The sequence below is a fragment of the Drosophila elegans genome, unplaced genomic scaffold (genome assembly GCF_018152505.1).
Source record: "Drosophila elegans isolate 14027-0461.03 unplaced genomic scaffold, ASM1815250v1 contig_183, whole genome shotgun sequence".
In the NCBI taxonomy this organism is placed as follows: domain Eukaryota; kingdom Metazoa; phylum Arthropoda; class Insecta; order Diptera; family Drosophilidae; genus Drosophila; species Drosophila elegans.
The window spans coordinates 5172290-5643355 of NW_024545550.1; the positions used below are offsets into that span (position 1 = coordinate 5172290).

The following is a 471066-nucleotide window of genomic DNA, read 5'->3' on the forward strand; positions in this document are numbered from 1 at the left end:
TGACGCACAAGGGTTAATAAAACTACCAGGTCACGCTTCTATGGCGAACTCAATGCTAAAGCATTAGGAGCTGTGCGAAGCCAATACAATTGTAACCCTTGGCATTGTTATGAGGGCATTAAATTCCAATTACACGTTAAGTTGCCGCGTTAATGGCCAACTTAATGCACTTGCATTGCCGTTAGCCCGATAATTCGCCACTGGGGGCGTGGCGACCCCCCAAAATGACAAAGCACCCTGTATACATTATTACATTTATATTTATTATATGCATGCCGTATAAAATGCTTTGTACATGAATTGGTATTTTCGTTTCAATGATTTGTGGGTGAGTGTTTGTGAGTGTTGTTCCCTGTGTTTGCTCGTGTGTTTGTGGGTTAATTCTATGGTTGATAAGTCAAATGGGCTTAGAGCGAAAGAAATATATAAAGTCATAATATGCACGCGGCAATTGCTGTATACACTTAGCATCTAGGGTTAAGATTACAACGAAGCGGTTAATCCCAGCGCCTTGTCAGTGGATCGAGTGTTTCAAGTGGATCGATTGGATCATGTGGATCTAGCCTAATCAGTGTATTAATACATAGCTTCAAGCCAAGCTTGCTTTTGCCTTTGTGGTGGCTGCTTTTGGTCTTTGCGTATCTAGAGTTGGGTTGGGATCGGTTGATTGCTTAAACGATGCTGGTTTGGCCCTTTAAAGCCGTATTCGAACTACAGTCTGGTTCTGTTGACATCACAGTGGTTCATTCACAGAGATGGATCCTAGGGATCACAAAGATCTTAGTAGCAGCACCAGCTGGGCCTCTCCACCTCGCCGAGAGCAATGTGCTCGATGCTCCAGGGCGCCGTCTCCAGCCGTCCCACGCCATTGGTCTTCACATCCTCGCCCTCCACCGCCAGCCCAATGTCCACATACGGCAGACGGAAGGCGGCATTTCCAGGGCTTCTGGCCAATGCGGCCACCGTGTGACTGAAGGCAGTGTTGGTGTTGGTGTAGGCCAGCGAATCAGTCGACTCAAAGGAGCGCAACGATGGGCTCTTGCCCTCGTCCGCCAGACGAACCAATCCCTGGGCCGTGGAGATAAACACCTGCTCCAGTCCCTGATCCGTTTCCGTGGACGTTTCAAAGTAGGTGGCCCCAATCGAGGTGGCAAACACGAAAGCCTCTTCGCGGGAAACCGCTCGCTGTGCCTGCATGTCCATCTTGTTTCCCACCAGCGTCATTATCATCGGATCCTGGACATTGCGATGCAACTCCTGGATCCACGACTTTATCTCCGTGAATGTTTTGTATTGCGTCAGATCGAAGACCAGAATGGCTGCATTGGCATTCCTATAATACATGGGCGCCACTGCCCGATAGCGTTCCTGGCCAGCTGTGTCCCAAATCTGAAAGCAGAAAAAACAACCAGTGGCTAGAGTTCGTCCGCTACTTGAACTTTAATTGAGTCATTCGCCGCTTATTCTGCAATTGCGCTCTTTATGGCCGCGCTTTCCCACAGCAATAACAATCATATTGGATATGGGATTCGCGTACTTCAGGTCTTTTGAAGGGGACTCCTCTTTATGCGCTTCATAAAAATTTTGGGGCAACGACTTGTTCATTGGCGAAACTAAATCGAAGCACACAAAACCCCACAAAGGGAAAAACAAAGAAACCCGAATGCGAAACTAACAAGCGGAATACGCAAACAATATCCTATTATGTATTCATATTTATTTTGCTCAGACGCTTGATTCTGCTGGCCTGGCGAAACTCATACTTTGAAATGTATGGAGGTCAACTAAGAAGGAAAAATAAAGCTGACCTGTTTCTTAGTATGCACTGAAACGAACACTTTTTAAGTACGTCCTATTTTTTTTTTTGTTTTTTCGTGCATGTTTTTCCATAGTATAAATACATATGTATGCTTTAATTTTTAAAAAGGCAAGCTAATCTGATATATCGAATGTCTGTGGTTATTTCTAATATGACGAATTTTTCTCCTCACACATAACTAGATTAGGGATTATATTTGTAAAATGCGTTTTTGTACTGAGTGAATTTACACTAACATTAACAAGTACTACCATTTTAAAAATATTACAAGAATTGTTGGATAAAAACCTTTTAAGGGTGAAAATATGTTCGGCACTGTTAAACTTCTTGTCTAGTTATTGTGGCCATCAAAATCGAAACCATCCAAGAGAAAATATGTTAGCCAGGGCCAAGTGGGTGGTAACCCTTTTACAATTGGGAGGAGCTGCTGCCATTCGCGTTTAGCTTATCAATAAACTATAAAAAAAAGAAAGTGCGCTAAAAAAAGCGAATAACACACAAAGTGCAGTGGACGCAGAAATAGCAAAATAAAAAAAACAAATAAAGTGACCGAAACAGTGGGGCGGAGGCGGACAAATACTGGACCCGTGGCGAAGTCAGTGGCAGAATAAACCCAGATTAGCGTTCGGGCAGCCAAGCCGGCAAATAGGATTAGTGGGCGCGGGGCAGTGGCAAATTCCTTTGGCTTTGCCTTTGCCTTTGGCTTCGGCTTTTTTACGAGGCAATTCCATTTGCGTTCGCCCCCCAAAAGAGTTGGGTGCACTGATACATGGTTGGCCGGTGGATACGCACTTGCAATTTTATTTTGACCTCGTCCAGAATGATGTTGCACGTGAAGAAGGACACGGCTATTGTCGGGACCTCGCTCTCACTCCTGTGCAAGGTGTTCTTTATGTACCTGATGACCAATCGTGTTTTGCCCACACCTGAAAAATAAAACAATAAATAAATGATTGCGTAAATTAAATGTTCATATCCATATTTTACAACCTATGGTTCAATTAAGTAAATTGCATTACAAAAATGTACACTGCAAGTACATAACTCTTTAGCTTCCTACCATAGACAATATTTTTCATATTTCATACAATGGGTTATTGGATAACATTTTACAATATACGAAAATAATATTCCGTGTACCCGTGAGCCCTAATTTTTCAAGTTATAACCGACATCTTATCAGCTTGAATTCAGTGAGCGCGCCATGGCGCACGCATTAATTGACTACTGATTAATCATGGCAAATAAATAAAATAAACAAAAATTGGAGACGAACTACCCTACAAAAGGTGGTAAACATTGATAAGAAAATCGCGTTCCAACCACCAGAGTCTTTGTTTGCAGCACACTTTTGCGGTACAGAAAAGCCCATTCCATGACTGGACGGACATTGAATCTGCCCCTATATCTGCAGTATATGCGCTGAATCACCCGATGATCATGGGAAGAACATATACCTCAGGAAAAGCACCGCCTTTTTTTATCAATGCATGTCTTTGTGCGGCATAAGTCAAACACTTATTCTTTAATTGATATATAAGCAACGTATGTACAAAGAAAATACATAGGTGTCTATGTAAACTTTGCCTGGCCTTGTAGCAAACTTAAATATTAACATTGCAAATTGTAGAGACAATTACACTTTAAGAATTTTTTTTTAGGAAAATGTAAAATTTAGATCTAGTTTTACAAACAAAAAGAATTAAATAAATATTTGAAGCTTACGAAACTGTTGCAATTAGATATTTCGACCTTTAGAGAAAAGCTTAGATACAATTTGCATTCTTAAATCTGTATGTTTAAAAGATATGGCCTTCCATATAAAGTATTAAAATATTTGCTCTGTAATACAAATCCTTATGTTCAATAAATACAGATTTGAATACCTATGGTGATTAAGTAAGTCATGGAATTCAGAGGACTGATAAGCCCAATCCCAACCAGACAATCTGCCTTTCTTCAGCACCAAACCGATTTCAGATTCCGGAATCCCAATTCCCGATTGGGGGTGGAGTGCAGTTCAAGGCTGCGGCTTATCGGCTCACCCCGGGCAATTTGCTTATCACTGGGCAAATTGCAAGAATAACTTGCATTATACGGATCAGCGGGGCTTGTGAATGGAACCCAAAGAGGCAGGGTACATATGCATACATACATATGTGTGTAATTCTTACCTCGCGAGCCTAGAACCAGCACTTTGCCCTCAATTCCGCGCATCTTCGCCGAGACTAGCGGGTTAATCGCATCGCTTTCGTTGGGTTAAGATGACGTTTTCCGTAAAATGGATGATGCGTTGTTGGCTCAGTGGTTGTTGTTGTTTCTAAAAAGGCCACTGGCTGAAAAGTGAGTAATTAAAGCTGTTTTTTACGGCCTGTAACGTACAGTCTCTTGGGCACAACTGAATGTATCGCACTCGGTGGGGATTTTTAGAGTAGGGGGCCTCGATTAAAAGCCCTCTGGCAGCAGCAAAGATAAAAGATTTAATAAGTTTTAAGACTTGTTGTTATTGTGCGATGTTATACACAAACAGCTGCTTACCAGGGTTGCACGTTGTGACGATAGTTGTTGACGATAGCTTGCCCATGAAACGGTTAAGTACAAAAAATATCGAATGAACTCAATACAACAAGTAAAATTTGAATAATAACTAGTACTTGTACAATAAATATTGTTTACCAGTGACTAATAATATAAAAGACAATTTAATTAGATCCATTTTTATATATGTTAAGATTAATTATTCAAATTCAAGAACAATCATTCGAAACCGTGATCACCGCTTGGTGACTGGTAAACTATCGTCCATCACTAATGGCATTTCCCAGACGCGTTAGTACCACCGCCAAAATCGGGCAGATGTTCACGCAGACAGCGATTTTAAACAACAGTATTTTATAACTAAATTAACTAATTAAAGGTGTTTTGAGATCAAATGTTAAGATGAACTAAGTCCGCCAAAGTCGCGCGCACAACTGGAAATTACACAGAAGTTCGGAGCGTGCGACTCGAACGCATTAAATGCCCGCAAAAATTTGACTTCTACGCGCGTTTTTCGCTTGGGCGGCTGCTTAGTTTTCCCCGACCTGGGAAAAGTGCCACATTTCCAAAAAGGTAAATGCACTTTCATCAAGATTAATGCGGCTCAGATAAGAAAACTGTCAGCAGCTGTCCCTTGTGTACTTTCGCTTTCATTTTCTCCGGACTTTCGCAGTGTTTATCGAGCTCCAAAAAGTGGAGCGAGCCTGTACAAAATGCCGCGTGCCTAAAATAACTAGGGGATATAAAACTACAACAAAAAATCTATTTTTATTCAAAGAATGGCCACCAGCAACTCAATTAGGAATAAAATAAACAACAGCTACGAATCGGAGCCTTCTACGGGAAGCGGGGTAAGATTAATAGCTGCACTTTGCAGGCAAAAGACTTTATTCAATTCCTATATTTATAGTCTTCGCTCAGTGAAAACAATGAGGGCCATATATCTGACGAGGAGCACATGAATCTGCCGTATCTAATGAAACCGAAACCACTGAGCAACCAGCCCGTCAACAGCAATTCCACTGCGGAGACACCGACGCCACCCAACCAAAAGCCAGGCAGCCAGGAGTCCCAGTTCCTGGGCTTTGGCGACAGTCCCTATGGCCAGGTGAACAAACGTCTCTACGGCTCCCAGCTGCAAAACCTAAAACTGCCCGAGGTGGAACCCCCAGCCGTCCGTCGCCCCTCGCCGGGAAAGATTGTGTTTCCCCGGTTCTACGACACCCTCATCGAGGAGAACAGCTGCAATGCCGTGGACATGGCCGTGTCGGTTGCCATCACTTCCACGACATCCACGGGCAGCCTCTCATTCGATGGCAAAATTAAAAGTCTGACTGCGAGACCTGACGATCAGGAGAAGCCAGGTCCCTCCAATGCCAATCCCCGACTCGCCACCGTGCTGGATACATCGCTGAACACTTCGCAGCATAAGTTCAACAATGAACGCTCGCCCGATCTCTTTGCCGACAGCGACGAGGAAGCGGAAAATGATGATCAGGTGGATAAGGAGCCGGCCACAAGGCTTGAGGATTTGCCTGAGGTGCTGGAGGAGTCGCAGTGCACCAGCGATGTGCGCGCCCGCTGCTCTCTAACCGCCCCCACCGAGTCTAGCTTTGTGGATGAGCAAACGATGGACCTGTCGGCCACCCAGCTTAACGCCAACGATCCACGATCGCATTTCTTGGAGAATTGCCGGCGCGAGCGGGAACTCTATCGGCGGATACGGCGCTGTCTTCAGGGCGTGCGCCCGCCGCCCACAGTGACTACACCCGATGTGGATGTCATCAAAATGGTGCTCAGCATGAAGTCAAATGTACTCAGCTTTCTCTCTAAGGATTCGCCAGCCTCGACGCCCGCAATAGAGGACAGTGGCATAAGTGAAACGACCTCGTTGTTCAAACCCACTCACAGTCTCTCCGAGGCTCAAAACATGGGCTGGCGGGACGTGCTTGGAGTGCGACATCATGGACTGAGGTAAGCCCTTCTAGTTATTGTGGTATGCTTGTAATATTCGAACTATACTTGTCCCACTCACAGCTATAATCTTAACAAAGCTGCCGAACAAAATGAATACCTCAGCATGTCCGTGGTGGACAGATACGTGGGCGTGGAAACAGCCACTTCCTACGTTCGATCCCCCTCGAGTGCCAAGAAGCGAAACATGCGTATGAAGTAAGTCATGCAATAGCTTGCCACAATCACAAAATACTTATAAAACATAAATGTTTACAGAATGTTAACTCAATCGCCTGGCAATCGACTTAGTCACCTGGCCAAGCGCCGTGCCATATTTTCTTCTGCAAATCTGGCCACCAACTCACTGAAACTCAACAGCTCCATTGGACCACAACTTATGGTAGATAAGAAGTGGGTACCTTTATAATTTTGACACTAACTCAAAATCCCAAACAGAAACTAACTTGTATTATTTTAATTTACAGAAAAGCGCGAAATAAACGCAAAGCCACGCCCAAACGAAAGACGCCGGGCAGCAAAACCAAAGGTAAGTGAGGCGATAATATACGGCAGTGAATTTCAAAATCTAATAAGGCATATTCAAATATTCAACAGCCCGAAAGACGCCATCTTCATCCGCCCGCAAGCGTCTGTACCGCACCGATCTCATCAAGCCAGGACCTTCGAGGGAAACTTCCAAGCGTGCCTTATTCCAAAGCCCAGCCAAGTCGCTCCAGCAACAGCAGCAGCAGCTTATGCCGCCCAAGCCACTCTTCAAGCCTGAGATTGCCAATCGCGTGGAGCGATCGAAGCGAGCTCTCTTCTCGCCGGACCACCAGGGCAGCAGTAATCAGCTAGAGTCGCTGCTAAAGCGAAAAAGGAATGCCTGCGATGACGAGGACTCCGCTGACCTGGCTAGCCAGAGCAGCAAGCTATTCCGAGCCGAGAGCAGTGGCCCCAGTGGCTTGACGCCTCGCGCTCTCAAGATCAAGAGTCAGAGCTTCTGCATTGGAGCTGGTTCCTCCACGGCAGGTGTTCAGCTGAAGTTGGCTCAGCAGATAGCTGCACCCGCTGGCCAAACGCGTCTAAGTCTGGGACTGAGCGGCAGCCGTAGCAACCTGGTGAACAGCTCCTCCTTTGCGAGTGGTACGCCTCTGGCGAGTAAACTGCTGCGTGCGCACTCGGAGATGAGCGCCACTCCCAATAGCAGTATGACGGATAACCAGCGAAAGGTAAAACTTAAATATTAACTTTCATAAATGGGAAAGAAAAGAAGCACTGTTTCAGAACACTATTTCAAGCAAATTCTCTTGCTATTTCTGTGATCTAACATTTTATTCCCACCCCTAAGATATTTTCACTTTAAAAGTCATAACCTATCACTTTTATTACAACAGAAATTGCTTTGGGCTGTGTCTCAGGCACTGCAGGAGCGAAAGATCACGGCGAAGCACGAGCTCTTCCGTCAACATGCGGCAGATCTTACACGCATTGTGAAGCGCATCTTCCAGGAATTCTACCTGGGGCATTCATCCAGCAACAGTGAGACTCTGCTAAGGTAACTTTCGGGGTTTGGGTTAAACCTTCAGTATGTTTAATTGAAAGTATACATTTCCCGCAGGCTGGCCAAGAAGTTTGCGTTTAGCGTGATTGCGGGCAAAAATGCGGATGACGTTTACCTGCAGGCACGCACTCAGGAGAGTGAGGCCAAGCGGCTGTCTAGCACCCGGCTCTCCGGCTACATTAGCCCTGAGGAGTTTGCCCAGCGTAAGATGCTTCTTTCGCAAACATCGGCAGTTGGAGCAGCTGCCGGTTCGGGGCGTTCTCTGCACAACCTTTTCGGCAGTGAGAACTCCATCGATTCATTCGGTTTGAGTCAAATGAGTCTGCCGACGAACAACTGCTCGGATACGCAATCGAGTATAGTGGACCGCATATCGGAGGATCTGTTCTGCAAGGAGCGGCAACCCATCCGGCCCAATCCCACGCTGCAGAACAGCTCGTCGAAGAGCAACCTAGGCGGACTGGCGCTGCGCGAGAACATGGACTGCGAAACGCGTCGGTCGGCGCAGAAGAACTTCACCGGCAAGGACCAGCAGAACATCAGCCCGTACTTTGGCGGTGGTGGAAGTAACGGCTCGGCGCGAAAGTTCCAATTGCAATCAGTGGGCAACAGTAACAACTCTGGAGGCAAGGCCAAGCGACAGATTTCCTTTGACTGCTAAAACAGCATAGTAAAAAAGGATTTTGTTTAAATAAGTAATGCTTTTACTAGCAGAGCAAGAACCAGATATATAGGAATCAAAATAGGCAATCGAGCGCCCTTTTGTTCTTGCCAAGGTTGGCACAACATTTACTCCGTTTATTGTTTCAATTATTTTTTTGGTTGTTTTAGCTTAATTTATTTAACTGCCAGGTCTCTTAAAAATCAAGCACTTTTCATATAATGGCAGACAACCGTATAAATAGGTATATGTAAAATACATCTTGTATAGATCTTATAGATCGCCTTACCTTAGACTCGCCCAAGACTTTTCCTTGAACACAAATTTAGTTACAAATTCAACTAAGATTCTTTTTTAAACTAACGGCATATAGGATCTATATGGGATTTATTTTATGCGACTCAAGTTTGATGAATGCAATATTTTCCACTGAAGTTTAGATGTATTAAGAACAGTTTGTGCTTAAAAATTACAAATTTTAACTAACTAAATCGCGTGAGTACTCCATGCAACTGAAATTAAGCTGAAATCAAGTTCTGTAAGAGTGTAAAGTGAAATTAGTATAATAAAAGCGCCCCCAATCAGTAGTAACCACTGCGATGTATGTATCGTCTCACCAATCCAAAGGAGACTATGTGAAATACGATGGCCACCACCACCAGACTGAAGCAATCCAGCCAGTAGGTGTAGTCTGCGGTGCGATAAGAATTCTGCTCCAGGACCTCCACGCCGCTTTTTATACAGGGATGATCCTCGTTGACAGGGCAGTCTGGAAAAGGGAAGGGAAATTGTTAAAAGTAATATATTCCTTATCGAATTGTAAGTATCTTACCGATATTGTCGATGTCAATCCAGAATTTATACATCAGTGCCTCGTTGGAATAGAAAAACAGGGAAAAATACTTCAACCCAGGAACTGTATCCACGTTCATGTAGGTTCCACCGAAGATCAGAAAGATCAGATCAAAAGGCGCTGCGCATTCGGAAGCCATCTTATCCGACTCGAAAAGGCTGGAGAGGAAGATCCCATAGCCGACGGCTGCCACCGCGGACAGACTCATCAGGAAGCCCATGTTCAAGTACAGAAGGAAGCCACGCGTGTAATAGATGGATGCGTAGATCACGGACAGGAAGACGTATCCCTTGAAGAAGGCCACTGGCACGAAGGAGAGCACCAACGCCACATAGTAGGCTGACAGGCTGTAGGTGCCCTCACCAACCTCTCTTCGGATGATGGGCAGTGCGGCTGGGAATATGTAGGTCACCCCATAACTGAACGTGAAGATCATCTATAGGGATATAGTTTATGAGTTATCCATTCCATAACTTGGCCCTAAAAAGTCAAAAACCTCGTTGCTCAGCATGAAGATGGAGCCTCCTACATCCTGTACTGTTCGCTGGGTAAGTCCACCAATTCCGGAGTACATAAGAGATAGCGTTACAGCTGTGATCTATGGCTACAGATTATAGAATACTCTTTCCTTGTGCTCTGTGTAGGTTACTCACCATAAAAAAGCCAAAGGATATGAGGGCACTCCTGATATTCCGCACATCTTCGGTCATGAAACGCACCATCAACAGGTATACCTGATATAACCAGCGTATTTTCTTACTGAAATGGGAATGATTATTTTTATAACAAGAAGGAATCTGTTTATATATTTTAAAATAAATTTGCCACCAATAAGGAATCGGGTTTAAGGTGGCGCCATCTGCCGAACATTTACATTTATGCTAATAGGTTCGAAAATATTGGTTTGATTAGGAACATTTCTGTATGAATTGATAGATATTGAAGCATATAAATTTAATAACTTGCATTTATAATATCTACCTAGTACATACTTTTCACTGAACACAGTAGTCCTTTTACTCTATGAGTAAAGGGTAATAAAATATAAATATTTTCCATTCATTACAACTCACAAGTTCTGCACATGTTTCAAATAATCGCCGCTGTAATTGCGGGCTAGTAACCAGCTTCCGCTATAGAGTCCATCCGTCTCGTGTTCGTATTTAGCCCGGAGTACAGCACCGGCACTCTCCTTTCCGTCCTTATCCGCCAGGGTTTTGAGGTAAAAGTCAGCGGGATTGCAATTCAGAGGAAGCTCATAGCCCAAGCTGCAAAAGGTCAATAGCCTTCGCTTGAATTGAAAACTCTTGAGGAAAAGGAAATAGCTCACTCCGTGAAGAACTTGGCTGCTTGTTCGGTGCGTCCCTGGTAGACTATCCGGCCGCCATCCATCAGGATGATGTGGGTGAAGAGCTCGAAGATGTCCGACGTGGGCTGGTGGATGGAGCAGATGGCCGCCTTCTTGTGGCTTCCATTGGGACTGTTGCTCAGGACTCCCAGTGTGGGAAGTTCTCGCATCGCCTGCAGCAGACTCTCGTGCGATTCGCCCACTACCTCCATTTCGATGGACTTACTTCCACTCCCGCTGGCACTGCTCTGTCCACTCGCTGTCTCGAACGAATCCTCGCCGTAAACGTGACTCAGGGAGTGCTTCCCAATGCGCCTCCTCGTGCACAAGTGCCTCAGGGTTTTGATCACCGAGTAGGCACTAAAACTGTCCAGTCCCGTGGTGGGTTCATCGCAGAACAGGAAGATGGGATCGGTGATCAGCTCCTCGGCCAAACTCAGGCGCTTTCTTTCTCCGCCCGACAACTGCTGAATACGGGTATGTGCCGAATCTCTTAAACCCACTGCCAAAAGCAGGTCCGCCACTCTTTGACGCTTCTCCAACTTCGTGGTGCGGCGGTGCATCTTGAAATGGGACTGGAAATGGCAGGGTTAAAAAATAAGTTAATCCAATAAAAAAAAAAAATTATTAAAAAAATTATGAAATATCAATGATATTTTAATCTTTAACTAAAATGAATGAAGCTTTATCCCCCCTTCCAGATATTAAAAAAATTAAGTAAATAAAAATATTAATTTAAAATTAACTACCAAAATTAAAGTTTCTTTAAGACGACTATATTATCATTTTTATGCCTATATGTTTCAAAATTTCAATCACATTCTCGAATTTACCCTAAAACTTTTGATAGTTTCGAAAATTAAAACCTTAGATAACCATCACTATAGGTATTTCGAAGTTTGTTTTATATAAGGAAGTTATACATATATGGCTAGTAAAAAACAATACTGAATAAATATAAAGCCCACTGCAAGGGTTTACAAATGATGTAAAAACTTGATAAAAAGTTGATATTTATTTGGTAGTATTACGAAATTTTTAATTAACTATGAGCAAAGATTAAGAACCTAAGGACACTTGGTATGAAAAAGATCAATGAACACGATTTAAGGACCCACCATAAAGTATAGATGCTCGTAGGCCGTAAATGTTTTCACGTTGATCTCGAACTGCGGCAGAAAGCTGGAGATGCGCGTCATCTGATGCCGTTCCATGGCCATGCCGTTCAAAACCACATCGCCGGTCAGGTTACCACGCAGCCGTTGCGAAATCGCCGCCAGCAGCGTAGTCTTTCCCGCTCCGGATCCGCCCAAGATGGCAATGAGGTCGCCGGTCTTCATGTGCCCGCTGGCTGCAAGCCAAGTCAAACCGAAGGAAACCACAAATCAGTCCCATTCCCATAGCCACACAGTCACATAGCCACATGGCCACATCCCACAACCACATCCGGAGCATTGACTCACCATCTTGAAGGATACAGAGCTCCCGCTTCTTGCGGCACTCGTTCCAGAAGCTGTAGTTGCTCTGCTCCTGGGCGGGCACATAGTAGTTGAGCTGCTTCCACTCGAGGCACAGCGATGGACCCTGTCCCCTGTCCGACGAACTGCCGGACTCCTGCATTTTACTCCAAACCGGAGATGGGGTTCAGTCACCTCACAGAGGAACTTTTCTGACACTGGCTATTCGAGTGTTGGCACTTATCACACCTGCAGAGCACGGGCTTATCTTATCTGAGGGTCCGACCGCGTCTACAATGTATTTGCATATCTGCTCGGGATCTGTGCGTGGGCGGGTGGTGCGAGAAACCTTAAATCTGTTGAGGGGGTATCGCGGTCAGAGGCAGCCAGTCGACTGTTCGCGTTGAGGTCTTGGCGGCAACTGGGCAACGTCGATGCCGGCGACATGCTTTTGTTGTACACCCCCAACAACAACCCCCCAGCCGAGTAACATTAAACTTTTGACCGCATTTGGGTTTCCAGCTAATTGTCGCTTATCAATTCACATAGTCAAACGGCGGCAGTTCAGCGGTGTCGGCCAAAGAGAGGCGCTCGTTGAGGTGGTGCAGTCGGTCGTTGACTGGTTGCGCCTCCGGTTTGTGGTCGCTTCTTCGCCAGCAACGCCTCAGATGGCCCAAAACCAGGCGGAGCACGGCGAAGGCGTCCAGCAGCATGTTGTTGATGAGCACATGGCCCATCTCCACCAGACCCATCACGCTGACGCCCACGAAAAGGGCCAGGACTCCACCAAAGGATACTGGAAGATATTTAATTAATATAAAGAATCTTACTAAAAAAAACTCAGGATATAAATCAGCCATAACCATCGATATAAGTCAGATATAACCCTATGACAAAATTTAAATATTTTGAGACATGAATAAACCTGTTCTAAATTTAAATCTATATTAATTAAATTTAAAATTAATAATGATTTTAATATAAACGTTTTCATTATTACATTAAACAAATTAATAGTTAAAACTTATTTTATTTCCTTTAAAAAACTATTAAACACAAAAATATCATTCCATAAATTGTTTGCCATAAAGAAACTACCCTTTCATATATTATGAGAGTCTGAAAAAATAAATAAAAATTTGAGAAACACTCACCCACTAGATCTTCAAAACTGTAGACCACATCCCGGCGCATCCGGACCTTCGGAGGGATCAGGTCCCAGCGGAAACTGGAGGTGGCTGTTTCGCTACTGGCCACCTCCTCGTTGTTTTTCACGCCCCACGAGCTCTTCTTCACCGTCTGCATGGTGTACTCGATTTCCGTGCAGGTGGACGGACACTTGCAGATGTGCAGCGCCCAAATGGGCCACTTGAAGTCCAGCAGGCACTCGAATCCGGCGGGATTGCAACTGGGACCCTCGACATACGGATAGAAGAAGGGCACGCAGTTGCACATCTCCAGAGCCATCACCGCCCGACATCGAGCCAGGCATAGGGATTTGCTGTAGATCTGTGTGTTTGAATCATTTGAATAACAAATTGTAGGTAATAGGAAAATAATTAGGTATATGTTACATGGTTTTTTAAATTATATGACCACAAATGTGGAAAATACTATATAACAAACTTAGAAACAACATACGTATTTTCCATAAATCAAAATCAAACTAATAATCATAAATATTTTACCTAAAACAACAAGTGGGTTATTTCTAGGGCTTTTTTTTTACCGGCAAGTTATAAAGACCACAATAGTTACAAATCAACTATTAAAATTTCACGTGTCTAGATAATATTATTTTCTTTATAAGCATTACAGGGAGAATGCCTGGGATAGGTTCTATAGAATATTTAAGTCTCTAGCACTGATACGGCTTATCAGCTTCCACTTTTTTATTTAACTTGAGAGATGCAATTATTTGAGTTGAGAAATTTGTTTATTTGCCGAACCGAAACGCAGGGCATCGCTCCAGAGCAAGAGCATCTTGGACCCAAACCGCCACCCGAGATAAGGTATATAGATATAGATACCTTCAGGTTGGATGTCTCCTCGTTGTTGAACACACACTTGCGCTGTGCCACGCTCAACTGGCGTAGATTTTTCGATGCCCTGGAGATGGGGGTTAATAATAATAGAAATCAGACTCATAGAGAAACGCCACTGTCTGGATGGGTGTGATCCGGAGGTCTGGAAGTCTGGAAGTCTACTTACACCGTTTCGAGCACCTTGAACGAGGCGGTTATCTCGTCGGATTTGTGCAGGGCCACAATGTTCGCCTCTGTGGCCGAAACCTCAAACGGCGAATGGACGTCCAGCTGCAAGGTTGATTTCATATTTAATTAGGAATTTCTATTGAATGGCTGCCATTGTGCAGCACTCACCACGCCAGTGCTTTCATACAGATCCATTCGGATGTAACACTGCTGTTTGCCATACTGGCAGGACAATGGCTGCGGCATCAGTTCATAGGCAACGGGTCTGAAAGGGCAGCAAGTCCACGTAATGGAGGAGGATCATGGTAAGGCCATACCCATACTACTTACTGGCCACTCAGAACCGTGGACATGGGCGAATTGATGGCATAGCAGGCTCCCCGTTCCGTCATCACACGCTGCACATGGACCTGGAAGCCGGAGTCGAAACTGCTGATGACCTGCTCGAAGGGTCTGTCCACCCGCTCTATCATCTCGTAGAGATCGACCTGATCGAAGCGCTCGTCCTCCGCAAACTTGGCCAATTCGGCGTAATTCCCGGCCGTGGCATTTACCACCGCATAGAGGAAATCCATAAAGTAGAAGTAATCCTCGTCGATGATTGAGACATTCCACACCTCCTGGATATACTCGTTGGCTTTGAAGGAATCGATGTGATCGTAGTAGCACAGAGTGACTGCCGGCAGGGATCCATTCCAGCCGCGGTAGTCCCGATCCACGGAGATTACAGTGGGGGAGCTGAAGTAGCGTTCCAGCTGAAAGCTACTGAGCACCAGAGCGGCAATAACACTGCTTATGACCACCACCAGCCAGAAAAGCCGTTCCACCACGTGAATACTCCGATTGACGCACAAACTCAGGGCCAGCAGACCAGTTTCAGCTCCTGCCTGAGCAACCACATCCCGCATTCGACCGGAGAAACTCACGCAGCCAGCAAGCAATAGCCGAAGGAAAGCCAATAGTCCTCGGAGGATCCTGCCAGAGATTTTCCTAGTCCAAAGCCTCAGTCGTTCGTTGCTCATTCTGGCCAAATGAAAGCAAGAGCTTGTCTGCCCGGGCTTTTATTTAATCTTTATATGTGTTGAGCAACCATTAGTGACTTGTCTTTCCGATTGATTGCTAAAGGGAAGAGACAAAAGTCCATCAATACCCATGGTAAATGCTAACCTACAATGAAATATTCTAAAAAAAGAGTATTAAGCCTAAATAGTTGGATGTATTTCATATCCCAATATCATCAAACAAACTATTGTTAAACAGAATCTAATAAAAAAAAACCAAACTAAAAAGAAACTTAAAAAAAACGTAAATTTTGAGCTTATTGTAAATATTTTTAGATTCGATTTTTTATTCATAGAGGTTTCTAGTTATTTTAAGTATAATATTATTTTTATTTGGCTACTTTCGGAACTGTTTTAACATCTGAGAATGTAGTTTAAAGTGTAATTTAACTTAAATTAAAATGAATTTAAAAGCGTTTAATACAAATATTTTAATATTTTATGATGCATTGTATTTAATCTTATAATTTAGTATTTCATTTTAATATTATACAAAACATTTTAAATTCAATAGTCATATATTTATTATTACATATTTATTCCTATTTTTGTGGTCCGAGTGAATATCTCTAAGTTAATAAAATATTTAAAGAAATAATAGAGTAATCCCCCTTCTTTACTATAATTTTGTTGAATTTATTGAATGCCATCATACACTTTATTCACACGTAAAGCCAACTGGATCTGTTGAGGGCAACACCCATTAGTGATTTATTGCCCAGTCCGATTTGTATGAGGAATATGACGATGGCCATCAGAACCCCGATAAACTGTCGGAGGACAAAGGCTATACATTAACTATGGCAACAAAAGGATTAATTGGCCGACTGCCACCCACTTACCCCGCCCAAACTGAGTGTGTCCAACGTGACGACTCCACAGGCTTCCAAGGGTTGATCCAAGCTCGTCTGGAGTTGCAGCAAAAAGCGATTGATGGTGACTTGTAAGCGGGAACTGCAAACCTCCAACTCGTTGAGCAGCTGACAAAGATTGCATTTCTGAGGGCTTAGTTAATTAGTATCAATATAAATTAAGTATTATTAGTGCAACCCTTACCTCTTCCAAGATCTGTTCGTTGACAGCCAGAATAAACCAGATACGACCGCCATGCATGATCAACCAAAGCAATCTATAGATTAGCAGCATGGACTCGTCCCACAGCGGATTCTCGAAGAAGTTAAAAACCAAGTAGAGTTCCACACAAAAGCTCACCAAAGAGTTGACAAAGTTTAACAGCAAAAAGGGTCCGAATTTGGATAGCAACTGTTTGTGGAGCAGCCCAATAAGGTTGCATGTGGAGCGCATTTCTTCGATTAACAAAGCAGCAGCACCACCTGCATCCACCAAAGCAGCAAAAGCGGACTCATAACGAGCATCCAATTTGGTTATTTCCTCCGCTGGTCTCTGCCGCAACTTCAGCTTCTCCAGATTTCTCCTCATCTGGTCCAGCAGAAGCCAAAGTAAATGCACCGGAAGGGCATATTGGAGTAGCCCCAGACTCAACATTAAAGCAGGCAGATTATAGACACTATTGCTCAACCAGGTGCTCCAAAACTCATAGTCATTGGTAACAATATCCACTAGGGCACACACACCATGGAAAACTATAGTTACTACCATTAGGTGAAGAGTCCTTTTATCATGCTTCTTGTAAATATTACGAATAGCTTTGCTTTCGAGTCCTCTGATCAGGCCATGAATCTGAAACTCCACTTTCTGGGCACACGAATAATTGACTACGGCATGATAAACCAAAAAGGCAACCGTTGACATGTTTCCCGGAAACTCCATCAAGTAGAGTATTTTCTCGATGGTTGGCATCTCCAAGTTGAATTCTATACACTTCCAAATGCTTGCTGCCCAGATATATAAAAGCAAAAAGAGGCACCATAGGGAATGGATCCAATTTCCAGCCGATGATATACCCAGAAATCGGTTAATACTTAGCAACAGATTCTCCCAGTGCTGGCAACTCGAACTGTTCATCTTGAGGGGATTTCAATTAATGAGTATAAGTGGTTAAATGGTTTTCCGTTGATTAATGATGATTAATGATTGGATTGAAGGTCCTGACAGGCTTAAATGATTGTAAGAAGTTTGAAATCCTCAGTAGTCATCATGTGGAGCGCGAAGAAACTTCAATCGAAACGTCCCAAACTTAAAGCTTGGCTAAGACAAGGGTAGGAATTGGACAAAATATTTGTCACAATACTATAGCTCCATACGTTTTCAGACCATCTACCTTCCATCAACAATGCATGGAAAGGTTTCAACAATTGATTAAGACCCTGTATTGGTTCTTAGTTATCTCTGTTGTGGCAAACACAGCACCCATAACAATTTTACCAGGCTGTACCAATAGATTCTATCGTTTGCTTCATTTATGTTGGATTACCGTCTGGTATGGATGCTTCACGTTGGCCTCCTACTGGGAATTCGTGCTCATCACTTTGAAGAGGGCTTCCCTGGATCGTTATCTCAATGCCATTGAATCGGGAATCTATGTAATCCATATTTTTGTCATTATGCTCATCACTTTGCAAGGAAGAAACTGGATTCCGAAAGTCTTAAAAGATATTGTAAGGACTGATCTGGAAAGGGGCTATACCATAGATGGCAAGAGAACCAAGAAGTTCGTAGCCCTGCAGTTGTTCCTAGTCTGGACTTTTACCTGTTTAGCCTTTGCCATGGACATCTGGAGCCAGAAATGTGTGATCTATAAATCGATCTTGAGTATCAACAGCTATGTGATGCCTAATATCATAAGTGGTTTATCGTTTATTCAGTACTACCTTCTGCTCCAAGGAATCGCATGGCGACAGAGGAAAGTAACCGAAAATCTGGAGCGAGAATTGTTGCAATTATGTCATCCGCGAAAAGTGGAGGTTCAAAGATACCGCCTTCAGCACGCGGATTTGAACAATTTTACTAAACTGGTTAACCGAACGTTCCAGTACTCTATAGTACTCCTCTTCGTTGGCTGTTTCTTGAACTTCAACCTCAACCTATTTCTGGTATACCAGGGCATTGATAACCCCGCCATCGACGACTGGGCCAAGTGGTTGTACATGATCCTCTGGCTGGCCATGCACTTGGGAAAGATTTGCAGCATCCTGTACTTCAATCACAAGATTCAAAATGAGGTGGGGCACTCTAAACACCTATTTTTCAACATATAATTTATTAAGTTCTTAGCAATCCAAGTGTTTGACCATATTAAATGGAGTGTCGTGTAATGACAGTGATCTTCAGGAGACTATTAACCACTTTGTTCTCCAAATGCGGACAAATGTACGACAGCATGTGGTGGGTGGAGTCATCGAGCTGGACCTAAAGTTTTTAACAGCAGTAAGTTGGCACAATTTAACTTTATTTTATATCCTTTCACTGTTAATTGTTTTATAGTTGCTAGTGGCCTCTGCGAATTTCTTTATCTTCCTGCTGCAATATGATGTCACCTATGAGGCTTTGTCTAAATCGATGCAGGGAAACACCACCAAAACTTAGGCACCAACATTTCACATTTTAAATATAAAAAAATGTGAAATGTTTACGGTCCATTTAACTTGTAAAAATATTTTGTAACAATTCTAATAAAGAATAATCATAGCAAATATAAAATATTGATCTTTTAAATGTATTTTAAATACATTCAAAAAAGCGTTACAGAGCAACATAAGTCTTTGTTAAAGGTCTGCCATTTTTTAAATAAATTCATAACCTGTATAAATTCATAGAAAAGAGAATATGTTAATTTTTGCATAAGTATAAATACTATTTGTTTTTGTTTGCCCTTGATAGTTAGAGAACTTTAAAAATACCGCCCTAAGCTATATCGATAGCACACTTATCGATAGATTTCAGGGCACAGAGCAAGAGTGCAACCCTGATTACGGTTCTGGAGTATCGTATCTTGTTTTTTGCACGCAAATAACTTAAATTTCGCTGACCATGTGCGACGTCGCAACTGTACAGAAGATTGCCAATTGCCTGGGCGTCAATCCCGGCAAGGTGCAGCTCAACGAGGAGCAGGTGCGTCCCGCATAGCTGACCCTCAAACCGAAGAATTCTCACCCATCCCCCGTCAATTTATGTTCTGTTGTGAAGGTCGTAACGCGCACGAGTGGCCAAAAGAAGACCGTGGCCGGATTTGCCACAATCCTGGAGAGCCTGGCCCACGAATCCAAGTCGGAGACGGCCCAAAACAGCAAGGCATCGCGGGAGGTGGAGGCCCAGGTGTACCAGTGGATCGAGTTCTCCGTTCTCTACGTGGCGCCCGGCTCCAAGGACAAGTACGTGTCCAAGCAACTTTTGGCGGACTTCAACAAGCTCTTCGCCAGCAAATCCTATCTGGTGGGTCACTTCATCACACTGGCCGATCTGGCCGTCTACTATGCCATCTACGATCTTGTGGTGAGTAGATATTTGAATATGTTATATGAAGGGGATTAATTCGGGCTACAAGTCTTTATTTCAGCTTATTAGATCTCTTTGGCCCAAAATCTAGTCAATTTCAAATAACTTAGTTGTTTTTTAAACAAAACTTTTGGGATACCTTTTAATATGTTTCAGTTTGGTGTAGGAAGGCCGAAAAAAGCCTATTCCATCACATTACCTTAAATTTTTCATTAATTCCATGTCAAACTCTACAGAAATTTGTATTTAGGTGCCAATTTCAGGCTGCACATATCAATACTGTTTCTCAGTTTAAAACCTACCTTTAGAACTCACATAATTCCGATAGTAATCGGAAAGATATTGTAACTAGAATGTTAGATAAAGATGTGAAAGTCCTAAAGGCAAAAATAATACTTCCCCATCACGTTTACCTTGATTTTGTCATTAACCCCTTGTCTATTCCTCTAGAAATCTCTCTCGCCGGTGGACAAGGAGGCCTATTTGAATCTTTCGCGCTGGTTCGATCACCTCCAGAACCGCCCGGATGTCCATCAGGGCGAACCGCTGCTGAACTTCACCACCATCTACCTGCACGGCTGGGCCACTGGCACTCACATCTAAGAACAAGGGAACTTTCGAATCCATTCACGTCACAAATGCGACACTTAAGTTATTTATTTCTATTGCATTTCACAATGTAGTTTTGTGTGTGATTATCATTTAATGCCAATGAGAGAGTTCAGCGTTGGAATATGAAAAATCGTTATTGTAGCCCACATTACGAGTTGTTCTTTTGATAATCGGATCTCAGCCGTTGCTCCGGATCACGTGCCCTTGCGTTGCTGGTCGCCGGTGCAGCGTGGGCTGTGTAGCAGCGACTCCTGCTGCGCCAACATCAGTTCGCCTGCACCTCGCGCGGCGAGCTGAGAGAATTGCCCAGATCCGAGGGCTCCGTGCACTTCCAGAGGCCGTAGGTCTTGCCCACGGTGGTCTGCCACAGCCGGAGAGTGCCATCCTCGGAGCCGCTGGCGTAGAGCTCACCATCCGGGCTGAATTTCACGCTATGCACGGGTCCAAAGTGGCCCTTGAAGGATTCTATTGGGGGAATCAGACATTAGCTTTTAAGATCTACATCTAGAGGGTACGCTCTCTTACCAATTTCGTTTCCTGTGATATAATCGAATTTGTACATCTTGAAGTCCTCGCCGCCACAAACGAAGACATGTTTATCCGGATGCAAACTGGCCGACGCCACGTTCGTCGGCACTTTCACCTCCTTCAGCTTCTTCAGCGTGTCGATCTCCCAGAAACTAATCGAGTTGCCATGCGATATGGTCAGGATGTGATTGTCGCTGGAGATCTCCAGGCTGTTTGGGTTGCTGTTGAACTGCAGGCGCTGCACCTCGATGCCCGTCATGCGGTCCCACAGGCGGACGGTCTTGTCCTCGGCCGCCGATATGATGCACTTATCGCCGCGGCAGAACAGTGCCCGCTTGATGGCCCCCGTGTGGCCGGCGTACTCCTCTGGTTGTGCCTCCGGCTGCTCCAGGTTGAACACCCTCACCAGCTTCTCGTTGCTGCCGGTCACTATGTTCTCGGAATCCATGTCGAAGGCCACGCTCTTGACGATGTGCTTGTGCTGGAAGCTATGGATCTCGGCACCGCTCACCGCGTTCCACACTTTTCCGGTAAAGTCCGCCGCTCCGGAGGCGGCCAAAGTGGCGTTCCTATTGAGGGTGGCGTTCCACACGGCGCCCTTGTGTCCCTCGAAGGTGCCCACCCAATCCCCGGTGTCGCCGTGCCGCAGCATCGGGCTGCCATCTGCAAGATTCAGATCACAGTTCTCGGTCAATTGCATTCGCTTTCGCCCGGCGAGCGTGCGTGCATAAATTAACGAACGGAAGCCACCTTGACTCAATGCCTGCCGCCAAGGCCAACGACCTGGCTGACGTTCGCAATCATGCAAGCGAGCTCCCCAAGTTCACGTCACCTGCACTGCACCGCACCGCTCGGCGGGATCGGAATTGGAATCGGGATCGGGAGGCAGGGAAGTGCAGTTCCCATCCAGGTTGCTGCAGTGCAGGGACACGGCTTGTTAGTTCAGTTGGTGGGTATATAGTAAATCCATATGGACAGAGGGGAAATCTTTGACAAATTAAGGGTCTCTTAGGTTGATTTTTTTTTTTTTAAATGCCTGCCTTAGTGCAGCATAAAGACACCCAAGAAATAAATAAAAATCTGTTTTAATGAGCATATTTAAGGCAACTTAAATATTTTCCTAACACTAAACTCATTTATAAATGTTAATGGACTAACATTTAAGAAAAGAATATTTCGAATTCAAAATTTGTTTCGATCTAAAAAAGTTAAAAAAAGGAAGTAACCACAAAGAGGCAAACAAAAGATAATATCATTAAATAAATCTAACTCATAAAAATAATTGCGATTCAATTAAACGGTGATTATTTAGTATTTTATGAAATAATTAGACACAAATTCAAATAATTTAAAATTTTATAATAATTGCTGAAATGCAATTTTGGTTTTAATTTTTCTCATTTCTCAGGGACATAAATAATAAATATTGAATATTTTTTTCTTCTTAATTGTTAGCGTATACAGATGACTTTCCTCTCCCGACAGTCGAACAGCTGCATATACACAGCATATAAATATAGAAGTTTCAAGGCGCTTCCTGAACTGAATTGAAAGCACAAAACGAGCAAAGTTTTGAAAAGTTGCTAAACAAGGGGAAGCGAGTACGTTAAAAGGCGATAACGAAATTAACTTGAACTTGCACTGGGAGTACGCTCTTTCCGCATAAATGCAACATTTAGCGAAAGCATCGAATGCAAAGCACACACTCGTGTTGTCTCAATACAACAACAGGCAAAACAGCAATAGCAATCGCATCGCATCGACTAGTTGACACCTCAAGGCAAAGAACGTGAAATTTGTAGCATGCGATTGGCGGGAAAAGGGTTCGCAGCAAACAGGTTTCGCTCGCGATGAATGACTTTGCATTTGGGTCAAGGTAAAGCACAGCCTAGACGGAGCTAAATCGTGTTTGTTCGCAAGTACATATGTTTTGCCGATCGACGGATCCGCTGATGCAGCATCTTTTCTACGAAAACAATAATTTATCAAAGAATGATGGTAGGCCACTTTTTTTTTTGTAACTATTTTATAAACTTTCTGGTTGTTTTATGACTTTATTACCCTAACTTCGTATGTGCACATATGGAACATAAAAAGATTGTTCAAAAATCATTTTAAAACTACTTTTAAAGGTAGTAGGTTTTCATATTACTAGACGTTATCTTTATGCTAACAAATTTTTCCAAGCTTTTAGCTTCTACTTGATTAAAATTCATTTGTAATTTTTACAATTATGTACAGAAACATTTTTGTTCAATATTTTCAAAATTAAAATCCTAACAATAAGTTCTTGGGTTGCTGAATGCGAAAAAACTATCCTCCTTTGAGTAGTGTTAACTGGATTAATATATTAGAAAGATTTCAACGCTACGCTTATCTCAAATTTGCAATAAGAAAACCAAGCAGACAATTTCACGAAGATTTTTTAGAGTATCAACCACTGTGCGACGACGGAATATAGTCTATATATAGCGCACAAGGACGCCTAATCGCATGCGATTTTTCGCCACTTTTACCTTTGCAGGCCGAGATGAGAAAGTAGCCGCTGTCGCAGATGTCGCTGAAATCCAGGTGAACTACTGGCCGCGTATGTCCACTGCAGGTAAGCGGTATTTGTCGCAAGTTATTGGCAGCCATTGTAGCGGTAGTGGGTCCGTTCCCCTCGATTTTTCACTCCTTCCGCCGTAATACTTTTCTGTTTCTGCGAGTGTAGCCGCCGTGCTTTTATTCGTTATGTCTAGTGAGAATTTTGCAAATTTTGCACTTAATGGATAGCTGGCTGGGGTTTTTTGGGGGTTCGCTTTGTACTTCAATTGGTGTTTTCGCCTAATTAATAACTCTTCACTGCCCGTTCGATAAATGATTTTCCCGTTCGTTGCTGAAATTCGTGTTGCTGTTGTTGCGCTTTTCCAACGCAAGCCGAGTACTTTTGTTGTTGTTTGGCAAAAGTTTGCAGTGTATTTACAATTTAATGCGCTGAATTTTATAAACAAGAGGGGAAAATAATTACGCGACACGTTGTTGTTGTGGATGGACGATTGGTAGCCGACTCCAGTCTCGATAAGATGTTCCCACACTATCCTAGCGATGGTGGTGGTCGCGTGTGTCGATTGTCGCTGGAGATGGGCGATCACTGGGAACTGTGACTGGGCTGTCACGGCGGAGATTGGTTCATAACAAGAATTTTTGTTAATTTAAAGATTTTTTTTAGTGGTTCGGTTTTTGTCAAAAATGTAAAGATATTTTGATATAGAGCTGATTTTTTTGTAACTTTTAAATATCTTTAAAAATAAATTGAAAAATATACAAAAAATAATATCGATGTGACAATTTTAGAATCTCTTAACATTTATTGCTCTTTTTAACACTTTTTTCAATCCGAAATTTTAACAACATACGATGCTCCTTTATTATACAAAATATATTTTTAACATAGCTCTTTACGTCCAAAATTTACAGCCGAATACATTTTTGAATAGGCTCTGCAGCAAATAAAATGTGAGTCACTGTATGAATACACTTTTTTAAAAATAGATCCTGAAATTTAAATTTAGTAAAAGAAACATATGCAAAGCGCAACTAATGAGGTGTTTAAATAAGTTAAGTTTTAATAATATATGTATTATTTTTTAATAAATAAATTAATTGATATGTTATTTTAAATGTTTTAACAAATCACCCCCAAAATCACTTAAACATCGATTTCCAAAGGCGAACAAGTAACGATATATCGCTGGCAGGCGATTGGCCACCCCTATTTACTTGTCAAAACAGCAAATTTTCATTCGGGCCAAGAATCGACTGAAAATATGTCTGCTATTCTAAATCACGCAATTCGTCGCCAATTTGGCGCTACTGCCGCCCGGAATATGTCCGGCACTGCCGCCGTGGCTGGCGAGCACTCCGGTAAGTGTCCTTCCGGAGTCCCAACGTCCAAATTCGACCGCTTTTGTAAGGTTAAGGTTATGTAATTTGGCCATTGGGCAAGATCGATGCGAGGAGTCCCTCTTATAACATCACATCCATGTTCTGTGTCGTATTTAAGGTGGCTACAAGGTGTGGAAGCGCCTGTCCTTCTTCGTGGCCGCTCCCGCCGTTGGTCTGTGCATGCTGAACGCCTACCTGAAGCACCAGGAGGAGCACGACAAGCCCCGCCAGGAGTTCGTCAAGTACGACTACCTGCGCCGCCGCGAGAAGCGCTTCCCCTGGGGCGAGGGCCAGAAGAGCCTGTTCCACAACCCCCATGTCAACCCCCTGCCCGACGGTTACGAGCACTAGGTGGCCACCGCCTTCGTTGTTTGGTAGTGATAAACGTTAATGTAAACTCAACTTTAGGCGGAAATACACAGACACACTGAGAAAACACCATTACTTAAACTCCAGTTGGCGCTTCAATAAAGATCAAATCAGAGCGAGGATAACCTTTGAAGAAGTAGAGGTATGGGATGGTTTTAGCCAGGAATACGCTATAATCAGAAGAGAATCCCCATAAACGAACAGTTTCTTGGAGTATATAATAATTTTAATGTGTAAGGATAAACATGGATCCAATCTCTGGTTTCTTATTTCGCGGATTTGCGATTCTTAACTACAAAGCGATCCAGTTTGGGTTGCGACTTGGCATCCTTCTTCACAGCGACTGCCTTTGGTGAGACTTTTTGAGTATCTCGGCTCCGGGTTTGGCGCGACGACACGGTCTCGACTCCCTTGGGAGTAATGATCTTTCGCTGCTTAGTAGGCGGCGTGAAGGACTCGTCGCTATCATCGAGGTGGTCGTCATCTAAGTTATCTTCATCCAAATACTCCGCCTCAAATTCCTCATGCTTTACATCGTCCAGATCTAAATCTTCCTCGATGTGTTCCTCCCCTTCGCCTTCCTCATCGACTTGGTACGGCTCCATGTCAATCACGTGATCGTCCTCGATGTGCTTCTGCAGGCAGTTCTGGGTCAAGAAGATGTGATCGCAGAACTCGCAGGCGAACCGCTCGCTCTCCTTGTGCTGTTCCATATGGGCATCGACGCTGTCAATATCCTCGATCTGCTCCCGACACATCGGGCACTTCAGGGTCGCATTGGCGTGCACGCTCGCGTGCTCCAGCAGGCTGTTGTAGCTGGTGAACGACTTCTTGCACTCGCTGCACACGAACATGGCGTCCGAAGTCTGTGTGTGCATGCGCAGGTGCCGCGAGAGATGGTGGGACAACAGGTACGACTTTGGGCAGTACTTGCAGGGATAAGCCCTCTTCCCGGCGTGAGCCACGAGATGTCGGGCCAGCTTGGAGGCTGTGGAAAAGCTCCTCGGGCAGTGCTGGCAGGGAAAAGGTAGATTGGTGGAGTGTACAACCTGAAACAATAAAGTATATTAGCTGCTGGACTTTGTATCATTCGAATATCCTTACCTCATGACGCTCCAGTCCCTGTTTGAAGGCAAACGCCTTGCTGCAGACGCCGCACTTAAATGGACGCTTCTTCTTATGCCGCTCGGCGTGTTTCTCCATTTCCTGGCGCGAGATGAATTGCTTCTCGCAGTATACGCAGATGATCTTGGGAATTTCCGTGTGGGTGCGCTCGTGGCGATGGAGCAGAGCCTTCCTGGTGAAGGCCTTTCCGCAGATGGTGCACTTGAATGGTCGCTCGCCAGTGTGAACAAAGTTGTGCTTGGCCAGGTCGTATTTCGAGAAGAAGCTTTTCTCGCAATGGGGACACTGGAAACTGCGGGAGCGCGTATGATTCAGCTGATGGATCTCAAGTAGCTGCTGAAGCGGAAACGAGCGTTCGCAATCGGGACACGGAAATACATTGGTAGCCACCGTCTCGGTGTTCTTGGTTGGATCATCGTGATAATCTAGCTGAATGTCGACGTCCAGAACTTCGGTCACTACAGCCACGTTGCCGCTCTCATCCCGTTTGACTTGCGGCGTGGCAATGCGCGGTTCCACCGGTGCAGCTGGTCCCTTGTTCAGAATCCTAATCGACGACTTGTTCAACACTTTGGGTTTTTTGGGCGACGGCTTTGGTGCTGCTGCTGTCATCTCCTTGTCCAGTTCGTTGGCCATGTCCTCCAGCATGTTCTGCACATCGTCCATGGATAGCTCCTGGTTGTTCTCCACCTTTAACTCGTAGGCGTGAGATCGGCGATTGGCTTGAGGGGTAACTACAACTGGATTCTGGGGCACCAAACTTGTCTCCAACACTTGGACGTTCTCGACAACTATCTGGCTTGACTTGGCCATGGTGTTAAGGAGCTTCTTGGGGTTCTCCAACGTCTCGACGACAGGGGCTGGAACTACTACCACCTTCTTGGGTATTACCGTCATCATGGGAGCACGGGGCTTCTCCAGAGGCGAGGGCCAGTTTCCGGTCAAGGGATATTGTCGGAGGAGGGTCTCTGCCCGCTTACACATCTGCTTGAAGCGGTAACAGTGCTCGAACAGCAGACGGCATTCCAGGCAAATGAGCCCAGGCATTCCATCACCGGCGTAAACCTGGTAATAAAAAAGAAGTAAGTGTTATGTTAGGGAGTTTTAACAGAAGAACGCGATCGTAATTTTTTTTTAGTTTTTAGTAACGTTATTTTAATAATAAAATAACTTTAATAAAATAAGTAATTTGAAATGGTAATGCCCGCCAAAAACTATAATACCCCCTATAAAATAACAAACCAATCGATATTTAATCGCACTGCGATTTATCAAACCGTCGAATTATCGACGACTGGCCATCTCCGCTTGGCGGCAAGTGCATACACACCACTACCGATGCAATTGAAGTTTGTTTTCGCGGCGGCGAGCACGCTTAACCTCCGTAATTGATTGATTAAGCACGGCTAAGCTGATCCATAAAAGGACATTCGCTCGATTGTTTTGTCTAAACAAAACCGACAAAAGCTGAAAAACAGCTGTGCTGTGGAAAGTTTGGCCAACTCAACTCGATAAAGAAACCAGAACAAGAATTGGAGAACAATCAACCTAAAAAGGGCGCAACAACTAAAGGAGAAGAAGAAGAGAAGGAGGAGGAGGAGGAGAATAAGAAACGGCAGGCAGACGACGAACAAAAGGCAAGGAGAAACGCAAACAATCAAAACAAGAGGAGAGAAACGGACACAAAATGACGGACGAGTGCATAACCAGAAACTACGGCGTTTTTAGTTCGAACGGAGCTGGAAATCGGGGCAGCATTATAGCTGATAATACCGATGCCAAGGGCTGTACGGAAACGGTTGTTGTTGGTGTTGGTGGTGCAACTGCAGCGAGGTAAGTCCATGTGCCGCACTCTTTTTTCTTTGCTCTCTTTCCCTACTTCACTCTCTCGCTCTCTCTCTCTGTGTGTTTTGTTGTCAGCCCTTGTTATCAATGTTGTTGTTTATTTACAATCCTGGAAAAATTCTAAAATCATAATTTCTTAAAATATATTTTTGCGAATTTGACCACTTTTAGGAAATTGTTCTTCCCCCTATTAAACTTAAGTTATGGACTTTATCATATCTTATCTTATCAGTCAAAGATTCGTAAAATAATTTTTAAACGCCAATTCAACAGTTTGTAATTATTTTGCCAATACCTATTTAAACATCCCAATCAAAATTTTCTGTAAGATAATGGTATAATAATATTCATAAAACATTAAAATGGATGTACTCATTTTTTTTTATTATAATATATTTTTGATTGGAAAACAATTTTATATAAATGGGTTCTCATCATTAGTCATTGTAGCCATATCACTTAATCAATGGAATCAATTTGTCAAATACTGTAATGCGAATGTCTTTGAAGTGTTTTCTGATTAAAATGCAATACCTTTGTTTTATTTTTGGTTATTGGAGGAAATGCGCAGCAATATAAAACCCATTTCCACTTCCTCAATTGTATTGAGAAACTCATAACTGAACAAATCTTTTCATAATCATCTATTAATCATTGACAATTTTGGCCAAGATCTAATCTAATCTAATCTTATCGCGCCTGAGTTTTGGCCATTGTAACGAATAACGATTGCTTTGTTGACTAGTGGATGCATCTCTTTTTTGCAGCGCCTCCCCCCTTCCGGCCAATAAATTTGTGGCCCGAATGCCCGTTGAGCGATATGCAAGCGAGTACAATATGAATCACAAGCACCGAGGGCTGGCTCTGATCTTTAATCACGAGCACTTCGATATACCCTCGCTGAAGAGTCGCAGCGGAACGAATGTGGATGCCAAGGAGCTGAACAAGGCCTTGACTGCCCTGGGATTCACAGTGTCTGTACACCAGGACTGCAAGTTGAGGGATATTTTGAAGCACATCGAGAAGGCCGCCCTACAGGATCACACGGATAATGACTGCCTGGCGGTGGCAATCCTCTCCCACGGGGAGCATGGCTACCTATATGCCAAGGATGTGCAGTACAAGTTGGACAATATATGGCACTACTTCACTGCCACCTTTTGTCCCTCGTTGGCGGGCAAGCCGAAGATGTTCTTCATCCAAGCCTGCCAGGGCGATCGATTGGACGGAGGCATAACTCTCGAGAAGAGCGTTACCGAAACGGATGGAGAGTCCTCAATGAGCTACAAGATACCCATACACGCAGACTTTCTCTTCTCGTACTCGACCATTCCGGGTAAGAATAATAACTATATGCAAATGACATTGTATTTAACTAACAACAAAACTTGTAGGATACTTTTCCTGGCGCAACATTAACAACGGCTCCTGGTACATGCAGTCGCTGATCCGAGAGCTAAATACCAATGGCAAAAAGTACGACATGCTCACCCTGCTCACATTTGTTAACCAGCGTGTAGCCCTAGACTTTGAGTCGAACGTGCCCGCCACTCCGATGATGGATCGCCAGAAACAGATACCGTGCCTCACTTCCATGCTGACGCGCATACTGCGCTTCGGCGACAAGCCGAATGGCAATAAGGCTGGCTAAAAGAGATCTCTTTTGTAAAATAGGTTGTACAACCATATCCCGTAATCGTTCACTTTGGATTCCAATTCACTTCAAGTCTAGTTTTAGGTAACGCGTGCGATTATCCTGAAGGATATGAAGCACCTCGATCCCTTTTCATTCCCCTTACCCACCCATTTCAGGCCTTATCATTGACGAAATTCGTTGCCCACCTAATTTTATGATTTCCCTAAATATAAGAAACGAACACTTGCCAATCAGCAAACCCACAAATTTGAGATAAGATTATACAATGAAGATTTATACGTGTAAACGCAAACATATATATTTGATATGCATACGAATAAAAATGAATTATATATAAATCGGTATGGATGTTTTTTCTAAGTTAGATAAAACCAGAGTTTAGAAAGTTTTTGTTCGATTGTTTTTTAAGATATAGTTGACCTACAATTAAGTTTGTGCAAAATAAACGCAAGTGAATTTGATTAGTATTGTAGAGAAACTATTTTTTTTAATATTATTAGGCCTTGTCTATTTATTTAACAACTAGTGAAGTTCAAATTTATTTTGTATTATTTAGAAAATCGATCCTTTTCTTTTAGTATATTGCCTCTGTTTAAAAGCTACCATGAAACTTTTAAAAATAATTTTTCTTTTAAAAAAGCAGGTAGTTGACTTTTTTATTAAATTAAAATTCTGTATAGTTGAGTTGCCTAATGTATGTATATTTAGACTTTTTGACATAATTTCCTGATTTTATTCAACAGCTTTTCTTTTCTGGTTTAATAACCACATTTTTTTTAATATGATATTAGAAAACATGTTAAATTAAGAATTATAAAAATTTGGTTTTGTTTTCGCGCCGAAAAACAACTGACAGCTGCCACGAGCGATCAGCTGACTTTGCATGTGTGTGCGTGCTGGCCAGTACAGTTGCGACAGTTGATTGAAATGGGTTTTTTCACACAACCGTAAATGGGGAAACTCCCACTAATGGTTGACTAATCGGTGGGTCATAGTTTGTGGCCATTTTCAAGGACTTTGTAGAAGGGATTAGGGAAAGGATTAAGACAACCGAGGAACAGGAAAAACTTAGCCAAGACGCCGTCGCAGTCGATTCGGAAACCCACGAGCTATTTTTTTAGCCAAGTTATGCGTGGCGGTCGTTAGTGCAAGTTAGAACCCCATTAGCCGCCTTCCGCTTACCTCGATCGCCGTAATAGCCATGATCTGCAGCGGCAGATTGGCGGTTGTTTTCACCCTCGCGTTTTCCTCGAAAATCGAGGCCAACTTCTGCTCCGTGAGGCAGAAGCGGCAGACCTTTTTCTCGGTCATTAGGGCCTCGCGAGCCTCCAACTTCTCGGCCATCGCGACAATTGCAACGAACTAGTTTCGGGGGTCGCGAGTAGCAAGCACTAAAACGATTTAAGTCGGGACAAATTGTAAAAGCGAGGAAAACAATCTGCTTGGCGTCTTTTCTACTGCACAAACCGCTCAAGAGTTGCCAGATCGTCGGTACAATCGCCACACGTGCCAGGGCTGCCAAATATATCGATGACTTGCCGATATCTAGAGTGCGTCTCGACTAAACGCTGTTCTCACTGAATATTGTAATTCAATTAAATATATATTTTTTTTTGTTTAAAAAATAGGGACCTTTTTTTATAACTTTTAATTTGCATCTTTATAATTTACTCAGTTAATTTTTTTTCAACATAGTTTTAGACTACGAACTCGTATAAGTAATATTATAATGTCTGTCCAACTCAATTTTTTATACATTGAAAATTTAAATTACAATAAAATATAGAAGTTTTAAAATGCTCTTAAATATTCCAAAATTCAATATGTGTTATGTTATACATTTTTGAGTAAAAATAATCGTTTTTAAAGTATTTGATAGCAACACCAAACCCTTTTCAATAGCTTTTAACATTTTTAAAAGCACTACCAATTGAAAACACAATATTTACGAAGTGGAAAAGTCCTACAATCTCTATTTATTAATCTTATAATTCCCAACCTAATCGTCGGCGTCCCTAAGTCGAGCCTGCGTCTGTTCGCCGATGTCGTAGATGACATTCTGTTGCAATAACTCGTGGGCCTCGTACTTGAGGGACTCCTCGTAGGCGTACTGGATGCTGGTGTCGTAGATCATTAGCTTGCACTTGGCCAGCGCCAAGATGGAGTTCCTCAGCCGAGCGATCACTTCCCGATCAGCTCGCGGTATATGCTCGTTCAAGTTCACGGCAAATCCTCCCTCGCCGCCTTCCTGCTCCTGACCCTTCGTCGGGGATATCCAGATATAGCCGTTGTTCCCCAGGATCACGGAGGCGCCACAGGGCAGATTGTGGAAGTGCATCTTGCGACGCTTGACGAGAGCGGGGAAAACCTTGACTAGGATGCCCTGCGACAATTTTCCGTACTTCAAACTGCGTGTGTAGAGCGAAAGGGTTCCTTCCTCGAAGATGTTCTGGTGGAGAAAATTTGTTGTTAATATAGGAACTAAATGGTTTCGGAAAGGCAAAGAATAAGATAATTTTTTTTTTAATTTTCCCAAAGTTTTTTTTTTTAAAGGTTCAATAATGTAGCTGAATAATAAATTGTTTAAATTAAATTTAAAAAGCTAAAGTTCTAACCATATTTTACAAGTATATTATAAAAAATAAGGTTTCCCAAAAATCTCACATTTTAACTTTCTGTATGCAATTTTGATTTTTTGTTTTACTTAATAAAATATAAAATAAATATGTATAATTCCAAAATAGCTTTTTTTAATACTGAAAATTTAAAGCTGCCAATTCATGTCGGTTTTAAAAAATCCTTTTTAAATAATCTCTACAGCATTGTCGAGTCATTACACATCCCAATCCCAAATATATGTACAACACCCACCTGGACTTCCGCGGAGATGAGATCGCCTTCGTCCAGATAGCGCCGCATCATCTGCTCGTCCTCCGCGGATCTCCGCCTGAGTTCGCCGCCCGGCAGATTCACGGATGAAAGCAGGAGGATGGAGTCCAGCCGGGAATTGGTGTCCACGCGCCAGCGCTTCTGTTGCACCTCGCTGACGCGGGCCACCACCACGTCCCCGATTTCGCCCACATAGCGGCTCTTCAGCGGACGCACGGAGATCAGTTTGTTGACCTTCTGGATCACCCCGGCCACCGAGGCCTTGATGTTCTCGTCCTCGACAAAGGTTCCATGGCCACGCATGAATCCCGCCTCCGGCATTAGGACTTCGCCGGGCGTGTAGACACGCGGCAGGTGATCCGCATGGGCGGCCAGGTCACGCCAGTCCACCCGATCCAGGGCCAGTTCTATCGCAGCGTTAGTGGACATCTCGGCGGGCTTGGGTTCCAATTCGGGTGAGGTAAACAAAAAGTTTAATTTGAGCTGGATGTATGAGCAACAGCTGGCGAAACACGCGTGCCGCGGAACTGGTTCCGGCTACGGTATTTGGTTCCAGTTCTGATTCCGGTTCTTCGCCGCAACTACAGTGGTAATTGAATTGAGTCAATTCAATTGAGGAGTAATATTAAATAAAAAAAAAACTTAACGATTTTATAAGATTTAATTTAAACTATTAACTTAAATAATTTAAATAGGTATAAATAGTCATATAACTAATTAAAATGTTCCTTTTTTTAAGCATTATTTCGAGAAACTCAGGGGATTACTAATAATAAAGTAATTTATATATAAGGTATAAAATAAAGTATTGAAGTATTTTTAAGTTAGCTTAACGAAACACTAAGTTTGGTTCTACTTAAATAACATATTTATTCGACTTAAAAGATAAGTGTTCGGTACTTTGACCGCCCGAGTTTGCTTGGGTAAACCATATTAATTTTTTTTTTAATATTCTGCAGCGGAAATCTGGCTGTATAAGAAGCGTGATAACTTGAGTTCAATGTTAAATAAATTAGGCAGCAGAATCTACAATTGTTCAACTGCCCTCAAATATCTCAATTCATTTCGTTTTGAACCTTTGAAGAGTGCAAAACTAAGCTTAAACAATATTTCTTAAAGAAACCAAGAAATAAAATTACAATAGAAACTACATTTTAAGACAAAAATGTGTCTTCTTTTTTACCTAGTTATTCTGGCATTAAAATACGAGAGCGAAGCTTTCAATATTTCGCCTCATCCGAACCTAGTGATAAATTACCCAAAACACCCAAAGACCCACTTGAACCAGACTCGCAGTTCCTACTTTGGATACTCGCTCGTCATTCGACCCACTAGGTGAGTTGGATCTGTGAAAAATCATTTTCACCAGTGAAAAATATCTTTATCTTTTAAAACAGTATCATTGTGGGAGCTCCTCGGGCTCAATCCACCTTGGATTCACAGAGCACCATCAACGAAACTGGGGCAATATACAGGTGCTCCCTAATCGACGATGACTGCGTTCCGTATGTCCTGGATTACCGCGGCGACGTTATTGGTTCCGACAACGGATACACCTTGAACTCGGAGAGCAAGGACTTTCAGTGGCTGGGTGGATCCATGGACGGAGGCACCCGGGATTCGGATAAGCTGCTCGTGTGTGCCCCCCGATTTTACACACCGCACAGTGAGGGGAATCAACTGCACGGAGTTTGCTACTGGGTCCCCGACACTGTGTCCACAAAGCCGCATCATGTGAGCCGCACTTCTCCGCTCCGCTTGAAATCACAGCAGCTAAACGACGATAAGAAGGTCATGTTCTACATGGGCGAACTGGGACACAGTGCTCATGTGACGGACGACAACTACGAGTTCCTGATCGGAGCCCCGGGTATCGATGATTGGAAGGGATCGGTGGTTGTGTACCGCAAGAATCATCCTGTGAGCACTAGACGCCTAATGCGAGATGTGGCCACAAGCAACTACAATCCGGAGATATATTCACCCAAAATCCTCCAACCCAGCTCGTGGGGCCAAAAGGCGGACTCTTACTTTGGCTATGCCGTGAGCTCCGGGTACTTTGATAGTGCCAACCTGTCCCATCTCCTCTACGTGGCCACAGCTCCTCAGGCCAACGAGGCCTTTATATTTGATGTCCGAGGTAGGGGCATCCGAAAGTTCCATGAGTTCCGTGGTCAACAGTTGGGCGAATATTTCGGCTACTCCGTTTTGGCGGAGGATCTCAATGGAGACGGAAAAACGGACGTTATTATCTCAGCTCCCCTAAACGCTCTGGGAGATTCCCCAGACATCGGTGTTATCTATGTGTTTATCAACAAGGGCTTGGTGAGTAATAAGTTCCAAAACAAATATAAGACACCCTTTCATTGTCTTCTTATCTTCACAGTTTAGCTTTGAGCAGAAAATTGTGCGGTCAGCAGTGGGCAGTAATGCTCGTTTTGGAACTAGTCTTTCGCGACTGGGCGATATCAATCACGACGGATACAATGGTGGGTTTTTTACCCTTGCAGAGGGTTTTGACTTCAGTCAAAAGTTTTTAGCGCAGTGAAGAAGATCCTATAAAGTAAATATATTTTTAAAAACGTATCATTTTTTCCGTGCGTCCGTTCTTCTATTAAAGCCGGATGGGACAACTATATCATAGAGCTGCCAAAAAAAAAAAATTTGAAAAAAAAAAAAAAATTTTTGTCGATTTCTTTTTTTTTGTTTCCCAAAGTTGGCTCCCTTTCTTGTTCAGACCTAAAAAAATTTTTTTTGGGTAAGGTTTTATTTAACAACATTATTAATGAATTTTCGGCAAACATTTTTAAATTTTTTTCAAAAACTTTATTACTTATTTGAACAAGCATATTTAATATAATTTATATAACAAACTATATATTATTTATACACACTGAAATTCCCCTCCTTTTGTAGACGTGGCCGTTGGAGCTCCTTTTGAGGGAAACGGAGCAGTTTTCATCTACCTGGGCAGTGAACATGGATTGAGGGATCAGCCGAGTCAGCGCCTAGATGCTCCCTCCCAACAACCTTTCCTTTACGGAGCACACATGTTCGGACACGGACTCTCCCGCGGATCGGACATAGATGGCAACGGGTTCAATGACTTTGCCATCGGAGCCCCAAATGCCGAAGCCGTGTATCTGTATCGCGCCTATCCAGTCGTAAAGATACATGCCACTGTGAAGTCGGAAGCGCGAGAAATAAAAGCGGATCAGAAAAAGGTGATGATCACCGCCTGCTACCGACTGAGCTCCACGGACCGGGCAAAAAAGGAGGTACTGGAGCAGATGGTGGCCATCCGGATTACCATAGATACGCAGCTGAAGCGGCTTAAGTTCGCGCAGACGCAGGATACCAAGATAGAGTTCACTGCTAATGGGGGTCCTTTGGAACAGTGTCCGATCTTTGAGGTTAAAGTTGGTTATACCGGTAAAAATATATTCGAGCCCATCGTTTTGGAGATCCATTATGAGCTGGCGACAAAGGTACCGAACTCTGGGGGTAAGTTTAGAAGCATGTTTTATAAATTATTCACTTAATAATGCCTATTTTCTTCAACAGAATTCTGCGAAACCTGCGCGGTTGTTGATCCGGCGGAACCGAAGGTTTACACGGAGAAGATCAGCTTCTGCACGGGCTGTGCCGCCGATGTTTGTGTTGCTGATCTGCAGTTAAAGAGCCTGGATGTGAGGTAAGCTGGGATCTGGTGATATGTTTTATTATTTCATTATTTCAAAAGTATTATTATCCCAGCCCCAGTTATGTTTTGGGCTCTACCAGTATCCTGCGTCTGAAATACGAGGTCACCAACAACGGAGAGAATGCCTATGTGCCTCAATTTAACGTCACCAGCTCTGCGCGACTGCCATTCGCTCAGGTTCCGGGTAACTGCAAGGTCAGCAACGCAATTATGTTATGCGACCTCAACTGGGGACGCACTTTGGCCAAAGGTGACATCGACTCCATCACCGTCAGTTTCGATGTCAGCCAACTCGGTGGACATTCACTGATCATCGACGCAGCAGTATTCAGTGCAGGAAGCGAAAAGAATCCCACGGACAACAAGAAAACCAATGTGATCAGTTTGAAGGAGTTCACCGAGATCGATGCCAGTGGGTATGAAATTTAATATTCCTATTTTTCCAATGTGAGCTATTGATATTGATATTGTCGTCCGAAATATAATACTATAGATACAGCCCTTATGTTTAAAAAAAACCTTTAAATATGTAAAAAACATTATTTCCTAATTACTAGTTTAACGAAAGCAACTTGTTCCTTTTCAGGGCTCAGGAAAATGATCAAATTGTTCTCAACAATTACCCATACTCAGCGGAGATTATCAATAATTACCAGATCAAAAGCCGCGGCCCTAGTGTTATCGAGCAGCTAACCACGTTCTTCTATATACCCATCGCCTATAAGGTAGCTGGTTCTTCAAAAGTTATACCCATCATAAACGTAACCAGCCTGGACTTGCATGCCACCTACGATTCTCATATGTTGCCCATCAAGCTCTACGACCATAATGGGTTCCTCATTGAGAATTCCAACCAGACCGAACTGGACTACGACCAGATAACCTCTTTCCCGAATCGAAAGCGTAGGGATATTAATAATATAGTGGTCAATGAAGGAGAAAATGCTCGAACTTTAAGTGTCAAGGATTACAACGAAGACTTTAAGGACAAGTTGCCGGTGAATCGTACCATTGTATTGAATTGCCGGGATACTAACATGACGATCTGCGTCCATGCCGAGATGAGTCTTAAACTATGGCCGGATAAACCTATTAATCTAAAAATAAGCTTTAATGTGGATTTGAGGGATAAGAAGCAACCTTGGGAGTACTTTGTCATTCTGACCGATGTGGAACTCCTCAAGCGGGGTGATCCCACATCGAGTTCGTTGAAGATCAGTCGAAAGATTGAACCAAATGTGATATTTAGGAATCTGCATGCTAGTATCCCCATGTGGTACATCATAGTGTCCCTCATCGCTGGCTTCTTGCTGCTTTCTGCGTTAACCTATGCTCTTTACAAGGTTCGTATATGGTTTATTAACGTTTTTTTTGTTTTTCAATTTATTTTTTTGTACCTTTCAGCTTGGTTTCTTTAATCGTTTTAAGAGGGACGAGATGAACAGGTTGAAGAAGGCGGAAATACTGGACAGGGGATCAGATCAGGATTAATCCTTGCCGCAAATAATACCTGATTGCTGTTTTTTGAGTACAAAAGCACACAATAAAAAATAAATAAAAAATATAATATATAAATATAAAAAATCAAATAGTTTACAAAATTTGTACAAATTGTGGCTGCAATTTACACATTTTTGAACATCCCGCCACAATCTTGATATCGAGAACTGTTAACTTATCGATAGAAAAATCGGTGGAATGGAACATTTTTAAATTTCTTTACGATGTATCGTTTTATAGTTTATAGTTCTCTTTTGGGAAAGTAAAATATGTTTGTACTACTAAATACATGAAATGTTTCCCTTTTTTACATATATGTTCATTGAGATTACTTTGCGACACAATTTAATTTTAATTTTTATGGCTGTAAACAAATAAACAAAATCGTAACCATCTGTTTTTTTTTTTTTTGTGATTATTTATTATATTTTTAAATATTAACTAAAATTTAAAATACTATTTAAAAAGTTTTTATTATTTTTATACGTACCTTTTGCATAGTGACCACTGTACTTCGCCGCGTATCAGCCGCATCAGCTGTTTATTGTTATGGGCAATCGTTGCTTTTGCTCCGTGAAAATTACGCATAAATGAAAAAGTGATTTGCCAGCAGGAAAATGGACCAACCCGATGACCATTTCCGCTACATACACAGCTCCTCGCTCCACGAACGTGTGCAAATCAAAGTGTAAGTGGAAAAGTGGCAGAAAAACCCGGAAAAACCGATGTCTAAGGTGCAACGATTGTTGTTGCTGTTTTTCAGTGGGACGCTCGAGGGAAAGAAGCGCCAACCGGACTATGAGAAACTATTGGAGGACCCGATCCTCAGATTCTCCGGCCTGTACTCCGAGGAGCACCCCTCGTTCCAGGTGCGCCTGCAGGTGTTCAACCAGGGCAGACCCTACTGTCTCCCAGTGACCAGCGCCTACAAGGCGTTCGGTAAGAGATGGAGTTGGAACGAGTGGGTCACATTGCCGCTGCAGTTCTCCGATCTGCCCAGGAGCGCCATGCTGGTGCTGACCATCCTGGACTGCTCGGGCGCCGGCCAGACCACCGTCATCGGTGGCACCTCCATTTCGGTGTTCGGCAAGGACGGCATGTTCCGTCAGGGGATGTACGATCTGCGCGTCTGGCTGGGAGTCGAGGGCGATGGCAACTTCCCCAGTCGCACGCCCGGCAAGGGCAAGGAGTCCTCCAAGTCGCAGATGCAGCGGCTCGGCAAGTTGGCCAAGAAGCACCGCAACGGCCAGGTGCAGAAGGTGGACTGGCTGGACCGGCTCACGTTCCGCGAGATCGAGGTGATCAACGAGCGGGAGAAGCGCATGTCCGACTATATGTTCCTCATGATCGAGTTTCCCGCCATTGTGGTGGATGATATGTACAATGTGAGACCTTGAAACACCGATCTTGACCAGCTCTTATCCACTTTTTCCCGGTAAACAGTATGCAGTGGTCTACTTCGAACCAGAGGGCGATGTCAAATATAAGCTGCCAGCCAAGCCGAAGTTGGTCTCCGTGCCAGATTCGGAGATTCAAATGGTATTTTAACGCAAAAAGTTCCAGGCAATGCTTAAAAACCCATAAATTTTTGCAGGAAAACCTGGTGGAGAGAAAGCACCATCGCCTGGCCCGTTCAGAGCGTTCGGGAATCTCGGATAGAGATGCCAAGCCCACAGCAAGGTACGACTATTGCTCTAAAGACGTTCTTAACCCACTCACACGTATTTCTCTGCAGCATTCGCGATCAGCTTCACACCATTGTTTATAGGTATCCGCCGACCTATGTACTCAGTAGCGAGGAACAGGATTTGGTGTGGAAGTTCCGGTTTTATCTCTCCTCGCACAAAAAGGCGCTGACCAAGTTCCTCAAGTGCATCAACTGGAAGTTGGAGGATGAGGTTACCCAAGCGCTTTGGATGCTGGCCAACTGGGCGCCCATGGACGTAGAGGATGCCCTGGAGCTACTGAGTCCCACTTTCACGCATCCTCAGGTGCGAAAGTATGCCGTCAGTCGATTGGCCCAGGCTCCCGATGAGGATTTGCTGCTCTATCTGCTTCAGTTGGTTCAAGCTCTCAAGTACGAGGATCCACGGCACATTGTCCATCTGCATGGCTGCATCTTTCCCGAACGGGATGTGGTGCGATCCATCTTGGATGACAATGGCTCACTGCTGGACCAGAGCAGCTTGTCCGACCTGAGTGCCGCCAGCAGTGGACTCCATGCCTCGGTGATTCCAGCTAATCAGCGGGCAGCAAGTGTTCTGGCCGCCATCAAGGGCGATAAGTCAGTGAGTCCTGGGTCAGCGGGTGGCAGTGGCGGCCAGGGATCGGTGGCGCTTCCGGGACCCTCTGCTCCGGCCACTCCCGGCAGCAGCTCCCTGCCCTGCGACTCCAATTCCAATGCCCTCATGCTGGCCGAGGGCATCAGCTTTGGCAGTGTGCCGGCCAATCTCTGCACATTCCTTATTCAGCGTGCCTGCACCAATGCCACGCTGGCCAACTACTTCTACTGGTACTTGTCCATCGAAGTGGAGGAGGTGGAGTCGGTTAGGAAGCAGGATGAACGAGCCCACGACATGTATGCCATGGTGCTCAAGATGTTCCTCAAAGTGCTGGAGAATGGTGGGTGTAATCTGTTGAAGAGATTTCCCATATTTAATATGTTCTATGCTTTCGTAGGCAACTTCAACCTAAGAGGCATCTTCTACAACCTCCGGAAGCAGCGCCGGTTCATCGATGAGCTGGTAAAGCTGGTGAAACTTGTGGCCAAGGAGCCGGGAAACCGCAACAAGAAGACGGAGAAGTTCCAGAAGTTGCTGGCCGAACAGGACATGTTCAAGGTGAACTTTACCAACTTTGAGCCAATACCGTTTCCCTTGGATCCAGAGATCTACATCACCAAAATCGTACCCATGCGCACTTCGCTGTTTAAGAGTGCTCTAATGCCGGCCAAGTGAGTTTCCCCAAATCCAAGTGAAGTTAAGAATCTTAAAACTAATGTTTTCTATTTTCCATATCCTTAGACTCACCTTTGTCACCTCGATTGCCCATCACGAGTACGCTGCCATTTTCAAGCACGGCGATGATCTTCGTCAGGATCAGCTCATCCTGCAGATGATCACGTTGATGGACAAGCTGTTGAGGCGGGAGAACCTCGATCTCAAACTGACTCCATACAAAGTGCTGGCCACCAGTTCGAAGCATGGATTCCTGCAGTACGTCGACTCGTGCACGGTGGCAGAGGTCCTGGCGCGCGAGGGCAACATCCACAACTTCTTCCGGAAACACCATCCATGCGACAATGGCCCGTATGGAATTTCGGCCGAGGTCATGGACACCTACATCAAGAGCTGTGCCGGCTACTGTGTGATCACATATTTACTGGGTAAGACTGCAGAACCCCACTGCCTTGTTCTCTTACTTAATCCTTTCATTCCTTTGCAGGCGTTGGCGATCGTCACTTGGACAATCTGCTACTGACCACCAACGGCAAGCTCTTCCACATCGATTTCGGCTACATTTTGGGACGCGATCCCAAACCCATGCCGCCGCCCATGAAGCTGAGCAAGGAAATGGTGGAGGCCATGGGCGGCATTAGTTCGGAGCACCATCATGAGTTCCGCAAGCAGTGTTACACGGCGTATTTGCATTTGCGTCGGCATGCCAACGTAATGCTTAACCTATTCTCCCTGATGGTGGATGCCACTGTTCCGGACATCGCTCTCGAGCCCGACAAGGCTGTCAAGAAGGTGGAGGAGAACCTGCAGCTTGGTCTGACCGACGAGGAGGCCGTCCAGCATTTGCAGAGCCTGCTGGATGTGTCCATTACGGCCGTAATGCCGGCGCTTGTGGAGCAGATCCATCGATTCACCCAGTACTGGCGGAAGTAAAGGGGATATATACCATCATTGATGGGTTTCCTGCTTGTATGCGAAATTGTAGGAGGAGAAAGTTATCTGTTAACCCAATTAGTAATTTGTTTTGTGTAAGTTAAAAGAATCCAAACAACTGATAATATCCCAAATAAGACGTAAAAAGTGCTAATTTTGAAAAAGATTATGTGTTATTAATACTTATTAAATGCAAAAACACTTAATCTTTAATAGTAAATATATAAGGTTTATAACTTTATTTTTACTTTTCAATGATTACCTTAGGCTCCTACAATTTCCAATATATAGTTGCACCCGTTGAGATAGGTAAATCAAACAGCTTCCTAATATTAACCTTAGTTTAAGTTTGCTTTAGTCGTAGGTGGCCAGTCTGTAACTGTACAAGTTTAACTATATATCTATATCTGACGTGTCGCAATTGTAATATAACTACTTATTTGAGAGAACATGCAAGTGCGCTCAAAGAAGCCCGTTTGGTTCCTGTTCAAGTTTGTGGAGCTGCTGCTGAGCCTGGGATGCTGCTTTATACACTGGCGCTGTTTCAAAGAAGAGGGTGTTCCGCACATCTTTCTGCTATGTGGAACATATGGTGGATCTGTGATCATCTGCCTTGTGTCCCTGATCGGAGTTTTTTACGCCGAGCGGCCGACAATGAAGCACGAAGCTGCATTTGGGGGCATTTTGGGTGTCCTTCACATCATCACAGTGTATGCCCACATGTACATGGCGACGCTGGAGGAGTTCCGCAATGATAAATGGCCCGACTTCTATATGTGCTGCAGGGATAATGCCATGGCAGCTCTCTATGCCGGTGCCATTTACCTGCTGCACTGCACCTTCGCCCTGGACCTGATGCTCTCGCACAGGGAAAAGAAGAGGATGCACCCGCAGAGGAGCAAGCGGCCACTCCGGCTTTACTTCATCAGTCCCGGAGCGGAGGCATATCTTAGTCGATTCTGGCTGTATCAACTCATATCCGCCAGAATGTTAACGAGTGCACAGCCATCGGAACACTCCAGTCGGAAAATAAAAAATGTCTCGTCCTCCGATTCGGAGTCAGATGACCAGGAGGAGGCCGTGAAAAAATCGATTAATTAATTAATTCCTTTCAATTTCAAATCAGTGATTATGTTTTCTAATTCAACAAAAATTAAAAATTTTTTGTATCATGTTGTAAAGGGTAACGAAATAAAAACAAATCTACGCCACTTATTTGAATATGAACTATGTGAGCATGGACAACAGTACGTATGAGTAATAAATTTAATAGCAACGCCTTTTTTGTCTTTAACTTTTTGCTAATGGTAAATAATATAAAAACAATATTTAAATAACATTTAAGAATTGTTTTAAAGAGTTTAAAATTTATTGATTTAACACAAGTATGCAAATACGATATACAAAATATATACAAACGTATACTTGTTCTAATTTAGTATTCAAAACAAAGTTTTTCCAATGGCTCACTCTTTTGTACTGCTAAAAATATATATTTTTAGTTTTTATTGCGACGTATATATTTATATAAATAAAATATCAATATTAAAAAATCATTTACAGCGAGCAGGTTTTCATTTTAATTCTAAGTATCTGTAATAAAATTGTTGATTGGTATCAATTTTCACCCACCGAGCGATACTCACTGTACATTACCAATTCCAACGGAAACACTAATGCAGCCCTGGTCGATTAACAGCTGGTTAGTGAAGTACAACCCTGTATTTTTGTGCCCGCGCACTTTGACAGCTGTTCGTTTACGGTTCTTGCGGTATTTCAAAGTTTATGCGCCGCGTGTGAATTTGTTGTTATATTTGCTGCAATTGTGACGATTTTGTGCATATTTAAGTTTAAGCTTACTGGAAGACTCCAGCTATACCAACGATGGCGATGGCGAGCGGGTCGGTAAGTGCGGGGGTAGGGGCTCACGTCCATTTTCCCATTGTTCGGATGCATTGCTGGAAATTTCTGTCTGCAAACTTTTCTGATTTTCATAGTTCGATGCGTGGTGGAAACTTCTGCGGCTGGCTCTTGTGCTCCAGCTCTGTGTGCCTGTGGTTTTAGTTAGTGGCAGGTATTCGAACCTAAAACTTTTGCTAAAAGTTAGCCGGGGCCACTAAAGTTGCCAGCAGACGCACCGCAAAAGTGCACAGACGCACACCAGCAGCCACATGCATACATATGTACATACATATGTGTGTATAAGCACTAAGTCCCCGGCGACCAACTAAGCTAGTCGTCCCAAACTACCTTAGTACAGTGACACTTCCCTAACTTACACCAGAATCGAGCGCTGAAATAAACTTGTGAGGGTAGTTTACAAAAATGGAGTTTTAAGCCACAGTGAAACTTTCCTACGAAAATCGAATAATCAGTCTTTTTTTTTATTACCTTCTTTTAGTTCAAGTTCAGAGAATCTTTCATATCTTAAACTAGCTTCCGCCTAAGTCCATATTATTCTCTAGGAGGCTATGAATTAGAGAAATCATACATATGTACATGTGTGTTAGGGTGGGTCGTCTTCTATGGACACGTAAAATGCTAATCATTTTCCTTTAACAATTCTAAGCGGCATTGACGAAGATGTTAGACCCTCCGAACTTGTTATAAAAACAATGTTATTATTCGGAAAAACATAATAAATGCCACAAATTGTTGTTGGAAACTTAGTCTAAGGACAATTTAATCCAACTCTTCCAATGAAACTGTATGCTTAAAATTACGATTGACCCTCGGCATTTGCAAAAAGAAATACTAGTTTTGCCAAAAATTTATATAAATCAAATTGGCATCTCAGTATACTTATTTATTTATTTAAAAGGCTAAAAAGATATTTATCCTTTTTTTGTTTGCCATATACGGACGGTAAAATGTGATTTTAGACCCATCGTTTTTTTTGGTAGAATGGGTACAAATTTTCAACAAATTGCCCTATGAAATATTTTTATTTTATATTTTATATCCATTTCATTAATACAAATTAACCCATTAAAATGGCTACTATAATAATTTACTCAAGACTCATAGATTCTTTGGCAAAATTGCTTACAATGGATTAGAAATTACGTACCCCTACGATTTTTGGACAACTAAATAGGCCCACCCTAATAAGTATGTTTCTAAGTTTAGTTTTTTTCAACCTTGCACATTATAATCTTATTATATATGCACAGAAAGAAAAATGTAAACGATACAAAATTAACATATCAGTAAAAAATCATTATTTTCCACATAAATATAAAAATTTATTGGGAGTCGCCGATATAAACTAAGTCTGCTGATGACGTTGAAATACATTCCGGTCTTAAATTTTACATGAATAATTGTAGAACTCATCTCAAACTAAAATGGCATACAAATGTGAATATCTAATTTTTTGTATGTGTAGTTCATATCACAAACCAAATTTGTTTTCCACTACAAACCTAAGGTTACCGCTCAGCAACAGCTGAACATTTTTTATGACGTCTTGATAATCGTTTTATTTAGGGAACTTTCGTACCAGGCCATGTTTAAATGCTCATATCGTCTTAAATAAGAACTCATTATTTTAGTAAAAGAGTCTATTTTTTTTTTTTATTTGACATAGTACTAAACAATTTGCTTTTACTTCTCTAAAACGAATTGTGTTTTGCTGCCTGCAATAACCACACACACACGCTGATTTACCAGAATAAAAAGTTCTCAGCAGGTGAGATTTAAGGAAAAAGGAAGAAAAACTGAAAAAAATCGTAGAGCGATTCTTGCAATTTGGCCATCGATTTTATTGATTTGTGACACTGTGCCATCTTTGTCTGGAGCTTTTGAATACCGAACGGTAAATGATTAGTCTTAGTCCTCCAAAAGAAGGCATATTAATTAAAAGAAATATTCACTGCGAACTTGAAGAAGCCTCAGTTTACTATTTTATACCAAAAACCTAACTGAAATTTTTTTATCGTTTAACCAAATTAAAAAACAAACGATTTTCTTTAGAATCAAAAATGTTTAAATGCCAGAGCTGATGAACAAATAATGCTTAAGAAAGTTGATTGATCATAAACAAGTTTTAATAGGTTTGCCAACAATTTAATTAGAAAATAAACATTTCTGTGTTGCATTTAATTTTGTAGTTAGCGTTTGATTTATATGGGTTGAATAGTTTTGGCAAGTTTCGATCTCAATTCTTAAAGCAAATTCTCCTTTAGGAGAATCCCGGTCAGAGTAAAACGATATTGTAGTTAAGTCATCGTGTGCAATTTCCGTTTGGTTATTTTAATATTATGGCATATTTTAAGTGGGCAAGTTAGAAAATTAGTAGTTGGGCGTTAATTTACAAATCGGAGGCCTAAGTAAAACGCTCTTATCGGAGCACTGTATCCAATCCCGCTCTTCCCGAAGAGAAACCGCTGCAACTGCGACTGAGTGGGAGTAAAAAGCCTGTGAGTGAGTGAGTAAATTAGCATGAGTCACTGCTTTTAGCTGCACTCAACTTTGCCTTTGTTATTGTCTGTGGTTGTGGCTGCAAGCCAGCGACCAAGCCCACTCCCCCTTTTAGCCCCAATCCACACATCGACTCCCCCCCTTCACACCTCCACTGTTGGTCCTTCGAGCCGAAAGCAGCACGTGTTCATTTTCGTGTGCAAAGTCACTTGGAATGCCAAGTTGAAGTTATGTCAGGCGCCTTTTTTTCTTTTTTTTTGTGCAGACTCTAGCTGACTGTGTGTGTGTGGGTGTGGAAAAGCGTGTGCATCTGAAAGATACATTTTCTAGATCGCAGCATGTTTGGTTTAGTTGGCAGCTAAATTTCACTACGTGCAGTTTGCGGTGGGTGTTGGAGTCTATGTTACGGAATTCCAACTATGTATGTTTCGCAATAAAAACTTTGCCGGCTGGTGATAACGATTAAACGGCGAGTTCCCGAGTTGATTGAGTGAATAAGATTAACTCGTTACGATGATGAGTAAATTATGAATGTGCATTATCGTACGACCAAAAAGATAGAGTGAGATAGTCGCCTCCAAGATGATGTGAAAGAAAAGCTAGTAAGCTTCAAAGTGTAGAGCAAATGATTCATTACACTAAATTAGCGTGCACACAAAGCACAGTCAAACGTAAATGTACTAGTTGTTAACGTGTTAAATATTTTATTTTTGTTTTCATAAAGCAAGAAGGTTGGCTAATAAACTTTTAATATTTGAAATTTTTATTATAAATTATGAAGAAGTCTTCGCTTTAAAACTATATATGTGGAACATATGTCTAAAAATTAAATGTACTATTTTTTAGAATCCAACTTCTTATTTTCTAAAATACATGTGAATGATAGTAATTCGAGTAGAAGCTTTACTGTTGCTCACAAAGATGAGCTAGCACGTTCTATTAATTAGTAATCGCTTTGGGTTTTCCCCTCTCTTTCGTTCGGTCTTTTCAAATTCTTGGAACCCTATGCTAGTTTGGTTATAATTTCACAATCAACTCATGGGTGCCACTGTAATTGAAGTCTTAACTCTGACTTCCTATGTGCAGTCGGTTTTAACTGGAACTTTTGGGTTGTCGACTCGTTCAGTCTTCCCCATCGGCGAACCTAACTCCCAAAGCGAAGGTTCCCAGCGTAGCACTAAGCCCCCGTATACCCCCATTGCCGGATTTTAGCCCAAAAACGCTGTGTACGTGCCACTGGTGCAGCTCCATAGATCGTCCGGTGGTAATCAGTTTACGCTGACGTCGTTTGCTTACCACTTTCCTCTCTCAATCCCCCCATGCCCACGCCCCTGACCCTGCAGATACAGCTGGGGTCAGTATACTAGAAAACTGCCAATATGGGTATAAGTTCTAATTTGTAAAAATGTTTTTGATAATAGTATAAAATAACATTGACATGATCTTTTCTGACTTTATCAGATTTTTTTGTGAAACGTAGTTAAAAACGTAGCTTTTAATTTATTTTTTAAAAGGCAAATTTGTTTGTTGGTTATTTTTAAGTATAAACCTACAGCTTATGTAAATGTAAAACATTGATGATTATGTGTAACAAAAAGTTTTTGAACTAAGTGCTCCATAATTTTGACCTCATCTGTGGATAAGTATGCATATTTATATTCAAATCCAAATCCAAGTGCAAGTCGTGTAGCTACATGCGAAACTCTATGTAAACCGAAATGGTTTTCATTTATTTTTTTTCCAATTCTATTTTGCTTCTGTTCGTTTTTCATGAGCCGATACTAACACGAGTGCTACTATTTCAGTTGGTTACTAAACATTTAGTGCCTCCCCCCGCCCAAGTAGCCCCTCATAAAATCGAGAGAAGCGGGCTGACTAAGCGAACGAGCAACAAACGGCAGCGGATGAAATGTCGCGCCATATTAACCATATTGCTCAGTGGCGGAAAGGGGACTTTGCAGTGGCTTTTGCATACTGCCCATGCCCCAATATGTGGGGCTCGAAGTCCCCCCGTCTTGCTCCTCCCGCTCGATTGTCCCGCATCTGTCGCCTGGCGGTTAGCTGCAGTTGCTCCATTTGTTTGTTTGTGTTGGGCTATCAGCCAGCGTCCAAGTACAGTGGAGCTTTCCAGAAGAAGGATAATTTACTACCTTCTACTGCTCTGTATCGCATACCTAAAGACGTTTGCCCGGCCTTTTATCAGTAGGGTATGAATCATTTATTAATTGAGAATCAAGCCTTAAAAATATTATTATGATGACTAAGTGTATTATTAAACAGAGTAATTAATTAATCTAACGACTTTCAAGTTATAAAATTAAAGTAACCTAAGCTTAGGTATTATTAAAGTAACCGACAAATGTGTTCGTTTTTCCTAGTTTTTCAGTTTAAGAAGAATAACATAAATTGATATATAAACTTTTGAAAGTATCTTTGAAGTCCTATAAAATAATTTAAATAATTGTTTAGTTTTTTATTAAGCAGCTAGTGGTTCTCCTTATAGGGTTACTACTGTTTAGTTTAGTTGTGTTCGAGTGTGGCGCTGTATTTTCGCTGCAGTTGTTGTTGTCCACAACGTGATAAAAACTTTAAACATTGAATTGTGATACTTCGTCACTTGGTTGTAAATTGAAATAAGACTACCTTCCTCTCGTACCCCCCAGTATATCCCCATTTCCCCACTCCTCTGAACCTTTAAGCGAAATGCGAAGCGAAAGCAAAAACAAAATAGATGGGAAAAACCAAATAAAAAGAAAAATCTCTTGCAATTGTCAGCAAATTTCCTTCAAATGCGAGAACCCAGCGACAACAAGAGACCCAAAGGCGTGGAAAATGAGGAATACAAAGGAAGGAGGATGAGGACCGACTGAGACATTTGTTTAGTTAAGTTTTGGGTTTTGTAAATTTTATGATTTAAATGCAAACACACACACACACACACACACATACCAACACTCGTCGTTTTTTACTTGAGCACATGTATGTTTATATATGTGCACCCATTATTTATGTGAAGCTTCGCCCGATTCCATATATTTCACTCCTCGATTGCCCGATTCCACTTCCAATTTCAGTGCACTTTCTGACGCCTTCGGTTTGGCTCTCCTCGCCGTTTTAGTTTTTAGGTTTTAGTTTTTCGGTTTCTGCGGTTTAAGTATTTCCCCCGCTTTGCCTGCCGTGTTTTCTCTGTTTGTTGTTTTGTGCTCTTTGATTTAGCCTTTGATTTGCGAATATGCGCAAAAATTGTGCAAATTAAATAAATAATAAACGTGCCTGAACTTTTAATGGAATTTTTGCAAAAGGCTCATAAATAAATTGAACAAAAGAAAGCCAAATACGTATCACATTTGATCAACTGCACAAATAATTTAAATTTATTTATGGTGAGTTTAAAAAACGAGTATTATTTTATTTGATATGAGTGGAGAAGAGTGTGACCTGCTTAGATTTCTTAAAAATTTGTTTTTGGTATTGCGTTAAATTATTTTTTGTTAGGCCTCCCAATTAAAATATTTATGTTAAAGTTCTTAGTGTTTGTTTGTAGAAAAGCTTTGTCTGGAAGGCTTGAATTGATATGAATATGGGTACATGAAATATGCTTATATTTTGTAATCTATTACTGGAATACGCGAGAAAGTTTCTCTGTTATGTAAAAGTTTTTAGTGTAAAATATTAATATTAATACCGATTTGCCCTGCCTTTGATCAATAAGCCAATACAATACTGACTTTGTTGCTTAACTTAACTTGCTAACTTAAATTAAGAGCTAGATCATTCTAATCCAAACCATATAGCGTAAAATATTGCCTTTTTTACTGAAATAACTCAAAGACAATATGATAAAATTCCGAAAACAATTATCGAATAGTCCAAGCACGAACGGTAAAATAAAAACGCTGCAGAATGGGCTTTTATGGTGGCTGAGATTACCGTTGGCCGAGTGCTAAGTTTATGACTTTTGAGTCACAGAGTCGTACAAGCGTAATGTTAGCGCACTTTGCTTACCTTTGGCTCAATTATCAGATAAAGAAAGCCGCTTAAGGGGGCGGGACTGGGGGGCTAAGGGACCTGAGCGATATCCGCGGTTTGTTGACCTCCCTACTGATAAAGATTTTTTCCGCTTAGGTATCTTCTGCCTGGGATTTGCAAAAAACTTAACTTGCACGAAGATCATGGCAAGAGAGCTGGGCCAGAAACGAACGCTTTATGGCCAAGAAGTCAATACTATGTGGTACGACTATATGGTAATTAGGGGGCTAATAAGTAAAACCCGCACGTAGCCCAAATAAAAATGGTAACAGAATCGAATACGCGTTCCACGATTGGTGACAGACTCTCCGGGTCTTACTTGCTTTCAGAGTCCCAAGGCCAGTGGATCTATCAGGTTAATTACCCGCCATTGTTAATCCTAGTACTCGTACACCCCGCGCCCTTTATCTCGGCTTTAGCTGTCGGGCTCTCCGTTCTCCGCTTTTATTTTTTTTGCCCCTAAACTTTTTTCTATGCCCATAATGAATTCAATTATTGTCACTCGAGTGCGTTAAGTATGCCGCAAAGGTATGTGCGCTGGTCTATCTGTAGCTGCGAGATACATTCGTATGTTAAAACGTGCCCAGCCACAGAAATCTAACGCAGAACGGCAAGACAAATAAAAAACCAAAGGCTTCTGCGTCACTTGAAATTAAAATGCTTGTGCAAAAATAACAACAAAATTACCAAAATAAATGGAAATAAAGGCTCAAAACTAGTTTTTGAGCGCATTTCAGTCGCCGGGGAAACTTGACAGCTTTGGGCCATATTTAAATGCGAGGGCGGCCTTAAAAGTTAAGAAAGGGAATTAAGTTTTGACACAAAGCCATATTCATTTTATGAGAAATAAAATAAATAAAAGCTAAGCCTAAAATCTTGTAACTTGTAAAATGTTTTAAAGTTTTTTGTTACATTAAACTTAACCTCTTTATTTACACAAACAAATAAAACGCAAATTAAATTTACAATGATTTCAATAATATATATATTTGAAGAACTCTCAAAACAGCCCACTTGATATCACTTTAAATTTATAATGCTTTTTGTGTGGAATTTATGAATGTAGTTACAGATAGATTTATTTATAATAAGTTAATTCTTCCCCACCTTCGGCTACGTGATTATATTGCCATTCGACACCGACAGTCCTAAAAAAGAATATATAAATCCACAAAAATTATATATATTTTTCTCCGATTTCCTCTGCCTTTGTTGAGACGCCATGTTAAAATTGTATTTCGCTGCCAATTCCGAATCTAATTTATTAATTTCGCTTAATGTCTGACTTTGTTTGGCTGCTCTCTCTTCGTTTGTTTTTCGTCATTCGTTATTCTTTTGGGCTGGGCCCCGCCCTAATCTTTACAAAAAGCGTTGTTGCTTTTTTGTTTTTAACAATTGCTTAGTCTCTTTCACTCACTCCCCATCTAGCCCTCTCACTCGCTCCTTAAGTGTTCTTAGCTTGCGAGAGTATTTGTTGCTTTTATAAACATGTTTTCGCATTAATAATACATTTTTATTCGCTTATTTAAATGTTGTTTACATTTAACGCAAACCAGTTAGTGTCTGGGATATATCAACAAATATAAAAATATACAGCTGCGGTTAGTATAATACAAAATACAACATATTTTATATTTTGATTTGGATTAAATGAAATTATTTAGATTTTGAAATGTTCTAAATTTATATAAATTCAAGCCAAAAAAATATTGGAGAACCTATATTGTATTGTTTCGCATAGTAACACCTGAATAATTTTAAAACTCTAAAAAATAACAGGTGTATATATATGCTAAGCTTGTAAGCTTGTATGCTTGTAAGCTAAATTAAAAAAAATTAATCCAATTATTTATCTTTTCTATAATATTTTTTTTAGTACTAATAATGATAACTACTAATATTTTTACCGCAAGCGTATATATGTGTAGTACATATATAAACACCCATACAGCAGCACATCTGGGTGGAGCCTAAAACTTTGATAATTTACTTAGTCTGCGTCAGTTTTTGTGTGTGTGGGTGCTTCTTTCTTATTCGTTATTTATGCATTTGTTAAACTTAGACTTGGGAATCATTCGATGGCGATTTAAGAGTTACTTTTGCTCGTAGAATGCTCACCATGGCTAAAATTCTCATGCTGTCTTCTGTAGAAAAGTTACACAAACAATTGTTGAACTCGTAAAAGGGGGGAAAGGGTTGTTTGAAGTGGCTGCGTCGCATTGTGGGTGATTAAACCACCCACAATCAACGCCTCGAACAGCGGGCTTACACTTCTTTCCCCTTTCTCTCTTTACAAATCCTTGTCAACGCATTAAATAAATGTTGTCGCACCCTGGAGCTGCCTGCTTTTCTGCTCTGCCCCACTTATACAATAAAATACTATTTGATGTGTCTCTATTTGCATATATTTTTTAAAGCGTTGATTTTTAAAAGGCTAAAAAATCATTATTTAATTTCTGAATCGAAGCAAAATATTAGGCAGATTTCTGTTGGGGCTTAAAATGAAGGTCTTTAAAACACTTTTGGCTTGGAATTTGTTTTGGATATGAGTTCCGTATCCTAGTTTAAATTTAGTTCCGTTTCCTATCTCTGATAAGTTGAGTGGCAGATAATACTATTGTCAATTGCTTTAGGCCCTTGAGTGCTTCATAATTTTCATTAATTGAGGGCTTCTAAATTACTCAAGTACAAGACTCGGTTTTCCTTCTATTAAAAAAGGGTCTCTACTTAAGTTTATGGCCGGACCCAGATAGGGGATTGAGTTGGAAACCAAAAACGCCGTCCCAGATACAATTGACAATGGAGCGGAACTCGAACCCGTGCGTCAATTTGGGGCAGCATTGAGGAAGGGTGAGTGGAGCGATTGAAACGCGACAATTTGTTGGTCCTCAAGTGCTCGAGCACAATTTGAATAACAAGCAATGAGCAATCCGCAATCGAAGGGGAATAATATATAGCAATAGCTCTGCAGCACACATTACACCAATCAATCCGAATCGGAGCCAGCTGCCCTTTCGTCAAATTCAAATTCAAGTAAACAAAAGCCATTAGCAAATGTGTATCCGAAAGATGCACAAACGGCGACACTTGAGCTGGTGTAATCAAATCATAAATTCATATACACAAATGGTGATATGTACATACGGGAATGTTCTCTCTCTGTGTCATTCTATTCATTTCCATTAGAGTCGCATAGATACGAATTGATATTCCTTCCAGTCGGTTGACGCTTTCGTAATTGGTTCAAGTATCTTTGCCCACTTGCAACCACAAAATCGAATGGAAACTGTACTTTATCGTTGACAATGAATTGTCAAATCCCAAAAAACCAACTGGTTGTTGCGAACGGAAACTCCTTTTCATTTTCAGATTTATTTTCGTGTTCATCTCCGTTTGCCTTCTTGCGTTCTGAGTTTTATCAAACTATCTTCGGTCATTTTGCATCCCTTTGGCGCATCGCATCCCTTTGCTTCCTGTTTTCGCCTTCATCTCATCTAACTGAGTTCATCTCCGCCTGTCCGTGGAGATTTTCCTTATTGTCTATACCCTAACCTGAGGTCTCAATTGAGTTTTATAGTTATTATGTTTGACAAGGTATGCATATGCTATTTAAAGTGTAATACCTGCAAATTTTAATTCTCTTATTGTGATTTAAAAATCCCTAATCAACTAGAATTAATAGGAACATTTGTTTAAAAGTGGAGTAAAATAAAGTAAAATTTTTAAAGTATTTTGAAACAACAATTTGTTTTTCTATGATTAAAAAAAAACGTAGTCCTAACAAATACAATTTTGTCTGCGTATTATTTTATAAATTATTTTTATAGGGTAAATGTTCTCCAAATTTAAGTTTATCTTTGATCTCTCAACATGGTAGGGTATTAAAAACTTCGATTTGGTCAAAACATTGTCTCTCCGCCTTCCTCCCTTCATTTCCATTGTAATGGGTCCGAAACTCAAAAAGTCGACAACGCGCATATTTTAAGAAATCATTTCTTGATTACGACGTTTGAAAACAATTTGTCTTTCACTCTTTCGCTTTAGTTCTCAGCTTTTGGTTATTTGGTTACTTGCTTATATATATGTATTTATACACAAACATAGATACAGATGTGTACGTGTAGAAGGTTTTTGTGTGTAAGATGTATTGTGTACTTAGCACAAAGTTGTCTGACTTGTTAAGACTTTTTTATGCATTATTCTAGCGCCCATTTTGATTTTATTATTGTTGTTGCGGCGGCTGTTCCTATTTCTGTTGCTTTTTCATTGGCTTTCGTTAAAAAAATAGACATGGGAGTTCTTATGGAGCTAAATTGATGTGGTTGCTTTTTTGTTGTTCGTTACTTGGCATTTGATAAAAATGAATTCATAATTTGAATGGCTGTTTTCGTTTGGGGGAAATATTGGGAGAAATTGTTAAATGGAAGTGATTTTGATTTTGAGTGGTGAGAGTTAATGTAAAAACCTTTTTAAAATTTATTGAGCACTTCTTATTTTAGAGTTATAAATTTTCCTCAAGTTCAGTAGAACAATTTAAATAAGTAATTAATTTGTTTGAAATCAAAATTTTCTTTTTCAAATCTTTTGCTATTGATATTTACAAGTAATTCGTGTATTAAAAATTCTTCGAAGTTCAAATAAAAGACCACAATTTTCATTAATGAATTTTAGTGAATTGGCAGAGCAAGGGAGAAGGCAACAGCCGTCACAACAAATGGCAATAACACCTGTTGAGGCCACACACACATACACACATTCACACGCTAGTTCACATTCGATTTCACACAGACACGCGTCGTCTCATCCCCACACATGCACGTTAAAAGGACAATAACATTTGCTCACGTGTTGAGAGAAAGAGAGTGGGAGACTGTCCAAGTGGCAGGAGTGCAAAAGAGAAAGCAACATCAGTCAAAACCATGCTGTGCGAGCATGCTGAACTCCTCCCTCACACTGTCTGCGTGTCCCTATTCCCTCTCCCAGTCCCTGTCTCTCTCTCTCTCTCTCTCCCGAAAAGGTGAGCGACAGATTGTCCTTGCTGCTTCCCTCCTCCTTCTTTTCGCTTCTGTTTTGTTTTCGCTCTTCGGTCGTGCGTGCGAGTAGCATGTGCATATATATACGTGGCCATAGGTCAGGTTCAAAACTCCGCCTCGGGTTCAAATTCAATTTCAGGTTAAGGATCAGGATCTCGGGATAAGGATACGTGCATGGGACAGCGGCAGCTAAATGCCACTAAATATGCAGTATATTGAAATTGGTACGAGTGGCATGTGTCCTCTCGTTCGCAATTCGATTCCAAAGGTGTTGCAGCCTGTCACAATATTGCGTGGTCCTTTTCTCTTCGATTCCCCGTCCCTGTTTTGGTCCTTTTTCTTTTTCTGATGCTGATAAGAGAGGACCAGGCGGCGGAGAAAGAGGAAGCGGTCTCGGCGACCACAACTGTAAAATGTCAACAGTTGGCGACCCAGAGAACACATGTTGAGACGAGGAAGGCACCTAGTGAATTGGCGGGGCGAACAAGAACATAAACATGCCAAAAGAAGAAGTGTGGGGCAATAATGTGCAATGTAGGACATCCCATAAACAGAAGGCATAATAACTTAAAGAGTATGAAGGAGCAAAACAGTTATGTATCACAACCTACGATATATGTTTATATGCCCACGTTCCATTAGGAAAAGTATGATCAATTGATTAAAAGAGGATATTTCTAACAAGAGTTAGATGAAACCAATTAAAAAAAACTGTCTGACAGAAAAAAAAGGAAAATTATTTCTTAATTTTGAAGCGCTTTTGCTTAGAAGAATTATTTTCAAATGGACGAACCTCGTTAAATTATACTGTAAAGCTGCTAAATAAAAATTGTTTAAATAAGTAAAACAAAGATATGCTAAGTGTAATTAAAATTAGTAATTAACTTAATAATATGCTTTCAAAAACCATTTAACATATGAAGCATACTCTTTAAATCAAAATCATGTCTGTTAAATGTTTTTTTAAAATTTAATGTCGATATTTTAAATTGTAAAGCAGTTTTAAAAACTTTACTCATTTTAAGGTTTAACTAATATTAATATAATTTTTATATTCTAGGTAAATTTTTGTTTATTGGTTTTTTGTTATCAGAACAATGAAACGCGGATCATGACATATTCTTCCCTTATAATCCAAACGGGCAATACTAAAATAACAAAACCAGCGAAGACAACTTCATGATGTTCAGTTCACTAAACCTGAATAAACGCCCAGCAGTCGTCTTCCCAAGGGTTCAGATTATGTCTGCTATCAAATAGCATTTCCGAACCCGAGATCAACTGTACTATGCGTCGCATAAATCCATAAGAATAAAATCGCACGCAAAACTGAGACCGAAACTAAATTTGAGCTCGAACTCAGACCAAGTTGAAGTCGAACACCCTAAACCTAAAACGTAGAACGATTTCAATGCTGACTACCTGAGCAATATGATTCGTACCTTGAGGCAGAGTCTTGGATTTGTTTTATTTGTAGTTCTTTCTGTTGTTGTTTTGTTGTTGTTGTAGTTCATCATGTTCCTGGTAAAAATTTTTTGCGTCTTGTGCAAACACACAGACTTTGAGTCTGAGCAACTGGGGAGAGATAACAAAAGAAACACGTTATCCTTTTTTTTTCATGTTAATGGTTTATGGTTTCCTTGTTTTGGTAATAGAAACAGGAATAGGAATAGGAGTTGGAGTTGGAATATGAATAGGGCGCAGGAGTGAATATAATAAGAGCGTCTAATGCCGGGGAATCCATTTCCATTTCACATTTTTGCGACTCATCCACGACTTAGGATATACGTACACAGAAACAGATCGTTGTCAACTTAATCTATTGGACTTGGTATTGATTTTTACACTATTTTTGCTGTCAAACTAAAGATTTTCTTAATTTTAATTTTAGTATTGATTTACTGCTTTTATTTTCAAGTCCATCTTTAAACCTTTATACAGTTTTTTGGTTTTTGAAATTTCTAAGCCAAGGCATAATTTAGGAATTTATTTTTTCCAGTGTAGGCTTAAACACAGAGCGTAAATCAGTGAAAAACTACCTTTCCGTGCTGAAAAGCCAAAATGCGTCTTTGTTGCCCATGTTCCATCTGCCTTATATGCGTAGTTTTAGGAACTAGTTTTCCGTCTTCCTTTGCCTTGCAAAAGGCTACGCAGCTGTTTCGCCATAAGTCCATTGTTTGCAGATTATAAATGCGCAAGAGTACGATCCATAAGTCCTGGAGTGTGTCTCAGTTTCTGTTTTAGACTAGGGAGATTGAATTACCATTTGAACAGGTGTCCCTTTCCCTTGATTTTTGCTAATAATGTAATCACAGTGAAGGCTGCAACCCTCACACAGTTATGAACTCTTAAATCCAGGGGATGCAACTATTACTAAACAAATTCAAATCTATGGCAATGACAATATTCGAGCCAGTCGGTGAAAATGGGTGGTGGACGAAGTTATGAAAAGTATCTACGCATCTGCATCCGTAGACGTCGTCTAGTCGGGAACTGTACTCGCTCGCCATTTGAAATTCAAATTGTGGCGGCGTTGAAAGCGTATTTCAATTTCCCCCTTTTGTGGAGTGCCCGACAGATTGAGAGATTGCCAAATCACATTTCACAGAGCTCGGCTCTAAAGTTAGGCAAATGTATTTACATATTTAGCCAAGAAGCTGAAAGAAAAAAGTGACACAACACAAAGATACTTTTTAGTTGCAGGGTTGCGCAGGCAAACTGAGATACAGATACAAACACAAAGACCCGAGTTGAGATATTTACCCCGAGATACGTAGTAGAATGGGTTGCCGCTGATGATGATGATGGAGGGAAGAAGTAACCAAGGCAATAATCTAATGTATTCAAAATTATATCTATGCACAATTCTATGTGAATATCTATCTGTATGTTTATGGGTTTTTGTGTAACTGTATTAATGGGCTAAAAATTCGTGATTACCATGAAGCCATTTGAATTTGGATTCTGCCCTCAGATTTTTATTAACGAATTTTCTGAGAACTCGCCCAGCCCACCGCCCTCTTCCGTTCCGTTGCCTATATAGAAATCAGAACCATTGTCTTATGGGTAACAAATTTTCCATCAATTTCCCCGCCCAGCTTTCATCACGAACCGCGAAGTACACCCTTGACAGAAGGGGGTTGCTACATATTTCCAGAGCTATTTTGAATTCGAGTTGGTTGGGGAAAAAGCCAAAATGCCGAAATGATGCATTAAACTGCTGAAAGATGTGCGAATTAGTTGCGACCAGTTGGGATTCGTCGGGTGGGAGGTAAAGTGGGATGAATTCTATGAGATCGGTGAATTGAGTTGTTGAACTGGAATGATTGTTGAGTGTGCTGCGTGTGAAGGGTCTGGCTGGCTGGTGCAAAGTTCAGGAAGAGAAACAATTGAAACATTTTAGGGGGAACAAGATTTATGTTCCCTTATTGAAAGCAAATATCAAAGTAAGAATGCTTAAATTAATTTGTTACATTTGGTTTTTAAAAAGGTTTTTTAACATAAATCAAATTAAAACATTTATCTTATAAAATACATCGCATTTACTCCAATAGTTACGCAAAAAGATATGAAATCTGACACAGGAAAAGACATATTTGAAAGAAAAAACTTTCAATACATAATGGGATTTCTTTCTTATCTTCAGTTTAAAATCCCCGGATTTTAAAAGAAGTCCTTGGCCCAGCCTAGAATTTCATCAACCAAATGACAGACATCCGTCCCTCAGAGATGACTCTCCCACATTGTCATTGTTAAATGTGCATGGCTACAATAATTAATTTTCCCAAATCCCGATATCAGATCTATCTGTGGAAAACGTTTTAAGCCTCCCCTTAACCAGAAATAAAAAGAAATGAGCAAACGAAGAGCCGAGAACAATAACCAAACAAAAAACGAATGCGAACAATAAGAGATATTTTTAAATGGAAAATTTCGTATTTAATCCTCACTATGTCCCATACCTTTCTCACACATCCATCCCGGCAATCCATGTATCCATCTATCTGTCGGCCGGCTCTTAACTAACCCAACCTTAGAATGCCTCGGATATTTCAGTTTTCAGTGGTTGTTGTAATTCATCACCTACAAATCAATCATTTTGACGAAGCAACTCACTAAAAAAAAGAACGTTCGAACCCGAAACAACAACGAAATAAAAGGAATATCGCACTAAGAACGGAGCGTATAAAATGCACACACACTGGACTGAGCGAATGTGTGCGAGCGGGATGCATGGAGGGACAATAGATCAATTCTTCAATATCAAAGAGTCGGCTTGACCTTTTAACGCAACTTTTTTTTTCAAAGGTGAGGGGTGAGTCGAGGAACTCGCTATCGGGAGATGCGAGATGGAAGCCTGTCCCAGCTCGACTAATTGTCTCCCAATGGATCACTCTCTGAGTTTTTACACTGAGAAAAATACCTTGGGAATATGATCTCAAACACCTTTGAATATACAAAATCGATGTCACAGTTTTACTTTTTAATGAACATTTTATTGAAAATATGCATCAAGAAGATTAAAAAAGATTGTTATTTTGAATGCTTATTTTATTAATCAAGTAATGATATAGACCGCAAAGTAATTTTAAACAATATAAGGAAGTGTTAGGTACTGGCAATCTCTTTTTTATCATTATTTTTAAAGCAAACTTTTCGTTTGGTGTTTTCCTCGGTGCATCTCTCTCTATCTTGGACACATGAAAAATGTTTTCATTCCATAGATTTATGTAGATAGGCTTGCCAAGGTGTGGTGTAGGTGAGCGAAGGCATTTCTATGTGTGTGCAGTGTGTCTGTGTGTGCCGGCACTTAATTTGTTGTATTTGTGTGCTGCAGCATTTTGGTGTGAGATTACGCATTTTGAGTTCCCTGCCTGATCTTTGACGATCCTTTCAGAATTGGAATTCTCATCTTGTCTTGGCTTAGTTTACAATGCTCTTTTGATTAGGCCACGAAGGTGGGCCCCCTCCCCTTCCCTCCTCGTACGTGATTGGTATTATTCATCACTTGTCCTTCGCTCGTATCCTCATATCTTTGGCATTTGTTTCTTCGCTTCGTTTTCAGGCTTATCGGGCTAGATTTGTTTAGGCACAACCTTGGCAGTGTTTAATTAAAATTTTAAGTATGCTCAGGTAGCTTCGTTGCTTACTTTGTCTTGGTATCTGCGTTTTTGGTAGGTAAAATCAAAAATTTTCTAATTTATTTAGTTGCCACAGGAAGTCGTAAAACATTTGCGCTCACTGACTATGATTTTCCTGTCCTGCAACAAAATTTTCTAATTGATTTTTATGGATTTTTACTCAGACATTTACAGGACTTCCACTGAGGGAAAGTTTTCTCTATTGAAATGGGTATAAGGGGTGAACATTGAGCTGGTGGGGGACAGGGGGGCTCGAAGGGGTCAACAGCCAAAAACTGAAAAGTTTTACGTAGTCTTAACAATGAATGCAGTCGATAAGTAGTGGCGTAAGTACGATTTCATTCCTACACACACAAAAGCAAACTGCAAGCAATAAGAACTGAGCAATTGATTTGGTTTAAATTTAATTCTTACCGATTCAATTAATGCTCTTAAATTTATTTACGAAATTCCTGCAAACAAAAAATACCTTAAATATATATATTTAAAAGTCTAGGGCCAAACTATTTTGGTTTCAGCAGTAATTGTCCATACTACAAAGAAAAAGAGTTTTGTTTAAAAAAATTATTTACCATAAATTAAAGAATCAGCTTTAATAGCATTAATTATATACAAATACAGTTCTTAGAAAGAGTAAAAACTAAGATAATCAATAGGTTTTAATAAACTTGCACAAGCTTATCTATGTGTTAAAAAATGTTTTTAAATTTTTTTTGTGCGAAAGATTAGAAAAACATGCTTTTAAAAATTTGTTTGTTTTAACATTCTTAAGTAAGTTGTGCTTAGTCCATTTGTTATAACATTTGTTTTCTCTTCCGAAATCGCCGAACATTTGGCCAGAACTAACAAACTCTTAATGTTAGGGTAAAGTCAAAAGCTTGCTTCGTACTCCTCCACCCTTCAATGGAGACCGAATCGACTCAAGGCACAGCTGTTGGCAAAGAGGAAGAAGTTGGATAAGAGAGGCGAGCAGAAATGAAAAGAAAAGGACAGCAGGCGACGAAGGACGGGGCAGGACTCAAAATAGTCATTGTAATAAGAAAATTTTGGTTTCATTTTTAGTATTTGTATAAAATTTAATAACGCCGCACAAGATGGCTGACTTTGCAAAGGGCCGGCCAACAACAAAGGAGCGACCAGGATGAAGTTATGAGTGAGCGAGAGGGGTGGCATGGGCCGGCTGTGTGGGGTAACTAAAACGCTTAAAACACACAATCTCGTTTCGGGTTCGGTTGGGATTTCGGGGTTACGCTTAAACTCTAAGTACATTTTAACTTAACTGCCTTTTTTTTTGTTGTTGTTCTTTCGTTTTTGGTTTTTCGTTAGTTGGTCCTGCCCTTTACCCCTTATCCTTTCCCATGGCGAATTGTAAGGCGAGATGGCAAAAAACCCAGATGATGATGCCGATGCCAATGATGATTATTACGGTTCTGTGGGGGGGTTTTATCAAGGGGTGGTGACTTGGGTGGTGGTTCCTCAACTTCTAACTTGACTTTGTGTGTGTGTGTGTGTGTTCGTTCGCCTGAGTACAATTATAAATTTTTGGAATTGTTGTAATTTAGTTTGTTTGTTTGCCAGTTGGAGATGCTAGCTGCTTCTGCTTGCTCTCTCCTCTAATATCCCTCTCTCCCTCTACTGGCTAGTTCGAATGTATATTTGCGCTAGGGTTTTTCCTTTGTTATATACTAGCTTTGATTGCGTTCCCGAAGAGTAAGTGAAGCAAGCACTTTGATACCCATCAATTAGTCAGGGGTTCAATGAAACACTATTTGGGCTGTGCGATGTGGCAGCAGCTGCTATTTGCTATTGGGTTGTTGCCTGAGTTAGCCTTTTTAACGTGCATTTTCTTTTTTCATTCCTCTTATTATTTAGTAAATATTCACCTTTTAAAGCTTTAGAAACCTCTTTGCAAATCTTGCATACAATTTTGAGCTTATGAGTTAAGCAGTTGTTTTTTGTATCTGAACAATTTGTAAACATTAAAACATTAATCAATTTTTTTTTGTACTAACAAACAATTGACCCCGAGCCGGCAAACATTAGAAAATTAAATAGAAAGGTCGCCAAAAAAATAAATTAACAAGGATAATTAAAGTTTTTCGAAAATGTTTCCATCCTCACTGTATCTCTCACATCCCGCATAATCCGTTACCTCCTGTCACTCAACCCGAAATACCCATCATACCCTTTGACACCCTATTCATAACGGGTATAAAAACTTTCCTCCTAACTGCGATTTCCACTGCGACTGCTGCCTTTGCTGATTATCACGATAAAGCATAATGATTACATTTTTAGTAGAAGTCGCTTGTGAGAGGGTGCGAGCAGGACGGCAGCATGCGGTAAATGCTATTAGTGCGAACGAGAGGCGTAATTATTGTTCGCAAAACGTCGAGTTTTTGAACTTGTTGGGATTTGGATTGGAATTGAAATTGGGTTTGGGTTAGGGTTTAGGTTTTCGGGTTCAGGTTCGGGTTCGGGGAGGGTTTGCCATTGCCGAGCTGGGGAGTTTAAGCGGCATTGGCTTGCACTTGATTAATTGCGATTTATGTATATGCGATATGGAACTTTTGTGTGTAATTACGGACGGGTTGGTAACTGTTATAACGGTCGTTGACATGAGGGTTCCTTTCGTTTCCTCTCATTCGTTTGCTGTGAAATTCGAGCAATAAGCGAGGTGATAAAAAGGAAAGGGGGAGGGTCCCTGATAACTCCCAAAATTATGCAATGCAGCTGCAACATCCTTCGCTTTTTTCTTTTCTCTTTTTTTTTTGGGTAGAAGAATTATATTTTGCTGGCTGAGCAAATAATTCTGATTTAATATTTGTTGTTTTTTTTTTGGGGAGAGCGCACTGTTGCTGTTGTTGTAGCCGCATTTTTGCCTTTTTGTTTTGCTTGGCACATTTGGCGAAGACACACAGACACCCACACTTCAAAAGAGCCAGAATGAGAGAGGCAAAGAGAGCGGAGTTGGCAATCAGCCCAAGTTAAAGTACAATTGCCCGCTATTGTGATTACTTTTGGCCCACATTCAAAGCCAACACACGCACACTATAGAAACAGAGAGAGATTTACGCTCTTCAGCATGTTCCCTTTCCTTCGCTCATTTCACGAAGTCGTACACGAACGCGCTCACCGCTCTTCGGGTCTCGCCGTATCTGTGTGCGTTTGTAAATTGATTTTATTAGTTTTGCGTTGTTGTTGTGTGTTTGCCGCTGCCGCTGCCAACGTCAACGTCAACGGCGGCAGCGCAGCGCTGATGATTTTAAAAAAATTTTGAATTGCCCGCCCTTTAGTCAGTAACTAAACGTGCAGCAGTGCGAACGCGCGCAGCGGCAAAATTCCAGCGTTCTTGGCTCTCATCCGGCGTTCTTCCCCTAATCAATCATCCAAAAACCCGCCATTTAAACACACAACTAAATAACATTTTAAATCGGTTCTCGAGTGATTATACAACCAACAAATTTACCAATGTGAACATGTGCAATTAGCTTGCAGAAACTAACTAAAGAAAAAACAAAAACAAATAAGAAAAAACTTTTAAAACTCTTGCTTCTGGGATTATCAACAAACAAAAGAAAGAAAAAAACTTTTCGCAGGATTTGTGGCAAGGATAAACGAAACCTTCAAAAAGACAATCAAAATGGTAAATATCAAGCTTGGATAAGAGAACCTAAGTGTTTTACAAAGACTTAAAACTATGGTTATATGCTGTGCCTGAAAGAGATACTAACTTATCAATAACTCCGAAAATACAAAGCCTTAAAAAGGATTCAAATGGTTATTCAAATTTGTTATTTAATTGATTAGGTTTGCGCAACTTAATTCTATATTGTTAATAACTTATTAGAACGATGTCTTCGATATAAAGACCATAAAGAATAAACCAGAACGAAATCCCTTTATTTGTAGGAGTACGAATAACAAATCACTAAATTATTAGCGCATAACAAAAAAATACGATAGCGCTGAAAAATCTCTTAAATGAGTATTGGCCCATATAAACGCTTTGGAAATATATTTTCATACGCCCTGTGAATCAGCGCGCACTGCTAATTTCTATTTTATTAGCCAAGTTTGTGTGACTTGGCTGACACTCCTTAGTCTTAGTCATTAGCCAACTCGCAAATGTCTTGGTATCTTTACCTGTGTGGGTTAGATTGCTTATTATTAAGTAAAATAAAATGAGATACCAATGGAGATATTACGATTTAGAATGGCAAATACTTTTTATTTGGCACGCACTCGACGCTGCGACGTACATATAAATTTAGCTTTAATCTCTTTGCTTGCATATTAATTTCTGCTCAATATTATTGGCATCGGTAATTTCTATAATTTCCGGCGCTGCTGATTCGCTAAACTTAAGCGACTGCACCCATAAAAGGCGACTCTGATTTGTGTTTCGCGATTTATTTGCTCTGGGAGCCATAAACCAATATGCACACTATACAATTAAGCCATTGACGTATTACTTCCGTTTCCAAACTAATATAATTCCAATGAATTTCATAACTACTCTGACAAAATTAAACTCGTTGAGGATCCCAAGTTACCAAGCTATCGCCAGGCGAATTCCAATTGTTATCCCTTGGGGTTTCCAAAATATATTTCCTCTAACATTCAAGCTTGGCCTGAGCTAAAAAAATCTATTGATAAATATGGTTTTAATGGGTTACATACTAATTCTTAAAATTTTTGCACAGCAAAATGATAAACTGAATTCTAATCACATTATATGACTAACTTTAGAAAGAGGAAGCAAGTTAAGTTCAAAATCGGAGTATAAATGATAAACCGGAACTCTTATATCACCAACATTTTTAAACATAATTACTCTGCAAATCTTATTTCCGTTTTTTAACATTTTTTGGCATCACCATTTTCAAATGATTATGTACATATTTGATTTGCAAATTAATTGTAATAAATAAAAAATATGAAGAAAAATTAAGAAAAATTTGTGGTTTCTGCTTGTTTGAGAAGTATCGCAAATGATGCGCCATATGTGAGGATACATTTGCATCTGTATCTGTGTGTAGATGTTGGCGGGATACAAATAAACTTTTGGCACATTAAGAACGCCGCAAAATGCGAAGAGTCAGCCAAATATGAAATTATGATCACGATTATGATTATGATGTTGTTATAATTAGAGAACAACGAAAGCGAAAAACGATTCATAATTATTCAAAAATTGACTTTAAGCAGTCGTCGCCGTACATAGTTCTTCGCTCCGAGTTTGGCCAGCTGCCGTCGCCAGATCGTACGGATCGAATCGGATCGTTCAGATCGTACAGATCCATATGGATTTTAGTTATGGTCTTAGTTGGGGGCTGCTATTTTTAAGTGCACGCACACACACACAGGTCTGCAATTACACTTTTCGAGTGCTTAATCACAGCCGAAACTTTTACACAAATCATATTCCCCAATATGTGTGTGTGTATTCCCCCTGTCCACCCCGCATTTTCCGTTTTCCACTGGTTTCATTCAGGGCGTGCGCCTGCCGCTTGCAACTTTTCCCTGCCGCATTTGCTTTGGTTTTTCCATTGAAAAGTCGGGCGAGAATGTGCACGATATGTTTCCACTCAAAATGCTCGAGCGGCCGGAGGAGAGATGAAACGACCAACGACCACATTTGTTTTATTAATTGCCACTCTTACTAACACATGCTCAAGACTCGTGGCCGATAATCGTGGAATACGCTGTTTTATATGGCATAATCATAATTGGCCAAAAAGTGTTTGTAATGAGCAATACGAATTGAAAATTACTTGGCTACACATTTGGAAAATGTTTCCATAGAAGATCTCTCCCCATTAATTCGATTTAAAATATCAGGCTTTTTCAGAGGATGCTGAATCTAACTAATGGATATTTCAGCTGGGAAAACTGCGGATTCTATTCACTGAAAATAGGAAATGGCCACGAAAAATGTTTTATGAGATACTAAAACTAATGTTGAAACGTAAAAGAAAATAATTAAATTGACAGTTTTAGCATGGGTTTTGTAATAGCATAGGAAAACATTTTATGGGGGTCATAAAAAAATGATATTATATTAAAAGTAGGTACTTGAAAAGATCTCAACGAAATCTATATCATATACGTGTATAAGAATTACCGTAGATCCATTATTTTTGTTTTATTAACCGAAAATATTTTATAATATCAAAAGTTAATTTTTTTAAGCGATTTTAAACAAAGGATATTTAAAATATGTGCAAACGAAACAGATAATCAATTAAGTAAATTTTACAATGTACAAGACATATTCAGTGTGTCTTTATGTTAAACTGTCCACTAATTTTTTAACTTTACTTGCTCTTGATACAATTCAGTTAAGCAAGAATACGATACGACCACATATAGAGCTTTGTCAGCTGCCAACCCTCTCTTTTATTGGCTGTCTATTGAAATGGCAATTATTTGAATATATTTTTAATGCTCACAAAAGCACATATTTGAGTATCTGTGAGTTGAGGGATGTGGGAGGTCGGAAAGTCTTCCATGGCTCATTTTCACCATCTGGAATTTTGGATTGGATCTGATTCCATGTGTGTGTAGTTGCGGTTGACTACTTAATTTCCAAGTGCCATAAAAATTTCGATTTGGAATTCAAATTGAAAGGTTGCCTTCTCTCGCCCTTATTCAATCTTTCATTTGGCGTTGAAAGTAAGTTGTCTTATTTATTGGCTCAATGCTTATAAATATTTAAAAAGCATCAAATGAAAATAAACAATTAGAATATTCATCGGCACTTGGTATCAGAGGACAGGCATGGCGATTCCCTTTAAAAGCCAATTGCTGAAATGTTTATTCTAATGGCTAAGGAATTTTTCCATAATCACATTACGGCTAGGGTTTTTGTTTCCTTCTCTGGATGTGAGAATGCCTCAACTGTCGAATGCAAATTCGTTCCATCACTCACATAGTTTTTCATAATTTCTAAAGCGGAAAATTAATGCAAGTGTAAGAAAAGTGCCCGTCGCAAACAATGCTTGTCCATCTGTTCATCTGTCTATCAGTCAGTCAATACCTCACTTCCACAGTCACTCAGTTTGTCAGTCAGTCAAGCCAGGCGACAGCCGCAGCCGGTTCAGGTTGAGTCACCTTATGTTATGCTCATATGGTTGCCGGTTTATGCTTTGAGCTTTTTATTTCACCTATCGACACATCCTTGCTGGCCTGAAGATTACAAAGTAAGGCTTAAAAAAATATTTAAAATATATTTTAAATTTAAAGGTATACATATAAGAGATCATAGGAAAAACATTGAAATATTATTTACAATTTAAATGTTTAGATTATGTTATTTGAAAGTCAGCACTTAGAAACACAACAAATTCTGAAAAGTATACTTATTATCAACAAGTTTTGTATCTTTTTCAGTTATTTATATAAAAGTATAAAAACATTTGAATATAAATTATATTTTTAAGAGTCCTATGCCAAACCCTTCCATACTCATTGAAATTTTTTCACTTTGCTGATTAAATCCGATAATTGAATTAACAATTTCCAAATGCCATTTTCGAAACGCTTGACTAACCGGATATGAATAACATTTAATGATGCTAAAGCTTATGTATTCGCTACATACGTTTCCAATGGGATTTCACGCTTTTCCGGGGCACACGCGACCGCCTCACGTGGCCATCTCCATCGCGAAACGTTCACGCATGTACAATGGGCAAGTACCCCCGCCCAAAAAATACGTCTTTTCAGTTTCGGGACTTAATCCCCCGGCCCCTGGAGTCGAGACAATAAAACGGGCAATCAATCAATGCACGTGTTTCATATTTTTGATATTGCCGCTGACGAGAATTTTCGGACAAATTAGTCAGAGTTGGAGTGGGTTGGTTTAGCTATTGCAACATTGACATGAAAACGACATCGGGGTAAACAAATTCCAGAGAATATCGAAAGCCAAAGTCCGCGACATCACCCGAAAGTCGCTCAATTAGAGACGATTTAAATTTATAGATACGACGGTTAGGCAATGCATGCGCGCCCGAGGAGAATGTCTTAATTAATTTTAATTATTTTCAATGAGCGACTATGAAATACAAAACATTTCCCCCAACTAAGAAGGCGAACGCGAGTCGGTCCCTCGATAAGAGGAGCAATTAAGTAGCGAATTAATAGCAATCGACTTACAAATATGATGGTACCCTCAGGCGTTCTGGGTTCTACATAGGTTGCTCTTTCCCATTTGTTTTTCCTGCATATGAGCATTGGGTGTTTGCCATGCCGTTTAACCCGATCCGTCGCCCTCTGTTGTTTTCTCCCCCCCGAAATATTTGGGGTAAACTTTTCACGCCACCAAATTCGTGGCTTTGCATTTTCCAAGCCGTCAGTTTTTCCATGTGTTTACATGCGGGCCAGAGACCCGCTCAACTCCGGTTGCCTGCTCCCTGTTTTTCCTCTGGTGGGCCATTAATTTATTTGTCTGCAACATGCAAACCAATTGACAATCAAACGCAATTAGTCACAATAATCGAGAAATGGAAACGCATTTTCTGCCTATTGTTTGGCCCGAAAAATATCAATAATATTCGGGGCACTGATGAGAGCACATCTCGATTGCCTTGAAATCTTCATAATGTTCATAAATAATGATCAGCACAAGACAAAATAAATCATCCCAGGTAGCCGATGGGACAACGCCCCAAAGCAAGCTGCTGTCTACGATAGAATGACATAAAGTGGAAAAAGGTACCTGAAAAGTGTTCCAACTTTGTATTTTATTTAGAATCAATTTATTAACAACTAAAGGATGAATAATCTGTGGTTTTCACTTAAAGCTTTTTTTTAAATAAAAAATACAGTACAATAATTTTAAAGTAAACAAAAATGTTATGTTTTAATACTATTTTAAAAGGGTATTGTCCAAATACGTTAGTCTGTTTGAAGGGAGTTTCTATTAATGAAGTGGACATGTAATAAATATTCTTAAGTCACAACTTGGCTTATAAATCCATTAACAACCAGAGATCAAATAGAAATCTCACGCAGATGTCAGAAACTCAAAACTTGGCCCACATTGGTCTGTACTGCTGTTGTTTTTTTTATCCCGATACCCTTCAGTTGCTTTTGAAGTTTCACAGAATTAATAAGAATTTTTTTTTTTATTTGATACCGAGATTAGCTAATGTTGATATATGGTATGGTTTGGACGAAATATAGGGGAGCGGGTCTTTGGCATCCAGTTAGTGGTGAAAAAGAGCAAAAACAGGGCTGCCAGAGCACCAAAAGGGGTTGTCGACGACGGCGTCATCATCCTCATAATGATCTTCATTGTCGTGGCCGGGAATTCAGCATTTCGCATGGCGTGCACTTAATAAAATAGGATTAACATTTTATAGTGAGCCTCGTGCGCTCTCTTTCCTACTCGAAGTATCCGTCTCTTTCTGTGATTATGAGTATGCCAAAGTGTGTGTGTGTGTATGTTTGAGTTCCTCTGTTCCTTTTGTACAATTTTAACAACTGCGCATTGCTGGGGTTTTTTATTTGCCGTGCTGAATGAACGTAAAATGTGTGTGTCTGTATGTCCAACCAGTTATTGGAATAATGACAGCTGTGTGATATGGACTCAAAAACTCAGCTCAAGAAATACTTCAGCCGAAGGCCATTTGTCCTTTGGAGCTAATTCATGTGCTAGAGTTCTGTAAAACTTTGGGTAAAGTTTAAAAAGAACTCAGAAGGGGCGGACGTGTTCGTGGAATGTTTATAATAAAATTAGGTCGTATTGTTTTTGAGTCTCTAAGAAACTATCTTATGTTCTGGAAGCGAAATAGGCTATTGCATCTGTGAATAACTTAAGAAACTTAAAAAAAAACTACAAACTACATTTATTATGGAATGAGTCTCAAGAAAAAACACAACTAGGAAGCTTTTAGTAGTCATCCAAACTTCTCTCCGCCATCTAAGTACCTTGAAGATGCTCTAAGATTTGGTCCTTCGATTCCGGATGAACGCAATAGTGATTGGCTTGGCAATTACTGTTGTCTGCCGTATCTGTTTCTGTGAGATACTTTTGTTCTCTTCGCCGTGGCATAACTTATGCTTCAACGCGTACCATTTAAGCATAAATCGCGCTGTCACCCCGATCTGCCTTTTGTCAACATCATCAGAGTCAGAGTCGCAGTCGCAGTCCCTCTACGTTTCTGAGCCTCGGTCTTCTGCTTGGTTTTGATTGTTTCTGTTGTCGTTAAAATATTTTTTGGGTGTGTTCTGTATTTTAATAGCTCGATGCGAAGAGAAGCCCAAAACGCTTGCGCACCGCTGCCACTTCCTTTCGTCTCGCACACCCTTTACATTACCCCCGCCGATATATTGTAGCTTAGCTTGTTTAATTTCTTTCGAATTTGTCAGAGGGAAAAGGAGACCAAACCGAAAGTAACATGATTTCAGTTTTTACTTGAAGTAAATCGGGAGATATTTTGAGTGATATACACACACACAGATACACAGATACAAAGGTACAAAGATACCCACTCGCATCGACTGCTAATCCCTCACACGTCTCAGTTTTTGGTTATTTCGACAGCGAGGAAGCGAGAGCGACTCACTTGGAATTATTAAAACCTAATCTTGATTCTACAATTTCAGTTAGGGTTCAGTCCATCCAAGAAACCAGGGGATATGCACTGAAAGTGCGGGGGAGTGGGCAGAGGATGTTATATATTTTAATACGAGTCCGCGATGCGATCGCACGATCGTCGCCACTCAGGTATGCGCGTTAAAATCGGAGATTTGATCACGGCACCCCCACCTTCAAATTCCCTCTGACTTTAGTCTTGATTTTAGGATTAAAAATGTCGTCAGTATTTTTTATGCTGAATTTCGTATATTCTTCGGTCGGTCATCCATTTGGCATTGATTTAAAACAAAAAGGAGAAAAATCACAAACTATATACACACCCCGGGACAGATTTTAAGCTTGAATTTTGTGTTGTGTTTGCTCGCCGGCTTCCCTTTTTACCGACTAATTTGAGGCTTGACAGTTGATTTGGGTATTCGATTAGGCAAACAACTATTCATCATTTGATGTTTATGCATTTGCAATTGATTGCGATTTTATTTAAGTCTGTGAAGAGTATGTGCTAATTAAAGGTTCAGTTGAAGTTATTTGAATGAATTACTTTTTTAGAGAACTAATTATGCATAAATACAAAAAAGAGAAAACTGAAAGATTTGCATTCGTATCGGGAGACAAACTGGGAATCATTCCTCACACACTTACATTTATATTTCCCAACTAATTGCCCGACCAGTCACATTTAAGGCATATATGCATATCGAACTATACTAGAGGTAGTCACCCAGCGAAGGCAACTAAAGAAAAAGGCAAAAATTAATTTATTAAAATTTAAAGCGCATGACTTTTTGAGCAAATGGCAAACCGCGGCGGCAGCCACAAATAAATGGCTATATAGGTTATATGGGTTATAAGTATGATTCATGCGTCACACTTGCGCATAATAATTGAGAGATGTGGAGCGAAAAAAAAACGGCAAAGGGGAGCGGAGGGGTGGGGTGGGTTGGAAAATTCGGGCACAGATGCAGATACTGGACCTACTGCCACGACCCCAAACTCCGACTTCATTTCAGTTCGATATCAATGGATTTGGCCGTTGTTGCCGGGCAGACTAGATTCTAGTATCTAGATACCCAACTGCGTCCAGGTGTGCACTACAAACAAATTTTTCGTTGTTTTGTGGTCTCCGCTTTTTTGTTGTTGATATTTTCTGTTTTGAATTTTACATGTGGGGTTTCTTTTTATTGTGGGCGCCTTTGGCGATTTTGTCACTTGAAAGAAATGCAAAGAATTCGATTTGCCGGACAGCTTAATTAAGGTTATCTATCAAAGGTACTTAGTTTAGTTTATTGATAGTGCCTGGACAGTCGGTAAGCACCCTAAACGATGCAATTAGCAATTAAATATCAGTTGACTTAATGCTAGGCAAAGTCTCGACGACTTATTTATCAATTACAGATACAAATACACCGAGGTGTGTGACATCGATAAACAAAAGAGCTTTAAATTATGTGTAGTCTTAACATTTTGTTGTTGTTGACCTAGCTAGCCAAAGGTAAACACACGCACATCCATACATGCACACACACACAGTTTGGGGCCATTCGTTCCCATGACTTTAATTACAATTTAATATTTATTTAGTTCGATAAGGCCCAGGTGATTATTTTTGGATACTCATGTCTGTGACTGCACCCAGTCTTCGCAGACATGCCTCTATATAATTGTGTGTGTGTGTTTGCACACATATCTTTATGAGTGCGTATTTGTTTTTGTGTTACTATCAATTGGGCCTAATCAAATGCTTAAGTAAATTTGTTCAGCAAATCACTGAAACCGGACACCATGTGGGTAAATGTGTGTGTCTAATTAATAGTTAAACCCCAAATGGGAATGAAAATAGAAATGCTATAGCGTTGAGATAATGTTCAACGAATTTCTAATACGCTTGTTGCACACTTTAAAGGCGAATTAAAAAATATTCCACAATCAGGTTCGTGGAACTATTTCCGGTGTCTTTGTTGGTAGTTTAAGTCTAAGATGGCTTACCTCACGCACCCATCCATCCCCCATTCCTGCAATATGATGACACACCCGCTCTTTTCCAACAATTTACGTAAATTAGACACGAAAAAAAAGACAAAAAAAAATACAAAAAGAAAATAAAAAGTTATAAACTATACAAAGAAGGCGTCAACAATGCCAAATGGGAGCGTTTCTCTTAACGTTCCATTCGGCTTGCTTTTGGTTTGGTTTCGCTTTTATCAGCATTTGGTTGAATTACCTAGAATTAGTTAACACATTTTCCGTTGCGCCTGAAGGTACCGTGCGTCGTCTGTTTGGCATAATTAAACAATTTTGTACTTTATGCGCAATTAAATTAATTTCTTCCTTTGGCTTTGGCCGCCTGCCTGATAAGTGTATAAACGGGCCCAAGTCAAACATTTAAATTGCGATTGCACCGCCACAGATACAGGCGAATGCAAAGCCATGCGATATTTATGAGATATTAATTGTACCAAATTACAATAGCTTTGCCTGCCTGCCTCTGACCCAGCTGCAGCTATTTCCGCTGGACTGACTACTAACTGCTGCCTGCTGCCTGCTCTGATTTTCTTTTTTTCCCAGGAGCCATTTGGCATTCAATCCGACTGCGTACGTGCAAATTCATAAAGAACAAACACCAATTCTGAGACTGACTCTGAGTCTGAGTCTGAGTCCCAGGAATGGGGCGACCAAGTGAGCAATGAGTTCAGAAGGCAATCCGCCAGATATACAGATGTATATCTATGTTCACCATTCCAACCCGGGTTGACAAACGCTGCAAGTAATGTGCGTGGCTACTTTTTCATTCGGTCTCGGGCTCGGGAATGAATAACATTCATGCTCATGGATTGAATTAATGCCTTGGCATAACTCAAGTGCCAAATGCAAAATGTATCTTGAAAAGCGGGAATTAGCATTTGTCAATTGAGTGGTGGCAGGGGTTTGAATTGTGCACTTATTCCAAAAGAATTCTATTGAAAAGGAAGTCGGGATTTTATTATTTTTGGTTTTAATTTCTAACGCAAGAATATTGGGTTTAATATATCTATTTATGTTTTCAGGGATTTATTTTAAGCCAGCTGTCGATTGAGTTGGTTATAAAAGATTTAAATTTGATTTCATTTTAATCATTTGGTTGCTCAATAACATTTACAATTTGTATTTAACTATTTTATCATTTTATTTCGATAAGTAATTTTAAAATAAAAAGGATGTAACTTAATAAAATGTTTTGCGGGTTTGGTTTGGTTTTTAATTATAATTTTATTTAATTATTTCTAAAGTAATGGTCTAATAGTTTTTTTAAGTTCTCCGAATGTTATTTTGGTGTATGGTAAACAAACATGTTCGTTTATTCACTTTTCAATCATTTTGTTGATTAATTAAAAACGTTCTGCCTATTCCTATGTTTGGCAGCCAAATTCGGGTTATCTTAATCAGTGATTTTAAATAATAATTTCAAATACTGAAGAATACTTGAAACTGTATTTAAGATTATCTTTGTGGCTTGAGACTTTCTCCTACACGAAGTTTTTGCATATGCCCCTCGTTTGAATGGGCATAGCCTCCAGTTGAATTCCTATAATGACCGTGTTCATTTCATTTGATCAATTCAGCGCCCAATGGAGACTATATAGCAAGTACTTATTAACGCTCATGCGAGGCTTGTTGTTGCTGGCTCTGCGTTCTGAGCTCCGAGTTCCGAGCACATTAAGATCAGATACAAAGATACATTATCGCCGCTTCGAGCTTTGTAGCTCGAATTGTAGTTGTAGGCGGTCGTCAGTCAGTCAGTCGCTCCGATCGGGCATTGGCGCAATTAAAACGCTTAAGGGGCCAAGTCAGAGTCAGAGTCAGAGTCAGAAAGCTGTTGCTGTTGCTGCTGCCTTTGCTACTTAAAGATACATGCCACATACACATCCATCGGATCGCCTCAGATATAAATAAGCGATACGTGTAATTCGGGTCACTAACCGTTAACAATAAATTTCATTTGTTTAAGAAACTTCAGCCGCCGGGCACTGGCTGTAAAATAATATCGCCATAAAAATTGACATCTGATCATTTGTAATTATTATTGCGCATTGCGACATGACAAGGCGTCGGCTACTTGCTGCCATTTGGGCGTGGTTAGCGACGATATGTTGCCATTGGCCCAAAGTCTCCCAGCGGCATCGTCGATATACTATAGTATATTGTATATAGTATATTGTGTGTAAAAAGGCCGCAGATCGGTGATCGTAGCAGATCGAAGCACAAATCATTCTAAATGGTTCGCGTCTCATACGCAGTCGAAGACCCCCGATACTCATTCAGCCTCTAATGGTAATCGCAGTGCCATAATTTACATTGCGGGACAACTCGACTCTCTCGGTTCGTTCAACTCGTTCAATCAATCTTAGATTCGGTTCATGGAACAATTAATGCCAAAAAAGAGAAACAAGTCGAGAAACCTCAAGAGCGGGGAAGGGCTTTCTTTATTTTTTTTTTTTTTGGTTTTTTCGGGCAAGTTGTTGTCTACTTGAAGAGTTTCAGTTTTCAGTTTTCGTTTAAAGTCCAACTTAAATGGAACCAGAAATTATTTTGAACGCCTTCAAGTGCCACACACAACAGCTACAACAAAAATACATTTAAAAAGGAAAAAAAAAAGAAAAAACCAAAGTTGATTCGAAGTTGGGGCGCAATCATGACTTGATGCGATTATAAAGAAGTTTTTTGTTTGGGGCGGGGGTACAAGCGGCCCGAGTTGGAAAGCATTAATGCCCAATACAAATAGAAATTAGATACACACACACACACACACACTTAAGCGTTCGACCGCCACAAGCACATATGGATACTTAAACAATTTCGATATTCAAATGAATTTTTGGAAAATGACTAAACCAAAAATGCCGCAAATGCCCCAACTGAACTCGTCTGAACTGCTTAGAATTGTTTTCTTTTCTCTCCTCCTTTTTATGGGGCTAGAGAGTTATAAATAATAGTAATAACAATTCAATTGGGTACATGCAGCAATGGCAGCTTAATGTTTACCCATTTCAAAAGGTAAAACTTAGAAGTTTTGTTTAGAAATGAAATAATAACTTACTGAAACAACCTACAAAGTTTAAAAATTAGACAATAGAAACTAAAAGGTGAAATGAATCCATTTCTTGGTACTTAACTAATAACTTCCTTTAATTTACCAGTTTATTTAAGAAGCTTTGTTTAGAAATAAAATAATAATAACTTAATAACTACACAATCTAAAAATTATAAAAACAAGACAATAGAAATTAAAAGGTGAATTTAATTCATTTCTAAGCTTTATTTAGAAATGAAATGATCACTTTTTTTAAACAGTTTAAAAATTGTAAAAATTAAACAAAAGAAATTAAAAGGTGAATTAATCCAATTCCTGGAATTAAACTTATAAATTTCTTTAATTTACATTTACCTAAAGGGTAATCCAAATTCCCAAATAATTGAGATTAGCTTCCTGGAATCTTACATAATTTGCATAGAATTTAACCAGCTATTCAGAACACGATTTTATGATCGCTGAATGTTGTTCTCATGTACCACACTCATTTAGCAAGTTGAGTGACAAACCAATTTTCATTCTACGAATGGCATAAAGACAATAACAATTGGTGGGGGCCCATATAAGGCAGTTAGCAGCAGCAGCTTGGCAAAGTTTTGCGGCAATTGTGGATGGATGGAGCAGAGTAATGAACTTGTCAGCCATGTTTTTAGGGTGTGCTCAAGAAAGTTGAGTCGAAACACAAGCCGTATAGTATATAGTACAGTATATAGTATTTGTAAGTATGTATACAAATGCAGACTGCTCCAATTGTTGTTTTTTTTTTTGTTTCTTGGGGGGGAGTGTGCGACGCATGGGTATCGAAGATAAAGGTAATCCATTTGACTTGACGATATCTACGACTGTCACACAGTCTCAAGCTTTGATTTGAAAACTATGCACAGCTGCGCAATTTCGTATGCGAGAGGCTTGGGTTTTCGCCTTTTTTCGGGTTTCGCTTTTGGGGCTGACTAATGAAACCGAACAATAATAATTTAGTAAGTCTAGACCTACGCATGCGCAAAGGTGGATTCGATGCCGATGCCGATGCCGATGCCTGGGCAATTGTCACAGCACCAAACGCAATTTGTCGTCGTCGCAGACGAGGAGTGGAAGTCACTGAACCCGCTCGAGCTAAAGCTTTTTTCTATTACTTTTTTCCCCTGTCTTTTCCTCACTCCATATCTTTACACAGAGAAAAATCCTTATACATTTTTCAAACAATTTATAAAATATATAAAAGTTACTTTTTAATTCGGAAAGGTATACATTTATTATAAAAGGAACTTTTTTAATCAGAAAAATGAAATTGTTTTCCTGTTTCTTATTATAAATAAAACAAACATTTTTAATTAAATATTATGTAATTTTCAATGGTTATACCATGAAATTTTTTTTATTCATAAAAAATATTTTGCTTTCATGTTTCTTTTAATAATTAAAATAAACATAGACAAAATTAAAATAATTTTATTTTCAATGGCAATATCATGTAATGTATCATTAAAAGTCCAAGAAAAAATTCCCTGTGCTGCTCTCTCTCACTCTCTGTTTATTTTTGGGTGTAGGCCAGGCCAACAGTAGACAAAGCCACGTTTGACAAAGAAAAATCTTACAGTTTAGTTTTTTTTTTAGCTAGTTACAATTGTAAGTAGCACACAAATACTCGCACAGCTATTTTGCTGACAACTGCGCAGGCGCGCGTGTGCGTCATGAAATTAGTTTATTTGTTTGCATAAATGTGCCAAAGTCTGTAAGCGACTTGTGTGTTGTGTGTTGTGTTTGTGTGTGTAATTTTTCTGTGCTGCAAATTTCTAATAAATTTGTTGTTTCGGCACCCGTGTCATGCACACCTGGAGCATAATTCGCCCTCAGCCGATCCAAACCGAACTGAACTGAACTGAACTGAGCCATGAGTCAATTTCCGTCAGCTGCGCCAGCTGAGCAGCAGTTAGTGGAGAAACTTTGTCGCCACACAAACTACTGATTCCTAACAAATAAATAATATACACACTTTAACATAAATACCATAAATTATGCCAATAAGTTATTGGGCTTGATGTGTTACTTAAATGCTGCAGAGGGCAGAATTATATTTGCCTGTTGGTTTTAGCTGAATTGCAATGACAATTTGCTTGTACAATTAAGAAATTATATTTTAAAACTCTTCCAACTATTTTTATTTATTTAATAATAATAGAAGACCACACAGCAAATGTTTCTGTAAAAAAAAATGGTAGTGAATCTTTTTTGCAATAGCTAAATAAATCTTAAAAATTGAATTCGAATTATCTTAAATTGATTTTATTAAGTTAATTAAATCACATATGTCTGTTTTGTAAACATTTTGAACACCTTCTGTTTACTTTGATCAATTAAAATTGCTTTCCCTCGAAAATTCTCACATTCCAAAGAAGCAAATTAAATAGTAAATTTCCTACCAAAAATATTGACATTTTACCCAACGTGATTCTAGCAACGAAATTTTTTAACAGCCCCCTCTTGAGAATTACGAGAAAATGGTTCAAGTTATGGGAACTAAGGGTCAGACGGGTGAGAGGGGGGCCACTTAGGGCTCGAACTACTCCGACCAGTGTTAGAACAATAAACAGCGCACAACAAATTCTTCTCTTTGATTTTTTCCTATTTTTCCCTGATTTAAGCATCGCAACACACATTCAAATCAATGAATGCCTGCCACTCGAGTCGAAAGACCCAAAAAAAAGAAAACTCGCAGGATGGGCAGCTCTTTTTGGCCACTTGAACGTTCGATGACATTTCGTTTTTAGTTTTCTATCCATAATTATTATAATACATAAATTTATGCTATAGCAGGCACAACAACAGCAGCCGCTCTTGTGTGGAAGTATGAAATTTGTAAAATCATTTCAAGTGCTTCAAAGTTTAACGATTCCAGGTTCAGATTTAGATCTAGACAGGGCATGACCATAGCTGTACTCCACCGTAGTAAAAAACAATATTATGTGCTCCACTTATTTGCCCATTCCCATTACCATTCCCATTTACTTTGAACTATAACGCTGCTTTAACTTGATGACAAAAATAGTTGAGCTACTAAGGCATGCCGCAGAATACGTTCGTTAATTTGTGGTAATTACCCACACAGACGCCTGCCGGGGCATTGGATTTCGTTTCGGAATACGTACTTATACGTATACTTATACTTATACTTATAGTTATATCGGGCATGGTCTGGTCTAGTCTGGTCTGGTCTATAAGTCTCCGGTAGTGGGCAACAATGCCTTGCTTTATTTTAAGGCACAAGGTTGACTTTTGTTGCTCCGCTCCGCTCTGCTCCGTGTGTAGGTTAACAATTGTTAAGTTCGAGTAGAGCATGTAGATTCAGTAATTATTTTTCGTTTTTATATTAACAGCCCACAAAAAAAAAAAAAAAATAGATAACAAACAGTCATACACACGCTCTTAAAAGTCGAAAACCTAAACCAGTTCGCTTATTTAATTTCAATGCTTAGTTGTGAAGTCACATTGATTGGAGTGATTATTTTTTATGAATGTGTGAGCTGTCAGTGCCAAAAGTGAAGTGGCAGGAAAACAATTAAATATTTTCGATTTACGTAATATCTATGTATAATTTACTTTCCCAAACCAAAACTGGCCACATACGTCAGTTGATCAGCATATTTATCGAGAGATCCTTTTCTTGCTCAAAGGCAAGACAAGTGATGATTTTAAATTGCGACATTTCAAAATAAATTTTGGATACAGAATTTCACAGTTTGCATCTTCCAACTTCATCTTTGACTAACTTGGCTGAGCCCCACCCTTACGAACAATCGGCACTCGACTCGAATTTAAATGATTCTGGCATTCTTTGTATGCACTGCCGAAAAATTAGGCTTTTTATCAATTGGTATTGGTATTGTATATTTAAAATTAAAATTAAAATTTTTGTTTAATATGAAGGGTTGAATTTGGCAAACCGAATTACTTTTAGCTTAGGAAGTAGTTGTTTCTCAAAGTTCATCGTCTGTGAACAAATAGGAAAAATGGTAAACATTTTTTGTTTCTCTGTACTGCCCGAAAATAAAAAGTCCATCCACCCCGCAGCTCATGACTAAAATTTAAACATTACCATAATAGTCAACAGTAATAATTAATTGTTTGCTAATAAATATGAATTCATATATGTAAATAGGAAGAGTACAAATAATAATAATAATAAAAATAATAAGCGCACGCGCCGCGTTTATTCTCCAATGACTAAGTCTCCTTTCGGTCTTTGAGTATGCGATAAATACGAATGTACATATCTAGATACGTAATACGTATGTATAATGTACACATATATAAATTGTAAATCAGATACGGCATAAATATTGAACACATGGCGCAGTTTCTACAGTCAAGACTTGTGGGTGTTTGATGGCCAGGAGGGTAAGGAGGGTGTGGAGCGTATGGAGGGTAAGGAGGCGAATCAAGCGAGCGACTGAACAAAATTGAAATAAAATAAAGCACAATAAAACGTACTTAAGATTGACGATTGTGTAGATGGGGGGAGCAAGCGATCAATGAAAGAGTTTTTAGGGAGACGATATTTAACAAGTACAGTTGAGCCGTTCGGGCAAGGGAAAATAAACCATTTGGGGCATGTTTCATGTTCATGTTCATAGGCACTCTAAATTTAAATGATTCGTCATTTGATAATTTTAGGGCCATCACCATTTAGTAATTTCTTTCGGGAATGGCACATTCCTGATTTCAGGGGGGAATAACTCAAGTTAATGCTCTAAGCTAACCAGAACTGGTCTTATAAACTATATAGTACATTTAAATATACTTGATTAGACGTAATTGGCTGTCAGTATGGCTCTTGATCACACCACTCAGCCGTACAAATACTCAGAGGTTAAGCAAACACACAGATACATTTTCGAATCAAACAAAATGTCGGCAGCTGCTTTTTGTGTGTGAGTTTTGTTAGCTTATAAATTAAAACGCGTTTCATGCCATTATTTGATGGTTTTATTTCTTTTTCTTTTTTTTCTCGTCTTGCGGGTGTTCAATTCATTCGATTGTTCGTATTCATATTCTTCTTAGCCCATTTCGTTATGGCCTGGAAGCATTATATCCCCGATATCGCTCACACCTCCCCTTCTTTTGCCATTCAGTGTTCATCTGTCCGTCCGTCCGCTAATTGAAAATCAATTAATGTGACTGCATCTATAGCCGCTCGGCAATCGGCAATATCAGCGGCAGTCATGTCAAAGTCAGATATCATCCAGGGTAGAATAATTCCTCAGAAAATAAATGAGAACGTAGGAGGAGCTGAAACAATTCCAGACTCGGCTTAGAATCCTTTTGTTTTCACTGACTCTTCTGTCCGAAAACGAAAAATTTAATTGATGTGCCCCGAGTAGCAGCAGCACTCTGGTAAATACCCAAAAAAAAAAAGAAAATAACTTCACTTTGTTTCGATTGTTTTCGATTTTGCCCGAATTCATCGTCAGGTTCATTGGATTTTGGAGTGCGTCGCAAAGCACTTTCGTATGGTTGGGAATTTGGCACAAGTTTTGCATGCTCAAGTACTGACGGCCAATCTGGGGCTTATAATTCATATACATATGGCGGTAATTTGTACACTAATCGATGGATTCTGATTCGGATTCTGATTTCTCATTACTGATTACTCACCTCTCGCTGCTCGTTGCTTCTTTTGCAGGTCAACAAACAGTATTCGACCAACGAACTGGAGGCTTTTATAAAGATCGCCACCAACTGGCAAAATTCCAATCACAACTTGCTGGAGGGCGTCGACTTGAAGACGGGTAAGTTAGCCAAATCGCTCTCTCTTTCTCTATCTGGTTCAAGTAATTCTAAATTCGATGTATCGAAATGTTCACAGAAATGACACAGTACATGAACAGTCCATCCATGAACATGTACAAGAAGAGGGAACGCACCCAGAACTGGAACCACCAGGAGAAGAAGTATCTGCTCGATCTGTGCCGCAAGGACATGCGCATCATTGAGAACAAAAGATTGGATGCCGGACTTACTGCTGTCAAGAACAAGGCCTGGAAGATCATCCATCAAAAGTTCTCCAATCAATTTGGCACAGATCGCACCTGCAATCGTCTCAAGGAACAGTGGCGACGTATGAAAGGTAGGTCTTGTTTTTATAATACTAACATTTTAAATCTTAAATTCATCATAGAAAATTAATAAATTCATCATTATAATAATAAATAATTAAAATATACCTTTATAAACGATTTTAAGATGTATCCCTTGCTTGTAGAGGCAAGAAGAAATATATAAAGTATATATATTCTTGATCAGGATCAATAGCCAAGTAAGTCTGTCCGTCTGTATGAACGTCTCGATCTCAGAAACTATAAAAGATTCAAGTTATGCCTACGCATTTGCAAGTTATTTCAAAATGTGGCCACGCCCTCTTTAACGCCCAAAAATAGAAAAGGTTAGTTATTGGGCTGTGTTTGTGTTTTTCGGTTATATCTATCGGTCTATTATTTCAGATGATATTATCAAAAATAATATAATGTAAAGCCCAATGAGGGTTACCTTATTATAGTCTTCCTTGATGTAATTTCAATAACCACATTTTTCAGCCTGCACTCGCAATGAGATTCTGGACTACAACAATCGCTTGGCCAGGTTTGGAGCCGAGGTGGCTGATCGCAAGAAGCCATCGCCCTTCACTTTCGAGGTGTGGGACTTCATGCAGGAGGCGAAGAAGGCCTGCAAATCGGAAGCCCTGGATGGCATAGACTACTCCAAGATTCCGCTGGCCTTGGAGGAGGGTTTTGAATATCGCGATGACTACAAATTCAATGTCGATGAGCACGATATGGATGAGTAAGTTTAGCTGGCATCACGGGAGTTTAGAGATCGATTACTAATAAGTGTTCCCTATTTAAGCAGCAGTCGCACGCCGCCACAGGAACTGTGCGATGTGGACATCAAGGAGGAGGAGAACAACGAGACCTTCAACGAGACCTTCAACAATCACCATCTCAACCAGAGCGACATCCATGGCGGTGGCGAGCGTCTGAGTGTGTCGCCCAATCACAGCATTAGTCGCAACGGGATCCACGAAGCCGACAGTCCTGCCACCGCCATTTCTGCAGCAGCTGGTTTGGACACGAGTGCTGCCTATCTGCCCGGCGGTGGAGCCGACATGACCAGCTTTCCCGGCAACTTCAACATGAACAACATATCCGCCACGCTGGAGGCTCTGAATGCCCTGCGATCTGGCCAATTTCCCAGTGCAGCAGCAGCGGCAGCGGCTGCCATGCACCAGCAGGCCCAAGTGGCCATGCATCACCAGCACAATACTAACAACAACAGCAACAACAACAACAACATCAACAACAACAACAACGAGGACGACGAGGATGGCATGAAGCCACTGGCCAAAAGGCAGCGCACCAGCAGTGGCAGTGTTTTGGGAAGCGATGACCAGCCATCCACGTTGGCCGCTACACTGCCTTCAGTGGCGTCCGATTCGCAGGCCTTGGAGCGGTCCAGCAGCAGCAGCAACAATGGAGTAGCGATCGCGGGTACAGCAACCAGCACGAGTGCCAACAGCATGGGCGGCGGCAGCAACAACAACTTCGAGCTGCGCATGTTCATGGAGATGCAGAGCAAGGAGCACATGATGCGCATGAAGATCCTGGAGGTGCAGTTGCAGGCGGCCAAGCACAGTCGCGATCTGGTGGAGATCAACAAGACGCTGGCGCTGCAGAAGCTGCAGGAGCTGGCCAGCAAGCGGCTGCCCAGTTAGGAGGCAGTGCACCAGCAGCAACAGCAGCAACAGCAGCAGCACCAGCCCATCGCCGTTTCATGTTACATTAGTTTATAGAATTAAAAGCCAAATCGAAGGTCACGTTCGCAGGCAGAGGGCGTGGCCGAAAGATTGGCTAGAGTTAGCCTTAAAGTTAGTCATAAGTTGAAAGCAGGATCCACACCGATACACCCATATACACTCACTCACACATACACACAGAGAGACATTCCTGGCATTGTTGATCAGTATTTGAAAGCTAGAAGCGAATCCCCAACGACTCACAGGACCCAAGAACCCAAGCGAGAATCAGGAGGCGCTCGGAAGTATGCCATATTCTTATGATGAATCGCCTACCTCACAAGCACAACACACAGCACGCAGCACACAACACACAACACACTCAGCTAGCAGACACACACAGATACACTCTCTTCTGGCCTAACCAGCACTTGACCAAGTCAAGTCAAGTTTAGTTAGTTTCTAGTTTTAGTTCGTATGGGAACCACTCTCTCCAAGTTGCTCAACTACCACAAATGTATTGTACTTACGTTTCTTGACTTCAGTTTAGGCTCTGCTACCACAACAAACCTAACGATTTACACAAATATGAAATGCACAAATGATTACTTTTCATAGTCCTAAGAGGAGAACTCCATAAATGTAAATGCAACATTATAATCGGCAGTCGTCTCTGATTTTAATTTTTACTTGTACTTGTATTTATTTTTATCTTTGTATAGACTATGTTGATATATATATGACCCCCCTATATATGTTTGTTTGAATGCCATATTAAATGAAAGTTCTTTTTAATATCTTATTTTCCATTTGCGCTGCAAAACAAATTGTTACCATATATGATATATGTACCGTACGTATAAGCAAGTTCCCACTATAAAAAAGGGGACTTGAGAAAGGCCTCGTCGGAGGCTTTTTTGTAAAGCGTGTAAATGAAAAATACAAATTATTTTAAATAAAATACAAAAAGAAAAACAAATTGTTTTGGTTTCTGCCACATTTTATTTAATTTCCTCCATGGGTATATGGTGAACCTTGACTGCGCGATGGATTTAGTCCGATTTCTTAATTAATTCCTTTCTTTGTTGGTTTTTTTCCAAAGATTGTATCTGCTTATCCACTTGGATGATCTTCGTCGTGACTTCGTTTTTCTGGCTAAGAATTTTTTCCCGCAAGGACTTCAGTTGCTCTCTTTGCTGTAAATAAATAGTTAAGTTAAGTGTAATTTTTTTTGGTAAATTTAGACCATACCAGCTTTAGGAAATGAATATTCTCCTCAGGCCTAGCCTTCTCAAACAAATGCTTGGATACATTTCTATGTAAAGGAACAAAATTAAAGATATATATATATAATAATAAAGATTTACTACTTAGATAAAACTTACTTGTTGTTTTGAGCTAGTTGACATATCCTTGGCCGTAATAACTGGATTAGCTTTTCTACCACCCTAAGCATCGCTAACTGGATATTAAATGTATCTAAATAAATTTCCGAATTACTAAACAAAATTTGTATATATTTCAAGACTGAAGGAATGTGTAAGCCAAACTGTCTATTTTGTTTTTCTCGAATAGCCTACTTTTTTGATATGCTTTATTTCCTCTCTTTTTTGATAGCGTTTTCGAATCTCTCCAACATTTCCCTTAGATCGTTTATTTGCTTCGAAAGATCTTCTCTAGTTTTCATAGCTTTGCGGCTAGTTTGTTTTTCAAGTTTTTTGATTTCATCTTGCAATGCCTTAATTTCATTACTAATTTCCTGAATCCTGTTCTGTCTGATCTTCATGAATTGCTCATGGCCCTATAAGAGTAATGTTATTTTTAGTAATTTAAGAACCGTTTCGTTATCTTGAGATACTCACAAGCTTAAGAAAATAGTTAAGTTCATCGCCTCGGCCTTTTTCAGTTAGTTTGTCAGAAAGTTGCCGTCTGTTGGTTTATGGTATTTATAATTAATTAAATAACACTGGGGAACAAAAAAAGCCCAAGATTGTTCGATAATGAGTTGGAACGGAATTGACCTTATTTTAATAATTTAGAATTCAGAAATTTTGTCAGGTTCCGGTTCATAAGGATTATTATTAATAACAAGCCAAAGTTTCCATGAAAATAGGACTCATTGGACGGTGTTCAGTTTTAAAATTACTTGTTTAAAGGTAAAATCCTTTTATATTTATTAACGTTTAGTGTTTTGCTTAAACTTACTGTAATGGCAATTTGTACAAAATTTTCCTGGTCCCCAGAAAGGAGTAGTCTCTTAAAGTTTGGAAAATCTTGGGAGAACTGTTATATACTTTCCTAGATTGCGGACTGACATAAGAAGGTGGTTACTATTAATAGGGTTTAAACTACTTACTTTACACTTTCTTGACATAACACCCGTGATTGCAATATTCTGTTGCACCTGGTCCTGCTTAGAAATCGCACCAAAACGAACATTGTTTGTTAAATTTAGAATACTATTAAAAATATATGGCAGAAACACATATTAAAGGGTATATTATGTTACATTTTGAGTGCTTATCAAAAGCCGGTGATGTTAAAAAGCAAATTAGTATAAAGTTTAATAAAAGCTAAGATACTCAAATCGGAAAATAAGATCTAATAGATAGGTGACTTACATTGTGTATCTTAGCATAAGATCCGCTTTAGATTAATTTTTAGCTTATTCTCCAAAAATTTACAAAGCTATTTCAATTTTGCTTTTGACAGAATAAATCTTTTTAAACAGAAATTATGCTTTTGGAAACAGGGTATAAAGTTTGTTTAAAATCAGAATGACTTACAAAATAAAGAACTTGTTATAAAAAAATAATCATATTTTTAAAAAAAAATAAGGGGCTAAGTCGGTGTAATTATAAGAAAAGTTGGACGTTACATTCAACATAACTTTTACATAATTAAGAATAATGTTAGGTAAGTCGTATTCCTTTGGAGTGCTTTTGTTGACAATCGATCAAAGATTTAAAATATATTTGTTTATTAAAATTCACTTAGAAAGTAAACGTCTAAACTAAAATTATTTTATACATTTTTATGCGTTTTGTATATAAATGTATCTGCCGCTAAATAATCACTGAAGAGCTTATTTAATATTCCGGTGGTTTGGTTAATTTTCTATATTGAAATTTATGTGGTTAGCTTTAAAAGAGCAAAAAAATCCATATGTTTACATTTTCAGCCGGCTTGTTCTTACAGATAAGAAAATCAAAATCCGCGATTAGTTATGCCAATTCAAAAATTTTATTGTTACACCACAATGTTATCGTTTAGGCGTACATAGTCTTGGATCGTGGACCAACTGGAGCGTCGTAGTAGAGTGGTTTTTGCTGTGGAGGTCGGAAGGGGTTGCCAGCAGGAGCTCCGTTTCCTGGTCCAGAGTGTCGAGATGGGACGGCGACGGCGGGAGCGGGCAGACAGCCCAGAAGGCCCAAGATCAGGAGGCAGCACAGTACGAACAGCTTCATGGTTTGCAATCTCAAATGTTTCTGAATGCCAATCTACGGCGAAATTGGTGTTTTTATACTCTTAACTGCGGCCCCTGGGACTGGGAAGTACCCGGGGGGATTTTGCTATTCGCTGAAATCACCGACTTTGGGTGATTTCTTATCGCCTGGCCGGGCATCGAGCTCCGCACTGCCTCCACGCGCCTGCTTCTGCCGCTTCGTCTCCAGATTGGAATTCACCTTCAAATCAAACTCCATGCCCCTTATGCAGCGCGTCAGATCGGTTAGGTTGCCCTCGATGCGTTTTTGCTGGATTGAGAGTTCATGGGATCGCATGTCCAAAACTCCACGTTCCTGGGGATGCCAAGTTTCATTCAGATGCATCATTCAACACCCACTTACCGTTCGCAGTTCCTCCAGTTTCAACTGTTTTTCTATACGACTGTTATCGGGCAAGATAACCAGATAACTTCTATGTAATGTTCAATAAATATCATGGTAACATCAAAGTTAGTACTGGTGATACTTACCTAATGGTGCAACTTCTAAAGTGGCTCAGAATGGAACGGATTTTTGTATTCATGTTCATGTGGATAAATATGAAACCGGTTAATTTTGATTGTTGCTAAACATTTGAAAGTGTTTTCAAAGTTTGATAACATGAAATATAGATGAGGGGGGAGAGACAGCGAAAAACCCTAACAAATTCGAAAGCCCAAAAGTATGCTATGAAATATTGTTTTCCAATAGGTGGCGCATGTGTTGCGTTTCTGTAAAACCATGTAGAATAAATTTAAAACATAAATAAATAAATTATAAATTAGAAAAAAATTTTAAAAAATATATGTTTTTATTTATTCATTCTTAATTTCCGAAGGGCACCTTTAAGTTCTTTGAGAACTACAATAAGTTCTTCCATCGCAGCCTTGGCCTCCGACGACTTGGTTTTCTCAAGGGCTTTAATTTGCATTTGAAGGGACTCGATTTGTGCTGTTAGTTCCATGATCCTTGCCTCTTTTCCCTTGTTGACTTGGAGCAATTTCTTGGGAGATATTGGATGTTTTTTGGGAACACAAAATAAAGCTACTCTAGGATACATACAACATGGTAAGGTTCGATACCGCCACTGTCTCTGCCACCTTTATCAAAAAGATCGCTGAACGGCCGACTTTTGCTGTTGTAAAAAAAGATTTATAAATTTTAAAGGGTTATACAAATTAACAGAAGCTTAAAACCCACATCAAATTATTCTTGAACAAGACATCTCCTGGCTTTATAAAAGCTAAGACCTTATATGCCCCCCGGAACATATTTTTCAACTTGACGATTAATTTCAATTAATTACTTTTATATTTTACTGAAATGTTTTTGTCGGGCAACTAGATTTGTTTTAATGAACATTTAAAGAGAATATTTCTTTATTTTCTTTTACTAAATTTGATCTAAGCAAACCTAACCCCTCATGCTATAAGCTTTAGCGTTTAACTTCCACGTTACTACTTATATTATATATTCTTATAATTTATTTTCATTACTGGTAGTTAGCCATGACTCGGGACTTCTTTACATTTATACGCAGTATCAACGAGTATAGCGTCACAACTCTACTAATGTTGTTTGGATGCATGGGAGATGCCATGAGTCAAAGCAGTGAGAAGCAGGTGATAACTATTTTGTATACAAATTTTGGTAAGTAGCGACCAAATCTAGGGCTCTAAAACCCCGTGTGCGACAATAAACGTAAGCTCGGCATTTGTGGCTACTGTGTGGTTTATTTGATCAAGTGTATGAGCAATTAAATATTAACGATAAGCATTTCGCGGTGACATAAAAGTAATCTTCTTCAGATAAGCATAGCATTTACATTAGATTATTTATATAGTCGGCAGCCGTAGGATTTCATTTAGGTAGGTATTTATTTGTACACTTCGCAACTTAAAACTACACCGCATTCAGCTGACACAGACTTAAACGATAGCATGTCTTATGGGTAATAAATCATTTCTAGGCGAGTTCCGCCTCAGAGGTTCGTTTCGTTGACATTGTGGCCTCGTCCACCTCCAAATCCTCGACCTCCCGTCGGAATGCGTGTTTGTAGATCACTGAAGCCACCAGAGAACCAGCCATGGGTCCCACCCAGTATATCCAGTGATCAGCCCAGGCTCCATTCCAGATGGCAGGAGCAAAGGATCGGGCCGGATTCATACTGGCCCCAGTCAGTTGTCCCTTTAAATGGAGAGTATTATGATTAACCATTATGATTAACTCTTTAAAATAATTGATAGCTTTATTTAGAACTAATTAACATAGTTAGCAAGCACCTTAATCTATATCACTTAGGACTGTCTGACTTTCGATTGTTTATTTGACAGCTAAACGATATAGTTTGATTTTAGCAATTCTTGAAATTATTATAGCTGAGTGTGTGCCAAGTTTATTATCATCAACAAGTTATTCAAGTGCATTCGCCTGATAAATCAAAAAATATATAGTGACCAAATTTAAAGTAAGATTAGTTAATCTCAAATTCTTTGAAAAAGTACTCATAGAAAGGTTGCATAAATTTTTGATGATGAAATTTTGTATTTACATTTTTCAAAAAATTTTGCTTTATTTATTTACTAAAAAATCGTTTGTATGTTGGCATCTTAAACAAAGAATATATATATATATTTATATACTATATATTGATATAAAATTGATTTAATGAGTCGAACCACAAATTTTTATTTTAAAAAGGAGTTATTAAACTAACAACCTAACAAATCTGGATTGATTTTAAATAACATTGTATTTCAAGTTAATTCAAGAGTAAGTTTTACTTACCGCCGTGAGGGAAAGGCAGGTGATGGACAGACCGAAACGCACTGGCACGGAGTCCTGTTTGGTGGCATTTCGTGGATCCCAGACGCCACAGCAAATGGAGATGAGGGCGCAGGTGATCAGGAACTCGATGGTCACGCCCTGCCAACTGGTCAACGTGCTGTCCAGCTCGGTAAGGCACACCCCATTGGGCGTATTCGAGTTGTAGATGGCATTCTCCGGGAGCACAGCCTTGAGCAGGCCGTATCCAATAAAGGCGCCCACCATCTGGGCCACAAAGTACGCCAGGGCCATTGGCAGCGAGATCATGTTGTACACATAGGAGGCCAGGGTGACGGCGGGATTCAAGTGGGCACCGCACACACAGCCGAAGCACTGGATGCAGATCAGCACTACGAATCCAAAGTTGATGGCGCTCTGGAAGTTCGAGTTTGTGAAGACGGAGTTCTCAACACAGCCCATGCAGCCCAGGAACATAAGCATTGCGGTGGCAATCATTTCGGCAAAGACAATGGATATGTTGTTCAGCTGGCGACGTTGCAGGAGCCAGCAGGTTGATTGGCTGCAAGATAGAAAGCACAATCAAGTTAGGAAAAACCATAAGGAAATATTAAGCAAGTACGCCTTTCATAAGCAACTTCTTATTAGTGATATATATTATATATATTATATTCCATAATTTCTGTATAAGTTACACTGTGAAGTTTTGTAATAGAAATCAATTGATTGAAATATAAGATAAAGTAGCAATTAAGATGCGTTTCTCTAACAAAGGAAAAAGTAGAAAAATCAGCTCAAGATTTTAAAAGACCATTAATGTTTAATTGAAATGTTTTACCTAATATAATACTTAATTTTCTTAAAAGCACCAACATTTTGTATCTAAAAATAAAATATACTTTATATTCAAAGGAAGGCCGAATGTCACTAGATTCCAGCTCCCGTTTCCAGTATTATATACTAAACCTAATTTGTAAAACAAAAATAAATAAAATAAATATTTAAAAGGTTTCTGTTTTTCATCCACTTCACTTAAACACAAACTAAAACTAAAAACGATAATTTCTTTAGTTTTGTTCAGCGATTTTTCTTCATTCATAAAGAAATAAAATTAAGTTATAAAAAATTGTAATTTCACTTGGTAGTTTCCTTTTTATTGTTCATTAAATTATTCCTTTCGAGAATCACCTGTTGGTTATAGCCATGATTGCAATGAGTGGGGACGAGCGATTAACCCAAACGGAGACGTGGTTCAACGTGGACTGGAGTGCACTCCAACTGCTCAATGGCTGCGAATCGCATACTATATCGCATACTCTTAATCGCCGACAATCTCATACCACAATTATCAGGGCGTCTAATCGCCTCTGGTCGTTTATCAGCTAGAAGTCCATCCTATATACTTGTGTTTACCCAAGTATTGCCGAACATATTAAATCGCGTGCTCCATTCACTCAAGTCGAGTGCGTGAGGCCCCTTTTATGACGTTGTCTAGTCCGAATTTGAGTCTTGTGATCGACATGTTATGGGTATTGTTGGTGGACCGATAAGGTATCTGACTTACAAAATGTCATCAATATGCTTAAGACCAGGTGTCGTTGTAATGGTTTAATCGCAAGAGGCTTACTTAGCAACCAATTGTTATTGTCAGGGCGCATTATCTGAGAAACCCTTGCAAGTCATTCACTTGCAGTATGCTATCAAATTTGAAGTAATTTAAACGGTTTTCTTATCAGAATCCATCAATAAATATTTTTATGAGCTTAGGAATTTTTGTTTTATAAATTTGTTAGTATGTTCGCGGTTTACAAACAAATGGGAGCCCCCAAAATGGAAATCTTCCGTCACCCCGAGTGTATGCTATGAAATCGCTTTAAAATTTGCCCATTTTGTATTGGTAAATGTAAAGAATATGTTTTAACTGTCTTTAATACTATTTTTTTTAGGACTAACATAGATATTGAAATAGAAAATAGTTATATAGCAAATATATTTTGCTATATATTAACGAAAAAGTATAAGCGTTTATAAGGGTAACATTTTAGAAACAATATTCTTTTTTGAGATCATTTGACCTTTCAATTTTTATATTTTATATGAATTTTTTTAATTCATTTGATAAACTTGACGAGAAATAGCAAAGTGAAATGCAAAATAAGTAGAAATAAAACAGTTTATCAAGTTTATATAGTGACTTGAAGGTATAAAAAAACAAAATAATAAAATAAACATAATAATAAAATATATCAACAGATTTTAATCAAACCTTAATACTATAAATAAATGAACAAATTACTGTCAAATTTAAAAGCTTTAAAAAAATATGAAATATGACATTTTGTCTTAATTGTTCCGAAGGCAGCTATAGGATATAGAAGTTCGATCTCCGCCGTTTTCAAATTTGATGTGCAAGCACATACAAAAATTTTATTCCGGAAGTTACAAATTTCTAGCTTTTAAACTTAGCTCGCAAAAAGCAAGCTATAACTTTGCTTTTTAGTAATGGACACAAATGTTTGTATAACAGTTATGAATAAAGTAGGTAGTTACAAAGTATTTATTTCGTAAAGATTCGATTAGTACAACTAGTTAATGTACAATAACTTATTCTACTACAACTTCTCCGATCATGCGGATCTTGGCATCGGAACTTCTCAGATCGATCTCCTCGTCGCCCTTGAAAGCCATCCTGTAGATCAGCGAGGTCACAGCACCTGCCACCAAAGGACCCACCCAGTAGATCCAGTGGTGTGACCAGGAGTTGTTCCAAACAGCTGGACCCAAGGACCTCGTGGGATTCATGCTGGCTCCCGTGAAAAGGCCCTGAAATGATTACATCCGGTTTGGATTTAGCTTCATGACACATTAGAGTATTAGAGTACTAACCGCTGTAAGGATCAGACAGGAAACGGTCAGGCCAAATCTCACGGGCACCGAGTCCTGCAGCTTGACGTTTCGCGGATCCCACACCGAACAGGCCACCATCACGAGGCAGCAGGTGATGAGGAACTCAATGAAGACACCTTGAAGCACACTGATTTCAGACGCCAGTACAGTCACACACGCGCCCGCCGGACTGTCCACTCCCTTGATGGAACTCCCCGGCAGAATGGCCACCAGAAGACCATAGCCGATGAGAGCACCTGCCGCCTGGGCCACGAAATAGGCGATGGCCTTGATCCAACCGATCGCACCGTACAGCAGGGCGGCCAGAGTAATGGCCGGATTGAGATGGGCTCCGGACACAGAGCCGAAACACTGGATGGCTATGAGGATGGCCAGGCCGAAGGTCAGGCCGCTGCGGAAGTGCGAGTTGGGGAAGGCGGGCGATTCCACACAACCCATGCAGGCGACGAACACAAACAGGGCTGTGGCCACAAGTTCACCGAAGAAACAGGCTATGGCACCCCTATGATGTCCTTGCAGGCGCCACCTGGCGTTCGGATTGGACTCCTGCAATTTTTGCTTCTGTTGCGACATGCTGACTGAACACTACTGCCAAAAAACGAACGGACGGCGACGGCTGCCCGGCGACGGCTGCGACTCCAAATGTACGGCAATCAATCAATATCAATTATAAAACCTTAATGCTAATTATCGAGCGCAGATTTCGGAGCAGCCCATTTAGGATAGATCAATTCATCAAGGCGCATTTCTGGGGGCTTTGCTCAGCCCGTAATTATCGGCCTGATAAGCGCCACTGCCATTTCGCCCGATTTGCGCTCAATCTTATCTCATTAAGATCTTTATCGGACGGCGAACGGGGCGCCAATGCCTTGGACAACACTTGCCACTGAGTCGATACAACAAGGCCAATAAACCTGGTCTATAGTCTCCTAACGCGACTCATTCGTAAACCAGCATTATTTTGAGGAATTTGCAAGAGGAGAAAAACCAGCATTAGCATATCACACATAGTCCATGGTTACAATTCGATTCAATTAGTATATTGTGTGTAGTGTCAAGGGAGTATTACGTTGGTGGGTGTGCCAAGTTCAAAGTCTGCTGATAAGCTCTGTCCTAAGTGTAGTTTGATTGGTCGATTTGTGTATACTTAAAATATTTAAAAATCTTATGACCAAATATCCCAATGACTAGCTGGTTTCACTTGCTATTTTTTACACATTGAATTTCATAGGAAGGATTTAAGATTTATAAATGCTTAATAGATTTTTGTTATTAAAAGTCATGAATATACTTTTTTTACTCTGTTCACAAAAGGTAAAATAACCAGTTTATGTCGCAATTCAGATGTACTTGAAATTCTCTGTTTTTTTTATTTATTTGTAAATTAAGCCCATCGAGCGTTTGTCGAGTTTTTCGCTCCAAATCTGGTTCTTAGTGTAAAAGCTTCTGTCTCTAAAATCCTTTTGTACACATATCTGTTATCTAATAATCCTTAAAGGCTTTAGGTTCGTTTCTGCTGCCCTGCACTAAATATGTTTATCGATCAATTAGAGGATATAGCCATGCTTAACTCTGACAGGAAAACGTAAGCACCACTTAGTTGATATCTAATAACCGAGCATAACACTCATTTCCTATTTAGAATATAAATAGGTAGTAAGTGTGCCTTGATTCCAATTTACTAAAATCGATTTCATTCTCATCGTGTAGTAGTAGTCACTCTTTTTATTGCCCCGCTTTGTTTCTTAAAGAGTTTCCAAATAACTGATTGTATTGTTTAAAATAGCAAGTTCAAATTAATTGAAATTTATTTATAATTATTTTTCCAGATTTATGGTCCCGTCTCTTTAAAGAATTCATGTTTTTAATGAATAAAGAAAACAACATCATAGTTATCAGTTTAGAATAGAATTAAAATCTCGATGTTTTTATTACTGAAGGCAATGAGTGTATTCACCAAGTCAATTAAAATTTCAAAAGTATTAATAAGCAATTTTGAATCGCTTTTGTAACGTTTGAGCACTTTGTGAATGCACTATTAATATTAGCGTACAATGAATGCATTATCATAAAATTCTGCGTCTTAGACTATAAGTAAATTAGTTAAGGCTTTCACTACAGCAATGTCTTTGGCACCTACGACAGCTGGACGTCCTCCAGGTGACGCAGTTTCTCGTTCGAGGTGATCTCCGCCTCCACCACCTCGCGGCGGAAGACGACCTTGTAGGCGTAGGCGGTGATGGCGGAGGCGCTCAGGGGGGCCAGCCAGTAGATCCAGTTGTCCTCGAAGTGCTTGTTCCACAGGGCGGGAGCGAAAGACCTGGCTGGATTCATGCTGGCACCGGTGAAGGGTCCCTAAAATAAACGGCAGAGGTTAAAAATCAGAAAATCCAACTGCTTGTTGAAAAAATAAAATATGTGTCCTTTAAATTTAGTCTTAATCATTATAGTAAAACTTGGCAATCAAAAAGCTAACTGAGCTAAATAAATAAAGCTAAATATCATATCATTATTACAATTTTACTTGGAATTGTTAACTATCAGAATTGGTACTAAAAAATCCAATAAAAGTTTTTTCTTTTGCTTAAAAAGCATTAAAAGATATTTAATAATTGTATGAGTGTTTTAAGTTTGCTTTAAAAATATCGTAATCATATTTAAATAGATTTGATTAGCTAAAAATTTATATAAATACTTTTGTTTATGTACTTATTCTGAAAATGGTCAACATATGTTTCATGAAAATCAACTACACAAAGGTAAATTGTAGATTTTGTAAGTTTTAAAAATACTTTTGTAAAATTTAAACCATATGGTCTCAATTGAAATCTAAGCTAGCGATCTAATCGAGAAGAAAACTGTATAGCAAAAAAACTATTATAATTAAAATATATAAGAACCATGTGGTGTAGTTTAAAACAAAACGCTTTGTAAACCAACTCTATGAGCTTATTATCTGTGTTTAATTTTTACTATAGAATAATATTGGTTAACTTACGGCAGCGCAGGCAAGACAGGCGATGGCCAGGCCGAAACGAATGCCCACCGAGTCGTGGAACTTGGAGTTGCGGGGATCCCAGACGCCGCAGCAGACGATGACCAGGATGGAGGTGATCACGAACTCGATGCCGAAGGCCTGGCCCGTGGTCACGGTGGCGTGGGGCAAGGTCACGCAGAGGCCGGCGCCCACAGTGAGGGTTTGCTGGGGCAGCAGGACCATCAGCAGGCCGTAGCCGATGAAGGCGCCCAGCATCTGGGCGGCAAAGTAGGCGAAGGCCATGCGCAGGGTGACCATGTCGTAGATGTAGGCAGCCACTGTCACGGCGGGATTGAGATGGGCTCCGGACACACAGCCAAAGCACTGGATGGCAACAAGGACGGCGAAGCCGAAGTTCAGCACTGTCTGCAGATGGCTGTTGGGGAAGATGTCCAGGTTGACGCAACCCATGCAACCCAGGAAGACCAGGATGCCGGTGCCGATGAGTTCGCCCAGGAAGGCGGAGATTTTGTCCAGCGTCGATCCCTTCATTTTGAATACCTTACAGCAACTGAAAAGGTCAGAGAAGCGGTTGAAAACTGCCGCACCAAATGAGCTAGCAACCCTCTCTTTTAGCCTTTGTATCTCTCTCTCTTTCTCTCTCCCCCTTTCTCACTCCTTAGCAGGCCAACTAACTTCATCAATCATATCGTATTTTATACCATCCTAAGTCTTTTTAATTCGAATTTAATCTTTGTCGCCAAGCGCTTACAACTAACTATTATGGAACTTTATTTTATCTATTCAAGACCTTTGCAATTGTTCTGCTTCCTGGGTGATGTCTAAAGGATTTTCCACCCCCTGCTGCTGATCCACCCCCTGCTGTTCGCGGTTCGTTGACATGTCATCGATTTTCCGAAGTCCCTGGCCAAATGCAACTTTTTTGATCCGGAACCCGTTGTCCGCGGTGGCAATGTCACAATGAGACTAAGACCATCGACGGTTCGATTAACTTTGGAGTACCCCGTACTAAATATAGGACAACAGTATTGCCTGTTCAGCAGTCAATTGAGATTATCGATAAATGCCATTTATTAAATGGCCAAAAAAAATCAATGCATGGCCATAAAACAATAACCAATCTTTGTCATTGTTATCAGTTGGGGGGGGGCACTTGAAAGATTGGTTTTCCAAACTGTACGTATTAATCCGTTTATTGTGATTATAAATCCCATGTTACTTTTGGGAGAATTTAACTTGTGCATTCTAAGTGTTTTTTATGCCCAAATATTTACCGAATCTCGTGGCTCATTTTGACACTTGTCTGGATATTGTCTTAGATCTCACACTTTATATTTTATCTTTTTGGGGACTTTTCGCGTTGTCGACCGCTTGGGAGCGAGTGAAAATTTACAAAGCGACAGCGGGACTGTCAATGTCAATCTGAGGCGTTGGAGTAGCCATAGACAAATATTTATATCTGTATCTATATTATATTGCGTAAATCAAAAGCCCATTTTTAGCCGCCGTGCTGTGAGAGAGTCCCACACACACAAACACACACACGCATCTTGAGAAGCGAACCACAAACACAAACAAAAACATTGAAATTAGCAAATCCTACTGGCGGAGCATAAAAAAGTCAAGTGTCCAGAATTTATAAGCATCTTCAACGCTCATTCGTCGCTCTCGCTCACTCTCTACATTAATCTCTATGTGCTATAATCTCTGGAGCGATGCTCTCTCTCTCTCTTGCACAGGTTCCATCTCCGGTATTAAAATATTATAAAATGTGAGAAATAATATATTAACACCTGTCATGAAGTTAAGCTAATTGTCTTTGCTTTAATATAAGGAAAATTATCACTTCAGTTCACAAAAAATATGATTAAACACCATATTCTTGGTGTATTTCTTTGACCAAAAAAAAACAGGTAGTTTAAAACTACTTAACGTAAACTGATTACAAAAATTCTTTTGTACGTGTTTCTGTTTTTTTTAGTACTAAGAAACGCATAACGAATAAGTGGCAATTTTCAAGTTTTTAATAATTAATTAATAATGGCATGACAAATGTAGATGTATTTTAACTAATCTTCGTTTTTTATTGACCTTTTCCTTATTTTCCTTTTTTTATTATTCTTTTATAATTCTTCATATTATGTTTTAAAGTTAAGTTAAGTTAAGTTTAACACAACTTGATATTGAAAAAGCCTATAATTATTTTCTGTGTAGATAAAGGGGAGAATGGGCGGTGGGCGGATGACTGTTTTGCTGTGCAAATGCGTGACGCTATGGGACAATTGAAACTGGCCACTACGGATTGATAACAGAGTGGCCGACTATCAATTACCACGGTCGATCTCGATGCCTATCAATTGCAATTGCAATTGCTGCAATTGAGGCTGCATTGCGTGAATCGGAGTACGCAATGTGGCAAACAAATCACGGCAAATCTCAGCACGCCTGTCGATCAAATTGCACGCAATTTGCGTTATTAAATGTCTCAATCACAATTGGAGCGGCAGCTGGCAATAAAGTATTAAAAATAAATAAATAAATATTTTGAAAGCGCCAAGTGTGCGTTGCATAAGCGCGAACACGATAACCCAGGTGATCTCTCCTATCGAGCAAATGGATGAACTTTTCCAGAACATTTTGACCTACAAAGCACCTATTGCTTTCTAACTAAAGTTTATTTACCATTTCCAATGGAAGCCGTGGAGAAAATGGCAAAAAGGCAAAACGTTTTGGCTTTTGGCCAAAAGCAATGTTTGGCCAACCCATTGACAGTTGGTCGAAAGAGAGCGACACGTTTTGGCAGAAGGCGAAGAGACCAAAGTCAAACAATAAACACGCGACGGATCAAAATGTTAAAAATAAATAATAGTGCACAGCGCATGCTAATAATTTAATTACCACCTGCGCTTTTATTATATTTTCCATGCCCAGAAGGATCACGTATCATTCATGGGACCGCTGCATGGGCCACGATTTCCCATACCCCGAGGGGCCTAATTGTTTGGGATGATTGATCTTTATTAATACTAATAATAATCTATTTTCATTGTTTATCTAACTGACGGAACGTGACTGGGAGGTTCTATTGCCACATTTTGGGTGAGTGTGCTAAATCTTAACAGCGGAAGTGGGCTCTGTTAATTAGCAGAGGTGTGCGATAAGAGCGGACACTGACACTCCTCGAAGCTTTTTGTATAAGCTTTGGCCAGAGGATTTTAAGCTTTGTTAGAGCTTTGATCAGTTGGCTTGCGAAAAAGCTTCTGGCACAGCTTTCTTATCACTCATTAGTTAATCAAAATTAATTATGACTAAGAACTTGGCTATAAACTTTTAGCCAGAAGCTCATCGTAAAAAACTTGTTAGCCTGTAGAACCGTTAATCAATCGCTGCTGATAAGCCATAGTCGATATTTCCTCATAGTTCTGGGCTGCTTAAGAAGTGATTTTTAGCTGTTGGCTCTAAAAAATAACGCCATTAACCATAAACCATAAGCCATAAAGCACAACCACTGTCAGCCAACCGATAACGAGCTGAGTGATGATGCATTGGGATTGTCAGTGCCTGGCGGCATAATATCACAGGCTTAATTTGGCCATAATTGGGCCAACTCAAATCGGATTTACTCGTCAGACTTTTGACATCGCCCCGCATTTATGGCTTTTTCAAAGTCCGATAATGATCGGGTGTCGGCTTATTGCAGAGAAGCCACATTATATAGGTATAGTATGTTTTTTATGGCATTCCAATTGCCAGCTGGATCGTAATTGAAGCTTATTACTCGGATAGTGGCACGGGCGGAAGCTTTAGTTTTCATTGATCTTGATTCACAGCAGCCTCCTTTTCAGAGCGTTCTTATCTTTGCGGCTTATCAGGGCAATGGAAACTGTTGACTGTTTCGTTGCGCAACAGGTTGTTGGCATCTACTACCGCCAAGTACAATGTGCATGGGCCTTTTCGCCAGCTAATTTATGGCTGCAAATATGAGGGTAATTAAGTGTTGCCCAAAAAAATAAAAATATAAAGATCTTACAATTAAGTTAAGCGAGTCAGGTGTCCAGACATGTGAAGGTTCCCCTGATTCTGGGGCTAAAATTAGGGGGCTTTGGCTTATCAGTTGGCCACGAGGTTGGCCCACTTGAAACTTGATTGTTCATATTATTTGTGAAAAGCTTTGCAATTACTAGACCCTCACAAAATAGACAACTAATTAATTACTAACAAATAATATGTATTAGGAGGACTGATAGCACTCAGCATTGACCTAGGCTAAGAATTCAATTTTGGCTCTAAAGAAGGCTTGGCAGTCGTAAATTTATGGTTCCATGTGGCATCTAATCAAGAAGTTCGTTTGACTGTTCGACTATTTATACCCGATTCTATATCTGATAATCCAAAAGTGTGCACGAGGCGATAAGGAGTGAATGGCACTTATACTTAGCTGGAATTAAGCTAGAGCTTATGCATTATGCAACAGCAAGAGCAACAGCCAGCAATGTCTTGAATTGGAACTAAACTTTGCTCAATGACGGCTGAGACCCAATTGATAACCCCACGGCAGAGCACCTTATCAAGTGCGAAAGCAACCAAGTTAATCACATTTCCGAGTGGTTACGGTTTGCCTAGCACAAATATGATGTCGTGGGATTGAATGACATCAACCAACTGTGAAAGATCACAGCATTATAGTTATAGCATAAAACTGGATTAGCTAAACACAATTAGCATATAGGAAATACCATATTGGACACTTGACTAGCCCAATTTGAGCCTGGAGAATGTTCCGTGTTGAACCGGTTTCTCGATCATATGATGACGTTACAATTGGGCCAAATCAAAATCCGTTTAATGGAGCCACTAGCTTATTGATGGGGCACGCGAATCGCCGGTTGATTGATTTATCAACTTTGATTAGCACAAATTATCGGACAACTCGTGAGTTCCAACGAAAAGATCATAACCAAAGACATGTGTTAAATTATATTAAATCTGGATTTTGCTAGACATACATTGTTATAGACTCGAAAAGGGTATTTTACTTTTTAATAGGGGTTTGTAAATATTATTATTTAATATTTATTTGTGTTTTAAAATAACAAGCTTTTGTTGCTAGATTTTTTGAGTTTGTCTAGACAAATTTTGATCGATCTTGGGTAATGTTTTTTTTACAAATTTTAAGTTATTGTTTACTTTAAACTTTTACTTCTGCTTAAAGTTAAGTTTTAAATTCTTTAGCTCCCGATTTATAAAGAAGTTCTATCGCTGAGATAAAGCTAACAAATTTATCAGCAGCTGTGACCCTCGAGGCAGCCAAAAAAATAATTTGTTTGGTTTTTTTTTTCTTCTTTTTTGTTATTTATTTTTTTTTTGGTGGGAGTGCGATTTCAAGTTGTCGAAGTGCGGCGATAAAACTTGAGAAGAGAACTGCTTTTACACACTTTAAACGTACACCAAGTTTGTGTGTGCAAGATATACTCGAATATTTTTGAGTGGCCACATAACACAAGGCACTTAAAGTATCATAAAATGATCAATTTAGCGTGGGCACTATGCAAAATCGCCTGATCCAAGGCCCAGAAAGGCCGTTTGTTTACTTATCAGGCCGTTTTTTTTATATATTTTATAAAATCGTGTGACCCCGCCAATCGTGTTGCTATACTTATTTTTCAATGATAATTTTGATAAGGCTGCCGCACACCAGCCGTCCTCTAATTAGTATACGACAACAACAACAACAACAACAATGGCTCGGCGCAAACATATATAAATGGTACATATAGCAGAAAGCTAAAGTGGAACATTGAGCAAATGTATGCGCATTGCGCACATAGAGTGGAAACGTTTTCCAAAAAACCAAAAAAACCAAACAGCATGGCACAGTTCTTTAAAAATAAACATTCTCCGGTAAAGTCGGTCGGTCGCTTAACCCAAGGCAAAACATCGGCCCGAGTGTTAAATGAATGTCAAATTGGGAAAGAAAGAAGCACTAAGGAATATGATGGCAAATATGTATTGTAGCTGAATTACAATTTGGCCTTATCTAATTACCGGGTCTGGAAGTTACGCAACCGTGGGATAACTGACAATTACCCACGAGCCACGAGCTGCATGCCTGCCTATCATCAGGTGCAAATGCTAAATAATGCACATAATTATAAGTCAATAATGCGGTAGTCGGTAAACAACAATATTAATAAATGTGCAAGCAATGTGCCTAGGTGCTTGCAATTGTTCTTCGCTTGTTTGGTCGCCATTCAAGGCGCCCAGTGGCGCCGTGGGAGTGGGAAGTTTAGCTTTTTATGGTTATACGGGGCGAATCAAGCGATAAGTTCCCGCTGCCAAAGTGGAAAGTTGGCAAAGATAGCCAAGATAGCCCAGACAAAATTAAATATTTGAATAATATTAACATTTATAAGCCATTACACGCGTGCCAACAGAACGAACAGAAGACAACAACAAAACACGCACTCACACTCTTCGAGATATAGAAATACTCCGTCAACAATTCACTTAAAATGTATCACTGGCTTTTCAAAGCCCAGGAATCAGTTCGTAAAATGCTTCAAAATGCGAGCCCGCCAATATCGAAACGCGTTATGCAAAATGCCTTTTGGCTCCAGTCAACGCACTGCAAGCCTTTTTATATCAAAATCGCCTCTCTCCTCACATTTGTTTTTTAATGAAAATTTAATACAAGTTTGCTAATTAATTAACGCACACTCAAAAGACCACGAAGAGCCAAACTAACCTGCGTTTCGGTCGATCGTTTGTTTGCTATTGAGTGTAGGAAATGCCGGCAGCTAAATACGCGCGATCGACTGCGGGTGGGCTGCGCAGTCGGCGTCGCAGTTGGACACCATGGCGTATTATTGTTGCTGCTATCAAGCAGCGCAGTCGCTGCCAACGAAAAGCCAAAGCAAGCAGTGAAGCGAAGCAGCAGCGCAGTCGACTTCGGATGTTCAGCTCTTATCGCTCCAGCAAAAAAGAAACGCCAGCTGCGCAGTCGACGTTTTGTTTTTAGCCAGTGATGCGAGCTTTTGATAGTGCTATCAAGCAACTTGTATCACGTAAATATTTGCTTTGACTTAAAAAGCAGATACGGTAAGCAGTGCTAAGCAGTGCCCTGTAGACAGTGACTTAAGCAGTTTACGGACTGGTTTTCTTGTTTGTTTATTTAATGCAAAGAATTTCTGAATGTGAGACATTAACTCTTATGAACTCAATTTTAGGTTATTCACCAAAATTTATTTGTTCTGACACTTACAAAAATATTTACATGATAAGGGGAAATTCGCAGAACTTTAGTTAAAATGTTTTTTAAATTTATCATAATAAGAAATTAAGTTAAATCATCTCAAAATTTGTCCGCGTATTTTACCATTAATCATAGCATCATTTAATTAGAAATTGAGTCATAATTTACTGTAATATAGTATCAAAACTCATGAATTATTTATTAGGCATAATAAAACAATCATAAAGAGAAACTTTTATCTAAGAAAGCCAAAAACATTTGGAAACATATATTTTTGATAGCTAAAATATTTTTTAATGCTATAGTATTCTTTATATGATTAATACATTTTAAATTCGATACTGGTGTCTTAAAATATAAGTTCGTAGTGCAACTTTGACTTGGTCTATCGAATTCTTGAATATTTGGGAGCTAACCAAATTTTATTTTGTATAAGTGTATTAACAAATAAAATAGTCACGCAGAATTAAGTAAACAATTACAAACCCCATATTTCTCATACTAGAACACATTAAGTATTCTAAAACGAACGAACAATTAAAATACAAGGAAATGTGACAGTCATTATTATTTGCTTAATAATTTTTTAATTTAATTGTTTAATTATCATGCGACTACAGAATACTTAAATCGGCAGTTGCCAAAATCCACACCGTGCAAGTGATAATCAGTTGATTACACCCGTGTTTAAAAATGCTTAAATATTAACCTCAAGTGGCGATCCCTTTTAAATAAATCAAATAAAGATAGATCATAATTAAGAGCCTGCCACCAAGTTAAATCAACTGATGACTAAACCGGCGTCAATTTGACTTTAATGGCTTGAAGTGGCGCGCCCTTTTTGATAAGAAAAATCACGAGGGGTGGAAAGTGAGAGATTAACAGCCCCCCTGTTTGTTTAACTTTGATTTATAGTGTTTACACTTACCTTCAAGGTTGTGGTGATCGGAAAACTTACCCAAAATATTCCCAGCACAATTATATGGAACTCACTTGAGATAGCACTTATCACTCACGGCTAGCACGTCACTTAGCACGAATTTTGAAGACTTTGTCGCGATTCGGATTTCCATGACGGATTTCCTTGTGGCCTTGACACTCATGTCGCTCGACACCAAATGCTTAGACACATGACGCGCACCTTAAGCGATATGCAACCAATGATTTGCATAGACCATTCCACGGCGGAACATTTGAAGTTCGATTATAAATTATACGCGATGGCAACGATGCCAGCGATCGAGGTAGAAGCAATTTAACTTGCTAGATTAATAAATAAATTCAATGAAACCGCAGCGAATCAAAGAAGTGAATAGAAAGAAGCGAGGCAATGGATGTTTAGATACTTATCGTAAAACTCCCGCGCTTGTGACACGGACTTCGATCCACTTTGTTATTAAGTTTATATATATTATATGGTATTGGGGTGTTTACGGATGGGTGATTACTGGTCTAAGCCAGACTCCCTTGATTTATGGACACATCATTTCTGTCTAGCGAAGCTAGTTAACCGACTCGAGAGTCTACCAAAAAAACTGGTTAGACAGCCTGTGAAAATGCAAAATAAATAAACAAAACAGCGGCATTTGTGTTTTCTTGTATTTGCAATTCAGTTCTTGATTCACTCGCTCTTTGTGCCCGGAGCCAAAAATACATTTTCGCCTTTCTGTTTTTTTCTCGTTTTTGTTTTTTTTTTTTCGTCGGCAAAGCTAAAAACACTTGCGCACGTGACGTATACGCAACGTGGCACCGAAATGTGTGTCAAATTTGAATGTACGAATTAAATGTTGTAATAAAAAAGCAAATTATTTCGCACCTTCTTTGCTTTTGTTCGCCAATTTCGATGCCCATCTTCATTTGCTGACCGATAGTCACAGACTGCGACTGCTGTTGCTGCACTGGCATTTCCTCGCACTTTTACTCCTATTGTGTGGATCGTTTTTATCAATTTTTCTCGTTTTTGTGCGGCACTTGACGGAGCCCGGCAGCTAATTGAATTTCCCGTTTGCAATGGTAATTTCCCTGAATCGGATTCCGTGCACAACTTCACTGCGTGTCGCGAATTCGGACTCTTGACTCGCGGACGTTGTATCTGTATCTGCGGAACGGGTATTTGTATCTGTATCTGCAGGCGGTGCGCCGCATGTGAGTTTAGCTTTCGAGCGCCGATCCACTGACTGACTGCCTGACTGAATGGCTGACTGGCTGAGAGTAAACGCTGTCGCCGTTTAACAAAAAACCGCCAAGCGCCCATCAAAAACAAAATCAAATATCGCAAAAAAGGCATGCCATAAAAGCGAAGCAGCAACAACCACAAGTGCCATTAGACACGATACCTTATTACCCAATGGGTATACCTATGCGATCCGCGTCCATCTAGATAGTGCATTAGTTCTGATCAACAAGTACAACGGCCTTACTTCAATTGTCGAACTTCCTATTTTCAAGCTAACCAAGTGGAATTTTCCCTACCTCAAATCCAGCTGATAAAACAACCAACTGCTGAGTGATTCAACCTTAAGTACTTCAACAATATATAAATTTAAGCCTAAAGTGCTACAGTTAAGTGTTGCTTAACCATTCCACGTATATTTTTTAAATGTTATAGAAGTCTTAACACTCTAAAAATAGTACCATAAATATTTTCGAAATGTTATAGGCAGCAACTAAAAGATTTGTTATTAATTTTTCTAATGGTACTGATACCTTAGTAAAAACTTAATTTTTTTTTTGTTTTGAACTTCGTAACATAAAGTTATTTAAGTTATAAATGTCCAACTGTATAACCAAAAGTTACGTTGCCAAGGAAGCAAGTTATAAAAAAACCTTTGTCATATTACTTGATCAATCTATCAAAAAAATATGTATGCGTGGTATCCGGTTGGTCGAGTACTTGAATTTTCCACTAGCTTCTGCGCGTTTTTTGACTTTTGTTTTGATTCTACAGGTCTAGGGTTAACTATTGCGATAGAGGGTCACTCTTCGAACGATGAATGGATGTGATCTCATTCGGAATTTTTGGTAACTAACCCAATTGGTCACGTAATTGCTTTCAATACCTAAAGTAATTATATGCCATTGTTTCGCGCAGTGAATGTTAGCTTGGATTATAACTATTGCTGTTTATACGAAACCCTGTACGGCACCAATGCCAATTCCGCATTGACGCAAAGATCGCTTTTACATATATGTGATTAGGTTTATTCGCGTGCGATATGTTGTGTTTGTTTTAGGGCTCTGCAATGGGGTTCTTTTTTTATCCACAATATTGGAGGCCCGTTGTGATATCACTTGTCGGCAAACAATTTATTGGGGGAGTATTGTTCGGGCTGTAAAAGCAATTGATAAAAGAATGTGTTCTGAATAGACTGCCAGACAGTAGAAATGAGCTTATTGAGTTTATGAATTAATGAACTTCATTTATATAGTAGGGCTCCCGTAATATTTACAAAAAGGGTGTTTCTTTGCCGGCAGATATAGTGGATGTCCATTTGGTACTGCATACTTTTAGGCAAATTTATACGCAAAGTGTATACTTTTAGGCCTTTTTACAAGTTCTTTCAAAAATATTTCACAAGTATTTCTAAAATATTTAAAATTAACATTTACTTGTAATTTGTTTTTATTAAAAAGCCATAGTTTTTGTTGAAAGTTGATGAAAGTACTAAAAACAAACGCAGCTTAAACAAGTACACTTATGTCGCCACCAAAAGCTTTTAAAGCTTTTGTTTGAATTTTCCAATAACAAGCTTTTTATACCCTTGCAAGAAAATTTTCCAATTTTATCAACTAACATATCAGCAGCACCAGGCGAGTCCACATTACAAAACTTGACCATAGTGATAATAATGATAACAAAAATATTCGTTACCTTAAAACTATATGAAAAATGGATGAAAGTTTTACAATAGACTTGCAGATCGAAGCAATAAATAAATCGAATCGGAAGCGATAGGTTATCCTGGTTAGTAATAATAAGAATAATAAATAGGTTTTAAAACATAAATCGATATTGCTCCAGAAAAAGCAGTACAATAAGTTTTTAATAAAAAAATATTCTTAAATTTGGGAAATCATTTATAGTTTTTAGTGTAGGTTTTTAGTTTTATCAAAATCTGAGTATTAGGAAAGATCCAGTCAAATAGTAAATTTTTTGCATTTTTAGGACTATTTTATGTGAATCTAGATATGATTTGATTAATCGGTTTCAGAAGAATGTTTTCAAAATCATTAAAATTAAGTTCACTAACTGTCAAAGGAAAAGTCAAGAAAATTAGGTATATTGAATTATATTTTTTGATTAAATCAGTTTTCACATTTCTTAAATGTGAGGTTACATTTAAAGTAAATATATTAAATACATACATGAAATGAATTGTTAGTATTAGCTAAATTGTAAGTTATGAGATAAATATAAAACAAAAATACTTTTAAAAGACTTAGGCGCTATTTTATTAGTTGTGGCATAATAAAAATATAACTGCTTCGTAAGAAAAAAAATAAAGTAAACATATATTGGTAATTCCCACTCCTTTTCTATCAATTCCCAGCAGCGCCGTGTGGACATCGACTTGACGTAGTCCAGAGATCAAAAATACCCGACTGCCAGCGATTAACAGGAATTAACATGTATCGCTAAAGTCGGCCAAATATTGACACTCGTATGAAGCGAGTGACGGAGATCGGAGATTGGATATATCCGGTCCAGCGAACCAGCGATCCAACGATCCAGTGACGAGGAGAAGGGTAAAGGTAAGAGTAGGAGAGGAGGTGCTGGGGGCTCTCGAACTGGTTAATGTGAGTACGTATACGTATAATCGATTTCACACTACTTTTTAATCACTACAAAACATTTATTGTTTGCCCGCAGCGAGAAAAGTCAAACAAAAAGCGGCGACGAGTCGGAATGGGTCGAACGCTGAACAAATTGACTCGGCCACATAATTAGGCACTTGCCCATGTCCACAGCTTGTACCATATACATATAGCATTTACCATACATATCCCATCGGATCCCATGCAGTCGAAAGTATCTCACGCAGATGGCACAAAAGGTTTTTATTGTGCGTACCCGTTGACAGCTTCAATCGACGGGGTTTGGCTTTGGCTTGACTCGAGGTTTGGTCTCTGGTCGCTGGTCTCTGGTCCCATCGTTTGTTATATTTGTTATTTATTTTGCGGTTATAATACTTATGCACTGGGCTGGACGGAAATATATTGGCATTCATTTGGCGGGACAAAAACATCACGGCGTTTTTACAGTTTCAAGCCGCGACGCGATGATAAATTAGCTTTGTACGTAAATTCAAAATGGAAAATCAGTATGTGAAAATATCCATAACGCCGTATCCAACGAATGCGAGGGACGTCTCGAGTAATTGTGTAAATATCTTGTCGCTGCATGACAATACCCAGACTTCCCCCTTTTTTTTTCTTTGGCGGACAATGAATGCCACATTATTATTTTGTAGTTTGTCAACCGAACCGAACCGAGCCGAACCCAACCCCAAAAAAGGCGTTTGCGATGAGAGATGAGAGATGAGAGCAATGCGATAATTCAATGTCGCTCGGCCAGCGCACGGATGCAGATACAATATCTTTTTATACTTTATACACATGATGACCGCGCAGGCCAAAGGAATTGTAATTACGTGTGGCTGTCGCCTTGTACGTTCATTTGTATCTTCATTTGTATCTGCATCCCGTGTATCTGTATCTGTAGCTGTATCTTCAACAAAGGCATCAGCATAACAAAGCATCACCCATTGCTGTAAGCTCCGGATCTGGCCCTCTCCCTCTCTCTCTCCCTCTCCCTCTACCTCTACCTCTCCCTCAGTCGTTTCGCTTAATAAGCGCCTAAATAGTGTCAATGATTAATTGCTTTTGTGATTAGATGGAAATTTAATAGATTTTTTATTGTGTGCTCTGGCCAAATTGAAATTCTATCAAGGTGCCAGAGCTGGAGGCACGTCTACTCGTTTTTGTCTCTGCAGCAGCATCATTATTACCCTCGACACACAACTACGGTTCAGTTATTTGTCAGCTACTCAAAGCAGCTACCGCGCCCTCCCCCAAAAACAAAAAACAGCCGCATCATTGTTACCAATTTCGAATTCAAATTGAAATTCACACGCGTCACGCTGCCAGAAAGTGCAAGAAACGCTTGATCTGCTCGCTGTTTTTGGCCCGCCTTTCAACTTGTTAGCTTACGGAAAACTCCCAAAACACTCCCCAAACACCCAGAACACCCCCCACCATCCGAATTCCTCTTATATTAAATGTGTAATGCCACCGCAAAAATCCACAAAGCCGCCAGAGACCACAGGCAAACGGAAATAGATACGTAGAAGTCCTTCGTCTTCCAATCTGCTCAAATCCCACACAAAGTCGCAAAAGAAAACACACATTGAAAGGGGAAATTCAAGTGGAAATTACTCAATTACAAGTTCTACAGTTGAGGGGACACACTGGTTCTCCGATTCTCCGGTTATCCTGATGATGATAGTCCAAGAACCTGGGGCAGAAACCCTACAAATCGCCAGCGATATGCGATGTATAGTGCATGTGCGATAATTACACTCCATAAAAGTGGGGGAGACAATTATGTAACCCGATAAGCGACGGACAATGTGGAAAACTCAGACAGAACTTGTGAAATTAATAACTTCGTTCACCTCCCCCATTCTTTGGCCAAACATATTTATTACAAATAAAGAGACAAACACAAAAGGCAAACAAATAAACGGCCGAGGCAAAGCAAACCTGGCCCAAAACATTCGAGGACGGTACAACAAAGCGTTTGGGGCATTTAATAGGCTTAACTAAGGCGTTCCTGGGGGGCGGGGCAGCGGAAGGGAGATGGCCCGCAGTCCGAAGTGTTGACATGTTGTTGCGGTGCGATTTACACGTTAATTTGAGCAGAAAACTCAATTCTGTGTTTATCTTGGAACGAAAGATACAATTATTGCATCGCCTTCGATTGCTTTGATCAGTTCCTGGACACGTAATTTATTCTTAAGCCGGCTTGGTGTGTGCTCTATAGATATATGGATTGATTAACACATCGGGGTTTCATTTTCCACCTAAAAGATACAAAAGTACTTATAGTAGATACAATCTATTTTATTGAATTGCTCAAAACGGCAAGGGGTCACGTAGTTCTGTTTGTATCTTTACTAAATCGAAACCAAATCGGCTTTTATGACCAAGCTTTTTATTTATTGTTATCGCTAGTCAACAAATATTTAAATACAATTCATGTGAATTTATTATTAGCTATTTAAAACTATTTTATACTCGATCACAAATAAACAGCGATTAAAAATAAAGATTAAATAATGTTATATAATTAAGTTGACAAAATATACATAAATATATCTAAATTATGCAAAAAACTATGACTGGATTTGACAAGTTAAAGTCAAATTAATTTTTTAAAAACAAATTAATTAATGGCGTAATTTACGTTGAATTAATTGAATTTATATGTTAGGTATTTTTCTCAAAGATACACTTTTAGGATACTTTTTTTTTAGGTACATGTATATAGTATTTAGTGCTCTTAATTGAGCTTAATATAAACATATTCATGAAATGTATCTGCGCATCTAACGAATACCTCAATCGCAAGCTTCTGATTGGCTTAGCCCAAGGAGAGCACTTTGATTAGATACTTGGAAGCCAAACAAATGGCTGACTCAGTGCGAGATGCAAATGTATCTCATATACTTGCGCATTAATTTCGCCTCCCCTCGCCACCCCCACAATGTATCTGAAGCTTTCCGCCCGTTTCGTTTCGATTCCGACATTTCCATTTCCAATTCCATTTCGAATTTCAATTCCAATTCCAATCCCAATTCAAATTGTGTGCGCACGCTCTCTGTGTGTGTATGTGTGTGTGTCTGTGTGTGAGTGCCTCTACAGCCCACTCGCTCGCACCCACTGCGTCAAATGGCATCTGCTGGCCCGCTCACTCTTCGATTATTTTATCTGTCCGCAGAGGCAGCCAATCGGATGGCAGTTTCATTGCCAGGTGAGCTATCCGAAATAAAAACGTTTATAACCACACCTCAATCACACACAGCGAGGGGCGCTCCAACGGTTCACCAATAACGTGTGTACACCAAAATGAGATATGCTGTCTGTGAAGCGAACTCATAGCTCGTTTTATGGCCGCAACACCTGATGTGTGTTTTCACCACTGGCCAACCGACCAGACCACATAAATTCGTTTTACGCTCTTTTAATTGAGTTAGCTAATTAAATGTTTCGCCTGCCCAGCCCAGCCCCCTCCCGACTTTGTTTTTTCCTCTGGTCAAGACCCCGGGAAGGTCCTCCCCTTTGGAGTCGCACTGTGGGAACTTCCACAGCTTTGGCGGGCATTAAAAATGTGCGCCGTAATTGTCGGTTGCATTTAATTGTGATTGGACACCATTGAAAACCTGGGCCATATTTTACGCGCAGAAAACTGAATCTTCAAGGAAGAGTGTGGAACTAATGGCGACACATAAGCCATAAAACAATTCAAGCTTAATAAACTATCCAATTACCCATGAAAAAGTATACGACTTAATAAGTTCATTTACATCAAATAAATACTTTATTTATTAAGGAACAACATTTTATTTATTTGGTGTCCACAATACAATTATTGTACATCATATTTCAAAAGAAAAGGCTCAAAAAGTCACATCACAGAGTAATTTTTTATAGGTATTGCCTTTTATTTAGCAACAAATCTGTCACAATTGTAAAGTAAAAAACATTTGATTATAGACTAAATATTGAAGAATCATTTTAATATAATGAGATCATTTCATTATCTCAATTCAAACATCCTCATTTATTAGTTGGCCACTAGGCACTTCTTGCTGAAAATTAAATTTGTTTTCCAAACGGGTTTTAAAAGAGTTAATATTTAAAAAACTCATTACGCCTTCCCGTAATCACTGCAAATTGTGTTCGATGGTGCAATCGCATTTTCCCAGGCCCCAGTAATTGTTGTGCACACACCTCCGCCCCCAAAAACCAGCGCCACCCCCCCCCCTCCGCCCCCTTTCGGTGTGAGATAATTTCACGCAGTGCTAATTAATTGCCCAACAATCGAAGCGTTTGGAATGCAGCCTAAAGAGCGTGGGAACTGGCCGAAATGTGAATGAAAAAAGGCGGCTTAAACCGGGCAGAGGAAGTTGTCGCCTCAGTTTGGACAAGCCGAAAGAGTTTTCACACCTGTTTGAGGGCCAATTGATTTCACCTTTTCCTCCTCCTCAACTAAACTAGGAAACCTAGAGCTGGGAAGCGAGAACTGCAATCCAAACGGAGGCAGCAAATTCAATTAGTAATAAACAAGACCTTGATATATGGATGCCTTCCCGCGGGCCTCCATCGATCGATCTAAGCCGCACGAGGTGGTGAGTTCAGGTTCCCGATTCGCGATTTGCGATTTGCGATCCGCACACATGAGTGTGACTATAAAATTTATTAAAGCCCAGGGGCTGGGCAGCAAATCAGCAATAGCAAATCAGTTGCGTGGGCACTTGACTCGCCCAGCGTTCAATATTGCAGTTGCGGTTGCAATTCCGTCGGAGCCTAATAAAGCAATTCAGGGAAATCATTTGGGAGGCCATTTGAAGTGCGCCTATTAAATGCGGCAAGAAATCACAGCCAGGGCGCAACAAGCTGTAAACTTGTTGCAGATTAAAAAAAAAAAGTCTGCAAATATTCGCACACACAGACAGGGGAGCGGTACGTTTGCCGCCAGAATAATAGAACTGCTATTTAAAATTTTAGATTTATACCATTTATTTAGTTTCAAACACATTAAAAAACTGAGACCGTTATATTATTATTTTTGTATATTACAAATGTTAACATGTTCAATACAATTAATTCACAGGAAAATATTAAACATTTATTTAACAACCTAAGATAAGCTGATTCCACAATCGAAGAGGATTAATAAAAAATTTCATATATACAAAATAAATACATTTAAAACCTCATTGTTACTGTTTTGTTTTATAGCCTTTAAAATTATTATTTTAAACTATTTATAGCATCATTAGATAATGTCCTTTCATTTATTTGTAAAACTTACTTTGGAGTACATAAATATGTAAGTAAAATTAAAAGTACATTACTGTATAAACATGAAATTCTACTTCATTGATCATATTAATGAAATATGTACTTAATTTAAAAATAGCATTGTATATCTATTAAAATGTAAAATTATGTATTTTGTGTCCTATTATTTTTACCTCCGCTGTTTATAAATATTGAAAAGGGAGCGGCGATGGCAAAGGGCATAGCAGCGGCAGCGGCAGCGGCACCAACGCAGCGTAAAGAGATCAAAATGAACACATTTGGAGGGCCGGAGAGGTGGAATCAGGGAGCAGAGGCCACAGACCAGGGACAGAGACCCTGGAGTTTGCATCCTCCTCCTCCGCGATCTTCGCACCACGATCCTTGCCGAGAATCGTCGACATACAGTGTGCCCATGCTCTGCGAGTCTGTGTAAATCATTGGGGGGCGTATAACGCAGCTCTTTGCTCTTCATTTGTTGTATTTTATGCGTACATGTTCGCAGAAAAGTCGTAAAATTATTAAAAATCGTTTAAGTATTTCGGCATCTTTCATCGCAGCCACAGCGGAAGCAAAATGCCCGAATCTTCCCCCAGCCAGAGCCTGCCTCTTTAGATTCTTCGGAGACAGCGAGAAAGAGTCAGAGTCGCGTCTACAACATTGTTTTCCACAATCACTATTTCACTGCTCCACCCAAAAATGCCCCAGCCATCGACTGATTTTCCCCTGCCGCCTTTTAGTCTGCCAAAACTGTGCGGGTGTCAAGTGATCGATGTGGTGTAGAAATTCTAGATGGGTGTTACGAGGGGAATGCGCCGTGGAGGCAACCCTGCCCTCCGGCTTGTTAAATACATGTTATTAATGCTGTTATAAATCGATTTTGCCGCTGACCCACTCTGATGTGTTCTAGTTCTGCTTCCCACAGATCCATCCCACTTTCCACTGCATTATCTAATGATCCTATAAATGTGTGTTAATTGATGATATTAAGCCCTCGGCGATAAATATGGTAACGAAACATTGGAGTTTTAAACGATCTGCCTAAATTATTAATTATACTCTGCTGTTATATGAAATTTGTTACTTATCTGACAGAATATAAATTAATAGTTGTTGATTAATTTTCATTTAAGAATATAAATTTAACATGGGAAGTAACTGAGAGAGATATGATTTTTGATTTCAAAGAGTCCCAGATTAAATAGTATAAAAAAAGAAATGGTTCTATGAAATTATGATTTAACAGTTTACATTTTTATTGCCACTGTAATAAAAGTATTGTATTTCAAAAAAATTCTATGAATTCTTCAAGGTACTTCAGCGCTGCATTCCTGAAAATGACGAGAGAAACGCGAGCTGTTGGCAACTCTGGGACGATCAAAAGGCGATTTCTAGTCGCAAATTACCATGGAGTGAACTCTGTACCCGGTTGCTCGGTCGGTTACTTGATGGGCGAGCAGTTTTGCGGTTTTTTGCCAGCATTTCAAACCTCAGACACACTCATCCACATCTACAGATGTGCGGAGTGTGGTGTATGCATAAACACGCTCGTACGTTTTAATATTTAGTGTTAATATGTTGACGGATTTCTGGTCATAAAAAATTTTGTGTGGAACGGTCCACGTCGTCATCCTTCTCCTTCTCATCCGTCTCCGTCTCAGTCTCTCTCTTTCCCTTTCTCTACCTCCCGCCATCTCGTTTGCTCCCACCGTCGCATTACAGCCACTTGGCTATAATTTTCTTTAATGATGAAAGTTGGGCTCGAGCCGAACTCCAAGTTGGAACCGAAGTCAAAATTACAGAGAGAATAAAATGGCCATCATCAAAATATGTATCCATTATTATTAAACTAAAGTCCTTTTTAGACATTCTGATATTTTATTTGAGATTTAAACACCTTTTGAGCAAAAAGCAGACAAATTAACAAAAAAAGTCATAATATCCAAAAAGAGACTTTAATTGTTTGAGAGGAATCTTGACATTTTGGTAATGTATTTAATCAAAAATCGAATCAAATCAGTTCATAATCTTAAACTTTACCATAAAGGCACACTTAAACAAAACACCTTGTGCCATTTTAAAGTTACAGTCAAACAAAGTAACCCAACATAGATCAGTTGCGCCCTTAAAATATATCATTATGACATATCACAGCTATAATTTATTTAAGTAATAAATCTTGGAATATTTTCTTCCAATTTTAAAGAGTTTTTCCTTGTGTAGAACCGGACACCGAGCCTTGGGAGTTCATTAACATAACAAACATTGTGATGTTTTGGGGCCTGACTTGGGCCGAGCTTGAGTTAAAGTTAAAGTTAAAGCTAAAGCTAAAGCTAAGGCAAAAGTTAAAGCTGGGGCCGAAGCCACAGTTGGGGAGGTGGAGCCTACGCATTATAACAATAGTACGAAACCTATTAACGACAACAATTTTAACTGCAGCCCAGCTCAGGTCCGACGAATGGCGAATGGCGAATGGAGACGGCATCTGCGACTGCGACTGCGAAATGTGTAGTACGAATGCGACTGCGGCTGGGAGTCCGATTCGCTGCGCATCGCTGCATTTCATATTTCGCAAACGGCACGCACATGAAATGACATAAATTATGTGGCAATCAATTATCGAACTGATGATCGCGGGCAAAAGCGTTTACAGCAGCAGTTTGGGTTTTCTGTTGTGTTTTCGTTGGGTGTGGAGTGTGTGATGTGGGGAGGTGGGGAGGTGGTTGATGGGGCGTTTGGATCTCCGGACCTATTTGCAATCGATCAGCATCATCCCAAGAGCTATGGTCTGCTGTCCAACCCATCGACCAGCTTAAAACTCTCACCAGCAACAGCAGCAGCCTGCCTTTAACTCACATCAAAACAAAAAGTCGAAAAAAACTAAAAACTACGTTTTTGCTGCCTTTGTTTTTGTTACATTGTAACCTGAGCATGTGCTTGTGCACTTTTGAGCATAAAACATAAAGAGGAACGAACCAACGAAAAAGCTGCAAATACATCATGCATATTCATAGTCAGTATGATTTTTCCATTTGACAAAAAGTACAGCAAGCGCAATCGACCATCGGTGGAATAGTGGGGCAAGCCATAGAGAAACCATATTTATATTAGCACTAGTAAGTGTTTCTGAATCTGATGTATTTTGAGTTGATAAGTAATTAATCAATGCCCTTAAAAAGTTTTAATTTTGAAGAGTAGGTTTACCAAAAAGCTCCAGGTTAAATGCTAATAAATATAGAAGAATTTTGTATTTCAGACGGGTGTTCTATCTTTCCCGGACTTGCAATAACTATATTTCTTGTTGCCTACAATATTGAAATAATAAATTCAGAAATTAAATTACATTCGATCTTCCATAACTAGATCCACTATTTAAGATAGAGATATCAAGTTGGGAAAGATTGAGCTATGAAAATAAGACACTAAATAGTTCATAAAACATAAAACTATTAAAAGTCTGATAATTTTGTCGTGACTCTTTTTAGTCTCCTAAACTTGAAATTAATTAATATGTGTTTGAAAAAAAAACGATAGTCATTACATCTTAAGAACTCCAATAAACTTGTCAATGTTCTATCTTTAACGATCTTCACTTAACTAACTCTAATCAATTCCTTTCTAACTTTTCCAGATCATAACTTACTTGAAAAATCCCGAGTGATTGACATCCGTTAACTTGGCTTCATTTTGGAGGTTATTTTTTTTTTTTTTTTAGACAACACAGGTGATTTCTGCACCACGGTGCACATAATTTAGTGCATGAGTTTTTCAGCCAACCGTCTGCCTCTTTTTAGCCCCAACTCACTCTAACACTAGTTCCGTCTCACTTGCACTTTGTATCGTATTAAGGGGATCAATGGATGGATGTAAAAAGTTATACGCCATTCGTTGCTGTCTATTATTTATTGCCGTTGAAACGATGACGTTTATTATAATTCGCATTTTGAAGTCTTTTGATTTTCGGTCTTTTTGTTGCCATTTTTTGCTGTTGTTGCTGGGTCCGAAGTAAGACTAAGGCGGTAAGGTGGTAAGGCGGTAAGGCGGCCATTTTCGACTGCAACATTTTAATATGCGGCTGTAAATTTAATACGCCCCGTTGTCCATAAACACATAAACACATATCAATGAGTGTAAAGGGGCAGGCGACTGGAGGCATTTCCACTTCGCCATTGTAGTTTTTGCAATTAATTGCTTTGCACATTAATTAAGAGTCTGACTTACTGGCCGAGCCATGGCAGTTGACGACACAAAAGGTCAAAGGCCGCTAATAAGCGTTAGACAAGTTAATTTGAATATAACTCTGAGCAGATTTGTTTTAAGCAGAACCCCAGCAGATGCAACAAACCAAATAAACTGGCAACAAATAGAATTTCAAATGGATTAGGGGGCTTTAAGGCTAATCACTGCTCATTATGCAAGCCAAGCAAGCCATAGATATACAAATTAAAATAACGTAAAAATAAACATGCGACTCTATGTTGTCTACTTTTTAAATTAAAATAAATAACTAAAAAGTCAAGGATTAGGACCGGGTTCTTTCAATACGAAAATGAAAAGATACATCTCTGGTTATTATAAAAAATACTCCGTTGTACAATATTTATTTATCATAAACAACATAATGTGATAACAAATAAATCAAGCTAAGATTAGCAGACCTCAAATTAATCTTCTGGTACCAAAAAGTAAATAAAAACGGTTGATAAATATATAAAATCATTCTGAAGCGTCACAACTTTAGAGAATCATTTTGATAAATAGAAAATTGCTTTGGTTGGTCGGCTAGAAAATTCGTTTGTTTCTAATACGATTGTTGTTGTACCATTCGGAAAATTCAAACATTATGCGATATGTAGCGATTTATAAAAGTCACCGAAATTAAATGTGGACCTGGGAACGGACAGCAGCAACTGTTGGATTGTTTGATGTTACGCTATATGGGGATTTGATTTCAGCAGGCGGCCAATGCTTTTATTCGGCTGGAGAAAATGCGATGGGTGTTTGTGTTTGTGTTTCTGTTTTTGTTTTTTTGTGTGTGTTTGGGTGTTTTGGGTGGGTGAAAAGTGCCGGTTGAACTTCCTGTTTCTCACCCAGATAGAGTGTGGAATGGATTAACGAATGGATGGATATTTGCAAAATATCTAAAGCCTTTTGTGTGGGCGCCGCGAAGTGTCAGCCGCCCATCAGATGAATTAATCAACGTGTGTCGCTGGCGCTGTCGTCAATCTTGTGTTTTTTTTTTGTTGCTTTTGTCCGATTCAAATGGATCTACGCCTGGCTAATTTATTTATTTCGGTTTAGTTTCTATTCGGTTGCTGTGCTGTTTGTTTGCCTTGCGAACGGACGTCAACAGCTGGACTTGTTCGCCGCTCTCCGCTGGCATTCAATTCAATTTAAAATTTGATTTCCATTCACGTCCCCTATCGAAATAGTTTAGTTCCTCACATGACACTTTTGTGCGAGGGTGTGCGTCACTCGAATCGATAGCCCAACGTGTCGTATGCGCGATGTTTGCCTACGAATCCAAATACTTGGCCACTGCACAGAAGCCATGCAAGTGAACGGGCATTATTATTGTTATTATATTTATATTGTCATTTGTCTGCGGCCAGCCCGATAAAAGCACAAACATTAAATGTGCTTTGAGAAAGCAATGGTAAATGAACCAGCGACAATTCAATGTCAAATTTGATGTCATTTGGCTTCGTTTGGATAATGAAATTATTCTTATATATCTTTCACTATCGGCTGCAAAAAAGTTACTTGTGTTCTATATGAAGGAAATAAAAGAAATAAATTTTTTTATATTGACATTAATTTTAGAAATATCTATATGAAGCAAACAGTTTTCTATAAAGTTACTTTTTACATTTAATTAGGGTTTGTAAAATAATCGATAGCACTATCTATAGTATCGGTTGTCGAAAAATGTAGCAAAGATTGCTGGAATTTTTAACTTTTATTTAAAAAAACATTGTGAGAAAGATAATCTGCCTACCATGGCAAAGCGGTATATGACAATTAAGTTTTTAAAATTGGTATATATATGAACTCGGTTTTTTTGTTTTTCAATATTCATTCTAAAAAATGTGCAATACTATCGATAGCTAAGATTATCGATAGTACCTACTTTCGATGTTTTCCCAATTTTCTGTAATTAATTTAACTATAATAAAATTTTTTATATTTACAGAATAACACATTCTTATTCTTAAAAAGAGGAAAAACTAAAATTTTACTTATACATTCATTTGCGAACCTTTAAAACCCCTAAACCCGAAAATAAGTATCTTTAATGACTTCGCTCTTAAGGATTTCTCACGAATCAAAAGTCAAGAATTTTGTGCAGAAAGAAACATCAAAATCAATCCCCATAATCCAATTTGCTTTATTGTGTGTGGGTCCCAAATTAACCGCGAAACATGTGCATATGCCCAGACATATGTGGGAATATGTATCTCTATAATTTATTGCACTTCAGCCCAGATCCGCTTCAATCAAATCTTTTATGTCAGAGATTAACGATTAAAGTCATTAGCAGTTAAGATCGAGATCAGTCAAACAGTTGATGTGTCCTACCAGTCGTCCGGACCCAGATCTGAATGCATATACTATAGAGCCATATGTGAGCGGATGGTATTTGTATAGCAGACAAAAGGCAATACAGATCATTCTTTTATCGCTTTTGGCATTTTTAATGCGATGTCTGAGGTTGCGGGCCTGAGGTGAATCTCGATGCTGGATGCTGGATGCCGATGCTTATGCCGAATGTTGGAGGCATCGCCATTGCCATTGCCTTCAGTTGGGTTTATTGTTTCCCCACTCGGGGCAGGACGAATATTAAAAGGGCAGAGTTATAAAACATTAGCGCATATTAATCATTTTTCTTTGGCTGCTCCATACAAAAATTCATTTATTCGTTCCCATTTCCCGCCGCAGATCTTGATGAGTTGCAGTCACTCCAGAGCGAAATTCAATTAAAGTTTTTGATGTAACCATTCCCCAGTACCGTTCCGGGAATAAGTTGGAGAATAAGTTAGGGTGGTGCTTCGGTACATCGGTGCCTCGGTGCCTCGGTGGTTCGTGTTAGGCAGCGAGAACTGTCAAAATATTGACAGCGGCATCCGTTATGCTTTTTGCCCAAATTGATATTCTATTTTTGAATACGAGCTCCCGCTTCCAGGCTTCGACTTCATTAAAATACGTGCCCCAAAATAGGGAAAAAACGTATCGAAATAAATATGATGAGTATGTGGCCGAGTTAATGATGCCAGTGAGCCATAATGGAGACACTCTTTCCCCCTCTTGACAAGCTCCTGACAGTTAGCTGCAGTTTGTGAATGAATTTCGTGTGTCTCGTTTTTCGCCGATCACTTCTAACTGTCTATTTGTGGATTTCCAATTTGGCCAAATTATTAATGGAACCGGACTTAGTTGCCGGCCCCCCAGCCACAAATGCTAGCCAAGATTGTGTGTGAAGCCACGATCCCCATATCCCATCGGATCCATAATATAACTAAGTATCATCAATTATCGCCGCCGATCGCCGGTTCATTCATATTCAGACCGCGACGATCGTTGAATGTTGATCTGGTCAATCAATTTGGCTTTACCTCCGACTCGTTCTACAGCTCCAGCTCTATCTCTATCTCTATCTCTATGTCTATCTCTTTTTCTAGCCCTGGCAGACTAGGTCTGAGTCCGAGTTGAGTCTGCGCCCAAGGGCTAGGTGAACCGACAGGTAACGATTGTTGGCTCAACAGCACAAAATCGCTTTCTCACACATCGATGGGCTTGTGGATTGACAAATTGCATTCCCTGAATTAATGATCGCCTAAATGGCATTTAATTAATTGATCTGCTGACCCCTCACCCTGTGTTGAAACTGTAAATTGCTGGTAAATTATATATAATTATATTCGCATTTTTTATCTGCTTGGGCAGTGGATGGGGTATGCAGCTAAAATTGGATGATCTACATTCACAGCGGGAATTAATTTATGCAACCAATTAATTAGTCATTAATTGACTTTGAGTTTAATGATTTTGATGGAACAAATGGTCGGCAAACGGTTATTGATAATAAGAGGGGGGCAGGAGTAAAAAATATGTTAAATTAACGTGGTTGCACACATTAACAATGTTTTAAGAAAAGTACAAAATATATATTTACTTTCCCCAGCCTAGGGATTTACAATTCCGTAGACTTTAATTATGCAAAAAGTAAATAAAATATATATTTAATGATCATTGAGAATCGCCCATTTGTAAATCACACAAAATAAATCGATCAAATTTATGGCGGCGAAAAACGATATTTCACGCAAATAGATAAATTCAAATATTAGAATTCAAAATATTCTTGATTCCCAGAACTCTCATTACACTTTTGAGAGGTAGAAAATTGATTGCTTCCCCAACGATTTCTGAGTTCCGTTTGTAAGCAACCAAGTCAATATTATCATACCTATAGTTATCCATTCCGACTATTGATCCAGCCGCAACACTTAGTCAGCGTATCGAGTTCCTTAAATATCATAGCTAGCTTTTCTGTGAAGTTCACACAAGCGCAAAGATAAAAAACTAGAGGAACGGAGAAAATATTTATGTCAAATGTGTAATTCCCAAATCACTTAATACTCATCAACTAATGAGGCCTAAAAGCTTCGAGCGCCGACGGATGTGTTGGACAATAACAACTTCAACTAATATCCATATATCTCATCGGTTTTGTGTGTGTTTCGGCTCCGTGCGGCGTTTTCTCTATCTCATTTATTTATTTTGAAATTGTTGCGAGTACGTATTTCATTTTTTGTGTTTCCCCATTTCATCCCCCTTCTCCGTCTTTTTTTTCGGCTAAAACACAAAATGCAGGAAATGGACGTGTTGACAAATAAACGATGTTCCCCTGTCCAATATTTGCCAATATGTGTATCCATGAATTAAACACAAATTTCACTTACAGGTACGTTGTTAGAAAATCAAATAGGGCTTAGCGGAAAAATGGAAAGTTAATACTGACAAATTCGTACAGAATGTGATATTCTCGTGGAGGTAAGTATTTTTGAAATGGATCTGCAACATGGTTTGAAATTAAATGTGTCTCTCGAATTGCTGAATAGTCGTGATAAATGCATTTGACGTTTTCAGCCCAACTCCCCTTGGATCGCACTCACCCCGCCCCCCAACCCGCGCCCAACCATTTTTGCCCCACGAATTTGACGTCGTCTCATTAGTCACATTTAAAATTGTATTTAATTACTTTCTCACTTCATCATCAGTCAAGTCGGTGGGTCGGTGGTTCGGTGGGTCGGACGACGCCTCGTCATTGGCGTTTCTCTTCTGGGCGGCTGCCAGGGGGTGTTCTTGGTAGGGTAGCCTCCCCTACAGAAGCCCAGATACAGATACAGATACAGATGCAGATACATTTACAGATACAGATACATGCCACAGCGTTCGCCGCTTGTTTGTTTCACAGACAAGTCGGAGAAAATTGATATACTTTGATGCACTGTCAAAAACAAGGGAATAAAAGCTTCTGATTGTATCTATAATGTTTCTCAAGACAATAACCTAAAAAAAATCTCTTAAACACCAAATTATCCAAATAAAGCTTTTGATTTTATAGTCTGGTAACAAATTTATCCATTTTGTTATTAATTTATTTTTATAAACTTTCTTGTGATTAGAAGACAGCATATTGAAATATAAGGCTTGAAAAATACGCAATTTTTAATTAACAATTTCTAATATAATGTACATTTTTTTCGTGCAAAGTGTAAAGCTCTTTTTTACTTCTATTAATTTTAATAATTTTCCCAAGTTTGTGAAATTTTTTTCACTGTGTTCGGATCGACTTCCGCTGGTTTTTCTACCATTTCTGCCGATGCCGACGTCGCTGCCTTTCATCAATTTCAAATTAGTGAAAATCGAGAAACGGAAATTATTTACTATCTGGATGGGTGGGTGGATGGCTGTTGTTGGATGGGTAGCAGCAACAATCTATCCATCCATCTATCTACCGCCTTGGCCATTACAAGTGCAATTTATCTCGCAAATCATTAATCAACCTACCGTTTGCTTCTTCCTCCCACCCCCCAACCCTCTCCACCTCCTATCCGCCCACCTTCTTCTTGGCAATTGTTTTCGCATTGCTATTATGTATTTATCAGCGTAAAATTTGGCAAGCCGCAAAATAGAAATGGCCCCTCCCATTCGATTGGAAAATCAACAGAAATCACACACGACTGTTCGACAAATGAAAAGGGCGTCGCTGTTCAATTGAACCGCGTATAAAACATGATTGAAAGATACGCGAACGAGCCAATACAAGCGTGGAAAACTTAGCACTGAGCTACAAACAATTTGCAATTAATATATTGCGTAAATTTTACAAGCATATACATAGAATATAACTCGATAACATAATTATGTTTATTATTTCCTTTTAAATTAAAACAATAAACAGAAGCAAAACAAAAAAGTTCCAAATAAGGAATTTATTTGCATTTTCTTGGGAATAAGTTACAAAGTGAATAAATATAATGCAATTTTTCAAAGGATTTAAATTTTTGTCGTAAAGAATGGTTAAAGTTTAGAGTAAAGTAATAAAATATATTTTTATTCTTCCTGAAACATAAATTACAATATTGCTCCCTAAATTAGAGCTAAGCCAATCATTTTATAGTGTCTTAGTATATGCAGATCTATAATGTTCTTTGATTTTTGATAATAAGAGGGCACTTTTATTTGGAATAAAACTCAAGATGTAAAAACGGTTTGGGGTAAATTTTAGATGGGAATTAGCCCATAGTTATCAACCTTGTAAAGCAGTGTACCCACGCTCTCCGTATTTTACGGATACACGACACACCTTTTGCCGCACTTGTGTGTGTATCGAAACGAGCGAATGGGCAGTCGGCGTATTGCCGGCACTCTCACACACACATGAATCGGGTTGCATAGATTGCGATTACAGTTTTAATTTAATTGACCACCTCCCCGCCACCTTCAATCCAATTGGGAATCGGTGGAACGGCAATCTGATTGGCTGGTGCCAGTGAGATTGAGAGAGAGCGAACGAGTTTTGGGAATATGTGGGACCATGACCACCCCACATTCCCATCGTTCCGCGAGAGTAAACGAGTGCGGAAGAGAGACCGAGACCGTGTTCCATTCCCAATTGGATGGCTCTCAGCAGAGGTAGGCAGAGCACATGAAGTATATAGTTTCTTGTTCGCGATTCAGATCGATTTTCAGAGTGGACGAGACGAGACATGCCCAATTGGAGTTCCGTGAGCGTCGGTCGTGCGGTCGGATAACGGCTTTTCAAATGGACACATCATTATTAATTAAGTAACATCGGCCAGTGGATTAATAACAATTGTGTTCTGTGTGTTAGTGAATGTGGCAAACTAAAACGAAAACGCTTGATTTAAGATTAAAGTGAGAAACAAAAACCACATCAAACAACCGCAAATAATTGCATATTTGCAGCTAAACAAACAGAAAGTCATAAAATCCAAGTGAACGGTTCATAAGCGCACTCTCCTTTTTCGCTTTGCCTACAAGAAACAAGAATAAAGTGTGAAGATTAACGACGATCATAACGGTTCGCGCGCTCGAAAAACTAAATACAGGCCGTTTGAGAAGAGCCGAATAGAAGCTAAAAACATAACAAAAGTGTGCTGTGCCAACTGAATAACTAAGGATTAATATCGCGGGTGATCAGATCATCGTTCGCTTATCAACCGGAATATTCGTAATATTCGAGACATTCGAACTCCGCTTCAATGCAACTGCGAGTGCACCCTACTATGGACTGTAGCGGTCGTTCAACCAGCAATATTGAACGCGATTCCGATTTGGGAGACGATTTGGTAAGAGAAACTATTAGTTATTAATAGTTTTTTTTTTTTTTTTAACATATTACTATGTTTCTTATGGCAATCAAAACTCTATACCTTTGCGAAGTTACGAATTATAAAACGAATAAGAAAAGCCTGCTCTAGCATTAAACATTTTTTTAATAAAATCATTAACATTCCAACGAACAATTAATAATTTTTTTATAGATAAGATTAATTATGCCCTCTAGTTATGGCGATGCATCAAAGTTTGTCTCAATCAAAGTTTGCCACGTTTTAACATAAATTCAAGACATAAACTTTATTGGCAACTTGTATTCAATAAAAGTTTAACAATCGAATAGTTGGCCAGATCTCCGGAAAACATAAAGGAAAAATATGTGAATAATTTATTATCAATAATTATAATTATACTAATTAAAAATCGTTAAATTCTGATTAAAAAAATATGACATTATTACGTTAAATTATGGATACGAAAGGTAATGTTTAGATAAGTCAGAAATTCGGTATTGTTTGCTATAAAAACATACTAGAAAAGTGATGTTTAACTGATATTTCTTTTCTGCGTACGACCCTGTCTACAACCCTCCTATTCCAATCCAAAAATATATATTTTTCTATCAGTATTCTCTAAATTATTCTCAAAGGTGTGAATTTCACCAAATGATATTTGTCAAGCGTACAAATTAATAATGTATTCAACCTTTCATCTATCCATTATATATAGAATTTGATTTGTTTTCTACTTGGTCATGTGGTAATTTGAGAAACGAATGCATCAATATCCATTTGCCACGCGAAAAATATTATTTAATCTTGAGAATAGAAAAAAAGAGTGACATGTTCTGGGGGTGGGGGATGGCATCGGCAAAAGATCTCCTAACAGGTGCGTCGAATCGATCCAAAAGAAAAATAAAACACGAATTTGCCGACGGTAAACGGTAGAAATATTCGCTTCCATCAAAAAACATTTTATGCCATCATGATCTCTTGTTTGGGTAGCAACTTATACTTGAGTTTTTGTTTTATTATTTCTGCCCGAAAGCAAAACCAATTCCTGCAATTCGACTCACATTGTTTGCAGATGATTCAAAACGTAATTATAATGTTAAAAAAATATGTTGATTCAATCGAAGCTGGGCCGGGAGAAAGGGAATACGAAATGGGGGAGCTGAGTTTTGATTTTTTGGCGTTTCTGTTTGCCAGAGAGCCGTTAAAAGGTGACATGCTAAATGGTCGCATACAAGACGGTTATTATACAGATACAGATACAGACAAAGTCGCACTCACACTCACACTCACACTAACCGATATACTCACACGTTGATCGAGCTAAGTGCATAACATACTCATAAATACAAATAGATTCATCTGTTTTGGGGGGACCGCGATCCCCGAGTGTTGTTGGGATGGGATCTCGTTCACAATTTCCATCGATTGAAAGATCTCTTTCAATTCGAGCTCTTTGATGGCGTTCATATGTAAATAAATTGTTCAAATATTTGCATTATTTGTTAGTACCTTAAATGAATATTAAATGGGTTTTATTGCCTTTCAGGCCATTTGGCCACTCGCTTTCAGGTATGCCATGCAGGTTTCAGCTTCAGCTTCAACTTCGTCTACGGCATCGCATCGGCATCTTCGTCAATTCAATAAAACTCTTGTTAGTTTTTTTTTTTTTCAGTCCCTTTGTTTTTCTTTCATTTTTATTATTGTTAATAGACATTGCCGGCTCGATCAACAATGAGCCAGACTTTATACACTCACCGACCGGCCGGCCGGCTATTTACATAATTTTTAATAGCCTCGCTTTTGGCCGAGAAGTCAAGAAGACGATCCCAGATGGGCTGCTGTGCAAACAATCGTCTGAATCTCGGATCCATTCGTCATCTCAGGCATCAAACATCGATGTATTCCCTTCTTGGCTGGTGTTAATTGAAGGGCTTGCTCGCGGACTGTGCCGTCCGTTCACAATTGAATGTCCACATGTGGGTGCTGTTTAATTAACCCCACTGCGAGCGAACCTACACACATCTTATCGAAGCAACCCAACATGCTGGTGTCATTCGCACATCCGATCCGTAATTCTATTTAAATCAAATCCTGCGGCCACTCGTTCACATTTTCGACTCAAAAGTCACGATTAAACAATAATGTGGGCTGTCAAAAAGTCATAAATTTTCGAATGAAACCAAGTCCAAGACCAAGTCGTGCCCAACGGTCCATGTCCGATGCCCAATTCCCAATGCCAGATACCCAGCATCGTCATCCGAGCAGCACTTTAATTACTTGGGTTAAACGCAGAGTTTAAAATTATTGCCGAATTGCTGTCTGTAATTTTTGAATCGTTTTTAAATTAAATCAAGCCTGCGAACATGACTTGGAACAATTGAAAATCACTCGCTGGCTTTTGATTCTTCGCTGGGACATGGGTTTCTGACCACTGCACGTGCTCCGGGCAGAGTTCCCACATTAAATCACATGGGCCGTGGGTTGGGGAGCCCCCCGAAATCTCAGTGGTTGTTAACGGCTTGACTGCTGCTGTGGTGTTGCTTGCACTGATTCACTCTTTGGCTTGATTTGGGCAGCATTTTTCCATATTTATTTATGGCCAGTTTTATGTGTGAGCCTAAAAGTTAGGGGAAATATTATGTTTTTAATTATGAGACTTTGAACGTAGCTCGTGTAAAACATTTACAAACAATATAGAATTTTTTTAATTAGTTATATTTAAAATAAACGGTCATAAAAAAAATCAGGTGTTAATTACAGATACAGATGAATTTAAAGGCATACACAGTGAACAAAAAATAGCTAAAAATAAACCTTCAAATTAATTATATTTATTATTATTTATTATTTATATTTATTAAAATTTGAATTGAAAATAGTGCTACTTAACAGCATTGTAGATATGAAAGAGTTCCGAAATATTTACATAAGATGGTATAGCCTGTATTATATATTATATTACGAAATCGTTTACCTGGAGCTGAAATGGGCTCACTGCTTCACACTTGGTTGATTGGAACACGAGTCAGATTGGGCCACTTACACTCCCTTTCTCTAAAACCCCTTTCCCTCCGTCACTGTCCAAAGAAATCATTTGGGTCGGACGGGCAGCGGCACCTGTTATAATTTGTTTGGCTTCTTGTACGCTGACAGGCAACGATTTTTATTAAATTCTTTCTGGGGGCTATTCGCCTTTTTTTTTCCCCCAGCTCTGTTTGGTTCTTCTTCTTGCATAACCTCATAGCAGGGGAAATATTTGATTAAGTATCTAGTGGGGGCCTTTGGGGGATGACATGTCCCTGACTCTTTCCCCTTCCCCTTCTCTTTCCTTTCTTTATTTTTTTTTTCTTCTGGTGGCGCTTTCAACCGCAATGACAAACGAAATTTGTTTTGCTTTTAGTTTCTTTTTGGGACGCGAACTTGAAACTGCCTAAAAGGGGGGCGGATTTGACACGTCATTTGGATAAATATTAAAAAAAAAAAATATTAATTTACGGCGAATGCAGTTTACGGCTGCACACAACTGCATTGCGACAAATGTCAAAAACGCAAAACAGAAGAAAAAAAATTTAAACAGAGCTATAACAGCAGAAAGAGGTCGTTAAAAATATATGATTATTATTGGTACTATTACAGTTTGCGCTTTTCGTATTGTTTTTAATGAATTTATGAATTATTTTGCCAACCATAGCTAATAAAACTGTTAATTGGATTTTTCCAGTACAGCTGCCGATTGCGCGAAAGCGGCAAGAAAAACGAATTGCGAATCGCAAAACAAAATGTGAATTTGCGAATGCGAATGCGAGGGCACGAACTGCAAAAGGGGGTTGGGTTGTGTGCGATGGAGTGGATAAAAAGTGTATTTATCATCGCGCTAATAAAATGTCTGCCCTCTCATTCACTCTGTATACCGCTCTCCCTTTGGCTAAGTGCAAACCAAAATGGGCGTGCCAAGTGGTCAAGGAGAACATCGCGTGAGCATCTACAAATTAAATAACCAAACTGGCAAACAGAAATTAAATTTTCGCAACAAAAAATGTTTGGCTGATTTCTTCAGTTCACACCTGAACACCCCTGGAATTTTTGTGGTATGAAGCCAAACAAATTGCAACAGAAATCGATACGTAAATATTATCGATTCTTAATCGTAATTTTTTTTTTGTGGAATACAAATTAGCGATTTTTTTTAGTTTAAAAGAGCAGATAGTTAATCGTTTCCTTTGCTTGAAATAAAATTCTAGCTTGTTTTAGTAAACTAGTTTATGCTTACTGTGATAGATTCAAAAAAAAATTATTCTAAGAAACTAAGGTATTAATACGGAATCAGTTTACCATATTGACACTTAATAATATATTGATTTTTCCTGGGGTTTTTAAAAATGCAAACTTAAATAATTATGTAACGCTTTTATTTATAGTTGTTATTAAAATTCAAATATCATAAAATAAATATTTTTAAAATATTGCCAAATTTAAGTCAAAAAAAAAAATTCTCAAAACAAGTCTGCATAAATCAAGAAAAGAAAGCAAACTTACGCAAGTCGCGATAAATAAAATTTATTAATTTATTACCATTTTAATGCGTAAGCTTAAAAACTAATGATTTTGTTAAAGGAACAAAGTTTTGTCGATTATCCTGTAATCGTTATAAGTTTCTTAAGAACAACAAAATTATTATTTATTATAAATCGTTCGATCACTTCCAGTCCCAACTAACCTGCACTAGAAATCATAAATTTTCATCTCATAGCTTGAATTATTAGCTTGCGTCCAAACATGACTGGATCGTCGTGAAGCTAATCAATATGAGATCGGAAATGCCCCCATTACCCTCTGCGAGCATATAAAATAGTAAATTTAATGTTTTAGGAAGAGTTTTCCATCACAACAGTATATGGTCTAAACTGTGGGCCGACCACGAACCAACAATTGTGTTTAGTAACTAACCCTGATTAACAATGGTCGAAAGTGCGGTCTTAGAAAACTTTCTTTATGAGGCGACACCCGGTCATAAAATGGAGATATTTCGGGGCAGGCGACTGTAACAAGCCTCGGCGCCCCCGACAAACCCACCGACGTTCGCATTCGGATCCAATAAAAGTGAGGTCTTTGGAGTCCAGACAGCAAGTCAGTCAGCAGACCAAGAGACCAATACTTTAAGAGACCAATACACCAAAAGACAGGCGGAGTTGCGGGCTGGCCAAGGCAATAAAATAATGCAGTTTTTAATTATTGCCGCCTGCAATCGAAGCTAGACGCAGTGAATCCACCCCGGAGACCCAAGCTCCAGACTTCGAGAAGTGCGACTTGGTTTTCGAAGTACAAGTCTCAGATAAAAGAAAAAAAAAAATACTCCAGTCCCAGACGTAGAACCCAGCCCAACTATTGCCGCTTAAACCGTTGCGATTCTCCACTCTGCCCTGTTGTTTTTTTTTTTCTTTTGGTTTTTGTACTTTTATTTTAACCGGTTTCGTTTTTGTATTTTTTTATTGTTTACGCGAAATTTTTCGTTTGCCCGCCGCGCTCAGTTTACATGGGCGTGCGTGCCAAAAGGGATAAGGGGGTGTCGTGCCCAAGGGGTGGGGGGAATGTATGGTGGGGGGTGGTGGACAGCCAGCGCCATTATGTTTTGCCAGTGTGTGTGTGTGTGTGTGTGTGTGTGTGTCTGTGTATAGTTGTGTGTTTGTAGGCCCGCTTTTGTTGTTTCCATTTTTATATTTTATTCGCTTTATTTTTTCCGCTTCGACGCTTGGCGAGCGAATGAAATCGCGTTTGTACGCACACACACACACACACAGGCACACATGCCCACGTATCTGTGTGCGAGTGCGCGCCGGCATATGTATCTTTCAGATACGTTTTGCATTTTAATTTTATTTCCATGCTCTCGTTGCCCGAAGACCACGTTGCACATGTTTTTGTCCCTCTTTACACATTTTTATTTTTTCTCGTTTTTCATCTCCTCTTAGTTTTTTGCCGCTGGCCTGAAGTTCTTTTTCCTTCGGAGTATCTCGTATCTGCATGCAGTTGCATCGCGTTGAAATACATAATTCGCCACGGGGAGCATGCGTAAATGGGCAATTTTTATTTATATATTTATTTAGTTTATTTATCCAAGCACATGTGCCAGCGAAAATGAAAGAAAAAGAGCTTAAGGGGTTGATTGGTATATAAAAAAATGATTCTTTGATGGCTTGTTAACGGTTTTTTTGTTTAAATAAATAATGGTTTAGAATCTGTAATCTTGGCTGTAGTCCAATTAGCAGTTTTGTCTATGGATTAATTCTGTTACCAGAGGTTTTTAAGTTCATTTTGAATCTCCCGCAGACGTAAGACCCCGGGGGCAATAACGAATTCATCTTTCAAGGGTATCGTGTCATCCAAGATTATGTCTTTGACAGATATGAAGATGTGACATCTGAATGTTTACCAACCTATTTTTATAGATGAGACATCTGTCAGCACACTTAAGTAACCTTATACTATGTTCAAAGGCTTAAAATTTGGAATAATCTTTTGCAATTAAAGTTTGTGAATACATTTGTTTCTGTTTATAACCAATTTGTAACTAGTAACTCCTCTAAGTAATGTATTCGTCAAAGGACGCACAATTCTGTATACTCATTTATAAATTCAATGCGAAACTACTGATTTTTATTGATTTAATTCTCAGAACACATTCCCTTCGTTTGTTCTTTCAATTTAAAATACTTCGAACAATATGAGTAATTTCTCAGACTTACAATTCGTATAAGACAAACGTAATAAACTTAAGACGCCAGTACGCCCCGTACTGATCCTCAAATGAGAGCCTGGGCGAACCCACTTGAATCATAAGGACATTAGGCCATAGTTCAGGCTAAAAAAAGAAGGAGAACAACAAAAAAACAAGGAAATTCAGTTGTAAAACCGGCGACTCGAGCCACAGATACAGATACAAATGCGGATACACATGCTCGCCGGCTCGTAATCTTAATCCTTCACACAATAAACGCCCCTTGGATGGGCTGCTGTATATAGGATTCTCTCCTGGTAGCAATATCCTGATCCTGTTTGCCGGCAGCGCCCTTCACAGCTTCGTTTCAGGATTGTCGCATTATGGGTTTTCGAGCGGTCGCAGCGGTTCGTCCTTTTGTTTTAAATTAGCACGGCATGTTGCACATACGGCCTCTGTCCGTCTCTCCATCTATCCGTCCGTTTGTCCGCTTGTCCGTATGTCCGCTTGTCCGTATGTCCGCTTGTCCGTATGTCCGCTTGTCCGTCTCTGAAACCCTCGAAAACTGCCAGTAATTTCCTACAAATTTGTCATTGGCAAAACATATTCGATTGTCGTACAGCGAATGGAAATTAGTTAAATTGCATTTGTGGTTGCCATTGCCAATGCAATGATAATAAATTTAGATAAATTATTTCCAGCTACTTCTATCGAAAAAGTAATGTCAACACTAATTAGCGATAAAAAGTGAGGAGGGAGGGCCGGGGGCGCAAACGGTCTGGGGCAAATAAATTAAATATTTTACCTATACAGGCCACTCAGATACAGATAGTTGCCTCTGTCTGCGGTGCATTGAAAGCTATTAAAGTAAATTGCACAGGTGCCTCCCACCATTCACCATCCACCTCGAAAACCCCCCCGAACCCATATCCATTTGTTTGGTTTGAGTTCGTTTTTAAAGTAGTATCTCTCCATTGGACATGTGTACGGCCGCGTTTTCCTCATTGTCTGTGGGTCTAATTGCGATTTAATGTCTTGCCGTAGCAGTCGGAGACTTCGGTTTTAGCCGGCGATAACAGTAGCGTTTTATCAACGCAGAAATTAATGGAAGTAGCGTGTCCCCCCCCACCAGGTGGGTTCCACTATAGAGGCACATCTGTATAATGGCGGATACTACCTCCATTAGTCGACTTTCCCGAGTGTGCGGGTGTTTTTCCCGCCAACCATTGGATGTGACTTAATGCCTTCCAAGTGGAACACCTTATCGCTTCATGGTGATTTATGCGACGCCTATTACGACTATATATTCCACGGAAGCTCTCCCGATATTCCAATGAATTCCATATCTGGAACGGGCATCGTTGCGCTGATTTTGATGCATTTCTTCCTTGGTTTTTTTTTGTTAATTAAAGTGAAAAGAGCCTCGTAATTTATTGTGTAAGTTTTTTACTTTGCATTTAAGATATAATTTTACTTCAGCCTTTGATAAGTTATTTGATTTTTAATTATCAAAGTTGTATGCAGGAAGCTCGGTTAATCACGTTCCAAAAGCGTAATAACAGCATTTTAATATATTTTTTTTAATGAATATTTTTAATTAGGCTGTGCAAATAAATAAACAATTTTCTGGATACTTGGAAAATGGAAATCCCCTTTCAACATTTTCCCATTAATGATACCCATCTTTTCAATAATTAAAATCTTTATACATGCTTAAAACTCGTTCAGAGACTAATGGCGTCTGTGGCTTTATTTTAACTCGTAATTCACAAAGCCAACTTTGTTAACATTTTAATGAATATTTTAAATAAATTACATGTGTGCTCTCTTTGAGCAGGCACTTCCATCTGCCGATCCATTGCACTTGCAACAGCAACAGCCACATCCACATTAAAGCGGCACAAATTCGTTGTGCATTAATTAGACATTTTATAGGTGCAAGTTGGCATGGCCTGCATGTCGTTGGCCGATTGTTGTTGCCTGTTGCCCGTTGGCCGTTGGATGTTGGCCATTGGCGGAGCCCAGACCACAATTTTGTTTGGGCCTGGTCAACAGCAACGCAGACCGCAACTAAAAAGACGAGGTCCAGAGCAGCAATATAGCAATGTGTGTGCATCTGCATGTATTTCGCATGGCTTCGATAAGTTACATTAATTTGATATACACACACTCGCAAACATGGGCCGAGTAACCGCCAAGATGAGTTAACTGACCAACCAAGCCGGGTTAAGTCGAGTTCAGTTACCAAGAGCCGCATCCAATGCGAGGGGCGTCCAACGAGCTTCGGCCGAATCGCTCTTGTTTTTCTGGATCGAGGTGGTTGGCAAATCTTTGGTTAGGTTAAAGTTATACACTATTTTTTATTAGTTACTATTTTATTTTGGCTTAGAATCTGCAATGAAAAATTTCTCAGCTTAAATATGTTTACAAAAAAAATAAAAATTAAATAAATATAAAAATATTTGTGTTCTAAACTACATCCAAAAAAGTTTACATTGAATTGAATGGAATTTTAAACTATTGGGTATGACAAGTTTCTCAATAAGCTGATTAATTAAGTAAAAGAATCAAAATAAAACTTATGTGGTTTAAAAATAAGGCCTTAAACTACAGTTTTAGACTATAATAAGAATAATATCTGTAGTTTGTTTTCCAGACTCTTATTCAAACTAAACTTAAAACTTAAACTTATATTAAGTGAAAAATATTTTTATTGGGTGCCCTGCAGATACTCAATTACAAGAAAAATAGGTAATAAATAATAAATAAGGATTTCATTTAAAAAGCTTAATTGTTTTGTCTACTCTTTTCTCTACTTTTTATTATAAATTGTTAAATCCGAACTAAAAACCACATTTAAAATTTTTAAAGCATTTCTTGAAGACATGACAACATCTCCATAATTATTTTGACCGCAACTGTATGTGGCAATGCATATGCAACATTTTCGCCATAGAAGCGGTATGCATTCGCGCCAACTTCAAAGAATTCCGGGAACTCCGTTTCTCTATGGTCGATGGCATTGTCTATGCCTTGGTTTTGGTTGCATTTATGATTATGCCTAAGCGACACCAGCAGTACCAGTACCAGTACTAGTACCACTGCCAAACCAAAGAGCAAGGCGATAAATGTTGAACACACTCGCAGAAAGGGCAAAACATCCACATCCACATCCACATGCACATATGTATGAGACGAGACCGACTTGAGTTGGCCTGGCTTACTTTGTTTGGCCGCTCCGCCGACTCCCTGCCCTGCTCCTCCGATGGGTGTGTTTAAATTGAAAATTCCCGATTTGCACACAGTCACAGATGCGCTTAATTTGCACCTCTCCAAATGCATAAAAACCAAGAAGCCGTGATGGAGTTGCATTGGATAGCTCTGTGTGGCTGTCGCTGTGACTGGAGCTCTGGCTAAAGATGCAGTCGCAGTTGGTGACTTCGGCACTCTCGGCCATGCGTGGCGGACTTCTTGGCAAAGAGTCACGGCTGCCAGTGGTTCTCGGGCTCTGAAAGTCAGAGCAAAAGTAAAAACCAAGTCTACCAGCCAGGAGCGGACCCGGACTGTGCTGAGGGCACCCAACGACCGGCCCTGGAGTGCCAACAGCTCTGGGCTGATTGCCGTTTTGTGGGTCTGCCATTGTTAATTTATTAAGTGGTTACCTTTGTTGTCACCCCGCCGGAGGAAGTTGCTTTCAGTTGCTTTCAGTTGCTTTCAATTGAAATTGTGCGGCGTGCCTTGGTTAATGTGGCTCTTGGCACATGCCATAAACCAGAATCGAGCCCTGACTCACAGCTTAGAGCTCCAGCTAGATCAATGACCACTGCCCACGCAATGTGAAGATCCAGGAAGATCCGAGTGACTTAATACCGATTCTGATTTTGATTTAGCCGCTTGACAAAGTGTCCATATTAAGTTGGCTCAGCAGGCCGCTTGTTGACATAAGCGCCGCCATTAATTCGCCATCAACTCTAAGGGGTTTCTTTGTTTTTTTTTATGGGTGCACTGAGAAAAGTTAAATATTACGTCTTTGAAAGCTTATATTTCTTGTTTTATTTAATTTGGTATATGTTTTTAATTTATCACTCCAAAATAAAGTATACCAGTGGGCAAGTAGTTTTAAAATATTGTTAAGCAAAACTCAGGAAACTTTTTGGAGAAAGATAATGATTCTTCTTTTAAAATCAAAAAACAATAACAATATACCAATATCAACAGAATAATCTAACTTTGATTTGTGATTATAATAACTATTCTTTATATTGATACAGTTTTATATTAGTTGAGAAATAAAATAAATTAAAAATCATTGAAAATACTTTTTTTAATTTAGTTACAGCAATGAAAAACAAAAGAGTTAATTTAGAATATTAAATATTATATTTCATTTTGTCTGCATTTCTTCCTGTGTAGTCACATGGTGATAGAACGGACGACGAGATGCGCGACTGTGACTCCGTGGATGGGGAGCATCATCAGCTGAGCGCCAAGGCGGCGATTGCGGCCCGCTTAAGTCACACAGTTTCCGGCGGAGGAGGCAACTTCGCCAGTCCCGAGCCACAGACCGAGCTGCCCCTGAGGTAAGTGACTGCTCCTGATTAATGTCCTGGCATCGGAGGTGCAATAATCCCCATTTTCGCACAGCCATCACCATCAACTGCCGCCAAATCATCCGCTCAACGCTTTGGGCAGCTTCATGGGCATCGGTGGTCTACACAGCATTCCAAATCTGCAGCACAGCGATGTGCTCGAGAAGCTCAAGATGCAGGTGCGCGACATGAAGGTGGGACTGATGGTGAGTGTTAAGACATCTACAAAAAATTAATTAGGAATAAAATGATTGATTTTAAAGTGTTTAGTTTTTCCTGTCAATTAAATTGAAACATAATCACTTTTTATTATTTAAGAACAGTTTTTAACCAAAGACTTAAATGGAGTAACTTATCATCAGTTATCTTATCAATTACCTGCTAATATCTATGCATCTATGCACGTGATGATGGTAGTTTTTGTGGTTAACCTCTTCGGAAAACTTTAAATTTACTTATTCGATCTGTGTAATTTCATAAAACTGAATTATTGTTGATCTATAAGCATACAATATAGTTATTCATGTTCCAATTTTCAGCTTACGAGTTATAAAATCGCAATTGTTGTTAAGTTGCTTTAAAAATAGCCGTTCTTATAATTGATTACAAATTCTGACATCAATTATTAAAAGAAAATATATTGCCAGAAACACAAAGATTTTATGACTTACTACATATTTATAAGGCAGAATCATTATCAGAGCTTAACTTTATAATGTTACAATTCCTTAACACTGTAAATAAAAATTACTTTTTGAAGAATAAATTGACTATAATCTAAACTAATGAGTACTCCTTAGGAACAGGATTACGCGGCCGCAGCTCATGCCGCCGCTTTTGGGGCCAATATGCTGCCCACGACGATCAGCTCGGGCTTCCCGCTGCCCCACAATTCGGTGGCTGCCGCGGCGGCAGCAGCCTCCTTTGGCCATGTAACCTCGGCACCGAGTGGAGGGAATGGGAGTAGCTACAATGGAGGCACCACCACAACGCCCAGCTCCAATAGCAATCCGGCCACCAATGGGGGCGGCAATAGCGGACCCGGAGGAACTGGAGGATCTGGCGGAGGCGGTGGAGGAGGAGGAGGAGGAGGAGTGGGTGGCCACCAGTTCTCATTTGCATCACCCACAGCAGTGCCGAGCGGCAAAGAAGGTTGGTATCTCATCTATCGCGTGGCAGCCGGCGATCCATTTGTGTTTAACTGTTGCACTCAGCCCGCCACTTTGCAGCCAATTCCGCATCCAACTCGTCGACGTCCAGCGAGGCCTCCAATTCATCGCAGCAGAATAATGGATGGAGCTTTGAAGAGCAGTTCAAACAAGTCAGACAGGTTAGTATTGTAGAGGCTTTAGTCCAGTCAATTGAAATCGACAAAACTGTGTGTAAACAAGATGCAGGCAAGCTATCAATTAACGACTAATAGCCAGTCCATCCAAAGAACATAAGCATGAGCATGGGCATCGGCATCGGCTTTAGCATCCCAATCCCAGCTGGCCAAAGGGGTTCGAAACCAGTTGGGAAGATGCTGCAGCCAAGTAAAGTCCAGTCCAGTCCAGATCCACTTCAGTTCAGTTCACTTTTGTGATCTCGTTTCAGTTTCAGCTCGTCTCGGTTAATGTTATAGTGCCGCCTTGAGGCGTTCCAGGCGAGGCGATACGATAGTTCCGGTTTGCAATTGAGCAATTAATGTAGCCCCTTTTCAGGGCGTTAATTTGGTGAGAAAATAGCTGGTTAGCTCGATAGCCCGGCTAGCTGGATAGCATCCCCCGGCATGTGAGGTCCAGATGCTGGCCAAGAGCAATTAGGACGGGGCGATTGTAGGCCCGACCGACCGACCGACCGACCGACTGAAATCCCCTCGCATTTCGAGAGCAGTGCACAATATTTTGGTCATTAAATGTGGTTGCCAAAATTGAGACACAGATACACAGATACACAGATACACTGTGTGAACCTCGACAGCTTTTGGTTTGGTTTGGTTCGGTTTGGTTCGCTTTGGCTTGACGCGTCTCGTCTCGCTTGGGCCATAAAAACCGAATTTCGATTAACTTTAAATGCACACACACACACACACACACAGTCGAACTCCCTTTCGGCCATTCGCGAGGGCAGATAGCTATCCATCAAACGGAGCCCGCATTCTCTATGCACTATAAAAACTTTGACCCTCGCAATGCAATGCAAAAGATACTTATGTATCTGCAGCTTTTGCCTCAAATGTATCTGTAACTTCACGCTTAACACCTTCGCTTACACCGTGTGCGGCTCTTGAACGATGATCATGATGATGATGATGATGATGATGATGATGTGCTTGCAGAAACCGGCTGTCCAGATATATACTTTTATTATATCTCCCTTTGGGCCTTTTGTAGGTGTTGAATAAGTCCCTCGCAGCACATTCAAAATGGCTGTTTCGCTCTTTCATTAATTGTGGAAACGAGACGAAACGTTAATTATGTTAATTGAAGCGATAGCTGCGACTGCGAGAGCCATTTTGAATGAGTATCGCGCAGATACGTTCATTCATTCGCCGGCTTCTCTGCCATTTGCCTTTCCCCAAATTCACAGTTCGCTCTGATTTAAGTTCTCAGTCTTGGCCATCAGTCAGTCAGTCAGTCAGCCAGCCACATAGTCAGCCAGTCAGCCATCCATCTATCTATCTATCTATCTTTCTATCCATCCATCCGCAGACGAAGACAACAAGTAAAACAAAAATATTATTTTTGGTACATTTCGCTGCTCATTTCTTGTATTATATAGTTTCTTGCTGCGACTGCTCTGTTCTGCTCTGCTCTGCTCTCATTAATCAATGTCAATTATCTGTACGTACTGAATAATTATGTTTAATTATAGACCCCAAAGCATTTTCCAATAATATTCTATATTCTATATTTTATTTTATGTCTTTGTACTTAATTCTGAAGGCAAGAAATACATGTGGACTTTGTGAAGAATTCAATTGTGGGGATTGTGCAATTTCCTTTCAATCCAAAGCTCTATTTTTTGGCGCGTGGTTTGGCTTCAGTAATTAGTTGATCGAGAATTCACTTAGTCATCGTTGAGTTAACGTTCTAAATTCTTGTGAAAGGCAAGGGGAAAATTTCAAAATTCAAAGACATGTTAGGATATATACTATAGCTATGAAATGACACCAAAAAAACATACATTTTACATTTTTTACAATCGTGAATGTTTATAAAAAATTTTGATTGTTAATACACTCATCGTATATAAAAATCTATTTTGCAAAATATTAGTTATTTAGCTAAAGGATCTACAATAATTATATACATTTAATTGGAAATGTTTTTAGGAACCGTAAATTTAGATACTTTATTAGCAAAAGCATTCCCACTTAAACATTAAGAGCCAAAAACTGAAATAAAATATAAAACCATCAAAACGGAAAGTCTGTTCAACACATTTCGAAAAATAAGTGTGAAATTCTTGAATAAATATGCAGGCAAGTTGCAGATGTATCTGTATCTTTAGCTGCTCCTTCATTCGGCATTCGAATGCGCTGGCGGTCAAATTATGCCCTCAATACTGCAGGATAGCACTTAGGAACCAAAGCCTTGCAACGGGATCTTTGTCCATATATAAATTTTAATGTCCATTCGAAACCTTTTTGCATCCATATGCTATGGCATCTGTATCTGTATCTGTATCTGTATCTGATAGTTATAAATTACACCCGCGCACAAACACAGAAGCAGGGCAAGAAGCAGGCAAAAGGAATTGATCTGGCGAAAATGCAGCCGAAGAATTCCCAGAATCAAGGATTCAAATTTCAAGCACCCAGGCAGCGGATTTGTTAGGTACTAAGTCTAGGCGACAAATAAGTGAGATTATTTTTATAACCCGAACCCGAAAAACATGTGTGCGCGCTCGCTCAGGCAACAGCATCAGCAGCAACAGCAGCAGCAGCATCAGCATCGATAGTTATAAAAACGATTATGATTGGTCTACAAAATTCGTGTTAGGGGATAGAATTCTTGTTTCTCAGTTTTATAGCTTTATTGCTACGGATTTGTGAGAGATATTGGTAGCGCTTAACGGTTTTTGCGGCTGCCGTGATGCAAGTTAGGGATCGAAATTCCGGAGAGAGATATCGGAAAATGAGACACGGGCAGGTTTGCAACCCTTGTGTTGTTGTGTGAAAGCGGGACTTCATTTTATGATTATTAATACAAATGCCGCAGACAGGCAGGCAATGAACATCACATAGATACAGCATATGTGTGTGCCTGTGTGAGTGGATATTCAAATGTGTGTGTGAGTGCAGCGACAACGACGCCGGCAGCATTTCGATCCAGACTCCTGCCGTATATTTAGTTGATAAACGACCTTTGATGGCGTTGCATCGTCGCGTTGATCAATGAAATAAAACCAGCGAAATTGGGTTTTTTGTTGTGAGCCAAAAACAAGTGATATATATTAAAAAGCGAACTCAACAAGTGCTAAACCACAGCAAAATGCTTATCTCCGAAGATCAAATACAAGAGGTACAAATACATATAAAGTGTAATCAGTGAACAAGAAGCAAGTCTTTAAGAAACCAATCAAGTTGAATTTCAATTAATTTATTTTGTGTTTGGCTCAACCCCGAGCTGTATAAAAACCATATATATGTATATATATACGTATATCTATATATATATCTATATAAGAAGTTTTTGTGTTTGCAATGCTCCTATAGCTCTTGTGGGCGTCGAGCATCATAAAAAATATCCCCAGTCAGTTTGGAAAGAAGTTGGCAGGAGGAGTCCCAAGTGCCTGGCCAAAGTCGAGGCTCCGAGTCTGACTTGGTTTTAAATCATTTATGCCAGGAGGTGGAGGGGCCAAAGGAGAAGGAGGCAGTTCATCATTCGCATTGACTTAGAATGTGCACCACGGATGGGATGGAATGGGATGGGATGCTATAGCAGACCTGGCTGGGTTTTCAACCCAAGCTCAAGCTCAAGCTCAAGCTCTAACTCCAACTCCGACTCCAACTCTGTTTCGTTTCGTTTCTTTCTTTTTGCAGTAGGCGGAAAGTATGATGAATTCCGAATTTGATGAGTTCACTCCGATGTTGTCATTAATTCTGAACATACTCGTACTCGTACAAGTTGTGACTAGGGTTTTTCCTTCAATAGTTGGTTCCTGGTGGCAAAGGTCAAAGCATGAGCCGCAGGAAAACCACAGCAGATAGCGATGATAAATACTAATGTATAAATGGCAGATACATATGTATCTATGTATCTATGTATCTGCATCGCTTGTGTGTATCCTCGGCCCTATCTTTATCACCTAATTATCCATTGTACGATTTACGCTCATTGAGTGCTTCACACTTTTACAAATACCCAAAGCGGCAGGGTTGGAGGTTAGGGCTATGTTTCTCTATCAACCCCCAGCAAACAATGAACATTTCTGGAGGGAGGAGGGATAAAGAGAGAGAGATGGAAAGACCTAACACGCGCCCCTGTCATCATGAACGTCTATTGTTGGCCCAACAAAAGGCCAGGAGTGAGCCAAAACTCCATTTTGTGCCAAACCATTGGCCAAAAGAGTCAAGTTGGGTCTTTTGTGAGATTGTTTTGTTATTATCTCGCCCTAATATGCTTATAATGACTCGTTTTGTATGTCAATCCAATACAGAAAACAATTTCGTAATGATTTGACATTTATATTTAAAATGAAGTGAAGTTAAATGCCATATTTGATGGGTGCTAATGGGTGTTGTCTTTAAAACTATGTAACTTTTTTTTGGCGCCCTCAGGTGGACACAATGTGTGTTGCAACAGTTGCGTTTGCTTTGCTAAAATATTAAGCAGGGAATTGCATTATTTTTACTTCTAAAACAAACTCTGTACATTTAAAAACAATTATCTATACTTCTATTTACAGCTCTATGAAATCAATGACGACCCCAAGCGCAAAGAGTTCCTGGACGATTTGTTCTCGTTTATGCAAAAGCGCGGTAAGTTGCATCTGGCATTGAAGTTCTTTCAACGGGGCAAAAAGAGGGGTTATTGGGGACTATTGCTCGAATCTCACATTTGCATATCCCTGGCCCAGATGACGGATTGCTGACTCAGCCAGCCAAGTGTTTTTGGGCTCACTCAAATTATGTTAATTGAATAAATTTCTCGGCACTTTGACGTTTGATTTTGAAGAGTGCGAGGGGGCCAAAGGGAAGCCATTAAAATATGCAGAAATTCTGGTGAAAAGGAAACCGAGAGAAGTAGAGAAATCATTTTGGTTTGGTGGCTGACTTTTTGTCATTTTGTCACTTCAAATTACTGTCACACACACACACACACACATACACACACAATGGCAAAGGGGGTACCATATGCATATTGGTACTTAAATTTTAAAGGCGACTTGCGGCGGCAATCGGAGCAAATTCCTATTTATACACGCGAGTATGCTTTCCTGCACTTTTGTCATTAATTATGCGCATTAACAAATGCGGGGGAAATCGGTGGCATGTACCCAAAACTAATGCCTGCCGTGACTGTACATGTCCAATAAACCACATTTCCTGTTGAGCCAGTGCAATCCTTGAGCGTCCTTTTAATAATGGTCGGTTGAGTGTGTTTGCTATGATTGCCTGGCTGGCATCTTGAGAGCGCATTAAATTTGTTTGTATTTGCATAAGTCATATATTCCTGGGAAAGAATGAGGGGGCATACAAACCTTCATAGAGGTGAAATTATTCAAATAAATTCAACAAAAAATATAACTTAATTTCATATCAAATCGAATTTTTTTTAACAAACAAGAAGATTTTAGTTTTTTTGGATAATAATTTTCTCTGTCCTTAAAATTGTATAGTAAAATTGCTGGAAAATGTCTGTATTGACATTTCACGTTTATACTTATTTCACTGAAACTATAAATATTTAAGCGGTTCTTAAAAATGTGATACATTCAAAAAAATATATATATTGGTTTATGAATTTCGCACACAAATGCGAATAAAGTCGGAAACATATATTTTATGCAATATTTATTTTATGTAATTTCGAATGCGTTGCATACAAAGTATATATGTAAAAAGCTATGCTTTGGATAAATATACTTACACATCTATGTATATATGCGTAGAACATCTCTGGGACTTGACAACTTAATGGATTTTAATCTGTCACATGCGTTCAAGTTTTGACATATGCATGCTCACCCGACGCGGTCACTGCATAGGGGGCGTGGCGTGGCGGGGCAGGGGCGGAGGTACAGAAATGGGGAAAGGGAGAAAAGGGGAGTCGGTCGACTGTCTAAAGTGTCGTCCGCCATGAGAAGGAAGCGCCGAAAAAATGCGACTCGGGCCAAAAGTATTCCGTGTCCATATGTCTATAACCAAATGATATTGTACAATTGTACAACTAACTAACGGAAATTATGCTCAAGCTCATCAGCCAGCGGGCGGCGGGACTATATAAAATAAATGTGGATCGCTTGCCGTGAGATGTTTGTGCAGCGAAGAGCGGCGCAATTCTTAATTAAAAGACGTCAATCACTTATCAACGCGGGCGCTATTTTCGTAGATATTTCCCAGTGCTCGCGGTACATTGCTGGCACATCCAACATCTGAGATTTGAGAACTGGGAGTCCGGGATCCGGAACCCGGGACCCCAGACTAAATCAGTTGTCGGGACGGGAGATACGACTCCCTTCGGTGCTGGTGGCGTTATGATTTCAGACTCGATCAAGTTTCTTTTAATTTCCATTAAAAACGCCTGACATCTAGGAAAACAAATGCAGCCGAATAAATAAATAAATACATAGATGTGCCCCGAAAAGAGTTCAACAAGCTGAAAGCCACAAACAAAAAAAAGAAGAACCGAAATAAATGTAAAAAGCTGCCAAGAAAAATAATAATAATAAGTCGTCGGTCGGTCGGCATGTGCGTGTCAGGAGTATTGCAATCGGGATCGGTTCAGAAATTCAGATAGGATTGGATCCGAATCGAAATCGGATCGAGCGCCTTGGGCCTGCGATCCTATGCGACGGAGAGTTTAATGATCGATTCGAGTGACGGGCAACCAGAGTTGATCATTAAATTGCCTTTGATTATGTGCGTCTTCCCGGAGTTTTTTTTTGTTTTGTTTATTTGTGGCTCGTGCAGCTATCAATTGCGATCCAAACTTTTTGCTTCTCGCAGATTGTTCAAGAGTATGGAAGTATAGAATGTGCCGACCTGCACGGCAGTTGTTCATTTATTTTGTGTTATTCCTTTTTGATACGAGCATCACCTCGCCACTCAATTTGTTTATATGCATAAAAAACAAACGTATTTTCATTCAATCAACACGTCCATCAAAGAGTTTGATTGATTCCTTTGGGGCTCATAAAACAGAACGAAAAAGAAACCGAAAGTCGATCGTTCGATCGTTCGATCGATCGATCGATGTATCCATGGGGCAGCAACAGGCGGCCCAGTGCTTCATGCCGCATATGCGGCATTCGGTGATATGGTATTTGGATCGTAAAAAAGAAAGGAGGCCGGGCAGCATTATACAAATTCGAGTTGCTCACGTACAGAGCCAGCAATTATGCAGGTTGATTTGTTTTTTATTCGTTTTCTTTGGGCCCTACACTAAAAGGCGCTGGGTGTATTTTAAGTGTTAAACGCTGCAGATGCTGAGGGGGATAATTTGGCTGAAGGAAGCTATGTTATTAGAGAAAACTGTACTCAAATGTATGGTATATTAAGATATTATTGTTTCAAACTTTGAACTTTATGTCATGAGCACAAAGTACTAAAGTATTTAATTTGTAAAAATAAAAGTAATTTATTCATTTTATCTTAAATGTACAGCAGCCGAAACTTGATTTGAATTTCTTTCGGTGTGTAATAAACCGTAGAGTAGGAATGTCTTCCAGTGGCACGTGAACATTTGAATAATACAATTTCGATAGCAAATAGAGGCGAATGCCAATGTATATGATGATGATTAGCCGCCATAAACAGATCAACATATGTACAAACATGTGTACATATATTTGGAGGGGTTTCCAATACATTTGTGTGTATGCCTGGGAATCAGGCAACAATTAGGATTTATTTCAGTTTTTATCGGCTTCGGTCTGCACTTTTCAGCTGCTACCGGGGCTACAAGTGTTAATTGCTTCGTGATCGATGAGTGGGAGTGCGAGTGCGAGTGGGACTGCAGGACTAGAGGACTGCAGCGGGGGCATCGCTGCACTCGCTTGGGAAAGATAAATCTGTTTTATGGATCTTTAAATCGTGTTTTGCTTGTTGGTGCATTTAACGAGCTGAATGGAAAACATCGCCAAGTGCAAGAACAAGTTTCATTGCGCAAACAGCTGAATTCGAATACGAATACGAAGTCGAATATCGATGGTGTAGTAAAACCTCTTTCCCTATTTTTTTTTCTTCTACTTGCAGGTACGCCGATCAATCGGCTGCCGATTATGGCCAAATCGGTGCTAGATCTGTATGAGCTGTACAATTTGGTGATAGCCCGCGGCGGCTTGGTGGATGTTATCAACAAGAAGCTGTGGCAGGAGATCATCAAGGGGCTGCATCTGCCGTCGAGCATCACCAGTGCCGCCTTCACCCTGCGCACCCAGTAAGTGGATATCCCTCAACCTCAACCTCATCCTCATCCTCATCCTCCCTCGATTCCTTGCCCTTTGGCTACCTGCCACGTTGAGCTATGTCCAAGACAAATACAAATACCATCAGCATTCCCCACATGGAGATGGAGATGGTATTGGATATGGAGATGAAGATGCGATGCGGGGCAAACAGAAACGGACAATCAAACATTGCAGCGATCAAGCAACAATCGATCAGCGACCTTCGCTCTTCGCTCTTTCACTGTGGGATCGTGATTTGTTTGCCTGTCGCTTTCGTATTTACACGATAATTCAACTTAAACAGGACATCGACGTGAAGTCGGTCCGGTCCGGTCCCTTGCCTCTTTTAGTTTGCACCATGTTTGCCTTGCTTATTAATAATTTTATGCATCTTGCAGATACATGAAGTATCTGTACCCGTACGAGTGCGAGAAGAAGAATCTGAGCACACCGGCGGAGCTTCAGGCGGCCATCGATGGCAATCGCCGGGAAGGACGTCGCTCCAGCTACGGGCAATACGAGGCCATGCACAACCAGATGCCAATGGTGGGTATTCTATAAAGTTCGGGGTAATACCTGGTATTCATATTTTTCGAATTCTCCCAAAATAGACGCCTATTTCGCGACCTTCGCTACCGGGTGGCATGCAGCAAATGTCGCCTCTGGCACTGGTCACACACGCTGCGGTGGCCAATAACCAGCAGGCTCAGGCTGCTGCCGCTGCTGCAGCGGCCCATCATCGTCTGATGGGTGCTCCCGCCTTTGGCCAGATGCCCAATCTGGTCAAGCAGGAGATCGAGAGCAGGATGATGGAGTATCTGCAGTTGATCCAGGCCAAGAAGGAGCAGGGAATGCCGCCCGTTCTGGGCGCCGGCCATCCCCACCAGCAGCACACACAGCACACACAGCACCAGCAGCAGCAGCAGCAGCAGCAGCAGCAACAGTCGCAGCAGCAGCATCAGCAACAGCAGCAACATCACCTGCAGCAGCAACGCCAGCGATCCCAGAGTCCGGATTTGAGCAAGCACGAGGCACTCAGTGCTCAGGTGGCACTGTGGCACATGTACCACAACAACAACAGCCCACCGGGCTCGGCACACACCTCGCCGCAGCAACGGTAAGCTCCTACTTCATTAAAGTTTAATTTCGGTTAGTGGTGAAGATATACACTTTACGACTGCCCAATGTATTAATTAGCAAATAGTATGATTGAATCCTCACTAACTCTAACTGGTTTGAACTTTTGCTTTCGTCTGTGCGTTGCATAAAGTATAAATATTGATTGGTCGTAAATTTTAATGTGGTTTTTTTTTCCCTGAAGTTCATTTTAAAAAAGTGAGATTTATTTTTACCAACTAAAAGCAGATACTTGAAACTTCTGTAAATATAAAAAAAAAAACCGCTTTAAGGGAGGACAAAAATATCAAAAAAAAAAAGAAAATATCAGATTTTACATGTCTTAAACATATTCAAGCAGTATAAATTTTTCTTATATTTTTATTGATATTTTCTGAGAAACTTACGTACATAAGAGTTTAATATCTTATTAAACTATTTCAAGCTCGAAAATTGCCCACAGTAAGTTGCTTTATTTAAAAAAAAAAGCTTATTCCATTACAAAATCAAAACAAACCACAAATTAAAAACATATTTTTTTATAATATAAAATACAAAAAAATATATTTTTTTAAAATATTTATTACCACCATTACCGCCATCTAGGCGGCTAGCGCCATCTAGCTTACAAGCTTGTCAAGAGCAAGAGCGCCCTCTATGCCTAAAGCACTAAAAGCGTTGCCAGATCGCGTTTGAATTCAAAATAGCCTTTGCAACGAACACCCAACACTAACCATTTCCGTTTCTATTCACTTTCTACTTTCACGACTGCAGTGAAGCCCTGAACCTTTCCGACTCGCCGCCAAATCTCACAAATATAAAAAGGGAACGCGAACGGGAACCGACGCCTGAACCCGTGGATCAGGACGACCAACCCCACCAGCCGCCACCAGCGAAACGCGTGGGCAGTGGCCTCCTGCCACCGGGCTTTCCCGCCAACTTCTACCTGAATCCCCACAACATGGCCGCCGTGGCCGCGGCAGCGGGATTCCATCATCCGGCCATGGGCCATCAGCAGGATGCCGCCTCCGAAGGCGAACCGGAGGACGACTACGCCCACAACGAGCACAATACCACGGGCAACTCGTCCTCAATGCACGATGACAGCGAGCCGCAGCAGATGAACGGACACCACCACCACCACCACCACCAGAGCCACCAGCTGGACAAGTCCGATGACTCGGCCATCGAGAACTCGCCCACCACCTCGACAACCACTGGTGGTGGTGGCTCGGTGGGTCATCGCCACAGTTCGCCCGTTTCCACCAAGAAGAAGAGCGGCGGCACTAAGCCTCAGAGCGGCGGAAAAGATCTGCCGGCCGAGGACAAGGAAGCCTCCAATGGCAAGCTTAATCCCCTCGAGACGCTCAGTCTGCTCTCCGGCATGCAGTTTCAAGTGGCACGAAATGGTGAGTTAAGTTGCTTGGCTGGTTTACTCAATTTACCCAAGAATTTAAAACTATTTAAAGTTTAGAACACAATTGTACTTGTAGAATTGAAATATTCATATTGACCTATTCCATTAAATATAATATAATTCAAGCATTTATTATTTTGAAATCTCTTTCAAACTTGTACAAGATTTATTAATTCACTTACTTAAATGATTTAAAAAATTGTTTGGTTTTGAAAAGATGTACGGACAATTAAATGCAAATATGTAGTACAAAATTGACTGAAAATTCATTTTAAACTTAAATCATACCTAAATTAAATTAAAGGCATTTAAATCAAATAGGAAATATTTTAAATTTAATATTTTTAATTCATGCAGTTTAATTTGCATTGCATTTGATATTATGTTTTATATTATAAATTAAACATTATATGTCAATTTTGAATTCAATAGTTAGATATTTATTTTTACTAATCTATTTTTGTATCAATGTATTTAAAAAAATTCTTTATTAATCCTTTATTCACTTGTAAAACAAAATTGGTACAATTTTGATAGAACAGTATTAAGAAATGGAGAAGTTTGAGTTAAAGAAACCAAATTCAACATATCAAAATGCGTTTTAAACAAAACCTTATCCCTTTCAGGTACTGGCGATAACGGCGAGCCGCAACTGATTGTTAATCTGGAACTCAATGGCATCAAGTACTCGGGTGTGCTGGTGGCCAATGTGCCACTATCCCAGGGCGAGACAAGGTCGAGCTCTCCCTGCCACGCTAAAGCACCAATAAACGAGGAGGAGCACGACGACGTGGAGGAGGAGGAGGAGGAGCCGAAAGTCGCTGAAGAGGAGCCCCATCGATCGCCGGTGAAGCAGGAGAACGAGGAGCCAGACCAGGACATGGAGGCCAGCGAGGTCCTTGTGAATGGCGGTGGAGCTGGTGCTGGTGCTGCAGGCGTGGGCATCCCCCTGCTCAAGGATGCCGTGGTCAGCTAGAGAGGATAACGAGGAGCGACAAGGAAAAGGAATACCAAAGTCATATTTTTCAGAAAAATACAAAAGCAGTTAAACTCACACACAAGCACACAGATGCCGAACATAAATGTACATACACACGCATGAGGCAGGAGCACAGGAGCACCAAGGACGTGAACGTGGACGTGGATGTGGATGTGGATGTGGCTATTGTTGAGCGGCCAGGACAAGAAAAGCGCATTAGGCGCATCCAATGCAGCACCGTCACCCCGCCCGAGACCTACCCAACATAACATTAGTTAACCGCCGCCAGTAGAAGATCATACAAATATATATATATATATATATAGTTATATATATATATATATTATCGGAAAATATATAGGATACATGTGTGCTCTATTTCCACATTTGCATAAAAGACAAGCCAGCGAGCGTGTAGTTATCGATAGCCATTACTTACATAAGCGAGTGCATCACTTCGGATACATGCAACTACAATACCCGTATATATATGATATATGAATTAGGTTACGATTCCCAGAAATCAATTTATTTTTAGCGTGAAATCTGTTTTATTCCCTTATAAACTTCTCCTATTTTTGTGTTAGGCTGCAAAGCTTCTGTACATATCAATAAATACTTAGCTCGTAGACCATATATATATATATATATATATATCTCACCATATATATAATATCTAAACGTAGTTATAAGTACACATTCACACATCAGTGCACACACACCGCTAACACACATGCATATCCATTATGACCGCATCGTAGACATATTTTAGACATAAAGCAAAAACACAAGTAATAAGCATAAATGTATCTGTCGTAAAATTAAATTGCGCTTTTGGCACCCACACACGATTTCCCCGCAATTTCTAACTACTCCAAAGCCAAGCGGAAAGTGGCAAGCCACAACAAAATTGATGAGCATATTCTAAGCATAAGAGTTCAATTTAATGAAAAATAAATCTATTTAATTTTAGTTCAATACGCATTCGAATCTATCAAGGCCATAAAACACTGCCCCCGGCTAATTAACGAGGGGGGGTGGTACTACTCGTAGTTCGCAGTTCGGGAAATATAAATGCAAAATTCAGTGGGGCCGGGATAAGTACATAAAAAGCACTTAAACCCCAAGCATAATGTTTTGGTTTTCTTTCTGTTATAAAACAAAAACATATTCGCCCCACCTTTTGTTTTTTTTTTGTTTCTGTTTCTGTTCCCGAGCCCCCAAAAATTTGACATGGCGAAAAAGTCATAAACACACAGAAGGGGCCGTAGATTATCATCATCGTCGTTTCATTGGAGACGGACGCACCAGCCCCGCAAAATGCACACCAAACAAAGTGATGAAAAGCAAATGTTGTTGGTAGCAATGCTTGCGTGAAACTGTTCGCACCCGGAGGGCTCAGTTTACCTTACCTTTCGCTATCCCTAAAGGTACCCACCCACCAACCTACCATTCCTCGCCAGGTGAGGTCGAGTGCTAACTACATTAATGCATAATGTTGTGGCTGGGCGGCGGGCATCGAAGGTTGGCTCTCCAGCTTCCAGGGAAGAAAAGGGAAAAGTGGTGGGTGCAGGGAGCAGGACCCATCAGCCTAATGACTTGCGTACATTGGACGCAGCCTGGCCAAAGGACCTTGATAAGTGGCAAGTGCGTTTAGGGCCTTGGCCATAAACCGCTAGAGCTGAAAGGCATTGCTGGAAGGCTGTCTAAACGTTGACACGGCTTAAACTTATATTCCTGGTCTTTAATATCGGACCAATACGTTTTCGTTAGAAAAGGGCTCATTCCAGGAAATACTTGAATTAATAATAATAATAATAATTTTTAATAGGAAATCAACTTAAAATCTAATTTTAATCTGTTCTCTTATAAAGTGCTGTCATCTCTTTCCGTCGTTTGCTGATAATCTTTCCTGTTTAATCCCAAAGCCAAATCTATTCTCATTCAAGGCTGTTTAATAACAGAACAAGCTTAGATGATTGTTGTGATTCCATTATTAGAGCTCAACAGGATAAATATCCTTAATATCATTGCAGCAGTATATATTTTATATTTACTTTAATTGAGTCTATTTGGTTTGAAATTTCAATTATTTTGATTAAACCAGCATACAGGTTGCATTTCGTATTGCGTTTCTGACACATTTGTGGCATTCCTTGGTCATGCCTGATCAAACTCCAGCTAATTGCTCTTGCAGTTGCAAATAAATTAAAATAAATGAGCAGAATAAGGCATGGGTTTACCCCTTAGTTCATAAGCCGCAATAAATTACGAAAAAATCAAAAATAAATTATTCAAAGGAAACCGGTCACGTGTTGAATGTTCCTAAATTGCCCAACTAATCAGGTCCAAGGTCCAAGGACCAAACTCCTGCTCATAAATCGTTTGTGTTCTGGCCCGGGGCATTTTTTATTTGCTGCCTCACAAAAGAAATAATGAAAAACATTACAGAAATTAGCTGAAAAGAATGAAGGGAAGTTGACGCTGACGCCAGGGAAATATATGTGTTGGCGGACAAGAATATTGCTGTTCAAACTCAAATTAAAGGCCAATAATACAGTAATAAAGTCGGAAGCCAATCGACCTATGGACCACCTAAGCCAAGCCAAATCGAATCACCCAGACACACGCACAAACGCACCTTGACAGGCCGCGCTTAAAAGTATTTATAAATTTTATATAATGTGCTCCCAGCGAGCTGTATCTCGTCATCCCCTGCGTGAAGCACAGATGCGGTCAACATAATAGTCCTGATAGCTATCAGGAGAAGTCTCATAATAAATTTGTTGTAATTTATAGGGTTCTTTATAGAAATTGCAATGAACGAAGTAATGAATATCTAGAGCCCCAAAACTTATTTCCAATATTTTTAAAATGAATCAAAAACAAATTTTGAATTTTTTTTAATAAAAAACATAATTAGCAACATCAGCGTCAGCTCTATAATTAAATTCTATAAAATGTAACCTAAAATATAGTCTATGGCTTCCATTTTATTTTTAACCTTTGTTTAACTTGTTTTAAAATTGCATAAAATTATCAAAATAAAAGTATTTTTAAGTTACAACACGAAAAAATATTGCCTTTAAACGAGTAAAAATGTTGATTAGTTTAATTTGAAATATTATGTTAAATGTTTGTTTCTATTTAAATTACCTTTGGTAGGATTATGTTTAGGTATTTAGACTTTTCTCAAAGGCAGTCAATTTTAATAAATATGTATTTTTATATAAAATATAAAGCCCATTTAGGCAGAAGACAATTAGAAGTGGTGCTATTATCATAGCAGCAGCTGTGTACGTCTACTGTACATAAAGTACGACGGCTTGCCCTTTTCGGCGTCGAGCGGGAAGTAACCTCTATTATTTACCAATACAAACTAAGCTTTAAAAGAAATGTAAAATTACCCGAGCGCCAGCTGGTTGGGGGGTGGGATCCCACTGACGGCAAGGGGGGTGCCTTAGCCCCAGACAAACATGTGTATAATGTGTTTAATACAACAATTGTGTGGCTTTTTAGTACGCCGAGCTGTGTGTGCGTGTGTGTGTGTGTTTGTGTGTCTGTGTCTCACACGCAACAGTTGTTTTTAGCGGGATGTTGCCGAGCATAAAAATAAAAGCTGCCCTGCAGCAGCGACGCTTGCGCCCTGTCGCGATATGTTGCCTACTTTTCCGGGCAGGCCAGGTGATGCCCATTCATCCCCCTTTGGATTCCCACATTCAGATTCATGCCACCCTTATCGAGGAGCTTTCAGTTTTTGTATCTCAACATTTGGCGGGCATGCAACAAGCGTGTTGCCCTGTGTATCTGTATCTGTATCCGTATCTGTGTATCTGCGACCCAGTCCGTGTCCGTGTCCGTATCTGTATCTGTATCCGCATCTGTGTCTGTGTCTGTGCGCAACATATTTGCTCAGCCTCAGCTGCGACTCCTGCTCAACATAAGCGCTCGGCTGTTTACGAGGATGCGAAGCGAACGGCACTCGACTTATGTACCATTTCGCACACTTGAGAGTTTTTAGTTCGGTTTTGGCAGAATTGATAGATACACGCAGCTCGCATCGCGCACTCTGCTCAAGCAATAGCAATAGCTAAAGCTAAAGCTAAAGCTATAGATACAGATATACACACACAAACATCAGCCAAGCCAGCCAGCCAGCCAGCCAGCCAGCCAGCCCGCCGATTTCTGGCCAAATCAAGCGACCGACCGACCTACCGACTGACTGGCCCTCCTGGCTTTTACTTTGTCTTTGGCCCACATCGTGTCTATCTAGTGACATCGGCCATCGTTTAAAGCCAGAAGCTGAAACACAATCGCAGGCATCGGCAGCAGCAGCACGCTTCCAGTGGGAAAACATTTCGGCAGTGAATGCACGTTGATTTTTTTATCGGTCCGCAATTGTGATTTACAGCACGGCACAGAAAATTAACCACCGAACTGGAGTGAATTGAATCGGAAACGAGTGGCAAATTGCACTGTTTACCCGGAGAATCAACACAACTTAAGGCTTCGAGAGGCAGGTAAACGAAAACCCCACATCCGCACAACACCAAGTTGTATATATCCCGGCGGTGGAAGTTCTAGGAATTGGCTGGGTTTTTCTAAGGACTTTCGGTTTTTAATATCCTAAAAATAATAGTGCTCCCCCTGAAGTTGTGTCTAAGAGCAGGTAAAGCCTTCCGACTTTTTGCCGACGGAATGTGATATATGGCGCCCAACTGGTTATGTTTTCTGGTGCCTGGCTAATTGCTAGTGGCGAATGGCAAATGGCGCCTGGAACTGCCCGATACGGCACTTGGCCATGTCAAACACAAGACGATAGCAAATGCAATTACAATTACCCCAAAGAACAAAAAAGGCAGAAAAAATCCCATTGCTCATATAAGCTCATCAAGAAGTGCTCATGTGTACGTGCGTGTGAATGTGTGAGTGTGTACCGCGTGTGTTTGTGTGGGTGCCGGGGGCTCATTGAAGCTGGATTGCGTGCAGACTCCATCTGGAGTGTAAGCATTTGCCTGGGGCCTGGCAAAAGCCGTTAATGGAACGGCCATCGCCTTACGATCGATCCCTGGTCCTCCCAATTTGCCTGGGCCCTCAAGCATTTCGGCTGGAAAATGCCACCTTTAAATATGCCATATTTGGGTGCTCTTCAAGCGCAGAGTGACTCACGGCCTCGCTATTTATTTAGGTCAGCTTATCTTATGATGCTATAAATGATTCATTGGCTTCCGTTTTTATTTTAGTCCAGCCAGTCGTAATCTTCAATGTTCTGTGAACAATTGTTTGGGGACTAATTTGCTTTAATGATGTTTTAATTTCACTCATTACTAAGAAATTGAATCGCTGGCTGTTACTGGCTAGTTTACAGAATCATTAATTGAAATGCAGAGTTGGCGAGCAAATTTAAATACAATAAAAAACAACACAAAATTGTATGATTTTACTTAACACAAACACTTTTTCTTATACACCAGCTGAAAATTAATTTATAGGAATTCTTTAAAAATAATTAAGATTATTTTTCGATTTGGTTTTTGTAAGTATAATTTTCTTCGAACTCTAAGCCACTTTTCTCGTTCTTATAGTAAGATTAACCTCAAAATTCCTTATGTTTTCATAAACATATTTTTAGCTAATCTTGATGACGAAAATAAAAAATAACTCCAAAGAAAAAAAAAATTGTATTTCCACAAGTTTTTTTTATATGTTTAATATAAGCAAGTTACATTTGAATTAACTACTTTTAAATGCCTAAAGTTGTTTTTCTCATATATTCGACATATATAAACCTAGTCGAAATGCAGTATTTGGATATATTTCTTATTAGTTAATAGCCATTACAAAAAATTAACGAAACATATTTCTTTTTGTATATTTCTCTGTAAAAATAAAACTAATTGCGAGATGACTAGTTTTTATTTGTCTACACGTTACTATCGTTTAATATGTTGCTCGCTTTCCAGAAAGTATCTTTGAAGTCGATCTATCGTTTGTCACGCGCTCAGCTCCAGTGAAGAGAGTGCCCACTCTCCATTAGACTCTCTCGCCACTTTGATTTCTTTTCTTGGGGCCCGCTCTCCGCTCTCTGGGGCTCTCCAACTCTCTCTCTCTCTCCGCGATTCTGTAGCTACTTCTGATTCTTTCGGAACGTACTGCTCCCTGTCCGGCTGCCAAGTTCAGCCGTTCAGCCGTTCAGCCGTTCAGGTACAGATACTTGCACTCGTACTTCTCCCCGACTGTCGCTTGTCGCTCGCTCGCCTCGCATTCGCACGAATTTGTATCTCAGAGATTGTTTTAGTTTTAGTTTTTCTTCCACTTGATTCTTTTGTGTGTTCGCGTTCTTCTGGCCTGGCCTGGCCTGCCATTGCCATTGTTTCGGTGTCGGTGTCTGTCTCTGTTTCGGTTTCTGTTGAATTCCGTATCGCATTGTATCGTATCGTACGCTGAGCGAGAAATCAGTTTGACGTTTTGCTTTGACAGGCAACCGTCGTCGATCGGGGATCGTTGATCGTGGATCGTTGATCGTGGATCGTTGATCGCGAATCGCGGATCGCGGCTGAATCTCGTGAATCTTGGGCGTTCTTTTCTCGCCGGTCGTCCGGTCGCTGAAAGAGAATTTTGCACTGGCCGTAAGCGATACGGCGATATAGCCCCCACATCCACACCCGCACCCACACCCGCATCCGCATCCGAAACCACCCAAGTTGCACCACCACCCGCCGCTGACCAGCGGCGCACCCGAAAATTTAGTTATCTCCGTGGCCGCAATAATCGACAATCATATTCCCCGATTTGTGATCAATATGTGTGTGTATATCGGGTCGGGTCGGGGGTGCGTGTGTATTGTTCAGATTGAGTGTTGGCAGCAGCGGCGGCCGTAAATGTGAGCCAATTGTATCTCTCAGATACGTTGGCGGTGTGTTATCGCCGCTACTGCTCCTACTGCTACTACTGTCGTGCCCGCGCTATTGTTATTATTTTTAATGCATAGAATTTGAGTTTTGCAATTTACAATTCGGTGTGTATAATATATGTATATAGTCGATATTATAGAGTCCGGAGCAGGTCGGATCGGGTCGAATCGGGGTCGGACGTACATATTTTGCCATATCTTGTGCGTCAACAACAACAGCAACAACACATCCGTTCTATGAACGTGACCCCCGCGCATTAAAATAAATTCTAATTTGTTGAAGAAAGAGCAGCGAAAATGTTTTGTTATTGTTATTGCCGTTGCTATTGCAAAGAAGTGCTGCTCGCACAGTGTGTGTGTTCCGTGGGGCAATATTTATTATGAGTGCGTGTGTCTACCCATTGTGTTCATGTGTATTTGTTTAATTTATATCTAGAGTCTGATATAAATATTAAAATAAAAAGAAATACCTATACCCGTACATACCTACATACATACATGTGTGCATAAAATATCACAAGCAACAGGCAGCGAAAGCAACAACTACCAGCTAAACGACAAATTTTTTGGTACGTCAACAGATAATGTATTGTATATGTACTTAAGTTGGACATTTTTGGGGTATACGATTCTGTGTTCGTTATTCGCTTAATTTGCGGCCATTCTCTGCCTACACGTTAACACTGGCCCAGAGATACAAATCAGCGGGTGATGGGTGATGGGTGGTGGGTGGTGGCTTTAACCATAGCATACATATATCCTTAAAGACCCACAGCCCACAGCCCACAACGCCCACCCCATGAGATTTCCAAGTCATTCCAAGCATTCTATTATACAGACCACCTTGGAAGTGTCAACGTCTGGTTTGTGCCCTCCAAAAATCTCATAAAATTAAATGAAACGAAATAACAAAAAAATAAAATTACAAAATTTTCATGCAACTGGCGTCGCAAAAACATTTTGCAGTTTTTAATTTAACTGAAACTCACCTGACTTCTTATAGGCGCGACAGAGGCACATAAAAATCGCTTAAAATGTTTTGGGGGGGGAGGGCTGCAGGTGAGCAATGATGCCCATACTGGCCATAAACAATGTGAAAAATATCATTTCGTACTTATAAACAAGCGGCGATAAGTTTGCAAATTGCGTTCGCATTTCGCTTTTCGTTTTTCGTGTTTCGTGTCTCGAATTTTGCATTTTGCATTTTGCATTTGCCTGCTGCCAAACTTTATATGTTTTTTTGTTTTTTGTCGTAGTAGTTTTTATTTCGGCCATATCCCGCGTGGACTGACCCATTTCGTTGATTATCTAATGGCTGTTTACTATATATGCTGTATGCTTACGTATGGGTGTGTAGATTTCTTTTCGTTTTCACTATCTATGCGATAGGCTGTCGCCCAATCAGTTGGCTGACTGGCTGACTGGCTGGCTGGCTGGCTTAATTAATTCTCGATTTTAACTGTTTATTAAAATGGATTGTTGGCCGCCGGCAGAGGTGCCTGCTATTGTTAACAGCAAATAAATCCGAGTCGCTCGCGTGCATACTGATTGGGAGTTTCCAGGGAGGTACCGTGCATTCGAAATGTTTATTATTACTACAATACGGTTATGCAACCCAGGCAATAACACCACCACCACCCACCCACTCTTAACCCCCGAGTGCCGTAGTGTCTGCAGTTCGTCTAACTTTATGCTCGGTTCGCAGTGTGCCATTTGATTGTATAGTCAACTGGGGCAATCAGACCCTCTAGCGCCATCTCTTTCGTTTACGACCTCACCGTCTCTGTCTAATCTTCCAGGTTGCGACACTTTTTCCCTGCTCCCCATTCCTTCATTTTGTTATATCTCACTTGAGATCGGCATTTGAAATGCAAATTTCCAACTGGCAAACTCTTTGAAACACTCGGAAAAGTCTCTATAGATATTGTAAGCAGCTTATATGCGTACAAACCTATGTATATATCCTCCCATATAGCTGTGTATACATGTGCTTAAGTGTTCCTTCATGCGTCGTTATTAATTAGGCGGTCCAACCTTCCGCCTGTAAGCGATTAGTAGCTGTTCCATTGTGAAGCCTCAAGGCCCGCGATCGCCAGCGAATCTTGAGGATGCTACAACTGACTGGCACTTGTGACGCACATTCTGAACATGAAATTCTTGGAGAGACCACCGCCAAGGTTGTCCCTGATTGGAGGACACATTCGAGAAAATAATGGGCCATTAAGTTCTATAAGGGGCTACTTCCATGGCTAGAGAAATCCATAATTGCCACACGTTTTCATTGTTGCCACAGACTTTTTTCTACTTTTTTTATGTAAGTTTTTATAGCGAGACAATTTTATTTTTAAATTGTATTACTTTAATCATTTTTCAATGACATTATTTTATTTTTATTTTAGAGTAGCTTGTTTTGATGATTATATTTGACTAGCTCGTGAATATAAGTTGTTAAAGATTATTATTAGAGTGATTAATTTTCTAAGTATTTAATAAGCAATAATGAAAGACAATTATTTTCTTACGTTTTAATTGAATTGTGATGGGAAGCCATTTATTTTTAAATCTCCATGATTAATGACCAGATATTAAAATTTTCTTGTTTATTTGCCATTATTTATTCAAGCTCTTAATCAAAAAACTGTTTTGCAAACCAAAAGTAAATTTTTTTTTTACAGCATTTCGTAATTAACTTCTAACTGTTTTTCTAGTAGTTAATTTACGAAAATCTTGAATAACGGCAAGCCGTAAACTTAAATACTCAATTTCAACACCTGACTTCAAGTCAAATTAGGTAGTTGTAATGGATCTCCGTAGACTACACACATTGAGTGTTCGATACGTTATTCGGTATATAGGCGATCGGATTCCGATCTGTTTGTGCATGTGCAAAGTAAACAGAAAAACGAAGCCGAGTGATCGGCAGCTGCAAAACATCAGCGGGCAAAAACTATTAGCTACAAAATTGTTCGAATGCGCTCCATACCATGTTCCATCCATGTTCATCATTTTTGGTCTCGGCCAGCTTTCCTATATGGGCCGGCTTCGGCTTTCGGCTTTCTGCTTTCGGCTGCCAGCCAAATACCTACGTTCTCGAGTACATATTGGTAAGAAATTCTATTAGGGGCTCGCGCACAAACACACACTACACACCCGCACCACAAACACAGGCATCCTGATGATGCTATTATACGAATATCCACAAGCACCTGCATACTAATAGCTTTGGGCCAAGCATCCGTGACTGGCTGCATCTAATGAGTTGACGTTGACGTCGGGCAACGCTAATAGAATTTGGCGCACTCCTTGGCACTCGAGCCTTTAGTTGCATACCGAAAGGCGCCGCCAAGGAACTCGAGGCCCCGTTTATACTTGTACACACTCATACATACCTAGATGTATATGTGTATGTGTACGGCATAGCCTGGCAACAGGGCGGCTGAGCAATTGCAACCGCCTCGTCCCCGGGGAGGCGGTAAACAAATTATGCTACGTCCACAACGTTCGTTATTTATTTGAAAACTTAAATGAGGCTGAGTGTACGGCGAAAGCCCATTACTTGTTCATTTTAATATGGTCGGGCTAAAAATAATTTGTTTAAATCAACAAACACACCATAGACCGATGTGTACGCGAAGCTGATTCTCGACATCTCTATTGTAGTTTTTTCATTGCTGGGAATGTGGATGAGTTTGCTTGAAGCTCAATCTGATACTGCACGGAGCAAAAAATTTTAATCCAATGAGAATTTATTACAATTCTAATGTACTCAAAGACTTCAAATAAGTGTGATCTTAGTGTATAAAATAATTTGGACTTTATTTTAACAGCAAGGTCACACTGCACTTAGGCTAAGGCGTTTTAGGCAGATAGTAAGTAGAAATAGGGATTATTTGATTTATTTTATTTGTAGTAGCTTATGGACCCACATTACTTATAAATTATGTACTGTCGCATTTCCAAAGGTTGCAAATACAAAATTCCCAATAAATCACTGTGTACTTATGTTGCCGTTTCTGGTCCTCCTCTTGCCAGTTTTCCTGCTTGTGTCTGTTGTTGTGACGCCTTTTGTTTTTGACCCCAACAATGCAAACGGATTCAGACAGTGGCACGACAACAAGTGTCCTTATGGACGTGGATGTGTTTATGTACGAATGCAGATGAAAGACAGCCCTTCCTTTTAGCAAGTCAATCAACGTCGCCGGGGATAAGGACTATCTTTTCCGCCGCACCTCCCCCTGGAATTGTTTTCCCGCCCCTAGAGACAAGACAGAAGACATTTCACTCGCAGACATGATCCAGAGCCGAGCCGAGCTCCAATTGCCACTTGAAATGGGTACGACTTTCGGTGACTAATCTGAAGAGTTCGCCGCCCTCCCGTTCTCCCATTCCGCTCCATATCAGTTGATTTGCTTCTTTCGCTTTCGTTGGAGCTTTATCTAAATATTTAAAATTGGTTAGCAAGACACGAGCGAGCGGCAGAGGGTTTTCCCATTTGCCTGCCCCAAGATAATGCCGACTCGACTGACAGCCGGAATGAGAACAACAGGGCGACACATCACATCGACAGTGCCGTCACAGATATGTGAGGTGCCCAAAAGCTGTGTATTATATATGACAGCCACAAATCCCCACAAGTCAATTGTTTGATACGTGCCACCGAGGGCTCAGACTATCAAGTTTCGCCAACTTTCGGGACGCGAACTTAATATGGCAGACAGGAGTCAGTTGCTGGCAACCAAGAAACCGAGAAACGCAAATACAACTCCTACTGGGCATTATTCATATGCAGCGAGCTGGTCACGTTCAAGGGCCCCGTTTTATTTTGATTTTTTCTCGCCTTGGCTCCAATAATCATTGCCAATATTTGGGCTTTTATGAATTTATAACAATCGCCAAGAGTTTTTGACAATTGTGCGGGTGCTCTGTCCATATTCGATGAGAGTTTCAATGGAACGCCTCTTGAATGGCGGACCCCAACTGGCTTTCGTAATCGAATTAAAATACCAGTAATGCACTTCAACTCGTCATTTATCACTCTGCCTTATCAATGTCAATTAAACTAGTTTAACCAATTAAGCTGGGAAGTATGAAGCAAAAATAAAGAACGGGAAGGCACTATGTTAATGTAGGTCAGTGCCTGCTTAATTACTGAATAGCTTAGAGCTTGGTTTAATAAAATTTATTCAAATCAGATATGTATATCATTGGAGAATATATTAAGGACATAAAGGAAAGAAAAAACTAGGGGTTTATTTCCAGTTCAAAGAATTTATATAAGGTAAATAGTCGAGTAGTCATGCCTCTCAAAGTAAAAAATGTTCAATAAAAATATTTATTAAAGGGACTGCCATCAGGCATTTTCCAATTTAAAGTTGGCTTTTATTACACTCAGTAAACTAAGCTTCTTATATATTTACAAAAAAAATATATTAAAAAATCAGTTGGTAGTAAAATAATATGAAATTGATTTTTAAATAAATTCATGAGCTTTTGGGGGGCTTGCAAAAACAATGCAATTTAAGCTTGCAAGCGATGAAAAACCAATTGCCAATTTTTTCCGACAAACTGATTGCATTTGCCTGGTATTTCAATTAACTGAGAATCCACTCTTTATTCCGATTTTTACAGTTTTGTGGATCATGTGACCAGTATCTTCGCTGGCCATCAGTCAATCAGTCAACAGACCGCAGCCCAAAAATGTTTCAATTATGTTATCGCCAGCAACAACGACATCGTCCAGAATCGAAACCATCGAACCAGAGCAGCAGCAACCGCAAAAACAAGAAGGCAGCAGCACTGCCAAGGCCAAAAGCGTCGGTGGAGCGAGCGTAAGCTGTGCACTTGCAATCCCCGGGATCTCTGAAATCCAGGGAATCCAAGGAATCCCAAGAATCCCAAGAATCCGTAGACCAAAGTCACAATCGGAAACGAAACTAAAACCAAAATCACAAGGCAACCAAGAGCAATTTAGCATAGCAACCGCAACGGAAGCAGCAGCCAGGCCAAAATCAGAAGCAGGACTTCGCCATGGGCTGTTCGCCAAGCACTCTGCCCGCCCCCTCCGCCACCGCTGGCCAGACCGACGGTCCAGGATCCCTTCCCCTGGACGCCAGTGAAAAGGACGGCAGCCGGCTGTTCTGCATCAAACTGAGGCGCAGTCGCCTGCGCCGCTGCAGCTGCGGGGGCGTGACCCTGCAGCCCCCCAGCGACGGCAACGGGAGCTCAACGGGCGACAACCTGTGCGGCCAGGTGCTCCTCAATCCGCTGCAGACCAAAAGCGAGGCCGACTACGAAAAGGTAACCAAATCCGGAGATGCCCCCCACCTCCCTCCTTTAGACTCCTGGATTGATTTCTTATCTCCCAAAAGCTGAGCACCGGCAAAAAGGACTCGATTGTGACGGTAGCCGCGTTGGGCAACTTCACACACAGCGTGGTTCGACGGGCCACTGGCAGTGAGTATTAACCATCCCCAAAACTATATCAAAAGATTCACACAGGAAGAAATGGGTTAGAATGGGCTTATTTCTTAAATTAAGTATATAAATGGGGTCACAAAATAACATAACTATACCCCAGACTTCGTTTGGATACAATTCCCTCTTAATTATAATGGTTAATATATTAGAAGTTTCATAGAAACATTTCGATATGTTAATACTTTCAGTGTTTCATCGAAACATGATCCCTTTGGCAGCATCATTTACCTTTTTACCCTTTAATATGAGGCAACGTTTAGGTTTTGGTTACCTTCAACACTCAATATCGACTAATAATAGCGATTGATAAGGCCCCCGATTCAGGAACTCGGCTTCTGCTTCTTCTAATCTGAAGTGTCCTACTCCACCGTCAAGAGCTTCCGCTAAGCTACCTGATAGCAATCGTAATAGCACTTACCAATGAGAATCTCAGAATCGGTTGCACAATTCCTATTTTTCTGATTTTCTGAAAATTTACGATGCTCCGAATTCGAATCAATCAACTCAAGTGGCTAGATAAAACAGGAAGGATTAAGATTGATTAGTGAATTAATGGGTATTTTAGCAGATTGTTAACCTCTGATCGAAGTAAACAAATACGGAAATAAATGGTAAAATTCCTCTAAAAATATCAATTATATAGTTTCAAACTGTTTAAAATAGAAGTTTAAAATATTTAATAGAAAGTCTTTTTTAAAATTTTTTTAACAAAAACTTAACTTTACTAAGAATCCCATCAGGCATAAATAAACTGAACACTCTGTTCTCCTTGAATTAAGGATATTTTCTCGGCCTTACCATTTATTCCAAGATTTTTGTTTTAAATTTAAATGAAAACAATACGAATTGAAAACGCTTTTTATTCATTAAGCCTGAATTATGGTGGAATAAGTAAATAAATTTGTTCTTCAGGGCCTAAAATTTTGTTCGATTGCCATAGACGGATATAGGGTATCGGTAATGTCTTAAGCCCCAAGCGATTGACCAGGTAACTCGATCCCAGAATAAAAAGAGTCAGCTGGCGCTTGTCGGAGATCCAAAGCGCAGCTGTTTTGTGTCGCCGTCCAATTAACAGTTCCCCGCTCTCTGCTCCACTCTCTCTCTCTCTCACTCTCTTTTTGGCTTCAATGGAGCTCTGGTGGGAGAGTGAGTGAGCATCAGTGAAACTTGATCGCGCTCAGCAAACGGATCGAACTGGGAGAGTGGGCGAGGAGTGGGGTTGGGGGTGAACACGGGGGGTCAGAGAGCGCTGGAGCGAGCTTCGTCTTCGTTTATCGCCAAAGCTCTCTCTCGCAGCGTTGCGGCAACAGCTGCTCGCCATTTATGGAGTCATTTGTTGTAGATTCTTTCGCCGCGTCGGTCGCTCAGTCGCAGTTGCAGTCGCAGTCGCCGCCGCAGTCGACGTCGCTGCAACATAGTGAATCCCAGTGTATGTGCCATATATACCCATAGAATCGGGATTTTGAATCGCTAGTCTACTGCAAAAAAATCGCGCCCTAGGCCAACTCGCAAAAAAAAAAAAAAAAAACCAAAAATGAAATCATTGCCAGCTGCTGCAAACTGGTCGCCACCATTTGCCACCTAATGCAGTGGCTCGAATTTGGCCAAGTCGTGCCTATAACACGCTATTTCGCATATAACATATAACCCAGGGCCAACCAGTCGTCGATCCAAAGCGATTGCAATTAAAAAACGCATAGAGCCAACTGGAAATCATGTACGCGATGAAATTCGTTGGCTGCATTCGCTTGAGGTGGAAAAAAACAGCTTAGCGTGCTCTAAAATACAACAAAAGTGTACATAGCCGCGCACGAAAAAAAAAAAAAACAAAAACAAAAAACCAAAAAAAAAAAGTGTTAAAAATCAAAACAAACTTCACAACTAAGTGTGCCAACAACCGCTGCAAAAACAACAACAAGTGTAACGAGTAGCAATCTCCGGCTAGATTTCGGTATTCGTGTATCTGTTTTCCATATCCGATAGATATGGATACAGATACGCGCAGATACTCCGAGCCCAATTCCAATTCCGTTGCGTACTGCCCAATAATAGGTATTGAGTTACGGGGGAACTCTGTGAAAAAATTTCAATTAATATGCAAAAATTCACATGACAATATCTGGTTTTGTGCCCCTCACACACAGCAGCCGTATAAGAACAGAAGGAGAGCGAGATGCGAGATACGATATTACGAACTCGCATTCGCATTCGCACTCGCACTCGCACTCGCATTCGCACTCTGAATTTTGTTACCCATTTAATTCAGCTCGCTCCAATCAAGCGATCAGTAGTCGCAGTCGTGGTCGCAGTCTCTCACGAGCAGAATAAACAATGGAACGCCCACGGAATGGCGCCAAAACATCAATCAAAGCCAAAGAAAACAAACTAAACGATCACTCGACTCGACGCTCGACTCGATTCATTATTTGCGGCTAATCCCACGCGTCAAAAGTTCTACAGTTTATCAGTAGTATTCCCGTAAATTGGGAAATTGAGCGATGACGGCTGTGTCGATTCGGCTGTTTAGTCACCACAACTTTGGCTGCAGCCATGGGCTCGCATCGAAGTGTGATTCTCGGCGGTCTTACACAAATTACGTTTAGTTTAGCCACGTGAAGCGCTCTCTAGAAATATGTATGCGCGCAGATTAGATTACCGCTGGATACTCCCTACTGCCTATCAATATGGGTCCCAATTCACCCCCAAAAACCCACTTCATTGCCCCTTTTTTTTTGTTTTTGGCCATATGTCCAGTGAACGGCTATCAACGGCGAGTATCGCTGAGCCAAGAAGATCGGGTTAGATAGAGCTGGCCAATTTGATTCCGTTCTGGGCCCAGGGCCGTTCACCACCCACTCTAACCACCCAGATGTAGATTGTGCACGCGTTCACCCCGCCATCCGCACCTGTATCTGTATCTGTGTCTGTATCTGTGTCTGTATCTCTGCCCCCGGGCTGTATCTGCATCTGGCCGGGCGTACCTGTATCTGAACCTGTGCCCACAGTCCACTGCCGCCGTATCTGTATCTGTATCTCCCCCCCCACAACGCACACAGCCTAAACATCTGAATACTATGAGCAAACTTGCCTGATATTATCTTATCACAAATTAATTGGTCGCCATGACAACGGCCAAAGGCGCAAAAGGCCCCAAAACGCAAAAGAGATCGGCCAGTGGGACTGGCCAAAAGCCCCTGTGTTGTGCTGTGCTCCCCTAATCCGCTCTTAGTCATTAACTTTAAACTCAGTCCAATGGCAGTGTGGGAGATTTAATGGAAGTGCACCTGCCTTCGCGGCAGCTAAGCGCCTTACGTACGCCCCAAAAGTATCTCACGGATACGGCCATTGCCGTTGCGTTTGGCGACAGCCCAGCAGACCGTTAGTTTTTGCCGCAGCGCACACGGACGTCGCCGTCGCAGTCGCTGCTCGCTGTTCGCTGCTCGCCGTTCGCTGTCCTCTGCCACTGGCAGTTTGAAAATCCGTGCGAGAATTATCATCTGGCAAACAGTTCTTCATACCGGATTAGAACGGACGTTTTGCCCAGTCCGGCTCGCGTTTTATTTCCATTTGAGGCCAATTTGGTTTTCACTTTGGCCATAATCCCCCGTTTTATCTCCCCCCAATTTGGCCAATAGATCAATTCGCAGGTTTTGAGTGCAAAGTAGTCCCGAAATTCATATTTGATGAGACCGCGTGTGTGACTTTGTACTATGAGCAGCAGTGTGAGCCCAGGCAGTAAGTAAATTATAAACAAGTCCGGCTACCGAAATATGAAGTTCTATCTACACAGTTTAAGATGGAAAAGGGACTTTTAAGCAGGGAAAGCCTGTTGCTCCGACGTCAGCGGCTGCTGGCCGCTTTTTATCTAAACAATTTATCGATTTTCGTTTAGATTACAACGCGTGTGTGTACCCCTGCCCCATCCTCCCATTCTCCACTCCACTTTACTCCCGGGCTGCTCCGAAAAAAACAAAAAACACACAAAAAAAAAAAAAATAAAATAATACACAAACGATAAGATACACCCGAGCCATTTGAATAAGCGCAAATATACTGTCCCCTGTCCCCAGTGGCGTGCCCATGTACATGGATCTGGATCTGGTACTCGTACTCGTACTCGTACTCGCACTCGTACTCGTACTCATACCGCCTGCTCAGTACATAGGCCCACTCGAGGGGTACTTTCCCTGGTTAGTTTTTGTTTATGCCCCACTCGGGCTATTTATATTAAGTGTGCACACATGCTGCCGTATCTTGTGCGCCATTCGTACCATATATGCATGTGGGGCAGTTTATCATTACGCACTAATTGTGTGAAATCAATGCCGAGCAGCCAGATAAACAAACTATTGCACATAAATGACAATTAGCATAATGCCACGAAAATAATCCAAATTTGTGTGACTTCATTTGCAAAATACCCAAACTACCCAAAGTACCCAAAAAGCCAAGAACAAAAACCGCAAAACAAGAAGGGAAATAAATAAAGAAAAGCGAAAAGCACAAACAATGATAATTTCCAGCCAGCCGAATTTGGTTGGATCGGTGACGACAACGACGACGACGACGGCGACGACGGCGACGACCACTAGTGCCCACATGAGCGAAGAAAGTGTGCCCAGCACTTGCAATTGCGGGGGAGTGGGCGTTAGCATGGCCGTGGGCGTGGCAGTGGGCGTGGGCGGGACTCTGGGGGCCAGACAAAACCCACCAGCCGTGGAGGCAACAACAACAACAGCCCCGAAAACACCAACATCCATGGCATCAAGCAGAGATTCATTAACGCGTCCGGCCTCCGAGTCCGAGCTAAATGTGGGTAAGGTTCCTCCAGCTCCTCCAGCTCCTCCAGCTCCTCCTTCGTTTTACGCTCCCCCTCCTTCTCCACCTTTTCAGGGGTTAAAGTTGAGTTTGATGATGCGGTTAACGTGCATGTCCACAGGGGAGTGGTTGGCCAAAATGATGCCCTGCCAAGTGAGTTTCTGCCAATTAAAAATCAGTATGAAAGTTTTCTTCATATCCTGGCGGCTCTAATCATTTTTGGCAGCTAGTTGAATTTCCACGTACTTAGCTACCTACACCAGTTTACAAGTTATGGCAAGCAATTAAACATTCTAGTGCCGCAAAATGAAAAATTATTGCACAAATTCCATGGAACCGGATGAAAATTAAGCTTTCGGAAAAGAGGAAAATTATGAAAACAGTTGTCATGAAATAAAATTAAGCTGAGTGAAAATGAAATGTTCTATTTTCCATTCAATATCATTTCGTTAGAATTAAAATATGACATAGACGCAAAGGAATATATTATGAAAACAAATTTGCCTGAATAAAATTAAGCTGAGGGTTACATATAAAACGGAAAGCAGTATTCAAAAAATATAAATAAGCCTAATATAAAAAAAAGCAGAGTAAAAAAAAATATACTCATAAATAGCATTTATCAGGAAAATGATAAAATATTTTTTGCAAGAAAATGTTTAGTCATAAATATAAAGAAAGCTAAGCAAACAAAACGGGCACATATCCAAATTTCTTATTTTTTTGTATACATGCGTTTTAAATTAGCTGATATTAAATGATTCTATATCCATAAGAATAGAAAAACCTTCAAATCATTTAAATATTACCATTTGGTTTAATAGGGACTTTCAAGCTATTTAGATATTTCTTATCTTATTCAAAAAGGCCAAAACAAAACCAAAAATTACTTGTTGATAACTTTAATTTGCTTGCAGGGAATCCGCACTAAAGCCTCGAACAAATTTCGTTACACAGAAAGTTTGTTTGGTCAATCATTTGGGGTCTTAAAAATTGTTGGGGCCTAAGCATACGCATACATAACTTGGAAGAAGCCACAGAATTTTAATTTCCCCCAAAACTTTGCCAAAGAATTTAACTTTGCGAATGCCTGAGAAGGTATGGCAAACTCCCATATGGATTGAAATTTTCCACTTGAATATGTATGTGCAATAAAGACATAGGTAAACATAAGGATGTATATGGGGATACTTCAATGGATTGATGAATATTAAAGGTTCAACTGATAGAGTTGTTTGTTTAACCAGCAAATTGATGTACAATTTTTTGTGAAGAGCCAGTTACCAGTCTTTTTTATGGGGTTTATATTTTAGTTGGCTTGCCGCAGCATAAAATAAAATGGGATGTTGGCCTGTTGGCCTGTTGGAGTCCCAACCTGTTTCTCATTAAGTGAAATACAATTTGTGCGGCTTAGTACCTCGGGGGTCCCGGCTCAGTGGGTCGGAGTGCCTTTGTTGACAGATAGGCAGCCAGTTCCGCCCCCAAGGACCTTTGTACCCTTTCGCCGGCACACGTGTATGTGTGTGTCTGTGTGTGCGTGTGCGTGCTTCCCGCTTACTGCCCGTTTATAAAGTGTTTCTGAAACGCCAACGTTTATAATTAAATAAAACGTGCAACAAGAGGAATTAATGTGCGTGCGTGTCCCTGACAGAGTGTTAGTAAATGTGTGTGTGTGTGTGTGTGTGGAGGGGCTAGTGACCATTCATTTTGATTGTGGGGCGTGCGAGCATTTGGCTCTCGGCAGCCCTCAAGTATGCAACGCCTTTCGAGCCGTTGAAACGCCCAGAAATGTAGCATACTTTTCAGAGAATTTTCCTCGCCTCTAAACAATTTTTCCCCTTTTTTTTGTTGTTCTTGTCTTGCCACAGGCACAGGCACATCGGGCACCAGCTCATCCGGCGGCGGGAACAGCCGTCCAGGTCACCGCAAGTCATCGCTCGCCCTCGCCCTCACCCCGGAAGATGAGCCGATGGACGTCTACCAGGTGAGTCTATTACTATTCGAGGGGGAACCGAACCACATGGGTGTTACGTCTTTTGATAAGGTATCTTATCACAGGCAGCGTTTTTTTTTTTTTTTTTTTTATATGGGCAGCGGAGAGCGTTGCGCTTTTCGGTTTACATTCCGCTTTAAATAGCCGCTCACCAATACACACCCAGCCAGTGCCCTATAGGTGTGTTTTGCCTATAAACAATACGCTACCAGAGAAATCAAATCAATTAACATTGAAGGTGGGAAATCAAAAGGCAAAGAAAGAGATTATGCCCCGATCGACGCGACACAGTTCGTTTCGTTTCAGTTCAATGTTTGAGCGTCGCGTAGTCGCTTAGTTTCGACCACAAAACCTGTGAATTATTCAGAACTGATTGCGGAGATACCGATCGAGATATAGACAGATACAGATACAGATCGAGATACAGATAGAGATACAGATACAGAGATACAAATACAGATCGAGATTGTCCCATTAGTCGGCGGCGTGGAAAAGTTGGAAATGCCACTCGCGACGCGTTTTCTGTTCGTGTGTTCGTGTGTGTTGGAGCTTATGCAAACAATTTGTTATTGATCTAAGACATTGGACCTCAAGTGGCGAGTGTAATTGCCGCTGTCATTGTTATTGCGATACGGATTGTGTCGCTTCACGCTCTCCCGAGTGTGGCTGAGTGTTGTGTTGTGTAGTGTTGTGTTGTGCGTTATAATTAGCATTAGCAGAATGCGCAATTGCTTGCCAAAATTCAGCAAAGTCTTTCGCCGCAAGTCCTCATCCGCGAAGTCATCATCAGCGTCGGCCGGCCAAGAAAATCGGTCAAACGATCCCGACTCCGATACGGAGCCGTATGGCATTGCTGTGAGGCCAGCGGCTATATCAATATCCCATCAGCCTGGCGATAACCGTAATGAAAGACCGCTCGCAGATGACGATAGCAGCCGCAGCCGTTTGATAAGCTCTGCTCATTTGGATTTCGAATTGGATTTGGCATTGGATTTGGCTTTGGAATCGGCCTTGCATTCGGAACCACCAGCAATGGCGACCAACGGTGGCATTCGGCCGAAGAGCGAGGGTTCCTGCCCGGAAATGAAAGTGGAAACGATTTCGGCAGCGTCTCCAGCTCCGGGAGCAAGTCCAGGGCCAGTGGCTATTTCCCTGCCATTTGTGGCTCGCAATTCGAGTAAAACGCCCGAGGAAATGGAGCTGGAATACGAGGCGAACGCGGAGGCCGAGAGTCGTGACATAATGACCCCCCTGCGCCGCAACACAAGGCCGCTGAGTGTGGCCTTCGCCGGCGGCGGCAGCGTTGGCGGCGGACGGAATGCCTTGCAGCCGGAAATAGTCGAGGTCATACGCAGCATGGACGTCCCGGCCATGTTGCTCAACAATCTGAGCCTCGAAGGCGTCAGAGACTCAATGGAGGGCGACAGAGCGGGCAGCCATCCGGTGGCGGAGTTGTCACCCGGCCACGACCATGAGGACTCGGTGGTCCTTCGGCGCAAGGTCAACTGCCTGGAGCGTAAGGCGCACAGCCTGTACGAGCGACGACTGCCCAAGGTGCCGAAACTCCACCTCCTGGTGGCTGGCAAGAAACCCACCGAGGAGGAGGAGTTCAGGACTTTCCAGGTAGCCTTCGCAGGACCAACTTTTTCGCTTGGCCCATCAATCTGCCGCCTTAGCTGCGTCTTATGCTGCCGTGTTGTGTTGTGTTGTGGCGTGGTGTTGTGTTGTGTGTGATACATTTCCGATTACATTTTCATTCCCCTGATTGACACTGAGCCGCCACCCACCTTTGGCGGATTTAATGTGCTCGTATTATAAATCTGCAGCACACGAGCGTGCCACACATAAGTCAGAATCAGCAGCGAGCAATTTTATTTTAATTTATCATCATTTAAGCGACACGAACGACACACACACGCATTGTGAGCGCGCGTAACTGGCGGCTAGGGGACACCCAGGTTTACATACAAGTATACATACATATGTACATCCAGCCAGAGATACACAAACATTCGCAATGCGAAGCCCGCTTAAGCCCTCTTATTTTGATGGCAAAGCCAGAGGAGCCGCAGATTTATATTAAATTTTACACGTTGTCTCACCTGTTCTGACATCGCTCCCTTGCCCTTCCCCTATCTTTTATTTTTTTTTTTTTTTTATTTATTTCCTGATGCAGCGAAATCTCATGGACCTGAAGTATCCAACCGTGCTCCCACCGAATCCTCCACTTAAGGTAAGCCCTCTTCGTACCACTTTGAACCGGGGCAATTCAATCAGTGCAATGGCTTTGGCCCCATCCCATCTAGGCCCTTTTGGTTTTCCACAAATCGGACAGCATCTGCGAGGCGATCACTGCGGCCTGCCAGCGCCACCAGCTGGACGTCACGCTGGTCAAGTCGAAGGAGGAGGCTCTGGACACCCTGCAGAAGTCGTACGCCACCGCCCAGTGCTACCACCTAATCATAATTGATGCGCGCTCCACTAAAAACCTGGATGCGGAGCACATTGCGAGGTGGGTAGTGGATAGTGGGTAGTGGGTTGTGGGTGATGCGTAAAGGTCACCGGGGTAATGGGTTGCCCGATGTGAAATGGGTTCCGGGTCGAGTTTCGGGTTGGCCAAACTTCACAAAAACTTTTTCATTTTCATAAACTTTTCACTTTGCAATAAAAACTTGCTGTCTTCGTTCCCCACAGAACCATACGTCACACACACGGCCACCATTTAACGACAATAATTGCAGTCTGCAAAAAGAGGTGAGTAGTCTTTGCCACTTGCCACTTTCCACTTTCCACTAACGACTTACGACCGACGACTTTTGCAGTTTCTTTGAGAAGGATGATGTGCTAATTGCTCTATTGGACGCTGGCGTTAATAGAGTAAGTTTCCGTTAATTGCCCCATCAGAGGAGGGAGCGCTACGAGAATGAGAAACAGATGCTACTAGCACCAACGTCTTGTGTATTCCACAGTGCGTAGCGGAGACGACCAACCTGGCCATGTGCAGTGTGGAACTGAAGCAGATACTGCACTCCATCATCCGGCCGCACAATGTCATGTCCACTCAACAGGTAATCGAGTTAATGTCCCATCGCCCTCGGCGCCAGGACGCAATGTCACACTGTCCCCGTTCCCCTGCTCACTTCTTCAAATTAATTCAATTAAACGGAAGCGCTGCACTGCAGGCCAATGAAATTGTAAACCCATTTCCATTTCCATTTGCATTCCTGTTCCCGCAGGCCCTCTATACGGCACTGCATCGGCTAAAGGAGGTGGTGCTCATCACGGACGACTTGCTGCGGATCCAGTATGCGAACCGTGCCACCGAGAGGCTGCTCAACATGCGGCTGGTAAGTGGGTGGGCGGCTTGTTTGCGATTGCGGCATTAATGAGATTTCCGCGTTGGACAACAGGACGAGATCATTAGCAAGCAGCTGGAGGACATATTCGTGTCGGACCTGTCCACCATCAGTGAGCAGTGCAAGAACATCAAGGAGTTCGACGGCATCCTCACAGTGCGCCGCAAGAGTCAGGAGGGCATACCGATGCACGTGCGCGTTGTCCCGGTGGCCTGCATTGGCAGGTGAGTGCTTATTGCTTAGTGCCCAGTGCTCAGTTCGCCACCCCCGCTTAATTGGTAACTTTACCTTTGCCCCGACAGCGCACCCACGCATTTGATTTTCAACTTTGATGTGCCCGGCGGACAGATGGATTTCATTGCCACACTGCCGCAGCCCAAAGAGGCGCCCAGGGGATCACTGCACTCGGTGCGGCGCTGCAGCTTTGATGTACGCTCCATCGCATCGGACGGATTGCGAAGGACCAGTTTGGCCAAGCTGACGTCACTGCCGCTGGAGGCCCCCATCACTAAAGTATGACTCCGCCTCACATTTGGGTTGTGGCTGCAGCACGTTGCAATATTTGGGAATCGCTTTTGGGAATGCCTAAATTGCTAAATTGTCGTCCGTGCCTGTGTCCGTGTGCCGTGCGCCGTGCCCCTGTCTCTCTCTCTATGTGTGTGTGTGTGTGTGTGTGTGTGTGTGTGTCCAGGTGTCCTGTCATGCCCCGTAGCATATGCAGCAATAGCAACGACGGCAGCAACTGCAGCAGCGACAGCAATAACATTAGCAACAATATTTGCACAAGCACATGCACACACAGACCATCGCCACACACGCACACCACGACACAGGCACTGACACACTGTGAAAGCTGAATGCAAATTCAAATGCATTTTCTGGATTGGAGTAGAAATATACTAAACTATCCGTGTTTCGTGATGTAAAGGCCACGAGATGATAGCAGTCTCTCTGCTTTTAATTATCAAATTAATTCCTCAATTTAGCGTAATCTGTTCAAAGGCATTTCCCCCTGCACATCGTGTGCTATTTGGCGCCCAACCAGGGACCTCACATTGGTGTCGTTGCTAATTAAATATTTTTTTTTAAAAAAAAATGCATACCAAACTCCAAGCTAGCGTTAAATGTATTTGATAAAAACGGCTGACATTGGGTTAATTAAAACCTCCATTGCCCCACTGTCCACCCCATTTGAGCTCCTAATTTGTCATAAATTTAACGCCTACTAATCCCAAAATTAACAGTAACCGCACATCTAAACCAACATGTTCTTACATTTATTCTCTTTTTATCTCTTAATTGTTATGTTCTCTTTTTTACTTTTATGTTTTGTGTACTCGAACAATGAACCAACTCATAAAAAAAATATTACAAAATAATATACCAAACTGTTTGTTCGCACGTTCGCTCGCTCGCTCGATTTGCTCGCTGTGCGTCGCTAACAAAAATAAAACTCAAAACCAACAAACACAACCAAAAATCAAAAACCACCAAAAATCAAAAAATAATTAAACAAACGCAACCACTGCGCACTCGCACATTAGATAATCAATTTACTATCACAAGTACAGGAGAATTGTTCGGCCGATGAGGCGCGTCTCATAGACAAGGTCTTGGAGTTCCTGAAGCGCGAAGGACTCTACAGTCCGCAAATGAAGGAGATACGAACGGATGATCCCATAGCCACCGATCTAATTGGTGCTCTGCTAACGGTAACTTAATAAACCTTATTAATTAAGTGTTTTTGATTATAGCTAAGCGGAATTTGTCATTTTCAGGGACCCAGCGTGTACTCGTCGCGCCGCAGCTCGAATGACTCTATCATACGCACTGGCAGCTCCACAAGAACTGCCACGATTGTGCCCGCCAAAATGAAGGTTTGTTCTCAGCTTTAAAGATACACATTACAACATTTTATTAATTACATCTATGGCAGTCCAATCCCATCATCATGGAACTACTTGACGAATCTCTCAGCTGGGACTTTGATATTTTCAAATTGGAGGAGATCACCGACTACCATCCGCTGCTCTATTTGGGCATGGAGATGTTCCGCCGCTTCGACGTCTTTGCCACATTGAACATCGATGAGAACGTCTGCAAGGCCTGGTTGGCCGTAATTGAGGCCCACTACCGCAAGAGCAACACATATCACAACAGCACCCATGCCGCAGATGTCATGCAGGTGGGTGATTGACCTCTGAACTTTTTTCTGGCATAAGCGCTAATTCTTTGTGTACCTGTAGGCCACTGGCGCTTTCATCACCCAACTGACCAACAAGGACATGCTGGTGATGGACCGCATGGAGGAGGCGACTGCTTTGATTGCGGCAGCTGCCCACGATGTCGATCATCCGGGTCGCTCATCCGCCTTTTTGTGCAACTCGAACGACGCTCTGGCCGTATTGTACAATGATCTAACAGTTTTGGAGAACCACCATGCGGCAATTACCTTTAAGCTAACTCTGGGTAAGTGAGCTCTTTCCTTTAATAATGGTAACCTCTTCTGAGATCTTGTCGAAACAAACAAAAACATGCTTAAACATTACCTCAACCCATGGACAAGGTGGCGCCCTAGCAGGGACCTCTTGATGTTTAAGCTAAATTTCATTTGTTTTACAAGATACTCTTATATTCTATAATAGATGAGTTGTTAGAAAATGTAATACCATCTTTTTTTCTTTTCATATGTTTAGGCGACGATAAGATCAACATATTCAAAAACCTGGACAAGGAGACGTACAAGTCGGCGCGCAGCACCATCATCGACATGATCCTGGCCACCGAGATGACCAGGCACTTTGAGCACCTGGCCAAGTTCGTGAGCGTCTTTGGCGGCGAGGAGCCCCGTGAGGTAATGTCCATCTGATTACCCCTTAAAAAATAGAAATTATTAAAATATTTGGAATACCATTAGCATAACTCCCAGACGGATGAGGAGACGTCGATACTCATGCGCCGCATGCTGATCAAGGTGGCCGATGTGAGCAATCCAGCCCGTCCCATGCAGTTCTGCATCGAGTGGGCCCGTCGCATTGCCGAGGAATACTTCATGCAGACGGACGAGGAGAAGCAGCGTCACCTACCGATCGTGATGCCGATGTTTGATCGAGCTACCTGCAGCATACCAAAGAGCCAGATCGGCTTCATCGAATACATCATACAGGACATGATGCACGCCTGGGAGAGTGAGTTGAAGATAACAGAGTATCTTCTGTAACTTTTGCTAATTGGAATATGTATTTTAAAGGCTTCATCGACATGCCGCAGCTGATCACCTATATGCAGATCAACTACTCGCAGTGGAAGAAGTACGACGAGCAGGGCGTCAACACCTTGGCGGAGATCATGGCCAAGCAGCCGCCAGTGGGCAAGATGGCCAACTCCAAATAGCATACGGCCTTCCGGAGATTGTTCTCGGGTCTATTGAAGCCACTGCCGGCTCAGGCACCGGGCACCTCCACGATTGGCGAGAACGAGATGGAGGACGTGCTCTAGTGACGGCGTCGAAGGTCCTGTGACGTCTGACTCCGGACCCGTAGTCTCTCGGCCTGATCCTCTCAATGAAGTCGAAGCTCAACCCTACCGGCTTAAGAGCCACCATCACCCGCTCCCCGGGTTGCCCACCAAAAAAAAAAAAACAAAAAAAACACGCATATCTCTCAACGGACCAACGGCCGGGGGGGCGGTACGGATTGTGGGCGGCTCAACGAAAAGGTGCCAAGCGGTGTCACAAAAGCGGTATCATACAAAGCAAACTAACTAAGGCAAACAAGTAAACAATTATTGGGCTGGACTCAAAATTAAATGTTTAAGATGCATCACAAGAAGCGAACTTTCTATTTCTATATAAATATACCATGTGAGTCTGTGTGTGCGTGAGTGTGTATGTCCCCTCCATCCTCCCCCCCCCATATAAATGTGTGTTTAGGCTATCGAAAGCAGACTAGCGGGCTAGCAAACTAGCAAACTAGCAATCTAGCAAGAAATCCCACAGCATATTGACCAGAATATACATGGCGTGCGCTCAACTGTACCTGGCAACGGTATAACGTATAACAGTATAACGGTTTTGGTAACGGTATAGCCGTGCTACCAAACCAAGTGTTACAAGCATGAAGTTCTCTCCCATCATGAAGACAATCTATGTTGAATACTGCAAAAGCCAAGTAAATATACATAGTTTAATTGCTGTCCAAGTCAGAATCGTTAGTCGTGAATGGAATTGAAAACGGATTTGGATTTGGATTTGGATTCGGAACAAATACAAGGACAAAAGCTGGACGAAGACTATATACATACACAAGCATGCGAGATCGTGGCAAGCACTATATATATTACATACTATCACTATCGACTAGCTAACAACTACAACAAGTAAAACTGAAACAAACTAATTCGAATCCACTCTTGAGACATATGAAATCCTATGGGGCCCCTTTTACTACCTAATTAACTAGTTACCTATTTTTCCTAACTGAAGAAAAACGAAAAATGATGAGCTATCCTAACTAATACTATTAATGTTGTTTAGCTTTCTAAGCATACGGTATGAGAAATCAAACTAAACGCAAATGTTTAACAATTAAGTGAAATCCTTTTTGAAATCTTTTTATCTAATTGACTGAACAAATTACATATACATATATAAACCAGATCTATTAATACGAATTGATAATACGTTCTTGTTATAACTTAAAAACAAAACAAAAAAAAAAACCAAAATGAAATTGAAAAGCAAAATAATATATACAATATACATATATACAATTTATACAACTTTTACGAAGCATATTATATATTTATATATGTCATACGATATCGGCATTCATTCACAGAGTTACAGTAATTTGTATGTGTTATCAAGGTGTTAAATCCCGTGCTTCAAAATGTTTTGATAGAAATTATATACACGTATACAAGACCCTTGATTGACCTCCTGAACTGTGTAGCAAAGTCCCTTGGTCTAGGAAGTCCCTATCCGCTAAAGGGTCGACCTTTGACCCATCCCATACGCCCAAACCGACCAACCGCAACCACACAATCCACCCACCAACCCACACTTTCCGTTCCCACACTTCGTGTCACTACTGATCACATTGAAACAGAACAAAATAAACAATGCGATAGGAGAATATAAATGTATATGCATATTCAATGTTGTTAATATGTGTGTGTTTCAATTGTATGTATTGGATTAAATCGCGTAAACTACAAACAAGCAGAAATGGAATAATGAAAAACAAAAAACAAAAAACGCAAGCAATGCGGGAAATAATCGCATAGACATAATAAAGTGAAATGCAAAAACAATTTACATGTTATGAAGAATATATGTATACATAAAATATATATATATATATATATATATATAGATACGGTACTACTATATGTTTCTGAAAACAAAAATGATAAATCTTTACATACGACTATGTATATTTGTTACTACATCTGTTTGCTCCTTGCAGGTTAAGGATTATAAATGTTAAGATTTAGTCAAATTTATTGTAAAAAAAAAAACCAAACACAATAAAAAAACCACAAACAAGAAACAAAACAAAATGCAAATAATACAAATAAAAATCCAACAAAATGGAAATTATCTACAAAAAACCAAGCAAAAAGAAAGCTAAATGTGGGGAATTCGGGTCAAGGTTGAAATCAGTTGGCCAATCCTATCCCAACAAAATGGTTGGCAAACTTTTTTCAGAATCTAGGTATTGATCAGCAGCATTATTTATATTCCCCTCGCAAATTTTAACCGATTAAATTAAACAATTCTATTGGATTGTCAGCAACCCTCTCTGAATGCTAACAACCTGTTTTGCCCAACTAAAGGCTGGCATTCTTCCAACTTAACGACTGCCCAAATCGGTGGGCTTAATTTCACCTGGCCGCCTCAATCAAAAGGTAAACAAAACGTTTCCAGCCCAAAAACTTTCTTTCGGCCGTCCCAACAAAGAAAGTCTTTCAGTCTTACCGCACGATCGATTCATGCGGCCAAAATCGTGTCGCATATGGACATAAACGAGTCCGGTTACGCGTTAATTGCATAATGTTACTTTGGTGTTTTGGCGATGGTTCCGTGATTGTTTGACCAAAGCACTCGTTTAGTTCATAAAAGCCGATCAAAATGGCTTCCCTTTGGAACAACTTAACAAAAGGTTTGAGCTCATTAAGCGATCGTGTCACGCTCACATCTCCAAGTTGCTGAAAGACCCGAGATTCTGCTCCCGATGGCTGGGTGTTTCTCAAGCTGCGTTTAATGCGGTTTCAACTGCCGTACCGATCAGTTCGATCAATCGTTTCCACACTTGAGTTACTGACACCTCGCGATTCACCCCAAAAAAAAAAAAGATGCCCCAGTCGAGTTTCTTTGCCAAGAGCGTGCCCTTCGAGCAGATCGACAAGCTGGCCATCAGTGGCGGCTACTCCTCGATCTTCGCGAGCAGTGAGCCAGCGGTTCCGGTGGTCGGCAACTGGGAGCAGCGCTTTTGTCGCCTGGCGGACACCTTTCAGCCGGTCCTGGATCGCGTCTACGACTTCGAGGTTCGCGAGGATGATGTGTGGATTGTTACCCTGCCGAAGTGCGGCACCACCTGGATGCAGGAGCTGGCCTGGTTGGTGGTCAATCAGTGTGATTTCGAGACGGCCAAGAGCGTGGATCTGACGCTGAGATCGCCGTTCCTGGAGTGCGTTTTCTTTTTTTGGATATTAAACCTGGTCTTACTGGGCTTTAAGGACCAGTCACTAATCAATACGAATCCTTTCCAGATTCAATGGAGTGGTTCCCAATGTTCCACATGACACCATCGCCGCAGCCAATGCCCTGCCCTCGCCGCGTCTCATTAAGTCCCATCTGCCCGCCTGGATGCTGCCCAGACAGATCTGGAGCAAGCGGCCCAAGATCATCTATGTGTATCGCAATCCCAAGGATGCCGCCATCTCGTACTTTCACCACTGGCGCGGTATGGTGGGCTACCAGGGCACCAAGTCGGACTTCATGCACTCCTTCATCGATGGCTATGTGAACTTTACGCCCTGCTGGCCGCATGTCCTCGACTTCTGGCAGCTGCGCCACGAGCCGAACATATTCTTCACCAGCTACGAGCGAATGAAGGGTCAGTTGGGTGAGGTCATCGCGGAGGTGGCACAGTTCCTCAATCGGAGGGTCAGCCCCGAGCAGATTGAGCAAATGCAGCGACACCTATCCTTCGAGAGCATGCGCGATAATCCCGCCTGCAATCATGTCAAGGAGTTCGAGAGCATGAAGGCGGCCGCTGGACGAGAAGTGGAGGAGTTCAGGTAAGTCCCAACACCCATTGAGCATATGCAAAGGACTCGCCAGGAGCTGGCTAATCAGCACTTCGCCACACAGGTTCGTTCGCCGCGGAGTGGTGGGCAGTCACAAGGATGAGCTCACCGCCGACATCATCCGGGAGTTCGATCTCTGGTCGGATATCAATCTGCGGGACCACAAATTGAACATGGATGACTTTGCCAATTACAGCAAGTTTGCTTCCACGTAATTCACCTGTTTTGGTATAATATATATTTTGTGTAATCTTTGTTAATAGTCTGTAAGCTGTGGTGATATATGTTTAATAAATAATTGCTTCCCCTATACTATAGGTAATTTAATGGTTTTATAAGCGAATTGTTTACTTTGTTGCGGTTGTCACTTCATTATCAGCACATTCAGTTTTGTCGACAGCTACTTCAATATAAATGTCTACGAAAAGGGTTAGGCTTTTCCACAAATTTGTTCGTCTTCGAAAACAATAACAAAACATTGAAGAAATAATAATTTCAAGTTTTCCCAGCTTTTGGCCTACTTAGTGAATTTCTGACATCTATATCTTTAGCTCAGCTTGTTTACATTTCCATTATCAACTGATAGAGTAGTGTGAAAATCAAAACAAACCTCAAGCAGGCCAACAACAACTACTATGAAATCTTATCATGAAAATGCGAAAGAGAGAACAATGAGAAGAGAAATATCTCTTAAATAGTGAACCACTATGGTTAAGTTTGAACAACTCTCTTTCGTTTCAAGTCAGTTATCTTGCGCCATGGAACGCGAACAGGTCACGCCGCGGAGTTATCCCACAAACCTCATCGACAAGGACTGGTCGAACCGAAAACTCATGTTTAGGAAAAATTCAGAGAAGTTTCTTAATTTGGTGCATGACATGAAGCTTAGAGATGATGATGTGTGGATTGTAACTCTACCGAAATGTGGAACCACTTGGATGCAGGAATTACTGTGGTTGCTTATCAATGACTTCGATTTCGACGGAGCGTTGGCCAAAGATCTGGAGCTACGTTCTCCGTATATGGAGTAGGTTAATCGTTTTTAAAAATATTAATATACTTAAAAAAATATAATACTTCCCTTTAAGGTTTGACTTTCTTATATATGCGGATGAGGAACGATCATTAAGGCCTGTCGAGGAATTGAAGTCTCCACGACTGATCAAATCTCACCTTCCACTTGCTCTACTGCCCTCAAAACTTTGGGAGAGAAAAAACAAAGTGATTTATGTCTTTCGGAATCCTCTAGATGCCTGGGTATCTCGATACTACCACGGCGTTTCATTTGGCTATCATTATGGGAAGTCACTGCATCAGTATTTCGATGAAATCTTAGCCACTGAAGGTTTTGCAACTGAGATCATTGAACACGCCCACGAGTTCTACCAATTGAGAAATGAACCCTGGGTCTTCTATACAAGCTTTGAAAGATTGAAGAAAGATCTGCGGGGAGTAATCAATGATGTGTCAAGCTTTCTTGAGAAACCCATCAGCGATCAGCAAACAATGGAGCGACTACTAAAGCATTTGTCTTTCGAAGAAATGAAAAGTAATTAAAATATTATTAACAGAACAGATTCTTAACCTATTTCTGATTACAGAAAATACAACAACAAATCATCTGTGGGAACTAGCCCAAGTAAAACACAAAAATGCACGCAAGGAGACCCACCCGTATGAAAAGACATTTCATACTCTAAAATGCCATTTAAATTTAAAATACGTATCTTGCAGGTTCGTGCGACGAGGAGAGGTCAACGGTTTCAAGGACGAACTTCTGCCCGAGCAAATAGAGAAGGCCAACGCTTGTATAAAAGCGGTTCTAAAAAATAAATCTGTGACTATGGAAGAACTGCTCCTCCTAAATAATCCCTAAACAATAAAATAATTAAGAGATAATGACACTTAATCTTACAGTTGCATAAATGAGATAAATAAAGTGTTTGCTTGTTATAATAATGTCGATAAACATTTTGTTGATTTATCCAATTCTAAAGTGCAAAATGGCAGAAGAAAACTAATTTATAACATGTAAAACAGAAAGTGATACACTGCTTTTTTCATTACGTATTGCCAAAATTCTTACGCATGGCACTGGAAGTATTAAAAAATATTTATTTGTATTTGTCAACATTAAGTTAACTAAAAGTGAACGAGTTTCGATAACTATATCCATAACTAGATCCATTTAGTTGTATATATTTTTATAATTGTGCTTTATGTTGCACTTTATGAAATTTATTTAACCAATTGAAATTGAAATAATATAAACAAACAAACATCTATTATAATTAATAACACTGCTGAAAATTTAAAATGGACAATTTGCTGCAGGAATTCAAGTCTTGTTTTCCGCTGCAGTTAAGCTACTTAAATTTTTTTGTAGTGTAACCGGAAGTTTTCGCCCATTTTCCCGCCTGTTATTATTTTTTTGTCCTTGGAGGTAATTAAATAACTTTCTATTTTAAATGTGTATATTTTTTAAGGAGTCATTAATGGTGACCTTTTTTGAGTTGGACCAACTTTTTCACCTATTTTACTAATAAAATCGAATAACGAGAGCTCGAGATAAGTATATAATACGGAATAATTTATGTTTATAACTCAACTTAAGTCTCTGTCTTATCTTATATATGACATTCAGCCATACACTTCAGTTATCAACAGAAATAAAAGCAATTATAAATTTAAAAAAAATGCAAATACAATGCAATTAAAACAAATAAAAAATGCAAACAATTCTTATCACCGAAAAGTTTTATTTTAGCTCTACTTTTTTGTAAATCAAGTCAGTAAGCTACCGCCATGGAACGCGTTCCGGTCACGCCACAGAGTTATCCGACCAACCTAATTAATAAGGACTGGACGAAACGAAAGCATTTCCATAGGAAAAACATGGATTGTTTTTTTAATTTAGTGCATGACCTGGAGGTTCGAGACGATGATGTGTGGGTAGTAACGCCACCGAAATGTGGAACTACTTGTATGCAGGAAATGGTGTGGCTACTGCTCAACAATACCGATTTTGAGGGGGCGTTGGCCACAGATCAAGAACTACGTAGTCCGTTTTTGGAGTGGGTTGTTAATGTTCTTTACTAAAAGTGTTGATAACCTTAAGCCACATTGATTTTTAGGTATGACTTCGTAAATATGGCAATTTGGAAAGATCATTAAGGCCTGTAGAGGAGTGCAAATCACCACGACTCATAAAAACTCATCTTCCCCTCGCCTTGCTGCCCAAAAAGCTTTGGGAAGGAAAAGTCAAGGTGATCTTTGTGTTTCGGAATCCCCTAGATGCCTGGGTATCTAGATATCACCACGGTGTCACATATGGTGCTTTCACTGGAAAAACACTGCAGCAATATTTTGACGACCTCTTGTCCAACGGAAACTACGCACATGAAACCATTGAACATGCCTGCGAATTTTACCAACTTCGAAATGAACCCTGGATCTTTTACACTAGTTTCGAAAGAATGAAAAAAGATCTACGTGGCGTGATCAACGATGCCTCCTGTTTCGTGAATAAATCTGTCACCGAACCGCAAATGGAGAGACTTCTTAAGCATTTGTCATTCGAGGAAATGAAAAGTTAGTTAAATTACTTTAATTTGATTTGAGAAACTTTTTATTTTGCTTTCTTTGCCACAGAAAATCCAACGACGAACCATCAGTGGGAGAGATCTCATGAAAGTCTCGGCATTAAAACGGACTTCAAGTAAGGGCATTAGTAAAACTTTCCTTTAATATAATTTCCAACCCAATCTTTTAGTTTCTTGCGACGTGAAAAAGTTAATGGCTACAAGGATGAACTTTCGCCCGAACAAATTGAAAGGGCAAGAGCCTTATTACAACAAAATCTCGAGAGAAACTCTGTTACTATGGATGAACTGCTATTATTAAATAATCCTTAGATAATGGTGGAGGAAAATAAATAATAAAAATATAACGGTTAGAACTGGGGACATTTCTTATTAAATAGCATAATCAAGATAGTTAAAATGTTTGCTTAAACTGGTCATAGAGATTGTAGAGCAGTGGAAAAGTTAAAATTGGCGACTTCCAAAATATGAGTTTAAATTGCAGTTTTTTGATCGAAACTATAAATTATAATGGTTCAATGTTGGAATGCCATACCTCGTTGAATTCGTCAAAAAATGTCTAACAAACTGGCATTCACAGCTCAAAAATTTTGTGTTGGACCAAATTTCGAAAAAAATGATGATGGTACCCCTTATTAATATTGCTAAAACTGGTTGACTCAAAAAAATCATATCAATAAACCAACAATTCGAAAAACGTATCTTTTTCTTTAGTTTTAATTGATATAAAATTTGTAAAAATCCAATATTTAAGGCACACGTAGACATAAACTAACTAACACTGGAAGCAGCACATAAAATTCAGCCTTAGGCCGTGGAGGTCTCCACTTTCTTGGCATTGTCCTCCTTGGAAGAGGGTCCAGTCTGTGTGATCTGGACGAGGCGTTCAGTCGATGGAGGTGGCAGCGCCTTCATGGGCGCCTTGATGGTCAGCAGGCCATCGGAGGAGAGGGAGGATGTTACCGAGTCGGGATTGACATCATCTGTAAGTAGGATATTTGGTTAACATCGAAGATATTGCATCACAAGTTAAGTATATTTAAGATAATATTATTTAGTATTTTAAGATATTTATCTTTATCAAAAGAAGATAGTTCTTTAACTTCTTGAACGTACTTGGCAGCTGATAGCGTCTGGAGAACTGACGGGAGACATATCCGTGCTCGTCCTGCTTCTCCTCGTGCTTTCCCTCCACGATGACGAACCTGTCCGCGATCTTGACGGTGATCTCGGACGGTGAGAACTGCTGGACATCCAGAATCACCTCGAATTTCTCGCTATCGATGTTGAGGGTGGAGCCGGACTCCTGCTTCTGCAGGCTGTTCTTCTGCCAGGGGCGCAGATAGCCGGAACGCAGCACTGTGGGGCGGGAGTTCCACACCGAGGACATGAGGTCATCCCTCCTTAGTCCTTGGCCGAAATGCTGATCCAAGAGGCGCGAGGTGCGCATGGGAAAGTCGAGCTCATCCCACCAATCACGGAACATCAGGGGCACTACGGACATCTAATTTGGTCAAGAAACGAGACGATAGTGAGCCAAACACTTCACTAATTATTGCACTTATTGTCCTTATATTGTATTCGAATTTTCTCAGGTGGATGTATCCTTTTTCGTACCTTTTTCGATTTTATTCACTTCGATTCGCGTGTCTTTTTCGGTTCGCGGCTGTTGCGATTTTGATGGAGCTCTGCTAGCACTCACACTGTTTTATACCCTCGACCAAGTGTTTACATCTTCCACCGTGGGCTAAAAATATGAAAATTTATTTGCCATCTAAATTTAAACGAGCGTCATACATTCACTCTCTATAGAGAACATACAGAATTTATATATGCCAAACACATATATTTGGTGCGAATCTGCGAACGATTTCAGCTTGTTTTGTTTGGCTTCCGTGGGTGTCGATGATTTGGAGACTCAGACGCCGGCTATCATGCTGACCCAAAGAAAATTCTATATGTTCCATCTTAGTCACCACAGACAAGCCTTTTTCGGAGCTGAATAAATAGTGTTTCTGATTGTTTGCTTCCAGAACAAACTTGTTTGTGCATTGTGTGCTCCACATTCTAAACACAAAACCTACACAAAAACAAGTAATTTGTATTTGAAATGTATTTTGTTTACATATAAAAATGCCTGCAAATTCTTTTCAGAAAATTCAAATCTCAAAATGAATTTATGGAAAGTGCCAGAACAAATTTTTACGCCCCCAAGTGTTGCTAGATATAAAGGAATTTTCATAATTTTCTACCTGTTGAAACTGTAAATTTGACGTGGCCAATATGAAAATACTTTGCCCACTAAATGACTTTATAAACTATTTTAAGCATCCGCCACTTTTGCTTGTTCTTTGTTTTTCCTCTGCTGAGTCATGTCGCGTGCGTTTTCAATCAGACGAATGAGATGACGTCGCCCGAAATACTGACAGACCAAACAAAAGAATTTTCAAATATTATTGTGAATTTATAGCTACAATTTTGCTGAGTTAGAATCACATAAATAATTTATTATAATTATTAAGGGGTACTTATATGATGCAAGTAAAAATTCTTTTTTTCATTTTGGCGGGCACTGTTTATTTTTGATGCGACCAATTCAAACATATATGAGCCGTTTCGCTTTCCAATTATTTTTTTTACATTAATGTTTTCGCAATAATTTAAGTTTGTTTTTCAAGATTTTATAGATTTGTGGTCTTAAATTATATTCGCAGAAAAATGGAAATTTAATAGACTTTGACAGTTTTGGCAAGTGCTTTGTTGATTCTCGATTGCCGGATGGGTTTTTAAAGTTGAAAAATTGGTCAACATTTTCCAAAAAAAAAGGACCAAATATATATTTATAAAAAAACAACATATTGTATGCGATAAAAGTTTGTATTATATTACTTTTTTTCTAAGGTCCAATAAGTTTCAAAAATCATTTATTAATTCATTTCATTATTGAAAAAAATCAATTTTAAGCAATCCTGGATAATATTTTGTAGATGTCCCCTGTATTTTCTTATGTACCCAGTGCAGCCAAACAGTGTGGCAATTACCTCCCGAAAATGGGCCAAAAGCTCACCAACACCACTCCAAAACAGATGTGCAACTGCAGGCGGTGGCTGCGGCTGTGTGCGAGTGTGAAAGTAGTGAAAGCTGAAAGCCGACGGCGAACGGGGCCAATTCCTTTGCTTATGCAAGGCAGCCGAGATGCCGACGCCACCGCCCCATCAGGAGGCAAACAAAAAACAGACGACATTCAAGGCAGGACTTGCGGCACGTGAAGTGTTCACTGTACTTTACAAGCGGAGATTAAATAAACGCACCAAAAAAAAATAAACCAAAAAGATGGTGAGTAGGAGAACTACTCTACGCCATAGTTCGATTTGTGAATTGTTTTCTTTGTTTGTTTTTTGTTGGCCTTACTACAGTCCGCCCCACTTTTGTTGCCCGTGACGTCACGACTGTTGCTTCTGCTTATGACGTTGTCGCTTTGCCATGTGCAGGCGCATCTCTCGAAGCGAAGCTATTCGGATCAGAGTGTCCATGGCTACATGACCGAGGTCTCTATGGTTTATTGGAGGTTTTGTTTACCGGGTTAGGCTAATCGAATTTCAATCCATTGCAGCGCACCTGCTGGTGGAACGAGGTGTGCAAGGAGGAGTTCCAGAGCCTCTTCCGCTGCAAGTGCCCCCAGTTCTCGTACTGCCGGTGAGTTTCCGGCTAAGTCCCCGCAGAGGCCAGGCTGGAAATCGAATTAGCCTATCCGGACATTCGGCTTGTGTAATTGCTTTCGCATTTCGCATTTCGCAGGTCGCCGGGGCGCTACTATAATGCCTACTGCTCGATGACCGACACCGGATATATTTGGACCCAGCCGAACTGGGATTGGGGGACGTAGGATGCAGCCACCCCGGATAGCGCCCCTCAAGCCTCGCCCCCTCACCGCCAGCACGACTCGCTGTGACGTCAAAGACACTGACTGCCGATTGTATGCTTCCGTAGACCAACATATAAAAAAAGGGGGTGGCAAGAACCCCACAACCGAACAAAATGTTCGGCTCTAAAAAACGTAATGGTGTCGAGTTTATCTCCCCAAATTGTTATCGGTATTCGTGCTGAATAAAATAGTATCGAGTGTCGTATTACTTTTCGCCTTCACTGTTTACGCGGACCCATTGGAAAATCAATAAAGGCTTTCCAAATTCACGATGTCTTGTGGCAGGGCCACAGTGGGTATGAAATATGTTTTAGTTGTACTTACTTGGGGGAAACCATTTTCAAAACTCAATCAGAGCTTAGATATATATTTTTTAAAAATGTACATGATAAAAGATGAAGATAATAATACATTTATTCTGTTTAAATGTATAAGTCTTCAAAACTATAAATTTATGTTACTTTAATTTTCTTAATAAAAACTGTAAATATATTTATATATGACGGTCTCGGAAATTCCAAACTTAAAATTATTCTCTCAATGTAATTATTGTTGTGTACTTAATAAAAAAAATCTTTTTTGATATTAGGTTTTTTTCCCTTTCTAATTGGTGTATGTCTCCCTGACTTTTTCAATTTGTCCCACTGTGCAGGACCAAGGCGCAGGCGTCGCATTGAAAGCGAAAATCGAACAGCGTGGGAGTGCGTGTGCGATTGTGTGTGCGAGTGTGTGTGCTTGGGCCAAAGTCAGTTAATCTATTGCCAGCTCAACATATAGACACCGCCAACAGATGTTGGCAGTGTGGAAAATCGAGTGAGCGCAGTTAGAAGCCAAATCTCCGTTTGTTTTGGTGAAGAAAATCGCAGGACTTCCAGAAAATGTCGCGCCTCCTGTTCGTGGCACTGCTGGCCATTAGTCTCGGATGTGTGGCGCCCAGCAGCAACCACCTGCCAGCGGGATTGGCCGTGGATCTGGGCCCAGGTGTGAATCTCAACGAGCGTTTCTTCGACCAGGTTCGGGCGCTCATCAAGCGGCGGCTCCAGGAGAAGGGACTCGCGAAGCCGGAGCAGTCGGATCTGCCACTGCCCCTGGCGGACGATGATGCGCTGGCCCTGCAGAACCAACGCAGCTACGACAATGTGCCCCTTCCGGCGGCCAGTGTTCCGACGCCAGTGCTCGTGGAGAACTGGCCAACCGAGCAGCAGCAGCACAGCTTTGGCCAGGTCACCGCCGTGGCCGTGGATCCACAGGGAAATCCGGTGGTTTTCCACCGTGCCGAGCGCTACTGGGATGTAAAGTAGGTCAACAGCTGTCGCTGCCTAGTAACAAGTGTCTATCGCATATGCACATAGAAAAACACAAACCCAGCAATATGATCTTGTTTTCGAAATTTATCAGAAAAGGGTCAAAATAATAGCACTTATCGTAGTTATAGCTAAGAAACTTATGGATATACCAACCAAAAATTGCTTTGAAGCTAATACTATAAACTAAATGTGGCAAATATAAAATTCACAACTACGATAGGTATATTTAAATATTCAAAAAAAGAAAAGATGAATACTTTTTGTCATTTTGTTAGTAAGCATTATGATAAATTAAAAGAAATTCTGTCCTATACCTTAAAGGTATGTTTCTGAGCACTTTACATTTTCATACTATTAATATTTTGACCGCAGTTGTGGACAAAATAATATTTTTTTAATAATTATTTAATTAGCTTCTTTTCCTTATTAAACATATATATAAAAATATTTTGTTCAGCCATTTATTAAACCAAATTGGTGAAATCCTTTAATCTCATTCTCGTCATTGCTATTGCAGTACCTTCAACGAGAGCAATATATACTACCTAATTGAATACGGGCCCATTAAGGAGAATACCATCTACGTGCTGGACGCGAAGACGGGAGCTATTAAGTCCGGATGGGGATCGAGCATGTTCTATATGCCACATGGCATGACCATCGATGGACACGGCAATTACTGGATTACGGATGTGGCCATGCACCAGGCCTTTAAGGTAAATATTTGATTAATTTAAATACGAGACTCTTAGCTGTAATCATTGTTTCCATTAGTTTAAACCCTTTAGCAACAAGCCACTGCTAACCATTGGCAAGCGATTTAGGCCGGGATCATCCGTTAAGCACCTGTGCAAGCCCACTTCAATTGCAGTGGCCACAACCGGAGAGGTAAGAGGCAGCTGTCCAAATAATTTCGTACCTAATATCCACTGTTATCCCAATCCACAGTTCTTTATTGCTGATGGGTACTGCAATAGTCGCATACTCAAGTTCAATGCCGCTGGCAAGCTGTTACGTACGATTCCCCAGCCACCCGGTGCGTATACTTAATTTTCATACTGAGTGGGAAGATCATGCTGTTTTTGGTCCTTATATATAATTTGTGTAAACACAATTTCATTTATTTGGAAACGTATTTTTGCCATTCCCTTGGTATATGAATTCTTAGTAAATTTGTATATACTTTTCCATGGTATATGTATAATTCTTCAAAAACCTTTAAGCTTTATATATTTTTTTGACAAATTGACTATCGTTTAAAATAAATATTGTATTTGTAAGGCACCTTTGAATGGTTTGACATTTTCTAACCCAGCCATTATGCAGAATTCCTCTCATTGCAGGTTCCCCATGCTATAACACTGCTGGAACACCTGGATCTTCTGTGCATCGCTGACAGGGAGAATATGCGCGTAGTCTGTCCCAAGTAAGGATATATATCTTATACTTTAAAAATGTACAATTTATATCAACGACATTTGTTTGACAGGGCTGGACTGATATCCTCCCATGGAGAGGGTGAGCCGGCGGCTACCATCCAGGAACCGGACTTGGGACGCGTTTTTGGGGTGGCCAGCTATGGCGACATAGTGTTCGCAGTGAACGGACCCACCTCCATGCTGCCCGTGCGGGGATTCACCATTGATCCGCGCTCCGAGACGATCATCGGGCACTGGGGCGAGTTCAAGAACCCGCACTCCATGGCGGTCAGTGTGAATGGATCAGCCCTGTATGTGACCGAAATCGGAACCAACCACCAGACGAATCGAGTGTGGAAATATGTGCTGGCCTGAGCCTAAAACCAAATCCTTCAAAAAAAAAGTCCGACTTGCACTGCGCTCCTGCATATCCCTAGATCCATAGATTCCCATCAATTAGTTATCAGCAGCAAGCGAATGGAAAACGCACACAGAATCAGACACCAAATCGGAAACAGATTATACAGAACCTAAGCATTAAGCAGAGTACAGTTTAAAGTGACCCAACGTCAGATCAATAGAGATTAGTAAGTGCTTAAGTAATGTGTACAAGTTAAGTATGTAAATTGCTTGGAAAACAATACCACAACAAACATAACCTCAGACTCTTATGTTTTGCACTGTAATGAGCAAACGAAAACGAAAACGAAAACAAAATTACAAAGCAGCTTAAATAGTACATATACTTAAATGTAATAGTTATGCGTAGGCACTAACTAGGCACGAATGTGAGGATGTGGGGATGTGAGCTTGGATAACCGCATGGATTCCGCAGATAACCGGGGGCAACCAGCGCATATAAACATACATTGTGTATCATATTGTAACCTATATCAAATATATAATCGTATCTGTATCTTATCAACTTATCGTAGCCCCATGTACATTATGTATGTAATAAACTGTTGTTGTTGTGACGTGAACGGCAAGCCCACAGAACACGGGGATTAGATGGTTCAGATCCAATGACTATATCCCCTCAAGGCCAAGGAATGTTAGTTCTTATAGATATGTTCTTAAACCTAAGCAAAAACTGTGTATATCCAGCCCTATGTAAGGCATTCGAGCGGCTTAGTTTGCAGGGCAAACACTCTAATTTACAAATAAAAACAGAAATGTTTGGGCATAACTTAAATACTAGCAAATATAAATAGAAAACTTCAACACATATAAAAATAAAAATCTCTAGGGAATGCAACTGCTGTCAGATGGAATTCAGCCAGTGCCTGGCAAATTCCAGAGCCTCGTTTAAGTGCGCCAGCCATTCGGAGAGCTCAGATTGAGTATCGGCGGCAAAGAAGACTCCCGATTCGTATTCAGATTCTTTGCCCTGCAGTAGAAAGCTTCTGGCCCGGGCACACAGTTCCCGCGGAGCAGCAGCTATCGAAGATTGCCCACATCCCGGTAGCTCGAGCGAAAAAAGGGGTGATTCATCTGGCAGATTATTTTCGTGCTGCCAAACGGATAGCTGCACGCCATCCAGACTGCACCATCTCCGATTCCAGTTGTGTTTGCTCCTCGGGTCCTGAACATTTAGGTAGCCAGCGAAACGGGCCTTGGGCAGCCGCAAGTCCACTCGTCCAGTAATGGATATAGCCGGGCCCAGATTCGTGGACTTTGTGTGTGTACTTAAGGGCAATTGCCAGGATCGCGAGCTGCGCAGGCAAATCTTATCGCTGGATCTCGTCTCACTGGCCACCAGTTGAAAGGGTGCCAAGTTCATGGCTTGTACTTTGAAAGAAGCATGCAGGCGAAAGCGCGAAATGATCTGTTCGCCACCAGAGCCCGTGGAAGAACTAGAATTGGCGGAGCCCAAATTCCCACTGCCACGTCGCTGTAAGGTAACTCATTAGGGAACTGCTTCCTTGGAGATCTAAATCCACTCACCAGTGACTTGGCAGGCTCCAGAGCCAGCGTGGAAACCTTGCGCAGGCGCAGCATGAAGATCTGGCAGTGAAGCTCCAAGGTTTCCGCCTTCTCGCCGCTATAGAACTCCAAGCCACAGTCCCGAAAGAAGGCGCATCCATCCTGGCACTCCACCGATTGCGTGGAGCGAATGCGTCCACCGCACTCAAAGGTGCAGATGTAATGGTAGTTGAAGAACATATCCTGGTTGACATCCGCCCTCACCGGCAGTTCCATGGCATCGATTAGCAGGCACTGGGATGGCCTCCTAGCGGCCAGAGCATCCTCATTTAGTTGCGACCCAAGTGGAGACGACTTCCGCAGGCTGGAGAAGAGCAGCAGTCGCTCGGCCTCCACCATCTCGGCGGAGATCTCCAGCTCTGGCATCTGGCGACATATGCTCACTGCCTGGGCCAACTGCTCATTGGGGTTCAGCGACTCATTCAGCAGGGAGTCCAGATTGAAGCTGGCATAGTAGGTGCTGCTGTCCAGCTCCCCTTCCGTTTGATTCGACTGATCTCGCGAGAGATTTAGGCTGTGAGTCAGTCGCTGCTTCTCCGCCAGAAAGAAATCCTTCCCCTTGCGGTACGAGCGACGCAGAGCGTTCTTCAGCAGGCGGTAGCGGGCCAGAGCGCTGACCGACATCAGCTGGCTGTCGGTGGGAATGGGCACCGTCTGCATCAGCTCACCCAAACTGCTGCTGTTGTGGAGGCCAGTGGGATCCTCCGTCCCAGCCCCAGCCCCAGTCCCAGCCACTGCCTGCTGTGGGGTTGTGGGGCAACTGAAGCTGAGATTCTGGCCAAATTGACGCAGTGGCGTGACTGGGCCATCGTTTATGTCGATGGTCAGATTGCGCGATGGCTGAAAGATTGACTATTACTCAATTTCTTATGGCCAAAGCAAAAACAATCTTATATTTCAAATGCGTTTCGGAAAGATTCGGATGAGTACAGTGTGATAGTGGCTATTTACAGAAGTTACAGTGTCGAATGCAAGCGAAAGCCTTAAGCTCTAATGGGAGTCAACAAAAATCTCTACCTTGGTTGTAAACCGCTGGCTCTGCTTCTTTTTGGGAGTGCTCTGGTTGGCCGGCTCCGGCTCAATCTGTCCAGAGCCATAGTCATTTGCCACAAAGGAGCTGCCGGCACTGCACGCCCCTCCCAAGCTGTAATCGGCGTACAACTCCTCGGCGCCTTCGTTGGGCATGTCGTACGACACGGAATCCGCAATGGAACTGGTCTGTAAAGGGGTTCTTAATAAGCGATATGATGGAAGGTAAAACCCTTTCGAGGCCACTTACATTGTGCACTTTTTCGGGACGATCCAGCACCAGTTCACTGCGACACAGATTGTCCAGAAAGATCTCGCTGCGCTGCAGGGAGAGTTCCGAACGGGAGAGATTTCGGTTCTTTTTTGGCGGTGAATGCTGCTCGCTGATATTGTTCAGGGATTGATGGGTTATCGGAGGCGGCGACTTCAGTTTGGGCTGCCGAATCACAGAGGACTCTGTGGTCTGACTGGCTGAGCAGGAGGATTCAGTTGCACTCGGTTCCTCGGGCAGTGGCATGAACTGAAAGAAGTTGCCGTTCTTCATAGATTCCTGCAGAAAGTGACCCAAAGCCACAGGCTGACTGGGAGCACTCAATGGAGGTTGAATCGCCTGCGGGATTGACTGCGGTGGCATAGGCTGGCTGGTTTTCTTAGGTTGTACAACATTATAAGTTATCTGAGGCTGGCTAACAGGCGGAATTAGCTGTGGCTGAGAAGTGGTCTGCACTTTTATCTCTGACTGGACAACCAGGGACTTCGTCTGCGGTGAGTTCTTCGGTGTCTTCTGCACTCTGGCGTACATGGCACTGAGATCGGCGGGCGAAGGCGATGGATCCGGCATGGACTCACTCACATATGCCGTGGAGCTTCCCGTTGGTGTGGGAGTCGGGGTCGGATTGGTTATCTTCGCTGCGGTCTTAACCTCATGATGTGGACTTCCTCTAATCCGCAGGCAATCCTCCTCGATTTCCGAATAAATGGGTTCGCTGTCGAGATCGCACTGTAGACGTGTAGTGGCCACAGATGTGGTTACCAGGCTGCTGGGACCGTCTGTGCAGTCGAAGCTCTCGGCTTGATGATGACTGTGCTCACGGGTATCAAAGCGGGAGCAGTCCTGGACATATGTTAAATTGAATAGGTAATTTTAATAAAATATAATTAATATATAAAATATATATATTATATAAAAAAAGGGGGTTTGACTGAATCGAACCTTTTCTATTTAACAGTTATGATTTGTTTCAAGCTTGTATTTAATTAACATCAAGTTATGATAAAATGAATTTTTAGACCGATACGACAAATTAAGATTATTACTTGAAAAAGCATTAAATAATTGACCCAAGAACACTTAGTTTTCTCTGTAATTAACATTTTTAAAAAAAAGTTAATACTGTGCTATTTTTTAGATATAAAAACTTAAGCCCCTTGAGTGTGGACTCTATTTTAATTGCTCTCATATTCCCATTTCAAATTCAAATTTCGATAGTCTGAATGCCAGAGTGTTATCGATATCAGCTGCAGTGCAGCCCAGCGAAGAGCGCAAAACGGACGACGCAACAAGCAAAAACAGCTGACAACAGCATACTTTCCCCATTCCCCTGGCAAATTCGAACGCCATCCGCAAACAATCCGGAACAGAGGCATTTAAGGGGGACCAGGAGCGCAGTCACATGGCGAGGCGAACCTGAGGAGATGTACAAGTCCCTGCTCCGCACCGCTGCACTCCAGGCCAGGATCCAGATCATCAGAAGCAGCCACACAAAAAAGACAAACGGAAAGCGCAAGCCAAAATCGGAGGCGATGGAGACGGGCTACGACTTCAACAGGCGGTGGACGCCAGTGGGATATCAGCCTAGAGTGCGAGCTCCCCCCAAGTCGTCCACCTTCAAGCTGGTCTCGTACAACATCCTGGCCCAGGACCTTCTGCTGGAGCACCTCTTCCTCTACGTGGGCATCCCACAGGAGTTTCTCAGCTGGCGTCGCCGCCAGCAGAATCTTCAGCGGGAGCTGATCAAACTGGATCCAGACATCCTGTGCCTGCAGGAGATGCAGTTTGATCACCTGGGACTGCTCGTTCAAGGCTTGCGCATGGGTAACGGCAAACGACTGGCCTATGTTTACAAAAAGAAGACTGGACATCGCACGGACGGATGCGCCATTGTCTATGACTCCTCAAAGTTCCAGTTGCTGGACCACCGAGCTGTCGAACTGCATGACCAGGAGGTGGCTCTGCTCAATCGCGAGAATGTGGCCCTGTTTGCCAAGTTTCGTTTCAAAAAGAAGCAGGACGAGGAGAAGGAGTTCGTAGTGGCCACCACGCATTTGTTGTACAACCCTAAAAGAGATGATGTGCGCTGCGCTCAGGTGGGCAGAATACTAGAGGAGCTTCACTCATTTTCTACGGACACACCTATTGTCCTAACTGGTGACTTTAACAGTCTGAAGAACTCGTCTCCCATTGAACTACTTATCGAAAAGGGCGATGAAGTGGAATCAGAAGTTAATCCTGCGCCTCTGCGCTTCGAGCTTATCGATCCCGGCGAGGGCACAGCCTCCACATACCAGAACAACTGGATCACTGTGGACTACATCCTGCGCTCGCTTGGATCACGGAGCAGGCACAAGCTTCTGCCCATCAGCGTCTATTCACTGCCATCCATCAACCGCTGCAGCAGCGTGGGTCAGATCCCCAACCACTATCTGGGTTCGGATCACTACGCCCTGGGCGCCATATTCACAGTTGTCTAGTTGCTCAGTATTTAAGTTTGTCGCTTTATCCCGGACTCGTCAATAAAGATTGACCATTTGGTTTTCAAAAATTAACAACAAAAAACTCGCCAAAAGCGCAATCCCTCAAGTTCCCTCAAAGTACTTTTTAAATTTGTTTGTTCAAAAGATTAAAGAATTCTTAAAGTGAATGTTCCAGCGTTGCGAAGTTATAGCAAATAAGGATTTGAATGTTTCAGGAAATATTGAGCTTTTAAGTATTAAGGAGGAAAACGAAACGTTTTCGTTTTAATTATTTTAAAATTATGTATGTAGATAACAAAAAGAAACTTACCCGGAAAGTGCGCAATGCCCGTTCATCACTAGCCTCCAGCTTGGCTCGGATACTGCTCAGAAGATAGCCCATCTTGGTGATGGTAACGTCCTGATCGAGGTCCTTGTGGAACGAGCGATATGTGGTGGGTGCCGCCTCCGTTTGGAAATCCAGCTTGCGAGCTCTATTAGCACGGGGCAACTTCTTTGGAGGCGTCGGAGCATCCACCTTGCGCTCGAAGTCAAAGTAGGGCTGCTCCCTGTCCAACTGCTGGCGGGTAGATGTGGTCGTTCCCGAGGGCGTGGTCTGCATGGGCGAGTGGTAGCTGCCTGGCGGAGATTGAGAATGCAAATCCAGCTGAGAAGTGGAGGTCTGCACGCCCACAGTGCACTGTTTTGGAGTGATTTTGATCTGCTCCTCCGTTTGATTTTCCTGTTGATTCGACTTTTTGGGCGACACGAAGCGCAGGATCTTCTTTTTGGAGGTATTTAGGAAATTCTTAGACTTCTTCCCCAAGTTTTTCGATTTGTTACCCTTCCAGGGGGATAGATTTCGCCACTGCTCGCCCCAGATGAACTTCTGGCTGGCCTGACCGCCTGCTGTTCTAATTCCACTGGGATATTTGATGGGCGTCTCCTTGTGCACCATATTTGATGCTAGGTTCTCGCTCATACTACCATCCACGGTGTCCAAGGAAACCTTTGGAACTACAGGCTGAGGTTGTGCCTTAGGCAGTTGCCATCCAATGGCCACTTGCGGTTCTGCTTGGGTCCTAAATTCGCTGGCTGTCTTGCCTTCGTAGTTCAGCATATCGGTGATCTTGGGCTCCGTCCAGCCAAGAATTATGTCCTTGGCGGGCGCACTTTTCCGGCTGCTTTCCTGACGTATATTCCGGGCGTAATTCGAGCCCCGTTTGGACTCCACCACGCGCTCAATGTCGCTGAGTGAGGGGCAGGTGGGCAGATGTTTGTGGCTCCTGGGCTTCTCCACCTCAGCTAGATGGTGACACAAAACTCGTGAGATCATTGACAATCCAAAAGTCCAGCAAATGAAACCGTAACTCAAATGTTTTGGAACACAACTCTTTATTTGGTTAATACATTTGAATTTTAGTTAAATTAATTCTTTTGGTAATTTGTATATCTAATTCGATTTGGTTACGGTTTCATTGTCTTGGGCCTGGGCTGATTACTTACCCATGGGATAGGATCTGCGCTGGCCGTCCTTCCGGCGCGTAGAGTCTTCTTTACTGCCAGGCACTTGAACACCACGTTTGCGCAGAAACTCGTCCAGAACTCGTTCCGCCTCCCGCACCGAAGGATTCGTGGAAGTGAGCGAGGATTGCGAGAGCTTGCCGTCCAGACTTTGGGAGCTGCGGCGCGGTGGTTTCGGCGGCGGCTGCTGGGAATCGCGTGTCTTGAAGTTGACTTGACTCAGAGAGAGGCGTTTCTGCAGGAGTCGGCCTCCTGCGCCAGAACTTCGACGAGATCGGGAACTTCTACGACTTGTGGGCTCCGTGGGCATTACATCCTCGTCCAGTCCCTCTTCCACAGCTGATTCCTGCTCGCTGATGTTGGACAAAACCGGGGCTGAGGGTTTGTAGGCTAAGGGCTCGTACGATTGCATTTTGGTGGTGCCTTTCATGGTTTGGGAGCACCTGTGCCGGCAGCTGGAGCCCGAAATTGGCAGTTTTTGGCGATTTACGCGCACCTCGGACACCACACAGTTGTCGTGCAGCTCTTGAATGATGTGGATGAGCGGTTCATCGTCGCCGCCCACAGCTCTCAAGCGACTGACAGCGGTTAAAGGAGATTTGAAGCTGGATTTTATGTTGGCCGGCTCGCTCTGACGACGTTTGTCCGCCTGCTGCCGCTGACTGCCCAGATTATTCTGCTTGGCGGCGGGCTGCAAAAAAGGGTTAGCATTTGTTTTATTTGGGTTGTTGAGTGTGATGGAGATTAACGCACCTTAGTGCTCTCGGAACGCCTGCTACGCCGTGGTAGTCGCACGTGCTGGTCACGTGGCGGCGCCGCGGAGCCGCAATCCCCGCTGTCGCTGGTGAAGCAGTAGCAGAAGCCATTCTGGCAGGGCTTGCCCTTGCGCTCCTGCTCCTTGTTGCAGCGATTCTGGTTGATTAGGTCCGCATCCATGGTCCTTCGGATGCGGGGCATCTGCCTGGGCATGTTGTTGTTGTTATTGTGGTTGGTCTCGCAGTCGCGACTTTGGGTGGATACCCTACGGATGCGGCGTGCCCTAAACTCATCGATGCACTCCTGCAAACTGAACGAAGACGTGGAACCAGACTCAGCGGAATCCTCCTCCTCCTCCTCTTCCTCTTGCTCTTCCCCCTCTTCTTCCACTAGAGCATGACTGGAGAACTTTGAGCCTGCAAAGATCTGAATGCCAAGACTCTGTTTACATGCAATTTCAAATGAAATGTGTGTTTTTAGTGCTTACTGTGGCCATTTTTCTATGTATTTACAACTGATAAGACCAGCTGCATGTGCTCCACTTTTACACGTTGCACGCTTTCTACTCCGGCATCGAGGTTTTCCAATCAAAAGAAAAACGACGCTTCGCCTGCATTATTGTATTCCCTTTTGTGCCGCTTCTTCTTTATCAAAAGTGGGAGAGTGTTTAACAGCCCTGTCTTTTGTCAGAGATGAGTATTTGGCTGGGAAAATGTGACCAACTCAAATAGTTAAAATCAGCTAATATATATACAAGAAGTTATGTGTCTTATTACTTGTATATTGTTAATTTTTTTTCCTATTTCAGTTTATACTAGGAAAAAAACATTTACATTATTTTTTATCAAAATATTTTAAAATAAGAATGTATATAAACTATAGCTAAATCTTAAAACAGGAAACTTGGCATCACTATCTATAGAGAAACAGCTGTCAGCTGTTTGCGGCGTGAGGTTACGTCTTCTCTGATTACGAAAAGTCTTAATAATTTGTTTAAAACACTTTTGAATTAAATATAATTATAAAATGTCAAACAGCCACTTGTTCTTGAAGTCTGGCTTCCCACGAGCTCCCCTGCAAAATGGACTTGGACGCTATGTTTGCCAACTGCAGAGGATTACACTAAAGTTCTGCAAGAATAATGGATCCAGCAGGGGCATGCGGTATGGAAAAATAATATTATTGTACTTTAAAAATAGTTTAAATTATTATAAACGTTTTACAGCGACTTTATTGAGAACCACTTGGTGGACTTCGCAAAGGAGAATCCCGGCATTGTGGTCTATGTGAAGCCCAGACGCCATCGCACCCCAGTTTTGGTGGGCGAGTACTGTGAGTACTTCATTTTTTAAGAGACTCAACATCAAATCTAATAATACTTGGTTTAAATTTTTAGTTAAATAGACTAGTCCTTACTTTCGTTGTTTACAAATAAGCATGTTTTACATTTTAAAAATCCTAGTCTATTCTAATCAAAACTATAAAAAAAGGTTTTCTGTTTTTAAAAATTTGTTTAAAACCAAATACCTAAATGCTCCAAGAGTTCTTAATTTCACCAAACAATTGCCTAAGGTTCAGGTGTTATAATTTTAAAACAATACAATACAATACAAACTAAAAAAAAATTAAATTATTTCTAGTGAACGGCGAGCGCGAGTGGATGAGCTGCAGGAACAGCACTCAAGAAGAGATCTCCAAGTGGATTGACCTGCTAAAGACCCAAAACGGCAGCTCCAGTTCGCTGCGTCTGCGTAAAATGTGGCACACGGATGTGCCATCCATCCAGGGCCCGTGGACACCATTCCTGCTGCGTTCACCAGATTCCCAGGTGTACCCCAATGAAGAGGCATCCAAGCCACTGGATACACCGCAAACCGCCACCGAGAAGCTGATCGAGCTGTTCCGGCAGCAGCAACTCGAAGCTGGCGAGGAGACCAACGAAGTTTTAAACAAAAAGAGGGCCGAGTAATAGTTGTATAGAAATTAAGACTTTTTGGTAATTGTTGCTTTTATTTTTATAGTCAACATTGTTATGTTGGTAAACAAATAAATATTTAAAATCTAAACGACTAAAATGGTGCTTCCTCCGCTTGAAATATCGATCCAGAAGTCATTGAAAAATTCGAACAACTTATTGTCCCCTTAGCGTTGTTTGATTTCAGATAGTTTCGATATGTTTCGGGTTGTTGGAATATCATTGTGGGAGTATCATAAATAATGCTTAAGGTTACTGACCCCTTTGAGGCTTGGAATACATATAGAAATACAAATTAATGTGCGAACCAGACTCTCAGACAAAAGAAGTCGCGGTGTAAACAGGTTATGGTGACAACTTAGAATAAACAACTTAGCATGGACTAACGCTTACAGGTGATTTAGGTGATTCCGATCAGCAACGATCAGTTAAGTACGTAGGGGTCTGACTAAGACGGTGTTTGTGGGGTACATATACAGGTAATTGCGATTGGATACAGCGAGTTTTTAGAGTATCAAAAATTAGACCACGAATAATTGCTTATGTGCTGAAGTATTTTCCATTTAACACTTAGACTTACACATATAAAGTTACACGCACGCATACGATCAACGACTTACACACCGATAAAAGCATTTTGCTCGAGTTTACAATTTCCGTGTGGTGAATTCCTTTGGCGAAATGCATTTAGTTTCTCCTAATTATTACTATATAGACCTTGAGTACACAAATGTTAACGTTGTCATCAAAATAATCAATACGGACGTCTTTACACTTTTGATATTGTTGTCAATGGTATATCACTAGTTAAACTAAATTAAACTCTTGTTTAAACACATGTCTTTTTTCCCTTCTTTCCCAGCCGTTCCTTTACTGTCGCTGCTGTTTCATATCTATATCTAGACTTTGTATTTTGGTGTTGGTGGGTGGGCTTTTAAGCAAGCATTTTCCATTCGCAACTAGCTACTGGCTGCTTTTTGGTTTTGATGATAGCCTTTTTTTCATAGCACGCAATGACAGCTCAGTTCGGTTGCCGGATCTCCTCAAATGTCGCCCGTTTCCATCGCCGCATTTATGTCTGCCACAATCTTTCCCATCACCTCGCGATAGGGGGAGTCCGATCGGAAAGCCGTTTCCAGCAGCGTCTCCTCCCCGAAGAAATCGAACACCTCGTCGATGCGGCCCAGCGATTTCTCTGTGAGATGCGGCTGCACAATCGACTTCAGCGCCACTTGCGAATCGGCTATTGACTTTTGCAGGTAGGCCAGGTCGAAGGTGAAGTCCACCTCGTAGAATGATATGATGGAGAGCTGGGTGTTCTGCAAAATGTAATAAAGTTTCAGTTTTAGAAATAAATGGTTCTAGTTATGGGTAAACACGTAACATCAGTTATAGTATTTAACAAAAGTAGTCTCACCTGAAACTTTCTCTTAAAGTTCTCCGCCTTTTGCAGCTCCTCCTCGCTGAACTGATTGTTCCGGTGGAGAACACCAATCTTGATCACGATTTTGATGATGTTCTTGATCAGCTTCTCCGCCTTGGCCTTGTTGCCGGTGTGCATCTTGCACAGCCTGTACAGGTTGTCCAGCAGCGAGGCCGTCGTCCCGTCGATAAAAGTCTTCGCAATGTTTTTGGTGGCCATGCGTGAGAGGATTTTCTTCTGCGCCCGCAGCCCGATATCGTGCGACTTGAAGACATTTTCAGCCATGACTAAAGCGGAAGGGAGGGGTGCAGATTCAGATATTATTATCGCTGCATATTCATTGAATAAAGCATTGTGGTGGAGCAATTCGAGTAACTTGAACCATCCAAACAAAACGGAGAAACAACTGAGCAACCAAAGAAAACTGAACTGAACTGAACTGAAGTGGCAACTGAAAAGCAAATGCAAAGCAGATCCGCACTTTTCAGCGTTTTACCTTCCAAGTTCCAGTAGTCGACGCTCCAGAGCAGCAGACATTGTCGTAGCCCGGCCACCGACATCGTTGCTATATATCACACATATATTACACCGATTCCAGTCGCAAGCATTGATAAGGGAATTACAGATATAAAAACATAAATGATTGAGAAACGTCATCAACACCGTATCTCTAGATAAAGCCAACCTCCTTCTTTCTTTGCTCCGTTTACTTTGTTTTTCTTTGTGTTTTAACTGAAGTGGGCAATAATACAGTCTACATGGCCTAACTTTGACTAGGATGAGTCATATAAAATATAAATGTTTAATTTAATATACATACATATTTAATTAATTTAATATATGAACTTATTTCAAGTTCATTATCATTAGCATTCGTCACAAAATACTCTTGTGTGCAAACAACTAGTGATAATGATAATTTCTTGAAAATAATATTTGAAAGTATGTATATAAAACCGTGGTTGTTAAACACAAATGAGCTACAAGTTATGCTGTTCCTTATATTGAGATTGGACCGTATTAATAATTGATGACCAACTGAGCCCCTTTTGGGTGGCTTCACTAACCGTATGTGTATATAAGGTCGTTCTAACGGCGACGAAGCGCGTGTCGTACGTGTTGGAGCCTTAAATGGAAATGCGGCAGCTTTTCCAACTGTCCAAACAAGGAGTCTAGACCAGGGCTAGCAAACCATGGAATCCCCTTGCGGGTCAGCAGAGTTCAAGCTCTCAGATACATATATGTAGGTGTATTAGCCAGAACCCACCCAAGTCGTAACTAAACTTAATCCAGGGCATCCCTGGCTGCTAATTTAACTAAGTGAATTCCAGTTCCAGTTAGATAACGTCTGGCGTACATATATAACCGTGTCATGACACGGACCGCTCCAAATGGTTAAGGTCACGCAAAGTGCAATAAAATGGTCGGTCCGAAAGGAGGCCTATCCCCAAACAAAAAGGGGGGAGTGGCAGTGGGTGGGTGGGCGCCGTCCAAGGACAGCAGTGGAATGCGGAAATGCGCTACGGCCAAAACATTTCGGCACTTGAGTGTGTCTGGGCCAACTTTATATATTACTCCTCTAACTAATGAGTTTTTGGAACACCGTTCCATGCATTTGCGTGTTTTGTTTTCTCAAGGGGGGTGTTTCTTTGCCTACTGGGTGATATTGATTGCAACTGGTGTACCCGCCCCCCTAAAAAAACCAGAATAGAATTCCTACTTTGGCGCTCTGCCCGCTCACCTGTGTTTTTGTTGCTGCAGTCCTTGAATCGTATCCTTGAGTCCTTCTCCTCCTGTCTGTGAGTGAGTGTGTGTGAGTATCTAATGACCTATCCAGTATTTCGACTCCTAGCATAAGCAACTAAAAAGGGACAGCTGCATTTAAATGCGCAAATTGTAAACGATTCGCAGCGATCTTTATGCGCAACTTTGATTAAACATAAAACAAGTCAGCGAACAGCAACAAAAAACAAAATATGAGCCAGTGTGACCGGCTGCTGCAACTGGCCAAATCATATAAACAATGGATTGGTCCAGGTATTTGTCACAGTTGGTAGCTTTTGGTATTTTTATTTAATGTACCCTTAATAGCGGCAAGATTTTTTATTTTGTTCTATTTTTGAATTTAATAAATGTTTTTGTTTAATTATTTAAATGATTAAGAGCGGAAATGAACGTAAAATAACAGATCAACAACGTATGATTATATTAAATTATTTAATTCTTTAAAATTAGAAAACTATTTGCATTTCGTAATGTTAAATAACAGTATATACAATCTTCTTAGTACTATTTACCAATAACGTGCTTTTAACCTGTTGAATTCAGCCAACAAAAAATGATTTAGTTAATAGTTTTGTTTTTAAAAACAATTCAAATTTAATTGGGATCCAAAAGTTGTTTGTTATTCTGTGAACACTTACAAATTTAGTTATTTTGATCGTTAGAGTGAGTTTTTTGTTATTTAAATATTAAATTAAGTTTAAAGCAAACCTAACAATTTTAAATAATTTTAAACTATTTAATAATAGATTGAGAAATACCGCTTTCGTTATTTTGGCGGTTTTTTCGCTCCAAATAGTATAGTTTACGTATCCGAAGACGGTCACACTGCCCAAAAGTCCAGCTGCGTCGTTGAAAAATATTTTCGATGCATCGTAGGTTGTTTTATTTCAAAGGAAATAGCAATTAATATAGTGGAAAACGAGGATTTAAAGGAGCAGTCGCCCAGCGGATCGCAGGATGAACATATACAACAAGTTGCGGGCCAGGGAGCATGGATACGGTGAGTTTTTCGCTTGGCGGGAGAATCTCACTTTTGGCGCTCGAATTTCCTGCAAGCAAAGGTGTTGATTTCAAAAAGGGTTCGAAGGGTTTGCCAAGGCTTACTGCCCCATTTCCAGCGATGTATTGATCCAGCTTGGAGGATCATTTGTGGGACGCGATAAACCCGATTAGTTGCCCCATTAGAAACTGCTGATCTTGCAGAAAATCCGTAGAAAACTATGGCATAGCCACGGCACTAATTTCATAATGTCCCATTTGGAATTTTTCCACAGCCAATGAGAGGACCTACGACTTCGCGCTGCGTCGCCTTTCCGTGGCCAAGGAGGACAGCTGGCGGGGCATAGCGCCGGCCAACTACTGCCCGGACTTCAATCCGGAGCCACCGATCTTCTCCGCCAAGTTCGCCAACTGCGATGGCTACCGGCACATCCTGGCGATTGCCAACGAGGACGGCAAGATCACGCTGCAGGACACCACGCAGCGGAATCACCAGCCGGAGGAGCAGTCCCTGGTGGGTCCTCAGTGCCACTACAACGCTGTCTTCGACTTGGAATGGGCCCCCGGCCAGATGCGTTTCGTCTCCGCCTCGGGGGATCACACGGCCCGACTGTGGGAGGTGGCCGGCTCCGGCATCCGTGGCCTGAACTCCTATGTGGGCCACACAAGGTCCGTCAAGTCGGCTGCCTTCAAGCGCACCGATCCCGCTGTCTTCGCCACCGGCGGACGTGATGGCGCCATTCTCATCTGGGACATCAGGGCCAACCTGAACATGGACCTCACGTCGCGCGTGGACAACTGCATCTATAGTGGCCACACGGGCGGACCGGGCACCCCAGTTTCCCAGCGAAAACAGCGCACACGCACACCCAAGATGGCAGGGGGAACCACATCGAGCAGCATTACGGGCTTGGCCTTCCAGGATAACGACACGCTAATCTCCTGCGGCGCCGGCGATGGAGTCATCAAAGTGTGGGACCTGCGGCGGAACTACACGGCCTACAAAAAGGAGCCACTGCCCCGGCACAAGTTACCTTATGCCGGCCACTCCACCTTCCGCGGCTTCACCAACCTCATTGTGGACGCTTCCGGCACCAAACTGTATGCCAATTGTATGGACAACACCATCTATTGCTACAACTTGGCTTCCTACTCGCCCCGCCCGCTGGCCTGCTACAAGGGCCTGCTGAACTCCACGTTCTACATCAAATCCTGTCTCAGCCCGGATGGAAAGTATCTGCTGAGCGGAAGCAGCGACGAGCGGGCCTACATCTGGAATCTAGATCATGCCGAGGAGCCGCTGGTGGCCCTAGCTGGACACACAGTGGAGGTAACCTGCGTGGCCTGGGGCTCCAGTCACGACTGCCCCATCGTCACCTGCAGCGATGATGCGCGGCACAAGATCTGGCGCATTGGACCCGATTTGGATGGCCTCAGTGAGGCGGAGCGGGCGGAGATGTACCGAGGAACTGCCTCCTATGTCAGGGAATTCGGCAAGAGGAGTGCAGGTCCATCTACCGGAAATCACAAGTACAATCTGCGTGATCTGGAGTCGACGCCGAGGTCACTGAAGCGTCTGATGGATCAAAACGAGCGGACACCTGGCTCTGTGGAAAAGACGACCACCAAGCGCTCCTTCCTGGATATGCTGGGCGTGGCTAGTGGCGAGACGGACGGCTCGGAGCAGCCCCAAAAACGAGCCAAACCGCTGGAGTCCCGTGGTCGGCGGCTCTTTGGACCTTCTAGCCAGGAAACCACTTGTCGGCACATACAACTTCAGCCCATCAATGAAGAAGAGGCCTCGCCAAGCAAGCGGCAAAAGGAGAACTCTGCGGCGGAGGATGTATCGCCTCAGCCCAAGATCCTGAGCACGCCAAGTCATTCGCCCTTGAGTGAGAACGTGAACCACATGTACACCTCCCCGCCAACCACTTCAGCGGCAGCAGCAGCTGCGGCAGAGGCAGCCAATCCACCGCCCATCTCCGCCATAATCTACTCGCCCACCTCCAATCTGCCCAACTATGTGGTGGACGGCGAGGCTCCCCACCTGGGCATCATGTCGCCCAAGCGGAAGGCCAAGGAGAAGGTGGACTGGCTGACGAATATCCGCAAGCAGAAGCTGATGAGTGGTCGGGCACATGTGACGCTGAGCGATAAGATCAGCGAGGAGCAGCAGGCGGACGTACTGGCATCGCCGCGACTTCAGAGCCTGCGGCAATCCGAATGCAGTCCACGGTTGCAGGCCACGCCCCGCAGGCGCATCTCCCACACGGATGCAGGCGGTGGCACACCAGCTGGCAGCTCCTCCCATTCCCAATCCCATTCCCACACACAAGCTCAGCCGAGGACTCCAACTTCTAGTAGGAGAAACAGCGAGACGACACTCTTGCGATTCTTCAGCATCCAGCGGAGCAGCAGTGTGCCGGCGGATGAAACGACGACGGCCACTGCTGCTCCCGCCTCCCCCACTCCCCCTGCCGTGACTGCTTCCGCTGCCACGCCCCTTAGCCTGCGTACGCCCACCACGGCGGTGGGCAGCGATTGACGCGGGGCCTCGCGCTTCATTTTCCATTCAAAGGGCAGGTCACAACACCACTATTGCACTTGTAGTTTTAACCGGACATTGTTTAAGTTATTTTATGTAGATCCTAGGTTGCATATATCGCGGGACGAGTTGGTAACCAACTCCCCGCCATTTGTACAGCGCCCATACAAAAGACTAACGTACCCAAATAAAAGTAAGTCAATTTTCAACTGCTTGTTTTGATTATGTTTTGATTAATGATGGTTTTGAAAGCCAATCACTGTGGAAGGCAGTAAATGTAAAGATTATTTAATTGCTTAATCTGCTGTGATGGTCCGATCATCACGAGTAATTCGTTATTTGAAGTGTAGCTAAAAGAAAATCGTGTGACTACCAAAACTGAGTTCAATGCTCCGTTTAATAATTATTCAAAGAATACTCACGTCTTATTCCTTATTTTCTAAATGTTTATTTTAAGCATAACCAATATAAAACCCTTATGTCCTACAGCCTCCAAATCAATAACTAGACTTGACTGGTTTTTAATGTACTTTTTATTACAATTTTTTTTTGGCATAATCAAAATGTTTTTAAGTGGCACTCGTGGCTAGAAAGACGATTCTCCTACTGAACCTTCTTCTGTTGCTCCTGCTGATCCTTTTTCACCGCACTATTGATTCGCATGGTGTGGAGAAGTTGCTTGGCCACACCCGCAATCAAGAGGATGTGGGTGAAGTGCAGGGCGGCGCTGGAAAGATTCGTGCTCGGATAGGTGTTCCAGCAGTACTCGATGAGGCCGAGGATGAGGCATCGCACGCCCAAGGAGTACGGCGTGGACCAGGCCAAATAGGGCAGCGAGTGGAAGTACCAAACGTAGAATTGATAGTGCAGGGATCGGGAGCAGGCCACGCCCACCAGGTTGCAGAGGAAGAAGGGGAGCAGGGCCAACTGGGTGCAGCGATCGAAGTGGATGCCATAGCGTTCCGGTTCCGACTGGACAGGACCTGCAGTTGCCTTCGCTCCGGATGCCTTCTGCAGGCTCTTTTCGAAGGCTTTCAGGAAGGACTGTTGCTCGGTTGTGAACTTATTCTGATCCTTGTCCTTGTCCTTGTCCATCTTTTTCAACTTTTTCTGAGCCTTCAGCTCACGATTCTGCTGCGCAATTTGCGGCTGCAGCTGATCCTCAACGCGACGCAGGCGCACATAGCTCTGGAAGAAGGTCCAGGTGGGTTTGGCGAAGGCCAAAAGGAGCAGTAGATGCAGGCCCAGCAGCGACAGGTGGAAGCTGCGATCCTCGAAGATCTCCCTGGTCAGAAAGCGATAGTTAACCGTCCACTTGTGCTCAAAGATGCGGCCCAAATCAAAGCTTCCTCGAAGATATTCGACGGGATAAGTGAGCAGGAACGGTGCTCCCAGCAGCAGTTGTATCACTCCGCACACGGCCAACTGGAGGATCGTTTTCAAGACTCCCAAATTGGCCAGATAGAATAGGAACAGAGCCGGAGCAAACAGCAGGATGTTCATCTTAACGCCCACCGCCAAGCTGAAGAAGGTGCTGCCCAGGGTCCACCGTCGATCCAGGAAGAGATTGAGGGATGCGTAGAGCAGCAGCACTGCCACGGGATCGTTGAACAGTCGCAGCACGTAGATCGAGTGGATGCGGTACGAGGTGAAGGCACTGAGCACCAGCACGTAGGGCGGCACCTTGCGGCTCTTCGCATACAGTCGCAGCACCAGGGCCAGCTGGAGCAGGTAGATCCCGGCGAAGATGTACTGCGCCAGCCGCACATTCGTTCCGTGGGACGTCACGTAGTAGAGAGCCGAGTAAATGTATACAAAGGCAGCCGGATAAACCAGAGGACCGGTGTCACCTGCGGAATTAAATAAATGGTATTAATGAATTGTAATATTTGTATTTGAAGATCTATTACTACTATTAAATGTACCACTCTATTAGTTTTAAAACTAATTCATACTATGTATAAATACCATTATGCGTATGCGTGTGATTGTTTAACTATACATATATAACATTATTATATGATTTATTCTTTGCAAATAAACAACTCAAAATATTCCACAGCAAATAATACAAATATCTTACAATTAATTTCTTATCTCGCACCTTATTTCTATCCAATTTATTTTTATTTAAAGTACATTTAGGCAAATAACCATTGTTTATTACTGGCAAAAATGCAAACAGTTTTCAATTGTTTATACAAATAAAAAACTCGTGTCTCTTCCTTATTGTATTGAGAACAGTAAAGTCTTTTCGAATTTTGTCTCAACCCGCCAAACTCGACCGTTACCGATTCGATTCAAATTCAGAGTCAGCTGCTCGATTGCGCTGCGAATGGCGGGCGGTGGGAACGGAACGGCTGACGTAACGGGCGGCGCGTCGGGGTGACTGTCAAAATGTCAACGGGAAAGGAACACCGAGCAAAGGTGCGAGCGAGAGAGAACATTCGTAGGGCAGCATGGAGGTTACGGCATGTTAGCTGAAAAACTGATACTTTTATGGAAAAATGATGATTTCGTGTAAAAATTTCAACGTATTCCGGCAACTGCCGGCGGTGCGCAGCTGTCTGGTGGCCACCTCGTGCTCCGCGCCCAGTGCCACCGCCTACCGAAGTCTCTCCAGCGCTTGGCAGCAGCCACAGCAGCCGCAGCAGCCGAGGAGGAGCGGAAATCTGGCCAAGCCGGAGCCCCAAGTCCGCCGCTTTCACACCACGCGCCATCTCCTGGCCAAGGACTACTACAAAACACTGGGCGTGGCCAAGAACTCCAACGGCAAGGACATCAAGAAGGCCTACTATCAGCTGGCCAAGAAGTACCATCCGGACACGAACAAAGAGGATCCGGATGCGGGCCGCAAGTTCCAGGAGGTCTCCGAGGCCTACGAAGTGCTCAGCGACGAGCAGAAGCGCCGTGAGTACGACACCTACGGCCAGACGGCCGAGAACATGGGTCGCCAAGGCGGCGGTTTCCCCGGCGGAGGAGCCGGTGGCTTTGGACCCGAGGGCTTCTCGCAGAACTGGCAGTTCCGCTCGACCATCGATCCGGAGGAGCTCTTCCGCAAGATATTCGGCGAGGGCAACTTCCGGTCAAACAGTTTCGACGACTTCGCCGATTCGAAGTTCGGCTTCGGACAAGCCCAGGAGATGGTGATGGACCTCACCTTCGCCCAGGCGGCCCGCGGCATCAACAAGGATGTCAACGTCAATGTGGTGGACCAGTGCCCCAAGTGCGCCGGCTCCAAGTGCGAGCCGGGCACCAAACCGGGTCGCTGTCAGTACTGCAATGGCACCGGTTTCGAGACGGTGTCTACGGGACCCTTTGTGATGCGCTCCACCTGCCGCTACTGCCAGGGCACGAGGCAGCACATCAAGTATCCGTGCAGCGAGTGCGAGGGCAAGGGCCGCACGGTCCAGCGCAGGAAGGTCACCGTTCCGGTGCCCGCTGGCATCGAGAACGGGCAGACGGTGCGCATGCAGGTGGGCAGCAAGGAGCTGTTCGTCACCTTCCGCGTGGAACGGAGCGACTACTTCCGGCGCGAGGGAGCCGATGTGCACACGGACACGGCCATATCGCTGGCCCAATCGGTGCTGGGTGGCACTGTTCGCGTTCAGGGCGTCTACGAGGATCAGTGGATCAACGTGGAGCCGGGCACCTCGTCGCATCACAAGATTATGCTGCGCGGCAAGGGACTGAAGCGGGTGAATGCCCATGGACACGGCGATCACTATGTGCACATCAAGATTGCGGTGCCGGACAGCCGGAAACTGGACAAGCAGCGACGGGCTCTGATCGAGGCGTACGCCGAACTGGAGGAGGATACGCCTGGCCAGATCCACGGAATCACGAACCGCAAAGATGGCAGTAAGAAAGCAACGTAAATAATCTCCTGATCTACCAATGCAATCTCTAAATGTAACTTGGAGTTTGAATTTGTAGTTTAAATATACGTGCGTTTTAAGTGCGAGCTTGTTTTAAACGATGGTGTCTTTCTCTTTGTCCCCCAACCTCTCGTTGCAGCGCAGGAGCGAGTGAGGGATCAAAAGCAGGAGCAGGAGCAGGAGAAACTGGCGGAACAACCGGCTCAGCAGCCGGATCAGGTGCCTCCAAGTCAGGAGCAGGAGAAGCAGAAACAAAAAGCAAAGACCAGCGGACGACCGAAGAGGAAACCAAAGCGAAAGAAGGCGGCGGATCAGGATCCGGACAAGGCGACGGCGGAGGCTTCCTAAACAAAATCAAGTCCATGTTCAACTAACAGTCGTTGGCGCAACTTGGTGGCCGATTCTGTTTGTTAGTGTCTAAGTTAACGCACGTTATTGTTGCTAAGGCTTAATCTAAGTTCGGGGCGGGAACCGAAGGAGTGTGTATTCCAAATACAAGTCGGTTCGAGATGAATAAACCAAATTGACCGTCAATCGAGCAAGCAGTGTGTTTATGCGGTGCAGAATATACAAAAAATATGTTGTAAAAAGAATTATCTTAATACAAATTCCAAGTTTTTCCTCGATGTAACATTATCCTCATTTTTTGGGATCTTTTTCTTTCCTAAACTCTGATTTCGTTAGCAGTTGACTTTAAAATCAATTAACTTAAAGTAAAGAACGATTTTTTTAACAAGTTTGGTTTTGTTTTGCATTATAATCTACCTACCGTTCTTCATAAAATAAAAGCTGATAAGAATATCAAAAGGCAAACACTTACTTATTTACATTTCAATTTTTATATATTTCAATATTAATAGTTTGATTTAAAAGTAGCTAGAAATTTATTAGACCTAACATCTGTCTTTACTGGTTATGAATAGGGTTTTCCAAATAACATTTTCGTACCATTTCCTTCAAATATATGTATAGTACATATATATAATTATAATTATATTTTTAGTATTGGTAAGAACTAATTTAAAAAGATCAATATCCCATCATTTTTGAACCAAATTGTTACTTGGACTGTTTTGGAAATCGAAGTAAAACTTTGAAATGATTCCTTAGTTTAAATTAAATTAATGTTATTTGCAATAAATCATTTAAACAAGAAACAGGTGCAGGAAAAGGGACCCCGAAATGGGGTCACCTGTGGCCAAAAATAGATCCGGAAGGGAAACTCACCGCGGAGCAGGGCGTAGTTAGTGGTGCCGTTGAGGAAGCCCTCGCACTCCTGCATGTAGGCCACCCAGTCGATCTCCGTGTAGGGAACCCTTTGGATGACCACCACGTTGATGACGGCCTCCGCGAGCAGCACAAAAAGTCCAACTATGGGCAAAGCAGCCGGCTCCAAAATGAGGTACTTGAAGAACCGCACATTGAGGTACTTGTCCAGGATGGAGTCCACCAAATTGCCGGACTTCTTGCGCCGCACCGCCGGACGATGGCTGGCGGCCTTTGGCGGGGCCATTTCAGTGATAACCGGCGAAATTTAATTAAAATCCAACTCAAATCGAAACATCCACGCGACCAGGGCGGCACTATCAAAATCAGCTGTTGCGCTTCTTATCGATAGGTCTAATTGGAAATGTGAAACCTATCGATTGCTCAAGAATTTGAATTGATAGTACTAAAAACGAACAACCAATAGTCTCGGACTGGCGCCACTACTTCCGGTCGTCATAATTTTACTGTTTTCGGTCACAATAAAACATATTTAATGTAAGTTATGAAAGTAACCAGTGCTTTATAAGTGTTTTGATTGATTAAGGATTTTATTAGTGCCTAATAGGAGCACAGTGTTAAATCTGAGCTATCAAATTATTAATATATATAAGAGAATTTTTTTTTAAATTCAAAAGTTTAGAAGTTACTTTTTTTTAATTTATTTGTTTTAACAATCTGATTGTTCCTATGGGAGCTGTATGATATAGTCGTCCGAGTTAATGAAATTTAAACCGTAGTTCTGAAATGATAAACAATTACTACATCTCGAAGAACTAAACAAAATATTAAAAAACAGCAAAAGCTTTATTTTTTTTCCCCGATTGTTCCTATGGGAGCTATATGCTATAGTCGTCCGATCCAGCTCGTGCCGACTTATTTACTACCTGCAACAGGAATATAATTTTTGGGAAAGTTATATGCAGATAGCTTTAAAACTGAGAGACTAGTTTGCGTAGAAACGGACCTGAAACTGTGAAAAGTTGAATTTTCAATAGTCCAATTTTACGTCTTTAAAAAAGACAGCACTCAATCTGAAAATTGGAGTGCAAACATATTTATAAGTAAGGATAGAAATGTACATAGGGAAGTACATAGGGAAGCTACATTCCTTTACTATTGATTATAATTATCTACTCATTTTTCAAAATAATGTTTCTGACTTTGATAGACGTTATTAGGCCTGTGGGCGGATTTGAACATAACATACATACATGAAGTAATTAGCTGCACTTCAATGCATTGAAAGCTTTGATTCGACTCAAATCCCCGGGGCAAAGGTACCAACATAAATTGCAGGTGGGAGAGCGCAACAGGTAAAAAACCAATCAACTCATGGCCAATTTGCGAGGCAGATTAACGTCGTCATCGGAATAGCAAATAGTGGGTTGTGGTGCACTGAGTGGGCGGGTTGGGCCGCACTGGCGGTTTGACGCATCGCTGAGATGTATTTGCTAAGGGCAAACGATGTAACACAATCCAGGTGAAAGGGTCGCCGGTGTGCTCATGCAAACGCAGCTCGTTTATCGGGTTACAAGTGATATGGTCGCAGTCGCAACCACACCACCGAGCCCACATCCTTTCAGGATCCACGGGGCAATTAAATGTATACCGACGGATTCGAATTTTTTTTTTGTGTTACACGGTTTTTTAACGTTTTGTTAATTGTGTCTTTTGCACCGTGTTTGCCAAAAAAAAAGGGAAAAAGTTGGCATGAGTGAGCTGCTGTCGCTCTTTCCTCGCAATTTACCAGTCCATTCAGCCAGTTGAAACACTGATATTCCAGCAATTATCCAAACAGGGAAAAACTTAAAATAAAAAGAGATTTACAGGTATTTAGCCGGGGGTGCTGTGCGAATCGGAATTTAATAACCCGTTTTGCAAAAGCGAATAAATATTTCAAATATTCGTTTTCGTTTCAATACAACAGTTTGTGTCACTGTGAAATATTTAACATACAAATGTCTTAAACTACGTTTAAAGTCTTTACCCAAGTTTAAAGTCTTTACCCAGTAATTTAATTTAGTAATTGTAGAAGCCAAGCGCAATTTACTTTCCTAATTGCAGAACTCAGTAAGTAAAATTAATATTTGTTGCATAGCAGCGGTGTACTGATGTGTTTCAAATAATTCTGCCAAGAGTTCAAATTGAAAATTAGTTGAATGTGCACTTGCACATCTTCACACATTTGCCATAACTTAAATTCTCTCAAAAAGTGAAATGAAACTATCGTATTTCTGGACAGAATTAAATACATGAGTTATTAGAATCAATCGAGAATGATTTTTCATATTAATACTTGTTGCCTTTATTAGAATATAATATTTAAGATAATTTGGGAAAGTCAGTAGGATAACTCCAAAAGTTATTAGCCACGAATTGTAAAATAATTTTAATATTATCCATTAAAAACCTGGCTTTGAAACAGCGCCTTACGGAATTCGGCAAGTCATACCCCACATTGCTCTACTATTTTTGTATTTGTGTTGTTTGTCTTGGACCCCGGTACAAATATGAGTGTGAACATATGCCTTTCATGTTTGTCACATTCATCTTTGTGGGTCAATCGAGTCTGATGTTGGGTATCGCTCTATGAACTATAGAACTAAATCGGTCATTCCTTATCGGTCGCGTCGCTTTTTGCGGACACACAGCCGTACATATGTATGTCTGTATGTATAATGTATATATGTACGTACAGCCTCTAGCTTTAAGCTATTTTCTGTGTGAGTGAGAAAATTGTTTATTAATCAATAATAATAATAATCTCTAGGCGCACGCACACGGCCACAACGATTGTATTTCGGTATCAGCCCTGTTATCAGGCCGCTGCTGCTGTTGCTCCCATTACTGATAAGCGTTTTCCCTGCCTTAATGCAAATCCTCAGCATTCGGCCTATAATAGTGGCGAACAGTACTTTGCACTCGAGTGCTTATTAATTTCATTTCCCCTCGCATTCATTTCTTTTGCATTTTATTGTCTCACGATTTAGCTATAAAATAAAAATGGGGACGGGCACTTTATTTATCGACGCCTCTTACTGAATTCGCATGATACTTTAAGAGTAAGAAAAGGATGGGGCATGGGTGGGGTTGGGCGGATACGGAGAGTTGTAGAGCCGGAAAATGTCTCTATAGAGTAAACAAAGCCAGGGCCATGTCTCTATGAAATCTTTTGACGAGCTTGATAAACAGTGGATATTCTTTATATGGAATATTCGAGTATCCCAAATCGATACATTGAATCCTCTTAGTTTAAAACAAAATACTCTTATTAGCTGATTATAAGTTAAACTATTATGTCTCCTCTAAGAATCTAAAAATGGGGTTTAACCAGTATGGTTAACAGCTTAAAAGACAGCGGTACTCTCCAATTTATTTTTTTTCAGAGGTTCCACAGAGATTTTTAGAGGTTAAAATATTTTATAAAGGTATATTAAAAAAAGAAGGTCTGTTTTTCAGAGCATGTTTTCCGACATCAATCTTTTAGTGAGTTCGAGTTACGGAATTTCGACTGTGGACCTTTGCTTTACTTTGCTTGCTCTGTGTTGACTCGCTAGAAATAGCGAGAGGGGGGCGGAATAGTGAAAGGGGGCCAGATAGGAGGGCGAGCGACTAAAAAGTGTTGATAACTGCGTATACATTTGCATCCACCAACACTGCGACGCACACACTCACACCCAGTTTTATAGGCCTCAGCCATTTAAGAGTTCAATCATTTGAAGCGTCGTTGTTGTCGCTTCGTTGTCAATGGTTGTTATTGTTGCCTATTCCATGTGCTCTTCACATATGTTGAACAAAAAATTTATATATGAACCGAAGAGACAGCAAACACAGAAAAGCAACTGTACATTTTGATTAGGTCTATAAGGTCTTAAGAGTACTCTGTAACGAAATACTTAAATAATTAAATAGTTAAATACTTCATTTTTATATATATCTATCATAGACTAAAAATATAACACTCAAATTCCAATGGTTGTAAAAAATATGGTTGTTAAAAGTATGCTATGATGAATTCCGGATGTTATGATTACACATTAAAATATTAAAAATATCTATAAGAATGTTATTTTTATTAATTTGTTGATGAAAATTTATATTCATTAGGCCATGATAAGCAGATAAAATATATATGTATATTATGTATCCTATCGAAAAATTAAAAAAGGAAAATCTCACTAATTACTTTAGAGTAGCAAGGAAACGTATTTAATCCGATCACAGTGGCGGCTCCATGTTTAGGCTGTTGATGGGGAATAAGGGCGTCTTAAAAAAATATTTTTTAACCATACCATCCTGTTTTTTTTCCCGCGCATGCTTGATCGTATTTTGTTGTAGGGTATTGCATGCAGAGTAACCCTTGACAACAGCAACAAAGTAGATGCAACAAAGCAACGGCAATAACAACAAGAGCCTCAAAACAGAAGCAACAAAAAGTCAAGCAAACGTCTCTCATGCGCCTAGTGAGCCACTCCCCCCTCCACCGCCAGCGCCCCCACCAACCAATTCAACTGTTGTCTGCCTGTTGCTGCTAAGTATGCTCTCTTTGTCCCAAACACTCCCTCTCCCGCACTCTCTTTCTCTCACTCACTTGCTTGTAATAAGCTTACACAGAAAATAAAAATAATTTAAATCGAAAAATTCGTCGTGATATTCAATTACTACTAAAATCCACATATCAAATCACCTTTAAAAGGTCTCTTAAAGTATCTAACAAAATAGCTGTTTTAATTAATTAAATAATTTTGAAAGACGACGTTTTATACGAATTTGAAAACAAAAAAAAATTGAATATATTGTATAACCGAACCAAGCCCAAACGGTATGTGATGCCCTCAGAAATTTATTAACTACTAAAATATCTGTTTTTATTTATTGACATTGTTGTAAGAACCTTTTAGGCTCCAGAGGTTTCTGTGCGATTAGTTGGAGTTAAAAGTATTATTTATTATTAATGTTATTTTCCCCAGTGTGCTGTGCCGAGTGCTCTTTGGCTCTCTGTCGGCGTCAGCTGTTGTTGTTGCACTGGGGGCTGCGATACCAGCTGTATCGGCAGTGGATTTCGGCTGTTTCGTTTCGTTTCATTTTAAGTTTGTCGCTGGCCGCGTTCGGTTGTCCGGCTAGCTAGATAGCCGCCACAGAAAAATACGATAACAAACGACCGATATCCCCTCTCGCACCACACGCAGCGGAAGATCGCGGAAAATCAGAAAACTCCGAAAAACATCGGATAAGCGTTTTTATTTTGTTTACCCTTTCGGTTCGTTCTTATTATTTTGTTAGTTCTGGTAATTTTCTTTACGTTACGTGTGCTAACACAAGAAAGAACAAAACAAGACGGCAAATGCAGGCGTCAAAGATAGCGCCAAAAATAAAAAAAAACAAACTGACAAAAAAAGCAAAAATCATTGTTATTGCATGGAAAATTACTACAGAAATTTCTTGCAAAAGCAACTGCCAATAAAGCAAAATAAAAAAAAAGCAACTCAATCCGAAAAAACAAACTAAAAAATCAAAACCAAAACTGAAACTGAAACAACAACAAGGCAAGAGCATAAATTAGATTGGCCTCATAGACGAATAACAACGAACTCGAGCCGCGTAAACAAATTAAACGATGCTGGCCATTGTTGTTGCTGCTGCCGCGGTTCAAATTTAAATATAAACTATTATTGTTATCTGTGTTTGCCGTTGTCTATGCTTTCGCGCCAAATGCAATCGTTTTGGGGGAAATTTCGTTTGACTTACATAATTAATGAGTGGGCAAGAGCATAAATCAAAAAATCGGCCAAGAATTATTTATGAATTCGAGCGAAATCCCATGTCGCTTCACACCCGCACAACTATTTCTTTCGCTAGCTTTTCATTTCAAAATTGCTTTTTTGATCAAAACAATATTTCATCCACAGTTGTTCGTGTTTTATGTTTGGACCCCAACCTCTTCGTCGATTCCCAAGGGAAAACAGACTACAATTAGTTAATAAATGTTATGTGTTATCAGAAAACAAGGGAGAGAAAGAACTCACTCTAAAGCGGTTTAAAAGACAAACAGAAAAAGAAAAATAACGGTGAGCGCACTTCCTCCCAGTCTCTTAATCAAATGAACCGAAATTTAAAGAGATTACAATTATCGCGTTTAAGTCTATGAAGAGAGTTTTAATACGGAGAACAAACGGGTAAGTCTCAAAATTCAATCTGTAAAAATATCTCAAAAGTCTTTATTTTTTTGCACTCCTGACATAAAAATAATTCCCATTACTGAACTATTTTCAAACAACCTTTATGGGCGCATCTTGTCGTTAAAAAAGTACTTTCGGATGTCAGTAAGAGGCTTTTAGGCCAAAAGGATTGTTCCATTAGAGCTTGAAGGGCAAAAATGTTGGCAAAAAACAGGAAAACACGAAAAAATGTTTGCTAAATATTGGAAACACCGGAAAAAAATTTGAAACTATTTTCTAGTTTGGTCAACTTTGAAAAATGTTTTAGCCCTAAGCCGAATTTTTAAAAGTGAAAGTATTGAAAATAAAATAATTTAATTTTCAGAAACTTTACAAAAATGTACTTCCTTTTTTATAAAAATTTTTTTTTGTAATATTTCAAATGTTATATGGTCTAAAATTGTACACAAATATCAAACTATAATCTTATTTAATAAAACTATAAATTTGAAATTTATTAATGCTATTATTAGACTAAAATGTTGCTGGCTATTTTTGCCTGTGCATAAAGCCGGTACTGGTTGGCAGCTTACTTGCAGATTCTGTTTCAATTTGCTGGCATTAGTTCGGAGTACCGCATCCGAAAGTCCGCAAAAAGCATTGGCAGATGTCATATGTGAGGTCTGCGGTTAGTTGGCCAGTATTTCTCCTCGAGTTTTCAGTCCAATCCCCAGGGCCAGGGACTTTTCGGATTGACTGGCTGTCACGGTAGCAACAGGTTTTGGGCCAAAAAAAGTTCGATTTGGCGCAGCCAAAAGTGTAAAGAAATGGAAGACAGTCGAGTGGGGTTGAGTGTTTCTTATTCAATTTTAACAGGCTTTGATTTGCTTTGGCCACACATTTTCGAGTTGAGGAAATTGGCACTTGACCTACCGCACGAGAATCTAAATTAAGCAGCATGTTCGGTGAGCGTTTCTCCCTCTCTTTTTGCCCCAGTCATTTGCTTCATACAGCAGTTTTCGGTAAATTGCTGAAGGCATTTGTTCATTTGGTTGCTTTCGGTTGTTTACCGCTTCCATTATTCATTTGTCTGGCTTATTTCATCATACTTCTGTTACTGCTTTACCATCTTCCCCTTATACTGTCTTTTAAACTTAAGTAATCACACGAACAATATAGAATCTTGCTAATAAACACATATGTTGATTGGTTTGTTAAATATATTTCATTAGTAGGATGTACATGACATGGTATTTTTGGACATACATTCGCGAATGCGAAAACAATACAATTGATACAAAAACAACAGAAAACAAAATAATAAAATGCTGATCCTTTAAATTAAAGCCCTTGTTCCGAAGTGAATTATTTTTAATACCATCACGGCGTATACGTAATGCTTCGAGCCGAAAAGAATTGAGGAATGGTTGGCAGTTAATGCCAATTATGATAAACGGTTGCTATGTCGACGCGCTGACACACAGATACTTCACACACGGCCACTCTACACACAGATACTCACGCACACAGTGCATTCGAGCAACTGTTGCTCGCGGGCCCGCTGAAGTTGCTGTTGTTTCGCTGTTGCCAGGCGCATTAAGATTGCTGGTTCCCTGTGCTTGTTGGCCAGTGTTGTGTGTGTGATGGGAAATCACTTGAACCGGCGACAGAGAGGGCAATTGATATGTGTTTCCCATCAATGTTGCTATTAATTTTAAGCGGCTTTCGAGCGGTAAACTGAAACGTTATGCAATATTTCCCGCAATCAAAATTTTGAATTTAATACAGGACCAAAAACCCTTTAAGTGACCTTTGTCTATTTAAGCCCATAAGCCCATTTTGAAAGCAGTTTCACGGAAAGAAAAACTGGAGCCTATGTCTTTTATCTAAAAATGGTTATGTGTTTGAACGAAAGACAAAAAGTATTTAGTTAAAGTTGATCAACATAATTTAAGATTTAGAATATTAACGGTCCAAAATTTACTTTTAAAATGTATTAATTCGAATAACTAAAGCTTTAATTTAAATATTTAAATAAGAATTTATTTACTAGCCGCAAAACTTAAAGTAAATAGAGCATACAGTTTTAAAATAGCTTTATTTGTTTTCTGTGCACTACTTGCACTACGACTGCTGCTTAAATTATAGTCACTTCTATGGGCGCAAAACGAGGTTACTGAACTTTCAGCAGCAGCAACAACAGAAAACGCAACACCAACACCAGCCGGAGCACCAGCAGCAGCAACAACGCAAGCTGCAACACAGTCCGTCTTAGTTGGTTTGCCGTTTATTTTGTGCAATTTTCTAGTTTTCCTTATTACAAGTAGTCACACACAAACTGAGCAATTACCATGTCGATTTTCCTACGCTTCAAGCCCAGCAACAGAAACGAATATTCCGTTTGTTCTACAGCTAAAGGTTATTCAATCCAAGCGGAAAACTTTCTCTGTTCCTAATGATTTTGCATTTTCTTGTATCTTTACTTTAGTTTATTATTAACTATATTTCAATAATTTCAATTTAGTGGAATAGAGAAAAATTTAAATTTCACATTTGCAGCTGCTTGTTACAAGCAAACTCTTCAATTTATTTTAACGAGTAATAAATGAGAAAGGCAAAAACAACACCTAGTTTGTGGGTATATCAGCAGACTTAATAAAAATTGATTGGGTCGATTTTAGTCATGTTAATATATGAAAAAATCTAATCTTAAAATATTGTTTATGGTGGGAGATGATTAGACCTAGCAACAGTCGACAATTGTATAATAATACCAGATTTGCCGTGCAATAATTGCCGCTGCGTGGAATGGGTATCAACAAATCAATATTACAATGAAAATGCTATTTTTTTGTGCGAAAATATTATTTCCCACAAAATAATAAATTTTTGAATTATTTCTCCAATAATTAATTGAATCAAATGGGATACAAATCCAATTATGGTATGATTTAAATATTTTTGACAACTGCATTTCAATATAATTGTAATGGTTTTTGCTTTTAAAATTACAGAATTGAAATGGACTTCTTAACCATTACTTGCATCTCTTGTCATTATAATTAGCATTTGTTTGCTGTGTCAGTTGATTGAGCATTGGACGCATTTTTCGCAGATTGGTCGGCATCTGCTTGCCATTTAAATTGCGTCAGCCGCAGATCAGAACCCTGTTGACGATTAAATTGCCAAGCCAACGGGCAGATGTTGCACCCAGCGGCAATTGAAATGCCAAAACTATGTATCTACGTATCTTAGTATCTTTGTATCTATTCAGATATGCATCTGTGAATCAGCTGGCACCGCAATTGTTGGCACGCTGTTATTCACGCACAAATGCCCCGAATGTTTTTGATATTTAAAATTAAATTGTAATGCCAGTGCACTGAACTGGCCCAAAGAAGCCACAGAGCGATAGGAATTTAACGCAGTCAGAACTGGTGGCAAATTGCATTTAGTTCAGTTCAGTTCAGTTCAGTTTTCCAACGCGTTTTCAATAAGCACATCGCATCGCATGGTGTCAACGAACTGGCCGCGAATAACTCATTAGCGTAATGCCACAGGCCGAAACATTGAGCGAGCCGCACAAATCTCAATCGAGGGAAATCGGTGCAAACCGGGGAAAATCTCGCTTTCTAGCCTGTGATCGCGCAGCTAAAAAACAGAAAAAAAAACAAAAATAAAAACAAAAACAAAAACAAAAAACAGAACGAGCAAACGTAAAATACAAGTTGCGAGGCAAACAGCTCGTGGCTATCGCTGCCCCCCTATATATGCACTTATATCTGAGCAATCAGCGTCAATAAGCGAGCGCAAACGTTGTTCGTCATCGCATCGCATCGCATCGCATCACATCGCATTACCCGATTGCTACTGCACCGCCACAATGGCAAATAATAAAATTAGCAACAATGACGAACAAAGAAGAAGTCGCAGCGCAAGTTTGTAATTGTCGTTACAAAATAAGGCTAAACTGCGGCAAGTTGGTTGAAAGAAATATATAGCGTGCAATTTCCATTGTAACTTCCTAGCTTGTTGACAATGGGGATTGTTATTGTAATGCAATAAATACGTGAAAAATAAGTGTTGAAAAAAATGATAAGGGTTTTAATGACCTGTATATTTAGAATACAAATAAGAGTATAATTTTATTGTTTGCTGACAGACTTTAGATAGATTTTGGTATATTTATTTATTTATTTCGAATTTCTGAACTTTTCTTTTTAGTTTGAAAATTTGAAAAACTATTTTTTAAATTTGTGGATAATTTTTATTGAGATAAAAAATTAAGGGACTTGCAAAATTTATAGTTTTTTTTGTTGACATTATTTTTCAACATAAAATCAATAAAATATATTTGGACTTTAGTAAAAATAGGAAATGCTTTTAGGTGTAGTCTTAATATAATAGATAGATTTAATGTGTTTTCCACCAAAGTTTACCTTCTCTGCATGCCAAAATAAATGTGTTGCCTCAAAGCAACAATGTAGTTCGGGTTTCATTCCTTGCTAATTGCCATAAAATGTAATTTACAGATGGCTAAAATTGTACATTTCGGCCACCTAAGCGAGCACATTACGTATACGGCCAGTGTGCTGCGATCCAAGCACTTTACGCTTTTTATTGCTGGCCATTTGGGCCGTCCATTAGACAGCTTGACACCGGGCACACTCGCACCTCACGTTTCCCAACTCACATCACGCTTGTGCCCCGCGTCACAACTCTTCTTTTGCGGCAACAGCTGCACCTGTCACTATTTCCGCGTTGGCAACACACTTGCTGCAACAGAACAACAACAAAAAAAAAAAAAAAACAAAACAAAAAAAATAGATAAATAAGGCGGGGGCTTCAAGAAATCTATTTTCGGGACGGGACGAATCGATCGTCAGCGCTCTTGGTGCATATCGTAGAGTAGGCGACCAATCAAATCGCAACAGGCTTGCACTCTTAGCGGTGAGACCTCCATCGGTTCCTTATCCTCGGTCCTTGATGATCTGTGATCTGCGTCTTTGTCACCTTCCTCAGCGGGCTTATCGTTGGCCGCCCAACTGATTATGACAAAGGAGAAGATTTTCAGGCCACCATGCCGGGCGGCTATAACTTCGGGCAACAAGGACATGCCCACGGCATCCACACCCATTGTTCGCAGTGCTCGCTCCTCGGCCAAAGTTTCATTGGCAGGACCACCCAGGCAGGCGTAGACGCCACGGTGCAGGAATTTGTTCAAGCCAATCTCCCGGCCAATGTCGAGACCCATCGCCAGCAGGTCCTTGTCGTAGGAGTCGACCATCGAGAAGGGTCGACTGCCAAATCGCGGATCACTTGGCCCCTCCAGCGAGGTCTGATCCATCATGCCCACTACATTGATGTGGTCTTCGATCAGCATAATATCGCCCAGGCCGTATTGTTGATTCACAGCAGCTGCCCTGGAGGTCAGCATGATGGTCTTGACCCCGCACAACTGCATCACGCGAACGGGCAGCGAACAGGTGGCCAGATTGTAGCCATCGCAGGAGTGGAACCGATTGACCAAAGCGATAATGGGAGCACCCATCACGTTGCCCACAACGAGGCTATCATTTGCCTCAATGCCGGCGGGAAAGTTGGGGATATCCGCGAAGGGAATGACCACCGGTTGCTCCACCAGGGAGATCATCGAGCCCAGGAAGCTGCCGCAAATCAAACCGTATTTCGGACGAATGTGACTGGTTTCTATGATATATTGAGACATGGCCTCCACTTCTTCGTAGGGGTAGAACAGGCTCTGGGGCGTCGGGATCACCAGCTTGGGCTTCCTGCGTTCCTCCTCCTCCTGCAGCTGCAAAAGCCGACGGGCCGCCATTCGCTTGGCAATTGGTGACCGGCCCGAGCAGCAGTCGATGTTACACATTATGGCCAAGTTGAGGTCACCAAATTGGCGGCAAATTTGGAATTTTCTATCTACCACCAAGGAGTTGTAAAACAAAATGTATATTATGACTTTTAAGGCATAGAATGTGGGTGCTTTCAATTTTTAATTTAGTTCCATTATTATTATTTATGTAAGCAGATGACAATGCCTTTTAAGTCATACCTTAATTAATCCTGTGGAAGTGTGAGTCGAATAATGCGAAAAATAAAAAAAAAGGCATAGTCTGACTGAAATACAAAGGCACAAAGAGACGGCATGACGTCTGTAAAATGCCTGGTTGATGCATTCCGAACTCCAGCTGTGCATTGTCGGATGAAGTTTGGTTGGCAAGACTACTACCAAACAAATTAAGGACGAATGGATTTAATTTTGCATATTTTTGAGTCACATTCGCTCTTATTTTGTCGTTTACGTATCAGTATTACTCTAGTTACAGAATCTCTTTGGTTAATTATTTTAATCGTAAACCGATTAATTTCACGTTTCCTCAAAAAAAGTATGAAATTTTCGTCCTTTGTCCCTAACAAATATATAATATACAATTTAATGGGTAAGTTTTTTGTTAATTTTCGTGTTTTGCATTCGCTAAAATTAAATCAAAATCCGTAAGCCCTTATAAGCCAGTGGCAAGATTGAATTTATTTATGTACACAGAAGCAAAAAGTGTTTTTCGGGTTTCGGGCACGCCCATATTGCGCCCCCAAAAGGATGGGAAAGATGTTGTTTAACATGTTTACCATGCGTATACGTGATAATAACGCTCATACGCATGGCGGCACATCGTCAACGCCCCGACAGTTGGCTATTGTGGACGGCGTTCAATGTCACTTCGTGCCAGAGTTCGTTTACAGCATCCATAGTATATTCCACGATGCCAGTGGAGTGAGTGGATAAATTAAATACGTCCATACATAGCCGACGATAAACAAGACCCTCAAGACGAGACTGAGATGAAGCTGAGAAGCACGGAGAGAAAATTTCAAAAATATCCGATGAATATCCCTTCTTTAGTTTTTGAATACATATAGGTCCAGAAATAAAAGACAATATGTTTATCGATTTATCTTTATGAAATAAGAGGTAGAAGAACAAACAAAAAATTTGTATTTTCTTTCTGTGCATCGACAGTCTGGAGTGTGCTGGTATAGACTGGAGTAGGCCGAGTTTAGAATCAATATTTTTGCTAATTAGTTGGGCAAATCAGTGACAACTTTGCCTCATCCATGTTAATACAGTCGCATTTGTCAACGAATCCAGTGCCCAGCTGTTCGCAGCCGATTTGTGTGACTTTGAGAGATTTTGAATCGGTGAAGCGTTTAGTATGCTCATGACTTTGTCGATAATAAAATATTATTAATAGGAAACTTTGTAACGTTGTTTATGTTATTTGAGTGCGCGCCAACTTGGTTGGGTTACAAAAGCAGCCTTTGTTAATTGTTTTTCTTGATTTGATTGTTATTCCAGTGCAGCCACCTACAATGTCAGAGTCACGTTTACATAATTCGCTTTGATGACGATGTCTCGATTGCCTCGTTGCGGGGCCAAAAACCGCAAAAGATTATCCAGGCTTGTAACTCTATCATCTGTTTTCCCAGCCCAATTCCCTGCTCTCTATTTGTTTATTCCGCTGAATGCCTTGTTTCGGATTGTTGTGCCCATTGTTTGGCTTGTTTCTTTGTTTGTATCTGTTTCCCCATTTTCCGTTTTTTTTCCCCGTGTTGTGTTTTGTTTTGTTTTGTTTGGTTTGCCGCTGCTGTTGCCGTGGCTATTTGTTTGTCACTTTGCGTCTGGCTGCCAAAAATGCGCTGTTTGCAGTTGATATTAATTTCGGTTTCACATTTACCTCGTCGCTCCATTATTGCCATTATTTTATACTTTTTGTCGGACTCTCACCTTGCCCCAGGAAGAGGAGCAAACTCGTTTTAACCATTCCCAGTTCCATTTTCATTTCCTGCAGCCCTCCGCTGTTTGTTTACCAATTTTTTGCTGCGTTTCGCTTTGTGCTCGATGTTTGCTTTTTAATTTTTGGCATTGCGCGATTTTGACGCTGTCTGTGTAGGCTACACACTCGTACCCGGGCCAAATGTTCACAGAAAAACAAAAAAAAAAAAAAAAAAAAAAAAGAAAAAACGAAAGCAACCAAAAGCTGAATATTTTGACTGGCATTTGAATGCTAATTGAAGTTCGCGAAGAAGATTTGAGCGGCAAAACGAGTTGTTGCTGTGGGAAGCTGATATGATATGATATGATATGATATGATATAAAGATCACCATTGGCTAACGACCTCTTCTCTCTTTCTCTTCCGCAGTTAACAAAAGTAAAACCATCGAAATCAACTGAGATTCCGGCGGGAAAATTGCCAAGTGCAAAGTGGAAAGGTCATCGTGCCCAAATCGACAAATGAAAACCAAAAACAAGATCAGCATCAACAGCACCAACTGCCAATGCTTTTGTCACTCGAGTCAAGGAACCGCAGTTATTGATGAGAAGAACGTACTGAGGATACACAGCCATACGTACAAGTGCTTGAATCACAATCCGCGACCTCGGATACTTGGCTAGTATTGGGAAGCGAAAGAAAGCCACTAGCAGTAGCTCAGCCCACCGAAGATAGCTGATTTTTTCGCCCAAAAACCCACTTTAACTGCCCTGACAAAATCAAAAGCTGGAGACCCTGAACAGCCGCCAATAAGCCGAGAAGAGAAAATCTGGTTTGGCTTTAAACCGATCCGCGGACGAGCCTCCTCCTTTGGTGCATTTCCAGTTTAGCGTCGCTGCGTTTCGTTGCTGCTCCACTTTTGTGGCTCCATAAACAAAGAGCCAGGCCAGAAACTGGTTATTTCTTTACTTCGATCGGATCTGCAACGACTGACTGCGACCTCTGATTCCGACTCCGATTTTATATCCAACTTGGACCCGTACTCTCTGCCGGACTCATGTACTACGCTGTTGATTACTACGCGGATATGGGACAAATCTCTCAAGATGTAAGTAAAGTTCATGCCATTGATAGGCAAACTCAATAGAGCAATTGCAAGATCTAGTAACAAATATTTCGTTCCAAATTTTACTTTAGTTCTAACATACCTTATTATTATTATTAATTCACGTAAACGCTTTTTATAAATTGTTTGGTCAGAGTGTCAAAAATTATAAGTAAAATTGTTGTTTTTTAAAGTAACAAAAATTCCTTTTTAAGGTTAATTAAAATTGCTGAGTTATATAATAACTTCTTAGGACGTTGAACAATAATAATTAACAAACTTTTATTGTACCCAAGAGAGATATTTATTCGAGGTTTCTCTTTTTTTTTTTTTTTGTTTGCTGATTAGGCAGATTGCATGACACTTCAATGTTGCTGCCTTGGTTTTAATAACCCATAACTTTCATAAGGCACTCCGTTTTATATGCTTGTTTACGCATTTGACATCAAGTAGGAAAACAAGTGTGGTCACAACATGTTGCTGCACATTGAGTGAGTTTCTGAAACTATTTAATTAAATGATTAATTAAACATTACAATGGGTAAAAATATTATTATTTTCCCAAAATAAAAATGTAATTATGTGTATGCGTTCTGACGTTTCGGTTTTATCCAACTGAGATATTTACCAAAGCTGAAATGCACATGGAATGCAAACAATGGTTGCCTTATTTGTTTCCCAACGTTGAAGTCTGATATATGTGCGTAAGCAATTATTTTCCTGGACAACATAATTAACTTTTCCGGAACAAATAAACTTAAAACCGCACTGTAAATATGAAAGAGTGCTGGGGGAGAAAATAACTCGACTACGGAATGTTATTCAAAACAAGAAACAAAATTTGCATGTTCTAACCGTGCAATAAAAATGTTTGTTTAAAAAATTCGGTACAAAAGTTTGTGGCTTACATATGATGCAGCGAGAAACAGCAAATAGTAACGCGGTTGAGTTTGGAAAAAAAATTTTAACCAAACTACAAACTTTTTATATGCGCAATTTTTTTAACAGTTTGTGTGCGGGGAAGGAATGTGTAATTTTTTTTAAACCTTTGATAAGCCCAGACAGCATGGAATATTTGTTGTACCCCTTTTTTTGTTTTTATTTTTCTCTTATGGTTAGATGTAGAGCCAGCCAGAGCTATAAAATAGATAACACAAAAGCTTGCGACTCTGGTATTTTATTTTCATTGCGAATATGATTGCTAAACTGGGTCAGCTAATCAGCAAATTGATGCAAATGTCCAGTAATTGCGACTTGAAATTAATTAAATTAGAGTATAGTGGAAAAAGAACAAAAAATGTGGGAATAATTGATTAGGCGCACAAACAATGAGCCACAGATGTTGTTGTTTTCTAATATCATCAGCGACCATTGTAAAATGACTGCCAGATGTTTGAGTTAATCTAATGCGGTATAATATATTATTAGCATGTATATGAAGGTAGTTGTGTATGTTAAACAACAATGAGTGTAAAAATCACCCAATACTTTGTTGCAAATAATTGAAATAAAGTAATTGATTTTTCTTTAGATATCAATACAAAGTAGTTAAGTAATTGCATTTATATTAATTAGTTAGTAAAATTATCGGTTAACCTTGTAATAAATTAAAAATTAATAAGGGTTTTATGGCTATTAATTAAATATTTAAAAGGGACTATCCATTTTATGGCGTAGTGTTTATCATTTTGTTATTTGTTTGTATAATGAACCATAAAAAAAGTAGTTTTTATATGTGGCAATTAAGACGAATAATACACAGCTCGAATTCGTTAATTTATTAATTTTTTTTTAAATATAAATTTAAATTTAATATAAATATAAGTAAGTAATAATTGTTCTTGTTATAGGATATTAATAAAAGTATAACATAAAAAAAAGTGTACGAAAGGTGGATATATCTTTCGTTACAGTTGTACTTTAATTTGTTTTGACAATGCAGCTGCAGTTAAATCAAAGTAAAAAGTAATTTTAATTATCATTCCCCGATACTCAATGACAAAGAACATCAACAGCCAGCGGCCATCAGCCATCTGCGGCAGGCAAAGAATTTTATTTACGCAATGAAAATATAAATTGTATAAAAATACTGAACGCGGGTGATGAAAGGGAGGGGGGAAGGGGTCGGTGAATTCGCTGGGTGTTTTTTTGGGCGGTGGGGGTGGTATGTGGGTGGTTGGTTGTGGGTTGTGGGTTGTGCCTGTGCCAGTCACTCAGTCAGTCACAGTGGCATGAGAGCAGAATCAAAATAAACAGATGTGCGCCATTCGCACTCTGGCAGGAGTCCAAAAAGGCTTTCGCCTTTGGCTAAGTGGCAAAAGTGACTGATTGAGTGATTGAGGGACTGAATGAATGGCGCGATTTGATTTGAATCAGAAGCACAAATGCAGAAATGCACTTTGGTGGCACCCAGTTCGGCAAGTGTTCATGATTTGTCTCAATTTTAATAGCGGAAGTCACGAAAGTCGAATGCAAAACATTAAAATAAATTGCTAAAATACATTTTAGTAGAATCATAGCCATCACAAAATAAATAAATCAGTTTCGCAATGTTTATTTAAAACACACAAAAACACACTTCAATTAAATTCAGAAGTAATTAAATTTAATTGAATATGCTCAAATTTAAAATTTTTAAAGCAAAGCAGACATATAACGTAACTCAAAATTTAATTTTTACTGTAATCTACACTTTTTACAATTAATGTGTTACTAATTATTACTTTAAACATTTATTTCATCTTATACAAATTTTTACAGTGCACTTAGAGAGAGTTCCTTAATACACAAGTTTATAAATGCCAACCAAATATTCGCTATAATAAAAGATTTAAAAATAGCGATATCTAAATTTTTAAAAATAGTGCTTGTGAGTTCATTAACCCATTTCTCGTATGTTAACTGCTGCATTTGTCAGTTTATCGTTCCTTACTGCGATTTGCATTGTTCAAAGAGGTCTCTTATCAAAGAGCGTTATCTTCCGAAGGCAGTGTACACTATATATAGAAGTAATGTACACAAAGACACAATTTGCAGACACTTAATGCGTACACACGCGTGCATGTGGATATATATTACAGACGTTGGTGTAGACCTAATAATTTGCCACACTTTGTCATGATTGTTTGCCATTTGCCATTTGCCAGTTGCCGAGCTGTTGGCTGTGTTGTTGCACTTTATCAGCAGACAAAGTGTCGCTTCGAGTGCCAGACAGCTTTTATTTAGGTATCCGAGGTTGGAAAAACACGTACCGCCCACCCACACAAACCAAGAAAAACACGCACACTCACCTACCGATTTAAATATGTTACATATTAACAATCGTTGGTAAACAAGAGATTTTGTGAAGGCAAAACGCACAGTGAATTTCTTTTCATGTATATATCACATGCTAAATTGGCTTTATTACTTTGAGGCAATTGCCTATATTAATTACTGTGTTAATTAATAAGATGTGGTTTATTATTGTTTATGTGCTTTCATATTTAAGATGATTTATGTTATGTTTGTAGGGCAATTGTAGTTTTATGATTTAATTTTACTGTTCTTCACAAAATGAACAATTTGTGCAAATTTTTTTGAAGTATTAAAGCTTATAGAAAAGCAAATCATTTACAACAAACTGTTACATTTAAGTAAAAAGAATCAGAGCTTAACACCACACAATTTACCAGATGATGTTATTGATAGTTTTTCTTCCATTTGTTGGATTTAATAAATAAGCCCCGCGATATATGCAAATTGAAAAAAAATAATATTACACTTAGGGGCACGTTTTAACAGATGCATTTATACACTCATGCATACGAAATGTACTCATATGTATATGTTACGAACTATAGAAAAAAATAGTTTATCACGTCTAGACAAGTCTCTTTATCTACGCACACAACCAAGCACTTAGTTTTTTATTTTTATTTTAATTTTTGTGTCGGGTGAGTACATATATGAGTAAGTAGCCCTCGAGTCACTAAAAACACATGAATAAAGTGCTCAGGTGAACGGCAGTGATAAGCCCTGGCTATAGTCCGATTTGGTCGCCAAGGGGAAGAATATACCTATACCGATTAATTTTATATATTTACTCAAAGTAGTTTATTAAAAGACAAGCTATTTGTAGCTGTAAATAATCATAAGTGTTTAAATTAGAAACTAGTTTTCTTACATATATTTTACTTTTGTATTTCTTTATGAAATAATTAACGAGTTATGCAAATTAAAAGTGAGAAATCTTTTTATCTTAAAGCTTTAACTTACATTAGTTTTCAATTGCACTTCTCATAATTAGCTTGCGAAGTGTGAGTTAATCCTAACGCGTAATATTTTAAAACGCTTTTAATTTTGATACATTTCAATTTATGTTTTACTTTTAACAAGGTTTGTTTTCTTAACAAAACCTAGATGTTTGTATACTTAATTTGTATATTTTAAAATATTTATTATTTTTTAAGGTTATTTTAGGCTTTAAAATATTTTGTTTAGATGTTCTTGTCTTTTAGGTTTTAGAAACTTTTTAACTAATTTCTTTAAAATTGGTTTTACTTGGACTTCCATTAAACAAACATACATTCATTTCGGAAAGCGTGCATACTATTTTCATTACTTAATTTTTTATCGCGCTTATTTGCTTGCTTTATTGTTTTATTTCACGTTTCGCATTTTCATAGATTTTGTTTGCCGTCGTTGTTTTCAGTTTGCATTTCTATAACACCTGACGTTTTTTCCACTTTACTTGTTTACTTGCTTATTGTTTGGAGTCCACTCTCTCTCTCTCTCGCCCTTTCTTTCTCTCTCGTTCTCTCCCCCTTTCTCTGCCATATAGGTGTCTCCCTCGCTAGCATTCTACCATTTATGCTAATTTATTTGCCTGTTTACCAGCTTTTGTTTTAATCTGTTTGGGGGCCGTGTTGACACTCACCGCGCTTGTGAGCCACAGAAAGACAATGAATTTCCAGAGTCATTTGGGGCGGAGTTGAAATTACAGTTAATTTATTGTTATTCCCGCCGCTAATTATGCTAATTTATTAATTTGGCTTAGTTTGCGCTGCCGTTTTTTCGCCAAAAGGAAATCAAAATTAGCTTACAACAATTAATTGCCCGTAATTAACATAAGCCGAAGAGCGTAAAAAGTTGCGTCGTTCGTGCATCCGGCAGATACAAATTGCCAGTTCCACCGTACGGTGAACACTTCGCACACCTCCGCCCCCGCCTCCGCTCCCGCCTCCTACTTCTCACGCCCCACTGCAAACATTAGCATTCGGCGGTTCTACATTATCTTTGATTTTAATCGCCACGCTCCATGATCTCGCACGTTAACAGTTGGCGCGGAAAGTCTTCGCTCGGCAGCAGATTGATTGCGGACACTGGCCTCAGTTTTGCTCTTCAATGGGTTAAAACGACCCCATTATCAGTCACAGGAAATATTCTTGTATTTTAGTTATCAATAAAATTGTTTTCCGTCGCAATTTCAGTTTTTCTGTTTAAATAAAATTAAAATTTGTTAAGGTAACTGAGCCATTTTTTTATAAAACCGTTTAGGGGTCTGCGTTACACAACATATAAATATTTTTGTATATTATTAGCCGATTGCAAAATGGGGCGCATTTGTGTTTTTAAGCAAATTAAAATAAGCTAAAGGCTTAGATATTTTCTACAGTTTATTTATCCATACATTTTGTATTAATTGTTATACGTTTTTATATAAATATTTTAAAGTAATAAACCTAAGACACAAAATAATACCAACTAAAACTTAAGTCTCCAAAAATAAATTATTGCTAAAGCATACATTGTTGAATCGTTATTATTCAGATATATTTTATTTCAATTAAGCATTGAGCATTTCATATACATATGATGATAAGTGTTAGTAGATTAAAGTGTTAATCAAATTAAAACAGGAACATAACCAAGCCTTGGTGTCGAGTGCTTTGATTAATAAACCTAAAAGCTTACAAAGTGGGTGGTTTTTGGAAATGCACCCACATGCATTGGAAGTACGATTCACTTATCACGTATACGCCATGGCAGACGAACAGGTTTTACCAACGAATGGGTAGTGGAGATAGAAAGGGGAAAAGGAAAGCCAGAAAACAGTGAAAAGCTTCGTGCCAATGTTACTTTGCCGGCACACACACTCACACAAAAACACTCAGAAACACACAGTAACACACCTATACCCATATGGAGGCTTAGATATGGATATGCACTATAAGTGTACATGCCCATTAAACTTGGCCTAAGCACCGTTCAAAGCTGCTGCCCGGACTGGATTGGGTCGTCGTGTGCTGTATGTCACAGAAACTAGTTTTTATTTTCCAAACGGGTTTCCCCATCTCTTTCGCTGCCCCTGCGTGGGTGTGGGTGTGAGTGTGAGTGTGAGTGTGCCAATTTGTATATTTATGGATTCCCAACGAGAACCCATAATGATGAAAATGTCAACACACCGCCATTTGCATATCACTGCGACTCACCCTTTTAATTAGCAAGTGTAACCGGCCAGTTTTAGAGTTTGGCAGCAAGATTTAGGGGTACAACGTTTTAGTTTGTCGATCTGCATACGCATAAATCACATTGATTAATAGCGCTACTCTTGTTTATGCGTTGTTCGACATTTGTTATGTCCCAAAGTGGCAGCTACCAAGAGACACATCTTGGACATTAGAATTAATTAATTATGTGAAAGTGATGGCATTTCGTTGGGGGAATTTAATGATTTAACGACGAACGGAGTAAATCGTTCAGTTATCTGATTAAATATGAAATTAGCACGCATATTTGTAGGCGTGGGTGCATCCCACTTGGAATTCAAGAGCTCATCGCTGCCCATAGTTGGTGTTTTATAGGTGGGTGGAGTCTAAGGTTGAAGCTAAACCTGATATTAATGGTTAGCATTGAATATCGGGTCTGGGGCTGTTTACTGGGACTTGCCAGCAGGCAATTATGCATGTATATTAAGTTACCTTTTTAGTCGGCTTTTCTTAGCTTCTCCATCGCTTTTTGTGCCATATCAAGCACATCAAGTATACGACACGCTGGACAGCCAACTCATTGCGTCCAGGAAAATCTGCTGTTATCAGCAAATTATAAGCGCACACACATTGGTAAAAACTGAAACTATAAATACGAGTTGTTATTAGTAGTTGATACCTTTGTGAATCATGTGCAATAAGAAAATGCCTGGCAATTAGTGAATGTAAAAGAAAATCGGCTTTGGTGAGCTTAGGGCTTCACAAGTGCTTTGCAAAATGTCTTGTGCACCTGCAGCTGTTGAATCTCCTGATTGCAAGACAACTGGCTATTGATAAGGGGTTGGCTGCTATGGCAATCGGCCTTTGACGTACAACAATGAGTGTCGGAAATCAAGTGAAGCTTCAACAACACGCAATTTTCCTTCACTCTTTAGTTAAATTTTATTAAATTCCTCATTTCATTATGCGAACAATTGCCTTCCTGCTCGTTTCTCTTTGGACTTCCATTTCAGGCGCAATAAGGCACGCCTGTTTCTGAGAGGGAAAAATATGCAGAATCTATGTTCATGTCATCTGGACGTATACGTGCTGCCTGACAAAGACCGGGACTTCAATTCGGAATTTTGGGGAAAAGAGAACTCTGCCAGCGGCATAAAAGCCAAGTCATGCACACCATTCTGATTCTCGTTCTCACAATTTTCTGTCTCGAACAGGGAATTAGTTTTGAAAATTTTACGCACGGAATTTCGTTTACACATGCTTTGCTTCATTCAGTTGTGACAATTGGCATGGACCACATCTCGTATACGCAATACGTTTGTGGAATTTTCAGTTGCAAAGATTTTATTACAAAGAAAGTAAATAACTTTAAACAAACATAAAATGCGTTTTTTTTTTCATGTTATTCGTTTTATGACGTTTTAATTTTAAAAGAAAGAATGAAAGTTTTTGCCAAATAAAATGTTTTGATTTTTGAAAGAATTTGAAAAGTCTTATGAACCACAAGATCCAATTATAACCAATAATTAAGTTTTGAAATATTTAGAAATTTCCTACTTAAATATTTATTAAGTTACTATAACGTGTAACTATTAATTAATATTCGTTTTCAGTGTTTCGATGCAATGAAAACCGGAAAATCTGACCTAGAAATGGATGAGCTGGATGATTTGGATCAAGTCACCCAGGTGATTGGCTACCATCCCCAGTTCCACGATCACTTTCTGCGCACCCAGAATTTCATTATGAAAGGAGACGGACCGCTGCCCAATGACTACAGATACTATTTGGCCATAATTGTGAGTAATGTAATTAGTTATAGTTTTTATGAAAACCAGAATCCCTGTTATTGAATTTACGTTGTTGGCAAGCGAGCATAGAACAATAGCCGTTGATTGGTCCAATAGAAAGCTTTACCTGCTGTACCTGAATAGAAAATCCAGTGGTGATGAAGCGAATTTTGCATTGTTAGACTGAACTTTTGTTAGGAAATCTATGCACAGCACGTACCGTAAATCCTGTATACAGAATCATAGGCCCGAATGATGCGTTTTGGCGGAAATCAAATCCACCTGGACATGGGTGCACCACCCTCATTTGGGGAGATAGCGGCATAAAGCGGAACCCAATGAACGTTGCAGAGGCTTATCAATTTCATGGCATGCAATGCGTATCACTCCCTCCTCGTTGGCAAATCATTAGGCTTTAAGGGAAAATTCAAACCTGGGTATCAGGCACCCTTCTGCCATAGAACTGCAATACTACTGTACATGCGAGGTCGCCCTGCATTAAATTAAGCTACCTCACTCAAAGCGGCAGCTTAATATCTTCGGCATTTCGATAATGGTTTGCGTTTTCATCCCGAATTATAATCTCTGTGGCGGGATATTACAGTTAAACGAAAAATCATAAGCAAAAGAGTAATAGAGTAAAAGTACTTTGTACAACTGCAACAATGTAAAATTATATTACACCCTACATTATAAAAGGTTATATATCAAAGATTGGTTATTAATTAAATCTTTATTTATTATTAATTATTAATTTATTAATTTAAAATCTTTTAAAATTTGAGATATACAAAAATTTAAAAGGTTTATTTGGAAATCTTTTATATAATTTGGAAAACTTTTTTAAATTTTAAAATATATTAAATTATATATCCACAGATAAACAAAAAAGTGAATTTTTAGAGCGAAAAATGTTGTTGGCTTTAAAAGTGTAATGACTCTGATTGAGTTCAGTTTCTAAAAATTTCAGTCTCACAATAATAAAGAAATTAAGAGCCCTAATAAAGATGATAATAAAATAAAGTTGGAGAGTAAATGCGTAATTAAAATTGATTTATGATATCTACTAGATACATTCATTCAATGTTAGCTTTTCCAAGATGCAGTTGAGAATCCAAAAGCCAGAATACTGAAATCGCATTAATTAATTATTTCACAAGTTTTCCCAATTGTCGTTCTGGGTTATTTGGACAAAATGAGTTTGCTTCTTGGCCCCCTAAATATAATTTATGGCCTTTGTTGTGCGTGTGCAATAGTCGTAAACCCAATAAAAACTATATGTATTTGCTGTTCGTAGTTGACATGTCGGTCGAGGGTCTTTGGCACTCCGCATTCTATGCGGTGAATAATAAACATATAATATTAATTCATGTCAGAAAATTGGGAACAATTTGCGTTTTCCACGTTAGATTGAGATGCTTTTTCGGTATTTTGTTTTCGGGGAAGGAATAGTGCACCCAAGTGTCGCCTATAGAACGACGCAGATTCTCTCAACGCCTTTGTCTAGATTCGGGCCTCGGCGAATGTAAAATTATTTAAGATTTACGATGGCATGTCAGGGCATGCCACGATGCCATGATTCTGCCTGCCTGCCTGCCTGCCCAAGTCTCATTAATGACAAACAACAAAATAATACAGAAAAAAAGCATAGGCAAAACGCAAGACAAACAATGGGCCTTTTGCTCTCAATGCCCAAGTATTTGTTGTTTTGGGTCACAAACATACCGACACACACACACACACACACACACACACGCAACGCACCGCGATCAAAATAAGTTTTCACATATTTTTAGCACACATTCAGGTGGTGGCATAGTTGAAGTCAATCTCTCCCAGGTCCCGCACCCTGGGAGATTTTCGATTGTGGGTCAGCCGAACTCACACCACCAAATGCGGGGGCTGCGGGGGGGTTGAGGCTGGGTGCAGGGGGCCAAGGTTAGAAGATCAAAACAAATTACGTAATGCCTAGAAAAATGTTAACTGGGCCCGATCGTCTTCCCTCGCAGCAAAAAAAAAAAATAGTTAAGCCACATTGGTCATCGATTGGGAATTTCAGTTTCAAATTAAAAGAATTTGGGAGTTTATTTAAAATTTGTACATTCCAAAACTCAGAACTTTCGAAACCTTTTAACGACTTTCATAATATTCAAGAAATTATTAATTAAGCATCCAAGTACTTTGCTAATGGTTTCTTGCTTTCAAACTTCATTTGAACTAAGCTTTATCAACATCCACCGGAAAGGGTTAAATGAAGAACTGCAAAACTTTTCCTTATGAAATTCTTTTCGAAGAAAAGGGAAGAGGTTTTTAATTTGTTGCGGCTAATCCTGTTCAAAAACGGGCAACTATATTCAAACGAAATGGCATTTCGAAATAAGGAAGGATTTTATCTGTGTGCTCACATCCTCACTTCTTTTTTAATACCCCAGGCAGCTGCTCGGCACCAGTGTCCGTATCTGGTGAAGCGGTACGAGAAGGAGTTCATCAACCAGGGAGGAGACAGCGCCTGGCTGGACGGCCTGGACTTTATACCCGCCAAACTACGTGCCATATACGATATCAATAAAATATTAGCCCATCGTCCGTGGCTGCTGCGCAAGGAGCACATCGAGGTGGGTGCATTTTTCATTTTTTGGGCAACCGAAAGAGGGAGCAATGAAAGTTTTATGATTTTTCAGCGACTCACGAAGGGAAAGAATAGCTGGTCGCTGTCGGAGGTGGTGCACGCCATGGTCCTGCTATCGCATTTCCACTCGCTATCCTCCTTTGTGTTTTCCTGCGGCCTCACCCAAAAGCTGGACGGGCTGTCTAGTCCCAAATTGAAGAGTCCGCCGGCGGTGGTTGCGCCCCATGAGCCGGCAATCCTGTGCCACCCGAGCGCCAGCAGCAACCCCACCATCACCATTTCCCCCAGCACGCCGTCGGACCCGCAGAAAACCGTACTGGCGGAGATCTCGCTCAACAATGCAAAGCCGGATTACAATAGCCAAACCGCAGCGAGCAACAATGGAGGAGCAGAGTCCGGCTCTGGAAATGCGCCCGGAGGTGGATCCGATGCTACGGCCCTCAACGGATATTTGGGTAAGTGACTGACTGCCAGTTGTTGCAAGCAAGCTGAAAAGTTGAAATAAGTGGTTGGTATACGCTTATATATGCTGATAAATTGGAATTATCTTGGTCATTTTTCGGGTTTGAGGTTGATGTTTTTCAATATTTTGATACAATATAATATGATATTATATAAAGCTTAGTGGTACGATTCGATATTTAAAATCTAGAACTTTAAGAATGTTGAGATAAGTAAGACAATTAAACTAAAATTTTATTTTTAAATTAATATAATAAAATTTGTATGCCGCAGTCTTGTGTTTGATGATAAAATGCAAGCATAACATATTGATAAAGAATTTTTAAATTGAATTCTTTATCAATTTCCATTTAAAATTAAATTCACAAGTGGTGACTGCACTCAAAAGCAATCCAATAAATAATATTTTTTTTTTAATTCCCGACTAATTGATCTGTAATTACAGCCACGGCCCAGCAGTTGCCGCAGCAGCACGGAATCAGCGTGGAGACGCTGATGGAACGCATGAAGGTCCTGTCCCAGAAACAGGACGAGTGCAGCGAGGCCGAGCTGAGCAGTCGCTTCCAGAAAGTCGAGCAGCAGACCGCCGAGCTGGCCGCCGTGACTCCGGAGGCGGCTGTGGGCGTGCCAACAAATCTGTCGCATTACGTGGACGATGCAAACTTCATTTACCAGGACTTTGCCCGCCGCGGCACCGAAAACATCAACACATTTCGCATACAGGACTACTCCTGGGAGGATCACGGCTACTCGCTGGTGGACGGGTGAGTGATAGCTCTTTGATTATGTCAATTTTCGCTAAAGAGAGGATGTTCATTTCATGCCAGGCTGTACAACGATGTGGGCACCTTTTTGGATGCCAAGTTTCGGGCCGCCTACAATCTGACCTATTGCACCATGGGCGGCATCAAGAATGTGGACACTTCCAAGTTTCGTCGGGCTATTTGGAACTATATCCAGTGCATCTATGGCATTCGTCACGATGACTACGATTATGGTGAAGTGAATCAGGTAAGATAAGTACTTAAAACTGGTATAAGGTTTAATTAACTCTAGACAATAATGATAGAAGATCATTTTCATGAGCCGAATTTGGCAGAAAAGTCTTCATTTTGTAGTTTGTTTTTGTTCAGGTTTTAAAAAGATTTAAAAAGAATAAATTGCACCAATGTTGATGAAAATAATGCTAATTTGACTTTATAACAATATAAATGTTATTCAATGTGCCAGAATAACATTTTTATTAAATAGTTTCAGATATTTTAACGAAGTTTTTTTTTTGTTGACACTATGACTATTCGATTAATTGAAATTTGAATTTCTGGGACAAATTTATTGAACATATCCGGAATTTTTAATGTTTTTCAGCTCCTTGTGCGTCCTTTGAAAATGTTTATTAAGACAGCCTGTTGCTTTCCCGAGCGTATTACAACCAAGGATTATGATAGTGTGCTGGTCGAGCTGCAGGACAGTGAAAAGGTGAGTGGATTTTTTCACGTTTTGTTTGTATACAAACATTAATCGCTATTATCTGATATCTGGCCAACAGGTTCATGTGAATCTAATGATAATGGAAGCCCGCAATCAGGCCGAGTTACTCTATGCTCTGCGCGAGATAATGCGCTATATGACTTGATCTCATTAAGTGAATAAACATACGTATATATTACACACCCACATACACGAACCCAACAAAAACCACTCAACTACACCCACACATATTACACAATACACAACATACATGCATAAAACATTTTGTTATTTTGAGAGTGCATAAAAAATTCAGCGAAAAAACGGAAACGGATACGAAATCAGTAGGATCTGAAAAGGCAGGAATTAAATACAAAAACCCCGAGTTTAATACAATTTGTGAAATGAGAGAGATAAACGTTTGCTTTTCGATGTCAATACATGTGCTAAGCTTAAATAAGCAGCAGTTAATAGTCATTCAATATCAGTGTCCATTAAATTCATGTGAAACGTTTACTACTCAATTAACAATTAACAATAGTCTGTGTCTATGGTTAGCCAACACGCAATTTAATCACGTATACAAACAGCCACAATCCAAAAATGAAAAACATAATTGTTAAATTAAGCTGAACTCAAAAACAAAACTTTCTGTCTGTTTCCTTTTCGTGAATGTGCAAGCAATAATCACTGTACATATGTATTATGTTTTGTTTAATTATTTTAGCAAAATAAATAAAATTTTTATTTTAATTAAATCGACTTTGGTTTTCTTTTGCCCTTGATGTTACTTTAAGTTAATCTTTGATTTCTCTTAAACTATAATTGTTTTCTTTATGTTTAGTTAGTTTTTGAAAGACAAAATCGGTGAATTAAATCTTCGAGCTTTTGATGGAGAGATAATAAATATAAATGTCTATTTTTCTAGCATTTAAAATCAAATAATCCAGTGACTGTAATGTGTTATCGCATCTAAAAATTAAAGACATTCAATGTCCTAGATACAGGAAACGACACAAATATTGGGTGATATAACCCAGAAATTATTCATATTTCAAATAAATAAACAAAAAACTGAACTAAGAATTTAATCACAAATTTTGCTAATATAAGAATTTAAAAATATATTTACTTCAGGATAGGGTATTTTTTGCAACTATCCAAATTGTCTGAAATGAATAATGAACTTAAGCTTTACAACTCTATATCTTTAAGCTTCCTTAATCTTTCTTTGCTCATTTTCCACTTTCAAGTTGTAAGATTTGTTAAGCAAAGGTACATTTATTATTAATATAAACCAATACAATTGCTTTTTGAAGTACCTTTTTGCATTTATGTAACATAGATATATTAGACATTTTTGTCGAGATGCAGGTTTCGCACGGAATCCAAACGAAGTATTTAAGTGAAAGTCTATACAGACAACAACTTTAGTATTAAGCAAAATGTTCAATAAAATAACGACCTGATTTAATTGAAAAATGCTAACTTTATGAGTAAAAAGAATTAGTCAAAATCCAAATACACTGAGATCGTCTTGAACTGTTTATAATATTTAAGCAATATTAAATTTCTAAAACTAAGACAGCGAGTGTAAAAATTAAACACAAAGCCAGCCACCGGTTTCTTTAAATCAAATACAATTAAGTACGATTTGAATGCTTCGTACAACCTCCAGTTGTTCACAGGCCAATCAAGCGAGTTAGGTCCAATTGTACATAAGACTAACGAGCTGTGGCAATTCAAAGATGTGATTTTACCGAATATATATACAGGCAAGTGTATTCCTTTGCAAATAATTAAGTACATAGAACGAGTATATATATTTGGCTTAGGCATAATATTTCCGCTTAAAGAATTTCACTTAAAATGTTCTTGCATAAATGGAACGCCTGGTGTAACTTGTAGGTGAAAACTATTTGAATAAGAAATGCATATTATTTAGTAATAAAAGCTCAAAAAAGGCTGTTGAAAGAGAAAAATAAACGAATTTAAAATAGGGCAATGCAATTGCAGAGGAAAGCAAGAAATACATTTGAAGGCATATTTTAGTGTTGACTGTACTCCGTCAAAAGATATTTTAGAGTATTAGCTCCTTATTGAATAAGCATAGGAATAAAAAAGCATAAACTTCATAAGCAACTTATGTGCATGCAACCTTTAATTAAAATATTCCCAAATGGAAATATTGTATCCGTCGTCTTTTGATGTCTAAAGTTAATGCTTGAATAAGATTCGTAATAAAAGGTTACACAGTTGACTGCAATCAACCAGAGAGCACCAGTCTAAAAATCAAAATGCTTGACAAATAAAAAGTTAAATTGACTACACGGTGAAACAATTTGCACCAGAATATTCCCATCTTAAAAAAAATGTTAACTTACCATTTATAAAAAAAAACTTGTTCTATGAGATAGATCAGGCTAACTGCGATACACAACACTTTCGGACTGCTCTTTGGAGAGCTTAATCTCCCGCTTTATTAACATGCTATATAAACACATACAATTATAAATGTTTTTAACCTCTTGGTGTTTGGTGTCTAATAAAGGAATCCAAAAAGAAAACAAAATCCTCTAATTTCTGGTAATAAGTGTTAAATTGCCATCTGTCTGGTTTTTATAGGTATATACACGTTTTATTCAATTAGATATATAATTTATAATCGTACCATTTCAGTATTCTTTCCATTACAATTAATTCTCATTTACTTAGATTGACTACACAATTTGTTATTAATAATTAAGAAGATTGTTTGGTTAAACTTAAATTGAGTTGAATAATCGTTTCGGTTTATAAAGTATTATGGTTAAAATACAATAAGTTCACTTCTGATATGGCGACAAAGATATTAGGAAACCTCTAGGGAAACTGCATTTAATAATTTCATTTGGATTTAATACACATTGGTCCAACGCAGATTTAATTTACAATCAATAGCAAAATAGTCTACAAATCAATTAACAGATACATTTTTAATGATTGTTTGGCGCAGCTCGTAAGTCGTTAACCTCATCGAATTCCGCACAGCTTCTCAGTGGCAAATGCCTTTACTGAGAAGTGGGATTCGGTTAGATTGCGTCGCCAACGTTTGTCGGTTGTTATATAAAAAGATCCGAGCCGGAGGCGAGTTGTTTAACAATTGATAAATCATATATTATTGTTATTGCAATGTTCAACATCTAGGCACAAAATATATATTGCTTTTTCAATTGGGTATGAAAGTTATTGCATAATCGATAGAGTGTCGAGAGGTCCAGTGCGGAACGCCTCAACTATTAAAAAACAAAATAATAATACGTAATATGTCTGCGCTTTGCTTGTTAGGAATCATTGTTCGAAGGTTCAAATGTTTAAATGTTTAAACGATTAAATGTTTATATGGGAGACACTCGCTTCGTGGGCGAGTTGCTCAGCAAGGCTGCCTCCTTGGCACGCTCATGCTCGTCCTGGAAGAATATCTTGGTGATGACCACGTCGCCGGTGCTCAGCGTCTGCGATTCGGCATCCACCAGCTTCACCAATCGCTTGTCAGTCGTTCGCAGAACGGGCGTCACACTGCGCTCGCCCTGGCAATTGCAGTTCTTAATGCTGTAAGTAAGGCAATTTCATAGTTAACATCCATTTGCTTTCGGTAAAATTAGTCACTTACTTTCTGGATTTCTCGCGTATAATTTGCAGATTCTCGGTGGTCGCAATGCTCGATCCCAATTGCTCTTGCATCGAATTTGAAGATATAATCTATGGATGGATAAAACCATTAATCTATCTGAATTGTAACTAGCTTTCTGAATCACTTACTTGTTCACATGGCAGCGAGGTGGCAGTGGTCAGAATGGCCTCCAGCTTATCAATACGTGCTATGCGATCCATGGACTTGTTCTGGAGAATCTCCTCCAGCATTTGCATGGACTCAGTCAGACTTGGTGGCTCTGAGCTGAAGCGTGGCGAAAAAGTGCCCGACAGCGAATTGTCCGAGGGCACCGAGTCCAAGCTGGGAAACGTGTCATTCTCATTTGGCTCTGGCTCATCCTCCGAATCACTTTGGTCTCTGTGGGTATAGATAAAGTTTTAAGTACGACATTGAGATATTGTCATTGTATTAACCCACTTGTTGGGATTGCCGGCGGACTCCATTTTCTCCAGCTTCTTGGCCACCTTGTAGTAGCCCTTCAGGCGCTCCTTTTCATCCTCTGTGAGGTCCATGTAGCTATGGGTTATACATAGATTAGACCTATCATTTAGTTAAAAATCGAGTTTATTACTTACCGCAGCAGGCGTATCTCGCGATTGGAGAGCACAATGCTTTTGCTGGTTTGGGCCAACTTCTGCTTGAGATCGGACACCTCGGTGCTGACCTTGCGCTGCTTCTTGCGTATCTTCACCTCGTTGGGCTTGATCTGCATGAGTATTTGCTCGGTGCACAGCTCCGAGAAGAGTGTCCTGTTCTCCGTTTTGATCTGGCGCGCCAGATTGCCAAACAACTGGTCGTGTATCAGGACCAGGACATCGCCCGCTGCATACAGCATCATTTCCCGCGTGAGTGGTCGCTTGGCCCAGAACTTCTGATCCCGTCGGTAGATCTGCTTCAGCTGATCCTTGATGGGATTGCAGGGGGCGTTATACTGTTCGCACAGCGAGTTAAGCGATATGTACTTGGCCTTGTAGACCTGCTTGCCGCTCTCCTGATACTGCAATATCGCATGTGCGGCCTGTGTGTCGAACACATTGCGCAGCAGGATGCCAAATTGCAGATACAAATTGGCCGCATCGTTGCGGCAGTCGTGTATCACCTTGATCACCTGGTCGTGCTCCAGCACGGTCTTCAGTCCGCCATCGGTGACCATCGCCGGGCAGGATTGCACATCGAACAAAAAGGCTTCGCCACGCGTCGTTCCAATCTCAATCAATGTTATCTCCCCCTTCAGACCCAGATTGATGCCCTCGCAGTCGAGGGAGACCACTATGTTCTCGTTCTTGGCCGCATACTTGAGTATAATGTCGGTAACAAACACCGATTGCTTGACATTCGCTATCACCGTGGTGTTCTGCAGGACCTTTATCTTCCAGGTGTCGCCGACAAAGTAGCTATGACTAGGTGAGTGGTTGGCATTGTTTTGATTCGAATTTGAATTCGAATTCGAATTCGAGTTGCTGTTGACGTTACTTGCAGCACTGGCATTTTGGTTAGAACTCGAATTGGCAATGGAATGCACGGGACTGGCGTGCGGTGAAGTTGGCCCGCCTTGCTGGTTGGCCAGCGTTTGCTTATCCTTCTCCAAATTCTCGGCTAGTGTCCGTATAACTAAAGTGTTGATGCGTTGCTTGAGGGTTTGGTTAACACTATTCAAACGCTGCTCCGCCGGATTCTGTACCGTTTGCTGCGGCTGCTGCGTCTGCTGCGTCTGTTGTTGCTGCTGTGCGGAGTTATTAATGGGCCCGTAGCATGTATTCGCACTGGGATAGTTGTTCTCGCACAGATTCTCTAGTTTTAGCTCCGACATGGGCACATAGCTGTCGAAGCCAGAACTTGGCTCCGATTTGGGCTGCCCGAAGCCCTGACTTTGGCTCTGGCCACCCATCACATTCGAAACGGGGGCATTCAGCTTGAAGTTCGGGCAAGCTATGCTATTATTGTTATTATTGCCATTGCCATTGCCATTGGCATTGCTCCCATTGTTGTTGTTGTTCGTGTGACCATTGCTCCGCAGAGCCGGCGATTGCAATCTCTGCTGCACTGAGCTGACACCTCCAACTCCGCCGCCTCCACCTCCACCGCCACCACCTCCACATCCGACACCGGATTCCTGCTTCCGAATGCTGGCACTGTTGTTATTGTTCAGCGCATTGAATTGCTCCCGTGTTTGAGCCTGAGCCTGCTGGATGTGCGTATCGCTGAGCTTGGGCTTTTGCAGCAGGGTGACTAGATTGGCCTGTATGTGAAAGCAGTCCGCAAAGAGCTTGAGGAACGAGCTCAGATCGCCCGGCGTCTTGAACATGCGCAGCCACTGATCCTGCGGAAAGTTGGTGGTCAGCAGATGGAACAGTTGGTCCACCAACAGCGGTCCCTTCACCTCAATGCACTGGGCAAAGAAGTCGAGCATCTGCTGCGTTCCGCGCGTATCGATGTTCGACTGCGGCAGATGGAGACGATCGCGCGCCGGCAGATCCGTCATGTTCTCGCAGCCCACCAGCATCACATAGTCGTCCGTCACCTTGAAGGTATCCGTGTGCTTCATCAGAAAGTCTGTGAACTCTTTGATGTGTTGACCTGGATGGAAAACAGAATAGATTATGGTGATTCTTCTCATACATACATATGTATATAGGTACAATCAAGGTGGCCACTTGTAAGTCAAAGTAAACTAATCTTAGAATGCTTACTTTATGGAAATGGTTTTATGGTTATGGTTTTAAAGGTTTTTATACTGAACAGATTTCTTTTAATAAAAAGATTTAAAACATTCATAATTCATAAATTGAATTCCTAATCCAAGTTACTGTTTATATGATTTTACTTTGAGAAGAAACATTGTAGTTTAAATATACATAAGACTAATGCCTACTGAAAGCAACCGTGATTGTAGATATTCATTCCTAAAGACTCACCCGATATGTGACGCACTTGGGGCGATGCCTGCGACCTGTGGCCCAGCAGACTGCGAACGGGCACCTCGGCAGCCGCTCCGTACTGCAGCATCTTGTTCTTGAAGTAGTCTTTAGCCTCTTGGATGTAGTCGCGCTTGCCGCCGCCGCCGCCATCGTCCGCATTGGTGTGCTGATAGGCATTGACCTGGACATAATCACCGTCGACCAGAAATATTGCTGGGTATTGGGCGAGAAATTTCTTCAGACCTGTCAAACGGCGGAGCAGAAGACGTCAATTATAGTTAGGTGGGCCATTAGTGGGTGCTTCGATGGATACGAGTTGCGAGTGAGTGGTTAATGCAGTAAAACTGTTGCAACAGCGCAAACCTAATTAATTTCCCCTTTTGTCCGCTGTGCTTTCAATGTGTCAACTCGGAAATTACGCCAAGACGCGTAAGTACTTATTGTAGTTGATTAATTCCCGGGTATCACTGGCTCGTCTGATTGTCTTACTATATAGAAACATAGGTAGTTTCAACTCTCAACTTTAACAACTGGATTGTGTAAAACTTTTCTTTGCCTTGTGTATATCAGCGGTTAAACATGTGCCTGGATTCCCATAATTAACAACATTGTTTAATCGCATAACCATCAAATGATGAGACTACATTCATCCGCATGTGCCCTACTATGTACATGGTACATCTACATATGAATAATCATGTGAGTTTTGTGCGGCCTGTTTCAATGTTGTTGATTTGGTTGGTAAAGTTGGCAAAAGTTTCTGGATTCAAAGTTAGTTTACAATTACATGAACGAGGGAATGACTGCCGGAGATTTGACTTTGTGTATGTGCACTGGAAGATAACATTTTGTGATTATCTATAGTACACTTTCAATAATGAGACAAAAAAGTTACGGCTGCGATAGAAGCCATGATATTATTTAGCTTGGAAAATAAATGTCAATCACAGAATTTCATTACCTAAACCTTAAAACTAAATAGAGATTATAGATTTTATAGGTATTAATTGACTTCAGAACATAAATAGAATGAAATTAAATTCGATAATCTATAATTTAACATTTTGTAAGCCTCTGGGAAAAAATATTTTTTAAAATAAATGAATCGTGTTATTTAATAATTTAGTCAGAATAAAAATAAAATTTATTCTGAGTGTAATGCTAAACGAATGAAAAGTGAATGCACTCAAGCCGTTCAAAGCGACGTAGCGAGCTAGCGAACCATTTATTTGATAAATCAGGTCATAGTTGCTGACTGACTGCTGCCGTCGGCCCAAAACGGGACACCCGTCGACGGAACCCAACCCTCCACTTCCAGCTCATCATCCGCAATTGGTAGGAATGCGATGAGCACTCGACTCCATATGTCTCATTGTATCGGCCCGCCTCCCGCCTACCGCCCAACGCCCACATTTCCATCTGTTGTGTTCACTATTGTTTGGGTAATATGACGTGACAAGACAAACGCGCAGCGATGGATAGATCAGAGGTTTTTTGGGGGAACTTCGGGTGGGTGGTGAAGCGGTGAAGCGGTTGCGTGTCACCGGGGTAGACACAAATTCAGCTTCATAATGCCAGACACAAATTAATTCAATTGCATTTGACATAACTCAGCTTTAAAGTCGCATAAGGAAAACGAGCGTTGATTAATCAAATCGGACTGGCATTATGCAAGGTATTGCCAACGGATTTGGCAAGTCAATCGCAATGTAATCCCCGAGTAAACATCTCGTTATCCCATTTCCCAGCTGCCAAATGAGCCACAAAACTGACAAATGGCTAGTAATTTCCACCCAGCAAGAAACAAGAAAAAAAAAGGTTAAGATGGCCGAAATCCTTTCGAGCGTAATTCAATTTTATGTTTACTTAGAGAAATTGAAATTTGTGGAACAGGTCACAACTGACGCCGCAAATCGAAGTTCGTAGCATTTCAATATTAATATTTATCGAAGGCGAACGCCAAGCCCGAATATGTAATGTAATGTAATGTGCAAATATATACAAGCCGGCCATTTGGCTGGCGGTCCAATATTTGTCTGTGTGCTTAGCCGCAATTCTTGGCAAGCAAACAATTTTGGCTACACCTTCCGCCCACCGAGTGGAGCAGGTGCACTGGGTTAAGGGGTGGGTGGCGGCAAGATTGCCACATTTTACGGCTCGACCCACTTGGACACATTTTTTTTGCGGTGGCAATTTTCAAATGCACCGAGGACACTCGCCATAAATTTATGTATATTTATGCCTCTCCGCTTATTGAGCAGAACGGAAGCATTTCCCCGGGATGTTGTGAATCGAAATGTAAGTGAGCACACAGGTAAAGGGTTATGTCTGGCCGTAAAGTCAAGATTTTATGACTCACCAAAGGGTTTGGGAAATGGCAGCTATGAGGGGGCGAGGAAATGTCGACTTCCTAGAGCCGTGACTTCATTAGGAACTCATTAGTTCCACCTCATCTAAAAGTCCTGGCTGTCAAAACAGTTACCAATCAATTAGAAACAAATGGCACAAAGTTCACAAATAATGAGTAGCACATTCACTTTCAGCCTTAAACAAAATGTTTCGCCTTTTGCAATTAATGTCAAAAATCAATGCGACTCCCATTTGCCTCGAGAAAAGGAAAGTTAACTAAAGCATAAAAACCTTGGCTGCACACACGCAATGCCTGAAAATGTCGAGGGGGATTTTTCTTTGGGTGTCGAGGGTTAAGGAGCACCGACTGGCAGGCGTTAAAGGATTTCCTACAGCCGACATAAAATCGTTAAATTTACGACAATGTCAGGAATTGAAATGCTTAGCGTAAATGCAAAAGGCTCAAGTGAAATGAGTTTCTTTCCATTGACAGATCGATCAGCTAATCATTCAATAGGTACTGAGAAAAAATGTAAGATGTTAATTTATTTCAATTACGAAATGAAACCATCATAGCCTGTAATATATTATTATTGAAAATGTACTTTTAAACAAAAAAATCATTCAAAACTCATGTAGTTCTTGATTTTTCTCGCTTTTTTACTTTGATAGTATCGACTATCTATCTAACCGGTAGACTTCCCATTTATTTCTGCGTAACGTGGTATTTATTTTGTTTTCTTTGACAAATTTTTGCCAGTTGCTTGTGTTTTTGCTTTGGCAATCGATTACGCAAAACAAAAAAAGAAACACACACAGAAAAACAGTTGTGAACCTTCGCAAAAGGCTTGGCCTGTTTTGGTGTATGTTTTTTTTTTTTGTATGTATATATTTTTTCTATTTTGTTTGTACAATTATTCAAAGCCGCTGGCAACTAAAAATGGCAAAACGATAAAGTGAGCTAAATGGTCGTGTTTGTTTGTTGTTGGACGTTAAATTAGCAGCGAAATTTAAGATTGCCGTTAACGAGGGCACAGCTCAGCTAACTCCTCAAACTGTTTGTCTAACCCAATAGAAGTTTTGGGGCAACGTTTAAATTTCTCCCTGGTTAGAAAATTGCTTTTGACGTTAATTTCCCAAAAATGTTTTCTCAATGGTGCAGAACCCTCATCAATCGCTGGGGAATATGCATGGTAGCACACACACACACACCGCCATTTATTATTGAAGCAACAAATGGATGTGGAGCCAGGGCTCAGGTCTCTAGAATATCATGCAATTTCATTGAAATTCAATTGAACATTTTTGTCACGTAATCGACACTTTTCTATTACAAAGTTTCCGCCTTTCTACCCCAACCCCCAAACCCCTTCTGACCAAAAACCACATAATGGGTGACTTGGATGGGTCTATTGTGGGCGGCATTCGCAAGGGTATAACTGCTACCCCGGCGGTTTTAACGGCTTACGAGTTGGGCAAACAACACGTTGACAAAATTGAAGAGGCATAAAATATGTTTATAGGATTTTAGGTCAGTCCCAGTGGGTTAAATGAAGGGATTAGTGGGCGAAATTGGGCTGCCATTGACCAATGAACTCCCTATCACTTGTTTGATAGAGACTTGGAATATCTAACCAGCTTCTCTATTTATAAACCAGCCTTGACATTTCCCATAAATATTTTCCATAGTCTAATTTTTCTATTCCAACAATCCCCCAACTGTGATTTGCGTGTTTGGCGCATATTTAGCGGAATTTTCCCTACTTTGTCTATTGCGTTCTTGGCGTTCCAAAACTATAACTGACTCTTTAAGTCTTAGATTAAACTATTTTAGCGGAAAATGTTGCTCACCTGAGGTAAACACAATTTATCTTGGCGGCAGCGTCACGCACATGTGTAAAAAATCAACAAATGCGATAAACATTTTGTTAAATGTTTGTTTTCTTGTTGCAATTAGTGAAGTTAAAATGTGTGAAACACAAAAGTAGTAAATGCAATTATTGTCGGGGTGTATGATTTGACAAATTGGTCGGGTGTTGGTAATATAGCTTCATATAACGTTTGTTTAAAAGGCTTTGACAACTGTGGGGATTGAGGAGGTCATTTAATCATAATACTCTATCTGATTAACTATCAAACGTTGGTAAAAGAAATTATACAATTCATTAAAGTATTCTTTTTATATATTTTAATTCCTACATTAACTGCTCGGCACATCTCAAGATCATCATGATTCTTTGGAATTAAATGATTTGCTATTAAACCCTGGGGAGCGGTGTAAACAAATGTTTGCCATTTCCTGTACGCGCCTCTTTTTTTGAAACCCCCCTTCCATCACGCATGTGAGAACATCAAACAAATGTCTTCACATTTGTATCTCTGGCTAAGGGAAAGTGCATTGCACCTTCCCAACTCTGCGCTAAGTGGTACCTATTTTTAAAAACCGAAAGTTGTTTGTTGCGTCTATTTTTAGTCGTTTGAGTTAACCATGCATTTTGATAAATAGCGTAGCATGAAGTTTTTCATGTGCCGAGTTGTCAATGGAAGTACAACACGTGTATGTGGAGATACTCAAGTTTTTTTTTCCTTGTTTTGCTATAGAACAGTTGTAAAATAATACTCATACCACTTGTAAAAAATAGAAGGTGGGGGAAACTAAAACCGACAACAACACGTGCATTATCGATTGCAGTTTGGCGTCTGCAATGAAAAGCTATAAACCCTTGGCAATTTTTTTTTTTTTGTGGTTTTGGCATCGAGATCAACTGGGAGATGAAAAATGAGGCGGGACAAATGTGGGGAACTCAGAAGACTCCCCTCTGGCAATGGCAATGGCAATGGAAACGGCAATGACATGTGCACTTGGACGTCGGCCACTCGAAGGCAACAAGCATGCAACCCAGAGCAACAACACAATCATCGACTATGACAAAGATCGACCCGCAGGTGCACAAATATGTTCGCATAACCGAACAAGAGTCCAGTATTGCTTTCCACCGCACACGTTTCGAATTTCCCAGCCTCAGCCGGTGACATTTTAAATGGGAGGTGATTGAATGGGATTGTATTTACAATCCGCTTTCTCATTGCATTTTTTATTACATCTGATTAACAAATTTCATACTGTTTTGTCTCTGGAAGTAAATATTTACCAAAACTCAAAAGACACTTTAATCAAAGAGCTAAAAAAGGTGCAGAGGTCAACCTTCATGTCAAAAGTAAATATACAGTTGTATGATTCTTTTTTTTTTTTAATTTTCTAACTCGTTATCAACAATGTACACTAGTTGCGAAGTTTAAAAAATATCCTTTAATGGTTTTTTGTAAGTAGCAGTCTCGTCAGTGACTATTGAACCAATTTAACATTGCTGGTGTAATAGAATTTCTATAGTGTTTTGTGGCCAAAAGTTTTTTATATCAATTTGAAATCCCAAATATATATATACATTTGGAGAGTTTTTGGTATGATTCGAATAATTTCTACTGTATATGAAGGAATGGAAAGGAGTTTAACCGAATCGTTTTGTTTTTGGAGTCTGGACTTACCCGACTGACTGCCCCCGGCGATTTGTCGCATCTCCTTGGTGAACTCCTTGTTGCCAAACTGGCAGGACAAATCGTGGACGGTGCGGGGCTCGCCCTTGTCCAGCAGCCGCTCCAAGAAGAAGAGCAGCGTCATGTTGCGTGCCATCTCGTACTCCATGGACTCCATTGTACCGTCCGTTCGGCGATATCTGCTATATCTGCTATCTGCTATCTGCTAACTGCTATCTGCCGGCTATTTGCTCAATTATTAATCCACACGAGTACGTCACGTCGACTTGCTTATCTGCGGAAAGGGGAGAAAGGAGGAGGGAGTGAGTAAGTGAGGTGAAATGGCCAACACTTATGCAATGCGCCAAGAAAGCTGGCCAAAAGGCAGGGCAGAAACTAGTAAAACCGCAAACACATATTAGTCACACAGAAAGAAAAACTGATATATGATTTTTTTTTTTTTTTAATTTTAAATCATAATTAACTTTTAGTAAATAAAGTAAAAAGTTTTAACATCGTTTCTTTTATATTGAAATTAAAGCATTGATAAACCTATAATGACACCATACTACATTTTCATGAAATAATATAGTTCAACATTTTCTCTCTGTGCAACTGAGTTTCATTTCGTTTCTTTATTTATTTAATACATTTGCACTTTGCCACTTGAACGGCTGCTGTCGCTCTCTCTTTCTCACTTGCTCTCTATCTCGACACTTGTCTTGTGTTATTGCATTGTTTTTGTTGCTCGCCTTGCACTAGTTGAAATTATACGAAAAAAAAACGAAATAAGTGAAAAAGTGGGCGGGGGAGTTGCAGAGCCGTAAACTTTGTTTTCCTTCGTGAATAATTGAAAAACCCAGACTCAGGCGAAGGCTCACGTACGAAGGAGTCGTTTCTTAAAGTCTGTGGCACCCGTATCCTTGCGACATATCCTTGCGAGCCGGTCGAAAGTTTGAATTCAACTGGCAGCGCTGCCTGCGCCCACAACATAAACACCGGCGAATTCGGTCAGCTGACTGCGCGGCGAGAGCAGGAGCCCACGTCTCGGCGAATTCTCTTCAGTGTTGCCAGCCAAGATTGGGCGACAACTGGGAAAATCCGCCAAGGCGAACTCTATAGAATAAAACTAATTCAAATTTCAACTAACATAAATATTTTAACGCTTTTCAATAAAACGTAAATTTCTGAAGATGACTAATGACAAAAACTTTTACTTGAGAAATTTTATTTTGAAATACTAAAAAATGATATAAGCGAAACAGTTATCTCGCCAAATAATTTTCTAGCTAGGGAGGACCGACTGTATGGGAACGCGCCAATTGGAATTTGCATGGGATTAGTACCAATAAGACTCTAAGCACAATGGGATTTCGTTGGACTTTTCGAATGGAATTCGGTGGGAATCCGCCGATCAAAAGTTGGCACCTCAACGGGGCTATGGCTATATATAACATGTTTTAATTTGTTTGTTGCTGCTGCTGTTGCTGCTGCCGGTTGGCATGTGAAAAGTGCCAGCGCTGCAGAACAGGTGATTGACACAGAAAGGTAAAAATATGGAAATGTGAAAACGTGTGGAACTGCAGCGGGAATGGAAAATGCCAGCTCTCTTGAGAGTGCTAAAAAAAAACAGCTTCACCAATTTCTAACATTAATTTCCCTAAACAGAACTGTTCACTCATTATTATTATCCAACAGGAAGGTTCCGAAAGCCAATAAGAAATGCAGGTGTAGCTGTGTTGGTATTGTTCTATTGATAAGTAAAAACCGTTGACAACAAATATGTATTGAGAACGACAACAAAAACAACAACCGCGCACATTCCAATCAATGTGTGTGTGTTATACAGGTATTTGTACCTTTGTATGGGTGGCAAAACAAGAAACTTCAGGCATACCAATAAAAGAAGAAGAGTCTTATTAGAAGAAAGAGAGGGCAAGTGCAAGATGCGATGACTAAAGAAAGGCAAAAAACCATAAAACCCAAAGAAAATAAAATATCTGCAGTGAAAACGCGCAAAAACGGCGAAAGAAAGAGGCTCTCAGAATATGCAAATGGTAAAAGAGAGGGCGAAAAAAGAGCAGTTATAATTACCTGCCAGTTAATCACTTGTTTTCCTTTTTTTTGTTTTTCTGTTTGTTTAAGTGCACTTGTAATCTATATTTATAAAAATGAATTGACACACACGATACAGATCCTCGCGTTGGGGATTTCTCACCAGATCTACGATCAGATCAGAAATTTAGCTTTTCTGTTTTCACCCGCGTAATTCAATTAGACATCAATTAATTTTGCCCGCTTAACATTTTTCGGCGTAATTAACCAATACACTTGCAAAAAAACTGCGACGAAAGCAGTTAGTTATTTCGTTGTTTTTGTTGTTGTCGTTGTAGCAAACACATACGCGCTCTGGTCAGGTAGGTTATTTTTACATGTGTGTGTGTGTAAGGCACTTTGAAGGCTTGTAAAAAGTGTTAAAAACCACTTGTTGCACTGTTTTAAAGGCACTATGCAAGTTTGTAACAGCCGTAACGCCAATTTAAAACTCCGGGCGGTCGGCGGGCGACAAAACCACACACGCTGGCCAGGTAAAAACGGTCTCAATTGGCACGATTTTCTTCGGAGCGGAGCGATGCGATTTGATGATGACAACGCCAACGCGAACACACAAACACAAACAAAATGTACCAATATACCATATTTGAAAGTAACGAAAATATGAGTATTTATCGATAAGGTGGTGAATCATCGATGCCAACGTCGCTGTCATCGATGTTTTTCCATCTCTACTCTGCTTTTTCTCTGCCGCAGCGCTGCCCACTCATCATCGTTTACCTAACAGAGATGTTAGAAAATGGATTTCAACATTCTGTTAGAAAAACGATATTCAACACACAAACACAAGTAAAGTGTACGAATGTATTTGAATGTAACGAAAATATGAGAATTTATCGACAAGGTTTTCCAGCAGCTCTGCGGTACTTTAATCGAAGAACTTCAAACGGAATTTGAATTTAAATTCAGCCCATTTTGTATTTTATGCTTTTGTACACCATATTGTACACCGGCATTGCGCATATTTTTGATATAACGCCCCAAAATATTTTCGTATATGATACATTTTTAAAACAAACTTTATGGCTTCAATGGTTAATAATTATATATAGAAAAATCTAACACTTCAGGCCACGACTATCCGTTACCCAGGTTTCATTAAAAGATCTACTATCATAACATTCATTAAGTTTTTTTTACTTTACAAGTTTATTTCACTCGTTTCTTCATAAAAAATGTGGTTTATCGTATGTTAAATACGTTTTGAATCACTTAAAACTAGAGTTTTCTGACCATATTACCACGGAAATACTTGGATTTATTAAAAATTGGTCTAAGAAATTCGATGACCTATTATTCACCTTTTATTAAATATTAGATGCACGGACTCAATACTTGCACAACGAAATCTGATGCTGTAAAGTTTTGTGGTGCTTATAAATTGTGATTATTTTAAATGGTTATTGACTATACAAATAAGTTTATTCTTTGATTTAAAAAAAAATTGCGAATAATTGTGGGTCACCCTGTAGTTACAAATGGGTATGTAAATTACATTTTTCTGTAGTCTAAAAAAAAATTAACGCACATAAAATTATATAACGATCAAAAAACGAAGTTTGCAATGTTCAAGGCATTGCAATTTTATTGGCAGACGTCGAGTCATCCTTCAAGTTCTCTCAGAAACGAAATTGGCAACTGTTTTTGCGGTTATTTAAATAAGGTAAAATGGTAAAGCACTGGAAGAATAACTCAGACAGGGTAAACAATTTCTATTGACATCGGAGGTGCTTGTGTTTGCACACTCGCTTAAAATGAACTAGATCAAATAAATCCACAAATTGTCTATTGTTAAACTAGGCATTAATGCATACAATGAAACTTTCCACAGCATCTCCACTGAGTACCCTACTCCGCCACGTGCGTCATATGATCACTTAGAGCATACACAGAATCCGCATTTGGACCACAACATTTGAGATATGTCCTATAAATACTTGAAGTTCAAAACAAGACATATACAGTACTTCAGTACAGTAAGAGAACGAAAGAGCTCAAAATGCGATCCCCATTTATCCTAGCCTTTGGTCTTGTGGCTCTCGTTACGGCTGTTTACGGCGCAGGCTCAACCACGGGAACGGACTCCTCCTCGTCCACTTCGTCCACGTCTCCAACGTCCTCCAGTTCCACCGCCTCTACATCTCCAACTTCCTCGAATTCCTCTACGTCTCCATCTTCCTCGACCACCTCTAAGTCTACGGGTCCGTCTTCCTCGACCACCTCTACGTCTACTTCTCCATCTTCCTCGACTTCCTCTACTTCCCCAAGCTCTTCGACATCCACAAGTCCTTCCAGCACCTCACCAACGACTTCAGCCACTTCCACGAGTTCCAGTACTCCGACTGCGGCTTCCACGCCCACTTCTTCCTCGACGCCCAGTGACTCGTCGTCATCGAGTTCCAGCAGCAGCAGCTCTTCCAGGCGAAAGGCGAAGCGTCGCCAGCAGAGGCGTCGCGAGAGGCGCCAGGAAAGACGCCGCGAGAGGAGGCAACGCCAGCGCAACCGCAACCGTCGGGGTTAAATACGAACAGGACTTTTCGAAAGTTCCAGCATAAATTGAAAAAAATACCTTTTAATAAAATGTTTATATGAAAGCTCAATAGTTGTCTATTTACTTTGGGAAGTACAGGCTTAGCAATTTATTAAATTAAGTTTAAAGTGGTAGGTCTAAACTTAAGTTCTAGCTTTAAGAGAAAAGAGAAAGTCGTCTTTGAAACATTAATATTTAGAAAATAGAATCTTTAATAACCATTATATTTGAGTTTGATTTGTAATAAATAATATTAATTTTGTAATTCTGTAAAATTACTTAAAATTAAATGAAAATTTAAAAATTATGTCAGAAACTGATTATTTCGCAAAAAATAATGGTTATGGTGTAAACCAATCTTTTCTAGAGTCATTTCAAGTGAGTGATTTTTGTTATTTGAAAAAATCAAAATCTCAGTTTCCTGGTTAAAACCGATCGAAAATATAGTATAAAAAAAGTATGCTACAAAAAGTGTAAAACTTGCTTTGATAAAAGCTTTCTTAGTTGTGAAAAAAGCTTAAGCTATTATATTTTCGGTTATTTATATATGGTTAACTGCTTAAACACTACATCTATTGATACCCGTACCCGTGTTGCTTGTGTTTGCACACTCGTTAACAATTCAATAGAGCAAGCATATTGTTTAGTTAGAAACACAATGGAACTTTCAACACGCATATCCAGCTTTTAGGTTTTCAACAAAAGATCATCTAAATTCTGTCTACAGCCTAAAATCTGTTTGTCTTACCAAAAAAATCCCTCTTTGTTTCTCGACATGTGGCAATCTAAAGCAAACACAGATTTTGTTATTAGTCCACAACAAAAGGGGTCTTCCTTATAAATACTCAAAATTAAACCAGAATTTTTACAGTACTCTATTAAGTGAAAGACAGAGCTGAAGATGCGATCCCCAGTTTTGTTCGCCTTGGGACTTGTGGCCTTGATTGCGGCTGCCCACGCCGACGATCCAACTCCGACTAGTCCAACCTCGCCGTCCTCACCCACATCGCCGACATCGCCGACTTCTCCGACGTCTCCAACTTCGCCTACTTCGCCAACTTCGCCAACCTCGCCAACATCTCCTACCTCCCCAAGTTCACCCACCTCCCCAACTGCTCCGTCGACTTCCCCTTCCGCACCAACTTCGTCAAGCACCCCAGCCACGCCCACATCCTCCAGTGTGACCTCTTCGCCCAGTGACTCGTCGTCCTCGAGCTCCGACAGGAGCTCGGAGGTGGCCAGGCTAAAGCGCAGGATTCGCAGGCTGAAACGCCAGGAGAGGCGCCGGCGGATTCGCCAAGCAAATCGTCGCCAAAGGCAACGAACCCAGCGTAGATCCCGTCAACGCCAGATCCGCAGGTCTTAGGAAGTCAATTTGTCTAAGGCAATGTTCTCCCAGAATATAAAATGGAAGCCCAAATTAAATAAAATGTAAATCGAAATTATTTTTAATATGCAATCATTTAAAAACGCCGTATACTCAATCGTTTTTGAATCGAAATACGATGTCAGAAGTACGGTATCCATATATTACAGATGTAAGTTAAAGAGTCTGTTCCAAAGTAAGATTTGTTGGTACCGCATGGTATATGGTGTAAAATGGTACAATAAAAGAAATATGGGGCAAAACGTTCAGGCGGTTAAAACTTGGTGTTCAAAAAAATGTTTAAAGAAGTAATTTAGACCCTAAAATGCGCTCTCTTGGCAAAATAATATTAAACAATTTTAAGAATAATATCTTGACTTAAATGTATTACGATTGAACATTTCCTATATTCTCAATGGACATCCCCCAACTTTTGCCATATTTTTAAAGCTTTAACTTGACTTAAGGTAAACAGTAACCATAGCAATAATGGAATTGATAGTACCAAACTTGGGTAACCGACTGCATTGTGGGCGCATAGAAACTAGAAATTAAAGTGAAAAGGCTTAGTGATTCTAGAGACAAGCGACCTAAAACATGAACGCTGTGGAATTCCTCAGTCGCACCGACCGCCGCAACCTCAAATCGCAAGTGGGCTTTCAGGTGGCGCGAAAGATGCGAGAATGGTATGAGGATGTGGACAACCGCCGCTGGAATCTCTGTCTCCTGCTGCAAAATGAGGCTTTGCAGGCGGATGAAAAAATTGCTGAAATGCTGCAGGAGCAGGCAGATGAGGCGGATCGAAGGCGACACGAGTGGATCGAAATGGAGCGACTGAAGAGAGAGGAGGCCGAAAAGGAACTGGTCAAAGTTAAGATGCAGCAAAGGGAAATGTACAAAATCTATACTTTTTTTTAACCCAAACCAGATGTGATATCCCCTTTTTTCAGTGAAAACTCCGAGGCCCATCGTCACATGCTTACAAAAGAGATCCTCCTGGAGTCCAAACAAGCTCAACTCCATCAAATACAGGAGAAAAAGGATCTAAAGCGTCGACAAGCCTGCGTGGAGATCCTTTGGCAGCGAGTGTGGCAGCGATTGGACGAAAGTAGGGCCCAGCAGGAGCAGTATGAACTGAAACTACGAAACTTGATAGAGGGCAGGTGCCAGGCCCAGAATCTGGAAAGGGATCGACAGCTAAAAGCTCAGTTCGCCAAGGAAGTGTTGACCGAACAACGAGAATGCTCCCAGGCGTAAGTACATCTAATTTTAAAATCAATGTTAAAAAACAAAATTTTCTGCAACATTAAAGAAAACTTTTCTAGCAAACTGCAGACATATATAGTACCTAGTCGACCTAAACACTTTTTAAGCAGAAACATTTTTGGAACAATATAAAAACCTTTACTATTTCAATTTCCAAGTAAATAGATTTTTTTTTAAAACAAATTATTAAAACCCTAGATTTACAGAGAAGTAATTAAAAAATTTATTTATATGATTCAGACATCTTTATTAGATAAGTTTGTTTCTTTGTGCTTTTTCACCAAAGCAGTTCTTTCCTATCGGAACTTATTCGTGTTCAAACTCGATTGTTTCTTACTTCTTTATTAGTTTTAGTTATTGTACTTATTTCATAGTACAGCCATTTATTTTTTTCAGCCTGGAAATTGCTGCCGAAATGGATGTACTAAAGAAAGAACATGACCTCAAGAAGGTGAAAGACAAACGCCGCCAGCAACTCACAGACTTGCAGGATCAGATCAAACAGAATCTTATGATCGGCGCCCAACAAACGCAGGCCAAGATCCGTGAGGATGCGGGGCACAACATACTCGAAGATCGGCAGATTTACGAGGAGCTCATGGAGAAGCGATGCGCCAGGGTGAGATGAAATCACCTTTACTGCCAACATTTTTGTATATTCCCAACCGCTGGCTTTTTGTTTCAGACTCACAATCGCGATTGGCACCAGCGGTATATGACACATAAGGCTGAGGAGCGTGCCGCTCGCAAGGAGGAGGATCGTCGGCATGAGCGGAATTACCTGGGCACTGGGTGTGTGCTTAGTCAGCAGCAGAAGCGTCCATATGGCAAAGAAGTTCGCTAATACGAGTGGACTCATCAGCCATCACCCATCGATCGATAACCGATGCACTCATGTCACGCCTCTCATATTTGGACAGCATATTGCAATTATATTTACGACTGATATAAATCAGACGATGGCAGCGATAAGGAAAAGCGTATCACGCACGGGCGGCATAAAAACCGTGATAATGCCCACCATCAACGTCACCGGGGAAGCTGACCAGCTTGGCCAGCCGCCAGCGGGCAAATATGCAAATTGAAAATGCCACTACAGTCGAGCCTTCATAAATCGTACCTTTAAATTAATATTTTGTTTAGAAGATTATGAGTTATAAGTAATTTCTAAACATTATTTTATTGACTTAGCTTAAGATCATACATTTAAATATGTGTCACAAGTATTTAATAGCTTGCTGAGTAATTTTGATATATTTATTCACTTGTAAAAATAAACGTTTTCTAAATTACTACTTTATAAATTAACGACTATGCAACCGCATTGTTTTAATAAAATGAACTCATCATACATTTATTTATTTATTACAATTAAAGTCAAAGAGTTGGACAATATGTTTTATTTACTTTATAAAACTGATCAATCAGAAAATGGATAAGGGAATGTTACTAGGTGAGAGTTATATATAGGACTTTTAAATGAAACCCTTTTCCGAAAGTTCCTTATTCAGTTTATTCAGGGCAAACTAACAGGTAATTATTTTCCTGATTTTCAAGTTATAAATTTGTGTCATATTCATTTTTTTTTGCATTTTTGAAATATTTAACAAAAGTTGAAGTTTAAGAAGTTTTACTGTTTGATAGATATAGCTTGTAAGTGTGGCTTGAGCAGCGACTTTGACAATATTTCTGACACTTGGACAGGACTTGGAACTTGGACCTGGCCTGCCCCCATTCCCCCACTCCCCCTTGCCCGACTCCATGGAGTATTTATAATTGACCGCTTCCGCCGTTCGCAGCGCTTGTCTCCTCAACTGGTTGCCGCTAATTAGAGTTGATCGGTGGCCATGTCGCCGGCAGCAGCTGCAATTGTTGCACGTAGCACGTTGCAACTGCTGCTGATGCACTCAAAATGTAAACACACTAACCGCCGTGTTTATTCAATTAAAAAATGCGCGGGGCAGAGATTTTGGCGGGGAGCTACTAGCAAATTGCCAAAGCAATTTCCATTGCAATGTACTTAGTCAAATGGCCAACAACTGGTGATTGGGCAGACGAGTACGTGGTTGTTTGTCCGCAGTTGATAAGCAATTTCAGTGGGATTAGGCCCATCGAGTTAATCTGTGCTCATCCATTTCTGGCATACATGGACTGTTTATTTACAATATGCCAGGCTCATGTTTACTGGCCAAACAACCAACTGAAGTACTTCGTAATTCATTGAGAACTGCACTGGGAAAATGGATTAGAAAATCAAATACTCGAATAGTTTTGATTTATTTTTTGACGTTCAGTTTTAGTTTAAAACCAATATAGGGTTAAAGATTTAAAAAATTCAAATAAAAATTGTATGTTTTCGCCTCATAAATTTTATATATGAAGGAAGTGGCTTAGGTAATCAAAAAGTAACGTCCATTCCTCTTTAAACAATAGGCTTTGCGGTATAAATTAAAAGCAAACTAATTGGTTAGTTTTGAATTCAATATCTGATTCAAGTATGTTAAACTATACAACTGATATAGTACTGATACAATATTTTGGTACTATTTCATTATTATTTTCTCAAACTGTTTGCTCACGGTTTAAGTCACTTCGTTTTTGATTATTCAGCCCCATCCAGTTATGTTTGCTAATATTTGTCTGAATTTAGCATGAGTGCTGGCAACAGAATAAAAACTCATGATAAAATGGAATAAAATAACCGGTATTTTATGCAATTAATCAATAAATATGTGTCCAGACCTGAGATGATGATATCACCTTCCTTAAAGTATGAACATTTTAAAATTTGTTCTAATCATTCTTGTCTTTCAAACTGTAGTGATGGATATATAAAACGAGTTCCTAAATACACTTTTGTTCACACTGATTTGAATGCATAGGTAAGTAGACAGTGCCCCCTTCTCTCCAGGCAGCCTGTCCAGTTGCATAACACGATCCCATGCATCACGCAGCTTCGACTACAGCTCCAGCCAAGCCTGAGAACCAAGTGAACCGTAGGAAACCTGGAAAATGCAGGCGGCGCATTTTCAAAGAGAGGTGTCAAAGTCGGCTCAGAATGGGAATGGTCCTAGCCCAGTACTCCTTCCTGCTGGGATTCCCGATTCTTCCTGCCGGCATGTAATGACACCCCGAAAGGGGTGGCTGTCTGGATTATTTATGTGACACTTACAATCGTGACAACGTTCGCCAACAGCGAACGGGGGGAAATGCATTCAAATGGAAATATCTCAAGAACAAAGCTGCAACATTAGTTAACAGGCATTGCAGTACAAAACACTCGTAATGGGAAGGAGTTGCCCAGGTAACGAGTATTCTCTAATATCCGCATAAATCTGATTCGTTCGGTAACGCCTCCTGGCTGAAGTTAACTCGAGTTTTATCTAGGGATCTGCAAGATTTATACATCCCTATCCTGGGGCCACGAAGCTCGACTTGAACTCATTAATAAGCGTTTAAAGTCAACGCTAATTGCCAACGCCTACTGAAGGAAGCATCAGGCTAGAAGAAGGGAAAAGCCAAGACAGCAAGTCGGCCAAATAATTGTTTGGGTGGGCGAGCAGGACATGTCGGTCCATGGCCCTCCTATTGTGAGGTTGCACACGTTGCACGTACACGTACTCTTTGCCGTTGCCCATCGGGAAATCGGGACAAAAGGCTGCGGTCAAGCACTGATTGAAATGCCCACGCCTGCCCACGTCCTGCGATTGTACAGACCTCCTGCCAATCGCCAACCGCCCCCTGCCCCGCCCCCTTTTTGTCCCTGTCGTGCTGTACGTGCCGGACAAATTTAACGCCTGGGTTACAGGTATGAATTGTGGCCTCAGCCCGCCGGCGAGACAAAAAAAGTGTAGAACCAATGCAGCATGCAGAACAAGAGGAAAAAATTTGTTAACAATCGAACCTATTGTTACCCTATAGTTACCCATAGTACATACAATGTATCACTCAAAATATTTGACTTAACTGAGTGTAAAAGTCATATGCATCGAAACTTTATGACTGTTTAAATAACTTTTCAATGTTAATAACAATATTAAACTAAATGAGTGTATGTACTACACTTTTTTTTTTAACCAAGCATGATGCACAAAAATGAAGGGCTTTCCAAAAACGTGACGTAATTAACGGAAGCACAAAAAAATATAGAAACTCATATAAAAATTGTATGAAACTTCTAGTTTTTTCAAAATAATCATATAGTCACAATTTTAATACGAATTTGATTGTGTTATATGACGTTCTTAATTTACAACTTCTCTTGTCAGGCTTTAGAAATGGAATTTCCGAATTTTGTATGGAACAAGCATGAATCCCAAAGATAAAAAGTTGCATTATCTTAAGTTCAGTTGATATCGGTAACCAATAAAAGAGGTATTTAAACTCTCTAATCGGTGTTTTAAAAATACTGTCACAAAAATTTGGCTAATTAACACGCAGTATCTTCCGAGGGTATCAAACTGTGGTGCATGTAATAGTTCTCAAAGAAAAACCCTCTCCTCTCCCATTTAAAAAGGGGCGTTTTACCTTTTTGTTCCATGGTGTTGTAGCAATTTTCATGCCTCGAAATGAATTTCGCGCCTGAAATTTACTGAGCAATTTTCATTACAGTCTCGACTGTCGAAAATTGCCAACCCGCTGGCAATTGTCATAGGCAAAAACTATGAATCACCCCTCCCCCTTGTTGGCCGGTTTCAATTTTTGTACATCTGCCTTGCTTGAGAATGCAATGGGGAAAACATTTCTTGTAGAGGTTTCGACATAAACTTGAAGCCATTGACAGACACGCGTAGAACCCAAATCTCTCTCCACATCGGAATCACAAAAATAAAATAAAATGAAATTGACTGCAGATGCGGGCAATTGAAAATTGGGGAAATTGGGGAATCGACTGGGGAGAAATGCAATTATGCGATAAAAGCGAAATAAAAAATTGTGTTAATTGTTGAAAAGGCTTGCATCGAAATGCGGTACGATCCACTCCACATTCAGTGGAGATGTGTTGTTTGTCTTTCGATCTTTTACGGCCGCATCAATCTCCTTGGGATGTCCAGAGTGGCCTGAGTGCTGATAGCCGGAATGGTGTTCACTGTACAGTAATAACAAGTGAGTGGCACTTGGCTGTCTCTCCGCCTGATTGAGTGATGCATCATCCATTGGCTCCTGGTCGTTGCTTACGATTCCTGTTCATCTTGCTGAGTGGCCAGGGCAATAAATTCGTTTAATATGCAAATCAAATGCAAATTGATCTGAGGGGAGGGTAATCGGGATGAGAGAGGGGGCGGGGGCGGGGTAAGGTGCCACAGACTAATTAAAAATCACAAATTGGTCTGCTGACTTTGCGCCAATTGCTAATTAGCCATAGATCAGAGATCTCTTAGTATGGACCATGTCCATAAGACAGGTTTCGATATCTGGCCAAGTCGCCTCGAAAAACTAATGGCTAACTGGTCATATGCTCATGCCAACAAAAAAACACCAAAGCCAGTTGGCAACGGTTTTTGGGTTATTAATCTCCGCTGTCAAGGACATTTCCTTGTGTAATTTGATTTAAATTGCTTGTTTTGCTCACATAATTTCGTCATTTTTTTACACAGATCATATCTATTGATTTGTATTGGTACGATCGGTACAAAGCAAACCATTAATCGCTGCAGCCGTTGATTTCAACATTTGCAAGAAAACTTGATTCGGGGAGTGTCCTCTTATGAATAATATGGTATGCAGCTACATAGGTGTACAAATTGTGTTTTGGAATGCCAACGATTTATGTAAACAGATAAGATTGGAATTGTATGTGAATTTTCGATAGTTTCCTAAAGATAACTTAGATTTTACTTCAAATAATAGGTAAAGTCTAGGGTAAAACACATTAAACTGAAATTTATTAAGTAAAATCTTTCACACGTAGATAAATAGATACTCCTCTTCAGACATGGTCAAAGTTAAAACTAGGATAAAACTGAAATTTCAGCAGACAAGACATCTTAAAGCGAAATGCAGCTCAGCGCGGTGGGGTGAGGGGTTTGCAACCCCCTTAAAATAGTCAAGGGTCCAGCCTACCACATAGTCGAGGTCTGCAATAAAAAAACATATTAATTTATGGGACCGTCATCCATATAGGAAGTATCCGAACCCACCACAACAACGGCATAGGTGAGACCGATGCCAGATCCTGCCAAAACATCGGACCAATGGTGTTTGTAGTCGGAAACTCGGGTAAGAGCCGTGTACCAGGCGAACATGAGCAGCAAGAATTGCAGAAGGTGGCGCAGCATTCGCATGCGATTCCAGTGCATTCTGCGTTGTAAGTAAATCTGCAAAAATAATAAGTGAAATAAGTATTTAAATAGTGCTAGTTGCGCTTGAACTTACCACCAAGTAGAGCATGGAATAACAGGCAAAGCTTGCATGTCCACTGGGAAACGAAAGTCGCATGTCTTTTAGTTGCTTTGAAGTTATATCCACCGCCGCACAGGTGAACTTCTCGATATAACGTGCAGCATTAATGGGATCACTGCAAGTACTGCCATCTGGCATAACGGGCTGACAGAGCTGAACAAATAATATTTATTAGAAGATTTTTCTTTTTCTGAATGCCAAAGCATTTCCCTTAACTTACAGTGTAAAAGTGAGGCCTTAGTCTGCCAATAGAATACTTGGCTATATTTGTGGTTAACTGTTCCACTCCTAAACCGAAGATAAAGATTCCTATTCTGTGATAGCACTCCAGCAGCCAAGTGGGCAACTCCAAGTGACAAAGATGATAGCCACTGCCCATTCGGTGCTTCTCAAAAGGGCCATGCAAACGCTTGTCCTGGGCCCTAAAGAACTCCACCACGAGCATCTAGTAAAGGTAAACGATTTAGTTGTAGAATAAGTAATCTAAATATAGTGCATAACTTACCACAGAAAAAGGCAGTGCGCCGCACATCAAGTAAAGCAACCAGCTGGGCATGGAGGACTCTTTATACGGATGTTTCAAAGTAGAATCATTGCAGAAGAATCCACGGTTAAAGGCTTCACCCCAAAGCGAAAAACCCAGCATTGGCAGTCCCACTGAAAATATGGACAAATTAATATGACTTTCAAAGGCTTTTCATCTATGCATTAGTTCTTTATATTTTGCAACTGGACGAGGGCTTTTTGGGTGGCCCAGAACCGCTATGGTGTCCAATTCATTTACAGACAAGGTCTGCTGATCCAGCCTTAATTGGACTAGTATAAACACAACGATAGCCATGACGTTGTTGGTGGGGAAATGAGTTCAGCACAATCAAATGATAAATTCTCCCCTCACGAAAACAACTTGCCACAAATTGAATAAAATAAATCAGTCCGAACTCGATGATGCGCAAATAAATATAAATTTGTATAGCATCTCTTTTAGGAAACGCTTGGGTGAGATGTGCTTGTTCATTATAGAAACATTGAAACGCACAACAAAAAAGCCACAAAGGAGCCCAGTACATAAACACTGCTGAAAACATTTTGAAGCAATTTAGAAATGTTTTTGTTTGAAAACACGGCGGGAAAGAGGCGCTTCCTCACCTACGGTTGAATAAAGCTATATGGATATATATGTAGATAGCGGAACCCCCTATGAAGCACACGCTCACAACTTTGTGATGGATTCAAAAGTGGAATGAGTTCATGACTGGCAAGTGCCAGAGATCAATTGCTGCCCCGTGATAACATAACTCATAAAACGTGTGAAAGGCCGCCGGGAAAAAGTGATAATACTTTTCTTAAAGCTTACAGAAATGCAGTTGGTATAAAAACATGATTTATTCCATATGTTGATTAGAGAACCTATTCTTAACGGTTGAGTGCTAGGGAAATGGGAACATATTCAAAAAGCATTGTTTTCGTTTCTCAATTGGGAACAAAATGATCTTAATTCTTGGACACATATGTAAACATTCTACATGGCACAGTTTAGATTCTAAATGATGTATTATTTTGATTTTAAAAATGGGAACAAAAAATGTTTAAATTAGTGGGCATGAAATGAAATCATACCTACGATAAATAATAATATATTTAAAATTTCATTGGAAATTCAATAAGAGTTATAAATTATAAATTATTACTTCAATTTCTTAAGTTATAAATACAATAACATTTTAATTACAAGCTATGATAAGCTGATGGGTTATTGTGACGAATTCAGAAGCTACTATGACGGTTTAGTTTCCCGAAATGAATATTTAATTGAAACATTTTTAGGCACTGATTTAAAGTATAGTAATTACATAGTCATGCAGTTTGTCACAGCGGAAGTTCCGTTTCAAGGTCCAGAATGATTCACACGAATTTCGCCCTAGTTCCTGGATGTATGTAATCTATTTAGCATTACTCACCGCAACTGAGCAAACAGAGATCCATTAGAATCCTTCCGAAGATTTGACGGGGGCCACGCAACGGCGGTTTGTATAATGAGCCATGGTTTCCGGAGTTTCCAACGAAAGTTGGCAGCTGTAGGTCCAGTTTAACATTATTGTTGTTGTGGCTGGGGGTTTGGTTTGGGGATGCAGCAGCAGCAGCAGCGACGGCGGCTATAATACTAGAAGCCGTCGGTGAAGAGGGCTCTTCGCCGCTGCTGCTTTGGCTTTCAAATCTCTGGAGCGGCGTGGTATCGCAAACGCTGCCCGGACGAAGGGTACTCATGGTGGATAAGGCGGAATTTTCTAAGGTTTATCTGATGGAGCTTAAGAGGGGCCCGGTTCGAAACTGGCCTCAATTTATGGCACTATTGCACCTGGATACCACACGGGTGGTCATCTTATCGGCGGTCCGAGACACACTCACAAATATTTGAATAATCCTCGGGAGTGTTTTTTTTTTTTTAGAATGTGCTAATGGGCGCTCCCTCTTGCGAGGCACTGTGATAAGGCAGCATGTAAATAGGGCCAACAAATCGATACTGTTGTTAAAACACACGGTGTCGGCGTTTTGTGGGCGGTACGAAATTGGGTAAGGTAAACGCTGTTGCGCAAGCGATAAGCGATGAGCGATTGCGATCGGCTAAGTCCGAGTCAAAATGTTGCTTAATTACTGCTGGCGACGCACAAACGTAAATAATACGAGGTAAAAATCTCAGCCATTATTTGGACTGCATTTTTCCGCTGCACTTAATTGTTGTTTATTTTCTTTTCTTTTCATTTCTTTTCGTCACTTCGAAGGTATTACTTATTGCTCTTGCTCTAGTTCTGTTCGCACTCGGTTCTGCTTTTCTATTTGTTTCGCATGCGCAGCGCCTGCGAAAATGGTAAGTGAGTGAGACCCGGAGTAGAACAACCCAACCCGACGATAACCATCCGCACCGTTCGACGCCGCCCGAAGAAGTGAACGGCGAATTTAAGAGCAGAGCAGCGCTGTCCAAATATCCAGCAGCGAATGGCAAATAGCTGCGCTCTCTCCTGCTTTCCACTAAAACTCTCTCTCACACTCTCTCTTCAGCGATCTCTATTACTGGGCATTGGAATGGAACACGACTTGATCCAATGATCCTTGATAGTTTTAAAGTATTTGAGTTCTATAAAATGTATGTACTTAAATTTTGTATGAATTAGAGGAACTTTTTTTTTTAACTAGCCGAATGCTATGGCTAACACTCCTCCTGTGGACTAGTTTTATACTTAAGCTTACAGTGTAAAAAAACACTTTCTAAAACTATTTTTCTATATCCGATAGCTTGACCTCAAATTTAAAGAAAATAAACGTTTATTTTATTTGTCTATTTCCGATAGTTTAACCATAGAAAATTTAAATGTCGTACTTTTTAATTTTCCATTAAGAAGGATGATTTTGTTAAGTACTCGAGTACGCCAAAAAGTAGTACAAGCCGAGTGTTTCAGGGCTATGCAACTTGACTCTATGGCAGGACATTTATATATTTAACTAAAGTGAAAAAATGTTTTTATATAGAATCAAACGAATACTATTCAGACTATCCTTAGTTTTCTAACACTTTTTCTTACAGATAAAGCTTATTTTCAAATTATACCCTTAGGCGGTCCTTGTAGATTCGATTCCATGTTCCCCATTTGCTCATAGATAACAGAGAGAACTTTGTGCTCACTCTCTCTATGTATTTTCGCTCTTTTTTACCGCCTGACACACAAGCAATCTTATCTGCCTCCTCAGTTGACTTTTTTCAACGGACGCGGTCGGTTCGAGTTCTCTGTGTCGCTCGTCCAATTAGCCAAACACAAAGTGCGAGTGCTGGAATCGGGCGTATATATAACCCTTACCCGCTGATACGATATCGAATCGGAAAGAAGCATCTTTGCGCAATGAAAACAAAGCTATAACGATGACGCAGCAATCAAGGCTTGTCTAAAAAAAAATTTCGCAACGCCCGCTACTCGGTAAAGGTAATTTAGTTAAACAAAACAACTATGTTTATTTGTACTAAGCAAGTGAGCCAATGGATGTGGATGTATCTTTGGCATTTTATCGATTTGCTTGGCCGGCAAACAAAAAGTGTCTGTGGAGCCTCAAGAATTGATGGTCACATAAACAAATGCGAAAAGTCTGCTTAAGTAGTGTATGTGGGAAAATTCGTAAATTATGCAGGTGGAAAGCGAAATTGCGTGGGTATATTTTGTTTGGTTTAAAATCGATTTTCCCTCCCACAAATGGATTGTGTTCTTCCACGGTCAAGGTTGTTGTTGTTGCTAAAATCAATTTATTACATTTATCCGCAAAATCAGGCCATGGAGTACGCGGAACCCTCTCACCGATAGCTTATCAATTATTGAAACGCAAAAGGCTTCACATTGTTATGGGCCATTCGACGGAAAAGCAGCATTTGGCTTTTCATGGTTATTGATCTTAATTGCTTGATCCCACTGTAATGCCTCACGTCCGATATTGCCATTATCGGTGAGAGTTTTCCGCCATTCATATTCCATTCCAGAATTCTGGCATCTGGCCAAGTTACTAGCACTTACAAGATCTTTCCGTTGCAGCCAGGTCGGATACGTTAAATACTTTGCATTGCCTCCTGCAACAAATAAAGTCCATCAATCAGATTCCAACTATTATTCATAGAATTCTGAATGCTTTTGGCATATAATTTTGCACACTATTTTGGCGTAATTTGTAAATATTTATTGTGCGAATTGTTTTACTTTTCAAAAACGAATAATTTTCTAGTTCCTCCAAACTGGTGTTTGAAAAACGAGGGAATATGTTCTAAAATACATCACGCAAAAAAAAAAAAACTTTTTCAAAAGTTTATGATTTATTTTAAACAATTACAAAGTGACCTTAGCTTTTACAGTCTGTACTTCATTTACTTACTTCAATAATTTGTTTTTATTTGTAATGGCCAACCTTTTTAGCCAATTCGTATTGGATTTCGTTGTCAAGCGCGTGTAAAATGTCGGCAAACTTCTGCCGATGTCAGCCGGAATGAAAATGCAATCGTTAGCAAAGCCAATAAACAAGCATTTTACATCCACCGATGGGTTGGTTGAACTTGAGCCTACGGGCAGCGTTTCAGGTGTCGATTTTCCTTCCTTCTCGACGACAAGTTGTCTGCAAGGTGGTCCCCTTGAAATCGAATCCCCGTCTCGTATAACAAAATTGGCGCTCCTTGGCAAAATAATGTTTTTCATGCCTGTGGATAACTGCGACTTTCCATATTCAATCCCAAATTCTTTGCGTGCACTTGTTGGATTTTTAATGATGCGGCCTGGCGCCTGTTGTTTATGTAAATTGTGAACCATTTCATTTACCGATATGCATATATTTTGAATTTTAAATTATTTTTCCATCTCGTATGACCTTATTTCGCGTTGAGATATTCCGAAAATGACATTCGATTGAAGGGGCGGGGAGGGCTGCTGCTCAGCTTGTGGTCGTTGCCCGACAAAAGTTAATCGTTCGACTCTGAAATTAAAGTGATCAGCAGGAGGATTTGCGTGGGGGGTAGGGGCCTTCAGCTGCTTCGGAATATCATGATCTTATAATTACTTGTAATGCAGGGTTAAACTGACACGTCCTGTGACATTAATACAGTTTTTAATTAATGGGTTTGTGGTGTTAAAATAAGCGATGACTTCAGGATTACGAAATAAACTGAAAGTACAGTATATACTGAAAGTAAAGTGGATGTTTAAAAACAATATTAATACTGTTAATTAAATAAGATTTAAAATATAATTATTTCAGCAAGCTGAAATCTACTTTTCATTAATAACTTTGAAGCGAATGGATATAAACAAAGCATTGTAAGCTACAAGATCAATTCTACGATGGACTTGTTTGCCAAGGGCTACACAAATAGATTGATCTTGTGAGTAAGAAACCATAATGTTTACTAAATGTTACGTTAAACAAATTATTGAATCACAGGTTGGTAATAAATGTCGATATTTTAATTATGACTAAGTTATTTCTTAACCGAAAGAAGTTACTCAGTTATCTTTTTTATCGCATTCACGCAATAAAGTCTGCGATAAGATAATGTAAAGATTTGCAGATATATAAGCAAGATTAAACGTTTATTAATGGGTCAACATGTTCGACGCCCCTGCACTGTTGCAGGCTATATTTAGCTTGATTAATACGCTTTTTATTTCCGGGAGCTGACAATTAAAAATGTAATCTCAGACCAAACAATCTCAAGTGCGTGGAAGCACGCTCTTCAATCTGCATTCGATAATATCGCCGTATTATTCTGTTCTCTTTTTTATATTTTAATTAAGACGCTGCCTGCTGTTTTGTCATTCGTTAAAAAAGGGGATTAGGGGAAAGGAAAGAGGTAAATAACATTCATCAGGAGAATCTGAATCTCGAGAGTCTAGAGTCTAGACCCAGGCAGGCATTAAATTGCAACGGAGGAGTCGAGGATCGCTTGCTATCTATAAATAGTCGTGGTCCGATCGAATGCATTGGCCCGGTTGCCTTGGCCTGGCCATAATCGAAGCTCACTACTGCAGTTCCTCCTCATTTTCTGTTCTATAAGTTCTTTGCTCCTTATGCTTAATGGCTGAAGTACTGACTGACGTTTGCCACTTCTCGAGTTGTGGTTTTGTCAAATTAAGGCCTTGTTGAACCCCAAGCAGTTTGCAAGAAGGTCCATGCTTGGTCATTATAACGCCCAGTTGATGGTCAAGTTGATTGCACAAAATTATAGAAATTCAACAGGCTCTAGATGGGAAAACGGGAATGAAAGGAATTTATGCAGGGTTAGATCAACAGTGGAACTACTATAGCTAATATTTCCTTAATATTTTACTATGAAATAAATACATTAAGAGGCATAAAAGGATTAATATATTCTAACCTAAAAAAAAATGTTAAAATTTTTAAATTAAGTAGATTTTTAATTGATTTATATATTTTTAATAGAATTGCTTTTTTTACTATTCACCTAGTCATCTAAGCTTTGTATGTACATATATCAAACATCGGTTATAAAACACAACGTTTCTTAAATTTCTTGAAGTCAAAATAAAGTCAGAATGAATAAAAAGTAAAAAGAATTCATTCAGATTCCGTAAATACTTTTGTTTTTTAATTTTGTTTTATAAATGGGTTTACCCGAATGTGTCCAAATTTGGAAGTACAATATGTTATACGAAATTCAGAAAAGATAAAAAGAGTTCACTTTGTTCAGCATTATACTATCTGGTTTCCTCTTGAAAAATAAGTAATTTTAATTTTTTGTTTTTTTTTTGTATAAGCAAGTCGAAAATTTTTCGGGTTTTAAGTGAAAATATTTTGCTTAGCCCCAGCGAAATGTTACTAAGGTTAAAGAAGTTTAACTGTATAGAGTCGGTATTTATTTAAATGCCATACAAGGGTAGAAAATGGAAAGTTTATTGTTCATTTGAAACGACATCACTTAACCCTTTTGAGAGCCGTCGTTCAATGCCACTTGAGAGCTAATAAATCATGAGATTCTTCAATCAGCCATTTACGCAGCTCAATGAGTCAGGAAAAGGGGGAGGGGTAAGGGAAGGTCGGTTGAAGAAAAAAACGTCACAACCTCTGTCTGTCTTTATCGTCAGGGAATCCTCAAAATATTACTCACCCCGAGCTTTATTTGAAAATATCTTTTATTAATTTTATCTTTGATGTCTCTCCTCCCATTTGCAGAAGAAGAAGAAGTACAATAAAGAGATACTATGACGTAGGGGCATACGTATACGTTAAACCAGATTTGCACCTACATAGTACAAGAACAACTCGCTCTTAAGCTCAAGTTCACTGCCAAGCACCCAAGAGAGAAAGGGAGAGTGAGGGAGAGAGCGAAAGCTTGAGATTGAGCTTGGGAGCTTTTGCATCGGCACCTAAAAAACGCGAGACGTGAAATTCAAAATGAGAAACGAAACCTCATCCAGCGAGACAACACCGCTGCGGCGGCCGGAGACCCAATCAACCGATAACGTGGCCCAAACCAACCGACAAACGACGGTAAACGTTGTTAACAACACCCACAGTAATAACAACAATAACTACGGTGATTCGGTGGAAGTGCGTTTGCAAGAGGGAGATAGCACACAACAACAACAACAACAGACAGCCACCATGGATACCAACAAACGAATTCTTTGCCGCGTTGGCTTGGATGTTTTAATACTGCTCTGCGGTAAGTAAAAGTTCCAGTACTTGCTCCCCCTCGAATAATACACCTGTTTACCTCCAAACTCAATGCGAAATTTCAATAGCATCAAGTTATTTACCTTACACCGCGTGTTTATTTTCTGTCGCAATGTTTATTATTTCTTTTGTACGCTTCCTTCTCACTCACTCACACCCCTGCTTTTTATGTAATTGCAAAGCTTTTGCTCTCTTTTCCCGCTCTTTAGACGCTCTCTTAGAAAAATTTTTTTTTGTTTTGATTATATTATTGCATTTATTTTAGATTATTAGCTTAGCTATGCGAAAAAAACCCTATCGATTGGCTGACTCAAGCCATTATTTAACTATTTTCCGGTTGTGTAATAAATATTTTGTGTTTGCTATTTGTCACCGTAAATATACATTTATGCACAGTAAAAATTGCATTATCCAATTTTAATATATATTTCCAAAAACGTCTTTTAATAGTTTTAAGGAAAATAATCTGAATAGAAGTTTGAACTTAACTGACTTGAAGCTTAACATGAAAACGAGATAACTGGGCATAAACTTTGTATGCCTTATCTTAGCATATATCCACATAAAAATATATGTATATATTTTATTGTATTTACAATACAACTTTGTATGTTTTATCTTAGCGAATATCCATTTGCTATTATATTTACCATAAAGTTTATTGCGAAATAACAGAGATCCGAATAGACTTTCACTGTTTGAAGTTTTTCAGTTTCCTGCTTGCCTTACCTTTATTTTTATTTGCTGTGCAAACAAAAGCAGAGACAGTTAAATTGTGTCAGGTAAAGGTGGACAACCTGCAGTGGCTGACTGTTGCATTCGATTGGGGGAGTTACACAATTCACACAATCAGCAGTTTGTTCTTTCTCGTCGAACTTTATCAGCATTTGGCTTTGCAACTACTATAAAGTTGAGAAACCAATATCTTGGAAAAAGCGTCAATAAAATTATAAAAAAACTACGGAGGTTTAAATGACCTTAAAGCTTTAAAGGACTTTACCTCATAAAATATAACAAAGAATAACATTATAACCAACATTATTCGACCTTCAACGTAACCCTCTACTACTTTTGTATATTTAAAGAACATATGACTGTTCGTAAAGCTATTTTTCCAGTTTTTGTCAAGACATTTCTGGATGAAGAACCTTTATCTGATTGTTTCCCATTATAAAAATTCACCGTCAATAGCTTGCATTGTAGCGAAACCGGTTTACCTGAGAATGTACGATCATTACTAAGCTCTGCTGATTAGCTTACCTGGCTGACTCATAAAACACCGCCTTATTGTATCAGTAGCATTTTGTGGATTTTTGCAATTGGCACTACTGGAAAAACAATCTTGGGTAGCCATATTTGATCAACTGATATGGGTGCTACCATAAGTAGTTGATCGTTCAGTTTTGCCAAACAAGCGAAGACCTCGCACCGAATTTAAGGCTACATTGTTTGTGCTTATTTGTGCCATTTTTTCCAGGTGCGATTTTTAAAGGGATATTTACATTTTCTTAGCATAAAAGCATGACACATGATTTCGGTCAGGTAACCAGCTTTCGCATTATGGTTGACTCACCTTAAGCACCTTTAAGATCCAGGTAGTAAAGCAATATCCTAAATGAATCACTCCCGAAAAATTCCCTTTCGTAAATAAAATAAAAACATAATAATCATTTAAGAAAATAAAAATAGATAAGCTCACAAAAAGTACTTCACATACCGAAAGATAATGTCCATAATTAACTTTCGACTGAAGTATCCTAATCTAAAACTCATGCCGTGCGCACATTGCATGTTCCCATAATCAAAAAGTTTCTATTGATTTGTCATCAAAACGTGCTGACGAGAAACCATTTAAAAGTTCTTTGAATATATTATATGTATATCCCAGACAAAATATCGATCAGTTTTTCGAATAAATTCCAATTAGTTAAATCTGTTATAAAATGTCTTAGGACTGTATCTGACAAAAGTATCTAAGAGCTCATTCTGTGGGCCATTTAAAATTCTTGTTTTTTGTGGGTCGAGATTAGTTTACGCCGCTGTCGTCAACTAATTTTTGGGTGTAAATTACTCTTGACGCTAGACAAACGCTGATAAAGTGATTTTGGGGCAAGGGGGTGACACGAGAGTGTCAGTGGCACTTAACCAAACAAATTCTTCGACCTCCGAAGAAACCACGACTTCAGACTGAAACTCCGTTTGACGTTAATTGAATGCGAACGAGCTGCGGCACAGACATCTTCTCCTCGTTCTCTGCTTCTTTCACCTTTCTCCTTGAGGTGGAGTCATTAAACCCATAAAATATATACAGAAATGCATATCGGGGGTCGTCTACCAGATATTTCTTCCACCACCACCGCCAGCACCACTCCTGCACTTCAATAATTTATCGAGCGTGATTGCGTGAGCGTGTTTGCTTTTGGGGGAGGAAGAAATTCTACTATTCAGTTTGACCAAAACTAAGTAGAAAGAACAATATTTATGCAATGCATTTTGGGCATGAGGCAATTGTTGGCTCATTGTTGTTGTTTACCTTCCACCCAACAACAAACAGAGTCCAAAAGCAGATACAGAAACAAGAATGTATGTATGTGGCCAAAATAGATGGAAACGAAGATACATGACCTGCCAAGATGGATGTTGATTTTCCATGTGTTTTTTGCGTTACAATTCCTGGGACAAAAGTAATGAACATTTAATTGCCAGCAGCTCATGACTCATGACCTGTCGGGGAAAGGTTGTTCGAATCGGATTGGAAATTGAAATCTTTACCTGTGTGACACCTTTGTTTTTTGAGAAATCTAGATGCGGGTGACCTGGGAAGATTCCTGGTAATAATTTTCGGTTTCTTGGCAGCCGTGAAATTGCCAAAACCCACATCAATAATTTTCAGTTTTTTTAACGAACTGCGTCTGATTGCGTTTGGCTTTGTCCTTTGTCGTCGATCAAATCAATTGATGGGGTTCAAAGGTTCAAAGTTTGCCATGGTCAGTCATCCTTAATCTGGCAGAATGCCGGAGTTGTCTTTTAGTTCAGTTAAGCTCTTGGCACTAATTGCCTTTAATTTGACTTCCGTCATGTCTAATTAATGCGGCAAGTGCAAGTCAGACGCTTTTAATTAGATGCTGCCCCGTATTTGAGGTCAGATTTGAGTAGAGACTTTTCTTCTCTTGCAACTCGGCAAATAGATTCTTGGATAACAAGAGATAACTTTGCTAAGGGCAAACATTTGGTAACTTGAAAGGAAGGCGGGCGGCACTTGCAGCATCCGAGAGATACAAAGATACAAATGCAGCGTAGGCCGGTGGCTTTGAGCTGGGGAAATGGGGAAATGAATTGGGTAAAGAAAGCGGCGGCAAAGTGGTGATCTTTTGAAGAAATCTGATTGTTGCGGGGTGGGTTGAAGTGGGCGCGTTTACCTCTTTGTTTAACAAACAATTTGTTTATGTTGTGTGTTGCCCTCTTCGTTGTTGTTTCAATCGGATGACAGCTCTGGAGCAGGCGGCGTCTTTATTATTAAAACGAACTTGACACCAAATGGACAGTGTTTCTGTTTGCTATGAAAGTGCGGCATAGGTGCGTAACAATTCGGTTGAATGCAGTCCCCCTTCAAAAACATTAAATTAAACATTTCCGCTGAACTCACAGCCACCGTATAATAATTTTTAAACGGCTTATGTCACCCTCATAAAATTACAGAATCACGCATAAAAACATCAACAAAATCGTTTCGTTTTTTCTCCCATTTAACACAATTTTTTTCCCTTTTCATTTTGCCCTATTTTCCCTATTTTCAATTTTCCCATTTCACTTTAACAACGTAAAGTTCGAACTAGTTAATCTCTTGCTTATGTAGATCAGGGTAAATCTTTCTATAGCGCACAGACACTTTCGATTTCCCTGCCACAAAGTCATAAAAACATTTTAGTGCTACCGGGTGGTTGGCTGGGGATTATGGATATGGAACAAAGAGAGGACTCCTACGGCCACTTGCTGTTTGTAATATGACGCTAATCTCTGCCAGAATTCCATCTCTATAACTTTCCCAGCATCATCAGAAGCCTTCGGCGATCGTTAAACATCTCCAGACAATGGCACTGATCTAGATTTTGAGACCTGATGCAGCTGCAGCAGCTAAAGAATGAAACAAATAGGTTTTGGGATCGCAGGATGCGGCATTGTGTCACCCACCTTTGTGGAGAGATCAGAGATCACCCTATTCACCCTGGCAAAAAAAAAAAAAAAGTAATTACACAAGAGGGACAAGTCGCCGTGGAGTGCTGGCCATGCACTTCACTTCCATATATACAGCATATTCCTGGGCTAATGAGCACTTGAGAACTCAGAACTTTACCAATTTTCAACGCCTCGCTGACTTGGACTAGTTCATCGACATCCAGAGTTCTTTTCCGCCTGCAGGTAGTATGGCTCATTGCAGCCAAAGGCAATTAGGCAAAACTGGAGCGTTGGAGCTGGAGCCAGAGCCAGAGCTAATGCAATTTTAATTAGCGTCTAGATAAATGTTCTGTACACTAAAACAAATAAAGAAGCCGGGAAGCAATGTTGAGACAGTCAATCAATCAGCCTGCACGCTTCACGATTTCTATGGGTCATGTTATTAATGGCAGCGAATTTTTAATTAGACAGGCAAAGAAGTCGCTGACAGATTTCCCTAGACGGAATTATTTCATGAGCCCCCCCCCCCAAATTGAAACCCCGCACACGTTCGCCTGTCACTGAAAATCTTATCGCTGGCTTAGACATATCATTAGTCAATAGGGTCTCTGTCACTCCCCCAGAAGATAATGCCGCCAGCACTTAGTTCCCGATGACCTACTAAGATGTGCGGGGAAGGGGAAACTATTAATATTGATATTGATAAATGAGTAGTTTTTTTTTTTAATTTCTTTTTTCGATTTATTTTTTTTTTGCTTTCAGCTGGTTTTCCCATACTGCTGTTTTTCCTGCTTGGCGAACCCTACAAGAGGGGCTTCTTCTGCGATGACGAGTCGCTGAAGCATCCGTTCCACGACTCCACGGTCCGGAATTGGATGCTATACTTTATTGGAGGGGTGATACCAGTTGGCGTGGTAAGTAGTGAATGGTGTGGGTGGGTGGTGGCTGGTGGCTGGTGGCTGGTTGCTTGATGGACAGCCCGAAATTGTGTCAAGCAGCTGTCAGATACTCGAGCGAAGATTGCGCAATAGCCTCAAGTTCAGTTGTCGTCGGCACTATGGAGCTGAGCTATGTTGCTATGATGCAAGATAGCATGCCACATGCCACATGCTTGTACCACTGTCCACATGTCGGCAATTAAAACTAGAGCAACATGTGTCTGGCTCTAATGGGCCTAGAAACGATATTCGGCCCATTTCGGATACTCTAAATATTTGCATGCGGGCCCTAATCACTTCCCAAGAAAAAGGGGTTTTACGAGCTGCGAACTCACTCACTCCCATTTACATTTCCATTTCCAATTCCAATTCCATCCCTCAGATACTCGCCGTGGAGGTGTTAATTTCACAGAACAAGGCCAAACAGGATAATGGCAATTCCACCAGTCGGCGGTATGTCTTTATGAACTACGATCTGCCCGATTGGCTGATCGAGTGCTACAAGAAGGTGGGCATCTATGCATTTGGAGCCGTCCTCAGTCAGTTGACCACGGATATAGCGAAATATTCCATCGGCCGGCTGCGTCCCCATTTCATCGCGGTAAGTACACATATCTGCGTGTTCGTGGTTGGCAATTTCACAGCGGTATCCCCGTTCTGACATTGCCAATTAATTTTAATCTGCAACATGCGCAGCAAGACGGGCGACAGGCGACAGGCGACAGTGACAACGACAACGAAGACAAATCCAATGTCGAAGTAGGAGACGAACTTGTGCAGGGGCTTCGGTTTCCGAGACAATGTCAAAAACGCACACGATGTGGGGAAAGGTTATTAATAGTATTGGGCTAAAAGGGGACTAATGGCTAATGGTTGGTTGCAAGGCCTTGAATAGAATACCCTACCTAAATTAAATTTGCTAAAATTAATCAAAAGATTTGAAATCATTAAAAACGGCTTACATTTTTTATCGGAATTTGCTCTATTAGGAACTAAACTTACTACTAGTATTACCAACATAATGGTTCACACTACGCTATTTCCTTCAATTAACTTATTACGGAGTTGAATAATTTTAAAACGTAACCTTCTGTCATTTTTATTTCTTATCAAGGGCTAAGGTTTGTTTACTTACAGCTTGTCAGGGTATTTCTGATTCCAAACAAGCCCCAAACAATATCCCGAATTCCCAGACCAGTTGTTTTGTTTATTTATGATATTTTGACTGGATGTCAGACAATTTCATAAATATTCGCGGCGGCAAGTGGCTTGTTAGCTTGTTATTGTGCGCATCATTTGGGGAGATGGAATAGGGATCGGCATAGGGATTGCTTGCAACAGGGATCACTTTAGAAGGGGAGCCGCAGCACAGAGCCGCCCTATTGTTTAGTGAAGTGAAGTGAAGTGAAGTGCGGCAACCGGGCAGAATGCTGGGCAATGCAACTGCAGCTGTTGCAGCTCCTCTAATTTGCGGCACATGTGCGGGAAGCTCCACAAATAAGCGTTAAGCAGCTTAAGTCCAAGTCATCGTTGTGCCCATGCCATCAATACCTTCCATTCTTGCCGCCCACAGGTGTGCCAGCCGCAGATGCCCGACGGCACCACCTGCGACGATCCAAGCAATGCGGGGCGGTACATCCAGGAGTTCACGTGCAAGGGAGTCGGTTCGTCGGCGCGCATGCTCAAAGAGATGCGCCTCTCCTTCCCCAGCGGACACTCCAGCTTCACCTTCTTCGCCATGGTCTATCTGGCGGTAAGTCCATTGTTATATAGTCACCCGATCCAATGCCTCATTGTTTCGCCTTGTTTCCATTACCATTTCCATTTGCAGCTGTACCTGCAGGCACGCATGACCTGGCGGGGCTCCAAGCTGCTGCGTCACCTTCTCCAGTTCGCTTTCATCATGGTGGCCTGGTACACGGCTCTAAGCCGCGTCTCTGACTATAAACACCACTGGTCCGATGTGCTGGCAGGATCGCTGATTGGATCCATTTGCGCCTTAGTTGTGGTGAGTAATAAACTCTGTTAAGATCTCATTTTAAACACTCGGTTTCCAGTTTAAGTGCTTTAAGAAAAAGTTTTCAATTAAAGGATAAGAATATAAAAATTAAAATAACTTATGGGGCAACACAAAAAATTTATGAAGAATTAGAGTCTAATTTATTAAGATTTCACCGATTACTTCACAATTTATTTTTGCCAAATATTTATTCACATGTCATAATTTTGTTTTATGTAATCTCGTTTCATTTGTTTAAACTGTTATAATATTTTAAGTAATTAAGTTTCAAGTTAGGAACATTATCTTCTAATTTAGTTGTTATTTGCACACCTTTCACCTGACCTTATTCCTGATCTAAGCACGTCGTAACATAAATTTGCAAGACACCAACATTACAACCAACTTCCATCATCTTTTTAGAGCTACGGTTTGCCCATGAGTTGGTTCAATTTTCAAACAGTTTGGCCCGCCAAAAGCAAGGCCAAGTGAGAGAGGAGCACTGAGAAAGAATCAGCTTATGACATTGTAAAGAAGATTAGCAATTAAAGCATCACAAATTCTGCATACCCCGACTATTCATTATTAACCTGGTGGTGGCCATTAGCCTTAATTGAACTGCGGGATACGTTCTACAAATTGGCAGAACTCAACACCTAGCCAAAGTGCCTGTGCTTGTGCCTGTGCCGCGTTGCGTGTGGCTATGGTTGCCAATCAATGCCATCATCCGAAGCACGAAACCTTGTTTCGAGGTCGGGTTGACTTCTTCCACCCAGCTGGCCATGCAGCTGTCCAGTTGTAATTTCACGCTTCACTGGGAACAGGGGGAGTATTTCTAAGGGGGGGACCCATCATATTCCAAGGCGATTCAATTAGGAAGATATGAAGGGGGTAAGAAGACACCGACGCATACTTTTAGGAGCAGCTGTATAATGTTGCAAGTGTGGCACTGGGATCGGGGTCGATATTTTTGGATAAAAATATCAATTCTAAGCTAGGAAAGATACTTTGAAAATTATTTTAAAATATCCATTCAGATCACTGGTATTTTGTTTACTCTATCAAATGCATTTTTATTTGTTTTTTACTCGTCAAATACGAAATATATATTTTAAAAGCTAGTATTGCTTGTAAATATGTTACAGAGTTATAAAACCATTGGCATATTCAATGATCTTATTAAATGAAGAATGGGAAAATATTTTCATTTAAAACATTTATAATATATAATTGTTTTTAATTTTATTTCGTGTATTAAATCAACTTTACCCCTTTTCTGCTTTCAGGCCAACTATGTCTCGGACTTATTTCAAAAACCCAACACGAAGCCTTATTTGGCGCGTACAGTGCAAGACATGAATGGACCGCCACCACAGGGCATAACGATTACTTCAAATTAACCCCCTGCAGCAGTGCATCATAGTTACTACAAATTCCACGAATTGTAGCCGAAGCTGGAATCTTCAGCTCTGCATTATTTTGGATTTAAATATCGGGACAGTGAAGCCTAGCTTTGCGCAACTCCTACTTAGTTTATTTCTGTACTTGCATTTTATAAGCTCTGTGTGAGTGCATAAGTGTGCGTGTGTGTGTTTGTTGCAAGTGCACTTTAATTTTTAAGATAGGGCAATTGAAAGAAATCTGTATGACGGTATTTATTGTACTAAACTAAACAATTTTTAACTGACGCAACAATTTCCATAAAACAAGTGACCTTCACAACAAAGCTGCACAAAAAATAAATGGAAGCAATAAGTATTATGTAATTTAAGATATAAGCTTTAAATAAGATATTTAAATAATTTTTAAGTTGATGATTAAATATGCTTAAATTATAATTTTAAACGAAACGTAAGCAAGTTGTTTTAAGCTGAACATTTTCAATGCAAATAAAATTATATTAGAACAAATGATAAACTGAGGATTCTGTTTTTAAAATAAAAAATAATGAAACTGGAGAGCTATAAAGCGATATCCATTTATGTTATAAAATAAAAAAAAAATCGTTAAAAGACATTACGATATTTTAATGATTTCGAGTAAAGTCTAATAAATATATTTGTTTACTATTATGAAGATATGAAACCATTGGAGTTGGTTGATTCAAAGTTGGCGGGCTAAAATGATTTTTTTATAGCTGAATTATTATTTGGTATTTTTTGGCTATATGGAATTGCAGTTAGAGCCCTGTGGTATATTTTACTGGTCTAAATACGGTCACGCTGAAATATTTGTACACAACAGAAACCGGCTCGTTTTTTCGCTAAAAAAGGTAAATTACTTGAAATTAAGAAGACAAATGAAATTATTTGAGTATGTAAGTGATAGTCGAGGAGTTTCATGTTTCCTTGCCACTTAATTTTCAGCTGAATAAGCAGGAAATAAAGTATTCTGCCCTGCACACATGACGTGTCACTCGCCCACTTGCTTCTAATCAATTAGTTTGGTTTTCACAGAACTTTTGACAAAATGATCACCGACGTGCAATTGGCCATTTTCTCCAATGTCCTGGGCGTATTTCTATTCCTGCTGGTAGTTGCCTATCATTATATTAATGCCAATACCGGAAAGTAAGTAATCCGTGGAGAAGAAGAAGAAGAAGGCGAGAAACAACCCGGTATCAACAATAAAAACTGAATTTTATTTTCAGGCCCAGCGCCAAGGCAAAATGATCTTCGATGTTTCCACTAACAGAATAATGTAGTTGTACCAGGATAATGATAATGCTGCTTCATTCGCAAACAAATAAATAGTTGTGTAAATCTAATCGAGGATATCGTTGATGGCATCCTTCAGGGTCTGGACATCCTCAAGTGTTTCGCCCTGCGACCTTTGATCCTTGCGAGTGTAGAAAGTCCTGTGTGTTTGGTGGCCAAAACTGAAGGCCTTGATGTAGGGGAAACTTTTTGCTTCTGTCGGCACCTCATCCACCTCCATTGAAATGGATTTGTTTTTGGGATGCCGCTTTTCCTTCGGCCTATCCTTGCCCTGATCGAATCGATAGTTGGCCGGAAACTTGTGCACTATAATACAATGATCCTTGCGCTGTCGTGGTGTTTGGAACTTGGTGGTGCACTCCTCCAGGAAGCAGCAAAACATGGGCTTATCGCCGCGATCCACGCTGGCGGCGAAATATAAATCATGCTGTTCGGTGATATGCAAATCTAGTAAATGCGCCGTGGGCAGCATCCGTCGACATTCCGCGCAGCTGTAGGATTGCTCCTTATCCCGGATATCACTGATTTTGGCCGCCTTTTCCTGGTCTCCCACGATCTCATCAATTTCCACCAAAACTCCCAGTTTCTTAAAGGGCGGCAGGCTTGGCGTTGCTGGATTCGTGGGCTTTATGAATCCCGCTGGCGTTTCGCTTAATATCCTTATGATTTCTTCTCTCGAGAGAAAGACTGATGACAGAGCTTCTGAATCCATTTTGTTTGTGTCCCCAAATTGGGTTTGTTTTGGTTTCTACGTGTAATAAACTGTTCTCACTACTTTGCTTCTTGGCAGAGGAATCTTTTGAATTTTTTTTATGATTCTAATATATAAAAACTGAAAAAATGTAATATTTCAAATAGTTATATCATTATTTTTAAATTAAACAAAAAGTCATTGCATGCTCTAAGCCTGTTACCTAGGCTAAAAAAAACGGACATAAGAGTGTTGACATTTATTCTTTTATTGTAACAATGCTTTTGTAGTCGTAAAACGAAAAAAAATCTCTACCTTATACTTAACTTGAACTTTTTAAACAAAACGTATTTATAAATGTGGATCAATTTTGAATGATGTTATTAGAGTTAAAGTTTAAAGTTTACCTTTATTTTATTAAACCAATTTTATTTTATTTTAACAAATTTTTAAAGTAGATTAGTGGAAACATTTCACATTACGGGCGTAACGTTGCCATATCGTCGGAAAGAGTTACCTGGTGGCAACGCCGCGAAGCACATGTGAACCTGAACTGGTTCCGCAGAGGAATCGGTTCTTTTTGGAATACGAAGCTGACACCGCGTGGTGTTTTTGCTGTCGATTCCCCATTTATTTTCCTTTCGACGCGCGGAAAATAAATAAATCCTACCAAGATGAGTCTGTACAACTTCAAGAAGATCATGGTGGTTCCGCCAGCCAAGGTAAGTGTGCCCGGCAGCGTCCGTCCAGCGGAGCACCCCTTGGAGCCCCGACATAACCTCTCACCGCAGGTGTTTACCAAATGCGCAGTATGTAAATAATGTTGGGTTTTTATCCTTTTCCTGCAGGACTTCATCGATATTATGCTGTCGAAGACACAGCGTAAGACCCCGACAGTGGTCCACAAGGGCTACAAAATATCGAGAATTCGAGCGTTTTACACCCGCAAAGTGAAGTACACGCAGCAGAACTTCCATGATCGCTTGTCGCAGATTATACAGGATTTCCCCAAGTTGGACGATGTGCATCCTTTCTATGCGGATTTGATGAATGTGCTGTACGACAAGGATCATTACAAACTGGCGCTGGGTCAGCTAAACACAGCCAGGCATTTGGTGGATAAGTGAGTGTCGCAGATTGATTTATAAATCGTTGTTCACTTAATAATATTGATACTCTTTTAATCTTCTAGTGTGGCTAAGGACTATGTCCGCCTGTTGAAGTATGGTGATTCCCTGTACCGCTGCAAACAGCTGAAGAAAGCTGCCCTGGGTCGCATGGCCACCATAATGAAGCGACAGGCCTCCAACCTCACGTATCTGGAGCAAGTGCGTCAGCATCTTTCTCGTCTGCCCACCATCGATCCCTACTCGCGTACCATCATCATATGCGGCTTCCCCAACGTGGGCAAATCCTCGTTCATCAACAAGATCACCCGTGCCGATGTGGAGGTGCAGCCCTATGCCTTCACCACCAAATCCCTGTATGTGGGCCACACAGATTACAAATACCTGCGCTGGCAGGTAATCGACACACCCGGCATCCTGGATCATCCCTTGGAAGAGCGCAATGTGATCGAAATGCAGGCCATCACTGCCTTGGCTCATCTGCGCGCCTGTGTCTTGTATTTCATGGACATCTCTGAGCAGTGCGGTCACTCTTTGGAGGAGCAGGTCAAGCTGTTCGAAAGTATCAAGCCTTTGTTTACCAACAAACCCCTGATCCTGGCCATCAACAAAATCGACATCCTTACACCCGATGATTTGCCAGCGGAGCGAAGGGAGATCATCACCAAGCTGCAGGAGGACAAGAACATACCCGTGATGCTCATGTCCACCGTGCAGGAAACTGGAGTCATGGAGGTGAAAACCGAAGCCTGCGAGCGTTTGCTCTCCTATCGTGTGGACCAGAAGATGCGCACCAAGAAGGTGGACAACATCTTGAACCGCCTGCATGTGGCCATGCCAGCGCCTCGCGATGAGAAACTCCGTGCTCCCTGCATCCCAGAAAAGGCTTCCGCTCGCCTCCAACAGAACGCCGAGAAGGCGGAACGCAAACGCAAGCTGGAGAAGGAGATCGAAGAGGAGATGGGCGACGACTACACGCTGGACCTCAAGAAGAACTACAGCGAAATTCCCGAGGACGAGCGCTACGATGTGATTCCAGAGTTCTGGCAGGGACACAACATTGCCGACTACATCGACGCCGATATCTTCGACAAGTTGGAGGAGCTGGAGCGCGCAGAGGGTCTGCGGGAGGAGAGCGGCATCTACACAGTGCCCGATATGTCCATGGACGAGACGCTCAAGGAGATTCGCGAGATGGCCAAGCAAATCCGGGGCAAGCGCTTCGAGCTGCGCGACGAGAAGCGTCTGTCGTCGCGAAAGAACAAGCCGGTCATACCGCGCAACAAGCAGCCCAAGGTGCGTGACCGTTCCGTGCAGAAGCTGGTGTCGACGATGGAGGGTCTGGGTGTCGACATGTCCGGCAGCGAGAACGCCAACTTCACCAAGTCCGTGGTGGATCTGCGTCGTGGCCAGGTGGCCGTTGGATCCAAGAAGGTGCCCATGCAGCCGCTGCTCGACAAGGAGTCCTCGGCGGTGGTCAGGAAGACTGGCCAGCCACTGAAGCGGGCGCCGTCGCGCGACTCGCTGGGCATCAAGAACCTGGCCATCCGCAAGAAGGCGCAGATTATGGCCAAGCGGGATATTGCCAAGAAGGTCACAAGCAGGGGTCTCAAGGGCGAGGCGGATCGCTTCATCGGCACCAAGATGCCGAAGCATTTGTTCTCCGGCAAGCGTGGAAATGGCAAGACGGATCGCCGTTAAGCCCCTCAGCCTTGGCTGGTTAAGTGATTCTACCTGGTGGGTCTGCCCGCTCCTCTGTATAAACTAAGCGATGTATCTTTATCACCTATAACAATTTTTAAATACAATATTGTATTTTTACAAAACATTTTGTTGCCTACTTTTTGGGGTCACAAGTTCAGAAACATTTAAAGCCTTTGACTACAGCAGTAGTATTTGCACGTAGAAGTTTTTTTTTTTAATAAAATGCGCCACATTGGGTATAAATTTAAGCAAACCGATGGAACCATGGCCGATCTTCTTCAATATTTACAAAAATAGCATTTATTACCATAAGACTTATCAATGTATCTACCCAAAAAAAACTATTTCAGTTTGCATTAATAGTAATTCATTTTTTATTGTTCCCTTAAAATAAAAAATATCTAACATTATTAAAAACTATTTCAAACTTGTACATCAGATTTTACAGCTAATTTCTTAAAATATTTTTAACTACGTGTTAAATGTTTTAAATATTTTATTTTTTGTGAAAAAAATTCCCCAAATCTTATAACATTATAAAAAATGCCCTCACTTTTACGAAAGTTTGTGTAAAAGGGTGACTTACCTCAAATGAATGTTCCGTATTTTGTGGTGTTGAGCGAAAATAAAGTTTTGCCTCTATTGATATTTGTTACTAACTTACTTCACCTTGGCAACGAGGAAGTTTGTTTAGTTTTCACCAATTTTCTTGTCCATTGAGTAAAAGTTTTTCGATGCAGCAGCATGTCCAAAGCAACCACAATTAAGGAGGCACTGAAGCGATGGGAGGACCGGGAGCAGCAAAATTCCCTGACTGCCAAGAACATTGATCTGCAATTCCAGTGGCCGCCCATCGAGAAAATGGACAGCACATTGGGCACGCTGGTGCAGTGCGAGTAAGTTTGAAAGTTCTTACTTCTTTCAGCAAATTGTTGCGAATTTATTTTGGATTACCCTTAAGGAGAATCAGTATGTCCACTAATATGATTGAGAAGATTTTCGGCTTATCGGGCATGAAGTGCCTTAAAGTGTTGTCCTTATCAAGGAACTACATCAAGCAGATTTCGGGACTGGTGAAATTAACTTAGGAATAATAATAACACTTCAGAACTAATAGATGTTTCTGTGCTTCCAGGAGGCTGTGGCCGAAACGCTGGAGGAGCTATGGCTCAGCTATAATCTCATCGAGAAAATCAAAGGCTTGACAGGACTTAAGTGCCTCAAGGTGCTCTACATCAGCAATAATTTGATCAAGGACTGGTCGGAGTTCAATCGCCTGGCCGAGATAGAGTCCCTCGAAGATCTGGTGGTGGTAGGCAATCCTCTATCCGAAGGATTGGACGAACCATCTTGGCGGGCGGAGTGCATCAAGAGGTTGCCCACCATCCGCAAACTGGACGGCGAACCCGTCGTTCTCAATGAGGAGCCTCAGCTATAAGTGCATTCCTTATCGAGTAAATAAGTAAAGTAACAAATTATAGCATTTATTTGTCATTAGAGCTTGCTTTTAATTATTCATAACCCCGTAACTCTAAAACTCTAAAAATATTAACCATTTATTATTATTATTTTAAATTAAAGTTAATTACTTTTAAAATTGTTTTATAAATTAAAACATCAAATTTTTGAAGTGCAAAATTATTGTGTTTTTTTTAAAAGCTTAAAGAATGACTTATGAACTAATAAGTTGTGTTTCTTAAGCAGGTATAAAAAAAAATGTAATTGTCAGCATTTGTAGTGTAAAGTTAGTATCTTTATTTTTCTGAATACTGAAGAAACTTTTTATATATGCTGTTTAATTTATAGTTTAAATACTTGTACTTCTGATTTACCTCAGTGTCTATTGATGGACGTGTGAATATTTAACAGCGAATGTGTCCAAGAGCTGCCTGGCGCACATGTTCTGGCCACTGCAGTGTAACTGACCTATTGGCCAACTTTTGGTCCCGCCGCTGTTAGCGCTCTGTTAGCCGGGCTCTCAAGGCTCTTGGCCCACTTGCTGCCGCATTGCTGTTGCCGTCTCCATTTCTGTTGGCGTTAAAATTAAATGTTAGCCTCCCCGCCCACTCACTTTCGATTTCAGTCGCAGTTCGGGGCTCATAGCATTCGCAGCTGTTGCGGTGAGATTGCGGAAAATCGGCGCTTATTAATAACGTGCTAGTCGGGCATCGAATTAAATGTGACTTAGGCTCGTCTCGATTTCGGGTCCCGAAATAACAAGTAATATGCCAAATTAAATGGCGCGTGTTCTCCAAAGAAAACCAAAATACAGGAGTGTTTAGGTACTATGTAAATAATGTAATAAATGTAGATGTATTCCCTGGGTACTTTATGCCCGCCATTAGCCAACTTATGTGTATATATGTACATATATATGTTTTTACGCACACTTCACAACCAACAACAACAACTTTTTGGAGGCTGCGCGGGGCGGCCATTTTTGGTAGGCTTCCATTTTTGGGACCTACGTTTTTTCGGCAACATGTGTTTCTCTCTATTTGTATTTAATGTCAGATTTCCCCCTACTTTTTGCTTTAAAATAAACGTAAAAAATCAGGAGACCAGAAGGGTGCAGATAAAGAGGGCTCACCCGTGACAACACACTGAAACGCTTGGCATAAAGTAAGTTTTTTCCGCTTGGGCAGCGGAAGCAGGACCATAAAATGTGCTCTCCACAATCAAAACACACTAAGCACAGCAAGAAATATAAAAAATTAATAAAATTATAATTTGACCAAGAAAAAGGTAAAACTTCAGAATCCATGGCTAAAATAAAAGTAATATTTTATAAAATTTCTTTAATTTATAAAATTATACCAAACAATACTCTCTTAAATAACAAATATATTAACTTTGACATGCTTTTATTTTATTTTTGATTTGAACTTAAAAAAAGTTATAAGTAGGAATTGTCAAGTAATTAGGAGTCTGTAGTGGTTTAAAACCTCATGAAAGGTTGTCTAAAACTATGCGTAATTAATTTATCTTATTTATTTTTGTTTTGCTTTTTTTCCCCCCCAAAATGTCAAAAGACATATTTTTAAGAGGTTTAAAAATCTAGATACGACACCTTGCGATTAGTTTAGCTGGAAAATCAATTATCCGCCATGTAGTTTCTTTTTGTGTTCTAAGGTGTGTGAAACATATTTTTTCTCTGTGTACGCAGCAAAAACTACAGACTACTTAGCAGCATGGCGCGTAAAGAGTGTGGGAACAACCAACCCAACCACCCACACCACCCACACACATGCGTAGCGCAGCAACAAAGTTGTGATAGAAAACAGATGCTTGAAATATGCAACAGCGTATAAATAACAGACTAAGGCTAGCCAGATTGGCCAAGTGCGATGCAGGTGTCTCTGTTATTAGCACTGACCTATAGCGGTAGCATTACATTCTGCACGGCTGCTGTTAACGCGGGCAGCGACGTCGATTGCGACAGCGGCAGCGGCAGCGACGCGGGCCGAGGCAGAGAGCAGAGCTGATGCCAAGGGTAATTCAGAGTTTCCATTCCATTTCCATCTGTGGGCACGTCGGTCGGTCAGCGGAGCGTTTTCCGAGCGAAAGCACAAAAGAAAACTAGAGAAATATCCAACGCGAAAAAAGACAATCGTGTTGGTGAGAGTGTGTGTCTGTGTTGGTGAGCTCATAAAAGATTGAACAGCCTGCCGAGCTAAAAAATAAATAAAAAGATAACAACGTGGGTTAGGCAAAAAAATTATACTTAAATAGCCACAAAGAAACAGCGAAAAAATAATGCAAAACAAGTGTTAAATAAAACAACAACAAGGTGAGAGGCCAGAGCATCAATAAAGAAAAAAACGATTCAGGCTATAATTAAATAAAAACAATCAAATTTCGGATGAAACGAAAATTAACAACATAAAATTCGGCAAGAGCAGTAAAAAGGAGCCTTTCTGCGCGTCTCTTTCTCTTTGACTTTCTTTCCTTGGAGTAGTCCCCGAATGTAACGGTAATAAGCAAGCATGTTTCAAGCAGCATCCTTGTGTGCGTGTGGAGTTCTGTGGCTCCCTTTGCGCTCTCTCTCCCTTCCCCACCCTCTCCGCTTTTCAGCCCTCTTTTGATGCCTCAACTTTTTCGTTTGTTTGCTGCGAGACATTTATTTGCTCTTTAACGTTTCAGCAGGACCAGGCCAGTTTCGTTCCGGTATTCTTTCTTTCGTTCTTTGCCTCCTCTCGGTTCGTTTCCTCCATTCCAGTCTTCTCCGCGCCTCTTCCGCCCCCTTTTCCACAAAGCCTCGCTCCCCTGATCTCACTGTGTCCCGCTCGCTCTTTTCGGCTCTGGCATGCCGCAAAACAGTTAGTCCAACACTCGAGTCTCCCCTTCCATGTGTCGGCGCGCCTGTGTTGGTGCTTGTATGTAGAGCGAATGAGAAAAAAAATACAGGATAACTTCTATAGCTCGAACTCCATATATGTATTTTAGTTGTTCTGAAAAGCTGTTTAACTGAGAGCTCACTTTTTAATTTGGCCATGGTTTACTTTAGTGGAGTCTAAACATTATAAAACAGTGGGCATTGGGCAAACACAAATGTAAATTTATTGTATGTGAGAAAATATGGTTTGAAAAAAATATTCAAAAGTCCCCTTTTAAGCAAAAACTTTTAAATTATTTTTGGTGTTGTTCAAAGTTAATTCGAAAAAAAATGTGTAAATATTTGAATATGAATTCGTCCGATCTTGCCAATCATCAATACTTTTTTTTTTACATTTTTGCAATGGATTTTAGTATTAAAAATTTTTTGTGTAGAAAGCTTCAAAAAAAAATTTCGAAAAGTAAAAGTGAAGGATGATGTACTGTAATAAGTATTCGCCCACGCATACTGAGAATGTACATGTACATTCAACAATTTGCTGGCTCCCTATGGCTGCTGATTTTATTTTTTTCGTCCCTTACGCCCACCACTTGCCGTGTTGCTGTGAGGCTGGGAGCCAACGTCAACAAGTTGAAGTCGTTGCCGCTGCCCAGCTAGCCTCGTTAGTACGAGTGGACGTGGCTGTGTGTGCTTTACCCCGAAGTGGGCAGCAGATAAGGATAAATCATAAGCTGGGCGAGCCTGCTAAGTTCATTTTGATGTAGCAAAGTGACGTGAATCGATGCCAGTTTCATTTGCTAATTGAAAAATTTCTTGCCTGGCACGTTAACCCTTCCACACAATTAGCCATTTATCTTGACTATCCAATTGATATGGATCTTAATTAAAATGAATGCACAATCAATTGTCTGACAACAGACTATGGCTATAAACAAAGCCATGTGTGCGTACATTTATATACGAGCCATATATAAACAGAGTTTTGTAAGCAGCATAAACAGCAGAAATTGTTAGTCTTTGAAGTGAAATTTGATTATGGTGTTTACACAAGAGAGGAAAATACAAAATCAAAGGTAGAGAACGGAAGAGAGGAAAAGAATGGGGCCATGAAGTATATTTACCCATCGATTCCCATTCGACCGAGCTTGCCTTGCCATTTTGGCTCCAATTTTGTCCCCTGGCTGACCAAATACGAAGTATATATGTATGTAAGAAAAAAAATCCAGCTTAAAAGGAATTAGAGGGATAAGAATAAATAAAGGAAACTGAGAAATGAAAAATTTATGTTTCCCTTTGTGGGCCCCATTTCACGCAATTTTAATTCGCTTATTGAACCAACTTTAGCGAGTTAAGAGCCCGGCACTTCATCAAAGCTGATTAGCCCATCCAAACTTTGTCTCATCATATCACTATCTGAAACTGACACATCATTTAAACTTTTGGCAGCAGATGCTAGAGTGTCGATTAACTAAAACGAACAATTCCAGTATGGGTAAGAAACAATTTAACATATTTTTCGGATATACCCTTTTCCAACATTGCTGTTTTTTTTTTTTTGTCGGCATCTGCTGCGAAACATCAATCTCTCGGATCGAAAGTGATTGCAAGCCAACATGTCGTATGGGCAATGTGGCAAAAAAACCTGAAACTCTTGGCGTTGATGCCTAAGCTTTCTTCTCGTTCATTATAAGCTGTTTTCTGTTCTTTCCGTTATCCATATTTTTTTCGTTCCTGTTGAATTTTCCTGCTGGGTTTTTCCTTCTTACTGAGTGTGTGTGCGTGATGAGTGTGTTATGTGTATGCATGTGACATGTCTGACGTCTCATTTTCTGCCATATAAACCCAATTCTGGATTTTGCCTTAATTTGGCATTAGGGCGTTTCAATGGAAACTCATTTGAAACTTTCTTTCGCAAATCTGTGCATAGGCTTCCTGTGAAGCCAACAAAAAATCCAACAATAAAAAAAACGTAATATTTATATGCGGATTTTCGTGCGATTGTATGTGTGTTTCTGCGCCTGACCGAGCACTGCCTCAATATTATTTTTTTGGGCCTGGTGCTGTATGAGAATCCGGCAGATGTTTGCCCAGGCTGCTGAAATGTATATACGAATGTATATGAGGTATGTACTCGGCAACATGCTGCTGTGTTGGCGGTATAAATAATACATATAAATCAGTATATGGCTTACGCGTATTGGCCAAACTTCTTTTACGCAGGAACAAGTACGTTGGAACTCCTTAATCATCGATATATGGTATGTGGCGGGGTCGTATATCAACTGTTTTCAAGCCTTTGGGCGATATTAAACATGCTAACCTTGCACAACTCCCAGCTGACCGATTTTTGAACAATAAATCGGCATTGACATTTTGATCCACATATTACAAACGCACTTGTCGTGGCTAATTGATGAGCTCGGTGGATACCTTATGCAGAATATACTGGCCATAAATCATGAGCAAATCATTGCATATTCAATGCAAATTGCGGCAGGCTAATAAATCGTTTGACCTTTATTGATCTTTCCCACCAGTAATATGTAAAATTAAAAAAAAATACTAGTCAGAAATGAACAGCAAATTTTGCCGTATTGAATTAGCCAACAATTCTGTGGCTTGAATGCGGTTTTGCGGGTTGGCCTTGCCAGCAGGCTGCTGGCTGCCTCTTGTCTTCGGCAACTATTTTCCGTAATTCCATTTGCTTCGAGCAGGTTGGCAGACAAAATGCAATTAGCATTAACAAGGAAGGCAGCTACAGCTACGAAACCCTTGAAGCCAACCCTTGCAGCCGGACAAAAAACGCAAAAACCATGTTTGCCACAATTTAAGCAAACGTTTACTCACACAGAATACCGCAACGAAAAGCATTGAAATGCTCAAGCTAACACTATTTAAGTGTCGCTTTAAAGCGTGCTCGATATTTGAACAGCACGGTAGTGGAAATTCCAATTAAACTAAGTCAACATCAGCATTTACAGTTGATAAAGTCAAATACAGTCGAAATAAAACGAATGAAAACTATTTTGTTTGATGTGAAATATCTTTAGCAACTGCATTTTGTTATAGAGTATAACAAATTAGTTTATGGGTGTTTAAGCTTTTGATTTTGGTTAAATTACTTATGAAGTAATTTATTCGAAGATAAGTTTTTCAGAAGTTGGTAAAGTTTTGCATAACCAAAATTGATTAAGTTTTAGTTGGATTTCACTCACATAATATTGAATACTTTTCACAGCAGTCATAAGATAGTTATAATTAATGGGTCAAAAAAGTGAGAAAGTTTTTGACACAAACATAAAAGTAAAAGAAGATTAATGAAAACTAAAATTCAATAAATTGTTAAAGGGTTGCCTGGCTTTAAAATAATTTCTCGGGATATTCTAATTTAACTGGGATATTCTAAGGATAAAGTCTGGCTCAGATTAGTGTGCTCTGTTGAAATTAAAATGAACTATTTTGGCTTGACCCACTTTCAGCAAGTTTATCTTAAGCATTCCGTCTGCCAACTAAAACCTCAGCAAAGGCTAATAAGTCAACTGACAGAATTTCTACATTAAGGATTCACAATGGTGGTCAAAAGAAATCTTCCCCGAAGATGGGGAAAAGGTGTTTGACAGGTCACAGCATTCCAGACAGCTGGGGAATGCAACTGTTGCACAAGCGGACCTGTGAAGTAATTGTCGAGCACCTGAAGGTGCCTGCAGCATATGCATATTTGTGTGTACAACAGGCCCTTCAAGAGCCCCACAAATGTTGCTCATACGCCGCGTGGTACGGCCAACAATTTCCCATGCCCCACAGACAACGAACCACAAATTGACATAGCTGTGCTAAATTGTGTGAAGGGATGAGACCGAGCAAATCAGACAAACACTGCAAAAAATAAGCACATGACGGACACGTAATGGATTACTTAATAAATGTAAGAGTTGATTAGGCAAACGAAGATATTTTTGTTACTTTAAATAAATTAGTTTTAACTTATAAATAGATCTGATGATATAAGCAGGGATGTCACAGAAATGTTAATGTATTAAAAATCATTTATTCTTCGGTATCTACCAGTATTTATTTCGAAGTCTTATTCCATTTAAAAGTGATTTTAAGCCTCTTGAGATTTCATTGTCAACACAAGTACTTAAATATTAATACGTGTACCAAGTACATTTTTTTTTCAAATTATTTCCAAACGAAAAAGGAAGTGTGCCACATAGCTTTTAGAAGCAATAAACCCAAAAACAAATTGAGTAAGTTCTACGTTTCGTACCAAACCGAATATATAACTAATTTGTACTTATAGGTGAACCTTAAAGGCAATTCTCCCATAAAATAAGAGGCAAAAATATATAAAATGCCTACGCTTAGGCGCCTTTTTAAGATATATTGAGGCACTTGAGACTTCTGTAAAAGTATTGTTTATCATTTTAAACCTTTTTCAATAAAAAAATGGAATTTATCGCATTAAATATAATGTTTGCGCGGTTCGCTTGTTTGCCGTGTTTGAAAGTGTGAGCCAACATGACATTGACTAACGTGCAACGTGGCAGCAGGAACTCACACACATTCACATACACAAGCACATACACTTTCACGCCCAAGCACGCAGACACATGCAGGCCAACAATTTGTGGCGGTGAAATTTAACACGAACAATTTAATTTCAATAAAAACGCACACAGCCAACGCAACAACAATAACAAAGTGAACGCAAAGACAAAAGGATTGCTCATACGACACGTGTTCTGTCTGTCGGTGAGTGGGTGTGTGTGAGTGTTTGTGGTGGTTTTGGCCTGTGTGTGAGAGCAACATGCATTAATGCAATTTAATTTAATTGCTCGAACTTTTTCCACCTGGGGATTCTGATGTTGATTTGCCACCATGCGCTAATCTGTGGCACGTAATTCAGGATTAAAGGGCCAAATAAACTATTCCATTTCCCCCACTTGTGTTACTCTAACACAAATTTTTTTCCATCAATGCAATTGACTGAAAAATCGGGAGAAGAGGGGGGCGTGGCAGGACGAGGTCGGTGGAATTCCTTTGGTGGATACGCGTTCTGCAAGGTTACGTTTATGTGAGTGTGTGTGTGTGTGTGTGTGTTTGCCTTTTGTGCACGTGTCTGCGTGTGTGTTTGTGCTTATGTGAGTGCTATGCATACGCCCGAGTTGCTTAAATGTCAGTTTATATCTCAAGGATAAGCTGTTTCGCCCCATGGCTCAGTTTGTTCGGTAACTGATGCCGACTTCTCCTTCTCATTCTCCCCCCACCCTTTTTTTGCCTTGCAACAAGACGCACATAAACATAAACATATAAGCAAACATAGCAGACATACACATACAGCTGCATGCTGCTTAGGTCGCATTCACACACGTTATCCTTACGCTGAGCTTTTATATTTTTGTGGCTCATGGGGTGTTGGCCTTAATAAATGCCACTTTAATCTAGCAGCAAGTGCGAGGCTAAAGCGAAATGCTAAAATTGGATTTCAACTGAATAGCACAATCGATAGGAATTGCGGTTTCAATTATTTCAACCTACGAAGTTCAGACTGCGAAATTTTTAATCGATCGGGGTTGCACAAAAAAAAAGAAATAGAAAAGAAATGTTTGCAAAATCATTAATTGGGGGCTCTACAGAAACCACTAGAATTTTTAAATCACTAATTAATTTTCCTAAAGGTTTGCGAAAACATAAATCAAAGAGGCCAGTATTTTTAAAGAGTAGTACGTTTTATTTACTTTTTTGATTGGTAATGGTAAAATGCTTATTAAAAAGCTCACACATTTTTTAAACAATGTTAACTTATGCTTTCCAAAGTGGACTGGTAACTATTAGTTATAGTATTGAGTCAGTTCAAAACAATCATTTCTTGCTTCTTGGACTTTTTTCTGTGAGCTAGTCTATACAAATCCATTAGTTACGAAGGCTTATAAAATTGAATAAAAATTGAATTAAAACACTCAAATTAAAATATTGTTGCTAATGAAAAACTGATTGCCGGCAGCATATAATCGTTTTATATTCTTGTGGCATTAAATGCCTTTCAATAATATGCTCATCAGATTTGACAGACGGGAAAACCACACCTTTGTTAATGGAAAATCAAATTAGCCGCGAAAATCACGAGATGCCGTCAACAAATCAAAACCAGCCACTCGATGATTGACGAAAATTGCAATTCATAATTGCCAATGCAATTTACTCCCTCAGTGGGAGGTCGATTTGCCCAACATTTACTCAATTGCTACGCGTTGAAGCGTAGCAAAAAATGTTTGTTTACTTGCTGAAATCGCTAAATATCACTACGCTCAGTCAGCAGGATATCGGTGGCTGTTGTGGGGGAAGTCACAGATTCCAGCAGCAATCATCCATCAGCCATCATCCATCCATTTACCCATCTATCCCGACCGGGGTCGTAATGAGCGTCCGTTAGCAGGAAGACGAGATAAACTTGTTGCAGCGATAAAAAGCTATAAATTTCGCCAGCTTCGCGGCCAGTGTGTGTGTGGGTGTGTGTGTGTGAACGTTCTAATTAATAGCTTAGCGGAGGAAAAGCATCCCACACATATCCTCCCTTCCTCTACACCTCCACCTTCCCAAGGACCGCTAAATGCCAGCAATTAAATAGTACTAAAAATGCGTGATAAAGTTTCCATGGCAGATGTTGCCAACGCCCAATTCTTCTGTTTTTCAGTTCGTGGGGCCAAGTCGAAAATGTTGTTTCATAGCCGGGGCCATTAAATTTACAAGTATTTGGGCATTACCCGCAAGTAAAACATGGGGAAATGCCAGGAAAAGCTGCGAAAAGCGTGCAAACTTTTCTGGGACACAAGGGCAATAAGGGAAACTTTCAGTGAACTCCACTCGAAGTACGGGCCAAGGTCTGACCGATTCGGCCGCAACAACCAATCCTGGCCAGGCCAATTGTATAATGCATATTTGATTTGTATTTACGCTCTTTGCGTTCGCAAATCGATTGTCATTTGAGTGCTGCTACCCCCCACCGCCTACCCCCACGACCATTCCCTCGTTTCCTGTTTGGTTTGGAAGCGTGAACAAATGTGGCGCCATTACCAACACCAACGGCATGCCAGTACCAACAACCAATTTTAAAACAACAATATAAATACTGCAGCGCTACTTTTTCCTCGAACCGAAAGTATCTTGCTCTCGTAGCGTCAATAAAAATGATTGCGCCATATATTGGGGTTTATTGTGAGTGGCAGGGTTAACTTGAATGTTGTGAGCATGGGACTAGGATTATATTAAGTTCATTGGATACTTCCAGATCAATAGCAAAATGATAAATCATTGTGACAAATGGTTTTTCAGGCTTTAAAAATTTCTGCAGTTGCACTTATAACTTTAACTGATTGTTAGTTTTTTCAATTTTTGGTTTACTTTAATTTATTTTATTTGCTATATCTATATAATAGTTATAAGTGATGCTCTGCGATCGAAAGTTCATCACGTTTCAATGGACTAAAAAAAAAGTATAGGGCATTGGCAATCAAAGGTATTCACGACTTTCAGAGAAAATTAATGGAATGCGAGTTTCATTATTTTCTGTTTTACCTCCGCCGACCTTTCTGTTTCACCGGACAAGGGCAACCGTTCTGGTCTTCGAATTATGTGGGCTTTCATGCGTATACGCAATATTTGACCATTTCCCTTTTAATCTGGTCGAATGTGCTGCGTACATCTTGTACGACACAGCGGGTAAATTAAACATAAAAATTAACCGGAAAAGTAAAAGGTATATATTTAATTGCCTTTGCCTGGTTCGCTTGTTGTTGGCTAGACAATGGAATGTGTTGCGGACTCCGGAGGCGAGGGCCATTCATAAAAATGCCAAACGCACAATGTCGAAACCAATCGAACCGAAACCGGACGGAGTCGAGTAAAGCGGAACGGAATACAAAGAAAAAAGCGGTCGAAGGAGTAGAAGGCGGGACTGCAAACAAACACCGAATGAAAACAGCCAACGACGTGTAAATATTTAGTTCGAATCGTGTGTTTATATCAACCCAGACACCGAAAAACAAAAATCTCCATTTGATAGTTTGATTTGTGCGATATCGAATCGGGGAGAAACCGGCCGAATCACAGTCCAGTTGATGTGGCTGATGAATTTCTGAAAGGTCTATAAATACGAACGGCCCGGCCTGTCTTCGATAAATAAACAAAACGCGACGAATTCCGATGCCAGAATTCCCCGTTGAGAAAACAATTACTCATACGCCATGTGGGTCCCCCTTGGAGTTGAGGCTTGGGGTTCAAGGTCGGGTCATGAAACCCGATTTGGGAATATGCAAACTAGAGCTGATGCAGCACATCAGCATCAGATGAGAGCGGAGACCATGTCCACGGTTGTCACAGTTTCCTTGCAACAGTAACCACTGCAGGAACGCAACACACATACCATGGTGTTGCATATGCATACACACGAGCCTGTGTGTCATAAAACTGTCAACCTGCATTTCAGACGCTCCACAAAAGGCACACTTACACCATGGGATCAAGGATGCGAATAATTGCACAGCATTCTTCCAATTATTTATTTTTCTGCATTTAAATTACTTCATTTGTGGGGGAATTTAATGAAAGACATGCGAACTGGCAAAGGTGTCTCTATTAGATTTTATAAAGGCTTATGTAGAGGGCTTGACTATTCCTCTGACCCGAAAATATAGAAATTAAAACCATACATTGTTTGAATTGCTAAATTTATTTACATACGACGTTAGGGAAATTTTCGACTAGAGAAACAAGTTAGTGGCTGCTAAGCCTTTAATAATAACAGTACATGAAGTCATAAATTGATGATTAATAAATTTTAAATATATATATTTATATCAGTTTTAAGTAACTTTTTAGGTTGAGCCTTACTCCAATCAAAATCTTTTATTTTTATCTAGAAATTGTAATTAAGCTTGAAGATTTTACAAAATGTTAAAAGAATTGGTTGGCATTAACCTTAAAGACTCAACTGAAAATGTTATTTTTCTGAAAAAATATTTGATTTTCTCCCCAAATTTTGGGCTGCCAATTTTACACAACACCAGACACACGCCACCCATGGTGCTGGGCTTCGACTTACTTTCCACAGACATGGCCTGGTGTTCAGATGTTCAGAATTTCAGCTGTTGCCATTGCCAGGGCCGTGGACATGCACGTGAACATGGATGTGGCTGCATCTGAATATACACGTTGGATGCTGATGTCGGACAGGCCGGGCGACAGACCGACATTTCTTCACAGACAGTTTTCACTAATTATCTGACACGCTGATGGCTGCTGGGCCATGGCAGTTGCACTTGATGCAACGGGCAGGGGGAAAGGGAGGGTGGAAAGGGGATGGCGACGGGTCTTTTTGCTGCAGCTCGTTGCGGCCAAGGACTCATTTGAATGTGTGTTGTTCTTGTCCTCAAACTCACACGGACACACCGAACTTTACGTACACATCTCAGAACTCTAATTTCAAAGGTCGTGCCAGTGAAAAGTGAGATGGCGAAAGGAGAATGCTGTTTTTGGCTTTATTTTCGTGTCCTTTTTTTTTTTTTTTTTTTTTTTTTTTTTTTTTCTTTTTTTGTTGGCTTGTCCGACGTCTCTTGTTTCGGTGTCATGTGTTTAAAGCCATGTGCATGTTTTATTCGGCGAACAGCTTTTTTCGTTTTGTGTGTTTTGTGATGTTTGGGCTGCATCGGTTGGCAAACCGAAAAATGTGCGAAGGACAACGTCGAAAAGGGGCGTCAATAATTGAACGCCCCCAGCCGAGAGTTTGGGGTATCAGCCAGCAGTATCCAGTATCCAGAATCCACCATCGGGCAGCTAAGAGTTGATTAAATTTAAGTATTGCCAGCTCCGGATTTTGGCTTGCCCTCTCGCCTTCCGGCTGCAACTTCGTCCATTTGCATTTGCTATTCTGTTCTTGATTTGAGCGCGGGTAATTGTGCTGCAAAATTATTAACAATTACGTATTTATGCACCAGCGTAGGTGGGTGTGGAATTTAGGGCATCCGTTGGCTGTTGGCCAATGTAGCAAATACGAAATGCCCTTGATTATCACGTATACGACACGGACACGTGCGATATCTAAATTTATTTCTGTCATTTAGCTGGAGTGTGGAATTTTATTAAATTAAAATGGATCATTGCTACAATAAATTGAAAATTGAAATTGATATTTACTTATTAATTAAAGGTACCTTTATCTTTTAACACAGTAAAACATAAATTATTGCAACAGTCAGATAGCATCTGATGTCAGATTAAATTTCGTAAACAAATATAACACATAAATATCAATAATAATGTGATTTTTAGCCTTCGATTAATTTCAATTTTTTATCGGTCCTGTGTGAAAAAAATAAATAAATATATATATCAAGTAATGCATTTGCCTTTTCCTTGACCTACTATATAATTTGGTTAAATAATTTGCAATAGATAATTTGGAACCCCTATAATTGCAGCATATTTATTATTTAAAGTATTCGAAATTCGTAAACAGAAAACGCATTCTTTAAATAATGATGTTATTTCTAAGCCTGCATAAGTTTTTAATTAATAAACTGATTTACAACCAACCATATTCTTGCTTGTAAACTCCTCTTATACTCAGAATTTATTCATTATTCCGTCATTTAATTAGGATGAGACCTGGCATTTATTTTTCGAGTACCGCCATTAAACAAACCCATTCAACGCAAACTGAAACCACTCAGAACCAGGCGATGTATGTCACCAATTAAGCATTTGTTCGGCTTGTCATTGACACCAAACTCGGCAGCCCTGAAAGTTAGTCCGGCGAGCGCAAACTACCGAACACAATCACATAAGTCTAATGGAAAAAAACTGTCAACTACTTGGCTAAAAAGTTCAGATGCCCCATTATAAACACAGAGGAGCAAGTAATACCCAGAATATTTAGTGGCAGCAACAAGCCGGAGTTGTTAACAGTGGCGCAAGCAATTGTGTGCTAAAAGTTGGCCAACAGTTGTGGCAGCTGCGCAGAGAGAAAGCCAAGAAAAGGCTCTCTCTCGCTCCCTCCGTTTGGGCCATTTCCCTCTGCTTCTGCACAACTGTTGAATTTTCCTCTGCCGCGGCCCACAACAGATGTTGCCGCTGTTAACTGTTATTTACTTTTGCGGCAGTGGCAGCAACAGTTATAATTTTTGCCTGGCTTCGTTTTATGTCCTCGGATGATTTATTTTTTTACCGCCTGAGACGGAGAAGGCAGTGGTACCATTGGCCCTGGCCATAAGGCATGTGGTCTTTGTTTGGATTTATGCGTGTGTGTTTGCGATGCCGCCGCCCCCTCTATCGCCACCAGCCACACCGCCCCCATTTCCCATAATATTTTCATCTCTTTCCCGGCACTCCATCCCTCGCTTTCATTTGCCTAGATTGTTTGCACGCCTGGCTGGTTGGATATTGTGTTTGGGCCAGAGATAAGACGCTTAGGCTGTGCACTCACAAAAATTATTATTGCTGTCTTATTTTTTTTTTCTTCGAAGATTGAATTCATTGAAATTGTTTTGTGGTCAGTGAATGGCTTTAAGCCAATTTTCAAGCTAATCCTAAAGGGATCAAAATGAATGTTTCAGTTTTCATTTGGTAGTTGAGGTAATTCGATTTTGAGCTCAACTTTGCTACGGACAAATTTTGTTGAGGTCGTAGGTGAACTTTTGTTTTCAGACCAATGTTGTAAGAATAATGTAGGGAATTAAAAACAAATTTTGCGAGAGAAAAGTTGCACTGTTCGAGCAAAATTTCAGAGAAGAAAAACTCTTCAGGTAAAACTTTAATTTTATAATATGATTTTTTTATTATATGTAAAAGTACATTATGAAGAAAAGGAGCTTAACTCAGTTCTTTAAAATTGATTTGACAAATGAGAATCGCAGAGAGGGGAAAGTTGCTGTACTTTATCGAATATTTTTTCAGTGTTCAAATGTGTGTGCCTGGGCCACGGATTTGATCCTGTTAACTGAAATTTATGCAAACTGGCGGCTTCAACTTTTTCTATTACCCAACCATATCGTTTAATTAGCGATTGCCTCATGGTTTTCAGTGGCACAACATGCAAGGATTCAGAAGTCAGGGTCTGCTCCGCCTTTTGCTTGTTGTGTGCGAACATTGTTGTGCATTATTTTCTTCTACTTTGCATTTAATCATTTTTTAGATGATGGGTCTGCTGCTGCTGCTGCTATTGCTGTTGATGGCGTCTATTGTGGCGACCCTTTTGTGTGCCATTTGCATCACAGCTGGCGTCGACATTCACGAACATGCGACTGCGATTACAGCAGCGACTATGCACTGCGGAAATGAAAACAATATCCATTTCCATTGTAGGTTTTTATTCGGTGTATATGCATACACATACATACGGAATGCAGGGCCGCAGAAAGCGCAATGGAGGCCACATGGGAGTCCTGTCGCTGCCATTTTCCCACGGGCCTAAGGCTCAGAGCAGCCCCATATGTACATATGTAAAAACTCACACATTTCACAGAGCGACTGAGAGCTCGGCTTTAACTGTTACCCACACTCACACACTTACCTGTCATAGCTCGATGGTCTCGATTCACTTGTCCTGTTTCAGTGATGACTACTTGGCTTGGTTATTTTTTTTTTAGAGCGGAAATTAAATGATAAGATACCCAACAATGGAAGGGGAGGTATACAAAAATAAATAATAAGTCTTCTTTTTACTAAACTCACACTTGTAAAATCTTCGTTTAACATTTTGTTTGTAAAAGACTGGTACAGTTTGTACAACATGCTTTTAGAATTTACCGAGTTTTTGAAAGATTCAAACATAAAGTTTCATAAAAATAAAAAAAAAAAATAATATTAAAAAGTTTGGAGAAGATGGTGTTGTTAAAGATATTTAGCAACTTAGTTTAAATAATTGTTCTTTATTAACTTTCTGTTCAATAAATATTCTTTTAATTCAATACAAAATTAAGCATTAAGAGTTGCATTTATTTTTAAATACATTTGCCCTATTTTCGAATCGGCCAAAGAATGTGGCTCATCACTGACCACTCGACCTGGACAGTTGCTAGTATGCAATGAATGCCATACCCCGTGTGTGTTGGGGTCCTGTTCGCTTGAGTGTGTATGTTTGTGTGGGAGGGTGTGCGTGCAACAAGTTGAAATCTGCTACACTCATGCATAATGGAGGCAGACGCGAATCCGAGCCAGAAAAGTGGGCAAAACTATTGGCAAGCTGTCCTCGCTGGCTGGATGCTTCTCCCTCCCTCCCTCCGTCCCAACTGAATGCTCAATCTTTTGTGAGTCCTTGAATGGGGGTGGGAAAAGGGCGGGCAGGATATTGGGCGATGATTGTCTATTGAATCGAGTGGGAGCGTCAGTCTAATGTTTCGTTGCTCTTGTTGTTGCAGGTGCAGCCGTCGCCTTTAAGCGCCATTTGATGCCATCGTGACACACAAAGGAGGATCCATTGAATAGGCAATTGACGAGAAGGAGAACGAGGTAGCCGAGGGGCGGCGGCGATGACACTGAGGCATCCAAAGACGTCGCCACCCAGATGACGGGCGGGCAACAGCAGGAGGAGCCGCATCAGGTGCACCACCACCAACACCACCACAACCACAATCCCGAGGACAAAACAAACCGATCAACGTGTCAACGCGTCGAGGAGAATGCAAATAGGCGCTAAGAACGGCAGCAACAGCAGCAACAAGCGCCTCCAACCATCAGAGCCTGAGCCTGAGCCTTCTACCAGCCATCTAGGCCAACATGACGGATGCGGACGATAGCAAGAGTGGGAGCGGTGGCAGCGGTGGCAGCGGCAGTGGTGCCGAATCCCTGCAGCTGCTGACCAAACTGGACAAGGCCGTCTCCACCAACGATGTGCTGCTGGATCTCCAACGGGCGCTCACCTACGAGGCTGTCTTCAGCACGTTAGTGGAGCACAAGATGCAGGCTCTCAAGCGGGACTACGAGGAGCACAAGAGGGCGAAGAGGCGCAAGCGGAAGTCCATTGGTCGCATCTTTCTGCCGCGAAAACTCTTCGGCAGTGGCAGTCGTCGTTCCAGCAGAGACGATACACCGCCAGCAGAGGAGCAGCAAGTGCAGCCAGTGCAGCAAGTGAAGCAATCACCACCAACCACAAGTAGCAGCAAGACAAAGGCCAGAACAAAAGCCAAAACACGGACCGATGACATCGAGGAGGCCACCGGTTCGGTGGCCAGCTTGCAGCGATCTCATCCCAAGTGGCCGGAGAACTTGGAGGACAGCCTGGCCAGCACGCTGAGCAATTCGTCGGGAGCCCAGCGGCAGCAGAGGCATAGCCACAGTTTACTGGTTCGCGCCCAGACCCATACGCCTGCACACCAGGTTGAGATGGATGCGGAGCGGAGATCCATTAGTTTGGAGGCTGCCCAGCTCCCCGCCAAACATTCCACAACGATCAACGGCGAGTCGGAACTACTGCCCCCGATCTCCGGACACGACAATACCTCGACGACTGCCACAGCAACTGCCACAGTGACCGCCACGGGCGGAGGCACCTCCGGAGCAGGAGGAGTGCTGCACAGCTCCACGCTGGCGGACGACAGCCTGACCGCCTCGCTGCGCGGCAGCCTTGAAAGCCTCTCGTACAGCAGTTCCCGCTGCACCGTCAGCTTTGGCGGAGCGGAGGTGATTGCCGCATCCGGCCCGGAGGCGGAGTCCAGGGAACGGGCCCGGCTGGCGAAAAGACTGAGGATCCTGGAGGCCAAGTCGATCAGCGCCCAGTGCAGCCCCATCTTCCCCAGACACGTAGTTCGCTCGTTTCCGCTGCAGTCGCCCCAACAAGCGGTGAGCTATTCGAACTAAATTCTCATTACTTTTACAAAAACGTTTCGTTCCAAAGACCAAGAATAGATCAGATACATAAGATTTCCTGTATACCACTGGAGGGTACTGAGTTCCATAAAGAATGATAACTTAAAATTTAATTATTTTAAACTTTAACATTTTTAATTTGGAATTTGAATTTCAATAACTCTAGAAAGTATTAACCATTGCAAATTTGGACAAGCCTATTACAAAAACGAAATATTCAATAAGCGACGATAATTATATTTTGTATATGTATAAAAACAATAATGAATACAATACAATATTCCAGCTATATGATACCGTTGTCCGATTTGTATACAATTATGTAAAAACAGAAATTCTAAAATATTAAGCCAGCACTCTGTAAGTTAATAATATTACGCCCAAGGTCGAACTTTTCTCGTAATTTTAATATAATACATAGTGAAGTTGGTTTAAATTGTTTATATTTATTTTTGCACTTTCAGCGCCTTCACATCAATGTTCCCTCCAGTTTGGCCAAGCCTCAGCAGCAGTTGCCGTTGCAGCAGCAGCAGCAACAGCAACAGCAACAGCAACCTCATGTGGCCTTGGAGATTGAAACGCTGCCCGCACCCCTTCCCCAGCGAAGGCGTCTATTGCCCAAGCAAATATCCTGCACGGAAAGTGGAGCGGCCGGGGATTTTGGAGCGGGAGGAGCGGAGGCCTTTACCCGCTACTTCACCCGCCAGAACACCTCAGAGGATAGTGCCAATGTGACGGTGAGCACGGTGCTGGCCCAAAGCGACTCCCAATCGCTTCATGCCACGCCCAGCTATGCAAATACGCCCCCAGCTGCGGGGAGTAGAACTCAGGAGCGCCGCAAGTCCCGCAGCACTGGACTCTTGGCCGTGCGTCCGCCATATGGCGTGGATGCCAGTGCCGTGGTGATTCAAGTGGAGGGTGACAGCGAGGAGGTGGCCAGAACGAGGGCTCTGGTGGCCGAGAAGCTGCACCGGATGACCTCTACGTCGACGGGCTCCAGTGTGGCCGCCACCGGCTGCTGCAGTGCGGCGAAGCCGAAGGATAAACCAAGCGAAGGCTTCAGGCCCTCCGCTATGCCCTCCGCCGCAGCAATGGCAACGGCCCAGAGCACGGGCAGCGACGATGAGTACCGCCGGCGGAAGCGGAAGTACAGTAAGTGACAGTGAGTTAAAGTGGAGGGTTCCTCAATCATTCAGGCTTTCTTCCGTCCATCCCAATCTCCCCCAGAGCGCCATCATCGCTGCTCAGATCCCGCTTTGGTCTATCCCACGCCCAACGGTCTCCAGCACTATGTGCACGTGCTCGGCATCCACCCGGACACTCAGCAACCCATGTAAGTCCAGTCGGAGGCAGCAAAAGTAATACAAATAAAAATACAAAATAAATAAAATGAACATACTGATTTTAATATTATTGTATAGAATGTAAGGGCTCCGTACACATTTGATTTTACTTAAATGAAAAAATCTTAAACAAGAAATAAGAAACATGGTGCAGCTGTGGTTGTCTATAGTTTTTTAATCTTTATATAAAACAAGAAAGAAAGCAAACTTCGGCAAGCCGAAGTTCATATACCCTTGCAGCTATTGCATGAATTAAATACTTTTGAAAACATTTAAATTATGATTTACTTGAGTATATGCTGAAAAACATTGAAACTATGATGATTTGCAGCTCAATTATTAGATAGTTATTTTATAAATTTTTATTATTTCTATGGGAGCTATATGCTATAGACGTCCGATTTTGATAAAATTTAAACCATAATTCTGAAATAATTAAACATTGCTATATGTCGAAGAACTAAACAAAAAATTAAAAAACAGAAAAGTTATAATTTTTTTCATTTATTTTTCCGATTGTTCCTATGGGAGCTATATGCTATAGTCGTCCGATTTTGATGAAATTTAAAACATAATTCTGAAATATTTAACCATTACTATATCTCGAAGAACTAAAAAAAAATTAAAAAACAGCAAAGTTATAATTTTTTTTCATTTATTTTTCCGATTGTTCCTATGGGAGCTATATGCTATAGTCGACCGATTTTGATGAAATTTAAACCGTAAATCGGAAATATTTAACCATTACTATACGTCGAAGAACTAAACAAAAAATTAAAAAACAGCAAAGTTATAATTTTTTTTCATTTATTTTTCCGATTGTTCCTATGGGAGCTATATGCTATAGTCGTCCGATCCGGCTCGTTCCGACTTATATACTACCTGCAATAGAAAGACAACTTTTGGGAAAGTTTCATGCAGATAGCTTTAAAACTGAGAGACTAGTTTGCATATAAACGGACGGACAGACGGACAGACGGACAGACGGACAGACGGACGGACAGACGGACATGGCTAGATCGACTCTACTAGTGATGCTGATCAAGAATATATATACTTTATAGGGTCGGAAACGTCTCCTTCACTGCGTTGCAAACTTCTGACTGAAATTATAATACCCTCTGCAAGGGTATAAAAATATAATAAAAAGAAAAATAAATCATATGTATATGGAAGTAAATTAAAATAGAAAACAGGTTTGATTTGTTTTGAAAATAAGAAGTTATCATAAATAACATCTGAAGCCCAGAAAACAAATAGCTTAAACTATTTAGGTTAAAATGCAAATTATTGTTGATAATTTATTTGAAAACTTATGAGCATGGTATTGGAGGGATGTATATAATAAAAACTCCTATATGGACTTAACTGAATACCAAATCTGTTGGTAGGATAGTAGGTAGGATAGATAAAAAGCCTCAAATGACAATAATTAAATAGTATACATAATGTGTTTTTTTTTTTTAGCTAGCAAAATAGTTAAAAGGCAAATTGCTTAAAATTTTTAAACTAAAGCCATAATGACATAACAATAGTTCATTCAAATATCAAAGGTCATGTTCGTTAATGTAATTTATTATTCGCAGACAATGCCCGTACGGTGAGGACTTACCCTGTGACCTGCAGCTCGATATGGACATGGATATGGACTTGGATCTGGATGGCGATAAAATCGACGACCTTGAGCAGATGGTCCCCAGTGGTCATCAGCGGCATCGCCGAAAGCATCGGTGAGTGGACACACCGAATTCTCCCCCTTGGAAATCCACGAAAATCCTTTCAGCAAGCAAGACACATTGACCTTGGTGGCCAGGCCAAAACCGGTTTGAGTTGAGAAATGATCGGAAAGCACATAAATAATAGTGCTTTTCTCGGGCCGGCTGATGGATGAATGTTGGCTCAGTTGGGCAGCTAGGACACTTTGGACAGGTGCAGCACAACAAAGGACTTGGTGGTGGCCTTGGGCTGCACTAATAAATGTCCTGCCGATTGGCGGTGCGATTGTGATTGTGATTGCCAAATATGCCCTAATGCGTTGCCCTCCTTATTGCGCCGCCACCCACTTTTCCCTTGAGAGGTTCGCGTGACGTTGAGCAGACAAAAATTGATTGACAAGCTTTGTGCGACTATTTTGTGAGGGGAATGGGAAAGGGATTTAGGTGATTCAGTTGGTGGATGATGGGATGGTTGGCAAAATGGCACAATGGCATTGACTGTCAGCAGCCCAGATGTCTGATGTTGTTTCTGTCGTTCTGCACTCCGTTTTTCCTCCCATCGCCAGGAGCAACTTCCGTTGCAAAAATCGAGCCACGCTGTGTTTTTGTAGCGAGCGGTGGCTGGTGGGGCTGCGGTGTAGGGGAAATTGCGGCAGCTTTGTAATGCGGAAGTTTTGTAAAACCCAAACGGAAATAGAGCAAATATGTTTAAGCTCCTGTTGCAGGCAGCAGCTCACACATGTGGCTGAAGGGCGGGCGGGAAGGAGTCTCAGGCACACAAACTAAACAGATTAATGTGCCAAATTTCTGCCCGAAATAATCATTAAATGGCATTAGAAGCAATTCCAAGTAACTTTGTTTCCTCTTACAGGCATTTAATCAATTTATGGTTTTCCAAACTAACAAGTAATTTCCTTGAAATAATCTCTAAAATCTAATGGAAGACTTTTAACTTGCTTATAAATCTTAAAATACACTTCAGTTCAATATCGATTGAACTGAAAATAACATGAAGCTCTATAATATTTGTAGGAAATTATATTACTTAAATAATTTTTTTCTTTATTCCCACAAACCGCAGTCATCGCCACAAAAAGCGACATCGGCACAAAAAACCCAAGATTTTGGTGCAGGACTTGGACACAGAGGTTGTTAAGGTGGGTGATGTTAAGATATATAAACACTTAATGGCTTAATCCAAATATATACTATTATATAACCCGTTAGGTAATCGATCCCCATGATCTGTCGCAGCGTGCTCGCTGGACAATAATTGCCACCGCCTGTTTATTGTTGCTCATGTGCCTCATGTTAATAGGAGTTACTTTGCGAATGGCTCCCATCATCGATGATATGGGTAAGTCCTCGAGAAATGTAGCCATTAAGTTTGTTGCCCGAAAACCAAAATGCTTTATCCCGAATATAATATAGTATCTTGTGTACCCTGCTTGCATTGCAGTCCAATCCATCTCTTAGATATTAAGTGAATGTAACTCTAATGGAACAAGTGATAAGGCCTAGTATAAGATATTAAATACATTAAATGCGCCTCGTTATTATCCTAGATCCGCTGCAGTACAGACATTGTAAATATGCATTCTATGTAGGCACGAATTGATAATATACCTATATGTTCATTGATATTATATCCAGTAGTGCCTTAAGACCCAATCGATAAAGATGACGATCAGATATCTAATGCCTTGTGTATTGTGTTTTGTTTCGTTATATTTCAAATTTAGAATACCTAACGAAATGTAAGTACAAGCACAAAAAACGAAATCAAAATGTTAGTACCTAACAACTTTGGTTTATCAAAGTTGCTATAATTCTGTAGAGTTCTCAAAATCCTGCTGAATTTATAAACTGAGTTTTGCAAAGTTATCAAGAAAAGTTTTGTTATGGATGTTTTATAAATAGTAGTTATTTTTTATTCGAAATCCCTTTTTGGGGTACATCCATGTGTTGCTGTTAAAAAAAGCTTTACTGTTATGTTGGAGAGCTGTAAAAAGACTTCCACAAAAGCTCTCGTATCCTGTAAGCTTCTGTTATATTTTCAGGACATAGCTTTAAGCATAGGACATTCGACCGTTATTGAACTTGAGTTAATTTTGCTGAAACTTGAGCCAGCCTTTTTGAGTGTTTTTTTGTGGTTGATTGCGGCAGCTTTTAGGATGTTGCTCAATCTTAATGCCTTTGCAACGCCCGTCGTAACCACCCCCTGCTGCGTTTATGTGTGCCATTGTGTTGCATAACAACGCAGTAACGGACACGGAACTAGGACAGTGTATCACATGTTGCATCTCACACAAACACAAACACAAGCACAAACAACAGAACCAACACAAGCATAGCACCATTCACCCATGCTGCCTGGCATTTGTATTAGTTTCTGTGTTTTTGGCATAGATTTGCGAGCTGCTTGATTTGTGTTGCCGTTGATGTTGATGTTGGATGTTGGATGTGGATGGGTCCCATAACGCCCCTTCCTTCGTAATTATCAATCATCAATCATGCATGCCTTGGCTCACCTTCATTAGAGTGGAGAGCGATATAATTAGATGTTGATTAGAAGACGTTGTCCCCCCAATTTACGCCCTTTCTCTAGACGATACTGCAGGACTCCCTGCTGCTATGGCTGTGCAAACTTTCGGCTGAAAGGCACTGAAATGTCAACAGGCAGCAGCTGCGACTCCTGCTTCTAGTTCTAGTTATATAGTACATTGGGCCCCGTAGTCCTGGCTCTTTCCAAGGCGACGCACTTAATCGGCAGCCACGATGGTGGCAACACAATGGGGCTCATCGCAGCGTGACAGGAGCTGCTTTAAACTAATTTGCGTGGTGGTCCGCTTAGGCACAGTGGATAAAAGCAGTCGAACTTAAAGAAAAAATCACTTATTAATTACATTTTTCTAAAGATTTTCATATATAATACTTCATTAAAAAGCACAGGAAGTTTTTTGGTCTTAAATTACTTCTTAGTGCTTAAACTAATAAATCAAACAACTTTACATAACCATTTAAATGATATTAAAATAAAAGTTTAAAGCTAATTTTTATTATTCTTTCGTACTTTACGTTTTTAGTGTGCTTAAGCATTTAAATGATATAAAAGTCAAACCTAAAGCTGATACAACTCCCATTTAAGAATTCTTTGAAATCCTTTGGCAAAACACCATAAGAAGATTAAGAAACCGTTTGCAAAGGAAAGGGTTGATAATGGCTTTTAGGTAACTGCGATTCGCAGGAAAATATAAAAATGGCACTGCTGGCCTTCTGAGGAATATAAAGATACAAATAAAAATATCTGTAAGAAAGCGAATCAGTAGCGACCTTGGCAGCGAAACGCCTAAGCATGTTTATACCCGTTTTTCTAGGCAAATACATTTTTCTAAGAACTTTGAATCGAAGGACATATCGTTGGGAAGGTAACAGTTAGGGCATCAGGTATCTAAGGTGTGGACCACAGTTCGTTTGAAGGCGCTAACTGCTGCATGCACGAGCGCACTCCCTGGCCAAAATGGCGGCCAGGCAGTGCTTCCTGCTCCCCAACACCATCCGCCAAGAATCCACATCCACATCACCATCCACATCTCGTCCTCATCCTCCCAACCCAAGTCGCACATTTTCCGCCCGCTTTTCCTGCTGGTGCGTTCATTGTGAGCGCCGAGTGGAAAATGTGGAATGCTGCTATGCATTTCTTAAACCAAATCAGCGGCCATGACAAAGCAGCCCGTGAGTTGGAGTCTGTGGGTGTGCATGTTCGGCCCTGCTGTTTGTCTTTGCTTTGTGCTGGCATTCGAAATAGGCGAAAAGAAAACAGCACCCCTTAGTCAGCACCCCCAAGCAACCAGCAAGGAGCAAGCAGCAACCAGCTGATGACGTTGAAGCCGCTCTTGACTTCGACCCGGTGAAAAAGTTTTTCCACTATGCACGCAATTTCCTCGAGAGGAACCATAGTTTGTTGCTCCGTTGCTGGTTTTTCTTTCAGCTTTGATGCACAGAGACAAAAGCATAATGACTACATTTTTCTATTGCCCTTTGAATATTTCACTCCATTCTTTGTTCATGAATATTCGTTATTTGGTACTTTTTATTTCATAAATATTTATACACCTATCGTAGGGTTTTTCTTAAGTCAGAAGAGGGTTACACCCTTTTTCCTTGTGACAGAAATTATGCTATGAAATAGGGATAGAAATAATAGAAAATCTTAATTGTATGTTTATTGATATTTACATTTTGAAGATTGCATTTCTTGTTTTAAAATTGTAATAATAACATTATACAATCGCTGTCTTAAGTTAATTTTTTTTTTTAATTTTCGGAAATTAACTTTAAGGCACAAGCTTAATACTTATTTAATAAATAAAAACTTTGTTAAAAAATATTAAAATACATATACTTTGATTGCTTACAAAATAACGCCTAATTAGGTTATCATTATTCTCAGCGTTTTTATTTTGTTTTTATTGCTGTTGTGTTGTTGTTCTGTTGCGGGTTGCTGGTTGTTGTACCGCCCAAAGGAAGCGGTCGCGTTGTCATTTTTGGGACTGCGCGTGGATGCTTTGCTGTTGTTTCATTACTTTGGTGCACAAAACAAATGCGCATAGTTGCCGTCAGTTATTATCCACTTGCAGCGGCACTTTGTGGCAGCCACCATGTCACCATTTTTGCATGGAAAACGAAGGGAATCATGGCAACAATGCGCCCCCTTGGCCAGAACGCGTTTTCTTTTGACTTTGGCTTTGCGAGCTGGCTTAATCAACACGACGACGTTACTGCGAGCCACAAAAGGCATTCCGATTGCCCAGGCTCATGCTCAGGCTGAGGCTCAGTTCCAGGATCCAGCCAAGGGACCTAGCCATGGACAGGCCACGCCCCCTACCGCTCACCGCCCAACCGCTACTCCCGCGCCCCCAACTCGGCCGCAAGTATTTCTGGGACCAAATTATTTCCATAGCTTTAGCTTAAAAGCTGAAAATGCCGCTGCCCCTCTGGCGCTGGCAAAGAATTAAAAATATTTACAGTATTTCCAAGTGAGCGGTACAAAACAACAAACAGTATGTTTAAACCAACAAAAAAAAAAAAAAAACAAGAAAAAAAAAGGAACGCAGGAAACTTGGACGAGCATGGGACAAAGGAAATGTCATACATACCCTGTGTGTGTGTGGGATCGTGTGTGTGCCTTTGCTTACCACAAGGGACGAAAAAATGCAAAGCATTCCAAACAAATATGATGAACCATAATTCCGCTTGCGACAGAGATATCTAGCTGGCTGGCAAGACGAGAACTTTTGTCATTTTGATTTCCCCCAATTTGCACAGAAACCACAAGCAAATATCGACAGCTCCACAAAGGCTTATGCCATGGCCAGGGATTAGGACCGCTCGAACTTTTCATGATTAATGATGCCTTGCAAAGTTCGCTTTTGCCTCTTTTCCTATTTGCCCTTACCACTTTTCCCTTTTTCCCATTTCCCATCTCGGTGTGCGTTTGTTTCAGTCAACTGCCGGCCGTCGGCAGTCATCACATCATTTCAAAGCGATTTCCTTAATGATTGCCCATGGTTCCCAGCTGCATAACTGATTTAATCAGACTCAAGCTGCATTCAAAAGTATTTTAACAGCATTTAGAGCAATGCGCTTTTTAATAGACCAAAACCCGAAAAACCTCTTGACTCCTCGGGCCCGACTTAATTGCTTGCCGGGCCAAAAGTGAAAAGCAATACAGCGACCACCGGACTGATTTTGGCAGGCGGTCCTGTCTGCGCTCCGAAATTAAATTGGCCATGTTTAAACAGCAAATTTGGACAAAATTAGGCGGGGCTGTAGTAGTTAGTTAGTAGGGCCGGTGCGGGGTTGCACACAAAGGCAGCGGCCTACCTACCAGAAATTTATGCAGTATTCAGTTTGCCAGTCAAATGAGGCAAAGCCACAGCGGCAGCTATTTGCGGTGTGCCCATGGCCACATAATACCCTGTAATAACCACTAGCTAAAAGTGGAACCCACAAAGTATCTGCCCAACCAAACCGAAAACCCCGAGTATGCGGACGAAAACCATCCCAGTCCATCAGTCTGAATCCGTAATGAGATGAGTGCACCACGAACAACTTACGCAAATATTTGGCAATTATGTAGCTTCGGTTTCGTTTCGTTTCGGCTGAAGTCCTTGGTACAGAACACTGGACTTCGACCCTCTCCACAAAACATCCACACCGGCATTATTATAATGACTGAACATTGCAGCAAATTAGTCAAAACAAAAAAGTTGTTGGTGCGAATGAAAGTGCGGAAAAAAACAGAAAATTAAACTTTTGTAATATGAATATGATGATACGCTTTATTTAAAATATAAGGAATTTTAAGGTCTGGGCAGAGAAATATTCGGACTATAGAGTTTAAATATGTATATAAAAGTGTAAATAGTACAAATGTTAAGAACAACATTGTTAAACGAAAAATTTGTATGTGCCTTTAAATTTAGTATAATATATATATATTTTTTTGTTAAAATTATTTTAAAACTCTGTATTTATAAATCTAATAATACAAAGATGTAAATGAAAATTGGTAAAAATAGCTATCACTGCTTTCGGCTCTCAATGAGGACCCCATCATAGGATATCAGCCATGATTTTTGGCTGTCACATCCTGGTCCTGCCATCCCGGACTGCTTCATGATAAGAGGACTCCTGGGGCGGGGGGCGGAGGCGGGGGCGTGGTCACGAAAAGTTTAGTGGGCATCGGGCGTGTTAAAAGACAAACACCAAAACTGCTCGCTGCGGGTCTCTTTTGTGTGTGTCCCTGTCTCTGTTTGTCCAAATGCGAGTGTCTTTTAAATACTCATTACGGAATTAATTTTGGGAAAAGTTGTGATAAAAATCCTATTATAAACATAAATAAATAGGCTGTTTCGAGGAGGCGAAGCGCAAGCGGGGGTCAAAGGACAAAGCAGTGACTAAGCAAACATTTGTGAGTTGGCAAACTGGAAAAGAGGGCGTTACCGGGGGTCCTTGGAAGTAAAAGGTAGTGAGTGGCAAAGTCAAAGTCAAACAATGATGCAGCCAGCTGTAAAGGACGAGAACTGAGACTTCATTAGTGCTCATCCACAATGTATGCTGGTTTCGTCTTGGTCTTGGAATTTCGCTTGTTCGGTCCTTCGCTCCTTTATATAGCCACTCATATCCTTTTCTTCCTACACAGTCTTGAAATGGGTATATATATGGCATTATGGTTCCGTCACTCACTTGCGGCTTATTCTGTGGCCCAGTCCGCGACTATAGGCATATTCAATATTCATATTTCGCCGCGGCACGGGCATTTATTACCCTAAAACCCTCACACAAGTACACTAAGAAAAGTTTATGAAAAAAAATATATATAAAACAGAGAAGTATTTTCAACTTATGTACATATAACATAAACTAATTTAATAGTAAACAATTAAAAATAAATTTGCATATTTTATGATCAAGTTTACTATTTTATAACATACAAAAAATTCCCCCTTTAAAACCTACAGTATCAACCCAAAGGATATATAATACGCAAATTTCCCCAAATATCAAATATAACAGACATAAAAATATTAGTCTCTAAACACTTATTTTTTTTGCTGTCTACACTCATTGATTTGGCTACGCCTGACAGGTGAAAAGAGGGCGGTGCCCACCGCACTTTGCTAAACTAGAAAGTCTTGTTTCTGTTTGGCCAACGTTTGGCAAAATTTAATCTCAAACTGAAACCGAAGACATTTTGCCAGTCAACGCTCGAAAATGCTGAGCGAAATTGCTTTGCCCGGCCATGCCCCCAAGGTGATTTGCATAGCAGAGGTGAGGGCGAGGGGCGAGGGGCAAGTGGATGGGTGGGCCGATGGTGTGTTATACGAAATGGGTACTGTCAGTCAAAGAATGGTAGCATATGTAGCGGTGTGTTGGAGTGCCGAATTGTTGGCGGCATACGCTCAAATTAAAACACCGAACAAAAATAGAAAATTTAGCATGAATAATAAATAGTTTACTCTGCCTAGACAAACTTTATCAAAATGTAATCATGTCAAAGTTAATTGATTTTAGTGCTATATTGAGCCCTCACACTGTGAGTGAATAGTGGCAAAATAAATAAACAATGAAATCTTGATGAAATAAGTTCTAAGCCAACATAAAACATAAAAACTACTTGAGCTTGTGTTTATATTTAAACAGTTTTCCTTAAAAGCTTAATTTGTAAAAATAATGTGCTGCGATAAAATATTAATAATTAATGTGATTTTAAAATGGATGATATTCCCAATTTATTGAATTTGTTATTTCCCACGAGTTATTTAATATTTGTTTAATATATCTACGATCATTCGTGTCACTCGCAATTAAGACATTGAAAATCAGATAAGAGCGTCCACAAATAATATACAATTTAATTACCTAACTACAAAACGATTTCACAAATAATTTCCAAGCGATAGCGTTAATTACAAGAGATAATAATCTTTCGGAGCCAGTAAAAGGGTTTCAGTTGCTATATAAGGCCAAAGGTGATGACAATTTTTCAGTTTCAAATTCAACATGAAGCAGTTCGCATTGTTCAGCATTTTCCTTCTGATTCTGGTTGTGGGATTGGTAAGAGTTGAAGTGTTTTAAATCAGTATCGTGGCCTAAACAGCGGTTTTCCAGGCCCAGATGCCCCAGCAGGTTGCTGCCCAGGGGCAAAATGGACCGCCTTTGGGAATGCCGCCAAGGCCGCCAAGTGGCAACGGAAATGGCAACCAGCAGGGTGGACAAGGACTAAACGGTCAAAACAACTAGAACTAGAATGGTTTTAGGGTGGACACACCTCCTGGGCCATTTCCCAGTTCTTTAAATAAACACTTTCTTTTGCAAACTAAAAACTTCGTTTCTTGAACCTCTTAAGCGTTTTACAGACAAGCATAATAATTGTGAGAAGAGAAAAAAAACATTTAAATGTAAATTTCTAACTTAAAAACAAAAAATGTGTATTCCAATACAGAATACATTGCCTTTAAAATTCCCTCATCAATCAAAAATATTTGAGCTCACACTTACAGGCCCGCGGTTAAGTTTATGTGACTTAAAAACGTGGTATGTTTTACATAAGCTCTTGGGGCTTTATTGTTTTAAAATTGTTATAACATTTTTATATTCATCTCTACCCCGGCTTTGTGTATTTCCACTCTGTCTGGGCCAAGCCGAGTTGGCAAACTTTATTAATAAAGTGCACAAATTATGAGCATGAAACTCTTGCCACGCGAACATGGCCGTAGGTCCGTTTCATCTGATGAGGAAGGGGTTAGGAGGCGAAAAAAGGGATGCTGGAGACCAGCAAAGCGGCAACTTCTTACAGCGACTTGTGTTCTACATTTTGTGAAAATGCAAATGCTTATTACTCGTACCAAAGGAGCTGTGCCGCCAGGCACTGCATAATTGCATTATGGCGGCCAGAGTCTGGATGCAGCTAACCTTCTGTTCAAAGTCTCCGTAGTCCTTTTACCACGTTCCATCGCCGGAAAACACCTTCTAAGTCGGCTCTACTTTTGCAAATATAACGCAGCCATGTGTGAATGCACCTCGGAGAATAACCGAAAAAGTTATGCTATCGCTATCAGTCAAGATTATAGTCATTTGTAGAAGGGGAGTTGGTTGCTCAGGAAGAAAGGCACACTGAAATTCGCCATACTTCATGGTTTATTTTAAATAAAGGTACATGGTTTTGGGACTCATCAACATAACAATGCCCAGTCTCTAAAATATAAATATTCATATCCTTAATTTATAAACTTATTGTCAAGCAACCCACTAAATGTATAGAGCATATTACATTACAAATCGCATTGTCCAGGAATTTAAAAAAAAAACTATACTGTTTTTTGAGTAAGCCAAGTCATCATCAGTTTAGAGGTTTAGAGTAGTAACCTTAAAGGAATCTTTATATTCAAGCTACAATAACAATAATTTTTTCCGATTTTATTTTAAAACAGACTACTGGACTATTATATATTTATTTTCCAATTGGATTGAACCGAGTTTTATCTGTTTTTCAATATGTAATACTTTGTTTCATTTTTTTGGAATAAGAAAAAAGGTTTATTTGTAATAAACTATTATCATATATCGGTATTTGTTCGTCCCAATTGCAAGCCATTTAAGGGCAAGATGAAGTTTACAGATTGATTTCTATTTAATAATAATTTCAAACATGTAAACTCTTCTTTCATCGGTCTGCAATTACCAAATGCAAATGAAAATTCAAAATTCTGATAAGCAAAGCAAGGCGCTTTCCCTTTGTTCGATGGCAAAGTAATATGAACTGTACATATCTCGTCATATATAATTTCCGCTGCGAAGGATATCCAGTGTTCGGGAACGAGGACGCACCTCATCATCGTCATCGGGATGGAAGCTTGCCTGCTGTATGGCGTATGGCGTATGGTGTAACAGTGTATCAGTATCAGTATATCAGTATATCAGTAGCGAACCCCAGAGAGACCTACTCATTGGGCGTAGGCGAGGAAAACAAATGCAGCTTTCACTCCAAGCTCTGTCTCAATGCCAGCGAAAGCAACACGTGACGACACAGGACGAGTGAGTTGCACTCGAATTTTGAGATTTTTGAGGGCCAACAGGAGCCAAGGAGCCAAGGATGTGTCCAACATGTTGCTTCGCGAGCACAGGACACGAACGCGAACGCGAGCACGAACACGAGTCACGAAGCGCGTATGCGAATCATGCGTGCCGAGGACGAAAGGACGAAACCTTCCGAGCCGAACTGATTGCTGGCCGAGCGCTTTTAGCCACGAGCTGATAAAGCCGCAGCTTCTCTGCTGGTCTACAGGCTAGCCACTCGGTCAGTTGAACATTTTCCATGCTGTGATCAAGTTGTCTTTTCCTCTGAGCGCCGAGCGCTGTGCACGCCTTGGACTTGGAACGTTTCGAAATCGGGCTAAAGAAATATTCAAAAAATATTCAACACAATATTCAAAAATCAAAATAGAAACAAAATCAAAAAAATAAATAAATAAAAGTAGAAAGTATATAGAAACCACAACTTAAGCTTCCAGTTTAGTGTATAACTTCGAGCAGCAAGTGCGTGAATGGGAGTGGGAGCCAAGTGCAAGTGGTTAGCGGAATTGTCGTGGCGAAATAGGCGTGGCAGTTCGGTGGGTGCGGCCGTCCTCAGTATGCACTTGTTGTTCCTGTTCTCCCCAGTTGCAGCATGAGCAACACTCATTGCAATCGGCCCCTTGCCAAACTGCTAGCTGCAACAACTTCACACGATAATTGCTGTACAATTACTTGCCTTCGGCTGACTGGCAGAATATTTGTGGCGCAAATATCCAGTTTCGAACTAAAGTGCTCATATGGTTATATTACATTACAGCAAACAAACAAAATATACAAGACATGAAAAAATGTTGAAACGACGGACTGACTTACATGCATTTTATTAGTAAATAACAAATACAAAAAAAACCGATTATCAATACAATTGAAAACACCAACGGAAAAAGAAAACCAGCCGCAAACATTTTTGTAAAACAAATTATTAAAAAAAGGTTTCGCCAGCAAAGAAAAGCAAACAAGCGCGAGGAAATTGAATGCTGAAATTCGCCCATAAAATGCATTAAATAAATAAACTATGGTCAAAAGAATTTAATTAAAAAAAAAGGAAGGCAAATCAAATGAGGCAAAATAATTAAAACAGTAAGCAAACACAAAAAAAAAAACTGAAAGCAAAACAACAGCATTATCCGACCGCAAAAATTAAAAATATTCCGTAAATCGAGGAGACGGCTAAGAAAGAGAAAGGCCGTTGCGCAAAGAAAGAGACGGGCACACAGTACACAGTACACAGAAAAATGAAGTCAACGAAGGCAAACCCCAAGCCCGGAGTGGATCCCAAAATTGTAATGTACACAAGAGAAAAAGAACGATTTGCAAAATAATTGAATTCACATTACACACTTTCAAATCCACTGCCAATAAGAAACACACACACAAAAAGAAATCACAAACTCATGCGACATTGCAACAAGAAAATCGCAGACTCATTCGCATTCCTCATCTGAGCAAAATAATCATTATAGAAGAAAAGTCATTTTTCAAATATTTTTCGCCCATTGCTCTGCGTTTTTCTTGTCGCGTGTTGCTTCTAAACAATTTCACATTGTCTGACTTTTTGCACAAACAATGGCATTTGTAATTTCCATATCATCAGCTTTCACTCTGCAATCTTGCCTAAACTCTCCGCCTTTATGTAGTATAATCACAAAGCCATTTTTATCCGTGTATCACTTAAGTCCGCCAGGATTCACAGAATTGAGTCGAGTCAAGACCCCATATCGAAATTCGCTTTTAATCACGAATATGTGTTTACAAATGGGTGTTCCCACCCATAAAGTAATATATTTTAAGCCTATTGATTTATTCTCATTTGATTGTGAATCGAAAATGTTTTTTGGCATCGGTAATATTTAATTGCTGTAATTTAGACGCGTCCTGGCCCCTTGGCTCATGTCTAATGAATTATAATTTAATTATGCATAAAGTAATTGCATTTTGGGTGGCCTCTACCGCAGCATCAATTATTTTAAATATGATTGGGCCTGGGAAGTAATGATAATTATGTGGTGATTATTTATTGGCATATCAGTCAGAAGATGAAAATATTTTTGGTTTTTTAATTACCATTTACTCGGACTCTCCACTTGATGAAATTTCATTTTGAACTGCTTTTGAGTGCAGAAATTTCTTTAACGTGTGCAAATATGTTGATTGATTTCATGTGTGTTAAAACTGCACTCTGCCGAAATATGAGGGACTTTTAATTTCAAACAATAAAAGGAATGTATGCGTCTGTTAATTTTTATTTAACATTCAGTCTGAATGATAATTTAGTGTTTAAAAAATTAATTTACCCAGTGCTCAGGTAGTGGGTCTGTAATATTATCAGTTATTTAATAAATTTAGTGTTGTCTTTATTACTTTACTTTAAGTAGATTGGGCCCAAAACAAAAGTATTTAAATCAGTTTTCATGAACATTTTAAAATTAAACATTTACTAAAATTTAAGGGGCTAATATAGGTTACAATGTTTAACTAAATAATGCTCTAAATTTTCATTTAAGTTTAAAGACTTCAAGTTATATTTTTGTCGATTCCAATTCAGCTGAATTCTCACCAAAATGTTATGAGCAATATTCGCTTCAACGCGCTTACACTCATTGAAATTTGTCTTACATTTTTATGTTTTATTTTAATTTTGCTTTATGCGAAACTTGCTACTCCCATTGAAATTCCGACAAATAAAGTCGAATCCTTTGCCCGCACATAAGTACGCCATATAATTTGCATAAGTGCTTGTCATGCATGCCGTGGCATCGACGCAAGGGACCCACTGCAGCCGAATGTTCAAATGGGTCATACAAAGTCCCATAAAAATGGGTTAGAATCGGGGTGGCGTAAATCAAGTTACCAAACTAAGTCGAACAGGCGAAAGCAGCGACAGAGATAACCGATGGGGGGTTAGCCGATTCAAGAGTTTGTCTCGAGGGGAAAACAAGTCGATTTGGACAACGTCCAAAACGCTGGCAATTATGTGGAAAAAAACAGTCAATAAAACATTGTAATCACAGACGCTGTTGTGGTCCATGTTCTTGTCAAATTTCATACAGAATTCGCTACACTTTAGCCAGCAATTAAATTCCGATTTAGCCAAATAAACAACAAATTAAGTGGAAGAGTATTTTAATTAGCCAAATCCCCGTTTAGGACCAGGCATCCGATGTTGGCGCACATTTGTTGTTAGTTCCAGTCACGTTCCATTGTTTACTCTTTGTATGTGTGTCAGGCCGTATTAATTAATGCATAGAAATGTGTATTTAAGCATATTTTAAAAATTAATTAATGTAATTTCTATTAAAAGTGCCTATTTTCGCCCCCTTAACTACCCTTTTTCTGTTATAAACCTTCCAACAAGCCGCACAATTTTAATTAGAAAAGTTTCAGCACGGCCGTGCACAGCAGCCTTGTATGCTTAACCGAAAAATATGTTATATATACTGATGGAAATATAGCTTTGGCAAACACAGACCCGATTAAAGCGGGACACTTTTTTACTTCCTTCTTTCCGTGACCCCAAGAAGCGGAATTACAGTTGAGGCGGTTGGATGTGTGCATTTAAATTTGCATTTGTATTTCGAATTTCCATTTTGGGTAAATTGAGTAAAGGTTTGGTTAATCTTCCGCTTGTAGAACTTTAATGGGTTAAATTCACATTTGCCGTCTAAATGTAGAATTGATTATTTATTAACCAGAAAAATGAAAAAACTGTTTATTTGATAATTCAGTAGGCTACTTAATTTTTTTGCTTTGTGGATTATATTAATTTTTATTTAATTTTTAAATTTAAAAATACAAATGTTAAGCTTTACAAAGTGGCTCGATTATACGCATACGCATTCAAGTAGTATTCGCGGTAATTTTTTGTTGCCTACACTCCGGGGCAAAATGGCGGAACTACCGTAAATGCATATGAATATTTAATTTCCATTTGAATAGTTAACTGAAATTGGAATGTAAATAGAATTGGAATAAATTACTGTCAAGTGTCATGTAGTCAAACGTTTTTTTTTATTGATTATTAGCCATACACCCTGGGGCAAAATTCTTTAGGAAATCTTATTTGTTGCCTACTTTTTATTGTGACAATAGGAATATTATTTGAATTTGTAATTTTTAATACCAATTTATGTTGAATAAATGTTTGCCAACTGGTCGACAGCTTTAAGGGCTTGTTTGTTCGATTATTAACCATTCGCCCTGTAGTACTGACCACACAATAAACGACGGCAACGGCAAAAAAAGCTGTGCAGCGAAAGTGCTGCCAGCACTTTTATCTCTCGCCCCCCGGCATTTCCCGCCCGTTAGCCACACCCACTTTTTCTACTTCTCCTGTTGCTGCTGATGGAATTATTGTGTGCTCAACGAACCGCAAACAAAATCTGTGCTCCGCTCCTGGTCGTTTTTGTTCCCATTTTTAATACACATAAAATGCTGTTTTTTTTTCGCCACTACTACTTGCAACTTGTGCTTGTGCTTGGCCCTCTTATCTCAACCACAATTTGCTGTAAAGTTATGCGATGGCTGCTATTCCAGGTTGATGCCCGATTTTGTTGCTTATGCCGCAGGTGCGTAATGGCCACAAGCGAGCGATTTCCGTTTATTAATCGTTGCTCATTTGTTTTTCGGAGCCAAGCCAAAGATGCTGCCCACCGCAGACCAATAAATCAAATGTCAGAGACAAAAATTAATTATCCCCGCAATGGCGTTAGTGTAATTTGTAACATAATCCAAGGTGCCTGTGAGTGGGCTTTTGCCTGCCTCCCCGCCCGCACAATTTGTCATAGTAACTTCGGAGCGAGTCCATTGGATGTGCAAAATACCGAGTTGCAAAATTTAATAAAACAAATTCCGTCCAAGCGACTTAGCATCTCTCCAACTGAATTCAAATCTCGACAGTAGCAAGCCCGAAAATTCCGTAACAGACAACATTCCGCAATCCACAACGGATCAGGGATAAGGGGCAGGGGCAGGACAAGCTATAGGGGCTTTAAGACCGCATTCCACCTGATCTCCTGAACCCCGAAACTAGCTCAAGAACCGGCTGAGTCGAAAAAGGGCCCGAAGCCATTGGCTGGCAAACAGAATGGTGCTCACATAGTTCGAGAAGCTATTTTTCCAGCAACTTGTTCTCCACCTGAACACTGCTGCTTTACTGCTGCATACTTTCAGTTAACAAATTCCGACTCTGGCTACCTGGGATATACATACATATAGTACTACTATATTTATCCCTGCCCGCCCACATGAGCTGTTGGTTCTGCCCGCTGCCTTTGTGGAATTCGCTCATGAATTTCATATCCTCCGCCTGCAGTGGCATCGCCCTGTGGCATGTATGTGCATGTGCTTACTGCATCCGGCAAAAGATTCCGCACGCCATTTAACTGTAGCCGCTGTCAAAAACATACAAGGATACTGCCAAAATCAAGTGCCAACTAATTAGGGTTTAGATCTAGAGTTATACAATGCATCCCACTTTAAGTTTTGGCTGCAAAACTTTTTCTAATCAAAGAATGTATCGTAAATTATTCAGAAGTATTTATTAAAGCTAGTTCAGAATTTCATGCAAACAAGAGGATCAATTTAACACACTGTTGAAAATACAGCTCGCAAGAACAAAGCTTTCAATATTTTAAATTTTTATTGAATTATTTAATTATTTCTTTCTCTTGCTTACTTTTAAGCACCTTTATGAATTATTTCAAAACCCTAGTGATTTCTTTGGTACCCTCTAACATTATAAATGTAAATTTTAAGGAGAAAACATTTGCATATAATGTTGAACACAGGCTTAGATGTTTTGATATAAAACTAACGCTCAAAAGTTCTGAGCAATGCCAAAAATGATCCTGCCGTTTTGGTGACCTGTCAGATATAATGTATTAAAAACAAATTTTACATTCAAAATAAGAAACTTACCCAAAGTAGCAGTGGTAGATCCACATCGAACATGTATGCATTAATCTTGATGGGTCGCTGAGCCCTCATGATCATCATCTGCCACAGTCTTCGTTTTTTGGGTGGCAATTCTGGCCAATTGCAATTACTATAGACCGCCTGGGCAATACCTAAACTTTGCTGCTTGAGATGCTCGCCACCATAACAGTAGGAACTGAGTTGAATGATAATAGCAACTAGAAATGCGGCTCTAAATGGCACTTGGGCACTCCAACCACTCTCGCTAAAACGAAAGGCCAACATGCAGAGTTGCAAGTAACTTAGCATGTATTTCACGAAAACGATCTCGGCAAAAATCGAACTTAATTCCTCTCCTAGTTCAAGAGCCAAACGATGGCGATGGATGCATTCACTAAGGTGCAAGTCATCTTGATTATGATCCCGCTTTTCAAGGTGCAACTCGAGGAGCTGAAACTGAACCACCACGTTGTGAACCAGCCACGAGAATAGAGTGTCTGCGGCAATGGCCAACCAGGCGGCAGCTGCCACACCCAAAACGCCCCAAACGTAGATGGGCCAATAAAATTGGGGTTTCCGTTCATCGAGCCAGAAATTGAATTCCATGGGTGTTGTCGGCGTGAATTGTCCCGTTCTTATATATCCCAAGAGTCCAATCAACATGGGGGCTATGGCTGAGGCCCAAATCACTCCGTAGGCAGCATTTCTAAAGGATCTTGAGACATACCCATCCAGTTGGTTTTCCCTCTCAATCTTTTCCCTTTGATTGGGAGTGGCATTGGCCTGCTGATTTAGCCTGTGTAATCGGTGAATTAAAGAGCCGATGCGCCTTCGTTTCGCCACAATGGCCAGAAACTTGAAGGTACTCTGCGATCCCTGCATAAACACGGCAAGGTTGTCCGTGAGGCGGGTTAAATCCGATAGATCCTGCAGCGCGTACACCACCATGGGCCAATTGTGTGAAACCAGGGATAAGACGAGTATCCCTGCCCAAATGGGATGTTTCAGTCTGAGATGTGGCGAACTTGGATCAAATCCGACGATTTCCAGAGCTCTCTTCTGAACGGCAAAGTAGCTGGAGTCCATGTTGTGTTTTCAACCAGCTTCGATTTCCGCTTCAACTTATATACTTGAGCAACTGGGAAAAAAAAAAATTAAAGAACGCGGGTCACGCTAAGTGGATGCCGTTGCCGCCCCCCGAAATTGTGCCTGAAATATTTATTTCTTCCGTTAACAGGCTACGTGATACGGTTACCACTAACGCAAGCTATGTATGTTGTTTTGATTGGAAATTTCCCCATTTCCATTTAGGGGGCGTAAATATCGTATTAACAAATAAATACCCAAAACAAGAAATGCCCTCAGGCTGAAAGTGAAAGGGTGGAGTTTGACATAGTGGTTAGCTCTCTTTGTTTACTAGTTATTTTGTCATTTAGTTATTTCATTTTAATTTTACATTCAAACGCCTGACTGGACATTCACAAAAGCATGTCTTTATCTGACCGTCAGGCTTATGAATATGGAAAAGCTGTGACGGATTTTTGTTGACATCTACCCCAAAAGAATAGGGCTTAAAACCAAAGTTAATATTCCACCAAGGCAAGCCCCACAAAAATCTATTAAATTGCTATTTAATTTGTGTATTTAGTCCCAAAAAGTTGGCAAAAAAAAAAAACTTCCAGTAAATACACCCAAGTGAAATTAATTTTTGGTTCGAAAGCCTTTGTTTGCCCTTTGGGAGCAAAATGTCGAAACCCATTTCGTGCGCATTTTATACCGCGGGTAATTCAATTACGGTGGAACTCAACAAGTAAATCTGCTTTCCAATTTTATCGCTGCGTCTAGCCGAAATCGAGTGAAATAGCCTTTTGCCATCATTTATTTTTTTTTAATTTACTTTTCGGTCTTTTATTTTTGGGCTCAGCTTAATGTCACCTTAAGTGCTCTCAATTAATCTTAAGTGGGTGGGGCGAATATAGACCTTTTCCTGGAATTTTAATAACCGTCATTTGCATTTTCCCCACCCGAAGGAAGGATATTAGGATCGGACAGCTCTACACTTGTGCAAAATTGTGGCTTCAAAAGTTATGCAACATTATTTGGCTAAAGCTAGCCGCTGGCAGATTTATAAAAAATGGTATAAAGAGGGATGATTTATGTATATGCACTAAGACTGCACTTGCAGATTTTTATTTAAATTTCATCAAGCTGAGGAAGTCGTCATTGCAGTCGCACAGTTTCATATTTTCGCACGTTTCCATTTGAAATTGATATTTTATGCAAAATATTTACCAAAAAGCCACACAAGCAATAAAGCCAGTGGCAGCATGGGGGTGAAAGAGAGGGGAGGTTGTTAGAAGAAGAGAGGGGGAGAATAAGAGGGAAGAGAGAAGAGCACACCTGCTGCTCGATAATTTTGACAGCGGTCGGGCTTTTGGTTTCGCCCGCAAATTTGCTTACCATCCATCTCGTTCTGCCAATATATCTCCCTCTCTTTTACCCACTAAATACCCCCTGCCTCTCGCTCCGCTGAGGTTTGTAAGTCTTTTTGCGGCTTTGTTTATTTCATTGCCGTCGTGTGTATGAGTGTGAGTGCAGCTGTGTCTCTCTAACTGTGTGTGTGTGTGTGTGTGTGCGGCTCCTTTGTGTGACACCCATTTTGGAGGTTTTTTATGTGCTTGTGGCGAACCGTAAAAAAAACGTCTTCCAAATGGAGTGGCATACCAGGCTTAACCAGCTTGCCGTCCTCCTCCTTCCTTTCCCATTTCACCCGCCCGTGTCCTCTTTTGTTCAGTTTAAGGAACTAGCAAAATGTTTCCCATCATGTTGCTCATTTGTTGCCCCATCAGCGGGAGTTCAGAGGTATAGATTATATAGAGTATATGGAGTCAGGGGATTACCAGAGACATTACAGGGAAAAAACTCTAAGGAAATTCCGAAATCCTAGGAAGACACGTCTAGATCCTTTGTGTTGTTTAGCTTGTTATTACATTTATTTTTATCTAACCCAAAATGTATGTTCGGCTGATTAACATTTCTATTTCAACGAGCTGATTTATAAAAATTGTTTTCTATAAAAGTTTTTTTAACAATGCCTTATACTTTTTAATGCAATACATTTTTTACTTTAAATGTGTGCTTAAAATTGCTCAAGTTTATTTTTTATATAGTTAAAGTATATCCAAGGGTATCGTTGAATCGGCTGCGCTTTATCGCTATCCTTTCTAGTGAGATGCGTTCTAAGTACTAGCAATTTTTCAGGCACTTTACACGGCTCCTCTTGTCCGGCTAAAAATAGAGGAAACAACTAAGGTAGAATAAGAGGGTAGGATGCAGATAGATCGAGATGGTTGGAGGGACATCGAGTGTGTGGGAGTGTGTATGTTCCACATGAGCAGCGAAGGAATTGAATAAAGTTAGCATGTCGCCGCAGGGAATGAGCCATCCTTAAGCCCAACCCTTATACTGCGTGCAAGTATGCTGGGTGGAAAAAAAGCATCATTCAATAAAAAATTAATAGGAAAACATTCAATGAACGTGGCACAAAGGCGCCATTGGAACCACCAGTAGACAGATATCCCAATCGCTTCGTGCTCGACTGCAACGCTGATGAACAAGCCATAGCCTGTATGCGCTTTGTGTGTGTGTGTGTGTGTGTGTGTGTGTGTATGTTCGGAAATCACGGGTAATGTGGTTTTACGAGCGCCGCGAGACAGGTGAAGCCTTACGAAACCCCTTCAAAAGCCCTTCACCCCTTGCCAACTGATAAATGCAGCCCCAACTTGGTCGTGAGCATGACAGCATACAGGGCATACAAAGCATGCTAATAAAAACATATACTACGTCATCTGCATGTTGTTCATGGGGAAGTGTGTGTTATGTAAGCGGATGTGCAACACTTTTTTTGTTGTATAGCCCGGCAGCCAGCCAACCGTTGATTATACTAAACTTGTTTACTTATGTCGCACTGCATGTGTGTGTGTGTGTGTGTGTGTATGTTCTCGGAAAAGTGCAAATTTCAGCATAACCAAGCACACTCAACGCTCGGCTCGCTGTGCCTGTGTAAATTTCGGCTTAGCCACGCGGGCGCTAAGCAGCAGCAAGCGCAAAGCAAGCTATGGTCCAAAGACGGGGAAGGAAGGGGTTAGGAAGGGGGGAAACAGATGGGCAAAGGGGTAAAGAAGGTGGTAACGCAGGGTGTAGGAAGGACTAAGGAAGGACCGAAAAAGGGCTAAAGCAGGGGGCAAAGAGTAGGTGCTATTACCAAGTGGAAAGTGTGGCTCAGTGTGATGAATGACGCCAAAAAATTTGATGGTTCACGATTAACATAATGATTTGCATACGTTTAGCCTGTCTTTGATGCACAAAGATATTGCAAAGTGTGCCAAAAAAATTACTAACGAGGAAAAGTATAATCTTGATTGATGCGGAAGACGGATGAAGGGAAAAGTCAAAGTTGCAATCCAAGCTGATGCATCCAATTTTAACGTTTTGCTCAAATGGGAAAAGGGGTTTTTAAAGTTGCACCTACATTTAGATTTTCATTTTCATTTTCGCAATGAAATAGGTGAAATTGCCTGTACCATTTACAGTATTTAGACTAATTGGCAGCAGAGAAATAAAAGTGGTTAAGAAGTCCTTACATTTTTTGCTTAGAAAGGGTCATATGGAGTATATTTTGGCATTCAAACTAGAAGTTAAGCTTAGTGATTTGTTGGCATGCAGCAAGAAATGTTTTTTTTTTCTCTCCAGGATGTGAATACCTGAAATTTGTACAAAATTTGTGTGGCTATGCATGCTGCTTTTTCGAAGTGGTTTCGCATGTAAAATTTTGTACATGAGCACCACCACACATCCCATATCAGTGCATACATGAACAGCAATGCACTATTTTTGGCAGAGTTGAAATTAATTTGAAGCGTTGGAAGCATAAACAGGGGCGAACACAAAGCTATTACCTGTGCAGGGGGAATTGAGCGGATTTTGTTGGAAACGGTATAAATAAATAAACGAACTACGGAAAATCGAACATGCTGCGCGCGTTATTCAACTGCAAGGGCAACATCAAAAGTTCGAAAAGTAGAACTCTAAAAAAAAGTTGCAATCGAATTGACGAAAACTTTGTAGACGATAATGCAGTCTCACTGGAAGTGATTGCTATTTTCTTAATGCTTTAGCTGCAGCGGGACAAATCTTCAACGCTATCTCATTAATTATAGACAAATATATGGTAATTGACTATGGCAAGATACACACAGCCCGAAACTGAGATATATATATAAACGCACATGCACACGCGCACAATAGAGTCTGAATCTGAGCTTGAACTGAACGTTAACCGGCGCACAATGAGCTAATTTTAAGCTAATATTTATGCAGCAATTAGAACGCTTCAGTTGAGTTGGGTTCGAGCTTCGGTGACGCCATCTCTGCATCTCTGCATTGCCTCCAGTGGAGCCACCCACCCAAGACCCGCTCAAACTCCGCCACAACATTTGCTAAGCAAACAAAGTACGGAGAACAAAGTCCCACCGCAGAAACATGAATGATAAATGACGGCAAACTGCAGAAAACACTCCAGCTAAAACTATCCCGGATCATGAATAATATTTGATCTATTTGCATAGCAGAAGTAGCAAGTAAAGAGCTCAACTCAAATGTTTGAACCTTATCTTGGAGTAGTAGTGGGGGAATTTAGGAATAGTCAAGGTATAAAAAAGATTGGCTGAAAAGTTCTGAAAACCTCATTATAGTTGTATTTTTTTTTTAATCTAAGCCACCAGCATTATGAGAAAGAAAACCGAATAACTGCGCTCATCCCTCCACTTTATGGCACTATGGATATATTGAAAAGTTGAACACTAAGCCCCTGAAACTCATCTATGGCATGGGATCAGCAACATCAGCTTAGTCACAACTTGAGGCCAATAAGGCGCCCTCATCCGGCCATGTGAAGTGTCAGATGTCTCTGACTTTTGCCTTTGACTTGGCCAGCACTTTTACATGTATGAGGCAACACTCGCACTCACACACTCACACACTCTTCTGCTCACATTCATATGGCCACTCATCTGCCTAATTGAATTCCTTAACGCTTTCCCCCCTGTTGTTCGGAGCAAATCTCGGGGAATGTTTCCTTTTCCGTTTTGAGTGCCAGAGGCATGCCATCTCGACATCGACATCGACATCGACAAGGGCCGTGGCACCCTGCTGTTGGCCACTTTGCACGCCTGTCAGCCAAGTTAGCACCCTTACCCTTGCAGCCCCACTTGCCACTCCTCCAATCCTACGATTCTTCGGTCCTGTCAAACTATGCGCCTAAGTATGTCGATGGCCATGTCGTTGCCCGCATGCCTGAATGCCAATTCTACATGTCGTTTTTAATAACTGTGTCAATCGTGTGCTCCACCACCACCCACCTCTCTAGAGAGATCTCCCGCCGCCCACACTTATCCAGCCATGGAAAAGCAAGCAGCTTAGGACCGCTCAAAGAGGTCACTCATCGGTGGCCATTTGGACATCAAAGCGAATGTTCGAGGGCGGAGGGATCGCAATTAATGGTACTAGATTGGCCATATATCGATGTGCACTCGACATTTACATTTACCTTTACATTTGGATTAATTAATTGCAATGTCCGCAATTGTCAATAACCAGACTAATTGGCCTAATCGACTTGCGGCCATGGTGTCCGTTCTGACCCGTCAACCCACTGGCCTGCTCATTAATAATAAATGTTTTGTGTATAATAATTGGCCATATGCTGTGGGATGGCAGCAGCAAATTAGAGACCAAAGCTACTGTCCAGTGTGCCAAATTACACTGGCGCAAATTAAATGGGGTAGTGATTTCGATTTTATTCAGAAAACGCATTCAAAAATTACATTTTATCCCAAACTACTTTGATGTTGTTTTTATCACCTATTAATATTGAAAAGGTTTGTTTACAAAATATATATTTATTTAAAGCTTTGTATTAACATTTTTGCAATTCAAATGCCGGCTTTTATTTTCGATTGCAAATTGTATTGTTGTTATGTATTTCTTTAACATGACTTTTGCTTTAACCTATACTAGTCATGGCTTAAAACATTTATATATTAGTTTTCATTTAATCCCAAGTAGTTTATTTTGAATCTTTACTTAAATGCGACTTCTTTTTTTTTATTTCTGGTTACTATACCTTTTTTGCCAGTGCCCGATTACAGTATGTGGGCAAAGAACTGACCATTGGCTTCGTTAAAACCAGATTAGATACCTTGCCTGCTAAGCTGTGTTTACCTGAGTGCATTTTCCGACCTATTCTCTAATTGATTTTAGTACACTCACTCTGTACGGTGTCTAATTGGCCTCGCCTCGCCCCTTAGACCGCTTATCTCCAAATTGATTTGCTAGCTGCCAGTTGGTTGCTGGTTTTCCTCGATCTCATGTTGGCTTAATCGCTTGTCAAACGGCTGACAGTTGACCACCCACTGGCCGGCTTTCCACCGCTTTTCCAGACCGCATTCCACTGGGCCGGCGGTTGGCATGCCAAACGGTTTTTCTCATTACCATGCCTCGATTGGCGCTTGACAAGCGCGTTATTTGATGTTTTATTCAAGGCCTTTGATCTTTTATGCGCTTTATCTATGAGTAACGCTGGAAAAATAAGCAACTCTGGGGATGGGAATGCGGGGTGGTAGAATGAAAAATTGCGTTGACAATGGCAGCGACCGACAAAAAAATGTGCGGACGACCTTGATGCCAACGATTATGATGGGCGCAGCAACAATGGCGAGCGAACCCAAACAATGGCTGCATTAATCCTTAATAATGTCGGCTAATCTGGCCGGGCGAAAGTTGATTAAACAGAACTGATTAAGCGCGGCAACAAAACACGAGGAAAACGGTAGAAAATCAGCAGCAGCTGGCGCCGACTGGATGTCAGCTGCAGGCTAACGTGGCGTATGCGCAATGCCATCAGCATCAGTCGGCATTTGATGTAAGCCCTAATCTGCGGCTAAAGGAGGTGGGAAAAAGCGAGTGGGTGGCGGAAAATCCAGCCCCTTGCCGGCGAGCAACACTCAGCGTTTTTCTTTTCGAATAGTTTGGACGGGCTAAGTGGAGGCTTAATTAGCATAAGCGAGCGAACGGGTGGGCGCATTTCACAGAAATGGGATTCCAGATTTCCCTTTTTCCTTGGCAGCGTGTGTGCTTGAAAGCTTTTACCACACACATACACACCATGACACAGATCAGTAGTTAGCCAGGCCAAAACGGAGAAGTGAAAACTGTCAAAAAGCGCTTGAGCTGGGCGAAAAAAATGCCGCACAATTTTCAAGTGCAAAATTGTCAAGTGCTGCAAATGCAAAAGTTGTTGGCCATTTATATTTTATTTCGTTTTCTGCCTTTTAACCCATTTCGACAGACATCAATATGCAACAAGAAATGCGAACAATGCAATGTGATTAAAATGGTAACAGAAGCAAAGGACGAAGCGCAAAAAATAGTTATTTATGTGCATGCATTTTTATTTTTCAGCATCATATATATAGGCAAAACGGGCACAATGATTTTTTTAGGGGGAAGGGGGAGGGTGGATGTCCTTTGTAAGTGGGGCAGTCCATTTCCTTGACCGAAACGCAACCGAAGGCTATCGCTATCCGCACTCCTTAATACTTACGGCCACCATTGTCCAACTACTTGAGTGTGTGTTTGTATGAACTATGATAAAAATAAATGTACTTGAGTGTGTGTTTGTCAGTGACGTCAGCTGATTCCTATCCGAGAGGACCAGAAAATCAATCTGCCTTCAGCCTGGATTGAGAATCGAACTTGTCTCGAGTGCAAATTTGCACAAATTTGCAACTAAAATGAGTTTCAGCCAAAGGCAAGAACAAGGAACAATTTCCGATTACTTGCAGGAGTAAGTTTCTAGCATTCGATGGGGATCAGCCTTTAAAACCTTAAAAAAAGGGTTACAAGTGTAAGAATATAATCCTGAAAAGATTTATGTAAGAAATAGAGTAAAGCTTACGGCTGTCTTTCGACTAACAAAACACTTCTCAATGAATATTTAACACCCCCCTTCGAATAACAACTCCTTTAACTCATCTTCAGGTTGTATCAAAGTTGCATTATAAATGCCACAAGATAAAGAGTATGTAAAGCAGCTAAACTTTTGCAGTGAGCTCGGATTGAAGACGTGGCCAAAAAGAAAAGGGGACCAACGGCGTGGCAAGCTCGCAAACAATCAACTCCCGTTAAGCCTTTGTTTCTTTTGTTGCATTTGTTGACAGACGAAAGCGCGATATGCGCGCAGGAAATTGAGTGTGCAACATCCTGGGGCCAGTAAGCCTTCGCAACCACCCAACCACTCACACACCCGTCATCCTGCTTTCAAGCCTCCTTCCTTCAACTTTTATTCCGCCAAGACCACAGGGTACAGGGAATTGCTTGGCCAGGTGGATTATCTCGACCTTGGTGGTTTCATGTGGCAGGCAGAAAGTTGAAACTGCACTGAAACAAAACAAAAGTGTTCCTCTTTCTGATTTTTATAGAAGCGATTTATTTTTTAAAGCAACCTTTTGTGCATGGCTAAACTGTTCTCATAGTATTTTTGATTTGATGGTCTTAACATAAATTTTAAAAAATACTTAAACAAAATTTGTATAAAATGTATTATGCATAAAGACTTTAAATTTGTGGACACAATTATTTTTAAATACTTTTAAAAAATTATAAAGTAAATATATTTATATTTTGTATTACACTTTTTTTTTTTATTTTCCTAATTGGTTTTTAGAAACACAACTTTTGCCAATTATTGTTCATTTTTTCTGTGCAGTCAGGCAGCCGCATCATCTTCAATCAGCTGCCCACTTGGGCAGCCACTTTCGCCACACTTGAACCTTTTGTTTATGTAAATCAAAAACTGTTGCCCATGGCCCACATTTCTTGGTAGCTCCCCCCGCCCCCTCGTCCACTTTCTCCTGGTACTTTTTCATTTTCGTTCATTGTCAGTTTCGCCTTGGCTCGCTTCCGCCTTCGCGAATTATTTGCATCAGGCATTCTTTTCAGTTTTCAGTTTCCCCGCCATTTGGGCCGAAAAGCGGTGCATTCTTCAAGGCAAGGGCCCAATTTGTTGCAGCCTCTTCTGCTGCTGATGCAGCTGCTCGTAATGGCCACTAACTTGTCCCATAGTGAATGTGTGTGTGTGTATGTGTGTGTGTGTGCATGGGGAAGCAATTAAGTCTTTGTCTCCGCGAACTGAGCAAAAGGGTCTACATACCCAACAACCGAACCTTACACCCCCTTTTTAATGTCTTTCGCGAACTTGACCAGGCCAGGACTCAGCTGCAAAGTCGCAGGACCTGACACGCCAGGACAATGCGTCAGTCAAGTTGCTTTTAATTAACCAGCCAAGTGGATGGGCAACTTTTCTACTTACTTACGAGCATTGTCTATTTTCGCATGCAATATTTGAGCTGAGCGTTGAGTCAAGACAAGCAATTTAAGTCAAACAATGCGAATTTGAGTCAGAAAGTCAGCTTCAAGTGCCAAAGCAGCCAGCAAAGTTGTTCACATCCCCCCATCGGCCCGTGCCAACCTGTTCTCAACTTTCGGAACTGTTTAACTCAATAAGGGCAGTACAAATACGAGTACACGAGGATTGTACATGGCATCTTCAAACGGAAACTTTTGAGTTCGCCATTGTAATCGAGCCATGGCTGAGAAACTTTTCGGCAGCCAACGGACCGAGAAAGGCTAATAAAAAAATGTATTTTTTAATATGCAGAAATAGCAACTTCAAAGGCGGACACACGGAGCAGGATGCGTGGAGCTCACGCATCCTGCTTGGCTGTCGCTCAAGTCAGGATTCTGGGGCGTCCGCCGGAAAGCCGGACTGCCGCTGACACCAAACTGACGGCATCTCCTCGGCCCCAGTCGAACCTTTCGCGAACCTTTGTCCCTCTGGATGTCAGCTTGCGATTGACCGGGCCACATCCATTTGCGGTCATCAATGACACTCACCACGGCCCCAACATTTCCGCCGATTGACACAAAGTTCTGGCCCTCATTTCAGCTGGCGATGACAGGCCATCTAATCGGCTCCTGAAATAGAATTCCCCAGCACAAATCTGTCATCGGTTCGAACAGACAGCTTCCGTTTGCACTTCATCCTTCAATCCCCTATCAATCTCCCAATGCACGCAAAAAATAGAAAATGCATTTTACCTTCATTTTCCAGAGCTCCTGCCACGGGGCCATCAATTTTCTCTATCATGCTGTGACACCATTTGGTTGCGAAGTTCGCTACCCGCTGGGAAAATGTCGCACAATCGAGGCGGTTCGACCATTTTAAATTGCGTATACGCCGCGTGCCACCAGTGATGCTGCAAGCATCTGGCAAACATCTATTTGCTCAAATTAGCTGGCGCAATTCTTCCCGAGATTGAGCGTTGCCCAGGGGATGAACAAACATATTGGCCACGTTAGGTGAACCCAATCCCCGGGGTAACACTGTGTGCTTACTTCTTTACCTGATATATCTGGCATACACTCGTATAATTGCTTAACGTTCATTACACACTTGCTTCCCAAACGATTATTTTACTTTTACATAAGTACCAAGTATTTTTTTTTGCAACAGTTACAAAACTACTACTTAATACCATTAAAATGAAAGGCTTTTCGAACACCATATTGTTTTCCCTAGAGTCTTGGCAATTGGTATTCATTTTCCATTGTTTTAGTTATTTAAATATTTCTGCATACATACGCTTCACGAAATTGGATACTGATCATTAGCAAAGGATAATTAAAGAGACATATGAACATATGTTTCACATTGAAAATTTATCGGAGTTATTGGAAGCCAAAACAAAATCTGCAATTTAAAAATCCCCCTCATATAACGCTTTTTAGTATTTAAAATAACCTTGATAAACTGCCATTGTTTAACACATCGATTTTGTGAAAACACATGTGATAATCCACTAAAACAATATGGACATTTATTGCCCCGCTTGTTTATTAGGTTTTTAAATCGGTTTTTTCCTCTATAAAATAGAGTATATGTTATGACCAAACATTGAGAAACTTTGTTTTCGTTTTTACAGCCCAAAGTTGAAAAGTCAAAGGTAAACTCAATTTTAAACAAAAGTTAAATTTAAGTTTAATTTTCCCTTGGGATCTGAAACGTATGATTTCGTAAACTTAATCTCCAGCAGAGGGCACTTTTCATTTTTCCGTCTCGCTGTATTTTTTCTTTCCTTCATTTACTTTAGCACCGAAAATCTTAAGATTTCCGACACGAACACTTAAAAAACGATTCCAAGGCCTGTGCCACTGCCACCGTTTCTCCTTGATGCGCTCCATCGACGCGGCCTAAACGTGCCAGAAGTTATGCTACATGGCCTAATGTCATTTGCATATTTTGTCCGCCATTTTGCACTCAGACACATAAACACAAAAGCACACGAACGCACACATGAGGAGCTGCCCCCAAACCATTTATCCTTTTTTCATTTTTTGCCCTGCCAGGATTTCATTCCATTGTTGAGCACAAGCAAATATTGAAATTAGAATACAAATTAAAAAGCTTTTAATGTAAACAGACAAAAGGTTTCGGCTCCGGTCCTCGGTCAAAGTTATCGTCTGGTTTTGGTTTCTGCGAAACTCTTCTTGTTTATGACTGAAAATGCCACGCCCTTTTGAAAGGCTGCAGGCCGCTGCTGTTGACTTTGGCATTGCTGCCCAACAGGGTGAAATCGGCAAAAAATGTATTTTCCTCTACATATATTTGACGAATGTGATTTGCCATTTGTAGATTCTACTATAGAAACGCAGGGGCCGACCACAGCGATTTGTGTTTTTGCAGTCGTAAATTGATTTTAACATAAGCTTGTGCAGCACAAAATTCTAAAAAACCATTTGAGTCAACTAAAGTTGAATAATAAAGAGCTTGGTAGAGAATAGTTAGTTATTGTCAATGCTATTTTAGAAATTTAACAAAAAACGCTTTAAATACTTTTACTTACTTGTAAGGATCAAAAAATATTATTTGTCTTGATGAAGAAATTATAGATGTATAAATTAATTTAAAATTTTAAAAGTTTAAGCCACTTATCGATAATTTCACAATATCTTATAACTGAAAATATATGTTTCTAAATTGAAAGATGTTTGGCATTCAAGTCTTAATTGCCTCATGAAGTACTTATAAAATATGTAGGTGTACTTAAATATGTAAAATTTTTATCTTTTTTATTAATTAAGAACTAATGAAATACAATTTAATATTTTAAATAAATTTTAAAATCATTTAAAAATTCAAAATAAATTTGTTCTGTGTAAGTCTGTACTTAGCTCACAACAAAGCAACTGTAAAGTACCACAAAAACTGCCAGTCGATGGACTAAACCATTTGAGCCGTGACCAATTGTCAAAATGTTATGCTTTAATACTGAATTTGTAGGTTTTTTTCTTGATTTGCCCGATGTCGCCCAACCGCACACCCACTATATCCTTCTATATCCACGCCGCCTTTTGCAGTTCCTATCGCTGTTCCTTTTCCTGTTCGGCCGAAAGCAAACAGCAAACCGAACGGGGCCCGGACAACGACTGAATAAACAGGGGGGAAAAGCAAACAAACAAAAAAACAATTTTACGTTTCACTTTGCAGAGGATGTGGGAAGGGGTTGGATCGGGTCTGCAGTAGTAACAAAAAACACAAAAGTATTGACCTGCTTTTGTACACATGATGCTAAATGCGCCGCATAAGTATGTGTGCTCGGGTGGGTGCGTTGTGTGTGTGTGTGTGTGCGTTGTGTGTGTGTTATGTGTGCGAGTGCCTCCAACATGTCCAATATTTTGACAATCCTTAGTGCGACATATGAAATGGCCCTACATTGATGGCCCCGAGTGCTGCTGGTCGTTGTTCGTTGCGGTTATTGCAAAAAAGGGCCAAGAACCAGACGCACAAAAAAAATGGAAAAGAGGAGGAGAGATATGGGTGGGAAAATCCAGCAGCTGGTCGGCGATAACAGTTTAGTTCTTGCTGTATCTATAGGCCCGCAGCAAAGTTTCTTTGTCCGCACATTCCATTCCCGCACTCGAGCCCTTTTGTATAATTACCGCAACATAAATAATCCATCAACACGGCCATGTGCGCTGGATAATGGATTGTGTTTCGCATTTTTTTTTTTTTGCTCTATCCGATTTCGCTTTCTTTGTCATTGCACGCAGTTGCATAATTGAATATTAATTATTCAGAAATTGTTAAATTGCCAATTCTCGCTTAATGGGTCGGCCAAATGTTTGCCCATTTTCCGCGGGGCAATAAATCAAGTGGCTGGACATTACCCCTTACTCCATTTATACATATATCTGTGTACTATATAGCCTTGGGCAGACTTATATTTGGCCACGGCTGACTGACTATGGAAATGACTTCTTAAATAGAAACTGTTGCAGGTTGATTGATTAATCCAATAATGCACTGATAGACCCATAGACTGCGCTCACTCTTTTGCCATTTCATTTTGCATTCGATCAAACACCAGCCAGCAAGGGCAAACAAAATGAGATGAATATCCATTTCACAGATTGCCTTGAAAGGGGAAACATCAGGGGGGCGGGGAGGGGCCGAACTCACCTTTGATGATTAGAGTAATGCACTATGGGAATAAAAATATTGCTTTCTGATGCTGCAAGTATTGCGAAAGCGTTGCCGTAAAGTGCATCAAATTTTAACGGAAAAAGTCAATTTCGAGCTCAACTTTTCCGTTTCACACCACCGGGTGTGTCAGCCAACGAAAAAGACAATGAAATGAAAAGGCAGTGCGAAGCTGTCAATTTTTCCCCAGAACAAAAAGAACACATTATTCCAACTTTGACAGGCCGATTTTTGTACACTCTGTGTTGTGTTAAAGGTTGAATTTCTTTTTTAAAAGTAACCAAAGTATATACCATAAAGCATTCAATAAACTGCTTAGCTTTTATATCTTGGATTTTTTTTTATTTTTTTGAAAAAGTCTTTCTTTTAGATTGATAGTAAAAGTTTAAAGTAGTCCCATAAATGTTGTTGTTTATCTATACAATCCTGGTTGGCTTTAATATAAACACAACCTAACAAAAACAAGTATAACCATAAACAAGTATAAACTTGATAAAGTGAAGCTCAACAAGTTTAAATTTGATAAATACCAAAGTTGAAACAAAGTATGTAGAAAACCTTTCAAATGTAGAAGGAAAACTTAATAAAATAAAGCTGAACAAATTTAAATATGGTTGAATAGCAAATAGAACAATTAAATAAAAACTATTTCCAACGTTTAAAAGCCTTTCAGTATAATTCAGTTTAATTCGTTAATACATTATATAACCGATTTGCTATAACTTTATTTTGGTATTTAATTTTAAATAACTGAAGACTCTGTGGCATTGCGGACATCCTTATACATATTTTTTTGATTTGCTAAAACTTATAATACCCTTTGCAAAAAAGCACAAGGAAGGGCAAACCACGTCTTCAATTTAGCCTTGCTCTACGGCGGAACCTCTCCGGTAAAACTTCGATTTCTCAATAACCATAACGACGAACGAGACTACGGAAGAGACAAACAGCGAATGTGCCAGCGGAATTGATGCAAATGAAAAATGTCAACTATTTGCGAAATATGAACAGTGACTGGGTGACAGGGAAGGATATTGCGAGGAGGTCTGTAGACGAGGGCAACATGTAGGACACAGGCACTCGCAGGACTTGTGTACACTGTACAGTGTGTGTGTGTGTGTATGCGTTTCCACGATCCCATGTTTATTTATTCATTGTAAGTAATAAGCCAACTTCACCCTCCAGAGCTCCATACATCTGTCCTAGACATCCGAGCGTAATGTAATATTTTTACAAATTTATATTCATTCCATTTGGCAATGTGAATTTTTAAAACAAACTTTGAACACATCCCAGGGAAGTGGACTCATATCATGGAGCTACATGCGAAATGTTGCTGGGGCAGGTGGCGAAAAGAGGGACGTGGCCGGTTTCAGGTGGCTCGCAGCACTTGTAATTACGCAAAGAGCATAAGCAATTTGCAGTCTGACCAAGCTACAAAAAACCTTGAAATGCGGGAGCAGGTGGATAAACCCTTAAGCTGCTTGGTTTTTGGCCAGCTCCTATTAACTGAGTTGGTAACATATGCACGAGTCGTAAATTAAAAGGAAGAAATGCTTTGAGAAATTTGAAATCCAGTTATGAATAAAAGTAAAGAAGATTAATATTTATAGGATATAGTTGCAGGCAAAACATAGCATTGAAGCAATATATTGTAAGTTATATTTGTTGACACATAAATATAAGTAAAAGCTTGTAAAAAAGAATACCTTATAGAGATAATATGTCTTTAACAGTTAATCTGTCAATTTGAGTAAAATTGGAAAAGATTGTGTTAAGTATTTGACCATTATAGATACTTATCCGATTCAGCAAACATTGTGTTGTGTAATGTAACCAAAGTAAATACATTTGGTTTCTAACGGCAATTTCATTAAAACAGCTTAACAATCAATCAAAATTTTTGTTTGTTACTTTTCAAGAAATCCAAGATTAAATATCTGTCACTCCAGACAAATTCTGAATTTTAAATTACACATAGCTAATCTAACATTATTCAAAATCCAATAAGAAACAAAACCAAAAGGGTCAACAATCAACCAAGCTTGTAATTTTCCCAGACATACCGGATTAAATGTTAATATTTGTTGCTCGTGAGGGATACGTTGTGGCAGAATGAATCTGAATTCAAGGTATTGTTTAATATTGACTGGGAGCCGTAGAACAAAGACAGGCTGGACACTGACCACCACCCAAATCGCCCGCTGCTGCATAAATTGGCAGTGTTTGCGCCTGGTTAAGCATACGCACTGTGTGTGCCCAAGCGTGATAGGGTCGGGAGACAGGCTTTTGTACTCATAAATTAGCATGAAAAACATTGCAAATGCAGGAACACAGCAGGACATCGCAAAATGAAAGCGGAAAATTCCAAAACTGTATTGGTTATTGACGTTTGGAATTTGCACTTGGTGTTGAGCTGAAAAATAATAATAATGCAATTGATCGGCCCATTTACCATTGTCGATGGTTTGACTTTCACTCGATGGAATAATTTTGCATTTGAATTAAATGCAGCAAATTGTCTATGTGTTAATGTCATGCAATTATTGTTTATGGCGCCAAATGGAAATGAAGTAATTAAATTGCACGGCCAACAGGTGACCGAATTCTGTGGGCAGCTTTTGATTGGACCACCGCAAGCACTTCCCATTCTATTTTTTTTTTTGTTTTTTTCTTGCATCCTGCAGTATAATCATGACAGAGGGGAAAACAAACCTTGGCCACGACCTCGCCGCTCTGCTCCCTGCCGTAAATTGAATGTAAACAGCTCCTGTGCGTATACTCTGACCTCCTCGCACAGAGGAATTCATGAATTTTCAAATTTTCCGTCCGGCAGCGGACGTAAACGAGTTTCGAGCCCAGCTGGATGGCAACTGGTTTGGCCAGCAAACCAGGACAATGTGGCCGGAACCATTAATATGCTGCAACATGGACAACCAGACTGCGTACACACTCGGACACAGATTGACAACTGTGCTAATTCCACACTCAAATGTAATTTGTGCTCAAATTACATTTTCAACTTGACGCCGGGACTGAATGGATGTGGATGATGATGAGGATGAGGATGAGGATGTGTTGGGATGGGATGGAATGGAATGGTTGTGTGGTATTCTGATGATACATAGTTGGCCGGATTAGATTTATATTAGCAATTTTAATTTATTTGCCACTTAACTGTCGCCAACTTAAATGGAAATGACCGGCTGATGGTGGATCCCTGCGTATGACATGCATTGCAAAACTCGTTATGCCAAAACACTTTATCCACTCCACTAGAGCATTCTTCGGACCAAATCTGCAACTGGCCTTTTAACTGGTTTTGTGGCGAGCTCTCCCAAATTGCCAACATTTTCGATTGGGGACTTCCTCTTGCCTTTGTTCAACCATTAATGGATCGCATTTGGCTCAATGGAAGTGCTCTAAAAGGGGCCAAGTTGATGAGTGCAGGTTTCGATTTGTGGCATCTTTCACTGGTCTTTGACCATCTTTTAAACCGATCAAAATTCAGCTTTCAAATGAAAAAGTCTAAAGAAATAGTATGTATAATTGGCATGCATTGACATTCATGTATAAATTGAATACTCGCAAAAATATGAATATTTCTTAAGTAATTAAATCCTTTTCCAATTTTAGGTGTCCAAATTGGAAAATAAACGACCATAACTAATTCCTTTATGCTTGAAATTCAATGGAAATCAATTCATACTATGTATTAAACATTTCCTTGTGTCCAATCGAGTGAAAAATAAAATACCATAAATGGATTTATTCCTCGATGACTGCATCGCAAGTTTTATCTATAATAATTTTTGTTGGCCATCGGAAAATATTGACTTTCCATCTCCCCCAATAATATCTTGTCAGGCCCACGCATACATTTGCTTTTCCCTTAGCTGCGCTAATCTTGCAATGGAAAAAAATGTAGCATACGGATACTCTTGAATCGTAATCAGCTTATACGTGCTATATAACATTGCTCAAAATGGAGAAAAACCAAAATAGTTAGAAGCTTAATCGGAAATGCAAAAAAATAAAAAAAATACGTATACGCCGTGTGTGCATTTGTATCCCATTTATGCGCTGTTCCCTGTTGTTGGATTGATATGGGTATAGTCAACGCATACAAAACGTGTGCGAACGGTTGTCATTTCCTATTCATAATTTCTGTACGACTCGGAGTCTATCATCTGAATTTCTATTCCCAAATGCACAGACAAAATTTACTATGCTATTAGCATACGACTGAGATTAAGTATTGTTTACCAATCTTTACTTAACAAAAACGGTTTTTTATTTTAATTCAAAACTCGATTTTTTAAAGAGTTTTTCTTTCATGTTTGCTTTTTATTTATTGAAGATTTATACAAATTTGTAATTGTATTTAGTTGTTTTATGTACCTAGCATAACAAATTTGTTTTAAATTTAAAAATTATTAAGAGAAAGGCGAAGAATGGACTTATGTTTAAATACAAATAATACATTCACAGATTTATAGTATAATTATTTATAGTTACATATTTCATAAACACTTAACACTATTATTAACGTTGAGAACATCCAGGTTAATTTGAAACAAATGGTTAAGGTGTATGAAAGGAAGCAAAAACGAATTGAATTTAAATTATTTAAAATTCTAGAAATTTTAAAGATGTGTTGTTTTGCATTTTGTGTATAATAGATTTTTTTCTGTGCATTGAGTGTATTCTAGTCTGTAAAATGGACACTATCAGTCTATTTTCTGTTATTCTTTTTGCAGTCCCATGAGATTTATGCGATTTAGTTCGGTGCCATTTCTATGCAAGTGTCGTTGACAAACTGCAAGTTCGCGAACGGGGGTTCCAGGTGAGTGGAGTGGATGAAGTGGTGTGGAGTGGAGTGGAGTTGGGAGCAGTGTAGGTGGGACGGCAACAAATGAACATGCCCATGTGATGGAGCACCTGAACGGCAGTGACGACACTTGAAATTGTTTTGCGTGCTCTTCCGGCCAGAGACATTCGTCAAAAGCGGAGAACCATCTTCTGGAGACATTCATCACGTCATTCGTGTCAAGCATCAGTGTCAGCGTTTAGAATGCGCTTACTTTAGGTGCGTGTTGCTGTTGCTGTTGCTGTTGCTTTTACCGTTGCTGTTGCTAAATGTGCTCCACACATACTTCATATATACTCGTCATATACCGAACCCAGCTGGGAAATGATGTTGAGAGCTGTTTGCGAAAATTCCCAGCCCAAATGCCAAAATAAGATTAATTAGCCGGGGAGATGTTTAGACGCGAGCAGCTGGCAGAGGCAGAGGCAGTGGCAGAGGAAAATGGAAAAGCGGGAAAACAAGAGGCAGCAACAAAGGCCAGAGCAAACACCTGAGATTTCCGCTTCCGCTGGGGAAACGTTCTCGTTCTGTGTTCTCTGTTCACTGCTCTCCGTTTCGCTGCTGTTTGCCTTTGTTTCTGCTTCAGCTTCAGATGCCGCTGCGTCTGCCTTTGTTTCTATTTCTGCCTTTGCCGCTGTCGTTTCCTGTTGCCATGCCAATATCCGTCCTGCCTTCTGTCGTTACACTGCCTGGCCTAATTTATTTATGTTTGTCAAATTACACAGCATAAACGAATCAATATGGCCCGAAGAACGAACCCAGGTCACGTTCACCAAGTATTTTTTCCCAACCAATGCTGCGGTTGCAGCCTTCAAAATTTTTCCAATTTCGACTGCAGCAGCTGCCTTCTGAGCTGCATATGAGTTATTGCGAAAAATTGTGCAACAATAATGCAACGGAATTAAATTACACAGGGAGAAACTTTAAAACTGATTAGTGTATTAATAGCAATTTCTTTAAATATTTAACTTGGACGCCTTAAAGTAGGTAATTATTTCTGTATACAATATAATCTTTTTAAGTCTCTTTATTTCTTTGACCCATATTTTCGGTATATTTCTAAGTGTGGACAACTTTAAATTGAAAATGTCTAACAACAGAAATAATACACGTTAAAGGTTCTCAGTTTACATTTATTTAATTATATATATGCATAATTTTGGGCATCATTTTAATTGTTTTTTGATGATTTGAGACTTCGAAATGAGCTGATTCATATTAGATTAGAGCAAAGTGAAAAACAATACATTTTCGCCAGTGCATCATTCGTTTCTATAAACATTCCTTTTCCTCTGCCGCTGGCAGCATAAATCAATTAATTTCTCCTGTCACGTTACATTGTGAGCACAAACAACGCAAAAGTTTTTCAGGCGACAAGAGCTGCGCCATAAGAGTTTCACAAATCGAACTTGGATACGCGATACGCATACGTCCTCGTGTATTTTTGTATATTTTTCGCCATGACAGCCATTTGTTTGCGTTCCTTATTTATGCGCTGTCATTTAATGAAGTCCTACGACCTGCCCGCCTCTCAATATGCCATCGTGTAGATTATCTACTTTGGCAAATTCCCTTTGACTGAATTTATAATACCTCCAAGAGAGAGCTTCATGGTTCAATTTTATTTTGTACCTTCGACTGAAAGTCCCTGACAAAGCCGATGGAAAGTTTTCAAATCCTTTCCCGGCAGAAGTATTAATATAGACATTTTCGTTTGTTCTCTCACCTCAAGGTTGAAGTTAGTCCCGTTTGCTGCCAGCTTTTCGGGAAAAGTTATGAGAGTCTGTTTTATGTTAGAGAAACAATTACACAACGCATAGACAAAACATATTAAACAACAATTTGCGAAGCAGAAAGAGTCCGTGTGAATTTATGAATCAGACATGAGAAAAGAAAAGCAAAACACATGCGAGTGCCGTAAACAAGAATTTCCGTAAGTCCAACCCTGGAGCCCAAAGAAGCCGAAGCTGAAGCTGGAGCTGGAGCTTGGGCAGCCTTCGGGCCAGGCCAAAACATTTTGTTTGCCTTCCGTTTTCCTTTCCAGTTGCGCTGGGTTTTCCTTTCCCCATCCGTCTGCAATTGTTTTTGTTTGGCCAGCATACGGTTGCTATCTGCTTAAATGAAACTTTATGCTTGGGCCCTGTTCATTACGGATTGGTTTGTGCGGTGCCCAAAAGCGATAAGTGAAATAAAATGATGCCGCCAACCATCCCAAGGCTGCTAAATCTCAGCTGGCCGCTCTGTGGTCACTGCAAACTCATTTCAACCCACAGGCCACATGCTTCAATCCGAGTGGATAAAGTTTTCGGGCCACTGTTTTTAGCTCATTCCGGGCCACTTATATATTTTCTGGTCAACAATTCATCAGCAGAGCTGGCTTAGATGGCCGTGTAAGTGTTAGTCGCAGTGGAGCTCGATTCGTGGACCTCACTTTCGGTAGCAACTTTGTGGAATGTTTTTGCGGCGACTTAATGTGTATAAATTTTGTCAAAAGTGTAGCAAGGCATTCAAGAATTTCTTGAATTGTGTTTTGCGAAAGTTTTCTGTGCAGTTATTTAATTGAATTTGCCACCGAAAGCGCTGGGGTAGCTACAAATGCACTGAGAAAAATTACAGTTTGAATTGAGAATTCATTTGTAAGTTGCATAAATTAATAGTACCAATTCAACATCTTAAAATACTTATTTTGAATGTTTATATGATTTTTAATCAATTGAAAAATCAACTGTCTTACAGTGAATTATTTTTTATTACATTTGACCAGAAGGACTCATTCGTTCTTTTCATAATTTAGTTAAATAATTAAATATTCTTAATCCTCCCAAAGACTGTTTTCGAATCATTATCGTTTTTAATTACATTTTTCTCTGTGCATGTCCCGTCACAAAACTTCAGTTCTTAAACTCTGTGTGTGCTAGTTCGTAATTTCTCGTTTAGATTTGGCCTCTCTGTTCGGTGAGGGATAAGCGGAAATAATGTGGCTGAAATACAGGACTGTTGGCTGCACTCGCCAGTGTTTCGAAAGTTTTTACGATTGTTTATTAAGGAACTAAGCGCACTTAATAAGATTATGGACAGGGCGTGGTCATGCTTGTGCTCTTCGTAGCACTAAAAATGCTTGCCCTTCGCAAACAATTCAAATTAAACTGGAAGTCCAAAACGCCCAACTGACAGACATTCCGTTCGAGTTTGGCTTTTGCATTTGCCGCTGACAGCCAGCCACCAAGAAATGTCGGCAAAAAAACACAGAAACACATAAGAAATGGGAGTGTGCTGCTGCATTGTAAAAGTGGAATTCGCTTTAAAATAACATTGCATAACTGCAGGCGCTGCTTTCACTCAAAACGAAAGGAGCTGCTGAGTTGGTAAAAGAACAAGCAAATTGTGTTTTCGCAATATTTGGTCAGTGGTCGTTGGCAGCAACATTAAAGCAATTAATGGTTATGAATTGTAAATATTAAGCACACAGTTTCAGTGTAATGCTATATTAAACTTAAAGCTGAAAGGGCGGTAAAAGTTAAAGAACAAGATCACATTTTAAGTGAAAAATTCAGTCTGCGAAAATAAGTAGGGAAAATGAAACAAACACAGAACGGTAGTTTAAGTAGGATATAAATTAATATCACACTAAAAGCTTGTGTGGGCTTTTCAACGAAGTGCATTTGCAAATGGCACAACGTTATTCCTATTTAATCATCTTATGGCTATTTCGGCCACTCGGAATGTTAATGGTGTCTAAATGCAATGCAATGCAATGCACTTAAACAGCTCGAGAGCTTCAGAATTTGTTAATCTGGGGCAATCTCTTAAAAACACTTCTCAATGTGATGGAATTTGAAGAGATTACGATTAGAGCCTCCTTCTTATGCTGCGGCAAATGATCATTATCCCTGTGTAACTATCGAAAGGATGAAATAAACATTTTCCATGGCCTGCTGTGAAATAAAATGAAATCAGCAAAGGCAAAAGCAAAAGCAAAAACTCGCCGTTTCGTGTGTGAGGGAATTTTAATTGTGTGGAAGCATGAAGAGGCGAAGGATTCAGCTCCTTCAACGCTTTCGAGGACGTCGCTTTGCCGAGGAGGACTGCATTCCCCTGTATAATTTTCTTCATTTAATCGGATTACGGCAACGTCACAGCAGGAAACACATATGTATATACCGTATATACCATATATACCATATATACCATACTCATACTCTTAACCAAAACGGCACGTTAATTCGTCCTTGTGTAAATACATTTATGGCCAAAAAAAGATTTAAGGCAAACACGGTGCACAGATTTAATAATATTAAGTGACATCTGTTGTCTTGGCTGGCGGCAATCGCCTTGGTTGTTTACGACAACCGTAGCCACCAGAAACGGCAGAAATTAATTGGTGCCACGCCCCCTTTTCCGGCTGCTCCTGCCAACCAGATATATCCAACCATATTCTGACCAAAGTGCGTGGGCGTGCATTTAATGCCACTTTGATTTTCACACTAGCGCGACCAGAAGCCTCCAGCTTTAATGTCCCCATTCAACCTACGCGCCCCCACACCCCCCTGTTTTCCACATGAAACCACTTGGAGCTATGGTAGCAGCCCCAAAAGGGGGCGTGTCACGCCAAGGGCGGACTTAATTACGCACGTATGGCTGTTTAAATTGGGTTTGCCATCGGGTCGGGTATGTTAGTTTTATGTTAATTAAGTATTGTTTATGTCAATTAGGGCGATAGCGGAATGGAGATGGGGGAATGGGATACAAATTGTATTAGCTTGAGCGAAAAAAATGGGAAATTAATATGGCTCTACGAGGTGGCAACCGACATCTTAATAGGGTTACATACAACTGAAAAGGTTGTGAGCTTGTATTAAATATACAATTTAGATAAGCTAAATTTTGGTTAAGAAAGAGGAAGTAATCAGTTGGGGTTGCCCAAGCGATTACAACTTGACGATAAGGGATTATGTTTGGTAAGCAAATAAGCATAGATTGCGTTTTGGCTTTTGTATACAAAATATGTATAACAACTAACTTTTGGCTTAGAATCAAACAGCAAACTTTATAAAATCTAGATAGGGGATAAGCAAATTGAGGAAATCTAACCTTTAAAGACAAATTGTTATTACTTTGGTATATTAAAACATCATAGCCAAATAATCCTTACCATGAAAATCTGTTAATTTCCTTGAATTACATTAGAAGAGTGATGTTAAGCAGAGGTGCTCAGTAAATCAACTTTCACCTTTCACCCAGCATGCCAGCATTAGTTAGAACCTGTTCGGGATTACGTAGCATATCACAGTTGAACCTCTGGCCCGAACACGATTTTGAAATTGAATCCAGGCCCAGCCAAAGGAATCCATCTCACAAAAATGTGACACAAAAGCGCTCGACAGAGAAATGTGGCAAGTGTCGCCGCACAAAGCGAGCGACTAAGACACTCGATAGGCTGGTTCCAACCCAATCCAGATTTCCTCCAGCTTGTGATGTAACGCCAGTAGCAGACGTTGCCATTGACAATGGCATATGGTTACTGAAACATCTGTGTGCCTCGCATCTATCATACACGTACTTATATTTCTCCCCACTTTTCATTCCACTTAAGCTGCCTTAAACCTATTTAATTTACGTGATGTTAAGTGTCTCGGGAGCATTTGGGGCCACTCGACATTTTAGCATAAGCAAATTTTAATATGTTTAACTCATTTTGGTTGGTAGCATGGCCAGGCTGGTGGCGTTAATTTTTAACGGGCTGCTAGCTGGCCTTCATTTGTGGATGTCTAGGCCGACATCGTACATAAATGTCAACCGACGCGCTCATCCATCAATGAGCTCTGAAAAATTAACACTCTGAGTGACAGTGGCAAAGGACTTTCGCTTCACGGAGCCCTTTTTGCGAGTGCCACTGGAAGTGGAAGTGGCTGGCTGTGTGGCCTGTCGCTTTAAATTATGCAAAACGTTACAATTCCTCGGCTCGTGGCTTGCCAAAGGTATAGCTGAATGATGAATTGTGTTTGCCAACTCTTTGCCGGTGTAAAAGAGGGGAGGTCCGAATTGGGAATTTGCGGCTACGAGGGCAGTTTCATAGATTAAATTTGATTATGCTACATTACCCGACAACGAGACCGCTACGTGATCGACTTACGGCCGGCAATCGCAAAAGGCCGTTAAGCCATGCCGCAGCGAGGCCAAAAAACTAAAGGGATTATCATTTTTAAAAATGGATGAGAAAGTTTCGGTGAAGCTCTGGGGGCGATTAAGGGAATGTCCCAAATGCCAGGACCCAACTGAATTAATTATCTGTTCTGAAATGCATTAAAACTATGTCAAGCTAAAGTCCTACGCTTAACAAAAGTTTACTAATTGTTTGCTTTTAAAACAACACACATATTTACTCTGGTCATATACTGCTGATTAATTACGCTTTAGACTTGTGTCCTGACTAAGAGTTCACTAGTGTGTTTTTAAATATATTAAATACCCAAATAATTTAACAAACTTTAAAATATGTGTTATATATAAGTTTTTACTTTTAACTACCACCAATCCTTTAGTTGCTTTTTTTTAATTAATTGGGGTGAAAATAACATTTTCTTGTTTGCTAATGATTTACAATTATTTTTATCAGTGCAATATTTTATGATTAAATGTGGTACTTCAAGCTCTTACAGTTCACCATGATTAACTAATGGAATTCAAAATACTAAACGAATATTGCCTTGCATTAAAGTTGGTTTTCAACTTTTACTTAAATTGAAATAAAGTTTTGCGAAACCAGAAAAAACACTTAAGCTTACTGGACCATTCTTAATGACTCATTAATTAGAGCTTGACTCGGCTCAATTAGGAAAAACCTTGGCGTTTTTTATTTTCTTGACTTTCTTCAATCTTAGCTCTTATTCGATTCGCTCTTCAGTCTCCTAACATTTTAAGGCTGTTTTCCATCACTCACTCTGCACATGGCACAAACACCACACGACATTGCCACCAACATACCCACCACCACCACCACCCATCACAATCCCCGGCCCCGCTTGCTAATATGTTTTTTACGAATTTCTCTCTTCTCTACTTCTAGTTGTGCTTTTGTATTTACCAATTTTAATGAGTGTAGCAAGCAAACCAAGCAAAAAGAAAAACAAAAACCAAATCCAAAAAAAAAAATCAGAAACAGAAACTGAAACTGAAACTGAAATCAAAAACTTTAGCAAAAGACAACAAAAAAACACAAGAACAGAGCATTTTGTACAACCAAAAAAACACAACAACCAGCTAGCAGGTTCCCATCATAATCATCATTAAGCCACGTAAACAACAACTACAACAACAAAAACTCATTTGAATTGCAATAAATAAAACAACAAGAACAACAAGCACGTACACAATGTGACAATAAAACAGTGAGCGCAGTAGCAGCTAGAAAGCTAAAAAGGAATTTAATTGCACGCACTAGACGAGAAGTAGCTATAAATGAAGCAGCAAAAACAGCAAAAACAGTCAAGAAATCCAAAACACCAAAAACAGCAGAAACAGTGATAAAGCCAGAAACGCACAAGCAGAGAGAATTCGGCAAAGCGGCCGCAGAAATTATACAAAAACCAAATCAAGCCAAACCAAACCAAACCAAAACCAAACCAAAACCAAAACAAAACCAAAACCAAACTTCCCTGTCTTGCCGAATGTCCTTGCACCTTTAAGCTCTCGCTGTGTGTGTACAATCCCGTTCACATATGTGTGTATGTGTGTGTGTATCCCCAGCCACCAACCCCCAATCCACATCCGTACCACGATCGGTGTCCGTGTTTGTCGTGTAGCACCACCTAGAACAATCCAGCACTATCAAATCAATTCAAAAATAAAATAGAAAAGCACCCTTCAACAATCACAAAATATATACCACCTGCAATACCAGCAACACTTGCAACAGCAATCGCAAACGCAATCGCAATCGCAGTCGCAGTCGACACTGCGGTGCAGCCACCTTGAGAGCCAGTTGAACCACCGATCTCTGGGGCTGACAGGTCAGAGTGAACAACCCTAGCCAATCCATAGCCACCTGGTAGCTCCCGATAGCTCCCCCGATTGATCCACTCCACCTAACCACATACCAGCACCACAATTGCACATTACTACCATAGATATCCCCGGCAGTACTACTACCGCATGGAGCGCGGCAGCAGCGGTGGTCAGCAGTCATCGCAGCAGCAGCACCACCAGCAGCAACAGTCGTCGTCGCAGCAGCACCACCAGCAGCAGTCGTCGCACCATCAGCAGCAGTCGTCGCACCATCAACAGCAACGACACCATCAGCATGTGGTGGCCGTGCACAGTTTCGATCCGTATCTGACCGCCGGCGGGGCGGACGAGGAGCACACGTCGGGCACCTCGTCCTTTGACAATCCCGCCACCAAAAAGAAACCGCCCAAGCTGAAGCCCATCCATCGATCCCTGTCCATGGCCATCGATAATTATGCACCCTCTTCCGGCGATCTCGACATGGATTTGGATATGGAAATGGGCATGGAGATGGGCATGGACATGGACCTGGACATGGAGATGGATCTGGAGGGCGAGGGCATTGTCATCAGTGAGAAGCCGCTGATCCACCGCTCGGCCTCGCCCCTGCCCCATTCCCGATCCGGCGCCCTACCCCCGCAGACCCTAGCAATCCCAGCACAACAACAACAACAACAACACCATCCTAGTCAGCGTGGCATGGGTGGTGGTGGTGGCGGACCCGGCAGTGGTGCCGTTTCGCCAGCCCTATCTGCCCGCCAGCAACACCATCATCTCCTCCAACAACAACAACAACAACACCAGCAACACCATCAGCAACAACAACACCAGCAACACCAACAACAACAACAACAGCAACATCAGTTGCATTTGCACACTTTTCAGCAACTTGCTGCACAGGCAGCTGCTGCCCGGCATCAACAAACAACCCACCAGCAGCATTCACTATCGCACCGCCAACATCCGCAACAACATACGCATCCACATCAGCTTCAACATCCGCATCCGCATCCGCATCAGCATGCGCACTCGAAGAGCTCACCAACCTCACACGCGGTTAGCCCGGTGCTGGGCCAGCAGCACCGCCAGCAGCCGGACATTTACCTGGTCAGCAGCAGCAGCAGCCTGGGCGATGGTGTCGGTGTGGGCAGCTTGGGTGTGGGCGTAGGCGGCATGGGCCTGGGCGTGGGCCTGGGCGGCATGGGTATGGGCAGATCGTTGGGCGGGAGCACATCGCCCATTCAGTTTATCGATATGGACGATATGCCCAATCCAACAATTGCCCCCGCCCAACGCCCAATGCACACGCATCCGCTGAAGAAGAACCTATTCCGGCGATCCGACACCATTGACGTCCATCCGTCTACCAATTTTCAGATGAAGAAAACGCATTCCTTCCACGCGCAACAGGATCCCGCCGCCCTGGACCAAATACAGCTGGCCGTTGCAGCCGGCTCGGGGGCCTCAAGTCGTCGCACCAGTTCGGTGAGGGGCAACTTCCTAATGCCCGGTCCACCCGCGGGCGCCAAAGAAATATCCCGTTCGCCTTCGCCGAGCCGAAGGGGCTGTCGTTCGCATCGATCGTTCAATGATCCGGCTCGAAGGCCCAGTGTTAAACCGGAATCGGTGGTGGAGTCGCAGATACGACATCCATCGCTGAACGATGACCTAATGGAACCGATGAACGGACGCAATCTGTTTGCGGCACCCACCAATCTGTCGCTGGAAAATGAACTCTTCGTGGATACACGTTCGCGGAGCAACAGTCACACCAAAATGGAGGAGCTGGGCCTGGCGGAGATCACTGCCGCTGCCGTCGCCGTGCAGCGATTGCGCAAGAGCTCCGGAGCGGGATCCTTTGAGGATACAGCCGCCGGCCATAGTGCCACCCACCCGCCTTCCGCTGCGAATAGCGTTAAGCAGAAGCGGGAATCACACCACCCCCACACCCGCCAAGTGAGTACCCACAGTTTGGAGCTGGACGGACGTCCCTCGACTTCGGCGGCAGCAGCAGCGGCGGCCGCCGCGGCAGGCGGACATGGCCTGCAGCTTCACAGTGCGGCGGCGGCGGCCAGTGCGGCGTACCACTTCAAGCGGGGCGCCCAGATGGGTCGCTCGCTCTATCTGTCGCCCAGCAATCTGGAGGAGCTAGCCGTCCACCGGCCAGGTGTTCTAGCAGCAGCAGCGGCCTTCCAGGGCACCAATGCCAGTGCCAGTGTCAAGCAGGCCAAAGCCCTGCACAGCGCCAGCGTTCGACTGCGCAGCTATCGGGAGACGCTGAGCGCCTCCAAGAAGTCCAAGAGCTTTATCGGGGACGCCAGTGCTGGCAGCGGTCCGCAGGCGGGCGACGAATTCGAGCTTAGCTCACCCCACCGACGCAACAGTCGCCCGCTATCCACAGTTGTGCCTGGCTCGAGCATCGAGGAGATCAAGCGGAGTCCACGACCCATTTCCGCGTCGGCGGCGGCGGCTGCCTTTCTGGAGGAGAAGCGACCGAGCTTCGAGAGGAAATCATCGCTGACGTATGACCACGAGCTAAGCGATGCCGCCTTTGCTGCCCAGGTGCTGAGGCCGTTCCATCACAAGTTGGCTGCCGGAAGGAAGGGCTCCGTAAGTGGGGGATCCCACAAACTGAAGAAGAAGTCGCTGAGCGATGAAACCGACGAGGAGGAGGCGGCGGATCGCAAGCGCAAGCGGATCGTATGCATCGTTCTATCCACGGTCCTGCTGTGCTTGGTCTGTGCCAGCGTATTCGTGCTGACCATCACGCTGACCTCCAGCTCCGGCCAGGGCGGAAAGAAGGCGCATTCGTTCAGCAGGGACACACCCGTCCACTGGACGGGCATGCGGCCCTCATGAACTCCAACGCAGAGGCTGTGCTTTGGGCAACTCACCTACCTGCCAGCTGGTTATCCCCTGACTTTGGATTCGATTTCGTTAACGTTTGCGTTTTCGCTTCCGCTTCGAATTGGTCCTGTCGTTCCGCTCTACGTTTTGTTTCCTCTGTGTCTCCGGGTCTCTGGTTGCGCCGGACTGCCCAACTGACGTTCAACGACTGCGGGAGAGGAGGAAATAGAGGAGCTGCAGCAGCAACTAGCGAAGAGTCTGTAAGTAGGCAAGGCCTTGAGTATGAGTTTTTTAAAATATAAATGGATGCAACTCGATTTGTACAGGTCAATAATTCGATTGTTTGTTATGGATTTATTACCAACGACTTGTAGTTAAGACTAACATAATAAGCTTATTTTAACATAAACAAATGGCAATGGCCCTACGTTGGGCGTCAAATTTCTTTTACATTCAATTTTAAAATCAAATATGTCAAAGATATACCCAATACCCTGCTAATTGCGTTTATTTGTTAACAAATCTCAAATCCAAATTATTACCCATGCATATTTAAAACTAAAAACCATGGCATTTCCTTGTTGAAATTCCTTAAACTGCATTCCCTCTCTGCCACATCGATGCAAATCAATAAACGAGGTCAGCTTGGTTTCATTATCGGGCTTAAAGCACCACAGTGAGTGTGGCCATATTGCCATATGTCCTTACAGACCATAAAACTGTGCAAATACAAATATGTATGTCAGCTCCCTTCTGTCCACCAACCAAACGTTCCCCCTTCTTAAACACCGCCCTCAAACAAAGCAAACAAACACAAACACAACGCAGTAGCTGGGAAGGAATTTTCAAATATTGAGCTGGCAAAAGCTCAGCAAAATCTCGAGCATTACATAACTGACTAACTGACTAACTGACTAACCTGCCAGGCAAACACGCACACGGCCATAAAAAATGATGCTGTACTTACTTACCATGACTTTAATGACTTTGACTGCATCAGGAGCCGCAGCATCTTCTTGCCGCAAAGCCAAACTAATCAGCACGTGTGTGCGTGAGGGTATATGGGTGTGTGGGTGTGTGCGTGTGTGCGTGTGCGTGTGCGTGTGGTTGTGTCGGTGAGTGTGTACAAGTGTAAGTGTTATTTAGCCGTGCACAAACAATGCTTAACCGACTCTCAGTGGGTGGCAAAGGGGTGGATAAGGCTGTTGGTGGGTGACTAACTGACCGACAGACAGACAGACAGACTAGCAGGCTTAGCAGCCAAGGCCTGCAGAGACCTTTCCCGTGGTTAGCATGCTCTTTTTTTATACTCTCGCTTAATAGTTTTGTTTGTTAACGTGTGTGTATATGTGTCTGTGTGTGTGTGGGTGTGCAGCATCATTACGGCACGGTACGCTTGGTTTCCTTTTTATTATGTGTGCGTGTGCCCACAGACAGGAGGCACGCTCACACTCATAGCCTTAATTTCACGTTGACGACATGGAAACTAGGTTACTTTTTCAACTGCGCCTCAGTGAGCGCCAGAAAGGGAAAGTGCAACAACAAGAACAACAACGAAAGCGATAACAAGAGCAGCAAAAAAAAAATATATATAAACTAACAACAATTGTTTATTATAAGGCAAGCAGCAACAGAAAAGCAACTCATGCTAGTGACATTGCTCGCCCAGTTGGCCCAGATGGCCTTGCCAAAGCCGAGAGTCCCGTGTGACCGCTAAAGTCCCCAAATTGCCAAGCCCACTTGCAAGCTGCAACATACACATAAAAAATGCGACAAATTGACAGTTCGCACAAGAAACTTTTAGGTCAGGAAAAATGCCAGCAGGAAAGTTACATTCTCCCTTATCAAAAAGTTCAATTGCAAGCTCTAACAGAAGCCACTTGATCAAACTGCAGAAGTTGCAAACATATTGGTGATAGAATATATCTTGTGGATTGCCCATTCCCCAGTAGTGTGATTAACTTGTAGCCTAAGCTCCAATCGAAAAGTTTAGCTGTAAGATTTAAAAGGAACCGCAACACATTGTTGAAAACTATAAGCATACAATCCGAGGCCATACGTTGGGCGCCATTTTATTTGTACAGAGCCATTCATTTATGCAACACTTCTCAATGCAATCTCATCTCGCTTAGTTATTATTTACACTTGAAGTAGCTTCCATTGTGATATTCATAATTGAAAGCAATAATGGACGAGTTGTTACAACAAGCTTTCCATTACCAAGGCAAAACTGTTGCATGTTGCAACTGCATCATGCTCTAGTTCAGTCACAAACGGTAGAAAAAAAGCTAATGCCACTGGCAAAGCAGACAGCGAAGGCAACAAAAGTGCATCAATAAATTCAATTTAAAGGTACAATAGATGGCAGAACAATCCCTAGAGCCAGTTCCATTCCCAGGCTGCTAATTAGGCGTCGCTTGCCATCCGTCAGGCAAACTGGCATGACGGCCAGGCCAAAGAATCTGATGGAGTAACCAGAGGAGGGAAGGGGGGAAAGGGGGCCTTTTGCTTTCAACGCCACATTTATAATTAAACAACATGAAAGACAAAGCACCCGACAGACGGAGCAGGCAACTGCACAGAAAGTGGGGGCAGGACGAGGGACAAAGTGGAAGGGCGGGCGTGAGTCTCAAAGTTACTCGGCAGCATTTATGAGCGCCCATAATGGCTGTTAACAATTTAACTTGTTTACCGGTGGGAAAGTTATATGTTAATTGGTCTCGAATAGCCTCGCGCACACACAGGCACACGCGAGCCGGAGCTCCAGCAACTGGGCACGCACATGGCTCACCCACGTCCTTGAGGACAGGTGAATGATCAACTAGGCTATGTCCTGTAAACGAGAAAAGTCAGTAAAAATATAATTTAATTAAGCAAGTTTTTAAAATCTTTAAAATATTATTTTTCTGTTTTTTAATAATTAAAAACAAAGTTTAACATAACCTAATAACACAATTTTTAAAGTCTGCTTTCCGTTATTGATGTATAATTTGTTGCATTTTTTAATCTTTTGAAATTCGTTTATAAACTAAGATTGTTTGAGACTTAAATTATATTATAAACTGATACGAAACCAGGACATTGTGTTGTGTCTAGATTTACTACATACATAATGGTTTCTCTAAGTATTCCTGAGGGCCACATAGACTCTGTGCACACAGATTATTATTAATCTACTATTAAATATTACCAGAACAACGAGCAATTGCAGACCTCCCATCCATGGCCGAACTTTAGGCCACAAAGCAGGCCAAACGAAGGTGGCATTATGCTGAGTAGCTTCTACTTGCCAGAGCAGCAACAAAGCCGGCAACAAACAGCACTCGGCCAAGTGAATAATGGCAGGCATCGTCACCTGTTCTCAGGCCTCCACTTTGGCTTTAACACGTTGCGATTACGCCTCATAGCCCATGCAAAGGCATGAGCTGGGGGAATGACGATGGAGGATGGTGCCTAGTGTTGCTAGCCTGGACACATCGTGGCCCAGCGGTTGGAAACCACCATGTGGCCTTTGGCCCATATATGCATATGAATTTGATGACGACAGCAGCAACAGCTTCAAAAGCAACGGCAACAGCAACAGCAAAATGATGTTGCATCGTGGTTGCCCTTCCACTCGTTAAAGTCGCTGGCTGCGGTTGGAATTGGGATTACTAATTTTTGCAATTAAATAAGAGCGTAAAATGGGTAAAATTACTTAAATTTTTGCACTAACCCTGCAGCAAAGTGTCTGTGTGTGTGTGTGTGTTTGTGTTTTTGTTTGCGTTGGTCGTTTGGTCTGTTTGGTGGCTATTTGGGGCAAGAATTTTTTAATTAAATTTCAGCCGAGCGCATACGCTGTGCAATGGCAACAATATACAATATATATATAAATATCATCCCATAGTAACTCTCTGAATTAGCAGCTTTTCCGGCAAATCAATCAAATTACCACACACAAACACAATACCAAACTTTAAAACACAAAACAAAGAACTTAAACTATTCGGGGGTATTCAACAGTTTCACATGAAACGGCAACTGTGACTGTATTGTCTGTGTGTCCGCGTCGTGTATGTTTGTGATTGATTGGCAAACAAATTTTGACACTTTACACAACACCCACCGGCAGGTAACCAATGTTTGTCCAACCGATTCCTCCCCTCCCCACCGATTTGCACTCCCATTCCCATTTCCTTAGCCAGTTTGTTGAGCGTTAATTAAAACTGCTGTAAAATGCACAAAAGCGTTGAGCAAACAGCAACCGAGACGACAATCGCAGGGGGTCATGTCATGGGGGCTTTCGAGGGTGTAAAAAAACGGGACGAGTACCGTGTGTGATAGGGGGGATATGTACTTGATATGTGTACACATATGCGAACGTGATAACCCAATGCGGAAACGGAAATAAAAACAGCGGGCAGATGAAAAATGTTGGACTGTGTTTAAAGTAAATAGTCTGGATTGATGAAAATTGTATTCGAGAATTCATCAACAGGCATTTACTTCAACTGCAGTTCGAACGAAATGCAACAGGATAATAACGAGTGCGCAGTGAATATTTACTAATACTTAAGTTTACCTAAGAACTTGTTCCATAAGAGTTTTACCAACATTAGGCTCATTTACCAAAATACTGACTAGCTCAAAAGCAGTAAATTTTTATCTTTTCAAGGTGCATGTATTACATTTAAAAAATATATAATTAACAAATACAAATATTTGCGTTTAAGCTATGAGTATAGTTTGGCAAATGAGCTAAAGATAATAAGATAGTAAATAAGAATGTGCAAAATATAGTTAAAAAATATTTTTAAAGCGCTTTGCAGTAGGGCAACTAAACTGTATTTTTACACAAAGGATTTTCATTTCCCCCGATGCAATTCAAGATCACTTACATTGATTTCTATCGTTGACAGTGCGACAGGAAAACGAGAGGAGCTACCGCGAGAATCTGGAGCGCACCTTGATGATGAAGAACCGCACCGAGCTGAATCTGCAGCGCCACCAGATGGGGTTGCAGCTGCAGCACGTCGTTCCATGAGCGTTCCATTAGCGTTCCATGAGCGAAAGGAAGGATGTGACACCGCTGCACCAGATGCGACCGGATGCGATGGCAGCAGAAGCTGCTGGAAATGTCAGCGGTTGGCAAGAAGTTTGTGGCAGGAAGCCGGAGGACCCTTCCTTGTCCCATTCCCTACGCCAACCCCCCCAACCATCCAACCTACTCCTTTTTTGCCCCGCCCTAATCAAAGTTATGCGCACAAATGCTACAAAGAATAACAAAGAATACAAGAAATCAAAACAAAAGAAATTGTTAACTTAAAAATAAATAAGGATGGAGCACTCCGAAGTGCTCGGCTAAAGCTAAAGTTAATGCTAATTGTAGTTAAGTCTGCCCACGCGGAAATCACTTGTTTTGTATCTAACTGAAAGGTAGACTCCACTTAGAGCAAAAAAAAAAGAAATAAAAGAGGATGGTCGAAGAAAATCAAAAGTGATGCTGTTTAGTCAATAGTTAAAAACGTTGTTTATAGAGTTACTTCGATGGCATTTTAAATGTTAGGCCAGGGACGTTCTGGTTTTCAAATTCGACCACATATGATTTCTAGTGAGTTAGAATCATTTGCAAGTGTTTCGACAATTATGCAAGAGTAGTTTTTATTCCAAAAAACCACATGTACAAAAATAGTTTGTACATTTTTTTCACAGCATAATTTTGGATACACTTTTAAGTGACTTCAAATCACTAGAGATTTCTTTACTTAGCGATTATTTTATTTCATGTAAAAAAAAATACTTTGTTATATAAAAGCCTGATAAAAAACTTTTGACAATTAAAGAAATTCACAAATTAAATATTATTGCTCCAGCGAAATTGTTTACCAGAACGAACTTGATTGTCCTGTAATTATTGTGCTTAGGATATGATCTAGTTGAGGCTGCAGGACGACGCCAAACGGAAGGAGCAGTTAAGCGAAAGGTTTCGATTGTTCAGTTGATTAGTCAAATGGTTTCAATTTTTTCTTTAGCAGAGCTTTCCCCCTTTGGTTGTCCCACCCGAAAACTCCATCCAAGAATGGCGTCGACTGGGCAGCTGGCGAGAGAAAAAAAGTTGGTCAATAGTTATGTCTGAAACTAAGTTGTTAACTGAAAAGTACTCCTAAGTAAATGTTAATAGCCATAAACAACAGAAAAGTTTTTGTATCTCTTAGACGGTGTTGAAGAAGCGGTGGAGGGAAGCAAAGTAAGCAAAAGTATCCAGTATTCCAAGATACATTTTGAGTAAAAATACGATTTTCATAGGTTAACAATAATTGCAAAAGAGCAGCAAAGGAACATTCAATAGATTTACTCGTAATTGAATAAAAGCAACTTGTGCCAATGAAAACTTAAGAAATCCTAATGAGAACCTGCAAGATAAGTGGCATAGCGTAATTTAATAAACAATTGAAAATAATAACAAGGAAAAGTTAGTTAATTAGCGGATCGATGTGAAACTGTTACTTAAGTGCAAAACGAGCTTGTTGTCGAATTAATTTTTAAATGGATTTAAACTAAGTGAAACTAAGCTAAATGTTAAATGTTTTTTTAGGTGTTCAATGTTATAATTAATTTGTGGTCGAGCAGCCGAAATGAGGTAGAATTGATTGCCCAGCCTTTACCAAATGAATAATTTTACGAACCTGTGCTAACTCAGTTGCAAAGTTTAACGACAAAATTTAGCTTGAAGCAAACTTCTATCGGTTTCAGCCAACAGAGCGTTGAAAGCTTGAACAGAAAGTTGTGAACGAACTCCCCTGACCGCCCATCACCCTGCCCAATTAACAATTATCCGGAAATGTATTTTCAAGCGCAAATGTTCTTAATATTCACCCGAATGCACAAAAGCAATGTAATAGGTTTTTGGACTCTGGCGTTAAATTAATGTGGGACCGACAGATAAGCAAATTAGTTCATTTTCACAAAGTTTGCACATGTATATATATACCTATGAAAACATGATATAAATACAAAGAGAAAATAACAAACTTTAAGAATTACAAAAACTGCACTCATCAGTATTATTTTACTTTCCAAATACTTGTTAGCATATTTTATTTTTATTTAACAATTTTTAAACTTGTTACCTACAATTTGCAAGTAGCATGGAATTGAACAGCAGAATAATAACGAAGCTAAATAACAAACATTTCATGTTGATACAAAATGTATTTTACATCGCCTCCATTTAATTTTGCGACAGTCATATATAGAATTAATTTCTTGCTTTCAAGCTTACTATTTATATTTTCTCAGTATACAATTTTGTATATACTTGAGGCAGTTGGCGGGCAGGGAAGCTTGTGTTCAACGATGGGCAGGACGAAAACAAATGGAAAGCTTTAAATTAGCTCAATAAATTGTAAAATTATACATTTAATCTACTTAGAGCGGATCGTTGTTAAATGCAATGCAAGTACGTCAGAGACAGAAACTCACACACCTCATTCAGACTTATAAGATTTGCATTTCGGACTAGGAATCAATTTCATATTCAACCTGACAAAGAGGCTAAACAAATTCAAATAAGCAAGGCAACAGCGAACGAATACTTAAAATAAACAATCAAGCAAAACATTGTACTTAGTAATTGCATTTAACAAGTGGGACAGAGAATGTTAACTAGGTTCGCATAATTGATTTAACTGCATGCTTAAACTTACGAAAGTAAACGAGATGTTAACTGAACGGAGGTAAAAGAAAAACCTAATTAAAACAATACAAACAATGTCTGTAATTATGGCTAGCTAAGTGTAAAAATATAAGCTGAATTATTATACAACCAACTACAATCGAAGCAAGTAAATTGATGTAATTGAAATACTCGAAACGTTTTAGGGCAAAATACCAATGAATAATGACACAGGTTGAATACAAACACGCAGCAAGAATAAATTAATAAATAACGAAATTATTTCTCGAGAAAAAATCAAACTTTTTAGCCTTTGAACGAGAGACTTTTGGTGCCCAATCCAGTTTGAGCAATTATTTACAAATAAAAAAACACAAAGAAAGACACTCACAACAGAATAACACACCACATGCAGATGTATTGTAAATAGAACAAGAAACCAAATGAGTAAATACCAAGTAGGTATATAAATAAATAATGAGAAGGCTTATCCAAGTAAATCAACATTAAATAAATTAACAACGGAAATCAAACAAAAACAGGTAATACTTCAACTTGTGTGCAAGGAATCAACTTTTAATGTTAATTGTTGCTGGCAATGCAAAACGCAAAGTCAACCGAAAAACGAAAAACAAAAAACAAAAAATTACAATAAATAAACCATGAAAAATGCAAAACAAATATATTTAAAAATACATTTGAACGCCTTCAGCGTTTTATTCATCAAGCAAGAAATGTTGAATCGAAAGAAAAAGTCAAACAAAAGCCATACAAGCGATAAATCAATTTGTGTCACCTGTGTAGTAAGTATATCTCAGTATTTGTAACTGAAAATGAAAACGCGTTGAAGTGCAGGCATCAACCACAACAACAACAACAACAACAAAAGAAAAATCAAATGAAAATAAACTGAATTTACAAGTGGACTTTGACTATTATTTACGAGGTCGCCAAATCGGTTTACTCCTGGGGAGAAATATTTCTTCATTCACAAAGTAAGTACCTGTCGAATTTCAACATGCTCGTTTACTTGTTTATTCAAAATAAAATGGATGGAAACAAGAGCTTGTCACTTCGTGGATGGTTTTATTTCTTAATTTTTTTGACCATTTTTCCTTTAAAAGAGAAAAATCCAAGTAAACGCTGTACTTTTAATAAAAAGCTTTGAATCACTAGTTTCATGACTTTTTACTTTTAGAATTGAATTCCTAATAATCAATTAGAAATAAAAATAAAACACGAAATTTTTTAAATAAATAATAATAAATATTTTAGAAATTAGCGAAGCACCGGTTAGGATCTGCGCATCAAGTTTTTATTTTCATTTAGGTGATTCTAACTTTTTTTATGTTGAACCAAAAACATGGTTTCTTTCTAAAGGTTTTTTGTATAGGTTGTTACCGTTAGGAATGGGAGAATGCATTTATTTTTGTATAAAATTCTACCTGGAAAACGTGTCGTATGAGTAATTTTTCTGAAATCCTTAGATTATTAACAAAAGTAAAAATTCAAGAGAATTTAGAATACACAAATCAAATCCATACAAATTTGAAATCCCTTGGTATGTAAAATTAGTTTTTTGATGAATCAGGAAATCCAACGTTCATTTTTTCACATCATTTATTTATATACAATTTTAAGTGATTTCAAATCAGCAAGTTCCGCCAAATAATGGCATCCAGTTTTGGAGCGCCATCTCTAGAAAGCTTTCGGAACTAAGTTTTCAGTGTGCCCCAAGCTGGAAAAATACCGCAGCCCCAATGGGCTCCAACGAAAATACCAAGCCCCAAACCGATAAACTTCCCCCAAAAGCTCTTCTCGTTAGCTTTTGCCAATGGATCGCCACGAGCTTATCAGACTCGCGATCTGATCCGAAAAGTGGAAACAAAGTGAAGATAAACTAATTAGCAATTAGCCAATGTAAATAGAGTGTTGTCAGCCGACTAGCCGCAGCAGCTGAGCTGATAGTTCCGCTTTTGCCCCGCGTGGAACCAAAATAAACAAGCGAGTGAAAGAAAGCGAAAGATAGGCGGAGAAAGGGGGAGGCGGAGGTGGAGGATTGGACAACGAGGCAGAAACAAAAGCACAAAACGGCGGACAGAACCAGTCGAAACAAAACAACAAACCGGAGCGGACGCACTCGAAAAACGAATAAAATTTATTTCTGTGCTTAGTGTGTGAGGCTGTATGAGCGTGTGCATATGTGTGTGCTGTGTATATTTAAACAATATTTTAAAAATCATACGCCAGACGACGAAAAGCGAAGATCTCCGCTATAGCAAAGCGGAGCAGACAGATAAATAAAAACAGAATTCGAGACAAAAACAACGCGACTGTGACGCGGCAAGGTGCTGGAGGTCACTCGGCCCATTTCGCGTAGCACCATACAGGCACGGCACCACCCCCCGCGTAATCAACCCCGTAACCAGTTCCAGTTCCATCCGCCCGCAAACAGCACGCGCGATCTGAAAACTCTGAAAAAAAAAAGTTATACAAAAAATAAAACAAAAAAAAAACAATTGCAAACTCACGCGCTTTGTCGTTTTTATTACCCGCCCTCTCGACTGATAAACGTCAGTTGATAAATATATATCGCATCACACCAAAAACAAACACACCAGCAAACAAACACCAATTATTCCAATAAAGCCAGCGCCAAGTGCGAATGCGCCCTCGATTTGTATGCCATCAGCAGCACTCGGTTGCCCATTCCCACATCCATCCCCACTTCCATTCCCACTTCCACTTCCATCGCCATCCCAATCCACATCCACATCCACATCCCCCCAATCATTCCCATTCCCATTCCCACCACATTTACGGCCCCACTGACGTCAGCTATCGGCGTTATCGCACCACTAACATGGTGGTGGCCGAGGGAGTTATGGACTCCGGATCGGGGATCGGTGAGGGAACGGGCACGGGCACGGGAATGGTGGGCCACTTCAACGAGACCCCATTATCCGAACTGGGCATCGAGACCCGCACCCAACTGTCCCGCATGCTGAACCGCAAGAAGGTGCTGCGATCCGAGGAGGGTTATCAGCGGGACTGGCGGGGCATCTCCGAGTTGGCCAAACAGAAGGGATTCGTCGATGAGAACGCCAACAATCCCATGGATCTGGTGTTGATCAGTTGGAGCCAGCGTAGTCCCCAGACCGCAAAGGTGGGACATCTCGAAAGCTTCCTCGGCATCATCGATCGATGGGACGTCTGCGACGATATCCAAGAGAATCTGGGTAGGCATTGATCTTATAACTATATTAACCAGTTCTGTCGCTAACAATCATTGAAAATATCAGACTTTGGTTTAGAATACCATTTAATTTAAATTAGTCATTGGATAATATTTTCAAATGGGCTTAGAAATACTTAAAAAATGTTTTTTAATCAATACAAATATGTTTCATAAAAACCTGATGTAGAAAGAATTCATGAAATTACCCTCCACGTCAATAATAATAAATTCTTGAATAACATTTTATAAAACTTATCTACAGCAGTATTTATATAATTACATTATAATACCATCATCATTATCATTGAAAATAAATGGGCTATAAAAACTTCAGTTCAAACAATAAAAATAGTAACTTACAAAGAACAATTGTCGATAATTTTTGATTGATTTAATTATGGATTTACGGGTGGGAAAACAGTTTCGTATTTGTGATTTTAAGGATATTTGTTATGATATCGAGTGTTTGCTTTATGCGTATATATCTGCTTATCTATAGACAATTTTATCTTACTCAAACAGTGCTTATCATTAAATACATACATAATAACTGAGCTATGATGAACATTTCTGAATGATTACTATTGTGATTTTGTATTATTTATTACCCAAAAACCGATTCGGATCTGTAGAATTTTGTTATTACTTATTACCTCACAAAAAAACTAGTCCCATAAACAAAAGTCTCAGAGTAATAATTTGTAGCAGCCGTAAATAACAGAGCATAAACAATTCAAGCTAGACAAAAATGTCAATCATTTGAAGAACGAAGTATTTTTATTTATTTGCACAAAAGGGTATTCACCTAGCCTAAATTGTCTGTCATAAATACAAAACACATTTGATTTTTAATGACCTCCTTGGACCAAAATTGTATTTACAGTTAGTCATAGAAAAGTTAGAAGATAAGAAGGTCAAAGTGTTTTATTTATAATAAAATTACATTTTTTTAAATCTTTGTTGGGTTTTTTTTTTAATAACAATATTTGTCATTTGAGTTGTTATGCTCAATTATTTAATATACTTGACTGCTTAAGTGCTCTAATTAGAAATAATTATAATTATTAAACATATATATCTTACACAATTGTTAATGGATTTACTCGTTATATCTGGAAAATACGATTGGAAACCACATTGTTATTTGGTTATATCACTTAACCAAAATATTTTTGTACATGTATATAGTTTGATTTTAATAGCTTATTCTGAAGTAAGGTTTTAATTATTTCTGCCGATATTGGAATACTAATTTTATAAGACAAATCATACTAAAATTAACGAATCGAATTTAAATCAATCTCTGAAATAAAAAGCTATTATGTTGATCGATTTAAAAGGACATTCTTGATTTCTAAAAACAGGAATAGTTTTAAGTACTTTAGTATTTGTAGGTGGATTTTATTAGTTATTTATAACTTGAAACTCTCGACTTGCAGCAAAGGACACGCAACGCTTTATCTTGAAGCAGGAACAGCGGCAGACCTCTCTGATGGAGGCGTGTCCACCGCCTCCCAGCGATTGTTTGGAGACCAACAACAACTACAGCAGCAGCAGCAACAACATCACAATGGGCCAAAGTGTCCAAATCCTGAGCGACGAAGATCAGAGATGTGTGCAGATGGGCCAACCGCTGCCCAGATATCATGCCTGTGTTTTGTATGCAGAGGCAGACATCGATCATGCCACCGAGATCATGAATAATCTAGAGTCTGAGCGATACAATCTCAGGGTGAGTGCGATCTCCTGGGCGTTGTGTCTTCTGTGGTATAATTATGGAACATTTGCCCACAGCTCTTCCTGCGCCATCGCGACATGCTAATGGGCGTTCCCTTCGAGCATGTCCAACTCTCCCACTTCATGGCTACCCGCTGTAACAAACTAATCGTCGTGCTCACGGAGGAGTTTCTTCGGAGTCCAGAGAACACGTACCTCGTGAACTTCACCCAGAAGATACAAATCGGTAAGTGGCTGCTGTTCAGTTTTTTGACCCGGGATCAAGTTAAATAACATGTTCCTCCCAATTGCTATTTCGCAGAGAATCACAGTCGCAAGATCATACCGATTCTATACAAGCCGGACATGCACATACCGCTGACCCTGGGAATCTATACGCACATCAAGTACGCCGGGGACTGCAAGTTGTTCAACTTTTGGGACAAGTTGGCTCGTTCGCTGCATGATCTGGATACCTTATCTATCTACTCCACGCGCCAGGCTCAGACGTAAGTTTTTCATTTATTTTTTTTCGGTGGTTGAAATCTCAACCTGGTTGCAGAATAAGTTATAAATCACTAGGGTAAAAAGTAATCTTTAGATAATTCCATCAAGTTGACCTTCTTAAAGATAAAAATGGTTTACCTACTTTTAATATAAATGGAAGTAAATTAAAGTGAATATCCAAAAGTCCAAATAATTATTAGGTACATTTTTATTACATTTTCGTGTGCAATTATATAATTGGCTGCTGCAAGTTTTAGGGGCTGCGAAAGCTATCTCATAAAATTCTCAAATGTATACCAGCTGCTTGTAAACAAAATATAAAAGCAAAAACCAAATAGCGTGTGAGCTATCAACCTTAGAAATGGCTAGAAAGAATTTTTAGTCGATTTTATGTTTTAGAAGAATACATTTGAGTTCTCCTGTTTAGTTGCTTTTTAGGTATGAGTGATTATTTACTTGTAGAGTAAATGCAAAACTGAAATTTATTATATTTGAGTATTAAAAAAAACCAAATTAGCATGAAATATAAAAATAAAAATAAATACTAAAGTAAGATTGCTTTCCGCCTCTAAAACAATGTATTTCCTCAAAGCGGATTGACTCACCCTACCGAAACTCCCCTTAGTCATCAGTAATACTCACCATTATCTTCTCACAGACCTTCGCCGGTGGAGGAGACGGCTCCCCAGCGGGTGACCACACCCAGCATCCGGATTCAGATCAACGACAAGGATGTAACCGATATGCCCAGCTACAACAACTACAAAGTGCCGGAAGCGGAGACCACAATGGTATCGATGTCCGGCGATACCAGTTCACCCCTGCCGGAACCCAAACCGAAGAAGAAGGATCGATTCCTGCGCAAGTTCACCCACAGCTTTGGGAAGACGCCGCGAAGCGATGGCAAGGATGCGAAGACCCTGCGACACGCCCACTCCGTCAGCACCATCAATGTGACGGAGCGGGAAAGGACACTGAGTGCCAGCAGCTCCAATATCTCGACCACGTCGGAGAGCAAGAAGAGCTCCATCAAGTGGCAGCCGAATATCCTGAAGAAGGTCCTATTCTCCCGCTCCAGCAGCAAGTTGCAGACACCGGGTTGAGATCGTAATGTTAGGATAGCCATTCATTCGATTCCTTAATTCCTTGTCCAGTCTAGTTACGGCGGTAGAGTCGCCAATGTCGTCACCCTCCATGCTTAGTGATAATCCTTAGCCTAATCCTTATCAAAGTCAACTAACTTAATATACTTAGACGCACTTGTTAACTTATATAAGACAACAACGAATAAAGACAATACCACATATCTGCACGAATGTATCACAAAGCACACCGACGACCGAATACGATACGAAATGCTATATATACTATACTATATATATGCCGCATACGACTGTAGGATTTGATAAACAGACAAATTGGCAATTGCGTTGGGTGAGGTTAAATGCGCGACGACACACTGCTAATCGAAGCGCTCAATTAACTGTTAGTCACGCGTTCGATAAGTGACTTACTTAATTAAATTATCTCTGTGGCTCTGTACTCGCAACTCAGAACCCCGCGCAATAAGTGCCCCATCTCGGATGAGTAATGACCATATATAAACTATAGGTATACGAATACGTATACGTATTATTGCATTATGCGAGCAGCAGTGCTTTATCACTCTGTAAATTGCTCAAGCAGTTCTAACCGATTGCTAGCAATAAGTAATTGTTTGTTTTTGGGTACCGCCTTGGGCCGGTTCTCCATTGTGATTAGCTTTAACTGTTACCGATTGTTACTGATTGCTGTGAATGCGTGTCCATATATAGTACGACCGATGTGCACTTGACTACACACATAATACAAAGTAAAGCAAAGATTATCAATACAATAGTATAGGTGTATTCATATGAAACAACTTTGTGAATTAAATTTCTTAGCTATTAGTATGTACACACCTCCAGACAGTAAGTTTTAAAACAATAAAAGGTCGACAACCATATTATGTTAAAGCATTAGACAAAAACGCCTCAATGTCGGGCATCGATCGCTAGAACTTTGACCTTCATGTATGCTTTTGAAACGCAACGTAACCGTTTAGGAAACGAGCCAGCTCCATTTTAGCGGCAATAAACTTTTCAATGTTTGGCTCAATAATTTATTGTTGAATGTAGACAACCTTTAGTTCGTTCATGTTTAATAAACATTACGGTTGATTTGTGGATCCCCCGTACATATTTATATACAATTTTTCGCATACGTATTGAGTGGAGATGTTTATCGACCAGTTCCGGTTAATCTATAAGACATTTCGAATCGGTTTAAATTTTTTGTATTTTTTTGTTTTATTTATTTTCTGTTTTTTATTGTTTAAATCGTTTAATGTTTTAATAATAGCTCCTCGCTCACATTCCTCACATCGTCTCTTTCTGCGTTTAATTTCGCTCTCTGTGTGTTACAATTTACACTGTGAACAAATTTGTTTTTTTTTTTTGTTTTTTTTTTAGCCTTACTGCTCCTTGCAACTTGAGCTTGTTCTTTAAACTTTGGTTTTTTTGTTGTTTTGTTTTTACTTTTTAATTGAATTTATGTTATGTTTCTTTTTTTTGTTTGGTTGTTTCTCTGCTCAATGTTGGTTTTATGTGAGTGTGTGTATTTATATATCGATTTATATATGTTATTAATTTTAATCTGTCGTTTGTTATCCGCTTAGCTTTGTTTTCCTTTGTTAGAGTTATTTTAATGATTTCATTATCGTTTAACAAAATTAATAAAAACAGTTTGTAATTTGTTTGCTCTTTGTTGTATGTATACGTTAATTGATCAATTTATTCGTAATTCGCAATATTAAAACAATGTAACGCATGATGTTGCATCTTCTGCCTCGACTCGCGCTCTATGAGTATTATTTGCAAATTGTTTCGTAGCTTAATTAATGCCTTTCTTTTGGGGATGTCTTACATTCGTTTCGACTTGTTATTCATCTTATAAATCTAACTGATTGCATTTACACAGAGTGTGTGACGACGAGTCTGAGTGGAGGGGGCGGGGCAGGGTAGGGCAGGGCAGGACCTTGAAATTGGAACTGGAAGTGGGAATTGGATTGGTCTTGGACTCAATTTGGGATCGGGATCGAACGGAACGTAACTAACTCAACCGGAACTAAGGTTCGTGTGTCTGTTTGTTCTTTTAAAGCGTTATCCTCTATAGTTAAGTGTTAACAATGATTATGATTATGGAAGTCAGCTGAAGAAGTCTGTATCGGTTTGGAAGTTGAGTTATCATCGTATTGCGAGTTCCCGTCTTATAACTATGTAATGCTTGTTGAGTACGCATAGGTATTTCCGTATTACCATCCTCAATCTCTATAACTCGACTCCCCTCCCTCACACTCCGTCATTTAATCATACATACATACACATGGAGATATTTTCATCGTCGTGTTTTGGGTCGCTTGCCGTTCTCGACTTACTAATAAATTAAAACAACGCTAATGAATTTGTTTTTCGCCTCGCTAATTGTGAATTCTCGTTTAACGTTCGTCTTCATCGCTTTGCTCCTCTCTTTTCTAACTTTTCGTTTATTATCGTTATCAATCAATTATCAATTTCAATTTTCATTTATACATACTAGGTTTTCATTAAATTTTCTCGCTTCAATGCTTAATTTGTGCCTTGGACAAACGCCTGTTAAAAATCGCTTTCTTTTTTTATCGCTTTTCATTTCCGTATTACATTAAACTTAGTTTTTATAGAGCGGAATTTTGTTGTGGTTGATCTCGGCATTGTTTAAGTATTTGGCCATTTCGATTGCTACTCGAGTTGACATAAAATCTGATGGATCAGCGGAAGTTTTTAAATCAAATCTGCCCATGTATTTGGTGCAGTACAAAGTGACTAGCAACGTAGACCAGCTACAGTTGCTAGTAAATTTCTAAACAAAAGTGTACTTAAAATTAAGAAAACAATTTCTTTACAATTTATTGAGTAAAATAGCAATGAATATAAAATTTAGATTAAGAATCGTCAACCCTTGAATTATTGATAATATTAGAACACATAATTGAACTTTTATTAAAATAAAATATTGAGATTTAGATGGTAAAATTCAACCATTGTTGTTCTATGTATTATCGTAAAATGAAAACCAAAGAAGTTTCTTATCTTTTCTATCTGAGTTAAAAAAAATGTAGTTTTTCAGTATATAATTAGCCATATTCTGAACAAATTTTGAAAAACTTTGATCCTAGTTTGGAAAATTCCTTAAAAATAATTTATTTTGGAAGATCATTTTTAAACTTTCTGAGTCATTGCCAAGAATCCTACAACGTCCGACCCTCTCCATTTACCCCGATTTTTTATACCCGTATGGAACAGTCATAGTTCTGGAAGTTGAAAGCCTAACCCAACGGATGCAGATGCAGATACAGATGCGAATGCTAATGGCGATGTTGGCAGTGTTTTCGCTTTTACGCATTATTTCAAATTCAATTACATTTTCGATTGCGATCGTGTGATGTCTTCTGACAGATACTCCCAATGGATCTACGGCTGATTTTGGAGGCCATGCGGGGGCGATCTATGTATATCTACTACACATATTTTTTAGTCTGTTTGTCAGGCATTTTGCGAGCATCGAGCATCTTGCTTATTGTTTCTATTCTCTGTGTTTAATTTTAACATTGTGCGCGATTTTGTTGAACGTTTGACAACACTACAAATAACGGCAGTTTTACATGCTGATGCGGATGATTCGTCATGGAATTCTTTATATCGGGAGGAGAAATGCAACATTAATAAATAATAGGCCTCAAACAGAGTGTTACGCTGTCCAGGAACTATACAAATAGTGGGGGGATTGGGTTGGAAAAGCAATTGAGGAACTCACTACATAGGAAACGAGAGACCGACTGAAATACAGTTAGACCCCGTCATCTTTTGCTTTGTGGCAACAACAATTTATAGTCTCTGTTATCTATATCTCTTTCACAACTTATAGTCTTTGGGTTTAGATTAGATTTCCTGACTCGAGTGGCAGTCTGTGTTTGGGGCTATCCAACTAAATAAGGCTATTTTGGCACACAATCACAACGGAATACGAAACATCTATTGTACAACAACGATAACAACACAAGGATGGGTGGTTCTGAGGATTTTTAGGGTTTGCAACTGATCTGGGTGGTGAATATTTTGGGAGTTTGAATTTAAACTTGAGATTCCTAAAGCTTGTTGTAAATGGTGAAGTGATTGCACCATTTGGTGTCCAATGATTCAACCGTGTTATATATGGTTCAAGCCAGCAGCTGCACCGTTTACAACCCGCTTTACTCCTTCATTTAATGTCGGTCCCCGTCTTTGAGAATTCTGGCTAAATGCTACAAAAAACTGCGTTTACATGATTCGCGCTTGTTGCTGGTGTTTTGGGCATGGGTGTGTGTTTCTGGATGTGTGGCTGCTTTGCTTTCGCCTTTTTTTTATAATTCACGTTTATGCTTACTTCACTATTGTACAATGTGCGATTTGCATTATTATATTCTTGTAATTATTTTATATAAGTATATATGTATATATGTATGCATGTTGGTGTGTGTGTGTGTGTGTGTGTGTGTGTGAGATTGTGTTCGTGTGTTGAGCTGCTGGGCTACTCCTATTTTTGGTTTTATCATTTTTTCGTTTTTTTGTTTCTGTAAAATGCGCTAGTTTATTGATACCTTCCGTGGCGCCCAACGTGGGACATTCGTGAACCTGTGGGTTTGCCCGTCTGACTGCCCGCCATTGGCACTCTAAATTCTGTCCTCCTCGTCCTCCTCCTCCTCTTCCTCGACCTCCTCACCGTTCTCCTCCAGCTCCTCCTTGTAGCCGGGATGCTCGGAGATGGCATAGTAGTTGCCATTGTAGATGACGCCCAGTTCGCGCAACGCATCGCCACGTATTGTCGCCTTTATCGTCCAGTTGTAGCAATCGTCCGACTCGGACTCGCGATCCAATCGCTCCACGTCGAGAATCTTGGAATTGAGGCGCTCCAGTATGATGCCGATGTCCTTGATGCTGAGGTGACGCTTCTGGTCCACCGACAGCTGGTCGATCAGCAGCAGAAACTTCTCCGTCGTCGTCTTGTCGTCCTCCATCACCGTGTTCTCCGTTTCGCTCTCGGAACTGTCCCGCTCCGGGGCAATGTCCAGGAATCGCACATGGCCCTTGGCGCCCGACGAGCGGCGCTGCATGCTGCCGCTTCCGCCGCCGCCGCCGCTGCCACTTCCGCCGAGCATAGGATCCATAACCGATGGTGCCGACTGCGGCTGGGGACTGCTGCTCCCGTCCTGGATGGGCGAAGTGGCCACGCTCTTGTGCACCGCGATCTTGCGCCCCTCCTCGTGCAGCGCACAGCAGTGGAAGTCGCACTCGGTGGTGCTGGGACTGCCAGCCCTGCTGGGCGTGTGGGCATGGTGGGCGCACTCGGGCGTATGCACATGGACCGCTCCAACGCCCACGCCCACGGTGCTGTCGAAGGAGCTGCCCTGCTTGGACAGTCGCCTGCTGCCGCCGGGTATCACAACTCCTGGCGGCAGGACAACGCCACCGGGATGGTATATGCTCGCCGGTCCGTCATCGCTGATCACCGTTATTTGGGGGCTGGCATAGCGCGGCTGGGAGGACTGCGACGACACCGACTTGTTGTCCAGCGAACTCTGCGCGGAGAGGCCCTTCTTCGAGGGCGAGTACTTGTCGGACGACAGCAGCCCATTGCTGCTGCCCAGGCCGGAGCACATGCTCCCCACTCCGACGCCGGCGCCACCGCTGCTGCCTCCGCCGCCGCCGCCGCCGCTTCCTCCACCCTGCCGCTGATCCCAGTGCAGAACGACCGTGACACGCCCTTTGTTGTCCATGATCTTCCACGACGGTGTCTCATCGTGCAGCTCCAGCGCATGGATCGTCTCACAGACGATTTTCGGTATAGCTGATATGGCTGTAAGAGAAATGGAGTTCAGTTTTGATAGATCAAATAACGTTAAGAGCCAATTCTCAATAGAAATCTAGAAATTTATAGATCTATTAGACAACTTACTCGTTCAATCTTTATAAAGAATAACTTTATAGTTAGCATTTCCTTATGGATTCATTTTTTTTTTTTGTTCTCAAGCAAGTTTTTTCAAAATTAACCAAAATTGGAAAACAAAACTAGATTTGACTGTGCCTTAAATGTAAGAATGGAATATTCCAACATTGATATACCCTTAATTTACCTATAAACACTTTTGTTTGCAATTAAATGAAAACAATATTCTGAAGGGATTCGCATTAACAGCACACTGCAATACATTGTTGTTTAGATCTATTTTTGGCACAAGCGAAAATGTGTTTTGAAGCAAGGGTAAAAATCGAATTGTTTATATTTCTGTTGTTTTAAAATTGAATAACGTATACAATCTATGACGACTTAAAACTAATTGGTAAACAATAGGCATTTAAATAGAATGTTTAAACGCCATTAATTTAAATTTTTGTTAAAAGCAAAACCCATTAATTAACATTTGGCTGGCTACTGAGTAAATTTCCCAAAGCTAAAATAAAATACAAATTTAGAATTTATCATGTATAAATGTGTGTAGATTTGATACTGCAATACTATCTATCATAAAATAAAGAATATATTGTTCCTATTTAGGATAAAATAAAATACTTCAACATCCCTTTAAAGTGCGAAAGTTATTAGTTCCTATTTAACTACTCGTTTTCCAAACCATTTAAATGCTGATCTTATTAGTAATAAATACAAAACACAACACATAAGTAATTCCAAATGGATCCATCCTTGATGGATATTTCCCGGGGGCAGTAGTAAACTGAACTAAAGGATGGATAGAGTAAAGTTCGACCCACCAGCCTTTATGACATCGACGCCAGTGGGATACCAGCGCTCGCCCTGCCTCAACAGCAACAGCACCGTATTGTTGGCCAGGGTGCGAAAGTATTCGCCATCCTCGATTTGGGTTCCATCACACTCCAGAACGACGCGCACCGGTTCTGAAGCAGGAACCCCCAGCTTATCCTTGCCGCGGACCAAGAGCTCCTCGAAGGTCCCAACTACGACGCCCTTGCGCACATTCCGCCAGCTGTCCCAGATTTTCAGTGGTCTCTTGCCGCGAGACTCCTGCGAAGAGAAATTTGGATTAGTTGGGTATTACGAATTACACTTGCAACTGCTGGCGTGGGGAAAGTGAAGGGTGAGCTGTGAGATGTGGGGGGGGATGGAGGATGGAGGATGCAGGATGCAGGATGGGCGTGACACCTGTGAAACGCTGCGCACGGAAAACTGACAAGTGGGTGTGGCAGCAGGCCCGGGCTGTGTCATAATTTCCTCAGTCCGCTAATTGGCTTGCTTTTAAAAGGGCGCAAATGTCAAGGCCACAACGGCTGCAGCTCAAAATTAATGTACACAATATTAAACAAAATTGGTAACCTTACTTAACAGCCCAAATTAGATTTGAAGAGAAAGGAAAAAAAAATTCTTATATTTCAAAAAGAAAAAGAATGAAAATTTAAATGAAGCAAAGAAAAGTGAAAACGTATCCTTTTGGCTAACAGCGCTCACAGCTGTTGGCTAACAGTTGCAGGCAACAACAACAACGGCCAGCCGAGCAGGACGAAAGCTGCAATGTTTAATGTATTGCAAGGACATGAGTGTGGCGCTCCAGTGACCCAGTAACGAGTGCAGCACACGAGCCAAATACAAATATCTCTCTTCGGAAAAGCAGTTCCCCCATTTTCCCCATTTCCCCATTCCTCCCTCCCACTCGTCCAAAATAAAATGTTTGAAAAATTACAAAAAATTCATGTTGACATTTTGCTTATTCCTCCACACCGAAAACAAGCAGAAAACTTTTCATAAAAATATTTCATTTCGTTCGCTCTGTTTTGTGTGCTCCCCTCCTCGCTCTCGTTTTATTTCTTTTTTTTTTTCTTTGGGATAGGTCAGTTGCTGCGCCCCAGCGCCATATGGCATTCTAGGGGGCCAAAGGGGAGATGCTTTGGTTGGCCATTATAAATTCTGAAACTAATAAGTGTATAAACAGCTAGGGAAGGTGCAAAAAACCAGAAATCACAGCGGTTTGCTTAGCTATAGGTATACTATTATAAATAAACATATATTTAAGGATTAAGAGAATTAACTCTGATTATTATTTTATTTTGTTTTCAATTCTTAGTAACATAAATTAAAATTATCCGAAGATAAGCAAAACCATTTATTTTTGTAGTTCAACTTTATAATTTCAATTTTAATAACTTCAAAAGGTAATAATCTTGTTTTGTGGGTAAGAATATATAACGATTGGGAAAATGGGCATTTAAATTCGCAATAAAACAGTAGAAGCAATATAAACAACAATTATGTATTTTTTTTTCAAAAATTAAATTAAACTTAATCTACAAGGTAGTAAAAAAGATGCCACTATTTTTAAATAATAATAAAATTCGATAAAATGAAATAAAAATTAAATTATGAAATGGATTTAGCTTTATTTTTTGTTCATAGTAAAATGTTTAACGTTCAAGCATGTTATGCCACCCAACAGCTAAATAAAAAGCAGTGGAATGGATGCATGATGTTTCACATTCATTACAAAGCGGGACCATTACCATTGTGGACAGTCCGCCGTTTGTGGCCGAGGAGGGTCCCGTTGTGATGGCCCCACCACCCACTCCGCCCCCACCCGCAGCTGCGGCAGAGGCAGCAACGCCCTGCGTGGCCTGGGCCGCCGCCGCAGCTGCGGCTGCCACTTGTCTGATGCTCAGACAGTTGCAGAGCGGCTTCGTCACGCCCAGCGTGCACAGGGCGTTGGACCACATGGTGGTGCTGGTGGTGCTGTTGGTGGTGCTGCTGCTGCCAGCCACTTTTAGGCCGAATCTGCGCTGCTGGCTTGCAATAGTGGGCTCTGTCGCTCCCAAGGTCGTCTCACACTTGGAGCACCAAGCTCCAGTAATCCATGCCCGCCTAAAAATCCGTTATATAAACCTGTACGGGCTAGTACGCTTTATAAAATCCGTTTTCGGACACTTTTACTAAAAGTTCTACAAAAATTAAAGCTTATTGCTTATTGTTTGACTGTTAAATGCCTTGCGTTCTGGGGGGAAAATTCGTTATTACAAAAATTGTTAGGGAGTCACGAAAAAAAAACGCACTTTGCACAAAAGGTTTGTTTCTGGTAAAAAGGGTTTGTTCCGTCACTTTCCACTTAAATTTGCTTTCTTAAGTTTTGTTGTAAAATACTTGCAGAGCAGATGTGCCTCGAATTTCGCTTTTCACTGTTCGTATTTCGCATTTGTATTCGTATTTTTGGGGCAGGTCAGGGCGGGTTGACCTTCGCACTTTCACTTTACGGATACTACGCGCCTGCAGCAGCGCCCCTTTTGCCCGTGAAACCGCCGAGTTATCGTTTTCATTTGACACTGCCTTAGACACTGTCTTAGACTTAAAAATCTATATTATTTTTTAAAAAGTTTTATTGTAGAAAAGCGCTGGATTTGTTTTTAGTCCACACCCAGTTGAAACGTGGTGTTACCACGGACAAAAGCTAAAAGTGGCAGCAGCCTTTTCTTTAGCTGCCTGTGTGCCTGGCAGCCTGGCAGAGCAAACTGTGAGTTTTTCCCGATGCTGCATCGGATTTCACTACGTTTGCTTCTTCGACTTTTTGGGGCTGGGTGCGTTTTTGCAGCGCTTTAACAGCGTTTGAAAAGAGCACGAGACATAAACCCGAGAGAAGTGCAGTGAGAACGAGGTGAAATGCAGCGCAAAGCTTTGTGGGTGCGACAAGGACAGGCCAAATGAGGAAAACAACCGTTACTACAATCTAGTTTATTTAAACCCTTTTTAATATGATATTAGTTTTACATCTCTCACTCTATCTCATTTATTTCTAAACCCTTTATTTTATCCATTTTAAAAGCCAACAATATTTGACAGTGCTTTGGCCTACATTTGCATCAATGTGATATAATCAGGGCGCTAAGGCGCGCGCACCTTCTCCCGCAAAACGCTCCACAAGTATTCCCCAGGATCACAAGCGTTTGATTTTGTAAATATTTACACCCAATCAAAGCCGATCAATTAACAGTTACTATTGGATTGTTTGTCTTTGGAAAATAGAGAGCTTTTTGGGGGTATAAGCAGTGTTACATTTAAATTGCAACATTAAGCGTTCAGGTCTTTTAATAAAGAAAAGAGAATAGAGAGAGATGCAGTTTTATATGCAGTTCTCTCCTTCTCCGTCTCTCAAAAGCATTGCCAGCTGAAAATGTTAAAAGGATAACAGAGTTCGAAAATAACTGTAACTGCTGTTGGCCGAGATTTTTAATTGCAGCAAGAAGCAGAGATAATTGCGTTTTGTTTATGCTAAATAAAGCTAGATCAACTGCCAACTAAAAGCCATCTCGGTTGCATTTTTAGCAAAGTTTTAAGGAATTCCTAATCTTTTGGAATTTGCAACTAATTTTGGGAGACAAGCAGCTCTCAAAGCAACAATTTTGGAAAAGGCAGAGAGAAAAATGCCTTTCACGGGGGGCAGGGGGTGGATGGCGAAAGAAAAGAGTAAGAAGAAGAACAACAACAGTTGCAGCTGCACGTGAGATGGGGGCTGGAGTGGGGTAAGAGGGCGTTGGGGGAGTGGCACATCTGTGAGGCGTAAGTATTACCTCAGTTATTTGGGTCAAAGCTATTCACTCACCCGCAAAGCAAAACGAAACGAAGGAACTGCATAAAACATGCACAAACACACACACATACATGCAGAGCAGAAGCTTGGGGGACACGCACACAAAGAGACTAATGCGGGCCACAGGCTTAATAGGTTCCTCTAGCGGATGCGGATGCGGACGTGAATGCGGAGTATCCGCAGCGAAACGCCTTGGTTGATACACTCACAAAAGGTTGTCTTATGAAAAATTCATACACACCGCAGAGCTCCCATGGTTTAAACCTGGCTTGCTTAGCCCCGTAGTTCTCTTATTAAATTTACAGTAGACACTTCAATGTTTGTACCTCTGGAGTTCTATTGTATTTTAATACTAATAATATTTTAAATTAAATTTTTAATCAATTTTGATACGTCTGCGTAAGTTTATTAGTTAAATATTAACATATCCAAATCTTTCGGATGGCGATACAATAAAAGCCACTGAATGTTACTTTATTCAAAACAAAAGTGAGCAACACAAAACAAACCGAATCTTTACCATCAAATTTAAATTTAAGTTAAATTTGAAAATTAAAAAGTATTACAGAAACTTATTCCCGAAAAATACTTCATTACAATACTGAATTAAAATTAAACATGTGAGTACTGCGAATGGTGGTATGCTAAAAAATTAAAGTCCTTGATCTTGATTATAACTTGATTAGCAGTCAACGTGGCTGATGAGGGCTATTAAGTATACAGTACCCAAGTAGGCATTGTTTAAAAAATAAGAAAACTGGATAAAATATATTTATTTTAAACTACAAGATCAAAATTTTTTCGCACATGGCAATTGGGAATATCTTTAATTCACCACGATAAACTTAAAGAATGTCGACTGTATGCCTTATGTTCTTTGAAGAGCAGATATGAGTTAGCCTTTTTAATGTCCCATGTTCATAAAAGAGGTTTTCAAAATGAATACGAGGGATGATTACGAGGAATGGTTATCAGTTAAAAACAGCTGATTTTGATTAATTTTTGATACGCTCGCGATCGGGAATATGAACCGTTAAGCCATAGTTGCCGGCTTTGCTTTTAGTACGTTTGCACTTACCTCTCTGGCCATTACGACATGTTCTCACCAGCGGCGCCCGCTTAGAGGGTCTGCCATTTGCTCAGCGGCAACAACAACAACAGCAGCGCCTCAGAGAGAAAGGAAGTGGGAGAACCAACAACAAAGCTCACGCTTTTCGCGAATGTAGGTGTGTGTGTCTGTGTGTGTAGGCGGCAAACGGAATAAGCAGAGCGACAGAGAGGGAAAGAGTGTGGGAGGTGTGAGTGCGTATGAGCGTTTCAAAAATTCTCTACTACACGTTTATTTTCAATTTTCTCTTCCCGCACATTTCTCCAACGCGCCGATGCTGCTTCTTCTTCTTCTTCTTCTTACTTTTCTATCCTCTCCTCTCCACTCCTTTCCTTTTCTTTTCTTTCCTTCTCTCCCTGCGTGGGAATGCGAGTGTGTGTGCGTGTATAGGTGTGTATTGGAATTAGCCAAGGTATAAGTTTAAGCCAGCTTGCATTTGTTTAAACTTTTGGCAGACATCACTATTTGAAAATTTGCATAGTAATTTCTCTCTACCTACGCCCACTTTTAAAGGTGCGGCTGTTGGTCAGGATTCGCTAATGGCAGTAGTAGTTGTGTGCGGTGTGTCTGTGTGCGTGCGAGAGAGCGCATTGGAGTACCGTTATCGCTGGCGGAGCCACATTTTCCTATTTGACATACACTTTTTTGTTGCGATTTTTGCAAAATTTTGCGGCACACGCGTTTTGTTTTTTTTTCTTTCTTTTAATCAAATTAAAATTTCTTTCGTTTCTTTAATAGCTTTCGTTTTACCGTTTTTTTTCTTATCGGTTGGTATGCATGGAACACACGCCTTTTGCTTCACATACGCTCTAGTCTTTGGCAGTTGTTCAATTGTTCGAGTTAAGTTCGTTTGACCAATGGGATTTCTTAACGTTGCGACTTTTTAGTTTTTTTCGGTGCAAAAACAATAACATTTAATTCATTTTAAGCCGAGAACAAATCGCGAATCAATTTTTATTTTCGGCAGGTGGAAACATCGAATCGATGTCATCGATGTTTTCAAAACATCGGCTACAACGATGATTTAACATATCGTTAGCTTTGACTAGTGGTATTTTTGTAACATACTTTTGGGTGCTGAAAGTTAGAGACACTGGAGTATACTAAATGGAACTGCCAACTTGATTTAAGGAAGATTTACGTTGAGTTCACAATCGTTTCTCACAATTGTTGATTTTATTTTCATTTAATTGTTATATATTAAGGCAGTACACCAGTCAACAAATAATTTTAAGTTTGTTGAACAAAGTTTAGCTTCTTGGGGAGTTTCTGATATATATTAAGATATATAATTTATTTAAAATATGTTATAAATGGGAGCTCGAAAATAGCGGGCTTTTACAATTTTAACATAACAAGATTTTAAATAAATAGTCTGGGTTTTTGAATTACTGAAAATGCAGCAAAAATATACTAATTGAAATTAAATTTCAAAAATACCAAATATCATGATTTGGTATTTTGGGTAAACTAAGCAGCCACACTGTGTGCATCGTTTCGTCCAGATTTTACAACGCCAACATAAAAACCCAAATAATTTAACAAAATACGAGTAAACCAAAGCCAAACTTGACTTGAAATGGACGAAATACGGAGCAGCATGGACAATATAATGGCGATTTTCAACGACAGCATAACTCACTCGGCGCCAAAGAAACTGGTCTTTAACCGGCTTTCGACTTCCTTTGGCGACGACTTTGTGGCTTGTAAGTATTTCTTAATGCTTAAGAAGAAGAAAGCACTCAAAAACTACTGAATATCTTTTCTGGCAGCGCCCAAGAAGCGTCGCCTGGAGCAAGAAACGCCGGATCGCAGTCTGAACACCAGTGCCGCGTCCCTCAATGGTTCCTCCACCGATCCCTTGAGTTCCTGGCAGACCCACAAATTGCGCGCCGAGCTGGTCGAAACCAAGGCAAAAGTCATCCAGCTGCGCAACGAAATCGATCAGCAGAATCGGGAATACCGGCAGGCCTTGATGCTGGCCGAGAACAAGAGCGCCGCCCTGAAGGATCAGTGTGATTCCACCAGCAAGAGGTACTCGGAGCTGCAGAAGGAGCAGCTCACGCTGCGTAAGCGTGAATTGGCCCTCAAGGATGAGGCCAGACGGGCCACCTCCGAATTGGCCCAACTGAAGTTGAAGTACGAAGAGGTCGTGGGCAACCTGCAGAAGGAGAAGTACCTGCAGCAGGAGGATGCGCGCGATGTCCAGTTGTGCATCAACAACGAGCTCAGCGAGTATCGCCGAATGGCCCAGCGGACTGATCTGGAACTGCAGTCGACCCGTACCGAACTGGAGCGCTTGCGCCGACGGTACGAGGAGTTCAAAGCCCGGGTTGCCGGACACGAGGAGCTGCGCGGCAACTACGAGATGCAGACGCAAAGCCTAAGGGCGGCCAACGATCGCATAAAGGAACTGCAGTTCGAGATTCAGTCGTACAACGACTGGAAGGAGATGACCAAGGCCTCGCAGGCGCGTCTGGTCAGTTTGCCGGATTTGCAGGCGGAAGTAGAGCGCCTGCGTAACCATAACAAGCATCTACACACTTTAATAGGTGACAAACTGCTGCTGGAGGAGCAGGTGCACGACTACAAGACGCGATTGGATCGGGAGGAGGGTGCGCGTGCCGAGGCTGCTTCCCTCCAGGTGAAACTGACGCATGTGGAGCAGGAGCTCAAGGAGTGGGTCAAGGTGGCCCAGGATCACTGCCTGGCCAACACTCTGGTCAGCCCGATGGCCCTGCGCTCGCGCATCGAGCAACTGCTCCAGGAGGACATCATTCACGTGGCAGAGAAGACCTCGTCCCTCTCCGACAGCAAGCATTTGCAGGTACGTTTTCTCTACTTGATCTACTCTACTTCAATCTAAATTGTACAAATTCATAGAACACGGTGCGTGATTTGGAGGCAAAGTGCGCCATCTACTTGAAGAACATTGAGGATCTGAACATCGGACTGAAACGGCACAAGAACTTCAAGGAACGATTGCAGCGCAAGCTGATCACAGTGTCCAAGGAGCGAGACTTCTACAAGCAACTGGTGGAGAACTTCGACAAGGACATGACCATGAGCAACGCCAGTGTGGCGGACATGACGCAGGACATGCAGGTGCGTTACCGCGTGGAAGTGCTCGAACGCACCGTCACCGGCTACAAGGAGATGTGTTCTACGTTGGAGCGTGAGATTCAGGCCATGCGAAATCAGGAAGTACTGGCGGAACCCGTCGGCGATGGCTACGATAGCGTTAAAAAGGAACTGGACACACTGCGGCTGGAAAACGATCGTCTGCGCCGGCGCAAAGAGGAACTGGAACTGGAGCTGATGCATCGCTGCCTGCGCGGTGACTTCAACATGAAGGACTACAAGGTGGTGCATCTGAAACAAAATCCCGCTGCCGAAGCCTATGAGTCCAGCAAGAACATGATGGAGAAGCTGCAGGCGGAGATCGAACGACTGAAGCGGCGCAACAAGAAGTTGGAGGACGACCAGGAGCAGCGACTCAATGAGACCACCAGCACGGGCGGCATGACCCTGAACTTTAAGGAGTTCAACCAACTGCGTGCGGACTTGGAGTCGGCCAACGGCAAGATGCGCAAGATGAAGGATTGCTTCAAGGCGGCCCGCGACGAGTACCGCGATGTGTGCTACATGCTTTTGGGCTACAGAATCGATCGCATTGGCGCCAACAGCAATTATCGGTGCGTCACTAATCCACAACTCTCTCTCTCTGCCTCAATTTCTAACTTAACATTTCCCATCGTGTTTGCAGCATTTCCAGCATGTTTGCCGAGGGCCCGGATGACTATCTGGACATCAGTCTCAACGAATCGAGCTGTTTGGCTCTGCTGGAATCGCCCTACTCGCAAACCTTCAATCCGCCCATTGATCAACAGCTGGCCGCCAGTAACTTTCCCGCATTCTTTTCCGCCCTTACTCTAGAACTTTTCCAAAGGGCCACTGTCACCATAAACTAGATCATCAAAATTGTAGAAATAGCTTAGTTTAGCAACGGACAAATGACTTTTTTTGTTATTCACTAATTGCTGCCCCTCTAAGTGTATCCGTGTGCGAAAATATAATATTTGTAAACTTCAATTTAACCACTAAATATGAGCCAAATACAGATTGATTTATTAATAGATAGATAATAAATTAAAGTAATGCACAATATATATTGGAATAGTACTCTGTCCACTATGTGGATGTCAGGATGTGGGCCACCTGGTCGGGCGTCCTGTGAAGCAGTTGCTCCGGCTGCTCGAATCCGTTGGCCGGATCATGGACTCGCTCGTAGATCTGCTTGTAAATGGCCACGATCACATTGAAGGAGCGCTTTTGCACCGCAGCTCGATGACTGCTGGACATGATGAGCTGCACCTGCGGCAGCAACAGCACATCGGGCAGTTCCAGAAAGGCGTCCATCTTGGACATGAAGATTTTCAGCAGGTTCGTCTCTATCTTTGACTGATTGCTCTGCAAAATAGCGTAGATGGGACCCAGGTTTAGGTTGGCCACCAGCGAGGAAGCCTGCTCGGAAGTCAGTGTGTCCAACTGGGCATCCGATTGCGCCTGCAGGCGCTCCACACGTTCGTCCATGTATTCGTAAACGGCCAGCGAACTCTGCATGTGATGCAGACAGTTCAAAAGGTACACGCCCATATCAACGGTGGGTAGATGGGCGGCACTTTCTTGCACGGACTGGAGCAGCGGATCTATCACACAGCTCACGATCTTGGTGATGTCCGCCTGGCGGCCATCAACCATGGTGGCCACCGAAAGGATCTCCTTGAGCATATTGAGCAAGCGGGCCACACTTGGCGGCGGTATGAGGTCCCTTTGTGGGGGCTCCAGAGCCAGACCCGATCCTCCAGAGGGTCGCTGCAGAACACTACGCACCTGGGCAGCCAAAGCGCCCAGATAGATCTGTTCGCTGCTCTTCTGCAGCTCCACCAGGCACTCCTCCAGGCTGCCGCCCTGCACCACCTGGCGCATTATCTGCTGGTAGAAGCGCAACAGATTGGAGATGGTGAACAGCACGATTGTGTCCTTCTCCGCCTGCAGAATCGTCTCCACACGCACCTTGAGGGGATGGCAAACGCCGTCGGCTATGTAGCCCAAGGCGTTTTGCAGCTGATCGGATATATCTGTGGTGGAAAAGGTAAGTCAGTGACTGAATCAAGAAGTCCTAACTAAACGAACCTTGCTTATCGCACTTTTTGAATAGCAACGACAAGTTCTCCTTCTCGCTGGGAATGCTCTGATGCAGCCACGCAAACATATCGCCAATATAGCGCTTGGGATCGTGGGCATGGTGCTCAATGGGCTTGGGATTGCCACCGGAACCACCTTCCGTCAAGGCCTCAATGAACTGGCGCACCAAAACAGCCCGCCTCGCGATGGCATACTCATCAATTACATATCTACAAAAAGATTAGAGTACTTGAAAGAATGGTTAAGGATAGTGCATATGGTGACCCACTTGAAGAGCACAGGGCGATCCTGCAGCCGACTCATGGCCTCCACAATCAGGGGACCAATCTCGTTGTTCTCCAAACTCCGACAGTGGTTTTGGGTCCAGCGATAGAGCCGCTCCAGAGCCCCCTCCTGGTGCAACGTCATCTCCTCCATGATGTCGAGGGCAGCAGTTTGGTAGCCACACTGCATCAGCAGCCGGCAGTCGGCGTGAATGCTTTGCACTCTGTCCAGCACCCGGAAAAAGTCCGCCACAATGGGTGCATCCTTGGCGGCGCCGTAGAGCAACTGGTGCTCCGCTCCACTCAACTGGAAACGGGCCAGGAATGCCTGGGCAATCTGCTGATGGACCTCCAAGCGATCCCTTTCCCGCTGCATGGTGTTGGTCTGCTCGATCAGATCCTTGGTGAGCGCCTTCGAGGTCTCCAGATCCGATTTCATGGTCTCCACTGACGTGGCCATCGTGTCCAGATCTTCGCACACGGCGTCCAGGGAGAGCTTCACCTCACGGAAGGCCTTCAGGAAGTTCTCGTTGATGCCCACGGATCGCTGTTCGATCTGGCTGCGCAGATTCCTGCGGTTCTGCAGGGTGTTCTCCGTGAAGAAGGTGGACAGGCCACTCAGCGCGTCCAAGGTGTCCTATGGGTATAGGGAGATTATTAGTAATTGGTATGGCTATGAAGCTTCAGGGGACTGACCTTATCCGACTCCAGGCGCGCCTCCAGGATCTTGTTGACCCGTTTCTGGATCCTGTCCTGCTCCTCCGGTTTTTCCTTCGTCGAGCTCATCTTGAATTGTTTAAGAGTGACCAGCTCAATAGCATGTAAACATATGTTTCAAAAATACTAAAACAAATAACACACAATTCTAAAAAAATTATTTATAATTAAGTTTAAATTTTATATTTAAGACAGCTTAGAAATATATAAATCAAGAAATTATAGTGAAATCACGGCAGATTAACGAAAATAAGCAAACGGAAAACAAGCTACATTGAAATGCTTAAACGGTCACATTGATTACACAGAAAAATACCAGAAATTATTTCCCTCAGCCCTGTTTTGCTGCCAAAAGAAAAATAAAAGAGTTTAGCACAACATTAAACAAATATTAAAAAGAAAACAAAGGACTCGAAGGCCCCTTAAAGCTTAAAAACAATCTCTAAAATGGCCGCACTGGCCAGCTTGACTGCCCAGTACACGGATTCCGAGAACGAAGGCGACGCCAGTCCGGATTCCCAGAATTCCACGGCGTCCCAGGTGAGTGCCAAACAAACATGTTTCAACACAACAGCGTACTAATCACCAATTACCAAATTACAGGTAATTATACCACCCAAGCGTCCCTCGCCCACGCCCACCAAACAGGATGGGGAAACGAAGCGATCCAAGGAGAAGAAAAAGAAGAGGGCTAAGAAAGTTCGAAGATTGGTGAGCTACCAGGATGACACCTTGATTTCCGACGAGGATGAGGACCGCGCAGAGCCCTCCAGCGAAGACGAGTCCAGCAGTGGCGAAGAGAGCGATAGTTCCAATTCCCAGAGCGGAGATAGTCCCAAAGCCAAGGACAAGAGCAGCACGGGAAATGGTTCCAAGGACGGGGACACCCCAATGGAGGTGGACGAGGAATCGGGAGGATTTCCGGCGGAAGAACGTAGCGCCGAGAGCTACGAAAAGGATCCCAAGTACGCCAAGTACAAGTTCCAGCTGCCACCCGAACCCAAGGGTAAACCGTCCGCGGAATTGGTGGCCAAGATCACCAAGATGTACACAAAGATGCGACAGACCAATATGGACATGAATCGCGTGATCCAGGACCGCAAGGAGTTCCGCAATCCCAGCATCTATGACAAACTGATCAGCTTCTGCGACATCAACGAGTTTGGTACCAACTATCCGCCAGAAATCTATGATCCCCTGCAGTGGGGCGAGGAATCCTACTACGAGTCCTTGGCGGCGGTCCAGAAAACGGAGATGGTGAAGAGGCAGAAGGATCGCAAGGACATGGACAAGGTGGAGCAGGCCACAGCTTTGGCCAGGAAAGTCGAGGAGGAGGCCAAAAAGCGGTAAGCATGCGATGACTGTTAGAATCTCTTTAAATTAATTGTTTATTTGATTTGATATTGCAGCAAATCCAAATGGGATCAGCCGGCGCCCTCGTCCACCGTTGTTAAGCCCACTCTTCCCGCTCTAACCACCACTGTTACGGGAACAAAAGGCACTGTCATCTCCGCTTTTGGATCCCTGCCCAAAAAGCCAGCCGTTTAGCAACATTGTAGTCTTTTATTTTAAATCATTGAAACGTGTTTGATAAGCGCTGACCAATGCGCATACAAATACAAAGTGCTTCTACTGTTTTGAATATAAAACAAATATGTTTAAGTTGAAATACTGTTTGGTCTTTGTACTATTTGCTGGCGATTGTTATGGATCTCTGGCAAGACACCGGAATTGTCCTGTGTGGGTCCTGAAAGTAAATTGGAAGACCTTGAGACCCAAGAAACAAATACTACCAAAACTGGAATTAATGGTAATTTCAAATAGAATTCTTAATACGACCGACTGAAAACAACAACAATAATCAATGTTATACATTTAAAATAAATGTTTTTTTTTACTACCACAAGTTTTAAAGTTAATATAAGTAAATTCCATACGTCATAGTAAACTACACAAATTAAAATTTAAAATTATATTTTTTATTTTCTGACTATAGAAGTTATCGATATTAGTATATTTTCAGAATTGGTTGGCGTTCTGCAACGATCTAGCTACGGTCACTCTAGTTCCATGCTCGAACATCCGTGTGTTGGGTATTTTTGCGTTTTAAATAAAAAAAACACAAACAAGCACAAGCTGTGTTTATTTATTGCATGCAGGCGGTTAACCAAAAGTTATGATTTAAAAATACTGAGTGCGTGATAGTTTATTAAGTGTCTAATTGTAAATTGAGTCAACGCAACGCACGCAACACAACAACAACCACACACCGAGAGAAAAGAGAGAAGACAACGCAGCAGCAGCAGAAGAATTTTTCGATCTGAACTGAGTGGATGTGTGTGTGAACGAGACAACCTGAGATTTGTATAAAAAGATAAAAAAGATGAAGAAGATGCCGAGTTAATTGTAAAACCCGGTGTGTGTGTGTGCGAGTGCTGAAAAAGTTTGTTTAAACAAACTTGGCCGTGCTAATAATTCAAGGTGCATTTTAATGCGGATGTGGCCATTTACACGGCAACCGGTATTTCGTCTGCCCCTTTATTTCACTTCCTTTTTTTAGCTGCGCGATCTGCTTCTTTTTGCCGCCACTTGCGCTGCATTACCCCTCCCCCTCGCACTCACTGTAAAGCTTATTTATAAACCGAATTGCAATAGCAGAACAGAACAGAAAAAGAAAAGGAAGAACCGTTCAATTGTGTTCCATTGTCTCTGGAATATGCATTTTATTTAGCAACAACAAAGGGGGAAACATGGGGAGAGCGGGGTAAGAAGAAGAGCAAACCCCATCTTTTTGTTTCGCTCGCAACAATTGCAAATGAGACGCTCTGTCTCCCTCTCTCTCACTCTATCACCTTTCGGCGCTGCCACTTGTTGGTGTGTTTGTTGTGTGTGTTTGTGTGTTGCCCTGCCCAAAACAACTGAATTCTATTCATTTTGTTGCTTTTTTCGGCCGCAGGAAATCAAATGAGAGCGCACTCGATAAAAGAGATAAAGAAAATACTGTTCGGCATCAGGTGTTAAAGTGCTAAACAATTCCAAAAAAACGCAAAAGGAAAGTAAACAAAACGTGACGCGTGTGCTTGTGAGCGGCGCCAATAAAAGCCAAAAACAACAAAACTGACACCCAAAAAGACACAGACAAGAGCAACAACATTAATAATAACCAACATCTAAAACAACAACAAGAAGCAAGGGCATTGAGTGATTCAACGCGGCGAACCAAAAAAACCATGTCGGATTCGTATTATCAGGTGAGTTTGTGTGTGTGGGTGTGCGTCTGCCGGTCAAATCGGTTGCTTAATACTTTTCATATCAGCATGTCGCCCACCCCCTCTCTTTTGTAGATTTGGGTGTGGGATCAGCGAACATTCCAACGTGAAATACAGTCCATCTCTAAAACGAATTTTAACTTTTTATCTTCTAAAAGCACACCTTAACTACGCACATAAAAACTACAATTAAATCCCAATCTGCAAATGACTAATATGTGATTGTCAGTTTTCCATTTTTGGCTAACTGAAAAGGTAACACTCATCTCCGCTTTGAGCCAATTTCTGGACTGCGTGTAAGTGCCCTCCTTTCTGCCGCACCTGTTGCGCACCGGTAGTTTCCGCTCCAGCTGACGGAAGCCACTTGTGGGTCATCCCTGGAGCTCGCATTTGTGGGCCCCCAGTGGCCAGGAATACTAACCGTGCCAATAAAAACAGCAACAAATGGCTGCAAATGACATCACTTTCGTTAGTTGGCGTGCACAAATCGCGTTCCACATTCAAATTCACATTCCGCTCGCCAAGTGGCAATTGCCTTAAGTGCGTGACCCGCAGCCTAAAAATAGATACCCAGCGGTTAATATTTTTATGAACCTTTTAATACCTATTGAGTAATTTGAACGCATTCAAAATATGTAAATTTGTTGACCCTTATATTTTTGAGATCTCAGATCACGCTCTGTTGATAGTGTTTCTTTCAGTGTAGTGCAATTACCGGCGAGGTTGCAATTAGTTGGGTGCTCGGCAATCAGTTGATTACAGGGTATTTAACTGTGCAGTTTATAAATAGAACACTCTGTCAAGTTGTTTTGGTCGATGCAACGCTGCCTTATCTCAGAAAGTGCTTATCGGTCTTTATAAGTTCTATATGCATCTTCTGTGCTTCTGTTCTTTAATCAGGAGAAGCGACAGCATCCATCACGTAGTGAATGACTCAGAGAAATCATTTAGGACTGACCCATTAAGTTAATTTCATAAACCATTCACCAAACCTTTTGTGCTATTTTCAATGGTAAATCTTTTGGAAGTGCAAACCCCATCGAAAATGTATAAGCCCAATGTAAGTCACACTCGGTGTTTAGCCAGAAAACCAGATTCCTGAAGAAGGAGCAACGGCAGCTCCTACTTACATACTTTTGCCATTTACGGCGGTGCACCTGAGAGTTAAAGACGAGACGCAATCTGCCCGCAGGTTCGCTTCTTTCAGACTGAAAACCGAAAACCGGTTTCGGTTTCGATTTGAGCCATCTTGGCGTTGTTCTATAGCTGCTCGGCAGAACAGGGTCAGCCAGTCGGCATGGAAAATAAAAAAACAACTTCAAAATCCTGGACTGTTTTATTCAACAAGTTTGCAAGGAATGACTGTGTTAAGTATGTGGTAAATCTATATTCCGAGTATTTTATTAATATTTCTATTTTCACAAATAAGACTAGTAAACAGAATGAGGTATTGTAGTTTTAGTTTATTCGTAAATGTAATGCGGAATTAAAATCAAACAAACTTTTGCAAAAGGCATTAATTATTCTCGTTTAATAACAAAAGAATGTCCTAGACTTTTGGAAAATCTAGCCTACTGTCCCTTGAGTGTTTTGAGTTTGGTTTCAAGCATTGTTGATTTGTTTAACAAATTTGCAATGGGCAAAAGGCCTCGACAAACACACTTGCCATGCATGCGGAATGTTAGGCAAACAGTTTGTGTGGAATGGCGGTTATCCCATCAAGTGTCACGTGTCCCTGCCTCTCAGCCTTACCTTCTCCTCCCGGGCCATCTCCTGTATTATTGTGTGGCCTCATCTTGGCCACTGACAGGCTGTCAGAACAAACAAAGGGCCACACAACAGAGTACGAGGGAAAGGGAAGTGGAGGTCCGTATGTTGTTTTCGCTGGTCTGTTGTTTACCTTTGGCTCCGACTGCATCCCTCAAAGTGCCTTCAACTGAGAGATAATTCCGCCAAAGTACACCAATTAAAGTTGCATTTTTTCACTCAGAATTTAATATACAAAGTGTATTTACAAACATCAACTAGTATTCCCATGCAAGGTCCAGATTTCTCTGGAAGGTTTTGCAACCTTTGTGTTTTATACCACTGAAAATTACAAACCAATTAAATGTACCTAAAGTTCAATATATTTTTAAGTCATTCGTGGTCATACATAAAAAAAAGATTTAAATTAAAGACAGCTGGAGAAAAATTTTAAATTTTAAAATAAACGGAATCTAAGAATCTTAGAAAAGGGCAAGCTATATTTTTATATCGTATTCTATTTTCCTCCATTTATCTTTTTAAAATAGAAATGCCTCTCAGATAAAGATACAACATAAGATGTAGATACTACTGTGAATTCCTTTAATTAAATTGCCACTCGTGCTCCGTCTTGTTTACAGTTTCAATTTTCCTCTGATTCTTCGGGTTGTTTCCGCACATTTGTTTTGCACGAGTTTTCCTCAACCCTGGGATGCATTTCATTAAATTCAATTTGTATCTATTAAGTTGGCGTTGGCTGGCCTGATGGAAACTGATAAGGTATCATACTGCGACTTGTCGTGATTTGTTTATGTAAATTTTAGCTGCGCAAAAAAGTTTTATTTCATTTAAACGATGATGCGACTTAGTCTTGAGTTTGCGTAAAAATAAAACGCTTTTCCACTTTCTTCCCTCCTCTCATCAAGCGAAAAAGTTTCCTTTTCTCAGGCAAAGCTTTACAGATTATTTTGTTTGTTTTCCATTGCTTTAGCAAGTTGTTGTGCTGATGGTTTCGTTATCAATTTGACCCTCGGAGCTGCTTTGCTTGCTTACATAAATTGAGCAATTAAATGTTGCAAAATATATTCATTGCTGCTAGTCAAGCGTTCAAATGGAAATTTTATTTCCATTAGTTTTTCTTCGATTTTCCCGAGAGGCAAAAGAAAGTGTACAGCGGGGTTGACGGGCATTGAAAATCATTTAATTAACTTGCTGCCTCTCGCTGGCCTTTAGTTTTTGTTATTTGCTGGCGTTATATCACATCCATTTGCCCCTCTCCGCATTTGACTAAGTTAATTCATAGCTCGTTATTGTCTGTATAACCCACCCCCTTCCATTTCCTCCCGCCGTGGGCACATTTAATTGCTGCAATTGATGAGTTCAATTGCGCAAATTATTGCGCTGGCTTTGTGCTACAGTTGAAGCTGTTGCTCCAGTCCTTTTTTCCCCAGATCAATATGAATTTGTGGTGGTCTCGAGGTGGACGCCTGATTGGATTGAAGCCTTGTTTATGTGGCTGCAACAACAGGTGGGAGGCAAACAAAGCCATGCCCGCGGAAGCGTTAATCGAAAATGCCCTTAGAAATCTATAAAATTGCTGAGTTATTGTTGCAGATATTGCATTTAAGTCAATGGTTTAACGGGCTTGTCTTCGTAGCTTGTGAAAATATTTAATGTCAAGTAAATGAAGAGTTTTCCTATGGAAAGGTACAAGTTGAGATTCTAAGGTTGAACTATATTTAAACCAAGTTTTGTCCCATTTCGGTTGCCTCACTTTTGGCTCGGCGAACGGGTTTTCTCCTTGAACTCGAAAAAGTGGAAAACTCGAATTCGGCGCATGCAGGTGTCCCCAATTACAGTGGATTCTCGAAATTGGGACAACGTTAGTTAGCCAGGTTGCTCGTTTGGCTTGCAAATGATGTGCTCCAAAGAGGGAATGAAAGGAGGAAGTGGCAAGAACCACAACAAATGCAGAAACTAGTTGCAGAAGTAGAACTTGTCTAGTTTGACATCAGGAATGTGGTGCTGTGGTGCACCTTCTGCCAGCGACTTGAACTTGCCACTATCGCTGGCTCCACTTGGAGTTGCAGTTGCGATTTCTATGGCAGCAGCAACCGTTGCACGTGCAGCCGTCAAACAGCTGGCTTTAGTTGTTTGTTTGCTCGTTTTGGTTGTCTTTGCCGCGGCTGCCCACCCCTTCATTTCCATCCAATTTTCTTCGCCTGCGACGACTGCTGCGGTAACATTGATTTCTGTATAATTTTTGTAATTTTCACTTTCACTCGACCAAAAACGAACAAATGGCAAACAAAAACAAAAACAAAACCTATGGGCCGCCACTGCGACTGCGGCTATTGCCATAAAGCATTTTTCAATCAAATTAACAGCATGTTAATAGCATAACAGAGACATGCCATTTGTGCATATGCGAGTGAGAAAGAAATGGAGACAGGGTTCATAGACACACTGCAAATATTTCATATTTAAGGGATTGTATCGATTTTCCATTATGACTTCAAATTTAGTTTGAAAGCATATTAAGCACACAATAGAAACATTTGGCACTTTTAATTGCTTAGAAAACTCGAACAATATTACATTTTTTACAATCGTGCAAAACACGCTAATGTACACCAGTTGGTATATTAAAAAATGTGTATTTTTTGAAAACTCGAACTTTTATTATATTAATAATTTTTGTATCAATTACATTGATGGTAAATGTTGCTTTAATTTACTCTATTAAAAAGGAGATCTGCATTTTATTTCTGTGTGGAAACATCGGTGCAGAGAGAAAGAGAGAGGAGAAAAGCGTGCCAAGCTTAAGTGCAATTGTTTGGCAAACACCTGCAATGTGCTCTCTCTCTTTCCCTCTTATCTTCTCGCACATTCTCTCACTTTTGAGTGCCGCTCTCTGCCAATTTTCCCACTCTAAGCTGTCTTCCTCAAACAGCCTCCGTTGTTGGTGTTGTTGCTCTTTACTATACCTTTTTTTTTCGATCGCTGCAAGTGTTGTTGACCGCTGAGCTTGATGCCGAAGCTAAAGCCTCAGGCGCTGCTCTCAAAATGCCGTTGTTCGTTGATTGAATGCAACAGCAACAACCAGCCACGAACAACGAACAACAAACAACAATACTGCAAAAGCTTCCAGTTTTAGAGATGAGTAAATAATTTTTAGACAAATGGGAAACGTGGCTTGGATAATGGTATTAACTGGAAAAGGGGCGTTATAAATTCAAATGATAATATTTACTTATTCTTGTGTTAATTTATTCAGCATATTAAATAGTCCAGTTCTTATGCAGTTTATAATTCCGGTTGTTGACCCTTATAAAATTAATAATTTAACTTAATTTTTTAATTTTTTTTTTAAGAATAGATGCATTTAAAAAGAAATTTTTTATTGTAAGCCGTTGAGCTTTTCTACACGTTTTCAATATTTTTTTATTTATTAGTTCTAAGCTTAAAAATAAATGTAACCAAATAAATAACTGAAACGCTTTTAAGAATTTTTAATTATAAATAAGTAATAAAATTAATTTCTCTAACAATTTTATCAAGCACATTGATTCTTCGTTTATTTAAATATTAATTGTTGTTTCAGTTCTTGAGGTTTTTTTGTAGTTTATTTCAGTTACTCTATTTTAAAAACGCATTTCCTGCGATAGTTCTTATCCCAGCGATAGGTATAGGTACTAAACTAAGCTTACTCATCTGTTATTCGCTAACTAGTGTTAGTGTGAAATCCATGTTAATCACATTACGTGTGCCCGGCTAATGCCTCGCCGATTCTGTGGGAATTGCTCTGATTTTTTTTTAGTTTTATCGCTGTTGCAGTTGCACCTGTGAGCTCTTAATGCAATTAGTTAGAGCTGTTGCTGCTGTTCCTCACCTGAGTTTTTCCATCAAATGCTCTTCGACACATGAGATTTCCCACTGAAATGTAACTGTAATACACATTCTTGAACTTTTTTAACCCAAGCGCAAAACTTAGATATATTAATTGGGTTGGCCGGGCTTTTGGATTTCGGTGATAAAAGGTTTTCAACTAGGTCTGGTTTATTCTTTTAACTCGTTGTTGTGGGAGATGCAAATGAGAGTAGACACCCTTCGAAAGACGTCTTAAAGCCAGCCAGTTGGAACTTTTCAGGGGAGAGGGCACCTTCCTCTTTGACGTTGGCCGACACTGTGGGCCCTTTTCCCTGTTTTTCCCTCGTTTCCCTATCTGCACCCCGCCCCCTTTTGGCCGCAAATGATTCTTCTTGGCAGCCATTGTTGGCACTGCCCTGTGTCATTGTGGCAGGTTACAGGCCAACTTCTTTATCTTGAATCACCAAGAAATGTGGTTTAAAAGAATTCGAGTTGCTGAAACGAGGTTTGTAATTCTTTTCACAGTTTTCAACATTTAAACTGTTTTTAGAATATTTTGAAAAGGGTGAAACGAGTAAAATACGTAAACTTAAACTTAACCAGTTTAGCAAAGTATTTTTTAGTGTTTCGGTTTATTGCAAAAGTTGTTAACCTATGACGCTTTAATATTTTAATATTTATTAAGATAATTTAATTAACAAAAATAATGTATTAAATTGATAACAATATTAAAAAGGGGTCTACAAATTAATAAATTTAATTTTTTAGCATGTTTATGTAATGCATTTTTTGTTCTCGTCGTCTTTATTTTTATGTAAGGGAATTTCTTTTACAGAAGTTCTACTGTACGTTCCCTGTTGTCGTTGTACTTGTTGCTGCATGTTGCTGTTGCAGACGACAACCATGACTTCCCACAGCCGCATCGATGCGACAACAAAACTGAGACACAGAGCTAAAGTTAAAGCCAAGAGACAGCCCGAGTTTTCCCTTTCGTTACGTGACAGCGCCCAAACAATCGCACGGCCCGAACAGTCAACAGCACAATCTCCTAAAGATACCAAACCAGAGACATCTACGACCGCAGATTCATTTGCAACAGCCACGGCTAAGACCTCAGACAATCTGCATATCCACTCAGATCTTAACTTGGCTTTCGTTTGCCATGTAACACGAGTATTTCGTTTTCGCATTGTTCTTAGCTAAGTTTCCTTTAATAATGACATAATTGACAGCCACTCATTTTCCGCCTCAATGCGGCTAGCTTTCCCGAAAAATCCATTTCCATTTCATTTTTAATCTAACCAAAAAGGTTTGCGGGGCTTGTGTAACTTTTTAAGCGTAATTTTGTATACTCTTACTTTTGTTGAGAATTTTTAAGAAGGTTGACGGTTGAAGAAGGTAGATTACATATTATATTTTTTTAGGACTATTCAAATATTAATCGTTATTATTGAAAGATCATTAAACTAAAAAAATCTGAACTGTGATTAATTTATGAAAATTATGTGCACATATTTTCCGAACTAAAGATTTTTAAATCCAAAAGATTTTTTATGTATTATATAAAATCATCAAAAACCATCCTACAGAACCATTTAATTTTTATTGAGGGTATATGAAGTTCATGTTTATCGCTTACAGCTTTGACACTTTTCCTTTTTTTTAGGCTTTAAGGAAAGGAGCTGGAAGAGGGGCGTGTAATTATGATGAAACTGGCTGACTTGGTTTGTCGGCTGGGCAAGTTTTTGGGCGCTGTTTTCGAACGGAGTGCGTGGCACTCTATACAGTGTTTTGATTCGGTGTTCGTTGTTTTGGGTCTTGGGTTTGTCAACCTCTGGGAACTCGGATCGACGTGGGCTGGGCGACTGGCATGACGCATTCGACGGTTTTCGGTTTAATTGCCGCTTTTCGTTTTCGCTTTTCCGAACGAGCGAAGCGCTTATCAGTCGCTGCACTTGGCATTGGCCATATTTTCTTTTTTGACTTGCGGTTTTTTCGTTTTGGCTGCACATCCGACATCCGGTTTCGAGTTTTGCAATTTCCGTTTTCCCGATGCGCTTAGTATCGGGAAATAAACACACCCACACCAACCGACCAACACGTATCGATTCGGAATCCCTTTGATAAAGTCATTCAATAGGTCAGGCGGGTGAGTCAGGGCCGCCTTAAAGGTTGGCGGATTGGGTTAAAAGGAGGGGCTGCCCCTTGGGTGTGGATATCTAATTAGTCACTCATTTGAGGGGCTTCTTAAGCATTTTTTTTTGTAAGGGTTGTGGGCCTCAATTTTGGTTTCAGGTGGAGGAACTTTAACTCGTTTTATAAAAAAACAAGTCAAAAATAAGACTATCAAAGAACGTATTGACAGTCAATTTTTAAAATTATAAAAATCTTAAGTTCTATTAGTGCACGGTCCATGTGTATGTTGTGAGGTAGTAATTAGATACAGCACCATTAGTATTTAAATTAGATACAGCACCATTAGTATTTAAATAATATACAAACTGTGACTTAAAATGTATGTGGTTTAATGAGCAATTATAATTTATTTCTCTAAGTATTTTGTTAATCCATTCGCAAAAGTATTCGCAAAAAGGCCATTAAAATGAGTTAAACACGATCCCGTTTCGGATAGTTTGTTCCAGAAAAATTTAAGACTTGGGTGAAAGAATTTCTCTAGTGTGGAGAAAGCCTTGGGCAAAGAATTTTTTTCTAATTGAAGCGGCGCCATGCTGAGCCATGGAATTTTTCCCGTTTCCTCTCATTCGCCCATTTTCCCCATTTTCCAGCTATTTTCGGTGCTTATGCAAATGACAACACTTGGCTTATCTCTTAGCATATTCTTCGGAATAAACCATAAACAAAAGTCGTGGCCAACTAAAATGTGTGACAGTTTCACAATAGTCACAAAATCGGAGATGCAGAGAGCTTATTCTTTCATTTTGAGAGGGAAGTGAGGGGATCTCTCTCAAATGTTAATCAAACATAGCTGTACAATTCCCAGAACTAGCACAATGGGAGAGTTAAGAGCAGATGGAAAGAGGAGTGGGGGGATAGAGCCAAGAGGAAATTGAATAGAATCTGAGCGGAGCCAATTAACAAACTTGAGTTGCGCACTCTCTTTGGAGTTCTGCCTCTCCGTTCTACTCACTCTTTTTTTGGAGCATCGATTTATTATGGTGCACTGAGAAAAGAAGTGTAACATTGAAGCAAAATTAATTCCAAGAGAAGGAAATATTTAAAAATTAGTATTTTTATGTTGGATTGACATTGCATTAAAATGCAAATCTTGATTTTACTTTTAGTGTAAAAAATAATATTGGTACGATTGATATGAAATTTGGGTTGTTGGTGGTAATCAGAAAATTATAAACTCGTTTCAGAACAGAAAGGTTTATCTTACTAGTTGAAACTGAAGTTTTTGCAATTTAGAATAAAATTTAGAACAGATCTCGAGTTTAGCTTTTAGATATGCAACAAATTTTTACTTTGTGATATCTAGAACTTGAGCGTTCTTTCTTAGTTCTGACTGGGGATCGATCTCTGGCGCTCTTTTAATAAATCACCCTTTAGCGGCTGTGGCTGCAGCCCTCTGCCACATTATCAAGCCGCTCTCTCGCACTCTCTCTTAAAAATTTCCCACTCTCGGCTTGGAGCTGCGGGCTTTGGGTTTGTGTGCGTTTCTTCAGTTCGCTCGCGGACTTTGAATAAGCCGGTTGTGTCGTTGGTTCGCTGCTTTGCTCGGTTTGATGGCTCTTTCGCCTGGTTCGTTTGTTATTGTTTGTGTGTGAAAGTAGCGGCGTGCAGCAGAAGCGAATTGCATAAATTGGGAAGCTAAAGCAAAAGCCTTTATACCTGGTGATTTTCGAATTTCTGCCAACGTACGGGGGTGCCAAAATAATTATATATGTTTTCCCAACGGATGACGCACAAATGCGTTTTGGCCATGTCAATGTCCTTAATTTCGAGAGGCACGCCCACGCCACGCGAGTGCAGATACAGATACGAATCCAGCAGATAAAGTTATACACATAAACGCAATGGGATTAGCCGATTTCTAGCTGAGTGTAAGTTGTTAAACGAATCTACGCGATTTGGACCATTTATTTTACGGCTTCTTCGTCGGCTTCAGCGGATTTCTAGTTAATAATTAAGACAAAAGGCGAAAGATAAAAGCCACAGATACAGAAACCGATTCAGATACACAAAACGGCGCTTGGGTGAAATTCCATTTCTCTTTTACTTTTATATTTCGTTTGGCTGCCAATCGCTTCGTAAAAAGTGAAAATCCAAGTGACAATCAATTAAAATTCGAGACCAGTCGAAAATCGATTTTCAGTTTCAAGCGAGCCAACATTTTGTTCTAATTTTGCCACAATTTGGTAGCGGCCACCTCGTCTTCTCTTTCACCCTCTCTTTATCGCCGCGTCTCTTTCGCTGGTTTTATTTTTATTTACGGTACTTACGCTACCGCGGCTTAACCCAAATTCACTTGTTGCATGTGCTGAATAAGCAAAAAATCGTTAAGAAAAAGAAGCGTTGAAGAAAAATGAAAATTTTCGTTGTTTTTAGTATTGTTGTCACAGTCGTCGATGCCTTTCTATGGCTTTGCCTTAATGCAATGCGAGTGGGTCAAAACCCCTCGCCAGCCCACCCCTCCTCCCCCTTTTTTGTCATTTTCCATATTGGGTCGAACTCGAATTACAAATTGAAAAAAATTAAATACAAAACCAGAAGCGTTGACAGCTTCAGTTGTCAACTAAACTAAACAAATTCATCAGCACCACATCAACAGCACATACATATGCCATAATGAGCTGTGCTTGCTTTTAAACGTTTTTGGAAAATTTATTATTGACACTTGAAAAAATCTCACTTCCAATTAAATTCTACTGTCATTGGGGTTTCGTAATGCAAAATCTCACACCAAAATCGATTTCAGACTGCTTAGGCGTTTGACCAAAATATACAAAACTGAAACAATAATAACAAATCTCGTTTGTACCTGTTAATACTGTTAAGCAGTCTTCTGCTCATAAATGGTCAAGTAATTTGTTTTTTTGTTTGGCACCTTATTTCGATGAAGCGGGTAACATAATTAGGCGATTGGTTTGGAAAGTGAAACGGATTTTGTACTACTCATAAACATGTTAATAATTAAGGCTTTGGATATTTTTACAACATCCGTTGGGATATAATCTTTTTGCAATTTGCAAGCATGAATTTTTTATTGAGCACTCATTTATTATATTGGTAATAAAAAATCGCTACATTAGTGTCAAAAACATAATGAAATTTGTTTGGTTTTTGTGTTTGTAATTATTATCTTTTATATAATATAAAATGTGTTCGGGATACATTTAGTTTGAGTGAATAATATTCATAAAATTTTATCGATCATTTTATCATTATATTTTTTAAGTGCAATGTCTTTTATGTCTGTTATTATTTTTTACCAAAAAAAACCCTTGATCATTAAATTATTAAATTCATAAAAGATAAATTTACTATTTTTTTTACTTTCTTCCCAATTGAAGAGTATTTGCCAATGCCCATCTCCATAATCGCACGATCTGTACCTTTCCTATGTAGAGTGCGAAAATTAAATCGCTCACTTGAACCACAAAAACAAAAATAAAAGCAAATATATCCCCCGTCTACACATGTGTTTTGTGGACGTGCGTGGGCCGATCAAGTGAAAAAGCATCGGATCGGCCAAGGGTATATCATGGGCTGATGTATGTTTATGTTGATGTGTGCCCGTGGAGTTTATATAGCTGGCGACCTTGTTTTCTGTTTGATTTCATGTGCGTGTGGCAAACGCTTCGGTGTTTCCTGCCCCGCTGAATACCTCTAATGCTGGAGCTTAAATAGCAGGTTCGCTTCTGTGTATGTTATGTTTTTTCATATATTTTTATTCGGAGGCAAACGACCGATTAGAAATCGTAAGTTTCATTGTTGCCCATTGGTCATTGGTCGTTGGATCGCCCCTTTACCTTCCCCTCCCACAATTTCTACTTCAAAGCGAGCGCCAATTATCAATTTATGAATTGCCGCGGGCCGAATCAAAGTGGTCCATCATCATTATCATTAGTTAACTGAATTTACTCCGACTTGATATACTAATAAATGTTTTTCTCTTTTCTTCTCGTTGCAGGTAAATGGAACATTTGTTTATTTAAAGCGAAATTTGTAGAAATTTTCCAAAAGAAATATTTCCAGTGCAAATGATCGACAGCACATAATGTATCTTATAGATAGAAGCGCACACGTGCCAGTATCTGTCTGCACTCGCCTCCCTTTTGCATTTGCATGCCAATTTCAGATACAAATTCTGTTATTTTTTCCGAAATTATGTGCGCAAATCGAAAAGCTTTCTAATCGCTTTTCCGCCGCCTAAGCGGAGCGTTTTTCCTCCTTAGCATTGCAGTTTGCGTCTTGGCAGCGCCGTGACATCGTCGCTTTTTATATTCGATACATCCAATTCGTATATATATATATAAAGTGTGTATATATGATGGATCCATAGACGTGGAGGTGGGTGCTCGGTGCTTTTTATTGTGACAAATATTTGGTCAGCTTACCCGCAGCGACCGATTTTTGCGTTGTGCAATTTTTCTTTTGGAAAATGAGTATACAAAATTTCGCATATTTCTACAGTGAGATAACAAAAAGAAAGAAATTAAAATTTAACAAACTGCCAATGTGTAACATTCGGTGTGTATATTTCAAAATTAAGGCAATTCGTGTAAAATAAACTAAGCAAAATAAAAGAAAACTGTATTATGGCATTGACCATGAATATGGTTTTTCTCAAGGATTTACGTTCGCGCCTTAAAGGATATCTGCACGTATGTATTGGAGGGTATTTGATGTTTTTAGTTTTAAATATTTTTATGAAAGTGGGTTCACAAAAAATGAAAAAGAACTGAAATCATAATTGACTAAGTTACTTGTATAAAACTCCAACATTTGAGTACATTTTTTTTTAACTATCAAAATCTACATCTTTTTGCCAAGTATTTCGTGTTGTAACAAAAATGACAACTAAATGTACAGGAAATATTCCCTATAGTTAATATTAATTGCAACAATTAAAGCCGTAATGTGTTTGTACATTCCGTTGAGCCTTGCTTAATTAGCTTATTAAAGCACAGAAGCTGATAAGTCGAAAAGACTGAACATTCTCACTTGTTCTGCCCCTTTCTCTTTCTCTTTGTCTTCTCACTCTGATTTTCTGCCCACACACAAGTGGTGTGCGTCAAAAAGAAATTCATAAATTTTTAACAATTTATTGAAGTTTTCTGACACCGCCTCTGCCCATTCCCCTTTGTTGGGCTGCATTTTTGTGCAACTTTCTCAGACAGCTGCTGTCATTATACATTTAGTGCTTATATATCGCCTTTGTTTCGATGCAGCCGAATCCCGGCGTATAATGAACATGTCGCTATATCGCATATTATGCTGATTATTCAAGTATGTTGTGTCAGTTTTTTTTTTTGCTCCGCTATGCTAGGTTTGCATTTTCCTCTGCCTTTCTGTAATCACATTATGCAATCTCATTTGGCTTTATTATGGTTATCAACATCAAGATGTTTTTAAGAATGCACCACTAAAATTTCACATGCGAATAACATTTCCCAGACATTAACCGCTCACTTAAAAAATTCAAATCTTGAGGAATTTGATTTTATTTTGTTAGTTCTGAAGTTTAAAGTATGTTTTTAACCGGAAAATTCTGTTCGATGCGATTATTATCTAATCCCGTATATAAGGAACTTAAATAAAGATGAATTTTGTAAGATCCTTAAATCATGCCTCTAATTTAATTTGTTTTCAGAAATCAATTTAAGTAAATGATTGCAATGTAATAAATAAAAATAAACCTTTTTTTTTTTTTTTAAAAACTCGATTAAAATTGGGAAGTTGCTAAATTTTTGATTTTTATCTTTTAACTTTTAGCCAACCTTAAAATCATTTTATCAATAAAAAGCCAATTGAAACTATTTTTATTTCGGAACATTAATTTCTAACATATATTTTCTTCAGTGTTTTTGTGGATTTGCCTGATGATTCGTCTGTCTAAATAGACGAGTTGAAAGGTGGGTGGATGGGTGGTTGTGTGAAAAAGAGTGTGGGATGAGTTTTGGCACTTACAACTCGCTCGTTCGAATTGCCGGTTCGATTCATTCCGAAACGCTCCTTCGATTTTAGTTTTAAGCTAATTGGCAATTAGCGGGATTGATTAAAAATCGCGTTATCCCATCGAAGATAAGTGTATTTGGACCATCTTCCCCCGTCCGAAAGGAACTCGATGTTTTGGCATTATCCGAGGTTGCGTTCGCAGCGAATTGAGTTGCGTGGTTTGAGCTTATCGTCGGCGAACGAACCTGTTGCTGCTAAACGGTTGACGTTCGTCACGATTCGTTTTTCGTTTTTCGATTTTCCCCCCCAACAAAACCACACACACACCGGTGCAAGTCCAGCCGCTCGTTATAGCTGGATGTTCTCAGTAACTGTTCGGCTATAGACGGGCGTAGTTAATTCCGATTTACCACCGGAGTTCGATAGCGGTGACTCAGTTGTGTCACCTAGTTATTGGTTATTAATCTCAACAAGTGTTGCAAATATTAACATAATTATCTCGTTCAAGTGCCAGTCATTCAAATAGGAAATTTAACAACCTTTATTAACTGGGGAAAAATATACGAAAAATAACGAGTGTTTGTGTGTGTGTGAAAATAGTGAATCAAAATGTATACCCTTGTGTGTAAACAAGTGGTTCTGGAATTCAAAGTTTCTTGCCAAACTTATCTGCTCCGACGGTTCTTTGATAAGAAAACGTTACGCACTCTTTTATTATTTTTCTGACAACTCAGGGCCGCATTTAGTGACGAGGGCGCCTTAAAAAATATCTAAAAAGTTTCAGGGTCGCGCCATAGCATCTAAATAAAATAAATCAATCAATAATCAATACAAAATATTGACAAAAGTTGAATGAACTAAAATTATAATATGTGTTGAAAAACGGAAAAGTTCGTGGTCTCAGTCCTTAAATTTCCCGAAAATCGATAGAAAAATTAAAAAACTAGTTGATATAATTTGTTTTAAAAGTTTTCCCTGAAAAGTTCTGCGCGTCAATAGTTTTCAAAAGCTAAATAATCAATAGACTTTATAGATAAAAGCTTAGATAATTTTAATCCCATTCGCGACATTCCTTAATGAACAAATTCCCAGATAATATTGTTGGTTCCGTTTTAAAAATATTTACAATGAGTTTCCCATAAACAATTGTTTATTGAAATGTGTTTACTCTGTACCTCTCTGCACTTGCCACTTTGTTTGGGCATACATATATGCATATGTTTTGCAGACCGTAGATTTCAACAAGAATTGAAAATAAACTTATTCAATCGACAGCACAAGTGGGTAACGTTTTTTTTGACTGTGTCCATGGTATAAATGTCGAAATACTGAATTTCTGTTGGAAATATAAGTGAGGAACACTAAAACAATTAAATTTGTTGTTTTCAAGAACATAAAAATAAGTTCATATGTTTCTGACAGATAAGAATGAACTTGAACTTTGTAATTCCGCTTTAGATTCCTATATATTTATCTTATTTATTTAGCATGTATTTCGCAATTTTTTATGGTGGGCCATATGACTTCAACTTTCGTTAAGAGAATACTCTTCAGTTTAAAAACAGAAGTCGAACTCCTAATTTTATTGAGTAAAACAATGTCTATATCTAATAACTTTACTGATATTTTCTGCATATAACAGTTTTTAATTTAATTGAACTCCTTACGATTCTTGTTGCTAAATGACTTTCCATTTGAGAAAACTTTCGTCTATCAAACAACTCAGCTAACAATGTTCTCAGCTTTAAATTCGTTGAGAAAGTGTAGCATAGACGATGACATTCAATTGAAATTGATCGACTAGAATTCCAATTTGCATAGTAATTATCGTCGGGTTGTTCGCTTGTTTCAAGTGACACCTTTGTCGACTTTTCCCGGGCAAGAGCCGCAATGCAATGAATGGTTATCAGATAGAAGCAATCGAGAACCGTTTAATGAGAAAGCCAAAGAAACTTGTTCAACTTAAAGAAAAGGAAGCAGAAGAACCTGGGGAGGTAGGAAAAAACATTTTCTTGATAAACGGCAGTTGGAGCCGTGTGAATAAAAGTGTGTATATTTTTTTTTGTGGGTCAGGCTGTTCCAGCTAATTACCGTGAACTTGTCAGCGCACAAAACGGCTGTAAAATGACCAAAGTGAGGTAATAAACCCGACGACCTAACGAGAAATCCGAGTGAATAATGTCCAGACTGGTGAAGAGAATCCGCAGCATGATTAATCCAAACAGCCAGCGGGATCGCGAAGATTCCTCCTCTATATCCACTTCGGAGAGCGGGATTGGTGGCAGGAAGTGCCACTCCCTGCCCCGACGGTACAGTAAACACTCGACTGCGCGACGATCGAACAGTGGTCTGTGGAATCGTCTGGTCACCAATGTCTTTGGTCCGGAAGATGAATATTATTTCGATGAAGATGCTGGGAGTGTTAATGGTGCAATATTCTACACCGATTCGGTTAATGGTTCAAACTATGAATTATCTGGAGAAGTGAGTTGGCAAAACGAAACACAAAAACTATTTTGTTTAAAAAAACCAAGTTTACAAGTTTTTTAAGTCTCGCAGAAGATAAAAGCTATTTAGGAATAAAATAATGAACTGATAAATAAACAATTAAAATGTTTTATTTGTGTAATCTATGCTCTTTGAATAATAATTAATCAGCTCAATTTGCTCCTGTCAATATTTTTTATAAGACTCAATTTATTTACAAGATGTAAAATCTCCTTTTGCTTAACGATCCCGAAACTGTTTGGAAAAGACTAGGAATTTTATTCAATTTAATAAATTTGAAGATATAAAATTAGAGTCATTATCACATTCGTAGCCAGAACCTCTCAACGAATTGATTAAACAAACACTTGTTACAACCAATCTTCTTGTAATGACTTTTAAAAGAATGACTAAGTCAAAATTTATATCTTGTTGTTTCATTCACAGGGCGAATACATAAAGCATCCCGTTCTGTACGAACTCAGTCACAAATATGGTTTCACAGAGAATCTGCCCGAGAGCTGTATGTCCATACGGCTGGAGGAGATTAAGGAGGCCATTCGGCGCGAGATCCGCAAGGAGCTGAAGATCAAGGAGGGCGCCGAGAAGCTCCGCGAGGTGGCCAAGGATCGGCGGTCCCTCAGCGATGTGGCCGTTCTTGTCAAGAAGAGCAAAAGCAAACTGGCCGAGCTCAAGTCGGAGTTGCAGGAGCTCGAGAGCCAAATCCTTCTGACATCGGCCAACACCGCCGTGAATAGCAACGGACAAGGTAAGTCCATAACAAATTCTCTTGAAGATTAAGTAACTCGCGGTTCGTTTCGAAAATCCATTAACAGGCAAACTTTCGAAAAGCCAATCATAAACTGTTGCAATTATACGAGAGCAAAAGTTGAGCATATTTTCATGCAACAAGTTTTGTGGGAAATTGTAACGAGACAAGTGTATTCCCAATAAAAAACAGGGCGTGCCAAGGGGTCGGGGCCACTAACGAAGCTTCAACCAAAACAAAATACAAAGAAAACTTTGGGTAGTGCGTTGAAGTTGAAATACCTTTTTCGGCTGGAAGATAAAGTTAAGGTCATGTGGTGAAGTTTGTTATTAAATTCAATTTCATGCTTGTTACAAATTGGAATTTGACAAGCTGTAAAGTGATGAATTAATCAAATTAATCAAAGCTATCTGTTAAAATTTGAGTTTAAATAACTTAACCAAGACTTATCTCTAATTTTAAACATAACATTCATTCAATGACAAAGAAATAACTTAACAAAACAAATAAAAAAACCTAAAAAAATGAAAGTACCCGAAAAAGAGCAACATTAAATGGACACGAATGCCGAAATTGTTCACGGTTTTGGGAATGGTTAAGTCCGTCTTTAACGAGTCTTTGTCACGCACTTGCTTTTACCACACTTTTCTTGGCCCATCACTTAATGCTCCATGGTGACAAAAAGCATTATGTTGGGTGTGAAAGATCTGATTATCGCTTTATACTTTATACGTATGCCCTCGTATCTTTAACAAAACACTTTGTGATAGACTTGGTGACAAACCGAATTTTTTTCCCTCATTTTCTTTTCTTCGCTTTATGTGAGCTATTGACACAACTGGTACGGTTTGTTTACATTTTCGAACGGAGACAGCGTTCTGGCATTCTATTTATCTGCTTCCGTGTTTGGCCAATTCCCCAACAGAAGCATTTATGTGACCCAGAAGAACCATCCACTGCTGCTTTTGTGTGGCGCCAAAGTCGACTTTCCATATGTCAAGCGATTGACATGTTTGGCAGCTGTCAAAGAATGCTGCACCAATGCCGATTCTCTTTAAATAGATAGATGGTGCATATAGATCTAAACATACGAATGTGTTTTTAGTTAGTCTATAGAAAATCAAACAAACAAAACCAAGGAAATGAAAAAAAAAACAACTTTGCAGGCGATTTATTTTTATTTTTTATTTTATTTATCGTTTTCTTTTTGTTTAACTGCAAGTAGCGATATAAACGGTAAAGATTAAGGCTGAGGTGAGGCTTATCATAGAAACTACTTGTATCTGACGAAAACCCATTATCTTACCAAACGTAAAAGTTAATTTTAACATATCAGGAAATTGTGAAATTAACCCTGAGGAAATTTCCAACACTTCATTTAAACTTGACTTTGAATTCGCCATAAGAAGCTTGTATTTACAAATATAAAATGCTGATTGGTAAATAGAAATTATTTCCACATACAACAGGTTAATAAATATATAACAAAATATCGAGTAAATCCCTAAATTTTAAATGTATTTTTTATCAAAAACTAACCCTTTAAAGACACAAAAAATAATTCATTTTTAATAAAACCATGTCTAAAAAAAACAAAAATAAATTTTCCAACGAAACTTTCTCTTTACAAACTTTTATATATACTATATTTACATTTCTATTGTTTCCTATTTCTTGCAGAGTCCATTACTGCCTGCATTGATCCCAATGGCGGTTTCTTGGTCAGCGGAGCGGTTGGCGGACTGGGCGGCGGAAGTACGGCTCTCGAGGGGGGCGGACCGGCTACCGCCAATGACAAAGTGCTCGCCTCGCTGGAGAAGCAGCTGCAGATCGAGATGAAGGTGAAGACCGGAGCGGAAAACATGATCCAGTCGCTGGGCATCGGGTGCGACAAGAAGCTGCTGGCGGAGGCCCATCAGATGCTGGCCGATTCGAAGGCCAAGATTGAGTTTTTGCGCCTGCGCATCATCAAGGTGAAACAGAATCGCGAGCAGGCGGATCGCCTGAAGGCCTCGCGGCAGATGATCGACGAGCACGGTCAGACGATCGGCGGGAACAACAGCAGCCAACCGCAGAGTCTGGAGACGACGCTGGAGGAGCGGATCGAGGAGCTGCGCCATCGACTGCGGATCGAAGCAGCCGTCGTCGATGGAGCCAAGAATGTCATCCGCACGCTGCAAACGGCGAATCGAGCACCAGACAAAAAGGCGCTGCAAGAGGTGAGTCTCACACAAAGTTTATCACTTTTGGGGTTACTTAAATTGGATAATCTATACAAAAAATCCGATGTTAGGCCAGTACTTTGCAGGTATTCTATAAGGTTATCATTTTAACGTTACTTACATTTGGTTTTAAAACCGTTACGAATTAAGACAGCAAACATTTTATTTTGTTTAGGTTTTTGTTAAAACAAATGTAGCTAAAAAGTAGGAATACTTTATTTTGCCACATAGAGGTTGTAAAAATGTATTTCATCAATATTTGCCAAATGCCAGAATGTTAAACAACATAAACAAATAAAATACCCTCCTAGTAATTTTTAAGAAATTCTAATCCCAGAGTTAATTAGAGCTGGCTGGTCGCCAGGCACACGTAAAACCCTGCAAGTATTCCCCCGTTTAACCGAACTCAGGTGTACATACCTGCTGCCATATGGCCACACGTCGTATGATTCATATTTGATATACCCATGCGTATACGTGATTTTTGTCCGACTTGAGGAAACGGCATGTGAAACGCGAAGCGGAAAGAAGGAATACCTAATTATGCGGCTGCTTGAAATATTTTTCAACGCTCTCCCTTCGTCTGAATTTCATTTTAATTTTAAGTTTTTTTTTACGCTAAATGTCGTCTCATTAATTAAATGGACGTAGAACGTCGCCATTACTTGAGTCCGAGAAAAATGATTTGGCAAGTGTACTCAGGGCCTGCCCTAATAATTTTGGCACTCGCTTTTTAGTTTATTTTGAAATATTTCAGTTAATAGCTCGCGTACAGAAAAAATGGTCTCAAAATATACGCAAAATAGGAATTTCACAATGCATTACCAGTGCACATATATATGCAAGTGAAAATATTCATTTTTTCTCTATTTCCCAACGTTAGCGTTTCCTGTCGCGTGGCAAGCTCGCTTTTTTTTCCCCTTTGTGATTTATCTTTTCACTGATGCTCATGCGGTTTTGTCTTTGGACTCAACATAAAACGTATACGTACAGACACTTAACTTCCGCACCAGCTAGTACAACAATATGTTGTCCGGGCTGTGGCCTAAATATTCTATTTGCAGGCCCCATTCCCATATTTATTTGTTCTGTGTTGCGGTTGCATCTGTCAGATGCAGAAACAAGAATGTTTTAAGAAGCCATGGTTTCATAGCCATATAACAAATTACAGTTTAACGAGCTAGTGAAAGATTGCGGGATTTTGATTAGTAAAACAGCTTGTTCAATTCGAAATATGATTTAATAATATAACTTATGAAATATTAAAACAGCTGTATATTATAACCATAATAGTAATGGGACCTATTTTGGTATGAAATATATTCAGTAGTAAGTAATAAGTAAGTATAGTAATAGGACCTATTTTGGTATAAAATATATTTAGTTGACATATTTTTTTTGCTGTGCATCAAAATATCGCAGAAGTTATGATACGATCGGCTAAACAATAAACACAAAACTTTTGCCGCTGCCCTTTTGGCCATTTGGAAGCGTTTTGCTAAACATTTTTAGAACTTTGCTTCCCGCTGGCCCACAAACATAAGATATATAAACACGTCTATATGTCTGTGCCTCTGTTTGATCGAGCAAAAACAAGAAACGTATAAAACCATCATAAGAAGCGGAGCGCAAAGTTCTATGGCCAGCATATGGGGAAATTTGTTGTTAGCCACCGTTTTGTTGATGTGTCTGTTTGTATGTTCGCTTCTCTAGCGAATTTTCTCAAGCAGCTTTTCCCCGACGTTCAGTGCGAGTTGGATTGCCGTTGGCTACGTGCGACGCCGCCTGGTGTTTCCCGATATTTTATAATTTATTTTTTTAATTACCGCGTCTTTCGTCGCGTTCGTGTTCCTTGGTTTGCTTGTGTTTAAAACTCTATGAATGTGTAATGAAATAATGCTAATAGTAATGAAATAATCGAAGTAAACTCGTGAAAAGCACGCACACACACTGTATAACTCGAATCGAATGTCTGAGCTTGGCATTAGTTCTTTCAAATTACGCATACGCAGCGTGCGCTGCAGGTTTTCAGCGCTTATCCACCTGCAATTGCGTAATTTCCCGTTTTGGATCGTCCGTTCTTCTCTCGATTTCCCAGATCTGGCTTTTGGGGTCATCTTGCAATTTTAGCGTAACGAAAAAGAAATCATGTAAAAAATAAAATCACATAAATATAGAAACAAAAATTTTTACAAAAGCTAAGAAAAACCGAAAGTGTTTTCGTTCCACCCCATCTCTTAGCCCCCGCGTTTAAAATGTGTGTGCGTTGGCTGAACGAAGCTAAAAATACGTGAAAACAAAAAAGCAAATTAATATAGTTGAAACTGCCTGTGAAGAATGTTTGTGTTAACCAAAAACGAATATTTAAATGGAAAAAATACATTAAAAATGTAAAAAATGAAAGCAGTTAAATTCTACCTTTTGTTTTGAGATTCCGTGTCATATAAACAATGAAAGGAATTCCTTGAATTTGTTTAAAATACAAAATTCAAAGGAAAAGTAAAATAAAATAGTTGTAAACAACCTGTGGAGATGTTACCACAATTTGTTGATATAAAATTACATTTTAATAGTTAGAGGATTCCATAAGCATTTTCAACTGAAATATTTGAATTCTGTTCGACAAAAGAAACCATGAAAGCGTTTTCCTGATATTTTTAGCAAGAATATAAAGTTCGTGTGTGACGTATATAAAGATATATGTAGTTTATATAGTGCGTGAGTGTATTTATGTGAATAAATTGATGGCACCTTGAGCCACACCATAACCACAGCCGAAATGTGTTCATGCTGCGATCGCAAAAACGGTGCGTAGGGAGTCATGAGCACGCCCACGCCCACGCCCACTCCGGGGGCTGTTCTGGGCCAACAGGTTCCACTGCCCCATGAATTGACCGCCGAGTGGACGGTGCGAGCCCATCTCACTTTTGCCCGAGCTGGTGAGCCGGTGCAAAAGGAGTTTGCTTCCCCGGAGGCTGTGCATCCCATGCGCGTGGTCTACAAGTGGTGCACGCCATGCGAGGAACCCGAAACCGAACAGGATGCGGACAAGGTGAGTTGTGTTTTTTTGGGATCTGCCCAACATTATTCACAACCATTGAATCCTCTTCAGACAGCAGCCACAGCGGGAACCAGCTTCCGTTCCACCAACTCCTCGGCCACCACCAATGCGGACTCTGCCTTTGGCAGCCCACACGCATCCAGAGCTCTTCAGAAGCCATCTGCTGCTGCTGCTGCTGCTGCTCCTCCTGGAGCCACTGCCCAAGTGTGTGGCACTCGCTGCCGGAGCACCTGCAACATCATGGTGTCGGCTGTGGCCGATTTCCTACCCCATGAAGCGGGAACCGGGACTGTGAATGAACCCTTTGTCTACCACAGCAAAGTGCGAGCCCAGCAGCTAAGGGATGCCTTTTCGCAAACGAGCGACACGGAGGAGCAGCCAGCCAAAAGACGTCCGGCTTATGAGCAACGAAGGGCCACCACCGAAGCACTGATGAATTTTGCAAGCAAGCGGCAGGCGGAGGAGGCTAACACTTATGTGGTGGGTTGCGAATCAAAAGTAACTCTTCTTACACTTGCTAACCAAATTACAATCAACAGCCAACCTACTCGCCCACGCCCACGACGCCCTCGTCAACATTTAAATCGGCTTCGATGTCAAGAATCCCACCGCTAGCTGGAAACTTAAGCCAAGGAGCTGTGCCCAGAACACCCAACTTGGGGGAGAAGAAACCGCGCACTGTTCACATTGATGTCTACTGCACGGGTTCCGAGGGTGATGAGGAAGAGGAGGCGGATGATGAGAGGCAGGCAGACGAGGAGGCCTCCAGCTCCTCCGATTCCGAGTTGGCCGGAAGCAAGCGCTACGAACTGGACTCGAATTCCACACCGCAAACCGTCCTTGACAACGAACAGATGCTGCTGCGCCATCAAAGAATCTCTGGGGGAGCAATGCCCAGGCGTCTGGCTCAAAATCAGGCGAAGAATCCAATCGGAAGCCAACAACATGACGATTTAAATCTGGGTCATGCCATTACAAAGTGCAGCACCGCCGAGGAAGTGTGCGAGTCCAAGCAGCTGCTCTTCCGCAAACACATTGGCGATCAGCGGGCGGCCAAGTTGGCTAATCTGCGCCAGAAATACATGCGCCAGCCCAGCGATGAGACGATCAGTAGCACTTACCCCAACTCTTCGAGGTCTACGATGCCCAGGGATGCCACGTGCAGCAGCATATCCAGTGTCATGGGTGGAACAGATTGCGTGGACTCGTCGTGGAAGGAAACAGACGAACTGGATACACCGATGGCATCATTCGGTTTGGCCAAATCCGATAGCTTTGAGTATGAGAACTCGCTCGATCGCCTGCGAATTAGCCAGATGGAGCGACTTTGGTCTCGTCAGCACTCGTTGGACCAGAGTCACATGCCAACCCACCCGGCAACACCATCCCCGCATCCCCTGCAGACAATCACGGAGGTGCAGTCGCAACGCAGTTCGTTCCAGCGCAGCGACACCATCCCCTCGGAATCGGATGGCTTTTCGGATGCCAATGGATTCAATACCTATCCGGGCAGGCAGTCGCAGTTGCAGCAGATCTCGCATTTCCCGCGTAATCGTCCCGGGTTTCTGCAGTTCTTTGGACCCACTGGCGGACCAGGTGGTGCTGCTCAGCCCACACCGCCAGCCACGGCACCCGTTCAACCCGCCGCGGCCGCCACTACGGATCCGTTCCGGCTTCTCCACCCGAGCTTCCGCTGGAAGAGCGAGGCCCGCGACAACCTCAGCGTGCAGGTGGCCTCCGGATCACCGTCCTCGGAGCGAAGTTCTCCGCAACTGCTGTCCGCTGCCACCACAGTGGTGCGCTGCGGCAGTGAGGCGCCACCGAGCACCACTTCGGCCAGTACTTTTGGCACCACGGTGACGCCTTCGCCGTTGCCAGTGCGGCGCTTTGAAATTTCACGCGACAGCCCAAGCCTTGCAAGTGAAGCTTCCACTTCCGTTTCCGGTTACACCCACGAGCATTTGGAGAAGGCTCGGCGCTTTGGCAATGTGGTGGCCATGAGAAAGCCCGGCCACCATGTGGGTCCCACCAAGAATCCGAATTGCCAATGTGAAAGCTGTCAACGTTGGCTGGCCGAAAGGTTTCAACTTCGCGGTAGAGCCTTCTCACTTGGTGAGAAGCCCTTGATCAGGCGTCCGCAGTAAAATAAACATCATTGAACCCTTTTGGATTTATTATTATTTTTCTTTGTCTAAGTCTTGCATTTAACACATTGCTTTTGAGATTGTCATACTCCCAATTAACCCAAACCCCAATCCCGAACCCAAAAACCATCTTTCTTTCGATTAGTTGTAAGCCATGTAAGCGAATGTTCCTCACACAAACACACAAATTGTGCGCTGAATCAATTTAATGTTGTAATAAAGTAAAACAATAGTTTAAGTTAGAAAATTATCTTTTATTTCGGTGGTTAAGGTAACAATTTGTACCTAAAAATTAAATTTAGATTTAATATGTTGCTAAAAACTATTTAGCTGATTGATTAAAGATCACTTAGCATTGGATTTTCTCAATAAGTCAGTATTTTCTATACGATTTATTTATAGAATTATATTTTTAAATATTCTTGAAAAAATGAATCACAAAGAAATGACCATTTAATTCCCCAAGTATATAAAAAGAAAGGGACAAATGTTAAAGACAATGTATGTGTACATTTATGAACATAATTTAAGTGAATTTTTTTCAAAGGGAAAATTTGAATTTTATTTATGTCTACACGGATTTTTTTGTAGAGGTGTTGGGGGCACTTTATTCATGGTGTGTTGTCTGCAAGATATTAATATGTTTTTATGTTTAAACCAGGCCCATGGACGTTTGTCGGAATCGTCGCGAAAACTAGATCTCTTGCGTTACTCCTTGGAGCTGCGTCGCCAGGAGCTGCCCGTCGATTCGCCCGCCGCCCAGGTATTAAAAACGGAGCTGCAGATCGTCCAGCAATCGACATCGCCAGCTCCAGTCACCTACACGTCACTGCAGACCGGACAGGGAGGTCTGCTGGGTGGAAAGCCCTACCAGTCGGTGTCCTCGCTGGGACGCTGCGCCAGTGTCACCGGAAAACTGGAGGTTCGTCTACTAGGCTGCCAAGATCTACTGGAAGATGTGCCCGGCAGATCACGAAGAGACAAGGACAACAACTCCAGCCCCGGTGATTTGAGGAGCTTCGTCAAGGGCGTCACCTCGCGCAGCAGTTCAAAGAGCTATTCGGTGAAGGACGAGACCTCCATTGAGATCATGGCGGCCATTAAGCTGGACAACATCACCGTGGGCCAGACATCGTGGAAGCCATGTTCGCAGCAGGCCTGGGATCAGCGCTTCTCCATCGATCTAGACCGCTCGCGTGAGCTGGAAATTGGAGTGTACTGGCGCGACTGGCGATCTCTGTGTGCGGTGAAGGTGCTGCGCCTGGAGGAGTTCATCGACGATGTGCGTCATGGCATGGCCCTGCAGCTGGAGCCGCAGGGTCTGCTCTTTGCGGAGGTCAAGTTCTTGAACCCCATGATTTCGCAAAAGCCGAAGCTGCGGCGCCAACGCATGATCTTCAACAGGCAGCAGGCGAAGAACATCTCGCGGGCCAAGCAGATGAACATCAATGTGGCCACGTGGGGTCGTCTGCTCAAGCGAAATGCTCCGAATCATGTGCACATGGGATCGGTCGGATCGGGATCATCGATAACCGGTGCCTCTCCCATGGTGGTCAGTGGTTCCCGGGACTCGGAGTCGCCGATTTCGAGGACTCCCTCTTCGGATGCACTCGTCGAACCGGAACCATATACGCCAGGAGAACAGGCCCAGAACCTGGAGTTTGATCCCGATGCGGGCATGCACGAACATGTGGAGACACCGGGTGAATATCCCGATCCAGCAGCCACTGGTCTGAGTGGCATGCGTCCCCTTTCCATGCATATGCAGGGCATCAGTGTCCTGCCCCCAGATTCGCCACCCGTGGCCACCGGAGCAGCTGGAAGACCCAACACGCTCAGCTTACAGATGCCGGCAGCCGGTAAAGGACAGGTGATCCAAGGCGGTCGTACTGCAGCACCCACAACGGCACCACCGCCACCACCCGTTCTCAAGTCGTCATCCACCACGCCGATCCTGGATCAGGAGGTAAGTCGTGCATTTGTTTTATCCAGAGATCCGTGTGCAGTTTAATAGTCAGTAATATGACCCTGTATAAAGATCTGCGTATTTACTTAGATGTGTACCCGTAGCTGGTTTGATCGTTGTGCCTGCCACCTGCTCCTCTGCCCACTCTCTCATGTATCTATTTACCCACCCATCCACACATGCACACACACACTGCCACATACACTTAATCTGTACAGTCATCACATTTGGGCATTTGGTGCTGGTTTTGTATTATATATCGCTCTAATTTGTACATTTGGAACGGCAGACGAACTCCATACAGATTCATCATCGATCGCAAAAACTGGCAGAAAAAGTTTAAATAATTTCAAGGCTTCAAAATGGATTTCCTTACCTTTATTCGTCTAACGTCTCAAATTGCTTACCGTCTATTTTTGGTCTCAATTTTCATTCCCAAATTTCAGCGGTTAAAATTAGTATTTATTTGAAAGCTTAAAATATATATATATATATATATATATATATATATATATATTTTTTATATATATATATACAAATTTGGATAGCTCCAAAAATACCTACAAAAATTAAATGAAAAAAACGGATATGTTCTTTAAAAAATTGATATAAAATAGTAGTTCTAAAAACCTCTTAAGCTTAAGATATAACGCATAAAAAGGACGAATAAGGAATGAAGATTCCTTCACGGCAACGTTATTTGATAGCCCTGCTTTTAAATTACGGAAATTAGTTAACGCTTAAGCTTTTTCTACGCCGCCTTTGATTTTCATCGCATTTATACCATGAACGGCATTTTCCTTTGCTTTTCTCTATTTCGTCTCCTCGAGAAAACTACTTTCTTTCCTTTGGACTTGATTACCCTTTTCACCCACTCTCTTCATCTGTCTATGCGCTTTATGCGGCCCGGCGTCATTCTTCTCTCACTATCTCTATGTCCCTGTGTGTTTGTGTGGCCGTCTCGGTTTCCGTTTCCGTTTCCGTATCGTCATGATTTCGTTAATCGCCGACAGCTGCAGGATGCCCTGCACGAATTCGATTTCCTGTCGGACCTGGACTCGCGTCCCACCACGCTGCGTCGCCTACTGAAGGAGCAGCACATGTCGCTGGATCCGGTTGCGCTGGAGAATCTGCTGCTGCAACAGCAGCAAACCGAGCAGCTGGCGCTGCAGCAGCGCCAGCGTCAGGAGCAGCTGCGTCTGCAGCAGTTCCAGGAGGCGCAGCGTCAGGCGATCCTCGATCTGTGCGAGAAACAGAGAGAGCCAGAGGAACAGCAGCCGCCGCCCCCCAGCTTTGCCCACCCAACAGCGACGCCGCCGTTGCCACCGCTTGCCAGCAATCAGATCATGCCAATCCAATGCCAAAGCCAAAGCCAATGCCCAAGCCCAAACCACAACCAATTTCAGTTGCAGCAGCAGCAGCAGCAGCAGCAGTATCCACATCCCGCCCAGAAACCGACGAGTCCCGAGCCACCGTCCGCTGTGGAACAGCAGCTGCACCGTCCGGTCCTGATCCTGCCGCCTGTGGTGCTGCTGGGCGGCCGGGAGGAGGACCGATCGGTGCCACCGTCGCCACTGGTCGAGTATCCCGAGGACGATGACGAGTACCTGTACCGGGGCAGCAACGATAACCTGGGCAGCCGGCTGCACTCCAGCCACAGCTCCAGTGCCGGCGATCGTTTCTGTGTGGAGGTTAGGAGGTTTTTCATTTCCTTGGTTTGGTTTCCGGTTTAATCTCTGTTCTCCGATTCTCACTTGTTTTCTTTTCTAATTTTTTTTCACTAACCCTATTTTCTTTTGTTTTGTTTTGTTTTTGACACGAGTTGGGTTAATTGTTTCTTCTTTAAATGTCTGTGTGTGTGTTTCTGGTTTGGCTTTGTCAAAACACTCCTTTCGAAAAAAGCCACGAATATTGTGTATAAACATTTAATTCATAAACACACACATACGCACTGTAATCAAAACGCATTCACAAGCACCCAAAAAACTAACATAATCGTAGTTAAACTAACTGAAAGTAGTTGAGCTTTGAATGTTGCTAACAGTGTTTAAAATATTTAAACATATTTATTAAAATTGTTCAATTTGCAACCACACTCAGCTTAGTTTGATGTAGATAATGGCATTAGTAGTTTGCAAATCCATTTAAAATTCTTTGTTCTTAAAAACAAAATTACTTGAGTATTTAAAGTTTTGTACAATATTGATATTGGCATAAATGTAAACTGCACAGCTTAGTTTGATATAGAAATAGTTTTTAATCCTTTCTTATATTCTAAGCAACTTGAGAGCTTTAATATACCGCTTAGATTTGTCAATTGAAGAATTTCAATCAGAATCAGAAATGAAATGAAATGAAAGCTAAAAGTGACAATTTTAAACTTTTTAAATAGACGTGCTTTCTGGCGAATGACAACGAAAAGATCAGAGGAAAAAAATGGGAATATATGCTAGGGGAAACGGGGTTGAGAAGCGGAGACACCCGAAAGTGCGCCACTTCACGTGCCAATGCTCGGGAAATGTTTTAATTTATGTCACCCACACCAACCTCGCGATTTTCCGCCCCCTCACGTTGCAACGTCAGCGTTCCACATTTCCATTTTCATCTAAAATATATTTGTCCCTGTGTTCGCTTACCTTTGTATCTATGTGTCCAAGCTACACACACACACACACACACACACACATTTGTGCTCATCGTTATGTGCGCTGTTGTCACATTTTCCTTTTGGTTGGTAATTTTTAGACCCAAAACAACGACGCAAATGCTTGGCCTCTGGTCATGACTTTGGCACTTGTTCGCCTTCAGTTGGCCGGCGCGGTTTTAGCCATCTAGCCCGAGTATCGTATCGTATCGTAGCGTATCGGTATCGATCGAAATGTAGAAACGTCATGATTGTGCCAACTTTCCATGCGCTCGGTCAAGTCTTGAGGCAGATGTTTGCGGTCCAACTTCAACAGCAACTGCAACAACAACAGCAGCACCACCAACACACTCATAATCAGCTCCTGCATTACCTTGATTTGTCCCCCTCGCGAACCATCAACCAACTGATACTGTGTCCCAGCGCATCCAATCCTGTAGCACCTGCTGTATGTGTCTTCCTTTGGGTTCAATCAAATCGCCCCGTTCAATCAATCAAACTATGAAGATACATCCTCTTGCAGGCCCGTATTAGTCTTGTACATATTACCCTCGAACCGATCAATGCCAGCCGGACGACCAGTTGCCTGATCGAGGAGGTGGCCGAGCCGGATTCACAGCCGGAGATAAAGCCGGTGGCCGAAGTGCAGTCTGGCAAAAATGTATCCGTAGCTTGTGTCGAAAGTATTCTCCTCGAGACGGTTGAAAAGTTAGAAACAGAAGACCCAGTGCAGCAGGTAACGCCGACGCGGAAGTAAAAACCGTATTCGCCAAGCTCTCAAGTTGTAGCCATTAATAGTTGTTTTTCAAATTACCCACTCTTAACAAAAATTAACATTCGCGTTCTTGTATGCCTTAGGTTATACCACAAATGGGCAAGCTCTACGTGGGCAGCGGCCAGCAGCTGCAGTATGGTCAGCAGTCTTCGCCCATCATCCAGGAGCCACCCACTCCGACCATCTACGGAAACAGTGCGGCCGCCGGTGCTCCGCAATTCCCGCAATTCCCGCAGCCCGCTCAAAGGCAGGAGAAGCAGCAGCCGCAGCAGCAGCAGCAGCAGCCCATCTATGCCAACCAGTATGAGCTGAATGTGGCCAAGGCGGCGGCAGCGGCTTCAGTTTACTCACCCAGCTCCTCCACCAACAGCAACTCCAATCAGCAACAGCAACAGCAGCAGCAGCAGCAGCAACGTGGCAGAAATGTGGCCCGTGGCCTGCAGTATCGAGAGTCCGGAGGACTGGAGTCTGGCAGAGTTGGAAAGCAGCCTCCAAATGCCGGAATGCTGTCGATGGACAACTTCCGTTTGCTGAGCGTCCTGGGTCGCGGACACTTTGGCAAGGTGATCCTGTCGCAATTGCGGAGCAACAACCAGTACTACGCCATCAAGGCGCTGAAGAAGGGTGACATCATTGCCCGCGACGAGGTGGAGTCGTTGCTCAGCGAGAAGCGCATCTTCGAGGTGGCCAATGCCATGCGCCATCCCTTCTTAGTCAACTTGTATTCGTGCTTCCAAACCGAGGTGAGTAGTGCCATCTGAAAGTCTATGGAATTATGGAAACTAAATCATTATCATCTTTAATCATCATCTTTTATAGCAACACGTATGCTTTGTGATGGAGTACGCCGCCGGCGGAGACTTGATGATGCACATCCACACGGACGTGTTCCTCGAGCCGAGAGCCGTTTTCTATGCCGCCTGTGTGGTGCTGGGTCTGCAGTATCTGCACGAGAACAAGATCATCTACCGTGACCTGAAGCTGGACAACCTGCTGTTGGACACAGATGGCTATGTGAAGATCGCGGACTTTGGCCTGTGCAAGGAGGGCATGGGTTTCGGCGACCGCACGGGCACTTTCTGTGGCACGCCCGAGTTCCTGGCACCCGAAGTGCTCACGGAAACTTCGTATACTCGAGCTGTGGACTGGTGGGGTCTGGGTGTGTTGATTTTCGAGATGTTGGTCGGAGAGGTGGGTCGAAAAAACCTAATTTGAATAGCTTAATTCTAAACGGAATCGTTTTTTTTTATAGTCCCCATTCCCTGGCGACGATGAGGAAGAAGTTTTCGATTCAATTGTCAACGATGAGGTGCGCTATCCGCGTTTCCTTTCACTCGAAGCCATAGCCGTGATGCGTAGGGTAAGCTAATTGCTTGGAAAGCTATCAACTTCAGAAGAGAATAATATATAAAACTAACTTGCAGCTACTGCGCAAGAATCCAGAGAGACGTCTGGGATCCTCGGAACGCGATGCGGAGGATGTTAAGAAGCAGGCATTCTTCCGGTCGATTGTGTGGGATGATCTGCTGCTGCGAAAGGTCAAACCACCATTCGTGCCCACCATTGTACGTAGAAATGTGGAGCTTAAACCACGATTGTATATGCTAACATTGTTTATAACTACTTAACAGAACCACCTGGAGGATGTCTCCAACTTTGACGAGGAATTCACGTCGGAGAAGGCGCAGCTAACGCCGCCAAAGGAGCCACGCCACCTGTCCGAGGACGAGCAGGTGCTCTTCCAGGACTTTTCATACACGGCGGAATGGTGTTAGGCACTTGTTGTTAGTTCAAGGGATCACCAATGGGCCTAGCCCGATCGTTATAGCCTTTGCCTTTTGCTTTTACTCGTGTGAGACGTTGGTTTCGAGTTATTCTACTTGGTTAAGTCGATGTGAGTTCAATATTTATAGTAGAAGGCGTCATGACGATGCAGATACAGGACATATATATTTATAATCTATACCTATATAGAGAATAGATCTATTAATGAGAGTACTTTTGAGTGTTGCTCACTGGCCGAAAGACCAACATATAAACCAAATTACCTAGTTGTCCACTTTGTGGCAAAGCAGGCGAGCGCATTTGTCAATCATAAATCCAGCCAGATTCGAGTCCCCACTAGGAATCATCCCACATTATCGACATACATTGTACAGCAAACAGAGCCGTTTCCTTTTCCTAATACGCGAACGCATTGAATAGTCTGACAAACCCTAGGAAAGCCTTAAACGCAAAGTTGTAGTTTTGGACAGTTTTTTGTAAGACCGGATCTAAATAGTTTTTATAGATCAGTAGCATGTTTACACCCCAAAGCAATCATTGCAACATATTTTCATAATCGACATACAAGAACAAAGGATATATTTTATACATATATTGCATGCACATCCCAGGAACAGTCTTGCTAAACGAGCTCATCTTCTATACCCCATATACATCTAGTAAAGAGCGAGAAAAGTAAAATATTTACAGTTTTAACATGTAAGCTCTGTAAATTGCCTTGCGCTTTTTATCAACTCCCCAGCCCATTGCCCGAGTTGTGTTATAATTTTAACATATTTTTTACGTCATATACACACACGCAAACATTTGTTATTTATTATTATTATACCTATTATACGAGAAACTGTATTGCTTTGAGCATTTTTATTCGACGTTAGATTGATTGATTGTAAATGATTTGTTTTGTATGCGCGGTACGCTTTAAACCAGATACAGATACGAGGATCGAAAACAAAATACCGCTGAACGGGTTAAATTTCGAAGCTCCCGTTTGCAGACGGCATACAATCGGATTGTTGTAATCTTAATGCTAATCTATGCTATTTTTAATGTAATTTTTTAGTTTTATTTAAGCTTGTAATAATCGATTATTGAAACGTACTTTAAGCTATCATTATGTGAAGATAATTATTGATAATTACGATTATGATAACGATTGTGCACCCCTCATGCGAATCGACACGAGTATAAACCTTACAGATCTTCTGTTGTCATTTTATTATGATTATGCCCACAACTTGGGGTTATTATTGTCGATTTAATTTTAAATCTGTCAACTTGGATTGGTCCGTGTCCAGTCACTTTGTTTAGCTTCAAGTTGTGACCGTAATTTATATTTATATGATTTTGAATAAATGTATCTATCGCTATTACTTAAACGAAGTTTTTATTATCTGGCTTTTCGCAAAGTCCTGCGCCTATTTGATAATACAAAATGTTGGCTGTATTATCGATGATTGCCAAAAATATGTTGCTGTTTGGAAATAAACGTAGTTAGATATCGAAATTTGATTTTGGGGATTATTAAAACTCACATATTTTCAAGTTTTTCTTGCAAAGCTTGAAGAATTCTAAAGTCTATTTCCTTTGTGTGAAGAACGGGTACATAAGCTTTATCTTTTTCTATTAAATAAAACACTTTGAGATTATGATCATAGTTTGGTTGAAAGTCTGCAGCTTGTTTTTCTGAAAAATGTATCTCTGTTATTGATTTGAAAAGGGAAATATATTTGTATTTACCATTTGTTAAGTCTTTGTAAATTTGAAAACCCAAGGCAGCGGTCAAATCATCGGGGCTTACAGTTTGGAAGTCATTTAATTCCAACTGGAAGGTAAACACATGCATTACAGTTTGAAAGCAACCGGTGATGGGAGATAGCTTACCATGGCTGACAAACTGTGATTAATTTATGTTAACGTGTAACCTTATAGGTGTAGGTTCCCAGGAGCTCCAATAGCCACACAATAGCCAACGTCGATGGTTTTCAATATATAACGTTAACGTCTTTTTTAAAAGCTAATTTTTTTTCAGCTGAAAACTTATTTTTCATACAAACAACAAACAGCTGTTAAGTAGAGTTGTCTACATTACGCAAAACGAATTTAATGCTAACAGTGCTGTAAAGCGATAGCTTATTTGAATGATGGCGCAAGTTTTGTATCAATGAACATTTTATATTTATAATAGAGGCAAATTAGAGTTTGGTATTTTAAATATTGAGATAATATATTATAATTGAATAATTTGTATTACCATCGAAATTCTAAAAACTTAAAACAAATTGACTATCTGCTTAATGCCCCATCAAAACATAATCTTTGTATGCAGACATTGTCTTTGTCTAGACAAAATGGCAGTGCAACTTGGGTCCTTGACAGGCAGAACCGCCCCGACCCCCAAGATCCACGACTCCCAAACTCGGTAAACGAAGACACGAAAGAGGCAACAAATTATGCTAAGTAGATGCAGTTGGCCGGAGAAGGAGCCGCAAGATATGCATGCAGAGCAGTTTTCAAGCCATTTTCCGGAGTTTCCCCAGCCACCATCCGTCTGGCGACTGTGAGTCCAAGTGATAAGGGTTTGGCAGCCGTATCCCGTATCCCAGGGATTTCCACATGCGCATATCAATGGACGTCTGCGATAAGCAACTTATGCTTTCGAGAATATGGAGAACAGCCTTCTGCAGACCCATGCCAATTACAGTTTTACTTCGTAAACAACCAACAATCGATTTAACAGAAACTCTAAAAAAATGTTTAAGCATTTTAAAAGATTTTAAATAAATAGCAGTCATTTTATTAATAACAGTTGTCTTGACAAATTTTTAAAAGTACTTATATTACTTTAAAAATAAACCAGTTAATTATAAAGTCAAAATTGGGGAAGTCTGAAAAACTAAACCGATTTTAAGTTAAATTACAAAATCGTTAATTGCTTATTTTTAGTATCCTGCATTATAAGATCTTTAGTGCATGAACAACAATTATAAAGGTGATATTATTTCAAAGTTAAAAACTTTAAACTATAGTTTTAAGTGTAGTGTTAAAATACACAACGCGTTTGACAAAAAAAATCTTCTTAGCTATTTCCCACTGTAGTTCGGAGTTTGAGGACGGAGTGCAGCCAGAATGCCAGGATGCCAAGGATATTCAATTAGGCTGCTCGATAGGGGCGGTGTGTACCTGGAAATCGATGAGAGGAAGCAAAGTTGCTGTGACTCCAGAAAACTGGCAACATAAACCAGATGTTGCGGTCGATGGCCATTATGGAGCTTGTCAATGCCAGTTGGCCAACAGAAGGAAGCAGGGGGCAAGTCATTCGAGGCAATTACACTGCGACGACAAGGACACCGAGGGCAGTTGCCACAATAACACCCACACACGCGTCAACCCGCTGTGCGTGAGGTTACTTAATGCTGTTTACTGGCCAAAGTTCGTCCTGCCATTGGCCACTAGCCGGAACTTGTTTGAGCCCGGGAGTTGGCCACAATATTATTTGCACTGGCTGGGTTTTATTTTCGCCATAACCATTGCCACACGGCAAATGGCCCATTGGGGCATTTATGCCCAAGTTCCATGCGTTCGGGCTGCTGTTCCCTGCCTTTTTCATTCAATTGCTTTATCTGCTTGGCTTCTCGGTTGGCTTTAATTAAACTTATGTTTGTAAACTTATAAAACTATTTTTCTACATTTAAGCAAAATCAAAAGAAATGGAAATAAGCGTTGACAAAATCAAAATAATACCTGCAAAGGCGTATAGGTAAGCCATTTTAGAAAGCTCCCAACACAAGTTAAAAAATAACCAAAAAATTTTATAAAACATTTTAAGGAAGTTTAAAAAACTAAAAGCGCTTAAACACAATGCAATGAATTTGGCAACCTTAACATCCTTTTCACTTGGTGAAAATATATATATCTTCCGTTGTCCTGTACATTTGGTTTGGTTCATTTTCCCAGTCGAAAAAAAATTGGAAATTTCCTTTCCCCCGGCAGTTGATCTGCCATCAGAGATCCCATTGTTGTGGCTCGTTGCTGCCACTTAACGTATTTGCCACGCGTTCCACTCGTTCTCCACCTGTTTTATTCCTGCACTGACCTCTGACCGCTGTAAGCGTTGGCTTCAACGGCGTGAGCCATTGGTGGAGTTTTAATTGACCAAACTGCCACTGCACCTGGGGGATCGATTGAGATTTATTGCTTGGTCGTGTCAGTTGTGTTTTGGTTTTTGCACGCCCTCTGCCATTTGCGCATTTTACTCTGCTGCCAATGGCAAGCAATTAGACAGTTATTTAATTTGCAGCGGGAATTTCCGGCTGGCACTTCTGATTTGTTCCCACACACCCGGCTCGTTAGGCATTTGTGGGCCAAATAGACCGACAGCTGCGGTAAACTTTGGCCAGCAGAATGGCCAGAATGCCGGCTAATGTCATTTGCAATTCAATGCGAATATGCCCTAATTACAAACGAAAACTGGAAAAGCTTTCAAGAACTTTTTAGCACCACAACTTCTTGTCCTTCAGGATGATGAGCGGGAATTGTGTAAGCCAAATATTTGTATCGAAACTGGTTCCGACTTCCCCTGTCAACTTTAAGCTGAATGTAGCTGAGATCTATCCAGATTATATTCGTGTTGGCTCGCCCTTTAATGACATTTTGAGCGTCTTAATGACTTAATGGCCCTTTGGTCGTCAAAACGCTTTTGCCGCATCATTGGCAATGCAATTAACTCGAGCATTTTGCTGGTCGCCGGTTTTTTGAGTGCCAAGTGTCTTGGGGTAATTAGTTGGCAACTTTCTCGCTGCTTTCTCCGTTTGTCTGCTGGAGTCCTGCAATGGTTTTTGCCTCTGACTGCGCGCGAAAATTCATTAAAACTCGATAATTGCATGACAAGACAAGATCCAGGAACTTGGCCATCGAGCGGGAATCCTTGTTTATCCCTTTGCTCGGTATCTGGAAAAGGGAGAAAAAAGTAATTGATTTACTTGCAATTGATAATTGTTTGCTGTTCGATGCACTGACAAAAAAATATATTAAGTAAATTAATTAAAATAAAAGTTGGTCGGAGTATTTTATTAAATTTGTAATAGGTTGTTGGAACATGTTCATAGTTAGTCAGATTTTGATATGGAATATTTATTCATCGGTTTATAAGCCTACATCAGATCTATATAAATATTGGATTTTAATAATATTGGATTTTAATCAAGTCTAAATACAAGTTAATATATTCTTACTCTGCCTACTTATATTTATGTAAATATACTTACCTAGTTAAAAATCTAATTTTTGTTTTATTCAATCTTCTTATTTCAATAAAATTTGTTTTTTTCCCTTTTTACTTTATGGGGTCAAATAGCTTAACACCATCTTAAAGTCAGCAAATTAGATTATTCATATATCACAAAGCAAAACTCCTTGATTAACTTGCTTAAAAAAAGCACAACTTCTTACATAAATATTTAGTTTTTGATTGCGTCACTTGAATATTAATTTATAGACAGTCAATAAGTAATTGCCTCGATTAAATAATCAAGTCTGGTGAAATTAATTTACCAAAATGTGCGTACCCATCCAGGCGCACTTCCATTTGCGCCCAGGCCAAAAATCAGTTATTAGCTTGTCAGTAGCGAATCGAAATACCAGAAATGTAATTTCGGCTTGCGGTTGCAGGACAGCAAATTGAATTTTGCTGTAAAGGTCGCCGTTGCTGAAGGCAGGATAAACATGCTAAACGTATAAATTTTCAGCCTGATTGCATTCCAAACTTTCGGGTGGGTCTGGGTAGTGATGCCAGAAATTATACACAAAAGATAATGCTGCTGCAGAATTGGATTTCCAGCTGAGCAGGGTGAATGCTGCACACAAACATTCATTTTCCACTCGACTTGAGTTGAGCGCGTTTCGCATTTCGCATTTAAGCAAAATTTCAATGCGACAGACAACAGAGAGCCAGACAGCATTGTTACGGTTTTGGCCAGGACCTTACTTCAACATCCAATGAGTGACATTTATCTTGCGAGGGGAGCCAGGAGCAGGAGCAGGAGCAGGATCAGGCAACATTGCTGGAGCATTCATTTGCGTAATTAGTGGCCAAGTGGCATCCGCAACCTGGTTACCAGTTGGCATTTAGTTCCAGCCGCAGCACAAGTGCTTCGAAATCACCGCAACTGCTGCTTCACTATTGGCCAAAACGGAAAAGGCCAGCAGACAGCGAACGTCAGCACAATTGATAGCATACTTCTCGGGGCAGAGGCAGGTGAAAAATGGGGAATGAATGCATTGCAGTTAGCTTTATTACACTCCTTATCTGCAAGATATCTTGTCTTACTCGTACTTGCAACTTTCGTACAATATCCAAATGCAAATATATTTTGTATTTAATATCTACACCAGAGAAAACCAGTAAAATTAAAAATCAAAATGTTTGAATGTAAAATTGTTTTTTCAAAATATAATTGTTCTTAAGCTAAACTTAAAACATGGTAATGTACATTTTAACATATTTAATTGGTTTATCCAAAAGGAAAATTGTAGATCGCAACATTGTTTCATTTTAAACCTTTAAAACATTCCTTGGGGCTTAATTAATACCGAAAATATTTATTTCAAAGTGAAAATATTTGGATTTGCCGTGTTTTTTCTCTTGGTGTAATGTATTATCTGGGTGTTAAAAAATTATTTTTTTATTTTAAATAACATATCAAATGAAGAAATATATTTTACGCAAATTTCCGTGTTATTTCTTATTTTTGATATTTCTGAATGGAGGAAATGGACTTTCTTTCTTTCTTGTTTTTAAGAAAAAATTTCGGTGTCTCTTTTCTGTAGTTATATTAATATTTTCATTTAAATTAAACACCCAAATGCTTACCAAAAAAACTTAAAGAAAATTATATTTCGAAAACTTAAGTAGCCAGTAACTTGAGTAACCCAGTTTTTTATTCATTTGGAGTGTGCAACTTTTTTTTCGCATCGAAATCGAAATTGATTTGCTGTGATTGATTCACTGCCGGAGTAAAAAGGTTATCTGGCGGTATTAGGAAAGTATAATTAAATTAGTTTTAAACTGGGAAGTAACTTAATCAAAGTGGCAAGCAAGCGGAAAACTTCATTTGTAGCTGGCCAAGCGGTGAGGGAAGGGGAGGGGAGGGGAGTGGCGGAAAAGGGTGGGAAAAAGGAAAGCTACGTGAGAGTTACAAGGGCACGCACACCAGCACACGGAAAAGCGAAAGCGGCAAGAGAGGAAAAGCGGAAAATCGGAAAAGAGGAAAAACAGCAACAGCAACTAAGCAAAACATGGGCCAAACCAAAACAAAAACACACGATTTGCCGGCAAAATGCACGTGACATCCTTAGGGGAGTTTCGTCGAGTGATATCCCTCGTCCTTAAAGCCGATTGCAACTGAACGAAGCGGAGCCGAAGCTGCGCAGAATCCAACGAGCGGTATAAAAGCGAGACGCTCGCAGGACTCGGAGCATTCGATTGTCGTCACTCGAAAGGAGAGGTTCTCAGCTTAAGAAAAAGGATATTACCCAAAAAGGACTGACAAATAAAAGTGAAACTTTAAAGCCAACACACAGACGCACTCGTTGCATATAGTTTGTGCGAGTGTGGGTGACTGCTTGTGAGTGTGTGAGCGTGTGAGCCTGAGTGTTGTTGGCCAAGTGGATTTCTATTTTTGCCTCATTGAAGGCAAGACTGTGAAGTGCAGTGGTGTTATATACAACTCGAGACGACTTTGCCAGAAATCTTGATAGCAGAAAACCAAACGAAATTCTGGCAATTGCATTCTGATCCTTGTGGACATGTGGAGCAGGCAGCGTATGCGCCATAAGCCGCTTTGGGCCCTAATATCCTTGACCGTTTTGCTGCTGGTCCTGGACAAAAGCAATGCCAACACGGAGCCCGTTGAGACCAGCACCACATCCGAGCCAGGTGAGTTCTAATTGCCCTGCCCACGTGTGCGCTTCCGTTTGACCTTCGCCCGCGGGCCAAACGAAAATAGTAAATAAATTATGACAGGCCTCAAACGAGGTTACACCGATGCCCGGGCACTTTATTAAATGGCTTTCCATGCCCGCCCAGCGCTCATCAGGCACACGCAAAAGTCGACAAACGAAATAAATCCGAAAGAAAAGCAAAAACCGGAGTAGAAATGAATCCGAAACAGGATGGGCAACTGCAGAGCGCAAGAGCAAATAACTGGCAGCAAATGAAATATTTCACGGCATCTGCGGCACAAAGGCAATCAAAACGAACCGAGAACCCATGGGCAACCTTAATCCCAATCAGAATCAACAAACAAGCAAGGGCAGCGCGAAAACGGGGCCACTGCGGAAAAAAACTATGTAGTTTCCTTCTTGATCTATTGATGGTGAACGAATTTCCATTAGGAAAAACATTAAGGTTTTATTATTTTAAAGGCTGACATCCTTAGTGTTACTGCCTTGTACTTTAAGGATTTTCAGAAAAGAACAACAAATAACATGATAATGAATGTATCGAAATTTATATTTTTTTACAAACAGGGAGAGCTAAATTAGATATTTTATTTTTTTATGTTCAAATTTCTGAAGAATATTTTTGTATAAACTTATTGTAATCATTTAAAATCACTTAAAATTTATACATTAATATGTTATCTATTTGTTTTTATTCCATATATTATTTTTGTGGTTCTGATTTCAAGGTGTAATGTTTTTCTTTGACCTTTTCATTATTCTTAAAAAGTATACTCAACTTATTTACTAAATATTATAAGTCGTAAAAACGATAAAAAGCTTACTATATGACACAATTCTTACTTTTAATTTTATTTTCTAGAAAGAATACACTTTAAGTCACCTTCCGTTTTTTTTATGATTTAAAACTTATGTGTTATTCAAATTGTATTGATCATAAATAATTTAGGTCCTGGGGTTTTGAGCCTTTTTTTGGTGCAGATGAGAGTAGATTAAAAAAGTATCAGCCATATTTAATGAAAATATTTATAATTGGCTGGAAAAGAGATTTCGAAATATTTTTACCCCATACAATTTAGCCCTTTCCTAGCTAATTTTATTTCAGTGTAAAAAGGCAGAACAAATGGAAGGTAGCTGGGGCCAAAGGCAATTGCACGAAAGCTCGTAATGAAGTATGGCAGGCCGTCTGAGGCTGGTAATAGAAATTAATAGCGTCATGTGTGAGTTTTGCGAAAGGGAAGCGAAAAATGTGGGCATGGTAAGGGAGGACATGGGGTAAAGGATATGCGGGGAAGTGTAAAGTGCCCAACAACGACACGCAGATGCGCATAAAGTAATTAATTCACTGTGCCTCCATCGCCATCCCTCCGGCAGCCTTCTAATTTCCCCTACCACATCGACAGGGCCAGCTGTTGAGCTTTCGGGGTTTTGGCCTTCACTCAGCCAAACTAAAAGGACGACGCAATTTTTTTCGTTTTGTTTTTTGCCAGATACTGCGACTTCTTTTTGTGGCTGTGTTTCCACTTTTGTTGCGCACTTTTTTGGCAGCCAGGTGAGGGGCTGAAAAAAAAAGTGGGTTTAACCTTGTGCAGTTTCAATTTCCAGCAATTTAAACATTTGCTCGACACACATATGAGCGAATGGAATTCAATTTACATGACTCACAAATGGAATCCATTTAATGTTGACTTATGGCGGCGAAAGAGGAGCACACAGAGGCACTGATGAAATATGCAATAACCGATGGAGAAACTAAAACTGACAGACCAGCACAGTTCTCTTTCACCCATTTCCCATGTCCTGTCCCATAAATCCTGGGATCCCGGGATGGATGATGATGTTGCGTACTCACATAGTTACCACACACACTACGAAAATATGAGTATTTGAAAGCTGATATTGAAAAATTTAAATTGAAAACAAAATATTTTAACTATTCAGAGTTTGTTTGAACAAAAACTTATTGACAGTATGCTTTCTCATAACAAAAGTGAGCTTTTCTTTTCAATTTAAAAATAAGCCTAACACTTTTTAAAAACAGTCAAATTAATGAGAATTTTAAAATCTATTCTTGAATACCAAAAGTGCGACATTTAAAGAATATCCTTTTAAATTTTTTTTTTATAGAGAAGTATTGAATAAATAAATAAATACAAAATAAATTTAAAGGATAAAATTTGATTTTAGCGACAAAAATTCTATTAATTTGCTATTAATTTATTATTATTTTTGGTTTAAGATAGGCCAGACCAAAATCGGTTTTCAGCCACAATTTGTTCAGTGCACGCACTCGTGCATTTTGCAAGCCCATGGTCACATGTCTCTTTGCCACATTTTATGTGCTTAGAACAAAGCTGAGTCTGCATTATGCATGCAAATGGTATAACCGAGTAACGAACTGTCAAAATCGCAGTTAAAGCAAAAGGAAGTCAGTCAGAAAGAAGCCGAAGAAGAAAACCAAATGACAAAAAGTCGCCAGTGCATTATGCATTTGCATTCCTATATGTATATGTGAGCCGAAAGACAGAGATTACTTGACTCTTCCTGGGCTCCCTCGAGAATGAGAAGAGGAAGGGGAAGCGAGCAGTGAGCTCCCACTGTGTGGGAAATGGTAGTTGGAATGGTAATGGCCATAGGTATACGGATAGGAATAGAAGTAAAAGAGAACTGCTTGTGCCCGCCAGTGCATGAATGATTTATAGGACGGCAGCTGTCGAGATGCCAACGATTATCGGCCATAAGCCAGTCGCTGGGACATTTTTACACCCCAGAATAGAAAGGAGTCTTTGGATAGAGGCATTCTACGTTGCATTTTATGATTCACAGAGTTCCTGGAATAAATCTTTTCCCTCAAAGCTGAGTCACTTTCTTCTCACGAGCTTCACATGGATTTTGTTCTTGGTTCGCAGCGTTATTCCCGTTTCAAACACAATCTCCTTGGGATCGATAATTGGCAGAACCTGGAAATGTTTTAGGAGTACCACCATCAACGTTTTCATCTCCTGCATGGCATACTTTTGGCCTACAACAAGAGGTTAAAAATATATATAAATGCGTACGTTATGGTGGCAATGACTTACCAATGCAATTTCTTTGGCCAGCACTGAATGGAATGAAGGCGTAGGTATGACGGCTCTGGGCATTTTCCGGCAGGAATCTTTCCGGCCGGAACTCTTCCGGGGAATCCCAGTACTTGGGATTTCGATGGATGTCGAAGACATGAACGACTATCTGGGAGCTCTTTGGCAGGATCAGGCCATTGGCCAGCTCCGTGTCCCGACTGGTTTCACGACCCATATCGGGAACAGAAGGAAACAGGCGCATTGTTTCCTTGATAAAGTATTCCAGGTACTTGAGCTTGTTCAAGTGACTAATGTCCAAGTTGCTCAACTCATCTGAAAGGTTTTAAGGAGCTTAAAAGTATTTCTATCTGATCTATATATTTACTTACCATCGATGTGCTCCTGGATCTCTTGAAAGCACAGTTCTTGCTTGTCAGTGTTAAGAGACATGTTCATCAGGCCAAATATGAGTCCAATTGAGGTGGTATCATAGCCCTCGAACATGAGGGTGTCCACCTCCTCACAAATGCCAATGTGATCGATGAGGCCATCCTTTTCAGCGCAAATCAAGGTATCCAGCATGGCGAAACGCTTCTTTGTGATAAATCTATTTACCATAGATAATTATTATTATTTGAAGTCAGTCAGAAAAATGTCTTACTCATCATCATCTGCGGCCTGGGTGGATTCTCTGTTGTCCAGCTCATCTTTTAGCAAAACTCTCCGCTTGGCAATAATCTCGCTGGAAAAACTATGAACCACATTCAGGGCAGAAGCATAATCCTTGGCAGCAAAAATGTTGAACAGTGAATCGCTCCACAGAAGTGGGTTGCTCAATCGGCGAATGAAACACTCTTCAATCTGTTTGAAGTTCTCCCGGTAGCGATCACCCTTCTCGGCCATCTCATCCAGTTTAACACCCATGGCCGTCTCTGTAGGTATAATTTAAAATATTTATAAATCATTCGCACATCTTTATTGACAAACAAACCCACCGCAAATACTGTTTAAAGTAAATCTGGGTATAACATCGTTCAATGAGATGATTGTCTCATCTTGACCCTTAAACTGCTGTAGAAACTTTATGCTCTCTGTTCTAATAAGAGAAATAGCAATAAGATAGATAAGATTATTTTTAAAGTGCACTTCAACTCACTTGAAAACCTCTTGAAACTGATTCAGTATATTGAAATGAAAGGTCGGAGTGAGCATCTTGCGTCGCGCATGCCATTTCTTTCCTATAATATATGAGTAAATAGAACAAAAAGAGCAAAGGCCAAAACCAACTTACCAGTGGATGTCAATAAACCAGTCTTCAAAAATGGGTGTAGAAAATTGTACACTATTCCCTTGTTTATCATATTCGGATCATTTAGTACATTCTCGGCGTTATCCGCATCGATAATATTATAAATGGACGTACCCATCCCATATTCAATATAGCTCTCACCCATTATTTTTGCACAGTCACGCGAGTGATTAAATACGCCAGCTGAGGGTGCAATTAAAAAACAGACAGAGATTTAGAGTCGAGAAGCTTAGGGAAGACAAATTGTGCTGATTACTCACCGTGATCTTTCCCGTACAAGTCAAAGTTGTTGGCAAATACGGTAGTACCCTTGGCCAAGGGAGCTATGCTTTCTACAGGCTGTCCATCCTTTGTTCGGATTCTTCTGGCGAAGAAGGCAAGAACACAGTAGTCATAGTTAATCCTATACACCCAGTACAGAAGCACACTTAAGGCGCCGACCAGCAACAAGACAATCATTTCAAGACAACAGCAGCCACAGACTTCTCACGACAAACTGATCATTCAGATCACAATCAGCCGGTTTTTTAAACAACAATTACCGGTATAAAAGGCAAAACTGATTAGATTGTATCTCATTTGAATGTGTGTAGCTTTGCTCGAGCTCACTAATTACATGGTATGTGTTTTATAGTGTCAACATAAACCAGTTTATTTAAAAGTGAAACAATTCACAATGAGTATTTAATTTTTAGATTTTAATAAAGTTATACAATAGTTAACAAATCTATCCAGTGCTTTGAAAAGTTTTTAACGAATAGCTTTGCAAGCTAAGTCAATTTGACTCTTATGATATAAATAACCATTATAAAGAGTTATGTATATATGTCTTTAAAAGACTAAGCACTAAACTTATGTTCGTCTCACAAGCTTCACGTGAATCTTGTTTTGGGTGCGCAGAGTAATTCCCGTATTGAAGACAATGTCTTTTGGATCCATTGCTGCCAGAATCTTGAACTGTTTTAGGAGAACCACCATCAATGTTTTCATCTCCTGCATGGCATACTTTTGACCTAGAAAAAGAAACAAATTTTTATAGTTAATTTAAGGTCTCAGTAAGATAAATAAAGTTTTGCTTACCAATACAATTTCTTTGGCCAGCACTGAATGGAATATAGGCGTAGGTGTGGCGGTTCTGGGAATTTTCGGGTAGGAACCTCTCGGGGCGGAATTCTTCTGGGGAATCCCAATATTTGGCATTACGATGGATGTCAAAGACATGAATGGTTATCTGAGAACCCTTCGGCAGGATCAGACCGTTGGCCAACTCCGTTTCCTGAGTAGTTTGGCGACCCATAATGGGAACCGAAGGATGCAGGCGCATGGTTTCCTTCATAAAGTACTCCAGGTACTTTAGCTTATTCAATTGACCCACGTCCAAGTTACTTAAGTCATCTTAAAGAGTAAAAGTCATGAGACTTTTCTTTATTGCGAGCAGGTATCATCTTACCTTCTATGTGCTCCTGGATCTCTTGAAAGCACATTTCTTGCTTGTCCGGATTCAGAGACATGTTCATCAGGCCAAATATTAGACCAATTGAGGTGGTATCGTAGCCCTCGAACATGAGGGTGTCCACCTCCTCACATATGCCAATGTGATCGATGAGGCCATCCTTTTCAGCGCAAATCAAGGTATCCAGCATGGCGAAACGCTTTTTTGTGATAAACCTGCAGTCAATTGGTAGTATTATCATTGCTAAGACCTTATTCAAAACGTGTTCTTACACATCATCGTCTGCAGTCTGGGTGGTTCGTCTGTTGCCCAGCTCGCCCTCCAGCAAAACCCTACGTTTGGCAATAATTTCGCTGGAAAACCCATGAACCACGTCGAGGGCCGAAGCATAATCCTTGGCAGCAAACATATTGAACAGTGAATCGCCCCACAGAAGAGGGTTACTCAAGCGGCGAATGAAGCATTCCTCAATCTGGCTGAAGTTCTCTCTGTAACGATCACCCTTCTCGGCCATCTCATCCAGCTTAACACCCATGGCCGTCTCTGTGGGAATAGTCAATGATTTAAAATCTGTCAATTATTCATATGCTATTTGTACACCCACCACAAATACTGTTCAAGGTAAATCTTGGTATTACGTCTTGTAACGATATGGTTACCTCATCGTGACCCTTGAACTGTTGCAGAAACTTTTGACTCTCCGTTCTAAAAAAAGGAAACTTTATCATGTATGTATATTGTTTTAGATTTTTAGCACTCACTTGAAGATCTCCTGGAATTGATTAAGTATATTGAAATGGAAAGTCGGTGTAAGCATCTTGCGTCGTGCATGCCATTTCTTTCCTAAAATTCAAAATGCAGAAACTAACCAATGTTCGAATGAAATATTAAACTCACCAGTCGATGTCAACAAGCCAGTCCTCAAAAATGGATGAAGGAAGTTGTAGACTAGTCCCTTGGTTATCAGATTTGGGTGGTTCAATACATTTTCTGCATTATCCGCATCGATGATGTTGTAAATGGACGTTCCAACTCCGTATTCGAGGTAGCTGGTGCCCATTTTTGCAGCGCGATCACGCGAGTGTTGAAAAACACCAGCTAATAATAAAAACTAATTGATGCCAAAGTTCGTCGATTACTATCATCACTCACCGTGGTCTCTGCCGTACAAGTCGAAGTTGTTGGCAAATATGGTTCTACCCTTGGGAGTGGGTGCGATGCTCTCCACTGGCGTTCCATCCTTCGTTCGAACTCTTTTGGCGAAGAAAGACAGAATGTAGCAGTCCTTGTTGAACCTGTAGAGCCAGTGGAATAGCACACTTAAAGCAACGATCAGCCACAAGACAATCATTATTGCACAACCGCGTCCACGGATTTCTCCCACCAAACTGAGCCCACTGATCGCTATTCACATTCTATGGGAGCTTTTACTATCAGCCGGTTTTGTAGACAACAATTACACGCTTAAACAGTCGAGGCAGATTAGATTGCACCTACATAGAACACATATATTCACGGTTCGCTAGCAGCGATTTTTAGTCGAGTTCAGCTCATAACGTAAAATTATAGTTTTAAAAGACGCATCGACGCTGTTTCATCTGACTGATACAATAAACAGTTTTAACAATTGAGTCATGCTGTATTTTTATACCCTTGCAGAGGGTATTATAATTAAAGTCAGAATTTTAACAATAAATAAAGTATATATGTTCTTGATCTTGTTTTAAATATTTTTTGGTGCACTAACAAATAAATCTTTTTTTCAACAAATCTTAATAAATGCCACTGCAAAGTCAGGGCCAGTTAAGCATTTGAGATGAGTACTTAAGCGTAAGCTTCTAAAATCGATATAACCACTAGTCGCATTTCCGCCTCACGAGCTTGACTTTTATTTTGTCTTTAAAGCGCAGGGTTAAACCCGTTTGAAAGACAATGGACTTGGGATCGATAACTGGCAGAATCTTGAACTGCTTGAGTAGGACCACAATCAATGTTTTCATCTCTTGCATGGCATATTTTTGACCTAAGTGGGTGAGGGTGAGGGATAAAATGAAGAACGGGCCATTTGCACGATAAATGTACTTACCTATGCAGTTTCTTTGTCCAGCACTGAACGGAATGAAGGCGTAAGTGTGCCGCTTCTGGCAATTCTCGGGCAAGAATCTTTCCGGGCGGAACTCGTCGGGCGAATCCCAGTACTTGGGGTTGCGATGGATGTCAAAGACATGCAAATTTATCTGAGAACCCTTTGGCAGGATTAAACCATTGTCAAGCTCGGTTTCCTCAATCGTTTGACGACCCATAATGGGAATGGAGGGATACAGACGCATGGTTTCTTTCAGAAAGTTGGTGAGGTGCGTGAGTTTATGCAATTGACCCAGGTTCAGGTTGCTTAAGTCATCTGAAAACGATCAGAAATCTGAATTTTCCACATCACATCTGTGACAACACTTACCCTCAATGTGCTCCTGGATCTCCTGGAAGCATAGTTCCTGATGTTCGGCATAAAGTGACATGTTCATTAGGCCAAACACCAGACCAATGGAGGTGGTATCATGTCCTTCAGCCATCAGGGTGTCCACCTCCTCACAAATGCCAATATTGTCGATTAGTCCATCTTTCTCGGCGCAAATTAAAGTGTCCAGCATGGCAAAACGTTTCTTCCTCGCCACACATCTAATAAATGGAAAAAGTATTCAATCAGTGGGACTTTCAATTTCAATACAAACTCACATATCATCGTCAGCCGTTTGAGTGGCGCGTCTATGCTCCAGTTCTTCTTCCAAAAGAACCCTACGTTTGGCAATAATCTCGCTGGAAAACGCATGGACCACTTTCAAAGCTGAGGCATAATCCCGGGCTGCAAACAGGTTGTAAGCGCAATCGTCCCAATAGAGGGGATTGCTGATTCGCCTAGTGAAGCCCTCATCGATGCGGTGGAACATCTCTCGGTAGCGATCCCCCTTCTCTGCCATCTCATCCAGCTTAACGCCCATGGCAGTTTCTGTCAAAGAAATGTCCTTTTGCCATATGATCCTTTACAAATATTTGAATTTCAAGTACCACAAATGCTGTTCAGTGTGAATATTGTTATGCGGTCTCTCAGCGAGACCACACATTCATTTTGGCCCTCGAAGTGTTCAATGAACTTCAAGCTCTCCGCTCTAAATATTCCAAATAAATATAAATGCTCATTATTCCTTTTTGAAAGTACTCACACAAAGATCTCTTGAAACTGGTTTAATATATCGAAATGGAAAGTCCTAGCCAGCATATTCCGTCGCGTGTGCCATTTCTTTTCTAAAAGATACGATTTTACAAAAAAGGTGTCACTCTAAATATTGCAATTTCACCTGTTGCTGTCAGAACGCCAGTCCTCAGAAATGGATGTAGAAAATTATATATGTAGCTTTTTGTGATCAAATTAGGATGATTTAGAATATTTCCCGCGCTATGAGCATCGGTTACATTATAATTTGAAAAGCCCAGGCCATATTGAAGATAGCTTTCGTGGTAACTCTGGGCCAACTGGCGCAAGTGGCTGAAAACTTGGGCTGAATTGGCCAACAAAACAGAGAGATTGAGGTATTATTAAGATAAGAAACCTGATGCTAAAGTGCAGCAATTACTCACCAGCGTCCTTGCCATACAAATCGAAGCTGTTGGCACAGAAGGTGCGCCCCTTGGCTATGGGAACAATGCTCTCCGGGGGTTTTCCATCCTTGGTTCGAACCCTCCTGGCGAAAAAGGCGAGAACGCAGTAGTCTCTGTTTACCTTATAGATCCAGTGCACGAGCACACCTATGGCGAGCGAAAGCCACAGAAGCCAAATCATTTCGCTGTCGAACTGGATCGCTTGATCTCTCGCTCAGCACTGTTTTGATTTTTCGACTTTCAGCTTTCGCTGTACGCGAGCTTTCTTCTATCAACCGGCTTAACAGCACGAAACCCCCAACCACAACTGATTAGATTCCGCCCTTGAAACTTGTATGTCTCTATGCTTTTGTTGTTCGACCGCTCAGCTGATCGATATTTATAGTCACGTTCACCCAATGAGTTTTTAATTCGAAACATATTAATAGAGTTTGCCCAAGTTATCGGTTGAAATACAATATTTTAAAAGTTTCCTTAAAAATATATTGTGTTAAAATAAATGTATTCGCGCTTGGAAAGCTTTAATTTCCAACTGGTTCTAGCTGTCGGGCAAACTCTGTTCGTGATTCTATCTTAAGCTACTGGTTCGTGAGTTGGCAACAATTTGCGTCTTAGATTTATACCAACTCTTATCTATGTCTTGTTCAGCATATAATTTTTGACTAAAACATGAAATATTGACCGGTTCAAATGTCTATATTTATATGAGTTCGCTCTCTTAGTTCACGTCGTGTGCAGTCAATCTTGTGTCGAACATCAAATTACTGCCTATCGCTCTAATGCACTTTGAATCTGTTTTTAATCATTTGCTTTATTTTATACATACATTAGACGTGAATTTTGTTGAAAAACAATAGTAGAAAACTTTTGTTTAGTTAACAAACTAGTCAGTTTACTATCCAGAGCATTTGATACCTAAGTAAATATACTCGCCAGATTTAATCAACTAAGTGCCAATGCCCGATGGTCATCGAACCTTTTTCCTTTGGCACTCAGCTGCATTTGCATCCAGAGCTAATTGGCGATTCAATTTCATCAATTAGAAAGAATGCAGTGATTCCATTTACCAGCGCTATACTATGGTATCCTGACCTAGATTCAGACAAAGAACACGACACATTACGGAATAAAAGAAAAGTGGAAAGCGAGAGTAGAGCTGGGAAAACTTTAATTCAGCCCCCGGCGATAACGAAAAGCTGACTGTAGATGGAAATTGCGGAAAATGTTGCCGCGACTTTTGCCCTCCTATGCAATACCCTGAAATCCGGACTCTGATTTTGACTCAGTTTCCGCTCGAGTTCCTCCTGCCATCCACCTCTCATGTTAAATTGAAACTTGAACTGTGCGTTTGTGCCACGACCTTCCTGCCTTCCTACCTTCCTGCCTTCCGCCCCCTGATTACTTGCCTGCATGCCAAATGCATATTGGAAATTTGCAATTTCGATGGCACTCAAAGTCTGTGCGACGTCAAGTGGAAAGTTCTTACCAGCCAGGCCAAGTTATTAAATTAGATCACATATGAAATATTTATGGCAAGAGTTTCTGGCAGACTTGAAATTGCATTACCTCCAGCCAAGCCACAATCTTTGGGGGAATAAGATTTTGTTAAATCTTCACTGAGGCAAAAAAATTGATTAACTCAAGAGTTTGAACTTGTTTTGTATGAATTTTGTACATTGTTGTTGGATATTTCCCGTTTTAGTGGGTGCTGCTAATTAATTACTAATAAACTCGAAACAATGTTTAACAATATAAGTTATATATATTGAAGTTTATTTGCTAGCTAAAGCAAATAGACATATTGTTTGCAAACAAGTCAAAGCGAATATTAATAAATAAATTTCAACTATTTTTTAAAGTGAATTTGACATCTAAATTATTAATAGGAAATAAGTTATTTAAATTATTGAAACATGCTGTGGCCTTTTGATAAGTAAATACAAAACACAAATATCATTAAAAAATTTAATAAAATTATCATTTTGTTATGTCATGATATTAGCTTTTATCAACATAATTTTAAAATACATATTTTGTTTACTAGATAAGTAAAGTAACTTTTTACTGAACAAGTACAAATATCAAGTTTCAAATAAATTTATTTAAAAGCAAAGTAAATAATTAATAAGTATCAGATAAGAGCAAAGCATAAAACTGAAGACTTCTCAAACTTTTTTTGTTGGTTTTGAATACCTTCTTTTGGTTGTCCTACCAATTTTTGCAAGTGTTCTTATTTTGCCGTTTTCCATTATCCATCCGCAGATGCCTCGCCGGGCTGTCGGGCGCCGGATGTGCGCTTCACGATTGTCAAGCCGGAAGCGACGACGGAGCAGCCGCTGGCCAAATTCGAGACCACGCAGGTCTACCTGCCGGAGGACTTCACCACGGCGGATGTGGAGTTCGTGGAGTCGGTGCCGCGACATCCCAACGAGAACCATGCGGCCGTAATCAATCCGTATTCGCTTGACTTGGGCGACGACCATCTGCATGTGGGCGATGCGGCCGCCAGTCTGGTGGGCGACGATGAACTGGGTGACGAGGATGAGGATCCGCATGGTGACCCGGAGGACAAACGCCTGAATGCCAATCGCAAGCAGGGCAAACGGCGACGCGCCGGTTCTGGCCGTCGGCGGCGAATCGAGAACGAAAATGGACAGACGGGCAGGGGGCGTGGCAGTCGGTACAAGCGCCATGCCATCCTCCACGATACGGAGGCCTCGGCGGATACGGATCGCTGGGCGGGCAGCAAGTTGGCCGCCGAGGGCGATGTCTACTATGTGCACATTGCCGACATCCTGAAGAGTCGTGAGCCGAATCGGGAACTCAAATCGAAACTTCATAAGCTCAAGATGAAGGCCAGGCTAAACAAGTGTCTGGCGGAGGGAGGCAAGGAAAAGTGCACTAAGCTCACCAAGAAGAAGCCCAAAAAGAAGGTTGCCGGCCAGGATGTGCAATCCCTGAAGAAGGACATAAAAGCCCTTGAAGAGAAGCAGACCCTAAGCAATAAGAAAGCAATCGAAGAGGAGGAGCAGCCAGAAGTTGGACAACCAGAGGCCACCGGACATCACCGCCGACGCGGGGACAGTCACGCTGCTGAGCTCGACCAGCGTGACCGGAGCCCGCGTTGGCGTCGCCGGCGCAGCACCGAATCCAAGGGCGATCTCGGCCAGCTGCCACCGGAAGGGGAAGGGGAAGCGGAACCCAAACCGGAAGCTGAAGCGGAACTGGACCAACAGTATGGAAATCAGTCGAGCAGTGCACGAGTGGCCCTGTTGTGGCAACGTGTTAAGCGCAAGTCCGGCAAGACCACGGGTGCACTGAGCCGTCCGAAGGGTGGTGGCGACTCCAGCTCCAAGACCACCAGTCGCAAGGACAAGGGTGAGTGTGCGCCCGCACGGCGGCCAGACACTGGCAATGCCACAGTGCCCAATGCCTTGAATGAGTTTGCCGCCGCTGTTGCTGTCTCGTTGTCTGTCTGTCCGTCCGTGTCGCGCTGATTGCTGATCACTGATCGATGATCGCACACAAATCCCACCACACACCGAAGTGCCCATGCAAAGGTCATAGGTCGCGAAGTTACAGTATCCTTAGTTGTCCGTTTCAGCCAGGAGGCTTTTAACCATTGGCTGCTTTGGGTTGGATTTAAATCAATTCATGTTAAATGGTGTAGTTTCGGATTTAAGTAAATGGATTTGTATTTAATCCATGTTGGAAAGTGTGGTATTTAAACATTTTTCTAAAAGCCACCCACAACAATATACTTTCAACGCCACTGAATTAATCCGTTTTTAATTTCCCTTTTACCTAAACCAATCCAAATCAAATTTTAGGTATCGGCTTATATTCTTGAAAAACATCTTCAATGGACTTCCTAAAATGCTTAGTTTCTAGAGTTAAAAATAAATCATTGCTCTAGGAAACTTTGATTAAATTTATTTTCAAACATTTTTAGGTATTACCTATTTTTGTGTATCAATTTTACCTTGCTTAAAGAAATATTACTATGACATGCATAGGCTAAAAATATTCCATGTAGCTTAGTTAATTAATAAGTATCCGCCTAGTAAGCCATAAAACCAACATAACCCCGTTATACCCTTAAAATAAGTATACGCCTAGTATGCTTCCCTTTGGCAACTCAAAGTCCCAGACGGTTGGTTACTAATTTCAGCGCTTCATCATGCTTTCAAGCTTTACAACGTTACTAAATTTTGACAATGTCTGTCGGCGAATATTGAAAGCGCTTTTGCAAGGGCATTTCAACCAACAGAAGCACACATGAGTACACACACGAACACCCAAACACCCAAAACACCCAAACATTAACGGAAGTTGTGAGCAGAGGACACACCGAACATACTCGTAAAAGCTAATCGCAGTCACAGCCAAAGCCACCGCATCCAACCATACCCATACCCATAGTCACAGTCATAGCCATAGCCATAGCCATAGCTCATCCCCCAGCTAAATTCACACCTGCACTGGGCACCTGTATTTGCCACCCTCTTTGACGGCTTTTCATTACCCCATTTTCGCCATCGGTGCTGCGCGGTCATGGTTTATTTGCCAGTCCATATCTTTTCGTGGTTAGGGTTCAGAGTTGAGAGTTGACCGTTGCCGGTTGGCCCTTTGTTCTGGCCGGAATGATTTTGCTTTTGGCTCCTTTGTTTGCCTTGGGCTTGGGCTCCTACAACCGCCTTTGTCCGCATCCGTATCCTTTGCCGCATCCTTCTCCGGCTCCTCTTTTTTTATTTTCTTCCATTTTCTATTAGCCAGCATAATATTATCTTTCGTGTTATCTCTGCCTTTTCACATCTCCCGTACTTCTTTGTGTGCTGCCTTCTGATGGGGTTTCTGGGAAATGAAGTTGTATCCTGTTAAGTGGCCACTTCGCCAGCCTTCTGGTTTTCTTTTAATGCATATCTAAGCACTTGGAGCAGCCCATTGAAGTTTTCAGCTGGCAGCACTTTTCGCACGTCTCGTGGTTTCTCGATGGCTTTCTCCGGGGGGCTTCAACATGGCTTAATGTGTGTGCCCAAGAGGCAAACTCGAGGATTTTGCAGCTTCTTTCGGCGGTTTCGTAAGCATTTTGAGTCGAGTTTTAGGTCAACTGGGGATGGGCATTAAGATCGCCCATTGTCCACCGGCACTTCATAAGCATCTTCAACTTTATGTTCATGCTCATGTTCATGGACATTATCATTTCATTCGCATGCCGTTCGACGGCTCATTAGATGCTTGCTCTATTTGCTCTATCCCCCCTCTGAACGTCTATCTACCCCCACCCCTGTTTCTTGGCATGGTACATTGCCCATCTCACGACGCCCACACCTTCTGCTCTTATCGTCCCGCCTTGAAAATGTAGGTATCTACGACGAGGAGGCCGGCTACACGCCCGTCCATCCGGACGATCCCGAGTTCGACGAGGAGGAAGAGGAGGACGAGGAGGTCGACATCCTGCAGCAGTTCACCGAGGTGTCTGAGATCCGGTTTCCGGGCGAGATCGGTCCCATGGGCGGTCGACGGCTATGCAAGATCCGCTGTGTCAAGGGCAAGTGGGTGGGTCCGTTGTGCGCCACCAACGAGGAGGGTAAGTGAGCCACCCACACTTGCTTCCACTTAACTACACCCCCCACTCACGCCCACGACAATGCACCAATTTAATAACAGTACTCAAGTACACACAGATACTTAGTTGCAGTTGCAATTGCATTTGCAGATACAGATACATAGCTCCAATTACATATACACTTAAGCCACACAAACAGTTGCGAATTCATTTATTTACGTGCGCAAATAAAGACAACACAATCAGTACACAAGCGAATACAGCACACAATCAGATTGTTGTTTCATTTTAACCCAATTATTATGCTCGCCAATTAAAACTACACGGAAAAAAGTGTGGTTCACATTAATCCATTCAGTTTTTTGTTTTTATAACAACAATATTTACCATTTTAATTGGTGCTTAATAATGGCTATTGTTTCAAATTTTATCTGTTTAACTTTTTTCACTTATTGTTCATATGTTTATCACTTTGTCAGAGTTTCTTATATTTATCTATGATTTTAATGAAGAGTACTACTCAAAATAAAAACCTTAAAGATTTGGAGGAGGTACTGAAATCTCTACAGATTTTTTAAAACAAAGAAAATTGTGAGACTGATCGTTTTATGAGGTATATTAAATTCCGCTAAAAGGACAAGTTTCTCGATGTCATGTTAAGGTTCTAGTTCGTAACCTTTTTTGAGATAGTTAACATGAAGTAACATTGCTGGGCGAAAGAAATTTCCTTTCTCAATCTAATCTCAATTTTTGGGTATGTTACAAATTGTAACTATAAGATTGCCAGTAATTAAGAGTTTGCAGTCAGATAAAATTTAACTACATGTCAAAATCTAACATGTTATTGAGAAAATTCAGTCCTTAATGTTTAAGTCAGTAGAGATTTCATTAAAACTCCATGTCAATCGGCCACTCGCATGGCTCTTTGGCTTATAAATAGTACAAATAACCAATTGGTGATATTTTTCCTCCGTTGAACGATATATATCCGATATCGGCACCCGCAGACGATAATGGCAACGTGAAGTTTCAGCCGCTGTACAAGAGCTGCCACGTGAACCGGATACCGTCGCACCTGCTGCTCAGCTACCGCAACATTTCAGTGGTAAGTGGTTAGAGGTCGACGATCCGTCGAGGGGTCAACTGGCTGCCGCACCACCACCAATACCACCACCAATACCACCACCAATACCACCGCCACCACTACCACTACAGCACAACAACACATACATGCAACGCACACGCACACGCAAACGCACACCTATTGTACTCGTACATGCATACGATTTGTAGATTTCCGGAGATTGATTTCCTGCGTCCATTAATGCCTCGATTGCTTTTGTGAGGGGATCCTAGCTTCGATCTCGACTTCAACTGCGATCAACTATATATATATATATATCTCTCTCTGCCTGTCTCTGTCTACTCGCACCTGTCTATCGCTCTATCCTCATCTCAGCCTGAAATAAACTCACCAAAAATTTCAATATCGCAATATCTCAAGACCAGCGACCAAGCCATCTGCATGCCGATGCTCGATGCGAAATCGGGCAAAAAATAAAAAAAAAAATTAAGAAATTAAAAACGAAAACGATTCTCTATAGTATGTGTGTTCTTTTGGCACTCTCTGATCTTCTCTCTTGCAGACACCGATCCCACCAAATCGCGGCTGGCGTAAAACGCGCCTATCCAAATCGACACTTCTCTCAAATACAGAAATTGTGAGTCGTCGTTGTAGCTGTTGTGTAGATTGCACCCACAAGAAAACCCACAACCCGAGCACCAAAAAAAACACACACAACGACACACAGAAACACACCCAGGGAGTGAATGCTAGCTAAAAGATACAATTTAAAAGATATACGACCTACAAGATACGAGATACAAGATACAGATAAACACTGATTGAAAAACGCGAAGAACTGCACGCCAGAGCAACCAGCGCCGCTTTCCCAGTTCGCGGGAGCATCTAATTTTTTGATAACTTTCTCCACTTTCTCTCTATCTCACTTTTTCTCTCTCTCTTTGCTTTATCCCTACCCCTCCGCCCCGCTATCTGCACCCTTTCGCTTTTCCCACACTGCTTGCCTGCGATTTGCCCCTTGCCTCAGAATGTGGGATGGGATCTGCCGCACGGACACTCGCTGCAGGCGCGCTGCCAGGAGCTGGGCATCTACAAGCTCCTGGGGGAGTCACGGGTCCTCTGCTCCAACGGCCTGTGGGCACCGCGCATGCCCAGCTGCGTCCCCACCACCGTGCTGACCAACTACTCCGAGGACAGCGCCCCCTCCATCCGGATCAAGGTCTACAACGGATCGCACTCCTTCGAACCCTCCGGCGTGATGGCCGTTCCGCCGCACAGCACCGTGCTTTTGGACTGCATGTATCCGAGGGTTAGGGGCACGCCCGAGTGGAGCTGGACCAGCTGGTACATGCAGTATTCCACAGGTGAGTGGGTTGTCTAATGGCACTCTATTATTTATCCCCGGGATTGGACACATTTTTAAAGATAATTAAAGTATATTTACATGTTTGTTATTAATTACATGAAGCAATGTATGAAATATTTTCTTAAATCGTACGTAGGTTAAATACGTAACCCTCAGCCCTAAAAAAGGCAATGTAACTGAACGACAAACTTAATTTCATGATTGCCAAACATTTGTACTAGAAATGAATAGTCATATAACTAACAACTTTAATAATAAAGTCTTTTAAAGTCAATACATACTTCCCACGATCGCAACACAATTAAATTATGAACCTTTCGGTATCGTTATTTGAGGTAATAATTTACATATATAAAAGTCACACGTAATAAATAAACGTTTTACTCTGGCCAACAAAATCAAATCAATAAAAATCAATATCAATCTTGCCCATATAGTTAAAAGTATTATTTGAAAATTGAAAGTCTTACATAACATAAACATTTTCGGTCCCTGAACTACAAAGGTACACTAGAGGTATGTAAGCCCCCAGATGTAGGCCATAAATTGTATAAATAACGAAAAAAAATGAAAACCAAAGAGTTCCCGAACTTAATTTACTTAAAAAAAGTATGTAAATGAAGACTACTTAGTATTGGAACATTAAATAAAATAAAATGGATTATGTTCATACATTTTGTAACTTAAATTGATATATATCCCCCGCACAGGATGGTCACCGGCCCAGGAGGAGAAGGCCGTACGCTACCGGCTGAGCATCAAGAACATCGAGAACAACGACTCCGGCACCTTCACCTGCACCTCGCCGCGCGGACTGACCAACAGCATTGCCGTCGTGGTGGCCACTTCGACGTGTCCGCAGCTGACAGAGCCGCTGGCGCCGCTCAAGCTGCGCCTCGAGGGCAACAAGCTGGGCCAGCGGGCACTGTACGAGTGCCCCGAAGGCTTCCGGCTGGACGGGGCCTGGAATGCCACCTGTCTGGCCTCCGGTAATTGGTCATCGCCGACGCCGACCTGCCATGCCATCCAGTGTCCGCGCCTGGAGCTGGACGATCCGCACCTCAGCCTGATCGAGCTGAACACCTCGGCATGGGGGCGGGCGGTGTTCAAATGCCAGTGGGGCTTCAAGCTGACCGGACCGGCACAGCTGGACTGTGAGCCGTCGGGCGTCTGGAGTGGCCCCGTTCCGCGTTGCAAAGGTGAGCGATCGGGGCGGTACTCCATATGGTGTATATATATAGGGGTTCGAGAAAATGTGCCATTACTAGGCACATTATGGGGGGATCTGAGAAGCTTCAGATGGGAATTAAAGTATACCTGAACCAAAATCAAGACTAAGCTATTTTGTACTTCATCATTGATAAACTTTAGATATATAATATATATCAGGAATCTTTCTACTTAGGCTATCATATTTAAGCTTAAAAATTTTAGTCAAATTTCATAAAGTTACAAAAAGGTTTTTTATTTTAATTTTAGAAAACTTTGTAGATAAATTTATATAAATATACTATATTAGTATGTTTATTGTCTATGTCTATTAAGGGTGTCACGATACTTTCTTTCAACCAAAGCTTAACCCAAAGTTTTTAGATGTTTCCTTAAGCCCTGCATGAATCGAAAGTACGGGCTTTAAAATATATTCCCGCTTCAGATTCTCTGTTTATATATGTAAAAACCACTTGTACTAACTCTCGCATCCCGTTTACTAATGGTCCACCCATCGATTATCCACCACCACACCTCCGCAGTCATTCAGTGCGTGATGCCAGTGGCGCCGCTCAACGGGCGCATAGGGGGCACCAGTTTGAGCCAGAGGCGCCTGACCGTGGGCGCCCTGGTCACGTTCAGCTGCAACGACGGACACAGCCTGGTGGGCGAGTCGAGCATCATCTGCACGGAGAATGGACAGTGGTCGCACTCGCCGCCATTTTGTAAGTAGACTCGCTACTCGCTACTCACTCACACACTCACTGACATAGACACGTATATATACACGATATATACGATATATATGTATATGTATATGCGTGCGCTGCGAGAGATCGCCGGCGCGGCGCACCGCTCCTCCTCCTCCTCCTCGTGGGCCCGCTCACAGACCAACCCAATTAATGACTCTTGTGTTGTATTTCCGCCGAACAAACGACCGATCTCGATTTCGATAACGATACCGATACCGTTTACGATCACGAATCATCAAATAACATACCTGATATCTGATACCTGATACCTGATAACTGTACACGCATGACCACTGTCCACTGACCATCCATGATCCACGATCCACGATCCACGATCCACGATCTCAGGCAAATCACAGTGCCCCTATCCCGGCGATCCGCCCAACGGTCTGATAGCGCCGCTCAAGTTTAACTACGATGCCGGAGACTATTTGAGCGTCCAGTGCCGGCCCGGATTTGTCCAGAGTTACGAGGGTCCGCCCGAACGGCCCAAATGCCAGCCGGATGGCCGGTGGTCCGGTCCGATGCCCAAGTGCAAAAGCTACGAGGAGGTGTAACCTCCAGAATCAGAACCAGAACCAGAACAGAAGACCGAAAGCCCGAATGCCCGAAAGACAGAAAACCCGAAGCCAAGGATTCGCCGCCAAGTCAGCATTACGGATCACACCCATCCTGCATACGTATATGAGCGGATGCCGTAATTCCGTAATTCCGAATACAGATCGAACCCGAGTGATATTTAGATTAACTTAGTGAGAGGTATCAAAATTAATAGATATTTTATCAGATAGGTTCAATTCAAATCATTATCGTTTAGTGGCCCACGAAATTTCCAAAGAAACTATCTTCTGTCAAACGCTTTTAAAACTATGTACTCTTAATAGATCGATCAAGTTGATCAGGCACACTCTAAAGCTATTCGTTCTTCAAATTGAAATAAAAACTTTGCGCTTGCATTTTATTACGAAGAATCCTTGTACTTAAAATAACTATTTAATGAAATATATAATCAACAGCTGCGTACAGGTATTTATGTATTACGTATTCTGGTTGCAACTCAAAGTTAAATAAATGTAAATGTTTAAACGAAATACAAACACACAAACTTACCCACAGTGCGAGTATATATATATATATATGTATACAGATTAACAATTCTATTCCACCATTTAAAAAAATGTATTACACTGACAGAAACAGAAAGAGGGGATTGCAGCAGCAGTTGTTGGATGAGTGTTGATTAGTTAGGAGCTAAGAAATGCCAAGCAAAGTAAAGCCACCGAATTTGGGGGCTGTTGAAAGTCATATCCCTTAAAGATTCCAAATAGAGCAGAGGAGCATAGTATTGTAAGCAGCTGCAATCTTTGTGTAAAGAAAAGACCGTTTTAAAATAAAATACGAATATTGTGTAAAATGCAATCCTCTGTCTTTAAATGTCTTCTTTTGGCTCTGGGACTTCTCTGAAGAAGTAATACGAATATGTACATGCACGAGCTTAGCGTAGAAGTGTGCCAAGGAAATCCATGTGCACGTGTTTCTCTTTCGCCTAAGCCAGCTGCTAATGCGAGCACAGGAGCAACATACCCGCCAGCAACATCTACAGCAGCAACAACTACAGCAGCAACAACTACAGCAGCAACATTTACAGCAGCAACACCTACTTCAGCCGCGAATGCAAACAGTTACTTCATAAATGTGTGCTGCACTGAAAAAATAGCTGTGCAGGCTAAGAAAACTTATTCAGCTTTATACTTTACAATTCTATTTTAGGCTTTTATGATTTTCAAAGGCAAAGTATTTATTAATTTTTTGTTTTTAAATGACAGTTTGGAATAGTAAACAATAGTGGCTGAGAGTATTAAAAAATATGTGAGCAACACATAATAAACATTAAGATATAACGTTTTTCTTTTTCGAAATTGAATTATTACTTAATGTTGACTAAAATGTAAGGATAACTGAAAAAATATTTGTAAATTTTTTTTTCGATTACCATGAGTTGTAATTATGGAGTCTACAGCCTATGCCCTTTATTCATAGAATTTTTCTAGCATTTTGATATATTTATTGTAAAATATTTATTTAGTATATTTATATAAATTTTCAAAATCGTAAACATTTATTTCTATTGGTATGTATTATATTTTAGTCACTGTATTGAGCCACCGAACTTTATTCTTGTGTATTTCACCTCATCCGTACAGCTGGATGGCAAAGTGCAAAGCGGAAGTGAAATTCATTTAAAAGTTGAGAGGGGCGTGGAAACTTAGTTGGTAATCTTCCCCAAGGTTTCCCGTTCATATGAGCGCGTGTGGCAACGAGTCTGCCAGCACATCCCGCAATGTGCAGCTGTAAAATTAATTTGTTTTGTTGCTTTTGCACCTCGAAACGATTGAGGCTTCATTTCCCGCCGCCATCTCATTTTCCACACATGGCCGCAGAAATGCCATTGTCGTTTATTCTCAGCAACGCCTCCACTCATTTAATGGCAATTTGGCTGTGAATGGGCATGTGAGTGTGCAAGTGGGTGAGTATGTGCCCGGTGGTTGGTGGTTGGCGTGCTTTCGGCGGAGAAAGGTGGCCAAATTGAGACGCCCCGTTGTCACATCAGCAACTTGTATACTGCTACGTTATGTGTGTAATTAAAATTAACTGCTCCTGTTACTCGTACTTTGGGCGCAAATTGGTTTTGCTTGTTTGCCAGTCTCAAAATTTAATACAACCAACACAATCTCCGTGTGCCGACCGACATAAAACTCGCATTTAGCCCAGACTTTAAAGGAGAAGGCGCCATGTTGCCCCAATTGTTTGGGGTTAATTAAGGAACATGCAATTAGACGCACGCGGATGCGGATGCTGATGCTGATGCGTATGTATCCATGGTATGCATATATGCGTTTCCGATTTGTGCTGAAAGTTTACCCATTTTCATTAGCACCTTTGCTCTGGAGTTGACGTAAAGCAAAAGCCATCGCATCCGGACATCCGGACATCCGAGTCAGCTCAAACATATCACAACTGCAATATTTTCCGTCCGTGCTCTCAGGCCAAAGCGATGAACTATGCATGTCACGTAGCTCAAAAGCGGTGTCCCCGCACTTTGAACCCAAACACCCAATGGCCACCCACTCGCATACACAGGAAAATCACAGAAATACGGATATATACGGATACATCAAACTCTTCTGCATTCCTGAAAAGGTCAAATATTGGTGAACTGCTTATTTAAAAATTGATCAAATTACGGTTTAAATAAGGAAAGTATGAATTAACACAATCAATGAGCTTCCATCCCACTGTATTTGTAATAATTTTAGCATTTGTTCTTATTATTTTCAATAATTAAACTAAAGTATTCAAAATATTTATAGCTGATAACGTTTAACGAACATTTCTTATTAAAAAAGCTTCGAATAAGTAAAAACTAAGTACCTTCTTTACTCTACCGAACTGAAGCATTTTCAAATCATGCGTTTTTCAAAAGCATTTTTTTTCACTGTAGGTCCGTCATAAAAAACGAGCTTGGCCCGAACTTTTGGCCTGCCCCCAGTGCTGTCCTGGTCCGGATGTTAAATGCATGCCAAAGCCCCAGGCTAACTACACTTGAACTCCCTCTTTTCACTCCCATTTTTCCCCGTGCAAGCTCCTTGTGCAAAAACTGTGTTTTCAGCAACGCGTTGGTTTAGGGACAAAGTGCAGTCCCGGCCATAAAGTCATCTCTGTCATTTATTTCGGCTATTCGCTGGTTTTAAAGTTGGCCGCATAGTTGCCAAATTTAGAGCACCCTGGAATGCCACTGGGGAAATGTCAAGATTTTCGGGTTGTGCCCAAAGCACAATTACTCATCTGAATATTCTGATGAGTTGGGAATTTGTTTCAGCCTAGTCCCATATGGTCTATTGAGTGGGAGTTGAAGTTGTCATCAATCATTTGACGAATTGATTGGCAATCAATTGGTTGAAGGCAAGGTAAGCCAGCTAAGGAGATGGTATCCCTTTTGGTGTATTAAGTGGTTAAGAACATAATATCTTCTTAAAATTGCAAAAAAAGGGAAATGTTAATATAGGCGTTTTACGTGTAAATAATAAAAACATGCTTATAAAATTTGAGTACTGAAAATTATACTATATATACAACTTTGTAAAATACCAAACTTTTGGATTTAAATAAAATAATTTTTGAGTTTATCGAACTAAAAAGGCAGGATGCTATATTTAAAAGTTTGACCGCATTTGTAAAGAACTTTTTGGTGGAGTTTCCTTTGGAAAATTCTGCTTTTGATTGCTGGGATTGATTTTTAATTGTTTAAACATATCTCACAAAATATATGATGCAATAAACCAGAGTCGAAGGTCATAGCTGCTAGCACTCTTAATACCTAACGCGAAGCCCCTTAGATTAAATATTGTATACTAATACCAATGCTGCACAAATTAAATAAAAAAATAATATTTTTTTTAATCAATTTAAGATAAATAACTATCGATACCTTTAATGGTAAAATTTCTTTGGGATGACCTGAGGTTATGCCATTCCTTTAACGCAATATTTAAGGGATTTTTGTTGCAGTTTTGGTAGCTAATAACACCAAAGCCACCTTCTAGGACAAACTAATGCAAAATTGCGTAATTAGCTGCTAGTTGTGGTCTTGGTCATGACTAGGGCGCTAATTGAAAGTTTACACCTGCTGCCGACAGTTTTACCGAGCTGCAGTTCGGGCAAATATTAAAGAGCCACAGGAGCAGCGGAAGCAGTGAAGCCCGCACTTGAACTTCCCCCGGAAATCGGTCCCCAAGGAGCATTTTGTAGAGCACCGCGCACTAATTAATCCAACAGCCGCAGACACCTGGTAGGAGGGTTTGGGGATGTTGGATGAAAAGTCCCCCGGCGGTGCATGGAAATCCCCTGGCATTCCATTCGATTCAATTCAAACGCATTACGCATACGCCGCGCTGGCTGCTTGGCCACAAAGTGATTTATTTGCCGGCGGGAAATTAACATTTAGATTAAAGAGCGCGGAATTAACATTTTCCATAAATATTTATTTGGTGCGTAGCCAGAATAAAAATAAGTGTAAAATGTTTCCAACGTTTTTAACTGCAATCTAACTTTGTTACTTCTCCGCGTCCAAGACGTAGCGAAAGTATTTTGCATTTTCCTTAACGTAATCCAAATCGGATACGAAAACGAAAACGAAAACCGACAAGGAGGCAGGCGAAAAAAACGCAAAATGGTTTAGTACCAGTGCTGCCCTTTTGTCCTCTACTGGCAAAAGAGTCAAACATCGTTTGTCAGGAACGCTGTTCCTTTTTTTTAACCGAAAAAAGCTTACCAGGAATGCAGTGTCAAACCAATAATCGATCAAGTCTCAAAAAAAAAGTCAACCCCCTTACCATAGGAAGTAAGCTAAGCAAAACCAAAATTGTCTTAAAATTTACTTAATCCACTTAAATATTAATTCTCATGTTTCTTGCGGTGTCCACCAATCATGCAATAATTTGAAACGTTATTTTATTTATCTTTCTTATTTCATTACGTTTACGTGACATAAACTTTATTACCTTGGTTAACTGCTAAAGTCAATTATCCGACTCAGACTAAAAGCTGATAAAAAAAATTGGTTCAGTCATTAAACTAATTAATACGAAAAATTGCCAAAAAAATATTAAATTAATAAAAATAAGACATATTTTTAAAAGTTATACATCCTTTTTTTCTGACTTCTCCCAATGCTCGAATAGCTTTTAGGCAGCTCTGAACTGGACAGTATTTTTATGTCTGGCTCTAACAATTTCCATTCGCATTTTCCGTCCAAGTCGCAGCTGCTCCTTATAATACTGATATGCCTTCTCGCTTTCTTTTCATTTCGTCTTTTGTTATCAAAGATAACAAAAAAAAGCAACCAAAGTAGCAATCGATAGGGGAAATCAACTGCAACGAAGTTTCAAACACAACGAAAGCTTTCCCGAGTAGAGAATATTCTATTTCAACATTTTCTTATTAAATGTTTAAGGCAATTGGGATTTTTCGGAATTGGTTTTAATGCTCTTAGCGTTGATTGAAAACATAAATACAAATTTAATTAAATAAGACATATTTTTCAATATTAGATTGATATGTCTTAAAAGAGATTGACTTTTTAAAACATTTTTCTTGGCGTGTTCATAATTGACAGAAAGAAAGGCAGTCAGCTTGCATTTACTTCAATTATTCCTGAAATTTTCGCACACAAAGCCTAAAATTTGATATGCAAATTAACGAAGCGTAAGCTTTAAACCAACTGAATTCCTCAAAACACCCTTCGAGTGCCCTTATTTCGATTTATACATTTGCATTTATAAATATATTATCAGATATATGGCCACAATTTATAATAGTATGCAGAAGAATCCCTTTTCAGAATCCGTATCTCGTCGGCTGTGAATGCAACTTCCGCTTTGATGCTTCCGCCTCAGTGATTTTTAATAATAAAACGAATTGGAGCGACAACACACACAAATTGATAACCCGCTGTGTGCACTTCATAAAGTGTAAGGCGCCGAAGGGAAAAGTTTTTACACCTTTTCCCCAGTCTGGTGTAATATAAATAATAATACGTATAGCAGCAGGCACAGGCAGCGGCAAACAATGGCAATAAAGGCGTAACAACTTGGCCAAGACAAAGTCAAGTTGAAGGCAACAAAGCAGCTTCAAGTACGAAATGACAATTGACACGAGCGGGCGGAAAACCACCCCTGGAAAATTCAACAAGAGCACACCTTAACCGAGGAAACTCGTACGCCCCCCTAACCCCCCTGTTTTCCCGTTTTGCACAATTTATTTTATTGTTGTTTGGCAAACAACTTTCATAAGTTTCCAGCTGTTCACAAACGGCACTCAATTTTGGTCGCCATAGCAATCGTCGTAGCCGTCGCCTCCTGCATTTCCCGCCCCAGGGTTTTCCCCCGTGAAAAGTTATAAAGAGAGAGTTTTACATTATTAGTTGCCAGTTGGCACTGCGTTGGTGGCCCCGCCAACTGCCGGTAAAACAGCCGGACAATCGGACATTCGGACATCCGGACGGAGAGTGGAGAGTTGGACAGACTCATTACCATAAGCAGTTGCAGCTGCTGCGGCATTTAAATTTGCAATTCGTTGCGTGGTACACTGACGTCGCAAAAAAGTAAGGGAAATCAGCATGAAATCAATGCAAATTTGAATGCCAAAAACGCAATATGATAGCCACAAAAAATTAATGAAAAATTGCTTAAATAAGTCGTAGTTGCAATCCCCTTGAAAAAAGTTATTTTACTGGGAGTACGATTGGTATCAAATGTGCATTATCTCAGCAAATAAAACAAACAAAAATCAGCTTTGAAAAAAAAATGTGACTTTTAAAACTAAATGTTCTTTTTTCTTATTTTTTCTGCTAAATTTACTATTTACACCCTTTGTGACTAGAATTTTTATACAAAAATCCATCATAAACTGGTACTATTGACTTGATTTTACACAAGCTAACTCTTTTATTAGTTCAAAATTCTTTAGCACAGACAAGCAATCAAAAAACCAATTATATAAATTAGCAAACCTTTAAACACGTACTTTAGCCCAAACCGTGATACCCGAAAATCCATCAAAATACGCAAATAATTGCTGGCCAAAACATTTCTATTTGGCATTTACATTTATACGCCGGGCGAATCGGTTCGATGCCAAAAAGTCAATCAACTGCTGAAAATAAAAGCAAAAAGTGTGGGGAGAGCTTCAAATATTTGCAGTTGCAGCGTTCAGTTGGCTTTTCTGCGTTTTCCTGACCCGTCCAAATGTCCGGGAATCATGTACACAGCATCTGTCCCTGTTTGTGGTTGAAAGGGTGCAACCAACAATAAATAAAGTCTAGCCGTAGTGCACTTCGGCAAAAAAAAAAAAACAATTATGGCTGCCAGAGGGATATATGTATACCGTCGGGTATTTTCGGGTTAGAATGGGTCACTGGCCACTGGAGGCCAAAAAGTTTGTTTCTAGTATTGCCCAACAATCAATAAAAATATTAAGAAATCTGGCAAACGGAAACGGAAGTGGCTGCATAAACAAAAACCAGTCAGTAATTGTTTACAGCTGAAAAGTTGAACAAATAAACAGACGGGCTTTTGCCGATGGTGAGCGTGTGGGAAAGCTAAATATAATATATGTGTGTGTATGTTGGAATATCAGAGGAGTGACGGAAATTTCAGCGAAAAACACATTTTGGCTCCAAGCCAATTAGATCTTGGGTTTTTGGCCAAAAAGGTTTCCCCACCAGCTGTCAGCCGACATTTCGCCGACAGGCTGACAAGTTTAATATGGCTTGAAAGCAGCCCCACCACAATCGCTTTCCTTGCTTTAAATTGCCTGAAGACGGTAAATTCAAATTGCTGGTTTAATTTAATGCCCGATTGCACGGAAAAAAATAAGTGGGCACCCACTCAGATACACCGGGTCGCATCCAGATGCAATTACCCCAGCCCCAAACGCAGATCCTGATCCTGGACGAGAACGAGTAACAGACCCACTGGATATGTCTCCTCCTCTGTCTGGGTCGTAAATTGCCAGCGTGATATTGAATTACGTGTGACTTTCTACTTCCGTTGGCCCGTAATCCGTTTCCGGTTCGCTGGCTGGGTTTACATTTGCCGTTAATCTCGTGCTAAGCGCCTCCAATAAATTATTGCCAGCGAAAAGTCCAGCATGTCCAGCTCCGCACAGCGGCTCCAACTGTATGGGGAAAAATTTGCAATTAAAATGCAAGCGCTGATAGCCGAGCGAGTCGAGTCAAGCGACCCAAGCATTCTACCCGACATTTTCTGCTATTTTCCAATACCCAGCAGGTTCAGTGAAAAAGGATATGTTGTTCTCCTTGGAATTGTAAGTTTGCAATCGAAGTTACTTAACATTTTTAATATTCGTAGCAAATAAAAACATGTACTTAGGGCTTGTAATAATAGTTTAATTTTAAAATATAATAAAAGCAATCTGGCTAGGAATCAAACAATTTAAATATGCACAATACTTTGCAAATTTTAAAGTGTGTAGTATTTATAATTGACACACCCTTGAATCCAACCTTAAGCTGTCTGGTATAAAATATGGTTTAAAGTGAGCATTTTGTAATAAACTAAAATTAATAATTTATTTTAATAGAAACTTTAATTATTTTAGATTAAAATTAAAATCCCTATTGAACCAAGGACAACATGAACTAAATGTATAAGAAGCATAACTGTTTTAGATCAAGATTAAATTTCCCTTCAACCAGTTATTTGTAATTTAAATTTAATTGGTAGTCAAAAGTCGAAACCAAAGCACTACCCACTGGGTTCTGTTCGCTTTTGTATGCTTGTGCTTTTTGCGGGCACCACTTTGACCTAATTCGAGCCATCAGCCAGAATCCGGCGAGCATTTCATTTCGTTTGGTCAGCATTCAGCAGTATCCAGTGCTCATGTAGCCACTGCATTGTCGGTTAACGCATTCAACGCTAAAATGTGGCCACTTTGGCGCTGCAGCACCCACCGCACCACTGATGCCACCGAAGCTACCAGCCACTCATGCTCCATTTCCGAGAACACACTACTAATATTTTCAACCAAGCCACGCGAATTTTGTTTTCCTTTTGAGGACTTGCCACCAGCTAATGCAGATTTTTGTGGCTTTTTTGGCCATTTCTGTTCCTGTTTCTCTTCCTGCTGCGGTTCCCAGTTGTTTATCAAAACTGCAGCTTCTGTTAATGATTTAGTCAAATAAAATTGTATCGGTCAACAACATGGACAACTTCGACATCTGTTGAAATGTAGTTTACAAAATTTGGTTTATCTGAATGTTCCAGTTTTAGGTATTACAACTTTGTAAATAAGTTAGTTAAAATAAATCAGCAATAACTATTATCTACAATATATAGAAATAATGTAAAGAGTTGATCATCTACAATTTTGAGGTTTAAGGATACCACCTAAATTTGGTAGGTAAGTAAATTTAGTTAAATTAAATCAGTTTAAAGCATCAGCTAACAAATATTGAGTTTAATTGAAATGATGGTCAGGTCAAGCTTAAAATAAAACGATTATTTAATTAATCTAATTTATTCTTTAATAAGCTTAAGCGATTCTACTCTCCCCCATTTAATCTACTCGAAACGAAAAAAAAGATTTAAATATATGATATTTAGCCATAACTGTGTTTTCGATTGGTAAAGTTTAAGTTTAAAGCTATTCTAAGCCCAGGCTAAGTCTAGTTAAGCAAGACTCCGATGCAATTTCAAGACTATACATTTTGATCCTTAGCTTCTGGCTTCAAGTGAAACACTCAGACTCCGCGAAACTGGGGAAATGGCTTAAAGCAGTTACCGTTCCCACTCTTGGCCTCTTCAAAGGCGGCGAACGCAGTTAATTGAGTGGTCGTTCGTTGCGAAGGATGCAGCCGTGCAAAGGAAACCAGATCAAAGGAGCTCAGTCATGTCAGTGCTGTCTGCTTGGCCATTGGGCGAGCACCTCCATTAGCTCAATCAGCCACGGAATACGCAAGTGAAGCTGCCAGCCGACACTCAATTAAATGGTAGTGCACATTTTGCAACAATTGGCCAACTACTTTGCAGCCCGCTTACGGCGTGTAATAGCCATTTGGTCTTCTGTCCGGAATCTGTGTCATCGTATTGCCGAATCGCAATGGCATCCAGCTGGGAGGCGCTCATTACAAGTGGCGTGGCCCTTAAGTACCTTAAATTGCCACTCGCATGCACACGGACACATTTATCACATTCGCTTAAGCTGCACTGGGAAAACGGGTGATTAAAACTGCATAAGTAGTATATTTTAGCTTTTAAATAATTGTTGTTCACTTAAGAAGTAACTGGTTTGTCTTACAGTAGTAATAAAAATTACTATAATTAAGTACATTGTCTAGAATGCATCATTTTTTTAAGGAAAATATTAAAGTGATATTTTTCTAAGGAAACTAAGTACTGTGTATGTTGTCTTTAATTAAGTAGACTTCTTAAAATGATTCACTATTCTAAATATAAAGTCGTCTTAATGAATGCATGTTATGAATACACACTCTGATTTAATAAAAAGTATAAAAAGTTCAACTCTACTACAACTACAATTTAATTTGTAAGTATTCAAAAGCTCATGTGTCTTGAACCTATTTAATTATGAAATCCAAATCCAAATTCTGATAAAGAAAATTCAAAAAACCAAACGATTGATTTAAAACCTCTCATTTTTTAGTTTGTTTTAAGTTAAAAAATTATCATTAAAATGGTATACAGCGTATACATGTTGTATGTATTTTTTCTGTGCATCTGGTGCTGATTTACGTCTGTGAAATGCGACAGCAGAACTTTTTGCTTGGGCCTTTATCGCTTTAATTGTGGGTCGTGAGGAACGAACGGGTGAAGGGCTCATCTCCGGCTTCCTGTGTCATACTTTTACATCCTGTTGCAGGACTGCAGCTCCTGCTCCGCCTCCTTCAGTCGCTGCTCTTTCATCAGGATTGTTCGCCACGCCAACAGCAAACAGGCCAACAATGCTGCGGAAGCGATGAGGAGGTTTATGTTGGATGCTCGGTGCTCGGTGCTTGGTGCTCGGTGCACGGGGCAGGATACTGGATGCTCACGATGATGCATCCACGGCTGTTTGGGCTGACAGCGATCCAGGTCAGTGCACTGAAGGCATCAATTACGCGGGAGCTGGCATTAAAGTAATTTTAATTTTTCAGCCAGCTCAAATGGATGGATTTCTGTTTTCCTTTGGTGCGAAATTCAATTAGGCTCAATGACGGTGACCTCAGCCGCAGACCGCAGTGGTAATAATTACAAAAATACAGGCTAACAGGAGCTGCCTGTTTCGCAATTAATTAATGCAAAATACTGTATCAACGACTATTACCTCCAATTAAAATTCAGTTGTTTATTCACCGTTATGCGGGCTGTCATAATTTCTCTTAAATCTTCATTCAGCTTTTTTGATTGAAGACCAATTAAACTTACAATTTTAAAGACTATTTTAATCTAGTTAGCTCATTAAAGTTAAATCAACAGAGCATAATATTGGTTTCTCCGTGATATATCTAACTTACCTGTGCATCGCCAACAAGCATTAAATTAACATTATCCGAGTTCGGAAGGCATAATTTAATATCCCAAACCATCAAGGCAAATCAAATGGTTGGTTTAAAATCAGAGCTGTTAACTATTAAACATGATATCATGGCCATTAGGGCCAAACCGACCAAAGTCAGAGCCACAAACAGACACATCGCTACATCAACGTCCCATTAAATGGAAGCCATTGCTATTCGCATTGTAAATCAAATTACGCATACGACGCATGGGCCGCAGCACCCAAATTGGGAGCGATAGATTCAGGCACTGAGAAAAAAAAGTCCCTACCCGGACTTTATATTATTAATATTATATTTAATTTTAACATAAACATGCATTTCTTACAAATTTAGATTTCTTGAAAATTTTATTTTGTTACTCTAAGGTAAGTAAGTTTGGTTATATTAAAACTATAATTAATGTTTAAAGTGTACACGTGAAGTAGATGAAAATATATATCTTAATAGGTAATTACTCTTTTATTAAAGAGTGCATCATTTAACCGGCGCCTAATTAACGGAAATTCAATTTGTTAATTTCTTAAAATCTGAAATACCAAACTTTTTTTTTCATATAAACATCTGTATATCTCTCAACAATTGAATTTTAATTTAAACACAACTTAAGCGTTCAGAATATATAATCAAAATTGTATGTAAACATAAGACAAAACAAACAAAAGGAATCATTGTGCAAAACAATTTGTTTACCCCAACAATTGTAAAATTCTAGGCATTGTAAATTATATGCATTTTGGAAATGAGCTTATATCTGATGTACCACATTTCCACAAAGAAAGGTTTATGTGTAGGCGTATATCGGTGGAATGGGCCTGCTGGTGCATTAGCTTGAGCTGCAGTTTAATACACACAGCGCTAATAATTCACACAATAAGCTGCACTGTTCCATGGCCATTATTCATGGGCTGGCCAGAAGTGGAGGTGGATGTACATATGTACATATGTCCCGACGCCACAGTAAGCAACCGAAAATACGGCTTGTAGTTGAAGTTGCATTTTCGGGCAGTATGGTTACCGACACTCCGGCCCCGGAGACCAACACGTTTATGGCATTTGCCAATGGCCGGAGTGCGCTTTTCACTTTTATTATGGTCGCACTCGATGGCTGGCAAAGTGTTTGCCGTTGGTAGGTAGGTAGGACCGACAATATATCTGTCTGGCTGTCGGTGAACACAAGTCGGAGTAGGAGATCGACACAGGGGGAGGAGCAGGGCAGGAGCTGGAAAGGAAGATGCACTTGCCTGGGCCATACATTTATGCGCTTTGCCTTAGCAGTAGCTTGCCTGCAGTTTTTCCCTTTTTATGACAGCTTCCGGTGGAGTGGCAGACTACATGTGTTCGCATGCGAGTACGGGATTCTCTGTGTTTTGGCACCTGGAAATACCTCAAAAGGAAGAGCAAACACAACCCCATCTCTGGAAATTGTCTAAGCTGCAGCACGATTCTGTCCTAAAGGCTCACTTTGTGTTGCCAGATAGTGCTGAACAGAAATAAGTACGAACATCCTGTTGGAACTCATATAGGCAGTACTTATTTTTGGCCAACGGCTATGCCATAATAATTTTAGCATTTTGGAATGACTTTTTATTAAGTTGTAAAAGTTGGTAACTTTATTGGCTCATCCATGGAAAGTCAAAACTTATTTTAACTTTCTAAAAAACTTTAAGCTTTTGATTGAAAACGGATATATTGAAGCTTAAATATTAATCAAAATAAAATCCAATAACATAATAATTGAGCAACTAAATTTATCCTTTCAATATGGAATTATGATACTCTTTAAATATTTCATGTTAAACTTTTTAAATTGATGTATATAAATTCAGGATACATTTCAATGCAAATGCATTTATGCATTTATCAAACACATCGGTCATGCGATTGGGGTTTGACAAAAATTTGTTTCCTCTATCAAAACAGGATATGTTCGTTGTCCAGGACAACCCCAAACAAATCTGGCAACGAGATTTGTATGCGTGCGGAATTTTACGATTTTATTGCCCATTGAGCAGGGCTTAAAAGGGGAAAGATTAGGGGCGGGATCGAGTGGCCTCCGAATGGCATTAATGTGCGGCATTTAAATGGTTTGAAACCGCAAAACCAAACACCAAGGAGCAACAACATCAACGGCTGGTCACAAAATTGGGCATTTACATGTTGCCAAACACAAACAACTGGGATTTGGAAGGCAAGACATGACTATTAGAATACCCCTTACAAAATTGTTAAGAAAAGTTTTAAATAAAAAAAAGCAGTAACTGTGGATTTCTTCAACACAATTTTAGCAAACGGGTTTTTATTGTGTTGTTTTAAATATTTTTGGAGCAGTTTACAGCCACACTTTTAAGACCAAAATAGCCCTAAATTACCATTTCCTAAACGTCTGGTGAAGAACGGACGCACAATTCGCATTGTTTGGCTTTCGGTAGTAGCAGCTTAGCCAAGGATTTGTCCTGTATGTGCGAGTGTGTGTGTGTGTATGTTTGTAGGTCTGTGTGAATGAAAGAGTTTTCTCGTGCCTGTGTGTTTGTGAAATTTTCTGATTTATGGTATTAAACGCACACAAAAATTGTTGAATTGGATTTTATTTGAATTTAATGGGTTTTTAGTGTATTTTAATGGGATCCCTTTGTGGTAGTTTGCAGATTTTCAGATTTAATTTTGTTATTTTCGTGTGTATGTTCATTGGTAGAAAAATATGTAGCTATTTGTGGCCAATTCGGGCCAATTCAATTGTTACAAATTTAGGCATATCACAAGAAAATATTCTTTAAATCTCTAGCTTTAATTCAATTGCATGTTCTATTTCCAATTTGGGTAAATCAAATATTTCATCTTGATTCAGAAAAATGAACAAAGACTGAGATATATAAAACTATAAGTTTCATATTAAACATTTACTATTGTATTTCCTTAGAAAGTTTAAGAAATCTTCTTTAATGCAAGAAATGCCTACCAATTCTTGAGCAATCCCAAAATTAATACAGTCCTTAAAAATAGCCCCTAGTTAAATAATGCCAACAAATTATTCACAATAATCCGTATACGCACTGTTAGCCTGCTTAAAACTATATGCGGGTAAAAATCACAAGAATAATATATAAATCTTAAATAAAATGATAGGGGAGTTCAATACAAATTTGTTATAAAGATGCAATTCCGAAAACGTTTCTTTCGTTTGTTAATGCGAGCAATGCACTAGATATTCGCAATATCGCGTATACGCCGTGTCGCTCAAGGAGAAATGGGTAAAAAATAAAAAAATAAAATAAAGGAAAAGGAAAAGGAAACGAGTGTCCGCTGAACCATATGCACTACCAATTTATGGCTTCAATAAACATAAAGTTTATAAACTCCCGAGGCGACGTCGTTGCTCATCATCTGCAGCGGATTGTCGAGGAAACGGCAGCAGCAACGATGGGCAAATAAATAATGAAAAAGAAAAGTGATGTCATAAAATTTTTATCTCTTAACTGAAATTGAGCATCAAGAACAAGCTCGCAGCGGCAACAAAAGGTAGCAGCAACAGTAGCAGCAGTAGCAACATGGCTTGGTCACTCCGGCAAAAAAAAAAAAAAAAAAAAACAAAAAAAAAACAATAACATAACGACAAAGGAAAGCAAGTGGAAAATGTGAGAGCAGAATTTCCCAAGCAGCCATATAATGGCAAACAGAAAAGCCGAACAAAGCTGACAAGGCTGCACCAGTTCACTCGAAAGTGTGGGTTTTATAAAGTTGCAAGGCTGCCAAATACTATACTTTGTACTATATATATAAAACAAAATGCTCCACACAGTCGAAAGACATGTAAGGCATCAACAATTTTGGGTAGCTAACCTTTTGAGCTTTTGAAGCAAGGCAACTAGTATAACTTCTTTAAATGCTGTTCAAAGTGTATGGTACAAATATGGGCTTCCTCTTCTCTTAGTCAACTTAAAAGAGATTTCCAGTTGGTTAATTCATTGGGCAGTGAAATTTTAATTAAGCTACAACTTAAATTGGAAACGAACTTTGTTTGACGACCTTCAATATTTGCCAATCAATGCTGTTATAATTAAATTTCAATATACAAATACTGAAAAAGGCTTAATTACGAGCTCTGCTCAATTGATAACAAAGACTTGTTGACGCTTTGATGGCTGCTTCAATATCACAAATACAAATACATTTGTACATGAAAAAAATAAACAATAATTCAAATAAATGAAAGCTCGATAGCAGCAAGTTAAACAATAAAAAAATGGAATTGATAACATACAGTGACATTTAATTAGTTTTTTAGAGTAAACTGTTCATGCTTATCAATCGAAAAAAAACTTTAAAAATTTTAAATTTGGTATGCAGTAAAAAAATAATTAAATTGTAAATTCCATTGGTCAAAGTAAAATGTAGAATGTAACTAAATTTGTAATTTTTTAAACGATCCATAAAGTTATAGCTGCAAGCAACAAAATAGTAATTGATAACCAACAAATTGTGAAATTTCATTACATATTTAAGGACTGCAAAAGATATTATCCAGGCAAACAAAGTAAATTTGCGGCACTCTTGCAATTTGCAACTTTTACTTTTCGGGGAAAAGCCGTTTTGCCTTTTGGGAGTGCGGCTAACTCATTTCACAATTTGCCAGCATGAAACGGTTTTAATGTGAAAACTTTTGCGCCAACATTGTGGCAACATGAAAGGTACGAGCTCAACAAATGTGGCCTGCCTGCCAGACAGATGGCTGCTCCTGGTGCTCGGATCCTTGGATCCTGGTAACTTGGTCCTTGGTCCTTGGTCGTTGGTGCCGAGTCCTTGGCCCCTGGCCTGATCCCCTGCTCTATGATTAAGTTGTGCAAAAGTTGGGTTCAATTTTGGGCCAACAATGTCCGTGGTTAGCGAGTCGAAAGCGAGTCAGTGGGCCAAATGCAATCAAGAGTACCATAACAATTGCAGGAGCAATCGGTAACCAAGGCAGCCGAGTCTGGCCTTTATATATATTATATATGGGGGTTTCATGGACTGGGATGTTTGGGAAGAACAAACAAAATATTGAATATGATTTGGCAAACAGCTGTGCCTGCTGTTCTGTTCGTTCACTCAATCAATAAAGTCGAGGGGAACAAAGGAGCTAGCCCCCGAGACAAGATGTAAATAGAACGCCGTGCTGGCTCCTTTCCATCCCGATTTCTCCCTCATGGAAATCGAAAACGCTCCATGCCTTTTCTACGCATTTTCACTTTGCCGCACAATACATTTACATAAAAATGCACTTGATCTGCTTGCTCGGATGGTGTTTGGCTCCTTCTACACACAGCCAGTGCGATTTGTTTACTCTCGGTGATGAGTACGTCGTCTTTATCCCCTCACCGTGCTTAAGCTTGTCTTACATGGTGGGAAAGCTAATCGGCTTTGCATTGGGAAATATTTACACAGGGGCAATGTTTTACCCAAAATTTGCATGAATTCGAGGCTTCTCAACGTCTGAATAATATTGTGTGAGACATGTTGATATTACATTGTTAATATAACAAAGGAGTAGAGAAAAAGTCCTTATCCCTTTAATGTGGTATACCGATGGCTCTTCTAAAAAATTTTCATAATTTTTTTAATCCACGTAATATATGTATATCTCTGTTTTTAAATATTTGGTTTTGTTATATTGTTAAGATGGGCTGAAAAAAACTACCAAGTGTCAGTTTGATATACCAGCTTAAAATTTAAAAATACTTTATTGACAGTTGGTAATTTCCGCAAAAGTTACATTTTTATACTTTTCCTAAAACCTAAAACGGTTTTAAAAACAATTTTAAATTTGTATTAATAACATGTTACCCAAAGGGAGGTATGTATATTTATTTTGCTTTAATGTGGTTCCTTTCGTTGCTTTCCCCATCTTGAATCCAAAGTTCACAATTTAAATTAATTTTTTCCTTTGGATGTTGGAAAAGTGTAATTGAGCCCTGTCACCTCGGAATATGAACTGCCTCCCCCTCCGTCGTCACCTGGCCCCCCGGTGGACTAATTAATTTCTCAGGTGAAGCCTAGAAGCAGGTCAGCGGTGGAATTACACGCTCCGGATTACACCCTAATCCCGAGCTTTGAGCTCTTAAGTTGGGTCAGTGCTGGCAGTCTGGTCGGCACTGCTTTATGCGCTTTGATCCTTTTGCATGCCATTATGGCTGGGCTGTTGCCTAATTGCCGGTCCGCTGGAGCAGCGGCTTTAACTTGCCGGGACTTCAGCATCCGGACACGGACATCAGGACATCAATAATAAATGGCAGTCGACAAAAGTTGTAAACCTTTTTCGGCACTTATCTGTCACACGTCACACGGCGCCAACATCATTTGTCAATTGTCACGGCTTTTGGTTAAACTCGTACTGAAACTGAGAAACTCAGCCCTTATCTTTTGGGAGAAGGGTGTATTCCCAGTTAATTTCCATCGCCCACTGAGGGAGTCAACAAAAAAACACAGAAGTTCGGTGTTTGCCAACGTTTCTCGTTTCCCTCGTCACGCTCAATTGTTAAAAATGACAACTAATTAATGTCTGTCCGCCCACCCACTGACCACTGTACATTGGCCAGCTTGTAAGCTTTTTGGGTTAAGAAATCTACATTTTCTATCTGTCCTACCGAATCCTCCACACAACTCGATTGAGCTTAATTTGAGGTCAACTGGTTCGGAATTTCAGAGTGATTTGTCGGTTTAAAGGTTAATGGGTGGTCTGTGGGGTTGGGCCAAAGAAAATTTGCCAGAAAACTGAAACTAAAACTGGTCGGAAAATCAATCCAATCAGTTACGGCTTACAGTCGATAATCAAGCGGGAAAATTCTAGGGTATTGACAAAAGGAAACCCTCTTAGTTTGTAGGGCACGTTTTT

General features: G+C 40.7%; 67 protein-coding genes, 1 long non-coding RNA gene and 1 pseudogene across 119 annotated transcripts; 37 read left to right on the forward strand and 32 right to left on the reverse strand.

The window, feature by feature from the left end:
• Nucleotides 1-242: 242 nt before the first annotated feature.
• Nucleotides 243-4340, reverse strand: LOC108143594 (ras-related protein RABF2a). 3 transcript variants are annotated; one of them, XM_017268116.2, is made up of 4 exons: nt 4202-4340; nt 3994-4139; nt 2612-2745; nt 243-1389 (listed from the first exon to the last, which is right to left on the reverse strand). In XM_017268116.2, the coding sequence occupies exons 2-4, from the start codon at nt 4034-4036 to the stop codon at nt 781-783; spliced, it is 786 nt and encodes a 261-aa protein (XP_017123605.1). In that variant the 5' UTR covers nt 4037-4139; nt 4202-4340; the 3' UTR covers nt 243-780. The 3 variants fall into 3 exon arrangements, with proteins under 3 accessions (XP_017123605.1, XP_017123604.1, XP_017123603.1); XM_017268115.2 differs by having other exon boundaries at nt 3994-4151; XM_017268114.2 differs by having other exon boundaries at nt 3994-4155.
• A 318-nt stretch (nt 4341-4658) lies between these two features.
• LOC108143524 lies at nt 4659-9129 on the forward strand. Of its 2 annotated transcripts, none has more exons than XM_017268008.2 (9): nt 4659-4930; nt 5031-5208; nt 5268-6331; nt 6395-6529; nt 6590-6724; nt 6799-6860; nt 6929-7545; nt 7711-7871; nt 7935-9129. In XM_017268008.2, the coding sequence occupies exons 2-9, from the start codon at nt 5137-5139 to the stop codon at nt 8536-8538; spliced, it is 2850 nt and encodes a 949-aa protein (XP_017123497.1). In that variant the 5' UTR covers nt 4659-4930; nt 5031-5136; the 3' UTR covers nt 8539-9129. The 2 variants fall into 2 exon arrangements, with proteins under 2 accessions (XP_017123497.1, XP_017123498.1); XM_017268009.2 differs by having other exon boundaries at nt 5136-5208.
• LOC108143525 (protein brown) lies at nt 9120-12625 on the reverse strand. Its single transcript, XM_017268010.2, has 8 exons — nt 12203-12625; nt 11858-12090; nt 10722-11314; nt 10465-10659; nt 10045-10150; nt 9888-9989; nt 9371-9827; nt 9120-9307 (listed from the first exon to the last, which is right to left on the reverse strand). The coding sequence occupies exons 1-8, from the start codon at nt 12357-12359 to the stop codon at nt 9120-9122; spliced, it is 2031 nt and encodes a 676-aa protein (XP_017123499.1). The 5' UTR covers nt 12360-12625.
• A 71-nt stretch (nt 12626-12696) lies between these two features.
• LOC108143526 (sodium channel protein Nach) lies at nt 12697-15717 on the reverse strand. Its single transcript, XM_017268011.2, has 6 exons — nt 14740-15717; nt 14578-14674; nt 14408-14511; nt 14227-14305; nt 13351-13705; nt 12697-12992 (listed from the first exon to the last, which is right to left on the reverse strand). Exons 1-6 carry the CDS (start codon nt 15429-15431, stop codon nt 12733-12735), a joined length of 1587 nt encoding a protein of 528 aa, XP_017123500.1. The 5' UTR covers nt 15432-15717; the 3' UTR covers nt 12697-12732.
• Nucleotides 15718-16132: 415 nt separating this feature from the next.
• Nucleotides 16133-17456, reverse strand: LOC108143372 (putative gustatory receptor 59e). Its single transcript, XM_017267691.1, has 3 exons — nt 16527-17456; nt 16313-16468; nt 16133-16240 (listed from the first exon to the last, which is right to left on the reverse strand). The coding sequence occupies exons 1-3, from the start codon at nt 17454-17456 to the stop codon at nt 16133-16135; spliced, it is 1194 nt and encodes a 397-aa protein (XP_017123180.1).
• Nucleotides 17457-17588: 132 nt separating this feature from the next.
• LOC108143296 (putative gustatory receptor 59f) lies at nt 17589-18977 on the forward strand. The gene is made up of 4 exons (XM_017267611.1): nt 17589-17650; nt 17704-18613; nt 18666-18818; nt 18876-18977. Exons 1-4 carry the CDS (start codon nt 17589-17591, stop codon nt 18975-18977), a joined length of 1227 nt encoding a protein of 408 aa, XP_017123100.1.
• Nucleotides 18978-19345: 368 nt separating this feature from the next.
• On the forward strand, nt 19346-20644 carry LOC108143561 (eukaryotic translation elongation factor 1 epsilon-1). Its single transcript, XM_017268069.2, has 3 exons — nt 19346-19502; nt 19578-19883; nt 20337-20644. The coding sequence occupies exons 1-3, from the start codon at nt 19422-19424 to the stop codon at nt 20487-20489; spliced, it is 540 nt and encodes a 179-aa protein (XP_017123558.1). The 5' UTR covers nt 19346-19421; the 3' UTR covers nt 20490-20644.
• On the reverse strand, nt 20509-24101 carry LOC108143560 (serine-threonine kinase receptor-associated protein). Its single transcript, XM_017268068.2, has 3 exons — nt 23543-24101; nt 21024-21689; nt 20509-20963 (listed from the first exon to the last, which is right to left on the reverse strand). The coding sequence occupies exons 1-3, from the start codon at nt 23661-23663 to the stop codon at nt 20764-20766; spliced, it is 987 nt and encodes a 328-aa protein (XP_017123557.1). The 5' UTR covers nt 23664-24101; the 3' UTR covers nt 20509-20763.
• Nucleotides 24102-24779: 678 nt separating this feature from the next.
• Nucleotides 24780-25442, forward strand: LOC108143523 (cytochrome c oxidase subunit 6A, mitochondrial). Its single transcript, XM_017268007.2, has 2 exons — nt 24780-24932; nt 25072-25442. The coding sequence occupies exons 1-2, from the start codon at nt 24836-24838 to the stop codon at nt 25302-25304; spliced, it is 330 nt and encodes a 109-aa protein (XP_017123496.1). The 5' UTR covers nt 24780-24835; the 3' UTR covers nt 25305-25442.
• An 84-nt stretch (nt 25443-25526) lies between these two features.
• On the reverse strand, nt 25527-31427 carry LOC108143521 (zinc finger protein 689). The gene is made up of 3 exons (XM_017268005.2): nt 31132-31427; nt 26427-27512; nt 25527-26371 (listed from the first exon to the last, which is right to left on the reverse strand). Exons 1-3 carry the CDS (start codon nt 31291-31293, stop codon nt 25589-25591), a joined length of 2031 nt encoding a protein of 676 aa, XP_017123494.1. The 5' UTR covers nt 31294-31427; the 3' UTR covers nt 25527-25588.
• On the forward strand, nt 27767-30287 carry LOC108143522 (caspase-1). The gene is made up of 3 exons (XM_017268006.2): nt 27767-28280; nt 29060-29628; nt 29687-30287. The coding sequence occupies exons 1-3, from the start codon at nt 28135-28137 to the stop codon at nt 29941-29943; spliced, it is 972 nt and encodes a 323-aa protein (XP_017123495.1). The 5' UTR covers nt 27767-28134; the 3' UTR covers nt 29944-30287.
• A 466-nt stretch (nt 31428-31893) lies between the features above and the next one.
• On the reverse strand, nt 31894-33371 carry LOC108143575 (exosome complex component RRP4). Its single transcript, XM_017268086.2, has 2 exons — nt 32821-33371; nt 31894-32398 (listed from the first exon to the last, which is right to left on the reverse strand). The coding sequence occupies exons 1-2, from the start codon at nt 33265-33267 to the stop codon at nt 31949-31951; spliced, it is 897 nt and encodes a 298-aa protein (XP_017123575.1). The 5' UTR covers nt 33268-33371; the 3' UTR covers nt 31894-31948.
• A 507-nt stretch (nt 33372-33878) lies between these two features.
• On the forward strand, nt 33879-38436 carry LOC108143574 (integrin alpha-PS3). The gene is made up of 8 exons (XM_017268085.2): nt 33879-34173; nt 34236-35163; nt 35225-35327; nt 35755-36342; nt 36403-36532; nt 36595-36957; nt 37128-37884; nt 37946-38436. Exons 1-8 carry the CDS (start codon nt 34004-34006, stop codon nt 38030-38032), a joined length of 3126 nt encoding a protein of 1041 aa, XP_017123574.1. The 5' UTR covers nt 33879-34003; the 3' UTR covers nt 38033-38436.
• Nucleotides 38437-38576: 140 nt separating this feature from the next.
• LOC108143545 (phosphatidylinositol 3-kinase catalytic subunit type 3) lies at nt 38577-42380 on the forward strand. The gene is made up of 8 exons (XM_017268053.2): nt 38577-38729; nt 38805-39426; nt 39485-39580; nt 39636-39721; nt 39777-40663; nt 40721-40994; nt 41065-41426; nt 41486-42380. The coding sequence occupies exons 1-8, from the start codon at nt 38659-38661 to the stop codon at nt 41929-41931; spliced, it is 2844 nt and encodes a 947-aa protein (XP_017123542.1). The 5' UTR covers nt 38577-38658; the 3' UTR covers nt 41932-42380.
• Nucleotides 42372-43209, forward strand: LOC108143546. Its single transcript, XM_017268054.2, has one exon. The coding sequence runs from the start codon at nt 42382-42384 to the stop codon at nt 43030-43032; it is 651 nt and encodes a 216-aa protein (XP_017123543.1). The 5' UTR covers nt 42372-42381; the 3' UTR covers nt 43033-43209.
• Nucleotides 43210-43690: 481 nt separating this feature from the next.
• On the forward strand, nt 43691-84998 carry LOC108143476 (probable serine/threonine-protein kinase DDB_G0282963). 3 transcript variants are annotated; one of them, XM_017267919.2, is made up of 5 exons: nt 43691-43836; nt 81914-82019; nt 82097-82357; nt 82824-83070; nt 83134-84998. In XM_017267919.2, exons 1-5 carry the CDS (start codon nt 43816-43818, stop codon nt 83996-83998), a joined length of 1500 nt encoding a protein of 499 aa, XP_017123408.1. In that variant the 5' UTR covers nt 43691-43815; the 3' UTR covers nt 83999-84998. The 3 variants fall into 3 exon arrangements, with proteins under 3 accessions (XP_017123408.1, XP_017123410.1, XP_041563254.1); XM_017267921.2 differs by lacking the exon at nt 43691-43836 and adding an exon at nt 63846-64202; XM_041707320.1 differs by lacking the exon at nt 43691-43836 and adding an exon at nt 81801-81821 and having other exon boundaries at nt 83137-84998.
• A 3-nt stretch (nt 84999-85001) lies between these two features.
• Nucleotides 85002-85515, reverse strand: LOC108143478. The gene is made up of 3 exons (XM_017267925.2): nt 85405-85515; nt 85271-85334; nt 85002-85215 (listed from the first exon to the last, which is right to left on the reverse strand). The coding sequence occupies exons 1-3, from the start codon at nt 85473-85475 to the stop codon at nt 85072-85074; spliced, it is 279 nt and encodes a 92-aa protein (XP_017123414.1). The 5' UTR covers nt 85476-85515; the 3' UTR covers nt 85002-85071.
• LOC108143477 lies at nt 85406-86552 on the reverse strand. The gene is made up of 5 exons (XM_017267922.2): nt 86376-86552; nt 86225-86317; nt 85882-85948; nt 85600-85820; nt 85406-85498 (listed from the first exon to the last, which is right to left on the reverse strand). The coding sequence occupies exons 1-4, from the start codon at nt 86456-86458 to the stop codon at nt 85614-85616; spliced, it is 450 nt and encodes a 149-aa protein (XP_017123411.1). The 5' UTR covers nt 86459-86552; the 3' UTR covers nt 85406-85498; nt 85600-85613.
• Nucleotides 86553-87239: 687 nt separating this feature from the next.
• LOC108143319 (immune-induced peptide 18) lies at nt 87240-87486 on the reverse strand. The gene has a single exon (XM_017267639.2). The coding sequence runs from the start codon at nt 87484-87486 to the stop codon at nt 87289-87291; it is 198 nt and encodes a 65-aa protein (XP_017123128.1). The 3' UTR covers nt 87240-87288.
• A 105-nt stretch (nt 87487-87591) lies between these two features.
• On the reverse strand, nt 87592-88130 carry LOC108143317. 2 transcript variants are annotated; one of them, XM_017267635.2, is made up of 3 exons: nt 87996-88130; nt 87868-87937; nt 87592-87819 (listed from the first exon to the last, which is right to left on the reverse strand). In XM_017267635.2, exons 1-3 carry the CDS (start codon nt 88052-88054, stop codon nt 87592-87594), a joined length of 357 nt encoding a protein of 118 aa, XP_017123124.1. In that variant the 5' UTR covers nt 88055-88130. The 2 variants fall into 2 exon arrangements, with proteins under 2 accessions (XP_017123124.1, XP_017123125.1); XM_017267636.2 differs by having other exon boundaries at nt 87868-87934; nt 87996-88126.
• A 41-nt stretch (nt 88131-88171) lies between these two features.
• Nucleotides 88172-88851, reverse strand: LOC108143318. 2 transcript variants are annotated; one of them, XM_017267637.2, is made up of 4 exons: nt 88705-88851; nt 88567-88639; nt 88348-88507; nt 88172-88235 (listed from the first exon to the last, which is right to left on the reverse strand). In XM_017267637.2, exons 1-4 carry the CDS (start codon nt 88773-88775, stop codon nt 88192-88194), a joined length of 348 nt encoding a protein of 115 aa, XP_017123126.1. In that variant the 5' UTR covers nt 88776-88851; the 3' UTR covers nt 88172-88191. The 2 variants fall into 2 exon arrangements, with proteins under 2 accessions (XP_017123126.1, XP_017123127.1); XM_017267638.2 differs by lacking the exon at nt 88172-88235 and having other exon boundaries at nt 88300-88507; nt 88705-88850.
• A 366-nt stretch (nt 88852-89217) lies between these two features.
• On the reverse strand, nt 89218-105651 carry LOC108143498 (aquaporin). Of its 2 annotated transcripts, none has more exons than XM_017267955.2 (3): nt 105262-105651; nt 90292-90850; nt 89218-89691 (listed from the first exon to the last, which is right to left on the reverse strand). In XM_017267955.2, the coding sequence occupies exons 1-3, from the start codon at nt 105348-105350 to the stop codon at nt 89470-89472; spliced, it is 870 nt and encodes a 289-aa protein (XP_017123444.1). In that variant the 5' UTR covers nt 105351-105651; the 3' UTR covers nt 89218-89469. The 2 variants fall into 2 exon arrangements, with proteins under 2 accessions (XP_017123444.1, XP_017123445.1); XM_017267956.2 differs by lacking the exon at nt 105262-105651 and adding an exon at nt 91477-91573.
• LOC108143500 (aquaporin) lies at nt 92823-93807 on the reverse strand. Its single transcript, XM_017267957.2, has 2 exons — nt 93175-93807; nt 92823-93111 (listed from the first exon to the last, which is right to left on the reverse strand). The coding sequence occupies exons 1-2, from the start codon at nt 93766-93768 to the stop codon at nt 92893-92895; spliced, it is 813 nt and encodes a 270-aa protein (XP_017123446.1). The 5' UTR covers nt 93769-93807; the 3' UTR covers nt 92823-92892.
• On the reverse strand, nt 95088-102972 carry LOC108143501 (aquaporin). 3 transcript variants are annotated; one of them, XM_017267959.2, is made up of 3 exons: nt 102939-102972; nt 96194-96743; nt 95088-95550 (listed from the first exon to the last, which is right to left on the reverse strand). In XM_017267959.2, exons 2-3 carry the CDS (start codon nt 96722-96724, stop codon nt 95332-95334), a joined length of 750 nt encoding a protein of 249 aa, XP_017123448.1. In that variant the 5' UTR covers nt 96725-96743; nt 102939-102972; the 3' UTR covers nt 95088-95331. The 3 variants fall into 3 exon arrangements, with proteins under 3 accessions (XP_017123448.1, XP_017123450.1, XP_017123447.1); XM_017267961.2 differs by lacking the exon at nt 102939-102972 and adding an exon at nt 102663-102787; XM_017267958.2 differs by lacking the exon at nt 102939-102972 and adding an exon at nt 97468-97614.
• A 19136-nt stretch (nt 105652-124787) lies between the features above and the next one.
• Nucleotides 124788-150798, forward strand: LOC108143544 (protein dead ringer). 3 transcript variants are annotated; one of them, XM_017268050.2, is made up of 11 exons: nt 124788-125407; nt 136539-136705; nt 136770-136920; nt 137515-137866; nt 137929-138044; nt 142610-142682; nt 146121-146304; nt 146713-146860; nt 146926-147431; nt 148205-148839; nt 149474-150798. In XM_017268050.2, exons 1-11 carry the CDS (start codon nt 125321-125323, stop codon nt 149821-149823), a joined length of 2769 nt encoding a protein of 922 aa, XP_017123539.1. In that variant the 5' UTR covers nt 124788-125320; the 3' UTR covers nt 149824-150798. The 3 variants fall into 3 exon arrangements, with proteins under 3 accessions (XP_017123539.1, XP_017123540.1, XP_017123541.1); XM_017268051.2 differs by having other exon boundaries at nt 137944-138044; XM_017268052.2 differs by lacking the exons at nt 124788-125407; nt 136539-136705; nt 136770-136920; nt 137515-137866; nt 137929-138044 and adding an exon at nt 141072-141222.
• A 3250-nt stretch (nt 150799-154048) lies between these two features.
• Nucleotides 154049-178940, forward strand: LOC108143425 (high affinity cAMP-specific and IBMX-insensitive 3',5'-cyclic phosphodiesterase 8). Of its 10 annotated transcripts, XM_017267832.2 has the most exons (20): nt 156112-156455; nt 157176-157308; nt 162368-163036; nt 163108-163192; nt 169903-170018; nt 172204-172260; nt 172334-172539; nt 172722-172781; nt 172850-172904; nt 172997-173095; nt 173264-173374; nt 173438-173607; nt 173686-173896; nt 174928-175095; nt 175162-175260; nt 175320-175568; nt 175630-175852; nt 176080-176237; nt 176301-176571; nt 176634-178940. In XM_017267832.2, exons 3-20 carry the CDS (start codon nt 162767-162769, stop codon nt 176774-176776), a joined length of 2751 nt encoding a protein of 916 aa, XP_017123321.1. In that variant the 5' UTR covers nt 156112-156455; nt 157176-157308; nt 162368-162766; the 3' UTR covers nt 176777-178940. The 10 variants fall into 10 exon arrangements, with proteins under 10 accessions (XP_017123322.1, XP_017123323.1, XP_017123321.1 ...); XM_017267833.2 differs by lacking the exons at nt 156112-156455; nt 157176-157308 and adding an exon at nt 154049-154346; XM_017267834.2 differs by having other exon boundaries at nt 156111-157308; nt 174955-175095.
• A 692-nt stretch (nt 178941-179632) lies between these two features.
• Nucleotides 179633-181007, forward strand: LOC108143427 (amine sulfotransferase). Of its 2 annotated transcripts, none has more exons than XM_017267841.2 (3): nt 179633-180075; nt 180158-180688; nt 180747-181007. In XM_017267841.2, the coding sequence occupies exons 1-3, from the start codon at nt 179741-179743 to the stop codon at nt 180910-180912; spliced, it is 1032 nt and encodes a 343-aa protein (XP_017123330.2). In that variant the 5' UTR covers nt 179633-179740; the 3' UTR covers nt 180913-181007. The 2 variants fall into 2 exon arrangements, with proteins under 2 accessions (XP_017123330.2, XP_017123331.2); XM_017267842.2 differs by having other exon boundaries at nt 179726-180075; nt 180762-181007.
• Nucleotides 181008-181427: 420 nt separating this feature from the next.
• LOC108143316 (sulfotransferase 1E1-like) lies at nt 181428-182656 on the forward strand. Its single transcript, XM_017267634.2, has 4 exons — nt 181428-181724; nt 181786-182246; nt 182299-182371; nt 182432-182656. Exons 1-4 carry the CDS (start codon nt 181456-181458, stop codon nt 182571-182573), a joined length of 945 nt encoding a protein of 314 aa, XP_017123123.1. The 5' UTR covers nt 181428-181455; the 3' UTR covers nt 182574-182656.
• An 846-nt stretch (nt 182657-183502) lies between these two features.
• On the forward strand, nt 183503-188493 carry LOC108143295 (annotated as a pseudogene).
• On the reverse strand, nt 184999-186020 carry LOC108143576 (protein lethal(2)essential for life). The gene is made up of 3 exons (XM_017268087.2): nt 185917-186020; nt 185416-185803; nt 184999-185282 (listed from the first exon to the last, which is right to left on the reverse strand). Exons 2-3 carry the CDS (start codon nt 185801-185803, stop codon nt 185107-185109), a joined length of 564 nt encoding a protein of 187 aa, XP_017123576.1. The 5' UTR covers nt 185917-186020; the 3' UTR covers nt 184999-185106.
• Nucleotides 188494-188966: 473 nt separating the features above from the next.
• Nucleotides 188967-191932, forward strand: LOC108143473 (peptidyl-alpha-hydroxyglycine alpha-amidating lyase 2). The gene is made up of 6 exons (XM_017267917.2): nt 188967-189521; nt 190049-190247; nt 190306-190419; nt 190480-190567; nt 190858-190957; nt 191021-191932. The coding sequence occupies exons 1-6, from the start codon at nt 189103-189105 to the stop codon at nt 191322-191324; spliced, it is 1224 nt and encodes a 407-aa protein (XP_017123406.1). The 5' UTR covers nt 188967-189102; the 3' UTR covers nt 191325-191932.
• On the reverse strand, nt 191826-199615 carry LOC108143472. The gene is made up of 8 exons (XM_017267916.1): nt 199465-199615; nt 198975-199403; nt 198204-198912; nt 197029-198002; nt 194215-195078; nt 193953-194153; nt 192897-193775; nt 191826-192843 (listed from the first exon to the last, which is right to left on the reverse strand). Exons 1-8 carry the CDS (start codon nt 199471-199473, stop codon nt 192214-192216), a joined length of 4695 nt encoding a protein of 1564 aa, XP_017123405.1. The 5' UTR covers nt 199474-199615; the 3' UTR covers nt 191826-192213.
• On the forward strand, nt 195525-196885 carry LOC108143474 (protein angel). The gene has a single exon (XM_017267918.2). The coding sequence runs from the start codon at nt 195660-195662 to the stop codon at nt 196713-196715; it is 1056 nt and encodes a 351-aa protein (XP_017123407.2). The 5' UTR covers nt 195525-195659; the 3' UTR covers nt 196716-196885.
• Nucleotides 199616-199905: 290 nt separating the features above from the next.
• LOC108143589 (39S ribosomal protein L43, mitochondrial) lies at nt 199906-201043 on the forward strand. The gene is made up of 3 exons (XM_017268107.1): nt 199906-200140; nt 200203-200309; nt 200618-201043. Exons 1-3 carry the CDS (start codon nt 200004-200006, stop codon nt 200944-200946), a joined length of 573 nt encoding a protein of 190 aa, XP_017123596.1. The 5' UTR covers nt 199906-200003; the 3' UTR covers nt 200947-201043.
• LOC108143587 (tumor necrosis factor alpha-induced protein 8-like protein) lies at nt 200973-204375 on the reverse strand. Of its 3 annotated transcripts, none has more exons than XM_017268105.2 (4): nt 203443-203498; nt 202872-202940; nt 202370-202662; nt 200973-202271 (listed from the first exon to the last, which is right to left on the reverse strand). In XM_017268105.2, the coding sequence occupies exons 2-4, from the start codon at nt 202933-202935 to the stop codon at nt 201996-201998; spliced, it is 633 nt and encodes a 210-aa protein (XP_017123594.1). In that variant the 5' UTR covers nt 202936-202940; nt 203443-203498; the 3' UTR covers nt 200973-201995. The 3 variants fall into 3 exon arrangements, with proteins under 3 accessions (XP_017123594.1, XP_017123593.1, XP_017123595.1); XM_017268104.2 differs by lacking the exon at nt 203443-203498 and adding an exon at nt 204117-204375 and having other exon boundaries at nt 200974-202271; XM_017268106.2 differs by lacking the exons at nt 202872-202940; nt 203443-203498 and adding an exon at nt 204117-204375 and having other exon boundaries at nt 200980-202271.
• Nucleotides 204376-204978: 603 nt separating this feature from the next.
• LOC108143583 (protein lethal(2)denticleless) lies at nt 204979-207913 on the forward strand. The gene is made up of 2 exons (XM_017268099.1): nt 204979-205160; nt 205435-207913. Exons 1-2 carry the CDS (start codon nt 205118-205120, stop codon nt 207702-207704), a joined length of 2313 nt encoding a protein of 770 aa, XP_017123588.1. The 5' UTR covers nt 204979-205117; the 3' UTR covers nt 207705-207913.
• A 306-nt stretch (nt 207914-208219) lies between these two features.
• Nucleotides 208220-213171, reverse strand: LOC108143518 (lethal(2)neighbour of tid protein). The gene is made up of 2 exons (XM_017268002.2): nt 212810-213171; nt 208220-209554 (listed from the first exon to the last, which is right to left on the reverse strand). The coding sequence occupies exons 1-2, from the start codon at nt 213093-213095 to the stop codon at nt 208308-208310; spliced, it is 1533 nt and encodes a 510-aa protein (XP_017123491.1). The 5' UTR covers nt 213096-213171; the 3' UTR covers nt 208220-208307.
• Nucleotides 210120-212120, forward strand: LOC108143517 (protein tumorous imaginal discs, mitochondrial). 4 transcript variants are annotated; one of them, XM_017267998.2, is made up of 2 exons: nt 210120-211565; nt 211727-212120. In XM_017267998.2, the coding sequence occupies exons 1-2, from the start codon at nt 210212-210214 to the stop codon at nt 211954-211956; spliced, it is 1584 nt and encodes a 527-aa protein (XP_017123487.1). In that variant the 5' UTR covers nt 210120-210211; the 3' UTR covers nt 211957-212120. The 4 variants fall into 4 exon arrangements, with proteins under 4 accessions (XP_017123487.1, XP_017123490.1, XP_017123486.1 ...); XM_017268001.2 differs by having other exon boundaries at nt 210120-211578; nt 211727-211844; XM_017267997.2 differs by having other exon boundaries at nt 210121-211578; nt 211722-212120.
• Nucleotides 213172-217934: 4763 nt separating the features above from the next.
• Nucleotides 217935-227484, forward strand: LOC121466868. Of its 3 annotated transcripts, none has more exons than XM_041707637.1 (3): nt 217935-218139; nt 218761-219027; nt 227227-227484. In XM_041707637.1, exon 3 carries the CDS (start codon nt 227319-227321, stop codon nt 227478-227480), a length of 162 nt encoding a protein of 53 aa, XP_041563571.1. In that variant the 5' UTR covers nt 217935-218139; nt 218761-219027; nt 227227-227318; the 3' UTR covers nt 227481-227484. The 3 variants fall into 3 exon arrangements, with proteins under 3 accessions (XP_041563571.1, XP_041563572.1, XP_041563570.1); XM_041707638.1 differs by having other exon boundaries at nt 217935-218111; XM_041707636.1 differs by having other exon boundaries at nt 217935-219027.
• Nucleotides 223849-226210, reverse strand: LOC108143411 (purine nucleoside phosphorylase). The gene has a single exon (XM_017267802.2). It carries the CDS (start codon nt 224894-224896, stop codon nt 223892-223894), a length of 1005 nt encoding a protein of 334 aa, XP_017123291.1. The 5' UTR covers nt 224897-226210; the 3' UTR covers nt 223849-223891.
• A 330-nt stretch (nt 227485-227814) lies between the features above and the next one.
• Nucleotides 227815-241481, forward strand: LOC108143410 (sestrin homolog). Its single transcript, XM_017267801.2, has 8 exons — nt 227815-227905; nt 235986-236171; nt 238595-238777; nt 238844-239246; nt 239699-240017; nt 240081-240264; nt 240622-240732; nt 240803-241481. Exons 1-8 carry the CDS (start codon nt 227855-227857, stop codon nt 240887-240889), a joined length of 1524 nt encoding a protein of 507 aa, XP_017123290.1. The 5' UTR covers nt 227815-227854; the 3' UTR covers nt 240890-241481.
• Nucleotides 241482-243336: 1855 nt separating this feature from the next.
• On the reverse strand, nt 243337-255892 carry LOC108143409. The gene is made up of 8 exons (XM_017267798.2): nt 255313-255892; nt 253231-253513; nt 247333-247578; nt 244993-246994; nt 244835-244933; nt 244525-244774; nt 244376-244464; nt 243337-244314 (listed from the first exon to the last, which is right to left on the reverse strand). Exons 2-8 carry the CDS (start codon nt 253394-253396, stop codon nt 244101-244103), a joined length of 3066 nt encoding a protein of 1021 aa, XP_017123287.1. The 5' UTR covers nt 253397-253513; nt 255313-255892; the 3' UTR covers nt 243337-244100.
• A 1440-nt stretch (nt 255893-257332) lies between these two features.
• LOC108143294 (putative protein TPRXL) lies at nt 257333-257854 on the forward strand. The gene has a single exon (XM_017267608.1). It carries the CDS (start codon nt 257333-257335, stop codon nt 257852-257854), a length of 522 nt encoding a protein of 173 aa, XP_017123097.1.
• Nucleotides 257855-258715: 861 nt separating this feature from the next.
• Nucleotides 258716-259308, forward strand: LOC108143360 (leucine-rich repeat extensin-like protein 5). Its single transcript, XM_017267682.2, has one exon. It carries the CDS (start codon nt 258765-258767, stop codon nt 259227-259229), a length of 465 nt encoding a protein of 154 aa, XP_017123171.1. The 5' UTR covers nt 258716-258764; the 3' UTR covers nt 259230-259308.
• A 506-nt stretch (nt 259309-259814) lies between these two features.
• LOC108143352 (plectin) lies at nt 259815-261630 on the forward strand. Its single transcript, XM_017267673.1, has 4 exons — nt 259815-260122; nt 260180-260482; nt 260892-261114; nt 261181-261630. The coding sequence occupies exons 1-4, from the start codon at nt 259827-259829 to the stop codon at nt 261337-261339; spliced, it is 981 nt and encodes a 326-aa protein (XP_017123162.1). The 5' UTR covers nt 259815-259826; the 3' UTR covers nt 261340-261630.
• A 4723-nt stretch (nt 261631-266353) lies between these two features.
• On the reverse strand, nt 266354-269838 carry LOC108143604 (putative phosphatidate phosphatase). The gene is made up of 6 exons (XM_017268127.2): nt 268859-269838; nt 267403-267554; nt 267118-267342; nt 266871-267050; nt 266636-266812; nt 266354-266572 (listed from the first exon to the last, which is right to left on the reverse strand). Exons 1-6 carry the CDS (start codon nt 269163-269165, stop codon nt 266555-266557), a joined length of 1059 nt encoding a protein of 352 aa, XP_017123616.1. The 5' UTR covers nt 269166-269838; the 3' UTR covers nt 266354-266554.
• Nucleotides 269839-270655: 817 nt separating this feature from the next.
• Nucleotides 270656-284137, forward strand: LOC108143531 (putative phosphatidate phosphatase). 4 transcript variants are annotated; one of them, XM_017268024.2, is made up of 7 exons: nt 270656-270874; nt 274611-275103; nt 280053-280204; nt 280611-280829; nt 281802-281981; nt 282060-282236; nt 283514-284137. In XM_017268024.2, exons 2-7 carry the CDS (start codon nt 274833-274835, stop codon nt 283625-283627), a joined length of 1113 nt encoding a protein of 370 aa, XP_017123513.1. In that variant the 5' UTR covers nt 270656-270874; nt 274611-274832; the 3' UTR covers nt 283628-284137. The 4 variants fall into 4 exon arrangements, with proteins under 4 accessions (XP_017123513.1, XP_017123515.1, XP_017123514.1 ...); XM_017268026.2 differs by having other exon boundaries at nt 274614-275103; XM_017268025.2 differs by having other exon boundaries at nt 270656-270868.
• LOC121466842 lies at nt 271024-272283 on the reverse strand. The gene is made up of 2 exons (XM_041707414.1): nt 271806-272283; nt 271024-271506 (listed from the first exon to the last, which is right to left on the reverse strand). Exons 1-2 carry the CDS (start codon nt 272231-272233, stop codon nt 271443-271445), a joined length of 492 nt encoding a protein of 163 aa, XP_041563348.1. The 5' UTR covers nt 272234-272283; the 3' UTR covers nt 271024-271442.
• A 278-nt stretch (nt 284138-284415) lies between the features above and the next one.
• LOC108143326 (dolichyl-diphosphooligosaccharide--protein glycosyltransferase subunit 4) lies at nt 284416-284994 on the forward strand. Its single transcript, XM_017267646.1, has 3 exons — nt 284416-284499; nt 284684-284797; nt 284878-284994. The coding sequence occupies exons 2-3, from the start codon at nt 284697-284699 to the stop codon at nt 284897-284899; spliced, it is 123 nt and encodes a 40-aa protein (XP_017123135.1). The 5' UTR covers nt 284416-284499; nt 284684-284696; the 3' UTR covers nt 284900-284994.
• On the reverse strand, nt 284848-285679 carry LOC108143325 (protein lethal(2)k10201). Its single transcript, XM_017267645.2, has one exon. It carries the CDS (start codon nt 285654-285656, stop codon nt 284991-284993), a length of 666 nt encoding a protein of 221 aa, XP_017123134.1. The 5' UTR covers nt 285657-285679; the 3' UTR covers nt 284848-284990.
• Nucleotides 285680-286198: 519 nt separating this feature from the next.
• Nucleotides 286199-288590, forward strand: LOC108143552 (nucleolar GTP-binding protein 1). The gene is made up of 3 exons (XM_017268061.2): nt 286199-286357; nt 286484-286758; nt 286828-288590. Exons 1-3 carry the CDS (start codon nt 286310-286312, stop codon nt 288461-288463), a joined length of 1959 nt encoding a protein of 652 aa, XP_017123550.1. The 5' UTR covers nt 286199-286309; the 3' UTR covers nt 288464-288590.
• Nucleotides 288591-288698: 108 nt separating this feature from the next.
• On the forward strand, nt 288699-289989 carry LOC108143553 (dynein light chain 1, axonemal). The gene is made up of 3 exons (XM_017268062.2): nt 288699-289362; nt 289428-289539; nt 289602-289989. The coding sequence occupies exons 1-3, from the start codon at nt 289211-289213 to the stop codon at nt 289902-289904; spliced, it is 567 nt and encodes a 188-aa protein (XP_017123551.1). The 5' UTR covers nt 288699-289210; the 3' UTR covers nt 289905-289989.
• Nucleotides 289990-290567: 578 nt separating this feature from the next.
• On the forward strand, nt 290568-365432 carry LOC108143403 (pneumococcal serine-rich repeat protein). 3 transcript variants are annotated; one of them, XM_017267785.2, is made up of 8 exons: nt 290568-290748; nt 306218-307637; nt 308129-308816; nt 308892-308997; nt 310594-310737; nt 311804-311879; nt 311950-312079; nt 362555-365432. In XM_017267785.2, exons 2-8 carry the CDS (start codon nt 306576-306578, stop codon nt 362677-362679), a joined length of 2331 nt encoding a protein of 776 aa, XP_017123274.1. In that variant the 5' UTR covers nt 290568-290748; nt 306218-306575; the 3' UTR covers nt 362680-365432. The 3 variants fall into 3 exon arrangements, with proteins under 3 accessions (XP_017123274.1, XP_017123273.1, XP_017123275.1); XM_017267784.2 differs by lacking the exon at nt 290568-290748 and adding an exon at nt 291995-292256; XM_017267786.2 differs by lacking the exon at nt 290568-290748 and adding an exon at nt 292332-292439.
• On the forward strand, nt 319249-319613 carry LOC108143405. The gene is made up of 2 exons (XM_017267789.1): nt 319249-319344; nt 319399-319613. The coding sequence occupies exons 1-2, from the start codon at nt 319291-319293 to the stop codon at nt 319528-319530; spliced, it is 186 nt and encodes a 61-aa protein (XP_017123278.1). The 5' UTR covers nt 319249-319290; the 3' UTR covers nt 319531-319613.
• Nucleotides 319722-329313, reverse strand: LOC108143404 (odorant receptor 45a). Its single transcript, XM_017267788.2, has one exon. The coding sequence runs from the start codon at nt 328360-328362 to the stop codon at nt 327262-327264; it is 1101 nt and encodes a 366-aa protein (XP_017123277.1). The 5' UTR covers nt 328363-329313; the 3' UTR covers nt 319722-327261.
• On the forward strand, nt 354098-362644 carry LOC108143402. The gene is made up of 2 exons (XM_017267783.2): nt 354098-357916; nt 362555-362644. Exon 1 carries the CDS (start codon nt 354957-354959, stop codon nt 357666-357668), a length of 2712 nt encoding a protein of 903 aa, XP_017123272.1. The 5' UTR covers nt 354098-354956; the 3' UTR covers nt 357669-357916; nt 362555-362644.
• A 1702-nt stretch (nt 365433-367134) lies between the features above and the next one.
• On the forward strand, nt 367135-372077 carry LOC108143458 (myeloid differentiation primary response protein MyD88). The gene is made up of 5 exons (XM_017267892.2): nt 367135-368549; nt 369988-370280; nt 370343-370511; nt 370587-370773; nt 371430-372077. The coding sequence occupies exons 1-5, from the start codon at nt 367976-367978 to the stop codon at nt 371872-371874; spliced, it is 1668 nt and encodes a 555-aa protein (XP_017123381.1). The 5' UTR covers nt 367135-367975; the 3' UTR covers nt 371875-372077.
• Nucleotides 372078-374711: 2634 nt separating this feature from the next.
• LOC108143459 lies at nt 374712-384531 on the reverse strand. 2 transcript variants are annotated; one of them, XM_017267893.2, is made up of 3 exons: nt 383545-384531; nt 378637-378907; nt 374712-377722 (listed from the first exon to the last, which is right to left on the reverse strand). In XM_017267893.2, the coding sequence occupies exons 1-3, from the start codon at nt 383554-383556 to the stop codon at nt 376539-376541; spliced, it is 1467 nt and encodes a 488-aa protein (XP_017123382.1). In that variant the 5' UTR covers nt 383557-384531; the 3' UTR covers nt 374712-376538. The 2 variants fall into 2 exon arrangements, with proteins under 2 accessions (XP_017123382.1, XP_017123383.1); XM_017267894.2 differs by lacking the exon at nt 383545-384531 and adding an exon at nt 382479-382550.
• A 526-nt stretch (nt 384532-385057) lies between these two features.
• LOC108143519 (mitotic spindle assembly checkpoint protein MAD1) lies at nt 385058-387741 on the forward strand. The gene is made up of 4 exons (XM_017268003.1): nt 385058-385280; nt 385347-386401; nt 386458-387269; nt 387341-387741. Exons 1-4 carry the CDS (start codon nt 385154-385156, stop codon nt 387543-387545), a joined length of 2199 nt encoding a protein of 732 aa, XP_017123492.1. The 5' UTR covers nt 385058-385153; the 3' UTR covers nt 387546-387741.
• LOC108143520 (conserved oligomeric Golgi complex subunit 6) lies at nt 387680-389847 on the reverse strand. The gene is made up of 4 exons (XM_017268004.2): nt 389742-389847; nt 389051-389682; nt 388771-388991; nt 387680-388715 (listed from the first exon to the last, which is right to left on the reverse strand). Exons 1-4 carry the CDS (start codon nt 389829-389831, stop codon nt 387766-387768), a joined length of 1893 nt encoding a protein of 630 aa, XP_017123493.1. The 5' UTR covers nt 389832-389847; the 3' UTR covers nt 387680-387765.
• Nucleotides 389848-390092: 245 nt separating this feature from the next.
• LOC108143416 (SAP30-binding protein) lies at nt 390093-391431 on the forward strand. Its single transcript, XM_017267820.2, has 3 exons — nt 390093-390302; nt 390366-391108; nt 391172-391431. The coding sequence occupies exons 1-3, from the start codon at nt 390210-390212 to the stop codon at nt 391308-391310; spliced, it is 975 nt and encodes a 324-aa protein (XP_017123309.1). The 5' UTR covers nt 390093-390209; the 3' UTR covers nt 391311-391431.
• Nucleotides 391312-391783, reverse strand: LOC108143418. The gene is made up of 2 exons (XR_001774333.2): nt 391664-391783; nt 391312-391509 (listed from the first exon to the last, which is right to left on the reverse strand). It is a non-coding gene; the product is annotated as an uncharacterized LOC108143418 (long non-coding RNA).
• A 28-nt stretch (nt 391784-391811) lies between these two features.
• Nucleotides 391812-426015, forward strand: LOC108143413 (serine/threonine-protein kinase N). 13 transcript variants are annotated; one of them, XM_017267811.2, is made up of 13 exons: nt 408454-408783; nt 408863-409273; nt 409724-410045; nt 411726-412264; nt 418134-419438; nt 420845-421129; nt 422606-422818; nt 422941-423158; nt 423228-423600; nt 423677-424048; nt 424110-424217; nt 424282-424422; nt 424489-426015. In XM_017267811.2, exons 2-13 carry the CDS (start codon nt 408968-408970, stop codon nt 424630-424632), a joined length of 4326 nt encoding a protein of 1441 aa, XP_017123300.1. In that variant the 5' UTR covers nt 408454-408783; nt 408863-408967; the 3' UTR covers nt 424633-426015. The 13 variants fall into 13 exon arrangements, with proteins under 13 accessions (XP_017123296.1, XP_017123295.1, XP_017123299.1 ...); XM_017267807.2 differs by lacking the exons at nt 408454-408783; nt 408863-409273 and adding exons at nt 391812-391956; nt 392719-393013 and having other exon boundaries at nt 420452-421129; nt 422941-423600; XM_017267806.2 differs by lacking the exons at nt 408454-408783; nt 408863-409273 and adding exons at nt 402348-402711; nt 405305-405495 and having other exon boundaries at nt 420452-421129; nt 422941-423600.
• On the forward strand, nt 414005-417714 carry LOC108143414. Of its 3 annotated transcripts, none has more exons than XM_041707525.1 (4): nt 414005-414172; nt 414929-415319; nt 415380-415808; nt 415868-417714. In XM_041707525.1, exons 2-4 carry the CDS (start codon nt 415089-415091, stop codon nt 417470-417472), a joined length of 2265 nt encoding a protein of 754 aa, XP_041563459.1. In that variant the 5' UTR covers nt 414005-414172; nt 414929-415088; the 3' UTR covers nt 417473-417714. The 3 variants fall into 3 exon arrangements, with proteins under 3 accessions (XP_041563459.1, XP_041563458.1, XP_017123308.2); XM_041707524.1 differs by having other exon boundaries at nt 414005-414152; XM_017267819.2 differs by lacking the exon at nt 414005-414172 and having other exon boundaries at nt 414196-415319.
• LOC108143417 lies at nt 426014-426692 on the reverse strand. The gene is made up of 4 exons (XM_017267821.2): nt 426527-426692; nt 426383-426467; nt 426178-426328; nt 426014-426116 (listed from the first exon to the last, which is right to left on the reverse strand). Exons 1-4 carry the CDS (start codon nt 426527-426529, stop codon nt 426017-426019), a joined length of 339 nt encoding a protein of 112 aa, XP_017123310.1. The 5' UTR covers nt 426530-426692; the 3' UTR covers nt 426014-426016.
• A 5443-nt stretch (nt 426693-432135) lies between these two features.
• Nucleotides 432136-453481, forward strand: LOC108143441 (locomotion-related protein Hikaru genki). 2 transcript variants are annotated; one of them, XM_017267854.2, is made up of 9 exons: nt 432136-432578; nt 444345-445460; nt 447448-447672; nt 448659-448756; nt 449298-449372; nt 449763-450099; nt 450812-451300; nt 451853-452035; nt 452411-453481. In XM_017267854.2, exons 1-9 carry the CDS (start codon nt 432449-432451, stop codon nt 452617-452619), a joined length of 2862 nt encoding a protein of 953 aa, XP_017123343.1. In that variant the 5' UTR covers nt 432136-432448; the 3' UTR covers nt 452620-453481. The 2 variants fall into 2 exon arrangements, with proteins under 2 accessions (XP_017123343.1, XP_017123344.1); XM_017267855.2 differs by lacking the exon at nt 449298-449372.
• Nucleotides 435390-437456, reverse strand: LOC108143280 (probable cytochrome P450 4p3). Of its 2 annotated transcripts, XM_017267595.2 has the most exons (8): nt 437236-437456; nt 436958-437158; nt 436823-436904; nt 436662-436762; nt 436328-436598; nt 436056-436273; nt 435685-435999; nt 435390-435626 (listed from the first exon to the last, which is right to left on the reverse strand). In XM_017267595.2, the coding sequence occupies exons 1-8, from the start codon at nt 437432-437434 to the stop codon at nt 435466-435468; spliced, it is 1548 nt and encodes a 515-aa protein (XP_017123084.2). In that variant the 5' UTR covers nt 437435-437456; the 3' UTR covers nt 435390-435465. The 2 variants fall into 2 exon arrangements, with proteins under 2 accessions (XP_017123084.2, XP_041563183.1); XM_041707249.1 differs by lacking the exon at nt 437236-437456 and having other exon boundaries at nt 436823-436899; nt 436958-437068.
• On the reverse strand, nt 437657-440051 carry LOC121466806 (cytochrome P450 4p1). The gene is made up of 8 exons (XM_041707250.1): nt 439581-440051; nt 439326-439526; nt 439190-439271; nt 439033-439133; nt 438701-438971; nt 438426-438643; nt 438056-438370; nt 437657-437988 (listed from the first exon to the last, which is right to left on the reverse strand). Exons 1-8 carry the CDS (start codon nt 439777-439779, stop codon nt 437828-437830), a joined length of 1548 nt encoding a protein of 515 aa, XP_041563184.1. The 5' UTR covers nt 439780-440051; the 3' UTR covers nt 437657-437827.
• On the reverse strand, nt 440148-442301 carry LOC108143442 (probable cytochrome P450 4p2). The gene is made up of 8 exons (XM_017267856.2): nt 442062-442301; nt 441782-441982; nt 441647-441728; nt 441492-441592; nt 441162-441432; nt 440884-441104; nt 440515-440829; nt 440148-440451 (listed from the first exon to the last, which is right to left on the reverse strand). Exons 1-8 carry the CDS (start codon nt 442261-442263, stop codon nt 440285-440287), a joined length of 1560 nt encoding a protein of 519 aa, XP_017123345.1. The 5' UTR covers nt 442264-442301; the 3' UTR covers nt 440148-440284.
• Nucleotides 453482-471066: the final 17585 nt, after the last annotated feature.

Excerpts from the sequence above, each read along its gene's own strand:
- LOC108143594 (XM_017268116.2), bottom strand. The coding sequence starts at position 4,036 with ATGCGCGGAATTGAGGGCAAAGTGCTGGTTCTAGGCTCGCGAG. Across the intron at positions 2,746-3,993 it reads GCTGGTTCTAGGCTCGCGAG|GTGTGGGCAAAACACGATTG; the intron begins GTAAGAATTACA and ends TTTATTTTTCAG. Across the intron at positions 1,390-2,611 it reads AGGTCAAAATAAAATTGCAA|ATTTGGGACACAGCTGGCCA; the intron begins GTGCGTATCCAC and ends TTCTGCTTTCAG.
- LOC108143524 (XM_017268008.2), top strand. The coding sequence starts at position 5,137 with ATGGCCACCAGCAACTCAATTAGGAATAAAATAAACAACAGCTACGAA. Across the intron at positions 6,332-6,394 it reads GTGCGACATCATGGACTGAG|CTATAATCTTAACAAAGCTG; the intron begins GTAAGCCCTTCT and ends TCCCACTCACAG. Across the intron at positions 6,725-6,798 it reads CAACTTATGGTAGATAAGAA|AAAAGCGCGAAATAAACGCA; the intron begins GTGGGTACCTTT and ends TTTAATTTACAG.
- LOC108143525 (XM_017268010.2), bottom strand. The coding sequence starts at position 12,359 with ATGCAGGAGTCCGGCAGTTCGTCGGACAGGGGACAGGGTCCATCGCTG. Across the intron at positions 11,315-11,857 it reads ACGAGCATCTATACTTTATG|TCCCATTTCAAGATGCACCG; the intron begins GTGGGTCCTTAA and ends TGCCATTTCCAG. Across the intron at positions 9,308-9,370 it reads GATTGACATCGACAATATCG|ACTGCCCTGTCAACGAGGAT; the intron begins GTAAGATACTTA and ends TCCCTTTTCCAG.
- LOC108143526 (XM_017268011.2), bottom strand. The coding sequence starts at position 15,431 with ATGAGCAACGAACGACTGAGGCTTTGGACTAGGAAAATCTCTGGCAGG. Across the intron at positions 14,675-14,739 it reads TCCACGGTTCTGAGTGGCCA|ACCCGTTGCCTATGAACTGA; the intron begins GTAAGTAGTATG and ends CTGCCCTTTCAG. Across the intron at positions 13,706-14,226 it reads AGGAGACATCCAACCTGAAG|ATCTACAGCAAATCCCTATG; the intron begins GTATCTATATCT and ends TCAAACACACAG.
- LOC108143372 (XM_017267691.1), bottom strand. The coding sequence starts at position 17,456 with ATGAACAGTTCGAGTTGCCAGCACTGGGAGAATCTGTTGCTAAGTATT. Across the intron at positions 16,469-16,526 it reads ACGAACAGATCTTGGAAGAG|AAATGCAATCTTTGTCAGCT; the intron begins GTAAGGGTTGCA and ends CTAAGCCCTCAG. Across the intron at positions 16,241-16,312 it reads ACACACTCAGTTTGGGCGGG|TTTATCGGGGTTCTGATGGC; the intron begins GTAAGTGGGTGG and ends GTCCTCCGACAG.
- LOC108143296 (XM_017267611.1), top strand. The coding sequence starts at position 17,589 with ATGTGGAGCGCGAAGAAACTTCAATCGAAACGTCCCAAACTTAAAGCT. Across the intron at positions 17,651-17,703 it reads AAAGCTTGGCTAAGACAAGG|ACCATCTACCTTCCATCAAC; the intron begins GTAGGAATTGGA and ends ATACGTTTTCAG. Across the intron at positions 18,819-18,875 it reads ACCTAAAGTTTTTAACAGCA|TTGCTAGTGGCCTCTGCGAA; the intron begins GTAAGTTGGCAC and ends ATTGTTTTATAG.
- LOC108143561 (XM_017268069.2), top strand. The coding sequence starts at position 19,422 with ATGTGCGACGTCGCAACTGTACAGAAGATTGCCAATTGCCTGGGCGTC. Across the intron at positions 19,503-19,577 it reads TGCAGCTCAACGAGGAGCAG|GTCGTAACGCGCACGAGTGG; the intron begins GTGCGTCCCGCA and ends TCTGTTGTGAAG. Across the intron at positions 19,884-20,336 it reads ATGCCATCTACGATCTTGTG|AAATCTCTCTCGCCGGTGGA; the intron begins GTGAGTAGATAT and ends CTATTCCTCTAG.
- LOC108143560 (XM_017268068.2), bottom strand. The coding sequence starts at position 23,663 with ATGGCTGCCAATAACTTGCGACAAATACCGCTTACCTGCAGTGGACAT. Across the intron at positions 21,690-23,542 it reads TCTCATCTCGGCCTGCAAAG|ATGGCAGCCCGATGCTGCGG; the intron begins GTAAAAGTGGCG and ends TGAATCTTGCAG. Across the intron at positions 20,964-21,023 it reads TATCACAGGAAACGAAATTG|AATCCTTCAAGGGCCACTTT; the intron begins GTAAGAGAGCGT and ends TTCCCCCAATAG.
- LOC108143523 (XM_017268007.2), top strand. The coding sequence starts at position 24,836 with ATGTCTGCTATTCTAAATCACGCAATTCGTCGCCAATTTGGCGCTACT. Across the intron at positions 24,933-25,071 it reads CGTGGCTGGCGAGCACTCCG|GTGGCTACAAGGTGTGGAAG; the intron begins GTAAGTGTCCTT and ends GTCGTATTTAAG.
- LOC108143522 (XM_017268006.2), top strand. The coding sequence starts at position 28,135 with ATGACGGACGAGTGCATAACCAGAAACTACGGCGTTTTTAGTTCGAAC. Across the intron at positions 28,281-29,059 it reads GGTGGTGCAACTGCAGCGAG|CGCCTCCCCCCTTCCGGCCA; the intron begins GTAAGTCCATGT and ends TCTTTTTTGCAG. Across the intron at positions 29,629-29,686 it reads CTCGTACTCGACCATTCCGG|GATACTTTTCCTGGCGCAAC; the intron begins GTAAGAATAATA and ends CAAAACTTGTAG.
- LOC108143521 (XM_017268005.2), bottom strand. The coding sequence starts at position 31,293 with ATGGCCGAGAAGTTGGAGGCTCGCGAGGCCCTAATGACCGAGAAAAAG. Across the intron at positions 27,513-31,131 it reads TGGCTATTACGGCGATCGAG|GTTTACGCCGGTGATGGAAT; the intron begins GTAAGCGGAAGG and ends TTTTATTACCAG. Across the intron at positions 26,372-26,426 it reads AGGGACTGGAGCGTCATGAG|GTTGTACACTCCACCAATCT; the intron begins GTAAGGATATTC and ends TTATTGTTTCAG.
- LOC108143575 (XM_017268086.2), bottom strand. The coding sequence starts at position 33,267 with ATGTCCACTAACGCTGCGATAGAACTGGCCCTGGATCGGGTGGACTGG. Across the intron at positions 32,399-32,820 it reads TCATCTCCGCGGAAGTCCAG|AACATCTTCGAGGAAGGAAC; the intron begins GTGGGTGTTGTA and ends TTTCTCCACCAG.
- LOC108143574 (XM_017268085.2), top strand. The coding sequence starts at position 34,004 with ATGTGTCTTCTTTTTTACCTAGTTATTCTGGCATTAAAATACGAGAGC. Across the intron at positions 34,174-34,235 it reads CTCGTCATTCGACCCACTAG|TATCATTGTGGGAGCTCCTC; the intron begins GTGAGTTGGATC and ends CTTTTAAAACAG. Across the intron at positions 36,533-36,594 it reads TTAAAGAGCCTGGATGTGAG|CCCCAGTTATGTTTTGGGCT; the intron begins GTAAGCTGGGAT and ends TTATTATCCCAG.
- LOC108143545 (XM_017268053.2), top strand. The coding sequence starts at position 38,659 with ATGGACCAACCCGATGACCATTTCCGCTACATACACAGCTCCTCGCTC. Across the intron at positions 39,427-39,484 it reads TGGTGGATGATATGTACAAT|TATGCAGTGGTCTACTTCGA; the intron begins GTGAGACCTTGA and ends CCCGGTAAACAG. Across the intron at positions 40,664-40,720 it reads CCTCAAAGTGCTGGAGAATG|GCAACTTCAACCTAAGAGGC; the intron begins GTGGGTGTAATC and ends ATGCTTTCGTAG.
- LOC108143546 (XM_017268054.2), top strand. The coding sequence starts at position 42,382 with ATGCAAGTGCGCTCAAAGAAGCCCGTTTGGTTCCTGTTCAAGTTTGTG.
- LOC108143476 (XM_017267919.2), top strand. The coding sequence starts at position 43,816 with ATGGCGATGGCGAGCGGGTCG. Across the intron at positions 82,020-82,096 it reads GGGCGTCGACTTGAAGACGG|AAATGACACAGTACATGAAC; the intron begins GTAAGTTAGCCA and ends AAATGTTCACAG. Across the intron at positions 83,071-83,133 it reads GATGAGCACGATATGGATGA|CAGCAGTCGCACGCCGCCAC; the intron begins GTAAGTTTAGCT and ends TCCCTATTTAAG.
- LOC108143478 (XM_017267925.2), bottom strand. The coding sequence starts at position 85,475 with ATGCTTAGGGTGGTAGAAAAGCTAATCCAGTTATTACGGCCAAGGATA. Across the intron at positions 85,335-85,404 it reads CAACTAGCTCAAAACAACAA|AAATGTATCCAAGCATTTGT; the intron begins GTAAGTTTTATC and ends TCCTTTACATAG. Across the intron at positions 85,216-85,270 it reads ATATTCATTTCCTAAAGCTG|CAAAGAGAGCAACTGAAGTC; the intron begins GTATGGTCTAAA and ends ATTTATTTACAG.
- LOC108143477 (XM_017267922.2), bottom strand. The coding sequence starts at position 86,458 with ATGTTCGTTTTGGTGCGATTTCTAAGCAGGACCAGGTGCAACAGAATA. Across the intron at positions 85,949-86,224 it reads TTGTACAAATTGCCATTACA|ACGGCAACTTTCTGACAAAC; the intron begins GTAAGTTTAAGC and ends ATAAACCAACAG. Across the intron at positions 85,821-85,881 it reads TTAACTATTTTCTTAAGCTT|GGCCATGAGCAATTCATGAA; the intron begins GTGAGTATCTCA and ends TTACTCTTATAG.
- LOC108143319 (XM_017267639.2), bottom strand. The coding sequence starts at position 87,486 with ATGAAGCTGTTCGTACTGTGCTGCCTCCTGATCTTGGGCCTTCTGGGC.
- LOC108143317 (XM_017267635.2), bottom strand. The coding sequence starts at position 88,054 with ATGAACATGAATACAAAAATCCGTTCCATTCTGAGCCACTTTAGAAGT. Across the intron at positions 87,938-87,995 it reads TTTAGAAGTTGCACCATTAG|AAGTTATCTGGTTATCTTGC; the intron begins GTAAGTATCACC and ends AACATTACATAG. Across the intron at positions 87,820-87,867 it reads AACTGGAGGAACTGCGAACG|GAACGTGGAGTTTTGGACAT; the intron begins GTAAGTGGGTGT and ends TGGCATCCCCAG.
- LOC108143318 (XM_017267637.2), bottom strand. The coding sequence starts at position 88,775 with ATGTTCCGGGGGGCATATAAGGTCTTAGCTTTTATAAAGCCAGGAGAT. Across the intron at positions 88,508-88,566 it reads GTATCGAACCTTACCATGTT|AAATTGCTCCAAGTCAACAA; the intron begins GTATGTATCCTA and ends ATATCTCCCAAG. Across the intron at positions 88,236-88,347 it reads AGTTCTCAAAGAACTTAAAG|AAACGCAACACATGCGCCAC; the intron begins GTGCCCTTCGGA and ends ATGGTTTTACAG.
- LOC108143500 (XM_017267957.2), bottom strand. The coding sequence starts at position 93,768 with ATGTCGCAACAGAAGCAAAAATTGCAGGAGTCCAATCCGAACGCCAGG. Across the intron at positions 93,112-93,174 it reads CCTGTCTGATCCTTACAGCG|GGCCTTTTCACGGGAGCCAG; the intron begins GTTAGTACTCTA and ends TAATCATTTCAG.
- LOC108143501 (XM_017267958.2), bottom strand. Across the intron at positions 95,551-96,193 it reads CCTGTCTTGCCTGCGCTGCC|GGACCCTTCACCGGTGCCAG; the intron begins GTAAGTTAACCA and ends CGTTTATTTTAG.
- LOC108143498 (XM_017267955.2), bottom strand. The coding sequence starts at position 105,350 with ATGCCAGTGCAGCAACAGCAGTCGCAGTCTGTGACTATCGGTCAGCAA. Across the intron at positions 90,851-105,261 it reads GGCGAACAAAAGCAAAGAAG|CCAATCAACCTGCTGGCTCC; the intron begins GTGCGAAATAAT and ends TCTATCTTGCAG. Across the intron at positions 89,692-90,291 it reads CCTGCCTTTCCCTCACGGCG|GGACAACTGACTGGGGCCAG; the intron begins GTAAGTAAAACT and ends CTCCATTTAAAG.
- LOC108143544 (XM_017268050.2), top strand. The coding sequence starts at position 125,321 with ATGCAACTGCGAGTGCACCCTACTATGGACTGTAGCGGTCGTTCAACC. Across the intron at positions 125,408-136,538 it reads CCGATTTGGGAGACGATTTG|TCACATGGTGATAGAACGGA; the intron begins GTAAGAGAAACT and ends CTTCCTGTGTAG. Across the intron at positions 146,861-146,925 it reads TGCACAACCAGATGCCAATG|ACGCCTATTTCGCGACCTTC; the intron begins GTGGGTATTCTA and ends CTCCCAAAATAG.
- LOC108143425 (XM_017267829.2), top strand. The coding sequence starts at position 170,748 with ATGCGCAATTGCTTGCCAAAATTCAGCAAAGTCTTTCGCCGCAAGTCC. Across the intron at positions 172,261-172,333 it reads CACCGAATCCTCCACTTAAG|GCCCTTTTGGTTTTCCACAA; the intron begins GTAAGCCCTCTT and ends CATCCCATCTAG. Across the intron at positions 175,261-175,319 it reads TTGTGCCCGCCAAAATGAAG|TCCAATCCCATCATCATGGA; the intron begins GTTTGTTCTCAG and ends CATCTATGGCAG.
- LOC108143427 (XM_017267841.2), top strand. The coding sequence starts at position 179,741 with ATGCCCCAGTCGAGTTTCTTTGCCAAGAGCGTGCCCTTCGAGCAGATC. Across the intron at positions 180,076-180,157 it reads CTGAGATCGCCGTTCCTGGA|ATTCAATGGAGTGGTTCCCA; the intron begins GTGCGTTTTCTT and ends AATCCTTTCCAG. Across the intron at positions 180,689-180,746 it reads CGAGAAGTGGAGGAGTTCAG|CACTTCGCCACACAGGTTCG; the intron begins GTAAGTCCCAAC and ends CTGGCTAATCAG.
- LOC108143316 (XM_017267634.2), top strand. The coding sequence starts at position 181,456 with ATGGAACGCGAACAGGTCACGCCGCGGAGTTATCCCACAAACCTCATC. Across the intron at positions 182,247-182,298 it reads GTCTTTCGAAGAAATGAAAA|AAAATACAACAACAAATCAT; the intron begins GTAATTAAAATA and ends TTCTGATTACAG. Across the intron at positions 182,372-182,431 it reads GCACGCAAGGAGACCCACCC|GTTCGTGCGACGAGGAGAGG; the intron begins GTATGAAAAGAC and ends CGTATCTTGCAG.
- LOC108143576 (XM_017268087.2), bottom strand. The coding sequence starts at position 185,803 with ATGTCCGTAGTGCCCCTGATGTTCCGTGATTGGTGGGATGAGCTCGAC. Across the intron at positions 185,283-185,415 it reads CAGACGCTATCAGCTGCCAA|ATGATGTCAATCCCGACTCG; the intron begins GTACGTTCAAGA and ends TCCTACTTACAG.
- LOC108143473 (XM_017267917.2), top strand. The coding sequence starts at position 189,103 with ATGTCGCGCCTCCTGTTCGTGGCACTGCTGGCCATTAGTCTCGGATGT. Across the intron at positions 189,522-190,048 it reads GAGCGCTACTGGGATGTAAA|TACCTTCAACGAGAGCAATA; the intron begins GTAGGTCAACAG and ends TTGCTATTGCAG. Across the intron at positions 190,248-190,305 it reads CCATGCACCAGGCCTTTAAG|TTTAAACCCTTTAGCAACAA; the intron begins GTAAATATTTGA and ends TGTTTCCATTAG.
- LOC108143474 (XM_017267918.2), top strand. The coding sequence starts at position 195,660 with ATGTACAAGTCCCTGCTCCGCACCGCTGCACTCCAGGCCAGGATCCAG.
- LOC108143472 (XM_017267916.1), bottom strand. Across the intron at positions 198,913-198,974 it reads GGCGTTCCGAGAGCACTAAG|CCCGCCGCCAAGCAGAATAA; the intron begins GTGCGTTAATCT and ends CCTTTTTTGCAG. Across the intron at positions 194,154-194,214 it reads GTCCCGAAAAAGTGCACAAT|ACCAGTTCCATTGCGGATTC; the intron begins GTAAGTGGCCTC and ends ACCCCTTTACAG.
- LOC108143589 (XM_017268107.1), top strand. The coding sequence starts at position 200,004 with ATGTCAAACAGCCACTTGTTCTTGAAGTCTGGCTTCCCACGAGCTCCC. Across the intron at positions 200,141-200,202 it reads GGATCCAGCAGGGGCATGCG|CGACTTTATTGAGAACCACT; the intron begins GTATGGAAAAAT and ends AACGTTTTACAG. Across the intron at positions 200,310-200,617 it reads AGTTTTGGTGGGCGAGTACT|TGAACGGCGAGCGCGAGTGG; the intron begins GTGAGTACTTCA and ends AATTATTTCTAG.
- LOC108143587 (XM_017268105.2), bottom strand. The coding sequence starts at position 202,935 with ATGTCGGTGGCCGGGCTACGACAATGTCTGCTGCTCTGGAGCGTCGAC. Across the intron at positions 202,663-202,871 it reads CGACTACTGGAACTTGGAAG|TCATGGCTGAAAATGTCTTC; the intron begins GTAAAACGCTGA and ends CTTCCGCTTTAG. Across the intron at positions 202,272-202,369 it reads ACTTTAAGAGAAAGTTTCAG|AACACCCAGCTCTCCATCAT; the intron begins GTGAGACTACTT and ends TACATTTTGCAG.
- LOC108143583 (XM_017268099.1), top strand. The coding sequence starts at position 205,118 with ATGAACATATACAACAAGTTGCGGGCCAGGGAGCATGGATACG. Across the intron at positions 205,161-205,434 it reads GGCCAGGGAGCATGGATACG|CCAATGAGAGGACCTACGAC; the intron begins GTGAGTTTTTCG and ends ATTTTTCCACAG.
- LOC108143517 (XM_017267997.2), top strand. The coding sequence starts at position 210,212 with ATGATGATTTCGTGTAAAAATTTCAACGTATTCCGGCAACTGCCGGCG. Across the intron at positions 211,579-211,721 it reads GATGGCAGTAAGAAAGCAAC|CGCAGGAGCGAGTGAGGGAT; the intron begins GTAAATAATCTC and ends CTCTCGTTGCAG.
- LOC108143518 (XM_017268002.2), bottom strand. The coding sequence starts at position 213,095 with ATGGCCCCGCCAAAGGCCGCCAGCCATCGTCCGGCGGTGCGGCGCAAG. Across the intron at positions 209,555-212,809 it reads TAACTACGCCCTGCTCCGCG|GTGACACCGGTCCTCTGGTT; the intron begins GTGAGTTTCCCT and ends TTAATTCCGCAG.
- LOC108143411 (XM_017267802.2), bottom strand. The coding sequence starts at position 224,896 with ATGTGTAACATCGACTGCTGCTCGGGCCGGTCACCAATTGCCAAGCGA.
- LOC121466868 (XM_041707636.1), top strand. The coding sequence starts at position 227,319 with ATGAAAACCAAAAACAAGATCAGCATCAACAGCACCAACTGCCAATGC.
- LOC108143410 (XM_017267801.2), top strand. The coding sequence starts at position 227,855 with ATGTACTACGCTGTTGATTACTACGCGGATATGGGACAAATCTCTCAA. Across the intron at positions 236,172-238,594 it reads GATACTATTTGGCCATAATT|GCAGCTGCTCGGCACCAGTG; the intron begins GTGAGTAATGTA and ends TTAATACCCCAG. Across the intron at positions 239,247-239,698 it reads GGCCCTCAACGGATATTTGG|CCACGGCCCAGCAGTTGCCG; the intron begins GTAAGTGACTGA and ends CTGTAATTACAG.
- LOC108143409 (XM_017267798.2), bottom strand. The coding sequence starts at position 253,396 with ATGGAGTCCATGGAGTACGAGATGGCACGCAACATGACGCTGCTCTTC. Across the intron at positions 246,995-247,332 it reads CCAAGTGCGTCACATATCGG|GTCAACACATCAAAGAGTTC; the intron begins GTGAGTCTTTAG and ends TTTTCCATCCAG. Across the intron at positions 244,465-244,524 it reads CCTCGCTGCCATGTGAACAA|ATTATATCTTCAAATTCGAT; the intron begins GTAAGTGATTCA and ends ATCCATCCATAG.
- LOC108143294 (XM_017267608.1), top strand. The coding sequence starts at position 257,333 with ATGCGATCCCCATTTATCCTAGCCTTTGGTCTTGTGGCTCTCGTTACG.
- LOC108143360 (XM_017267682.2), top strand. The coding sequence starts at position 258,765 with ATGCGATCCCCAGTTTTGTTCGCCTTGGGACTTGTGGCCTTGATTGCG.
- LOC108143352 (XM_017267673.1), top strand. The coding sequence starts at position 259,827 with ATGAACGCTGTGGAATTCCTCAGTCGCACCGACCGCCGCAACCTCAAA. Across the intron at positions 260,123-260,179 it reads AAGATGCAGCAAAGGGAAAT|TGAAAACTCCGAGGCCCATC; the intron begins GTACAAAATCTA and ends CCCTTTTTTCAG. Across the intron at positions 261,115-261,180 it reads TGGAGAAGCGATGCGCCAGG|ACTCACAATCGCGATTGGCA; the intron begins GTGAGATGAAAT and ends TTTTTGTTTCAG.
- LOC108143604 (XM_017268127.2), bottom strand. The coding sequence starts at position 269,165 with ATGAGTACCCTTCGTCCGGGCAGCGTTTGCGATACCACGCCGCTCCAG. Across the intron at positions 267,343-267,402 it reads GCGCACTGCCTTTTTCTGTG|ATGCTCGTGGTGGAGTTCTT; the intron begins GTAAGTTATGCA and ends TACCTTTACTAG. Across the intron at positions 267,051-267,117 it reads TAAGGCCTCACTTTTACACT|CTCTGTCAGCCCGTTATGCC; the intron begins GTAAGTTAAGGG and ends TTATTTGTTCAG.
- LOC121466842 (XM_041707414.1), bottom strand. The coding sequence starts at position 272,233 with ATGGTTCACAATTTACATAAACAACAGGCGCCAGGCCGCATCATTAAA. Across the intron at positions 271,507-271,805 it reads AATAAAAACAAATTATTGAA|GAGGCAATGCAAAGTATTTA; the intron begins GTAAGTAAATGA and ends TATTTGTTGCAG.
- LOC108143531 (XM_017268024.2), top strand. The coding sequence starts at position 274,833 with ATGAGAAACGAAACCTCATCCAGCGAGACAACACCGCTGCGGCGGCCG. Across the intron at positions 275,104-280,052 it reads TGTTTTAATACTGCTCTGCG|CTGGTTTTCCCATACTGCTG; the intron begins GTAAGTAAAAGT and ends TTTTGCTTTCAG. Across the intron at positions 282,237-283,513 it reads CCATTTGCGCCTTAGTTGTG|GCCAACTATGTCTCGGACTT; the intron begins GTGAGTAATAAA and ends TTCTGCTTTCAG.
- LOC108143326 (XM_017267646.1), top strand. The coding sequence starts at position 284,697 with ATGATCACCGACGTGCAATTGGCCATTTTCTCCAATGTCCTGGGCGTA. Across the intron at positions 284,798-284,877 it reads ATTAATGCCAATACCGGAAA|GCCCAGCGCCAAGGCAAAAT; the intron begins GTAAGTAATCCG and ends TTTTATTTTCAG.
- LOC108143325 (XM_017267645.2), bottom strand. The coding sequence starts at position 285,656 with ATGGATTCAGAAGCTCTGTCATCAGTCTTTCTCTCGAGAGAAGAAATC.
- LOC108143552 (XM_017268061.2), top strand. The coding sequence starts at position 286,310 with ATGAGTCTGTACAACTTCAAGAAGATCATGGTGGTTCCGCCAGCCAAG. Across the intron at positions 286,358-286,483 it reads TGGTGGTTCCGCCAGCCAAG|GACTTCATCGATATTATGCT; the intron begins GTAAGTGTGCCC and ends CTTTTCCTGCAG. Across the intron at positions 286,759-286,827 it reads GCCAGGCATTTGGTGGATAA|TGTGGCTAAGGACTATGTCC; the intron begins GTGAGTGTCGCA and ends TTAATCTTCTAG.
- LOC108143553 (XM_017268062.2), top strand. The coding sequence starts at position 289,211 with ATGTCCAAAGCAACCACAATTAAGGAGGCACTGAAGCGATGGGAGGAC. Across the intron at positions 289,363-289,427 it reads GGCACGCTGGTGCAGTGCGA|GAGAATCAGTATGTCCACTA; the intron begins GTAAGTTTGAAA and ends ATTACCCTTAAG. Across the intron at positions 289,540-289,601 it reads TCAAGCAGATTTCGGGACTG|GAGGCTGTGGCCGAAACGCT; the intron begins GTGAAATTAACT and ends CTGTGCTTCCAG.
- LOC108143403 (XM_017267785.2), top strand. The coding sequence starts at position 306,576 with ATGACGGATGCGGACGATAGCAAGAGTGGGAGCGGTGGCAGCGGTGGC. Across the intron at positions 308,998-310,593 it reads CCGGACACTCAGCAACCCAT|ACAATGCCCGTACGGTGAGG; the intron begins GTAAGTCCAGTC and ends TATTATTCGCAG. Across the intron at positions 311,880-311,949 it reads TGGACACAGAGGTTGTTAAG|GTAATCGATCCCCATGATCT; the intron begins GTGGGTGATGTT and ends ATAACCCGTTAG.
- LOC108143405 (XM_017267789.1), top strand. The coding sequence starts at position 319,291 with ATGAAGCAGTTCGCATTGTTCAGCATTTTCCTTCTGATTCTGGTTGTG. Across the intron at positions 319,345-319,398 it reads TGATTCTGGTTGTGGGATTG|GCCCAGATGCCCCAGCAGGT; the intron begins GTAAGAGTTGAA and ends GCGGTTTTCCAG.
- LOC108143404 (XM_017267788.2), bottom strand. The coding sequence starts at position 328,362 with ATGGACTCCAGCTACTTTGCCGTTCAGAAGAGAGCTCTGGAAATCGTC.
- LOC108143402 (XM_017267783.2), top strand. The coding sequence starts at position 354,957 with ATGGAGCGCGGCAGCAGCGGTGGTCAGCAGTCATCGCAGCAGCAGCAC.
- LOC108143458 (XM_017267892.2), top strand. The coding sequence starts at position 367,976 with ATGCGCCCTCGATTTGTATGCCATCAGCAGCACTCGGTTGCCCATTCC. Across the intron at positions 370,512-370,586 it reads CACCCAGAAGATACAAATCG|AGAATCACAGTCGCAAGATC; the intron begins GTAAGTGGCTGC and ends GCTATTTCGCAG. Across the intron at positions 370,774-371,429 it reads TCCACGCGCCAGGCTCAGAC|ACCTTCGCCGGTGGAGGAGA; the intron begins GTAAGTTTTTCA and ends ATCTTCTCACAG.
- LOC108143459 (XM_017267894.2), bottom strand. The coding sequence starts at position 382,535 with ATGTGTGTGTGTTTGTGCATGTTTTATGCAGTTCCTTCGTTTCGTTTT. Across the intron at positions 378,908-382,478 it reads CGTTTCGTTTTGCTTTGCGG|GAGTCTCGCGGCAAGAGACC; the intron begins GTGAGTGAATAG and ends TTCTCTTCGCAG. Across the intron at positions 377,723-378,636 it reads CGTCGATGTCATAAAGGCTG|CCATATCAGCTATACCGAAA; the intron begins GTGGGTCGAACT and ends TTTCTCTTACAG.
- LOC108143519 (XM_017268003.1), top strand. The coding sequence starts at position 385,154 with ATGGACGAAATACGGAGCAGCATGGACAATATAATGGCGATTTTCAAC. Across the intron at positions 386,402-386,457 it reads CCGACAGCAAGCATTTGCAG|AACACGGTGCGTGATTTGGA; the intron begins GTACGTTTTCTC and ends ACAAATTCATAG. Across the intron at positions 387,270-387,340 it reads GGCGCCAACAGCAATTATCG|CATTTCCAGCATGTTTGCCG; the intron begins GTGCGTCACTAA and ends TCGTGTTTGCAG.
- LOC108143520 (XM_017268004.2), bottom strand. The coding sequence starts at position 389,831 with ATGAGCTCGACGAAGGAAAAACCGGAGGAGCAGGACAGGATCCAGAAA. Across the intron at positions 389,683-389,741 it reads CGCGCCTGGAGTCGGATAAG|GACACCTTGGACGCGCTGAG; the intron begins GTCAGTCCCCTG and ends CTATACCCATAG. Across the intron at positions 388,992-389,050 it reads GATCGCCCTGTGCTCTTCAA|ATATGTAATTGATGAGTATG; the intron begins GTGGGTCACCAT and ends ATCTTTTTGTAG.
- LOC108143416 (XM_017267820.2), top strand. The coding sequence starts at position 390,210 with ATGGCCGCACTGGCCAGCTTGACTGCCCAGTACACGGATTCCGAGAAC. Across the intron at positions 390,303-390,365 it reads AGAATTCCACGGCGTCCCAG|GTAATTATACCACCCAAGCG; the intron begins GTGAGTGCCAAA and ends ACCAAATTACAG. Across the intron at positions 391,109-391,171 it reads GAGGAGGAGGCCAAAAAGCG|CAAATCCAAATGGGATCAGC; the intron begins GTAAGCATGCGA and ends TTGATATTGCAG.
- LOC108143413 (XM_017267803.2), top strand. The coding sequence starts at position 408,968 with ATGTCCAGACTGGTGAAGAGAATCCGCAGCATGATTAATCCAAACAGC. Across the intron at positions 410,046-411,725 it reads CGTGAATAGCAACGGACAAG|AGTCCATTACTGCCTGCATT; the intron begins GTAAGTCCATAA and ends TATTTCTTGCAG. Across the intron at positions 424,423-424,488 it reads CACCATTCGTGCCCACCATT|AACCACCTGGAGGATGTCTC; the intron begins GTACGTAGAAAT and ends ACTACTTAACAG.
- LOC108143414 (XM_041707525.1), top strand. The coding sequence starts at position 415,089 with ATGAGCACGCCCACGCCCACGCCCACTCCGGGGGCTGTTCTGGGCCAA. Across the intron at positions 415,320-415,379 it reads CCGAACAGGATGCGGACAAG|ACAGCAGCCACAGCGGGAAC; the intron begins GTGAGTTGTGTT and ends AATCCTCTTCAG. Across the intron at positions 415,809-415,867 it reads AGGAGGCTAACACTTATGTG|CCAACCTACTCGCCCACGCC; the intron begins GTGGGTTGCGAA and ends TACAATCAACAG.
- LOC108143417 (XM_017267821.2), bottom strand. Across the intron at positions 426,329-426,382 it reads TTACAAAGACTTAACAAATG|AAAAACAAGCTGCAGACTTT; the intron begins GTAAATACAAAT and ends TACATTTTTCAG. Across the intron at positions 426,117-426,177 it reads CAAGAAAAACTTGAAAATAT|CAACATATTTTTGGCAATCA; the intron begins GTGAGTTTTAAT and ends ATTTCCAAACAG.
- LOC108143441 (XM_017267854.2), top strand. The coding sequence starts at position 432,449 with ATGTGGAGCAGGCAGCGTATGCGCCATAAGCCGCTTTGGGCCCTAATA. Across the intron at positions 449,373-449,762 it reads TTCTCTCAAATACAGAAATT|AATGTGGGATGGGATCTGCC; the intron begins GTGAGTCGTCGT and ends CCCTTGCCTCAG. Across the intron at positions 450,100-450,811 it reads GTACATGCAGTATTCCACAG|GATGGTCACCGGCCCAGGAG; the intron begins GTGAGTGGGTTG and ends TCCCCCGCACAG.
- LOC108143280 (XM_017267595.2), bottom strand. The coding sequence starts at position 437,434 with ATGATTGTCTTGTTGCTGGTCGGCGCCTTAAGTGTGCTTCTGTACTGG. Across the intron at positions 436,000-436,055 it reads GATCCAGGAGCACATCGATG|ATGAGTTGAGCAACTTGGAC; the intron begins GTAAGTAAATAT and ends AAAACCTTTCAG. Across the intron at positions 435,627-435,684 it reads TGGCCAAAGAAATTGCATTG|GCCAAAAGTATGCCATGCAG; the intron begins GTAAGTCATTGC and ends CTCTTGTTGTAG.
- LOC121466806 (XM_041707250.1), bottom strand. The coding sequence starts at position 439,779 with ATGATTGTCTTGTGGCTGATCGTTGCTTTAAGTGTGCTATTCCACTGG. Across the intron at positions 439,527-439,580 it reads CTTGTACGGCAGAGACCACG|CTGGTGTTTTTCAACACTCG; the intron begins GTGAGTGATGAT and ends TTTTATTATTAG. Across the intron at positions 439,134-439,189 it reads CAATTCCAGGAGATCTTCAA|AACGGAGAGTCAAAAGTTTC; the intron begins GTGAGTGCTAAA and ends TCCTTTTTTTAG.
- LOC108143442 (XM_017267856.2), bottom strand. The coding sequence starts at position 442,263 with ATGATTTGGCTTCTGTGGCTTTCGCTCGCCATAGGTGTGCTCGTGCAC. Across the intron at positions 441,105-441,161 it reads CAAACGGCTGACGATGATAT|ATGTGTGGCGAGGAAGAAAC; the intron begins GTGAGTTTGTAT and ends TCCATTTATTAG. Across the intron at positions 440,452-440,514 it reads TGGACAAAGAAACTGCATAG|GTCAAAAATATGCCATGCAA; the intron begins GTAAGTACATTT and ends TCACCCACTTAG.